General features: G+C 41.4%; 3 protein-coding genes and 2 long non-coding RNA genes across 42 annotated transcripts in view; 2 read left to right on the top strand and 3 right to left on the bottom strand.

Moving 5' to 3' along the window:
• Positions 1-180,173, bottom strand: part of TAFA2 (TAFA chemokine like family member 2) — a 289,386-nt gene extending 109,213 nt beyond the window's left edge. For 3 of the 15 annotated variants that reach the window (XR_012156776.1, XR_012156777.1, XM_073327943.1), the window contains exon 1: positions 28,698-28,749. Coding sequence is in view for 4 of the 15 variants with exons in the window: in XM_073327943.1 (XP_073184044.1) it covers positions 28,698-28,732 (35 nt within the window). In the remaining 11 variants the exon portion in view is untranslated. The other 12 variants (XM_073327949.1, XM_073327948.1, XM_073327950.1 and 9 more) reach the window with 12 other exon arrangements.
• Positions 180,174-219,368: 39,195 nt separating this feature from the next.
• On the top strand, positions 219,369-356,289 carry USP15 (ubiquitin specific peptidase 15). 14 transcript variants are annotated; one of them, XM_073327928.1, is made up of 22 exons: positions 219,374-219,517; positions 252,744-252,871; positions 261,619-261,749; positions 265,023-265,149; positions 275,307-275,452; positions 278,041-278,102; positions 298,615-298,698; positions 306,586-306,730; positions 327,369-327,542; positions 331,469-331,627; positions 332,388-332,612; positions 341,197-341,280; positions 341,384-341,478; positions 343,304-343,495; positions 344,466-344,581; positions 345,605-345,880; positions 346,278-346,348; positions 346,723-346,838; positions 350,268-350,417; positions 351,117-351,220; positions 351,956-352,044; positions 354,537-356,289. In XM_073327928.1, the coding sequence occupies exons 1-22, from the start codon at positions 219,429-219,431 to the stop codon at positions 354,714-354,716; spliced, it is 2,943 nt and encodes a 980-aa protein (XP_073184029.1). In that variant the 5' UTR covers positions 219,374-219,428; the 3' UTR covers positions 354,717-356,289. The 14 variants fall into 14 exon arrangements, 13 of the variants coding, with proteins under 13 accessions (XP_073184032.1, XP_073184030.1, XP_073184029.1 ...); XM_073327929.1 differs by lacking the exon at positions 298,615-298,698 and having other exon boundaries at positions 219,373-219,517; XM_073327930.1 differs by lacking the exon at positions 332,388-332,612.
• Positions 344,188-381,185, bottom strand: LOC140905168 (uncharacterized). The gene is made up of 3 exons (XR_012156774.1): positions 381,052-381,185; positions 362,974-363,068; positions 344,188-346,307 (listed from the first exon to the last, which is right to left on the bottom strand). It is a non-coding gene; the product is annotated as an uncharacterized lncRNA (long non-coding RNA).
• MON2 (MON2 homolog, regulator of endosome-to-Golgi trafficking) lies at positions 381,144-538,657 on the top strand. 11 transcript variants are annotated; one of them, XM_073327927.1, is made up of 37 exons: positions 381,144-381,446; positions 397,090-397,153; positions 404,090-404,217; positions 405,838-405,969; positions 422,659-422,788; positions 423,792-423,889; positions 424,897-425,022; positions 426,100-426,294; positions 434,128-434,252; positions 434,651-434,790; positions 446,431-446,584; positions 457,554-457,786; positions 459,336-459,417; positions 461,365-461,546; positions 464,071-464,183; positions 464,894-464,998; positions 465,389-465,469; positions 465,555-465,628; positions 465,706-465,796; positions 467,229-467,330; positions 470,148-470,258; positions 474,371-474,546; positions 483,867-484,029; positions 484,586-484,879; positions 486,016-486,214; positions 491,396-492,015; positions 497,494-497,637; positions 498,192-498,209; positions 498,496-498,624; positions 503,288-503,478; positions 517,303-517,363; positions 519,360-519,483; positions 520,234-520,441; positions 526,634-526,716; positions 530,921-531,063; positions 536,626-537,546; positions 538,584-538,657. In XM_073327927.1, the coding sequence occupies exons 1-36, from the start codon at positions 381,336-381,338 to the stop codon at positions 536,869-536,871; spliced, it is 5,376 nt and encodes a 1,791-aa protein (XP_073184028.1). In that variant the 5' UTR covers positions 381,144-381,335; the 3' UTR covers positions 536,872-537,546; positions 538,584-538,657. The 11 variants fall into 11 exon arrangements, with proteins under 11 accessions (XP_073184028.1, XP_073184026.1, XP_073184027.1 ...); XM_073327922.1 differs by lacking the exons at positions 530,921-531,063; positions 536,626-537,546; positions 538,584-538,657 and adding an exon at positions 525,507-525,726 and having other exon boundaries at positions 381,145-381,446; XM_073327916.1 differs by lacking the exons at positions 536,626-537,546; positions 538,584-538,657 and having other exon boundaries at positions 381,146-381,446; positions 530,921-531,824.
• On the bottom strand, positions 477,296-482,188 carry LOC140905169 (uncharacterized). The gene is made up of 3 exons (XR_012156775.1): positions 482,093-482,188; positions 479,522-479,608; positions 477,296-478,771 (listed from the first exon to the last, which is right to left on the bottom strand). It is a non-coding gene; the product is annotated as an uncharacterized lncRNA (long non-coding RNA).
• Positions 538,658-576,716: the final 38,059 nt, after the last annotated feature.

Raw genomic sequence — 576,716 nt, 5'->3', positions numbered from 1 at the left:
TCAGAGCTATTGGGTGGTGGTGTGGACACAGAAGTGGCCCAGGAGCCAGCAGACACAGATTTGCAGATCCTTACAAATGTAAACTGAGAATTAATTAAATACTGTGCATTTACATATGAAGAGATAATACGACAGTATCCCAGAGTAATTTGACTCTTCTGGAATATGCTGATCATAAACGGGGATTAGTGTTTTTAACAGAGATCTGCAAGGCAACATGTCCAAGCTAAATGGTGACTGAACCTCAAGAGCTGTTAAAAGATCATAGCTAGAGAAAGAAAACGTTCCTGTCCTTCATTTAAAAGATAAGAGGGATTTTCATGAGGTGGAGCACTGCAGAATTGTACCTCTTAAACAACAGGACCTTAAGTACAGTACAAAGAAATAAGAAGGCTGAAGGGCTGATCTACAGGGCTGCTATGTTGTACACTGGGATTGTATGATGGGACACTTAAATTAATTCCTAAATAAAGTACTCAATTTCTTAGACCTAAAGCAAGATAACCACATGGCATCAAAGCCAATACTGTAGATTATCAACCATGAGAATGTCATATGATTTCATTTTTTACTTTTTAAAAGAATACTTGTTAAATTCTGTGGGCATTTTCCTTATTTCTGCAAAATTCTATATTACCTTTTGTGACAGGGTCAGGCCAGATGGCTATAGGAGAGTAACAGAAGGCAGATATATTAGCCCCAGGCTAAGTAGATCCCTTTTCCCTGGGTAAGGTAACAGGAAAGGTTCCAGAACAATCAGGAACCTTCTGGAGACAAGACAGGCTGATTGGCTGCAGGTGTTCTAATCAAGAAGCTGCTAGAATCAATTAAGGCAGGCTAATCAGGGCACCTGGGTTTATAAAGGAGCTCACTTCAGGAGTAGAGGGCGGGCCCGGGTTCCCCCCAAATCCTCCCAACTCCTGGTTAGACACAGGAGGAGTCGACCTGGACTGTGGGTTCAGAAAAACGGCCAAGCTGAGGGCTGCCATGAAGCTCCAAGGCGAACAAATCCGCCAATAAGCGCAAGACCCACCAAGGTAGAGCAGGAACTTTGTCACACTTTATAAATAAAGGACATAGGCCATCAATGTCCAAGGCAAACTTCAGAGACTTAACAATAAATTAACAATCAATGCAGAGCAAATTTCAAATACCAGGAGTACTGGGCTTTATTTCTTTATTTTTTGGGGGGGAAAAGTCTTGTGTGAAAAAATTGCACCCCAAACTAGCTGTTCAATAATGCATGCCAAGAAATCCAAGGATGAGAATGAATAGTGTTTCAAAATGCCATTCCCAAAAATACTCTTTTTCTACGGGGAGAAATTCATGAAAAAGCAACTGCCTATAGTTCATCAGAAAAAAACCTCACCCAAGTTATAAATTCATCAGAAAAGTCACCAGAATGAAATGCCATTATAATTCAAGAATCAAGGAAATAATTCATCTCCCTATTTATGAGCCTATGAATGCTTTACCAAGCAGCTGATGTGCTGTGTGCCATAGCAATTTTAAAATGAATCCAATGTGTCTGCAACTCTGATTCTTGAAATATGCTCACTGTCATTACACAAAGTATGTAACTTATGAAAACCTTTCTTTTTAAAAAAAAATAAATGAAAAGCCACCCAATTCCTTGTAAGATTCCCAAGCAGAATTTTTCAGGTGTGCAGTAGGAGAGAACTATAATATTTTTTTAAATAAATCTTCTTCATAAACATGATTATGGAAAGGTGAGAAGAAACCACGTGATCAGACTCAATGAAATTACTTTTGAGATATACTTATCTGTCTAGGTACTTTTATGGCCCCAGTACTATAATATGACAGTTCCCATATGCAGCAAAATGGATAATGGCCGTAACCTTGACTCTGCTTTGACTGAAGATATCTAATAGTGAGGTGATACTACTGCAACTAGGGGAATGGAGCAAGACTGAGCACTTCCATGTACTTATAGGTTCCATGTGAATCAAAACATCTGTTCAAACCAGCAGAGTTCTGGTGCCCATCCCTGATGACCATACCATGCAAGCTTCTAGCATTCCTCAGATTTAAGTTTTGACTATATACCCTTTGGTTGGCAAGTTATGTTTGATTTTAACATAACAGACTAAAACTGCACAAATTTCAGAAAAGAACAGTTGTTAGTGTGTTGCAGGCAGTAAAACAGGCTAGGACAGTGTATAACAACCAATGTAATAGAAAATAGAAACAGAATATTTTATTGCTTCCAAAATAACTGCATTCTCCTTATTTTTCCATAACAGCACATAAGTGTTGTCTGCTTTGCCAAAGAAAAATATCCCACTAAACTTTTATTTCAACAGTAGGACTTTTTCTGTCCTTTTAAGTTTAAATCTGTACATGTCTGTGTAAAACTGTCTCTTGTAAAATAGAGCAAGAGAACAGTTAAACTATTCAAAACAAATTTTTATATATGCTCTAATGACAGCTGCAAATGCTCAGCACCTCTCTGGATTGGCTATGTAGCAAAAAACAACTCGATTTTTTGTGGGGCAAAGCTAAAGGTTTTGAGGATCTGAAATAGAGCGTGTAAACCCTGCACTGGTGATGAAGGGGTTATGTGGGAAAAGCTTGCCCTGACCCCCCACCACCAGATCTATCAATCATATACAGGCAAAATAAAGGCTTAAAAGCAGATAAAAGACAGTGCTTAGCAGCTCTGAGAGAGGGCAGATTGACCAATTCCCCCTCATGCTTTCAAGGAGACAACAGGCTCTGGTATACTAGCCAGGTAGGATTCAGCAAGCCTCACAGTGAGCCATTAGGTGGTTGGTACTGCTACCTCTCTGCCCCTTTCAGAGTTAGGGAATTTGGGACTATGTTAAAGGGACCAGGGGTGGCAGCCAAAAGCTCCATCCGCCTCAAGCACAGTTGGGATTGTTTAACCAAATTTTGTACCATAGAGACTCCTTCTTCAGGCAGATGGATGCACCCTAAGAAATTTTCACCCTCCAGTTGGTAGGAGGTGCCCATCAGCAACCCTAGAACTGTGACAGGATCTAACCATTCTCTTGATGTCCCCTCATAGGGTCAGGACTATAGTAAGGTCATCTGGGGACCAAGGCATACATGCCCCCGCCCACATGACTATGCCCCATCTGCCTTCAGCTCCTGCCTCTGGGACTCAGCTGCTCACCTGGCTTGCCACGCTCTTTCACCACCATTTGGGCCAAAAGCAGCAGCCAGCCCAAACTGACTTTTTGTGCAAGCGCACGTGAGCGCACGTGCCCTCCCCCCTTGGACTGATTCCCCCCACACACAGCTTTGCACCTTGCTACCTGCCCCATTTGCCCCTTGCAGTAAAAAAAATGACTATGCCCCACTCAACCCTCCCTCACTATGCGTGTGAAGGTGGCAGACGTCCGTGCCCCTTCCCTGTGAGTTAGGAGCAGCAGCATGGTGTAGCAACCTGCATGAAACTTGACTTGAAGGGAAAAGCCCAGGTTGTAGGAGAGAAGAGTTTGGCAGAGGCATGAGGAAACCAGTCTGTGTGCACATGGCTGGAATGCTGGCTGAAAAAGCAACATCTCTAAATAGTTCTCCTACTAAAGTTTAGGTTTAGAAACATGGAGTCTTCTCATGTTATTACACAACACCCAGTACATGAAACATATGGGGTCTGCGCCTTTCCCTCATGAGCAGCAGCAGGGAAAGCCACCTTACTTACATCCTGGTTGTTGGGGTATCTGCTTGAGGGGTGGGCCAGGCTCCCCGCAGTCTTCTCTTTCTGTCACACAGAGTCCTTTGCTGAGGTGATGTTGGAGAAGCACCCTGAAGTAGTGGGTCTAGAAGTTAAAACCCCACTGAGATTCATGGTAAAGTTCACGAGTCCCTCAGGCCTGGTCTACACTACAGAGTTACTGTAAGGTTTAAGGAAGCTGCCTTAAGTCGACCTGTTAATGTATGTGTCTACACGACTGGGTCCTTTACATTGACCTAAGTCGCCTCTGATGTCGACTTCTGTAATCCACAAGAGGCATAGCGCTTAGTTTGATTTTCATGGGCCGACTGTGAGGTAGTGCAGATGCATTGTATAATTCGACTTAATTGGCCTCCAGGTGGTGTCCCACAATGCTCATCTGTGACCGCTCTGGAGATCATTCTCAACTCTGCTGCACTGCAGCCCGGCACACAGGAAACAGCCCTTCCCCTGCTAAAGCTCCAGGAACTTTTGATTTCCCATTTCCTGTTTGATCAGCATTGGGAGCACGCCAGCTTGAGCACAGCTGATCATGGAGACTACACGCCCCAAACGCGCTCCAGCCTGGTCTGCACAGGAGGGGGTGGATCTCATCGCTGTTTGGGGAGAAGAGTCTGTACAGGCAGAGCTCCGATCCAGTAGAAGAAATTACCAAATAAATTTGTTTGTCTCTAAGGTGCCACAAGGACTCCTCGTTGTTATAGCTATGCAAAGATTGCTCGTGGAATGGGGGAGAAGGGCTACACAAGGGACACACAGCAGTGCCATGTGAAAATAAGGAACTACGCCAAGCGTACCAGAAGGCAAAGGAGGCAAACAGTTGTTCTGGTGTTGAACCCCACACATGCTGGTTCTACAACGAGTTGCATGCAATTCTTGGGGGTGAACCTACCAGCACCCACACAAGCAACGTGGATACCTCACAGGTGTGTGAGTCTGGGGACAACAGGGAGGATGATATGATGGATGAGGAAGAGGAAGAGGAGGAGGAGAATGGGAGACAGGCAAGCAGTGGATCCATTCTCACTGAGAGCCAGGAAATATTTTTACCCCTGGAGCCCTGTTGGTCACAGGACATGATGGTGGCTGACCGTGATGCCGGGGAAGGCACCTCTGGTGAGTATACAGTTGCAATGAAAGTCCAGTTAAACTTTAGCAGACACGCACACACATTCAGTGATACTGCATGTTTACTGTGAAGAAAAAGCGAGGTGCTGTGGTTCTCTGCTTACAAGAGGCTGCTCCAGCTATGCAGGGGGTTGGCTCCAGCAAAGACTATTTATGTGGACTGGGATAGCCCGGGAATCCTCCATGGAGATCTCTAGGAAACTTTCATGGAGGCACTCTGCAATCCTTCGCAGAAAGTTTCTGGGCAGGGCAGTCTTATTTCTTCCACCATGATAGTACACTGTCCCATGCAACTCCTGAATTAATTCTGATGGCAGCATTGCAGTACACAGCATAGCACCGTAACGACCGGGTCTATACCCAGACACTTGCAGCATCTCCTTCCTTTCCGCCTCTGTTACCCTCAGGAAACTGATATCACATAGGGTCATCTAGGGGAAACAGGGGAAGTTCTCATTAGAAGTGTTCTTACACAGAGAAAAAGAGCACGTAGACCCACCCCATCCCCGACATTCCGGATCACTAGACCACGCGGGAGCTAATGTGCTCGGCAAGTAGTTTAAGTGGCTGATAGTGGACTAGGGTCCCACATGTGAGATTCCACAATTTGGGAGAGAAAACATTCCCCCCACCCTCCATTCATAAACAGCTTCCCGTGATACTATGGGGAAGGGCCATTGTTCAACTAGCTACATGTGCTCTCGACATGAGCCTGCCATAAACTTCATTAAAAGTGTGATCACCCATGATCTGGGGGGGGCTACTCACCATGACTGGAGTAGCAAAATGGCACAGTGAACAGTCACAGATTCTGATTATGTTATGGCTTGCACCTAGTGTAATAAGGGATTTTTTTAATGAAAATGGCCTTGCTGTGGGAGCATTTTATTCATGTACAATGGCTCCTTTATTTTTTCCCCTGACTGATAGCTGGAAATGTGTCCTTCAGCATGTCATCAACACCTGAAAGCTGACTTTCAGTGATTAGAAGGAGGAGAAAGAGAATGTGGGAGGACATGTTCACCGAGATAATGAATGCCTCCAGGACTACTGACACAGAGCTCAGAGTGTGGAGGATTTCACTGTCCGAGAAGTTAGACATAGATTTGGAGAGCAGGAAAGCTTCCAATGAGCAAGAGCGTACAGCGCAGGATGAGATGCTTTGGATTATGAGAGACCAAGCAGACATGCTGAGGCATCTGGTTGAACTGCAGGAACAGAAGCAGGAGCGTAGAGTCCCTCCGCAGACCCTAGTGGACAGCCAGCCAGCATCTCCTGGCACAGAATCACCCTCCCCCAAGCGTTCCCTGAGGCATGAAAAGTCCCTTTCACTTAACTTGGCAAGGCAGGGCTGGGGGAGGAGGATACAAGGAACAGAAGGCACTCATTCACAGACCTTTGATGGTCTGGAATGCAGTGTTATATTTCATAGCTGAAAATGTTTCTCCCATTCCAACTTTACAACACCTTTTCCCCAAGGTTACCTTTACTTTCTGTTCTCCCTCTTTACTTATATTTGTTAAATAAAGTAAATGGATTTGAGAAATAAATGTTCTTTATTGAGTAGAAGCAGTGGGCTTGGGTGGGACAGTGATACAAGCCAGGTGAAGCTTTGGGACAGTACAACGCAGACAAGCAGCTCATGTTACTGTGACCCATTACTGAAATGGTTTTTCAAAGCCTCGCAGATATGCAGCATCCCTTGCTGTGCTCTTCTTACTGCCCTGGTGTCTGGCTGCTCGAAAATGGCTGCCATCTAATCTGTCTCAACTGTCTACCCCTGCGGAAAACTTTCTTCCTTTTTCTCACAGATATTATGGAGCACACAGCAGGCATCTATAACCATGGGGATGTTCTCCTCACTAGGGTCCAACCTTGTTAGTAGACTTCTCCAGTGCCCTTTCAAATGACCAAAGGCACATTCAACCACCATTCTGTACTTGCTGAGCCTATAGTTGAACAGTTCCTTACTGCTGTCCAGACGGCTGGTGTACGGCTTCATTAGTCATGGGAACAAGGGGTAGGCTGGGTCTCCCAGGATAACTTTAGGCATGTCAACATCTTCAATGTTAATTTTGTTGTCTGGAAAGAAAGTCCCTGATTGCAGCTTTTTGAACAGACCCAAATTCCTAAAGATTCACGCGTCATGAACCTTTCCCGGCCATCCTACATTGATGTTGGTGAAACGCCCCCTGTGATCCACCAGCACTTGCAACACCATTGAAAAGTATCCTTTTCAGTTTATGTACTCTTTGGCAAGGTGGTCTGGTGCCAAGATGGGGCTATGAGTGCCATCTATCGCTCCACCGCAATTAGGGAACCCAATCGCTGCAAAAACATCCACTGTATCCTGCACATTTCCCAGATTCACTACCCTTTGTAGCCGAAGTCAATTAATGGCCCTGCACTCTTGGAGGACAGCAGCTCCCATGGTTGATTTACCTACTCCAAATTGATTCCCCACTGACCGGTAACTGTCTGGCATTTCAAGCTTCCAAATAGCGATTGCCACTCGCTCCTCCACTGTCAGAGCAGCTCTCATTTTTGTGTTGCTAAACTGCAGGGCAGGGGAAAGCTCTGCACAAAGTTCCTGGAAAGTGACCTTCCGGATTCGAAAGTTCTGCAGACACTGCTCATCATCCCATACCTGCAAAACGATGCGGTCCCACCAGTCAGTGCTTGTTTCATGGGACCAGAAACGGCATTCAACAGAATGCAACTGCTCTGTGACTGCCAGCAGCAACTGTGAATTGTTTTTTTCAATGGCTTGCAGCAGGGCTGCTTGCAGGACATCGCTATGTTCCGTGCAGCATATCTTCAGCTCTGGAAATACTGCAGGAGAAGGTGCGAGGTATTTGAGATGCTCATAGCAAGGGTACACAACTGAGCAGGCTCCATGCTTCTGGGGTTATGGCGTACACATGGCAGTTTTAAGGTACGAAAACCACTGGGTTGTTTGCTGTTGATATGAGGGAGCACAGTGCATCATGGGATGCCAACGCAATGCTCCCATTCTCCCCTGCGATAATGTTTTGGTCCCATGAGGCATTGCACAAATGTCCCAAAACACACTGCCGCAAGTTGCACTTTGGGATAGTGTAGGCACTGCTAGTGAGGATGCACTCCATCGAGACAATGAGCATGGTGTGGCTATGCACAATTGACTTCATTAATTCGGGGGCTCAAGGTCGAATTAGATAAAGTCAACTTAATTTTGTAATGTAGACAAGCCCTCAGCTGTTGTCTCAGACTGTCTGAAGAGTCCAGTAGATGTCATCATATCGGTAGTGTTCAGTTTATATTTTCCAGCATTTCACCACCGTGAGGGCTAGAAACCTTTTATTTTTAAAATGAAAACTGTGATTCCAACTAATCACAGACTCCAGGAGTCAGGGCCCAAGGTACAGCCCAAGTCTCGGAACCTGGGTCAAAGGACTCAGGGGCAAGCTACCGGGCTAAAAATAGCACTAGATATGTTCCTGCTCAGGCTGCAGCCCAGATTCTGAAACCTGGAGAGGGGGTGGGTCTCAGAGCACTGCTTTTTTTAGTTCATAGGACCAGCCCGCGAGCCTGAGTCAATTGACCTGCTGCGTCAAGCCAGAAAAAAATCATATTAATAAAATAGATCACTTCGGATTATTATTTACAGCTATTTAAGGTATTCAGATAAAATCAGTTTGCTGAAAAGTTGACTCTCTTTCTTCAAACTTCCATATTGAACATCTATTTTGATGAAGTTTTTAGGACCAAGAGTTTTGTTTTCCAAGCAGATGGCAGCTTTTGTTGTTGTTTGTTGGGTTTTAGTTTTTGGTTTGAATAGGTGTGACAGACATTTTATCCTGCTACTACTGTATTTTAGCATATTTAATTGCTAAGTTCATAGAAAAGTCACAATGCCTTCCCAAGCAGATGGTGAAAGTTGTTTTTTAAAAGAGTAGAGAGCCTCTTTTTCCAACATACTTTCACAGCTTGCTGGGGTCTGTTCAGTATAGATGCATAACTGAGAAAATGGGAATGTGCCTCTACAGTGAAGTAAGTCCCAAATCTGCAAGGTGCTGAGTACTCTAGCCCAGATTTCCCTATTGGGAATACTCACATTCCTAATGATTTTTCAGTTATCTGGCAGTTCCACCACACACACAATGGCAAAAAAAAAAATTTTAATTAAAAATTGATGAAAATTCAGTTCAATGTAACCTGAACACAAACTTCATTAAATTTCTGCAACAAAAATTTCATTTTGGATGGAACAAAATATGTTTCATTTTGTTTCTGGGCATTTTTAACTTAAACAAAAAGGAAAGGAAATGGTAGTCTAGAATCACAAAACAGCTAGAGAAGGGGCAGCGGGTGCCTTCCCCATAACTTTCATCGCAATAGTTAGGGCACTCACCGGGATATGAAAGATGCAGACTCAAGTCCCTGCTCCAGTGATCAATTATTGATACAAACCAGAAGTTCAACAGGAGAAACTGAGAGCCCCAATACCAAATGTCTAATAGCCCAGTGGGTTGGGCACTCATCTGCAGTTGGGGAGATTTAGGTTAAATCCCCCCCACCCCCCGCGTGATGTCAAGAAGGGATCTGAACATAGGTTAGAGTTGTTGCTGGAGGGGAGTCTTGAAGCTGTTCCACTGTGTATAAAATATGTGAATAGTCATTGGAAAACTTTTTTTTCCAGAGGGAGAGACTTGATCAGCCAGTGGTTAGGGCACTCATTGGTGATGAGCGGGGGGGGAAAGGAGGAAGAAAAGATATAAAAATAGACTCAATTTAAAAAAATTTGAAATTTTGAAATTCAAATTTTTAATTTTCGACAAAAAACAGAACATTTTGAAAAGCCAAAACTTTTTCCTGAACGTCTGCAATTTGGGGGAAGGCCATTTGTCATAATAAAAAGATCTAAATAAAAAATGTTGACCAACTCTATTCATGTTTTCATGCAGATTAAGATTCACCCACTCCGTTGAAGGCAAGGCCAAAGCCCATGCACTGCTTAAGCTCTTAAAATAAGCCCTAACGCAGAACAAGCAGTGAATGACAGTAGTTGTTTGGGAAATGGAAAGTATGATACTTTTACAGTGATTAGAGATGCATGTGAACCAAAATTACAGATCCGAATATCCCTGAGGCCTGGTGAAGCTCAGACTCAGTCGGAACATCACTAATTGTAATATTCTTATAGTAAGCATTATTTTCAAAAATACAAATCCTTGAATCTTGGCAAAGAGTGCACAATCTGTGTGGAAAGGAGATGACAACTCAGTCACCTATCTGTCCTAACCTTGGGCTCTGCCCTCACCAAAACTTGAAGCTGCTGCAACTTCCAATAAAGCACTCTCCAGATTTGTCCTAAGTTACACCAGCAGTAATGGTCTACTAGGCAGTGTTCTGACAGACAAGGATTGCTAGAGGCAAAGTGCCACAACCCCTCTGGCCCCAGCTTGCTCCAAAGGACCTGGTGCATACATAACAGTAAGTATTAAATAATTTTTTTCACATAAATTTAACTCTGATCTCGTAGAAGTCTTGTATCAATTGCCCATTGCTTGTTACACACACTTGCAAACCTTTTGGAGCCAGAACTTAGTCTACCTAAATGTTTGTACAGTGCCTAGCACAGCCTTGAATGGAGGTCGAGGGGCACCACTGCCATTGTAATAAATAATAATACTATCTCAGTAACATAAAATCAACCAGCCATTGAGTAAGCAGTTAACAGTTCAGTAATATTAATCAGGATAATTGAGTATCTGGAAAATATTCCACATTTCTGTAATAAAATTATGAACCCTTACACAGTCATACACAGTCTGAGAGAACATGAATAAAATGTACTGTATTATGTTATGCACCACTAAGCAGATCAGCTATTATGTTTCCTAATTTTCAGTAATGTAGTTAAGAGACAGAGAGAGACACTAGGGCAAAGAAGGAAGGAGAGAAATGTAACATTGTCATTTAATATATGTGCATTTTACTCCTTCATAACTTAATCTGATTAATAAAAAATACTAATTTTCTGCTCGATGCTATTGGCAAAAGAATAACTTTTGGTCTTACATAAGACAATTTATATAAATGCTTTTCAATCCTGAGATAGCTACTGAGATACAATTTAGTTATAAGAGTGTTTGTATAATGTTATAATACAAAGCAGGCTTATCGCACATTTCACATCTAAATGTATTGTAAAAAATTGCATCTAGTCATTGCTGGTTTGACTGACTGGAACTAAACATGGTGGGAATAAAATACACATTCTGTTTCAAACACAGAAGAAAGGATGATCTCATTAAAATGATTTGCTGATATGACTTAAAACAATTTATTTAATCTTTACCTTTTTATGTAAATATCTTTCAACTAAGGATTTAAAAAGTATAATTTAAAATAGATTTTGTAAAGTATAATTAGATGCTCTGTCAGATGGGAAGACAAATTAAAAGAGCAATTCACACTGTTATAGTGGCATTGCCACCAAGGAGTTTCTAATCTTTTACACAATACTCACAGCAGAATGTAGTCCAATCTCTGTAGGGCACATGATTATAGACTTGCAGGGAAACTGGGATTTAAATTATTCATCAATGCAGATTTCCTTTTGCAGAAAAATTAGTGTGCCACATAAATAGCAAACTGTTAATTCTTGGCTTTTTGCAAATTAACTGCCTGGTAATGGCATCAGTTACTACGAGTTAGTTTTACTAGCAGTTACAGTAGCAATACACTGTCAAACAGACAGCTGTATACTTTGAAAAAAAATGCTAAAGAACATCTATGCAGCCAATTAAGTTTTCAGAATGCATTAGCTCCTGTAATTGTAAATCACTGTGCATAAACTTGTAGGAAGAACTGATTAATGCCAGATTATAGCCATAATTTACATTTCAGTGGAAGAATGCTATCTCAGCTAGAGCAAGTCTTACACACCAACATCCAACAGGAACTGGACTGGATATCAAAATTAATTTGCTAGGAAAAGATTTGCAACCTTCAAACTGTCAGGTATGAATTCAGGCTCAAGTGATATGATGTATACTTTCACCTGCCTGTTAGCCAAAGAACACTACAAGCCCATTATTTGCAAAAGCAAACTCTCATCTAAGTAGTATGAATCATTCCACATCTTCACTAGAGTCATGCCTGCCTCAGTGGGGCAGTAGAACATGTGTGGCAGGGTGCTATCTATAGCACCCTGGTCACTGAGGTTGCTGGAGGAGGGGGAAGACTGCAGGCTTAACTGAAGTCCATTAACCAGCTTCTTGTGAGGATTGCTGACATTTGGGTGGCAATTGCTGGGCTAAAATGACAATTGGTTGAGTAATGGAGAGGATATGTGGGAGGAACAGGAAATACAGGGGAAGCTCAGAGTAAACTCAGAGGGTGAGCCTGGGAGAGGAAAGAAAGCTATGTGGAAGTCTCCTCTTTCTTTTTACCTTCCTTTACCTGTTCTGTTATGCTTTCACCCTGAAGATTAAATGCGCAGCTTGTGCGTGTCTTTGGCTAGGAGTCTGCAAGAACAGGTTATGTGATGATTTTCATGGTAGGTGAAGGGCTGCCCAGTTACAACCTGGAAGTATTCTATGAAATGTCAACACGCAGAGCAGTAACGGTATGTTTTACCCCACATTCTGTGCATGGTAGCGGGACTTTCAAAGGTGCCTAAGAAATCTGAATATCCAGTTCCTAGTGAATTCAGTGGAATGACTCACAATCCCTAAAGTTAAGGATGTGCTTAAGTCTTTGCAGAATGAAGCCCTTAATCTATACTTATGTAGCATTACTATATTAGTAGCACAGCAAGACTAGGTAAAGATCTGCTATTATTCCCATTATAAACACCTACAATTTCTCTTTGGACTTGTTTGTCATACAAAATTTCAGTCGGCAAGGAAATTTTAAAATAAAGGTTTTGGGGGAAAAAGTACAGTAAAATGTAAAACCCCACAAGTTTGCTTGGTTTTAATGCCTACTTGAATTCACTGCTATAAATCTGCTTCTATTTTTAAACTAAATATTGGAAAGCAATACCTTCATCTTGTGTTATAAGGAAATATCAATTGCTGTAATATCTAGGTGCTGAAATAGCAATACTAGGACTAAGAAAAATCAAACATCTAGCTTCTATTGACAAAAACAAAGGAATTAAGTTTAGGCTGATACGACAACCTAAATTCAAGATGTGGAATGCTTTTCCTCACCTCACCAGCCCGAGTTAGGGACGGAGATAAATTCTAATCTGACTGATATCCCATGCAGAAAAAGTTATTTCAATTGGCCTGCTCGTGATGTGACTCAGAGTGGTCTATTGTGTCAGAGTTCAGTTTGAATTATAGAGCCAAATTCTGTTCTCTGTTACACTGGTAAAAAAACTACATAGACTTCGCTTGAGTTACACAGGATTTACGCTAGTGTAAATGTGAACAGAATTTGGCCCATAATATGGAAGCCGTAGAGCCATGCTGCCCAACCTTTTCTATCTGACAGGCAAACACATTATCTGAAAAAAGGCCAGGGGACCACAGTCAATATTTCAATGATTTCCCAAGGCTCAGGCAAAGTTAGACAACCTTCTATTCTTGCTCTCCCTCAGTGGAGCAGCCAGAATTCTTTTAGAATCATAGAAATGGAGGGCTGGAAGGGACCTCAGAGTTATCAAGTCCAGCTCCCTGTGCTGTGGCAGAACCAAGTAGACCTAGACCTTCCCTGACAGGTGTTTTTCCAATCAATTTTTAAAAACCTCCTATTCCTCAGCTTCCCTTGGAAGCCTATTCCAAAGCTTCCCTACCCTTATAGTTAGAAAGTTTTTTCCTAATATCTAACCTAAATCTCCCTTGCTGCAGATTAAGCCCATTACACTTGACCTATCTTCAGTGCACATCGAGAACAATTTATCACCACCCTCTTTCGAACAGCCCTTAATATATTTGAAGACTTTTTTCACAGATACTAAGGTCAGAAGGGACGATTATGATCATCTAGTCCGACCTCCTGCACAACACAGGCCACAGAATCTCACCCACCCACTCCTGCGAAAAACCTCTCACCTATGTCTATGGCTACTGAAGTCCTCAAATCGTGGTTTAAAGACTTCAAGGAGCAGAGAATCCTCCAGCAAGTGCCCCATGCTACAAAGGAAGGCAAAAAATCTCCAGGGCCTCTTCCAATCTGCCCTGGAGGAATATTCCCTCCCGACCCCAAATATGGTGATCAGCTAAATCCTGAGCATATGGGCAAGATTTATCAGCCAGATATCGAGGAAAGAATTTTCTGTAGTAACTCAGATCCCACCCCATCTAACGTCCCATCACAGGCCATTGGGCCTATTTACCATGAATATTTAAAGATCAATTAATTATCAAATCATGTTATCCCATCATACCATCTCTTCCATAAACTTATCAAGTTTAATCTTAAAGCCAGATAGGTGCTTCTCTTGGAAGGCTATTCCAAAACTTCACTGCTCTGATGGTTAGAAACCTTCGTCTAATTTCAGGTCTAAACTTCCCAATGACCAGTTTATATCCATTTGTTCTTGTGTCCACATTGGAACTGAGCTTAAATAATTCCTTTCCCTCTCTGGTATTTATCCCTCTGATATATTTATAGAGAGCAATCATATCTCCCCTCAACCTTCTTTTAGTTAGACTAAACAAGCCAAGCTCCTTGAGTCTCCTTTCATAAGACAGGTTTTCCATTCCTTGGATCATCCTAGTAGCCCTTCTCTGTACCTGTTCCAGTTTGAATTCATCCTTCTTAAACATGGGAGACCAGAACTGTATTCCAGTATTCAGTGCACACAGTATTCCAGGTGAGGTCTCACCAGTGCCTTGTATAACGGTACTAAAACCTCCTTATCTCTACTGGAAATACCTCTCCTGATGCATCCCAAGACCGCATTAGCTTTTTTCAGGACCATATCACATTGGCGGCTCATAGTCATCCTATGATCAACCAATACTCCAAGGTCCTTCTCCTCCTCCGTTACTTCTAATTGATGCGTCCCTAGCTTATAACTAAAATTCTTGTTATTAATCCCTAAATGCATAACCTTACACTTCTCACTATTAAATTTCATCCTATTACTATTACTCCAGTTTACAAGGTCTTCCTGTATGATTTCCCGGTCTCTCTCTAAATTGGCAATACCTCCCAGCTTTGTATCATCCGCAAACTTTATTAGCACACTCCCACTTTTTGTGCCGAGGTCAGTAATAAAAAGATTATATAAGATTGGTCCCAAAACTCCAATCTTACCAATGAGGAACTCCCACTGGTAACCTCCCTCCAGCCTGACAGTTCACCTTTCAGTAGGACCCACTGTAGACTCCCTGTTAACTTTGTCAGGTCTACCCCACTCTCCAGCCTTCTTTTCTCAAAACTAACCATGCACACTTTTTTTTAAACCTTTCTGAACCTTTTATTATGAGGAAAGTCAGACCTATTTTTGTTGCTCTCCTCTGGACTCCCTCCAATTTGTCCACATCTTTTCTAAAGTGTGGCACCTAACACTGGACAAAGTACTCTAGCTGAGGCCTCACCAGTGCAGAGTAGAGCAGTACAGTTATCTCCTGTGCCTTACGTACACCACTTCTGTTAATGCACCCAGAATAACAGTACCCTTTTTTCACAGCTGTAGCACATTGCTGACTCATTCAATTTGTGATCCACTATAACCCACAGATTCTTTTCAGCAGTACTACTGCTTATCTAGTTATTCCCTATTTGGTATTTGTGCACTTGATTTTTCATTCCTAAATGATGTACTTTGCCCTTGTATTTATTAAATTAAATCTTGTTGAATTCAGAACAATTCTCCAATTTGTCAAGGTCGTTTTGAATTCTAATTCTGTCCTCCAATATGTTTGCAACACCATCAAACCCCACTACATTCACTCTCACACTGATAGGGCATAACACTGATAACTACTTTTTGAGTATGGTCTTTCAATTAGTTGTGCACCCACCTTATAATAATTTCATCTTGATCACATTTCCCTAGTTTGCTCATAAGAATGTCATGTGGGACTGTGTCAAAAGCCTTACTAAAAATCAAGAAACCACATCTATTTGCTTCCTCACTATCCACCAGACCAGTAACCCTGTCAAAGAAGGAATTTAGGTTGGTTTGGCATGATCTAGTCTTGACAAATCCATGCTGGCTATTCCTTATAACCCTATTACCCTCTAGGTGCTTACACATTGGTTGTTTAATAATTTGTTCCAGTATCTTTCCAGTTCTCTGGGACCTGACCCATCCTCCAAGAGTTCTGAAAGATAATTGCTGATGGTTCCAAGGGTGCTTCAGCTAAGTCCTTAAGGGATAGCTCAGTGGTGGGGAGGGATAGCTCAGTGGTTTGAGCACTGGCCTGCTAAACCCAGGGTTGTGAGTTCAATCCCTGAGGAGGCCATTTAGGGATCTGGGGCAAAAATTGGGGATTGGTCCTGCTTTGAGCAGGGGGTTGGACTAGATGACCTCCTGAGGTCCCTTCCAACCCTGATATTCTAAGTACCCTAGGGTGAATTTCAGTAGGCCCTGCTGATTGAAAATTTCTAACTTACCTAAATATTCTTTAACCCAGTGGTTCCCAAACTTGTTCCACCGCTTGTGCAGGGAAAGCCCCTGGTGGGCAGGGTCGGTTTGTTTACCTGCCGTGTCTGCAGGTTTGGCCGATCGCGGCTCCCAGTGGTCCTGTTCGCTTCTCCAGGCCAATGGGCGTTGCTCGAAGTGGCGGTCAGTATGTCCCTCAGCCCACCCTGCTTCCAGCAGCTCCCATTGGCCTGGAGCAGTGAACCGTGGCCACTGGGAGCCATGATTGGCCGAATCTGTGGATGCGGCAGGGAAACAAACTTGCCTGGCCCGCCAGGGGCTTTCCCTGCACAAGCGATGGAACAAGTTTGGGAACACTGCTTTAACCTATTCTTACCCTATTTTGACTTGCACTCTTTCCTCCTTGTTGTTAACTGTGTTGAGTATCTGGTCACCATTACCCTATTTAGTGAAGACTGAAGCAAATAGGCATTAAACACCTTGACTTTCTTGACATCCATCACTTATTAGCTCTCCTTCCCCACTAAGTAGAGGAACTACACTTTCCTTCATCTTTCTCTTGCTCCTAATGTATTTAAAGAACCTCTTCTTATTGCCTTTTATGTCTCTTGCTAGGTGTAACTCATTTTGTGCCTTAGCCTTTCTGATTTTGTTCCTACATGCTTGTATTAGTCTTTTGTACTCCTTCTCAGCAATTTGTCCATGTTTCCACTTTTTGTAGGATTCCTAATGGAGCCATATTGGCCTCTTACTATTCTTCCTACCTGTCCTTCACATCGGAAGACTTGCAGTTGGGCCTTTTCCTTGAGAAACTGTCAGCTCTCCTGTACTCCTTTTTCCCTTAGATTTTCTTCCCATGCGACCTTACCTACAGTTTTCTGAGTTTTAGTCTGCTTTTTTGAAGTCCATTTTCCTTGTTCTGCTGTTCTCACTTCTTACTTTGCTTAGAATCATTAAATCTATCATTTCATGATCAGTTTCACCCAAAATGCCACTTCTAGGGGTGCAGAGTAGCTCTGGAAGGCTGTTAGGCCCAGATCCTGTCAGGTATTTAGGTGCCTAAGCCCTATTGATTTCACTGGGTTGTAGTGATCTCTACTATCTTTCTGGGGCAAGAGTCCTACTTCAAACACTTCCATTTAAAAATTACAGAGTTCATCTCAGAGAACCTGGAGAACCAGAATTTAGGGCCCTAAGGGCCACAAGTGATCTTCAGTTCACTGACTATAAACCCCTGACTTAGTGACATAAGTTCATTATGTCATTTTTGTAGGGTTGAATTTTTTTTCATTTCAAACACACTAAGCAGAGTGTTAAACAAATATTAAACCTGAATGATTTACTATTCAATATAGTAAATTAAAACTATTCACTGAATTAAGGAACAACACTGAAACTAACCTGACTAAATTCAAAGAGTGAGATGTCATTGTCAGCAGGCTCCTGTAAACTGAATCATTCCTTTCTAGGAGTAAAACACTGTACTTGGCCTCTGAGAAGAAGAAAAATGCACTGAAATGTCTTTTGCAGTTTGTGGACCAGATAACAAGAACTGATATTTTTAAAGCTTAATGTTATCTAGGATAGGTTCAACTTGACTCTACAAGCCATTGTTTTTTCCCCAAGAACATAAAGTCAATTCATTCACTTTCGCTCTCACTCAGACAGAATCAATGCAAAACAGCAGCTGAGTGGAAATCAGTCCTGTTTTCAGTCCTTTTTATCATGACCCACAATGCTAATATGCAATTGAAATCTTCATCGCACTTGGCGTTCCTTCATGATTCTGAGTATCTTCCCTCACTCATGTATATGTTTGTGTTGGCCAATTTAACTCTGAATTCATGAGTAGAAAAGTAATGGAGGGGCATAGAAAAGAACCATAGCAATTACAACAATCTGGTATCACGTACAAATGATTACCATGCAACCTTCGCTCAACCAAATCCTGCTACAAATCACCCTACTTATGAGTACCTCCAAATTTCAGAGTAAATTTTGCACAAAACAAAGCAATATTTGGATCAGTGTGGACAAGAGAAAACCAATGTAGTAATTGTTGCCTGAAACATTCCCTCTGCAAGTGCATCTCCCACCATCCTACCACCCTCACCCCCTTCCCCTAGTATCTGTATGGCAGATGTCCTTCCACTGGGACTATGTCTGGAATGGAGGGCTAGCAATCTAAAGGACAAAACCACCCAGACACCATGGGCATGTATTTGGGCCAGCTAGTTCACGTGCAGCTGCCCAAATTACCAGGGCTACATTACTATTTTTAGTGCACTAGTTTGATGAAAACTAATCCAAGTATGTCTACTTGAACTGGGTATGGCACTCCAAGTTTAGATACAGGCTGGGACTCCATTGGGTCAGGACTCCAAAATTTTGGGAGTAGATGTGCATTAAAGAACACAAGATTTAGCTAAACAAACCTACTCCTAAAACTGTCCATAATCTACAGCAGCATTCTGTTTAGGCTGCACATATTTCCAGTGGATACCTGGCTGGAATTTTTTTTAGTTTAAAGACAGTCCAGTGACAGCCTAACTCCAACTAAAGCATGGCTGCCGAGAAGGATGGGTAACCATGCATATGGTCTCTCTTGCCTCTCTGGAGCTATATATCCCATCACACAGGCCTCCTGGACCTGCAGAGTTGAAAGGCCATGTCCCTTGATAACTCCACAACGTCCCAAATATTGAAGAGACACTGCTTTGCAGGAAATTCCGCAACCGGGACTTTGTGAAGTTTTCCAGAATCTCTTGTCTATCCTGTGAATTTCTCTGTAGGAAGGAGAGATCTAGGCTTGGGTAATTACATTGTACTTTCAGCTTAATTACCCTGCCTTGTTACTGTTTCACACATAATTAAGTAGTCAGCCATTACCCTATAAGTAAACAATACCTACATGATATTTCTGCAAGGTGGAATAAAGTATTGTCTTATGTACACTCGATTAGCTGGAGTGAAATTCCTAAGTGGATGCCCAACGTGAATCTGTGACATGCTGTCAGATGTTACTGGTAAGGATGAATGTTTGCTCTTCAGCACAATGAGTCACTTCAAATATTTGCACCACACTATAAGCACTGAAGCAAGATTCTGGGCCTGATTCTCCACTACCTTGCAACTTGTGTCATCAATTACCCCTGTGTCAAGTGGATAAAAAACTAGAAAATCAGAGTGGCAGCATTTTACACCCACTCGTCACAAGTGCGAATGACTGCACATGATGCAAGGCAGTTGAGAATCAGACCCTGTGTAGTTGTGATGAGCTTTGATTAGAGTTAAGTTCATGATGAAGGAACACACATTCAGCTTACAGAGAACAGTTCTACATTTCTGATTATACAAAATAAAAGCAAACTTATTCAAAATCCATATTGATTTATCTTGGGTTGTGTGAATTCAGTAACAGGGTATTATCACAAACAGGAAAATAATCCTTTTCTCTAAGATCCATTGTCAAGAGCCTGACCCTATAGACATGGAAGTCTCATTCAACAATGAATATTAGGGATTCGTACTCTGGGTTAGTGAATTTGCCACCATTGAAAGAATTAAATTGCATTTCAGTGCAATGACAGGGTTGACAGCTTATATATTTGTTCGATCTATTTCTAAGCTTTACAATTAACTTTTCCAAGACAAGTTAAACACGGGGCTAGGGCTCGTTGTGTAACTGGTTCACTTATTCTTTCAGCAAGCAATCATTCCCTGATACAATTTTTAAAATTTTAAGGATTGCAGCCTTACATATGTTATATGTATATAAACAATTGTATAGATCTGTTTTCTAGGTTATATTTTTCCCTCTTTTTTGTTTAATGTTGCTATGTGGTAAAATGTTTCCTTCAATGAAAATCCAAAAAAGTACATTTAAAAAGCCATGCTGTCCAACTTTGGTTGCTCTTGTTTATACCAAATGAAGCTTACTATGTCCTCTTTCTAATATGTATAGTGGTGTTCATTTAATTTATATTTATGCTTTGAATTTACTATAGTTAAAAGTTTTTTGCAGTGTGGTAGCTCAGTTGGTTCCATGATACTAGAGATACAAGGTGGGTGAAGTAATATGTTTGATTGGACCAACTTCTATTGGTGAAAGAGAAGCTTTCACAGCTCTGTGTATGGCTGTATGATCTTAAAGGGTGGAAAAACAGCCATACTTCATGTTGTTTCCTGGAAAGCCCAGAACAGATAATATAGCATATGTTGCGGGATTACGCCTTACAAGCATTGGCCCTCATTAGTCTCTAACATGACTCATTAGCACATCAAACCCTAGGAGTAGATTGGTCAGAGAAATGCTTCCCCTTCAAGAACATGACATCACTATATTACACCATCATGGTCAAGATAATCCCTGTTCTGAAGCCTATCACATAACTTGAACAAATCCAGTACTGCTGCCCCATCCTCATCTCACAAGTGGCCACCTGAGTCATGTCACATGAGACTATGTTTCCTAGTTTCCTTGTGGTATCACTACAGATAAAAACTGAGGATGTTGAGAGGGAAAGGGAAATTCTGAGGTGGTCCTGAGCTACCATAAAAACTCTTACATCATCCCTTTCCTTGCCCCAGAACAGGAGTCATGTGGAAGAAAGAGGATCTGGATTCTATATGTCAAAGATCCAAAGCTTTTGGAATGGCCGGGGGGGTCTTTTACACCAGGATCAGAATGTCTCAGCTAGTCAGCCCAAGACTGAGTGTAGCTTAAAACCACCTTTGCTTCCCATCTCCGAGCTGCCCCAAGGAGAGACAGTTATCATCTGGATCATAAAGTCTATTCTGGCCACCACCACCAATCCAACAAATGCACTCTGTTGTGTGGCTGAATTAGCCTACTTCACCAACACTGCAAGCTCACTGCAGAGGTCGCTACACCATCAGAGTATACAGAAATAAGGATAAAGGAGCTGGAATTCACTTAGAGCTTGGTGTCCAGGACCAAGACCCTGGCCCCACAAGTGACAGCAAACCGATAAGTGAGTCCATCCACAGAATCAGAAACCAGTCATTAAAAATTTATGGAGACACTAGTGATACAACCAGTGCTACTATGTGTCAGGCACTCATCGAGGCCAAGATATCAGCCACACCACTACATGTGGGCTATGTGCTGGAATATACGAACTTAAGTGAGGCCCTTTAACCATTTTATTTTCTGCCCAAGAGCTATTTAAATGGTAATGAATATAAGAAGTTGGAACCTCTTGGGCCACTTGGATGGCAAAAATGAGTTTCCTGGGATCGGGAATCAGCTGCGGCTTGTGCAGGGGTCAGAGATTGTTCTTGTTCGCTATGTCTTCAGTTAAGTTTGAATCCTATCTAACTGATAATGTCTGACATGATGCACACCGTTCAAGAGTAGATCCTATAGGTGTGGCCTCCACTGGTACAAGTTTGTAAGTAGATGAGTCACATTTGACACTTGTAGCCATATCAATTTTTAACCCCCCTATGGTGGGCTTGAAGACAAGCTCTGGCTAAATATGGGAGAATGCAAAGAACTGGGATTTGTATGTACTGTTGGGGTAAGGTCCAGGATTTTTTCTTATGTTTCTTTAGTGCATGTAGCACACTCTGCTGTAAAACAAATGATTAACAATAATGGAAAATGCAGTAAACAGTCTCATTGAAAAGGTACTTGACGAGCTGAAGTGGCAAGACATGCCTGTGAATGCTGGGAATCCACTGTTTCAACCCATTCCTCATAGCATTAATTGACTGGTATTTCTTTCCATTTAATGAAGTATACCCCAGAAGAGTCCTCCTGTACATTTGTAAAAACAGATCACATGTTTATGCTTATTTAGCTTTGTTTCAGTCTCACCCCAGTGATTTCTGACTGATCAGCTCCAAGGATCGTGTGGAGAGTAACAAGAAACCAAAACAGAGATTGTAACTCTGAATGTACCTCCAGTGCACCTTGCCCAGTCTTATATTATGATATAAAAATAATTCATAATAGAATTAAATAACCTTGTTTAGTTTTACTGACGGTTAATTAGTGCCAACTTAATGCTAATCTTCTCCCGTACGTTTAGGTAAAAACTTGTATTCATTAGACATTTTGTATTTCTCCATGAATAGTGACACAAAGACTCTGTAATACAGCCTCTTGAACATATATGCTTGAATCAAACCGATCAAGAGCAGGGCTGGGTGAATATAGCAAAGGAAGGATTCATGGGCATTTTTTTGTGAATGAAACCTACCAACTCACTTCAATAGTATTCGCAGCCACTTTCATTTGCTTACGCACAAAGGTTCAAGTAAGGGAGGTTTTTCCTGCAAGTATGTTCAGGGAAAGCAGAAGCTACATAATGAATCCTAGAGAGAGTAGATATTCACCAAAGTATTTCCATTGGAAGCTCTTTGAGCTTAACTTTAAGCAAGTAAATAGCTCCACTGAAGTCAGTGGGACCGCTCACATTCTGGACATCAAGCATATGCTTAAATGCTCTGCTGGAACAGGTCCAGGCACCTCAGCACTTTGAAAGATTGAGCCCTTAATGAGTTAGGTTGCCCAATCAGGAAACCAGCAATACAATGTAAATTTACCAGTCACCCAGCAGGAATCTTCACATCAACCAGTCTGAACAACCTATAGAATAAAAATTGTTCAACTCAAAAGATCTGAACAAATGTAAGTAATGAAAACATTCAGGAAAACTATAAATTATCATAAATTAGTTGCCAAATTATTCAATGAATTGTTCATCCAGCTTTAATCAAAGGCTAATCTGTTTTACCTCCAAAGACTAGGTCAGTGGAACAAAGCAAATTAACCTACAAGTTGTTATAATCATTAGTTCCCCTTATTAGCCCACATAACAATGCAATTTATGACTATTTTGTCTTTATATTAATGAATTTTCTCTAGGTCTAGTCTAAAACATGAAAATGTTCAGAGTAAAATACTTTCAGCTCTGTGTATCCTAAAGCAGAAAGGGTTTTTCTCTTGCAGTTAGTGTGAATAGTAATATGCTGTCTTATTAAGGCTGAATTTACTGCAATATATGCTTTTTCTTTTATCCTCTTTGCCCTATCAGTTATTCATTCAGATAATTTACATCACTTAAACAAGTATTCTCTCTGAAGATTTTTTCGTGAAGAAATTTGACATTTGTTTGTTTTTATGTCAGTTTCACTTTCAGGAAGATTTGGGGGCTGGTATTGAGACACATAAAAATTGATGCCTGTCAATCCATGTAATGCGTTTTCCAGAAATAATACTTTTTAAGCAATATAACTTGTTTAAAAATGCTTGAGAAGGCCCACTTCCCAGGAGAGCATATCACCAAAAGAATAGTAGAATCATTTTTTACTTTTTGACTACATTCATTAATTCTTCTGAAACCCAAATGCAGATCTAAATAGTAATAGTAGTCAGGTGATATCAACTAGATGGAGAATGACAGGTTTCAGAGTAACAGCTGTGTTAGTCTGTATTCGCAAAAAGAAAAGGAGTACTTGTGGCACCTTAGAGACTAACCAATTTATTTGAGCATAAGCTTTCGTGAGCTACAGCTCACTTCATCGGATACAGTATGCATCCGATGAAGTGTACAGCTCACTTCATCAGATACAGTATGCATCCGATGAAGTGAGCTGTAGCTCACAAAAGCTTATCCTCAAATAAATTGGTTAGTCTCTAAGGTGCCACAAGTACTCCTTTTCTTTTTAGATGGAGAATGGTGTTGTTAGTACCTAAGTACAAAACACTTCATTCAGAATTGAAAGTTCTACATTAGACTTCTAACTAGGGCTAAAACGTGTCCTGTCTTACACAAGTGAATAAAGTGGGCAAGGGGGTGCATGGAGCTTCCTCTCCCCTGTACAGCTGTCAGGAGCAGAAGGCCCCAGAGGACTCCAATGCTGATAGTGGCATGAGAAATTCTATAGTGAGTAGGCAGGAGTGGGGCAATGGCTCCAACCAGCTTCTACAATAGCCATTGGTGGGGACAGAGGAAGGCAGTACTGCACCTCATTAAAAGGTGTAGCAATTGCTGTGTGTGCTATGCACAGATACACTCTCCTGAAGACATTTTGCCTAAAGTGCAATGCCTCCAGGAGCAGCCCTGGTGCACAGCCTTTCACCACAAGCAGTGACTTAGATACAACTGAGCCCTCGGTATTATTGATTCTTGCTCCTTTTCCTTTTGTTCCTTTGGGATAGTGAATATTATGGGTGAGTTTTTGGTTTATTAAAACCTTGAAAGCTAAGGGTTAGCCGATTCAGATGAATGCACTGATTGTTGGAGCCTTGGGCACATGGAACCCCAGTAACGAGCGAGTGCTGCGATAATGTGGAATCGGTCAACACTACACTCAGCTGATGCGGCAACTCTTGGCGTCAGATTCCACCAGGTGGTCAAGGAACATCTACATAGAACACATCACCAGACATCGGCAATACCAGGAGGGATGAGCTGGAGTGCCAATGAGAAGCGCAGTCAGAAAAGTAACTGAAATACTTTCCTCATGGATTTTTTTTAAATGGACAACCTACCTACTTCTCAATTACTGGGGGACAATCTCCACTCATTGATATACTTTGCTTTCCACAACCAAATCTCTGTACAACTTTTCCTGAGTGATGTACCCAAGTATTCGGATTCTAATATCTAAACTGTATTGTTAAATCTATTCACCTAAATTTGGGCTATTGCTGATTATGTACTCTATGTATCATATGACTTTAAAAACAAACTTTTTATCTGTGGATAATCTAAGCACTATACCCAGATGTGCAGACACTCTTTTCTCAACCTATGTATTATATAATTTTTTTAACATTAGCTTTAATAAGATTTTTAAATCTGTATCTTGGTCTTCACACACATACACACACACACCTAAGATATGTAGGACTAGAAGACATCTCGTCCAGCCCCTCATGCTGAGGCAGGCCCAAGCATACCTATACCATCTCCAACAGGTGTTTCTCTATCCTGTTCTTAAAAAACTTCCAGTGACCAGGATTCCACAATCTCCCTTGGATCCATTCTAAACCCAAGCTCCTTTTTGGCAGTAATACCGCCTAGGCAGTTATTCCCCATTTTGTAGTTGTGCATTTCATTTTTCATTCCTAAGTCCTTTGCACTTGTCTTTACTGAATTTCATCTTGTTGATTTAAGTCCAATTCTCCAGTTTGCCAAGGTCTTTTTGAATTCTAATCCTATACTCTGAAGTGCTTGAAACCTCCCTGTCAGTTTGGTGTCATCTGAAAGTTTTCTAAGCATATCCTCCACTTCATTATTCAAAGTCATTGATGAAAATATTGACTAAGTACTGGACCCAGGATAGACTGCTTTGGGATTCCACTAGATACATCCTCCCAGTGTGACAAGGAACCATTTGTAACTACTTTTTCAGTATGGTCTTTCAATTAGCTATGCCAGGGACGGGCAAACTTTTTGGCCTGAAGGCCCACACGGGGTTTCAGAAATTGTATGGAGGGCCTGTTAGGGGAGGCGCTGCCTCCCCAAACAGCCAGGCGTGGCCCGGCCCCCGCCCCCTATCTGACCCCCCCGCTTCTCGCCCCCTGATGGCCCCCCCGGGACTCCTGCCCCATCCAAACCCCCCTTTTGCTTACGGCACCCCCCAGGACTCCTGCCTCATCCACCCCACCCCCTGCTTTCTGTCCCCTGACCCCCCCACCCCAACTGCCCCCCACCATCCCATCCAACCCCCCCTCTCCTTCCTGACTGCCCCCAAAACCCCTGCCCTCATTCAACCCCTGTTTCCCACCCTCTGACCGCCCCGACCCCTATCCACGCCCCTGACCTGCCCTGCCCTCTATCCAACCCCCCTTCCTGCCCCCTTACCACACTGCCTGGAGCACCGGTGGTTGGCAGCATGGCTGCACCAGGACAGGCAGCCACGCCGCCCGGCTGGAGCCAGCCATGCACCACACAGCACAGAGCACCGGACTCTGCAGCTGCGCTGCCCCAGAAACTCGCAGCCCAGCCACCCAGAGCATTGTGCCAGCGGCACAGTGAGCTGAGGCTGCGGGGGAGGGGCTGGGGGCGAGCCTCCCGGTCCAGGAGCTCAGGGGCCAGGCAGAACGGTCCCGCAGGCCGGATGTGTCCCGCAGGCCATAGTTTGCCCACCTCTTGAGCTACGCACCTGCAGCATAGTAACTTCATCTAGGCCACGTTTCCCTACTTTCCTTATGAGAATGACATATAGGACTGTGTTAAAAGCTTTACTAAAAGAATCAAATCATGTCAAGATTACCAGTAGGCCAATATCCCTGTCAAAGAAGTAAATTAGAGTGCTCTGGCATTATTTGTTCTTGATATATCCATGTTGGCTATTACTTTTCACACTATGATCTTCTAGGTGCTCATAAATTGATTGTTTAATAATTTATTCCTATATCTTTCCAGAGTTTGAAGTTATACTGACAGGTCTAATTCCCTAGATCCGCCTTGTTCCACTTTTTAAAGGTAGGTAGCAGCTTTCTCCAGTCTTCTGGGGCCTCACCTGTCCTCCGGGAGTCCTCAAAGATGATTGCTAATGGCTTAGGATTGCTTTAGGGTGAATTTCATCCAGCCCTGCCAACTTGAATACAATTAATTTACATATATTGAAATAACAGGTGAAGGTATATTTATATTTGTTTGTGGTAGCTGGATTGTGGGGGTGGGTTGGCTGGTCGTTGCAGAATCTTTGTTATGTAAAACACAGTAAAGTTTTACAGACATGTACAAATCAAATATTTTCAAATCACTCACCCTCCCCAAACCAGAGATAAATTAAAACAGAGCTGCAGCTGAATGTGATGAGCACAATGTATATCATGTCTCTTTAAAATGAAGAACTGCACTCCACTATGCATAAATGCACATATAAAAGCTGATTTTCCTTCCTCTTTCGTGACACAACCTGAAGCTAAGATTAGTATCCTGTCCAAAGGGATCCCCATTTAAGGTCAAGCATCTACCCACATCATTTATCCATGCTTCAAGATAAGGCCATCTACCAAAGAGATCAGTTATGGATATGCTTTATAGCTAATATTGGATGCAGTGTGCTCTATTTTCTTAAATACGGAGACTCTGTGCAATCCCACCCTTTATTTTTTCCCCACTCCCTACGTTTGCTCATTGCCTCACAAGTGGTGATTGGCAATTTGTAGGATTGAGCCATAAATTAAAACAAACAGTTGTACATAATCTCTTCTAGTTATTTTTGTTTTATAGTCTAATCCTGCTGAGAACATTCTGCACTGTACTTATTGGGGGTTGTCAACACCATTTAGGATCAGGCCCTAAAGCTAAGTTCTTTTAGGGCAGTGTGTGTGTGTGTGTGTGTGTGTGCATGCATACACACACACCGCATGCACACACTCATGTGCTACCCCAACAAATTACATACACAAGTACACAATCCTCTCTATGAAGTGCCAGACACATTTATATCACTAAATAAAAATAAAAGGAATATTTAATGACAAAGCAAGAAGCAATTCCATTCAGGCTTTAAACTGATGCTATTTAATCTAAAGAAAAATGAGTTTTTGTTAAGATGACAATATTTTTGTTATTTTATACTACAAAAGATGGCTTATGTCAAAATAGAGGAATAGACAAATTTATCTTCATTAATTGAAAGCTTTTATAAAACACAACCTATTATGAAATTTACAGAATGTGATTTTTTATGAAAATACAAGAAATGTAAGTACAGTACTTGAAAAAAGTATAAATGCACTATACCGGTAGCACTCATTCATAATGCATCTCAATGCACGTTTGTTCTGTTTTTTTACATGTATTAAAAAGCAGTTTGGAATACTAGTGCAGGTGGCTTATTTTGGAAACTGACATTGCTGGCTGCTTTTCATGCCACTGGTGCATCACGGAATGGGACAAAAGGGTAAGTGGTGCTGGTCAGCCCATCACTGAGCAAGTACATTGATTTCTGGTCTGGGGCTCTTATTCCACCAAATTCATAGAATCATAGAATATCAGGGTTGGAAGGGACCTCAGGAGGTCATCTAGTCCAACCCCGTGCTCAAAGCAGGACCAATCCCCAACTAATTTACCAACTAAATTCATGGTGGGACCTCACTATTATACTTTTCCCCCCTGCTATTCAGGCTTCAGATTGTCTTGGTTAGAGACTGCAATGAAGAACTGTCTTCTACAGGTTACTAGATGCGAATAATATCAAGTAAATTCTCACCCAGCAAGTGCAGTCCAGGTGATGGAATAAGTTGCATTTCCTAGAGAAAAAAAAATTACAATAAACTCAGCTAGAAATTCTTACCCGTTAATTGGTTTTCTGTATTTCAAGACAGCCATTTGTCACTGATGGGTTCTTCTTCTGTTATCAGAACAGAAAGGCTGTAGCCATAGCAATGAGGTTTTATACTTCAGACAATAACACGTTTCTCAGTGGGTTGTTCATCATGCACTTTAAATGACAGCAGCTGAGGTTTCATGTGGATTCTAAAAGTTTGCAGTCATGTTTCCCTATATAAACTGCTTAAGTTCTCCACAGTACTGAAGTTGGTAACTTCTGTGACACAGCTTTAGGGGCCCTTCCTACACCTAGGCAGTCACTGACTTGCTCTGCTTTCTTACTTTGCTTCTTTGAGAAGCAAAAACCAGAGCCCACTCTGGGTGTCTTGTTTTTGTTCTCTGGCAGCAGTAAGTAGGGGGTCATTCTGTGCTCTAAGAGACAGCCCTTATTTGGTCCTTAATTTCCCATGACCCATAACCATTAAAGGAACTACTGAGAAGCATTTGATCATATAAAAATGTTTTAAAGCAATAAGCATGCAAAGAGTCAGACACCATGATACAAATATCTGCTTTCTGTAGCACAAATAAAATATTGTGAGGTGGTCAGCTGTGGTTTTTGTACATTGGCCCTTCATTTCCTAGAAATGCAAATGATCATGCTGCCTTGGAGCCTGACACTGACTCTGCACATCATCTTCACACCCAAACTGGATAACAATGGTCTCCGACTTGAGGAGCATGATAGAAGACACTCTCCACTTAGGGATATGGGCTACTACATTCCTCTAGCCTCCCTGGACAGCTTCCTCCCATTCCCAAAAGATTTTTTACAGTGATACAATAGCCTCTGCTCTTTGGCACCTTCAATTTCTCAGCTGGATAACTCTAATTTTCATGTACTATTCTCTTGAACTGTCTGTTGCGCAGTATGATCCACTGAGATTGGCACAGTTGCAGAGGCTCTGATATCTCCTGCAAGGTTGAGGGTTGAAACAATTCACCCTAAGCTCTCCAGTGAATGCCTGGAGGCCATCAAATGCTCCAGTGACACTACTGGGATGCCCAATATGAGGGAGAGCTAACAAGTGCCTCCTTTGAACTTCTGTTTGTCATCTTCTACAAAACAGTGCTAAAGCATCACTGGAAAAAGCTCAAATAAATCATGGGGACTTCTAAACTGGATTATATCAATTGACCACTGCAAACTCCTTGATGTTGCTTTCTGAGGTCAGCTTCCCTCAACCCTCATTGTATCAGAGAGAGACCACAAATACATATGCCACGTCCTGCAATGGCACCAATCCCACCTATATACTGAAGCCAACTTCCTCTCTCAGCACACAGTGTTGGCCAAAGGAATTTTCTCTGCCTGAAAGTAGATAAGCCCTTACTCAATAAACTCTACATGGAGGGTTAGCCAACAAGGCTGCCTTAAAATGACCCATTTACAAATCCCAGCTGCCCCACCCCGTTGGCTTTGTTACTGCAGCAACCCAACTCCACTAGCCTCTGCTAAACCAGCCCTGGCCCTTCTATCTTCTACACTGAAGTGTGTGCTAGAGAAAACATGGTCTCCTCTACCATCTGACAAATGAGTCCTTCCACATTTGTTTGTTTTAAGGTCAGTTTCACTTTTAGGAAGATTTGCGGGGCTGGTATCAAGACACGTAAAAATTGACATCTGTCAATCCATATAATGCCTTTTCCAGAAGAGATACTTCTTTAGCAATATAACTTGCTTTAAAAGGTTTGAGAATGCCCACTACCAATGAAAGTATATCACGAAAAGAGCAGTAGAACCAATGTACAACACTTGAGGCCCGATATAGAGGAAATCCATAGTGTGTTTATTTAGTTTTATACAACACATACATAAAAAGCACCTGTACATTACCCTAGTCACAAATTTAAAACAAATATTAATACAATAAAAAATACACCCAGAAAATCCCCTAAAATCAGGAAGGAAAGCAAAACCAAAAGCGACACCAATCACAAAATCCAACCCTGCTGGCCATTTGTTTTCACATACTTTATCACCAACACTACTTCTACAAAACTACAGCTTCTCCTTTTGTTATCTCACAAAGCCAAACATGGTCTTAAACTTACTTATTGTAGTGCCAGTCCACCGTGCTAATGGCAAAGATCTCAGTAGCTAAAGCTTGCAAGCATGATGGAGTATGTAACTCCCTGCAACCGCAGTAATCACTTAATGTCTTTAATTTTATCTCAACAAAACTAGCTATTGTAAATGAGGTTTCTGTGGGCTTTCATAAAAAATGAGGCAATTTTGCAACACGCAGCAAGAAAGAAAGATGCAAGAAAGATAATCAAGTGTGAGAACAGGCAATTAATTTCAAACAATCAATCATTACCATAGATTATTTCCTACAACTTATACTACAACTCTTTGGCTACTTAGGCTATAGAAAAATATATAGACATGTATATATAGCATAACTGCTGCTACATAAGGTGATTCAGAGATCAATTACATATATAACAAATAAATATGATCAATTATGCATTTTTCATGCATGTTCTCCTCTCCAGTCTGTAGCACAGACCAACCACGCCCCAATTTCAACTCTACCACAAATCAAGTTGACCCAAGCAGAACAGAAGGAGGGTAGGTTGTGAACACTCATGGGGACGACACATCTCAAAGAACTCCAGTAACTGTAAGGTAAGTAGCCTTCCTTTCCTCTTTGAGTGTTGATCTCTATGGGTATTCACTGAGGGTGACTCTGAAGCGGTGCTCAATGAGGAGAAGAGTGTGAGGAAGTATGGTGTGCCACAGAGTGGTGGCTCACTGAGCCAAAGGAGGCATTCATGGCCAAAGCTCAGATCAGAACATAATACCTGGTGAAAGTGTATATGGAGCCCCAAGCAGCTGCTCTGCAAATCACTGAGAGGGAAATTTCCTATACAGGAGCTACTGCAACTGCTTGAGCTCTGGTAGAATGGGCCTTGAGAGTTTGAGGAGGAGCGGCTTTCATAACATCACTGAGACAGATACAAGAAAATATCCACCTTTCCGTTCATTCTCTTGGCAATAGCAACAAACGACTTCGGAGACTTCCGAAAGGGTACTGTTCTATGCAGAAATAAGATGCCCCATACACATCTAGGGAAGGGAGTCTCCTCCCTGCTTTGGTGAGGTTTAGGATAAAAACACTGGCAGGTGTATGGATTGGTTAAGGTAAAACTCAGATGGCACCTGGGGTATAAGCTTAGGATGTAGGTGTATAGGAACCTTGCCCTTGGGAAAAACTGTGTAAGGCAGGTCTGCGGTAAGGGCTCTGAAGTCCCCCTATCCTTCTAACAGAAGTAATAGCAGTCAGAAAGGTGACTCAAAGACGTGCAGGAGAGAACAAGAGGCTAAAGGTTCAAAAGGTGGTTCCACAAGAGCAGAAAGGACGAGGCAGGGACAGGTTTCAAAACTGCAGGGAATGTCCTTATGATGATTTTCTGGAATTCTGTAGTAGCGGGATGAGTAAAAACAGATCAGCCTTCCACCAGGTGGGGGAGGGATGTGGAAAGCATAAATAGTTCCTAAATGTGTCACAGGGAGCTGACTGAAAGCTAGACATTGTTAGAGAGATAAGATACTCCAGTATGAGAGGAATACCTGATGCCACAGTAGGTAAAGTCACCAAAAGGCACCAAAAGGGACAATTGTTTCCATTTAGCAGAGTAGTATTACCACATAGTGGGTCTCCTGCTGTGCTGGAGGATGGCTTCAACTCCCTGAGGGAAGGCTCTCTCTATGCTCATTATCCATCCAAAAGCCATGCTTGCCTGACCTAGGGACTCTGGGTTGGAATGGTTAACCTTCTCGTGTTCTGAGACAGTAGGCCCCGGAATGGTTGCAGGTGGATGCATAGGCAAGAGGCTACTGTAGTGTAATGATGGTGAACCGGAACTGCAGGAAGGATTACTGTTGCTCCATCACGTTTGATCTTCCTGAGCATATGGGGAACCAAAGGGAGGGGAGGGAAGGCATACATCAGTGATTCTGAGCACTGTACCAGGAAGGAGTCCTCTCAGGAGCAGGCGAGGAACAGTAAGCCAGGCACTTTTTGTTGTGCTGAGTTGCAAAGAATTACCAATATGGGATACCCCATTGCTGGAAGATGTGCTGTGCTATTGACATATGGAGTTTGTACTCATGATCTGTGTGGAAATGCTTACTGAGGCTGTCTGACAATGAAGTCTTTACCAAAGGAATGTGTATGGCTAAGAGGGCAATCAGATGCCTGATGTACCAGTTTCAGAGGGGGACCATCTTTCTGTAGGGTGGGGTGGATCTCACTCCTCCATGCTTTAATATAGTAAATGGTGGTCATACTGTATAACATGACATGGACATGTGTGGTCTGAATGATAGGCAGAAATGTCTTGCATACTTTGAGAAACGCTCGAAGCTCACATAATTTACTAACCAGATCAGTTTCACACTGAAAGTTCTGCACTAGTAACAGTAGATAGTGTGCCCACACTTTGTATGCACAATGGGTAGCTATAAATGTATGTGAATTCCTCATGTAATGCTTCTCTGATTGTAAGCTTTTGTACTTAAAATGTACCATATAGTCTGTCTGGTAGAGGATTTTAATTTGTAATTGCCTATGCACGCAATGTACTAGCCTTTGAAATATTACAGAAACTAGCTTTTTATACAGTGCACTTATGCACAGGTCAGTATTAGTGTTAGAGATGACAATACAGAGCTTCATATTATGAATATGCAAAAGCTATAAGAGAAATATATGGCCTAACAAGAAATAGTGAAGACAAAGTCTATAAACAAATCCTTGCCTCTACACTGAAGAAGAGGGATGAAAAGCAGGTTACTGCTCTTACCAACAATGTCATTAACAATATGACAAACCCATTTGATCCTGAATAACATCCAGAGGTGCTTATCAACATATCTACCAGACTGCATGTAATGGCAGATGAACAGGAGTCTTTCCAGAAAATAGTAGAAGTTGGTGAAGAACAAATGGAGAGATTTGCGAGAGGTGGACTTGACTCTGATGGAACATGTAGCTTCTTCAGACCAATCAAGAAATCTGGTATCAAAACATTTGCTGACATGGCCAAGATGGCCAAATATAAGTCTGGCAAGAGAGGGACAAACACAGCTGCCGTCAGTCCAGAAATTGTTTTCCACAGAGCCTTGCCCTTAGCGTGGTGCAAAGATGATATTTTAATGGCAAGTGTTCTTAGTCACCCAATAGGACCACTGCCTTTGTCCCTCTTCCATGCTGATGGAACAATAAGAACAGGCAAAACTGAATTAAGGCATCAGCTGGAATCTCAGGCTGAAAGAATCTACAACCTAAGACGGGGTGGTCAACCTGTGGCTCCAGAGCTGCATGCAGCTCTTCATAAATTAATATGCGGCTCCTTGCATAGGCACTGACTCCAGGGCTGGAGCTATAGGTGCTAACTTTCCAATGTTCCAGGGAGTGGTCAGTGCTCAAACCCCTGCTCTTCCCCCACTCCACCCCTTCCCCCGAGCTTGCCATGCCCTCGCTTTCCCCACCAGGGCCTCCTGCGCACCGCATAACAGCTGATTGCAGTGGCCAGGAAGCGTGGGGAGGGAGTGGGAGGCACTGATTGGTGGGGCTGCCAGCAGGCAGGAGGTGCTGCAGGTTGGAGTGGGGGGAGCTTATGGGGGGCTACTCAGCACCTGGTGGGGTGGATGGGGTAGGGGCAGTCAGGGTACAGGAAGCAGGGGGGGTTGGATAGGGGGTGGGGTCCCGGGGGCGGTTAGGGCTGGGGGTCCCAGGAAGGGGCAGTCAGGGAACAAGGATCGGGGGAGGGGGGTTGGATGGGTCGGAAGTTCTGAGGGGGGCAGTCAGGGGGCGGGAAGTGGGAGGGGGCAGATTGGAGGCAGGGGCCAGATTGTTTGGGGAGGCACAGCCTTCCCTACCCAGCCCTCCATACAGTTTCGCAACCCCGATGTAGCCCTCGGGCCAAAAAGTTTGCCCACCCCTGTTCTAAAACATGGAACACATAGATAACATGCGGATTGAAACAGGCACCATTACCAGCACAACTGACAAGTGTTGCTTCAAAGCTATGCATGCAATTGTGATGCACTTACTCCTGACTTCTGAAATTTACTTCCAGTTGCATATGGATTAACAGGGATGACACAGATTCACATCATATTTGGTACTGGGGAAAAAAATCTGTGTTTAATGTTGTCCAAACAAAGGGAGCTGCTTTAGAAATCTTGCCAAATTGGGAGACAGCGACAGACAATTTGCAATTTCTGCAGCAAGAAAGTTGGTCATGAGCAAGACTGAAGCAAGAAAGAAAAGGAGATACATAGAGACCTGAATTGCTTGTATCTCAATCTAGCCATCAAAAAGGATAAGTCGCTGGCCAAACTCCTACCATGTGAAGGAAGTTTTTTGAAGAGCATGCCAAAAGAGCATCTTGGCATATAAAGATTTGGATGTCTTTACACGTAGGTACTGAAACACACAGATATTAGATCACCATTGCAACATGGATGGAAAAAAATGTTGATAATGAATTACTTCCTGTATTCTTCAAGGGCCCAATGGCATCTGAGCTTCTACAAAACATTATTTTTGCCTGTACCAATAGGGGTCATTGCACAATCAACTATGTCTGTAGTCAAAAAATCTTCCTTGCACAGAACTGTGTAGATGCCAATGCAATGAAGACTGTGATAACTCACACACTCTTGACAGAAATCATAATGAACAAGTTAATAACTATGTTGACTAGAAATGTCACCAGTTGTATGTATTTCAATACCTGTACAAATTTATTAATATTTTTATTGTACCCTTTAGATTGTTGTGATGCTTTGAGGTCATAATATTCCAATTTAATGTCTTCCAGTAATACACAGTCATTAAACAAATAAATGCAAATATTTCAAAGTGGTCATTTTAAAACATTGATGGTGTCATTGTTTATCCCTGTTTCTATGGTAGTGGCGCGACTTGATAGTTCCACATCATATTTCATCTTAAGGTAGACATCATAAGCTTTCAAGTGATGTATGAAGTGCATGTCTTTAGAACATTAAGCTGACCAAACCGGTTGTATCTGACACTCACCTATTTTTTGAGAATTTATGTGTGGAGTTGCCACTATTCTTGTGGAGAGTTTGCTTTGTCTGTCTCATGTCTTTGCTTCACTGAGTCCTTGTGTTTGGAGGAGGCCTCCAAACCACCAGTACCAGAAACTGGCAGTGCATTGCTCAGTGGTTCCAGAACAGGAGGGCCCCAGATCCCAACAGGTCCTCACGGAAAGCTCCATACAGTGATTCCAGAGCCTGAAATCACTTGCTTAGTATGTGGAGGGAATGCATGGCTGATGTTGACTTCGAAGGGATACAAATTTCCCTAAAGCAGTACAGACAAAGTTCATAAGGGTGGTTCACTGGCAAAACACAGGTGCAGGTCAGACAGTTTTCTCAATGCCCTAAAGGAAAGGGGGAATAAGTGGGAGAAGACCCCCTAAAGCTAATCTAACTAAGAATACTCTTTACAATATTTACAGATTCAACCAAGTCAAACACCAAAGAGAAGAAATGGATACAGGACGTTCCATCCCAGATTACAAGTGGTAGCAAAGTAACTACAGGGTGGACAGTCCACATCACCCTTCATGCCCTTGAATGGAGGCACGAGTGCAAACCAACAGACACTGCTATTGAAGAATTTCCAGTCCCACATGCACAGAGCACTTGCATATCCTACAGTGAATAACTATAGAGAGCAATACTCAGAGAAGAACTTTGAATGCATCCAATGAAGTGAGCTGTAGCTCACAAAAGCTTATGCTCAAATAAATTTGTGAGTCTCTAAGGTGCCACAAGTACTCCTTTTCTTTTTGCTGATACAGACTAACACGGCTGCTACTCTGAAACCTGTCATTTGAGATCTGTGAATTCTATATGCTCTTGTGGAACTGCACATTAACTAATTCAGAATTTTGTTAAGTGACTGATATGAACATCTCATGTCTTTTAGTGTTGATGTCCATCCAAATGCTTTACAATCACGCAAAAAAAAATGACTGCAGATGTTTTAAAAAAAACTGATTCTATCATTTTCACTGCCAATATTTTTCAGGCCTCTTATTGTATGAGATGGAAGACATCAATATGTGAGATACAATTAAAGTATGTCACAAAATTTGATTAACTACATTGGGTAAATTCTGGTAATTTTCACATTATGGTCCCGATCATCAGCTAGTGTGAATCAACATAGTTCCATCAGGTGATTTACAGCAGCTGAGGATCTGGCCCTATATTCTCGCTTACATGCTCAAACAATAATTGTCAAGAACTGAAAGAAACTGGGGAAGGTTTTTTTTAAAAAATCACCTATAAAAATTAATATCAAAGCATTAGCATGTGCTTAATTTTAATCAGGAGCCAGAACACTAACATGAGCAGACCAATCAGGCAGGAATCCCACACTATACTGTAGAACCTCAGAGTTACAAACTGACCAGTCAACCACACACCTCACTTGGAACTGAAAGTACTTAATCAGGCAGCAGCAGAGACCAAAAAAAACCAAGTACAGTACTGCGTTAAAAAATAATAACAGGAACAAAGGGAAAATAAATAAAGGGAAATTTTCTTCTTCATAGTAAAGTTTCGGAGCTGTATTAATTCAATGTTCTGTTGTAAACTTTTGAAAGAACTGCCATAATGTTTTGTTCAGAGTTACGAACAACCTCCATTCCCAAGGTGTTCATAACTGAGGTTCTATTGTATCATATTCTCATGCATGCATGCTAAGGCTACCTAATGAAGGCTGCCTCATAGCTGCTGAATACTGGAAGTACTCCGTCAGCACTAAAACCTGTGAAGTTCCTTTACATGGAAGAAAAGACAGACTGCAACAAAAGATCAGTTAAGCTTAGCCGGTATTTTGGGGGGTCACATATTAAGCCACATTTCATCTGGCATAAATTGGCATAGCTCCACTGAACATATTTTGAACATTTTTTTCTAGATATATAGCCATTATTATATTAATCCAGTGGCTTTCAACCTTTTTTCATTTGTGGACCTCTAAAAAAATTTCAGACGGTGGGGCGGATTTCCTTTGGAAATCTTAGACATAGTCTGTGGATCCCCAGGGATCCGCAAAACAGCTTGAAAACCACTGTACTGATTCCACTGAGTAACATGTTCATAGGAAAAGGTCTGATTCACACGCCCAAGTACCAAGATCAGAAAAGCGTTCATATATATCATTTAATATTCACAAACTGTCCCACCTCACCTCTAACTCAGGGTCCCTGGCATCTACGGTAACGGCTTTTTCTTGTGGGTGGATGGGTATATCAAAATACTCTCCATGTTCTATGTTTATAAACAACTCAGAATCACTTTAATTTCAGTCAGTTCATATTAGTTTCTAAACCCCAGAAATGCAGACAAGTTTTATATAAGGAAGAAATCTGTTTACATAATACTGTGGCTATAGTACCTCACTCCTTTAATGAATACCTTGTTCTTTAGTATACTTTACAGCATATAACAGTAAAGAAGTCTCTCAAACGGATCACTACAGATTTCACCATACCAGTAACCAATACATAGTGTATTGTTGTGAGTATTTTCCTCTGCAAAACATTGCTCAAATAGTCTAATAAACCTCACTAGGAGCCAAAACCTCTCATCCTTATTCACTTTGAAACTGATCCAAACCTCATTGTTAAAATGCCCATTGACTTCAGTGCGCTTCGTATCAGGCCCTTTTTACTCAATCTTTTTCAGCGAAAACTCCCCAGGGACGACTGCAGAGTTTGTCCAATTAAGGTTTGAGCAAAAGCTAAGTAATAACCTCAGATTTTGCCTTAGAAAAATATTTTTTAAAGTTCCTGTTCAACAAATACTGCAAGCCTGAAAATAATCCCTTAAATCTACACTCTAAAGAGAAGATTGTAGTTCCGCTGCAGAATTGACTTGTAAGTACACTCATGCTGCAGACAAACACTGCAGTGAAATTTGCCCAGTTAACAAAAGAGCTGCATACCCTTGACACGCACTTTTTTATTACAATGTCAGGAAATTAATTTCTTGCCCAAGAGACATTCATGGCCCAACAGTGAACGTTATGCATGTTTAGAAGGGAAAGGTTTAGATTATCTAAAGACTCTATCAGGTGAATGAAGTCTATTACTGAATGTTTGCATTTTATCATCAGAAAAATATCAACTGCCTCAAACAGCAATGAAAATGATAGAACAGTAAATTAAACAGGATTATAATTTGAGAAAATATGGGATTAAGTCGAATTTAATCAAGTTTATATAGTTGAAGTGTTTTCAGGACATGCGGTGAAAATCAGCACCCGTCCACCCACACATCTCTTTAATATGCAATATATTCAAAGCTCTGCTTTCTAGGGGGAACAAGAGAAAACGGCTTCCTTGTTAAAATGTTTTTTTAAAAATAAATTAGCTTAATAAATACAGGGGGAGATGGAAAGGAAAGGGAGTTCTCATTGTTGAATGTCTACCATTCAAGGTCTAAAGTACATCAACACTAAAGTTAACAGAGTGAAAGTCAGGTTTCTAATTTCCAGGGCAAGTACTGTAACTTGACATTTATCTACAGAAACCTCATCCCTAGACCAAGAAGAGCTTGTAGTCTGTTAAACTTTACAGTTTAAAAAAAAAAAGCTATGAGATTCAGTTTTATCCTAGTGCTAATAATACCATGTCATATCACACCAATTTTTAAACAGATTTCTACAAAGAAATCAATGGGGAGTTCTACTTAATAATCTATATGGTCCAGCAAATTAAAGTATTATACAGGTTCACTTAGAATGTGCAATAAACAGTTACTGTTATCAGTTATGATAATTAGATTCCCACAAAATATGTTCAAACCGGGTTTTGTACAAAGCCTAATTTGATATATTTATTATTTGTTTTGAATCCCTTCCACAATGCAATAGGTACTTTCTAAACATAACAGCATCACTGCTGTAGGTTTTCACCATTAATATTACAATACTGTCTGATACTACGGGAATAATTTTTGCAAGAAGGAAATAAATAACTAAATACATTCATAATCCCCCTTTCAACCCTGGCTTAGTACCTGTATGATGTGTAAACATAAGAGGGGTTCCTCAGAGTCTCTGGACAGTTCCAAAGACTCTATTGCTATTTGAACTTAAACTCACACAAGCTAACAAATTAAAAACAATTACTATAAACTTAATGAAAGCATTTGTTTAGAGAGAAATATACAATCAGTAAAAACATTAAATGATTACAATGATGAGGTATTAGGTTATACATAGGTCACATGACCATGTACTCCCCCAGTGTTCCTAAACATAAGTGTCTCCCCCATTAGTTCTCTGTCCCCCTTGTCTCAGATACCCAGGTGGTCTACATGGAGACATGCGGCAGGCCTGTAAGGAGATGCTATTCGAAACTCACTTTACTGGGAATTGGCAGTGCAAGTCTTGATGATCCAGGTATGATGAAAGGTGTTTCACAGATGCAATCGGCCTTAATTGTGCAAAATTAAACCCTATCTACCTATTCACTCAGGTTCCTTTTCTGTCTGAGTGGTCAGGAGACTGATGCAGGCAAGCAGGTCCTCTCTGGGGATCGCTGGAGAGGAACTAACTGTTGCCTCCCTTCTATTCTGGAATGGTACTGACAGCCTTTAAAGCTTGGAACCCACAGATTCACCTATAAGCAGGTCGGGTCTCTGGATACAAAATCCCATATCTGGCATAAAGATGCCAACTTTCTGATTGCAGAAAATCGAACAACCTTGCCCCGCCCCCGTCCCACCCCTATGCCCCACCACTGCCCCCGCTCACTTCATCCTCCCTCCCTCAGTCATTCACTCTCCCCCACCCTCACTCATTTTCACTGGGCTGGGGCAGGGGGTTGCGATGTGGGAGGGGGTGAGGGTTCAGGCTGGGGGTGCAGCACCAGGGATTAGGGCTTTGGGGTGCAGGAGAGAGGGTTGGCATTAGGGCTTTGGGGTGCAGGCTGGGGCAGGGGGTTGGCATGAGAGAGGGGGTGATGTGTCCATCTGCAGGTGTGGGCTCTGGGATGGGGCCAGAAATGAGGGGTTCAGAGTGTGGGAGGAGGTTCCAGGCTGAGGCAGAGGGTTCGGCTGCAAGGGGGTGAGGGCTCTGGCTGGGGGTGCAGGCTCTGGTATGGGGCTGAGGATGAGGGGTTTGGGGTGCAGGAGGGGGCTCAGGGCTGGGGGTTGAGGTATGGGAAGGGATGAGGAGTGCAGGCTCCAGGTGGCACTTACCTCAGACAGCTCCTGGAAGCAGTGGCATGTCCTACCTCCAGCTCCTACGCAGAGGCATGGCCAGGTGGCTCGGCACACTGACCCATCTGCAGGCACTGCCCCATCTGCAGGCACTGCCCCTGCAGCTCCCATTGGCTGTGGTTCCCAGCCAGTGGGAGCTGTGGTGGCGGCGCTTGGGGCAGGGTCAGTGCGTGGACCCCCTGGCTGCCCCCACGCCTAGGAGCCATGGAGAGGGGACGTGCACCTGCTTCCAGGAGCCACAGGAAGCTTGCATTAGCCCCACTGTGCCACCAACCAGACTTTTAACAGCCTGGTCAGCAGAGCTGACCAGAGCTGCCAGGGTCCCTTTTCAACCAGGCATTTCAGTCGAAAATCGGACACCTGACAACCCTAATCTGGCATAGGCTTCCTGCAGGGCAAACAGGCTGCAGGCAGTGGCAGGAGAGATGGGCTGTCTCTTCTTGTTGCTGGCATGCTGATGGCAGAAAGAGTGGATTGTTCCTTCCTGAGACTTTTCTGCAGGCTGAGGTTATGGACAGGTGAGCTGCTGGGCCTGGAAGTGCTACACTGGCAAGCTCAGGAGACCACCTCTCCCCTCTGCTCCCTGGCCGATCTGTGCCATGTGAAGGAAGGCCTGCTTTCCCTGGCATCTGGGCTTGGCACAGGGTCAGAGAATGCTTGCAGTCTGCCTGGCTGTCTTCTGCCCAATAATTGGCTACTGTTCTCTCCTCCCATTGGTTGAAGGAGGAGGGTTGCTAGGGTGACTGCGTGAGGGGGTCACATCCCCAGCCCCTTCCCTCCTACTGCTGGGGAAGTAAACAGTGCAGCTCTGTTGTGGCTCCCATGGGGGCCCAAAAGGGGTGTCTTCTCTTGCGGTACAGCCCCCTTGCTAATGGGGGTTGTGCGATGAGATTATATATATGCAGCAAATACATAATGAGCATTACCTGGATGGCTAACACTTCAAAATTATGTTCATTTCAACCTGGGGTATTTTTGAAGCATGAAATTAAGTGCCTTGCTCATATTCCTTGCAGGAAAGTTGTTTGTGAGAAACTAGATGGCTCTGTGGGTTAAAGGCATGAACCTGTCACTATTGGGACCTGGGCTCCAATCATAACTGAAAATGAGCTTTAGTGTTCTCATCTGATTAATCCAAAGGAAGTTTCTGAGCTTCAGAAAAAAACCTATCAATTTGTAGCAATGGAGAAGACTGTTCAATAGGGACTCAGTACTGGACAAAATAGAGTAATTCCAGGCCAACATTGTCATAGTTGTGTGTGAAACTGTGAATTTAATGTGCAATTCTCGATTATTTGCCAAAAGCAATTTTTGAATTACATAACCAATGAACAACAGTATGAATTTAACATTAATTATACACCAAAAGTTACTATTTGAAATTCATACTCTTGGTTGGTTAAATGTGTCATTCAAGCAGAGAACAAACAATAACGTGCAAGTTATTTAATTAACCAACACAAATGCAAAGTGTTTATATAAATTTTCAAATATCCACAATGAATGCTTCACGAATGATGTGCAGACCAAGAATTATTCTCTTAAGAAATGTGAAATTCATTATTCAAAATTTATGCAATTTGTTCATAGACAATCTACTAACTGAAAATTAGGTGAAACTCATTTATCTTCAATGATCAGTTGAGCCACTTTGAAAAACTGCTTTCAGCATTAAAGAATGGAACTCAATTCTTATTCTCTTCCCATTCTGACATAGGACATTTTCAATAATCATGAGGCTGACCATACATTTTTTTCTTTTTTAAAATCTTCTTCCAAAAGAGCTCAATTCACAAACCTCTTTGAGTCTGTCATGCAGCTCTGACAAAGCTTCCTGTGTTGGATACTCACCAAGCTGCTGATTTTTTAATATTTAAATTTTAATGATTTTTCCTACCCAAAATAAGGGGAGAACAAAAAAAAAGAAATAAAGGAATAGGAAGGGGGGAAAGGGGCAGGCAAGGGAAAGGAGAATGAATTCTCAGTTTCCATTTACTAGGAAATAATCAAAGGTTTTTTAAAAGTTAGTCCAAATCTTTTCAGATTTGTCTGAGGTCCCTCATTGCCGAAACATTGCCCACTCTGTAGTTGCCAGGTCAGCCAAGTCACTGTGCCAAGGTTCTATCCCTGGAAGCAGTCTGCTCTTCCATCTAAGCAATATGAGTCATTTGGCTACAAACACTGCTGTAGAGAACCAAGCTTTCCAAGAGTTAGAGAGTGTCCAAATTGATGAGATAGATTCCAAAACAGTTCTGTGAAGGAGATCTCCATCATCATATTAATTCTCCTACATACTTCTAGCCAAAAGGAATATATCCTAGGACAGTCCCAAACCATGTGAGCCAGCAAAGCTCTGGGACACCCACATCTCCATCAGCAGTCTGTTTTCGAAAGGCTCCATGCACTGCAACCTATGAAGGGACCAGTAATAGAATTATTAATAAATAAATAAATTTTTATTTATAAAAATAAATAAAATAAATATTTTATACTAATAAAATATAAATAAAATAATAAAATATAATTTTCTGTTTGATCAGCTTTAATCATAGATCAATTGTTAATGTTTTGCAAGGCACTTCCCCATTGGCTATGGTTCAAGGATATACACAAGTCTTTGTTACAGGCCTGGTGCAGGCTAAAGGCTGCTGTGTTTGTCTCACCACACTAAGCCCATGAGCCATTCTCTGGGTCTGAGTGGGCTGCAGCATTCTCTACCCTTGGCTTCTTTGGCACAATCTTTTTGTCTGTTACCCCTTTGCTGAAATGGAGCAAAGTGCAGTTTGCCTTAGGCCCATAGGCCCAGCACTGGCCACTCAGTAACTTAAGCACATCCTTTCCCAGACCTCCAACCTTGTGGGCACTCTGGGTTTACAGTTCACCTCTTCAGGGTTAAGTGTCTTCGTGAAAGCAAACAGACACATTGGTTTTGTAAGCGTTCCCCCAGAACAGCTAGCACAAGAAAATACAGATTAAGACACAATAATAACACACCTTTACAACATTTCCCTGCCTCTGTTTCCTCACCAATTGTGAGTGTTCTCTGGTAACACTTAGGACGCTTAGGTAAGAGTCTTCTGAGCCCAGAATCCCCCTTCTTGCACATGGCTTCTCCTCCAAATTATGGAGTCTCCCTCTCTCCTGTGTAGGGAGTTTCCTTCTTCCTCAGACTGTCCCACAGTTAAACAGGATCTCCCACCTTGCTGCAAAACCATGCCCTTCTCTTCCTCTCTCCTGACTATGCTTCCTATGCATCTGAAAGTCTCCTTCTCAACTTCTCAGCCTTTGTGTTTTTAGAGGGCTGCACCAACACTTAGTTTTCTTTATTCCCCTCTTGAGAAAATTTCACTTCCAGTCCCATGCAGACAAACTTGTTCCCATTGGTTTCCCTAGGCTTCAACCATCTCATTGCTCCAAAGCACTCTCACTTGAATGGGAGTCATCAAGTTTTAATGACCCTCTGTTGTTCCTCCTCATGGGTGACAAGGCCCTGGTAGTAGATGGTGGATTCCACATACACTGAAGCATTCGGTGATACGGCAGTTGTATAACATAATCCAGAATTCATAAGCTGTACACTGACAGATTCCTCAAATCATTACAAGGGACAACACACATTTGAATTCTATTTCTAAGGTCAGACAGATTTCAGCTGCTGAACTCAGTACAAATAAGACTAGGTTTTACCCTTTTTCTCCCGCCATTTCTCTCATATTTTAAGTTAAGTAGTCAAATACCTTCCTGAAGACAGTCAAGATCTTTATACCTCAATACTGGTGATTTTTTCTAGTAGATCCACCTTCAGTGCAAATGATGGGTAAAATCTGAAAAGCATCTATGTGATTTAGGAGCCAAAATTCAATTTTCAAAAGAGACTTAGGGCTAGATTTTTAAAGGTATTTGGGGACCTAACTATGCAGACAGCATACTGGCATTTTCAAAAGGGGAAGTTAGGTTTTTGACATTTTTTCCATAAAACCCCTGCTTCATTCAGTGCACAGACTGGATCTGATCTGGGGATGAATAAGGGCAGAACAGCTAGCTGGAGTTCCATTCGCTTATTTACAAAACATTACACACTAGTTCAGGCCCCTGCTGCAGATGCAGTGGTGGGAACTGCAGTGCTTCAAGCATCTTTGCTGTCAGCATCCTCCCACCCCCTTCCAATCTGAATATTGCTTTTGTTGTTTTTGAACAGGGCACCAAGTTTGCCTTACCAGGAGGAGATATGAAGCATTATGATGTTTCTGCTGTGAACATGCAATTTGTATGAGCAAAAAACTTACAAGAACATTTGTAATAATAAGGTTTTGACAGTAAAATGGTAATTATCGCATGCTAACAATGCCTCCCATCCAAGTCAGAGAATTCTCAATTTATTCAGATTACCTCTTTGTGGTACCTCTTCTAGTCAAAGACATTATAAAAAAAGTCCAGCTTCCATAAATGCAATGGCCAGATTTTCAAAAAAGCTCAGAATGAATGAGAACAATTGGAGCAGCTGCTTAGCACTGTAAAAAATTTGGTTATTTTATTTGGGTGTATAAATGGAAGCTGAGTTTATAAAAATCCGGGCCACTTACTTCCAAAGTGAATTAATAATTTCTTCTGTTTCTCTTGCCTGCCTCACAGTGCAGTAGTGGTGCTGGCCGCTCTGTAACTTGCCCATCACATCCAGATAGTACAAATATTATTTTTAATGTTATAACTATTAAATTAGAGGGATCTTAATGATTTGGTCTCTTAAAATAACTTTAAACGCCCTTATTTAATCTATGTCTACACTTAAACTTCTACAGCGGCACGGCTGCAAAACTGCAGCTGGACCACTGTAGTGCTTCACAGTGTAGAACCTCACTACAGCAACGGGAGGTTTCTCCTGTTGCTGTAGTTAATCCAACACCCTGAGAGGCAGTAGCTAGCATAGGCGCCAACTCCATGGGTGCTTCAGCGCTCAAGCACCCACCGAAAAACATAGAAGGCTGGATTACTCTTTTGTGGGCCCTGGCACCCAGACTGTGGGCCCCCTCCCATTCTGCCTGCACTCCATCCCGAGGCCTTGCCTCCACTCGGCCTCTTCACCCTGAGGCCCAACCCACCACTCACAGGCGGAGAGGGGGCGGAGAGGACTGAGCAGGGGGGAAGGTGGGGTGGAAAGGAGTGAACAGCAGCTGGGGCCTCACGGAAAAGAGGCTGATTGGGGGCGGGCCTCGTGGCCGAGGGCGTGTGGGGGCATGGCCATGGTCCAGGTGCCAGGGCTCCTTCTGAATGTGGGCCTGGCGCCACAGCACCATTATAAACCTGATACTGAGCACCCACGAGCCACAGTGTTGCTGTGTTCATCCAAAAAGCTACCGTGAGATGTAATGTTTTTAAACTGGGCCATTAGTGAAGACAGCTTGTAGGTGAATGCAATGATTTTAATATACTGTAAGTCATGATAATGTAATTATATAGTTCATTACTATTTTAGTAATGATTAAGTTGTTAAGATACCAATGATAGACACATATTCAATAACTAGAATATGAAAGAAGTGTATAAATATGCTGAAAATGGCCTCTCCTTCTCCCCCCGCCCCCATAACTGGCAGCGCCCTCCACACCCCAAACACACACACCTCTTCAAAAGCATCCACCAGCAAAAACAAAAGTCAGCACCTGTGTTAGCTAGGTCAACAGAAGAATTCGTCCTATCATAATTCATAAGCACAAAGAGGCTGAATTAAGGTTGAATTAAGGCAACCTTAATTCTGGTATTTCTTGATTCTTGACTTTGCAACATTAAAATGTATGTTATGTATGAGTGTAATCTCTCTCTCTCTCTCTCTCTCAATAATTACATACTATATAGATGTACACACACACAAAGACCAAACTATGAAATTATAGATTATAAAATCCCATTTACTATTCAAAGGACCCCTTTCCAATATAACAAAACCAGTAATTTAGAACCAAACAGTAAAATTGCTAAGTGACAATAATGTACTTATCATTGACATCACCTACAAAAACCCCACACAATAAAAGCAAAGAAATAAAGTTAAGGACACAATCGATCTTAAAATGCAAACATAATTATACCCACAGTATTAAAACCCCACATTGTTCTTACCAAGTACAAAGAAACATTTCACAACAACAAAAATTCACAACAGAGGGGTGTGCCAGAAGGATACATCCATCTTATCCAGCACAGGTACGACTGAGAGACTACCGTAGGCAAAACCAAATGGGGCTAGAGAGAATTTCCAGTACATGTTGGCCTGCACCAGGGATCAGCAATCACCCCTTTTTTGTTTGAAGTTGTCATGAATGTGGTAAGTGAGAACATATGAAGGGAGTTGCCTTGGAATATGCTGTTCTGTGATAACTTAGTGATATGTGCAGAAGATGGTGAGACTCTGCAAACCAATTCTGAACATTGACATAGTAGTCTTGAGCAAGTGGAACTGAGTGTGAATGTCGGTAAGACTGAGAATATGATAACTGAGGGAGGAGGACTCACCATAAAGGATATCACAGGCAAAGGGAAGAGTAAAAGAACATAAATACCTGCAATCAATGGTTGCTGACAATGGTACCCTCCTGAGTAATGCCCAGCATTTCACCAAAGCTGGTTGCTCCAAATGGGAGCTGAGCCCAGTTCTGTGATAAACAGATGCCAGTAAATTTTAAAAGGTAGAGTGTATAAAACTGTACGGAACAGAGACTTGGTCAGCCACAATAAATCACTATGCTCTCCACTACAGAAATGAAGATGTTGAAAAGGTCAAATGGTTAGACCTTCCATGATAGAAAACATAATAAGGTTGTGAGGGGTCTAATACTGTTTGCCCCAAATGACGACAATTCAAGTTGTTTGCAATGTCCTTCCCTGTTTGTAGCACACAAGGGCATCTCCAAGCAAAAGGAATTAACAAAAAAGGTCATTTTCTCTTTCTTTCCCTTTAGAGAGAGGGGACTCAGAGAAAAAGAAGAGAAAGGCAAAGGTCTGTCTTTTAGGCAGTCTTTTGGGATTGTCCCTTTGGGGCTTGGCTTATCAGCTGGGATAGTGTCCTTAATTAGGGTCTGCCTCCAGACCCTCCATTTGTGTCACCCCACTTTGTACCTGGTCCATGAAGTCTCAGGGCTGTGAATCCTGCAATAGTCTCCCTCTTGCCTGATTGCTGTCTCTGGGGTCAGCAGTCTGAGGTACAGCAGTATTCCTCTTGTTTACCACACCACCCTGTGGCAGGCTTTCCCTTTTAACATCCCCCCACTCCAGGCAGAGCAAGCCTTACAGATGTATCTGATTAATGCTGGCTGAGCCCAGAAGAGCTCATTAGCCTCCTCTCTACTACAGTGATGGTGTGTCCCTTCACAAAAGATAAACATAATCTCCCATTTTAATATTCAACAAATGCAGCATCTTGTCAAGGGGTGGAGAAGAATGCAGGGTTTGTACAGAGCAGAAGAACAGTAGGCTCATTCAGGTGGAATTGCCTTCATGTGAATCACTACAAAGGAGGGTAAGGGCTTGATGGGATCCAAGAAGCTTGATACAACTAAAATAAACCAATCCTAGTCTCTGGCAAATAGCACCAAGGAACAAAGGATCAAGGCTCCATTTTCCCAAACCAGATTACAAGAATGTTTGCACAGCCCTACAGACACTAGCCCTTCAGGTAGAATGTGGGGTTTTGCCTAAGTTCCTATGAGTTTCACCTCCAGAAGAAGAGGCACACTGTAAATACTTCCCTAGAAGCTGACAGAAGCCACCACTGTTTGATAGTGACAGACGTAAAGGAGATGGTAATTTGGGACCCATATCAGAAAAATAAGGTAGGAAGCCCATAGTTCAAGAAGTTTAATACTCAGTCTCCGCTCCTCCATTGACTGTGTTAACAGATTGTCTGGGGGGCACCAGCCCAGCCCAAGAGACATGTCAGTGGTTTACTCAGAGAACAGTGGTGAGCTGGAAAGATGAAAGCATGCAAATACGTGGCCTTCAAATCTATCAAGCAGAACTAGTCATCCAGAAAAAAGGACAATAGATCTGAAATGGAAGTCCTTGTAACTGGAAGTTTGAGATGTGTGGTCCCTATCTGTTTTCCACACATTAATATGCATGCGTGCCATGCACCCAAGTCTGGAAATTCTAACAAGCAGTGTCCATTGGCCTGCACATACACAAACAGTTGTTCTCCTCGTTCTCCAGACGAAGGGTACAAGAGCAATGTGGGCCAATGCCTCTCCAGTTCCTCTTCTTACCATGAATCCAAAATGATCCAAAGCAGAGGGGATGGAGGGTGGGTAGTGGACTACAGACAGGGACCACACATCTCAAAGAACTTCCAGTTAAAGGTAAATAACCTCCATTTCTTCTTAGAGTGCTGGTCCCTATGTGTATTCCACACATGGGTGACTGACAAGCAGTATTCAGATTGGAAGGGGGTGGGAGGATGCTGGCAGCAAAGATGCTTGAAACACTGCAGTTCCCACCACTGCATCTGCAGCAGGGTCCTGAACTAGTGTGTAATGTTTTGTGAATAAGCGAATGGAACTCCAGCTAGCTGTTCTGCATATGTCCAGTTTTGATGCCTCATGTAGAAATGTTATAGAAGCAGTTTGTGCTCTCGTGGAGTACACCCTTATCCCATCCTGTGGAGGGATACACACTAATTGGTAGCTTGTGATGATGCACCCAGAAATCCATTTAGAGATTTCTACTAGGGCAAGAAATAGTCTTGGTGATTTTCTGATTGCTTTGTTCCTTTGCAGGTAGAATGCCAGCACGGGTCTAACATAGAGGCAAAGAAGTCTTTTCTCTTCAATAGAAGCATGGGTTTTTCAGGAAGAATGCAGGTAAACGTATAATTTGGTTGATTTGGAATTCAGAATTTACCTTTCAGAGGAATTTAGGATGAAGGCAAAGGGAGATCTTTTCCTTGTGAAAAATGGTATATAGTGGGTCTGCCATGAGGGTTCCCATCTTGCTCACTTTTCAGGCCAAAGTCATAACAACTAAAAATGCAGCTTGCATGGACAGGTGAGAGAGAGCATGTTGCCACGTGTTCAAATAGTGGTGTGGTGAGTATTGACAAGATGAGATTGAGGTCCCACTGAGATGTAGGTTTGACCACTGGTGGAAAGGTCCTGACTAGGCCCTTCATGAATCTAAACTGTTTGGCAACAACTAACTGTTGTTTGGCAAGTGAAAATGGAGCACACATGTAGTGGAGGAAGGTACTGTGAGATGGACCCACAGTTGATTAATTGAAATATCTGAGATTTTTTAATGATAGGAGATCATCTAAAATGACTGGAATATCTGCAGATTCTGAAGAAGACTGATAATGCTGTGCCCAGACAGAGAAATATCTCCATTTAACTAGGTAGCAGCTCTTAGTTTAATCTTTCCTACTCTGACTAAGAATGCCTTGGACAACTGCTGAATAACAGCATGTAGGTCTGATCAATACACCAGGTCATGAGGTAAAGAGGGTCTGGATTAGGGTGCCTTATTTTGCTGTCTTCCTAAATTAGGGGATCTGGGAAGGGAAAGATCTTGACAGGAGGATGGAATGACAGTCTAAGAAGCTCCGAGAACCACAACTGCCTGGGCCAGTTGGGTGCCAGGAGAATGACTTTGGCTCTGTTATGATGGATCTTTCTCAAGACCTGTAATAGCAGGGAAATGGGCGGAAAAACATATCTGACTTGGTATGTCCATGAGTCTCCATCCTGGGAGTCATGGCCCATAGCTGCTCTGGAGCAGTACAGGGAAAGTTTTCATGTCCCAGACGAACAGGAGAGTGTTCCCTACTCAGTGAATATCTCGCTCAGGACAGAGCTCTGTATTTCCCACTTATGGCTTGCAAAGAAGTGCCTGCTTGGGTTGCCTGCTAGGTAATTTTGAACACCTGGAAGGTATGTGGCTTGGATAGCAATGTCATTTCTGACACACCAATTCCAAAGCCTGACAGCTTCGAGGCAGAGAAGACAGGATCTTGCTCCATCTTGTTACTTTATATAAAAGACGGTGATGACATTGTCCATCATTACTTGGTCATGGAGAGAATGTATGAGTGGGAGAAAAGCCCTGCATGCCAGGTGGACTGCTCTCAGTTCCAGCAGGTCAATGTTCAATCTGGCCTCCCATTGGGCCCAGGTACCCTGTACAGTGTGGTTGTTCAGGTGAACACCCCAACCCAGAAGGAATGCGTCCATTACAATGGTGGCACTGGGAGTGGTAATGCTGAAAGGGAGGCCTACTCTCACTTGTTCCAAGTTTGACCACCAGGAAAGAGAGGCAGTGACCTGGCAGGAATGGTCACTCTGTTGTTCATATGGTCCTTGTCTCGTGAGTAGGCTGTCTGAAGCCAGGCCTGTAGATGAAGCCTGGTGAATGGTGTCACACAAATTCACATGGCCTACAAGAAAAGGACATACTCTGACTGTAGTTTGATCTGTGGGTAATCCATGCTATCAGATTGTTTATTAACTGGAATCTTTCTGTGAGGAGGAAAGTTCTTGGTGAAATGGAGTCCAGCATGCCTCCAATAAAGTTTATTGTCCATGCGGGAGTAAAAAACAGACTTTTCTCTTGTTCATGCAGACACCCAGCATTCCTGAAAGATGGATCAGGAACAAGGTCACTAACTTGATCTCATGACTGGAGCGACCTAGAAACCAATAGACCAGATACGGGAAAACTGGGTAACCTTAACATCTCATGTGGGCTGCCAAGAGAAAACTTTGTGAATACTCTGGCTGCTCTTGCCAGTTCAAAGGGAAGGACTCTGAACTGGAAGTGCTCCTGCATCTAATAGAAACCAAAGGAACTTTCTGTGGGATGAATGAATAGCTACATGAAAATAAGCATTCTTCATATCGAGAGCAGCAAAACATATTCCCTCCTGTAGGGAGGGGATTATTGATACTTGTGCAGCATCCTGGATTTTGACTTTTGAATAAAGATGTTCAGTTGTTGAAGGTCCAAAATGAATATCCACACTCCATCTTTTTGGGGGACTAAGAAATAAGGGAAATAGAAGTCTCTCCCTTGAGATGACACTCATTCTATTGAACGAGAGAGTCCATTTCCTAGCAAAGAATCACCTCTTGAGAGTGATCCCTGCAGCAGGACTGGGAAGGGAGTCTGTGGGGAGGAAAGGAGATAAATTTGATGGAGTAACCCTGATGGATAATTTCTAAAACCCAATTGTCTCTCATGATAGAGTCCCAATTGTGGGTGAAAAGTGAAAGACAGACCCAAAGATACAGGAGGTAGAAGTGGGTGGCATCAAGAATGGTGAACAGTTCTTGACTGAAGCATCAAAAGTAGCCTTTAGCAGGTTGCTGGATAGGGGTAGAGGTTGTTGTAGTAGAGGGTGCTGAAAATCAAAGTCATTTTTGCAGAGGCTTGGCTGAATGCTGGTGGTAGAATGTTTGTGGAGGAGGTGGCTTTGGCCTATATGCCTGCCTGTGATGTTTTGTCTTTCTCATCTGAGCCTGAGAGCTGGGGTGTAAATTCCTAGGGAATGGAGGTACATCTAGAATCTTTTCAACTTAGTTTTCTCATTAAGCAAGTTGACTTATGAAAAGGCAGGTCCTGTATGGTGTTCTGTACCTCCCTGGAAAACCCCAAAGTGTGAAGTCTGATTCATACCGCAGAACTATGCCAGTGACCAGGCTTCTATGTGCTGCATCCACAGCACCCACAGCAGCTTGTAGGGATGTTTTTGCCACTAGTTTGCCTTCCTCAGTGAAGGGTTGAAATTGGGCTCTGTCCCCATGGGGAAGCTTGTCTTTAAAAGCTGCCAGCCTGGAATAATTGTTAAAATCATATTTCTCTAACAAGGCCTGATTTTTAACAATATGGAATTGCAGATTTGTAGAGGACAAAATCTCTCTTATCAAAAGGTCTAACCTCTTTGAGCCATTGTCAACTGGTGTCATCTTGAGATATTGTGACCTTGTTCTTTCTCTGGCTGCTTATACCACCAATGAGTTGTGCGCTGGATGGGAGAAAAGAAATTTGGTGGGGATGAAATAGTGTGTCTCAGGCCCTTTGGGTCTAGGGGCATAAGAGGCTGGATTGGGTCAGACCACTCCAGCTGCCTCCATGATGGTCTCATTAACTAGGAGCATGACTTTGCTTGGACCAATAGGCTGCAGAATATCCAGGTGCCAGTGTTCAGAATTCTGGACTTCCTTCAGTGGAATCTAAAGGTCATTGGCTATCCTTTGCATAGCTCCTGGTACTATCCGTAGTCATCCAGCAGAGATGGTGAGGATGATTTGACTGCTTCATCCAGAGATGATGAGATTTCAGTCAGTAACTGTGGATTCAGATCAATATTCCCCTTTTTATACTCCAACAGATCCAGCAAATGCCGAGTAGGAGAGGTCTGGTAAGATTCATGGACATATCTGCCAAAGGGGTACAATGGGCCCTAGTAGGGCCAAAAGGAGGGATCAACTGGCTGAGGGGTACCGCACAGAATCAGGTACCAGCAGTCCCTGGGAAAACCATAACTGGGACAAAGGCATCCAGATCTCCTCAACTGTCTGTCAGAGCTAAAGTCTCTATAAAGAGGTGAGGGACCATCTGGAGTGTACAACTCATCTGAGCCTGAAAGTTGCTTTCTCTCCACTGGTGGATCCATCAGCATCAGCGGGTGGACCCTCCTCCCTGAAGGCTGAAAAGAAGATGGTTCCTGATTCACCAAAGAACTTTCATCTTCCAATCTGGCAAAGTCCCTCAGGAGGACCAGGTCAGAGAAGAGACAGGGATGAGGGTAAGATAGGAAGATATCCACCAGTGAAGTGTAAGTGGCTGTACATCCCCGTGCTCAGGGTGTGCTAGTGATCAGGACTGTCTATTCCAATGTGCCCCAAGAGGTTGCAATAAGGCAGTCCTTCTAAGCAGGGACCGGTACCACTGAAGAGTCCTGTCTTGCACTCTTGAATGGAGCCATCAGATGTTGATCCTTGTGCTTTGGAGTTGGAGGCACTTATGGGACCAATGGATCCTTTTTGTTTCACACTTTACCCTACTGCCTGGGGGCTTTCAGCAGTCCTGAATCATAGGATCCACACATGCAGGCTCCTCTAAGCTGGGCAGCATTGGGGATGGATCTCATCTTTTATGACAACATCTAGATGGGCATCTGTCCTTGTGACCATAAGAGTGCACCCTACTCTCATGGAAAGCCTTGCATGAAAAGTCCTTGGTCTTAGCAGCTGTAGGCTCCACTCCCAAGTTCATACTTGGGGGAGTGCTGCTTATCTATTGGAGCCAATATATAGGGAAGTCTCCCTGGTTCAGTGAGACCTCAGTCTTCTCCACAAGGGGTTTCCTCAATTGAAGCTCATGAGCTCCATGTGTTCATGGAGGAAATGAGTGACAGATGCTGGACTTTCCAGAGATTTGCATGTCACTTAAACAGTAGAGGCAGCATCAGTGTTCATCACTCACAGAGAAGGAGTGAGGGCAAGAGATTCAGTTCTTGAACCACAGGTCTCTGGGCATAGTCCCAGACCATGGGTGGGTCTCCCCACTATGGGGAAGAAGAACAAATTATATTATAAAAACCTCTAACTATACTAATGTGAAATTATTTGCAATATCTGTTTGCAGGCTATAAAAGAGAAAAAGCGGGAGAAATCTGGACACAGGGATTCCAACTCCATACAGCAGTAAGGAGGATCTGGGGAGGCATTGGCCCGCACTGCTTCTTATATCCTCGCTCTGGAGCAGGAGGAGACCTAGTGCGCAAGTGCGGGCCAACGGACACTGCTTGTTAGAATTTCCAGGCACATGGCGCACATGCGTACCTATGTGTGGAATGCATATAAGGACCAGCACCCAGAGAAGAACTGGGAGTTTCCGTCTGCAACCCCCACTGCAGATATGCTGGGTTTAATAACCACAAAACAAAGAGAGGCTAAAATCCTTCTGAATTCTTGAGCACAAGAATAATATCGCAGGCCAAATTTCTCCTGGACTGGAGAAATAACTCCCTTGCAAAGCAGGTTCTAGGGTTACATCACCTCCCAGTGCCTCAGCCTCCTTCTCTAGTAAATGTGAACAAGACTTTGCTGCCTCACCATTGTGTTTAAGGGTTAGCTTATTGCAAAGTTCTCTGACAATATACAAGTCGCTGTGATATTGCAAAAATTTATTACCTGGACTTTCCCATAGCTAGTAGAGGACATGCCACAGATAAAAGCAGTTAGCTGACAAATGCTCTATTCTTGCCTGTATGAACTGACCACCTGGAGAGCAGACATATGCAATTTCACAGAGAATATCTTGTTTGTGTAGGAGTGAGTATGTGACAGGACAGTCTTTTGTCTTTAAGGGTGGCTCAGCAGGCAGTTAGAAGGCACTGAATGGCATTAGAGGGACCTGCTACAAATAAAGGAGCTGCAGTAAGGGAGACCACAGATGCAGAAGCTAACAGGGGAGTGCTGTGGTCAGTATGCCACAGACAGCACTGCAGGGATCCCTCTACTGTGAGAGGACAAATGCAGCACAAAGATAATTGGAGGATCTAGGACTTCTGCTTTCCACATTCACCCTCTGGCCTGAAGTACAGTCCTTAGGCTTCTTATATCTGTCCTTAATCTTATCTCCTAATTCTTATCTCCTTTTTTTTTTTTGGTATCCCTGCAAGACACAGAGATAGGATAAGGGAGGGAGTCTGAGAGCTGAGGCAAAGTTTCCATGCTTCCCAAAGTGAAGAAGCAAAGAAACCTGGAGGAAGAAGTTTGGGTGAGGCTGATATAATCCAGAGGCAGAGGTTTCAGAATTCTTTACCTTCTTGCTTTCATAGAATCATAGAATATTAGGGTTGGAAGAGACCTCAGGAGGTCATCTAGTCCAATCCCCTGCTCAAAGTAACTAAATCACCCCAGCCAGGGTTTGTCAAGCCGGGCCTTAAAAACCTCTAAGGAAGGAGATTCCACCACCTCTCTAGGTAATCCATTCCAGTGCTTCACCACCCTCCTAGTGAAATAGTGTTTCCTAATATCCAACCTAGACCTCCCCCACTGCAACTTGAGACCATTGCTTCTTGTTCTGTGATCTGCCACCACTGAGAACAGCCGAGCTCCAACCTCTTTGGAACCCCCCTTCAGGTAGTTGAAGGCTGCTATCAAATCCCCCCTCATTCTTCTCTTCTGCAAACTAAATAACCCCAGTTCTCTCAGACTCTCCTCGTAAGTCATGTGCCCCTAATCATTTTTGTTGCCCTCCGCTGGACTCTCTCCAATTTGTCCACATCCCTTCTGTAGTGGGAGGACCAAAACTGGACGCAATACTCCAGGTGTGACCTCACCAGTGCTGAATAGAGGGGAATAATCACTTCCCTCAATCTGCTGGCAATGCTTCTACTAATATAGTCCATATAGTGGCACCACAATACTACCCTTCATCCTACAACAATGAATTAAGAGGAAAGAGACTGTCACAGGGCTCTGCATGTTCCGGGGTGGGAGAGGGAGAGGGGTGCCGCCACTTGCCCAGTGCAGGGTTGATACACCCTGTCACAGAGTCATCAAGGCTCCCAGCTGGGCCAGACAAACACAATCAGGTACTCCAGCCCTCTGGGCGCGTCACAGCCAACAAACAGTCTGTACTCCCTCATCTTCTGGGTGGGTTAAACAATAGCAAACAGGTTTCGGTCCCTTGGGCAGGGCAGAGCAAACAGTCTATAGTTAGGGTCTCCAGTAATAATGCCCACCTGCCAGCACAGAGTGGAAAGTATGGGAACCAGGTCCTACCCTACTCCACCGTATTCCAACCAGGGCCCCGTGGAGCCAGCAGCCTCCCTGTTCAGGATTCAAGTATCAGCTCCCAGTACATTCCCTGGGTCATTTCCTATCCTTAAATCCACTCGGGCCTGTCTTCTCCGGACAGTGGCTTGGCATCCCTGTCAGTCTCCACAGCTGGTGTGTTCTCCATAGCATAGTCAGGGACACGCACCTGACCAGTCTGGAGGGCTGACCGTTCTTCAGCAGAAGCTGGCAGCACATATCCATCATCCAGCCCAGACTGAGTTGACCAGCTTCTTTTTATCTGCTCCCTCCACCTGGAGCATGCGCAGCAGAGGAAAGGGGTGTGGCCTCTTGGACCCAAAGTGAATGGTTAACCCCAGCTTGCCTAGTGCGGGGTTGATACACCCCGTCACAGAGACATGAGACAAAAAATATTCCGGTGTTTTTATCTGTACTTAAGTTTGCAACTAAATTTCCTGAAAATGACACACACTTTAAAAAGATCTGGCTGAATTCAAAGCACCACATTTCATTAAACAATTATTTTTTTTAAATATAGGAAGAAAAAATTATTTCAAAGCTTTTGTTTGACTGCTATGTGTATAGCATTAATAATTTAATGGTCTAGGTTTCCTTTAAGCATTTACAACTATCAAATTATTATTAGAAAATTACAGTTTTGTTAACTGAGTTCATAGAATCATAGAAGATTAGGGTTGGAAGAGACCTCAGAAGGCCATCTAGTCCAACCTCCAGCTCAAAGCAGTTATAGATTTCACTTTGCCAATGCCAATTTTCATACAAACAGAAAATTTCAAACCCATACCAGATAGGTTTTGGAGCTGGACTAAAAGAGTCTGACTCTGAACATGGTTTGTTTGACCATCCTATCTACAATCATCATCATTTTTGGTAGTACTGGAAATATAATATATAACTAATTAAATTATACAGATATATAAATTGGTATTACAATTTGATGTTTCAGAAATACTCATTTTTCATATGCATCAAAAATCAGAAATTCTCTTTAGAATTTATTCATATTTGAAAGTATTGTAACTACAGAATTAGTGGGAAAGCCATTTACTAAGTTAAATTTTTTATAAGAATCCTAAACCTGTCTATCTATTGTCCCTTTGAGAATAAGGCCAGAAATAAAACATTTTGTGAAAGTTTGGGGTATGTACAGTGTGTCGAGTAACTCCAGCCACTTCCTTGCCACAGAAGACAGCACAAGCTTTAGCTGCCTGTATTAGAAACGGACAGAAAAATCAATTTTCCAGGGCTTGCCAGGGCTAAACACAGGCAGAGATTTTATTGAATGTGACCTTCAGAGAAAAGTTCTCTGTGCTTTTTGTTTCTGAAGAAAAATGGGGGGATTGCGTGTGTTTAATTGTTTTTTTTTAAATAAACTACTCCACTGACATCTGATCATATTAATATGCTGTACGTATTTGAGTAATTGTTTTAACTCAAAACTAGAGTACAGAAAGGCATTAACCAGGTAAAAAAAATCGTTTTACCAATTCCTTGTTCTCTTCAAAAGAGGAAATTATTTGTTTTAAAGTTTGGAGTGATTAAAGGAGAATTTCTGACTCAGTAATTCCTGTGCTCCACTTCCACCAGTACTAGACAAATGGCAGCTCTCATCTCTTATTGACGCACAGATCAGCAATAAAGGGCAATTTCCAGTTTGGGATCCCTCGTCAGCCTCACCACACCCCCTCTTTTGTCACTGCACTTCAAGGATTTACAGAATGGAAATTTAATTGTGCATGAGTAAAGCCACCAAACACAACGTGCGTGATTCCAATAATCTGACTCACTAAAGGGCAAATGTTTATACAGGAGAAACTAGAGCACGGAAAGGCGTTAACCAGGTAAAAAAAAATGTCCCATATGTGCCCAGACTGCCACCAGTATAGGTCAAATGGAATCTCCAGTGTTCCCCAGAGAAGAAAACTAGTGGGTGAGAAAAAGCAAGTGCACCAGGCTAAGCAGACCTCAAAATAAACATGGCTTGATGCAAGAAAATACAGAGTGCTTTATTTTATGTATCCTTTGACAGACATAGGAAGAAAGGGCAAAGACCCATGAAGCTACGGGGAACTCGTGAACATACTGCCTGGGGAACATACTGCTCAGAGGGCATGTTAGCAGAGGAAAGCACACGGAAATAATAGTGTTTAAAGCTCCCAAATGGAAGCTTTGCATGGTTCTTCAACTGAAGCCTCTCCCTTTTTCAGCCTGAGAGGCTGAAGTCCATGTAGTTGAAATGGCTTTTATATTAACAGGGCAAGGAAGGCCAACCAGTTTGTATGCTTCTGTTATACATAGTTTTGTTTATTTGGCTATCACAAATAAGAAGCCAGGGCCCTTGCTGCTTATCCCCAAAGAGAATTAATTAGGTTTATGATTTTTAAATATGTTGCTCCAAATAAGGGGTTTTAAAGGCATGTCAAGCCCATGCAACGCTTTTCTTTTTCTGTGTTATGACTAAGAGGGAAGCTGGGGAAAGACTGCATCCTGGCTCAAGAAGAAAAGGGGACAGGACTTCAGGGATGAAACTGGGACAGAAGAGCAGTATCCTTTATCCTGATGGATTATCAGGACATGGGAGAGACAGAACAATGTGTCTAACTCCCTCTGCCTTTTAGCAGAAGCCGTAGGAAGGTTACTGTCCAGGACAGAGAGAAAAAAGGAGAGGAAAGAAAATTGATCAAAAAGAATACAAGGCATTCAGAAGCACATTGAGACTCCAGGAGTTACAGGGGAACTCCACGCTAGTCTCAGAAAAATGTTTTGGAAAATGGAGTGTGAGCCAACAGAGGAACCTTCTTTTTTTACTTTTTAAAGCTAAAAGAGCAGAGTCATGGACCTTCAGGGAACTATAGGAAAGAGATATCAAATCCCTCCTGTAAAAAGAGCTTAGACTTGCTCGTAACTGCGTTTCTTGTGCATTTCTAAATGATCACACCAGTGAGCTGTCTGCCCCTTGCAGTAGACTATTGAGGTTCTTTAATTTCACAGTCTATCAGCCTGACTTTTAGAGGGTGCAGGCTGAAAAAGCAAAGAATTTGTGATGATGCTTTCTGGCTCCATCCATAAGCCAGAGTGATAGACTGAGCTGTTCCAAATACTGAGGGACACGTGGATGTTATTGACAACTCTCAGTGAATGAGCAGTCATTCTGCTGCCAAGTGGCAGGTATAGGAGCTTGGCAAACCAAGACCTCCTATGACAATTTATGGCAATCAAATGACCTTTTCATACTCTCCTGCCCAATATTTTTAGGGCTCTTCAGCAACAGAAGACAAGTAGTAAGACAAATTAAGCTAAACTTCTATGGAATCGACACCACATCCTGACCTACTTCCAATACTACACCCCAACCTGTTCTCAGGCATCCAGGGACCAGGAACCCCAAAACTTGCTAGAACACTTATGAATGACATCATATGGTTTAAAGGTACTAAAAGGGAGTGTGACCAAAGACAAACGGGGATTTTACAAGTGCTGCCTCTGCTGTGGACAGTGTCCAAGTCTCTGGCAGAAAGTTCAGGAGGAGGGTGTTAAGTTGCATCCCATAATACTTTATGGGAATATGCTTATGAATGTATATATGACATAACTGGAATGTTTTATGCTACATATGCCATGTAACATATCTCTGTAAAGGTTATGATCTACTGAATATATTCATCCTTTTTATATGCATGTATCATTTTTGTATTCTAAGTTATGAATATTGGCTATGTACTTGTTTAATTTTAAGTAGCCCCAGTGAGGTAATTGGTCAGCTTCCTGAGAAAAGACGATTCTTTAAGTAAGTGCCCAGTCAAGAAACACTTAAGCCAACAATGAACATGGAGATGCCAATCCACATCTGAGCTTTCCCAGGAATGTGACCTGCTAGTAAGGAACTCAGTCATGCATGGACGTGTGACTTGCCCATGTGACTGCAAAACTCCATCTTGAAGCTGAATTCTGGATAGGAGAGAGGAGGGGGTCTCCGCCCACAAGAGAAAGTCTATTTAAGCCCCTGGGAGACCCCCTCCATTTTGTCTTCAGCTGGCTCAAGAGATAACCTCTCTACCCCCAAAGGATACCTGAAAGAAATTGGAACAAAGGACAGTAACCACGGGGGTGTGAGAGATTGCTGGACCCAGATTAGAAGGAGCCTAGTCTGTAAAAGAAGCTTACTGGAACATCTCTGACGGTGAGATTTCATCTGTAATCACTTTCTTACTGTATTAGGCTTAGACTTGTGTGTTTTATTTTATTTTATTTTACTTGGTAATTCACTTTGTTCTGTCTTTTATTACTTGGAACCACTTAAATCCTACTTCTTGTATTTAATAAAATCATTTTTTACTTATTAATTAACCCAGAATATATATTAATACCTGGGGGGGCAAACAGCTGTGCATATCTCTCTATCAGTGTTGTAGAGGGTGAACAATTTATGAGTTTACTCTGTATAAACTTTATACAGAGTAAAACAGGTTTATTTGGGGTTTTGGAACCCATTGGGAGTTGGGCATCTGAGTGTTGGAGACAGGAACACTTCTTAAGCTGTTTTCAGTTAAGCCTGCAGCTTTTAGGGGATGTGGTTCAGACCTGAGTCCGGGTTTGCAGCAGGCTAGCATGTCTGGCTCAAACCAGGTGAGGCACTGAAGTCCCAAGCTGCCAGGGGAAACAGTCTCAGGGGTAGTCTCAGCACATCAGTTGGCAGTTCCCAAGTGGTTTTCTGTGACCCAACCCGTCACACAGATCTCCTGCAGAAGATTTTTATCTTCCTATTGAACCTGTGTCAAGACCATTGTGACATTCTATACCTTGAGAGAGACTCCTGGAACTGACATATTCCTCATTTTTATATAATCGTGATGTTATGTATAAAGCATGCCTTATAAGGTATTGGGGAAAGGTTATGATCTGTTGAAAGTCATTTCTCTATTCATATATGTATATCATAAATGCATGTGAAGTTATGAGAATTGTGTTGTATGGTGGTCACTAAAACATGCTGTAAGTTGGGGAATCAGCCAGATATTAGTTCCCCAAAGGCAACAGCAAGGAAAGTAACCAACACCCAGGAGGGGTGTCAATCAACCCATCAATAATCATTTTCCAATGCAATGACTCACCTGCATGAGGCCACGCCAGGGAAATTGCTTAACCTTGCCTGGAGACTCAGCAATGCACCCAGATATGCTTGGACTTGTGTTTTCCAAGCCCATGGACTGAGGGTATAAAACAGACACAGTGGGCACATGCTGGGCCTTTCTCCTTCACCCACCTACGCTGCAGGCAACAAGGACACTCTGAAGACTCCAACTGAGGGGACTGGCTCAGATTTCAAGGGTCAAATCTGTGTACTATGAACTGCAATATGCTGTGGGGGTGAGAAAAACTGCTTAATCTAGATGTTGCCCAGTCTAATAGGGTTGAGAGTTTAGACTGCGTGCTTATATTTTATTTATTTTGGTAACTAAACTCTGACTTTTTGCCTGTCACTTAATATCACTTAAAATCTATCTTTGTAGTCAATAAATTCGTTTATCTTTACCAGTGAGTTTGTATGAAGTGCGTGGCAAATCTGCTCAGGTTTTGCAAAGGCTGGTGTATATCCTCTTTCCATTGATGAAGTGGTGAACCAATTGATAAATTTCCACAGCTCATCTTGAGCAGTGCAAGACGGTATATTCCTGAGGTACAGTGCTGGGAGCTGAGGGGATTTGGCTTTGGTGCCTTTCCCTGTGTGATTCATGAGTGGCTCTGGGAGCATTCATGCAATCTAGTTGGGTGTGGGGGCTTCACATGCTGTTGTGCTGAACGATCACAGTGCCTCGAGGGCTTTGCTGCTGGTCACTAGCAAGGCATTGTGAGAGACAGTCCAGGCAGCAGAAAAGTCCTACAGTCCCAGGCTGCATCCCAGGATCCCATCACAATCATCTATTAATAGTTTTCCCCATGGTTCCTTTTCCTGAATGAACACCTAGTCTTTCAGAGTGCACTTTCCTGGACAAAAGACAGATCTGAAGGCGGAAATTCAGGATTGGAGGAGGTTTTGCCTTAGGCTTCTGGCATCTCTAAGGCTGCACTGGCTGGTAGTGATGGATAAGCAGCCTGGTACTTTGCTGTGTTTCCAAAAGCTTCCCAGCCTGGGGCAGTGTCACAGTGGGAACAGAAAGGGTCCCACACTGGAGACCTGCACTGTATATACTGCTTCTTTTCCTTTTGGGGAATATCTCAAATCTGCAGTGAAAAGCCAAGAATGGGAGGAATTGCTGATGACGATCTGCTCTTCTGCAAGGAAGAAGAAGAATTGGGAAGAAAAAGAAGGAGATGTGGTTTGGCTGGCAAGAAGGAGCCAGCTGTAAATGGACATCATCGTTTGCCAAACTTCCTGTTAAGAAAAGGAGGAAGAGCACCCATGTGCACTATACTGGTAGCAACCAAGTCAGGGAATCTGTTCCCTCCCTAAGATATTACCTTAGTTATTTCCTTATTAGCACCAAAGCATGGTAGTTCTGTCTAATACTATTAATGACATATTCTGGGAGAAATTAGATCAGTCAATTTCCACTAAAGGAGGGTTCTTGCCAGTATCTGTTCTCTAAATATATGGTCTCCACAGATTTGCATTGTAGGACTTCTATGCCTTGTTTAGCAGAACCATTCTAACAGTAAAGCTATTAGGGGGCGCTTGTGCATGCTCCTCAGTTTCACTTTCCTGGAATGGAGGGTACAGAAGACCCCACACCCTAACCATTCCTCGGTCCCTCTGTATTGACAGCAGAAAATTATCAAAGCTTCTAAATAAATGCAAAAAAACCAAACCAAACCAAAACAAAACAAAAAAAACAAACCACAGTGTTCATTTATAGAGGAAACAAATTAGAAGAACAGCAGCTATTGATAAGCAACCTTTTCAACTCCTACTTTACTCCTCCCCCTCCTCGGTTCTATAGACCATAGAGATCCTTGGCGGTTCTCACACTTTGTCTCGAGCTCTTTCTATCAAGAGCACGTTTTCCCATTGATGGTAAATTACATTAAGAGCTCCTAGGTCTTGCAGCCCCATTAGGTTAGTGCAATAGGGTTAATTCTCTTGGAACACACGAGCAATCTCTGTCATATAAAGGGCAGCTTGTGTAGCCTTTATTGTTTATGAATTATATCAGTGGCTTGTGTCATTTGTTTGACATTATCAGGCCACTGCAGTTAACTTGTGCACCTCTTGAACACCCTTATGCTCACCAAAACTTTCTCTCTGTATTGGAGTACATCTGGTCTTAGGTTCCACAAGCCATCTGGAACAATGTGGTACATGCCTCTGGTCTTTTCCATGTAACTCGTATAGCGCCCCCATAAGATCATAGCTGCTGGCATATAATGAAACTTCTTAAGAGTGATAGCACAGATATTCTTATCTCTTTCCTAAGTGAATGTAAATGATTTGTAAATATTTTCAGTTTTGTTCCCATTGGATAAATTAATGAGCTGACCTGTATTTCACCACTGTCTGCTTTAAGCTTCACAGTGGTTACGAATCTGATGAAGTGTTCCATCCACTCAGGCCAGGAGTGCTGGAACAGGGAAAGCCAGAGGGCCATGGCCCCACCTACCTTAAAGGTGAGATGGGACCTTGGGAGGGAAGAGGCAGAGTGAGGGGCAGGGAAGAGGCAGAGCGAGGGTGGAGCCTTGGGGTGCAGGGGCAGAGTCGGGGGCAAGGCCATGGTTTGGGGGCTGATGGCTCCCCCACTTCTAGGGAGCTTCTAGTGCCCCTGACTCAGGCCATTCCTTGCACAGAACAACTGGGAAGTCTTGTAGAGGTTTGAACTTGAAGATGATATTTGCATTTTAAATCCATTTTGGAAGGCATTTCTGATCTAATATAATAGTGGTGAAGCTGCCAATTCTGGATTAACTTTTAAAATATTTGTTGTTTATCCTCAGCTCCTACACAAGAAGAGGCTGGGATATTTTGTATAATAACCAGTTGGATATCAATATTTCTGTTCTTTTATTCTTCTCCCCCACTCAAATACAGAAGTTCTGCCAATGAACTTTCTCTTCCATACATTCCATCTGTGCTTTCAAACTATTTCCCATCTGTGCAGCATGAACTTCAAATAAACCTCTGACCAAGTGGAGAAAAAGCCAGGATTCATTAGCCTATTGCAGAGTGAAGGAAAGTTTATTGTTCTACTCAACTCTCCTTCCATGTCTAGTGTATAGTCTTAACTGAAAAAGATTGACATTAGCTCATATCACCTCATTACTCCGCTTACTTCTGCCTTTAAAAAAATAGAAGTATTTTTCTTTTTAATAAAAACTAGTGATTTTAAGCAGGTAATAATATGAGTACTTCAGAGACACAAAAGCATTGAGAGTGGTACATGTACCCCCTGCGTGCACAGGTCATCACATTTAAAAATATGCAGTTATCACTTTTTGCACTCTGAAACAGACTAGCAGTAGGCACAGCATATCGAAACAGCCTTGCATGTCATCCTTCTCAGATCTGTGTTTTGCTTTCAAGGGAAATACAGAGGTCAGTTCCTTCTGTCGAAGACTGTTGTAAAACACTTATCACTGTAATATCTAGTAACAGAAGCCCCGATGATACAAACACTTATGCTCACACTTAACTTTAAGCCTTAGTAGCCTTCTGAGGGAGTTGTGTATATGGATTACAGGACAGAATTTGGCTGCATAGCAACCTCCAGCGTCTCATGAGCAGCAGATACTATCCAAAATCAGCAAACAAACTTGCCTCCCGCAACTTCCATGGATTTACCTGTCTGGGTGGAAGTTATGGCACTTTACACTGCTAGAAGCTCCCCCATCAGACATATTCTTTATCCTGGAAGTCCTGCACTCTATGTTATGCCAGCTCCCAACTCAAGTCAGCAGGTTTACTAACATTTTCTACTACACATTCATAATAGACTTTTTAAATTCATTCTCAACTATTCATATCCAGCCATTTACTTTCATGCCAAATTACAACTTTTAAAATGTGTTGTGGGGGGAGAGGAAAAAGTGGTATTTTATATATATAATAAATATATATATATATTACAATAGGGAAATTGTATTCAAAGGGACTTTGCTTAACCTTTTTAAAATGAACACCTTTGACTACAGACAAAGCATGGATAATTTCATCTCACCAGATGAATTTTCCATAAAGTTATGATTATAAGAACACAATGGACTATTACTGACACTACTTTGTAACATTATAACATTTGCTATCAACAAAAAATTAATAAATAAAATAATAAAACTTCATATGAAGTGTTTCAGAAAATGGTAGAAAAGTAAGAAACTTTGAAAAGGAGATCTCTGTTAGGAACTGTGAGAGCAAGCTAACAAGCTCTACTACAGTTGCTTTTTTTTAACCAAACACTCTAGCATTATATAATTCTAGTGATTAACATAACTAATATGCAAAAATATGTAAATTGCATGCAAATCACATTGCTTGATGGCAGGTCAAATCAACATTCCATCAGTATTCCATTAGTATTACTGTAAAATACTATCTGCATACCACTGAGAAAATTAATGACATCTTTCCGCTCACACTAACTCACATTACCTTTTTTTAATCTTCTTTATTTCAGATACAGTGAAAGAAAAAGAAAAAGAAACCAAGTCACCCACTTCAGCATTTTAGCTTTCATCAGGACATGCAGAACTTTCCCATCTGATAAGCCCTTACCCCTTTGGCATGCCAGTTGCCAAATGCCAAACTCATGTGTTCCCCACTGGAGATACGTTTTAATCTCATTCTCAAAACTTCTGAATTACATCAAGACAGAATTTTACTGCCAGCTGATTAACTAAAACACGAACTTTTTTGTTTCCTTTTCCCCTACAAATATATTACCTGGATTAAAATTAAGATGATATTACATGTGATAATGCATAGTAAAGTATAAGGAATAATACGAGACCGGGGCATACACTGAGTGCCTCAACCACACAAGTAATGCTGTTATCTAACAACCCACATCATGCCACCCTGTGTTATTCCATTTATAAGTGATGAAACTTATACCATCAAGTTAATGCCCCTACCTATATGAGCAGAGGTAACCAAACCACTTCAGGGAAAAAAATACAAAACAATGAATAATAGAATGTATATAGCACTTTATAAGACAAATTCTATTCTCAGCAACACCTGTGTAAATCCAGAATACCCTCCTTACAGTAAATAAAGTTACTCTGGATTTACACAGAGATAACTGAGAGTTTAGTTTGGCCCTATTATCTTCAAGGTGTTGTACAGATGGTAACTAAATCAATCAATTAATCCTCACAATATCCCTTCAAGGAAGTATTTTCTCACAGATTGGAACACTTCAGCCTAGAGTAGTTAAGTGATTCTGCCCAAGGCCACGCAGCAAATCAGTTGGAGAACTGGGACTACAGGAATTCCCAACTCTCATCCCATGCTTGTTCTTCCAGACCACCCAAACCAGCACCCAGCCCAAAACACCCATCCCCCAACTCACTCAAACTCATTCATTTAAATACAGAGTCCCATCTTGTTCCTCTTGGTCTTCTGAGGTCTTGTCCACACCACAGAAAGTTATATTTAAAGTTGTGAAGAATCAAGTTAGCTGATTCAATACTGACAATGAATTTGTAGTCACCATAGTCCAAACCAAACCATATTCAGGATTGTACCAGCAGCTGATCATGATTATACCGTCACATGACACAATATTGAGGACAATTTGTTCTGTTTAACACTGGTCACAGTAAGTATTGTGTGAGCTCATTTGATTCTGACACTTTGTAGTGAAAACAAGCCTTGACAAAAGCTGCAGTTATTTTGTGCTCTCTCTGATCTCACATGGTCTATGCAGCATTGACAGCTCTTACAATTATATTTTTTTTTAAACCAGGAGTCTCTCAAAATTTGGTGTGTTTCATAGAGCCCCTGCTCCTGGAGTCATGTGAATATATGAAAATCTCAGCATTCAAAAGACGGAAACCTTCCTACAGGATATAGGTTAAAATGTTTTGCTTGTGAGTGGTGTAGTTCACATATCGGCAGATTCTTACAGCTGTAAGTGAACTGGTCATCGTAAGTATTATGATATGCAAAGTTAATAAACTGAACTTTGATAGTGAATGGTGAGTTGGTAGCAAATTCTTGAAGTTAAGTAGCACTGGAAATAAGCTTTTTTCTTAAATAAAGCTATAGATCAGGATTTCCAGCAACTTCATTAAACAGGAAAAACACAGTTTATTCTGACTTTGTAAATAGTAGCTGAAATATGTTAATCTTGCCAAGTACACATGAGCATTTAGCCTACAGTTGATATTTACTACAGAAAGCTTGAGTAGGAGCAAAACAAGACAGAGAAAAGACACTTTTTTTTCCTTCAAGGTAGAGTCAGTCATAACCCAGGCATTTGAAAGTTCCTACATTATTTTTTCCAAAAACTAATATCCAGAAACACAGACAAATTATTGGTAGTACCATAACAGTTTCAACAAGAGAGTTTATTGAGTTTATTGACACCCAAATCAAAATTGTAAAAGCATATAACTTACAACCAGTGAGGTCCCCAAGCTATAGTTTTCCCCCTTCTGCCATGGCCCAAACACTGCAGGATATATTACATTTTAGATTAATATGTTCCCAGCAATGAATTTTATTTAGTTGGTCCATGTGCAATAACACCCTTAAACATACAATAACACGAATGGCACTGCCTTTTATCACTTAATGCTTATTAGAATAAATCTCATGTCATGTACACTTTATCTGTGATTTAATTATTGCTTTTTTATGTGTTATAGGCAAACAACAAAAGAAAACATGGGCCAGATCCCCATCTTATATAAATCAGTGTAATTCCATGGCCTGCACCAATTTATACTAGTTGAGAATCTGGCCCTATATTTTAAAAATACTTTTATATTAGCATATTAAATATGAAAGTAATGAAAGTGTTATTAACACCTACACATACATTATCCAAACAGGTTTTAAGGTTCGACGAATGGCAAAAGGCTCAATCTTAACTTTTTAGCCACAATATTTATAAAATTTTTATTTTTAAACACACAAATTCTATTCTACTAATGAATACATAGATTAAATATTTAGATACTTCATGTATAGATCTGAGTTTTACATATGAAATGTACCTATACAGAGAAGCAAGGGTACCCAGAATACCCCTCTAATTAAAATATTTCTACATATTATTTTTCAACTGAATGAAAAAAATTTTAAAAAAACATTAAAGGGAAGATTCTTAGTAAACCAAGTAATCAGATCATTTTGGAGTTCTTAGTCCTTTTTCATTGGTCCTTTGTATTTTAATTTCATTGTAGAGGAACATCCTCTACTCCTCAGCATTCAAGATGTATATGAAACTGTGAGCAGACATATTATATGCATTGTTACAGCCAGCTCATTACCTAAACGCCTTTTACATACAGTAACACAAATAGACTCATAGGCCCAAATCATGCCCTGTAGTGGGGAAATTTTGAACCACTCTTTAAAGGCTGCAGATTAAAGGATTTTCCTCACATAGGGTACACAAGACAGAATAGAACTCAATACTCTATCATGTTATGATTAGCAATTAAACCTGAGTAGCCGGTAAAGATTCTGACAATGCAGTACACACCCTGAAATCATATGCCTATTCATACAGGGAAACAATAATGAAAACATACTGTGACTCTGATTCTAACTGACCAGCTGGCCAGACAGTTAAATATTTTGTGGATCTTTTCAATTTTATGGATTAGACTTTTGCTGCTACCAAATTACTTTTATCTTTAAGTATTTAAATGTCCTAAGGATAAGAATCATCTCCTTGTTAGATGCTAGTCGCCCTTTCTGAATATCATTAGTGTTATCTGTAGGGTGACCAAGTATCCGGGTTTTGACCAGAACACCCGGTCAAAAAGGGACCCTGGTGGCTCCAGTCAGCACCGCCAACCAGGCCATTAAAAGTCCAGTCGTCAGTGATGCTGGGCTAAGACAGGCTAGTCCCTACCTGTCCTGGCACCATGCTGCGCCCCGAAGAGGCCAGCAGCAGGTCTGACTCCTAAGCAGGGTGGGCCACAGGGCTCTGCATGCTGCTGCCGCCCCTAGCACTGACTACACACTCCCCTTGACTGGGAACCGGTCAATGGGAGCTGAGGGGGTGGTGCCTGCAGGTGATAACAGCACGCAGAGCCACCTGCGTACTTCCACATAGGAGCTGGACTGCTGCTGGCCACTTCCAGGGTGCAGCACAGTCCCAGGACAGGCAGGAAGCCTGCCTTAGTGCCCCCATTGTGCCACTGACCAGGAGCTGCCGGAAATAAGCCCGCTCCCCACCCCCGTGCCCCAATCCCCTGCCCTAGCCCTGAGCCCCCACAAAACCCAGAGTCCCCTCCTGCACCCCAGCCCCAAGCCTGCACCCCCAGCCCAGAGCCCTCAGTCCCCCTGCACCCCAACCCCCTACCCTAACCCAGAGGCACCTCCCACATCCTCTTCACTGCCTCCTGCCCTCACTGCCTCCTGCACCCCAACTTCTGCCTCAACCTGCAGCCCCCTCCTGCACTCTGAATCCCTCAGCCCCACCCCCCAGAATGAAGCCCCCTCCTGCATCCCAAGCCCCTCATCCCCAGCCCCACCCCAGAGCCCAGAGCCCACACCCCCAGCCCAGAGCCCATACCCCCTCCCATACCTCAACCCCCTGCCTCAACCCGCAGCCCCCTCCCACATTCCAAATCCCTCAGCCCCACCCCCTAGCCTGGAGCCCCCTCCTGCACCCCAAACCCCAGCCACACCCCCAGCCAGATCCCTCACCCCCTCCTGCACCCCAACTCCCTGTCCCAGCCCGGAGCCCCCTCTCGCACCTTGAACCCTTCATTTCTGCCCCCCCCAAGCCCACACACCCAGTTAGAGCCCTCGCCCCTCCCGCATCCCATCCCTCTGCCCCAGTCCAGTGAAAGTGAGCAAGGGTGGGGGAGAGCGAGCCACCAAGGGAGGGGGAATGTAGTGAGTGGGGACGGGCCCTCAAGGATGGGGCTGGGAAGGGGGCGAGGCCTCTGTGTAGGGGCTAGGGTGTTCGATTTTGTGCGATTAGAAAGTTGGCACCCCTAGTTATCTGAAAATAAATCAGTCTCCACACTTCGGTCAAAACACATGAAAAGCCCAAATGTATTTACAAGGTAAAGTGTCATATGCATTGTGCACTAGTAAAGGGCTATGTACAAAAATAAAAAAGGAAATTACACAGTGATTACACAAACAATGCTTAAATATATCCAAGAATCACAAATTAAAGTTGTATTGACCTGATAAAGACAAGGTTATTATTTACCTAAAATCAAGCTAAATTCCTAGCCTCTGTCTTGAAAGATGGACATCATTGTAAATTAATGGTTCAGGTTTATTCACCAGATAAGCCTTGAACTTGCAAAGTAGAGTCATCCTGATAACCTTAACTGGTTTCTTTTTCTCCACAGTAAAAATTCTAGCATGTGCATCTTGTGAGTTACCTTGGCAACCAGCACACAGACAGAAAAATATTTTCTAGCACAACCCAAAGAAACTGCAAACCCGTTTAAGGCTTCTCCCCACACACACTATTTTCATAAATGTATGTAGTCATATGATTACAGACTTTAGATGCTCTTTTGATAAGAACTTTCCTAACATCCTACTGAAAGCCAGAGCTAAGAAGGAAATCTGATTGGGGAAACAAAGAAGTGGGAGTGGCAACCAGCAAGTTAAATCTCGCACTTGTTAACTTCAGTTGCAGACTGCCACACATACACTGAGCACAGTTCTCTGGAGAAATCTGTATTTGAATGTGTGGCTCCCTGGAGAGCTACATTCACTTTGAGTTCAAAAACAGTAATGAAAATGAAATACCGAGCATTTTAAATAATTTATAATTTTCTCTCTTTTTTTTGTGAACCTTTTTTCTTCAAACTGGCAAAATAAACTGGTCCTCACGTACTTGTTATCCTTAAAAGAGTAGCAGGAGCATTCTTTTCAGCTGCAGGAGAGCTTATGCTTTGACAATCATCAGAGGGAATGGTACAATCAAACCACAGGGGAACACAGATCGAAGGCCCCATCCACCATTTCAAGGAGCAGCTAACCCCAAAAGGATGGAGGGTTCGTAAAAGAGCAGGATTCTTTGAGGGCAAAAATTAGCCAACATCTGACAGACCTGAACCGTTGACCTTTGTCCCTTCTCCACTGCCACTGTGCCCCCATTCCAATCACGCATTCTTAGCTCAATGCCAAAAAACACTACTGAGCCTTATAAACACTGACTCCTTTCCTCTGCTGTAAGCACCAACATGTATAAATTACAGGTATTTTGACAAACCTCCCCTTTCATTGTTTCATTCACAACTGCACAGTGGGGAAATATGTGTGTGACTGGAATCATACTAGGGGTAGAACACTGCACCTATTGATCATGAAGACTCTTCTGTCTGTGGGATATGCAAATCAGACAGCATAGCAGATCCATGCTATAGACAAGGCAATGTCCCTGCTATTTTCCAATAGCATATACCCTTTTAAATATCACACACGGGGATTGAACAAATTGTACAGGCAATGAAAGTACATCAGAGCAAACTTTGGCACTCGTCCCTACCCTTGTTAGCCCCCTAGCTGTTTGGAAGTGCAACCAGTACAAACTAGATGTATGTCATGTCATATTTGCTTCCTGTTACATACAAAGAAAAGGATCCTCCATTTAAAGGAACTATTTTCTTTTTTAAAAGAACTAATATTTGCATATTGCATATCCAGTAAATGCTCAATAGCAGGGATTATGACTGTTCAGTGTCATGTTGGCCACTAAATACCCTGAACGGAGGGATGCACAAACTGGGGTACCCAAAAATGGGGTGCACAGGGAGCTTACTTACACAACTTACCACAGAAAGGTGTTACAACAGAATTGGTTGTAGGTTAATTGGAAGGGTTAGTTAATGCTTTGTACAACACTTAGAAAATTTAAAGTATTGTAGAAATGGTAAATGTTTTTATTCTGATGTGGTTCCCTCTTTGAGATGAAATAGCCAGCCCACAGAACAATTGGCTTGGTCTCTTCGTGAAAGCAGTGGGCCTTCGCTACATCTGCACTGCTTCTGTCATCTGTCACTGCAGATGTGTATAATCAGTTACCATTTTGTTTGGTGATTGTTTCAGAAAGAAGGAAGAGCAATATGTTGCTTTTAAATATGTATTAAATAATTGAAGCTCTTACTTGATGGTGAAATAATGTAATAGCTGCAATGTTTTAATGCAGAGTACTATTGCATGTATCCTTATCTCTCTTTCACACATCTTTTCACATTCTCTCCATCCTTGCAGTGAAATTATCTTTTCAAGGACATTGTGTCTTTGCCATGCCCCCTAGCAATTACTACCCCTAACATAAATCCAACCTGAGCCTTTGAAAGAATTCTTACTCAATCTATCTTGAGTGCTGCTCAGTATTGTAACTTCATTCTCTAAGAAGGAGCATTGCCACTTTTAATCACCTCTATCTTCTGCATTGCCTTCTTGAAAATGGTCCCTTTTCAAACAACATGTCCTTCATACAGACATTTTGAAAAGGTATTTGTTTATAGGTTAATAAAAGAAACATTTTCTTATTTGTATTTTGGAGAGTTGGTGCTTGGTTCAACTGGTTTAAAAAAAACACAAAAATTTGGAGCCTCATGAACATGAGGGGTTGATAGGAATAGTCTGATTCCAGTATTATGCAAACTTCCCCACAAAGTACAAAGTAACGCCAGTCCATCACAGTCCTGGTTTACAATGCCTATGCCATTATGTTCTGCATTGCATCCGGAACAAAAAGCCATATCAAACAGAGAGGAAGCTTGGCCCAGGGGTTTGGGCACTAGCCTAGAATTTATGAGTTCTGTATTAAATTCCCTGCTCTGCCATAGGCTTTCTGTGTGAGTTTGGAAAAGTCATTTAGTCTCTTTCTTTCGCAGTTTCCCATCTATAATATAGGACAATCCCTCACAGAAGTGTTGTGCAGATTCATACCTTTAAAAACTTGTGGGATGCTCAGACACGCGAGTTAACCTAAACAGAAATAAGGCACTCTTATTCTAGAACAAGTCTGTCCACACATGATGTTATTCAGGAATAGCTGATCCAGAATAACTCCATGTATAGATGAACCCTTGCAGTTTTCCCAGCCCTACCCTACCCAGCCAGATTGGTGAGCAATATTTGGGGATAGAAAAAAAAATCTAAATTAAAAAAACGGGGGGAAAATTCCTTAAGGAATATGCATTGAAATGAGGAAAATCCATCTCTACACTTGAATTCTGCATACTTTAAATCTGCAACACTGAATTCCGGGGATACTTCAAAGAGACTCTCATTCAAATATAACAATTACGCTTGCAGTAATGCACTACTTACATAACCTTGATGGATGCCTGCTGGTGAGCTCATTGAAAACAGTGCTATTCCTCTGAGAACACCCTCAACCGTTGTCATTCTTTGGAGAGCAGTTAATGCTGGTTTTATCATGTCAGCTGTGACAGTATGAGGTCTTGTGTGTATGTATTCCAAAGAGGTTTCTCACAAGTTCATAGAGAACACCAAATTCCTTTAGGGAACTCATCCCCCATGTCTCACCTTTATCTGCCTAACAGTGTTCCCAGAAGATTAGCAAGTCAAGCTGTCTAGTTCTCCCTCCAGGGAATTCAGCTGCAACTATAAGCAGAAGTCAAAGGAGTGCAGACATTTCCCAGTTATTTTCATAAGTTTTTCATGAAATTGCTTTCAAGTATCAAACCTATTTATTTTAGTGGAGAAGAGCTTATTAAGGTGAGCGCTTTACATCCACTAAGAAACTGAACACAAAATGTCAGCTAAGGGTGATTAGAAGTCTGGTTTGAGCTGTTGGGTGGGTGAAAATCAAATAGAAATACAAACTACAGAACTAGATTGTGTTAGGATTATATACAGGAACTAATTGCTAATTACAACGGGCCATGCTGTGGCTGGCTCTTGAACAGTTCCATCAGAGGGGGACAGCATGCAAAGATCGTTCCCTTCAACTACCAGGGGGAAAGGTTCTGGAAGGTTTTCGTATCTACAGTGTTAGGGGGCCTCAAATTGGGCCCCACTGCATGGCAAAGAGTGCTTCTCTGCTTCATCTTTGCACACCTTAACCAGGAGTGTGAGCAGATCAACACACTGACCCATAAACAGAGTCACCATCACAGTACTGTAATTTTATCTAGTGATTTTTTAAATTGCAAGTCTCACACTATTCTGTGTTTATCTTAAAGTCCCAGCTCCTGCAGTAGATGATGAGATGATTTGGGGGGGGTGGATGGGGGGGCGGTAGGAGGAAACCCGCCTAGCCAGCCACCCACACACAGCAAGGAAAGATTCCCTGCTGATTCTGCTGCTGCTGCACTGCCGCAGCGTGTGATGAGATGACGAAAAAAATCCCAGACCCTAGAGACAGAAATCTGTCCAGTGAGTGAAGGATGAGTGCCAGAGGGGCTGGGTGAGACTGTGTGCATGGATGAGAGGTTGATTATTCACACAGATCTGCAATTAGTGAAGGCATGGAGCCATGGAGATTTACAGCAGCTGAGACAGGTGTTTGGGCACAGTGTGGATGCCAGATAGTCAAAGAAATGGGACCTCAGAAGAAACTAATATTTTCTGAAAAACTATGGAAAGTAAAGTTTTTTTGTTTTTTGGGGGGTTTTTTTTGGGGGGGCACTGAGCAGATTAGAAAATGGGTTCCCCACAGCCATGACCCAGAAAATTTAGACTTTTCGGAGGGAGAGGGAGTGGAATAATTAAATATATATTTTACTAAAAACCAAACATTTTGATTGGGAAATGCTGCCACAGTGCCTCATGGGAGTTTGGGGCATGACGTACCTGAACAACAACTCCCATAAGGCACCATGGCAGCATTTCCAAATAGAAATTTCTGCGTTTTGCCCAAAAAATCAGGAACTTTTGGGGTGTTCATTTTTCACAAAAAATGTCTGTTTTCTGTGAAAATTTCAACTTTTTGTTGACAAAAAAATGTTTTGTCAAAACCTAATTTTCTAATTTAAAAAATCCCACCATCTCTGATTTTACCACTAAATTCCCCCCATCCCCCGCCCTTTTCTTTTTTCCAGTGGAAAAAAGGTTAATAACTGAAAGTGGGGGGAAACTCTCTCTCACTCATTCAGTCATACTTCTTTCTTCACTGGAAGAATTTGGGGGGAAAAGTAAAATGCTGGGTGCGTGGCTCCATGTAAGTGTGCACATGCACATGCCTGAGACTGGGTGCATGTATGAACAGAGGAGACTGTGAGGCACTAAGGACTTGGGAGTAGGAGGTTTAGAAATACAACTAACTCGGAATAATAAGCAGAGTGGAGGGGCAGTGCCAGAGGAAGGTGGCCACCAACAAGTGTCGTCTGAGAGCCCTAAACTGAAATGACCCTGCTGTGCTCCACCAAATGCACAAGGCGCAGCCACGATTACAGACACTGTTCTCTCCTGAGTCTCAATGCTTTCTAATGTTCCTACTGGTATAGTGCAGTGAGCACTATCCGACTTAGTACTGTGTCTATAAGGCATAATCACACAGTTCACCATACATAAAAATATCAAAGCCTTTTTAAATGCCCAGACACATGGAAATTTACACAGCAGATGTGCTTCCTTCATCATGTGTGTTTACAGGCTGCATTATTAAGATGCCCATGGAATGACGCATGACACTCATTGCATGCCTTATATGATGCACCTTACCAGGTAATAGAAAAATTGTGTAATGCTATATTAAAGTTGAGAAATATATATATGATCAAATGATTAGAGCCTCAACTTTTGCCATTTCTTGTCCTCTGTATGTTTAATCCTTCATTCTGAAAGTTTTCAATTCTTTTAATGGAATTTCCTATGATATTTGTAAAGAATAAGATGTATAGAAAAAGGCTAGCCCCCCTCCAGAATGACCTATGCCATGCACCTTATGAAGGCTCTAGAAGGGAATCTTGCCCTGCCCGCCTTAAAGTTACAGCTGTACCCTACAAGATGTAGACCGTGTGAGGGCAAAGGTACGAAATAAGCAGTGTTAAACCAGAAGTAACCCGTCACTCTTCCAAGTGGAGCAGCGCTAAAACCAAAAGAGATACTTCATTAGGTGGAATGGATATTTTTTCCTCTTCAGGATTTATAACTGGAGGCTTTACCAGCTAATTTTGCATCGATGTAAAGGTGTTTTAATTTATAAAGCAATCCACAGAGATTTCATGTGTTTTCAATATATTTGCATTTTTATTTGCCTACATTGCCCAAGCCACCTCCTTCAGGTGTCCGGATAGTAAAATTTGTATTCTTGTATCATCTAGTCTCAAGATTTTATGCAATTGTATTTGGACTGTCTTATCCTATACTTCCCAAACATTTCACTTACTCCAGTAGAGATGGGATTGGGAATGAATTGTATGAGCAGAAATAATGGTAAAACATATTGGACTTGGATTATAAAACAAAATCTGTTAACTAGTCTAAAAATTACACTTTAAAATAGTGAGTAGAAAAAAAAACATGGCAGTTGGGCATGAGCTCACAGGTATTTAAAAGGTTAACAAAAATATAAAGTAACTATTCTCAACAGATCCTCCAACAGGCACCTTAGATTAGAATGCCCTTCATTATCATATCTCAGCACGACACTGTGATTATTAAATTTATCCTCATAACACCCTTGTGAGGGAGGGAAATACTAATCTCATTGCATTGATGGGGAACTGAGGAATAGGGAGATTTAGAAAACTGTCAAAAGCCACACAAGTATTCTATGGTAGAGGCAGGAATCAAACCCAGGTCTCCTGAGTCCCAACCCAGTGCTTTAGCCACAAAGCATTCTTCCTCCCTCATATACATACATGACAGACTAATTTTTGCCTGATCTTATTGGAGCACCTTCCCTGAAGCATGGCTCAAGCCTCCTCCCTGGTGCTTGTTAACTGAAGTGACTTCTCCCCTTCTCCTCATATAGGTTGGAACCAGGGGCAGGTGGGGAGGCAACCACTGGTGCTTCCACCCAAGGTGACTCCCCACTGTACCAGAGACACATGGGGTGTTGTCCCTTGCGAAAGTGAATAATGCTACTAACCCTAACCAGTATGTTAGGGTACATCTCCAGTGCAACTAACACCCGCAGCTTGACTGTGTCAGCTGACTTGGGCTCACGGGGCTCAGGCTAAGGGGTAGTTTAACTGCGGTGTAGACATTCGGGCTCAGGCTGCAGCCTGAGCTCTGAGATCTCATGAGGGGGGAGCTTCCAAAGCTTGGGCTCCAGCCTGAGCTGGAGCGTCTACACTGTAAATTTATACCCCACAACTGGAGCTTTTTGTATATTTGTAATCTAACAGCTGTGGGTGTTTAATTGCTGTGTAGACATATCCTAAGAACAAAGTACAGGAACACAACCACAGCAGCAGAAGTGACACACCCAAAACAACACCATAAAAGGGGACACTAGTGGGAGCAGGAAAATTGGATCTGATGAAGGACAGGGATAGGGTTCACTAGCAAATATTAACCATTACCAAATCAACCAGTTCCCCACCTACCAACATCCACAACTTATCCCAGCCCCCACCTCCTCCCTGGCCCCTTCCAAGTAGATGGGATGGTGAGGATGAGTCCCGAGGCGAGTGCTCCGGTGCTGTGAACACTGGCCAGCTTAAACAAAAAAGTCTCCACTCATGGGTGGTGCAGGATCCTTTCCTGGCTCCTACCAGGCTCAGCTGGCTCCCCAGCTTGAGGCTGCAGGGCAGTCTCAGTTCTAGCTCAGATTTCTGCCTCTCTAGACTCTGGTCTCCACAGGACTGGAGGTGCGTGCCTCATGTGCTAGATCCCTCAGCAGTTCAGAGTCTCCCTTTGTGGGGAGGGAGAGTTAATCAGAGACTTCCTGCGCTGCCTTGCTTGTCTCTCCGCTCCCCATCCCCAATCTGAAACCACAACTTGTCTCTGAGTCAGGCTGACCCCTCCCCGCCCCGGCTCAGCATTGGCCCTAAACTGCTTGCCCAAATTACCCCAATGCAGTACCCTATTGGTCTGAACAGGAGTTTCTCATCCATTTTGTCTCTACCCCTGACTCCAAGCATACTGGGAAACAGAGTCAGAGAGCTCTTGTAGCGGTTACAGTTGTAGTCCCTTGGGAGTATGGGCCCCAGAGGCTGAGTCTGTCACTCCAAATGGCACTTTCATTATTCTAATGTTTGTTCTACATCTTGCCTTCTTCCCATTCCTACTCTTTTTCACCCTCTGACTGTCGTGTGTAATATTAGGTTGCCTCTTGGACCTTGTCTTTTTCTTGTTCTGTAAAGTGTCTATCAGACTTCTGGCTGCTATAAAAACAAATACTACTACTTTAAAATCATGCAAGAATTTATGGCACTCCTCTGAACACTTGTTCGCATGTGGTATACCAGACAAGGCAATTTACTTGTGCCGTGAGGATCAGTAATAATATAATACACACACACAGCTGTTATTATCCTAAGAAAAGACATTTGTGGTAAAATATTAAAGCCATAGTATGAATCGGAAGTGTGTTTGGTACTATTCAATTTTTATTTTTATAATTTCAAGGGATATCATCAATTTTAAGCATTTTTTCCTATTTTTATAGATTTAAGTTTTCGCAGTTGCAGAAAGTTTGGAGCGGAGGCTGCCAGGCAATGGGGGAAGGCAGACTAATTCCTTAATGACAGCGGATGTTGACAGATTGTATTTTAAAGGCTATAAAGCTTTAACTTTTTTAATCTGAACAGGACATGTCAAAATATACAAAGTAAATATTCTTAAATTAAATTCTAATAAGTTCCCAGTTAGGCAAATTACAAAAAATGCTATCTGTAAATTTCAGTTATCAGTGGAAATATTTTCTGTTGGTTTTTCCATGTAGTGATATTTGACATTTACCAATAAAAATCTAATCCTTCCAATCCCAATCACAAAATATCAGAGGGATCAGAACTATATTTGTAATCTAATTTTTCATTTATACAAGGAACTACAAAATCTTTAAGTGACCTAGTATTTGCTGTGGGTTGTGCAAAAGAGATAGATCCTTTTAAAATGGAATTGGTCATATCCCACTTTTAAAAGACTGGTATAGTGACAAATCAGAAATCGCTTCACTTGAGCATCATATTTATAAGATTAATGACAGTATTGGTTCATATTCTCTGTGTATATATAAAGTCTGCTGCAGTTTCCACGATATGCATCTGATGAAGTGAGCTGTAGCTCACGAAAGCTTATGCTCTAATAAATTGGTTAGTCTCTAAGGTGCCACAAGTACTCCTTTTCTTTTTGACAAAAATAAAGGATCTCATGTATTATACGCAGAATTAAACTCTCACTGAAAGGAAACCACATATGTACAAGGAGGTATATGAGAACATTAATGAGGTGGAACAATTAAGTAGCAATCCACAATTTTGTTCTTGTACAATGTTTTTTCCTAATTCATATAAATGGTTTTAAAATTAATACACTCACTGAAAAAGTCAATTAGTGGGGGGAAAAACACCCTTTGTCAGGTTTTATAATTCAACAGACAGCTTAATAAATTCCAACTATCAGTAAATATTTTCAGGATAGTCATTCTAGTGGATTCTATTCCACCAAATGTTTCTGACAGCACAGCATTTCTGATGCATTAGACTCTGCTTCAAAGCAATAGATATTTAAAGAAATCCATTATGACAATGTACATTATTTACTGTAATATTTGCCATGCTGAAACTGTTATGAAATAAAATAAAGCAGATACATACGGATTAAGGGCCTGCTCCTAATCCCACTGAAGTCAAGAAGAAAACTGATTTCAATAGGAATAAGACAGGACTCTAATGGGCCTGATATAAAGTCTATTGAATACAATGGAAAGACTTCTATTGACTTCAAGAGGTTTTGGATCTGGCCTGAAATGCAAAAGTGACACATATGTGTTGGTCTACCCAAAAACTGTCTCTCTTTACTGCTACCAACCATTTCTTAACAGATGTTGTAGAAACCATGTTGGTCCTATGATATCAGACAGACAATGATATAAGGTAATAAGGGTAAGGTAATTTCTTTCATTGGACCAACTTCTGTTGGTGAGAGAGAAGCTTCGAAGCTATGCAGAGCTCTTCTTCAGGTCTGGGAAAGGTGTTCGGAGTGTCACAGCTAAATACAAGTTGGAATAGATTGTTTAGCATAATTAACTAATGCCTGTTCTAAGGAAGCATTCAAGGTGAGTCGTAGAATCATGGTATTGTAGGACTGGAAGGGACCTCGAAAGGTCATCTAGTCCAGTCTCCTTCTCTCAAGGCAGGACCAGGTATTATCTTGACCATTCCTGACAGGTGTTTGTCTAACCTGCTCTTAAAAATCTCCAAGTGTTGGAGATTCCATAACCTCCCCAGGCAATTTATTCCAGTGCTTAACTGCCCTAACAGGAAGTTTTTCATAATGTCCAACCTAAACCTCCCTTGCTGGAATTTAAGCCCATTGCTTCTTGTCCTATCCTAAGCAGTTAACCAGAACAATTTTTCTCCCTTCTCCTTAGAAAAACCTTTTCTGTATTTGAAAACTGTTATGTCCCCTCTCAGTCTTCTCTTCTCCAAACTAAACAAACCCAATTTTTTTAATCTTTCCTCATAGGTCATGCTTTCTAGACCTTTAATAATTTATGTTGCTCTTCTCTGGACTTTCTCCAATTTGTCCACACTTTCCTGAAATGTGGTGCCCAGAACTGGACACAATACTCCAGTTGAGACCTAATCAGCACGGAGTAGAGCAGAAGAATTACTTCTCGTGTCTTGCTTACAATACTCCTGCTAATATATCCCAGAATGACGTTTGCTTTTTTTGCAACCGCGTTACACTGTTGACTCATATTTAGCTTGTGATCTAACTATGACCCCCAGATCCCTTTCTGCAGTACTACTTCCTAGGCAGTCATTTCCCAATTTGTATGTGTGCAATTGATTGTTTCTTCCTAAGTGGAGTACTTTGCATTTGTCCTTTTTGAATTTCATCCTATTTATTTGAGACCATTTCTCCAGTTTGTCCAGATCATTTTGAATTTTAATCCTATCCTATCCTCCAAAGCACATGCAACCTCTTTTAACTTGATATCATCCACAAACTTTATAAGTGTACTTGCTATGCCATTATCTAAATCATTGATGAAGATATCAAACAGAACCAGACCCAGGACTGATCCCTGCAGGACCCACATGACATGCCCTTCCAGGTTGACTGTGAATCACTGATAACTACTCTCTTGTAACAAGAAAAGTACTTGTGGCACCTTAGAGACTAACAAATTTATTTGAGCATAAGCTTTCGTGAGCTACAGCTCGCTTCATCAGAACTAGTTATGCACTCACCTTATAGTAGCTCCAACTAGGTTGTATTTCCCTAGTTTGTTTCTGAGACAGTCGTTCAAGACAATCTCAAAAACCTTACTGAGGTCAAGATATACCACATCTATCGCTTCCCCACATCCACAAAGCTTGTTACCTTGTCAAAGAAAGCTGTTAGACTGATTTGATGTGATTTGTTCTTGACAAATCCATGCTGTTATTTATCACCATATTATCTTCTAGGTGTTTCCAAACTGATTGCTTAATTATTTACTCCATTATCTTTCCAGGTACTGTAGTTAAGATGACTGGGCTAACTTTATTCCCCGGTTGTCCTTGTATAGATGAGCATTATATTTCCCCTCTTCCAGTCCTCTGGAATCTTTCCCATCTTCCATAACTTTTCAAAGGTAATTGTTAATGGCTCAGATATCTCCGCAGTCAGCTCCTTGAGTATTCTAGGATGCATTCTATCAGGCCCTGGTGATTTGAAGACATCTAACTTGTCTAAGTAATTTTTAACTTGTTCTTTCCCTATTTTAGCCTCCAATCCTACCTCATTTTCACTGGCATTCACTATGTTGGACATCCAATCACTACAAACTTTTCTGATGAAAACTGAAACCAAAAATCATTTCGCACTTCTGACATTTCCACATTATCTGTTGTTATTTTTCTCCCCTCATTGAGCAATGGGACTGCTCTGTCCTTGTTCTTCCTCTTGCATCCTGTGCAGTGAGGTGTCCCATTATCATCTCTGCAGCTGTAGGACAAAAAAAAGAGGAGTAGGGTTTGGTGGTTGCAGACTGTCGTAATAAATCCAGTTTCTTTTTTTTAGACCATGATCTTTAATGTCCAACAAAGTTATGAATTTAAGTTCCAAGACTCATCTTTTGAAGATGTTGTGCAGGTTTCCTTTGAGAAGGAGGACTGAGAGTGATCATTTTGTGAAAAGTATTCATCCACAGGTGATAGAAAAAATGATAAAACACAAAAACATCCTATGAGAGTTCATTTGACTGTAGTGATTGCCTTGGTTAACTCCTGTAATTGTTATTAGGGCATTTAGAGCATTGAATGACATACACCACATGTTGTGATGGGCATGTGTAGGACCCATAGATCTTGAAAGGTGTGTTGTGCGGGGTATTGGTCATTGTAGCAGTGGAGGTATGCCTGCAGGTTTTGCATCTGTTGTTCTGTCAGGGTCTGGTGCCACTTTGACTTGGTGGATTGTGGTCTGTGGGGATGCTTCTGATGAGCTTGGTGAGTTGCGGGGTTTGTCTGAAGGCCAGAAAGGTGTGGGTCTGGAAAAGATTTATTTCAGGATGTGGTCCCCATCAAGTATGGGTTATAACTGTTTAGTGATGCCCCATATGGTTTCCAGTGAGGGGATGACAACTGGAAGTGTGCAGTTGTAGGGGAGGATTTTTCTGTATTGAAGCAGGTTCTTTCAAGATAGTTGCTTGGCCCATTCCATGTGCAATCTACTTCTGTGGTGGAGTGTTCTTGTTTGGTGAAGGCAGTTTTCAGTGTGTTAAGGTGTGTACCCTGTACTTTCTCCTCGGAGCATTTTCTGTGGTATCTGAGGGCCTGGCTGTAGATAACTGATTTCTTGGTGTGCTTAGGGTGGTTCCTGGATCTGAGAAAATAGGTGAGGTGAACCATGGGTTTCTTTTATAGAGTTGTCTATAGGGTTCCGTTCTTGAAGCTGAATGATGTGTCCTGGAAGTTGATGCAGATAGGGGAGTTCTTGGGTGCTTACATTCATAACTTTGCTAGACATTAAAAATTAAGGCCTAAATAAAGATACTGGATTTATGGCTTATTACAACAATCTGTAACCCACTAAACCTCCTTTTTAATCCCATAACTTTATAGACCGCTTGAATGGTCCATTAGAACATGTGTTAGCTACTTATGCCAAACTATCTGTTCCACTTTGTATTTATCTTTGGCACTCCGAGTATCTTTCCCAGACCTGAAGAAGAGCTCTGTGTAACTCGAAAGCTTGTCTCTCTCTCACTGACAGAAGTGGGTCCAATACCCACCAATACCCACCCACCTCATCTCATTTTTTAAAGACACATATGTAAAGGTCCCCAGGCGAACTACTGTATATACCTATTTGCTAATGATAGGCCAGGGGGTCTCAAACTTCATTGCTCCACCACCCTCTTCTGACAACAAAAATTAGTGCACGACCCCAGGAGGGGGGGGTCAAAGCCAAAGCTCAAGGGCTTCCGCCCCAGGCAGGAGGCCTGTAATCTGAGCCCCGCCACCAAGCACTGAAGCCCTTGGGCTTCAGTCCTGGGTGGTGCGGCTTGGGCTTCGGCTTTGGCCCTGGTCAGTGTGGCTTGGGCTTTGGCTTCAGCCCCAGACCACAGCAAGTCTAATGCCAGCCCTGGTGACCTCATTGAAAAGAGGTTGCAACCCACTTGGGGGTCCCTGACCTACAGTTTGAGAGCCACTGTGATAGGCTAAGCAAGCTTAAAAACCTGAGGCATAAATGTATGCCCGATTATTTTTTCCTTCAGCACATTCTACAGACAGATTTGGTAGCTTGTGCAGTGAATCTAAGTAGGCAATGGTTGACGTCTCTGCCTCATTAAATACCAAAAAGGTTTTTGACACACACACAGCACTTTTTGTCATTCCTGAGGCTAAACTCCCATTGAACTTTCATTGACTTCAGTGATAATTTTCCACAAGCAAGAACTGCAGAATGAGGTTTGTTTCTGTGTGAAAGTCTGTCAGTCATTTCAGTTTACTTCTTATTATGAAAGAAGAAGTCACACAGCATGGAGAAGAAAAAAAAACTTAATTGGCTATTGTGATTACATAAGCATACATTTAATCCAATGCTTTTTATTTTTTTCAAATGAACCTGGGCCAGATCTTTAAAGGTAGTTAGGCATTGCTGAGCACAGAGTTGCAGCACTTAACTGATTTAGGAGCCTAAATATCATTTCACAGTCCTGCACAATTAAGTCCCCTCTACACAAAACAAGTTATGGCTTGGGAAACAGCAATAGTAAACTTCCTCACCCTGGGCTTCCAAAGCTCCAGACTCCAAAGTGAAGGGGACCACCCCTAATTCAATCCTGTCCTCTTTGCTGGGGCTACGAGAGGAAGTGCCAGTGGATATGGTGGTTTTGGTGATCTAGATGCCTCTTCTAGGAACTGGGAGTCCATCAAACACCTGTCAGATTGTGCAGCTTTTGTCACTTCTGATCCAGCCTGGATTTAGGCTGGTGACCTGGAGGTTAAAGATTCTTTATCAATACTCAATGCTCAAATAAATTTGTTAGTCTCTAAGGTGCCACAAGTACTCCTTTTCTTTTTGCGAATACAGACTAACACGGCTGCTACTCTGAAACCTGAAAATTATCAATACTGAGCCCTACATTCCCCTAACATTTTTTAATTTGTCTAGTGTTCAAAGGGGAACCAAAAGATGCTTAATGTTTTCATTATCATCTTTGAGAAGTCTCACACACCTCACCAAATACTCAGAGCTGTATATTGGGTATTTGTCTCCAGCAATGGTGTTCAAAGTGTGAGGCTGACTTACCAGAATAGTACTCACCTTTACCAGGGCAGCACTAGCCAGCCCAAAAAGGGTTATTTGTTATGTTTCCAAGGCAGTTTTATTCAAGATAAAGAAACTGGGTGATGAATATATAGATTCATGTTTTGCTTTTACTAAATGTCAAAGCCAGAAAGAAAACTGAATAAACTGCTATGACAACATGTCTCATACATGCCGAGCACTCACCACTCCTTTTCTCCAAGAGGTTTCCTGGGGACGCTGTCCCTCCCACATCTTCCAGAATGCACTTTACACATGGGTAGATGAAGACATAACAGAAAAGGTCTTACATTTCTCTCCTCAGATGCCCTGGTACGTATTGAAGAGCAAAGCTTAATGGAGCCAAAATGTCAAGTCTGCAGTCTGTGTGCACTCGGAAGGAAGCCTTGAATATTACTTTTCACTTAATTTTTCATAATTTCAATATACTGGCTGCCTGGTACACCAGCTCCAAAAAGTTACACTAATGGTTTGCTACTCCTACTAGCCACATAAGGTTTAAATTACTGAGTGCTTTCTATTTTTTGAGAGCTGTGCTCTGGGAATCTCAGTGCATGAAAATAGTTCAATGCATTAATTAGTCGTGAACTTCTCTAGAGGACTCTTTTCCAAGGACTCATGAAGCATATCTGATCCAAAACAGAGGAGCACCTTAGCACCACCTATCTTGTCTGACAGGTTATTCACCTTTTCATATTGTCAGGCAATCCTTGAGATAAATCCAAGCATCCCAATCCCACTGTCCCACCTGTAGTGCTTGGTTACATTCATACCTTTCAACCTGCCAAGGCCCAACTGTGGGTTGTAATATGTAACAAGTATTCAAAATAAGGACCTGTGAAGGGGAACACTCACTGCCAGCACTGCCCAGGGGTCAGGCAGGAGCATGGCAGGTTTCTCTCTTTCTAGGCACTGCAAAGATTTGCCTCTGGCCAGGTCAGACATTTGAGTCCAAGTCTGTAAAGAGCCCAACAACAGGGTAGCCTTCTGGGTTAGGCAAAGGACCCCAAGCTTCTCCTTAGGTCAGGGGCTCATGGTCTGGAGACTTCTATCTTCAGGGCCTTCCCTCAACTAGATTGCCCACACCACAGCTTTTGTAATTGGCCCCTCCTTAGCAGCTGGTAGGGGACCCTAGGCCCACGCTCTTCACCAGGGCCCAGTGGTAAGCGGCTACATCCTGCACCCTAGAATGCTATGCAGCTGTCTCCCAGGATCACTTCCTACCACTTCCCAACAGGTAAAGTAAAGATCTCTAAGAACTGAACACAAAGATACGGTCTCTAACCTTCAGAGAGTTTCATGTCCCTTCTTTGTTGGCCTGGCCATGCTTCAGGCAGCAAGAGCTCTTGCAACACTTCCTCCCAGGAGCTCAGAGTGTAGGTCGACTCACCTCACTGTGTCAGCTACAGAGCTACTCTGCCTCTCTTTTAAGTTCCTCCTCTAGCCCATGCAAACTTTGTGTGTGTAACAGGTGTCATCAGATGTCACCGGTGCTCTGCTCTGTTCAATGATGATAACAGTTGGCTGCGTGTGTGTTCCCTCTGTGTGCTGCCCCGGCTCTGCAGATATCTGACACAGCAGACCCCAAGAGAACCCCCAATGACCACAGACTCCGATAAGGTACGAAGGCACCCGGCCAGGTTTATTATCAAAGCACAGTAATAGTTTCCCGCAGACTCTACAGGACTTACTACAAATACGTACCCCCTGACAATGGACCAGCTCAGTCAGCGGTGGGACTTACCACTGCCCCCTAGACCAGACAATGATATCCACTCAAGGATGCATTCTTATACACAGGTACAAACAAGTTACACATCACTCCTGACGCATTGAGGTACAACCCCTCTACATGTTAGGGTGCTGCCTCTCTCCTAGTACATGTTGGTTCAAACAAACAACTCTATCCATCATATTATCCTTTTGATCCTGTCTTTAGGATGGGTCAGCCTGTTCCTCATTATCTCTGTGGAATGTGTTCGTAACAGAATGTTCTGGTGCTATCCTGTCACATGTTCATCCTATTAGTACTTGATACCTTTTAGATATGTCTATACATGCAAATAGCTGCCTTCTTCTCGCCAACTTCCATGAGCAGGGTCTGCCTCTGCCTCACAGCTTAACTTTGCTTTATGTTAGCAAAGTCTTGACCATTACTTTAGTTCAGGCCTCAGGCCTCATACCAGGCCTCTAATACTAAGGGTTCATGTTTCAGGGCCTCATCTTACTACAACAGGGTGGAGCTACTAGGGCCCTGAGCAGCTCTTTAACCCCTTCCTATCCCGTGTGGGGTTTGTAAGCCTCAGAGATACAAAAAATACATTTGTTTAGGAAACTTAACATGCTGAGGAATTCCTTCTTTAGTGTAAGTAACTTACTATAGCCTCAGTTTCATGATTCTTTATTTCTAATATAAATACTTTTCAACAATAAAGTGAAGTGACACCCAATTTCTGTGGAATATAAGTAACTGAGTCTAGAGTGAGGAATCCTTAAGAGGTGTGGTTATATGATGTAGTAATATTTAGGTGGCATTGGGAAGACAAGATTAACAAACTCAGTTTACTGCCAATAAGGTAAGCATATGCACATCAGTTAAAATATATCAACAATTGAAAAAGCAAAAAGTCCAGTCTCATGACAAAAATCAAACCATCCAGCCACAGAAACAAACCAAACAAATCCACATTCTTCTTCATAGTCCCATGCCTCCTTCACACTTCCTGAATGCCTGTATAACATATATGCTTTACAGAGTGTTCCAAAGCTCAGCAAATTCAGGCTATTTCAGACCAACTATAAGGAATGAATTTCACAAATTGAGGAGTCCTTGATGAAAAATGCCCTTCCAACAGCTTTCTCCAGTTTAAATAGAGGGGGCTTCAGCTTGTTTGCTTCCACTGCTTACAATGGGATGAGTATCCTATAAGAATAAAAATAGTCTTTCAGGTAGACATGTCCCAGACCCTATGGCAAAACCAACACCTTAAATTCAACCTGGAAACCACACAGCCACACAGATCATGGAGCATTTGTATAATATGCTCTGAAGGAGATACCCTGCTCAGTAAGCAGACTACTTCATTCTACATCTTTCTAAACTTCTGAATGGACTTAATATTGATCGCAACATTGAGTATATTGTAATAATCTAATATCAAAGCTTCAAAAAGATATTGATAACTGCTGCAAGATTTGCTGGCCAGACAAAAGTGAGAGCGAGAGCGCGAGCGTGTCCTGGTCACAGCTGCAACTTCACCACCAAAAACAACCAATCTAACCAGACCCCCAAATTGTGAACTCAAGTAGCACATAGCAGATGCACAATTAAGAGAACTGATAAAATCTGCTACAGTAACTCTTCTAGATAGCTCCCCAACGTACAAACATCAGCTCTGTCAATAGATAGCTGATTTCTTAACACCATTTGTATTGGGTGGGCACATTTAACAGGAATTTCATTTCACTACTTCACAAGCTGCCAACATACCCCTTTGTCATTACAATTCTTTACATGTTTTTTGTTTCACTAGTCACAGTTGCAAGGTACAGAATATCACAGTGAAGTCTCATCTCACCAGCTCACTGCTATAAACTACAGTACTACTGTAGAAGTCTGGCAAGACTAAGACTTTTTTTTTTTTAAGTTGAAATCACAAAAGAAAAGTTAATGGCTACAATCATCCGCTCCTTCCTCCCACCGCCTCATTAAGTTCTATAAGAAACTGTGGCTCCATGTGTAGACATACTGCATCCATCAGGAGGGACTGGATTTAGGGCCTTCATCGCCAGATGTGCACACCTGTATCACCTTAGTCGAGCAGCCACTGGGGAAGATATAAGCACGATAATAGTTTATTGTATAGCCCTATGTATTGTCTATTTAGACAGAAATGTTTCTGCTCATACTATAACTGCTCTCTCACTGCTGAATCACATCCTGAGCAAAGAAAGTGGCCAGTAAATCTGTAACAGCCTCTTTTTTACTTCCTTGCCTACAAAAATTTTAAAATGATTGAAAACTACTGAAAGAAGAAAACAAGTACTGCTAGCCAGTGTGAGACAACATACTATGGACTCATAAGGCAAGTTCTTATAAATTCCCTTTGAGTCAGTCATATGCTAATTTGTGTGTTTTATATTATTTTTTGTTTTAGTGTTTTAGTTTTATGCATACACTGCATATGTTAGTTAAGCTAACAGGGTATCCTTTCTTGCCTTCTGATCATAGTATAAATGAAGAATACAAAGAACTGTTTTGTAATTAATACAGAGGATTGTACCCGATATTTTGCATCAGAAAGGCTTGTACCAGGAATTTTGCTGGAACATGAACTGAATGATCTAAACATTAGTATTAGCTTTTCATAGGGTTGCTGAAAACATGAGCATGGGTTTTTCCTGGTATATCCTCTAGAGCAAATTACTTGCAATGCAATTCCTCGAACTTTTAATCTTGCCCTTCTGCACTATGGCTACTAAGAGAAAAACAGAGCTTATTCCATAAAGGATGATATGGAAACTCATGCATTATATCCTTACTATGTTGTGAAGCTTCAGGAAAGCTATTAAATAACATTATCAAAAGTTGATCCTTTGAGGTGAATATCAAAATATATTGACCCAAAAGACAGCTAATGACTGAGGTGGATCAGAGACCAATATTTATAATTTTTATGAGGGATAATAAATTTTGATGTTCATTAAAACAAGAGGTCAGTGGGCCTGTGAAGAGGTGTCCACCCCACAAAGGATTAGAAGGGGTTAAGGTGGCCAGGTAGGCCAATTAACCGCCCTGGCTGCACCTGGAGGAAGAGCCAGGGAGCTGATTAAAGGAGGCTCACCTGGGCAGAAGGAGGTGGTACTCCCAGAGAAGGGGGAGAACCAGGAAGAGTAGGAAGCCGTCCAAGGAAGGAGCAGTAAGGACTGAAAGGGTAGATCCCAGAACTACTGAGCTGAAGGTCCCTGGACTGGAAGTAGTAGGTGGACCCAAGTTTCCCTACAGGTCACTGGGGAAGTGGCACCATCAGAGCAGCACAGTAGAAGACTATGTGGACTATGTGAAGACTATGTGGGACTATTTGCATAGAAGGATTTTAGACTAACCCCAGAAGGGGTAACACATAGATGGTGACCTGGCCAGAGGGCCGAGTCATGAAGAGGATGCTGCGGTTCCTGGAGTGAGGCAAGTCTGTAGGGTGAGAGGATGAAGGGAGAGGCCCACCTGAAGAGGGTGCACCAACTGGCAAAGCTAATCCCCAGGACAGCCAGCAGGAGGCGCCACTACAGTGAGTGGACCCCATGACAGAGTCAAATTCTGTAGCCTTTGTTCAGGCCAAACTCCCACTTACAATAATGAGAGTCTTGCCTAATGACTGGAAGACTTGCCCCAAATACCACTACTAATTAAAGCTCAAGAAGGTGCTCAGTTCTGTACAACATATAAATTAAAATAGTCCCTGCCCTGAGCAGCATAGGTCAAAACGATAGATATAGATAAGACTGAATGCACTCAGTGCCCAATCCAAAGTGAAAAGGAAACTTTTCATTAACTTCAATAAGTGTTGGACCAGGCTCTAAGAAATCAATGAGAAGGTGTCAACTTAGAAAGTTACATTTTCATTTGTTTGGGTGATTGATTTATTTGTTTTTGGAGAGGTTTTTTGTTTTCATCATGTCAGCAGGTTCGATTTTGTGGGCCTCTCAAAAGAATATGTATTGTTACAACACTTGTTTATTAAATCATTCATATGCAAGTATTCTAGAATTCCATCTAATTATTACAATAGGAAGTATCAGTACTGTTTTTATTTTGAAACAAAGCTTTTAAATGAACCTTTTAGAGGGACTTGAGGTCCAGAATTTGCTTCTGCAAGATGATTAATAGATTTCACCTAACTCAAGGTAGCCAGTTAGGATGTGCCCATTCACTTATATAATCTAACTGGTTAACACCAGTCCATGCCTCTGAATCACAATCACATGATTGTTTGCAGCCCAGTCACTGCCAGGATTTCTCTTATACATACAACAGTACATAATTAGAGATGATTTTTAAACCAAAAAAAGAAAGAAACTGAGGGGCCTGAGAAATTTTTTTCAAAATTTGAAATGTTTCTAAATTCAAAAAATAATTCAACCAGGTTTATATATAATGGCCCAGACCATCACCTTCTGGAGTTTATCCTCTTTCATTCCTTGTGCAGATATCACAGAAAACAATCCAGGTCAATATTGTACATTTACATATCAGCCCTCACACAGTCCCAAGGAATCTTACAATTCAAATAATGTTAGAAACACCAGTAAACATGAAGTATTTTAATCTTGATTAAGAATCAGAGTCAGAGTCAGCTTTGGGAATATCAGTCAGTAATTTCCTTCACAGACAACATGCATAATATTAACAGCCCTCATCAGGGCAACCTAACAAGTGGATCTTGAGGGAAGACTAGGACAATCTACACTAATAATGATCTGATAGACCAACAACCGTAGTTTATAATGAATATTGAATTTCACCACTAATCCATTCAGAAATTTCAAAAGTGGTGTAATGTGTTCAAATAATCTCATTGTAAGGAAAAATCTTGCAGCAACGTTTTTTGTCTGCAGCAATTTACTAACAGTGTGAGCTGAAAATCCCAGTAAGAGTGAATTACAGTAATCAACCCCGGAGATGACAAAAGCATTAATCAGCATCTCCCTAACTTTACTGATGATCATAGGTCTCAGCCTGGCAATGGTACAAAGATGACAAAAAGAAGCCTTTGAACAGATGCAAAATACTTATCATATAATAAATCTAAGGGCTGTGTAACACACTGTGACCAGCTGTGTCAAATTATGCTGAAAAATAAAAAAAAAACTAAGAGAAGGGGAAAGCCTATGCAATTGAATAATTGATTTAAATTTTTAGTAATACAGTTTCTATTCCCCGAAGCATACAATGGGGACTGAATTTTTCCAAATGAATCAAATGGTGGTAAATGAAAAATTAAAATTAAAAATACATTTAGTAACTTTTTAAATGACCTGAAAACTTGGTAACATACTAAATCAACTGATTCAAAAATGAACTTGGGGAGGGCAGACTTCAGCTTAAATTGGACCTCTAATGAAAGTCAGCAATGTAAAAACACTTTCCTCAATTAATATAACACATTTGATTAAGGAAGCCACAAAATATAACATTCTTTATTGAAGATAGGTACAAACTGGAAACAGTTTAATTAAATGGCCACATTCTGCATCCTTAATCACGTCAGCAATCACACTGACTTCCTGGGGATGATTCACATGGGTAAAATGAGCAGGGTTGGCTCACATATCAGTGAAGATTTAGATAAACCAGTAAACCAGCTTTTGTAAAGGGAAATCATGCCTCACCAATCTACTACAATTTTTTGAGGGAGTCAACAAACAGGTGGACAAGGGTGATCCAGTGGACATAGTGTATTTGGACTTTCAGAAGGCCTTTGACAAAGTCCCTCACCAAAGGCTCTTAAGCAAACTAAGCAGTCATGAGCTGAGGGAAGGTCCTCCAATGGATCAGTAATCGGTTAAAAGACAGGAAACAAAGGGTAGGAATAAATGGTCAGTTTTCAGAATGGAGAAAAGTAAATAGTGGTGTCTAGATATCTGTACTGGGACAAGTATTGTTCAACATATTCATAAATTATGTGGGGAAAGGAGTAAACAATGAGGTGGCAAAGTTTGCAAAATTACTCAAGATAGTTAAGGCCAAAGCAGACTGTGTGAGATCCCTTTGTAACTCTTTGAATTGGGTGACTGATCAACAAAGAGGCACTGAGTGCAGTAAGTGAAATTCTATGTTGATAAATGCAAAGTAATGCATATTGGAAAACATAATCCCAAGTATACATATACAGTGATGGGGTCTACGTTAGTTACCACCACTCAGGCAGGAGATCTTGGAGTCATTGTGGACTGTTCTCTGAAAACATCCGCTCAATGTGCAGCAGCAGTCAAAAAAGCTAACAATGTTAGGAACTATTAAAGGGATAGATAATAAGACAAAAGAGGTCATAATCCCACTATATAAATCCATGGTACACCCAACCCTTGAATTGCCCCATCTCAAAAAAGATATATTGGAAATATAAAAGGTACAGGGAAGGGCAACAAATATGATTAATGGTATGTGACAGCTTCCATATGAGAAGAGAGATTAAAAAGACAGGGACTGTTCATCTAGGAACAGAGATGACTAAGGGGGGATATGATAGAGGTCTGTAAAATCATGAATGGTGTAGAGAAAGTGAATAAAGAAGCATTATTTACCTCTTCACATAACACAAGAACCAGCGGCCACCCAATAAAACGAATAGGCAGCAGGTTTTAAACAAACAAAAGAAAGTACTACTTCACACAACACACAGTCAACCTGTGGAATTCATTGCTAGGGGATGCTGTGAAGGCCAAAACCATAACTGGGATCAAAAAAGAATTAGATAAGTTCAGGGAGGATAGGTCCATCAATGGTTATTAGCCAAATGTTCAGGGACGCAACACCATGCTCTGGCTGCCCCTAACCTCCAGCTGCCAGATGCTGGGACTGAACGGGAATGGGTCACTCAGTAATTGCCCTGTTCTGTTCATTCCCTTGGAAGCCCTGGGATTGGACACTGTTGGAAGACAGGATACTGGGCTAGATGGATCATTGGCAGATGGACCACTGGCAGAAGTGCTGGAACAATTTTTATAGTGTGGGTGCTGAGAGTCATTTAGCCGAACTGTAAACCCTGTATATAATGGAAACTACTTCATGTCAGGGGATGCAGCAGCACCCTCAGCAACCCTAGTTCCAGCACCTATGACCATTGGTCTGACCCAGTATGGCCACTCTTATGTTCTTATATTTTAACTGCCCTATTTAGATTGGCTTCAGTGGCAGCAGAAGTGACTCAGGGCCCTACAACAGATGCTCAGAACCTTCCAGGTTTAGGCCAGTGGTGGTTGGCACTTATTGGAATCATCACTTAATGGTTAGGGGGTCAGTCCCTTCTTAGTACAACAGAGGGTTGGTAGGGGAGCCCAGGACCTCCCACTCCACCAGACTCCAGACAGGGCCCTGTAAGGATTACCAAAGGTTTAGCACACAGTAATGCCCTAAGACTGTCCTTCCTGGGCCACTTCCTACCACCCACTCTATTGTCCATGTTTTGCAGTCTGTAGCACAAAGGTAATAGGAAAAGGTACTAACTATTCCACCTTCAGGCTGCCTAGGCCCAGCAAGTAGGCTCCTCTTTTCCAACAGAGGATACCGCAGCATTCCTACTCAGGAGTTCCTGGGGCATGTCCTTATCTCTGCCTTGTCAGGCCCCTTCTGAGCTCTCAGGCTTCCCTTTTAAGCTCCACCTCCATCTGGACCATGGTCTACAGGTGTGGTTTGCTGGGGTCATCTGGGCCCAGAGTTGCTCTTTAAGCCTTCAGTTCTAGTGTGGGATTATACACCCTGTCAAAAGGCCCTTATAAATAAAAAGAGTTGAGGGTCCTGGACTTTGCAGGATTAGGTCCTAGCTGACCAGAATCACTAATATTTACAAAACTAAAAATTACAGGCATTTTCCAAATACAGTTGTAACCAAGTTCATACTTATCTGAAAAATGTGGAGGTCATTATAAAAAAATAGCATCTTAATTGTGTGTTAGGCTGGATAACAAATTAACTATCAGTTAACCTGTCCAGTGTTGCATGTCGCAGCTGGTCACTTTAATTTATTAGAAGGTATAAAAAACCCACAAAATTTGAGACAAAGGCTACCAAGAATTACAGATAGATTTTACTGTTTCTCTGCCTCCCACCCCCAACCCCGATTACTCTCAGGTAAAACAAAAACATTTGTGTCCTGGAACAAACATTTAGGGAGTGTCCACACTAGCCTTTACAAATGAGTTTACTATCACAAAGTTAATTAGCAATCAATTTATTTGAGGTAAAAATGTCTAGTATAGACAAAACCAATGAGGAGTCCAATACAGCAGTCTGACTTCCTGGATCCAAAGATGCAGAAATTTAAATTCAGCTTCTTGTAAGTCAATGCAGATGTATTTCTTTTAATCTACAAAAATGACATTTGTCTTTAGCTCTATTAGATAGTAAGCTCTCTGAAACAAGGAACCATCTTTCTGTTCTGTGTGTTTGTACACCACCTAGCACAACGGGATCCGGGTCTATGACTAGGACTCCAAGATGCCACTGTCATGCAAATGATAAATAATGTTCTTGTACACAGTGTGTGCCATATACATGAAAAAGGAGGATCATAAAAATTGATTTAGGCAAATCACTGGTATTTTATATTTAACTCATCAGTAAATGTGGATACAATACAGAGAACTACCTCAGAAAGTTATAGGTATAGGTAACAGTTATAGGACTCTTTAACATTTTGTACCATCCCAAGAGTCTGCATTTCCTGTTGTCAGTTTTGCATGGGCTACTGTCATTTCTTGCCAGAGAACAGCATGAAACTAACAAGCATGACAAGATCAGAAGAAGCAATGACACAGGGCATGACTGCGGACATATGAAAACACCCAAAAAGAATACTGACAAATGTCATAATGTAATGCTTTTCACATGATGTCTGGCCTGTGTTCAAACTGGGAAATTTACTTTAAAATAAAGGAGACTAATTCTGCTCTCAGAGCCAACACAGCAGATCTCAGATCTGACGTGCTGCCCCCCTGCACATGTGGTGCTCCCGACGGGAGACCAGAATATCAGTTGAGGTCAGTCATGTGGATCTGACAGTGTTTTGCCTGAAGTTTTTCACCATGACCAGTATTTCCTAGGTGGGGCAGAGGTTGGAAGTGGCCAGATTTTTGGAAAGGGGTCTGATTTCTGATGCCAGCAACATGGGAGCTCAGTGGCAAACGGCATCACCCTTTATTTTGCTTTGTTGCTAACTCGATAAATACAAGTAAAATTTTGCTTAATGTTCCCACAAAATGCTTAGTGTTTACTCACTACTACACAGCTCTTAATGAAGCAGTATTTTATGAAGATGGTCCCCACCAGCCAGAATTTTAGAATTGCCATTTTTAATTCAAAGCCCCTTTTTCACAGTTTATACACAGAAAGAAATATTTCCCACAATGTAAACCCTCAAAACACTGCGCTAAGCAAGATGTGGACAGCTTTCTTTTACGATTCCATTCCACTTCTATGCAATGCAGAAATTTCTTGGACACAACATCAAAGAGGAGTCTGGATGGCCTCATATAATTGTACACGTGTAGTAACGTGCTGACTTATCCAGGGCAGGAAGATGGGTTGACTACAAGAAAGTTGTTTCCCCAAAATTGTTTTCTAATTCTTTTCCTTGAGATACATTTCTCAAAGCAGAATCCAGTGCAGTGAACCACACACTTCACAGGGGGAAAAAAGTACAAAATAAAAAAAATTGATGAGAATGGCAAACATCCCAGAGTGGTGCATTACCAATAAAAAGGCTGCTCATTACCATAGATGGATTTGGAGTTACGGCAAAAGGATAAAAGAGCTAATATTAGTAGTTTCTCAAAAGAAACAGCACTGCTAGAAAATTCAGACAGCTTTCAACCTCCATTGGCTAATACTGATGGTGAAGATGGATGGTTTCTCATCAGAAAAGATGGTGCTGAGTTTAAAGCACAAGATTAGCAGTCAGTTGATCCAGGATCTGTTCGTGTACGACTTTTGTCTAGTCACGTTCCCTCTCTATAATGCAGGTTCCCTCTTCGTAATAGGTGGATAAACTTTGCAACCTTAGAAGTGTTGTAACGATTAGTTTGTAAAGCACTTTGAAATCCTCAGATGGAAGGTATGATGGGATGTCAGCCCCACACCGGCATGCGAGGGGTTAACAGAGCCCTAGGGAGCCTGCATGAGAAGAGGACAGCAAAAGAGAGTCTGTGAGAAGCAGCCAATCCGGGCCCAGCAGGCCCATATAAGAAGAGCTGCAGAGCAAAGCAGGATCAGTGGCGGACAGAAACTCAAGGAGAGAAGACTGTCTCCATGATAGCCTGAAACCCTGCAATGCAGTCAGGGACCCAGGGTGTAGAGGAGCTTCAGATGGGCTGCTGGGACTGAGTAGGGTGCAGTGGCTGCAGGGAAGTGGCCCAGGAAAATGCAGCGGTAGTCAAGGCAAAGGAATGCAGTAAGTAACTGTGGTTCAAAGGGTCCCTGGAGGAGTGGGCAGTCCTGGGTCTCCCCCCATTCACCATTGGGGAAGTGACTGAACATTCAGACTGCTGTACTAAACCCCGGAAGAGGGGAGCTCAGAGGGATGTGTCATGAAGAGAATGCCATGGTCCCTGGAATGATGTGGGTCAGAGAGCAGATGTGACAGCGGGTAAGGCTCCATCGGGAGAGGGTGTACTGACAGGTGAACCTCATCCCCAAGACAGCCAGCAGGAGGCACCACCATGGTGAGTAAAGCCCCACCTCAGAAGGCACTATACAAAATACAATTTTTTTAATTCCCTATACACTGATCTATAAGAAAGTGGATACTAATCTGTGAAGATGTGGACAATGGATGCATTAGCCTTTTCCTTCATTTAACATGGGGAATAGAAGCCACAACCAGAATACGCTTGTGGGGCGAACCATAGAAATTTTGTCCTTCGGGCTTCTTCTCCAAAGCAAACACCACTAGCAATCAACACCTGCTCAATGTACTGGGAAAGAGCCAGGGCTTTTCAGCCCACTCTTATTCCCCTAGGACCAAAGCTTTCCTGCTCTACCAGCAGCAGCAGTTTCCAGAAGGAGTTTACAGAGGAAATCTAAGGAAATCTTCATAACTTCAGAGCTCCTTCCCCAAAGCCAGCACTAGCTACTGTTCAGTGCACAGGGAGTAAGTCGGGTCTTCTGGTCTTTTGTGCTGCCACACCAGATCCAGAGGGCATTAGCAGCCTCCCCTCCCTTCCCTCCACATGGGTTAAAAAAAAAAAGTGGCAGGAGAAGACTTTGCAGCTTCCTGACACCATCACTCTCTACCGTCGTACACTATTTCTGAAGCATCAGCTATGGGGTGAGAAACTTTTTACGGATACTTTTTTCCCTATGAAAAAGAAATAATATGATTAGGGAAGCTCAAACTATTCTCCACATTCAGGCCTGGACTCGGGTCAGATAGGGCCCTCTGTAAATGTTGAAATTAGGGCCTCCACCCCAACCACAAGATCATGAACGCTACTCCTCTAAAATCTGCTTCCTTTGACTGGTCAGTCCATGTGAATTGGGATTGGAGGCTGTGCCATTAGCAGGCCCACAAGCACATCTGGCCGCATTCACACTGAAGCACTAATAGGTACGAGTTATAGTTTACATATGAATACACAGTAATCTTTTGGAAAGTCAGTCTTGAATACTTAGATATGGAAACAGAGACAAATCCATTTAGCAGCTAGTACAGTTTCCCTACATCCTTTCTTGTCTCCTCACATTTTTCCCCTAAATACTGCAATTCATTTCCAAACACAAAGAAACAATTTGTTGTGATCCAAGGAACTCTTGTAATTATATCTTTAAAACTTAAATAGTTAATTGATAGTGTTGTTATTAAAAACATACAAACTGAGCTATACGAACTGAGTTTTTGTTTTATGAATGCCTTAATTCTCAGCATCATTAAAAGAAAAGCTAGATGAGGAATTATCCTAAACAGAGCAGCGCAAAGAGCATCACATTCAAAGTAAACACGTGAATTTTAATTTTTGCTCTGCAAACTTGCATTTTTATGCCAAAAGATAAAAGTAGCTTTTGTAGAAGACACTGCTTTCCACTTGTGAAAATGGAACTTGTGCACCACAGCAAAGGGAAGTGATGAAAACCAAATGTAAGTTCTCGGTACATTGACACACATTCACCTGTTGCAACTTATCTTCTTAGTTAGCTGCTCTCACCCTGCTGAAGGCCAAATGTCCTGAGAGAGTGAGGGATAAAACATTGGTTCAACATAGGTGTTTCAAAACATATTCTAACATTCACCAAAAGGAGCTTCTTTTCGAAAATCTCTGTCCACACAAAATCCAGTGCCAAAGAAGTATCCTCAATGGCAGCATTTCTCCCTCTATAGCTTTATTGATCTCTGATATCCATAGATCAGCAGCAGTGACTGCCACACTCCCGATTCTCACACCAATCATTATGGTAATATCATGTCAGACTCCTTCTGCGTGAGTCTAGCTAGCTGCAGCAAACTGGCTACAAACTAAGTGATTTTGCTTATGGGGAACTGCAGAGGAAAAGACTAAGTCGCCAAAGCCAGCAGAAAGAGAAATAGTTTTACTGGAGTGTCAGAAGCAGCAGTATTTACAACTTTTATGAGATCATTGTGCTTGCATCTGTGGAAGGGCTCTGAAGCAGAGGATTCAGCTTGTGTTATCTAGCAAAAAAGAAGAGACTGTAAGGAGAAGCTGAAATCTGAGAATAGTGATGCTTTTTAGTCAACTACTGTAGTGAAGGCAAAGTGGTTGATGTTTGGCTTCAGATTGTGAAAATCTGAATGCTGTGAAGAGGAAAAAAAGACAAAGATACTAGTTATGTCTAAAACTGAATTAAAAAAGGAGAAGTGAACCAGTGAAAATAAGAAACTACCGCTTCTCTGCCCACCACCAAGCCAAACACCTTTACCTTTGTTGTCAGATTGTTGGCACCAAACCTATTTTTTCATTTGAACTATCTGGTTATTTCACCACTTCTGGAAACCTCACATGAAACCTTTCTTCAAGAAATATCTAGTTCAGTGGTGGGCAACCGATGGCCCATCAGGGTAATCCGCTGGCATGCCGCCAGACAGTTTGTTTACATTTGCATGGCTGCCCGCAGCTCCCAGTGGCTGCAGTTCACAGTTCCCAGCCCATGGGAGCTGCAGAAAGTGGCACGGGCCACAGGGACATGCTGGCCGCTGCTTCCCACAGCTCCCGTTGGCCAGGAACGGCTAACCACAGCTACTGGGAACTGTGGGCGGCTGTGCAAATGTAAACAAACTGTCTGGGGCCCGCCAATGGATTACCCTGATGGGGCACATGTGGCCCACAGGCCACAGGTTGCCCACCACTGATCTAGTTCCCTTTTGCAGTCTAAAGTTATTTGTACTGGCTTTAGCTAAACATCCAAACATCTGGGTGCTTATCCTGACCAGAACTTGGAACATTTTGAGGTCAGTCTATCTTATCTATTATCCAGAATATCTCCCTTACTGTCTAGTCCTAATCCATAACCATAGCTGACGCATAATAGAGGCCAGGGGAAGCTAAGCCTCCCTAAACCTCATGCAACGGGGGGCAGAGGTGTGGCAGATTGGAGCCCTCTGAAAAAACTCCCCATGCTCCAGGGCTGGAGGAGTTGTCACTCCCTGCCACGGAGCCGTGACGAGGGCACTGAGCTTTATCAATCTCGGGGAGGAGCAAGTGGTGGGTAGGACCTCGGGGGGAAGAGGCAGAGTGTGGGTGGAACTGAGGCGGGACCGTGGGTGGAATGGGGCAGGACTAGGGGGAAGGGGCAGAATGGGGAGGGGGCATGGGTGGGGCCACAGGTGGAAGGGGTAGAATGGGGGAAGGGCTCTGGGCTTGGCACTTCAGCCAGGGCCAAGAGCTCCACCGTGGTCCCAGCCTGGCTGGGACTGAGCTCTGAGCCCACCCCCACACACACCCCACCCCGTGGCCCCAACTGAGCTCTCAGTCTCCCCTCTGCCCTGGTCAGTCCCCGCCATGGCCAAGGGCTGGAGGAGCTCTCCTGTGGCAGGGGCACAGAGCTTTTCCACTCTCAGGGCCACGGGTTGTGGTAGGGCTTTGGACAAAAGAGGCAAGCAGGGGGCTAGCCTCCCCAAGTGGAAACTTCACCCACTGCCCATGTCCATACCATAATTACCTCTGCCTACAAACTGTGATGCTCAAAATATTATAGACATTGCCCTTCTACTTCCTGAGTACCCAGTATGCTCAGTACCTGTTATTATTTAACACTTATACTGAAGTAGCATCTGGAGGCCAATTAGGTAATGCCTCATTGTGCTATGTGCTGTACAAACATAGAGAATAAAAGTCCCTGTCCCCAAGAACTTACTAATTGTAAAAGACAAAACAGGTAGATGTGATAAATAGGGGTGGTTGGCATGGTAACAAAAATAGCAACTTGTGTGCAATTCTTAGCCGATCAAGAGCACTAAATTATTTTTTTTTAATTGACTTTGTTAGTTTACAATTTCAGGACCACCCAGGTGATATATGAAAATCAGACAAATATGAAGCAAATTTAATATTTTAGGTTTAATTACATTTATTTTAAACAGGTCTACAGAACTTTTAAACCATTTGATTTTTCAAAATCTTAAATGTCTGTAGCGGACAGTGGATTCTAGATCATCTTTAAAAGGACAGAAAAAATACTAATAAATACTTCAAGCAACAGTGCTGGGATGAACATGCTGTTGTCTTACACCTAATGATAAACAGCATCTGGTTACAAATTTAATTTTGTCTTATTTTGATTATGAAAATGTTATTAATCATTATTGCAACTATGCCTTTCTTGTATGTTCCTTATCACAAGGCCACTAGCTTTGTAATGAGTGAATCAAAATTCACTGTTTTCTGTATCCTTAAACTGGTTCCCACTTTGCACTCAAAGATGTGGTGTAATAGCTATGTTCTCTAAGGCTCTGACCATTCACTAAGATGAATGCAGGTGGAATCCTGATTTCACACAGGGGTCTGTCCACACAGAACAACTTGCAGGAGTGAGGCCTATATATCTATTGCAACTCTCTTCTAACTGGTTTCAGAGTAGCAGCCGTGTTAGTCTGAATTCGCAAAAAGAAAAGGAGGACTTGTGGCACCTTAGAGACTAACCAATTTATTTGCGCATAAGCTTTCGTGAGCTACAGCTCACTTCAGCTTATGCTCAAATAAATTTGTTAGTCTCTAAGGTGCCACAAGTACTCCTTTTCTCTTCTAACTGTCTTTACAGTCTTCCCATAAACCACCCTCTCCTGTGCACTGACAAACAGTGGGCAAGAACATATCTTTTTTTAAAAAACTGCTTGGAATTAAGGAATTTAGTGAGTAGTGTGCTCACTAGGACCTAGTAATTAAAATCTAGGAAGCAGGAAGAAGGCTGGAGAATCCTAAAAGGCATCATAATGAAGACCAATATACTATAACTATTGGTGAAATCCCAGACCCATTGAAATCAATGATAAAACTCCCAATAATTTCAATAGGGACAGGATTTTACACAATAACTCCTCCAAAAGAAGTGACCAATGCTGATTCACAGGGCATCAGAGGTTTGAGGGTAAAAAGGAACCTTTACTGAAAATGGAGATGGGGACTATCCAAACAATATGTACAATCGTGAAAGGTTTGCAAAGGGAATGGAAACACAGGGAAAAAAGGAGAATGAGTTAATGCCAGCCAGTGGGGAATCAGAGTGATTTCATAAATATAATCAGGGGGAAAGAACAAAGACTAGAGAGAAAATAGGCCCTTTTAAAAGGAGAGGGATGGAATCAATAGGAACTCTAAACTGGCCAAGTTACTAAACAGCTTTTTTTAAAAAAATGGCCTCCAATACAAAAAGGTGTCTGGGCAGTTAAGTAGTAATAATGAATTTGTAAAAATAGCTATTGATAAAAAAGCATTATAAAGGAATTCTTGGGAAAACTCAGCTAGTTCAGATAACACATATTGTGTTTTAAGGGAAGGAGCTAGCAATTACTAAACAGTTGACAATTATCACTGAGAAAATATGAATTGAGAATACACTAGGTAGTTAAGGGGAAATGCAAATGTGGTACCAAATGCAAGTGAAAGAAAGAAAGAAAGAAAGAAAGAAAGAAAGAAAGAAAGAAAGAAAGAAAGAAAGAAAGAAAGAAAGAAAGAAAGAAAGAAAGAAAGAAAGAAAGAAAGAAAGAAAGAAAGAAAGATCTGCAAATTACCAGTCAATAAATCTAATTTCAAATATCTAGTTAAATTGTGGACCAAATGACTAAGAGAAAGACATCTCACTTCCAGTTTTAACACCAGGTTACCTAAAACTGATGACCTAATTTAAGAATACACAGATGTATGTCATGGATTAAGACAGAACCGTGGGAAATTTAAAATTAAATTGGATGCCACTATAAATCCTGTAGCACATGTGCCACTAAAAATCTCAATTGCACCGTGAGACCAACTGGCTGAAGATATTTGAGAATGGCAAACTTGGAGATAATTATCAAAGTGGATGACCCTATGAAATAGATGTACATTAGAAATAGAAATACCTGTAGGCTTGGCAGGATTAGATCTTTACTGGTAAATATCAATTTCACCATACACACACAAAATCAACAAAAAATATTTTTAACAATAATAATCAAAATTTGCATATAGTCAAAGTTAGAAAAATGCTGCTTGAGAACCCATTCAAGTTTGATTTAAAGATATTTATTTTGTATATTTTGACACATGATGTTGACAATGTATGTTTTAATGGTTATAAACTTTATCTTTTTGAATCTCTATGTACACCATCATTAAATAGTTACTGTTTACCCACAATAATTACTTGCAATTTTGAAAATTTAAATAGAAAAAATGCTTAAAAATAAACATTGGTATTTTGGTCAAAATTATTAAAAAAAAAATTAAATTCCGCCAAGTGTAACTACATGGCAGTGATGAAAAAACATGCACAGGAGAGCTGAGGCACATCAGGCAAGGATTTTGGGGCTGTAGTACAGAAAGGAAGTCTGTAGATTTGGTTTGTGCATCACATCCACAGAAATCAAATAAATATTTCTAATGCTATACCTAGATTGAAAAGAAACGTCAACAGCACATCAAATCAAATCACAGAGAAGAGGCCCTCATGGTACATACAGAGAACATTTATGATGCCACTCCTCACCCGACTAACACGCACAAAGCACAGTACCAAACATCCTAGTTTGGTGACATTCCAGAATGTCTACCATGAGTATCAAAAGGGTGGTGTTGTGAACATGAAATTTGTAGCAGGAGAAATAAGAAGATCCTGAGAAACCTTATAACATGAAGCAAACACATTGTTGGGAAAGACTAGAAAAGAAGCAACGTCCTGAACAGACACCCAAAGAACTATATAGAACCATAGCTCAGTGGCCCTGTGGATGAAGACGTTTCGAAACCATTAACTTTCATAGACTCTGCAATACAGTATTTGTTCCTAGGAAGCCAGAAGCTACTGCTGAGAGCCTGCAGGGGCTCTGAGCAAGCAGGGAGCCTCAGAGGCTGTTGGTGGCTTCACTGGAGTCAGAACAGACACTGTTTCTGGGGTGGGCCTGCAGTGCAGGAACTGTGAGTAACCCCCAGTCTTTTGGGGAAAGTACTTGCAAGGGAAGGGGCACAGCAGAGAAACTGAATCTGAAGAGAGGCAGAGTGATCTTCCCACCGAACCAGGACCCAGAGCTGCTGACATTTGGTGGAGCCAGCTCCAATCATGAGAGGGGTTGTGCAGTTTGTTGCCTTGGCAGGACTGACAGAACCAACAGAGTGCTGTCTCTAGCTGCAGGTCTCCAAGCGCGCTCATGTAAGCAAGTGTCTAGGACTCTGAAATCCAGAGGAGTGTACACTCCGGGGTGGGGTAAATGGTGGCAGTGTAAATGCCAGTTAGATAAATTTAATTTATTACTGAATATTAGATTTGTGAATTGATTTTATTCAACTGCCCCCTGTGGATTAAAATTAATAGTGACATATAATCTTTAAAACGGTTATTCCCTGATTTTTTAAGTTAAATTAGAGTAAACACACCTTTACTTAAGTATATTGGATGTATATGATTTATAATTGGTATTTTTGAGTTACACCCATGCCAGAGATTATATTATTATTATTTATTATTAGAATAGCTTTATTCCTGGAGGCTCCCAAGGCACACCATTGAGTGTGTACAGGGGCCAGCCAGTTGGAGGCATGACCAATTTTAAATTCCTTGAGAATCATAGAAGACTAGGATTGGAAGAGACCTCAGGGGGTCACCTAGTCCAACCCCCTGCTCAAAGCAGGACCAACACCAGCTAAATCATTCCAGCCAGGGGTTTGTCAAGCCAGGCCTTAAAAACCTCGAAGAAGGGAGATTCCACCACCTCCCTAGGTAACCCATTCCAGTGCTTCACCACCCTCCTAGTGAAATAGAGTTTCCTAATATCCAATCTAGACCTCCCCCACTGTAACTTGAGACCATTGCTCCTTGTTCTGTCATCTGCCACCACTGAGAACAGCCGAGCTCCATCCTCTTTGGAACCCCCCTTCAGGTAGTTGAAGGCTGCTATCAAATCCCCCCTCACTCTTCTCTTCTGCAGAGTATACAAGCCCAGTTCCCTCAGCCTCTCCTTGTAAGTCATGTGCCCCAGCCCTGATCATTGTCATTGCCCTCCCCTGGACCCTTCCCAATTTGTCCACATCCTATATGTAGCGGGGGGCCCAAAACTGGACAGAGAACTCCAGATGTGGCCTCACCAGTGCGGATAGAGGGGAATAATCACTTCCCTCGATCTGCTGGCAATGCTCCTACTAATGCAGTCCAATATGCCGTTAGCCTTTTGGCAACAAGGGCACATGGATGACTCATATCCAGCTTCTCATCCACTGTAATCCCCAGATCCTTTTCTGCAAAACTGCTGCTTAGACAGTCGGTCCTGAGCCTGTAGCAATGCATGGGATTCTTCCATCCTAAGCGCAGGACTCTGCACTTGTCCTTGTTGAACCTCATCAGATTTCTTTTGGTCCAATCCTCCAATTTGTCTAGGTCACTCTGGACCCTATCCTCCAGCATATCTACCGCTCCCCCCAGCTTAGTGTCATCTGCAAACTTGCTGAGAGTGCAATCCATCCCATCATCCAGATCATTAATAAAGATGTTGAACAAAACCAGCCCCAGAACCGACCCCTGGGGCACTCCGTTTGATACTGGCTGCCAACTAGACATCGAGCTGTTGATCACTACCTGTTGATCCCGACAATCTATCCAGCTTTCTAGCCATTCATCCAATTCATACTTTTTTAACTTGCTGGCAAGAATACTGTGGGAGACTGTATCAAAAGCTTTGCTAAAGTCCAGATATATGACGTCCACAGCTTTCCCCATATCCACAGAGCCAGTTATCTCATTACAGAAGGCAATCAGGTTGGTCAGGCATGACTTGCGCTTGGTGAAATCCATGTTGACTGTTCCTGATTACCTTCCTCTCCTCTAAGTGCTTCAAAATGGTTTCCTTGAGGACCTGCTCCATGATTTTTCCAGGCATTGAGGTGAGGCTGACCAGTCTGTAGTTCCCCAGGTTCTCCTTCTTCCCTTTTTTAAAGATGGGCACTATATTTGCCTTTTTCCAATCGTTCAGGACCTCCCTCGATCACCATGAGTTTTCAAAGATAAAGGCTCTGCAATTGCATCAGCCAATTCCCTCAGCATCCTTGGATGCATTCGATCTGGACCCATGGACTTGTGCATGTCCAGCTTTTCTAAATAGTCCTTAACCTGTTCTTTCACCACTGAGGGCTGCTCACCTTCTCCCCATACTGTGTTGTCCAGGACAGCGGTGTGGGAGCTGACCTTGTCTGTGAAGACTGAGGCAAAAAAAGCATTGAGTATTTCAGCTTTTTCCACATCATCTGTCACTAGGTTGCCTCCCCCATTCATTAAGGAGTAAAGGGACTGTAGCAGAGGGGTGAATAGAGGACTCCCACCTATCCAACAGCACCACTGGGATACTCAGGCTCTTAGCCCTGGTCTACATTAGGACTTTAGGTCGAATTTAGCAGCATTAAATCAATGTAAACCTGCACCCGTCCACACGATGAAGCCCTTTATTTCGACTTAAAGGGCTCTTAAAATCGATTTCCTTACTCCACCCCTGACAAGTGGATTAGCGCTTAAATCGGCCTTACCGGCTCGAATTTGGGGAACTGTGGACACAATTCGACGGTATTGGCCTCCAGGAGCTATCCCAGAGTGCTCCATCGTGACCGCTCTGGACAGCACTCTCAACTCAGATGCACTGGCCAGGTAGACAGGAAAACAACCGCGAACTTTTGAATCTCATTTCCTGTTTGGCCAGCGTGGCAAGCTGCAGGTGACCATGCAGAGCTCATCAGCACAGGTGACCATGATGGAGTCCCAGAATCGCAAAAGAGCTCCAGCATGGACCAAACAGGAGGTACGGGATCTGATCGCTGTTTGGGGAGAGGAATCCGTGCTATCAGAACTCCGTTCCAGTTTTCAAAATGCCAAAACCTTTGTCAAAATCTCCCAGGGCATGAAGGACAGAGGCCATAACAGGGACCCGAAGCAGTGCCGCGTGAAACTGAAGGAGCTGAGGCAAGCCTACCAGAAAACCAGAGAGGCGAACGGCCGCTCCGGGTCAGAGCCCCAAACATGCCGCTTCTATGATGAGCTGCATGCCATTTTAGGGGGTTCAGCCACCACTACCCCAGCTGTGTTGTTTGACTCCTTCAGTGGAGATGGAGGCAATACGGAAGCAGGTTTTGGGGATGAAGAAGAAGATGATGATGATGAGGTTGTAGATAGCTCACAGCAAGCAAGCGGAGAAACCGGTTTTCCCGAGAGCCAGGAACTGTTTCTCACCCTGGACCTGGACCAGTACCCCCCGAACCCACCCAAGGCTGCCTCCTGGATCCAGCAGGTGGAGAAGGGACCTCCGGTGAGTGTAGCTTTTAAAATACTATACATGGTTTAAAAGCAAGCATGTGAAAGGATTACTTTGCCCTGGCATTCGCGGTTCTCCTGGATGTACTCCCAAAGCCTTTGCAAAAGGTTTCTGGGGAGGGCAGCCTTATTGCGTCCTTCATAGTAGGACACTTTACCACTCCAGGCCAGTAACACGTACTCGGGAATCATTGTACAACAAAGCATTGCAGTGTATGTTTGCTGGCATACATCCATTCTTTATCTCTCTGTGTTATCCTCAGGAGAGTGAGATATAATTCATGGTCACCTGGTTGAAATAGAGTGCTTTTCTTCAGGGGACACTCAGAGGAGCCCATTCCTGCTGGGCTGTTTGCCTGTGGCTAAACAGAAATGTTCCCCGCAGTTAGCCACAGGGAGGGGGGAAGGTTGATGGGTAGCCACGCGGTGGGGGGAGGCAAAATGCGACCTTGTAACGAAAGCACATGTGCTATGTATGTAATGTTAACAGCAAGGTTTACCCTGAAAGAGTGTAGCCACTGTTTTATAAAATGTGTCTTTTTAAATACCGCTGTCCCTTTTTTTTTCTCCACCAGCTGCATGTGTTTCAATGATCACAGGATCTTCTCCTTCCCAGAGGCTAGTGAAGCTTAGAAAGAAAAAAAAACGCACTCGTGATAAAATGTTCTCTGAGCTCATGCTGTCCTCCCACACTGACAGAGCACAGACGAATGCGTGGAGGCAAATAATGTCAGAGTGCAGGAAAGCACAAAATGACCGGGAGGAGAGGTGGCAGGCTGAAGAGAGTAAGTGGCAGGCTGAAGACAGGGCTGAAGCTCAAATGTGGCAGCAGCGTGATGAGAGGAGGCAGGATTCAATGCTGAGGCTGCTGGAGGACCAAACCAGTCTGCTCCAGTGTATGGTTGAGCTGCAGCAAAGGCAGCTGAAGCACAGACTGCCACTACAGCCCCTGTGTAACCAACCGCCCTCCTCCCCAAGTTCCATAGCCTCCACACCCAGATGCCCAAGAACGCGGTGGGGGGGCCTCCGGCCAACCAGCCACTCCACCACAAAGGATTGCCCAAAAAAAAGAAGGCTGTCATTCAATAAATTTTAAAGTTGTAAACTTTTAAAGTGCTGTGTGGCATTTTCCTTCCCTCCTCCACCACCCCTCCTGGGCTACCTTGGTAGTCATCCCCCTATTTGTGTGATGAATGAATAAAGAATGCATGAATGTGAAGCAACAATGACTTTATTGCCTCTGCAAGCGGTGATTGAAGGGAGGAGGGGAGGGTGGTTAGCTTACAGGGAAGTAGAGTGAACCAAGGGGCGGGGGGTTTCATCAAGGAGAAACAAACAGAACTTTCACACCGTAGCCTGGCCAGTCATGAAACTGGTTTTCAAAGCTTCTCTGATGCGTACCGCGCCCTCCTGTGCTCTTCTAACCGCCCTGGTGTCTGGCTGCGCATAACCAGCAGCCAGGCGATTTGCCTCAACCTCCCACCCCGCCATAAACGTCTCCCCCTTACTCTCACAGATATTGTGGAGCACACAGCAAGCAGTAATAACAGTGGGAATATTGGTTTCGCTGAGGTCTAAGCGAGTCAGTAAACTGCGCCAGCGCACCTTTAAATGTCCAAATGCACATTCTACCACCATTCTGCACTTGCTCAGCCTGTAGTTGAACAGCTCCTGACTACTGTCCAGGCTGCCTGTGTATGGCTTCATGAGCCATGGCATTAAGGGGTAGGCTGGGTCCCCAAGGATACATATAGGCATTTCAACATCCCCAACAGTTATTTTCTGGTCTGGGAATAAAGTCCCTTCCTGCAGCTTTTGAAACAGACCAGAGTTCCTGAAGATGCAAGCGTCATGTACCTATCCCGGCCATCCCACGTTGATGTTGGTGAAACGTCCCTTGTGATCCACCAGAGCTTGCAGCACTATTGAAAAGTACCCCTTGAGGTTTATGTACTCGGCGGCTTGGTGCGCCGGTGCCAAAATAGGGATATGGGTTCCGTCTATGGCCCCACCACAGTTAGGGAATCCCATTGCAGCAAAGCCATCCACTATGACCTGCACATTTCCCAGGGTCACTACCCTTGATATCAGCAGATCTTTGATTGCGTGGGCTACTTGCATCACAGCAGCCCCCACAGTAGATTTGCCCACTCCAAATTGATTCCCAACTGACCGGTAGCTGTCTGGCGTTGCAAGCTTCCACAGGGCTATCACCACTCGCTTCTCAACTGTGAGGGCTGCTCTCATCTTGGTATTCATGCGCCTCAGGGCAGGGGAAAGCAAGTCACAAAGTTCCATGAAAGTGCCCTTACGCATGCGAAAGTTTCGCAGCCACTGGGAATCGTCCCAGACCTGCAACACTATGCGGTCCCACCAGTCTGTGCTTGTTTCCCGAGCCCAGAATCGGCGTTCCACAGCATGAACCTGCCCCATTAGCACCATGATGCATGCATTGGCAGGGCCCATGCTTTCAGAGAAATCTGTGTCCATGTCCTGATCACTCACGTGACCGCGCTGACGTCGCCTCCTCGCCCGGTATCGCTTTGCCAGGTTCCGGTGCTGCATATACTCCTGGATAATGCGTGTGGTGTTTAATGTGCTCCTAATTGCCAAAGTGAGCTGAGCGGCCTCCATGCTTGCCTTGGTATGGTGTCCGCACAGAAAAAAGGCGCGGAATGATTGTCTGCCGTTGGTCTGACGGAGGGAGGGGCGACTGACGACACAGTTTACAGGGTTGGCTTCAGGGAGCTAAAATCAACAAAGGGGGTGTCTTTACATCAAGGAGTATTTCAGGCAGGACTTCACGGAGGGTTCCAATAAGAAATGGTGCACCTAAGTTATTGTTCTTATTGGAACAAGGAGGTTAGCCTGGCCTCTGATTGATACATGGCTAGATTTACCTTGCTGCACCTTCTCTGTGAGTGACTGCAGTGTGACCTAGAGGAATGAGTCCCCTAGACAGGGGAGGAGGCAAATGAGTAAAAAACAAATCTGGTCTATTTCTTGTTTTGATCCACTCCATCTATCTTTTACATCTTTGGCTGGCAGCAGACGGTGCAGAAGAACTGCATGCCATCCACATCCCATTGCTGCTCGGCAGAAGATGGTACAGTACAACTGCTAGCCATCCTCATCTCTTGCCTGTCCGGCAGAAGATGGTACAATACGACTGCTAGCCATCCTCATCTCTTGCCTGCCTGGCAGAAGATGGTACAGTACGACTGCTAGCAATCCATTTTGCCTGCCTGCTCACCATAAGACGGTTCAATAGGACTGACTGCATGACTAAAGAGAATGACTTGGTCAAGTCACTCCAAATTTAGTCCCTGCGCCCATGTCTGCCCAGGCGCTCCCAGCCGACATGGCCAGGAGCACCTCGGACACGACGAGGATGGCTACCAGTCGTACTGCACCGTCTGCTGCCACAAGGCAATGGGTTGCTGCTACTGTGTAGCAATGCCGTACAGTGTCTGCCAGCACCCAGGAGACATAGGGTGATGGTTACCTGAGCGGGCTCCATGCTTGCCGTGGTATGGCGTCTGCACAGGTAACTCAGGAAAAAAGGCGCGAAACAATTGTCTGCCCTTGCTTTCACGGAGGGAGGGAGGGAATGGGGGCCTGGCAATATGTACCCAGAACCACCCGCGACAATGTTTTAGCCCCATCAGGCATTGGGATCTCAACCCAGAATTCCAATGGGCAGCGGAGACTGTGGGAACTGTGGGATAGCTATCCACAGTGCAACGCTCTGGAAGTCGACTCTAGCCTCGGTACTGTGGAAGCACTCTGCCGAGTTAATGCACTTAGAGCATTTTCTGTGGGGACACACACACTCGAATATATAAAACCAATTTCTAAAAAACCGACTTCTATAAATTCAACCTTATTCCGTAGTGTAAACATACCCTTATTTAATGTCAACACCACCAGGCTTCCAGGCACACAAGTGAATGTTGCCTGCTCCCGAGTAACCCAGGGAGGAAAGAAGGGTTACATATGGAATGCTCCTATTGCCTCTGGAGTGTGACATGAAGATCTGGTAAGAATATATCCTTATGGGACAGCGATATATATACTCCCTCAAAATATTCAGTTTATTTCTACATCTCATTATGCAAGTTCCAGTACACCTCAGAGCTCTGGAGAGGACCTCAGAGCTGTGGCCCACACACAGAGCTCTGGAGAGGACTCTACCTCACCTTCCCTCACAGTCACAATATACACATACCATTGCAACCATTCAGTTATTACACTGTTTACACAGCTCCAATTCCATGCAGTCAGTTGAAGACCATTTTGAGGGACATCCTGCCCAGCAACTGTCCCATCTCCTCAATTCTACATCTCCCACCCACCAATCCCTATCAATCCAGTCTTTGGGGGGTATTATGCTGCTCCTCCCCCCCCACACACAAACACACACCTTCCATCTCCTTATGTATACCTTGAAGAGTTTTATCTTCTTTTTACCATCCTCCTATTAATTAATACCTATGCCTCAAGAAACCAATTTAACCTGACAATATTCATGTGTTTGTTCATATGATTCAGGCTCATACCTGAAAATGTTGAGGAAAGAAACACCACTAAGTGCTGTAACTTCAGACTTGAACCCGATGGGAGCAGGGAAAATGTGACCAAACTCACATTCCCCACCAAAAAAAAAGGTTTGGTATTCACATTGCTAATGCACAAGCAACATTGAAATACAGAGTCTGATCCTGCACTGGGAAAATATGTCAGAGTTAGGACTGAAACTCCATCCATACCCTTACTTTGTTTTGCCTGGTGCATTGCATCACATGTAGTGTGCAACATCATGCCTTATTGTTAGACCTCGCACGTCACAAACATAAATCATTCCTGTTCCACAAGTCCCCTTTAAGTAAGAGGCAATGTGTTTAAGGTTTTGTCTTCTGCTATGACAAACATAATTTCAAAGCAAGTGCTAAAAGTGTTTAAAATGAAAACTGATAGCTTAAAAAGAATACTATTGGACTAAACATAGATTCATTGAGAGAATTAACTAATTATTAATAATGTAAATTGACAAAGCTGGCACTAATCTAGTTCTGACTTCATAATAGCACATTCAGAAATGGAGGGGAGGGTTAAGCAAGCTAATGAAGTGACAATAATTTCTGCAAAAATAGCAATGAACCTACAGCACATTAATTCATTACAAAATTATACTTCTACTTCAATATTTTTTGCTGTGTCAAGAAGACTGCAAGGTACTTAGCATATGCCTACACCAAAAATAAAATCCTAGGACAGTATCAGAGCCCAAGTCTGCAGACTCAGGCTCGTGGAACTCACACCACAGAACTAAACACAGCAATGCAGACATGCCCACTCAGGATGGAGCCTGGACTTTGAGACCTCCCTGCTCTCCGGGTTTCAGAGCCTGAGCGGGAATATCTACAATGCTATTTTTACCGCCATAGTGAGAGCCTCACAAGCTCAGTCTGTAGACCCAGTCTTTGAGTCTCATTGCAGTGTGTGTTTGTTCGGGTTTGTTTGTTTGTTTTGCAGTGCAGACATCCTGTTACAGCAGACAGACCACGAGAGGTACCTTGTCTGTTGTAGCCAATGCCTATGTTAAATGTGGAGGGACAGGAACTGAGACAAGCCATTAGTTAAGAAGGGGAGAATATAACAACTGGAAGTGGCATGGGCTCTACTGAAGAGAGCTAATATTTGGGCTGGGAGGAGAGAATTATCCAGTAAACCAATGTTTTGTGTGTGTTAAAAAAAACAGTCAATACTAGGGTGAACATATGTCCTGTTTTGGCCAGGACAGTCCCCTTTTTAAGCTCTATCTTGGACTTTGTGACTTTTTTGGCAAAACTGACCCACTAAATCAATCCTTGCTGCGTTGACTGCAGCAGCATTGATCTCCCCGTATCGAAGACCAGCCCTTAGTGTATGAGTGGAGTATACAGTACCAGCACACAAACAACAGAGTTCCTACATAACACATTTCTTTCAAAGAAAGGCACAGTACACAAACTTGATCCTGTCCCACTCATAGACTGCTACCTGTGGACCACCCACACAGCTCCCATTACTACCCAGCTCCCATTAAATTCTTCACTTAAAACTGCACCTAATATTTTTAGCATTAAGACTAATGTCAACTACTGAATGAGAACTGTACATACTGCCATTTAACTATTCTATCTGCTAGTGTAAACCAAAAAAACCAATTAGATTCATGGATAGGCCAGAAGGGACCATCATGATTATCTAGTTTAACCTCCTGCATAACACAGACCTAAGAAACTCACCCGATAATTCCTCCATCAAGCCCAGAACTTTTGTTTGAGCTATAGTGTATCTTTTTGAAAGATATTCAGTATTGATTTACAGATTTCAAGTGCTACAGAATCCACTGCCTCCCTAAGCCAGTTGTTCCAGTGGTTAATTACCTTTGCTCTTAAAAGGTTGTGCTATATTTCTAGTCAACATCCAGCCATTGGATCCTGATGTCCCCTTTTTTTGCTAGCTTAAAAAGAGCCATCTGCTATCAGAAATCTCTTTCCCATTTAAGTATTCAAAGACAATGACTGAGGGTAGAATGTGGAGACAAGTGATTTCTTAAAAGACTTTTAAAAGGTGAACAGCAAAGGATTTATAGAAAGGATACCTTTTTTGGCAGGGTTTGTCTATACTGCAATTAAAAACCCAACTCAGGCTGACAGGCTCTTTAACTGCATTGTAGACATTCAGGCTCAAGCTAGAGCCCAGGCCCTAGGACCCTGCAAGGTAGGAGGGTCCCAGAGCTCCAGCTGCAGCCCAAGCCCAAATGTCTACACCACAATTAAACAGCTCTGTGATGCAATATGCAAACCCCACCCTAGGTAACAAGGGGTTAAATAGCTGCTCTGGGCTCAACCAGCCCCCCCCCACCACACCTGCAAAAGATGCACAGGCTGGAGGAGGAGTTAAAATGGAGTAGAACAACTTGGGGAGGAGCAGACCTGTAATGTCTGAGTGAAGAGTGAGGGAAGGCAGGATCTCTCTACAACTGCTCCCTCTGAGGGAAGGGAGAACTGCTTCAGGTACGCTCAGAGGAAGGCACTCCCCCATCTCAACTCAGTTTATTTGTGTTAATTCCCCTTGGTATTTTATGAACTACCCTTGAAGGGTTGAGATTTGGAACTAACCTGGCTGGAGGACCAAGGCACAAGAGGAGGCAGCCACCGCTCCAAGCGGGAAAGAGATACCATGCCACACCTGGCCATGAAGAGGTACCATACAGTCAGTGACCCCCACCACCCCTTTATACTTTCCTGTACAGATTGCCAATTGTGCACAACTGAGGGGTGGTAGGAAGTGGCTCAGGGAGGGCAGCCTTATGGCACACCTAGCAGTCACATGGCCTTGGGCTGGAACCAGTGGAGTGGAAGGGCTGGGCTTCCTGACCAAAACCCCCTCTGCAGGTTGAAGTGCCTAAGCCCTGGCCACTATGCTCCCCACAAGCAAGGACCATCACAAGCCCCTTAGTCTGAGCCCCATGAGTCTGAGTTAGATGGCACAGGCCAACTGTGGGTTTTTAATTGCAGTGTAGACATACCTAAGAGTTCAAACTATTAAAACAGCATATGTGTTGATGTAAAAACTTAACATTCTTTGAAACAAAATATTTGAAAACTAGTTCCTCTTTATGTGGCAAGATCAGAGTTCCAGATAGATATACTGAAGTCAAGGTATGTGCACCCGCTCTTGGCTCTGTTGCAATTTAACTGATTAGCACTGTTGCTGGGATTGTGCATATTGCTACTGACATCAGTGCTGCTCCTGGTCAGGCATGGAAGCAAGCAAAATGAACTTTTAACATTGTAATGACTTTACTTTTGTTAATATGATTAGTGCTAGCGGGGTTTTTTTTGTTTTTTTTTTGGAGAAAAACAGGTGTTCTGTTTGTTTGTACAAATTAGTCTTCAGTGCCAGGAATGAAGATTTTGATAAAAATTGTTAACATTTCTTGTTGTAATGGACATTGATTTTTAAGTCTTTTTAGTTATACTAAGCATTTAGGGCAAGATGCTCAGCTCATGTAAGTGGGTGTAACTTCCTTGACTTCAAATGGAGCCATACTGATTCACACCAGTTGAGGATCTGCCACTGCAATCTAACTGTGGGTACTTCTAGAGATGTTTGGAAAACAAGTTAAATCAGACGCAGCTTTTTCTTCTCAGCTCATGATTAAGCCTGATCATTCAGTTTACAAGTCTATTGCTAATCTAAAAGATCATTGTAGTGCCAATTTTCCTAATCGTTCTTCTTTTAGACTTTAATAGTTCAGGATGTTGCCTCTTAATTTTCTCTTTGTAATTATTTCACAGATTGCTGATTTTAACTTGAAGTTTATTTTCCCCATTGTACTTAATTAAACTGAATTCTTTTTTAAAACAAGTCTTTTAGTAAAGAAATAAAGCAGTCCCCAATGGAATTTTTTTTTCCTCCTTACAATGCTATATGTTTCTATTTTTATTTTGGCTTCTTTATCTTTCATACTAAACTGTACATTTATCTAAGATACTACCTTTTGGAAGTGAGCTAAAGCTATGTTCTGCAGAAAGTAAGAAAGAAACACATAGAAAAAGGAAATACTGGATAACTTCAACAGGTATTGAGCAGTTGCTTCCATGTTCCACAATCCTGTATTAAGGTTAAAATATTCAACAATTTCTGATTTATTAAAAGTAACTAACCAGACTCAGTGTTACAGAAAACATGGGAATGGTTGGTTGACAGAGGCATTTACCATCCATTTATTTAATAAAATGTAATATATAATTGTTTGCAAGAATCTACACACAGTCAACTCATACTGTTAGAAGAAATTCTTAACCCACACTTCTAGTAGTGAGTAGCATTCCACAAGGATTACTTTTAGATGCCTTATTATTCATCTTGCTTTTGCTCTATTTCCTTTTCGATCTTCCCCAGCTTACTGGCAACTAAGGAATGGACTCAATAAGAAATAGCCTCTACAATTGCTGGGCCATGGAGGCTCCTAGGTGAGTCAGCTGCAGTGCGGAAAGTAGTTATTTGGAATTATTTGTCCAATCACTGTTTGACAGCCATAACATGCCACACTATACATTCTGCCCTGCCTCACTCTCCAGGGAGTCCCAGACCCTGCCCAACTGGACTGACATAGGCCTCTTGGCAAGGCTGTCAGAAGGTATGTATGAGTGCATGTTTGGGAGGTACACCAGACATCCGCCAGCCAGGACCAAACCAGGGGGGTCTTTTCTCCAGCTGATTTCAGGATCAGACAGACATCCCCCAGCCAGGACAGATCCTTCATAAAGACAATGAATATTTTGGGACAGGTGACTTCCTTGGCTAACTGACCCATGCATTTCTGAGATTAACGAGCAAAGGCCTTTTTTGCCAAATATTTGCCTCCCTCTTCCCCCTCACCCCTTATAAAAAGGATGCAGAGTATCAGTCAGACGACAAACAGCATGAAAGGGGCTAACAGTGAAAGAACAGTATGAAAAGACAAAAAAAGCCCTTAAAGGTAAAAAGCCCCTCAGAGCGTGAAGCTCTAAGAACGGCTAGATTTTTTTTTTTAGACAGGCTATTCAGTTCATTTTCCCTCCCTTGATTTGTACAGCTTGATTCTAGAATAAATCTTACCTCTATAAAAATTTAATTGCAACATGGCTTCAAGGGAAGGGTTCATTTGCTCTACCCCTACAGTTCTTCACTTCCTCACTAGCTCTGAAACTTTCTGCTGCTTGGTGCTCTATAAAATAAATTGGGTTTTCTATTCCCTGGGATTTCCCTATCAAGCTGACTTCTCCAGGGGTCCTGAAGGCCACTGATAGTTTATGCAAAGCTGAGCATATCACTTACCTGCTGCACTCAGCGTGGGGCCAGAACCAGCTGCTATTTTGCAGGTAGCTCCACGGGAGCAGAAATTGCAGAGCAGGTACATGGGGTGCAGCAAAGTGGAGTGACAGAGCTATCACGTTTTTCGTGGTCACACATGGACTCGGAGCATTAGGGCATCCAATGGGAAAGGAGGAGCATGAGCCTGGGGAGAGAGAACGTTACTATTTTCTCACCCAACTGTGAAGTACTTGAAAAGGTTGGACAAAACAGGCATACAGAGCTGCATTGTCTGCACGATGTGTCCCCATCTCCATGTAAAGGACAAGGTGCTCGTGAAAAGACCGTTCTTCAAAGCACCATGTCTGTGGCAGCGCACAAAGCGGGGCACCAATGAGCAGGGGCACAGTTAATCCTACTAGCGTTTTAATTCTCAGTAAGAAACATGACCCAGTTGCTGAGGGCCATTGTGTTCATTTTAAAAATACAGCCCCTGTCAGGATGGAGGCAAATCTCCTCAAATTCTCTTGGGGAAGGGGTGGATCTTTCTGGCGAAGGACATTCAGACTCAGTAGATTTAAATTAATTGGACAGATCCCTTGGAAAGCAAAGCATGAGCTGATCTAGCCAGCTCACAGCACCAGTCAAGAGCAAGATCTCTCACTTTGTACAGACCTTTCTATGTTATCCAAGGGCCACACTGGAGAAGGGGTGAAGACTGAACTGGACAGTGAAGGAATGGGCAAAACAGGCAGATTGCACATAATCCCCCTTCTGGCCTGGTAGAAATTATGCAAAGATAATCCAGCCTCCCTCTTCACTCACCACTGCCAAGTTGTCCTGACAGCTGCTGTAATCAAGGAGAGGGCCTGGTAATGTGGCTCCAATGGAATAAGCCCAAGGAAGCAGGTCATGGGGAAGGTGCCTGAATCAGTGTCACAAGGATGCCGCACATCTGGCCACACTGGAATGTGACACCATGTTTGAGGACACACCTCCCTAAGCGAACACCTCCCCATCCCCTGAAGAATAATTTATGGAGGCCAATTTCAATCAGAGGCTTATCACCACCCCTCCAGATCTCATTATGCATGTTTTTCCTCCCTGGAAGGTCAAGTATCCAGCATGGTATCGATCACTGGAGATTTTTAAGAGCAGGTTAGACAAACACCTGTCAGGGATGGTCTGGATAATACTTAATCCTTCCATGCATACTAGGGACTGGACTAGATGACCTCTCAAGGTCCCTTCCAGTCCTACGATTCTATGATTATGCCTCATTGACTTGGCAGGATGGTTAAAATAGATCATTGTCATGACAGGCAAAAGAGGAGGCAGTGAAAAAAAAATCTCAGTGTTAAGTTTCATTTTGAAAAAGTAGATGATAAAAGTTCCATAAAAGGATGTAAAGTGTAAGCTACCAGGTACTGCACTAGTAGGACAGCCACTGAACTGGAAATAGACTAAAGGGCAGAAATCAGAAGGCATTTAAAAGAATTCAGATGGAAACATTTTTAAGCGGGAGTCCTTTTAGAGTTTATATACATCTTTGTTCTCAAGTGTTTCAGGCACCTTCTTAGACATTGAAGATAACGTTTCTTGCCTTCGGTTTGCATGTTCCATTTACCCAACTTTTTTAACTGTTCATGTTTCTAAGTAGCTAGAAATTAACATGGCTTCTTTCGTCCTAACAACAAGATTTGCAGCAATAAAACAACACACCTGCTCCCCCTGCTGCTTTCCACTTTGGGTAGTCATTTACCTCTGCACAAAGCAAGTACAAAAGCACTACAAAATTAATGGAAGGGTTTTACATGCAGACTGCACAGGCGTCTTTCCACTGACTTAACGGGCTTTAGAGTCCCAGTTCAGGAAAGTACTTAAGCACATGCTCAGCTTTAACCAAGTGCATTAAGTCCCATTGAATTCAACAGGCCCTAAACACATGCTTAAGTACTTTACTCAGAAGGGATAGACTTAAGAACACACTTAAGTGCTTTTCTGAATTGGGCCCTAAGGGACTACAAGAGGTTCAGCTGTATTTTGCTCCTAACACATACAAGAAGAGTGTATGCTCCTTGGGGAACAGGAAAGGTTGGACAAATTCCTTGTAAAATGGTGGATGTTTTTGCAAACAAAATGAGACAGTTAGATGCAGAACTTATTCTTGTCCAGTCTATATCAATTTTAAGATTAGTCAATTTTTGGACAGCTTAACAGTGTCATCACCCTTTTAATCAAGAAAATACTAACAACAAGATGCTGCAAGCATCCGTGTTAGATCCCTGCTTTTTTTAAAATTCTGGGGTTTTTGAAGTGACTTGGATGATAATATTAAAGAGAAAATTTTCAAAAACTATGGGTGATACTATCTTAGAAACACAGCATATAATATGGAAACCTAGAATCCAAGGGGAAAAAATTTAGATCATTTAAGAACCTGATCTTGCCAAAAACAAGTGCAGATGAATGTACACTTACAAGTCCAGGAACAAAGAGCCAAATGATAGAATATCAGCTAAATAGAAATATTGAGCAGCGTAAAAAGAGATTGGAAGTTATTACAGAAAAATCCTTTAAAGCCTTTAGCCAAATATCCTGTTGTAGTGAAAAAAGAAAACAAACTAGATAGTATTGCTGGAGGATTACAAATCAAGGCTGTTGATATTATTGCTATAATACTCTGCTAGCTAAACTCACAGTGGGAATACAGTATACAGTCCACATACAATAGGGAAAATATATAATGTATTTTTCCCGGGAACAGCAAAGAAAGCATTCAAAAAGTACAAACAAATGTTAATTATGAGTCCACCAGGAAGCAGCAAATACTTACATGAAACTATTTGAGGCTCACAAATCAATCTGATTAGTAAAAAGAGGGATTATTTGGATCCGTTTTGTCAAATGCCTGAGAATAGTAAAACACATAATGGTGACCTGCAAACACTTTGAAAAATTGCCAGCCTCTGTATAACGATGTGCCGAAGACCCCAAATACTCTGGGAAAGAGGTGCAGTCAGTCCACAGCCATTCCTCTTCAGGCACATGCTCACTGGCTCCTGCCTCCTGAGACACCTCAGCAGGCACTATGCTAGTGACACAACATTAATCATGGACACAGCTGGAGCTGGTCTGTCTACAAGCAATCAAGCAAATATAGGGTTTCTTTCCCCCTAAAATAGCATCTCTCTGCAGTTTTTGCTATCCTTAATAATTTTAACTGCAAAACCAGGAAAAGAGGGAAGATCAGGTTGTTTTTCCCCACTCAGTTATATGACAAAGATCTTTCCTTCCCTAACTATTTGGGGCATTCAGCACATCATTCAGAAATTGCTGGATTTCTCCTTATCCCCTCCCTCAGAGTACTTGCAGGTCACTTAAAGCCTAATGCTAACCAATACCGGCGTATAGCTCTAGGTGATATCTGTAAAGAAAGAGGGTTGGTTATATCTAAGATTCAGTATGCCACAGTTTCTTTTAATATAAAAGTAGTCCACTTTCCTACTACTGACAGCTTAATGAACTCTTAGTATATTAGACCTTGGGTTATCATTTTAACACAGTATACAACACTAACTGCTTTATCTCTTATTCAAGACTTTGAAGGGGAAAAACAGTTTTTCCGACAATTTAAAACAATAATATTCCTGCAGTGTCCTTAGTTAGAACTGAGTTGAATCAAAGTTCTTTGCCATGTTGTAGCCCTGCTGATCCCAGGATCTGAGAAAGACAAGGTGAGAGAGGATATACCTTTTATTGGACCAACTTCTGTTGATGAAAGGGACAAGCTTTTGAAGCTCAAAACCTTGTCCCTTCCACCAACTGAAGTTGGTCCAGTAGAAGATATTACCTTACCACCTTGTTTCTCTTGTATCAAAGTGTCCTGATTAACGTATTATGTTAATCACAAAGTATGATCCAGCTACTATGTTTTTTTATTTATTGAATATACTTACTTATTGTTTAAAACACAACCATTGTAGTTTTTGGTCAAAGGCAAAACAAGCTTATTTTTGTTTTATTTTACCATTATTACAAAATGACAGGTTTCAGAGTAACAGCCGTGTTAGTCTGTATTCGCAAAAAGAAAAGGAGTACTTGTGGCACCTTAGAGACCACAAGTACTCCTTTTATTATTACAAAAGTGACTAGCTGAAAACACACACACCATAAGTAGCAGTGCACTCTACTTAGGCATCTACCCTCAAAGCTGAGTGTCCTGAAGATTAAACTCAAGCTTTGTTGCACCAATAGTGGAAGCAAATCCAGAGTAGTGGATCCGCTACACTCAGAGCAAAGCCATTCAACTAGTTCCCATCCACTGAGATCTGGACATTGTTGGTAAGAAAATGCCTCAGCTAATCTCAGCAGTTGGTAACCCACAGGAGAATTTGGCTTAAGTTACTACAAAGATTTGTAAAGACTGTTGTGAAGGTGACTGAAGCAAGAAACATTACTGAGTCCAAGAGGAAACAAGAAGGAATTTCGAACCAAAAGAAAGAACTGTGCAGAAAAAAATGCAGGAGATGAAAATAAAGTGGGGAAAACCATGATGACTTTTTACAATTCTAATAGTCCTCATGTTCTCTTGAAATATTCATGATGTCCCATTTTACATGAAGGTTATTTCAGTGTTGCAAATTAGTCAGCAATATTGCGTAATGCAACTTTTTTGCTTAAAGAGCTATCCTCAGCTAGTATGGCACTTGCCCAAATATTATTTTATTCTGTTCTGTACTTTCAAGGCCAGATTCTTTGCTGGCGTAAGCGGAGCCCTGGTGACTTACATAAACTCAGAATCCAGCCCTTAAATTTTGTTTAAATTTCATCAGAGTATGTGAATAAGTTACCGTGTAAAATTAGAAATCTAACCTGAAAGTGTCCAGTGTACATCGGGTACTGATATATGAGGTACACCGTGTGCCTATATTTTCAGATAGTTTTAACTAGCCTTAAATATTCTATATCTTAGAATCTAATTAACATAAAATGCTGCTGTAGCAAAAATCAAAAACTTTTCAATGTCTTAAATAGAAAGAGCTCCATCTTGTTCTTGGGCTATAGTATGGGTATAGGGCAAGTCTGCATTATATGTCATTCCACTTATTCTATCTATAGATGCTCTCTAACATAAGCGTGTGCTCAAACTAGTTTCAGAACAATTCATTTTGGGGAGTGGGCAGGTTTAGGAAGCACATGCACTAGTTGACGGATAGCTACTTATTTCCAAGTATTAAATAGAACCTAAGTATAGGATGTAAGCTCTTTGGGACTTTCTTTTGTACTGTTTGTACAGAACCTAACACAGTAGTGCATGGCTGGAGCTCCTATGCATCACTACAATACAAATAAATACTACTACTAATGAAGTAAAGAAACAAATATAGGCAATGTGAAAAACACAAATATGACTAATAAAACACAGATCCCATATCTTCCATTGGGTTTGCAGGTGAATAAAATAGGAAATCGATATAAACACACTTTCAAGCAAAGACCAGCACAAAAATTCACAACAGCTAAAGGAAAATACTATGTTGTTTAAAATGTCCACAAGTGTGAAACTGTAAAATAATAATGGAAAAAATACAAAATATTACTCTTCATATTATAAATAAAGGCAGCATTAAATCTGTGTTTATTTACTATATTTTAGGAGATTTGCTTCCCTCTTCCTAGCTAAGTAAACAGCACTTTCTGATGGCCTATGAACCACAAGCAATCCATACATCCCTTCTTGGTGGCTCACAGAAAAGAACCGAGCCATCAGAGGAAGTTGTAACATATTGTCTGAATGGTTTGTGTACAGTACCTGGGCATTACTGCCCTCTTCTGGGTAAAATATTTCTGTTCTTCTCATGCCTGTCCTGAAAACAGGGTAAAAATATTGAGGCCTTCCCTTTAGCATAACTGGAGGAGACTTGTGTTTTGGGGGCATCAGATCATGAGTAGAGCTGTTTAAATAATATTTAAAATATTACAAAATTGAATATTTTGAATATACTCAAATTATTTCCATTATTCTCCAGGATTATACAGCAGGGTTCATAATGTGCAAGGGCGTATGAATTTCACAAAGTCTGTCAAATAAAATACAAATTATTGCGTAATTATTCAGTTAGCTCTATTCTGTTCCTGAGGCCACCTGTATGCAGTTGAAGGAGTGACCACTGTTGCTTGTTTTTTTGCATGGCCAGAAATCTTTACAATGTCCCTGTAGTGGCATAGCTGGAGCAGCACCCCCTTATGGACCTTCCAGGAACCCTGAAATGGACGCAGGTCACCCTGATTGGGGAAGAAGTCTCTCTCTCTAGTGTTCGATGAGGCAGTCTTTTGCCCATCAGCTAATTGTCCCTTTGGTTTTATCCCCTTCTGGGGATGGGGGGACTCAGCCCAGAAACGTTCTACAACAAAAAGCAAACCTAACAATACTGGACCATCCCCCATCTTCAGTGGGCATTCACACCCTGTCCTTCAGGCTTGGTTCCCAAACAGTCTCTGATTCATGTCCTGCTCATTCCTTGAGGTGTCACTGTTCCTCCCCAGTGGCTGCTCTGGCTCAGAGGCCTATCTCTCTGCAACTGTGCAAGTGAAGCCCTCCTCAGGCAGAGAAGCAGAATTCCATCCTCCTTTCTGGCCAGCCAGCCCTGAACTCGGAAAACCAAATTGTCTCATTGACTAGTACTGAGTGCACCCTTCTGTAAATCCACACTACTCGCTTTTACCCTGTGGGTGACTTGTATTTCACCCTCATCCCTCATCACACTTCAGGTATGAATCCCAGCATTCAGGGTGATTGCTCTCAAAATTTGGGGACAATTGCTGTTTCTTGTTGTGTGGGACTGCTCTCTCCTTTTATTCCCCAGTCTTGGCATTGGCTTCAGGTATAGCAGGACAGGCTAGCTGAGTCCATGGGCTCTACTTAACTCCATCTCTGCTGGCATGGGGCCACTCTGACCCATCACAATTCCTTTTCCTTCTGTGTCCCATCCCAGGAAGCAAATCTTAATATCATGTAAAAGTATATTTAGTATATTGGCTAAATATATTTTACACACTTCACGTTTATGTTAACACTTTCTGTTATGCGTTTTCTCTTCTAAAATGCCACCCAATAAGCCAGCACGAAAGCAGCATGGACAGGGAACAGACCTACAGACCCTTCCCTCTTGCTACCAGAAAACACAGGCCCCAATATAGCAAGGCATTTAAGCCTATGTTTAGGTGAATACAATAGCTACATTTAAACCAGAGACTACTCACGGGCTTTAAGTTAAGCACTTGCTAAAGTGTGTTGCTGTATTAGGCCATACAATATCAGCTGAGGAGATTGTGATAGAATCAGAACTGGAAGAGTTTCCATGGTGTGGCATTATGGGTAATAATGGTGCCAGCCCCACATAGAATATCAGGGTAGGAAGGGACCTCAGGAGGTCACCTAGTAGAACCCCCTGCTCAAAGGAGGACCAATCCCCAACAAAATCATCCCAGCCAGGGCTTTGTCAAGAGGGGCCTTAAAAATTTCTAAGAAAGGAGATTCCACCACCTCCCTAGGTAATGCATTCCAATGTTTCACCATCCTCCTAGTGAAAAAGTTTTTCCTAATATCCAACCTAAACCTCCCCCACTGCAACTTGAGACCATTTCTCCTTGTTCTGTCATCTGCTACCACTGAGAACAGTCTAGATCCCTCCTCTTTCAGGTAGTTGAAAGCAGCTATCAAATCCCCCCTCATTCTGCTCTTCTGCAGACTAAATAATCCCAGTCCCCTCAGCCTCTCCTCATAAATCATGTGCTCCAGCCCCCTAATCATTTTTGTTGCCCTCCGCTAAACTCTTTCCAATTTTTCCAACATCCTGCTTGTAGTGTGGGGCCCAAAACTGGACACAGTACTCCAGATGAGGCCTCACCAATGCTGAATAGAGGGGAATGATCACGTCCCTTGATCTGCTGGCAATGCTTCTACTTATACAGCCCAAAATGCCATTGCCTTCTTGGCAACAAGGGCACACTGTTGACTCATATCCAGCGTCTCGTCCACTGTAACCCCTAGGTCCTTTTCTGCAGAACTGCTGCCTAGACACTCAGTCCCTAGTCTGTAGCAGTGCATGGGATTCTTCCGTCCTAAGTACAGGACTATGCACTTGTCCTTGTTGAACCTCATCAGATTTCTTTTGGCCCAATCCTCCAATTTGTCTAGGTCCCTCTGTATCCTATCCCTACATCTGGAAAGAAAGTGGCCTGACTGGGGAACATCAGCTCCAGTACACGAGTCAGTACCAGAAACTGTTTAAAACAACACACTGGCAATTATTTTCAATCCAAACTGAGGGAAGAAGAAATACATACGTGTACAGTTTTTGGCATGGGCGGCGGGTATAATAGGCTAAGCCTCCCCCGGCGCCACCGCCAACCCACTGCCAGACGCCTGGTCCATGATGGCCCCACTTCTTCCCCTCCTTCCTGGCAGTGGATTTCCATCAGAAGTTTTTGCTTATTCATTATGACAGGTTTCAGAGTAGCAGCAGTGTTAGTCTGTATCCTCAAAAAGAACAGAAAAGGTTTTTCCTCCTGTTGATAATACCTCATTTTAACTAATTAGCCTCTCACAGTTTGTATGGTAAAGTCCAACTTATCTGTATGTATGTGTATATATAGATCTCTCTTACTATATGTTCCATTCTGTGCATCTGATGAAGTGGGCTGTAGCCCACGGAAGCTTACGCTCAAATAAATTGGTTAGTCTCTAATGTGCCACAAGTCCTCCTGTTCTTATTTATTATGTGCCATGCAGGTTCCCAGGCAGCTGAGGAGGCAGTATCTGCTACTCAGCATCCCCGGTCCCTTCCATTCCCCAGGGAGCTTACTGATGAACCCAGGAAGCTGAGTAGCAGATACCACCTCTTCAGCCAGCCCTGCAGGGCGCCTGTAAAAGCTCAGTGTTCTGCCACCGCCGCTGCCCGGCTGCTGCTCTCCAGCGCTCCACCCAGGTAAGCAGCAAGCCGGTAGCAATTAGGGGTACCTGGGAGCAGCCAATGCCCCCCCCCCCCGTTTTTGTTTTACCTGTTCAAGTTCCACGACAGCCAGGGGGAGTGCTCAGCTTGGGGGAAGGGGGTGTGGGGGAGAGGAGGGACGCAGAGAGGGGCGGCCAGGGGACCGAGCCGGGGGGAGTGGGGAGGAGAGGATAGACACACACGGCAAGCGGGGATGGGTGGGGGGCAGAAGAGGCGGAAAGGAGAGGTAGCCTCCCCAAGGGGAAGTCGCGCCTGCCGCCCATGCTTTCGGTCTTAAAAAGAGATCTGCGAAGTGAAGAGTGTCCTGAAACAATGCTGTTTCCAATTGCACGCACAGTTTAAAAAAACAAACAAAAAAAAGAATGAGAACAGAACATAAAAAAGGTAAATTGTTACATTTAAACAGCAATCCCTTCAGGAGAGTGTTAATGATTTCCGACTGGAGCCTAGAGGCTACAGTGAATCAGCAAGCCAGAAAGCTGACAAATGAAAACCAGCAACAACTTGTTCAACAAAACAATAAGTACTGATTACAGTGATGATGCAGAGCTGAAAAGCTATTTGACATAAAATGAAAATATTCAAAGTTAGGATTGTGGACTAATGAAAAGGGACAATTATCTCTACTTAAGAAGCCTTTGTGGGAATATTAGTACACCACAAACACATTAACAAAGAGTGCATATTTCTGAAGGACAAATTAAGTCAACACTCAAGCTGTATGAACGTTTTAGTACACAAAGCGGTATTATGTAGAATTTTGGCTGGTCATCAGTTTGACCTGTATTTTTACCTCTACAATAGTGAAAAGCAGTTATCTCGGTTAAGAACTGTTTCTGCCCAACTTTTGAAAAACCTTCCTCATGTAGCACAAAATGACCAAAACCTGAAACATGCCAGATCACATGGGTCAAACTTTGGCAAACTGAATTAATCGTCTAACTGGATGTCTACACAACAACTAGACACCGTGCCAGCTGTGGGTTTTTCTTTGCTGTGTAGACATACTCTAATAAAATGGGGGGGGGGGAGGGACTGCTTCCAAAAAAGAATTTGGAAAGATCCATTTGAATAAAATCAGCTAATTCACTTCAACGGTGTGATCCTTTTCAGGGTTCTGAAAAATTTTATTGGAGCCACAGGTTTTTTCACACCAGAAATCTTGAAAACTATTTGGATTTCCCTCCCCATCTTCAAAAATCTCTGTCATCTATTCAAGGCAGAGAAATAATATTATAACCATCTCCCACTACATGTTGTCCCTGGCATTGCTGTGGCCTGGGTAAAGGAAACTTATTTTTAGATTTTTGCTGGGTTGCTCTATGTACCATGAGCAGAAGGTTACAGCTTCCCAAACCCTCTCTAGGTTACAGCAGTCCCACAAAACATGAACAGCCATTTTCCCCAAAATGTGAGACATTGCCAGCAACCACCCTGAATGCTGGGGTTTATTTTGGAAGCGTGAGGAGGGTGAAATACAAGTCACCCACAGGGTAAAAGTGAGTGTATGAAAAATGTGGATTTCTGAGTTAATTTTATAATTTGAATATTCTTCCTAAAACCACTGAAGCAGATTCACTGAAGTTGAAAAGATCATCTTGTTATGGCTTGTAGGCAGATGAGCTGAGTTTTGTTAATGACTTAAATACCATTTAAATTTCAGTGGGAGTAACGTATAAGGCAGGTTTGGAAAACATACAGCCCATGTGGAGATCTGAATATAAGTATGTAACCCCCATGATATAGTCAGATGGTGCAGAATCTCAGCATTCATATTTTTAAAAATTAAGATTCTAGTCCTTGTGGCTGCAGAACCACCTTCCAAATGTGAACAGTATTCAGCTGTTGTTATGACTGCCTGAGTCTGCAGGCAATCGAAACAACGTCAGAGAGGTGAACAGTCTGTCTTGTGATGATACTTTAATGTCAACATTAATTATTCCATTGCTGATCATTTTAGTAGGTCAAACAAGAAAGGGAGTGGGAGTGAAGCCCTGGAGGCATGAGAACTGGAAGTTGAAACAGAGAAGGAAATGCAGAACGAACAACAGAGGAGACAATGAAGACAGAGAAGAGGGAGAGAAACAAAGAACAAAAGTAGACGTAGCCTGGTGGAGAGCAAATTTTCTCAGGGTATGTCTACACTATGAAATTAGGTCGAATTTATAGAAGTCGATTTTTTAGAAATCGGTTTTATATATTCGAGTGTGTGTGTCCCCACAGAAAATGCTCTAAGTGCATTAAGTGCATTAACTCGGCGGAGCGCTTCCACAGTACCGAGGCTACAGTCGACTTCCGGAGCGTTGCACTGTGGGTAGCTATCCCACAGTTCCCGCAGTCTCTGCTGCCCATTGGAATTCTGGGTTGAGATCCCAATGCCTGATGGGGCTAAAACATTGTCGCGGGTGGTTCTGGGTACATATTGTCAGGCCCCCGTTCCCTCCCTCCCTCCCTCCCTCCGTGAAAGAAAGGGCAGACAATCGTTTTGCGCCTTTTTTCTTGAGTTACCTGTGCAGACGCCATAGCACGGCAAGCATGGAGCCCGCTCAGCTCACGGTCACCGTATGTCTCCTGGGTGCTGGCAGATGTGGTACTGCATTGCTACACAGCAGCAGCAACCCCTTGCCTTCTGGCAGCAGACGGTACAGTAGGACTGGTAGCCGTCATCGTCATGTCCGAGGTGTTCCTGGTCGCCTCTGTGAGGTCGATCAGGAGCGCCTGGGCAGACAGGGGTGCAGGGACTAAATTTGGAGTGACTTAATCAGGTCATTCTCTTTAGTCCTGCAGTCAGTCCTATTGAACCATCTTATGGTGAGCAGGCAGGCGATACGGATTGCTAGCAGTCCTCTTGTACCATCTTCTGCCGGGCAGGCAAGAGATGAGGATGGCTAGCAGTCCTATTGTACCATCTTCTGCCGAGCAGCCATGAGATGTGGATGGCATGCAGTCCTCCTGCACCGCCTGCTGCCAGTCAAAGATGTAAAAGATAGATGGAGTGTATCAAAACAAGAAATAGACCAGATTTGTTTTGTACTCATTTGCAAACCCCCCTCCCTCCGCCCCCCGTCTAGGGGACTCATTCCTCTAGGTCACGCTGCAGTCACTCACAGAGAAGGTGCAGTGAGGTAAATCTAGCCATGTATCAATCAGAGGCCAGACCAACCTGCTTGTTCCAATAAGAACAATAACTTAGGTGCACCATTTCTTATTGGAATCCTCCGTGAAGTTCTGCCTGAAATACTCCTTGATGTAAAGACACCCCCTTTGTTGATTTTAACTCCCTGTAAGCCAACCCTGTAAGCCATGTCATCAGTCGCCCCTCCCTGCGTCAGAGCAATGGCAGACAATCGTGCATCTGAGTTGAGAGTGCTGTCCAGAGCAGTCACAATGGAGCCCTCTGGGATAGCTCCCGGAGGCCAATACCGTCGAATTGTGTCCACAGTACCCCAAATTCGACCCGGCAAGGCCGATTTAAGCGCGAATCCACTTGTCAGGGGTGGAGTAAGGAAATCGATTTTAAGAGCCCTTTAATTCGAAATAAAGGGTTTCATCGTGTGGACGGGTGCAGGTTTACATCGACTTAACGCTGCTAAATTCAACCTAAAGTCCTAGTGTAGACCAGGGCTATGTGAATGATACTAAAGTCTGATCTACACTACGAGTTTATGTCGGATTTAGCAGCATTAAATCCGAATTAACCCTGCACCCGTCCACACAACAAAGCCATTTTTTCGACATAAAGGGCTCTTAAAAACTATTTCTGTACTCCTCCCCAATGAGGGGATTAGCGCTGAGATAGACATCGCCATTTCAAATTAGGGTTAGTGTGGGCGCAATTCGAAGGTATTGGCCTCCGGGAGCTATCCCACAGTGCAACACTGTGACCACTCTGAACTCGGATGCACTGGCCAGGTGTACAGGAAAAGCCCAGGGAACTTTTGAATACCATTTCCTGTTTGGCCAGCGAGCTTATCAGCACAGGTGACCATGCAGTCCCAGAATTGAAAAAGACCTACAGCCTGGACCGAATGGGAGGTACTGGATCTGATCGCTGTATGGGGAGAGGAATCCGTGCTATGAGAACTACGTTCCAAAAGACGAAATGCCAAAACATTTCAAAAAATCTCAGAGGCCATGAGGGACAGAGGCTACATCAGGGACGCAACACAGTGCCGCGTGAAACTTAAGGAGCTCAGACAACCAAAGAAAACCAAAGAATCAAACAGACTCTCTGGGACAGAGCCCCAGACATGCCACTTCTACACTGAGCTGCATGCAATTCTAGAGGGGGCCGCCACCACTACCCCACCCCTATCCAGGGACTCCGATGATGGGGCACTCTCCGCCATGGCTGAGGATTTTAAGGACAGGGAAGATGAGGAGGACGAGGAGGAGGAGGATGAGCTTGGGGAGAGCACACAGTACACCGTTCTCCCCGACAGCCAGGATCTTTTTATCACCCTGACTGAAATACCTTCCCAACCCAACCAAGCTGGAGAAGGGACCTCTGGTGAGTGTACCTTTTTAAATATAATATATGTTATAAAAGCAAGTGTTTTTTAATGATTAAGTAGCCCTGAGGACTTGGGATGCATTCGTGGCCAGTACTGCTACTGGAAAAGTCTGCTAACGTGTCTGGGGATGGAGCGGAAATCCTCCAGGGACATCTCTGTGAAGCTGTCCTGGAGCTACTCTAAAAGCCTTTGCAGAAGGTTTCTGGGGAGAGCAGCCTTATTCCGTCCTCCATGGTAGGACACTTTACCACACTATGCTAGTAGCAAGTAATCTGGTATCATTTCATGACAAAGCCTGACAGCGTATGGTCCTGGTGTTTGCTGGCATTCAAGCAACATCCGTTCTTTATCTCTCTGTGTTATCCTCAGGAGAGTGATATCATTCATGGTAACCTGGTTGAAATAGGGGAATTTAATTAAGGGGACATTCAGAGGTGCCCATTCCTACTGGGCTGTTTGCCTGTGGCTGAAAAGAAATCCTCCCCGCAGTTAGCCGTGTTTGGGGGGTGGGGGGGGGGGCATTGGCGCTGAGCTGTTCGCGTTTGGCTAGCAGGGATCTTCCCTGATACCAGCCAGGCAGTGGGGGGAGGGGAAAAGCGATCATCCCAGAGAATTGGATGCGGGGAGGGGGTTAGTTTGGTTTCTGCTGCTGCACGTTAACAGGAAAACTGCAGCACTAAATGGTCAACTCAACAGGCTTTGCTTGGTATGGGAAAGGAGGGGACTGCTGTAGGAGGGGACTGCAACTGAAGGTTGCAGAAGCCGAAAGACTATGGCTTACCATGGCCGCCTGCAAGTCGAATTCTGTTGCCCAGCACTGCGTGTGTGATCTCTAACACCAAAGCCACAGGCACTCAATATAAGATGCAAAATGCGACCTTGTACCAAAAGCACATGTGCTATGTAATGTGAATAGTGTTGTTCACCATGAAAGAGTATAGCCATTGTTCTGTAAAATGTATCTTTTTAAACACTTCGCTCCTTTTTTTCCTCCACCAGCTGCAAAAGTTTCAAGCCTCCCTCCTCCATCCCAAAGGCGATCTCAGATAAGGCGGGGGAAAAAAACGCACGCATGATGACATGTTCTCTGAGCTCATGCAGTCGTCCAGCATTGACAGAGCTGTGTGGAGGGACACAATAGCAGAGTACAAGACAGTGGCCAATGAACGTGAGGAGAGATGCCGGCAGGAAGATCAGAGGAGGCATGAGGCAATGCTGGGGCTACTGCGGGATCAAACGGACATGCTCCGGCGTCTGGTGGAGGTTCAGGAACGGCAGCAGGATCACAGATTGCTGCTGCAGCCCCTGCTTAACCGCCCTCCATCCTCCACAAGTTCCATAGCCTCCTTACCCAGAAGCCCAAGAACGCAGGGTGGGAGACTCCAGGCATCCAACCACTCCACCCCAGTGGACAGCCCAAGCAACAGAAGGCTGACATTCAAGAAGTTTTAAAGTGGCCTTTTCCTTCCCACCTACCCTTCTCCCACACCCCACCCAGGCTACCTTGTGAGTTATCTTCCTATTTTTATAATCAATTAATAAAGAATACATGGTTTTTAAATGATAGTGATTTTATTTCCTTTGCAACCAAGCTGTGATCGAAGTGGGGAGGGCAGGTGGCTTAAAGGGAATTTAATGGCAACCAAAGGGGCAGGTTTTCATCAAGGAGAAACAAACAGAAGTGTCACACAGTACCCTGGCCGGTCATGAAACTGGTTTTCAAAGCATCTCTGATGCACAGCACTTCCTGCTGTGCTCTTCTAACCGCCCTGGTGTCTGGCTGCGCGTATTCAGCGGCCAGGCGATTTGCCTCAACCTCCCACCCCGCCATAAACATCTCCCCCTTACTCTCACAGATTGTGGAGCGCACAGCAAGCAGTAATAACAGTGGGAATATTGGTTTCGCTGAGGTCTAAGCGAGTCAGTAAACTGCGCCAGCGCGCCTTTAAACGTCCAAATGCACATTCTACCACCTTTCTGCACTTGCTCAGCCTGTAGTTGAACAGCTCCTGACTACTGTCCAGGCTGCCTGTGTACGGCTTCATGAGCCAGGGCATTAAGGGGTAGGCTGGGTCCCCAAGGATAACTATAGGCATGTCAACATCCCCAACAGTTGTTTTCTGGTCTGGGAATAAAGTCCCTTCCTGCAGCTGTTTAAACAGACCAGAGCTCCTGAAGATGCGAGCATCATGCACCTTTCCCAGCCATCCCACGTTGATGTTGGTGAAACGTCCCTTGTGATCCACCAGTGCTTGCAGCACCACTGAAAAGTACCCTTTGCAGTTTATGTACTGGCTGCCCTGGTGGTCCGGTCCCAAGATAGGGATATGCATTCCGTCTATTCCCCACCACAGTTAGGGAATCCCATTGCAGCAAAGCCATCCACTATGACCTGCACATTTCCCAGAGTCACTACCTTTGGTAGCAGCAGCTCAATGATTGTGTTGGCGACTTGCATCACAGCAACCCCCACAGTAGATTTGCCCACTCCAAATTGATTACCGACTGACCGGTAGCTGTCTGGTGTTGCAAGCTTCCACAGGGCTATTGCCACTCGCTTCTCAACTGTGAGGACTGCTCTCCTCTTGGTATTCTTGCACTTCAGGACAGGGGAAAGCAAGTCACAAAGTTCCATGAAAGTGCCCTTACGCATGCGAAAGTTTCAGAGCCACTGGGAATCATCCCAGACATGCAACACTATGTGGTCCCACCCACTCTGTACTTGTTTCCTGGGCCCAGAATCGGCATTCTGTGGCATGAGCCTGCCCCATTAACACCATGATCTCCAAATTGCGGGGGAACGTGGTTTTAGAGAAAAGTGTGTTCATGTCCTCATCACCACACTGCCGTCGCCTCCTCGCCTTGTTTTTCAGGTGCTGGTTCTGCATACACTGCACAATAATGCGCGAGGTGTTTACAATGATCATAACTGCTGCGGTGAGCTGAACAGGCTCCATGCTTGCTGTGCTCTGGCGTCTGCTCCTGCTCGGGCAATCCAGGGAAAAGGGCGCGAAACAATTGTTTGCCGTTGCTCTGACGGAGGGAGGGAAGACTGACAACATGGCTTACAGGGTTGGCTTACAAGGAATTAAAATCAACAAAGGGGGTGGCTTTGCGAAAAACAGAATGGCCCTCTCAAGGATAGAACTCAAAACTGGGTTTAGCAGGCCGTTGATTTCACAGAGGGAGGAGAAAATGAATACAAAACAAATCTGGCCTATTTCTTGTTTTGGTCCACTTAATCTATCTTTATACATGTTGCTGGCAGCAGACTGTGCAGTACGACCGCTAGCCATTGTCATCTCCTGGGTGCTCGGTAGAAGACAGTGTAGTATGACTGCTGGCCATCGTCTTCTGCTGGCTGCTGATTAAAAGACAGTGCAATGCCGGTAGGACTGAATCGCCATGAGATGAAACTTAAAAGGGAAATGACCTGGCTGAGTCACTCCCATGTTTGCCCAGGCACCCCTGACCTCATTGAGGTCGGTTAAAAGAGCACCCTGGACTACGTCGATGACGGCTACCAGGCATACTGCACCGTCTGCTGCCAAAAGGCAATAAGCTGCTGCTGTGTAGCAATGCAGTAGCACGTCTGCCAGCATCCAGGAGACATACGGTGACGATGAGCTGAGTGGGCTCCATGCTTGCCGTGGTATGGCGTCTGCACTGGTAACCCAGGAAAAAAGGCGCGAAACGATTGTTTGCCGTTGCTTTCATGGAGGGAGGGAGGCCTGACGATATGTACCCAGAACCACCCGCGACAATGTTTTAGCCCCATCAGGCACTGGGATTTCTACGTGGAATTCAAATGGGCGGCGGAGACTGCAGGAACTGTGGGATAGCTACCCACAGTGCAACGCTCCGGAAGACAATGGTTGCCTCAGTACTGTGGACACACTCCGCTGACTATATGCACTTAGAGCATTTGTGTGGGGACACACACAATCGACTGTATAAAAACGCTTTCTACAAAAATGACTTCTATAAATTCGACCTAATTTCGTAGTGTAGACAAGGCCAGAGAGGGACAAATTTAACTTCCTGAGCTAGCAAAGGCCTCATGCTCAGCTCAATGGCATTTCTCTATGTGTCTCTCTGTATGTAATGTGTGCAGTGTTGTTGTAGCCATGTCAGTCCCAGGCTATTAGAGAGACAAGGGGGGTGAGGCAATGTCTTTTACTGGAGCAACTTCTGTTGGTGAAAGAAACAAGCTTTCGAGCTACACAGAACTCAAAAGCTTGTCTCTCTCACCAACAGAAGTTGGTCCAATAAAAGATATTGCCTCACTCCCCCCTCCAATCTCTCTGTATGTAATATGATAATTGAGTCATTCTAAAATTTCAGGAAACGTTCTACAAAAAGAAAAGGAGGACTTGTGGCACCTTAGAGACTAACAAATTTATTTGAGCATATGGAAGCTTATGCTCAAATAAATTTGTTAGTCTCTAAGGTGCCACAAGTACTCCTTTTCTTTTTGCGGATACAGATTAACATGGCTGCTACTAGGAAATGTTTAGGCATCAATTGCCAGACCCCATTGATTTGGGGGCAGATTGGAAAATTGAAAAGGGGTAAATGGGGGACACATTAAACCCCTGCCAACTGTTTAACACAGGCACAGCCTCAAGGATCTCTGCAATTGTCTATAGATCAAACAACATGTTGATGGCACCCATTAATGCCTTCCAGCATAACAATACCCCAATAGAGTTTAACACCCTGAATTACTTTTCTCCCAGAAAGAAAGAAGGAGGCTAATGGAAAGTAAGGAAGATGGGCTGGGGAAGTAATGGAAGGAGGCATGGAGTCCCTGTCATGTGTCATAAGCTTGGCCTACACGACCAATAAAGCGCATGACCTACTAGTTTTAGTTACAAAGGCTTTATTCTCCCCCATCTCTGTGCAATCCCCACTCTTAACTTTGGGGATTATGCAGCCCTTTATATCCTGGCCCCTGAACCATAATTAAGTGATGATTGACCCTTCACGGAATCTGCCCCTTCCCTTAATGAATTAGCCATGCCAGATCTAAGTTGCTGAAATGCGGGAGCCAGTGCAATACTGATATAGCTCGCAGAGTTGTTTATTTCAGAGGCTAAATTCAACCTTCACTTGGTTCAATGGCTTAATGGTGCTTACTGGGTGTCTGCCTTTTAGAAGTTTCAATTCCTTCTGCTGCCAGGAATCAGAGACTGCTTTTAGCATGCAGGAATTGTCCCAGGAGAAGGCTCCTGTGAGCCCATCTATTTTAAAAGCATCCCTAATTGCTTTCCACACTCTTGTGAAATGGGAGATTATGTAGTGAACATAGTTTCTAAAACAGAAAAGCCGAGGACAGGGAGAAAAAGTGACCTGACAAAGTGTAGTAAGTTTTATTACGCAGGCCCCCTCTTATTAATAAAATGTAATTAAACTTTTAATTAACAACTTCTGCACCACCCCTATTTGAACCGACACTATCATCAAATAAATTAGTGATGAAACATACACGGTGCATCAAAAGATACTTAAGTGGCAAACATTATAAGATGCCTTTTGAAAAATCCTGTGTTTTGATTGGTCAGTAGCTGGTTCGTGGAAGCATGTTGATTTTATTCATGACGTAGGTCAGAAAGTGAACATAAATAAAATGCAGACAGTCTCGAAAGAGTTAAAAATGTTTTCTCCACCCTGGTTTGCTTTTATCTCCATGCCAGATGTTTCAAGGAAAAGGAGATGCTTTTTCATTACCATAACAGTGGTGCTGAATCCTGATGAGACGATTTAAGCCGCCATGGAAAAAGAGTAATTTTTAGGTATTCTCTCTCTCTCCCCCCACCCCCGCCCCCCTTACTGAACTACAAACACATTTCTTCAGGATTTGTTAGTACCTCCAGGTAGCAGCTAGACAGAGTGAATATTTGAATCCAAGCCTCTATAATTAGTAGATTTATATTCTTCAAAAATTCTAGGGTTATTTCAGGGAAACTCAAAGAAGCCCTCAAGGTTAGAAGAACAAAAGATCAGAATACTTTAAAGTGAGATTAGTTAAAACAAAAATTTCACAGTTGTTATGAATCTTTTAATGCAAATACAGATACAGAGGGTCAGATATAAATCTAAATTAATACAAGATATGACATTTTTTTCCTCTCTTTAGTGATTCTTCTGTCAACTCCAATAATTTTCAGAGAAGAATATATCTGCTTTCTCCCCTCTGCACAGGCATCTCATTCTGTCACTAAGCAAATTTAAATATCAAAGCAGAAACCTTTTCTAAAATGTGTTTTCCCCCCCAACCCAGGTTTGGAAAAAAAAATTGCGCATAAAAAACTAGGTATCATGGTAATTCACTATGACAACAGGTATATCTAGAAGTGTGCCCTAAGATTTTTTCTGTAAATAGTACAAACAAAGATATATAATTAGCAGTTCCTATGTTCAAAGCCAGGGGATACTGACATATTGGGAAATTTCAAAAGCTACCATAATGTCTTCCAGAGTCAAAGAATTTGTGGTGAAAAATTTGTTAAGTAAGGCAGCAGGGCCATCCCTAGCTATTCTGGGGCCCTATGCAGCCCCCCATGGGGGATGGGGCCCCAGGCCTCCATGCAGGGGGGCTGTCTTGGGGAGCAGGGGGGAACTGTACCCCAGCACTCACCAGTGGAACGGGTGGGGCCGGGTCACTGCACTTCCTGCCACCGTTAAGTGCAGGCCCAACCCCGCTGCACTCCTCAAGGGAGTGGGGGGCGGGGCTGGGGCGAGGAAGGGGTGGAACAGGGGTGGGTAGAGGTGGGGCAGGGGCTGGAGTAGCATGCAGCTGCTCAGGGCACCAGGAAATTTGCGTACTACGCAGCTGCGTACTTTGCATATGGGTAGGGATGGCCCTGTAAGGCAGCCAGATTAAGGGACAGAAGCACTTTCCCTCATATCAAAATGTATAATACAGGGATGGCTAAAGCACACCTTGTGAAACACTACAGGATGGCCTATAGTCATCATTAAAATGGATAGGCATCTCACAGAAAAAAATATACAGGTTCCTCATATAGGATGCACTTTCTTGATACAAGTGGCCTGGATCAACATGAAGCAATACATGCTCCAAGTGGCAGTCTCTATGGGCTCAACTTTTGCACTGAAGGTCAATCACAACAGTCTTGTGTCTTAATCACCATAGGGGTAGCTTGTAGGCTCCTAGCTGCTTGCCATTAGAGCTCTAGGTTGAGCAAGGTCTGGGCACCTGTGGTGCATAAATCAGTTATGAGCTGATTAAATTGTATACATAACCATTTTTAAATGACTTTAAGGATTAACTGAAACAAGAACTGTAGCTACTTTCAAAGTAATCATCCTAAAAAAAGAAAATATTGAAATGATTTACTTTTTTAGTAGGCATAATAACTTGAGGCCCAACATTTTGAGGTGCTGAGAAATTGGATCTGAAACAACTACTGAAGTTAAGCATTTTTAAATATCGAGGACCACATAACTTACCCCTGAGAGTTTTAAAAGAATTGGCCAACGTGCTGAACCACTGATGCTGACATTTAACAAGTCCTGGAGCTCTGGGAAAGTTTGGGAATAAACTAATGTTGTGCTAATATTTAAAATGGGTAAACAGGATGACTTGGATAATAGTAAATCGGCTAATTGATCATAGGCAAAATCATGGAAACGCTGATATAAGATGCAATCAATTAAAAGTTAAAGGACGGTAGCACAATTAACATGGTTTTATGGAAAATAGGCCTTTTCATATAAACTTAGTATAGTGGTTTTTTTGTTTTTGCTTTTTTTAAATAAGACTGACACATCTAGTTGATAAAAGTAACTGTGTTGACATAATATACTCAACCTTCTGTAAGGCATTTGAGTTAATACCACACAACATTCTGATGAAAAAAATAGGACTATATAAAAGCAATGTAGCAAATATTATATGGATTTAAAACTGGTTTAGTGGTAGAGCTGAAAAAGTAATTATAAAATGGGAATGATATTCCAATGAGGGACTTGCTAGTGGGGTGTGAAGGGGTGTTCAACCCACACTAGTTTAGAAGGAGTTAATGAGCTGGGAAAGGGACAATTAACTGAATAGGTCACAGCTGAGCAGAATTAGGTGTCCTAAATAACCCCTGAATAATTATGGAACCAGCTAAGAAGGAACAGGCAAGACTAACTATATAAGGCCAGGAAGCTGGTAACAGAAAGGGATTGTAGTGAGGGAGCCTATAGCTACTCTCTGGACAGTAGTGAAGGAAGGAATGAAACCTAGGTGGAGAGCATGTAGGAAAAGATTTAGCAAAATGGCAGCAAGGTTTAGGATAGTGCAGAGCTTGGCTGCTGATTAAAGGGTCCCTGAGCTTTAACCCGGAGTAGTGGACACAGGTTCCCCTACCAGCCACGGGGGAAATGGTAGCATCTGGGCTATGAGTGAGAAGACTGCTTGAGACCATTTGGAAGGAAAGACTTTGATACTCTGGAAGGGGGGAATTATGGTGACCTGGCCTGAGGGCCAAGGTACAAAGAAAGAACATCCCAAGTTGCAGAGAGAGAGCGAGAGAGAGCGCAGCAAGGTGCATGGATGAGCAGCAGAAGGGAGCATCAGACTTGAAAAGAACTAATTCCCAGAAAAACCGGGAGGAGGCACCCTAGTAGTTAGTAGCCAGTGACATGCGGTCTTATAGGGATAGGTTTCTGGCCCAGTGCTACATATTCTTTGCATATCATTGATAAAAATATTATGTAAAACTATTGCTGGTAACATTTGCAGAAATGGAAGCAGTGATAAATAATGAAAAGGACAGGCATGGGTGGCGGGTATCACAGGCTGAGCCGCTCCAAACAGCTTCACATGGCCTCGCCCACTCTCCATCCCCAGTCCCCCTCCTACTGCTGGTTCTGCAGTTCTCTGTGCCGTGGCCCTGGCTCGGGCTGGGTCACCCGCCTGGCACTGGGGCCGCACCACCTGCCCATCCGGCACTCCGGGCTGGGGGTGCTCGGAGGGGGCCGGGAGCTAGCCTCCCCAAGCCAGCAGTTCACACACTGTCCATGAGGACAGGTCAATTCTACAAAATGATCTGGATGGTTTGACAAATTGGGCTTGCCCATTTGAACAACAGCATTTTAATACAGCCACATGAAAAGTCGTACATCTAGGATCAAGGAATATGGGTCACATAGGATGGGGAAACTGTATTTTGGAAAGCAGTGACTCTGAAAGAGGCTTCAGGATTAGGTGGATAACTAACTGAATATGAGCTCCCAGTGTGATGTAAGAGAACAAATGCAATCCTTGGATGCATAAATAGGATCTCAAGTAGAGGTAGGGAGGTACTATTACTACTGTATGTGTGTGATGGGGTACAGACTATGCTCACCCCTTTTACAAGACTATGTTAAATTTTGTACAAAGTATACTGTGAACGGAATCATTTGAAAACTCATGACTTGCTGATTGTTATTGTCCTGGTGAAATGTGTGGCAACATTGAATGTAAAGATATAAAATTCCACTATATAATATTACCAAGATATGTTCCAACATGTTCTGGAAGACAGTCACAAATAAATTCCCCAGAGACAAAAGGCTAGCCAACACCTCAGCCAGGTGTCAACGAGATCAAATGATCAGCTGATTAAGTGGCCACTCTTCAGCAGGAGAGAAGGTGTGGGCAAATAATATATATCTACATTTTGACAAAAGGGTAGCTTAAGGTTTCTGGCTACACCAACTTTGCCTCCTGAACATCAGTTGGAGAGGATTCTTGTTCAAGAGAAAGGGCTATAAGAGGAGAGGGCAGATGCCCCAAATATCTCTCCCTTGCTCTCTACCCACAGCATCATTAACAACTGAAGAGCAAAGGAAGCAGCACTGGACTGGGGGAGAGATCCTGCTTGAAAGAGGTTCAGCCAGTAAGACTTGGAATATATGATGAGAGAGATCTTTGCTTTGTATTCACTTAACTTGTTAAATTAGTTGTGTTTTACCTTTTAACACTTATTTCCTCGTGACCAATTCTGATTGGTATGTTTCATTAGTTGTAGTCACTTAATCTATCCTTCTGTAATGAATAAATTTGTTTTGTTGTTTTATCTAAACTAGTGTGTTTAGATTGAAGAGCTTGAGAAGCTCCATTTGGGATAACAAGATTTGTGCACATCATTTTCTATTAATAAACAACAGACTTTATATGAACTTGTCTTATCCAGGTGGGTGCTGGGCAGTATCAGATGAGCATTTCTAGGGGTAAGTCTGGGCCTGGGAGTTTGCTGGTGTTGCCCTGCAGTATAATTCACGAGTGACTTGCTATAGCACTCATACAGTATAGTGAGGCATGACTTACATGCTGGAGGCTGTGCATGAGCAGACCAGGAGTGGTTGCTTTCACAGTGAAGGAACATAAAAGGCACCCCAGGCTGGAGAATAGAGGGGGCATAGCTGTTCATCAGTCCAGATTGTGCCCTTGTTAATGTCACTTTAATGAGACCATTATTGGAATGGTATGTCCAGTTCTAGTGTCCACTTCAAAAAGAATGTTGACAAATTGGAAAGGGTTCAGAAAAGAGCTACAAGAATTATTCAAGGTCTGGAAAACCTGCCTTACAGTCTGAGACTAAAGTAACATAATCTATTTAGTTTATCCAAGAGAAGATTAGGAGGTGACTTCATCATGCTCTATAAGCACCTACATGGAGATAAGATTTCTAATAGTAGATGTTTTTAATCTATCAAACAAAAAATCCATGAAGCTAAAGGTACACCAAGTCAAATTAGAAATAAGGCACAATATTTTAACAGTGATGGTAATCAACCAATGTAAACAACTCACCTATTCATGTGATGGATTCTCCATCACTTGAATTCTTTTAATAGAGATTGGATGTCTTTTCTAAAAAATATGCTGTAACCAGAACTGATGTTTTTAGGTGACAAATCTGAGGAACTGTCCCAGGCTGAGGTATCATTAAAGGAGGTTTTGGAACAAATTGATAAACTAAACAGTAATAAGTCACCAGGACCAGAGGGTATTCAGCCAAAAGTTCTGAAGGAACTCAAATGTGAGAGCTACTAACTGTGGTCTGTAACATATCATTTACATCAGCTTCTGTACCAGATGACTAGAGGATAGCTAATGTGATGTCAATTTTTAAAAAGGGCTCCAGAGGAGATCCCAGCAGTTACAGGCCAGTAAGCCTGACTTCAGTACTGGGCAAACTGGTTGAAACTCTAGTAAAGAACAAAATTCTCAGACACATAGGTGAACATAATTTGTTGGAAGAGTCAACATGATTTTTGTAAAGGGAAGTCATGCCTCACCAATCTACTAAAATTATTTGCGGGGGTCAACAAACATGTGGACAAGGGGAATCCAGTAGATATAGTGTACTTAGATTTTCAGAAAACCTTTGACAAGGTCCCTCACCAAAGGCTCTTAAGCAAAGTAAGCTGTCATGGGAGAAGAGGGAAGGTCCTCTCATGGATTTGTAACTGGTTAAAAGATAGGAAACAAAGGATAGGAATAAAATGGTCAGTTTTCAGACTGGAGAGACGTAAATAGTGGTGTCCCCCAGGGGGCTGTAGTGGGACCAGTCCTATACAACATATTCATAAATGATCTGGAAAAGGGGGTAAACAGTGAAGTGGCAAAATTTGCAGATAATACAAAACTACTCAAGACAGTTAAGTCCCAAGCAGACTGTGAAGAGCTACAAATGGGTCTCACAAAACTGGGAGACTGGGCAACAAAATGGCAGATGAAATTCAATGTTGATAAATGCAAAGTAATGCACTTTGGAAAACATAATTTCAACTATACATATAAAATGATGGGGTCTAAATTAGCTGTTACCACTCAAGAAAGATCTTGGAGTCATTGTGGAAAGTTGTCTAGAAACAGCCACTCAATGTGTATCAGCAGTCAAAAAAGCGAAGGGAATGTTGGGAATCATTAAGAAAGGGATAGATAATAAGACAGAAAATATCATATTGTTTCTATATAAATCCATGGTATGCCAGCATCTGGAATACTGAATGCAAATGTGGTCACCCAATCTCAAAAAAGATATATTGGAATTAGAAAATGTTCAGAAAAGGGCAACAAAAATGATTAGAGGTATGGAACAGCTTCCGTATAAGGAGAGATTAATAAGACTGGTATTTTTCATCTTGGAAAAGAGACAACTAAGGGGGGGATGTCATACATATAAAGGGAAGGGTAAACACCTTTAAAATCCCTCCTGACCAGAGGAAAAACCCTTTCATCTCTAAAGGGTTAAGAAGCTAGGATAACCTCACTGGCACCTGACCAAAATGACCAGTGAGGAGACAAGATACTTTCAAAAGCTGGGGGGGGAGGGGGAAACAAAAACTCTCTCTCTGTCTGTCTGTGTATGGTTTTGCCGGGGACAGAACAGGAATGGAGTCTTAGAACTTAGTAAGTAATCTAGCTAGATATGCATTAGATTCTGATTTCTTTAAATGGCTGAGAAAATAAGCTGTGCTGAATGGAATGGATATTCCTGTTTTTGTGTCTTTTTGTAACTTAAGGTTTTGCCTAGAGGGATTCTCTATATTTTGAATCTAATTACCATGCAAGGTATTTACCAACCTGATTTTACAGAGGTGATTCTTTTTACTGTTTCTTCTGTTAAAATTATCCTTATAAGAAACTGAATGTTTTTTCATTGTTCTTAAGATCCAGGGTTTGGGTCTGTGGTCACCTATGCAAATTGGTGAAGATTTTTATCAAACCTTCCCCAGGAAGGGGGGTGTAACGTCTCAGAGGATTTTTTGTGGGGAAGACGTTTCCAGATGGACTCTTTCCAAATTATATCCCTGTTAGACGTTTGGTGGTGGCAGCAAAAGTCCAAGGGCAAAAGGTAAAATAGTTTGTACCTTGGGAAAGTTTTAACCTAAGCTGGTAAAAGGAAGCTTAGGAGTTTTTCGTGCAGGTCCCCATATCGGTACCCTAGAGTTCAGAGTAGGGAAGGAACCTTGACAGGGGATATGATAGAGGTCTATAAAATCATGACTGGTGCTGAGAAAGTAAATAAGGAAGTGTTATTTACTCTTTCATAACACAAGAACTAGGGGTCACCAAATGAAATTAATAGGCAGCAGGTTTAAAACAAACAAAAGGAAGTATTTTTTCAGATAGTGAGCAGTCAACCTTTGAAACTCCTTGCCAGAGGATGTTGTGAAGGCCAAGACTGAAACAGGGTTCAAAACATAACTAGATAAATTCATGAATGATAGGTCCATCAATGGCTATTAGCCAGGATGGGCAAGGATGGTATCCCAAGCCTGTTTGTGCGAAGCTGGGAATGGATGATAGCAGATGGATCACTTGATGATTACCTGTTCTGTTCATTCACTCTGGGGCACCTGACATTGACCATTGTCGGAAGGTAGGATACTGGGCTAGACAGACCTTTGATCTGACCCAGTATGGCTGTTCTTATGTATGGGCCTAATTCAGGAATCATTTGGTGAAATTCTATGGGCTGTGTTATGTGGGAGATCAGACTAAATGATAGTAATGTTCACTTCTGGCCTTACAATCTATGAATCCAGTCAATGACTTGAGGCAATGTAGCACATCAGTGAACTGGGCAGTTAATGTTAAATTCTGTTTTATAATTTGGTCAAGTTACTGAATTCCAAGTAGATTAAATTTATTTCCTTTTAGGAAGTAAAAAGGAGGAAAAATGTGGGAGAAAGTACTCTCCCTTTCTCAAAATCTAACACAATAGACATTTGCAGATATCCATTCCCCTGAAACAGCAGATTATCCAGCCAAAATTTAACAAAAAGTGGACACAGACAAAAAACCTGCTCATGCTACTTTCAGCTGAAAGAATCAGTGGGGGAAATAGATAAAAGCATTGACACTTAAATTATTAGTAGGTTTCAGAGATAATCAGCCATTGAGATGAATAGAAACTATTCACACCTCACTTACCCTTTTTTTAGGAATCAGCCCTGTCCCCTAGTGGCAGTTGCTTATTACTGTATGTTGGGAAAATAACAATACCTAGCTCACTTATATATGAGACGGGGCACGAGCAGTGGCTACCTGCAGACAACTCTCAGGACTGTTGCTGTTGTGAGCTGCTGCTAAGATGACGTGGGACATCTATGGTGCACCCAAACCAGGAGAAGGGAACTAGAGATGCTCCTGAAGAGAGGGAGCCACAGGTTTGGCCACATGCAATGAAACTGGTCCCTGAGCTTTCTGCCACTCACTCTGTGTGTCTGCCTGGCTTCCTGCTAGTCACTAAGAGGGAACCTTTCTGTACAAGCTGCCTGTCTTAGAGCAGGGAAGGTGGAAGGGAAGTGTCTCCAACTGGAGTTTAATGGGCCACTGTGGAGACAGCCTCCTGCAAACACAGCTACTTGCAACTCTGCAGGTTAAGTGGAGGGAGTAAAGAACAAAGCTCCCCAAAACCGTTCTCTGCTCCCTTCCCCCTCCACCTAGCAACACCAGCTTTCCATCTTTTTTGGAGAGCTTCTCTTCCCCTCCCTCTGCTGCTGCTGCTGGCCCTACCCCCTGCTGGCCAAATACTAAGCAGCTCCCAGAAGGGGGTGGTTTTAAGCAATTCAAATTTTACAACTCCAAATTAGTTTGTTTTTAAACAGTAGACAAAGAATATTCAGGTGCCATTTTCTCAAATGGTTGCATCCATTCTTGATGCTAACACTACCCTGAAATTACTGGACTGACACCCTGCATATGTGGAGTCAGGAAGTAATTTTCTCCCGTGTCAGATTGGGGTTTTTCCTCCTTCCTCTGCTGCACAGGGTCATTTGCCAGGATCATCTGGGTACATGTCAAATCAATGCTCTGCCATTGCAATGGCCTTGGGAACGGTTGCACATCAGTCCCTCCTCTTCTCTTCCTGTGGCATACAATAGTTTGGTCTCCTGTGGGCTGTAATACTTTGGTCTAATTTTGGTTGTTGGGTTTAGTGTGCAGGTGCTGGGTGATGATTAGTAGCCTGTAGTGCACAGAAGGTCAGACTAGAAATCTGGTGGTTCCTTCTGGCCTCTGCTGAGTAACTTATTCCATTAATAATGAGCTTCCTATAACACATTGTTAGAGAGACACAGAATGCTTTTCAAAATTTTCCTTTATTCATTTCTTTATTTTGAAAGAGAACCTTTTCCTCAGAATATCACAAATCCCAGAAGATCAGGAGAAAAATAAATACATTTTATAGTGCTTAAAGGAAAAGTGTTATAATATGCAAAATTATGTTCCCCAAATATTTATGACACATTAGTTCATATGGTAACTAACCCATTTTTCTGTCGGTGCTCCCTTTTTTGGAGGGCTATGCCAAAGGGACAGAGGAGAGGAGAGACAAACAACACATTGAATGTGCACTGTGGAATTTTTCTCTTGTGCTTTGTCTGTCTACCGGTGGCAAGAAAGTAAATGTGATGACTCATAAAAGGATATTTCAGTACATAACAAAAGGCTATAGGTGAGCAACGTGCTTGTGATGACACCAATAAAAGACCCTCGGTGGAAATGTTGTAATGACAGAACAGACCAATGAGGCAGAACAGAGGGTGTTCCTCTAGAGTCAGAGGAGAGATGAAGAAAAATCCCTATTAAAGCATTGCCACAGCAAGAAACTAGCACCCTGAGGATGAAAAGAGAGGGGGGAAATTCTTCCATCACAGTGATCCCACAGTGATATGCTTAAGGACATGTACTCTCTTGCCATTGCAGAAATCAGGGCCTGCAGCAGAACTAGTCTCCAGGTACCTTCATCGGTGCAATTGGCCTGCAGTAGGCTACCTGATTAGCTATGCAACCTAGGCTTCTCACCACTGTGCCTGCTCCTGTGTTACCTTGTTCCTGATGCTCCTGCCTTCACCAAGCCTTGCTTCTCTCTAGCCCCTGCCTTGATACCCTGCTCACTCTAATTCCTGACCTCCAGTTTAGACCCTTGGCTCTGGCTCCTGACTACAGGCTCCAGCTACTATGAATGTCTAGTCATGCCCTTCAGACTATGCAATGCCCCAGCAACCTTTCAACACTTTATGAACAATGTATTCTGAGATATGCTGGACCACCTTGTCATTATGTACCTTGATGGCATTCTGATTTTCTCTGATGACCCGGCTCTTCACAACTAGCATGTGTGTAGTGTTCTTGAAAGGTTACACCAGAATCATATATGCCAACCTGAGGCAACTCGAGTTTGATCAGGACACCCTTAAATTCCTTGGATATAACATCTCCCCTCGGGACCAGAAATGGATCTTCACAAGGTGGCATCCATCACAGATTGGAGGGCACTGAAGGGTATCTGCAGAATCCAATGCATCTTAGATTTTGCTAATTTTTATAGACCATTTATCCCAGTGTTCTCTGCTTTGGCAAGCCCTCTTGGTTGCAAAAGCGTGTCCAGTTTTCATGGACCCCAGAAACACATGCTGCCTTTGATAATATGAAACACAAGTTAATCTCAGTCCCCATCCTGACCCACCCAGACCCCAGACAGTTCATAGTAGAGGCAGAAGCTTTAAACTTCGCACTGGGGCAGTCCTTTCCCAACCTGCTGCTCTCAATGATCGGTTTCACCCATGTGCATTTTACTTGCAGAAACTCACTGCTGTGGAAGTAAACTAGGACATCCTGGACAAGGAACTACTGGCTATCAAAGTAGTTTTTGAACAATGGCACCATATTCTGGATGGTGCTATATTCACAGTCCAAGTCCTCACAGACCATAAGAATTTGCAATACCTAAAAACGGCCAGGTTTCAGAGTAACAGCCGTGTTAGTCTGTATGTGCAAAAAGAAAAGGAGTACTTGTGGCACCTTAGAGACTAACCAATTTATTTGAGCATGAGCTTTCGTGAGCTACAGCTCACTTCATCGGATGCATGCCGTGGAAACTGCAGCAGACTTTATTTATACACAGAGAATATGAAAAAATACCTCCTCCCACCCCACTGTCCTGCTGGTAATAGCTTATCTAAAGTGATCATCAGGTGGGCCATTTCCAGCACAAATCCAGGTTTTCTCACCCTCCACCCCCCCACACAAATTCACTCTCCTGCTGGTGATAGCCCATCCAAAGTGACAACTCTTTACACAATGTGCATGCACCTGAACCAGCAGCAATTTGAGTTTGTGGTCGCCAACCGGCCAGGGACAAGGAAAAAGAAGACAGATGCATTGTCTCAAAAGGATGAGTACTACAAACCTGGTGAGGAGACTATATGCATGATACTTAAGCCCTCAAACTTCATTTCTGGCACCACTTCTAGCCTATTATCCTCCATCCGCTCTCAGTTACCTACTGATCTCTTTGCCATCCACACCCATCAAGCCCTGGACCATGACAAGGATCAGACTTCCACAGGCTTCATGTTCCAGGATGGAATTCTGTACCACAAGGGACACATTTGTGTGTCTAAAGGGGCCACTTGGTTTAGAGTCCTACAGTTCTGCCACGACACTCCGCTATCAGGCCACTTCAGCCATTCCAAGACCCAAGACCTGGTTTGCAGGAACTTTTGGTGGCCTGCCACATGCACTTGTTTTGCATCCAATGTAGAGTCCTGTGACCTTTTGCGCCCAGACCAAGACAACCCCCCCACCCTTAAAGACCACTGGGTCTCTTCCAGCCCTAACCTACTCCACCTCAGCTTTGGGCAAGTGTTTCCATCGACTTTATTGGAGAATTACCATCTTCCCAAGGCCACACTGCCATTCTAATTGTGGTTGACCACTTAACCACGATGGTGCATTTTGTACCATGCCGAGCACTTCCCTCTGCTCAGGAGAGAATCTGCCTGTTTGTGAGCAACATATTTCATCTCTATAGTTTGTCCATAGACCTGGTGCCTGACTGAGGATCCCAATTTAATTCTGGCTTCTGGAGAGAATTTCTAAGCCTTCTCAGTATTGAAGCCCTAACCTCAATAGCCTATCATGCCAGTACCAACAGGCAGACAGAGCAGGCCAATCAGGTCCTCAAGCAATACCTATGTTCTTTCCTGAACTATCATCAAGATTGGCTGCCCCTCATCCCCCATGCCAAACATGCCTCCACCAAGCAGACTCCCTGTTTTACTATGGTTTCCATCGACATGCTCCTGCATGAGAATCCCTCTGAATCATCAATGCCCACTGTTACCAGACTCACAACCTGCATCTGGCAGGTACACCAAGAACTCCAGAGGCAGTCGCCAAGGCAACCTACAAATGGAACGCTGACTGGTCCTGTCAGCCAACACCTGGTTTCAGGCTAGGGGATAAGATGTGATTGTCCTCACAGAACCTACAATCAACTCAAAGCTGGACCACAAGTACCTATAGCCCTTCCAGATCACAAAACAAATTAACCCAGTTACACCTACTGGATTCCCTCAAGATTCTCCCCATCTTCCATGGCTTCATTTTAAAATCATTTATCAAGAACTCCTTCCCACTCCATACTGCTCCTCCTTCTCCACCTATAATCGTTCAGGGCCAAGAAGAATACATGATTTGGCAGATTCTGGACTCTCATTGGGTCTGGGGAAGCTACAATATCTATCTGACTGGGACAGGTATGGACCAGAGAAGCATTCATGGGAACCCACAGACCACATCCAGGCCTTGGACCTCATGCATGTGACCTTGCACAATGCTGACCCTGAGGCCCCTAAGTGGCACCCTCGAAGTGGAGGATACCGTCAGGAATCAGAGCCTGCAGCAGAGCTAGACTCGGGGCAGCCTACCCAGTGCAGCTCTCCTGCAGCAGGCTGTCTGATTAGCCACACAACCTGATTGGCCTCAGAGGCCAGCAGCCTGGCTCTTAAACCAGCAGAAGCAACTTGCAGGCTTTTCAAAGCTCATGTGCACCACTGTGCCGGTCCTGCGTTACCTTGTTCCTGATGCTCCTGCCTTGCACCCAGCTTTGCCTCTGTCCTGCCCCTGCTCACTCCAGCTCCTGATCTCTGGTTTTGACCCTTGGTTCTGGTTCCTGACTATGGACTCCAGCTCAACCCTTTCTCTGGTACCCAGTTTCTGCCTTCCAATTCGACCCTTGGTTCCCAGCGACTGACTATGGCTCTGACCGTGACCACTAGGTCTGCTGCCCACTCCAGCCACTAGACTACATCACCCTCAGCCCAGTCAGGTGTCAGTCACTCCTATAAATATTGAGATTTTTCAAAGCCCATTAGGGCATTAAGCCACACAACTCCCATTAATTTCAACAGGAATTATGCACCTCAATTCCCTTGTCAGTTTTGAAAATTCAACATACATTTAAATACTTTTGACTACCTAGTGTTGGGTTAAATATTGATTTGTCAGATTGCTAAAACATGACCTTGCATTTAGGTTTAGATCTACTGTACATGCTAAATTGTAGACACATAGTCTAAATGAGGATAGCGGTATAATGCATTTTAAAAATCAACCACAACTCTCATTAAGCACTTACCAATATTGTAGAAAATATGCACAATCCACTCCTCCTTGAGCACAGCAACACGCCTACAGTTGTTAAGCTTGTAAGACTTTTTTGTGATAAGCCTGATTTTTACAACCTTCCATTAACCTTACATTCTGGTAAAGTATTCGTTTCTGCCTTTAATTTCTCATGTGGGATCTCTGCCCAGAGTAGCAGTAGATTTTTTCTCTTTCTGATTTGAGGTGAGTTGTATTTTAATTATGGAACTTTGAAAAGGTGGGCATATGGGAAGTCTTGAAGTCTAAGTAATGTGAAGTAGATCTGCAGCACTTGTAAGATTCAGTAGAGAAACAGGTCGGATTGGAGGAAATTACAAGTTCTGACAGCTGCACTAAGTTTATTTAAGATGCATCTTTCATGGAAGCCTCTGGGATCATATGTTTAAACTATTCAAAGTTAGTTGTTTTTAGTCACGAGATTCAACAACCAACTCAGCTATAAGCAGAGCTAACCATCATCAGCCCCACAGGGAAAAGCTATTTATAATTGCTGGGCTCTACACTACCCCCCAAATTCGAGCTCCATCAGATCAACAAGGGAAGCAAATACCAGAGTCAAAGGCAGTACACTGAAACAACCTGCTCCTATGGACTGTGAGAACACATCAACTGATATTCAAGAGAAACTGGCCCAGGAAGGTTGGTATACTGGCAGGATCCATTTACAAGTTTAATTAATACTTTTTATCCACTTTAATTTAAAAAATCCTTTGGAGGAAAAAAAAAAGAAAAAGGACAGACTGAGATTGGTTTTTGCAATCTGTTTCTTATCTAACTACAAATGATCTCATTAACTTTTGCAAATACTAACCATTCTCAATAGGGTGGTAAAAATGACTTGAACTGTCCTGCTTGTTTTGTTTTTCACTTCTTACTCTTTTGAGATGAATGTGAGAAGAGTCTGCAGCCAGAGTTTACATCCTCCAACTGCCAGTGACAGCTCACAGAATGATGTATGAACATTTAAGAAGATGAAGATATTCTAAACATAACCGTTTATGTGACAGCATATTTAAAGATTTGTTGAAACATAAGTAATAATAATAAAAAAAAAAAAACCACCGCCCTACACTCACAACTGTCTTTTTTTCCATTTTGGAAATTTGCCTCCAGAACAGATGATTTTAGATAGAGGCTGTTATCTAAATATGGTAAATATCCCAATTTGTTTTCAAAATAAAAGTAAACATTTTTCTCCCCTGACAACAAACTAGATCTTCAAAAGCCACATTATTCAATAGGCAAAGCAAAAAATGCTAATCACCAATAACCTAATAAACATGAGTTTGTATTAGCATGTCACTTTTCTTTTGACAGGTATATTAAAAATTCCACTAGTATCCAAAAAATGGAAATAGCTACAGTTGTACTCCTTCTCAGGGACAAAAACCTCAATTCAAACAGAATCATCTGTAATCATAGCTGAAATCTAATTAATTTTTTTAAAACACAGACAAAAATGAAATTGTTATGAATAGTCTTATATTGCAGGCAATCAAAGAGAGAACGTGAAATCTAGTATTTGATTTGTTTTTCACAAGTATGGTTCAGAGAACATCTGTGCTTAGGCCATGGATCCTAATATACAATATATTCTTTTAGAAGTCTCTTTACAAACTAACCTCATTGATTTAACATTTTGTGGACTTGAAATTTTTGAAGTGCAGCCAAAGTTTCACTTAGTTTTCAACAACTGTCTCCAGAACTTGAAATCTTGCTCTTGTTCCTAAATACTTAAACACACTTACATTATAAACAACATTATGCTGAGGTATATGAAGTCGGAAAGGTTGGGGGGAAAAAGAGAGAGGCTAATAGTTAGGCCTTTTATTAGCATTCCAAAATTAATTATTTGGGGACAGAATTTTTTCTAAAAGTAAGGTCCAAATGAAAAAAAAAATGCATGTAGTTACATAGCTACATCTTGTAAATGCAATCACCCAGCTGCATGCTCAAATCAAACATGTGGAAGCATGGGTATTTCGTTGCCTAAATACCCATTTGTACTCATTTTCAATTTGCACATGCAGTTTTGATAATTGCTCACCTATACTGTTGTGCACAAATACTGACAAGTTATTCCTGAAAATATGGCTCATACAGACCATAATATTATTATTCAATAATTATTTAAGTAGCCTCAAAGTACTTGGCACAATTATAAACTAACTGATTTATATTAGGGTGAAATTCCATTTGCATAGATCATGAAAGGGAAATGAGCAAAAGTTACCAATTTAACCTGCCACCACAGTGCAGCCATCTTAATACACTCATTTAAAGCCAATGGAAAGAGTCCTTGACTTCAGTGGGGCTTGGATTGGGCCCTTAGCATAGAACTCACCTGCCATTACGGGTTTGTCTAGATTAGGAAAAGAGGTTGAGGTTATGTTAGCTATGTTATGTTAGTTGAGGTATTAGCTAACCCCAATTTAACCACAACCTTGTACCTTGATTTACCAGGTTGAAATTGACCCTAGGCTAACTAACATAGAGGATATGTAGCTATTTGGTGTAGACACATGCTTCCACTCTTGTGGAAAGTGCCACGGAATCTCTAAGGGGGTCTGTACAGATTAAACCCTTCTGTTTCCCTGTCTGTAAAATGGAAAATACTCATCTACTTCACAGGAATAGCATGAGGCTTATTTATGTGTTTGGGAAACAATTTGAGATCCTTGATTGAGGCATCATAAATCAATCCAGCAGTATTAATGAAAATGACTAGAAATGGTCAAACGTTCTTGTGCATGTCACCTAAAAAGTAAAATCTCCAGCATCAAAGTACCCCAGGCTGGAGCACTGATTTAATGCTGACTCAGCGTGAAGAATGCAGCCTACTGAATCCCCAACTCATCTTCCTGAAGCATCATGGTTTTTCCCTAAAGGATGTCTCTTATTCAATTACTGACCATGTCTATCCTGGTTAACCTGAGACCTAATGAGATCACTGTTCTCCTCTTGTCCATAAGCACAAAATACTCAAGTACCACAAAAAAATTCCTGTCTTAAAAATGCCCTATATTCACACATTCATCCAAAACAATGAGTTTGGGTTTTTTGTTTGTTTTTTTATAAAGTGGAGGGTCAGGTGAGGAAGGTTATCTTATATCACTAAACTTTTATGCATTAACTAAATAATTCCTTTAAAATAAGCAGTTTTGATATAGCCATGTCAGTCCCAGGATATTAGAGAGAGACAAGCTTTCAAGCTTCAGGTGAGACTTGAAGAGCTCTGTGTAAGCTTGTCTCTCAGAAGTTGGTCTAATGAAAGATATTACCTCACCCACCTTCTCTCTCCTTTAAATAAAAACGGTCACAAGACGAGACTAAATCTTAAAAACTGAACTTAAATCCAAGTTAGGAGCAAAATCTGCCAGTTGTGGGGAAAGATCCAATTCCCAACATCCCTGCAAATGTAACCCATCTCCTGGTTAACACCAGCCCTACAAACAGCCATAATCTATTTATTCAAAGTGTGTAGGAACAATTTGTTCTGGGGACTGTGTAGGTGCACGCTTTGGTTCAGGGAGCCACGTATGTGCACACAAATGTGAATACAACTCATTAGCACCATTCAGTTGCACTCACTGCAGGAACCTGTGGAGTGGGCTATCAGGTGGACCAAAAAAGGAGTAGTCGTCATCTTCTACGATGTGCAACCGCTGCAAGGCAGATTTTTGTACTGTTTTTATTGAGTGCCTATGTATGCACTCAACCAGAACGTGGCCCAAAGTAGGTGGAGGGCTCACCTATAATTGCCCATAAGTTGCTATTGTTGTTGTTTTAAAGTTATTGCCACTGGTTTCTGGAACACTCAGGCCATAGTTGCCTACGTGCAGGCTCTTGGCTTGGGCAGAAATACTGGCTAGGCAGAGTTTAACCATGGTTTTTATGAAATAGGGTTCAACGGAGTTCCTTTTCTACACTTTCACCTTAATAGCGTTCACACCAGTTCAGCTGTACACATTGCTGACACCAGTTGTCAGCAATGGATACTATTTCCAGCACAGATAGGGCTTAAGTGTTTTTTACAGCATCCATCACCCTAATGTCTAAGCATATCAACCTATTATAGTATTTAAAGGCAGGTCCAGTCTTTAGTTATGAAACCTCCAATAATGGTTAAAATAAAGTTTTTGGATATTCACACAAAGTACTGCTTAAATACTTTCACATTTTACAGGTATTTAAAAAGCAAATTTGTGCTAACCATCTTTTATTTTAGTTATAAAAGGATGCAGCTAACCACAGAAGAAAGATGATGCTTATTCACTGAGCAAGGTGTAATCCTCTGATTTGTGCAGGAGCTTACAATTCTACCTACTATAAAGTGTTTTTTGTCTGTATTGCTGTGGCATGAGAAAATCCATTCTCACAGATTACTTCTCATGTCATTAGTTGTAAGAAAGTTAATAAAACTATCACCACAAAGTAGTAGTTTGAATTCTTCCAACCATAATTAATGTTTTCATGTGTTTTGAGATTAATCAGAAAATGAGGGGGGAAAAGGCATTGTTCAACACTCACTAGACACTGAGCATACAATTAGTCACTTAGTTATGCCCTGCTAGCACAACAGAGTCCTGCAACTAAATGCTTCAGGAAACCACACTGTTCTTACCCCTAAGAAACACGTCAAAATAAATGGATGGGAAAAATCTTGAAAATAAGAGTTTTAGTCAAGTATTTTTATGGGAAAGAATTTCATATCCCAAACTGTGCAAAAGCAGCCGTATATAAATAGGAGGGAAAGGCTGGGTTACTTGTGTTTTGTTTTCAAATGTTTTAAAAAGACTAGTTCTGCTTGTTGACTCTATCCTGCCCCACTGACATGGTAGTTTTGTGACTAACTTCAGTGGGTACAGGAGGGGCCCTGTATCCTTAATAACAGTCTAGACTAATCATTATATAAAATTAGTGAATCTTGGTCAAGTGACTTATGGGCAAATCAAAACCGCCACCAAAGAGCCGTTTAGAAAATCTTTGACATTCTGATTGTTCCTGCTGATCAAAATTCTGGCATGTATTACAAATGAAGCACTTCACTCTCTTTATAAGTCAAGGCACATGAGTGAATCGTTGTCCTAGCTGTGAAGGCACACTGATTTACTACTCTCGATCTAGTGGCAGATTTCAGTGGTTCAGGCTTAGAACTGAAGGAATCTCTTCCAGCTGTCTGATACTTCAAAGAGCACTCTGGCTTGTTTTATAGTGGAGCTTTCCTTGGTACTACTGTGAACACTCTGATAAGGGCTTAGTTTAAACTAAATGTAGGGATAGAGTAAATCTCATTTGGCCACACCAAAAAAAAAAAACTGATTGCAAACACTTCTATTTTATTTTGTTACAGTGCCCGGCACAATAGGGTCCTGATTCTGATCTTGGCCTCTGGGGACTATTGTAATACAAATAGTAAATACACTACTTTTAAACTCTTACGTTTTGTTCATGTCATGAAACTCCATAAATGGGACTTTATACTCAATCAGAACCTGTTTCTCTACATGAAAACTCTCCCTCAGTCCCTCACTTTCTCTTTACCACGGTCCCAATAGATGCACAGGCAGGAGTTGACTGCTTTCTAAGTGATGCTCTCAGCACTGAAAGGTGACCTGAAAAAGGAAGATCAAATTAGGTTCATGCCCTTTCTTTCCTTCTTTGTAATGCATAAAGAAGGCCTGAATGGTCCCTACCCAGACCTCCTCCACAACAAGTTTTTGTGTGATTACTTTTTACCTAACAAATATCAGGAATGTCAAGTCTGGCTAACCTAGTTTTGCTGAAGGACTGAGAATTTTACTGTGATTTTTTTCAGCCCTTACTTGACGTTGCAGGCTTTGAAGCTGGAGCAAAGATCTTTTCTACCAACTTGTCTGTTCGTAAAGTTTTTGAGTTACATTGGCATTGGCAAACAAAACAAAGATTTGTAAATAAGTTTTCAATGAAAACTGCCTCTCATCTGAATTAATCAGGTTTCACTTCCATGGTATCTGTGATATTATAATCCTAACAGTCCTCCAGCAGGCTAATGTCTTCCAAGATCTGACCATTCAATTTAGCCTCAAACAACAAGCAGAACTTTTTATTTCAAAAAGGAGACTCTCTTTAATCACAAAGAAGCCAAGGTAGGACAAACTCAGGTCTTTTTTCCTTTACAAATCATTTAGATCTCAAAGGAGTTTCTATTTATATTAAATTGGGAAACTCTCTCTTTAAAAGTCAATTTGCATTACTCCTAGGTGAATTCTGTGTCACTGTGCATGCAGAAAACTAAGGCCCCCCGCCATAGGCGTAGTTTAGGAGGGTGCAGGGGGAGAATTGGCCCCCCACCCCAAACAGAGGCGAGGTGTGGGGGGGGTTATGCAAGGTCATGTGCCACTTCTCACCCCAGCTCCCAATTTCTGCAAGCGCCGAGCTGCCCTGCAGGTCTTGCTCTGCTCAGTCTGCCGGGGGGCTACTCTGTCTTTCCAATGCTGCGCCTCTCCCTCCTGCACATTTTGGCTCAAGGGGAGTGGAGAAGGCAGGACAGAGCACCTGTTCTCCTGCACTCTGGATCACTGCATCTGCAGCTGGATGGCACCTCCTGGGTCCCAGTGCAACGGTGAGTGGTGGGGGGGTGCGGGAAGAGGCAGAGGGGAAAGGGGTAGGAGGGGCAAAGGGAGGGAGGGGGCAGGTGGAAGAGAAGGGGAGGGGGAGGAGGCAGGGGACAGGGGGGAGAGGAAGGAGGAGGGGCCGGGGAAGAGAAGGGGATACAGGAATGGGTGGGGGAGAAGCAGGAGCCTGGCATGTGGCATCCCCTCGGCAGCATCACAAGAGCAGTGACATTGTGGGTGCTGGAGTGACCATCAGCAGCAGCTGGGGCTCCCCTGTTAAGCCAGCCATCCCCGCCTCCCACCCCCAAGCACTGGCAACCCAGGTACCACTTCAGGCAGGGGGAGAGAGCCAGTGAGACAAGAGAACTGGTTTCAGTGTTCACGTGTGTGTGTGTGCATACGAGGGTTGCCAGGTGTCTGGTTTTCTGGCTGAAGAGGGACCCTGATGGCTCCGGTCAGCACCACTGGCCAGGCCGTTAAAAGTCCAATCGCCGGCACAGCGGGGCTAAGGTAGGCTCCCTGCCAGCCGTAGCTCCACGTGGCTCCCGGAAGTAGTGGCATGTCCTCCGTCAAGGGTGAGGTGGTTCCCGGCCAATGGGAGCTGCACAGCCAGCTCCCCACCCCAAGTGCCAGCTCTGCAGCTCCCACTGCCCGGAGCCTGCTTCAGATTGGAGCTCCCTCCCATACTCCGAACCCCTCGGCATCACTCCCCCAGCCCAGAGCCCCCACCTGCACCCCAAACCCCTCATCCCTGGCCCCACCCTGGAGCCTGCACCCGCACCCACAGCCCTCACTCCCTCCCACATCCCAACCCCCTGAGCCAGCCCGGTGACAATGAGCAACAGAGGTTGGGGGGGGTGGAGTGAGCAGGAGGTGGGGTAGGGCCTCAGAGGAGGGATGGGGCCTGAGAGCGGGGGAGGGATGAGGCAGGGGCAAGAGAGTGTTCAGTTTTGTGCAAGTAGAAAGTTGGCAACCCTAGTGCACGTGCACACGCATGCTTTGGCCCCGCAAAATATAGCGCTCAAACTACACCTATGTCCCCCGCAGATTTCTTTGCTTCCCTGCAGAAAGTGATGGGGAAGCAAAGGGAAACTGCGCCTGGAGGTGGGGGGCAGGGGATGCCCATGGGCGTAGTTTGTGGGGGGCATTGCCCCCCAAACAGAGGAGAGGCATAGGGGCACCCATGTCACATGCCGCTGCCCCCCACCATTTCTGTAAACCCAGAGCTGCCCGGCTGAAGGAGGGTGCTGCTCACTGACCCTGCAGCTGGACACCACCTCCTAGGTCCTAGTGATGGTCGTGCTGCCCTTGTGTGTGCTTGAAGCCATCCTGTTTTTGGTACAACAGCGAGTGCCCACGGTGGGACAGGGCAAGTGGGTGAGGTGAAGAAGCAGTGGGGAAAGAAGAGGGTGGGATAGGGCAGGGGGTGGGTGATGTGGGAGTGAGGGGAGGGAGATAGGAGCAGGGGACAGTTGGGAGAGGAAGGGACAGAGAAGGGGATAGAGAAGCAGGAGGCAAGTGGGAGCCCATCATGCAGTGTCCCCTTGGTTGAAGCTGCAGCTGGGACTCCCCTGTTAAGCAGGCCCATCGAGCCCCCACCTCCTCTGCACCTGGACCGCCCCAGTGAGCCCTCCACACCTAGACCCCCACCCCACTGAGCCCCAGCATCTGGACTCTCCACAATGGCTGCCCACAGACAAACCCCTCCCACATCCAAGCACCATCCTCCCACTCCCAGACCTCTCCCCATTGAGCCCCAACCACTTTCACCTGGACCCATTGCCCCTGCACCCGGACTCCCCCCCGCTCAAGCCCATGGGCACCCAGATCCCCAACAGAGCCACCACACCCAGATTGCCCCCCACAGTACCCTCTTACCCACATCTGTATCCCCCACACACTAAGCCCCTCTACACCTAGATCCTGCTGGGCTGAGCCTGCCTGCCCACACCTGGTGCACCTGGCACAAAGGGCAGGAGCCTAAGTTGTTTCTGGGGAAGGCCCAGTTCTTGCGCAGCCTCACCACCTAGTCTCTGTCCCTGGGGTGGCGGGGGGAAGCCTGCAGGGACATCTCCCACGTCCACACAGCTAGTGGCCTTTGCTCCCCACTGCCATGCTGAAGCCTCCACATTTATTTATTTACTTACAAATAAAATTTGCGCAATTTTAAAATATTGTGTGCAGAATTTTTATTTTTTTGGTGTAGAATTCCCTCAGGAGTAATTATATTATGTATTAATAGTGGATCACAACTAGGCATGTTTACTTTTCACAATTTTTTTGCTTGCTTTTTTGAGAGCAGAGGAAAGGAGATATTTAATTTATTGTTTGGATTCAGATTCTTCATGGCGGTTCAGGTATTTTATTTGGTGATGCAGCCCTATTTTTGTATAGCAAAACCCAGAGGTCTCTGGGTTAAAAGACTTTCATAAATACAACTCCATACCATAATTCTGAATTAGTGAAGAAACACAAGACAAAGAAACCATCACCACAAGTAGCTTTTTTTTAAATGGATAGTCCCAGTCACTGCAAAAACAAATCATTTCAGACCATTCAACTAACTAAAATACTAAACTCTATGTTAGAGGAGATCACGATAAATCAGGACTAAGCCAGTCTTCTTTCAAGCTTGCACAGTTGCTAAGACCAGTAAAGTGGTGAACTACAGCTACAAAGTTAGCTATTGTTGAAAAGGTTAAAGGAGACCCCTCACATGGCTTTTCAACTGTCCATCAGACTGTCCAGACCCACAGAGCTTTTACCATCCAGAATTCACACGGCGAGACATCCAGAGAGTCTGGAATGATCCTGCTAAGGCTCAACTCCCTTTTCTCTGACAGATTTAGGCCATATGAGCACATTTTATGCTTCTTTCATCCCCCCCAGGGACTGAAATCAAAGAGGAACAATCTGGCACTAGGTTTCAAAGCTTTATAAAGGTAGAAGCCTAAGAAACAAAATGAAGACAGAGTTAACCATTAGTGCATATGATGCTATTTTAACAATAGGGCTGTCATGGTTTCAGGGCTAGCTGTCACCAATATGCCACCGGAGAAGAGATAGTTGAACCTCTGTCCCTTTCATATTTTCTCTGAGTGGTTATTGGGAAGCAATTCAGACTGACACAGGCACCTGCTAGAATGTCTGAAGAAGTCAAGCCTTCATAGACTAACCACAGGGGGATGATAGGCAAATCAGTAAGGCAGACGTGTGTAGACACTTTGTTGCTTTAACATCCCTTTTTTCCCCTCTTATATTATGCTTTGTTCCTACTGTTAAGATTAAACAATACTTTTGTTTAAGAGGTCACTCTATTCACCACTGGTCACAGCTCCTGAAGGGAAGAACCATAGGTACCAAACCCAGTTATATCTGTAAGCACGGTGGATATACAGGGTACTGTAGCCCAGGGCCCAGTCTAAGAGTGGGAGGATCATGCGATTCCAGCCCAGAAAGAGTAAAGACACAAGGCCTGTCACCTGAGAGGGTGTGTTCAGAGAGTACAGCTAGCCCTACAACCATGATAAGGGCACTGGGAAATGTAACTGATGAAGGAAGACTGTGAAAAGTAGATCAGACTAGAAAATGTCAGGATGATAAGTGTTCCTAAGCATGGGAAGATAGAAGAACAAAGATCCGTGTTATGAATTATAAAGGTGCTAACATTGGATGACTTTAAAATTCATTATAGTGGCAGATTATTTCACTTAAAAGTCCAACCTTTGTAGACCTAGGGCAGTTCTTATCATTAGTATATAATGGTTTCAGCATATTGTTTTATCCAATGTACAGTAAGGACACAAATACTTGCTGTACAAAGTAGGGAGGGGAGAGCATTTTAGATCTATCAGCTTTCAAACAATGTGCTCCTGGAACAGGGGTCATTTACATTGAAAAGAAAAGAATGTCCCTGATCTCTTCATCATTCTCATCTTCTCTGATTACAGTCTTTTATTCTTTAGTGCTAGAAAGCATTTATAATAGTTAGAATGGAAAATGTAGGTCTGGAATATAGGATGCCAGAGAAAATGTGGTGAGAGGCCACACACGACCTTCTAAGCATCCACAGGAAAAGTTTCTAGAGCAGATGAAGATGGACTCTTTTTGAACTGTAAATGAAATGGCTTCACCACACTTGCAAAGAACAGAAACTAGAACCAAAGACATGAGTGCCAACTCAAAAATCTCCTCCTCAACGTGCATGACTCTGTAAGAGTAAGTAGTGTTCCACATAAGTAAACTCCCCCGTTGACAACAAAAACTGTAAGACCAGCTAACCAATGTAGACAATGGAAATATGAGGACAGGAGCCCTGGATTCTGCATTCTTTGGTAGGTGTTCTATAATCCAGTCCCTCCACCTACCATGGGCTCCATCCTCAAGCTCAGTCATTCCCTTCACTCTTCCCTCAGATCTATGTCCTAGGCCTACTTATCTCCTCAACCCCAGCCCTTTCAAAGGCTTCATAGCACAGCAGCTCCTAGGCTCCTTCCCTGGCTCCCTCTCACTGGGGAACACCCCCCTCCCCCCGCATAGGTCTTTGCCCCAGACTATGGTCACTGGAGAGCTCCGCCAACATCTAGTTTCTATCTAGCTCTTCCCCCATGCAGAAAAAAAATGCTGCTTCCTTTCCCTGCAGGCCTTGCTCTCAGACCTAACAATCCATGGGCTCTAGCATAGAAGCCCCAGAATTCCCTTAACTTGACATGAAACCAGGCACAGATCAGAAGAAGAACTTATTATTTGTTGTTCATATTAACATAACATCTAAGCGCCTGAGTTCTGAACCAGGACCCCATTGTGGTAGGCACTGTACAAGACCAGAACAAAGCCAGTCCCTGCCCCAAAAAGCTTACAAACTTAAGCCCTGAACTCCTCTGAAACGCCTGGCTCAACCTGTCATAGGAAGCAATTATTAAAAGGCCTAATCTAATTAACAAATCAAGTTATTGTGTAACAGCTTTTTAACAGAGAGGCATATAAAACACCTATCTTTCTGAATTCTTATATTGTACCATCACAATGATATGAGCTTATGATTAGAGATGCTCTCCAGCTTCAGTATGAGTATATCAAGTATTGTGGAATTAGATATATTCCTTTGTATGCTATGGTGGAGAATGTGGGTTTGATCTGTAATAATTTTATGAAAATGTGAGCTAGCTATTAAAATAGTCAGAACATATTGGGGTTATTGGAATGTGTGAATGTATTGTGCCAGTGTAATAAGGGTCATTAGGAACAGCAAGCAAAATATGAAACAATAGTTAGAGATAAAACGTCTCCAGGTAAACAACTTAAAGGGAGCTAAGGGAACATCACACCAGGACCAGAGGTCACCCAATGGAATTAATAGGCAGCAGGTTTAAAACCAACAAAAGGAAGTACTTCTTCACACAATCCACAGTCAACCTGTGGAACTCATTGCCAGGGGATGTTGTGAAGACTGAAAACTATAACTGGATTCAAAAAGAATTAGATAAATTCATAGAGGATAGGTCCATCAATGGCTATTGGCCAAGATAACTAAGCCTCTGACTGCCAGATGCTGGGACTGAACAACAGGGGATGGATCACTCAGTAATTGCCTTGTTCTGTTCATCCCCCTTGAAGCACCTGGCATTGGCCACTGTCAGAAGACAGGCTCCTGGGCTAGACAGACCATTGGCCTCACCCAGTATAGCCATTCTTATGTAACAATGGCTGGGACATGGAGAAGATGCTCTTTCCATGTGCCAGCCAAAAAAGTTACACAGCTATTTTGCCAAGGCCAGAACCTAGAGACCAAAAAGATAGTAAAACAGCTAAAAACTCTAACAAGAAAGAGGGAGGAGGCGAGTTGTCAGCAGCTGCTCAAGGTTAGATGTGATCAGAGACACACCCAAGGATGTGAAGACAGCAGGATGACAGTCTGTCTCTCCCCGCCCAGATGTGGGGGTATCTAGGTGAAGCAGAACCTTCCTAAACTTGCAAGGAAAGGATAAAGTTTAGGTAAGACCAGATGCATATAGACATTTGTTTTAACCTTTTTCTCTGATGGGTATTGACCTTTGGGTGAATGAACAATAATTTTGTTTTGAAAAAGCAGATTTGAGTCACTTTAATGAGACGCAGATCACAAGCTCCCAGAAGGAAGTTTCTTACAGATGTCAAATACAATTTGGCCTCTCATGTTAACACAGCCAGGAAATAGGGGTCTGTACTCCTTAGATCCACTTCAAGAGAGGATGTAGTGTGGAGCTCCACCCTTGAAAGAGATGAAGGAAGTGAAGCCGGTCACCTTGGAAGGGTGTTGTAATAGGATCTACACACCACATATTGAGCTCAGACAGAGGGGGGCAGGAGAACCTCTCCTATTGACAAGCAAACCACTTAACTATACCCCCATGCAACTGCCAGACCAGCCACTCATTGAGACAGGCACCCAAGCAGCAACCAATAGAGGAAACGAGGCCTGCTATAAAAGAAGAAAGTATAGAAAAGAAAGGGGAGGTGAAAGGCCTGGGACAGCAAAGGGGAGACAACTCTGCACCAGGCTGCCTCCACAAAAGTAACCAGAAGAGCGAATCAGACTGCAAGACCTAAAATTAAGGACTACTAGCTTTAATCGGAGGTGAAGATCCATGTGTTGACCTGACTGAAGACAAGCTAAGGAGTGTCAGCCAGGAGAAGCTGGGGTCTCTCTCCCACACCAAGAGCCTATGAGAGGGACTTGAAAGATCTAAGGTACAAATCAGCCTGTGACAATAATACAAAGACATCCACACAGCAATTCAGAAAAGTATAATAAAACTATACTGTTTTTCTGGTAACCTGGAATTTGGAATAAGTGCACTATCATTATTGTCATGACACACTGTCTCAAACCCAGGCCTGCAGGGCTCATGGGAGCTACCACATTCCAAGCCCCCACCTGGCAGCCTGCGGACAATGGCTTATCTGGGACCCATGAAGCTCAGCTCCAGTGTGAGGCTTCACTCCTGAGGTCTGATGGTGGAGTCCTGATGGTGGAGTACCAAAGCTGCTGGCCCACTGGCCCTATTTAAACCAACAGCAGGAACAGGAAGTTGTCTGAACAACTGAGCTCTCCCCTGTTCTGGACTCTGTGCTGCCACCTACTGCTCCTGGATTTCCTGGCATCCCAACTGGCTTAACTCCTTGCATCTGAGTTGTGGTTCCTGACCTCCAGTTGTCTCCTACTTCTGACTCACTTGTAGCTTGACCCAGCCGACTCCAGTCTCACAGCTGTGGATTCTGGCTCCAACTACCAAATCTCCGACCATGACAGCTTGTTCTGACCACAGTAACCTTACAGAACCAAGCCTGGTGTGAGAAGGATAGACCTAGAAGCCACTAGAACCATAGGACTCACCCAAATGGCCCTCTACCCCCAGACAAATAATCAAAAATGACAAGCCCAAGTTCCGCAGCTGACCTTGGACAACCAGAGGCTGCAGGAGCAAGTGAGGAAGTTCAGTGTTGCGAATACTACACTGCGAACACAGCCTGCAATACCTTGCCCCAAACAGGGGCCTGTGATAGCTTTGCCCAAACGGTTTGATGGGAACTGCCAGCAGTTCCAGGGTTTCATGAACAAATGCTGCCTTCTGTTTCTGGTGTCTCCAAACCTACGCCTCTGACCAGGCCAACATGACCTTAGTAATCAACCTGCTGTAAAAAGAGATGGGTTAGACTGGGCATCTCCCCTGTTGAAGGCTATAGCCCAGTGCTGTCGAACTGAGATACCTTTCTCCAATCAATGTCAACCATCTTCAATTACCTACAGCGAAGTTTAATGCAGATCATGCATCCACCGGCCATGGCCCCTTCTTTATCAACTATGGGTACCACCCCAATTTCACCTACAACTACCCATATGCTCCCCCAACCCACCTGTCTTGGACCTAGAACAACACATGCATTACATCTAAGAGGAGGTGAAGAGACCTTGTTAGTCTCTAAGGTGCCACAAGTACTCCTTTTCTTTTCGCGGATACAGACTAACACGGCTGCTACTCTAAAAAAGCATACAGACAAGCATAGACAACAGGGCCCTGCCTACACCATAGGACAGAAGGTATGGCTTTCTACAGAACACTTCTGCACAGACAGACCCTGTCAGAAACTAGACTACCAGTTCCTTGGCCTGTACTGGATTCAGTGGCTTACCTGGGACCTATGAAGCCTACCCTGAGTGTGAAGCTCCGCCCATGAGGTCTGATTGGCAATGCCCCAGAGCAGCCGATTGGTCCACTGGCCAAGCAGCAAGCACAGAAAGCTGTCTGAACAATTGGGCTCCCCCTTGTTCTGAACTGTGTGCTCTGTGCTTCCTGTTCCTGCTCCTTGATTTCCTGGCATCCCACCCTGACTTGACTCCTCACATCTGACTTGTGGTCCCTGACCTCCAGTTTGGATCCTGCTTCTGACCTCTTAGTATCCTATCCCATCTGCCTCTTGGTTCCTGTCTAGTGACTGTGGACTCTCGCTCTGACTAGTAGGTCTGCCTGTCCACAACCCACCCACGACAATTATATTCACGTGAAGGAACCAATAATGGTTTGGATTCTGCCTGAAACTCTGATGCTGGGAATTGATACCTGTGTAACCAACTCTTCCAATATCCTCATGACTTTTTTCTGGGTCTGGAGCCAATCTAGCAAGAACATGAGAGGTTCCAGCCTTCCCCTGAATTTCAGCCCTTCCTGGGCAATAGACACCTCTGACTTCCTGCCCCATTTTCCCCACCACCTGGGGAAGAGTCGCCAGTCAGGGCCATTGCAGGAAGCAGATAGAGAGGAGTTTTTTAGTAGGAGAGAGGAAGCAACCCATACTGCTGTCACAAGAGGGGAAGGAAGGAAGATGCAGAAAAAGCCTGTCAGCTCAGGGGCACCTTGCTCCCTCATCCCCTCTCCTGCATCTTGTGAACAATGGGTCACTCTGTTCTTTGCTCTCCCCCTCTCCCTCCCTGCAACATCAAGCCTGGAAAAGGAAAGAGGGGCAGCTGGAGTTCCCCCCCACCCCAGGTCTGGAAGATGGGGTGAAGAACCCCTGAAGATGCACCAGCAGAAGGAGCAGAGCTGAGGCTGGGGGGACAGGCAGAAGCAGAGTCAGAACTCATGTAGAAGCTGGGTGTGCCTCATTAATTGCTGGGCTGGGGACAGGCAGATGTGACAGTGGGGGAGACATTGAATTACTTTGAATGTTGAGAAGTTAGAAGCCCAGCACCAGTCAGCCAGCCAGCAGGAGCTCCTGCAGCAGGAACCAGCATCACCTCACCCAATTTGGGAGACTTGGCAACACTTGCATCCGATGAAGTGAGCTGTAGCTCACGAAAGCTTATGCTCAAATAAATTTGTTAGTCTCTAAGGTGCCACAAGTCCTCCTTTTCTTTTTGCTGATACAGACTAACACGGCTGCTACTCTGAAACTTGGCAACACTAATGTCACATGTGCACACACTAGGGATGGACAAGGGGAGTTCACAAGTCAACACAGACCCAAACCACACAAACTGTCTTTTAAAAAGCAAAAACTCATACTTTTTTAGAGTCAGACTCATGATTTTTGAGCACATGGTGTTGGCAATACTGGGATACTGGCAGAATATGTTGTATGAAATGCCAATTCCTTTTGTTGTTTTATATAATGTACTTATCATCCCACCTTCATTCATGCACAAAATATGCTTCTTCCTGTTATTTACTCTGAGGATCTGGGGAATACGCCCATAATTTATTTATATATGCAAAAGAAAAATTTGTTTGGAGAAGTTTAACAAGAGACCTGACCACAAATAGAACCAGACAACCTTGTCTCTGAAATGGGATCTTAGTTCCGTAGTTAAGCATTTGACAGAGTGCTATTAATCATCATTAAATAGTCTTTGTATCCTCAATGGCCAGTCTCCTAGAGACTGCACCCAGTCCCCAAACCATATTGTGTGAGTAGATATCTGGAAAAAACTGGTTTGGAAAGCAGGGGGAAGGGGGGTAGATAGGCTGGACCAGGCACTCATGTCTGAAAATGCAAGTAATCCAGAGGCAAGGGCTTGATAAACAGGTCCAAGTACAGCAGTGAGAGAGATCACCAGACACAGTGAAAAGCTGATATCTAGACAGAAAAGGGGGCTCACAGTGTGGTCAGATTGGGGATTGCTTTCAGGAGAAGCAAGTTTTTCACTTTTCTCTTTTTCTTCTCTGTAACCAATCTGAAAATGCCTTATCTAGTTTAATTTATAAGTGTAAATGTTAAGCAACGCATTTTTGTTTTAATTCTATTATCTCTGGGTTTTTTATATAAATCTTGTTTTTATTAAGCTTACTATTGTGTGGGTAACTTCACTGTAGATGTCTCTGAAAAAAGGAATACCCACTAAGGAGAGACACTGAAGGGCAGAGAGTCTCTGGAACCTACACTCCCCCCCTTCAGTCTTGATCCAGGGCCATGGACAAAGGCGCTCTATTCCAGTGATTTATGTTACTAATAGGCTGTGGGGGGCAAGAACAATGGGAGAAGCCAAAAGACTGAGGAAGAGATGAGAATTGGTGGGGGCGTGGGTGCATTCACTATAAATCATGCTGTTTGCAGAATGCATATATATTCATAGCATTTAATTTATACCTATAACTCTATATAATTAATCACAATAGTGGGGCTGCACAATCTGAACCTAACTGATAGAATCTTTTTGACTGAACACAGATGTAATGTAAAGTAAAAACTATCAACTGTGATGGTTTTATTCACTAATCCCTACTGAGTTATCCACACATTTTCTTAAGTTTTTAAGTAGATATCTATTTAATTTGAGGAATTGCTCTGTTAAAATGATTAAAAGAGAAACAATCAATGAGAATTATATACTGACACAAATGGTAGCGTCTATACAGTATATTTTGTATACAATTACTTGCTATGATGTTTATCTTAAGTTACTCAAAAATATTCTCCTCTAAAAAGTGATTCTTTTAACCTTTTCAAGGCCTAAATAATTTATACAGCCATTTTCATTGTGGATGATGTTAAAATAGCATCTGGAATAGTACTTTTATTTAGTACCGATGACAACCTGTGGCTGACAATAGTCTTCAGAATTTCAGCATACAAATAAGTTCAAATAAGATAATCACCAGAGGATGGATATGGAGAAAGAATAGCCAAATAATGTTACTACTATTGTAGGTTTCAAATTAACTGTTTCAGTCTAAAGTTGTAATTATCAGGAGGAATGCAGTTATTCAGGAATGCATTAAAAGAGCATAATATTTCATAGCTCATTAAATAGAAAATATATTGAAAATTTGGGAACCAGAATCATTTGCAGCTTTCTCTGAGCTGATGGGTCATGGCATACCAAAAAAAAAAAAAAAAAAAGACTTTTTTGGAAGGAAAGCAATCTGGTATTGCTAACTGCAGACTATATTTACTTGACATTCGGAAAGATCATATGACACCAATGCAGATGAGGTGAGTTTATACAACAGTGAGGAGGAAAGGAAGGGCAAGGAGAGCAGAAGAGGTTAGATCAGGGGTTCTCAAACTGGGGGTCAGGTCCCCTCAGGGGGTCACAAGGTTATTACATGGGGGCGGGGGTCACAAGCTGTCAACCTCCACCCTAAACCCCACTTTGCCTCCAGCATTTATAATGGTGTTAAATATATTTTAAAAGTGTTTTTAATTTATAAGGGGGTGGGAGGTTGAACTCAGAGGCTTGCTGTGTGAAAGGGGTCACCAGTAAAAAAGTTTGAGAGCCACTGGGTTAGATAGCGGGTGGTTGGATGGTCTGATAGAGAAGAGAGGAAAGTGTGTGTTAGTATGATATGTTTTAGATAGCTATGGTGACTAGATTTTTAAGACATACCATACATTCATGCCATTCTATAGTTATAGCTGTGTCAGCACTCTCTTTACAAAATGTTTTTTTTTTCAAAACTTTTGCCATTTATCAGGTAATTAGGCAATTTCAAGATTATTCTGCAGACCAAAATATCTATTAACCGATGGATGTTATTGCACTAAAGGTGATGTAAATAATATGCTTTTTAAAAATCATAGCCTAAAAGTATATTCAGTGGATTTCAAATATGTATTTACAGTAGACACAAACCTTAGGAACGCTTTAAAATGTATGATAGCAAAATGCTTGAGAAAAGCCAAGTTGTCTCTAATTATACTGGGGATAAACTCCAAAACATTAGACCACATATGCTCAAAAACAGAAAGAAGCTAAGAATGGCAAAGGTAAAGCTTCAGCTTCCTTCTTGTTTGTTTTTCCTTACCTAATTGTACCTAACTATTACAGGGATCTAAGAGCATGAAGGGATACATGTGCAGCAGTGACCAGGCTCAGATTTAAAGATGGAGAGCTAACAATCTAACAGTGGAAATTTCAGAAATCTTTGTATTCCTTCCTTTTGTTGGTTGGTGTCTGAGCTGTGAAATAACTCAGCAGAATCAAAACATAGGTACCATCAGGAAGAGTATTTCCATCAAAAGATAAGCTTTATACACCAGTAAGTAAAAAGCAAGTTGCCATGAGTGTGTGTATATATCTGTACATAACAAAACTTCCCCAGTCTGGGGTTCACCACAGTCAAAAATCAGCCGATGCGTATAGGGCCCTGCGTTCTTTTGGAGATTCTCATTTCTCTGTCTCCCACACAACCAATTTATAGTCCTTCCCCTGGCCACCAGTGCAACCTCTTAATTGTCAAGGACCCGATACCTTGTCAACGCTACAGTCAGTACATCATCTAAATCCAGAGGGAAGAGAGAGCCTAGGATCCCAGTTTATATACACAAAAATAGGATCTTAAAATGGGAGGTTTTGGTCAACCTTAACCAGTTCAATACCAGTTCTACCTATAATAACCATATCTGAATATATTGTAATATTGCATTAGTGCACATAAACGTGTCTTTCCTTTGGTTCGTGTAACATCATAAATCAAAAGACCATATTTTTACTTATTTGTTACTATCACCACATCACAAGATAAAACTGAAAGCCTTAACTTATATACAGCTAGGCTCTTATTTGTTAAAATACACAGTTAAATGGGTCTCAAAACAAGTTAAATATAGGTAACAGAATCCAGTCATGTTGATGTTTTCTTGTTGAAATACTGTAACCGATTTTTTCCCAATTAAGTTCTAAATATGACCTCATTTTTGTGAGAATATGAATATGTTGTATCCCGTTTTATTTTATTTCTACACTAGTGACATCACTTTTGAACAATATTAAGACTATATTTGTAGTTTGTAATACTAAAATGCATGGGTAGCTAATATAATCTTATAAAACTATCTGCTATTAGAGCCTTCTTGGATTTTATTTCTATCTTTGTTTTAAATGTAAGTGTATATAATATTTGTCATTGATGGATTATGGAGAATTTAAATTGTGCATTTATCCACAGAGCTTGGATAACTGCAAGATTCTCAACATATGGCTTGTTGGTCTAAGGCAGGGGTTCTCAAACTGTGGGGTGGGACCCCAAAATGGGTCACGACCCTGTTTTAATGAGGTTGCCGGTGCTGGGGTCCTGGACCAGAGCTGAAGCCCAAGTCCCACCACCTGAAGCAAGACTCAGTCTTTGGCTTCAGCCCTGGGCAGCAGGGCTCAGGTTATAGGCCCTTGTGCTTCAGCTATGCCGCTGGTCTAAGGGTTTGATTTTTTCTTAGGGTAAGAAAGATCCCTGGTTCAAATCCTGGACAACCCCTCACAAAGACTGAGATTGGTCCTCTACCTTTAAAATCTGGAGGTGAAGCTAGATTATCATAATGGTCCCTTCTGGCCTTGGAATCTGAAGTGAGCTGAAGGTCACGAAAGCTTATGCTCAGATAAATGTGTTAGTCTCTAAGGTGCCACAAGTCCTCCTTTTCTTTTTGCGAATACAGACTAACACGGCTGCTATTCCAAAACATCGCATCGATGTGCCTCAACCCTGGTCACAAAGCAGCAAGAGTGTAGTCTGCATACATGTTCAGGCCCCAATTCAGCAAAGTACTTAAGTGCATGCCTAACTTTAAGAAAGCAAGCAGTCCCACTGAAGTCAAATGGGGACTATTCACTTACAAAGCACATGTTTAAGTGCTTTTCTTGATAAGGCCTCAATCTTTGGCCTCTCTGTGGACATCAACAGCAAGCATGCCATTTTTGTCAATTACATTTGTGTTTTTTATGATCTGGACATTAGATCAATAGGAACTGGACTGAGACCACCAGCTCATTTCACATAAACCACCAGACAACTTCCAAATGGTATTCATTTTCAGTCATTACTGGCGCAGGTCCAAATTTCAGGTAGTGACCTAAATGGGAAAGGTGCTGAATCACATTATCTATCCTCTGAGCCATCAAAACACCATTCCCTTGTATTTTACACTATTACATGTAATGATACAATATCTTACTATGAAGTATGGTCCAGCTTAGAACTCAAAGGGCTAAACTGAAATCTTAGGTGCACAGAGGCACATTCCTAAAAAGCCTCAGCTGTGAAAGTAACCACAGAACATAGTTTTAACAAACTACTCCTGGATCCCCGAAAACTTGCTGTTGTGAGGCTGCGTATTACTAAGACATAAATAAATGTACTATGTAGCTTTTAAAAAATATTAATAAGACCTTATCACATATTAGACAATTGCTGTTTAGTTTTACTAAGTCAATGAACAAAGCATAGCTGCGATGCATTCTCCTTGCATTTTGGGAACAAAGAAATTGCCATGCTGGATCAGACCATGGTCTATCTAGGTCAGTATTCTGTCTCCAGCAGTGGCCACAACCAGCTGCTGCAGAAGAAGGTGCAAGAAACCCTGCAGTAGGTCATTATGGGATTACCTGCCCCAGGCAAAGTTTCCTCCTACCCCCCTCTAAGTTAGATATTGGTTCGTGCCTCAAAGCATGAATTTCTCTCTCTTACAAAACATACATTTTAATACGTACCATTATAACTATGGAAATTCTTGCTGTTCATATAAATGTCCAGTACTCTTTTTCTATTGTGTATGTCCACTTGCTAATTTGCAGAGTTCAGCAATTTGATGTGGCCATCCCTGTAGCACAGATAAGTGGAGATTCTCATCACTAAGGCTACATTTTAGTCAAGGGCATTTTTAGTAAAAGTCATGGACAAGTCACAGACAGCAGACAAAAATTCATAGCCTGTGACCTGTCCATGACTTTTACATATACCCTTGACTAAATCTTGGGGGGTGCGGCCCACGGGCACCACATGGCCCGGGACCCGCACTGGTGCTGGGAGAGGGCAGTTGGTGGGGCTGGCAGGCTCCCTACCTGGCTGCATGCAGTGACATCCCCCTCTCTTAGCTCCTAGGCAGAGGCATGGCCAGGCATCCCTGCCCCTGCCTCTGCCCCGGGTGTCAGCTCTGCAGCTCCCATTGGCCAAGAACCGCAGCTCATGGGAGCTGTTGGGGCAGTGTCTGAAGGCGGAGGCAGTGTGCAGAGCTGCCTGGCCACACATCTGCCTAGAAACAGAGGGATGTTGCTGCTTCCACGGAGCCTGTCCCAAAGTAAGCGCCACCCAGAGCCCTCACCCCCTCCCACACTTCAACCCTCAGCCCTGAGCCCCCTCCCACACCCAAACTCCTGCTGCTGCTGGGGGGAGGGCACGGTGGCCCGAGACTGCCCCAGCAGCAGCTAGTGTGGCTGGCCCTGGGGCTGCCCAAACTGTTCAGGCAGCCCCCGGGACCAGCTGCACCAGCCGCTGCAGAAGTCATGGAGGTCCCGGAAAGTCACAAAATCCATGACTTCCATGACAAACTCGCAGACATACTCATCATCCACCTTTCCAAAAAGCTGTCAGTATTGTCACACATTCTAGTTCATAGTTTGTCCTTTCCTCAGCATTGTTAAAGAAGATTCTCATCGGACAAAAGTCTATACACAATGGTGTTAACAGACTCATATTCATGATTTACATTATGAGGGTCAAAAATAAGATGTCAGCTGCAGCTACCAGAAACACTGTTAACACAGTAGCCATTATGAGGTTTGATAACCTTAAAACAGGAGGTTAACTAACCCTCTTTCCAGCTCACACACATGCATTTATATAGGTGACTGGTTCCATACTGCTTAAGATAAAAGATCTGTTCTTGCAACTGCTTACTCATGTGAGCAGCCTATTAGCATGAATAAAGGTCTGCAGGATCAAGTCCAGAGAAAACATTTTCCATAAACCACATGACAAATCTTACCTCCATCACCAGCTACAGTTGCAAAGCATTCTGCAGAGAACTATTCTGATGTACCAGAAAAGAAGAAAAAGCTAAGAAAGCTTGTTTGGCTACTTGTCTCCATTTTATCGAAGTGTACTGTGTCCCACTGTAATTACTACTGTGAAGCATGATCACATTATTATTTTCTCTCTCCAAAGTGTTTTTTGAAATACATTTTGGGAAGGGAGCTATATAAAAATGAATTGAATTGTGTATCTGTGGAAGTGAGAAAGCGTTGCTTGCTGTTATGGAAGAGTGCTTTCGGCTGACATGATTATTTTGTTGTTTTCCTTTGATAGACAACTGACTGTACATAGTGATAAAAAGATAGCTGGAGATGGCCAGAATTGGTGCAGAATTGGAGCATAGACATCCCAGCCTTGCTGTGCTTTATCTAACACAAGGAAATGGCTACAAGCCAAATGAAATTATTGTTATTGGTGATGTCACCATTCACCATATTCCCAAGTAATTAAGGTCTTGTTTGCAATGTGGCTATCAGCTGACATTATGTCTGCATATTGGATGTAGATGGGTTTTGCAAACCTAACTTTTTTTTAAATACAAACATATTTCTGTGATTTGCAAAACAAAATACTTGGGCCAGATACTCTGCTGGAGTAAACTGGCACAGCTCCATGGGCAGTCCTCTCTTTTAAAATAATGTTTGTCGTTTGTGTTCGAATATAGAGCTTTATGCTTAAAATGTATTACATATAGGTTAGTTTAATGTTTAAACTCTCTATAAATTGAACTCCATATTGTAAGCCAATAAGCAATAATACACAGGTCTCCTTACATCTCTTCAAAGGAAACCAAAACTGAACGGTTTGCATTTACATCTTTGTTACCTAAAATATACTCAGAAATAAAGTGAAAATTTAGCAATGTTATACATCTAGAGATAATGTGACATATCCTCAGCTGGTATAAATTGTCATAGCTTCTAATGGAGCTATGACAATTTACACCGGCTGACAAGCTGCCACATTATTTTAAAATGCAAAGAGTAGGGTTGTATTTTTTAATATTCAAAAGAAGCTGATGAATATAACAAAAAGGCCCTCAATCAGACCACAACATTTATTTCCATTCTTTAAGAACTTTATTTCAAAGGGAAAATGGAATGGAATACCTGTATTTTCAAATGAAATGCCATTTCCAGCAGAATTACACGATATTACAAAATCAATGGCTATGAGACAATGGACATGTCAGTACTGCCTTTTATTTAAATGTGATGACTAAATATAGATTGTAAATATGAGAACCAACGTTAATTAATTGGTTTTCGCAGTCTTTAGTTGCTTTGCCCTTCACAGTGGCATGCAGTCTGTTTGCTTTAATTTATTTTCTTTGTTTTGGTGATGTTTGACTAATAAATACATTGATGAATTGCATTTGTAAATGCCATCCATAGATCACAAGAAAAGAGTATGCTTGATGTTCCTATTATGGCGATCCTGGAAGATTTTTTTCCCCTCCTTCAACTTTTAGTATTTAACACACCCACACACACAGAGTGCTGCAGTGCTGAATAAAGTTCCCTGTTCTTATCTGAATTTTCAATGAACAAGCAGCTGCAGAATAATGTGACTTAATGAGGCACTTCTAATAAAACACAGCACAACTTAAAAGAGAGGCATACAACTGTTTGCTCACTGATAGAACTATCATTCAAAATAAAGTTTCAAAACAATGGTCACATTTTGTATATGAATAGTAAATTATACGGTTTCCTAGTTTCCACAGTCACTGATGAGTGCATGAGATTGACAAATGTTTAGTATTTTACTATTACCTGTAGTCAAACCTAACACATAATTAGTGCTACATGATCTTCTTCTAATAGACTATTATGCTTTACACAGTTACTAGTAGGCAATAATACATTCCAGAAGAAAAATAGGTTACACCAATTAAATATTACATGTAAGTGTGGTGACACTCATATTTGAAAAATGCCAAGGTTTTTTGGGCCTACCAGAAAGTACACAGACTGTTGGCAAAGAGCTCCTTTACCGGAAGTCTCTTTCACTTAATAGATAAAAGGAAAACCTATGCTTTCATCCTTGAAAACAGAGTCATTCTATCAGCTCCACTGATTACATTATGAAAGTTGATGGCTACTAAATGCTGTTAGGCCACCACATTGCTTTGAGATTGCACATCTGCTTTAACATAAATCTAAACGAGGCTCAATGAATCTTCAGTCTGCAACTTGCCATTGTAACTGAAGCTCTCTAGTATTATCTATCTGTCTACATACACATTACAATTTTCAACTCCACTAATTCTGCTTATGCTCCGCACTAGCACAATCAACTGTATGACTTGTGCCTACGTGTAAAATGAAATCCCTTGGTGCTCTTGAAGAGATGTGCAAAAACATTACACTACATGTCAAATACATGACAAGGCGCTGGATTAGTTCTCATTCGCTGATTAAAACAGTATGACAGGAATCAAGATTTTATTTCAAAATCACCTACTATCAACTAAACAGCATATCTAAATTCATTCTTTCAAAAGCCTCCTGCTCAGATAATATATGGTACTCAGTATAAGTATGCTGTAAATAGCAAGACTGATCTAATACAAAACAAGTGATCACTATAGTCCCCTCTTCACTAAAATCATAGTACTGAAATAGTTTACATTTACAGTAAGAACAGTATTGTAGCTTGGTAAGTCAGGGCAGTAATAAACTGAAAAAATAGATGCTCAGGTGAACATCGCCATTACAATATCAAAGCTGTGTAAGTAATATCTAAAACTGAGATTTAGCTGAATTACTTTACCACTGTTACGTGAACAATTATGAAATTATTAAGATTAGATACATACATATATTCACAGTGTAAAGTGACTGAAATGTTACTGCGACAGGACAAGTATAATAAATAAATCCTTTGTGCCCCCTTTAAAAATTGTCTTAGAAGTGGGTCATGTTTCTCAAGTTTACCGAAAGCCATGGTGGGATAGGACTGTTTAGTTTGTTTAGGTTTTTATGTTATGCTCCATAAAGGAATCTTACAAGCAAAGAAAAAATAGTAATGTATCACCTAATAAAGTAGCTTTAAAGTGTTAAATTGGTACCAGTCTGAATGTTAATATCTAAAAGCAGGTGGTAAGAAAGAGCAACCAGATAATAATGATCATTTAAATTTATCCAGTGCTGTGAGAAGACCCTAACACCCTGGATGTTTTATGGGGCTCTATTTGTTTATTATTTAAATTAACAGTTCTTCAGGAGTCAAAACAAGATTTCCTAGTTACAAAGCCAAAAATTATTATTGTGGCAGGTTTGTACAGTTGTTTTTTCCAACAAATTAATACCCTCCAAGCAAAGAATGGAAAGAGACTATTGTAACTACACATATAGAGTAATTCAAAGTGCTTCAGGCAGTTGTTTAACCTCCTGGTAAGGATGAGGAATAAAATAGAGAAAAGCATGACAACTCTGCTCCTAGCAGGGCACTGAAAGATGCTGCTCTTTGTGCTTTGCATAGACAGCTTGTGTTTCTAATCCCACAGCTAGCTTTACAGGAAATAAAGCCGATATTTTAAAAAACTCTGTCTTGCACAAGTACCCTGGGGTAGGGGGGCTGGGAAGGAAAAACCTTCCCACTATGAAACAGAATACAGATAAAATGCTATTGAGCCGTTAAATTAGCTCATTGAAATGGGAAGAAACAAGCAAAACATATTGGCAAGAAATGTCTCAGGTTAGATGCCACGATTTGGGGAACATTTACAGAGGAAAGAACTGAAGTCATAAACCATACGTTATATAGACCTTTTTAAAACTATTCCTAAAACGATTCACTCTTTAACCTCTCCCTTAAGCCATCCAATAGAGCGATCTGTCTCCAACCAAAATAAATCGCCCGGTATCTGAGGTTCTGGAAGTTATCAGCCATGCTCTTTATGAAAATAATTAGGCAGAAAACCTGATAATCTTACTAAAACGTCCATCGTTCTGCAGAAATGTGGAGGATTAAATAATCAAAAATGGACAGAATTCAAAGAAACACCTGGCACATCTCATTGATCCATATTAGTGCCCCACTGGGCTATTTATCAGGAGTCCAGTAAGTTTACAAACCAGCACTGAACTGGAAAGCGGAGTGAAATTAAAAACAGTTCTTTAATCAAAAGAGGCTTTTTTTAAACTTTTTTGTACTGGAGAGGAGGGGTTGGAATAATCGACTCACTTAAATACCCTTCCTCACCTTCGTCTCTTCCCTACCCCCACTCATTCACAAATCGCTTTAACCAGAACTTCTCCCCTCCACCTCTTTCCTCGCCCAGCTCTGATCGGATGCTAGAGTGACTGGCTGGATACTTCCAGCATCTCTCTTCACCAAGGGATCAGACAAGACAAAACGTGAAGGGCCGGGAGCTCGCCACAATTTAGCAGAGTGGGAGATCTCCCTTTGCACTCACCCGAAACCCGCACAACGCTGTACCGGGCGGGGGGACTGGGGTGCCCGAAAGCAGGAGCTGCAGCTGCCTGAGCCCGCTCACATCTGGAGAGAGCTGGCACCTTCTCACCTACCTGCAGCCCCGCTTCCTTTTGGAAACCCCTAGCGATCCTCCTTCAGGTTCCGGGGGGAAACTCCAGCCTTATCGCACTTGCATCGCTTACAAAATCCCAATCCTCCTCCGGCATCCACTGGCATGGATTTGTTCGGGGCGGGGGGGGGTAAATTTGCTGCGTGGGGGTTTCCCCCACTCCTCTCGGATTGTATCTTGAAATAAAATAGGGATCCGGCAAGCAGGTGCAGGGAAGAGAGGGGGCTTTGGAGGGAGAGGTTGGGGGTGTTTCTTGTGCACTATTTAAAAGTGAGCAGAGGATTTTTTATAAAGGAGAGATGTAGGTTTTCTCTGCTAAAAAAGGACAGCGCAGCTCTCGCCCCTTTGCCAGATCAGTGAAGGTCCCGATTCAGCCTTGCAAGCAGAGAAGGAAGAAAAATTAACCGCATCCCTCAGCAGTCCCCCTCTGTTACTCCACCTCTGGTTGGTCTGCTTTTAATACACAGCAAGACTTTGCCCCCTCTCGCCTCGCTCCTTCTCCCTCTCGGGAAAGGTAATTGGAGAGTAAGAGATTCACCTGCAGGGGGGGGAATCAGCCCGCACGTACTTCTCCAGATTGCTGGCTGGCTGTGGTGGGATTGTTTTAGACAAGCTGAGGCAGCTGATGGGGCTTTAAATACAGTCAAGCCAGGCACGTCCTGACGAGGCAGGAGATGGTCCTTGCCTCCCCAATATCTATCTCCCCACGGCTGCCCCGGCTCCTCGATCCTTCTTGCTGCCCCAGGTACGTCCGAGCTGGGAACTCAGGTCCGGTTAATAGATAACGTGGCGGAGCTGCTGGCCCTGTATTGCTGGTAGCCCTTCCAGGAGTCCCACCGCCAGAGTTTCCGAGAGACTAACTAGCCCCAGGCACATCGTGGGCTGAAGCGTACGCCTGCCTTAGATCCTCTCTCTCCTCGCCAGCACCCCCGCACTGTCACCCCCCGGGAGAAAAGGGTGCGGGTCCGAGCACCCGCGCGGGCGTCTCGTTCCTTCCCCTTCAGAAGGAAGGGGAAAGCGGCCAGCTTAACCCAAAGAGACAGACGCACAAATGAGTAGAGGAAACGAAAAATCCCCTCGGACACAGTTTTGCAACTCCCTAGAGCGCCAATCGCTGGGGAGAAAAATGAGCGTGGAGTTGGTTTCCCCTTTAAAGCCAAGCTCTTTGGGGAGATTTCCCCTCCTTCCTGTATTGGGACCAATTCATGAATGAATGAAATCCCTTCGGACGGGGAGAGAGCCCATTCATAGCCTGTACAACCTGGGGCTCCTGGGTGAGCTTTGGAGCAACATGGTGTTGAATCGCATCGGGCTGGGCTGGGCTGCCTCGCCTCTCACGCCCAGCAGCCACTGAAGAAGCAAGCTGTACGGCTGCTGCCAGAAAAACCAACGCGCCGGGTGGCTGCAGCAGACAGAGGGACAGCGGCAATCCAGAGCCAAAAGCTGGCCTGTGTCTCCCTCCAGAGGAAGAAGAGATTCAGACACATACAAAAAAACTTCAGAAACAGACTCCAAGGAGAGACTGCTGAATTGGAATTAATTTGCAAACTGGACACCATTAAATTAGGCTAGAATAAAGACTGGGAGTGGATGTGTCATTACACAAAATAAAACTATTTCCTCGTGTTTATTTTCCCCCCTACTGTTCCTCACACCTTCTTGTCAACTGCTGGAAATGGCCCACCTGAATTGTCACTGCAAAGGGGTTTTTTTTTCTCTCTCTTGCTGGTAATAGCTCACCTTACCTGATCACTCTCCTTACAGTGTGTATGGTAACATCCATTGTTTCATGTTCTCTGTGTATATAAAATCCCCCTACTATATTTTCCACTGAATGCATCCGATGAAGTGGGCTGTAGCTCACAAAAGCTTATGCTCAAATAAATGTCTTAGTCTCTAAGGTGCCACAAGTACTCCTTTTCTTTTTGCGGATACAGTAACATGGCTGCTACTCTGAAATACTGACTACAGCAACTCCGGTTTGAAATCTACACAAGGAGGGATCTTTGATCCCAATGACACACAACATTGGGCACCTGGAAGTAGCTTTTGAATGGACATTCTAAGAGGTCATTTAGTAAGGTTACAATCAACTGCAGTTTACTGCGTGTGGCACTTATCTATGGGACCATGGTCTTACCTTTATTCTTACCTTATTTTGCTTTGTGCCCTTAAGTGCAATGATCCCTTAGTTGCTGCATTTTTATTTTATTTTATTTTTTGCCATTGGTGATTTGATCCTTTAGCCCAAGGATCTTGGTTCAGATAATTCAAAACATGAACTTGGGAAAGGCTTTTAAAAACATGAGGCCACTCTTAGACACACCTACCTTCCTTCCTGTGTGTTACTCTGCTTGTTAATGGCCTTTTATGCATTTCCTCTTCTCACCCCTCTTTTTTCAGCTCTGAATACAGGCACATTTAAGAGGATATTCTTAATAGTGCTTTCTTTGCTCTGGAATAGGTTTGTTCTTGTACAGCACATGCTGTGTTGACAAATAACATTATTATCAGCCAAACTTGCCACTTTTTGTTGAACAGCACCTGCACCTCAGCCCGAGTAAAGGTGAACGAGTCTGACCCTATATCACTACTTTTGCCTAACAGAGGAAAGATTGCTTAAGGCACATATTCTTTATGCTTTGCCTCTCCAGTTAATACAGAGATCTCCAATAACAACAACCACAGAGATATTAATAAATTAGACAATACAATTAGATGTGTGGGTGTCTGTTTTATTGGTTGCAAAAGGTTTTACATGAGTGTCAAGCAGTGCAGAATTAAGTGTCCATGATATATTTCATCATTCATTCATTGCCAGGCTTAAAAAAAATCATCCATACAAATAATAAGATTAAACTATCCAAGAAATGACTTCTGCAAGTCCCTTTACTGACACCAAACCCTATATGATGGTACTCGGTGAATTGTATGGGAAGGAAAGTGAAACAGAAAAACAGCAGAGCAGATTTCTTTAATCCACATTTGTGGAACATTGGTGACTTTTTCAAATAATACAGAGGCATAAAAATCAACGGAGTCCAAAAAAGAAAACAACTGAAGAATGCAGATAGCTCCATGATGACTGCCCCACACTCACTCCTTCAACACTGCAGGGGGAGTTAGAAATAGGCTGGCCTGGAAAGTGAAAGTAAAAAGTATTCTTGATGGTGATATTGTATGTAACAATTCTAGCAAAAATAGACATTGCTCTGTGAGGGCTCTGGAGGCATTAAAGGATTGTTGGATTTTAAAACAGTGCAGTTTTACCTCATTAATTTGAATACATCTGATGCCACAAAAAGATAATTGAACTAGCCAGTGAGCAAATGTGCGGCTGCATTCCAAACAAGCTAAAAGTAATGCAGAAGCAGCACTGGAAACGCTACTAGTAAGGAATTAAAATAACCAAGACATGTCGTTACAAGGGCATGTCTCATACCATACCATACCATTCTTATACCATATCCATCATTATACAATCTGAATGCCTCAAAAGTGTTGCTGTTGAGAGGTCATGAGATGAAATAGGCCGCAGTCATGATCAGTGTCCAGTTGTTCTAGGAACTGTGCAGACACGTAGGAAGACAGGATCCCTTCCCTGAACTGGTTATAGCACAATTTGACAGAAGACAAACGACAGCTACAGACAATAGAGGAGAAGAGAGGATGAGAGTAAAGTCATTCCTTTCCCATTTGTGGGGTTCTTTCATACAGTAACAAGAGAAAGAAAAATATTGAAATACAAATACAACAATGTAATTTTTTTTTAAAAAGAAACAAAAGTTAACAGGGGTACTTGGAGCAAGGGCAGTATCTGAAAACTAATTTAACTCATTTTTTTTAAACTTCCTACATTTCAAGTTGAAGTATAGCTCTAAAGAGCATGGCATGGGACGGATACAAATGAGGGAAGTTTTCTCAAAATGCCATAGTAGCACAACCATAAACATCCTCAATCTCTTCCTTGCTCAAGCCTAGCTGCTAAACAAAATGAAATGAAAAACTGTCCTTTATTAGATTCTGGTAGACTCAATTAGGGGGGAGGGATAGCTCAGTGGTTTGAGCATTGGCCTGCTAAACCCAGGGTTGTGAGTTCAATCCCTGAGGGGGCCATTTAGGGATATTGCAGATTGGTCTTGCTTCAAGCAGGGGGTTGGACTAGATGACCTCCTGAGGTCCCTTCCAACCCTGATATTCTGTGAGTTAAAACACTGTGGAGAAAAGCAACATTTTATTCAGGCTTGACAAAGCCCTGGCTGGGATGATTTAACGGGAATTTGGTCCTGCTTTGAGCAGGGGGTTGGACTAGATGACCTTCTGGGGTCCCTTCCAACCCTGAGATTCTATGATTCTAATTAAATTTTGCCTGTTAAAATTTGATGAGCCTATTAAGAAGGGGACGGGAACCATTTTTATAGTGGGGGTACTGAAAGTCACTGAACCAAACTGTAAACCCTGTATATAATGGAAACAACTTCAAGCCAAGGGGTGCAGGAGCACCCCCAGCACCCCTAGTTCCAGCACCTATGCAATAGTTTTGCACCCAATAAGGTGCTGCTCCTGCAAGCTGTTCCAGGCAGACAGACCCCTCCTGTGCCCAAAGGGAGCTCCCCTGACTTCAGAACATCTCTATATGAACACAGAAGTCCAGACATATAGAACCATGTGGGAGACTGGGACCTTAGTTTCGCACTGTGTGCACATATGCCTGTGTCATGATCAAGGTGAAAATTAAAATTGTCCAACCCGCACCAAAAGTGTTGAAATAATCTGTACATTGTATATTAACTTGTTCAGCTTTAAAGAGGGTTTATGACATACTAATCAATTAATCCTGATGTCATGTGATTATAAAGATTAGGATTATATACTTGAGTTTTTAGTGTCCCTCACAAAGGGAAAGAATTGAGCTTCAAATATCAAAATATGCTGGGACACATACCAGTATACCCAGACACAGGAAGATCAACCAGGTGCTATAGGCTTCTACAACACCCTCTTCCCCCCAGCTGGCATAGAGGGAGTGTGGGCCCTAAACTGCACCAATCCTCAATTGCTGTTTCATTGCTATAATTTATGCCTGGGGACCAGTTCTACACACAGCACCCCTAGCATTAAGAGTACTAAAGTGAGCTTTATGATGATGCCTTTACACACACACAATTCTGCCATGTGCTGCTCAGCTATCGCCAAGAGCCTGGTCCACTAGGTTCATGGTTCGCTAAAAGCCTCCAGACAATCCAAATTCTTGCTCAGTAACATGTTGCTAATCAATACAAAGTATCATTTACAACTGAAGGAAAGTGAAAAGGCAATGGAGCAAAGTTTTTCTGGAGCTCTTTAACAAACCGCCTGTAGGAAACTATTAAAATCATGATGGTTATTGGATTCTAAAGGAAATACAATTTTTAATTAGAATGGTAGAATCCAGTGCTGACTAGAGAGGGGGAAAGGGAAATAATTATACGGGGGCCCTGAGCCCAAAAAGTCTAACATCTGTTTAAATAAAGTGAAATGGGAGGGGTTAGGGCTCTGGTGAACATGATGTACCGGGCTCCCAAATTTCTCTCGATGGGCCTGGTAGAATCATCACTGATTTTCCAAAACTTCCATGTGACACTGAAAAGAAATAACAGAAGCAACTGTGCTTCTGTTATATAACATGCAAACCATTCAAAGAACTGTTATGTGCTTTTCTTTTCTTCCATTTCCACCACTGATCTTAAAGCATGATGCAAGCCCCTGAAGTGACATGGATCACAAAGTACAATGGCAACACACACAGGTGTTGAAGCTGAAGAAAGGACACCATCCAGGACTGAGACCTGGTCTACACTAAAAAGTGTGAAAAAACACAGCTCTGACTGATGTAGCTATGCTTACACAACCCCCAGTGTAGATGCTGCTATGCTGATGAAAGAGGGCTTCCATTGACATAGCTAACTTCATTTGGGGAGGTGGCGTCCCTACACTGACAGAAAAACCCCTTCTATTGGTGTAGGCTGCATCAACACCATGAAGCTATGCTAATATAGTCTCCATAGTATAGACATATCCTGAGAAAGAGGATACCCAAGTCCTTTGCATCTGTTTGTCAAGGAGATATTGTTGATATTGCTTTCACAGAAGTTTAACTGTTTCACTTAAGTTCGGTAAGAAATAGGAACACTGATAATTCTTCAATTCAAAATAGCAAAAATCCTATATTTTGAAAATGTTGCAGTTCAAAAAGCAGCAGAAAATTACAGAATTTAAATTATTGCGCAAGGTACAATCCTTAATTTTATGAGCACATACTATGTTTCAAATGCCATATATAGTTTTTTCCACGCCCACAACCTTAGATATGTGTAGGGATTTAGATGTTTATCAATAAGTGCCAGTAAAGATTAATTTCCTTGTACACACACAAACCAATGAAAAAACATTTCCATCGATAATAAACAAAATATGCAAATAGGCATAATCAAAATATGCAAATTGACTATGTAAGAAAAATGCTACATAAGAACTCATTAGAGTTTGATTTAAGTGATATTTACTTTGTATAATTTTGACATGTGGTGATGACAATTTGTATTTTAAAGGTTAAAAGCTTTAACTTTTTGAATCTCAATGTGTACCATCGGTAAATAATTGTCTGACCTACCCTATTGTCTGACCTCCCCAAAATTTCCCATAACTGTGAAAAATTAAATTGATAAAAATAAAAAATGCTTAAAAATAAACATCGATATTGTGATACTCTGTACCTCAACGTAGCACCCTAGAGTGCCCCATATCCATCCACAGTGCTATGTGCCCCATATCCACCACTGTTTTATAATTATAATATGTTTTGCACAAAGTGAGGTATCATGTTAAAAGTCTTGATCCGATGAACACTAATATCCTGTTGGATTGTATGTGCTATCATTGTATGTGAAGTTATATAGTATTGCTATTGTATTACTGAAATATGTTGTGAGGTTGGAACACCCGCAACCAGCCTTTCAGTTACAACAAAGGAGCAGCCATCAATAGCCAGGCAGGATTAATGGCTCATCAACACCCAATCCAGTATCCCAGAGACTTCTTGGAGAAGGCACATATGCCATGGGGGCGGACTAACACACATCACAGCAAAGATCTCCAGGAGAGGTAGTGATATCATCACTTGGCCTCTCTCCCTCCCCCATCTCAACACCTGGAGGGGCATCTGGAAGACAAAAACTTTGAACTGGGGAGTTTGGTCTCAACCTGGAAAAGGGTCCAGTCTGTGCATTGAGGAACTTTACCCTGCTTGTACCTTCTGTCAAGGCTGAATCCTCACTCTGTCACACCGAGTGCAGAAGTGGGGCCCACAAGGATTTTAAAAATTAATACTTGCCACTCCAGGCTTGTATTACACTCCCAAAGTTACAGCTTTTCTCTGACCTTGGCTTGGTAAACATTGCCACCACCCAAATGCAAAAAAACCCCTTTGAACCCAGGAAGGAACGAAAACACACACACACACACACTTAGCTGTGGCTACCAGCTAATCAAACAACATGCACAAACCTCTTAGGACACCAAAAAACCAATCTTGTTCTTAAAAAAGGTAAATTTTATTAAAAATAAAAAGAAAGAAAATACATCTGGACCTTAGGCTTTTGCTAGATTTTAAAAGGGCAATTCCAAAAGTAGCTTTCTTGAAGGTTCAGTTTAAAGGTTACAAGCAAACAAAAGCATCTGGGATTAGAACAGAGGAGATCCACAAACCTTGAAAAATAAATAGAAATAAACCTGATCATGTCTAGCTAAACATTCTGATTTACTTACACATTTGGGTTGTTAAAGGTAGTTCTAGATATAATCTGATGATTTTCATGTCTGGTTCAAACTTTACAGAGCGTTCCTGCTGCCCCGTCTCTTCAGCCCAGAGAGCAACAGACAAAGGGAAAGTTTCTTCCCCAATTTTAAGAAGTTCTACCTTCCCATTGGCTCTTTTGGTCAAGTGCCCACTATTTTTTTTCTTTACCTGGGGGACTTTTTAACTCTTTACAGGTAAAGCAAGTAAAGAACAGCTACCAAGAGGGATTTTACAGCTAACTGGCTAGCTGGGTGTCCATCAAAGAGAGCTATCCCCCACTTTATTTATCACACCATCTGTCAGGGCTAGAAAAGCTGTTTGACTCAACTCTTGCTTAGGCTAAAAGTTTAAGATTTAGACTGCACGTTTTTATTTTTATTTCTTAAGGTAACTATCTCTGGTATCTGGAGGTGGCTTACCAGGAGTGCTGGGAGAGCTGTCTCCCAGCCCTCGTGTGTCACCACACTCGCACTTCAAAGCGCTGCTGCAGGAGCATTCCCGTGACAGCGCTTTGAAGTTTCCAGTGTAGCCATGCCCTTAGTAAGCAACAGCAAGGAGTTGGACTCAGCAGACCTTAGCTGCTGGTGTGGAGGTCCTTGGGCTGTAACCATTTTCAGTGAGTGAGCCCAGATTCCCCTACTAGCTCCTGGTATGGTGGCATAAGGCCACTAAAGGGGACAAGGACAATGGAGAGCCCTGAGAAAGGCACACTAGGACCATAAGGCCCAGAGTTGGGGCTGCAGACCAGATATAAGAACATTGGCCTTTTATTTTGTTGGATTTTTACTCTGGAAGGAGTGGACTAAATCATGACCTAGCTGGAGGGGTGAGCTGTGAGAAAAGAGACCACCACAGTGACGGTTGCCAGAAAGCCCCAGATTGGGAGAGAGCTGCCTTGCCCAGTGCTCTAGCAGTGAGTGAATCCCTTCAGTGGGAAACCTTAATTTTTTTTTCATTCCTGTATATTTGTATATGGTTGTAATGGTCTACTATTTCCTTGTCAGAGTTCAATATAAATTTCTCTTCTCTCCTTGAGCTTTTCATGATACCGGGTATTGAGTGGCTATATTTTACTAAGTGTAAAATTCAGCTGTATAGTGGCCTCTAGTGAACACTGACTGCAGCGGACCAGAGCCTCAGCCATTCATGGGATCAGTTAGCTAGGTATTAGGCTGAAAAATTAAGTGGTCTATATGTGCCAGAAACTTTCTAATATTATGCCACGTACCACTGAGTAATAAAGAACCGTTTACTGGGTAATTTATAAACAAATGACTTAATAGACTATCTCGCATACACAGAATAGTACAACATGCTATGTGAGCATCAAAGGTAGGAAAAAAACTGCATGATATATTGTATGATCTGAGTAGTACATGATACAGTGTTATAGTCAAAAGCAATCAGACTGTGGCTTTTTCAGAAACCTAACTGAGCTCTTTATGAACATTACCGAAAGTTTCATTTGGTATGTTTTCTCCGCCATTGCCTCTATTTTTTATCATAGTTTGTACCTGATGTTACTTGCTGATGGACTTTAACTGCATGTTACTAGTGTGTTGCATTGGTACTGCTGAAACATAGATTACAATGTATTAAATTAAGGCACAGAAGCCATACGTCACTTGTAGTGGCAAAAGCCCCTACAACAGATTTACTGAACATCACACCAATGTACTTACATTCCGCATATACTAGGGAAGAGGAGACATGAGAAATGGGTAAGCAAGAGAGGAGAAAGCAACAGTAAAAGTCAAGAAGCAACCCAGCTGTGGAAACTTTTGGCACTGAAGAGTATAAAGAAGAAACAACAGACAAGGTGCATAAGCCCCAGAAGATAGCTCTTGATGCTAATGAGTGTGAAACTACTGCCCCCCTCGTGGTTATGTAGTGAGTGAATTCCAATAACAACATCTCATCCCCATTAGTTTAGACTTTAGACTTCAGATGATGCCAGAGCTGGCCTGTGAGACCCAGGAAGACCATAGCTGTGATCCTCACTCCTCGGCATGATTTTGAGGAGCTCAAAATGTCCACACACAAAAAGAGAGAAAGATAAAATTGATCTCAAGTTCCCAGCCCTTTTTCTTGCAAAGTTATCTTTAAAAATGAAACAGGCCAATTACTGAGTTTAAATATGATATTATGTTTTCTTTTTCTTTTTTTTAAGATCACTGGTTATTGACAGTTCCATCTTCTTTTTTCTTTTTTAAATTAGCAAAGTGAAGCTGAATGCAGGTTAAGCTGAACAAATGGAATTGTATTAAACCCTGTGCACTGCTCTGTCCGTGCCACTGAGTTGCTTCCACCTAACACATCACGTTGCTGGTTTTCCTGGTGACTCCTTAATAACAGTCCCTCCAGGAAACATAGGCCATCTGACTCCAATTCCACTGATCATGATACATCTTCCCGATTTTACAAACATGTAAATGTTAAAAACATAATTAATTCTCAGATTCCTACACAATGTCCCTATGGCCAGGGGTTACTAGCACATAGCCAAGTTAAAGTCTCGTCTTTTCCACAGACTAAGCTGATTATAGTTTTAAGATAGTTTGGGTTCCAACGGGCAACTGTAAGGGGAGTACCACTGCTCCATTCATGACTGCTTTAGTTCACTCTTTCTGGTTTCTCTGTAATGGCTGGATCCTCACAGGGAATTCCCATCTCCAGGGCTGGTAGGTCCTTGGCTGACCTGTCATACTCTAGTGCCTGCTTTCTCTGATTGTTGGCCATCTCCTCTTGGTGGTCTCTCCATCCTTCTGACTGCAGCAGGGCTCCCCTCACCTGTAGCTGGGTTTTGATCATTTGCTGGACTGTTTTGGCATCACAGTGATGAGGTATTCCTGGGTGCCTAAAATGCTAACAAGGGGTCTGCACCAGTTTAACAATCTCTTAGCTGTTTTCACAGCTGATTCCAACTTACCATGACTCTATGGGTATGCTGTAGAGGAAGTGTTGTAGTCAAAGTCCCATTTGCATACAAATCTTTCAATTCTTCTGAGACAAACTGGGCTCCATTGTTGGTGAACACAGTGTCCAGAATAACATATTTTGCGAAGTTTGCCAATAACTAACTTGCTTCTTGTATCAGGTAGTGCATTGCCCTCTTCCCCTCCTTCCCTCCCCCTGGATAAACCTGAGTAGTAGGCTGTAATAAATCAGTTACCACCTTTTCCCATGGTTGGATGAGCAGCTCATGTAGTAGCATAGTCTTTCTGTTGACAGTTCTCACAAAACTGGCTGGTGTCACCCTTCTATTATGGCATGTGAGTTGTGTATTCATTCCCAGGCAATAAACACATTCTTGAGCCAGTCTAAGACAGCTGTCAATGCCCTGGTGTGAAGCATGCAATTTTTTGCATGACATCCTTACATAACAAGGTGGGAACAACAGTTCTCTGAGTTCAAAATAGGATTCCATCCTGCACGCTAAGCTCATCTTTAATTTGAAAATATAGTTCTGCTCTTACTGGTACTTGGCTTTTGTCTTCTGGCTACTCTGCTAGTATTGCTCTCTTGACTGTATGCAGTTGGGTGTCTTATTCCATCACCTCTTTGATTTCCATCAGCTTTGCCATGGACACTGGGAGACAGTGCAGCATGTTAATGGATCCCTTTTTTCCCAACTTTCTGATGCTGAGTATTTATGCCATGCACAGGCTGTCGGCTAACATCAGTAATCATCCTGGACAAGATCTGATCTCTGCTAGGTAGCACTGGAGGCACATCAACATGCGGTTGCTTTGGGGCACTAAGAAGGGACTTTGCTATGATTGTCTCTGATTACACTATTACTGGGTGGTTCTGGGTGTACTGATGGAATTGCTCCACTCCAAATACCATGGCCAGAAGCCCTTTTTCTATTTGGGTGACCCCTGTGCAGGCTCTGCTGGCACAGGATTGGTGTAGCCCTTGTGCAGGAGTACCTTTCTCTGAGGGATCACCCTGGAGCAGCAGTTCTCAAACTTATGTACTGGTGACCCCTTTCACACAGCAAGCCTTTAAGTGTGACACCACCACCCCCCCTTATACATTAAAAACACTTTTAAATATATTTAATACCATTACACATGTTGGAGGCAAAGCGGGGTTGGGGGGGGGAGACTGAGAGTTTGTGACCTCTCATGTAATAACTGTGTGACCCCGTAAGGGTCCCAACACCCCAGTTTGAGAACCCCAGCCCTGGAGTGTCACTGGCTCTCTGGACTTCAGGACAGGTGCATTCACAGAGACAGAAGGTCAGGGTTGGAAGGGACCTCAGGGGGTCATCTAGTCCAACCCCCTGCACAAAGCAGGACCAATCCCCAATTTTTGGCCCAGATCCCTAAATGGCCCCCTCAAGGATTGAATTCACAACCCTGGGTTTAGCAGGCCAATGCTCAAACCACTGAGCTATGCCTCCCCCCATTCGTTATAATTTGTTTCACCATGTCAAGTGCTTGTTATTAGGAACCTGCCCAGTCCCACTCAGCTCCCAAGGCAGGATGTTAACATATGGATTCCACTTCTGCCAGGTGTAGACAGAACTTGGACAGAAAATTTATCACCATTATAAAGTGCAGTAACTCTCGTGCACCAAAACCCATTCCTCAGGTCACAGATCATTAAGGTTCTGGCTTTTCAGATCTCAAGCAAGATGTCATCAATTGAGGGAAGTGGATAGTGACATCTTTTCAATACTTGGTTCAGTGGCTTTCAGTGGCAGGTACATAATTTGCCTAATGTCTTCTTTACAACCACCACCAACATGCTGCTAATCCAGGCTGTACTGGCCTGTACAGGTGGTATGATCCCTGCTCTGCAGACTTTTGAGCACCTTGGATACTGGATTAGGTAGTGCTCCTAGAATTTTCCTTTGGTAAGCACACAGATTATACTATGGGGTCTACTTTCAGTCATACCTTTCCTTCAAGACACCTTTTAGAAATATCACCATCTATTTTAAAAATTGCCTCCATTGTCCATGAGATTCCCCCTTTTGCTTCTTGCACTGCAGCTATAAAATTCAGATGTTGTCTCCTGACCAGATCCTGGCCTGTATGGCTGTATTCCCCAAGAGGGGTTGATAGTGCTTACCTCCACCACCACAAACTTCAGTTGGTACCCTCTGTTTTTCAGATAGGAAAATGTGGCCTCAGAGTAACCACTAGGCTTCATTATGCTCTCCTTGTACGTTGTTAGCTTTGACTCCAAATTTCACCCTGAGGAATCGCATTGTGGGAGCCACCACCATCCAGCTGAAAGCTCACAAGGCATTTCCCTATTGACATTGTTGCATGCACAGAGGCTGGTATGGTCCTTTGTTGCTTTCCTGTCCCAACAGCCTGACCCGGATATGCTCTTAGACTTAAGAAGAGAGTCATGTCATCACCACTGTCTGTCATCCCCATATTGTACAAGTCTGTCTGAATCTTTGAGATCTTCTGCTCTTGCACACACTGCTAAAATGGTTCAACGTGCCATATTCCTTGCAGTGCTGTCCTACTACAGCACACTTCTCATACTGTCTCCCACAGTAAATTATTCTCACCTGGGTTAGGAACCTTGGCCACCTGCTCTCCTTTGCTATTGTCTTACTGCATTTACTCCTGGGGGTGTTGTGGGTCCTACAGCTTTCATCCTTTTTTCTGAGGCTTCTGCTGCACAGACCATGTCTAAGGTGAGATCACCTTGCCAGAGAAGGTAGTGAAGCCAAGGGCCACAGGCTATTCTGTTCCAAATTAGGGAGTCTGTCAAAATGGCATGTAGCTGCCAGTGTACATAAAGCAGTAATACAGGGACTATTTTTCCCCACACCTCCCCTGCCCACAAACACAGACTTTAGATTAGCAGTGGAAAAACCTCTGTCACTCAAGTTTCATTCTGCTTTGGTGAACAATAGGCCACCAGGGCTCCTAGGACTGCTGTGGGACGGTGGTGCAGAGCTCTCAGCCTTGTTTCTGTGTAGCAAGGGGGTGTGGGCTCCTTCTGAGACTGACAGGGAGGAGCTGCCGCCTACCCACGGGTGAGTGGAACCTGGACAGCCACACCTTCCCCGCCCCAGAAGCAGAGTGCCTGAGCCCCTAGATTGTGTGGCACTCCGTCTTGCCTGAGGGCCTGAGTTCCTAAACTATATGGTGCTCTGTCCTGCCTGAAGCCAAAGGCCTGAACTACTTGCTGCCTGGGCTTGCTTAGAGGGCCAGGGCCTCATGATTGCTAATCCCTCAGTAACCCTTTCCTTGCCAGGGGCCTGAGAGCAAGAGGGCATGGCCTCCTTCCAAGACTGACTGACACAGCTTACTTTATCTCCAGATTTCACTGGAGTCAGAGAAATGATAGACCACTCTCAGATCTGGATATGACAGTTGCTATTTCTGCAACTGCCAAGCAACTAGATTTGTTTACACTCTTAGATTCTGCTAGATTTAAATATTACATAAGTGTGTTCCCTATCCCCAGACAAGAGAAAACAAATTAGATTAGCAGACCAAATATTTATATCCTCCAAGTCTACGCTCATAAGAACAATGGAATTGCCCTACTATAATAGATGTAGTCTGGCATTTTTCCTTCAGCGCCAGCATAGAGCTAATGTTTCTTTTTTTCTTCCTCTGAAACCATAATGCACTTGGCCAATCTAATTTTTTAAGAATGGAAATGTCCACTGGTCTCACCTGCAGTAGATGTCTTTCTTTTCCATTATCTATAGTTCCGAGGAGCCTTTTTATCTTCTCTCAAACTTCAATTCTTAGAGTCAACATTAGAGTCTTCAGAACCACATCTCCTGATCATCCTAAATTCTAATCTGTCTCTGAATAAAGAAGCCAAAGAATAAGGAATTCAAACACTGTGATTTGAGACAGCAATAGAGAAGAGAGCGGCAGATTACTTTACTTTTCAATGGCAAATTCTTAGGAGGCAGTGGAATTGGCTGACTGTCTCACACCTCTCTCTAGATGAGAGTGTCTAAGGGAAGAGGCAGAGAGAAATACAATTGTAAGAGCCATGTAAATAGAACAGGTTGCATATGATAAACACACAGTAATTCTGATACTACTTTTTTTCTGAAAATAAATAAATAACCTGTACTACCATTGCCTGTAGGACGAAAAACAGCAGCAGTCCAGTTCAGTCACTCAAAGACGTGATCACCCATCTCCTTGCAATACAGCATGAGCATTAGGGGAAAACATGAATTATTGTAGTCCTGACTGAACACAGGACTTAAATAATATATTTCTAGGGAGTGATGACTTTGCATTCTTCCAAATCCTTTTGAAGAATTATTCACAAAGGGACTTGTCATTCCTTGAAAGGAATTATACCATGAGGACATAGAGATGCTGTGTAAGAACAAAAAGTCTGGAGCACTTTGGCTTGGTCATAGTGAATGTCATTTTGGAGTAACAACAGTGTACGTTATGCCTCTACTCATGGGATTTCCACAGCAGAGCTGTAAATTACAGCAAGACAAAGCAAAACATTTTTCTTATTGGAAAATTGATAAATACTATACGCATGCTAAAAAGAGCCCATAGCTACACCCAGAATAAAGATGTAACCCATAACAGCCTTTTCTTTATAAAGTATTCCTCTACCAACATCTGTGGGAGTCAGTGCAAGAAACAAAAACAAAGTATTTAAAAGGAGATAACCAGACCTGAAAGCTGATCTGTAAGTCTGTACTCCAGATGAAAAACAGAAATTTACTACAGTCCTCCATCACAATTCCAGCTGAAATCACTACAAGTTTTGACCAAGTAAAGACCTCTTGTCTAGAACATGGGAGCAGGCAGGATTATCATCGCTAGAGGCTTGTGCACCATTTTAACATTCTAATACATATCACAATAGAAATAATTGATATTTGCATTTAAAATGCTGCTTCCAGGAGAAAAGTCTTCGTACATAACTGATCTAAAGCTGGATTAGCATTGGATTTTATTCAATTTACTGCCCTTGCATGTACTTCTCCTGGTCCGATACAATTTAGCAATTCCTATTTTCCTGTGTACCAAGCCATATCACCTGTTGCTGTTGTACTTACCAAGAAGCACTTCAGAATGAGAATTACTTTTTTTCCTTTTTAAAGATAAATATATTAGCCAACATTTATTACAAAAAAAATCAATCCTTCTGATACAATTTTAAACTTACTTCGGAAAACTTAGGTGTGAGCAGTTAAAATGCAAATTTTAGAACTTGAAATTCTTGTCAAATGAGATTATTTATTTAATATTATGTGAAAGTAGGTGCTTTAAATTACTTTTAGCATTGAAATATTAGCTGTATGATTAAATGACTATAAGATCTTGCGAGAGCAAGGTCTTAAACAGTCTAAGCATTAAACTAAAGATCAAGATGATCTCATGGAAAGAATCCTCTTTGATTGTTTCTGAAGATCATTTTCAAAGAACCTGAAAGACTATTTGAGAACTCATCAACAAGAAAAATGAGACTTCACGTTAAGGATTCATGGTGCCATTTATTATTTCATGATGTACCATTTTGTAATCTGTAAAGTGTCACTTTAGAAATAAAATAAATTGGTTAGTCTCTAAGGTGCCACAAGTACTCCTTTTCTTTTTGCGAATACAGACTAACACGGCTGTTACTCTGAAACCTGACTTTAGAAACAGGCATCACAAATTCTAGTTGTTGGGGATTTTTTTCAGTGTCAAAATGTATGAGCTGGGTAACTCAGGCCCATTAGGATGGGAGATAAATTAAGGTGTTGAATGATGAGGGGTTTGCAGCAAGAGAGTCCCCATGGAATACAGGTTCATTATTTTTTGTATAAAGATATTTCTATTGTTCTATAGCTACAACACAGTCCTCCAAGCAATACCACTCATACTCCCAGACCCAGTAAATAAGAGCACTGTGATGAACTAAAACAGGAATAGTAGTTGTGTTTATATACCACTCTCCATTTTCAAATCTTTTTCTGACTCTTAATCCTCTACTCTTTAATGCAGAGAGTTAAAAAAAAACATACCTATTTCTGAACTAGACTCATATACATTCATGAAGTGCTAACTACTGTGTTAAATGTACCATCAAATGTAAGCTATATAGTAATGTTTATAACAACCTTTAACTACTTCAGAAGAACAATAAAGATAAACTCTGAACAAAACATGATGGTTGTTCTTTCAAAAGCTTACAACTGAACACTGACTTAATAAAGCTTTGAAACTTCACTATGCAGAAGAAAAATGCTGCTTTAAACCATCTTAAATGGAATAAACAAGCACAGACAGTTTTTTTAAGTTGTCAAATCATTTTTAAACTTTCCCTTTATTTTGTTTAGTAGTGTATGTTTAACACAGTACTGTACTGTATTTGCAGTTTGGTTTTTATTGTCTCTGTTGCTGCCTAACTGTGTACTTCCGGTTCCAAATGAGATGTGTGGTTGGCCAGTCAGTTCGTAACTCTGGTGTTCATAACTCTGAGGTTCTACTGTATAGTCTTCCCAGAGTTGAGAAGAGAACATAAGAATACTATAGGTTAGGACAGCACATGCAAAAAATATCCTGAGGGTGACCAAAAAAAAAAAGTGACGATATGAATATGATTGGCTTTAAATGCTCAATTGACAATTTCAAGAGCTTGATAAAGACTCCACTGGAAAGAGAAACTCAGCCAACCTTAAAGAAAAGGCAATAGACCATCACAAATCAGATTTGCCCAGCTGAAGATAAACATCTGTAACCATCAAGATATAATAGGCATTTTTTTAATTGCAACACTGAAAGTCTCCTAACAATGACCAAAGTAGCATTTGATGCTAAATGCATGTATCATGTAGTGCTAATAGGTGTGTCATAAATATAAAGGGAAGGGTAAACCCCTTTGAAATCCCTCCTGGCCAGGGGAAAGCTCCTCTCACCTGTCAAGGGTTAAGAAGCTAAAGGTAACCTCGCTGGCACCTGACCAAAATGACCAATGAGGAGACAAGATACTTTCAAAAGCTGGGAGGAGGGAGAGAAACAAAGGGTCTGTGTCTGTCTGTAGTCGTCTTGGCCAGGGACAGAACAGGAATGGAGTCTTAGAACTTTTAGTAAGTAATCTAGCTAGGTATGTGTTAGATTATGATTTCTTTAAATGGCTGAGAAAAGAATTGTGCTGAATAGAATAACTATTTCTGTCTGTGTATCTTTTTTGTAACTTAAGGTTTTGCCTAGAGGGGTTCTCTATGTTTTTGAATCTAATTACCCTGTAAGATATCTACCATCCTGATTTTACAGGGGGGATTTCTTTATTTCTATTTACTTCTATTTTTTATTAAAAGTCTTCTTGTAAAACACTGAATGCTTTTTCATTGTTCTCAGATCCAAGGGTTTGGGTCTGTGGTCACCTATGCAAATTGGTGAGGCTTTTTATCCAACATTTCCCAGGAAAGGGGGGGTGCAAGTGTTGGGAGGATTGTTCATTGTTCTTAAGATCCAAGGGTCTGGATCTGTAGTCACCTAAGCAAATTGGTGAGGCTTTTTACCAAACCTTGTCCAGGAAGTGGGGTGCAAGGTTTTGGGAAGTATTTTGGGGGGAAGGACGCGTCCAAACAGCTCTTCCCCAGTAACCAGTATTAGTTTGGTGGTGGTAGCGGCCAGTCCAAGGTGTAATATTTTGTACCTTGGGGAAGTTTTGACCTAAGCTGGTAAAGATAAGCTTAGGAGGTTTTTCATGCAGGTCCCCACATCTGTACCCTAGAGTTCAGAGTGGGGGAGGAACCGTGACAAGGTGCAGATGTCAAATCCATAAATTTGGAGGTCTAGTTAGAAAAATCTAACTAGCTGCCTCTTGCTGTGAAATTACACGTGTGGCAAAAGGATTATGCCACTACTAATCATATTCAGAAGAGAGCCTCCTGCCTAAGTGCATAGGAAAAAAAACCCACTCAAGTCCTAATATCTTAGGGTGACCAGACATCCTGATAAAATTGGGACTGTCCCGATTTTTAGGTCTTTGTCCTGCATCCCAACCTATGCACAGTCGGGACGCCATTTGTCCCGATATTGCGGCTTTGGCCACTCCAGTGTGGTTTTTTTTGCTTCATCAACTCCGGCCCTTTGGGTTTGTTTTTTGGTTTTTTTGGTTTTTTTTTGCTTCCCCCATGTGTCCCGATATTTTCTTCGTTTCATCTGGTCACCCTATAGCATCTGCAGGATTGGGAAATCTCACTCCCAAAGGAATACTGCACTCCCCAAACCCTTCCCCCTTCATAAAATGCTTGGCAGGAAACTCTGAAGTGAACCATTAAGTTTTCCTGCCTTGCTGGCCCTCTTCCTCTTTCTCTGCAACTGGGCAACCTGAGCTCAAGTGCTGGACTGAATAAACCTGAATTTATTCACAGCCCAAGTGATAGCCTAAGTCACCTCAGAGCTCAGTCCTTCTCTTTTAGCACTTTCAGCCCAGTAAGTCTGAAGACCAGCATCGTTAAATAGCTTGGCTATATGCCAAGATTCAAAGCCCTCTCAATAAGTACATGCAAGGTGCAACCCACTTCCAAAATGAGGACTGAACAATTTCAAAAAAATAAACTAGAATTTCTTCCATCAAATAACCATGATCGCTGATCGGACGTTGCTGTGCTCAAACAAAATGCATACAGAGACATATAGCAGATAAATGGGGTGGATGGAGAAATGTAAGTACCAATCTTGTTTAAAAATAATTTTTCTCTCTCTCCTCACTCCACCATTAGACACTTCTTATTTAAACTATTTTGCTAACTAACTAAATAAACTTTTGCTAACTAAATAAAACTACGATATCTTTAAAATCCATTTTCAGTGTTTCCTTTATCAGCTCTGAGAGAAATCAAACATAATTCTGAAAAATGACTAGGGCAACATTTGCTAGTTATTTAGGCTTAATGGTCGTTATTAGAGCCATAAAAAACGTCCATGCAGGAGAACGGCTATTGCGGTATTGATAAAGCATATTATAGATGAAATAGTATGAGGAAGAGAGACTCATCCTATAAACTATAATTTTGTCTAAAATATGTAAGCAATATCGCCACTGCTACTGTTCTGCACATATTTCCACTGCAAATCTCTTTTGTGAGGTTATAATGGGATTAAACACTGGCTTCAAGCAGAAACTTAAATCTCAGGCAAAAATTAAATTGACCATTTGTCCCCTTTCCCAAAAGAAGTGGGGAAAATAAATAGTTTAGGCCATTTTTGGCTTTCAGTGTGTACAAAAATATTTTAAAGGGGACTGCTGGTCCTAGATGGGAAAAGCACCCTGAGCATGAGTGACCATAGGCCAGTACTGTGTATTAAAGGTCTGATCTAAAGCCCACTGGAATCAGTGGAAAGACTCCAAATCACTTCCCAGGGCTTTGGACCATGCTCTTTCAGCTCCCTCCACTTCATGCAGAGAGAAAGCTCTTTAGATACACCTGCATTACACCAGCTCAGTGAGCTTTTCTTGTACAGACCACAGGGGTGACAGCTAGTTTGCAACACTGCAAGATTTTGTTCCTTATTTCAGATACAAGCAAAAACTGAACCTTTTGTGCCTCTGGTCATCTGCCCAGGTTGTGAACTGTGGCAATTAAGCTAAACTCCCTTTTGGCCAAACCGGACAGTCTCTAAGCAAAAGAATAAATGGACACAAATCTGACATCAGGAATCATAACATTCAAAAACCAGTAGGAGAACACTTCAATCTCTGTGGTCACTCAGCAACAGACCTCAAAGTGGCAATTTTTCAACAAAAAAACTTCAAAAACAGACTCCAATGTGAAGCTGCAGAACTGGAATGATTTGCAAACTAGATACCATCAGATTAGGCCTGAATAAAGACTGGGAGTGGCTGGGTCATTACAAAACCTAAACTTAATTTCCCCAATACTAATTTCTCCCTACTGTTACTCACACCTTCTTGTCAACTGTCTGTAATGGGCCACTCTCTTACCACTTCAAAAGTTATTTCTCCTCCCTCGGTATCCTGCTGTTAATTGATTTATCTCGTTAGTCTGACCTAACACTTGGTAAAGCAACCCACATTCTTTCATGTATTTGTACCTGCTCCTGTATCTTTTACTTCATACATCTGATGAAGTGGCTTCTAGTCCATGAAAGCTTATACCCAAATAAAATCTCTAAGTCTCTAAGGTGCCACAAGGACTCCTCTTTTTTTTTTGCTGATACAGACTAATACGGCTACCACTGAAGCCTGTCCCTTTTTTGTATGACTGCCATTTCTGTTTGCACCTAAACTGGTTCACTGACTTGGGATTGTCATATGTTATGGATGAGTTTTATTATATGGGGTTTTGGCCCCTACGTTCTAATAGAGCTAGTCACACACTGCAAAAACAGCATTCATTAACTTTTGTTCATATTGAAAACAGGAAATAGCACATAGATAATGTGGAAATATTATTGTAAGGAGCAGGCCTCCTAGCTTGCAAAGGGAAAATTCTGCATACCTCAAAGCAGCAAAAAGCACTACTGGAAGAGAACTGGACATGAAATTCAAGTCAAGCTCCTACAAAAGTAAAGTTTCTTAAATGTCAAATATATTAGGAAGATGAAAATTAAGAATTGTGGGACTCATCAATCTACAGTGGATAATTTTTGCTATTGCTAGTATAGTACAGTAGCTGTGTAAATCTTCATTTTATTGTTTCGCTCATATGCTAAACTTCACAGCATGATAGCGGCCCCTAGCAGTGAACTGAATTTCAAAGGTGCCAAGCATCCACAACTGTCAGTGAAGCCAACAGAACTGGGGGTGTTCAGCACCTTTATAAAATTCAGGCCAATGTTGTAATTAGACTATTCAGCCACTAGCTGCCATTAGACAGAATATAGAATTTACAGTACTATAATGCACTGTGAACTCTTACAAAAAGAAGAATTAAAATTTTCCACCTCCAATTCAAGGGTTGGTTCCTGCTGAGTCAGACTTGCTTAGCAAAAGCATCTATCAATCTAGAACCCTGCAAAGTTTAAGATTAAATATTTTATAGAGTGATCTAAATTGGAATCTGAAGTATACTAAGAAGTTGCTGGATCAACTGAATAAAAAAAATACATGGTAAAGACTCAGATTAACAATTAACAACCTACTTTACAGTAGCTCTGTTAGACTTCTTGAGTTAGACCTGAATTTGCATTGGCAATTTAAACGTTCACATTAACTGTTTTTGTTTCTTTCATTTTACAAGTGTATTATGAACATGCAGATATGCTTGGTTGGCCACTCTAGAATTAGTTTGACCTCGCTTTCTTGGGATTCTATTTTAGTGCATTAGTAAAACACACACAATTATTTATGCAGCACTATCAGGGTGCACAGTACTACATAAAACAGAGGAAGCATTCCAAAGTAGACCGACAACAATTCATACAGAATACACCACAACACTGTCTGATGTCAGAGCAGTTCTAAATGTTGCACAAGCTACTAGTATATGGACTCCCTCTACGTTTTGTACACAGACTTATTTCATTTACAGAAGAGTCACATTCACTAGCCTCCCCCAATCTAGACCCCAGACTCTAGCCCAAGATCTGGGGACATGAGCATGAACAGGACAGGGAAAGATCAATCCTCCCCCAGAGGCCACACAAGAGCCATGAAGCCACTCCACAGAGACTATTTCAGCCCAATGCCTGTAATAACCGCTACAAGGCACTTATGCAATCTATATTGAGTGGGGAAGAGAGGGGAAGATTCTTGCAACACTGGATACTCCAGCTCAACCTTAGTCTGCTTTAGTATGCTCCACCTCTTCTTAATCCCTTCCCCTACCATGCAGAAGCTTGCATGCAGCAGGCTGTGGGGCATGCGCCCCCTGCACTATTCTCCTGCGTACCCTTGGCACAGTAGAGCTGCACTGCTAGCACTCTGAAGGGGCCATTGATAGCAATGGAAGAGGGGATAGATTTCCCCAATCTCTGAAGTCATGGGGAGTCTTTCCATGGACATTATTGGGCCCTCAGTGCTGTTTTCTTAGTGTAAACTCAAGCCTGGTAGCTCATTTTGATTGTGCATATTTACTATGTTAAAGTACTACAATCTTTGCCTTATTATCCCATCACATTTTAAGCTTTGATTAGTCTACATCTTAAATATGTAAGTGTAGTTAGCTTGGTTTAATTAGCTGAACATTATTTAAATGTCCACCTTAAATTAATCTCTTCGTATTACAAAGTGTATGGGGAGGAAGATAGCAACTTTCACATGGTCTTGCTTGTTAAATGCTTCAGCACAACCAATGCCATCAACCTGGTGACTGAATGCAGATTGACAGCCTCAGTCTGAAATGCAGCTCAAGTGATGACAAGTTGTGTTTGTTGCACTGCAGTGCTTGCTTATCCTTCCTTACCATGGATTATATGGCATCATAAAATATAGCAAGAGACTTAAAAATTAATCAGAATTTTAAATACAATATGAATGATGCCCATATGGACTCAAATCAGTCTACAATTATGACTTCTTTGGAGCCACTTTTATGGTATCAAATCAATGATCTGAAACCTAAAAATGTACCTAAACAGGCCCTGACATGATTGACATGCCTTAATGAAATTTTAGCAGTTTCACATTTTAAAAAGCATCCTCCTCAGATGGATTCAGAGCCATTCCAATCGCTGCTAACAAGCAGTAATTACAAATCTACTAAGTCAATATTATGGGTCATATACAGCCCTCACTCTGTGGCAGAACTTCTATTGACGTACATGGAAATTACATGCATGGATTACCATTACAAACTAAATTCAGACCTGATGGAAGCAGGTATGAGAAATATAGACTTTTTTGCCTGCTCTAAACCACAGTCACCCTCTTCCTGGAGTTTGATTTATATTGTTTGTTAGACTGAAATTAGTTACGTTGTTGTTTTTAATCCTTCTCCTCACGGTTGGCTGCTTCTAGAGTTACTAGTTTAGGGTTACTCAGCTCGTCTCTACTAAGTCTTCTCTGACTGGGATGCAAGATCTTTGTCAGAGTAGCCCTGTTTAAAGATTACTTCCTCTCTCTTAATTCCCTCCAAGATTGATATTATTGGCAAGTGTTGTTAGGGCAGGGACAGTTTCAGCTCTTGTCTCTAGGACTGTCAAGGTTCCTTCCCCACTCTGAACTCTAGAGTACAGATGTGGGGACCTGCATGAAAGAACCCCTAAGCTTATTTTTACCTGCTTAGGTTAAAAACTTCGCCAAGGTACAAACTTTGCCTTGTCCTTGAACAGTATGCTGCCACCACCAAGTGTGTTAAACAAAGGACAGGGAAAGAGACCACTTGGAGACGTCTTCCCCCAAAATATCCCCCCCACGCCCTACACCCCCTTTCCTGAGGAAGGCTTGATAAAAATCCTCACCAATTGGTACAGGTGAACACAGACCCAAACCCTTGGATCTTAAGAACAATGAAAAAATCAATCAGGTTCTTAAAATAAGAATATTAATTAAAGAAAAGGTAAAAGAATCACCTCTGTAAAATCAGGATGGTAAATACCTTACAGGATAATCAGATTCAAAACATAGAGAATCCCTCTAGGCAAAACCTTAAGTTACAAAAAGACACAAAAACAGGAATATACATTCCATTCAGCACAGCTTATTTTACCAGCCATTAAACAAAAGGAAATCTAACACATTTCTAGCTAGATTACTTACTAACTATCAGAAGTTCTGAGACTGCATTCCTGATCTATTCCCAGCAAAAGCATCACACAGAGAGACGAACCTTTTGTTTCCCCCCGTCCCTATTTGAAAGTATCTTGTCTCCTCATTGATCATTTTGGTCAGGTGCCAGTGAGGTTATTTTAGCTTCTTAACCCTTTATAGGTGAAAGGGTTTTGCCTCTGGCCAGGAGGGATTTTATAGCACTGTATACAGAAAGGTGGTTACCCTTCCCTTTATTTTTATGACAAGGACAAATAATCAATTCCTTCCTGCCCTGGTTCACTGTGACATTTGATCATCACCTCACAGGGAGCCACTTATTTGAGGTCAGTAGACCCACTTCCACCAGGGCTAAATTTGACTGTAAACATTGATTGGGTGTATGAACTTGTAAGTATAGAGTCATAGACTTTAAGGTCAGAAGGGACATGATCATCTAGTCTGACCTCCAGCACATCGCAAGCCACAGAACCACACCCACCCACTCCTGTAATAGATCCCTAATTTCTGGATGAGTTACTGAAGTCCTCAGATCATGACTTAAAGACTTCAAGTTATAGAGAATCCACCATTTACAGAAGTTTAAATCTGCAAGTTATCCAGGCCTCAGTGCTTCAGAGGAAGGCAACCCCCCTGTCTCCGCCAATCTGACCTGGGGGAAAATTCCTTCCCGACCCCAAATATGAGGATCAGGTAGACCCTAAGCATGTGGGCAACACCCACCAGGCATATACCTGGGAAAGAATTCTCTGTGGTAACTCAGACCCTCCCCGCATCTAGTGTCCCATCACCAGCTGTTAGAGATATTTGCTGCTAGCAGTCGCAGAGTGGCTTCAGGCCATTGTAGGCAGTCTCATCATATCATCCCCTCCATACACTTATCAAGCTCAGTCTTGAAGCTAGTTAGGTTTTATTGCCCCTATTGCTCTCCTTGGAAGGCTGTTCCAGAACTTTACTCCTCTGATGGTTAGAAATCTTTGTCTAATTTCAAGCCTAAACTTATTGATGGCCAGTTTTATATCCATTTGTTCTTGTGTCAACATTAGCACTTACCTTAAATAATTCTTCTCCCTCTCTTGTATTTATCCCTCTGATCTATTTATAGAGAGCAGTCATATCTCCCCTAAGCCTTGTTTTTGTTAGGCTAAACAAGTCAAGCTTCTTGAGTCTCCTCTCATAAGGTAGGTTTTCCATTTCTCAGCTATCCTCGTAGCCTTTCTCTATACCTGTTCCAGTTTGAATTCATCTTTCTTAAACATGGGAGACCAGAAGTGCACACAGTATTCCAGATGAGGTATCACTAGTGCCTTGTACCATGGTACTAACACTTCTCTCTCTCTACTGGAAATACCTCACCTGGTGCATCCTAATTATGTTTACTTAATGGAGACAGACAAATTTTGAGGGGGTTTTATTTAAATGTACCTATCCAAGACTCTAGATGCATGTACATCACAGTCTTTAAAAAATTCAAATTGAGTAATGTCTACATTTAGAATTCCCTTAAAACATTAAAACAACCCTCCCCCCACAGACACCAACTACCATCCTTCAAAGGAAAACACTGTAAAAATACTCTAATGTAAAAATTCCAACATACTCTAATGGCACACTTTATCAAGAGAGAAGCATCAACAAGCAGACAAACTATTTTTCCTTATCAGTATATTATCAGTATAATAAACTTGAGTAACTCAATCTATCCATACTCTATGTGTAACTACATGAATGTAGCGCTCTCTAATGTACAGAAAGCCGGAACCAAAAAGGACTTCTAGATCAAAACCAACACTGTTAAGTACATGCAGAAACTACCTAGAATTCCTTTAAAGTACAGGCGCAACGTATGTGCTGGAAAAAGCATCACTCAAGTAGCAGGCAACCACATTTAGCACCAGGGGAAGAGCAAATAGTTTAAAGTGATGCCAATTTTTTTTAAAGGCTCCAGAGGTGATCCTGGCAATTACAGGCCCATAAGCCTTACTTCAGTATCAGGCAAACTGGTTGAAACTATAGTAAAGAACAGAATTATCTGACACATAGGTGAACATGATTTGATGGGGAAGAGTAAAGGGAAATCATGCCTCACCAATATACTAGAATTCTTTGAGAGGGCTCAACAAACAGGTGGACAAGGGTGATCCAGTGGATATAGTGTACTTGGACTTTCAGAAGGCCTTTGACAGGTCCCTTACCAAAGCCTCTTTAGCAAAGTAAGCAGTGAGGGGATGAGAGGGAAGGTCTCTTGGTTAAAAGACAGGAAACAAAGGGTAGGAAGAAATGGTCTGTTTTCACAATGGAGAGAGGTAAATAGCAGTGTCTGCTAGGGATCTAAACTGGAACCAATGCTGTTCAACATATTCATAAATTGTCTGAAAAAAGGGGTAAACGGTGAGGTGACAAAGTGTGCAGATAATATAAAATTCCTCAAGATAGTTAAATCCAAAGCAGACTGTGAAGAGTTACAAAGGAATCGCACAAAACTGGGTGACTGGGCAACAAAATTGGCAGATGAAATTCAATGTTCATAAATGCAAAGTAATGCAAGTTGAAAAACATAATCCAAACTATACATACAAAATGAGGGGTCTAAATTAGCTGTTGCCACTCAAGACAGAGATCTAAGAGTCATCATGGAAAGTTCTCTGAAAACATCCACTCAATGTGAGGCAGCAGTCAAAAAAGCTAACAATGTTAGGGAACCAGTAGGAAAGGGATAGATATTAAGACAAATAATATCATAATGCCCCTGTATAAATCCACAGTATGCTCACACCTTGAATACGGCGTGCAGTTCTGGTTGCTCCTTCCCAAAAAAACATATAAATTGGGAAAGATATAGAGAAGGGCAACAAAAATTGTTAGGGGGTATGGAACAGCTTCCATATGAGAAGAGATTATGAAGACTGGGACTGTTCAGTTTTAGAAAAGAGACTGGGGCCGGGGGGGAGAGGAGATGATAGAGGTCTATAAAATTGTGAATGGTGTGGAGAAAGTGAATAAGGAAGTGTTATAAAACAAGGAGGGGGCGGGGACCCCAATGAAATTAATGGGCAGGTTTAAAACAAAAGGAAGTATTTCTTCACACAACACACAGCCAACCTGTGGAACTTATTGCTATAGGATGTTCTGAGGGCCAAAACTATAACAGAGTTCAAAAAAGAATTACATAAATTCATAGGATAGGTACATCAAAGGCTATTAGCCAAGATGGTCAGGCATGCAATGCCATGCTTTGGGTGTCTGTAAGCCTCTGACTGCCAGATGCTGATACTGGATGACAGGGTATGGATCACTTGATGATTGCCCTGTTCTATTCATTCCCTTGGAAACATCTGGCATTGGCCACTGCCGGAAGACAAGACATTGGACCAGACAGACCATTGGTCTGACCCAGTATGGCCATTCTTATGTCTTCAGGTATATCTCCAATTGGCAATATACAATCTGGATCTGATAAAAGGAATACTTAATGGGGGAAAGAGGTCCATATCTGAAAGAAGATCATAACTTTCTTTACAAGTGCAGAGGTAAAGAAGAATCCTACCAAAAGGCCCAAGCTGCAAACCTGAGTGAAGAAAAGCAGACAGCACCTTTACAGAAAAAGACATTACCTTAGTCTTTTCCTCTTGTCCTTGCTCCCAAACTCCTCCTAATCCCTATATGCTTGGACCTCATATTCTCTTCACTCAAACAGTCCCTCCTAAAAAGCCACATCTTCTATCTGGCCCACATGGTTAATAAGCAGGAATTATCAGATCAAGAGGGGGAAAAACTTATCCAAAAGTAACCCCTCCCGGTGGGTTTGCCAGGGCTGTTTTTTTCCCCTATGCCCAGCTGCCAGGTCCTCAGCTCTCTAGCAAGGGAGTGTCTTGTACAGTGCAGAACATATTGGCTTTCTTTGGCAAATATGTGATAATGATCACCCTTATTTAGGGCATAAATATGCAAATAAAAAATTATAAAACAGAAACTTTTGTCTCTTTACATTTAGTTTTTGTGTGTGAAATAATACAAAGCACTAAAGGGCTATTAAAATACATTTAACATGAAAATTTAAGGTGAAAGTTGAAAACCTGGGCTGACTCTGGTTGTAAACTTGTATGGGGTAGAATTTCTGGGGGCAACAGCATATTTGACAGCCATATTTTAGCACAGATTTTGTTTTCACTCTTTGCTTTCATTTGTTTGCTTAGATAAGTGTAAATTAATCCTTTACTGTCAGACTTTTTTGTAGGCTATAGCCTACTTTACAATATTTAAGCTACTGCTGCCCCCATGTGTCTGTGAACTGAAATTGGCTCCTTTGACTTCAAGTAGTGTTTCAAACTCTTTCACAATAGTTCTTTGACATACAACTTTACTTCAAAATTCTTTCAAAACACCTTTCACATAAAGAAAATGATAATATAAGATATTTCAAATAATACTTATTTGAACACCCTCAAATTCTAAATATATGATTTGGGGATTATGATGGTATTTACTGTCAGACATTAATCCCTAATTGTCAATTATGAGTTGGCGGTCATGCTAATAATAATACCTAGCTCTTATATAGCATTTTTTGTCAGTGCATCTCAAAGTGTTATGTAATGAGGTATTCAATGCACACTAGCCCTGACAGGTTTAATGTGGCTCAGGAGGGATTAAATAACCTGATGAACCATACCTGAGGGAGAGTGAGGCTCAATAGCAAGCTCTGATAGAGGATGAAGCCCAGCTGAGTTGAAGCAGGCAGGGCTGATATAAGGCCAAGTAGTGAGCTCAAAAAGAGGCTACAGGGAGCGAGTCTGTAGTCACTCTCTGGGCACAGAGTGATGGATAGGAGTAAACCCAGAGAGGAGCAAAAGCCCTGGGATTCTGTTCCTGAAAGAATGGGCCCACCTGAGAGGAGTTGTGGGGAAAAAGAGTCTGAGAAGGCAAGGTAGGAAGAAGCCCAGAGAAACAGCAACAAGGAAGGGGACTGTGTAGACCTTCGCTGCTCAGTATAGAGTTCCAGGGCTGGAACCCAGGATAGAGGGCAGGCCTGGGTTCCTCTTCAGGAAAGTGGCATAGGATTGTTGGAAATGCCAAATGAACAGCTGATCCAGAGAGACTTAGCTATGCCGGGCAGGGGAAAACTATAGTGACCTGGCTGGAGGGCCAAGCCATGAAGTGGGAGCATCCTGACTACTACTTAGAGACAAGAAGAGTGTCTCGGTCAGATTAAAACAGTGAACAAGGAGGATACCTTTCGCGAAGTGCTGCAGTCAACGGATGCAACACATAGTGAAACAAGAGCGTGGAGGGAGACAATTAATGAAAAACTGAGGCTGGATATCCTGGAAAGGACACAGGGGGAGGAGGGGATGATAAGGCTTCTGGATGGCCAAACAGAGACGCTGAAGTCCCTCATCGTGTTGCATTCTGAACACATGGATGCATGACTCCCTCTGCAGCCAATACAGCCATGCCCTCCCCAAACTCCCACACCACATTCCTCTCATGTTCCTCGCAGTACCCTGTGCTCTCTATCCCTAGGTTCTGGTTTCACAATGAAAGCTGCAGTTACATACAGCTGAGAGAGCCGTAACCAAGAAACTGTTCCTCATTACCATGTCCCCTGTTTGACATTTTTTTGTGTGGTTTGTCCAGTTATTAAACTTTAGTCTTTAAAATGAAATGAGTCTTTATTTGTATCATACACACGTTAGTTGGTACTAACATTCAAACCCAGGAATATTTGCTCAGTACAGTTAACTCTCAGGAAGCAAGCACTACACGGGTCACTCAAGGTGGCAAGCAAACATTGCCTGGCTGAATGCATCATATAAACACACATTATGGAGAATCATTGTCAAAAATACTCCTTCAAAGCTTCCTTAATTCGAATACCTCCTGCTGTGCCCCTCTAATTGTCTTGGTATCTGGCTGCTCAAAATCAGCAACCAGCTGATCTACCTCAGTGCTCCACCCCAGAGAAGCTTTTCCCTCTTTCCTTCACAAAAGTTATGCAGTGTACAGCAGGATGCAATGACCATTGGAATATTTTCCTCATTGAGCTCTAACTTGCCAAAAAGAGAGTGCCAGTGACCTTTTAATCGGCCAAAGGCACATGCAACAGTCATTCAGGACCTGCTTAGCCTGTTGTTGAAGCACTTCTTGGTGCTGTCTAGGTTCCCCGTGTAAGGCTTCCTGTGCCATGGGAGCAAGGGGTAGGCGAGGTTTCCCAGGATCACTATGCGCATTTCCACATCCCCCATTTGAATCTTCTCATTTGGAAAGAAAGTCCCAGCATGCAGCTGTGGCACTCTGTACCTAAAAGCAACATCCTGGAACCCCCATATCCACCCCTGTCATATAATTATGATATATTTCACACAAAGCATGTTATGTAAGATATCATATGGAAAATCATGATCTGCTGAAACCCGTTGTTTTGTCCAAATATGTATACTGTTAGGATAGTTTGTTGTATGGTTGTTACTGAAATATGTTGTAAGTTTGCTAGTGACAACAAAAGGGGTGAACTACTCCCGGGAGGAGGTGGGGGTTAGGTGACCATTAATCAGCAGGAGAGTTATAATCAAGGAATTTACAATACTGTCAGAGTGTTGCCCAAGCATCACATAATGGGGGATTGCCCAACTCTGTGACTCAGCAAAGCCCACCAAGACATGTCTGGGAGTATTTTCCAGGCACATGGACTAAGGATATAAAATAAGGGACAGTGGCATCGTGCCTTGGCCTTTCTCCTCTCCAATCTACGCTCAAAGCAACAAGAATGCTGGGACAACAAAGACTTCAACTGAGGAGACTGGTCTCAGATTTAAAAGGGGAAGCCTGTGTATTAAGAACTGTAACATCCAGAAAGCTGAGATGAGATGAGAAAGCTGCTTTTGATCAAGATATTGCATAGTATAATAAAGTTCAAAATTTAGACTGTGCACTTACCTTTTATTGTGTTTGGTAACTATCTCTGACCTTTTATGTCTACCATTTATAATCACTTAAAATCTAGCTTTCTGTACTTAATAAATCTGTTTTATATTTTACTGAAAACTATATTTTGGTTGAAGTGCTTGGGAAATCTCAGCTCAGTTGTCAACGGCTTATGTATGTCCTCTCCACATTGAGAGAGGGACAGACTGGGTAATAAACTTACTCTGGTCAGGCTTCTGACAAGGACAAGATGGTACAGTTCTGTGGTCCAATGCTGGGAGCTGGGAGGAATTGGCTGGTGCCTCTCTCTGTGTGATTCATGAGTGCCTCAGGGAGCATTCATGCAATCTAGCTGGGTGTGGGGAAACTGTGACCTCCGTGACAAACTCGCAGCCTTACTGATAGGCCATTTTGACATCAGCATTTGCTGCTTTTCAGTCTTCAGGAATTTGACCTAAAATGAGAAGACACAATGTGAGACAAGACTTAATAATCATCTATAAAAAAATATAGGTGTGTTATACAGATGTCTCCCATTTCTACAAGTAATGCCATTTAAGTCAACTGGAGATATGCCTAAATAAGAACTGAAAGATCAAGCCCACAGACACACACTGTTTCCACAGGGTCTGATTTTCTGAGGTTCTGAACACCTGCCACTCCCACTGATGCCAACCGAAGTGATGGGTACTTACCACTTCTGAAAATCAAGGCCATTTATATACAATTATGAATTATATACATTCCTACAATGGAATAAAAGAAAATACAACCACTGCCTTAGACAACTCTTCCGTCACTTTCTACTGTACAAATGATACAAACTTATATTGCATATTCACAGAATCGTAGACTTGTTAAGTATCAAATAAGCTTTTGTTCAATTCCTGTCATACATCAATATCTCAACTATTCAGCCAGTCTATGTCTATTGTTATTTGAAATAGTCTCTGCAGATTGTCACAGTGTCTTTCCTTCCCCTGTTATGTATCTTAAAAAAAAAAAGAAGATGTTGTCTTATCATTAAGGCCCTACTTAATTCGCAATATTGCAGATCCCTCAATATTAGGCTTCTACCACAATTTCGACACAGAAGCCCTGCCATTAAATGGATTAAAAGCTGGCTAACTGATACGTCTCAAAATGTAACTGTAAAGAGAAAATCATCAAGTGAGTGTGTTTCTACTGGGATCCCCCAGAAATCAATTCTTCATCCTACACTATTTAACATTTTTGTGAATGACCTGGCAGAAAACATAAAATCATTACTGATAAAGTCTACATAGGACACAAAAATGGGAGTGGTTAATAATGAAGAGGGCAGGTATAACGATTCTGCCTTTGGTGGGATACTTCTGAGAGTATCAATTTAGGACAAATTGCTTAGAGCAGGGCAGTTACAGCCCAAAACTGGGGTTTCTCCACTTCTAAGACACACCAAACCAGCCAAACAGAGAGGACTTTGGTCTCACCCCACTGGCTAACCATAGGTTATACAAGCAATTCCCTTAGACACTTCAGTTTCCCAGTATCACCACTAGTGCCACTCATTAAGGGGACAAATGGTTATGAAAACCAATACCCCCAGTAAAAGAAAAAAGGGTCTCCCAATCCCAAAAGACCAAGCCTCAGACCCAGGTCAATATACAAATCAGATCTTACCCACAAATAACGTTGTTGCCAATCCTTTAGAATCTGAAATCTAAACATTTATTCATAAAAGGAAAAATATATAGATGAGAGCTAGAATTGGTTAAATGGAATCAATTACATACAGTAATGGCAAAGTTCTTGGTTTAGGCTTGTAGCAGTGATGGAATAAACTGCAGGTTTAAATCAAGCCTCTGGAGTACATCCACAGCTGGGATGGGTCATCAGTCCTTTGTTCAGAGCTTCAGTTTGTAGCAAGGTTCCTCCAGAGGTCAGAAGCAGGATTGAAGACAAGATGGAGGAGATGCAGCAGCCTTTTATAGTCTCTTGCCATGTGGCCTCTGCTTTCTTTGTTTCAAAAACAAGCTATCTGGCACATGGCATGGAAAAACCTTAGAGTTCTGTACATAGGCATGTCCCTGCATGCCTTGCTGAGTCACAAGGTGAATCTGCCTTCTCTCAATGGGTCAGTTGTATAGCTGATGGTCCTTAATGGGTCATCAAGCAGGCTAGGCAGTGCTCACACCAAATTGTCTGGGGTATCACCCAGAAGCATAGCACAAGTTTGAAACACAGACAGTATAGAGTCAATACTTATAACTTTAAATACAAAAATGATACATGCATAGACATAGCATAATCATAACCAGCAAACCATAACCTTATCTTAGACACCTTATTTGTCCCCCTTTATACAAGATTTGGTGCCACTACAGGACCTTGGTTGTAACAATGATCTATACGGTCCCACATCATATTAATAACGTCACAACAGGTCACTACTATTGAGCAATCTGGCTAGCTTGGTAACGTGGGCACAAGCAAACAATGACTGTTTTAACATAGCTAAATGTATGCATCCAGGAACAAAGAATGTAGGCCATATTTATAGAATGGGGAGACTCTATTCTGGGAAGCAGTGACTCTGAAAAAATTTGGGGGTCATAGTGAATAATCAGCTAAATCTGAGCACTTAGTGCAGTGCTGTGGCCAAAAGAACAAACGAGATCTTTGGATGAATAAACAGGGAACTCTTGAATAGGAGTAGAGAGGTTAGTTTACCTCTGCTGGAATACTGCGTTCAGCTCTGGTGTCTACAACTCAGGAAGAATGTTGAAAAATTGGAGATGGTTCAGAGAAGAGCCACAAGAATGATTAAAGAATTAGAAAACCTGCCTTACAATCAGTGGCGGATTATCCAATGGGCTGATGGGGCCTGTGCCCAGAGGCCCCAGAAAAATGGGCACCCCACCCCAAGCAGAAATCCACCGTGGGCTGCAGAAGCCCAGAGTCCTGGCAGAAGTGCTGGGTGGGCGGGGTAGGGCAGGGGAAGCCTCCACGCCCCAATCCCCCTCCCTGGCAGAAGTGCTGAGCTGGCTGGGTGGGGTGGGGTGGGGGAAGCCCCCCATCCCTGTCCCTGGCAGAAGTGTCGAGTGGGCGGGGCCTGGTGGGGGAAGCCCCCGCACCCCATCTCCAGCAGAAGCACTGGGCAGACAGGGTGGGAGAAGTCCCAGCACCTCGACCCTGGTCCCCCACAGAAGCGGGAGAAGCCCCAGTGCCTGGACCCCTGCTGTGTCCCCAGTACTGAAGGAGCTCTCGCTCCCTGCCACGTGGTGATGGGACAGAATTTCTCCTGTCTTGGGGCCCTGGAGGGGTGGGGCAGAAAGGAGCAAACAGGTTGTGGGGCTGTAGTGGGAGAGGGCGGAATGGGGTGAAACCATGGGTGGAACAGAGGTGGGGCCCCAGGGAAGGGGCAGAAAGGGGTGGGGCTGTGAGTGGGGCCATACGTGGAAGGGGCAGAACAGGGGTGCTGGTACTGAAGGCAGAAGGGGTGGGGGGGCCCCCCACTTGCTCTGGCCCAGGTCCCCAGGAAACTTTAATCCGCCTCTGCTTACAATGATAGACACAAGGAATAATATCTATTTAGTTTAACAAAGAGAAGGTTAAGGGGTGACTCCATTACAGTCTATAAGTACAGGGAACAAATATTTAATAATGGGCTCTTCAGTTTAGCAGAGAAAGATGTAACATGGTCCAATGGCTGGAAGTTGAAGCTAGATAAAGTCAGACTGAAAATAAGATGGAATTTTTTAACAGTGAGAGTAATTATCCAGTGGAGCAATTAACCAAGTGTTGTTGTGGATTCTCCATCACTGACCATTTTTAAATCAAGATTGGATGCTTTTCTAAAAGATCTGCTCTAGGAATTATTTTGGGGAAATTCTATAGCTTGTGTTACACAGAAGGTCAGAGTAAATCATCACAGTGGTCCTGTCAGGAAGCAGGGTCTGCAGCAAAGCCAGTCTCTAGGCAACCTAACAAGTGCAGCTGACCTGCAGTAGGCTGCCTGATTACCTATTCTGCCTGATTGGCTGGAAGAGTCAGCAGACCAGTTCTTAAGCTCAGCAGCAGTGGAGCAGTTTCTCAAAGCATTTGGTTGTTGCTGTGATAGTTCCTGCCTTTTCTCCCTACAGGTAATCTGATTCCCGATCTCTGACTGCAGTTATGACCCTGGGCTCTGCCTCCCAGTGGTGAGCTGGAGCCGGTTTGCTAGAACCAGTTGTTAAATTTAGAAGCCCTTTTAGAACCGGTTGTTCTGCGAGGGACAACCGGTTCTCAAAGGGCTTCTAAATTTAACCAGCCAAAAGTGGCGCCTTAGGCGCCGACTCCACGGGTGCTCCAGCCCCGGAGCACCCAAGGGGAAAACTTTGTGGGTGCACAGCAGCCACCGACAGCTCCCTGCCCCAACCCCAGCTTACCTCACCTCCGCTCTGCCTCCACCTCCTCCCCTGAACATGCTGCCCCACTCTGCTTCTCCGCCTCCCCCCAGCTTCCCGCGAATCAGCTGTTCACACGGGAAGCCGGGGCAGGCTGAGAAGCAAGCGGCGACTTCCCGCTCAGGCTCAGGGAGGCAGAGCGGAGGTGAGCTCGGGCGGGGCTGCGAGGAGGGCCGCCCACGCCGCAGCAGGTAACCCGGGGGGGGAGGGGGTGCAGGGGAATCGCTCCCCGCCCCAGCTCATCTCCGCCACCCTCAGCCTGAGCGGGAAGCCGTGGCCTGCTTCTCAGTCCTCCCCAGCTTCCCGCCGAACAGCTGATTCGTGGGAAGCCGGGGGCGGGGAGGAAGGCGGAGAAGCAGAGCAGGGTAGTGCATTCAGGGGAGGAGGCGGAGCGGAGGTGAGGTGGGGCTGGGCGCGGGGCAGGGAGCTGCCGGTGGGTACTCTGCACCCACCAAATTTTCCCCATGGGTACCCCAGCCCCGGAGCACCCAGGAAGTCGATGCCTAAGGCGCCACTTTTGATGTGATCAGTGGGGGGAGCGGCCCAAACAAGGTTAGGACACTGAACAGACACAGCGAAAAACAATCCTTGTCCTGAGGTGATTATAGTCTTCATAGACAATCCAGAAAAGGCAGGGCTTGCCTGTGGTCATATAGCAACTCAGTAGCAGGGCTGAGGACCTTCCCTCTTATCCCATGACTGCTTAGTTTGCTTAAGAGCATTGGTGAGGGAACTTTTCAAAGGCTTCACAAAAGTCCAAGAACACTATATCCACTGGATCACCCTTGTTCATGTGCTTGTTGACTCCCTCAAAGAATTGTAATAGATTGGCAAGGCGTGATTTCCCTTTACAAAGCCATACTGACTCTTCTCCAATATATCATGTTCATCTACGTATCTGATAATTCTATTCTTTACTACAGTTTCAATCAATTTGCCTGGTACTGAAGTTAAGCTTACCAGCCTCTAATTGCCAGGATTGCCTTGACCGCTTTTTAAAAATCAGCATTACATTAGCTATGTTCCAATCATCTGGTTTTAAGATTGATTTAAGTTATAGCTTACATTTTAGAGTCAGTTGTTCTGCAATTTCATATTCAAATTCCCTCAGAACTCTTGGGTGAATACCATCTGGTACTATTGACTTATTACTGTTTAATTTATTAATTTCTTGCAAAACCTCTTCTGTTGACACCTCAATCTGGGACAGTTCCCCACACTTGAGCCACTCTTTTTAGATGACAAATCTGGGGATCTCCCTGACATCCTCTGCAGTGAAGACTGATACAAAGATGTCATTTAGCTTCTCTGGAATGGCCTCCGCTTCCTTGAATGCTCATTTAGCATCTCGATCAAACTGGCTTCCTGCATCTGAGATTCTTTTTTAAAAAAATTGCTATTAGCTTTTGTGTCTTTTGCTAGTTGCTCTTCACATTCTTTTTTGGCCTGCCTAATTATCCTTTTACATTTGACTTGCCAAAGTTTATGCTCCTTTCTGTTTCTAACTTAAGACTGTAACTCATTCATATGTCTGTTTGCTTGCTTTAACCTTATATACAAGTCTCTAATTTCCTTTTCCGATTTAATAAATCTTCATATAGCTTAGTATAGGATTGGCTGCAAGCATTATTATTCGTGTGAGACCCAAAGCGCAATTGACTTGGGGTGACTGATCCTTGGGATCAGGAGTAACCTGAATATTGCTATGATTCTTGGTATAAAGAGCCATTTGTCACAGAGATATGCTCATTTAAGTGGCAAGACAGACCTGAGTACCCAGGGGCATAGACATCAGTTTTTAAAACTGGTACTCTTGACTAGCAGTCTCTACATTCTAATTTTTTATAGAATCAGACAGCTCACATTAAAAAAAAAAAGGATAATTAAGATCCTCTGGCCTCTGAAAGGGTTTTTCTCTTTTTTTTGTAATTAAAATTAGTTAATTCAATCACTCACAGAGCTCACTGAAGTACTTTATATAAGAAAACCAGCAAACTGCATTACAACAAAGTACTTTACGTTTGCGCTGAGTAACATTTACTTTTGCTTAGCACTGTGCCTCAGCCCAGCCAGTATGGAGAGGGGTTCCCCAAGCATAAATGCTAAGTAGAAGGCTGACTATACTCTTTCCTGTACTCTACCTTTGTGACATCCTCCAAAAAATGTTCCTTGTAAATCCTACCATTTTCTCCATCGAAGTCCATGGAAACTTTGTTCCTCTCCTCAACTTGTAGTCTGACTCTTTTCTCAGGATCATGCAGGGCTTCCTGGATTCAGGCTCCCAACTCCCAGGGCCTGCGGAGCATCATTTAAAGTGTGGGGACTATGCTGACATGAAGACTGAGGTCCTGTCTCTGGGGATGGGAGGCCTTTAGGGATTGTTGATTGAAGAGCACTCGGTCTGCAATGGCTCCCATCCCATAGGGCTGACCCTGCTCTTGCCCATTGGCTCTCGCCACGGCATGCAGGTGAAGGTATTCCTCGTGGTGACCTGACCCACTACACCCCCTTCCTGGCCCTGGTGCCACTGGATCACCTGAACCCAAGTTGGGCTGTGGCCCTCTGAGTCTGTTACCTGTGCAACTACCTGAAAGAAGAGCCAGTGGTGACTGCTGGGAAGGGGTTTACACCCATGCGTAAGCTTGTACATCTATTAGATAGTGAGTTGTCAGAAGGAAGGCTCTTTTGATTTGTCAGAATTTTTTTCCTTCACTATTATCCCTTCTTATTTTTTAAATCTATAATACAATCATAACATCTTTCACATGGCAGAGAATTACTTAGGTTTAAATTTCTGAGGTTTATTACTTTATACTGTTATTACTTCACATTCATAAAGCATTTAAGATACAGAGTATCATGTAAGGGCTAAGTATTGACATCTTTATGGAAAACACTTTTAAAATATTATATTACAAGTATTAAATAAAGTAACCTCAATAACTCTGTTGAAGAACAGGCTTGTAAAAAGCCAACCTCTCTATTGCATGTAGGTGCAAAAGATTAAAGCTTCATTTGCAGTCTCCCTAAATTTCCAGCTGAGACAGAGTTCCAAATCCACTCATTAGTGGATCAAATGCCTCATCACTACCATGACTAACTGTTCAACACTGCACCAGATAGGAAGGTGGAGATCGCTTTCATTAGTATTATTACAACAGTCAACTTGATCCCCTTACAAGAAGTCAAAAATGAGCTTTTGTGCAGCATCACTACAATCACTAGCTCTCATGCTCCTCAACTTCAGCTGAATTGGTCATTTATATTAGTTCCAGAATAGCCTTGAGCAACAAGCTATGTACAAAGACAATCTTGCTGGTTATTGAAAGGTTTATTGAAGGTGTTTATTGTTTATTTATATTTCCTTTCTGTACATTTATTACTGGCTTTCCTTTGAATTTTTTTCAGTTCTCTCCTCAGCAAACAGTCTGTTCTTGTATACTCAATTATCTGCATTCTCCTGGCCCCTCCTCTTCTGCCTGAGGCCCCGACCCTCCCTCTCCTCCACAGGAGCCCAGAGCACCCCACCGCAGCCCCCCCAGCACTAGGCAGCCAGGTGGCATGGCTGGAGTGCTCCCAGCCCCGGGTAGAATGGTTGCAGCACCCCCAGCCCTGCAGTGCCAGGTGGCACAGTCTGAATGCTGGGAAGACAGCGTGGCCTCAGTGCCAGCTGCCCCGAGTCCACGTGGTAACCTTGCCAGCTCCACCCCAGCCAGCCTGGGCCAGGGCAGAGCATCAGGAACTGCAGGAGGGGGCCTTCTGGGGGCGGAATGTGGGTGGGGCCACCCAGGCTGTTTGGGGAGGCACAGCCTCCCATGGCCAGGATACCTGCCGCCCATGCTTTGGAGACACTCTGATGTGCACACCAAGCAGGCAAACAGCTACCAGTTTCAACACATCTCCCAAGCACGACTATGTCAAGTCCCACTGAAAATCTCTTCCGACTTTAAAATTCCTTTGTTGTACACAGTGTTGTCGTAGCCATCTAAGCCCCAGGCTATTAGAGAGACAAGGTGGGTGAGGTAATATCTTTTATTGGACCCACTTCTGTTGGTGAGAGAAACAAGCTTTCAAGCCACACAGGCCTGGGAAAGGTGTTCAGACCTTAGCTGTGACACTTGGAGTACCTTTCCCAGAGCCGAAGAAGAGCTCTGTGCAGCCTGACAGCTGGTCTGTGGCCAACAGAAATGGGTCCAATAAAAGATATTGCCTCACCCACCTGGGTTGTGACAATGCCTGGTGGCTTTATCCCCGGGGTAGCCGTGTATGCTTTAGGGCGGCAGCCAGCTCTCCCCTCCCTGCCCTTTAGAGCTGTTCTCCCTTTGGGCTTGCCGAGGGCTGGGTACGGGCTTGGTTTTGCAGCCACAGCGCGCTGCCCGCCTGCCTTCTCCAGCCCAGGGACTCGCTGGGTGCCTCGCCCGGCCCCCCTGCGCCCCAGGGACGGGCCCCCACACAGGGGCGGGGCGCTGGGCGGCAGCAGGTCCCGAGCCCCGAGGGGCAGGGGCCAGCGCCAGGCCGAGGCGGTGCGGGAGTCCCCGAGGTGGGGCCAGCGGCAAGCGCCCCCAAAGGCATACGCGGAGCGGAGAGTCCTCCCGCCCGCTAGGGGGCAGCAGCGGCTCTCGCGCCGCCAGCTGGCGGGCGGGCGGTTTCCCCTCTTTCTCCGCTTTCGGGTTGTGATGGCGAGGGGAGGGCGTCTCCTTGGTTGGCGTCACTCCCAGCATGCAGCGCGGCCCGCTCCTGCCCCTGCTGCCGCCACCGCCGCCGCTGCCGCCGGGGGAAGAAGATGGCGGAGGGAGGCGCGGCGGATCTGGAGACCCAGCGCTCGGACGTAGCGGCGCTGCTCAAAACCGCCCTGCGCAAGGGCGACACCTGGTGAGGGAGGGGCCGGGCCGGGCCGGGGGTGGCGCTGGCGCTGGGCCCTAGGGTGAGCGGAGCAGGCGGCTGCCCACCCCCGGGGCTGTGAGAGGCAGGGAGGGGCCGCTCTGGGAGACAGGCTCCCTGGTGGTAACCGGGGCGGCCTGGCCCGGCCCCGCACTCGGCCTCCGCTGGGGGCGCCCACTGCCCGCGGGCCCGGGAGGGCAGCGCAGCGGGAAGGCGGGGGCTGGGCAGTGGCAGCGTTAGTCGGCGGCGCTGACTCTTCCTGTGTCCCCGAACTCTGGTTCGGGCATGGCCCTACGGGGCCACCCTGGGCAGCTCGCTCCTGCGGCTCTGGTGACGGGCCCGGGGGGGCGGGCGAGTCCCGTGTGCCCAGGACAATGAGGGGCCTGGTATTGCAGGGCACTTGGCCGGCCCCGGGAAGAGAACGATGAGCAGATCCCGATCCCTCCCCTGTTTTATTGTTCAAACAGAAACCAGGGAAACGGCCCCACCTTCTCCTTCGGGCATTGACAGGCTTTATATTTGCCAGGTGCAGCACCCAGAAAAATCTCCCCACAATTATGCTTGGCCTCGGGTCAAGCTTCTTGTTCTCACTCCATAGTGAACCCTCTGAAGATGCCAGCAGACAGGGCTGTTTAGTTGTAGCCTGAATCTGTTTTTTGTTGTTGAAAAAGGTGTTTTGTGAGGTGTTGCATCTTTAGGTTGCAGCTTGTTAATTGTCAGTAGATCATACAAACTGCCCTAGGTATCTTCATGCTTATAAAGAACAAGGTAGGTCTAGTGACTCCCTTTATTTACTTGGTGTTCAGTTACTGAGAATCCTCAAATTTCTGGTTCCCTGAAAACTGTCTCACAAGTAAGACAATTTTAAAAATTCTTGATACTTCCAGAGGTCTAATACCGCCCCCCCACACACACACACACACTCCCACTTTAGCCATGAAGTGTCAAAATTTGGATTTATGTAAAAGTAAATTTGATCTCTTAAAGTAGACCACCTACATCATTTTGACTTAATATGTCACCACTCAGTGTTGTTCTAATTCTATAAAATATGGTATTTAATGGTGGTGCTACTGCAGCATGTGTCAGAGCCATACATATGTTCTGATGCATTATTCAAATGGAGTGCGGAGTGGATATTCATTTCTTGACATAAGAACAAGTTGGTCTTAAACTCTGCAAAAGTAGAAGCATCTAGAAAAACGGACCAAGTGTATTTAACAAAGTAGTAATACTGAAAATGAGAAATGGTGGTTATAAAAAAAATTTCTCGTTTGAGAGAGATTACTGGTCACAGTGGTACTTGTGTTAAGTGCAAAGAATTACTCTCAAACTAGTAGTGTTCAAAATGGAAGAAACTCGTTTAACTGTGACGGTAATATGGCTGCAGAAACAGGAGGATAAGACAGTAAGTTTAAGGAAAGTCATTTTTTGGACATGTTTAAAAAATTCAATGTATTTAGATAGATATTAGGATGACAGTGTGGTCAAAATTGTTGCATTTTCCTCAGCATATAATATCAGGGACTATATCTGAAATTTAGCATGATTCTAAAACAAACTTCTAAAAAAGCCTGATTATTGTGAGAGGCTGAATAAGTACAAAATGAGTACGAATTCTAATTGACATAAAATGTTCAAATAGTAATATTGTGGTAAATTGGAAAACTTAGTGGGTAGAACTTTTTAAGCTAATTTGAGCTAAATTTTTAAGGTTTCACACAGGGTTTTGGAGCGGAGCCCGGAGCTGGAGCGCGGAGCAGTGGAGCTGCAGGCTTTTGCCTGGAGCTGTAGCGGAGCCGGAGCACAGCTCCAAAGCCCTGGTTTCACAAAACGGGGTATGCCTTTATAGTACTTCATGCTAAGTACTTATTCAGAAAAGATTGGGTAGTGGCTTCTTGAGCATTATTGTTATAAACAAAAAAAAAAAAAAAGGTCTGAAGAGAGCATCATATCATAATTCAGGACTTCAGCAGTCATTCACACAAAATTAAGTGAAGCTGAAAAAAAATCATACCATGTTCTGTTTTGACTTATTCTGCTTGGGCTTGTTGACTGATATATCCTAGCTAGCATACCTATATATTATGCTGATAATACTATCCACGATATATGTGTCTGGCATTTAAACATACATATTATTAAGAGGTAGTATAGCAGTTATGTAGCTCAGATTGGCTTGTACCTTTGTTATAATGCTGTCCTTATAATTTATGCTGAAGTAAACCTTGGCTGGAGTAGCTAGGAAAACTAAGTATAGGACGTGATTATTTCTTCATGGTAACAGGAATTACCCATAGGAACCTAGGAGGTGCTTAGTACCTGGAATGCATTTGCTCAGAACAAAGATAAGGGTGCATCATGACCTGGAATACATGGTTTCAGAAGAAAAGATAAAGGGTACAGCACGATACCAGAAACAAACAAGGTAAACTCTAATTTAATTAAATCCTGTTTCAGGTGACTTATATAGTACCTTTAACAGGTGAATAAGTAGGATTTAAAAAGATGGCTTTAGGGATGTGACTGGGGGAGCACACCTTTTGCATAAGGTGAAAGTAACATGGCTGTACAGGAGTGCTCTTTGGAGACTGGTATCTCATAGAACCTTTTTCCTGTACCGTATTAATAAACTTGATTCACATTGGTCACCTGGTGATTTTTAAAATAGCATACTGATACTTTTCCCCAAATAGATATACTGTACAAATGAAATTGATATCAATACTAAGATACAAAAACTTATTGACAGTTTTGTTGCTACTCCCAATATAGTGAAATTTACAAGATTGGTTAATTTCAACTTTGCCATTTAGACTCTTGTGGGCAGCAGAATTCTGTTGCTGCTTGAGGAAAGTGCTAGAGTAATCATGATGGGGAGAGAATTTCAAATGTGGATGATGGACGAGAGGTAGATTAGTGAGACCATCCCGCCCACACACTAGGACTCTGGTGTTAGAGTTGTGAATACCTCAGCTGGGAGCATCTGAAGGGAAAAGGCAGGCTTACATGTTCTCTCTTCTAGCACATAGAGAATGGTGGTTGAACATGCATATTTATAAAACACCTACTAGCCAGAGGCTTATGTGAAATAGGGAGTTCCCAAACATGGTCCAAAGATAACATCCTGGTAAGAATCCTAGCTTTCTCCTTCCTCCTACTTGGATATGGAATGTAGTTGTTCCCCATGTAGATACTTATAGTTTGTGATCAAGTGACCCCTTAGCCGTCTCTTTGTTAAGCTAAATAAATGGAGCTCTTTCATTGTATCACTATAAAGAATGTTTTCTTAGCCTTTAATCGTTCTCATGGCTCTTCTGTGAACGTTTTCCAATTTATCAACATCCTTCTTGAATTGTGGGCACCAAAACTGGACACAGTACTCCAGCAGTGGTCCCACCAGTGCCAAATACAGAGATAAAATAACCTCCCTACTCCTTCTCAAGTTTGCCATTTATGTATCCTAGGATTGCTTTAGCTCTTTTGGCCACAACATCACACTGGGAGCTCAAAAAGAACAGGAGTGCTTGTGGCACCTAAGAGACTAACAAATTTGTTAGAGCATAAGCTTTCGTGGGCTAGAGCCCACTTCATTGGATGCATAGAATGGAACATGGAATATATAAGAAGAGCTATATATACACATACGTACAGAGAAGGTGGAAGTTGCCATACAAACTGTGAGAGGCTAATTAGTTAAGATGAGCTATTATCAACAGGAGAAAAAAACTCATGTTCAGCTGATTATCTGCCACAAACCTAAAGTCTTTTTCAGCGTGACACTGCTTCCCAGGATAGAGGCCCCCTCCTGTAAGTATGGCCTACATTCTTTGTTCCCAAATACATACATTTACAATGAGCCATATTAAAATGCATATTGTTTTTGTGCTTAGTTCACCAAGTGATGTAGATCAGTGACCTGTCCTCTTCATTATTTAACACTCCCCCAGTTTTTGTGTCATCTGCAAACTTTCACTGAACATTAAACTGGAATGAATAGGGATTGCTTAATTGAATTAAAACTTCTTCCATAATTTCTGAGACTTTCAAACCCCTGGAAAGGGAATAACCTGACCTTTGTGGAAGTTTCTTCCTAACTCTGCCAGTTAATGATTGGCTTATGCCCCAAAGCATCAGATTTTAAATCCCCATTTGAAAAAATATATAACTATTGTAATAGTAGATATTCTCATAGTCCATACAAGTGTCTAATCCTTTTATTTAAATTCTGATCTCTTGGTCTCAGTAATATTGTGGCAGTGAGTTTCAGATTTTTTTAAAAAAGTATTTCCTTTTATTAGTTTTAAAAGTGCTGCCATTTAATGAAATTCTTATTATGAGTGACTGTTAATATTCATTTTTAATACCTTTCTTATTACCTTATCTTTCCTATCTCTTTTCCCATCCTCCTGATGTCACTATTGAAGTCACAACCATGCACCTTTTCTTTCAGCTCTGCAACCTTGATACATCCTTGATTTATTCCTACCCCAGATCCAAGCCATGTACAAATCTTGCCAATTTTTACTCAGTAGCATTTATAATAGCTGACCATTTCTTTCTGTCCATACCACTGGAACTTCTTGTCTCATCATCTTGTATCATGGTTACTACAATCTCCTGTTCCTTGGTCTCCTTGGCATCACCTCCATTGTTTACAACCATGGCTGTGAAATTCATCGTTCTTGCCTGTTGTGGTGCCAATCCTTATCCCTTAAGTCCCTCCCTTGGTTTCCTGTTTCCCACCATATCAAGCTCAGCTTTCTTGTCCTTGCCTGCAAGGCTCTTCACAACTCATCTTCTCCTTACTTACCAACTCTGATTCTTATCATGTTGTCCTCTTCTCTTCCAGTGACATAGCCTCAGCCACAGATATGTCCAGTGCTCGTGGAAATGTCTTCACATTCTCTTACGCTGTTCCTTTATGCACAGAGTGCTTTCCCTGGGCTAGATTGTAAGGCCAGTATTCTTTCCTTCACATTTCTCCCCCATGTATGCTACTAATACTGGCTGTCTGGGATGCCAGGGGGAGTCACTGATGCTTTATTTTAAAAAGTGATTTTCTCTATTTTCCCCCCCACAACTTTTCCACCACACCCTCTTCATATGTTCTTTCTCATCTTAGATTCTGGGCTGTTTATGGGCTGGGGTTGTACCTTGTATTTTGGAAAGAAGTGACTAAGAAAAGGACTTAGGTTTCATGGCTCGTAACCCAGCCGAATTTGAGGTCCCAGTGTGGTGGCTAAGAAAATAAATGCAATTCCCTTATAAGTAGTAGAATATCAAATTGGTAATAACACCTTTTTATGTCTATGTATACAGCATTAGTGAGACCATTACTAGGATATTATGTCCCAATCTGGTGTTCATATTTCAAAAAAGATGTTGACCATTCGTAAAGAATCCAGAAAAGAGCTACAAGAATTATTTGAGGCCTGGATTACAGTAGGATTACTGAAACTGAGGCCTGGTCTACAGACCTAAAATTTAGGTCAACCTAGCAACGTTGCTCAGGGATGTGAAAAATTCCCTGTTTAGACACTAGTATAGAATCTAGACCCTGTTAGATTGATAGAAGAATTAATCTGTCAATTTAACTACTGCCTTTCGAGGGAAGGATTTTACTACAATGATGGGGGAACCCTTTCTTTTGCTGTAGCAAATGTCTATTCTAAAGCCATGCCAATGTAGCACTTGTAGAATAGACATATTCTTAATCTATTTATCTTCACATACAGAATGTTAAGAGGTGACTTGATGATGGTCTATAAATACTTATGTGGGGAGGAGAAATCTGTTTTAGATGAAGGTTTAAAACCCAGTGGCTGGAAATTGAAGTGAAGCTAGACAAATTCAGATTACAACTGAGGTGGAGATTTTTTTAACAGAGTCATTAAACCTTGTAGCAGCTTAAAAATTATGAAACTTATATTTAGGAAGCACCTGGCAATTTTTGTTCTACTGTAGTCAGAATAAAGAAAAGGAGTACTTGTGGCACCTTAGAGACTAACCAATTTATTTGAGCATGAGCTTGCTCACGAAAGCTCATGCTCAAATAAATTGGTTAGTCTCTAAGGTGCCACAAGTACTCCTTTTCTTTTTGCGAATACAGACTAACACAGCTGTTACTCTGAAACCTGTAGTCAGAATAGTAAATCATTTAGAGTTGTGGGTAAAAAACCCCTCAGTCTTCTCAGTGTAAGAATAACTTAATTCACCCTCAAAATGACTTAAAAGAATTGACTCAAACATTAAAAAGAAGAGGAAAACACTCACTTTTGGACTGAGAGTAAGCATGGAAAATATCAGCCATGAAGGATTTACTTTAGAAATGTATAAGCTGTTAAATGCTGGGGATATAATAAAAACCCCTAAATAAACCTTCATGACCAAGCATAAGCTATAGTAATACTTTGCAGTTCCATAGTGCAAGTTCCAATTGCTGAGTGGTTAAGATGTTCAACTACAGTGAAGGTTGTGGGTCTGAGTATTGCTTGATTTCACACTGAAAGGTCACATCCAGTTCACCCACGTGCAAAATGGTACCTTTTTCTTCGAGTGATGGTCCCTATTGTATTCCATTGAGGGTTGCGCACATGCTCCATGAGCCCAGAGCTGGAGCTTTTTGAAGTAGTAGCGTCCATTGGTGCATGTGCCTTTGTATCACATTGTGCTTTCGCCTGAGATGATAAAGGGTGGGGTGGACTGATCATGTCTTCAATTCCTTCTTACCACTGCATGGCGTGAGCTTCTGCTTTTCTCTTGTCCTTGGTGATGGACTTTCCAGAAAAACTTTGTTTTTATTCTTGTACGTAGTTAAGATTTTACTGATTTTTTTTTTTTTGTAGTTTAGTGTTCGTAGTAATTTGTATACGATTAAGGACTTTGGGGTGCTGCTTCGGCGATTTCCTGCCAAACCAACCCCCTGTCCACCAAGCACCCGTTTCTGGAGTACCGGCTTATGCTGAAGACGCCAGGATTCAAGGTCTGCACTTCCTGCCCTCACTCGTTTTCACTCAGTGAGGAGCACCAATGCTGTCTGTACTGCTTTGGAGAAGCCCCTGTTGCGTTCAGGTGCAGTATCTGCCTCTCCATCACTGCCTGCACCTGGGAAGGCAAGGCCCTACGCCTTAAGAAGTTCATCATGGAGGTCACTCTGGGCCGGCAGTTGGATCCTGGTCAGGGAACCTCCCCCGCTCCCTCCCTGTATATCATCCTGGAGCGTACCTCCTACCTTGGAGTCCCAATCTGGTTCCGCTGGTACCAGCTCTATGGACCCCACGCTGGGGCCTAGCTATGAAACACGGAAGCATGCACATAAGCATGGCAGTAAGTCTTCCTCCAGATCCCAGAAAGATGCTACACCATCCACAAATTCTGGCCACAGGGGAGCGCCACATTTCAAGGCCCACAAGAGCGACAAGAAAACACATCGTTCACTGGATCTGCTGGTCCCAGTTCCTGAAGCATGCACCTCTCCTGCATCAGGTCTGCTGATGCAGCATGATTCATTGGTCTTGAGGCAGGTCCCCTTGCTGGCCCTGGTTCTGTCTGTGGTTTAGCTGCCATTGACGCTGGGGAGACTCGGATGTGCTCCTGGGCTTCATGATCTGTTTGTCCTAGAATGGATGAGGTCTCCGCATGGTCCATTCCATTTGCCTGCTAAAAAGGCCCCCTCTCCTATGTTGGATCTGCTGCATTCTGGTCATGCTGCCACAACACAACCTGGTTCATTGGCACCCCCATTCTTTCAGGACTCTGGTTCCTCTGAGTCTGAGGATTCAGGTACTACACATGGTCTGCTGCTTCTCTTCCAAAAGGATTAGAAGGTTCTGACACCACCATGGCAGTATCCCCCTTTGCCTCAGCCCAGGAGCCACTGGTAACTGGTTCCATGGGCACTGCTACAGCAACAGCAGGATCAACCAAGTTGACCTTATTGGAGCTCGTGGCCCCAGTATTCACCTTCAGAACCATCTTGCTCAACCCATGAGGAATCCCCTGTATCACCACCCTGTCGTTCAGTGAGTCCAACCCTGGCTCCTAATGTGCCAATCAGCCCAGCTCTGACCATACTGATGGATCCGGAGGAGTTTCCTCTCATCATCGCCAGATGTGTTGTCGATGCCTTCCTCTCCCCCAGACAACTATCATCAATTTCAGGAGCTGCTAATGCTCTTCAGATCCCATTGGAGGAGGTGCAGGAGAGTCAGCACTAACTGCTAGATATCTTGCGTGCATTGGTATTGGCTAGAATGGCTGTACAATTCTGGCAACATTCCTCCAGGCTTCCCTGGAGAAGTACAGAACACAATTGAGGACCTCCCTTTTGATGAATTGCACCTCTTTAATCAGGAGATAGATGATTCACTGAGACTCTAGAGCCGCCTTGTGATCCATAGTCATATATACGCCAAAATGAAAAATTTGCTGTCTACACAACACTGTGGAACTCTCCAGTTCCACCACCAATGTGCCTAAGAATCTCCACAAAAGCACCCAAAGGTTCACAGATCTCATTCGCCTGGTCTGCTGATGCAGGCTTCCATGCAGCACACCCAGTTTTCACATAAGTAATATTTGAGTGCATCTAGAGAGCCATCAACTACTTTGCACCCAATACTCTTGCCAACCATCCCCTTTTGGGGCCATCTCAAAATCTTTCTACCAGCATGGAGCGCAATAACAACAGACAAGTGAGTCCTGGATGTTGTTCGACACAGCTGTATGATCTAGTTTGACACTACCTCCTCCACATCCCTTGCCCGTATCCTGTTTCAGGGCTCACTCTCATGACAGTACTCTTACCCTAGAGGTGAACTCCCTGCAGCAGAGAGGAGCAGTAAAAGCAATCCCTACAGCCTTTCAGGGCATGTGGTTCTATTCCAAATATATCTAGCTGCCCAAGAAGAAAATGGATGGAGACAGTTCCATCTGCAAGCTGAAGTTCCTCATGGTGATGCTTGCAGCCATCATTAGTTTGCTAGAAAAAGACATGGTTTACGGCTCTCAATATGCAAGACGCCTACTTCCATGTCAACATTCACTCAATCCGCAGATTGTTCACTGGTCTTTGAGACATCCAATACAGGGTCCTCCTGTTCATACTTACTGCTGTTCCACGAGTCTTCACAAAAGTTTTTTTTTCTCTGTGGTAGCGGCTCACCTCCAATAGCAAGGAGTCCCTTGTCTTCCCTTACCTAGATGGCTGCTGGTGGCATGATCCAGAAAGGAAGCTTGGGAATCAACATCCCAACTCCTACTACTTTTCTCCCTAGGGGTGAGTGTGAATGTCTAGCTATTGATTTTGCACCCTACACAGTTCCTGGAGTTCACTGGAGCACGCATCAACTCGACCTTTGCACATGCTTATGTGCTAAAAGACAGGTTCCAGAGCCTACTGCATCTGATCGCTTCAGTGACATCCAGCTCCTCAGTCTCAGCCAGAACTTGCCTTTCTTTCCTTGGCCACATGGCAGTGTGCATGTATGTCATGGTCTTTGCTTGCCTGTGCTTCTGCTGTCTACAACGGTGGCTGCAAAGAGCCTATTTCCCCCATGCACCAACACCTGGACGCTGTTCTCACTATCCCCCCCGGAAGTCGTCATCTCTCTCTGATGGTGGAAAGACCCACTCCAAGTCTGCTCCAGAATGCCCTTCCTCCCATCCTCACTGAGAGAAACCATCATAACAGCTGGGGAGCCCACATGGGAGATCGCATGACACAAGGAACTTGGGTCGCTCGAGAAGCCAGGATGCACATCAACTTCCTGGAATTCTGGGCAGTATGCAAGTCATGCCACGCATTTTTACTGTCCATCCATTCTCGTCATCTTGGACAACACCACTACGATTTACTACATAAATAAGCAAGGAGGCACAAGATCCCCAGCACTGTGCTTGGAAGCAGTGCACTTCTGGAATTGGTGCATTGCACACTGTATCCTCTTGTCAGTGTCCTACCTACCAGACACCCAAAACGTGATTGCCAAAGCACTCAGCAGGAACTTTGCAACCAACCAGAAATGGCGAACTGCATGATACGGCAATTGTGGGCATTTTTGGTCAATGAGGAACTCCAATCAGGGAGCGCTTTGCATCACACACTGACCCCAAGTGCATTCAGTACTGCTCAAGGGGAGAATTCGGTGCCCATTCACAGGGCAAGGCCCTGGTTGTCGACTGGTCAGACGGTATCAGCTATGCCTTCTCTCCCCTACCATTCGTGCCACACGTCCTTCGCAAACTTCGGTGGGAGAGGGTGATGGCCATCCTGATCTCTCCATTCTGGCCTGACAATTCTGATTTCCTCTGGTTCTCTGCATGTTGAATCATCCTCCACTCCCTTGCCAACGTTTCCAGAACTGCTCACGCAACACAATGGCAGACTCAGACACCCTGATCCACAGATGTTTCACGCTTGGTTCTTGGACGGACACCTCCATTAGCATGAGAATATTCGTCAGCAGTACGAGATGTCCTCTCCAGTAGCTGGAAGGACTTCACAAAACAATTCTACCAAGCTAACGGACCCAGAAGTGAAATGTGCCTAAACGGAAAGGTCTTGCCCCTGAAGCTGTGTCCATCCTGATGCTTTTAGACTATTTCCTCTATCTGAAAGCCTCAGGACTTGTTCTCAGCTTCATCAGAGTGCATGCGGTGGCTATGAGCACTTTCCACCATCTGGTAGAGGGACATTTGGTTTTTACCCACCCTTTGACTGCCCAATTCTGGAAGGGCCTTGTATGTAAATACCCGCCCATTCAGCCTATCACTCTGCAGTGAGACCTCAACCTAGTCCTTTAATGAATCCCTGGTCACCTCCTTCCTTTTTCTTCTTTCCATGAAGGTCACTTTGCTGGTTGCTATCCTCTCTTCAGAAAGGGTTGGCCATCTGGGAGCCATGATGGTAAACCTCCCTTTCACTCTTTGATAGATACAAGTGCAGAGAAACTTTGCCTTATCAAAAGTGGTTTCCCGCTTTCATCTCAGCCAACCATACATTTGCCAGCCTTCTTCCCCAAACCACACGCCTCACATAAGGAATGACTGCTTCACTCCCTTAATGTCCTTAGGGCCTTGGCCTTTTATTTTCAAAGGATGAAGCCCTTCTGGACGTCTCTTAGATTATTTATTGCCATAGTTGAGGGAATTAAAGGGCAGGCCCTCTCCACCAAGAATGCCTTGAAGTGGGTCTCAAGGTGCATCACGCTCTGCTATCAATTATCAGGACAGTCTCCTCCAGGTGGGATATGGGTCCATTTTACAAAAGCACAAGCATCAACTACCACCGTGCTCCACAATGTGCCCCTTGCAGACAAATGTAAGACAAGCAGGTAGAGTTCGGTGCACACCTTTTCTTCTCATTATGCTCTAGTGCATGATTCTACAATGGATGATGATAGAGAATGAGCAGGAGGACCCAGAGGCATATTGAGTAGATGGGCTTCTTTATTGCAGTACTTGTTCCCCTCGACCCAGTTGTTGAGTAAGCACTGAGTTAATCACATCACGCTCTTATTTGTTAATATGTAAATGCCCACATTTTTTACAACACCCCCAAAACCCTTATTTGATAATATGAACGCCCATATAATGAATAGTAATAGCTATATACTGAATATAATTATACCCGCTCCTGTTTACAGCTGGGAAAGGAAGGGACGGGGGAGATAACACTTCTTTACACAAAGGGTATTCTTTAGACACCCACATTTCTTATGCAGCTGCAACGCTTATCAATCCTTAACAAGCAGAAGGGAAGGGAGAGGGATAGCACTTTATCTATTAAGTGAGGAGACAGTGCCTGCCTGTGCCTTCCTCCCTAATACCATGCTAGTGGTTACCCAGGTCTTTACTTAACACTTACATATCCCAACAGATGCCTCATTCGGCAGAGCGATCTTCTGTTCCGCAGTTCCGCCATCTTTCTCGCACCCTCCTCCTAGCTAGGTACTGCTTGATGATCACCCGCAGTGGAATGTAATAGGGAACATCGCTCGAAGAACAAGAAGGGGAGGTTACTTGCTTGTAACTGGAGGCTCTTTGAGATGTGTGGTCCCTATCTGTATTGCAACTGCACCCTCCCCCTCTGCTGCAGATCTGGTAGATCTGTGGTGGAGAAGGAACTGAAGTCGTGGTTGGGCCACCTGCACTGTATCGACTTGGGCGAAACCACGAGGTGATACAAGTGCTCATGGATGGACCAACAGACACTAGTACTTTGAAAAGCTCCAGCTCCGGGCACATACGCGTAACCTCAGTGGAATACAATAGGGATCACGTGTCTCGCAGAACCTCCAGTTACAGGTAAGTAACCTCCCATGATGCGTTGGGTTAGGACAGTCAAAGATGGTCAGTTGTAATGCTGGCCACACCATTCCCTTGCATACCATTGATAAGGTTAAGGTTCTGTCATGGGTATTTTTAGTAAAAGGGACAGGTCACAAGCAATAAACAAAAATTCACAGAAGCCTGCAACCTGTCCCTGACTCTTACTAAAAATACCCTAGGGCAAACAGAGGGCTGCCGGGGCCTGCAGCTGCTCTAGCCCTGCTGCTGGGCCTGCAGCAGGGGGTGACCTGGACCCAGGGGCCTCTGCTCCAGTCCCAGAAAAAGTCTCAGAGGTTCCAGCAAGTCCTGGAATCTGTGATGCCAGTGACAGAATTGTATCCTTAACCATTGGCTATGAAATTGATGTGCCTTAACTGTGTCAGCCTGATGGGGCTTTGAGATCTATGAATGATAAGCACTTTAGAATTGAAAGTAGGTTGTGTTGCTGTAAAAGTACTTAGCTTCACAATTGCTACTATTATCTATATATGCATAAGATTATGATGTGCTCTGGATGGCCCAGTTCTAGTTCCCATTTACATCCAGAAAAAAAAACTCACTTTGGATTCCGTGACCTCTGTGACTTCTGCAGGGGCCAGTGTGGCTGACCCCAGGGCTGCCAAAGCAGCTGGCTCTGGGGTCAGCTGCTCAGGTGGCCCCCTGGGACAGCCACACCAGCTGCTGCTGGAGTGGTTCCAGGGACAGCCACACCAGCTGCTGCTCTGGCGGCTCCAGGTAGTAGTTCCTGGCTGGCCAGAACAGCAGTGCTTCACAGAGCAGCAGGCCCCCTGGTTCCTCCCCCCACCCCAACAGCCGCCCCCTCCTCCCCCCAAGATTTAATCATAGGTATAAGCCATGGACCGATCACGGGCTGTGAATTTTTGTTTATTACTCGTGACCTGTCCATGACTTTTACGAAAAATACCCATGACTATATTGTAGCCTTAATTATAAAATATGCAATATTCAGTTCTTTAAGGTTTAGTATACATATTTGACTGACAGTTCATTACACAGTTCTCTAACATGTCTGCAGCTCATTAATTCTGTAGAGAGTTAGGTACATGCCTTTTAAGAACTTGAAACAAGTGAAGAGATTAGTTAACCATAGTTTCTCCTAATTATACAGTAATTTAAGTTAACCATTGACATGGGCATGGAACATAAATAATATTTGTTTACACTTAAATTTGTTTTCATATTTATTATGGAATATTAACTTGAAATCCTGCAAGAACAAAGACTGGATGTTGTCACTTTAAACATGAGTCCCGTTTTACTTCCAGCAGTACAATTGTAATAGTTTGTCTTTGTTATCCCAGTGTTGCTTCATATGTACTTGCTCAGAATAAAGGGGAGGGGGACAGGTGACTAGCTCTCTGCACAATTTACACAGTTTTGCTGTTGAACGTGAAATGTCTCAAGTTCAAAAGGTGATTCTCCCTGTGGCTCAGTGTGGTGAAATCAGTGAATTTGCATAAACTAACTTCTGTTACATATTCAGGCTAAGCATTTTGATTCTGAAATCCAGTGAATGACCTATCAGGCAGCATAAATCTAATTTTTAAAAAATTGATTAACTAGTGGTATACAACTGAAGAAAAATAATCTTTAGATATTGCACAACAGCAGAATAGAATGGCGAGACATCTGGTCATATTGTTTAAGTGTATTGGTATCAATTACATATTAAGACAAACTGTGCAGTAAGACTTTTGTAACCATCATTGGTACCGTACCAGCAATATGTCATTGATTCATAATGTACAGTAAACTCGTTTTCTTTATATGAAAAAAACTGAGTGCACTTCAAAATGTAGAGGAAAATAAATGAAACAAAACCCTTCGTTAGATTTCAGTTATTTTATTTTGTGTACTAGGTAATGTTCTTGAATGGTGTATATTTGTAAAATTGTTACACATTAAAGCTGCTTGAATTTATCTTTTTACTTGCTGAATTTATTTTCTGTTGTCTAAGTAATGGTCGCATACATACAAAATTTGTGATAAACTCTCATTCTGTATTCCTGTAAATTCAAATGAAAGAAACTGGAATATTAACACTTATTCCAATTTTGCTGTTCCTAATTCTCCTTAGTTGAGGATGTATACATATGCAATTTGCTACATATTTGTAAAGGTATAATTCATCAATATATTGGAATTGGAAAAGGTTCAAAAAGAGCAACAAAAATGATTAGGGTTATGGAACAGCTTCTGTATGAGGAGAGATTAATGAGATTGGGATTTTTCAGCTTGGAAAAGAGACGACTAAGGAGGGGATATGATAGAGGTCTATAAAGTCATGACTGGTGTGGATAAAGTATATAAAGTTCCTGTTCATTCCTCATAACACAAGAACTAGGGGTCACCAAATGAAATTAATAGGCAGCAGGTTTAAAACAAACAAAAGGAAGTATTTCTTCACACAACGCACAGTCAACCTATGGAAGTCTTTTCCCGAGGATGTTGTGAAGGCCAAGACTATAACAAGGTTCAAAAAAGAACTAGATAAATGCATGGAGGACAGGCTATTGGTCAGGATGGGCAGGAATGGTGTCCCTCTAGCCTCTGTTTGCCGGAAGCTGGGAATGAGCGAGAGGGAGTGGATCACTTGATCATCTGTTCTGGTCATTCTGTCTGGGGCACCTGGCATTGGCCACTGTTGGAAGATTGGATACTGGGCAAGATGGAGCTTTGGTCTGACTCAATGGCTTTCTTTATGTTCTAATACACTCAAGTTCATGTTTATGCTAATACACTATATTTGTTTTAATGTCATCTTTTTAACTTCAGTTTGGTTTACAACAATTATGAAGAAATCTTGGCTGTTTCAAGCCATATTTGGAGAGAGCATAGGTAAAATGCTTTAACTTTGCAGAATAAATTATTTTGCAGAGTATTTGTAATTTAAACAATTCTTTGCCTAAAGGGGTGGGGTAGTCAGTTATTTTTTGTCAAGGTCCAAATTTCTTGGTCAAGATATAGTCAAGGTCCAGACTCCAGAGAAAATAATAAAAAATTAATAATGAGAAACAAATGAAAAGATTTCAAGGTCTGTTCAGAAGCATCTGATGGTCCAGATTTCACCCATGGTCCACCTATTTACTACTTCTGCTAAAGACAATGTACAGTGTGGACTAAATTAAAAATAATTTTAAAAACAGGATACCAAATAATACCGATGGAGGAAAGAGAGAGTTGAAAACCGTAGCCTTTCACTTGTAGTTTGTTGTTGCCCATTCCTTTTCTGTAATTCCATGATATTATAACTTGTCTTTTGTATAGCGCTTTTCATGTTAAGGTCATATTATAATGATTTTCCTATTAGAAGTGCTAGACATGAAGCATAACCTAGATTGCTTTTTAATAAAATACCATATTTGTCCACACTCCATGGAAAAGTCTTTACTAAGGAATATTTTACAAGCCATGTGTATGATTACCAGAAACCTACTGCCAGAAATAAGTATGAAAGATGAGAATGGCAGATGTTATCAGTGAAGTCCACGGGCAGCGGTGAAAAGCTTTGCCCTTTTTGTTGACAGTATTTGAAAAAAAGGGTGCTACTGGGATTTATGCGAAAATGCTTGAGGACTCCATGTTATGTTCCAGCCTCTGGAATGGCAGCAGTAGAATTGACCAGAGTTTTTTGTTAATTACTTTTCTGTAATATTTTATGTCCTATCACTTCATTATGCCTTATGGATGATGTGACATCCGTGCTACAAATCTTGCCAACACTTACATGTTTAACTTTGTGCATGCGAGCAGTCCTACTGAACATAATGAGACCATTCACAAGTGTATGTGTTTGCAGGATTGGGGGTCTACAATTATTTTTCTAAAATTCTGATTTTCCTACTCTTTTCTTTCACTCCTCAAAGTCAGATTGTTTCATATATATATTTAAAGTGCTTTTGTTGCTTAATTCCATAACGGAGTATGATAGGGGTTATAGTACAGATAATGTAATTCTGTCTTTAACATAGTAAATCTTTCCTGATTAGGGATGGAAAATCATGACATTTGATTGTACTCTTTCCAATATTCTTAACCTTACTAAAAAAAGTAGTATTTCATTTCTCATTTAGGAACAGGTATTTATAGAGATACAAAATTGCTTCTGTCATATGGTAATGCTGCTTAATAATCAAAGTTGCAACTTTCACCATTATTGAAATTATCTCAGGTAGTTTTGCTATGAACTCTAGGAGCTGATCGGTGTGGATTGAACTTTCTAATTAACATCTGAGAATGATACTAATTTAAGAATTTATACATGCAACATCCCCAACTGGTTTTGTACAGATAGTAGTTTTTTTTAAGCATTAGCAATTTATTTTCAAAATAGTTTGTTTTCAGTACACTAATTACTTAGTGTTTCAACATCGATACCACATGCATGTCAAAATAGTAATCAAACAGCAGTCATCTCAATTTTAATGGATTTTCCTTTTCCCTGTTACCTCTTTTGGGTACATATACACAGCAAAGAACTGTGTGGACTTCCAGGCGAGCAGTGGAACAGCCCATTAGCCTAAGCCCGACGAACCCGTGTCAACTGGCATGGGCCAGTTATGTAGATAGGGCTTTTGTGAAAAGAGTAATTGTCTGGAAGATAAGATCTCTCATTCGAGCAATAGCTAAATCAAGAAGAATAAACATTCATTTTGGTAGGCCATGCTTGGAAAATAATAGTGGAGTACATGACTTCTGAGTATAGCATGTCTCTTCTGAAGTATGTATGGGTAACTATTTAGAATTTCTTGTTCATGGAAGTTGAAACAAATTTTGCTTGAAAAGAGTGTTGAATAGGGACCTCTTTCTCAAATTACACAGCACTTTTATATTGAACACTTATTATTTACAACACTACAATTTCTCAATCTGGATCCTAAATTTGCTGTTCACCAGGAAAATCATTTAACAAAGGTTGCTTTACATGAAAATTATTGTGCCTCATCACATTACAGCCATGACATTAACTTGTAAATACTAAGCTTCAGAGCTAAAGTGCACACAAATCTTCTGATTACTTATAGTGCTCCTCTGTCAGAATTATTCTCCTGTCATATTCATCTTTAGCAGAAAAGGGCTTGCAAAGATGCATGCTGCCAATTTGTGATACAGATTTGGCAGAACATTCACCAATTTCAGTGATGTTTTGTAGTTGTCAACTGAATTTTTATTGTGTCGTAGAAAACATGAATTGTAGACTGTATTGCAATCAGTATAACTAACTGGAAAAAATAACCGAATCATCAGTATTTGTGCACACTAGAAAATGTTCTGGATTAATATTTCCCTATTTTTGAATGTTGGAATCATGTATTACAAGTCTGGTAAGTTGTATGTGAAACAAAGAAATTCTCTGCTCTGAACTGAGTTTCCCAGATGTACAGTGATTAATATGGTCAAGTAGTCCCTGAGATGCTTTTAAACCTTCGGATGCAATTTCATTAGACTAAGGTATTATATATCTGCAAAAAAGTCTCTCAAATGATCAGTGTGTGGATTTTATAATTGAGCTGTTGTATTCACTTTGAGTTGCAAACAATCCAAAAACTTAAAGCATTTTTAGAAAATTGCTACTTTCTGACTTGTATGGTAGAACAGAGCACTGTGCTTCATTGGTTTAGTCCACCCAGTTTTATCCGTGGTGGTAGTAGTAGTATTTATGTTGTGGTTATGCTCAAAATGTACTGAGGCATACAGAAGGTTAGTCAGCTCCTGGACTAGAAAGCATCAATCTTAACAGAGCAGGCAGAGGGACACAACATCCAAGAAAAGTGGTGTGACAAAGTTTCTCCTCTGCCTTGGTGGGTCCTGCGCTTATTGGTGGATTTTTCTCACCTCAGAGGTTCACGGCAGCCCTCAGTTTGGCCACATTCGTGGCTCAGATGTGCCATTCACTCAGTTAGCCTCATCACTAGCCAGCATGGGGAAAGGAAGAAGAACAATCCCTGCAGTTTCTGCTGATTGATCTAGTGGATCAGGGAACAGGCCAGAGACCTTCCCCTCTAGTGGAACCCACAGTCCAGTTCAACTCCTCCGGTATCAAGTAGGGAGTTGGAGGGATGGGGGGAACCCGGGCCCGCCTACTACTCCAGGTTCCAGCCCAGGGCCCTGTGGATTGCAACTGTCTACAAAAAGAAAAGGAGTACTTGTGGCACCTTAGAGACTAACCAATTTATTTGAGCATGAGCTTTCGTGAGCTACAGCTCACTTCATCGGATGTAGCTCACGAAAGCTCATGCTCAAATAAATTGGTTAGTCTCTAAGGTGCCACAAGTACTCCTTTTCTTTTTGCGAATACAGACTAACACGGCTGTTACTCTGAAAGCTGTCTACAGTGGCTCCTGTAACAGCTGCATGACAGCTACAACAGCTTGGGCTACTTCCCCATGGCCTCCGACACCTTCTTTATTCTCACCACAGGACCTTCCTTCTGATGTCTGATAATGCTTGTGCTTCTCACTCTCAGCTTCTTGCACCTCTTGCTCCCAGCTCCTCACATGTACACCACAAACTGAAGTGAGCTCCTTTTTAAACCCAGGTGCCCTGATTACCCTGCCTTAATTGATTCATGCAGATTCTTGATTGGCTGCAGGTGTTCTAATCAGCCTGTCTGCCTTAATTGTTTCCAGAAAGTTCCTGATCGTTCTGGAACCTTCCCTGTTACCTTTCCCAGGGAAAAGGGACCTACTTAGCCTGGGGCCAATATATCTGCCTTCTATCACTCTCCTGTAGCCATCTGGCCTGACCCTGTCACAGTGGAGAGAGAGAATACATTAGTTACAGATCTCATTTTTTTCAGGTTAAACTTTTATTTCTCCATGCAACCTGATCATCTTCAATTCCAGTATCCTTATGCCCTACTGTTGTAACATTTAACTTTACTTCATTATAAACCTTGGGTTCTGAAAAACTCAGCTATTTCGTATTTTCAAGGAAAAAAACTCAATTGTGTGCTTTTTAGTTTTCATTTTTTCTTTACCACACTGAAGTATTTATATGAATATAACATTTCAAAAAATTTTATATATGAAATAACATTTTAGGAGTATTCAAATTTTATAATTTACAATTTTAAATTAAAGGGAAGGCTGAACAGATTCTTCTAATGTAGAAGTGCAAACCGGAAGGGCAATGCATGGAGACAAGAGAATTGTGGCTAGTGGGTAAAATTAACTGTCATTGGATGTTGAAGAAAAGAGTTGGTAGATTTGTGAATTGTTGGGAAGCTCTTCTTTACTGGAAATTCCAAAATTTGGGAAGGTAGGGTACCCGATAACATTCTTCTATATAAAAGTGGTAGCTAATCTTTTCAGTATTTATAATTTTGAATTCGCTGTTTCTCAGTCAAACTGATGCAAAAGTGAAAGCTGCTGAGAATACTGCAAGTGAGCAGTTAGTGTTCAGTGATTACCAAGCATTGGTATAAGCATCACTCAAGATGCTTAAAGATAAAATGGTTGGAAATAAAAGATTGAATAAACTGACCTAATGAAACCAGATAATATTTCTAGAATAAAATATTGGGATTTTTAAAATAGCAAGATTGAGATGGCTCTAGCCCTCCAAGCTTGGGTCAGGCCAGCTATGTAAAATCTCTCAGGGTAGGTCTACACTGCGATTTAAAAACCCATGGCTGGCCCATGCCAGCTGACTGGGGCTTCTGGGGCTTGGGCTGCAGGGCTGTTTAATTACATCAGCCTGAGCTCTGGGACCCTTCCGCCTCACAGGGTCCTAGAGCCCAGGCTCAAGCCTCAGTCCGGAAGTCTACACTGCAATTAAACAGCCCCACAGCCAAATCCCTGGAAGCCAGTCAGCTGACATGGGCCAGCTGCAAGTGACTAATTGCAGCGTGGACATGCCCTCAGTGGCTAATCACTCTCTGGTGGTGGTGGTGGTTGATGAAGCTGAGCTAATCAGAGAAGACTTGGTATGAAATGTCACTTGCTAGGCGAACTCATGAGCCCCCAAACAGAAGCAGCTAACGGGAGTTTTGGAAAGGGCTTGGCATGGGAGAGTGAGAGGCTTGCCTTGCACATTTAGTGGTACGTGTGATATCAAGATGGCCAGCAGTGGAACTGTGGTGGTGACCTGCAGTACATGTGCCATGTTCTCTTTCTGGCCTGAAGCCAGAAGGGATTTCCTGTGCATAAAGTGCAAGTTAGTGGCTATGCTGGAAGAAATGATTCTCAGATTGGAGGGGCAAGTTGAGATGTTACTAACAATCAGAGAATCTGAAGAGTTCCTAGACATCCAGTTTCTGGAAACATCAGTAACCCTGGTTCAAGGAAGAATGGAGCTGGCCACAAAGAAATGAGTGAGAGAGGATGTCAGCAAGGAGGCCTCACAGTTGATAACCATCAGAAGCAAGAGGACCCAGCAGCATTCTGTATGGGTGGAGACAGATCAGACTATGGCCACCAGAGAAAAGAAAAGCAGGAGGAATTCCACACAGCTAGAAGTTTCAAATTGATACTAGTTCCTCAGCATGGATTATGGAAAATACCTCTCAAGATCGAGCAGGTCCAAGGGAATGGAGCGAGATAGAGGACACAAGTGGACAATAGCTTGGCCCAACCAGTAAGAAAATTAGGCATGCCTGCAACGAGTTCTCCAACCATCCAAGGAAGACAGACTGTCTTTGTAGGAGATTGAATGCTCAGAAGAATCAAAAGAACATTCTGCAAGGGACATGGGGATATCAGGACAGTGTGCGACCTCCCAGAGCCAAGACATGAAACGTCACTTTGGATAGGCATCTGAAGTTGACAGGCAAGGATTGGTGATGGTTTATATCCTATGAATCAGTGTCATTTGTGCTGATATCTCACAGATAGACGACTTCATGGAACTTGGAAGCCTGTTGAAGAAGAATGTCCAAGTCATCTTCTCTGAGATCCTTCTTGTCCTACAAGAAAAGAAAGACCAAAGATTATGGAAGTGACTTGCTGGCTAAATAAGTGGAAGTTTGGTCAGCCTTCTGTGGGAGGAGATGACCTCCACCTCAGAGGAAGAGAAGACAAATCTCTCCAGAAACAGGTTGGCTAGAGTAGTCAGAAGGGGGTTAAACTAGTACAAAGAGGGAAGTTATGAGCACTCGGCACAAAATTGAGATGCTTAGAACAAAATTATCAAGGAACTGAAGGATGTGAAAAGATTTTTCTCTACACCAATGCTAGAAGCCTGAGAAACAGGAGAAATTGGAATTGCTCATTTATGAGCATAAATTCAGTCTAGTTGGTATTACTGAAACTTTGTGTGTTGGTTCACACAATTGGAATGTTAAAATAAATGGTTATAACCTATTTAGGAAGGATCAATTGGGCAGAGTGGGAGGCAGTGTGACAGGGTGGACTACATTGGGGCCTGAACATAGAGGAGCCCTGAGGTAAGATTGAAGCTTTGGTGAAGGCTGGGGCCAAGGAACGGAAAGCAGTTTCATTAAAGGGGCATGACAGTGCGTGGCTACTATGCTTAGGGTCCTTGGGCTGGGACATGGAGTAGTGGGCGGGCTGAGGTCTCCCCCATAAGCAACCAGGGAAGTGGCCTACAATTGGACAGCGATTAAACCCCTAGAAGATGATCTGAACTGTTAAAGAGGCCCATCTGGAGAGCTGGGGCCAGAACAGACCAAAGTGGGTGAAGAGTCCCCAGGGCAATAGCCCTGGGGGGCATGCCCCCCTACCAGCGTCAGGAGCGCTTAGACTTTGTTGGACTATTATCCCAGAAGGTCTGTTTGAGTTGTTCCATACACTGTCTGACTTCATTGGAGGGCTCAGTCACTAGAAACAAACAGAGAAACTGTCAGAAGGGGTCACCACAGACTGAAAGAGGTGCAGGCACACACCTGAACAAGAGGCACTTGCAAGTACCGCATTACAGGCACTCTTTGTCATTACCTATTTCCGAGTCACTAACAACTCAGAAGAAAATGATCTTGAATGCTTATGGCTCTATGTCCTAACAGATAAGCACATGATGGGGTACTACTTGGTGTCTGCTACAAACCGTTAAATCATACCAGGAAACAGGATGGCCTCTACCTTACGTGCCTGTCTGCAACGTATAGGAGGAAAAAGCTGCGTGATCATGGGGGACTTGAATTTGAGTGACATGTACTGGAGGTCTCATGCTCCCTGTACTAAAACATACATGGAATTTCTAAATATTATAGGTGACAATTTCCTAATTCAAAAAGTGTTACTGCCAACACAGGGGAATTCTATGTTGGACTATGTCCTAACAGATAAAGAGGAACTGATCACAGACCTAAAAATTAACGTTATCTTAGGAAAAAATGATGGACTTGATCATGTTTATAATTGCAAGCAGACTAAAGTCCAGATCAGTAAAACAATATATATACTTGGTGCTTTAAGAGGGCCAATTTCACAAAGCTGAAAACAATTATGAGCCAAATCAGCTGGGAAGAATTTAATCGGAAAAATGTGACTGATAATTGGGAATTGTTTAAGAACACTTTACTAGATACTCAAAAAGCCACAGTAGAGGAAGAAGGCTGTTCGGGCATAAATAAAAATGACCTGGGTCGGAGGAGAAATGAGAGCAGATGTAAAATATCATTTCTTTTTTTATTAAGAAGTAACAAATGTAAGAAAGGGTACATTGATAAGAATGAATACATATCCGAAGTTAAGAATTGTAGAAATTGATAAGGGAAGCCAGGGGACACAAGGAGAAATCTATTGCCTACAGACTTAAGGCTGATGAGGAGGAGATTTTAAAATATATTAGGAACAAAAATAATCCTGACAATGGTATTGATCCATTACTAGATGGAGATAATAGAATTATCAGTATTAATGCTGAAAAGGAAGAAGTGTTCAATATATATTTCTGTTCTGTATTTGGGGAAAAAACAGATAATGCAATATCATTATATGTTAACACTTTCCATTCCATTAGTATAACTGGAGGGTGATAAACAGAAACTACTGAAGTTAGACATTTTTAAATCAGCAGATCCAGATAACTTGCATCCAGTAATTTTAAAAGGGCTGATTGATAGAAACTATTTGCTAAAATCCCCTTCCAGGACTGATCTACTGGAAAGGTAATTTACTAGTGTAGTTCAAAAGGTGCTCAAGATCTGAAGGTACAGATTCTAATGACCTGTGTGGGGGAAGTAATGGTTTCATCTGATAGAATTTGTTTTCCAGATTTTTTTAATGTTTGTTTTACACAAAACAAATTTTATAGTTTAAAATCCCTATAATCTGTAAACAGTGGTACTAAACACAACAAAATAAAGGTATTCAACATTTGGGTCATTTATTGCACATTTTGATTGCTAATGTCACACACCGGCAGATTTGAAGGTTAAGAGCTATGCTAATACAAAATGAGTAATTTAAACAAACCTTGTAGGGGGAAGCATAGCTCAGTGGTTTGACCATTGGCCTGCTAAACCCAGAGTTGTGAGTTCAATCCTGGAGGGGGCCATTTAGGGATCTGGAGCAAAAATAAGGGATGGTACTTGGCCCTGCTGTGAAGGTAGGGACTGGACTCGATGACCTTTCAAGGTCCCTTCCATTTTATGACATAGGTATATCTCCATATTAGGGGGTTCCAAAGAGGATGGAGCTAGACTGTTCTCAGTGGTAGGAGATGACAGAACAAGGAGTAATGGTCTCAAGTTGCAGTGGGGGAGGTTTAGATTGGCTATTAGAAAAAAATTTCACTAGGAGGGTGAAGCACTGGAATGCGTTATCTAGGGAGGTGGTGGAATCTCCTTCCTTTTGAGGTTTTTACGGTCAGGCTTGACAAAGCCCTGGGTGGGATGATTGCAGTTGGGGATTGGTCCTGCTTTGAGCAGGGGGTTGGACTAGATGGCCTTCTGAGGTCCCTTCCAACCCTGATGTTCTATGATTCTATGATTTTAAGTACTTCATTTCAGGTATACTACAAGACAAATTCAACTTTCAGTTCCATTACCAAATACTAAGGATGTAGAAATAATGTGAAAATTTAAAGGAGAATTAAAAACCTTTGTGGATTCTAATGCAAGATGGTTGGTTGAATGGGAGAAGTGACCTGGTAACATACAGTGGAAGAATGCATTCCTACAGATGCATTCTACATCTAACATAAGAACCACAGGAAGTTTACTCCTAGGGGAATTCTGTGCCAGTGCACATGTACAGAATTTATGTCCCCCGCAGATTTCTTTGCTTCCCTGCAGAAAAATGACTTTCTGACGGGGGGAGTAAAGGGAAGCCACAAGGGCAGTCATGTGACCCTCCACAGCAGTATTTTTCAGGTGCCCAGGGCAGCTGTCAGAGAGGTAAATCACTGCGGGGCAGAGGGTGGGACTGGGGAAGACTTGGCTGGTGGCACCTACGCTGGCCAGGATCAGTTGCTAGTCCTGCCTCGGTTAGGGGTGGATGGGATTTCCTCTTCCCCTGCATCGCATGGCATCCAGCACTGGGTCAGACTCCACCCCCAGATTTCTCCCCTGCTGCAGGAAGCTCTGCAAACTCCCCCCACTCTCCCGCGCCACTCATTTCCTGCACCCATCGCTCCTCAGCTGCAGGGGGAGGGATCTGCTCCGCCATCAACCCAACCCCCATGCATCCAGACGCCTCTTATCTCACTGAGCCTTACCCCATTACCTACATCTGGACCACCGTCGCGAGCCACTCGCACGCGGATCCCCATCCCAGCAAGCACTAATCAGCAGTACTTCATTCTCCACCCCATTGAGCTCCGCTCCTCCAGCATCTGGACCCCCCACTGATGCCCCCACATCCAGACCTCCCTGCTGAGCTCTATCCCCCCAACCCTGCTGAGCCCCAACCATCTTCACCTGGACCCCCCTGCAGAGTCCCATTACCATTGCACCCAGAACCCCCCAACAAGTCACTGTGCATCCAGATTCCCCCCCGCCCCGGCACCTGGATCCCCCACTGAGCTTGTCTGCTCCTAGATTGCCCCACAGAGAACCCTCTCAACCCAAAGGTTGACATCCCCCTCCCCCCACTGAGCCCCTCCACACTTGGATCCTGTCTTGCTGAGCCTGCTTGTCCACACCTGGGGTGTTTGTGGGGAAGGTCCAGTCCTCACACTGTGTCAGTGGTGGACAGGGAACTGCACAGTGATCTCCCACCTCTGTGCAGCCAGTGGCCTGTGCTCCCCAATGCCATGCCGGAGCCTCCACATTTATTTGACAAAATTTGCAAAGTTTTGCAGAATTTTAAAATATTGTGCGCAGAATTTTTAATTTTTTGGTGCAGAATGCCATCAGGAGTAAATGTATCCAAGTTGCTAAAGATGCTGCCGAAGAATGCAGAAAGAAATATGAGAGTGAGGTCTCTGCCATTTATTCATATAAGATTTTTCTTCCCTTTTTTTTTTTTTGCTGTTAAGTGCAGTTATCCCATATGCCAGGTGAGTTTCCAGCACACTATTTAAGCCTTGTTCAGAAAAAGTGATGCCTAAGACTGTCCCAAACTATATGGAAAAATGCAAAACTTTTCCTACAACCATCTGCATGATGGACTGGAAAAGAGGACTGATGACCCAGCTTCCCCAAGGCACTTTTTGGAATTCTGTGGGGGTTTTTTCTATGTATACATCTAATTTCCATATCTGATTAAATCTGAACTAATCCCGGTGATTTTGACCAAAACGTAGCATGTGTTTTACTCAACAAGGAACTCTGCTTAAAGATACTGTGCTTAAGAAAGCAACTGAAGGGGGCTTCACAGGACTCTGAAATTAATGGTGACTGACATTACAGTTACAGTTTTGGTTGAAAGCTGGCTTGATCTAATGAAAAATACAATTTGAGCCATGCAAAGGCAAAACAAAACAAAAAATGAATAAAGCTATAACCCTTTCCATTCACTAGCTAACATGATTTATCCTAAATCCAGAGGTTATTGCTTGAACCTAGACTTGGAAGAAGAGTTTGAAGTTTGATGGACAGGGTTATCAGAGTTGACTATTTTAATCGTATTTTAACATTCATATTCCAAAATTCTGTTTGTTTGTGAAATAAGTTATTTGTTGCCCCAAAATGGTGGGGAAATTGTGGAAGTAAAATTGCAAAAGTCAGGACCGCTGAATTCAGAGTTTTGTTAATTTTTAAAAGATCTGAATTCCTGTTTGGCCAGCTCAGCATCAATGATTTGCTTAGAGTGTACTGATATCTAACAGATGCAAAAGAAAGGCAAGTCTGAAAGCAGGCAATAGATTGGGAACTCATTTATTGCATGTGTTTTACTTGCTTTTCATTTTTGACCATGATTTTTATGTTTGAGGAGTAAATAGACATGCAGCATGTATTGCATAATATGTGTCAAGTTTTCCATTTCATTAAAGTTTCCTAGCTTGTCTCCCTCACCTTGCCTCCCTCCTCGGCCTTTTTCCAGAAAAAAATCTTCGCTTCAAGGTTGGAAAATCACAACACCCTTGGTTCATTCATATGTTAACAGATAAGTAGATGGCTTAGTTAGCTAGTTTCTTGTAAACATTATCGAAGAATGAGTAGCAGCCGTGTTAGACTGTATCCGCAGAAAGAAAAGGAGGACTTGTGGCACCTTAGAGACTAACAAATTTATTTGAGCATAAGCTTTCGTGAGCTACAGCTCACTTCATCGGATGCATTCAGTGTAGCTCACGAAAGCTTATGCTCAAATAAATTTGTTAGTCTCTAAGGTGCCACAAGTCCTCCTTTTCTTATTATGGAGTAGCTCTTAGGAATTTTTAAGTGAATGAGGAAAGGGCAGTGGGTTTGTGTGCCAGCTCAGGATAATGTTCTGTTTTAGGCAAATGTGGGGAACAAAGTGCGGGGGAGAGATTTGATTAAGTTGATAAAAAGGTTCTCAAGGCTGACAGAACTGGTGGAGCAGTTCCAGAATTATCAAAGTTCCCAAAGACAAGGATAGAAAAGTCAGATGGAGTTATGATGGGCCTTTAAGGGTATGTTGGCATTGCATTTAGACACCTGTGGCTGGCTCGTGCCAGCTGGCGTGGATAGGGGCTGTTTAATTGTAGTGTAGATGCCAAGCCCAAGCTCTGGGACCCTTTGCTGGGGGCTGGAGTTGGGGGTGGAGATGTCCCAGAGCTCAGGCTCCAGCCTGAGCCAGAAGGGCTACACTACAATTAAACAGTTTCTTAGCCTGAGTCAGTCGGCATGGCCCAGTTGCGTGTTTTTAATTGCAGTGTGGAAATATTTTAAGGGGTTCACAAAAACCTTAAATTTAATGTGATGGCAAAATGGGAGCTATTGGGCTCTGAATACACATGGAAACAGCATGATGTGGTCAAAATGATGACATTAGGACAGCTTTTTGCATCTCCTGAAGAAAAAAGAAATGGATGCTGGGGGCAGGGGGGGGGGCAGTGTAGAGGCTATGTTAATCAAGACTGGAGATGAATGCTGTGTCTATGTAGAAAATGGTGGGGGTTTTTTGTTTTGTTTTTTTAAATGTGTTGGACACTGCCTGCCTGGCTGCTCTGTGGGCATCAGAGTGGAAACAGTTGAAGACTGAAAGGGAGAATATTTGTTCAGCAATAACAGGCTGGAGGAGTGGAGACTAGCACCAGCCCTGCTGGTACAATTTGTAATCTTAGTGCATTTTTTCCCAGTTCTATTATGTTGTTGAAATCCCTGTTTTCCCTGTTGAATAAAGAAGCTTCTTTGGATGGTATTACGGGGCTGTTTGAATTGGTGTAAAAGGGGTAAACCTTGATCTTCAGGAAGGTAAAGGTCTTCTGACTGAGAAAATGAACTGTTGGTATGTGGAAAATATTTGAATTTAGGCTCTTTTAGTTTTTACACATTTATTATTCAACTGAATTACATTTATGCTGTTCCATGGTTGATATTTTTTAGTCTTTTGATACTCGTGGTTTTAGAGCAAGTTAACCAGGCTAAATGAGACAGTAATAAATATGCCATTTCTCTTGGTAATATGTGAATATGGTGCACCAGGGCACAGACTTTGCTAGATAACATAATAGTAGGGGAAACTCGAGAACACTGATCTCCTCCTACATATATTTCTCAGCATATACCTCTAAAAGCACTTGTGGTGATCCTGACCACATCTGATGCTGGAAAATCAGGATATCATTGCAGTCATCTCCTGAATAATTTAAGCTTTCATAATTAATGAGCCTTACATTTTGTATTTCATCACTATTTTAATTGTGTAGTTGTACTGTTACGTTAACTTCTACAATTGTAATAAAGATATAGTTGAAAGCTACTAGTAGTGAAAAAATCGAGTGCTTTAATGTATAACCAGTGCATGTTTTATCCAGTATGTTATGGACACAGAACTGTTATTTCATCTTCACTTGCTTCAGTTGTTCATTATGGTAGACACCTTACTAAATGTTTGCCAGTGAACAGTGTGGTGGGGTTTCTCTAAAGTAGGGCTGTTGTTTAACAATGTGATTAATCAATAGAATACCAATTGAAATTTATTAAATATTTTGGATGTCTTTCTACATTTTCACATATATTTATTTCAGTTACAACACAAAATACAAAATGCACACTGGTCACTTTATATTATTTTTTATTACAAATATTTGCACTTTAAAAATGATGGGGGGAAAAAACAGTATTTTTCAGTTCACCTCCTACAAGTACTGTAATGCTATCTCTTTTCGTGAAAGTGCAACTTACAAATATAGATTTTTGTTGTTGCATAACTGCACTTAAAAACAAAACAGTGTAAAACTTTAGAGCCTACAAGTCCATGCAGTCCTACTTCTCGTTCAGCGAATCGCTAAGAAAAAGTTTGTTTACATCCACAGGAGATAATGTTGCCCACTTCTTATTTACAATATCATCAGAAACTGAGAACAGGCATTTACATGGGACTTTTGTAGCTGGCAGTGCAAGGTGTATTTATGTGCCAGATATGCTGAACCACTGGTTCTCAAACTTTTGGACTGGAATCCCTTTCACATAGCAAGCCCCTAAGTACAACCCCCTATAAATTAAAAACACTTTAACACCATCATAAATGCTGGATGTGAAGTGAGGTTTGGGGTGGAGGCTGACAGCTTGTGGACCCCCCTGCCCCATGCAATAACCTTGCGACCCCCTGTGGCATCCCAACCCCCAGTTTCAGAACCCCTGTGCTTAACATTCGTATGCCCCTTCATGCTTCGACCACCATTTCAGAGGACGTGCTTCCATACTGATGATGCTTGGTTTTTTTTTTGTTTGTTTGTTTTTTATAAAAGTGTTAATTACATTTGTGACTGAACTCCTTGGGGGAAAATTGTATGTCTCTGGCTCTGTTTTACCCACATTCTGCCATATATTTCATTTTATAGTAGTCTCGGATGATGAGTCAGCACACGTTCATTTTAAGAACACTTTTGCTGCAGATTTGACAGAATGCAAAGAAGGTACCAATGTGAGATTTCTGAAAATAGCTACAGCACTTGACCCAATGTTTAAGAATCTGAAGTGCCTTCCAAAATCTGAGAGGATGAGGTGTGCAGCATGCTTTTAAAAGTCTTAAAAGAGCAACGCTTTGATACGGATACAGAAAATCTGTTGCTGGTGGTATCTGACTCGGATGATGAAAATGAACATGCGTTGGTCCACACTGCTTTGGATTGTTATTGAGCAAAACCCATCATCAGCATGGACACATGTGCTCTGGAATAGTGGTTGAAGCATGAAGGGGCATATGAATCTTTAGCGCATCTGGCATGTAAATATCTTGCGATGCTGGCTGCAACAGTGCCATGAGAACACCCGTTCTCACTTTCAGGTGACATTATGAACAAGAAGCGGGCAGCATTATCTCATGCAAATGTAAACAAACTTGTTTGTTTGAGCGATTGGCTGAACAAGAAGTAGGACTGAGTGGACTTGTAGGCTCTGAAGTTTTACATGGTTTTATTTTTTAATGCAGTTTTTTTGTAGATAATTCTACATTTGTAAGTTCTACTTTCATGATAAAGAGATTGCACTACAGTACTTATATTGGGTGAATTGAAAAATACTATTTTGTTTTTTTATAGTGCAAATATTTTCAATAAAAAATAAATATAAAGTGAGCACTGTACACTTTGTATTCTGTTATAATTCAATATATTTGAAAATGTAGAAAACATCCAAAAATATTTATATAAATGGTATTTTATTATTGTGTAACAGTGCAGTTAATCACCATTAATTTTTTAGGTTTCAGAGTAACAGTCGTGTTAGTCTGTATTCGCAAAAAGAAAAGGAGTACTTGTGGCACCTTAGAGACTAACCAATTTGTTTGGTTAGTCTCTAAGGTGCCACAAGTACTCCTTTTCTTATTAATTTTTTAATTGCTTGACAGCCCTACTCCAAAGTTTAAAGCTAGCCTGATATCATGGTTCTGACAAGAACTTTTAAAAATCAATCAAACCTTTATTTTACTGTTGGGTAGTAGTTATAAATTACTTTAAAGAAGTGAATACATAAAATTAAATATTAAGCCTGGATAAAGTTGTGTGTTTCCACTGTTTTATAAACTGGTAATTTTTAATCGTCAAAGCTTCTGGTTGAGAGCTTTATTACTGTTGGAGCCTTAAAGCTGAGGTTTTTGACACAGTGCTGAAATTGAAGATTTGATCCTTAAACCTGTTGACTGCATAAATGAGTCTGAAAAGATCAGTTCAGTTACTGAAACAGACTAGAGAAGTCAGGTATTCTCTTAATTCTTCCAGTTTAGTGGTAAAACAGGGTTTCTTTTGCACAAATGACTAAAATGGGGGAGGTTTTTTTAAGCTCACTGGACTAAATGGCAGGACTTTAACGTATTGTTCAACATTAAGTTACGGCAGCCAGACTTTATTAGAATCAAAATTGAATGGCGTCTAAAATAAATGTGTTCAGATTTAATGTGTATGTTGTTAGAGTACAGAATATAGATGCACATATTTTTAGAGCTGAAATGTGTGTCTTTGTGAATGTACATGTACTTGCACTCGTACTGATTTATACAGATTTTTTTGTCTTGTATGTTTAGTATTATAAATTTTGCTAATTTTAAAAAAGATGGGCGGAATCAAGCAGACTGCACTGTGGATGAAATCCGTTATGGAGGGATTAATATTTTTCATCTTGTGTTTTCTCTTTGGCCAGTTGCATGGATTCCTCCTTGAAGGAAAAAATAAGTTTCATGCACCTTTAAAAGCATCATATTATAGTTTTTAAATGTTACTAAATCAGCTTTGGGAATTGCATGAAGCAGGAAAAATCCAAGCTGACAGTTATAATGTTTTGTGCGTGTGTAGTAATGCTTGACACTTCTGATCACTGCAAAACTGCCACATTTTTCAACTGACTGCAGTATGGGTCGGTGGGAATTTTGCCTTAACTTCATTAGGCGAAAAATTGAGTTCTGTGTGAAGTACAATTCAGATTGGAAGTTTTGATCTTCACCGTTTTATGTAGAAGTCTTTGCCCCTAAGTGTTGCATCTAAATATAAGCATGTCTTTAAGAAGCCTAACTTGTATAAAATGCTTTCCAGATCTCTCATCTCTGAGGGGATTGTTCACGGGAGCACATGTCTGAAAAGTAGAGGTGGATTTAAATTGGGTGTTAACGTCTTTTAAGGAACTTCATCTTTTTAAAAAGATTGTGTTAGCATAATTTACTGACTCACTATAACAAACTGATTTTTAAAATGATAATTTTATTTACTTTTGAATTTATTTACACTTGAATGCCTTTTTGCCAGTTGTTTTGAGGATAATTACATAAGGATATACAGCTTCTTGGTATTCATTCATTCATATAAAGAAAAGGAGTACTTGTGGCACCTTAGAGTTTGCGAATACAGACTAACACGGCTGTTCCTCTGAAACCATTCATTCATATATACACATACACAATAGTATTGATGGAAAGGGGTGAAAAAGAAATAATTAACTCCTACCTTCAGAAGTTCAGGTTTTAAAGAGTATTTTATTTATTAACATGTTATAAGCCAGGACTACAGGAGAAACTTTCATTAGTATAGCAATGTCATTAAGAAGTTTAGGGTGGGTTTTTTGCATCATTTCTATACTGGCTGAAGTTCTGTTCATTCTTAAACTTCATGGCCTGATACGATTATTGTGGGACAAGACCGTAACAACCCTACTGTAGACACAGTTATATCAGCATAAAAGTGCTTTTGCTAGTATATGGTTTTATTTGCTCACTGAACCAGTGTAAGTTATACTAGCAGAAGTGCTTCTGTGTCATTATAGGTATACCAGCAAACTTATTCTAGCACAGAGCTGGCCATAGATCGTATCTGAGTTTCCAGTCTTATTCCTGAAACGAGCTGCTTAATTTTTGTGCTAAATAAGGAGATCATAGAAGTTTGTTTAAAACTTGGCATTCTTTGACTAGTTATGCTATATTGGCAGCCTTACAAAATCCTACTTGCCCAGCATGAATAACTCCTAGGCAGTTGAGAAAAGATACCTGATAGTAAGAGTGGCCAGTAATTTTTGTGTATCTTCTGATAAACGTTTGTGTATTTTGTAAGGCCTCTATGTTGAAGTTTTTTGATAGGAAGGCATTTTGCAATACTATAAAGCGACGCTATCAACTTATAAATAATACCTGTGTCTGAAAATTTGAACAAGCTGTTGTAATGCTTAATATTACTAAAATTAAGAGATTGGGAGCCTGTGGAATGATTGGCAGGGTGACTTTAGGTATCTGCGAGTGCATATATAGACACACACGCACACAAACACTTCTAAGATTTCAGATTGATGGTGCCCCTTGAGTCAGAGTAATTCACTTCCAACTATCCTATCTTATTTTATGTCAATCATATTAAAGTACTAAAACTATGCTTCAGATTTGCCAGTAATTCTGTGTTTTCCCTTTTCAAGGTATTTAGTGGATAGTCGCTGGTTCAAACAGTGGAAAAAATATGTTGGGTTTGACAGCTGGGACAAATACCAGATGGGGGATCAGAATGTGTACCCTGGTCCCATTGATAATTCTGGACTTCTCAAAGGTAATTTATTAATATTTACATGGAATAAAGATGTAAACTTAAACTTTTAGTTCCCATTGGTACAATTTTAATCTGTTACAGTAATAAATCCCACTTTGTATTCCTTGAACAATTTTATATATGTATCTTTGGTAACTTTCAGTTACAAAAACAATTTATCTTCATTAACATTTAGTTAATGTAAACATATTTTGTTCAGACAGTGATGGGGTACCAATATTCTTAATGATTTATTACAGTTCATAAATTTGGATTTTTATAATACTAGCTGTGGCCTCTGTTATGGTAATATCAGTATTTGATAACATGCAAGGTTCTTTTGATTTTCTGTCTGATTAGCTTAAGGATAGCTTTGAATCAGCCACAGAAGTTGATGAACTCAGTGCAAGTTCACTAATATAAGCCCTTGAATGCATTCAGAAGTTGCACTGCTTCTACATAAAACATTTTTAAAGTGCAAAATGCTGTGCGTACACTCTAATTTAAAACAGGCTTATCTCATTTTGCTTAAATTGATTCCTAATTGATTTAAGCAAGACTGAAATGTTCACGCATCCTTTTGTACTGGTATAAACTAAATTGTGTTAAAATTACACCTTGAGGCTATGTCTGCACTACATGCCACTGGCAGCAGCGTTTAGGATACATGTAGCTACAAGCCTCTGTGAAAAGCCTGCTGCGTCCATACTGCAGTGTGTAGCTACGCAAGTCAGTGAAAGGCTCTGGCATGGAGGAGACGTTGCGGGAAAAGCTTTAGCAGCTCTCTGGTGCCAGAGCCTTTCACCCTGGCAAGGAACAATTGAGCCTTCCCAAGTGCTCCCTGATCTTCTCCCCCTCCAGAGCCTTTCCCCTCAGTGCGTAAAGGCTCCAGCAGTTGGGAGCTGGTGGACCCTTTTCCCTCTGCCCCTGTGGTGGGGACAGGCTCCAATGACAGGGAGCTGGCACAGCCTTTCACCCCTGCCAGAGTCTTTCCATGCAGCGGGAAAGGCTCTGCAATGGAGAACTGTCCAGGCTTTTCCCCATTGCGTCCTCTTGCCAGAGTCGTTCCCTGTTGACAGAGTCTTTTCTTGCACAGGGGAAAGGCTCCAGCAGTGGAAATGCAGCGGAATGCTATACGGCTAATAGCAGCAAAGGCAGGGAGGTATGGCTTGGGCAAATAGAGAGCCATGTAGGGTATGTACTCATATACATGCCCGCAACCTTCAGGTGTGTCTTTACTCACTTAAGCCATGCCTCATTGCTAGTTATACCTGTGCTAGGGGGTGTACATGCTTACTTATTCTACATGCTGTCAAAAGCAGTGTACAGTGTAGCAGTACCCTTAGTTAAACAGGTGCATCTTCCTCATGTAAACAAGCCATAAGACCTCTGAGCATATGAGCAAGATGTATTGTACGGTTTTCTGACTGTCTAAAGAAGTTTCCAAAATGAAAATGGGATAATTTAACATTCCTTTATCACTGCCTAAATTAGGATCAATTTAAAAAGAAAAGTTTATAAAAACTGATACTCCTACAACTATTACTGATAGTGGTAATTTCTGGTAGTGTAAATTTATTGTCACTTTCAGTGGCTGCAGAAAAGTATAGTGTAACCTTATAGTAAACTGTGATACTCCCTCGCCCCCAAAATATGTAATTATACGCAGTTATCTTTGCTTTGTAGATTGTGTAATGTTAAAAATCCCCTTTTTCATAAGAAATCTCATAACAGATCAGAACAATGGTAGGTCTAGATCCAGTGGTTCTCAACCAGGGGTCTGGGGCCCACGAGCAGGTTTCAGGGAGTCTGCCAAGCATGGCTGGTGTTAGACTTGCTAAGGCCCAGGGCAGAAAGCCAATGCCATGTAGGACTGCAGTTCGGGGCTCCGATCCCCACCACCTGGGGCTGAAGCCGAAGCCTGAGCAACTTAGCTTTGCAATGCCCGCTGTGGCATGGGGCTGTTGCCCTGCTTGCTACCCCTTAATGCCAGCCCAGGCTTTTATATGCAGAAAAACAGTTGTTGTGGCACAGGTAGGCCATGGAGTTTTTATAGCGCCTCCCAGCCAGAGCCTGCACCTTGCACCCCCTCCCTCCCAACCCTCTGTCCCAGCCCGGAGCCCCTTCCTATTTATATTCAAATTCAAACGGCAGGAGTCGCATTAAAAGTATTGATGAGTGGTAATAACTTTAATATGTTCCATTATTATTAGTTGATAAATTCTAACTCTACAAGTAGCTTTGCGTGTGATGCGGCTCTCAGAATATTCTGGTCAAAGGCAGAAACAAAAAAATAGCTCTTCTTCTTTGAAAGGTTGCTGATCCCTGGTGTAGATTTATGTGGTCCTGCTACAGCACAAGGGGCATGGCTTGATGACTTTTCAGGGTCCCTTCCAGCCCTACGTTTCTATGATTCTCTGTTTTCTCTAAACCAGTTCTTCATAACTAATGCCTACTAAACCCTACTCTGGTATTTTTTTCCATTAAATTTTTCTTACCAGTTAATTTTTGAGAGTTTTGCTGCCTAAAATCCTATGAAAATGTATATGAAAATTACATCATGTCCTCTGGCTCCTGACAAGTAGCCATGTAGTCTGTGGTCCTGCAAAGGTTGCATGCTACTTTATTAGTACTTTTTGACCTTCTCAGAGCTGCCAGTGATGATCGCAAGGAGCACTCTCCCCCTGTCTGTGAACCAAAGGCAACACCTCTCACATTCTGTCACCTGTATGTGCACATGCTGCAGAACTACTAGCAGGGGTGGGGAGGATTGCTGCTTTTAGAATGAGGAAAGATCTGTAGAAGGAGGCAAGGATGCATCTCCATTGCCCTTGTGATTGGAGCAGCAGGAATACCTCATTGCTGTCTTCCTTTTGAATTCTCTGTGCACTAACTGTTCCCTTGCCGGCATAAGCTACAGAGACTGAGTGCTTGTGGGGAAAGGAGTTTGTTGGAGCTTTGGAGAAGGATTTTTTTTACTTCTGGGCAGGGTGTGAGATAGCAGCTGAGATCCTGCTGGCTGTTTTCCAGTCTGCATCACTAGGCATCCTCACAGACACTGCTGTCAATCAGGAAATGAGACATCATTAAAACTTGTACTCAGAATTTATAATCAAAAGTTTCCTTGCCAATGGACATCAGAGTAGAGCTTATTTAGAAGTTTTGGGTTTTTATTTTAAAGGGTCTTTTTTTTTTTTTTTTTAGGGGTGAGAGCAGACAATTTCTTTTTATCAAAATCAATAATTTTATAGTGTTATGGGGTGTACCAACCCCCCATTGGCAACACAGGGGTTAACAAATTGCTGTGGGCCCGAGTCATGCCCCCACACTCTTGCTGAACATGCCCCCAGTGGAGGAAGCATATAAAAGGAAGCAGCTAAGTCTGGACTGGCTGAGGAGGTGAGCATACGTGTGCTGCAGGCCCCTGCTGAACAGCGGCTGGGATTCTGAACCACCAACTGTGAATACCCTGACTGTGCCAGATGATTCCAGTCGACTGCAGAGTCCAAAGGAGAAGATGAGCTGGTGCCAGCAAAGGAGATTCCAGAGCTGGGACCAAGGGTGGGAAGCAACCCAGAGGAAGTATTTGGGTACACGGAGACCTGAAGCCTGCAACAGAGTAACTGATTTCAGAGAGCCCTGGGTTGGAACCCGATGGAGTAGGGTGGGCCAGGGTTCCCTACCTTTCCCGCACTTGCTGCCAGGCGATACTGCCACCAGAAGAGGGGGCCCCATAGACTCTCGCCACTGGGTGATACATGCCAGGACAAGCAGCCCCACGTACTCTCGCCACCAGGAGAGGTGGCCCCATAGATTCTTGCCACTGGGCAGCACTGCTGCCAAGAGAGGCGGTCCCATAAACTCTTGCTGTGGGGCAATACAGCTGCTGACGTAAGTGGTCCATCCCTGGGACCCCAGCTGACACCCGAAAGCGGATATATCCTCTTTGTACAGACTAATTGGCGCAAAAATATGCTACTTTATATTTGTAAGCAGAGAGACAAAACTTGAGATGATTATAAAAATACAATCTAAGTGAAAAATAAAACTAGAGGTTTTGATACTTATTGTGATGTGTGCTCCTTCTCTTTTTATTTTTTGAGAGAAAAGTAACTTTTTCTCCATAAGATAACAAGAATTTTATTTTAAATACAACTTCAAGGTAAAGGCAGACATGAGGAAAAATTAGATTTTTATGGACTCTTCCTCTTTCTCTGTGCACCCTGCTTTGGGTTAAAAGGACACCGTGGGATGAACCATATTTCACAAAACCTAGTTTCCTCATCTGATTGATTAGTATCTAGATTATTAAAGACAAGTATATTTAAATCTAATTTTATTGGTTTACTTTCTGCAGTACGTTCAGATGAAGGGACATCACATCCTGACAGGTGTTTCTCTAACCTGCTCTTAAAAATCTCCAGTGATGGAGATTCCATAACCTCCCTAGGCAATTTATTCTAGGGCTGAACCTCCCTGACAGGAAGTTTTTCCTAATGTCCAACCTAAACCTCTCTTTCTGCATATTAAGCTCATTGCTTCTTGTCCTATTCTCAGAGGTTAAGAAGAACAATTCTTCTCCCTCCTCCTAGTAACAGCCTTTTATGTACTTGAAAACTGTTATCATGTCCCCTCTCGGTCTTCTCTTTTCCAGAATAAACAAACTCAGTTTTTTCAATCTTCCCTCATAGGGTCATGTTTTCTAGACCTTTAATCATTTTTCTTGCTTTTCTCTGGACTTTCTCCAATTTGTCCACCTCTTTCCCGAAATGCGGCACCCAGAACTGGACACAGTACTCCAGTTGAGGCCTAATTAGTGCGGAGTAGAGTGAAAGAATTACTTCTCATGTCTTGCTTACAACACACTTGCTTATACGTCCCAGAATGATGATCGCTTTCTTTGCAACAGTGGTACACTGTTGGCTCATATTTATCTTATGGTCCAATATGACCCCCAGATCCCTTTCTGCAGTACTCCTTCCTAGGCAGTCATCTCCCATTTTGTATGTGTGCAACTGATCGTTCCTTCCTAAATGGAGTACTTTGCATTTGTCCTTATTGAATTTCATTCATCCTATTTATTTCACACCATTTCTCTAATTTGTCCAGATCATTTTGAATTTTAATCCTATCCTGCAAAGCGCTTGCAACCCCTCCCAGCTTGGTATTGTCCGCGAACTTTATAAATGTACTCTCTATACCATTATCTAAATCATTGATGAAGATATTGAACAGAAACGGACCCAGAACTGATCTCTGCAGGACCCCACTTGTTATGTCCCTCCAGCATGATTGTGAACCACTGATAATTACTCTCTGGGAATGGTTTGCCAACCAGTTTTGCACCCACCTTGTTGCTCCATCTAGGTTGCTTTTCCTTGGTTTGTTTGAGAAGGTCACGTGAGACAGCATCAAAAGCTTTACTAAAGTCAAGATATACCAAGTCTACTGCTTTTGCTCCCACCCTGAAGGCTGGTTACCCTGTCAAAGAAAGCTATCTGTTTGGTTTGACACGATTTGTGTTTGACAAATCCATGCTGACTGTTACTTATCACCTAATTATCTTCTATGTGTTTTCAAATTGATTGCTTAATTATTTGCTCCATTATCTTTCCGGGTACAGAAGTTAAGCTGACTGGTCTGTAATTCCCCAGGTTGTCCTCATTTCCCTTTTTATAGGTTGGCACTATATTTGCCCTTTTCCAGTCATCTGGAATCTCTCCCATCTTCCATGACTTTTCAAAGATAATCTTTAATGGCTCAGATATCTCCTCAGTTAGCTCCTTGAGACTTCTAGGGTGCATTTCATCAGGCCCTGGTGGCTTGAAGACATCTAGCTTGGCTAAGTAATTTTTAACTTGTTCTTTTTCTATTGTAGCCTCTGAGCCTACCTCATTTTCACAGACATGGACTATGTTAGACATCCAATCGCCACCAACCTTCTTGGTGAAAACCAAAACAAAGAAGTCATTAAGCACCTCTGCCATTGCCACATTTTCTGTCCCTCCCCCCACCCCCATCATTGAGTAATGGGCCTACCCTGTCCTTGGTTTTCTTCTTGCTTCTAATGTATTTGTAGAACCTTATAACGTGTAATGTCTAATTTCTAATATATTTGTAGAATGTATAATTGATATTGCATGACACGCTTTAAATCAAAAGAAAACCCTTTCATAATTGAAATTTTAAAAAAAGTGTTTCTGATAATGGAACTTGCTTGCACATTTTCTTGCCTGGTGTCTCCTATATCTTCTGGTTGTTCTTTGTCTGTTGGTCCCCATATGTATTCCACTGTAGGTGCACATGTACTTCATGTGCCTGAGATCCAAGCTTTTCTATCATGGTGGGAGAATGAGTTGTGGGGGAGATGTCCCCAGTTAGGCTGGGGTGTCTCCCCTTCCCCTGCCCCCCCAAATGAGCTCGAGGAACATGATCTCCACAGGACTCCTGGACCTATCTTAGCCTGCTTGAACTGCGGGCAATATGCGAATCATGCAAGCATTTTCACCCCATCATTCAGCCCCTACATATTCATCTGATGTCAGACATATGAACAGTGTTTTACACCAAGAAACAAGTGGGAGCAAGATCTATTGAGGCTGTAAAACTTTGAAACTGGTGTATTTGCCACTGGATCACCCCATTAGCAGTACATCTGCCAGAAATGTACAACATGTTTAGTCGACAGCCTCAGGAGATCCTTCTCTTAGAACCACAAATGGGAGCTATTTAATTCCATGGCACAGCATGCATTTTGCCATTGGGGTCCCCATTCTGGGACCTTTTTGGCATCCCAACAACAGGAAGTACACAGTCTACTGCTCCAGTGGGGTCAAGGGCAAGACTCCAGAGGAAACGCACTCCTAATTTTCTGGTCAAAGCAACTGCTGTGTACCTTCCTATCAATTTTTATTAACTTTAGGTTCTAAGGAAATCAGGGAGAATGGTACAGTGGTCATTCTTATTGCTATCAGATGGCCCAGGCAGTTGTGGTTCCCTAACTTTCTTCAGATGTCAATACATGCATACATCAGTTTCCAGACCTTTTTGACCCAGGGCAGAGGCAGAGTCAAGCATCCCAATCTGGCTTCCTTCTAACTGACAGCCTGTTTTCTGGTGTAAAACCTAAAAAATGCATGCTCTGAAGTAATTCAGCCCATACATAACAATAGTAGAAAAGAGTCCACTAGAAAATGCCACACAGCCAAGTGCAAAAATGGTTTTCAGCCTGGTCTTGACAGCCATCAGATAATTGCAGAGGACTCTACATGTCTACCGTATTGGACCTCGGGTCTCTCTCAACTGCCAAGAGAGCTATCAGCACCTGTTATACTCTGATTGATGACTACTCTGTCTTCATCAATTTGATGATAGTATGTTTTTTTGGAAGGCCTGATTTCACAAAGCTAAAATTGCTCTGAGGCTACATCCTAAATTTACTCCTTAAATCATCTCTGATTTTCATCTGAATCAGGCAGTCCATCTACCTATTTTCTTCCCAACAGCGCATGCCACTAATGAAAACCAAACACTTCATTCTTGACAGCCATCGAGCTGTGGCATTCTGCCTCCAAAAAAACAAGACCATTTAGGAAATTGCCTAGACTGCTGATGTCATTCACAGAACAAAGGAGAGGGGAAGTAGTTTTCTCCCAAAGACTTTCCAAGTGGATTTTAGGATGCATTCTATTGTGTACAAATTGACAGACACTCCTCCATCACAAGATGAGAGAGCTCACTCTGTTAGAACCCAGGTGGCCTCTGTACTCTCCCTTAAAAGAGTTCCTATTGTTGAAATCTGTAAAGTGGCTACTTGGAGTTCAGGGCATACCTGTTGAAGACATCATGAGTTAGTGTAGGCTTCTGCAGCTGATGCATTTTTCTGTACAGAAGTACTCCAATCAGTAGTATCACAGAGGTCCTCGCTCCCTCCTCCTTGATAAGCACTGCTTGTCAATCGCCCACAGTGGAATACGTTTAGGGACCAACACTTGAAGAAGAAAGTTGTACAGTGCAGTACTTGGAGTTTTTCAAGATGTGGTCCCTATCTGCATTCCGCTACCTGCTCTCCTTCCTCTCTGCTTCCGATCTTTAGATATGATACATGGTAGAAAAGGAAATTGAGAGGCCATTGGTCCAGACTACCTCTTAGGCCCTTGGTTAGGAGCATGAGGAAGAGAAGGGCTCAAGCACAGACCAATGGACATGACTAGCAAAAATCTTCCAGTCTCGGGCACATGGAGCCACATGCTCACTCACAATGGAATACAGACAGGGACTACACATCTTGAAGAACACTAGTTACTGTATAAGGTAAGTAACTTCTCTTTTTATAGGACTGCTTCATGTGTTGTGGATTTATTTTTTACAGTAAGAACATTACTGTATGTCAAAGTGCTATGTAGGATGCATGCCATCTTGATGACTGTAAACTGCATGTCCAGAAAGGTTATGGATTTTATTTCTGTTTCATTTAATAGAAATAAACTGCAGCAGTCCAACCATCCTTATATTGGAGACTTCATTGCTAAAATTTCCCCCTTCCCCCTAAATATTTATAAATTACATCTTGGTGCTTTAATTCAGTCATAATATTAACATTATTTGGCTATAGAATTTCAAACACTAAGAAAAGAGTATATTTCTGAGAAACAGTTAATTACTACATTTTTTATTGGTATTTTCAGTATTAATGCAGTGGTACATCAAAAACACCAGTGATGATAAACATGGTGGATTAAAAATCAATCTCTCCCTCTTCCTCACAGATGGGGACTCTCAGTCTCTCAAGGAGCATCTCATTGATGAGCTGGACTACATCCTTTTGCCAACTGAAGGCTGGAATAAACTAGTTAGCTGGTACACACTGATGGAAGGTCAGGAGCCAATAGCACGCAAGGTACTCTCTAAACAAATTAAACAGTGTGAAACTAAGATCATCCTGAATGTAGTCCTACAGACGCTATTGGCCCTGGTGAAATCAATTGGAGTTTTGCATATTGGGAGCTCACAAAGTCCTGTCCATGATGAATATGTCAACTTAATATTGTTTTAGTTAATACAGTCACTTATTTGGGCTTTTTTTCATATTCAGGTTTTAGGAATTGGCTCAATTAAAAAAAACCACAAACACCTTGAACAAAGCTGAAGAAGGATGGGTGACTTTTTTTCATTGAACTGAATCCTGTTATTTTTTCAAGAAAACCTTAAACTTTAGAGGCTGCTGAATCTCATTAGTGCAAATAATCTCGTAAGCTAGTTCTGAAAAATCTCAATTTTATCAGCTATGGTGTACTTTTCACAATTGTAATACAAAAAAATCAGACAAGGTCAGCTTTTTATAGTTGTGAATTATGAAGTCTGAATCCAATGTTAATGAAGAGCTGCTCCAGACCTAATAAAGTTGGCACCAGTAGATCACCTAATGGTTCCTCATATGTGATAAATAAACTCATAATCTCTTCTATTCAGAAGATTGCTTTTAATGGTGTCCCAGTTTTTAGCACCAAAGCACTGTCCTGCTGCCAAAAATGAGGCCTTTGTTCCAGCTGAAGTTTTGAGCACATTAGTCAGGATATGCACACCCTGCCTCTGGGCCCTGACGTATCTGTGGACTGCTTGAGAGCTCATTCCTTAGGCACAGTCTGCCCAGAAAGCCTTGGCACAAACCACTCTTGTATGTACTTGTACAGTATTGTTTTTCTTCCCATTTTATATAAAAGATAGCTAAGATGTGGTCCCTTCTAATTTGGAGATTGAATTTGGATTTTCAGGACAGTGATTTTAAGGCATCCTATTCTGGACCAGTTATTGAAGGTGTAATAATATGTTTGTTACTGTGACCATTTCCAAGTTGGCCAATATGAAATACCTTCACTTTATGGTAGTCATTGGTTATAATTCTAGTCTTGTTTCTGATGATAGTCTTCTATGGCTGAGGCTTGGACTTTTGGCACAGCAGGTCCTCACCCTTACTTCAGTGAACACAGAATTTACCAGTCTATAATGCTGACAGCTCACCTTTCATGGGCAAGTGCCAGCTGGACCTGTAGAAGAAGGCTCACGCCTTCATGGATTCCTCTCTCTTTCGTGAGAGGTATAGAGCTCAAGAAATTAAATTTGTGGTATGTAATGGACTCAGCATTTATTTATCATTACATGCTGCCTGGCCTATTATTTTCTTTTTATTTTATTTTTAAAGAAACATCCATGGAACTTTAGTTTGTAAGAGTAAGATTACATTAGGATGGTTATTTTTCAAAGATAATTATTTACCCACTTATGTTATCCCTGGTACTCTATTGGTCAGTTCCTTCTAAGCATCTCCATAATAGTTACTGGTGAAAAAGGGGGGGTGGGGAGGAAAAACAACAATGCAAAATTACAGAACCTTTTGTATACAATGTATACATATACATTTCAGCAAATAAACAGTTTCTCTCCTTCCTCCCTACTTCGCAAAAGGTTCTGTAATTTTGCATTGTTGTTTTTCCTCCCCGCCCCCCCTTTTTCACCAGTAACTATTATGGGGATGCTTAGAAGGAACTGACCAATAGAGTATCAGGGATAACATAAGTGTTGAAGTAGAATAGCACAACTACACTCTTCCAGGACTATTAGGTTAGAGTTGCTCAAAGAGAGATTTTGCCAATATTCTCTCAAATATATGGTCCCATTAGTGGGAATCAGGTTAAATATATTTTCATGCAACAATTACAGATACACTTTCTCTCTTTATCTTCATCATTTCTCTCCCCCCGCCCCCCATTTGTTCATTGATTTCTCTGTCCTGTTTCCTCTTTAATCTTTCTGCAAGGGGTGGAGATGCTTTTTCTTTGACTTCTGGGGAGCAGTCTCCCCATTTGGCTGTTCACTTTTCTTTTTATCCCTTATGCTTTGCAGCGATGTTCTTCACTGTTGTAAAACTTTTTGAGGCGGTGTACCTAAATTTAGATTATAGCAATGTACTAGGTTCTCGATGTTGCCCAGTGTGGCTCTTTGGATAATACAGCATGCTTTAACGTTGCCTTAATCTGAGGGTAAGCCGCACCAAAGCAAATCACAGTTTACATCACTGCAGCCCTTGCATAGATATAAAAACCCCAGTGTAGATAAGATGTTAAACTTGTGTTAAGATGCATTGTAGTTAAATGTGACCCCAGTTGGTAGTTATTACAGCTCAAGGCTAATTGTTAAACACTGGGTGAATAGTTCATTGATGCATATTTTTCCTGTAATGCTTGCTCTTAAGCAGGTTTCGTACAGCAGATCCCTCCAAGTAATTATTTGGTGCCTTCTTTTTTACCGTATTTGTCTGATGTATCATATATCAGGCTGATGGCTATTTTCAGAACAGTCTACTTGACTAAGTACTGCAGTTACACTTTGAAGGATCAAAAGGAAATATATTTAAGAGGTGACCATGAATATTTTTTCTGGATTTTACTTTGATTGATTAATTTGCATGTTTCCCTAGCTGCTTTACTGTCTGATAGTGGATATTGCAAAGTAAACATATAAAGAACAAATTTTAAAATATCTTGCATGGATGAAGCCAAAAACTAATATATCCACTACCAGAGCATAGATGAACGATTTGTTTGGCAGTTGTTGCTTATGTACAATATTTGTTTTAAAAGTTTGTTATATAATCTCCAGAATTGTTACTGTATTGTTACAGTAGTTCTTAAAGTTTTATTGGTAGTAAAAAAAAGGAATTTTTAACTGTATGTCAAGGTTTAATATATGGAACTAGAAAATTGCTGCTTATATTTCAAGGAACTAACTCAGACTAAACAGATTTTAAAACTGAAAAATTTCCAATTTTATTAATGTACATTTTGATTATATACACATATGCATGCTTGTATAATAGGTAAATATATAATGTATAGTATTAACATATGTACATATACAATTTGCAGAAAAAAATAGTTGTCAGAAAATTCAACTTTTTCAGATACTGAATGTTTTCTAAAAATGTTATACAAGAATTTTATTTCTGATATTTGGCATTTATAATTGGCTTAATATAATTTGTACCTTTTATATTCACTGAATTTTTATTAGTTTCATAAGGAGGTTTCTAAAAACAAGTACATGTAAGTATGTATATCTAAATATATTCAGATTCATAGCAGACACTGATCTGTTGTTTTTGGTGTGTTTTCAGGTGGTTGAACAGGGTATGTTTGTAAAGCACTGCAAAGTAGAAGTATATCTAACAGAATTAAAGCTGTGTGAAAATGGAAACATGAACGGTATTGTGACACGAAGATTTAGTAAAGCTGATACGATAGGTATGCACAATTTTCCATATTCTATAACTGTAAATAGCTGCATTTAATGGTATTTGAGAGTATGGCGTAGATTCTGAGTTTTAGATATGTTGCATCTATAAATTTCACAAGGATGAAAAAATAGATGAACTAGAAGTTTAATAGAGTTCCTTTTTTTGCAAATTGTAACAAGATCAGGTTTGTTTGAGTCAAAAGTAGAATCTGATCACTCATCAAATGCTGTTTTTAACTATAATACAAATAGCTTTTACTTTTAAAAATGAAATTTAGCATTTTGCTAAATAAGATAAATAAGCAACTGAAGTAACTATGGAAACATTTTTATTTTTTGTCTTTATTGGATGCCACAGTGCTGCTGCTTGATAATTTTCAGCATGCAAAAATTATATAATGATACAGCATACTTATTTGTTTTAGCCAAGGCCTTGATGATGAATAGTGTCATGGTGATGGGAGGGAAAGATACACCAGCGTGAGAATGTATTGATTATTTTTGAGACATTATTGGCTAAAGGTGACTTCAGATGGGGAAAATTATGCCCATTATTCTTTGATATATAAAGGAAAGCTGACTTTTTTTTTTGTGGTGACAAGGTGGGTGAGGTGTGATATCTTTTGTTGGACCAACTTTAGAGAAACAAGTTTTTGAGCTCATACAGTCTTCTTCTACATGTCTGGGAAACTAACTTGGAGTGTCAGAGCCAAATAAAAGGTGAAACAGATTGTTTAGCATATGTAGCTAACACACATTTCAAGAGACCATTCAAGGTGAAATGGCCCATTAATGCTCCTGCAGTCATAGGGAGGAAAGGAAGGGGAGGGGAAGCTGTGGGGGATTGTTAGAAGGGGACAAATTGTATGAGCCATAAATCCAGTTTCTCTAATCAGTCCATGATTTTTAGTGTCTAGCAAAGTTATGAATTTAAGTTCCCAGGCTCATCTTTTGAAAGTGTTGTGCCGGTTTCCTTTGGGGATAAGGACTGATAGGTGAGATATAGAGTGAGTGATTTGTGAAAAATGTTCACCCACAGGTGATGTGGTAACTTTTTTATGGTAACTTTTTGTGGGGTTTAATATAAAGCCTATATGTCCGAGGTGGACAACCTATGGCCCACAGGACCATCCTGCTTGGCCCCTGAGCTCCCAGCTGGGGAGGCTAGCCCCCGGCCCCTCCTCTGCAGCCTCAGCTCGCTGTGCCGCCAGCACGGGAGGGGTCTGCACTGCGGGGGCAGAGGGGAGCAGCTGGAGGTGCAGGTGGCGAGAGCGCAATGAACGTGGGTGGAGGACTCAGGAGGAGCACCAGGCGGCCGCACAGCCGGCTGGAGAGAAGTGGCACTTTGAAGGGGAAACCGCTGCTTCTCTCCAGCTGCGCGGCTGCCCCCTGCTCCTCCTGAGTCCTCTGCCCATGTTTGCAGGGGGCTTTATGGGGGGGGGGTTGGATGGGGGTGCAGTCCTGGGGGCCTATCAGGGGACAGGGGTGTGGATATAGAGGACAGGGCAGTCAGGTAGCGGGGGGGTTGGATAGGGGGTGGGTCCCGGGGGTGGGAGGGTGGCGGTTAGGGGCAGGGGGTTCCAGGAGGGGGTGGTCAGGAGTCAAGGAGTAGTGGGGGTTGGATGGGTTGTGGATTCTGAGGGGGGCGGGAAGTGGGACAGGGCAGATAGGGTTAGGGTTTGGGGAGGCACAGCCTTCCCTACCCAGGCCTCCATACAGTTTTGGAATCCCGCTGTGGCCCTCAGGCCAAAAAGTTTGCCCACTTCTGCTATAGCTGGTCTTGTCTACCTTAATATTGCAGAGGGACACCTATGAACAGCTGTAGGTCACTTTTTTTTAACATCTGTGAAACCAACTTTTAATTTTTATTGCTGGCTTTCATCAGAAAAATACAGCTAGACTGCTTGAAAGCATGTTAATTGCTTCAGTCTTATTTATGTCTGTGTAACACTTAAATCATCTTATGTAGTTCTTCAAATGATTCTCCATATGGATTCCACCCTTGGTACTTGTGCATCCCATGTACATGGAATCTGATTATTTTGGACAGCTTGTCTATTGGGATCATGGCTGTGCCTCAGATGTCCTCATCCATGTGCATACACAAGGGCTTATGCATCCCTCAGTTCCTTCTTACTACTTGTGGTTCCCTAAACTGTCCACCCACTTCTTTGCTCACTGTGCTACTGTGTTTTACTTTTGCTACTTAGTTAGTTCCCTGCTGTTGGCTGTGTGTGTAATATATATATTTATATATAGGCACACTGTATATATTTCTGATTAGATTTTAGTCTTTAGGCTAGACAACCCGTGCATAGAGGCTCTAGCAATGTGGCAGAAGAAAAATCCCTGAGGTTCAAAACTGTCCCTGGTGGGAAGTATTAGTGCTACTTAATGATGGGCGTGCTTGTTTTGCCTAGGAGAAAGACACATTCCAAAGCAATGTTCCATATATTGCTGCTCCTCCTAAGAACTGAGAAATCTAGAGCAGTGGCTCTTATCCTTTCCAGACTACTGTACGCCTTTCAAGAGTCTAATTTGTCTTGTGTACCCCCAAGTTTCACCTCACTTAAAAACTTACAAACCCAGACATAAAAATGCAAAAGTGTCACAGCGCACTATTACTGAAAAATTGCTTATTTTCTAATTTTTACAAAATAATTATACAATAAATCAAATGGAATATAAATATTGTACTTACATTTCAGTGTATAGTATACAGAGCAATATAAACAAATCATTGTCTATGAAATTTTAGTTCGTACTTACTTTGCTACTGCTTTTTATTAGCCTGTTGTAAAACTAGGCAAATAGCTAGATGAGTTGATGTACCCCCTGGAAGACCTATGAGTACCCCCAGGGGTACAAGTACCCCTGGCTGAGAGCCAGTGAACTAGAAAAACCACCTAAAGTTGTTCCGCCTCAAGCACTTAATGCAAACTTCCTCGGGCACCAAAACGAAGGACGCTGCTACACCACAGTCCTCCACCAGTTAAGAGGCCCAAGTCATCCACCTAGGCTGCTCACTCTGTCTGTCATGGACAGAAAGGAGCACCACTCCAGAGATGACACAGGGCATAGGTTGCTTGGGCCAAAAGAGAGAGAGAGGTCCCTCAGGTGCCCCAGTCCCAACTAGTAAGAAAGCATCAGCGGTACTCACTAAAGCTGTTGACTGGGTTTCTCTCAGTGTAGATTCTTATGCATCAACCGTGACTGTTTTGGTACTTGGAGATTCAATACCCACCGCTTCCATATTTGTTTTCTTGGACAGTGTTCTTTGGTACACAGGGCCTGCTGTCTCCGAACTCCATGCATGTACAGTACTGAGTAATTTAACTGTGGGTCCAGAGGGACAGCTCATGTTGTTGTCTTGAGAGATTGAGCATGGTGATATCTAAGCCCCACCTCTGAGTTATTGGTATACAGGTGAAGAAGATACTTCCAGTGCTGATTTCATCCCATCAGAGGTGGGTCACTCCTAATAAAACAGTGCTCCCTCGGAGGATGTGTACTACCTCTCAGTCCCATCTACTGAGTGACTAACTACTCACTCTTCTTTATACCTACTACCCCCAAGCATAATGGGAATCAGGAAGGATTCTAGAAGGAACAATAGGAAATGACCTGCAGCTCACAATAGGAAATGACCTGCAGCTCTCAATGAACATACACCTACCGACCCATGCCCTACTGAATGCTCTAGTATGCAGCTGTAGTCACACAAATCTGCACCATCTGTCATTCCAGAGTTAAATCCCTTTCTCTAAAGAGTCAGTATGGACCATCCCAGCCAGATCAACGAGTGCGGCCTGAGATCATGAAAAGATAGGAGGAGGAAAGCAATGAAGAGAAATGAGTGCAAGGGGCAAAACAGCTGGTCCCCACTGCAATCTCTTCATCCTCTCCTGTTGAGGGAGTAAATCCTTTTACTTCTGCCTCAGTAGATGATTGTATGGCATTCCAGACCTCATCAAACACATGGCAGACACACTGGATATGGCACAAAAAGAGGTGCAGGAGAAATCTCGCAAGCTTCTAAATATCCTGCACTCTTCCGTTCCTGGCAGGCTTGCCACGCCAATATATCAAAGACTGTGAAAGCCTGCAAAAGATGTGTGGTATACACCGCAATCAATACAGGTACCAGTACTGGCCACATCAAAGCAAGCAGACACAGAAGGCACTAAGTTCTTTCTAAAGGATCTGAATACTTTTATTTCCCACCCAGGAACGGGATCACTTGTAGTCAGTGTCCAGGAAAAGTCAAAACAGGCACCTCCCAAATTCACACCCAGAAAGAAGGACTTTGAAGTCCTTGAAGTTCAACCTCTTCAGGCACAAGGTGTATTTATCTGTCAGCCTCCAGATGCACGTGGCTAATTATGAGGCCGCCCTCTCCAAATATAATTATACTTGATGTGGGATAAGTTGTCTCAGATTGTAAATGAGTTACCACAGGAACACTGAGAGGAACTAAAAGCTATCATGACTGAGGGGCAGTTGATATCCGTACTTCCCTGCAGTTTGTGCTTGGATGTGTCTGACAGTGTGGCATGTACTACAGCCACAGCGGTGAAAATGAGAAAGTCTTTCTTGGTTTGCAAAGAAGTCAAAACCACAACTGAGATCCTTTCCTTTGAGATGCGGGTCTCCGTTCACTAAAGTACTCTAGGGCGACTCTTCATTCATTGGGTCTGTACATTCCAGCCTCAAGAAGGAAACAAGCAAGGTGACAAACTTTCTTTAGGCAGTTTCCCTTCTCTGATGATGGCCTTCAGCATCTTCCTCAGATGCTGCACATCTTCAACTACATAGCTGATGTGACGTCAGTGTCAAGAGCTGACCGAACCTCTTGAGGATGTTTTCTCTATATTCTTTGCCCCAACCCTTTTGGCAACTGCTTCTTTTATTTTTGAGAAGCCTGGACTGATCACCTTGGACCAGTGAGTTCTGGAGATTGTAAACAAGAGGTAATCTATTCAGTTCCAGTCTCTTCCTACTCCTTACTTTTTTCCCTGTTCCTTTTAAGGAAATACTCTTAAAACAAGAAGTGGACTTCCTTCTGTGACTTGGAGCAGTGGAGGAGGAATCCTCAGTATGCAGGGGATTTTATTCCCATTATTTTCTCTTACCAAAGAAGAGGAGAGTTGGCATCCCATTCTTGACCTTTTTCTCAACAAATCAATCTCTCTCTCAATTTCAGGATGGTCACTCTGACCTCCATAATTCTTTTGTTAGATTCTCAAGACTGGTTCTCAGATCTTGACCTGCACAATGTCTGCTTTCACATATCCATTCATCTCACTAACCATAAATAGCTCCGATTCCTAATAGGAATATCTCACTGCCAGTATGAGGTCCTGTCTTTTAGTCTTGACACAACCCTGAGATTATTCACCAAGTGCTTGGCAGGTGTGGCAGCTCATCAAAGGAGACAAGAAATACAGGGTTACCCATATCTAGACAATTGGCTGATCCAAGGAAAATCACTGCAAAAGGTGACTGACACAATTCAAATACCTTTAAAGCACTTCTCCACTCTGGGCCTCAAAGTTGGCAGAGAAAAATCAGCACTTATACTTACTCAGAATCAAAACATAGGGTTCATAGAAGCTACATTAGATTCCAGATCAGCAAACGTTTACCTGCTACAAGAAAGATTCCAAACAATAATAAACCTCCTCAACCAACGTCAAGCTTACCTAAGGACATAAGTGAGAATATACCTCAGACTCTTGGGACCCATGGCCTCATGCGCCTACATGACACAGTTTGCTAGACTTCACCTACACTTCATGCAAGGATGGATGAAATCAGTGCATCTATCCAGCAGACTCTGCATAGACATATGATGGTCACAGTCCTGCAAGAAGTGCTTTCATTAAACTGGTGGGAATGCACTCTTCAAGTATGTAACATTTGACCGTTCTCTGCACCTCTACCTCACCAATACTCTGGTGACACACCTCCACTCTGGAGTGATGAGCTCATCTTAGACCATCTTCAGACTTGGGCCTGTGGTCCCTTCAGAAAGCTTATCTACATATAAACATTGCAGAGCTCAGAGCTGTTGTCTAGCATGCTGTATCTGCCTTTACTCCAGGAATACACAATCTAGATCCTGATTTAACCATCATTATGTCAGCAGACTGGGAGGAGCCAAGTCATCTTTGCTATGTCAAGAAGCTATTTGACTTTGGAGTTGGTTTAGGTATTCCTAGGTCATACCACTGGCCCTGCATCTGCCAGGCATTCAGAACTCTCCAGCAGATCACCTCAGCAGACAGTTTTCAGACACCCAGGAGTGGCCTGTCAAGAACACAGTGTTAGACTTTTGCAAGTAAGGCTATCCATTGATAGCCACAGACTAAAACAAGAAATGCCAAGTGTTCTGCTCCAGAGAGGCTCCAGTCTGGGCTTTCTGTCAGATGTCTGTCTTATCCACTGGACATGTAGACTGATCCCTATGATACTGAGGGTCCCAAGGCAAGAGGTAGGGTAGATAATCATAGTAGCCTCCCTTGGGCAAGGTAGTTTTAGTATTTGGATCTGTTCAACCTCAGCCCAGCCCCTGATCAGATCACCTCACCTCCCCTGCTGAACATAGCATCATAGAACAACTATGAGATCCTACATCCAGACCTTTGTTACATTGACAACCTGGATGTTGGTTGGATGATGCCCATTGAAAGCTGCTCATGGGAAGTTCAGAATATTCCATTCCAAGGTAAGGAAGCCTCAACTAGAGAGACTTATAAAGCAAAGTGGAAGTCCTTCTATTTGGGCATGTTGGCACTAGCTATCTCCTTTGATAAAACAACAATTTCAGTATTATTGGACTATTTTACTAGACCTGAAACAATCTGGATTTTCTTTCAGTTCCGTAAAGGTCCATCTATCAACGATATCTGCACATCACTCTACTATCCAGGGCTACACTGTATTTTTCTCACAGTCCAGTGTCTAGATTCCTTAAGAGCCTTATATTTATTTTTTCTCCTACTTCAGGAACTCTCTGCCTCTGGAACCCACCAGTACATTGTTAACAGGGTAGATGGGTCGCCCCCTTTGAGCTCTTAGCAAACTCTTTCCTTTACTACCTATTGATGAAGATTGCCTTTTTAGTAACCATTACATCATCTCAAAGGAAAGGGGAGATTCAGGCCCTCACAGCAGGTTCCCCTTAACTGTATCCTTCTAGTACAATGTATGATCTCTGGCTTCATCTCAAGTTCCTGCCCAGAGTGGTTCAGACTTCCGTATGAACCAAATCATTCACCTCTGTCTTCTTCTGCAACCTCACTCAACTCCAGTAGAAGCAAAATTTCACACACTTGATATAATAATGCTATTACCATGCTTTCTTAACAGGACACAGTCGTTAAGGAACACACCTAGACTATTTGTGGCCTTCACTGAAAATGTTAAGCATCAGGAAATATCTTCAGATTATCAAAATGGAGTTTCTTGCTGTACAAGAACATGCTATGAGTTAGCCAAGTTAGATCCACCTAACCATATTAGAGCTCATACCACTAGTGCTCAGGCAATCTCTGCTGCCTGTTTGAAAAATGCCCCTATTTCTGGATCTGGTAGATCAATTATATGGAGCTCAGCCCATATGTTTACAAGACACCTACTTCTTGGTCGAGGCTTCTGGTTTGGATGCTTGTTTTGGGAGGGCTGTCCTGCACTTGTTGTTTAAGTAGGACTCATAGTACCATCTTCCAACCAAAAGCATAACTACATGTTAATCACCAAGAGTGGAATTCAAATGGATAGGCACTTGAGGAAGAAAGGTTAATTACCTTAAAGTAACTTGGGTTTTTGAGATGTGTTGTCCATATGGATTCTACGCCCACTGTCCTTCCCCCACTATTATGAAGTCTTACTTCTGAGAATCTGTATTGGAGAAGGAACTGAAGGATGCTTGGGCCAGTGCTGTCCCTTTATGTCCTCCGGTAGGAGTGCGGGTGCAAGAACATGTAAGGTACATGAGCATGGGGTGCATACCCATCAAAAGTGGAATGCATGTGAACTGCTCATCTTGAACCACAGTTACTGTAAAGTAGGTAACTTCTTTATTCGGTTTTTAGGTTAAACATATTTTAGTCATTGGTTTAAAAGAAAACATTTTTTGCTCAATATGTTTCAAAATTCATAGGATAAAAATTCACTTTAAATAAAAACGAATACTGAAAAATCAGTTAATCACACTAATTGCCCCCTTCCCCCCGCCCCCAGCCTCCCATTTCTGTTCCCCCCGGAATGTGGCCAGCAGCAGCTTTTTGGCACTGTGCGGGAGGGAAGGGCTAGGAGCTGCTTCCAGCCGGGGCAGGGGGAGAGATGACCTGGCTCTCCCTTCCTTCTCTTCCTCCTCCTCCCCTCCCCACCCGCTCCCCTGTGGCTGGAAGCAGCTCGTCCTTTCCTGCCTGCACAGTGTAGAAAGGCAGCTAACACCTCCAGGCTTCCCCTGTCTCCCAGCTACAGCGTGGGCAGGAAGGTGCTGAGGCCTAAGGGTGTGCATTGTGCACCAGGGGACAGAGAACCTGGTTGCAGGGGCTTCAGAGTACCTGACTGAAAATGGCACGGGGGTGGTGGGGTCTTGCTGGCTGAGAGCCGGCATGCAGTAGCAGCTGCACTGACAGACCAGCAAGAGGAGCGGCCAGCTCTGCGCACTGCAGGTCTGCCCTGCCTCTAGCCTTGCACACCCACCCTCATTCTGGACACTGGACACACACACCCTCCTCCCCACTCACCACTGGTAGGCGGGCAGCTGGTGAGCAGGGATCCGGCCAGCAGCAGGACCCGCCCGTACTGATGGGGGGGGCGGGCAACAGAAAATATGGGACAGTTTGCCTGTTTTTAAGAAAAATTAGGGACACCTGCAGGAAGGCTTAATATAGGTCTGTTCCTTTGAAAACTGGACATCTGATCACCCTAAATAAACAGATTCTATAAACCAGGATATCAGAACTGTTAGATAATATGAATAGCCTAATTTAACTTTTACTTTCATACTAAAAATAAGTTAATCACTGTACAAGGAGTTTGTATGGAAGAGGTACAGTCCAAACCTTGGAGGAATGAAGTAGTCAATAAATAAGGGTGTTTCAACATGAAAAATATAGAAGCTAATTCATATAATGTAAACTAGCTGATATGTATGGTACATAAAACTAAAAGCGTATGTATTTAGGAAAACTGATTTTTTGCTCACACCAGATACTGATGTCTGAAAGCTTGAAATATAAGCAGTTATTACTATAAATGAATTATGTTGAGCCTAGCTTTTATTGTTAAACATATCTCTTAATTTTTTTTTTTTTTTTAATTGGTGCTGCTCAGTTGCCAACATTGTAAATCACCTTTTTTAGAGCAAAACACCACAATCTGCTATGGGTTCAGAAATACTTGAATTTGAAAATATTATTCATAGTGGGAAATACTCCTTGACTTCAGAAATTTGACTGGTCCATGGAGCAAAAGAAATTGAAGAATGTTTGTTAGTAAATAATAATAAGCCATTCTTCAGTTTTAAAAAAAGTAGATATATTATGTTCAACTTACTGTAACAATGTACTTTTTGGCAAGTAGAAATAGGAGCTGATAAGCCCTTGTATTTTCTAAAACACTAAGCCTTCCTCTTACTGTCCACACTCAGCATATACATCATTCATACAATTTACTCTTCACTTGTTTTCTGGTAGTGTGCATATTAGAGAAGTTTTATGTATGTATTGGAGGGAATTATAATAAGATAGTGATAGCAAAATCAGCAGCAGTTGCTTGGGCCTTGCAAGCACTCTTCTTTTTAATGTCCCTTCTCCCCCATATCCACTGCACCCTCTTACAGCGAGTAGATGGCTTCTTAGACGCTGCTTCCCTCATCGTCTCATCAGTCAACCAGCACTTGACTACATTTGGAGTGCTTCTCTAAAGCATAATGTAGTGAAGTCAAGGAGGGCCTGGAAGTCAAGGAGGGCCTGAACTGGCTCCTCTTGGCAGGACCCTAGGATGTAGCAGCAGCTCCAACCAGCAGCTCCCACCCCTGCACCATATACGCTCTTGTCTGTTCAGCTGTTCCCACTGTATCCTCAATAATATGTGTGCGAATATAATGAGATTTGGTACTTCTAATTTAATGTTTCTCCTCTCAATTCAGATACAATTGAAAAAGAGATAAGAAAAATCTTCAATATTCCAAATGAAAAAGAGACCAGATTGTGGAACAAATACATGAGCAATACATTTGAACCACTGAATAAACCAGACAGTACCATACAGGATGCTGGGTTATACCAGGGACAGGTATTGTATAATACAATTTTGGTTTTCCTACGTATACATTTTTTTTCTTAAATGTAATAAATTTCTCCATTGAAAACTTGGATTGCTGACAGTTATTCCTATCATCAGTAGATCTTCCCTCTTTTTCAAGGTAGTGATATTTGCCTTCTTCCCTCCCCATACACAGAATTCATGTTCAGAATATAGTGCTTGACTAATTACATCACCAGATTTTTTTTTTTAAATGTATATGTGTATTTTTATACATGTATATTTTTTTTCACCCCCATGTTAATCACTGGGTGAACAGTCCTCACACTGACACATTAAGTCTTTAGTTTTTAGTTAAAACTATCTTGGAATTTCTGGGTGATTTCAATTACCCCCTCCCTCTCATCCCAGGCTTGGTGAGTGGGAGTGAGTAGATAATCTGATTTGATGAATTGGTTCTGAAGGTGAAGTTTTATTTTTTATTCCTTTAGAAAAATCAGTGTCCAGCTGAATACTATGGATATGTCTATACTGCAATGTAAGCCCCAGGATTAGCATAACTCTCTAGTTAACTGATCCTGGGTTTGTTAAACTAGGGCTGGAGCATCTCATTTCTAACCCCAGGTTAGAACGAGGACGAGATGCTCCTAGTGGCCAAAATGTGGCCATGCCAGCCCTTTGTTTCTGGTGCACTGGGGGAAAACTTGACTGTCCAGAAGACGAAGAAAGTCAGATTGTGGGATATTTTGGGGGGACTTGCAGAGTAGAAGTCCAGCAGGGATGTGTCTACACTGCAAAGCAATAAGATTTGAAGCCAAGTCTGCGCTTGACTTGGGCTCAGACCCTCCACCTCCGTGGGGTCCTAGGACCCTGGGTCTGAGCTTTGGATTACCATGATTGGTGTGTAGACAGAAGAGAGGTTAGGCTTGAGCTCAAATTCAAACCCTGGGCTTACATTGCAGTGTAGATATTCACACTGTCTCATAGGGTTTTATTTTTTCTTACTGCTTTATTTTAGTAGCTTCTGAGAGCTACTGATGGAGTAATATTGGGGAAAATTGGAAGGTTATCTTATTGAAGCCTTTATCCAAAGATAGATCAGGATTTGCTAGAATGAAGCTGGTCCTCAGAACACTACCTTATTCAGTTTTTTGGTTCTTCTGTCTTTTTCTCCCGTTCTTTTCCCGCTCCCCCTGGGAAAAAAAAAAAACCCTCTAAGAATTGTCAGTTGCTGTATGTGCAAATTTAAAACATGTTTTAGAACAGGAAATTATTAAGTTATTTAAAAATTGCATGTATGGTATGTGCAATCATACAGTTTCACCTCAGCATATATGTGTTAAACTTTCTGCAGCCACTTCTGTGGTGAAGTGCTGTAGCTATTTAACAATGCCAAGAAACACTAGCCTGTTTCAGCTAGGAACTGAATAACTCTGTCCATCTGAAACTGATCCATATTCTCATTCATACCAATAACAATTTGGATAAAAACTGTCATTAGCTGACAGTATGTGCGTTTCTCTCATACGCACACCTCCATAGAGAAATGGAGTTAGTCAAGAGACTTAAAGATCAGTTGAACTAATGGATGTGGTCTAAACCATGTCAATACAGCAAAAAGAAAAACTATTGTATATAATTGTACTCTCTGCAAGGTTAAATGCTTCTTAAAAGAACTATTCTAGAATTGAGACACATCGATTTTACATAGACCCATTACACTTGGATGCTTTTTATCTGTAATTAAACAAAGAATTAGAATGAATATAGATTTCATTCAAGAATCTTAAAAGTATATAGGATAAACTAAACCAGAGATTAAGGAGGCAAAGTATATATATGCCTTTGATATTTATATGTAAGGTTAAGATTTTGTCATGGTTATTTTTAGTAAAAGTCAAGGACAGGTCACAAGCAATAAACAAAAATTAATGGAAGCCCGTGACCTGTCCCTGATTTTTTACGAAGAATAACTGACAAAATGGGGATGAGGTGGAGGGAATAAGAGCCCAAACCCTGCTGTGGGATGGGGGAAGTGGGTCCAGCACCTACTGCAGCTGACCGCTCCGGGGTCTTTCCACTGCCCATGACAGCTTGGAGCTACATGGGAGCCCCTGTCACTGACCGCTCCAGCCCCACTGCCCCAGGGCTGAAGTGGAAAATGTCACAGAATCCGTCACCTACGTGACATAATCGTAGCCTTATGTATATGCAGTTTGCTCACTTTGTCCAATGTATTTGTCTTCACAGTATCCCTGTGAGGTTTTGAGATGCTATTATCTCCATTTTATAGATGGGGCACTTCCTCTTTTGACAAGAGAGGTGATTAGTAATGTTCAAATAACCAGGTCCAGATTAATGAGCCATTTGATAGCTTTAGAAGTGATGGGGCAGCAAGAGATTAAGTGCCTTGCCCAAAGTTACATAGGAAGTCTGTGGAAGAACAATAGAACCTGGGATTCCTGAGTCCCAGACTGGTACCCTAATGGGTCTTTGTGTCGGTCCTTCAGTCACCAAATCAACAAGCCCATTGAAAGGTGCAGTAGCTTGGAATCTCAGCTAAAGGAAATCTGTTGCTAGATTATAGTTTTTCTCTTTATTCTTTCTTTTTCTGATAGGTACTAGTGATAGAACAAAAAAATGAAGATGGAACATGGCCACGAGGTCCTTCGACTCCTAAGTATGTGATAAAACAAATTGCTGCTTGCTACACTGTGGTTTAATTTCTGTGTGTATTTTATCAAATCTCTTTTTGGTTTTAAGAAAGTTAGTTTTTGAAGGCGGTATGTTTTTTTTTTTTTAAGTTTTGTTAGTGTGCTAAATATCTCTGAATATAACATATATGCTACTGTGCACTTGTAAAATGTTCTACAGAAACTGATGTGCGACTGATGTTTTCATATATAGCACAATTTTGTTTACTTCAAACTGTGATTTACTTGTGTGGTTTATATTATAGAAAAATCTTGCATTTAAGAGTGGTGTAAAACTTGTATTATTTTAGACTTGTGTTTCATTCTTAAAGCACAGTATTTCTAGTAGGAGAATCTGTGTAAATGTGGGTTGTATCAATATTTTTTTTACATGAAGGCCGGAAATCCTCTATTTGTCTACAAAGAAATTCATACTGTGTGGAGAATGGTCTTGTGAAGTACTTTCCACATTTTCTTTTCTAGGAGAGTATAATATTAGTTTTTTTCAATTATCAACCACAGCTTGGCGATGCCAAGCAAGTAGATCTTGTGTCTTGATTGGGAAATTGTCATGTCCATTTTGCAAGGCTGACATATGATAACATGATTAACACAGGACAGAGATCTTTGTTTACTGGCTATGTGTTACTTGTATACGTTAGTCCTTTCTAGAGGCATGATGGCAAAATTTTATCTTAAAATATTTTTTCTAGACAACTGATATTCTAAATCCGAGATTAAAACTGCATATTGCTACATGTGTTCCAATCCAGAGTGCATATGGTAGAACACTGCAGTACAGTACATTCTGTGTTCTGTATCCATCTACCTGAACTAGGGTCGTTCGCTATTTTGTATTTGGTCATACATTTAAGGTGACTTTTTTTATTGTGTAGAATTTTTCTTACAATGGAATTCTATCTAGAGCTGGCCGAAAATTTTCTGATTGAGTAGTTTTTCCATCAGAAAATGCTGATTTGACACAATTGAAATACTTCTCAGGAACATATTGATTTTCTTCAAAATTTTCCCCAAAATTATTGAAGTACTTTGTTTTGACTTTATCATTTTGACTTTTATATAAATGTAATTTATAATCAAAACAAAGTGATTTGACTTTGTTGGAAATGAAACATTTTGACTTTTCATTCTGATTTGGGATAAAAGAAAATTTTCTAATGTCATTTTCTTATGAAATTCCAATTTTTTTCCAGCTCTACTTACTTTCTTGTTTTAGAATACCAGCTCTGTTTTGTCTGATACATTATCAAATTCTTCAATCTGTGATATGCTACCATAACATATCTGTAACTGACCAGCAAGTTATCTGGCTGCGATATTTCGGACAGATAAGAGGGTGAAAACAAAAGGAATGTAGAAGGCAGTTCTGCCTATGATGCTCTCACCAGGATTCAGGAAATTCCAGATTTCATCTCCAACAGCACTCTAATTTGGTAACAACTTCATGGCACTCTTCTTGTACTGTAAATCTGTAAAATAATGAGAATATGGTATAATTTGGCTTCAGCCTCAAAATCTTCAACGAATGTCCAAACCAAAGAAGTAGGCCATATATTTTATTAATGTATTAACATAAGTAATGTATTAGCTTCTAATGCAATGGTCTCCACCCTTTTTAAGCCCAAGATCACTTTTTGAATCTAAGGGAAACTCAGGATCTGCCCCGCCCCTTCCCCAAAACCCTGCCCTGCTTACTCCAATCCCACCACCCCTGGTCGCTCGCTCTCCTCCATCCTCGCTCACTTTCACCGGGCTGGAGCAGGGGGTTGGGGATTTGGGAGGGGGTGCAGACTCTGGGCTTGGGCCGAGGAGTTTGCAGTGTGAGGGGGGCTCTGGGCTGAACCTGGGGCAGGAGGTTAGGATGCAAGAGGGGGCTGTGCGCTGGGGCAGAGTGTGGGGGTGCAGGAAGGGGCACAGGGTGCTGGCTCTGGAAAGGGGCTCAGGGCTGGGGCCTATGGTGCAGGAGGGAGTATGGGTTGCTGGCTCCAGGAGGGGGCTTAGGGTGTGGCCTCCCGCTGGGCAGCACTTACCTCCAGTGGCTCCCGGTTGGCAGCGGGCACAGCAAGGCTAAGGCAGGCTCCCTGCCTACTCCGCCACTCCCAGAAGAGGCCAATGCGCCTCTGCAGCCCATCGGGTGGGGAGGGTGCAGGGGGCATGTGGGTCCACCACTGCCCCTCTCTGCAAGCACCACCCCCACAGCTCTTCTGGCCAATGGGAGCTGCAGCAACGATGCTTGCAGGCAGGAGCAGCACACGTGGAGGGAGACCCCTGCCTCAGGGCCGCATGGCTGTGCTTCCAGGAGCGGTGTGGGCACAGGGTAGCCTTAGTGGCAGCCACACTACGCTGCCACCGGAGATCTCAATCGACTGGGTGATCCTGTAGGATTGATCGCGATCGACTGGTTGGTGACCACTGTTCTAATGCATTGAAATCTTATTTTCATTTGTGAAATAACAGGTATGCTAATGATCTTAGTATGTGGTAGATTTTTTTTCCACATTACATATTTAACAGAGTACAGTGGCATTGGTGGTGATTGTTCTAGATGCTTCACATCTGGAAAGCGGGAGTGTTGTAGTTTAAGATTGTGGTGGATTTGTAAAGATATTGGAAAACTTGAATCTTGTCTTCCTTTATTATGCTGGTCTCCAGCCAGTTTTATTCCATCACGTTCATTAGCCGCCCTTTCGATCTCTTGATGTATAGGAAATGTCCTATAGTAGAACTGCAAATAAAGAATAATTTTTTCTTTACCTTGACAATTGGTTCTTAAGTGTGTCTTCCAGGAAAGATGCTCTTTGAGTTCCTTATGTTTGTTTTGATATTCTAAGTTCATGTTTATATATAAATCCAATATTGCTTAAGAAAATGTATAGGAGACTTTTTATGTAATATCATAACTTTATCTCCTCTTTTCATCTGAAAAACTTAAGAGATTCTTCCACATTTTGGTTTCTTTTTCAGCTGTCTTTTTATAAAAAGAAAAGGAGTACTTGTGGCACCTTAGAGACTAACCAATTTATCTGAGCATGAGCTTTCGTGAGCTACAGCTCACTTCATCGCCGATGAAGTGAGCTGTAGCTCACGAAAGCTCATGCTCAGATAAATTGGTTAATCTCTAAGGTGCCACAAGTACTCCTTTTCTTTTTGCGAATACAGACTAACACGGCTGTTACTCTGAAACCTGTCTTTTTATAGGAATTTGTTTGTCTGCCTTGTTAAATTTAATTGTGTATCAGAAAGGCTTGAAAAATGTATATGTTCACTAATGGCAAGGATGAAATGAGGCACTCCTACCATGGTAATGAACATAGTGTAAAGGCCTATATTCTTTCTCAGGCAAATAGGTGGGAGCTGGCTGCAGAATATAATAGGAGGTTTTTGTTGGTTTAAATATTGCTTATTGGTGTTTTAAACACATGCAGTGGAACTGAACTGAATATTTTAAACTTTCCCACTGAACAGCATATTCAGGCTGGTAGTACAGCAGGAAATGGGAAGAGAGCACAATTACCTTTTCTGTTACCCATGATTTCCCCTTCCCAGTGTGGTACTCTGCCTCCCTCTAGGGATGGCTAGACCACATGTAGAGGTAGGTGAGCCTGTTAAAGCCTTGAGCACACCTTTCAGAAATCAGAGAAGAGGGCAAATAGATGACCCCTCACAGCAATATGTAGGGAGTAAGGAGCTTGGTGTGCTACTAGGAATTTGCATTGGTAATTTCCTCTGGAAGCTCTTACCTTCACTTGCTTCAAAATGAGATTTGGCAGCAAAGGGCATCTCTGCAGAAGAGAGAGAGCCTCAGGGTATTAACCGTTCTGTGGATTACTAGTTGCGTACTGGGGTGGGAGAGATTATTCATGGAGCAACCTAATCCTAACATAGGTCTTCAGTCCCTGTGGTACTTCGGCTATTGCTCACCTACTTCCTTCCATTCAGGAAGTGGTGGCCTACCTGTAGAATACTCCCTTCAAATCTGGATTCTCATAGGGCAAATTGGCCCATAAGTAAGGAGAGTATCAGTCATCTGAGTACTTGTGGCATCTTAGAAACTAACGAATTTATTAGCGCATAAGCTTTCGTGAGCTACAGCTTACTTCATCGGATGCATACAGTGGAAAATATAGTGGAGATTTTATATACACAGAGAACATGAAACAGTGGGTGTTACCACACAGACTGTAACAAGAGTGATCAGAAAAGGTGAGCTATTACCAGCAGGAGAGTGGGGGGTGGAAAAAACCTTTTGTATTGATGGTCAAGGTGGGCCATTTCCAGCACTTTACAAAAACAGTAGGAGGGGAAATAAACAAGGGAAAATAGTTTTACTTTGTGTAGTGACCCATCCACTCCCAGTCTCTATTCAAGCCAAAGTTAATTGTATCCAGTTTGCAAATTAATTCCAATTCAGCAGTCTCTCGTTGGAGTCTGTTTTTGAAGTTTTTTTTTTAAGAATTGCCACTTTTAGGTCTGTAATCAAGTGACCAAAGAGACTGAAGTGTTCCCCGACTAGTTTTTGAATGTTATAATTCTTGACGTCTGATTTGTGCCCATTTATTCTTTTACGTAGAGACTGTCCAGTTTGACCAATGTACATGGCAGAGGGGCACTGCTGGCACCTGATGGCATATATTACATTGGTAGATGTGCAGGTGAACGAGCCTCTGATAGTGTGGCTGATGTGATTAGGCCCTATGATGGTGTCCCCTGAATAGATATGTGGACAGAGTTGGCAACGGGCTTCGTTGCAAGGGTAGGTTCCTGGGTTAGTGGTTCTGTTGTGTGGTGTCTGATTGCTGGTGAGTATTTGCTTCAGGTTGGGGGGCTGTCTGTAAGCAAGGACTGGCCTGTCTCCCAAAATCTGTGAGAGTGATGGGTCGTCCTTCAAGATAGGTTGTAGATCCTTGATGATGCGTTGGAGAGGTTTTAGTTGGGGGCTGAAGGTGATGGCTAGTGGCGTTCTGTTATTTTCTTTGTTGGGCTTGTCCTGTAGTAGGTAACTTCTGGGTACTCTTCTGGCTCTGTCAGTCTATTTCTTCACTTCAGCCAGGTGGATATTGTAGTTGTAAGAATGCTTGGTAGAGATCTTGTAGGTGTTTGTCTCTGTCTGAGGGGTTGGAGCAAATGCAGTTGTAACGTAGAGCTTGGCTGTAGACAATGGATTGTGTGGTGTGGTCTGGATGAAAGCTGGAGGCATGTAGGTAAGCATAGTGGTCAGTAGGTTTCCGGTTTAAGGTGGTGGTGATGTGACCATCGTTTATTAGCACCGTAGTGTCCAGGAAGTGGATCTCTTGTGTGGACTGGTCCAGGCTGAGGTTGATGGGATGGAAATTGTTGAAATCATGGTGGAATTCCTCAAGGGCTTCTTTTCCATGGGTCCAGATGGAAAGTGCTGGAATTGGCTCACCTTGATTATCACTACAAAAGATAGTCCGTCCGTTTCCCCCCTTTCCCGCCCCCTGCTCTCCTGCTGGTAATAGCTCACCTTTTCTGATCACTTTTGTTACAGTCTGTATGGTAACACCCATTTTTTCATGTTTTCTGTGTATATAAAATCTTCCCCCTATATTTTCCACTGTATGCATCCGATGAAGTAAGCTGTAGCTCACAAAAGCTTATGCTTTAATAAATTTGTTTGTTTCTAAGGTGCAACAAGCACTCCTTTTCACGGATACAGACAAACATGGCTGCTACTCTGAAACCAGTCATCTGAGTGTCTCTTACTTTGCAAATTAACAGGATATTTTTGAATTTGCAAATGTAAGATCCCAGAAGAAATAATTATAACGAATTTTATGTAGATTATACATATAAGGAGGGAATCTGGAATATCTGAAACATCACTGTTGAGTAATAGGCACCACAGTGGGACATCAGACATGACAGTACATCTGTTTCTATATAACCTGTGCTACAAGACATGGAGAGGGAAAATGTAAGGACTAAGGTGTAAAAAGTCACAAAATACCAAATAACCAATTATCATGAGGCATTTAATTTTTTTAATAGACTGAATCTCTTAATAGGAATCTATTGAAATTTAGCTGTGCAACATATTAAAATACAATTAGGTAAATATACAGAAAAGATAGTTGTTAGGACCTCCTGCCATCAGGAACTTTATTTTGTTGTAATTTTAGAAGGTCTTCAGTGTTTGGTATTTTCTTGAGGACACCTTAATTTATCAGTAGTAAACATTACGTTCTGTAGATCCATTCATTCTGTCAGTAGTTTTCTTTCCAGATTTTCAGATCTGTTTTTGGCATTTAAAATAACATGACTCCATCATTGCTATATCTTGATACATAGCCAGAAGAAAAAATGTTACACACTTCCTTCTGTCCTTAATCATAGCTTAGAAATTGAGAATATATATCTACAAAATTATCATAAAAATGCCTTTTTTATATTATGCCCCCTCTTCCCCCCAATCTGCAGATATATTGTTGATTTAAGATTTTTGGGTACTTTATATGCTCAGATGACTAATTTGTCTTTTTTTGAGGATTTAGACATATATGTACAAATAGTCTGAAGTTTTTGCTCCTTTTGTGGATAATACCATAAGCATTTTCTTGTCCCGTTTGTATATGATCACTTCTTTTTTACAAAAATATATTTGAGGGCTCAAAGTCTACAGAGTAGCCCTTCTTTGTCAGAATATTGTTACAGCCTTTATTCAGTTCACTTTTTGTCTTCTGAGTTACTTTTCTATCTGATTTTGAAGCAAAATATTTTATTTATAATAAAAAAACCTACTATTTAAAATTCTTTATCATTTTTGCGAAGAAATATATCTTTTAAAAAAAATTAACATCCTTGGATATGCCAGTTTCTGAGATTTTCTGGTAGAGTAGAATCATGCTTATTTATTTCTAAATTTATCTGTTGCAGTGAAAGGTGATACATCACCCAGGATGTCCCCTCTCCAGCAAACCTTGTCCTATACAGATAGCTCTGCAAAGTATTTTTGTCTGATCTGTTTGTGTCAATTCAAAGGTTGTTACAATTTTTGAAAGCATGTTTATGTGCCTCTATTCAAGTCCAATGAATGTTTTAAAGGTTATCGTTACAGAATGCTATCGATCTTTGGTTAGAGACCAACTACATTTTTAAACTAGGAGAAGATAAACATCCATTTGTTCTTTTAGTCTAGCATGTTAAAACTCTCTTACTTCTAGACTTTTCCCACAACTGTTAAAATGTTTTTGAGCTTTCACTTCGTTAAAGTAGTATCTCTTCTGGGGGAGCGGGTTTAAATTACATAAAATCGTGTTGTTACTATTAGCATTTTTATTCTTCAAAGATAATTAATTAAAAGATTTGGTCATTTTTATAAACGTTTAGTAATTTTATTCAGTAATGATAAAATATTTGAAGTATATTGGTCCTTGAAATCAGGAGATGGATTTTTACTTAGATACCCATATTTAAAGGGAGTAGATTTTCAAGCTCTTTTAGAAACCTAGCCCCTTCGTTCTGAAAATCTGGCTCCAGTTGTTGGTGATGAGTAGTTTTGAAAATATCTTCCAAAAAGGCTTTGGGTGATAAGAAAAAGACTAATTATTAGATCTAATTGAAAACCAGCAAAAAACCCCAACAGACTATTCTGTTTTAAAAATTTTTGGCTAGCTCTAATTCTTTTATCTGTCTTTCATAATTCCTGAGGATATGTTCATTTTTAAATCCAGAGTGGTTTTTATCTCCAGTATACTCCATACTTCCAGTAGAATATATTCAGATACAGGATCATATTATCTGTGCATACGCGAAACAAGTGAAAGTCTTTTCTAACTTGGATACTCTTGATTGTTTTCCCCCCGTTTAATCTGAATTTGAGCCCAGTGGTTCAAGGTCAATAGTAAAGAAAATTAGAGGAAGCAGGCATCCTTGACTTTTGCCCATCCCATCCTAAAACTTGTTGGTTTGTTTTTTCCCTTGTGCACTATCAAAGTAGCTGTAGGGCTGGTGTGCATATTTCCTTTAGCCAATGTAGAAAGTTACCTCAGAATGCCATTATCTCCATTGTCTTATAAGACTAATGCAGTTTTGACTGTCAAAAGTTTTAATTGCATCCAGTGATGAGATGATCCAGGAAGGTGCTTCTGACTGAAAGGAATATAATAAGCTGAAGCTTTATAAATATTATTCAGAAGTTATCTACCCTTAAATTCATTTTGATCTTAATTACTTTGGTATTACTGTTGCCAGTCTCAAGGCTAAAGCCACTTTTAGGACTTTAAATTGTATATTCAGCCAGGAATTTAGAGCATGTTTACTTTCTCCTGTCCTTCTTGATGGATTAACTCTTTATCAAACATAGTGAGTGTGACACCTCCCTTTTCTAAAATTTTAAACTTTTGTCAAAATTGTAATTTACAAGAATAGCTCTAGTCAATATTCAAAAGTTTTTTCTCCTTTATAAAAATCACTTGCAAAAACATACAGACAAATTATACATACTAATTAAGCAGACATTTCAACCATATCCAGGAACTGCTTGCTTTATTTTTCTATCTTTTGATTTTAACCTCCATATTACACTGGGGGTGACTAAATATTCCTCCATGCTGAAGTGGTTTGTATGGCAGTATAAATCTATTACAATATGTCTGAGACAACATAAGAGTATCAGTTTTCCTTCCTTTACTTATACTACTATAATTAGCTGTGTCAAATTATAGGAATTCACTTAACATCTTGCACAGAATTCCTACAGCAATATCTTAAATAGAACGCTTTTTCACTCTGCATCCCTTGTTTTGAGAGTCAGAATATTGGGAAGTGAATTAATAGTTTTATGCTGTGACCATATAAAACTGCCAAACATTTATTGTTCTAAAATATACCTTTGGAGAATATATCACTAGGGAAATGTCTCACCGAAGCAAATAGACCTTACTTTTGGCTAACATGCTGGGGATGTTACACTAATGTAAGGTTTCAGAGCAACAGCCGTGTTAGTCTGTATTTGCAAAAAGAAAAGGAGTACTTGTGGCACCTTAGAGACTAACCAATTTATTTGAGCATAAGCTTTCGTGAGCTACAGCTCACTTCATCAGATGCATACTGTGGAAACTGCAGAAGACATTATATACACAGAGACCATGAAACAATACCTCCTCCCACCCCACTCTCCTGCTGGTAATAGCTTATCTAAAGTGACCACTCTCTTTACAATGTGTATGATAATCAAGGTGGGCCATTTCCAGCACAAATCCAGGTTTTCTCACCCCCCGCCCCCCTTTCCAAAAACCACACACACAAACTCACTCTCCTGCTGGTAATAGCTTATCCAAAGTGACCACTCTCCTCCCTACAATGTGCATGATAACCAAGGTGGGCCATTTCCAGCACAAATCCAGGTTATCATGCACATTGTAGGGAGGAGAGTGGTCACTTTGGATAAGCTATTACCAGCAGGAGAGTGAGTTTGTGTGTGGGGTTTTTGGAAAGGGAGCGGGGGTTTGAGAAAACCTGGATTTGTGCTGGAAATGGCCCAACTTGATTATCATACACATTGTAAGGAGAGTGATCACTTTAGATAAGCTATTACCAGCAGGAGAGTGGGGTGGGAGGAGGTATTGTTTCATGGTCTCTGTGTATATAATGTCTTCTGCAGTTTCCACAGTATGCATCTGATGAAGTGAGCCGTAGCTCACGAAAGCTTATGCTCAAATAAATTGGTTAGTCTCTAAGGTGCCACAACTACTCCTTTTCTCTTTACACTAATGTAAGGCTTCAAACAAAGGTTATCCAGATGCCATTGTATTTAATTTTGTTAACCTTCAGTTTCCCCTGCCAGCTCCATACAAAAATCTGAGGCATGTTAAGAGTATGTGTACACAAGAGGCTTTTTTTAACCTCAAGTTAATACCTTTGTGACTTGTCTTTACTAGGAAAAAAGGTGATAATTTTTAACACGTTAATTAACATTTTAACTAATAGGTTAAAACTGTATAGCTTTCCTCATATTGGTGTTCGGTGCTTTGTGCTTCTGATGAAGTTCACAGACAGATGCTAGATTGACATCTATGCCCTTGATAAGTTGCCTCTTGCAATTCCCTACCTGCATCTAGTATAAGCTGTTTTCCTCAAAAGTATATGTGCAGATCAATACCTCGTGTGAGTGCTCCCCCATTTTTTTGGTACCGAATTGAGTGCACTGGGTGCTATAGACTCTTACTTCTGCAGGAATTCTGCGCCATTGGGCAATGCAGAAATTTTGCAGAAATTAATGTTGTGCGTGCAGAATTTCCTTTTTTCCCCTCTCAGAAATGGGCTGCAGAGATGTTGGCTGCCACTAGGGGCTGCTGGACCTGGCAGAGCCCAGCTCACAAATAGAAGACAAGGCTGGGGGAAGGAGGAGGGAACTGGAGGGTTCCCAGCACCTGAGGTTCCTCAATTCCCAGCATGCCCTAAAGGACGGAGGAGGCAGCAGTGGTATGCAGGAAACGCCATGCAAGCGTGGGACCCAGCATCAGGCTGTTTATCCCTCTGGATCCCTGCCCTCTGGGGATTGGGGGTGTGAGTGTCTGGGCCGAGGGGGGGGCTGCATGTGGTCTCTGGGAGGAGGGGATGTGAGTGTCTGAGCTGAGGAGGGGCTGGCGGCTGGGCTATGGGTGGAGGGGGTATGAGTGTCTGTCGCTGGGTCAGGCCGTGGCTGGGCTCTGAGGGGTGAGGTGGAGGCGCTGCTGGTCTGTGGGGGAGAAGGGGTGTGACTGTCTGGGCTCTTATAGCAGTTTCTTTAACTCTCTCTTCTCCTGGGGAAATTTCGTGTGTCTGTATTGTTACAGACATACTCGCTGACAGGTATTTTGAAATAAATTACCAAAATAATTGAAACTGGTTTGATTATATAGTATTATTTTGACAAATAACATTTGCAGAATTTTGCAGATTTTTAACATCTTGTGCGCAGAATTTTTAATTTTGGGGGGCAGATTTCCCCCCGGTTTATATAGATTTTGTCTGGAATTACAAGATAAGAGGATGTTGCTTTGCCATTTCTCTCTGCCTGTCATGTGTGATAATTCAAGACTCTACCTATTGAATCCTACTGAGGTTCTCTCTAACTTTAGCAGCCAGAATTTCAAATGAGGTTCGTCTGTGGTTGAAGACCATGGTTTAAAGATAAACACAAAGATAATGGAAGCCATGCAAATAGGGAATGTGGAAGAAGAGCTATAGTTTGAAGTTTCAAGAGAGAAGCTGAAGCAGAAGAGAGAATTTTGTATACTTGGGAAGTACACGTAGTGCCATCAGAGGGAGATCTGGAGAACTGAAAATAAGAAAACAATGTGCACGGATGACGCGAAAAAGATGACAGGAATACTGCGGGACAGATAGTTAAGTAACAAACTGAAAGGAAAAGTGTATACTGCATGCGTCTGTCCCTGCCTACTCAATGGTTTTGAAATGGTGAGTCTTACGGAGATGGAAGAAAAAGAAGATGCAGGTAGTAGAAAACAATATTCTGAGTAGAATGGCAGGCAAGCAGAGGGTAGATGAGTGTGCATGAAAGAAATTAGGGAGAAGATGAAGTGCACATTTGAGGTGGGCTGGACATGTGATAAGAATGAGAGAAGAACAATCAGCAAAGAAAGCATGGAAGGAAGAGTACAGCAAAAAAGGACAGAAGATCGAAGATACAATGGAAAGTCAGTGGAAGATACAATGGTAAGAGAAGTTTGAAGGTAAAAGGACTGGAACTCCAACACCTATGGATTCGTGCCATGAACAGGAAGACATGGTGAAGAATCCTGGGCACCTCAGACCCCATGTAAATGGGAAAAGGAGTCAAGAAGTGAAGTTAAGGAATTTTCAACAAATAATAGCACAGGGATGAATATTAGGAAAGTCTGTAAATATTAATACCAGAAAATATTTTAAAATGGATAAAAAAGAAACGGGAACAGTCTGGTGCTCCTGGAGTGTTAGGGGACTAAAACACTAAACATGTAAAAATGGTACTTTCTGCTTTTGAAAAAGCAGAAGGTAGTAGTGGCAATGCTTCAATAAACTAACTCAAAACAAAAGAAGAAATCAAACTTAAAAGGGAATGGGCCTCTCATGTATATGGAATGTCTTACAGTCCCTGAAACAAAAGGGTGTTTATACTACTAAGTAAGCAAGTGCAAGGGAATGTGAAAGTATCAAAACTGATCCAGAGGACAGGTGAGTTTTGGTGCAGGGATGTGTAGAGGGTTACAATATGTAACATCTGTGCCCCAAATGAGGATAGCTCATTGGTTAATATTTTTGGAATGATTACAACAGTTCAGAATTAATGGGTAATAGCTGCAGATGACTTTAACTGTTTTCTTCACCTCATGTCAGGTAGATTACCAGTTAGGTGAGAAACGCCGTGTAAAAAAGCTCAAATACTGGAGTCAACATATAAAGAATAGGACATGATAGATATCTGAGGTTCCTACCCTCTAATGGGAAGGACTTCACTTTTACTCTGAAATTGCCAAAATATATAAAAATTAGATCTATCCTAGTATAGCAAAAGTTTTTACATGAAATTTCAATGTTAGAATTGTATTAAATCGTATCTCGCACCATACATTTATCTTTATGAAAATGAAGTGTAATTCAGGAATAAGAGACAGAAGTTTGAGATTTAGTAATATATTGTTAAAAGACAAAGGCTTTATGAATAATATAGAAAACCATATTGATTATTATATTTTAAAATAATCCCTTACAGGAAATATTCCCTGAAACTAGTTAGAGGCGGCCTTTAAAGCAGTAATGAGGGGATGTATTATCTCATGTAATTGTCATGGTGGAAGAAAAGACAAAAGAACAGGTAGACTTAGAGAAATAAATTTACAGTTTGAAGAAGCAATATTATTTGACTGTTAACGCAGACTTGCTTCAAGAGATGGATGACAAAAAAGCATTAGAAGCACTGATGGGGGGGCGAAAAACAGACAGCTCACTTGCTGAACAAAGGTTTTTTTAAAGGGGAAACAAATCTAGCAAATTACAAGCCAGACTGATTTCCTACAGAAAACCCGGAACAACCGTACCCTTTGTTAAGGACAAAAGTGGAATACTCCAAAAAACGAACAAAGGGATTAACAAAATAATAACAGAATATTTCAGGAAGATCTATACTAGCAAATATGTAAAAATGGAAGAATTAAGAAGTAGTATATTGCAGGGTTTTAAAAGGCCCAGGCTTTCATATAATGAGTAGTAGATGGCCCAACAACACAATCTCATTACTAAAATTAGAGAAAAGTCCTGCTGCAGATGGATCCACTCTGAATTCTATAAAATGTTTAAAAACACGGGTATCTCCATTGTTAGCTAATGTATTTCAGCCTTCTTGGGTAACAGAGTGCTTAATAAATAACTTCTATCAAACATACAGTTTTGATACCTAAACCATATAAGGATTTGTCAGATCCAGCATCATATAGGCTCATCTCTTTAATAAATATAGATAGTAAGATTTAAACTACACTACTAGCATCCAGATTAGAGACAATAATGCCTAAATTAGTGCACCAAAGCCAAGCTGGCTTTCTAAAAGGAAGACGCTTCTTAACATAAAAAAACTCCTACCTATGTTACAGGATTCTAAGAGCGGTAATAAAAACAACTGCATTTTTAGCTATGGATGCAGAAGAGACTTTTGACTTAGTAGAATGCCCATTTTTATTTAGAACACTTTGGGGAACACTTTAATCCACTTCTGAAAGTAATCTACAAAAATCCTAAAGCATGTATTTGGGGAAATGTCTCAAAGACTGAGCTCATACTGTTATACAGAGGAATAAGAAAAGGGTGCTCCTTATAACCCTTACTAATTTGGTTTAATTATCAAACCATTAGTGAAAAAAAATCAGAGACACTGAAGAAATTCAGAGAATAAGTGTATTAGGAATAGAAAACAAAGTTTCATTTTATGCTAATGACCTTATGCTTTTTATACAAGATCTAAATAAAAGTTGGCCGATTATTACAAGAAATAATTGAAGACTTTCATCTACATCCTGATTCCTGACCAGACTACTCTGAAACAGAGATACTGTGCCTCTGCATCAAAATATACTGATAAATTTATAAATGCCCACTGAAGATAGTGGATGATACATTAATGCCTAAGTATCTTATTTTAACACCTAAAGGGGGGAGCTGTTTAAATTAAATATTGAGGCATTAATGAAAATTATTTACAATGACCTAGAAAGGAGGGCATTATTACCTAGTTGCATAGTTGAATTCATATACTTAAAATGAATAACCTGCCATATCCTTTTTCCGTGATTCCCTTTACACCTCCCAAAAAGTCTTCAAGAAATTTTAAAAAGTTATTCAGATATTTGTGAGATCAAATCAGAAACCAAGAATCAAAATGGAATAGCTGGAATGTCCAGTTGAGATGAGAGGCCCGGCACTACCAGACTTGAAGAGAGATTATACGGTGGCACAAATTAGACCAGTACTGGAATGAATTGCTAATAGAGCAAATCCATCATGGATACAGATAGAGCAGAAACTGGTGATGCTGATTTTGTTATAAAATTGTGTGCTAATTCATATCCCAAAATTCCAGCACCCATGAAATATCACCTGATACTTAAAAGTGCACTTAGCTGGGTGTATGTGAGGCACTTGACCAGACCAAGAAAAGCAGAGCTCTGTACTATCAATAATTAAAAAAAAAATAAAAAAAATAGCATTTTCAAATCCAGGCTGAATGAGAGTTTTTTAGTTGTTGGGGTAAATCTCTTTCTGATTAGTGGAAGAATTTTATTTAGTGATGAACAACCCTTAAAACAAACACATGTAGCTGCTACACTAGAAATAAACTGAAATCATTGAGTGGCTTTGATATAGACACTGTAATCCTATACTTATAGGATAGTCACAAAGATTATACATGGAGTATAATAAATTTAATTCCCCCTTCCCTTCAGAGCTTCTCTGTCTTCCTGTTCTTTTGAGACTGCTTTCCCGCACTCCCCCAGAAGACAGAAAGCTAATATGAATGGTTATGTATATGTACTCTGTGTGCGTGCACGCATGCACTATAAGCCTGTGTTTAAATAATTTTGAAAAAGGAAATGTTAATGATTAACAAAACATGTTAAATATACAATATTCTGCTTAATATTGTTAATTCAGTATTGAGACATGTAACTGCGTCAAAACAATGTAACTGTAATGTCTTTTTGTTAAGGACCCAAAATATGAATGAATAAAATATCCTCCCCTCCTCCGCAAAAAAATTGTAAGTAAGCTGTCCTTGTTCTTACTGTTTTCCCTAGTGAGGAGACCAATTGCCAGGCAAAACCCAAAAAGTCAGTAAGCTCTAAATAGCTACTTGGGATAATCTTTTAAAATGATGTCTGAAACAGAATCTATAGGTTCCTTCCCCACTCTGAACTCTAGGATACAGATGTGGGGACCTACATGAAAACCACCTAAGCTTATTTTTACCAGCTTAGGTTAAAACTTCCCCAAGGTACAAACTATTTTACCTTTTGCCCTTGGACTTTTTTGCTGCCACCACCAAGCATCTAACAAATATATAATCGGGAAAGAGCCCGCCTGGAAACGTCTCTTCTCCCTCCCTAAATCCTACAGCCTCTTTCCTGGGGAAGGCTTGATAAAAATCCTCACCAATTTGCACAGGTGAACACAGACCCAAACCTTTGGATCTTAAGAACAATGAAAAAACAATCAGGTTCTTAAAAGAAGAATTTTAATAGAAGAAAAAGTAAAAAGAATCACCTCTGTAAAATCAGGATGGTAAATACCTTACAGGGTAATCAGATTCAAAACATAGAAAATCCCTCTAGGCTAAACCTTAAGCTACAAAAAGACACAAAAACAGGAATATACATTCCATTCAGCACAGCTTATTTTCTCAGCCATTTAAAGAAATCAGAATCTAACGCATATCTAGCTAGATTACTTACTAAGTTCTAAGACTCCATTCCTGTTCTGTCCCTGGCAAAAGCATCACACAGACAGAGAGAGAGTTTTTGTTTCTCCCTCCCCCCAGCTTTTGAAAGTATCTCGTCTCCTCATTGGTCATTTTGGTCAGGTGCCAGTGAGGTTATCCTAGCTTCTTAACCCTTTACAGGTGAAAGGATTTTTCCTCTGGCCAGGAGGGATTTTAAAGGTGTTTACCGTTCCCTTTATATTTATGACAGACACAGAATCTATAAGCTCTAAAATCCTATCCTAAATGATGTTCAATACTTTTAAGGAGACCAGTGGCTTGCAACAAATTCAGTGAGTTGGGAAGCTCCAGAACTTAATTCAAATTAGAAATAGCTGTTTAGCCAGTTGACTGACCAAATGTTCATATGACTTTGAATGCATATTATTTGATCAGACAAAGTCAAATGATAAAATTAAATAGAACACATTGTTTAAAATGAAAGTAACACTATCCAGTATCCAATTTATTTTAATCATTATTGTCATCTTAAGAATACAGAACTAATCAGTATTTAATATTCAGAGCTACTTTCCAGCTCAAATAATAAACAGATATCACAGACATGAGGCTGATGTAGGTAAGGACAATATGATTTCCTTTTGTTGTTGAAATGAATAGCATTCTCTTTTCTAAAATAAAGATTATAATGCCATCCATTTCATATTGCTCAGTATGTTCTTGAATATATCCATAGTAAATATTTCATTCTGTAACAGCTAAAATTTCACAATTCAGTTGAGTATGAATAAAGTTTAATAATTGGTTTTCTGTTCTTATATCAGAGAATTGCTGCATTGACTTAAATAGTAAACTACCTTGACTATTGTCAGATATCTTTTAAGGGAGTTGCTATTATAATGTTTTACAGAAAATGTGAATGTTACTATAGCACATTAAAAGATGCCCTGATTTAAAACCAAAGCAACTTCCTTCTTTTCTTTTTCTCAATCCCCTACTTATCGCTGCAGGGTCTAAGTGCATATTCTTTAGTCAAACATTTACAAACATATGCTTTAAAACAAGCAGCCAAAATTTATTGTGTGCCATATTTTCAAATGACTGCACTATGTAGAAAATGCCTTTAGTGTTGGAATCTATATTATAGTTAAAATGGGGGAGTTGAGTTTTTGTACCACTGTCATCCTTAACGTATTTTGTCACAGCAAATGTTTGACATGCTTACTGTATTTGTTAGTAGACCTGTTTTACCATTCCTATAGGACCTTTTATTTTAAAAAGTGAAAATTAAAAGTGAAAAATAAGAATGACCTGTGAACACTCTTATCTGTTACCTTAAGATTGATGTTTTTGTACTTTCCATTGTTTGTTTGATACTCTTTTTGAAAAATGAAAATGAAATCATTCTCCAGTTATTGTTTTACAGTGTTTGTGAAAAAGTAGTTTATGTATTGAATGCTGTAAGTGCCATGACTGCCTTCTGTTTTTCTTAGTACCCAAGCTTATCAGTGTCAGCAAGAATGTATACAGCTCTAACAATGTTTTAGCTAGCTGCCTGCCGTAGAGCAGTAAGACTGACTTACTAAGGTGTCATATTAAGCTGTCACATTATTTCATAGCAAATGCGTGTTTTTATACCGATATTTAGAATATGGACAACATTTCCCATCTAAATATAAAAACTTTCTGATTGCTACCTTATTTAGAATCAAAATTTACTTATTCTATTTATCTTTGGGGGGAAATGCCTGTTAATAGTAAAACTGAGTGGGGTTACTTTGACTATTTGGTAAATATTAGCTGTAACAGATTGCTTCTCTTTATTAAAAACAAAATAGTATTTATGTGGTCAAATGTCATACACATTACAATTTTTTGTTTGAAAATTTAATTAGAAAATAAACAACTTAATTGTTCCAGCTTACCTTTGTCTTTAAGTTCCCTTTAAAATACTTGATCTCAAGAAAATGGAGTGTAAACAGTTTCACTTTTGATTTAACTTGAGCTTAAATGGTCAATGAGAAGATGACTTCATAATATTTTATAACTTTCCTGTACATGTAATCTGTGTATTTATTTATTGCTTTTTATGGTGGTAATGTCAGTTTTCACAATGGAGAGAGGTAAATAGTGGGGTCTCCCAAAGATGTGTACTGAAATCTGTGCTGTTTAACATATTCATAAATTTTCTGGAAAAGGGGTGAAGTGGCAAAATGTGAATAGGATACAAAATTATTCAAAATAGTTAAATCCAAAGCAGCTGTGAATAATTACAAAGGAATCTCACTACACTGGGAGGCTGGTGACAAAATGGCAGATAATATTCAGTGTTGAACAGGGCAGCAAAATGCACATTGGAAAACAATCCAACTGTACATACAAAATGATAGGGTCTAAATTAACTATCACTCAAGAAAGAGATCTTGGCGTTATCATGGATAGTTCTCTGAAAATATCTGCTCAATGTGCTGCAGCAGTCAAAAAAGTGAACAATCTTAGGAACCATTAGGTAAGGGATAGATGATAAAACCAAAAATACCATAATGCTGCTGTATAAATTCATGTTAGGCCCCCACCTTGAATGCTGTGTGCAGTTCTGGTCACCTTATCTCAAAAAAGATGTATTAGAATTGGAAAAGGTACAGAGAAGGGCAATGAAAATGATTAGGGATAAGGTATAGTTTCCATATGAGGAGAGAGTAAAAAGACTGGGACTGTTCAGATTAAAAAAGAGATGAGTAAGGGGGATATGAGAGGTCGTCTGTAAAATCATGAACAGTATGGAGAAAGTGAATAAGGAAGTATTATTTATCCCTTCACATAACACATGACCAGAGGTTGCCCAATGGAATTAATTGACCGCAGTTTTAAAACAAACATAAGGAAGAACTTCCCATGGCAACAAGTTCCACAGGTTGACTGTGCATTGTGTGATATTGTGAAGGCCAAAAATCTAAGTGGGTTCAAAAAGGAATTGGACCTATCCTCCATGAACTTATCTATCAATGGCTATTAGCCAAGATGGTCAGGGACATAACCCCAGGCTCCAGGTGTCCGTTAGCATCTGACTACAGGAATTTGGTACTGGACAACTCAGAATTGACCTGTTCTGTTCATTCGTTCTGACTCCTCGGTCACTGGCTTCTGTCAAACAAGGTTCTGGGCTGGATGGACCATTGGTCGGACCCAGCATGGGCTGTTCTTATGGTCCAAGGAAGAGAGGGTGATTTTAAATTATAACCTAGGAAGAATACATAATATCAAGTATCAGAGGGGTAGCCGTGTTAGTCTGGATCTGTAAAAGCGGCAAAGAGTCCTGTGGCACCTTATAGACTAACAGATGTATTGGAGCATAAGCTTTTGTGGGTATTCACCCACAAAAGCTTATGCTCCAACACGTCCGTTAGTCTATAAGGTATAATAATACCAGAAGGCCAAAGGGGTTTTCACAATCAAAGTAATTTTCTTTTCCCAATGGCCATATCTTATGCTTTTATTGCTTGGAAGCACTAGGATTTAGTTGTTTATTAAATATTTTTAAATAAGTGTCAAATCTCTCATGGAGAGTTCTCGGAACAGAATCTATATCTGCTGTGAGCCATTTTGTTTTTGAAAGCACAGAACATCTGAACATGTAATATTTGTTACTACTTCTGCCTGACTTTTGCATGCCATAGTACTAAACAGTCTTAGGTCACTTGGGGGCCAGTTCAGTCAGTTAGGGTTTTTCCATATTTTTCAGTGTTTTTTGTGTTGGGCCTATATGCTTAACTAAGGAAAAACAGCAAGATTATGCTGTATATTAATTACATGTAATTGTTACAACTCAAGGGGTCTCCTTTATTGAAAACATTCAACAACTCCAAATTTAGAGTTTTTAAAAGGATGCATAGTTTAGATAATGTGCAAAGACTATAATGCTCTGATTTGACTTGGCGTTGAGTTTACATGAAATATTTTCTAATGTTTTGCGTCTCCAACAATTTCTGCTAAAGTCCATTAGTCATTTAAAAGAGAAGCTCTTAAAAAGTGGTATAATGTTGCTTTTAAATGGCTGAATTTACACTAATTTGGGAATACTTATCTTTTAAAAACATGTATTCTTGTTTTAGTTACAAATGACACTTTCATATCTCATCTCAAGCCATTTTAAAATTTAGAAATTAATAAAGCCTGCAAAAGATTTAATGTTCCAATTTTTGGAAGAAAAATGCATCTGCTTTATTTTGTTGCCTTCGAAAAGGCCGATAAACTTTTTGGCATTCTTTTTCTGTAGGAGATGTTTGGCTTACTTTAGTAACTTTTGTGATATGCGGTGCGATATGAAAGTTTGACATGGAGTGTTATGAAATAATCCATTTTAATTTTAAGAAGATGCATTTTGAAGATGGGAACCATTGTCCTGAATATTTAGTGCTCTGCTCATAAGAACTTTATTTTTTCATACTTATTTACATACATTGTTCATCTGTTAGCTTTTTCTTTTTCATGATTAATTTTAATACCTCAGCATTTTTATCTAATTTAACATTTTCATATTTTTAAAGGTCCCCAGGTGCATCCAATTTTTCAACTTTACCAAAGATCTCTCCATCTCTATCAAATAATTATAACAGCATCAACAACAGAAAGTAAGCAACATATCTTAAGAACTTTTTTATTTAATTGAAATCTCCCAAATATGATTTGGAAAATGACCTTGTTTTTTTACTTTTTAAGTTAGGGAATTAGTTTTGTTTTGACAGTGCTCAGGTTGTAATTCCTTTATTATTGGTCAGTACTTCTTAGTGCAGGTGCTGTATAAGCATGATTTCAAGAAGTGAAACTCTGTTAAAGATGCTTGTGTGACTATATATATATATATACACATCTATATACATACTGTTCAACAGATAAGAGACTAAAAAGAACGTTGAGCGCCACAAGAAAGCGTCTTAAGACTTCCTTTAGAGTTTATCATGTGAAATACATTTTTAAAAATGTATTGCTGTAAATGAGAGAAACTAATAAAGGAAATTTAAAGTGAAGGGAGGCAGTTGTCTCCGCCCCTCACCCCCCCTCAAAAATCTGTGGATTGTATTAGAGTGGACAACAACGCACACTGGTTTGAGACCACTGCAATATGAAGACATAATGGTCAGGTGAGACTGATTTATAGTCCTTGAGTTAACATTGATAATCTGTCTACCTACTGTTGTGCCTTGGTGTTAGAAATCTGAGATCATTGTGTGAAAAGGATTGTTGTGTTTCAATATTGTAACAATAGATGCTCAGTGAAAAGACAGACTTTTTATCTGTCTTTAAAATTTATTTGCTTTTGTTAGTTTTACATTTCAAATTTCAACTTCCATACATTTTGTTTAGGAACTGGTATATTTAATATGACAAAATTCTAAAAGAAGAGCTTTCACTGTCAAGCGGCTGCCTTAGTCTCTAATCCCTTTGTTGTAAAGTATGTATGCTGTAAAAAGCCAGCAGTTAAATGGATATTTCATTTCACTGCTTTCTACTGCCTTAACCAGTAGTAAAACAGCTTTCAAATGCCTGCAGCCAGAAGGCACCTATCTTGAAGACAAACTGAAGCGGCTTATTAAATCTTGCCATTCAGACTTAATTTAAAATATTTTTTCCAAATGTGTGTGCTATGAATAAGTGTTAACTTAAATGTTAACTTAATTTCTTAAAGGTAACATTAAATATTTTATTCAACATCTTCCAGTTTAAATTCTGCATTTTTGAGAAGTAATTTTTCATATGGAGTAAAGTGTCACTTGTGCTTCTACTGATAGTGAGTAACCTCATCTCTCACTGTTTAACAGTGAGAGTGCATGTACTTACCTGCAGTCTGTTGTTCTGTGAGTGTGAATATTTGTAGTATTCGCCAAGAAAAAGTTTGCCTTTTATGGGTGTATGTAGAGTACATAATGATGGATCTGAGCTTCAAGTAGAAAAATAATAGCTTCTCCTCCTCCTCCTCCATTGTTTGAAAATCAGGATTATAATACCTAAAGCAACAAACTAACAAGATCACTATTTCCTGTGGGAGATCTCATTTTAAATCCAACTTACGCATTTTCAGCTTCATATCACCATAGAAGGGTTGTAGGTTGTATTTTAAAAGACACTTATGGAGCCTGTTTCTAGTGCTTGCAACTTTCTACAACAATTTTCCTCAGGCTGATGATATTCATATTTGTTTGAAGCCACAATGTGAATTTTATGGGAACTTTGGGTAAAATTCTGTTCAATTGTTTAGTTTTCTGAACTTTTCTGAGGCTTTTCATATGAAAAACAAAGTAAAATGAATAACTCAAACTGCTTATTTTAGAACTTCAGACATTCCACGGAATTGGTCCTCAGTGTGATACACAATAGACATATTTGAAATTTGATTTAGAAATTAAAGCATCCCACATGTTTGAAAATATGGGTACAAACCTTTTTGAGTAACCAGGTATCCATAACTATTTCTGGAGAGCTGTGTATTGAAATAAAAACGGTTTTCTTTTATTCATTTACATAAATGCATATTTATTTCAGTAGGCAATCAGAATATTGCACATATGAAAATATCTGCTCAATGTGCAGCAGCACTCAAAAAAGCTAACAGAATGGGCAATCGGAACATTGCACATTTGCATGACACACATAGTACAGTTCACAAAGAATCAGATTTTCAGTGTGAAATTATTCAGGTTTTTTTTTCCCCAAACCAAGTAAACTCCTTGGGGAAAAATACTTATTAATGCAATGATATGGTTAAATTTAATTGAACAAAAATCATAGTTAGTTATTTTCACAAAAACAGAAAATATTCCGAAATGTATATATCATAAAGAAAAGCATTTATCAGTATACCCAGTAATATAAAATACATATTTTAAGATCAATTAATTACTAACTGAGCCATATCTGTTACTATCCCGACTTTTGTATCTGTAACATTAAATTAATAGTTTTGTAGCTTCAGATGTAAATTGTAATATTTGACTGTACTGTATGTAATTGTATTATACTCTTAAGGGCTGAGATCAGCTTGTGTGCACCTCCCCATTTTCCCTTGCGGCCTCCAAATGTCGTTTTCCCTGAGGAAACTCTCCTTCTGCCTAGTTGTGCAGCTGGCCGCTGCATTTGGAGCAAACACACATTTCAGGGTCTCTTGCACTGCTGTCAGATGCTTTGGAGGACTGTAGAAATTGCAGGATTCTATGGTGCTTCTGCAGCTCCAAGTACGTATTAGTTGCCCTGGCTCAAAAGAAATCCCCGAAATTTGCTTTGAAGATGGCAGAAGCTAATGAGTAACAAAAAGGGAGAAGAAAATAAACAAGAGACAATCAGTATTGCCTGAAACAGTCATGTCATTAGCTTTTGGCACCAAAACTTGACCAACTTACATGGCTAGTCATAATAAACAGTTCTAGCTGCAATAAGATTGTTTGACCATAGAGGGATGTAATTTACAAGGCAAAAATTCAACATGTGTTAGTCTGTTTTAGAAACCTGTGTAGTTGAGAAAGTGTTCTGATAGATACTAGAGCCTCAATTCTGCAAATATTTAAGCATGTTTAACTTTTCATAACTTTTCATTTCTATTGAGTAGGCAATAGAAATAATTATGCACATAAGTCTTCGTAGGACCAACGCCTTAATTTGTAAATTAGTGTATTTTCCATTAGCCTGAGCTTTAACCATGCAAATGATAAAATATTATACTAAGGATCCCCAGTAGTTAATCTTTGGTATACTTTTCAATTTATTGATCCTCTTGAAATGATAGCATTATAGGAGGATTGTCATATTATACTCTAGTGGTGATTTTAAGAGGATGGAAATGGCTAAATTTAGGTCTTAATTTTTATAATTTTAAGTTGTAATGTGAAATAGTGAATATATGTTTCATGTGTTGCTTAGTGTCAGGTACTTTTGAAATATGTTCGAGTTCCTTGAAAAACAGGAGTAAGAGAATAGATAACTAGGAGGTGTAGGATATGAAGCTTTTCACTTGTGAGAACTGCTTCAGATCTAACCAAGAAAGTCCTCTCCAGCTAGTCAGTTGTTTCCTATCACTACGTCTTCTCCTTGTGCTGTCACCTTGATGTGGTGGAGAAGCTTGCATATACTTAAGATCCTAAGAGAGATGCTGTCTGGAGTCCTGTACTCCTGGTAGGGTCACCCAGGGCAGTAAGGTGAGATTGCGGTAAGATTGTGCGGTAGTTGAACACTCAAAGGAGGATCTTCAAACCGACTTTAATTGCTTCTCTGAAGCTTAGCAAAGCCTAGGGCTAACTCTGAACATTGGCAAAAAAAACCTTCTCCACTAGACAGTCCCCGGTCAATCACCAGACCCAACAAGGAAGATCTGTATCGACAAAGAAGAACTGGAAAATGTAGAATATTTTGCCAGTCTTAGCAGCCATCTGTCATGGAGGGCAGACAGAGATGTCGAAATTCAGCACAGAATTCGCAGTGCCAACTTTACCTTTGGCAGACTGTCTCAACGGGTGTTCAACAATCACAACATCAGAACACATACTAAACTGTTAGTTTACAAAGCGGTGGTAATCCCAACTCTCCAAGGCTGTGAGACTTGGGTGACCTACAGAAAACACCTGAAAAACCTGGACTGTCAGCACCAGCACTTTCTATGGAAGATCCTCAACATAAAGTGGGAGAATCATCGCATTAATGTCAGTGTCCTCACTGAGGCCAACATCTTCAGTGTTGAGGCCCTGATTATCCAACACCAGCTGAGGTGGAGCGGGCACTGTGTGCGCATGCCTGATGTATAACTGCTGTATGCCCAGCTCGCTAAAGGAGAAAGAAACAATGAAGCCCAAAGAAATGCTTTAAAGGTACCCTCAAGATAAACATCAAGAGAAATGGCATTGACACCGCACAGTAGGAGACAGCAGCCCAGGATAGGGATAACTGGCAAAGACTTGTCAGAAAGGGATTTTGGAGGAAAATCACCTTCCCTGGTCGCAGAAAAATGCCAGAAAAGGAAAGACAACAGTCACACAGCAATTTCGGCCCAACCCTGTCTTCCAACACCACCTCCAATGTCTGCCAATGAGCCTGTGTCTCAAGAATCAGAATCTTCAGTCACCAAAGGACCCGTGAAAAATAAAACCTCTGAAAGAGATCATCCTCGACCTCGAGGGGTCGTCGATGATGATTACTTCCTACGTGTCAGGCGTCTCCAGGGTGCTGGTACTTTTGTTCAAAATCTCAGCAGACATATCAAAGAGACAATGGGTGTAGAAACTGAAGTGTTTTACCCATAGCAATGGTTTGTTCAAGTTAAGTTTAGATACATAAGAGAATGATATTGAGAAGATGCTTGTTGAAAGCCTAAATAGAAATGTGGAGCTGACTTTGCTGTTAATCCTGCTTTAGGCTTAGAGTATACTCCAGTCTTATACTATTCTGATACTAAAACCTGAAAAGGAGAGACGTCCTTACAATCCTGGCTGAGCTTCCCCTTGTGGATGCTTATCATGCTGCTGTAATAGGCCCAACGGTTCGATCCCGGAGTCTAGTCACTATTTCAAGCTCAGAGCTTCCAGATACACTCTCAAGTGTGCGTGCGCGTGTGCACACAAACACACCCCCTTAGCGCTGGGACTCTTCAGTGTAACTGCCTTGGCTCCAAAGCTAGTGCTGACCCTCCCAATCCTCCCCAGTAGCAATTGCATGTTCCCCAGTGGTCCATTAAAGTTGTGGGTGCTCTAGATTATTATTTCATGCACTGGAAATTGTGACAGTTAAAATAAGGGACACAGACTTTGAAAAGGAATTTGTAAACTAGTCACACTTTACTCATAGACACAGCACAAGAAATACAGAGATCTATGGAAAAATAATAAAAATAACAAAACCCTGTCTCCAGTGTCCTTACCCTTTTGAGAGCTCTCTGTGGATGTTGGTCAGTCTTTTCAGGGGCCCGGAACCTTCCTCTCCTCCATCTATATTGCCCAATCTTGTGTTTTTGTTCTGGTCAGTGAGAGAGCACCTTTCTAAGGGCAGAACTTGTCCTTTTATGAAGATCCAGACTCCTCTCTGAGGTTCCCTCCTCAGCAACTTCATGTCCATCCTCAGGTGATTTGTTGGCTTGGTCACAGCCCACCTGAAGTCCAGACTGAGAAAACTGGTTCCCCTGGGCTGCAGCCCTTGCATTATTCTATGGTACTTCCACTTGAGTGGAAGAACATTTAGGTTAATGTCTTTTGATGGCTCTCCATTGTTAACCCTCTGCTAGTGAGCCCACAGAGTCTCTGCTAACCTCTCCTGGAATCCCTGTTCAATATGGAAGTTATATTCTTATAGTCTGTTGAAACTTCATATGGCAAGGTAGATATCACAAGAAACTTCATGGTTCCCAAGTGTACACAGCATTCAGCTCAAGAAGTAAAGGGATTTACTCTCACCAAGTTCCCAGTATCTCTGCAGCTTATTGGCTGCAATAATGGTTGTAAAAGAGACTTTCCCGCACCTGTTGCCAGAATGTTTATTAAATCAGGCGGCACAGGCATTGCACCAATTACAGGAGCGCTTCCGCCATTGGGAAATGAGGGTCACTGAGCAAAATTGACCTGGGGCGGGGGGAGGAGGAGCAGCCACAGTCTCCAAACCACTAGAACATACGTCTTTTGTGGGCCAGAATTGAGAATAGAAATAGATTCCCTTTGGATAAGTAAATTAGGACAGATGCATTTCCCTCACAACAGCTCAGCATTGATAGCTTACCTGAATTTGTGTGTATTTCATCTTTTGGAATACTTTCATTTTATTTTACACTGCCACAGGAATATTACATTTACCACATAATTTTCGGTAGTGTGTACCACAAAATACAAAAGGCGGTGTATCACCTCTGTATGACACTCGGGTTAAAACAAAAAAATCAGTATCAATTTATCTTCATCTGATTAATTGTATTTTAATATAAAAAATTAGTTACAAAATAGTGTAATCCAAAGACAATGTTGCATATGTTTTGGTCTGTGCAAACACTGATATTTACATCTATAAGTTTCCTGGCTATTTTAATGCTACTTATACTGTTAATATTATGACCCCTGTGTATGCATTATGCCTCAGATCGATGCAAGGTTCTTTCCCTTAGTGTCGATCTCTAAGGGACTGAAGAGCTTTTTTAGAAATATGAGGTATACTTGATTCTTGCATGTGTGTCTTTGAGGAAGAAGAGATTCTCGATTATTTTTTTTCTTTGTAATGTTCAAGAGAGCAGACTGTCTTAAAATTGGTTTTCTTCATCAGTAGTGAAATACTTTCAGATTAACTCAGCAAAACTGCTGAATTAAAGTACATGTACAGAGGAGGACTGAAAGTGGGAGTTCATCTTGTAATCATTTAAATTGAGTATACTGAATACAAGTTTTAAGGGATATTTTTTAAATTGAAAAGTGCCCAAGGTACATCATAAACCACTGTCACCCACTTGTATTTTTAAGATTATAAGGATTAATTTGTTGCACTGCAAGTTCTTTCCTTTTCATGCTTTTTCTTAGCAAATGACCTTCAAAATCTTGTTCAGGTGTATTCCAATGTGAAATATTTGAGGTTTGTAGAAATGCTCTTGAATCTTATCTAAAGCTATCATAAATATTTCATATGATTAGTAACTAAAAACAGTTTAAGGAATTTTAATCTTTTATGTGGATTTTAAATTTTTTTTCTATATGTAAGATAAAACTTGCTGTTTTACTGAGCTCTTTTACCCTTCTAATTTTCTAAAATACGCTTATTTTACTGTGGGAGGGGGGTTATATTTAGTATTCTGTCATGGTAATAAATTACCCTTAACTGAGCTAACATTTTAGTTATTATATAGTCTCCTCCAGTCTCACTAGGTAGGTACATGGTACAGCTTTATGAAGTTGGAATGTACTTGTTAGAATGCATTTTGTACATTCCTTATTACTCCAGGTTTTTTCCCGCATTTGAATGCTGGATTGTGCTGTCTTAGCAGTGAAACTATAAATAGAGTTTCTAATGCATCAAGCCAATGATGTCACTGTGGCCTTGGAAATCTCAGTTCTCACCTGTAACCAAAGCACAACTCTTCATTCCAGTTTCTACTGTCCTCACTCTCTTACAGTAGCAGAATGCAGAAAGGATATACATGAGATGGTTTATTGCTGGTGGTGGTGCCTAAAGTCTGAGTGTTTTAAATTTGATGGAGCAATGAAGAATGGAGTGAGCTGTGAAGCTGCTCCTGTAAATCAAGGGTAGAGAGATACAATAGTAGTCTGTTTTGGTTGTTTCAGTGCATGAAAACGTTTGGTTGCTTGCAGGGAAAGAGAACTTCCTTTTCTTTTTGACTGAGATTTAAGATTGATAAGTTCCAAAGTTAAATGCTTCTAAGAAGATATCTAGTTAACAATAGTTGCTTTTAATTTTAGATAACTTATTTGATAATTACCAAAAATACTGGAAGTATTAAAGCATTACAGGTCGTGTGGCTACATTGTGAAAAATGTTTTGTTTTCTTACAGTGTGAAAAATTCAAACTATTGCCTCCCATCATACACTGCTTATAAGAACTATGATTATTCAGAGCCAGGAAGACACAATGAGCAGCCTGGCCTCTGTGGCCTAAGTAACTTGGGAAATACGTGTTTCATGAACTCAGCAATTCAGGTAGGTGCTTCAGAGTAAAGTGAGCCTGGCTTGTTACTTGGCGATTAGTATTTTTGTATTTTGCATTGAGACACTTGGTTACTGGCAGAACACTATAAAATTTGAGAAAATAGCACAGATTGTTACGTGGGGAAATTTAGTTTTTATATCTACTGTTTCCCCATACGTTGTGCTTTACACATGGAGCCAGTTTCAGAGGGAAACCTTACTAGGATCCTAAGTAACCCAAGTGATCCCTTGAATAGGATTCTGTACTCTCCTCTGTTGCTTGGTACTTCATGAAAAGCACTAGGTGCAGAAGGAAACATACAAATTCTAATTTGAGAAAATCATTTGCCTTTCTTATCAAGTATAGGTGAACTTTTACACCTTTACCTCTTCAACCCTAAAAAGCACGACTACTGACCTTACAGACAGAGAGAGAAATGAGAGCACACAAGAACAATCGGAGAAAAAGATCTGAGAAATGCAGAGTTGGTGCAGCCAGAAACACGAACTGAGGGAAAAAACAAGGTGTGAGAAGAAATGGCAGATAATTGTGGGCTAGATAGAATGGTGACTCATGTCATTTTTTCTTCCCCACTATTCCCCACTAATAGTTGTGGGAAGCACAAGTCTGGATCAGCATAACCAAAATATAGTATTTTTAGCTCCATTGGCTGGCTGGCTAGCTAGCTAATAATACTAATAGAAATAGAACAAAATGCATGGCACTTACAAATCCTGACAACAGTACTGTGAGCTAAACAGGTGCTGTGTTATCTTAATCTTATAGATGAGAAAACTGAGACAGAGGTTAAATGACTTGCTCAAAGTCACAGAGAGTTATTTCCAGATTTGTGATTTGACCTTCAGTTCTCTGCTCAGACTCCACTGTGCTACTCTTCTCATAAATAAAATAAACTTGGTAGCTGGTTATGAAACTTTTTAAAATGGAGGGGAAGAGCTGCTTTGTGGGGGGGATGTGGCTCTGCCTGTGTGTGTGTGTGCGGTTTCTATACGAACTTAGAAATGCCCATACTAGGTGATTCTTCTTTCTCTACTCCCACCAAATATGTACCTTCCTAGATATTTCCTTGCACTGTTAAGCACTCCACTTGGGTTACTTTTACCTCACTTGCACCTGAAATTTGGGAGAGCAGGGGAGAGAACAATGACATCAACATAAAATAATCTTAGATAGAATTAAGTAAACTAGGAGCTAGCTGAAATTTTGCCATACATGCCAACCCTCCTCCCCCTCCCCAAACACCTTATTGCACTTACCCTAGCGCTTACAATCAGTATAATCTGAATGTTTTTTCCTATGAATGACTGGAAAGTGGCTATTGAATTAGAGTAGCCTTCCTTTTCAGACATTTCCTATCCTATTTCATGAGACATCTAATGTGAGCATCTGGGAGTGACTATTTTTGATCTGGTAGGTCTAGAATCAGATATTCAAATTTGTTTTTCAGGTAACTTAGTTGTTTTATGAATCAATTTGTAAAACAAGATATATGTTTGCTTCTGCTGACTTACAAGATACTATTGTATGTGTTAATCAGAAGATAGCTGTATCTTTGATCTTATTTATTTAAGTACTTGTTTATTTCTTTTCTTGGGGGATGGGTGGAGGACTCCTTTGTTCGTGTGCAAGAAGCGCAAGGATTTTCCCTCAGTCCTACTTCGCAGCCATCCTTCCTGAGGAGAACTAGATGGAACTCTGCGTAGCCTGTCAATGCCTCATTATAATCAGATGTGAAAAATGATTGAGCATTGTGAGCCACACCCCTCCACTCCCAGGAGGTGAGCATGTTGCTTTCATGGTGCTTTCACCCTCTGCTGGGCCAGAGATCAATTAACAGGAAATATAACCCTGATCTCCCTTCTGGCAGTACAGTGCACTACCCCTAGGTGACCTCTTATTGAGGACAACACTTTTATGTTGCCTCAAAGGCATTTATTTTAGCCTCTTGTTACAGTGTTGGCATGAGTTGAACTGTTTCACTGGGAAAGGTTAGCTTTAGAGTTTGTACTCAGGCAATTAAAGCTTCTGGTGAATTTCTCTTGAGGATATTGATGCCTTTCAACTTGGCTGGAATAATTTAGGATTTTTTTTTTCTTTTGAACGTGGAAATAAAAGCTTGAGAGTCAGACAATGAACTGACATCTATTGGATTATTTTAACCTTTTATTCCCTTCTAGATAATTATCCTGTTGTTTCTGAGTGAATAGGGTAATGTATCAGGAAACTTTGGGAATATATTAGCTGCCAAAGGAATGGGAGCTGATCTACTTCTAGCTGTGAGCAGTAATAAAAATTTAGGAAGACTAGTATTTCTTGTGATTTGTGGTAGAAATAAGCCCAAATATTAGTAAAATTGTAACCCTGCTAGGACATTGGCTTGGTCTACACTACGGAGTTAAGTCCATGTAAGGCAGCTTAGGTCGACCTAATTATGTCCGTGTCTACACTACAGCCTTGCTTTCACTGATGTAAGTGCCCTAATACAGCGACGACATAATTCTGTTTCCATGTGAAAGGCTTATGTCGGTGTAGTTAAGGCAACATGGTGTACATATAGACACTGGGGGTTGCTTACGTTAGCTGTTGGCTGTCATTTTTGTCAGGTTCACAGACTAATTACTGCAGTGGCTGTACGTCTAACCTAGGTCAGTTTAAGTTTGTAGTGTAGACGTGCCTATGCTCTTACACCTGTTACCTACTTTAACAATATCTACCATTTTAACGACTTAAGTGCTAGTATCTGTCCGTGAAATTATTCTAGAATAGTCTATATGAAAATTTATTTTGCTGATCACTTCTAATGAAAACTTAAAATATATGGATAGATTTTGCTCCTACCTTTTTGTTTTTCTCTTAAAATTTTTTAGATATATCTTTCTACTTTCCTCCCCCTTTAAAAAAACCAGAAAAACAGAAAGAAAAAAAAAACCTCTTGTAAAAGAAGAACATGATCTGATGTAGACAGATCTGAAGAAGGAACACTGTGTAGCTTGAAAGCTCTGCCCTTCCACCAGCAAAGTTGGTCCAGTAAAAGATATTACCTCTTCCACCTTGTTTGTCTCAAGTCCTGGGACCAGCATGACTATAACACTGTGAGCAATAGACATTGATTGATTTTTTTGGGAAAGATACAAAGCTGTTTAGCTTTGTTTTAGGAAGTAAGGAAGGAGAGTGTTGATTGGGAGGTAGTCAGTATGAAAGGTTTGGTCTGTCTCTTGCTATTGTGTAATGCCTAAAGTTACTGGATAGGAATGTTTTGATAAAAATAAAAGATTAAAAGAAAATAAGTAGTTAAAATGGTTTCCTTTTTAAAGTTTTTTTGTTTGTATCTTTTATATTTATAAAAGCATTCCTATATAGTAATTTTAGGCATATACACAATCTTAGGCAAAAAGACTAAGAATAAAAAATGAGAATAATATAATATGCAATATAGATATTACTTTATACGTATAGCCTTTTTTATCTGTAGATCTAAAATCACTCTACTGTTGATTATATTTTGGATTTTCTTTCCCTCTTCTTTGCAAACTGAATCCTTAGACCCTCAATCCTAATAATCTTTTAAAATCACCTTGTTGCTTATGGATGTAAATGAGCTACTTGCCAAAGCATGTGCAGCCCTGTGGAGGTATTGAAAATAGCGTGTATTGGTAACTAGAATTTTCAAACAGTTTGGTTTCTGCTACAGTCACAACCTCTTTAAACGTTCCACAAGAAGATGGAGACCCAAGAGAGCAGTAGCAAGTTTTAAATGGCAGTATTTATTAGTGATTAATTTGATTTTTTTAAATTCTGCCTTTGTTTATTGATAATGCCACAGCATTGAAAGAGTTAATGATAGACCTGTTTAATTGAAATGTATCAAATACTACAAGGATCCCAGAAAACAAGGCTTTAGTAAACAGCACCCTGATTTCAATAAGAAATACATCAATAAACAAACTTGGGCTATTAAGTTCACAAAATACAAATCTAACAAAATAAATAACAATTGATGTACTGGTAAAAGGTCAGGATACGTAGAACACTTTTGGAGCGAATTCCTTCCGACTTCAAACTCAATGGGCAGAAATTGAAATTCATAAATAATTTATTTTTAATGAGTTCCCAAGAGTCTTGCTGAATGTGAAGTAAACAAAAATGCAGATAAGTGAAGTTACTCTTGAAATACTCTGCTACGTCAATCTTCTGTGTCTCAATGAAAGATGCAACAATTTTAGCCTATCACACCGATAGTGCAGTGTCATGCAGTGCAAAACCCTTTTATTAAAAAAAGAAAATTTATATGCCAGTCTTTCTTTAGTGTGATCTTACTACTGATCTGTAAGATTGGGAAAGATTACTTAGTCCATTTCTCCAGTGGAATTGTTTAAAGCAGAGGAAGTTATGAATAGGGCCCTACCAAATTCATGGTCCATTTTGGTTAATTTCGTGTGCATAGGATTTTAAAAATTGTAAATTTCATTATTTCAGGTATTTAAATCTGAAATTTCACAGTATTGTAATTGTAGGGGTCCTGACCAAAAAAGGTGTCCTGCAGGGTCACAAAGTTATCGTAGGGGGATTGTGGTACTGCTACCCTTACTTCTATGCTTCAGAGTTGCTCCTGAAGGCAAGATTGAGAGCCTTGTTGTTCTTCTCAGAGCTCTAAGAACACCCTAGTGACTTGTGGTGAGACTACTAAATAGAAGACAACAGGTAGCAGATTTGGGATTTAACATGTTTGAGAAGGATGTTTTAAAAAACTCCCAGATAACCCTACAATTGTAAAAAGATGGAGAGAAAAGGGAGATCTTATTTATTTCTTTTGATTATCAGTTCAGTTAACTACTATTGCTTAACTGGATCAGGAGCTGAGAGACTCTAGGTAAAGCCTTCCCCTAAAAGTTCTGTTCATATGTTTAATCAAAGCGATTGGAAAGTGCATGCTTGGAGGGAAGGTTTCCCCACTGATTTAGAACAGAATTAAAACTATAAGTTAAGTAGAGCCCCAGTTCTCTACAGTTATGTAAACAAGCCAATAATGTGACTCTTTAGAATTTTTGTGATTTTTATCTGAGATTGAGCATTTCCTCAGAATACATAGTCTTCATGTAGGCATTGTTTCTGACCAGGCAAATTAGGAAGGATCTGTTATGCATGATGTGTCTAGTTCATAGCACATTTGTGAGAAATCTTGCTTTAAGGAGTTGGATTTTGTGGCTACTCTGAGTAACATTATGTATTGGGACTAGATTTTTCCCTTATGGAGCCAAAGAAGAAATATTATCCCCACTTAATTGTCTACAGAGAAGCAAGTAAAAGACTTTATTTGGATTTGGTACTAATTTGTTTTGGTTTGACTGTTTCTCATCATTGACCACAACCAATTGATGAGCCAAAATAAGCAAAATCTACCAGAACACTAATGGTGATCTAGATTATGTCCCAAAAACTAAATGAATACTTTATATCCGTTTTCAATAAGGATGGCAACGTAGCACACGGGGGCAAAGGCAGGATACCTAATGGAAAAGCGTGCATAGAAATGGAAATTACCACATTCAAGGTGGAAGCAAAACTCAGAGTTTAATACACTCAAATCAGGGCTGGATAATCTCCATCCTAAAATACTGCAACAAATGGCACAAGAAATTGCAAGTTCAGTAGTGAGCATTTTTAATAAATATTTCAAATTGGATGTGGTACCATATGATTGAAGAAGAGCAAGAATAGTAAGTATATTTAAGGGGAAATTTAGTACATCTAATCTGTCTGGACTTCAGTATAGCATCTGATATGGTTAAACATGGGAAATTATTAGTTAAACTAGAGAATGTGGGGTTTAGGATTGAAATTCTAATGTGGTTAAGAAAGTGGCTAACAGAGAGACATGGGTTTTTCTGAAAGGAGAATTCTCCGGCTGGTGGGGGGTTAGTATCAAGGAGTGCTCCTGGGGCCGGTTTTGTTCAACATTTTATCAATGATCTGGATGATGGGATTAATTGCGCCCTCAGATGACACTAAACAGATGACACTGAACTGGGGGGAGAGGTAGATACGTTGGAGGGTAGGGATAAGGTCCAAAGTGACCTAGACAAATTGAAGGATTGGGAAAAAAGAAATCTGATGAGTTTCAACAAGGACAAGTGCAGAGTCCTACACTTAGGAAGGAAGAATCCCATGCACCACTACAGGCTGGGGACTGACTGGCTAAGCAGCAGTTCTGCAGAAAAGGACCTGGGGATTACAGTGGATGAGAAGTTGGATATAAGTCGACAATGTGCCCTCATTGCCAAGAAGGCCAACGGCATATTGGCCTGTATTAGTAGGAGCATTGCCAGCAGATTGAGGGAAGTGATTATTCCCCTCTATTCAGCACTGGTCCCGCCACTACAGAAAGATGTGGACAAATTGGAGAGAGTCCAGCAGAGGGCAACAAAAATTATTAGGGGGCTGGGGTACATGACTTATGAGGAACTGGGGTTATTTAGTCTGCAGAAGAGAAGAGTGAGGGGGGATTTGACAGCAGCCTTCAACTACCTGAAGGGGGGGTTCCAAAGAGGATGGAGCTAGGCTGTTCTCAGTGGTGGCATATGACAGAACAAGAAGCAATGGTCTCAAGTTGCAGTGGGAGAGGTCTTGCTTGGATATTAGGAAACACTGCTTCACTAGGAGGATGGTGAAGCACTGGAATAGGTCACCTAGGGAGGTGGTGGAATCTCCATCCTTAGAGATTTTTAAGGCCTGGGTTGACAAAGCCTTGGCTGGGATGATTTAGTTGGTGTTGGTCCTGCTTTGAGCAGGGGATTGGACTAGATGACCTCCTGAGGTCTCTTCCAACCCTAATATTCTATGATTCTACTAGTGGAGTTCCTCAAGTATCTGTCTTGGAACAGATCTTGTTTAATATTTTCATTAGTAACCTTGGCACAAAAAGGAGGAGTGTGCCAATGAAGCGTGAACATAAGAATGGCCATGCTGGGTCAGACCAAAGGTCCATCCAGCCCAGTATCCTGTCTGCCGACAGTGGCCAATGCCAGGTGCCCCAGAGGGAGTGAACCTAACAGGTAACGATCTAGTGATTTCTCTCCTGCCATCCATCTCCACCCTCTGACAAACAGAGGCTAGAGACACCATTCCTTACCCATCCTGGCTAATAGCCATTAATGGACTTAACCTCCATGAATTTATCTAGTTCTCTTTTAAACCCTGTTATAGTCCTCTGCTGATGATGCAAAGCTGGGAAGCATCGTCAATACAGAGGAGGATTGGAATGTTATACAGGAAGAATTGGATGACCTTGAGGCATGGAGTCAAATAAATTGGATGAAATTTAACAGTACTTAAGAGCCTAAAAACCAGAATTTCAGCTATAAACTGAGGCTCATTACTTGAAAGCAATGGAGGAGAAAGACATGAACCATAGGAAGACTGAGTCACCAATGTGAAATGGCTGTGGAAAAGGTAAATGCAATACTAGGATGTGTCAAATGAGGTATTTCCGGTAGAGGTAGGGAAGTATTAATGCCACTGTACAAGGCATTGGTAAGACCTCATTTGGAATACTGTGTGCAATTCTGATCACCATGTTCAAGAAAAATGAATTCAAACTGGAACAGGTGCAGAGAAGGGCTACTAGGATGATCAGAAGAACTGAAAAGTCTATATGAGAGAAGACTAAAAGGGTGGTATAATTACCAGGGAGCCTAGAAATCCTTTTAACACAAAAATACACAGAATTTGCATTTTTACAGAGAATCTTTAGATTTAACATTTTGTGAAAAAATAAAAACCTATAAACTAAATTTTACTGAAAGTATCAGTGTTACTTATTCAGTTTGCACAACTTCCCCCTCATGGTTGATTTTTGATTGCACTTTAAATTTACATAGCTAAATATACACAAATAAACTGCTTTGGCATATAGAGGTTACTCAACAGCGTTTAGGGGTTTGTGTTTTAATGCATCTCAAATTTCACTTCAGCCTCCAGACATGAATAATTAAAGTTACGAAAAGATGCTGACAACTTTAAAAATCACCCCTAAAGAATGTGTCACTGAGTTTGGCAAGGACAAATTTCACGTTGATGGTAATATGCTGTTCTGTACTGGATGCAACAAGGCTGTAGATCATTTGAAGGCAGACAATTGTAGAACACATGGAAAGCACTAAACATAAACTGAATGAAAAGAAATTAAAGCAAGAGGCTGAAACAGCAGGCCCATCGACTCCAGTAAAGAAACAATGCACTGTGATTGGATAATTCTAGCATTTTACAACAGCATGAAACTGTCACTTTCAGATTTGTTTGAATGTGTGTAAAAGACATTCCTCTGCATAAAATTGATTTAGCCGTTGTCAGAGATTTTTTGAGGAAACATTGAGAGGTAATGCCAGTCCCAAATCAGATCAATTGTATTCCTGTTATTTACCAACTCTCTTTGAAGAGGACACACAGCACCTTCTCAGTGACCTGAAAGGAAACTTGATTGCCGTGATCATCGACAAAACAACTGAGTTAATTTCATGGCTGGAGCATCTTACATCATCAACTGATAATGCGAATGGATCTGCAGCTGCTCAAAGTGCTGCTGATAAACTGAGACAGTACAACCTAAAAAAATAAACAACCAGCAGTTGATTTTCTCCATGTTGTTCATGCACTAGATCCTAAACAAATAGTTGCTGCTTGTACAGGTTATGAAAGTGAAACCGCAGTTAGAGCTGTCCGAAGAATGCAACATGGAATGGCTAGTGTATTTAGGGATTGCCAAAGACGCATTTGGAAATGTTGAGGATCCCATTTACTGATGGGTGGCTGTTGAAGATCACATTCCCAACCTGGCAAAACATGCAGTGGTTCTCCTCCAACTTGACTGTAGATTCAGCTGACGTGGAAAGAAGTTTCAGCCAACTTGGGGTTCTTTTTTGTGCTCAGCACCAATGTCTGAAAGATGAAAATGTGGCTGGAATGCTGCAACTCTATTTTAACAACCAGGACTAACTCATAAAGTGAGTAATGTTAATATAAAAGCAGATTTTCACTTTATTTTTGTGTATTTAAAAAAATCTGAAAATATAGAATATAGACAGAAGTACTTGGTGTATGTAAGAAATACATTGCAATTATATTTTATTTTCATTATAATGATTGGCACTGGTAGGCTTCGAAGTTACTTGCTTAAAGATTTTAAATATAGCAATAAATCTTTGTGTTCAACTGATACATATATGTATTGTGGCTAGGGAAAGTAAAGTTCAGCTTTTCATTTTAATTGTGAAAAAAATCTGATGGGGGGCGTTATTGGAGAATTTTTGGGTCTTTATCACTGAAAACTAGAATCCCTGATGATTACTCTGTATAAATACATCAGGGAGGTAAACACCGGGGGGGGGGCGGGGCAATTTAAGCTAAATGTTGACACAAGAACAAATGGTTATAAACTGGCCATGAATAAATTTAGGGTGGGAATAAGAAGGTTTCGAACCATCAGAGGAGTGAGGTTCTAGAAAAGCCTCTCAAAAAGGAGGAGTTGGGGGCAAACAACCAAAGTAGTTTTAAGATGGAACTTGATACATTTATGAATGGGATTATATGACAGGGTTGCCTGCAGCAGGGTACTGGACTAGATGATCCAGGAGATCCCTTCCAGCCCTATGCTCATCAAGTTAAAGATATAGGTTAGTAGGCCATATGTGTAAAAATGTTTACTAATTCTTCAGCTAAACCAGAACTAAGAACATAGAGGGGCTGTACTGGATCACATCAATGATCCATCTAGCCCAGTATCTGGTCTTCTGACAGTGGCCCGTGCCAGATGCCTCAGAGGGAATGAACAGAACAGGGCAATTGAGTGACCTGTCCCCTGTCATACAGTCCCAGCATCTGGCAGTCAAAAGTTTAGGAACACGCAGAGCATGGGGTTGCATCCTTGACCATCTTGCAAATTGCCATTGATGGACCCATCCTCCATGAGCTTATCTAATTCTTTTTTTAATCCAATTATACTTTTAGCCTTCACAACATCCCATGGCAGCGAGTTCCACAGGTTGACTGTTTTGTGTGAAGAAGTATTTCCTTATGTTTTTTGTTTTAAATCTGCTGCCTGTTAATTTCATTGAGTGACACCTGTTTCTTGTGTTACGTGAAGGGGTAAAGAACACTTCCTTATTCACTACCATCTACAAACTCTTAAGTTGGATCCTGCAAGAATCTGTGTGTCAATTATTGGTTCTGAAGTACTAAGAAAAAACTAATTAACAAAAACCCCTGAGAAATCCCAGGTCTTTCTTGTCATCTTCTACTTAGATTAATTGTGGAGAGATACCTCATTGTTTCAATTTGAATGCAGTGTAGGCCCACGCCATCAACCCCTCCCCCCCCCCCCCCAAAAAAAGGCACAACAAACGGTTTGCCAAAAAAGTAGGCATAATTTAAAAAGTAAAATTTCCGGAAGACACAAGCTTCAAAGATTTCTCTATGAAAAGGGAATTGTGGAAATGCTAACAGCATTCTACAGTTAAAACAAATGCATTTCAATCAATAAATATTTTGTGTTTCAGCAAATCCAGGAAAATTAGTGACTTGCATCTACAGCATTCCAAAACACAATTTTATATTAAGTGATAAAATCACTTAGTAATAACAAACATGGGTACAAGTCCAAATAGTATAAAGATTGGAACTTAATTTGTTGTCTTTTTGGTTTTGTTGACCACATTCCATGTTCAGCTCTGTCTGCACAATCAAATGCTTTGACATTCCAAATCTACCACCCTGTCTTTAGTTAGATGAAAGACAAGTGGTGTCATAGTCCTAAATATCTGCTCATTCCAGTATCTCTGGTTGCATCATCAAGTGTGCTTGTCTGCCATAGACTTCAGAAGCGTGCTCTGTATTTCCCAGTAATGCACCTTTAGCACCACATTCTGCCATGAAAAACACAGTCAAGTCTCCAAACATCAAAAATTATGTTAGTTGCTCTTTTAGACCCTTGCTTCCCGGACAAACCTCTCCTCACTGAAGCTGCAGAAAAAGATGAGGACTCTTGCATTTTATTTAACCTACTTCCTAAAAATGTTGGTGTCATGTCCAAAGCCAGCAAGTGGTGGTAGTGTTAGTAACCTTCCACTATAACGTTTCTGTCAACCGAATAGAATTGTACCTATGACTAGATGAATTATTGATCACAATGCAGAGGATCAAGAGATGACTGTAATGTACATATTTGTTTGGTTTCCCCAAACCTAGAACTCCTGTCTTTGCCACCAAAGCAGTCTTATGTTGAAAAAGCACCAAGGCAAATTCTCACCCATTCACTCATTCTTGCTGAGGAAGAATGTCATGTCTCAACCAGACAGATTTCTTGATTTCTTAATGCAAAATAATAAGTGAGCACTGGGTTCTGCCTTTAGAATCTTAATCACCCAAAATATTCAGATAAGCTTCTGAACTGAATTTTTAAAACTGTTGAGGTTTGGCTGATATCAGAAATATTTCTCATCTGTAAATTCATTTTTATGAAGATCCATTACTGTACCTGTAACTGTACAAAAGATGAGACATCCAGAAAGTTTGCTTCTTTACCTTTATTTTCTAGAAATGCTTTGACTAGGACACGTGAAGAAAAGCTGAACAAGCACAAGTAACAATCTTTGACTGCTTTGTCCACCTGACTTCACAAGAGAAAAGGCAAGAAAGATTGGTGAATCTGAATTGCAAAAATTGCATTTTGTAGGTTTCAAAGGAAGTTGTTTTCCTCTGATCTTGTGCAACCTTTGGGTGCAGAACTGGAATAAAAACCACTATACTTGAATATGGCTTAACTGCTGGATTGCTTCTTAAGATAGTGTATAAAAGGTAGATGGTTACTCATGGCTAGTAAGCAAACTGGACTTTAACCTTAAAAAAACAGTTTTGCACTTCAATTTTGAGCCCCGAGAGAAATGCTTTTTTGCTCATAGCTGGGCAGCTTCATCACAAAATTGCACTGTTTCACTGGAATAGACGGATGGAAACAGGATGATTTTTTATTGTTAGTTTGTGTTAATCCTCCTCAGCTAATGTATCTGATCTGGACGTGCCTAAATTTAAAACTAGTCAGTTAGAGATTATGATTAACAAGGGGGAATCACTTCTTTTGATTGAGGTTTTAAAAAACTATGTTTTTTTTTTCACATTAGCAAAGATAATTTTTTAATTACTTAGTGTGAATAGTTTAATAAGCTTGTTTTCTTTCCTGTTCTTGTTACTGATTTACTAAAGTATTGAGCATATTTGGTCTCTTGAGAATTGTGGAGCAACTGCATTGAAAGGAAATGATTCAAATTCCACATTACAAAAAACAACTTTGTTTTTGAAGGGGATTGCTTCGGCTATTTCCCAGGTACTGGGGAAAATTCCAGTTTAATTGTATGAATTAATAGCGTGACTGCCTATAGACAGAAGGATTCAAGGCAATTGGTGACATGGCTCTGAATATTCACAAGTTGATTTGTATAATAAGATTATACTGGCTGACAAATGAGGGTTCAGTTACATGAGTTACTCATGATCCCAGGTAACTTTGCCAAGATATTTATTTAAAAAGAAAAAAAAGTACTAGTAAATGATGCATGTATTTGTTAGTGCACCTTATAAAGAAACACATATGCTACACAGTTGCAATAGAAACCTGCTCTGAAAGTTGATGTAGAGAGCTACTTTTTTATCTTAGGTGAAGTATGTGACACTTGGGTAACAACCAAATTTTGCATATGCCCTAATTTCATAATAAATTGGTTTTGGTAGCCACCAGTATATTACATTTCTAGTATGACAACAGAATAGTGGTAGTAAAAAATCTATTGTGTAAGGTTGAGGTTTGTTGATGGAAAAATCCCATGGGGTTACCTAAAATAGACTAAATCACAGATGCTTTAAGGATCTCACACTGCAGTGGAATCTCGGCGCTCTGACCAATTCGTTACGTTCATTGAAAAAGAATAGAAAATTACTGTTGACTTTTTTTTCTTTTATCCCTTGAAAATTTGAAACAGATGTTTCCTTATCAGGCTTTTCTGAGATCAGTGGTGCTCATACAACAGTTGCCTGGGTACTTTTTAAGGAGGAAAAAAACATTAGTACATTTGTTTGGAAAGCTTCCTACCTTTTCTCTTCCCTTCTTTGGGTATTGACTTATAAACAGATACCAAAAGGTTGCATTTTAAACCTGCTAGCCATGACAGTGTTTAAGTTGTATTAGTGTGTATATATACCAATTTCATCTCCTAGTCAAGTGGTGTAATCATGGACCGCTGGTGAAAACATTCTTTCAGGAGGCTGAGTAAAACTGTCAGATCCTGCTCTCTGGGGTGAGGAGGTGTTGCAGTTTCTGTCCCAGCCTGGTGTGGAGGGAAGAGCCCATGGTGGAAGGGTAGAAGGAAAATGAGCCAACCACACACTCATCCAGCAGTAGTCGCTGCTGTTGGACCCAGCTCCACGCTCTGGTTCATTGGCTCTTGCCACTTTCAGACTTGCTGTGGCAGGCTCCGAATGATGGGGGACTAGCCATCTCACCTCCCCAACAGGGTAAGGGATGGGGGCGAAGGTCAGCAGCCCCACATAACACTCCAAAGTGAAGAAAAGATGCTGATACCAGGGCTCAAGGGATTGGAGGGCGGGGGGGGTTCCAGATGAGCCATAGGGAACTGGAGCCATTGAAGAAGGGAGAGGGGTGGGTGCAGCCAGGACTTGGAGGCATTTGGGGTGATTTATAAGGATTATATGGATTTCTGTGTTGGGAGGGCAGCAGAAGGGCACTGCAGGAGTAAGTATGGGTGGGCATCGGGAGAAGAGGGAGGTTGGGCAAGGGAAGTGGTTTAAGGGATGGTGGGGGCTATAGGGGAGGTTTTAAGAGGTGGGTTTGTTGGGGAATGGGACTTGGGATGGTGAGCGGTGGCGGGGGTTGGCAGGTGATGTTTTATGGGCACATTTGGGGAGATGGGAGTTGGGATGGTGGAGAGGTGAGATCAGTGGGGGGCTGTGGCAGGAGGAGGTTCTGTGGGGTTTGGGTTTAAATACGGGGTGGTGGCTGTGGGTTTATTTGGAGGGTGCAAAGAGGTTGGGTGTGTTTGGAGATGAGTTATTGGAGTTTGATGGGTTTAAGCAGGGGCTGGGAAGATGGGTTATTTGGGGGTTGGATAGGAGTCTGTGGGAGAGGGAGTTATTTGGGGTTCTGTGGTAAGGGGATTGTGGAGATCCATGGGGGGGGGCTGGGAGCGCAGGGAGCTATGTGGCAGTGCCCGTGGCCACAGTTGGCTGTGTCTGGCTCCATCTTCCACCTCCGTCTCACTTCTTCCCTCTCTCCCTCGCTGGCACTAACCCCCACTCCCCTCACAGGAATGGAGTCATTGCAACTGCACCGGGGCTGGGGCGGGGGCTGGCTTGCTGCATGCTGATTGTGCTCAAGATGGACTCTGCCTGCGGCATCACTATGGGGCCCCACAGATTCACCTCATCCCACTGCAGTGCTCTGGGGACTCTCCCTGTTTGTCCTCCTGCTCGGCAGTCAGGCAGCTCAGTGCTAAGCTGGCTCTGGCACCACAGGATGCAGAGCTATGCCTGCTGATCTGGTGGGCAGGTGGGCTCGCATTTGGAAGGGCTGAGCCTTTTCTACCATTAGCTATCTGCTACCGCTGACTGTAAGAAATATCTTCAATATTTGTGGCTCCAGTGTCCAGGTAATCTACCAGTTCTGTTATTCAGGAGCAAAAATATGCATTAGCCATAGTCCTGTATTAACCATTTCTTGGCTTTGAGCAATTAATGACTGAAGAATCTTTCGTTCTTCTAGTTGTTAAAAAAACAAAAGATTGTGTAGCTCTCCACAGAAGTTTTTTTTTCCCTCTGGAGGCGTGGAGATATTAACATAGGATAAACAGCAATCTTTGATTCTTCTATGTCACTTGGTATTTTGGGAGCATCAGCGGTGGCAGATCACTTGTATCCTTGGGACTGAGTCCTCTAAAGAAACACAGGATTGGTAAATAAAATTCTATGTGATTATTTATTTGCCAAAGCTCCATGTAGACAGGTAAATCTTACTTCAAAAGGTTTTGCTTTTGTGTTTGGTTTTTTTTTGTTTGGTTGGTTGGTTTTTTGTCCTGTGATGCTGCTATAAGCTCTGGGTGTGCTGACATCAAGAGCTACAGAATTTCAGTGAGCATCATGTTGTTTGCACTGTTATGACCTGTTTTTCCTTTCGAGAGCAGCAATATGTATTCAGCAGTATTGTTAGCTTAAAACACCTAGTCTTGGACTAACTCGTATTAAACCTTGGAGTCTGACCTGTGTGCCAGAATCAGATGAGGTGAAACAAGACCTACTTGAAAATACTCCTGAACATACTATTTTTTTCCTTAAAAACCTAACTGAACTCTTTCCAGTTTCTGATTAGAAATCTAGAATAAATTCTAGATAATACTTCAGCATTTTGGACAAATGCATGTTGCCTCACCTTCTCTAAAACTGTTGTGGGTCAGGTTCCTTTACCAACAACTGGGAGGACATTTGGTTCCAATCAGTGTCTGCTTTTGAAGGAATCAGTCTGTTCCTTTCAGGCATCTTGTAGTCTTTACTCCCTCTTCTAAAGCCCAAGTTTGTAACATTTCCACTTACTTGTCATGACATCAAATCCTGAAAATGTAATCTGTGAGAAAGCAAGATACTTGCTTTTGGAGCACTACACAGTGTATGTCTTGTAACCTAAACTAACTACTTCTGTACCCATCTTATTTCTGTAAATATTTTAGTGTCTCACAGAGTTCCTAACCAAAAAAAGCTGTGTTCTAATTTTCATTACTATTTTCTTAATCAATGCTTTTTTTTAGTGATTCTTTTGCTGTAACTGACTTTGCTAATGACTTTAAAGATATTAAGATGTCCCAGGTTGAGAGTCTTGAATTGGCCTTTTGTTAACGGAAGCCACTCCTCTGCTCGGAGATTTCCGAGGGAAGAGCTCCTCTGTCACACTGACCAGCATCCAGCCTGGAAACCAGTACTGAGCCCGGTATCGATACTCAAGACCTGGAACTACAGGATCTGGTCAGTGCAGAAGAAGAGGAGGAGGGCCCCCTGCTAGTGCAGACCATCTCCTCCCGAGAGAAGGCAGTGTCAGGTATGGGTGGCTCGACACCTCAAAAAGACTTCAGAGCTCACCAGGATCTGTTGAAGAGAGTGACCTCAAACCTAGGGCTGGAAGTGGAGGTACTGAAAGACTCCTCCCACAGCCTGGTCAACACCTTGGCCGCAGTGGCCCTGTTGAGGGTGGCCCTACCCCTCAATGAGGCCAGTATTGGTTCAATCAAAACCTTATGGCAGATGCCTCCCACTTCAAAGGGCAGAGAAGAAGTACTTTGTTCCCACCATGTGGTATGAGTACTTATATTCCCATCCCCCTCCTGGGTCTCTTTGTGGTCTTTGCGGCCAACAAAAGAGACAGGCAGGGGCTGCAAGGTGTGACCCCCCCAAGGCGAAGGATTCAAAGAAACTAGACCTTTTTGGTAGAAAAGTTTATTCTACTTGTGGTTTGCCCCTCCGCATCTCCAGCGAGTAGGCATTGCTCGGGAGGTATGACTCTAACATCTGGGATCCATTTCAAAATTGAAAAACTCGCTGCCCCAGGAGTCCAAACAGAGATTCTCTGCTTTGGTGGAGGAAGGGAAGGCTATAGCCAGGGCTTCCCTGCAAGCTGCCCTTGACATCGTGGATGCAGCTGCCAGAATTATGGCATCAGCAGTAGTCATGTAAAGATGCTCCTGGTGCCAGTCCTCAGGCCTATCTTTGAGGTTCAACAGTCCCTTTTGGACCTTCGGTTCGAGGGAGTTTCCCTCTTCTCAGAGCAGATGGATGCGAAGCTCCATGGTCTGAAAGATTCTAGAGCCACCCTCAAGTTCCTGGACCTCTGTGCCCAGCACCTTCAAGGAAGCACTTCAGACCTCAACGGCCAGTCCAGGTCTTGGCTGTGCCAGGGCCTGTTTAAGAAGGAAAGCAGGGCTATAAGCAGAGACAACCACGCCCACTTGCTTCAACCTTGCTACCGGGCCCTCACAAATATTCGCCAGGCCCCAAGCAGAAATGTTCCCTAGTGCATAATCTTCTCATCAGGTCAAATGGGACAACAACTGGATGGTAGACTTCCTCCTAATTATCTGCAGGACACATCTGAATTTGCCATCTGAAGTCCTGCTGATTTAACTCCTGTCTATAATCTCTTCAAGAACTGAACATTTTCATAAAAATTGTTTAGTCTCTCTCAACATGTAGACAAAGTGAAATAGTTTCCCCCAACTTTCATAGCTGTCTTCTAAGTGGTGACATCTGAGATTATAGAAGAGGTGACAGCTCTGAATTTCAGAAGTACTTACTTTGGGTATGTCTACACTGCAGTTAGACACCCACAGCTGGCCTGTGCCAGCTGACTCAGTCTAAGGGGCTATTTAACTACCGTGTAGATGCTCAAGCTGCAGCCCGAATTCTGGGACCCTTGCACCTACCAGGGAGCCAGCACAAGCCCAGTCATCTATGTCGCAATTAAACAGCTCTTTAGCCCAAGCCCCAGAAACTTGAGTCTGCTGGCACAGGTCAGCCACAGGTTTTTAATCGCAGTGTAGACATACGTTTTATCAGATAAATGCCATGTGTTCCAATCCCACAGTTTGTGTCTTGTTGTATTGGAGCATTGAAATGGTTGTAAAGAAAAGACAAAAATAATCTGCAGCAAATCTATGGCTCTACTCAGACCAGTCTGAATAGGTATTCTGAGAAAGACAGAAACCCATGTGTATTATATAGGTTTGAGGTTTTACAGTAACCAAGGGTATATGTTTTGGTTTTCATTTTTATTGATGTTGCTATGTTGGGAGCTACAGTAGGTCAGGGTAAGGTCACATGGTCAGATTAAAACTTTCAAAAAATAAGGCCATCGCATTTTTTTTCTGATCACCTACTCATATTACTAAATGTTATGTTACATTTGAATACTTTTTGGTAATCTTAATTATTACTTACAGACCAAATTCAATTTAAAGCAACACTGTTAACTAGTATATTTGTATGAATCTTTTAAAAATCAATTCTAATGGAAACTGTATTTTTGCCTATTGAGAGTATTTCTCTGCAGGACTTACAGCCCATGCAAAAAAATGTTGTGGGGGAGGGGGACAAATGTGACATGCACATGTGAATGTGAGATCACATGCATGGGGTTTTTCTATAGGCTTGTGCTCTTGTCTACTCACCATAGACAAGAATAATTTGCCTAAAAAGGGGAGAGAAGTTTGATGGTGATAAAAAAATATTCTTTCTCTCCCCGTTTGAGTGGTGAAACTGATGCTGTGCTTCTCCCCTTTCAATCCTCCCCATCATCTTCAGTTAGCTTCCGAAGGAGGTTGTAAACAAGTAAGAGGAAGAGGACCCAGCTGTACTCAGTCACTCCCTTTATCCTTACTAGGAAGAGGATGGGAAGGAAAAAGAGCTGCCTGTTCCTAGAACCCCCTCTTGCTTGGAGAAGGAGAATGCAGGAGACCCTTGTACTGTGTAGTGGAGGAACTCGGTCCAGTCCATGTGTGTTTGTGTGGCATAGCAAATGGGAGTATGTGATATGGGGGACATCTTTGAGGGAGCAGAGAAGGCAAATTGATAGTTTTTGTTTTAAGTAAAGCTGCATGAGAAAATGGTGTAAAAACTGGATGATGACAAAGTCTGAGTTGAAGGGAAAAGTCATGCTGAATTTTCCAAGATGTTATCAATGGTTTTTCAGTAGTTCTCATGAAAGGATTCCCTTTAAATGCTAACCCAAGAATGCAGACTTGTTCAGAGAACAAATAAAAGGTTTCATCAGACAAGCTAAGGCCTTTGGAGAACTGTTTTAGCTGTCTGTATAATAAACAGCATCAGAAGGCATTATTATGGATGGCTTTCTGTATTATCTCTATTCTGTAGTTTATAAGGTTTCCAGGATGGCATTAAGACCTGATACAAATCGCACTGAAGCAGAATAGGTTTTGTAAATCAGCCCAGAGATGTCTCTGCTTAGTGGCCAGTGCCATTGGTGGGCAACAAGTAACCATTAAAGGAAGCACAGAACCCAAACAGGTTATAAATACAATGCTAGCATTTTAAAGTTAAATCATTAAAGGAAGCTGATCTAACCAGCCACTGAGAATTACTGTGGAAGGTCACTGCACTTTTCACTGAATGTTGTTAGATGAGAAATTGTCTTTAGGTTTGAATTTGATTGGCTCTGTCAGGAAAAGATAGAATATCAGTCCATTGCTGTTACTAGTATTTGATATTTTGACATGTTCATCCATGTAAATAACCATATTTTCTTATCACTCTTGTAACCTTGATGCTTCGACCAGGAGAAGCCAGTTTATTAGTCTTCCAAGTTCTTAAAGAAGCTGTAGTAAATACTTGTAAACAATGTCTTTTCCCACGGTTGGTGGAAGGTAGACTCTCAACCTTGAAACACAATATTTAATCTCTATTATGGCTTGTTCTTGGGGCATTGGAAGTGTATACTGCATTCTGTCGGTGAAACTTTTCAAAAGCCATCCCTCATGGTAGTGCCAGTAATGACAACTGCCACTGTAGCAACTAGGCTTGGTATAAAACCATTACATTTGTTGGGTAGAAATTTTAGATATTTTACTTCTTAGTAGTAGTATTACTATCAATTTTGGAGTAACTGCACCTTTGACCTTCTCCATGGTCTGCTCTGGGAATGCCAGTTCGGGTTTCAGGACTTTAGCCTACATCTCCCTGGACAGGAATCTCTGTCCCTTCTTTCTCCAGAAAGGCTTTTAGGCCACAGTCCCCTGCAGTGCACTTTGATGTCCCCAGCAAGCCAGTTTGACTGTAGACAGCACCTAAACTCTGCTCTCTCTCCGAGGGCTGTGAACAGTGTATGGCACACAGCTCGTTTTCAGCAGAGTACATCTATTGAGGACATAAAGCATATAGAAAATAAAGAAATAAACATAAAAGGACTTACCCTGTCACTAAACATACCAGAAATTGCCCAAGGCCTTGGCAAGTTAAAAAGCTTCCAACCCTTCTGGCAAGGGCTTGGCTCCCCCCTTGGGCAAAAGTTCATGTCAGTTGGAAAGAATGCTCTGAGTCTTTTTAAACTCAACTGTTCTATGCCAAGTTCTTCTTTTGTACCTTTGCCTTTCCTCTGGGACTGCCCTAACCCCAATATATGAAAACCGCTCTAGAGGGAAGTACTTCTCTGGAGCTGCTTACAAACTCAGGCACTTGAGTAATCTCTCCCCACTATTACTTCCTGGGGGAGCTGTGCTACCTCCCACCTTGGATTTGCCTACAATCCCTGACCCACAGTGATACATACAACATTCATAAATGTAATACGTGATCCCCAAATACACTGAATATGGCTGCAATACTTATCGTAATTACTGCTTCTACAGAATGTTGTAATTTCTTTCCTGCAGGTATTATAGTTCAGTTATTAACAGGCAAATATTTATTTTATTTGACTTACAGAAAAATGGCTACTGTAACAAAGATTGAGCATTTTTTGCAAAGCTAATTAAAATCACCCTTTTTATTTTAAGTATTTAATATTTCCGTTCACAGTGTCTGAGCAACACACCTCCACTAACAGAATACTTCCTAAATGACAAATATCAGGACGAGCTAAATTTTGACAATCCTTTAGGAATGCGAGGTGAAATAGCAAAAGCTTATGCAGAGCTCATCAAGCAAATATGGTCAGGAAAATACAGCTACGTCACACCAAGAGCATTTAAGGTTGGTATTACTTAAATTATAATTTGAGTTTGAATGTATACAGTGAATTTGTTTTCGCAGCTGAAGTATATGAAATGTATAAAACATATAACAAATAATTAGGGCTGTCAATCACAGTTAACTCACACTGTTAACTCAAAAAAATTAATCATGATTAAAAAAATTAATTGCGATTAATCACAGTTTTAATTGCACTGTTAAACTATAGAATACCAGTTGAAATTTATTAAATATTTTAGATGTTTGTTCTACATTTTCATATGTATTGTATTCAGTGTTGTAATTGAAATCAGTGTATATTATTTTTATTACAAATCTTTGCACTGTAAAAACGATAAAAAATAGTATGTTTCAGTTCACCTCATACAAGTATTGTAGTGCAGTCTTTTTGTCGTGAAAGTGCAACTTATAAATGTAGATTTTTTTTTTTTGTTACATAACTACACTCAAAAACAAAACTCCAGAGGACATGCTTCCATGCTGATGATGCTCATTTAAAAAAAAATGTGTTAAATAAATTTGTGACTGAAATCTTTGTGGGATAATTATATGTCCCCTGCTTTGTTTTACCCGCATTCTGCCATATATTTTATGTTATAGCAGTCTCAGATGATGACCCAGCACATGTTCATTTTAAGAATACTTTCACTGCAAATTTGACCATATACAAAGAATGTGAGATTTCTAAAGATAGCTACAGGTCTCAACCCAAGGTCTAAGAATCTGAAGTGCCTTCCAAAATCTGAGAGGGACAGGGTGTGGAGCAGGCTTTCAGAAGTCTTAAAAGAGCAACATTCTTTTAAGTTCCGATGCAGAAATTACAGAGCCCAAACCACCAAAAAAGAAAATCAACCTTCTGCTGGTGGCATCTGACTCAGATAATAAAAATGAACCTGCATCAGGCCACACTGCTTTGGCTAGTTATTGAGCAGAACCCATCATCAGCATGGATGCATGTCCTCTAGAATGGTGGTTGAAGAATGAAGGGACATATGAATCTTTAGCTGATCTGGCACATAAATATCCTGTGACGCAGGCTAGAACAGTGCCATGCGAATGCCTGTTCTCACTTTAAGGTGACATCATAAACAAGTAGTGGCAAGCCTTATTTCCTGCACATGTAAACAAACTTGTTTGTCTGAGCAATTGACTGAACAAGAAATAGGACTGAATGGACTTGCAGGCTCTAAAATTTTACATTTTGTTTTTGAATGCATGTTTTTTTTGTAGATAATTCTACATTTGTAAGTTCAATTTTCACGATAAAGAGATTGCATGACAGTACTTGTATTAAGTCAGGGGTGGACAAACTTTTTGGCCTGAGGGCCACAGCTAGGTAGAGAAATTGCATGCAGGGCCATGAATATAGGGCTAGGGCAGGAGGTTGGGGTGTGGGAGGGGGTGTGGTGTGCAGGAAGGGGCTCAAGGCAAGGGATAGGGGCACAGGAAGGGTGCAGGTTGTACGAGGGGGCTCAGGGCAGGGGGTTGGGGTGCAGAGTGTGGGAGGGGGCTCAGGGCAGGGGGTTGGGGGCTCAGGGCAGGAGGTTGATGTGCAGGAGGGGTGCGGCAGGGGCTCAGGGCAGGGGGTTGGGATGCAGGCTCTGGGCTGGCACTGCTTAACTTGAGCGGCTCTGGGGTGGCAGTGGCGTGCAGCAGGGCTAAGGCAGGCTTGTGGTTCCCCTTTCCCAGCCAGTGGGAGGTGCGTGGGGTGGTGCCTGCAGGCAAGGGCAGCGTGTGGAGCCCTCTGCCCCCTCCTCCTCCCCCAGAGGCCACAGGGACGTGGTGCCAGCCGCTTCTGGGAGTGGCGTCTGCCTTAACCTCGCAGCACCACAGGGGTGGCAATCGCGTGGGCTGGATCCAAAGCCCTGACGGGCCAGATCTGGCCTGCAGGCCGTAGTTTGCCCACCTCTGTATTAGAATTGAAAAATACTGTTTCTTTTATTTTTTATTTTTTTACAAAAATAAATATAAAGTAAGCACTGTACACTTTGTATTCTGTGTTGTAATTGAAATCAATATATTTGAAAATGTAGAAAACATCCAAAAATATTTATAAATGGTATTCTATTGACAGCCGTACAAATAATTTTAAAAAATGAGTTTTGAAACAGTGTGCTAGCGGTCCATTCAGTTGACTGCCTCTTAACAATTTAGAGCAACAAGGTGGGTGAGGTAATATCTTTTATTGGACCAACTTCTGTTGGTGAGACAAGCTTTTGAAAATTCTCCCTCTCCCAGATGCCTCTCTTTAAAAAGTCCAATATTATCTGACCTCCCTTGTTTCTCTAATATCCTGGGACCAATGCAGCTACAACAACTCTGTACACATCATAACAATTTTTCAGTCAACTATTTACTTTCTTAAGAAAAATCCCCCCCAAAAAATCTAGTTACTCTTTTTGCCGTGCTTTGTATTCATTATATATTTTAATTCAAAATGTTAGTTCTAGCGTCATTTCTGTAGTGCTACATCTTTCCCTTGACTGATTTTCGGGCTGTTTCATCTTGACTTTAACATGCTCTCAAGATGTTTTTTCTATAGTTTAGTCAGAAGTTTATGTAATTTTTCTGGGCTCTTTTACAAGAATAAGACTTTTTTTCTTTATGCTTATTTGAATAATTTAGAAACATAAGACGATTTACGAAATATTTCCTGTATTATGCTTCCCTTTAAAAAGTAATGTGGACTGTTCATAGTATTTTAAATAGGACACCACTGATTCATTTTACTGTGCTATAATTTCCTCTTTCTTTAATTTGATACTGTATTTTTATATCCCAGATCTTTGTTAGCTTTTGGTTATTGTTAATAAGCATACTAATGTTTTTAGTTGTTGTTAATCCTCATTGTCTTCTGGTCACTTACTTCTCTACCATATATTTTTTTGCTTCCATGTTATTTTCCTTTCATTAATATTTTTACCTTATAAGTCTCTTCTTACAGTGTTTTGTCTCTTGCATATGTCTGTCAGTTATAGTCTTTTTTTTTCTATTGTTTACATTTGTGGGGGATTGCGAGAGGTTTTTTTTTTCTTTTCATGTTTACTGCACTAGATTAACCCCCCACTGGTGATAGCTGTCCTCAGCAGTAGGAGGGCATTGCACCGTGGGGCTGTTTCACCACCCAGAAAGCAAATAATGTTTACCCAGCGAGGGCAGCATTAAACTGTGGCCAGAGCTCCATTAGTGCCCTGCCTGTAGAGGCTGAGGGGAGGAGGTGCTGAATCCTTGCATCATTTCTACTTCTGTCTTCCATCATGGACATGCCCCTTTGCCGGCCATACCACCACTTCCCTACTCTTGGGGTGGCACTCTGGCTCCAGGCTCCCTCGTTAGCAGTGATTGATCTGCCATTGTTTGCCAGCCCCAAATCATTTCTGAAAAAAATATCCTCCTTGACCCTTCTTCGTCATTCAACTGGTTTGACGAGCTTTAGCCTGCTTCTCTTGTACTAACATAGCAGCCTGTACGCCTATTTTTTCATTATAGTGTTTACCACTATGGCACTTTCCATATAGTATCTGAATGTCTCACAAACATTTAAGAATTTATCCTTACAATGCTCCCCTTTACAAATGGGGACACTGAGTTACAGAGAGGTGTTAAGTGACTAGTCAAAGGAGTAATCTGTAGTATAGTTGGGAATAGAACCCAGACCTCCTGCGTACCAGTGCAGTGTTTTTTAACCACAAAAACATCCTTCCTCTCCAAGAGCTCCTCCCATAGCTCCATGCAAGCATGTTCAGCTATGTAATATTCCTTGCTATGGCCCCTGAGTGGCAGCCATTCTTGAAAACACAAGGTACCAGATGCAATCATTGATTTCTAAGCATTGTTACGTGCTGGTAGCCCCTGGCTATTTATTAGTTTACACAAAATCAAACATTAAATTTCCCAAACTGAAAATTTTCATATATGCTCTCTAGACACAAGTGGGACGATTTGCACCTCAGTTTTCTGGATATCAGCAACAAGACTGTCAAGAACTTCTAGCTTTTCTTTTAGATGGTTTACATGAAGATTTGAATCGGATTAGGAAAAAGCCTTATATTCAATTAAAGGATGCAGATGGAAGGCCAGACAAGGTAATGTTCTTAGTATTGGTTTTCTTTGTGTTTTAGTTCATTACTTAATGCTACAGTATGTTGTAAGATATTGTTGCCCCTTTGTCAAGCATTAACATTTTGGGGGGCTGCTTAGTGGCAGAATTTAGTGGAAGAGAATTTAATGGATACAAAGACTCAAGATATTTTCTAGTCTCATTTATTTACATGTACACAATTCCTGATTACTTTGAAAAGAGATAGCAAAAAGAGCATCAAGGCTATACAGAGATAATTCCACTTGCAGAGACTCCATCCAACACACCAAGAAAAGCAGGTGCATTTTGGCCCCCTGGTCTTGCAGTCTCTTTCTTTCAGCATACTTGTCAGTTCCTGTTTCCTGCCTCTCTCATCTATACTCCTAATTGGGGAAACTCCACAGCCCTAAGTTGCTTGTCTGTAGAGCATCATTATACACACTAACCCTGGGCTACTTCAGATGGGGATTTTTGTCTTCAACTTCCTTTTTGTCCAGTTACTCAGCCAAATAGATCAAACATCCATTGGAGCGGATTTCTGAGTCTCTATCCTAACAAGTGTTTAACTCTCACAATCCCCTTAACAAGTGAGGTGTCATTGCTGTAGTCAGCCCGTGTGCAGTCCTTGGGGTCAGACTTTTTTTTTTGTACATTTAATCCATGTAATGGATAGTCTCATATTAACGACTTGTATCAGTAATACATAACATGCATTTCATTAGTGTGGTTTTTTTGCTATAACCCAAGTTCTATTTTAATTGTAGGTGGTTGCTGAGGAAGCCTGGGAGAACCATTTAAAAAGAAATGATTCCATCATTGTAGATATATTTCATGGTCTTTTTAAATCCACCCTTGTTTGCCCTGAATGTGCAAAGATTTCTGTAACCTTTGATCCCTTTTGTTACTTGACACTTCCATTACCCATGAAAAAAGAACGCACTTTGGAAGTTTATTTAGTTAGAATGGATCCACTTACTAAACCTATGCAGGTAAGAAATATTTTGTTTACGTAAAACGTCTGTGGTGTTAAAATCTTTTTTTCTGTTCATGTTTTTAACACTTGACAGAACAGGCAGTAAATCTGACAAATTAAATTTGTCAGGATGGTACGGTTTTTTGACTTTCATCTCTGTTACTTATTAATGAGGAAACTTTGTAAAAGACACATTTTACTATAACTCTACTGAATTTCAAGGAAGATATTGATCATTTATTTTACTACTATATTAATTTCCCCTAACCTTTTAAATCCAGGCTGTGTTCTTTATTATTATTATTTATTATTAGTTTGTTTCAAATATTGTCAAAATAATCTACTTGCTATGCAAACATAAAGAAATGCACAGTCCCTGCCCCAAGTCTAAAATGATGACAAACATCAAAAGTTCGGTGGAGTACAATGCACTAGTAAAGTGAGTTCTTGATACAGATTTTTATTTTTTATTAAATATGTAAACTATGCCCAGTTGCCCTCAACTTTCCATTATTAGTCAGCAAATATTCTGTAGTCATCAAAGGATCTTCAGAAAATATTTGAATGTGGAAAGGGTGGTCTTGTGGGCCAATTCAAGAGGGAATTAGATGCGAAAGGAGTGACTTGGAACAGAGCCCATAGACTATTGTGGGAGAAGCAGACATTGAGATTCACAGACTGTAGTTGGTGGAAGAGATTGTAGGAGATATGTAAGGGTGGTTAAATAGGAAGGGGCTGAGTTGTGAAAGCCCTTGAATACTTGAACCTGGTGTAGTAGAGGTGGGGGAACAGTGGAAGATGGGAGAGAAGAGTGACAATGCCAGAACCGAGTTACTTTAGCAGCAATATTTTTTGGACTGAAGAGGGCAATGTGCATGTTAAGGAGGCCAGAAAGGAGGCAGGTACAGTAAGTGAGGTGGGAGACAAGAACCCGATGAGTTATGGCTGCAGGAGCAGAAAGGAGTTTGGCTTGTGGAGGGGGAAAAGTCAAGGTTTGGACAAAATCTGGTTGGATGGGTCAAGGGAAAGAGGAGTCGAAGATAGCAGTTACACAACTGAGTAATAGATAAGATAGTAAAAAGAAAAGGAGTACTTGTGACACCTTAGAGACTAACAAATTTATTTGAGCATAAGCTTTCGTGAGATGCAGCCGATGAAGTGAGCTATAGCTCATGAAAGCTTATGCTCAAGCTCACTTCATCGGCTGCATCTCACGAAAGCTTATGCTCAAATAAATTTGTTAGTCTCCAAGGTGCCACAAGTACTCCTTTTCTTTTTGCGAATACAGACTAACACAGCTGCTACTCTGAAACCAGAGAAGATAGTAACATTAGTAGTAAATGGAGAATAGTGTAGCAGAGAGGGAGGAAAAAAGCAGGAGTTGAGTTTAGGTGCATTGCGTTTAAGGTAATAGTGTGACTTTCAGGAGAAGTTGAAGAGACAGGTTGAGCCCTCATGGTTGGATATGAAATTTTTTTTCATTTGGAAATTAACTCATGAGATAATTGTCTGTTTCTAGTTACTCTTGTGTCTCTTTGATGCACATAAGTGCTAAGAAATGTCCGTCTGAAATCTTCTTGGGACAAACTATGCATGCACAGACAGACATGTTTCTGGACACAATCCTGAAGAGCTTAATATTAAATCTTTGTTTTGGTCATCTGATCGGTGTTCTGCATCTCCATGCAGGAGCCCAAAGTTCAATCACTTCCCCAGGGTGAAAGTGCTGCAAAATAATGTCTGTCATCACACAAAACAGCAATCCATTTGGCAAGTTAAAAAGTTGCATTTTTAGTCTTTGAAAAAGCACTGGCAAGCCTACAGTGAGAAAGATTGCCAAGAATTAAAAATAATCATCTTCGGAGTTCTTACCATAGTTAAAGAAAAATTTCACCTGCTTGTTGTTCCTACCAGTTTTTTCTGAAACCTTGAGTAGTATCTAGAACATCTAACTTCAGTGTTGTTATAATAGTTGTTAACACCGTGTGACCATGCTTGGATTGACTTGACTTCTTTTTCCTTTGTACTTAATGGAATTTAAAAAAAAAAAAAAAATCTAGGGGGAGGATTGCTGCATATCTCCATGAAAGTTTCATCTGGCCCTCTCAGGAGGATACAAGGGACACCCTTGTGTGCATAAACAACATTGCTCTGCATGTCCCCTCAACCTTATCCTACCAGGATATGAAAAGCAGATAACACTATTTCTGTTCATTGCACTGCTACCGTTTCTCGTACAAGTAAAACAATGAAAAATAGATACCTGTGTCCTATTAACTTAAGAGTTGGGCTGGGCGCCTCTTTACATTTAAACACTGTAAGGAAAAACGCATGCACGCACTTACACAAGATTCCTTCCCCTTCATCGGGCTCATCCATGCATAACTGTTGGGACTGTCTAGGCTGTGGTGGAGTCTTGACAGGTCCTGGCTTGTGGCATAGCTGGATACCCTCACCCCCACACTGGGTTCCCCTCCTCGTGCCCAGAGCAGGGGTCTCTGTCCAGGCTTCTCCTAGGTGTCCACAGTGTCTGTGGGTGCTGGTGGGCATCTCATGCAGCATTTTATAAAAGCATCAGGTCTGTGGCTCATCACCAGATTGATTGCTAGCCTCCTTGGCCTTGTATGCCTGTCACAGTTCCTTTGCTTTCATGCAGCACTGTTACTGATCCCTTTTGTACCCCTTCTCCTGCATCCCCTGTGCAATCTGCTCGTAGATGTCCACGTTCGTATGATTGGTCTGTAGTTGTGCCTGCACAGCTTCTTCTACCCACGGGCACAGGAGATCCAATATCTCCTGTCTCTCTAGGCAGGAGCATGTCTAGTACATGGAGCTGATGTGGTCGGTTAGACAGCTGCACACAAGGGAGAGCTGCTAGGTGTGCTTGCCATGGTGGGCAATCAGGAAAAGGCATTTCAGAAATACACAGGAGACTCCAGGGCAGTGGAATTCACAATTGTGACTAGAACAGTCAGTGTTGCAGAGAACAGCATTGTTGGAACAGCTGCTGGAGAACGGTTAGAGTTGACATAGGTCATGCAGTGTCTGCACTTACACTGCATTGACCTTAGTAGGTCGACTAAACGTTAATGAAGTCCCTACCCTCTGTTTGCCAGAAGATGGGAATAGGCAACAAGGGATGGATCACTTGATGATTACCTGTTCTGTTCATTCCCTCTGGGGCACCTGGCACTGGCCACTGTTGGAAGACAGGCTACAGGGCTAGATGGAACTTGGGTCTGAGCCAATATGGTCGTTCTTTTGACTATGGCCCAAAGTCATTTGGGGAGGTGGTTTAACTGTGTCACCATAATGGGTTGCTTATGTTTTCCAGAGACAAATTTGAGTGTAGACTTACGCATAAATAGGTCAAGGCAAAGCGGATTACTTTGACCTAACTTTGCCCTGGTCTACACTAGGACTTTAGGTCGAATTTAGCAGCATTAAATTGATGTAAACCTGCACTCGTCCATACGATGAAGCCCTTTATTTCGACTTAAAGGGCTCTTAAAATCGATTTCCTTACTCCACCCCTGACAAGTGGATTAGCGCTTAAATCGGCCTTGCCGGCTTGAATTTGGGGTACTGTGGACACAATTAGACGGTATTGGCCTCCGGGAGCTATCCCAGAGTGCTCCATTGTGACCGCTCTGGACAGCACTCTCAACTCAGATGCACTGGCCAGGTAGACAGGAAAAGAACCACGAACTTTTAAATCTCATTTCCTGTTTGGCCAGCGTGGCAAGCTGCAGGTGACCATGCAGAGCTCATCAGCACAGGTGACCATGATGGAGTCCCAGAATCGCAAAAGAGCTCCAGCATGGACCGAATGGGAGGTACGGGATCTGATCGCTGTTTGGGGAAAGGAATCCGTGCTATCAGAACTCCGTTCCAGTTTTCAAAATGCCAAAACCTTTTGTCAAAATCTCCCAGGGCATGAAGGACAGAGGCCATAACAGGGACCCGAAGCAGTGCCGCGTGAAACTGAAGGAGCTGAGGCAAGCCTACCAGAAAACCAGAGAGGCGAACGGCCGCTCCGGGTCAGAGCCCCAAACATGCCGCTTCTATGATGAGCTGCATGCCATTTTAGGGGGTTCAGCCACCACTACCCCAGCCGTGTTGTTTGACTCCTTCAATGGAGATGGAGGCAATACGGAAGCAGGTTTTGGGGACGAAGATGATGATGATGAGGTTGTAGATAGCTCACAGCAAGCAAGCGGAGAAACCGGTTTTCCCGACAGCCAGGAACTGTTTCGCACCCTGGACCTGGAGCCAGTACCCCCCGAACCCACCCAGGGCTGCCTCCTGGACCCAGCAGGCGGAGAAGGGACCTCTGGTGAGTGTACCTTTTAAAATACTATACATAGTTTAAAAGCAAGCATGTGAAAGGATTACTTTCCCTTGCATTCGTGGTTCTCCTAGATGTACTCCTAAAGCCTTTGCAAAAGGTTTCTGGGGAGGGCAGCCTTATTGCGTCCTTCATGGTAGGACACTTTACCACTCCAGGCCAGTAACACGTACTCGGGAATCATTGTACAACAAAGCATTGCAGTGTATGTTTGCTGGCATTCAAACAACATCCGTTCTTTATCTCTCTGTGTTATCCTCAGGAAAGTGAGGTATAATTCATGGTCACCTGGTTGAAATAGAGTGCTTTTCTTCAGGGGACACTCAGAGGAGCCCATTCCTGCTGGGCTGTTTGCCTGTGGCTAAACAGAAATGTTCCCCGCAGTTAGCCACAGGGAGGGGGGAAGGTTGAGGGGGTAGCCACGCGGTGGGGGGAGGCAAAATGCGACCTTGTAACGAAAGCACATGTGCTATGTATGTAATGTTAACAGCAAGGTTTACCCTGAAAGAGTGTAGCCACTGTTTTATAAAATGTCTTTTTAAATACCGCTGTCCCTTTTTTTTTTTCTCCACCAGCTGCATGTGTTTCAATGATCACAGGATCTTCTCCTTCCCAGAGGCTAGTGAAGCTTAGAAAGAAGAAAAAACGCACTCGCGATGAAATGTTCTCCGAGCTCATGCTGTCCTCCCACACTGACAGAGCACAGACGAATGCGTGGAGGCAAATAATGTCAGAGTGCAGGAAAGCACAAAATGACCGGGAGGAGAGGTGGCAGGCTGAAGAGAGGGCTGAAGCTCAAATGTGGCGGCAGCGTGATCAGAGGAGGCAGGATTCAATGCTGAGGCTGCTGGAGGACCAAACCAGTATGCTCCAGTGCATGGTTGAGCTGCAGCAAAGGCAGCTGGAGCACAGACTGCCACTACAGCCCCTGTGTAACCAACCGCCCTCCTCCCCAAGTTCCATAGCCTCCACACCCAGACGCCCAAGAACGCAGTGGGGGGGCCTCCGGCCAACCAGCTACTCCACCACAGAGGATTGCCCAAAAAAAAGAAGGCTGTCATTCAATAAATTTTAAAGTTGTAAACTTTTAAAGTGCTGTGTGGCATTTTCCTTCCCTCCTCCACCATCCTTCATGGGCTACTTTGGTAGTCATCCTCCTATTTGTGTGATGAATGAATAAAGAATGCATGAATGTGAAGCAACAATGACTTTATTGCCTCTGCAAGCGGTGATTGAAGGGAGGAGGGGCGGGCGGTTAGCTTACAGGAAGTAGAGTGAACCAAGGGGCGGGGGGTTTCATCAAGGAGAAACAAACAGAACTTTCACACCATAGCCTGGCCAGTCATGAAACTGGTTTTCAAAGCTTCTCTGATGCGTACCGCTCCCTCCTGTGCTCTTCTAACCACCCTGGTGTCTGGCTGCGCGTAACCAGCAGCCAGGCGATTTGCCTCAACCTCCCACCCCGCCATAAACGTCTCCCCCTTACTCTCACAGATATTGTGGAGCACACAGCAAGCAGTAATAACAGTGGGAATATTGGTTTCGCTGAGGTCTAAGCGAGTCAGTAAACTGCGCCAGCGCACCTTTAAACGTCCAAATGCACATTCTACCACCATTCTGCACTTGCTCAGCCTGTAGTTGAACAGCTCCTGACTACTGTCCAGGCTGCCTGTGTACGGCTTCATGAGCCATGGCATTAAGGGGTAGGCTGGGTCCCCAAGGATACATATAGGCATTTCAACATCCCCAACAGTTATTTTCTGGTCTGGGAATAAAGTCTCTTCCTGCAGCTTTTGAAACAGACCAGAGTTCCTGAAGATGCAAGCATCATGTACCTTTCCCGGCCATCCCACGTTGATGTTGGTGAAACGTCCCTTGTGATCCACCAGAGCTTGCAGGACTATCGAAAAGTACCCCTTGCGGTTTATGTACTCGGCGGCTTGGTGCTCTGGTGCCAAGATAGGGATATGGGTTCTGTCTATGGCCCCACCACAGTTAGGGAATCCCATTGCAGCAAAGCCATCCACTATGACCTGCACATTTCCCAGGGTCATTACCCTTGATATCAGCAGATCTTTGATTGCGTGGGCTACTTGCATCACAGCAGCCCCCACAGTAGATTTGCCCACTCCAAATTGATTCCCAACTGACTGGTAGCTGTCTGGCGTTGCAAGCTTCCACAGGGCTATCGCCACTCGCTTCTCAACTGTGAGGGCTGCTCTCATCTTGGTATTCATGCGCCTCAGGGCAGGGGAAAGCAAGTCACAAAGTTCCATGAAAGTGCCCTTACGCATGCGAAAGTTTCACAGCCACTGGGAATCATCCCAGACCCGCAACACTATGCGGTCCCACCAGTCTGTGCTTGTTTCCCGAGCCCAGAATCGGTGTTCCACAGCATGAACCTGCCCCATTAGCACCATGATGCATGCATTGGCAAGGCCCATGCTTTCAGAGAAATCTGTGTCCATGTCCTGATCACTCACGTGACCGCGCTGACATCGCCTCCTCGCTCAGTATCGCTTTGCCAGGTTCTGGTGCTGCATATGCTGCTGGATAATGCGTGTGGTGTTTAATGTGCTCCTAATTGCCAAAGTGAGCTTAGCGGCCTCCATGCTTGCCTTGGTATGGCGTCCGCACAGAAAAAAGGTGCGGAACGATTGTCTGCCGTTGCTCTGACGGAGGGAGGGGCGACTGACGACACGGCTTACAGGGTTGGCTTCAGGGAGCTAAAATCAGCAAAGGGGGTGGCTTTACATCAAGAAGTATTTCAGGCAGGACTTCACGGAGGGTTCCAATAAGAAATGGTGCACCTAAGTTATTGTTCTTATTGGAACAAGGAGGTTAGCCTGGCCTCTGATTGATACATGGCTAGATTTACCTTGCTGCACCTTCTCTGTGAGTGACTGCAGTGTGACCTAGAGGAATGAGTCCCCTAGACAGGGGAGGAGGCAAATGAGTACAAAATAAATCTGGTCTATTTCTTGTTTTGATCCACTCCATCTATCTTTTACATCTTTGGCTGGCAGCAGACGGTGCAGAAGGACTGCATGCCATCCACATCTCATGGCTGCTCAGCAGAAGATGGTACAGTACGACTGCTAGCCATCCTCATCTCTTGCCTGCCTGGCAGAAGATGGTACAGTACGACTGTAGCAATCCGTATCGCCTGCCTGCTCACCATAAGACGGTTCAATAGGACTGACTGCAGGGCTAAAGAGAATGACCTGGTCAAGTCACTCCAAATTTAGTCCCTGCGCCCATGTCTGTCCAGGCGCTCCCAGCCAGCGTGGCCAGGAGCATCTCGGACATGACGATGACGGCTACCGGTCGTACTGTACCGTCTGCTGCCACAAGGCAAGGGGTTGCTGCTACTGTGTAGCAAAGCCGTACCGCGTCTGCCAGCACCCAGGAGACATACGGTGACGGTTACCTGAGCGGGCTCCATGCTTGCCGTGGTATGTCGTCTGCACAGGTAACTCAGGAAAAAAGGCACAAAACGATTGTCTGCCCTTGCTTTCACGGAGGGAGGGAGGGAGGGAGGGAGGGAACGGGGGCCTGACGATATGTACCCAGAACCACCCGCGACAATGTTTTAGCCTCATCAGGCATTGGGATCTCAACCCAGAATTCCAATGGGCAGCGGAGACTGCGGGAACTGTGGGATAGCTACCCACAGTGCAACGCTCCGGAAGTTGACTCTAGCCTCGGTACTGTGGAAGCGCTCCGCCGAGTGAATGCACTTAATGCACTTAGAGCATTTTCTGTGGGGACACACACACTCGAATATATAAAACCGATTTCTAAAAAACCGACTTCTATAAATTCGACCTTATTCCGTAGTGTAGACATACCCTTTGTAGTATAGACCAGGCCTAAGTCGCTTTTGAAAATGGGGTATCGGTGTTTTTGAAAATTATTACCCTGTGTCTAAATACATTTCACTGTTGGTTTTTTGTATGGGAAAGAAGTGGCCTCACATGAAATAGCACATTGTAGAGTATTATATGTACTACTAGTGTGCTCACTTTTAGACTAATAAAACTGTAGATGTCCAAAATGTATTTGCAGTAACAAATAAACGTAATGAGTAAATCTGTTACATGGTAGGTTATAAATTCCGTATATAATGAGAATCTAAATAAGAATGTAAAGACACACACTAAGACTGTACACAAATTGTGGACGTATGACAACTTTTCTCAAGCGGCTTCAGTCCTTTAAGAGTGAAAAATTATCACATTTTGTTTTTTAGTACAAAGTAGTAGTTCCGAAAATTGGAAATATACTGGACCTTTGCACAGCACTGTCAACTTTGTCTGGTGTTGCTGCAGATAAGGTAAGACGTTGCTGAGGTAATCATTTATACATAGCCCAATGTTAAATATTTTCAGTGTTTTTAAACCAATTTAAGAGTGACTTAATTTTTTATTTCCTTTTAGATGATAGTGACTGATATATACAATCATAGGTTCCACAGAATATTTGCTATGGATGAAAATTTGAGTAGTATTATGGAACGCGATGACATCTATGTGTAAGTTCAAATAGTCTCTTTTTATTGTCAGGAAATACCTCCATACTGAGTAGGGCTGTCGATTTAATACCAGCTAACTCATGTGATTAACTAAAAAAAATTAATCATGATTAAAAAAATGTATTGCGATTAATCCCAGTTTTAATCGCACTGTTAAACCATAAATACCAATTGAAATTTATTAAATATTTTGGATGTTTTTCTACGTTTTCAAATATATTGATTTCAGTTACAACACAATATGAAGTGTACAGTACTCACCTTATATTATTTTTGATTAAAAATATTTGCACTGTACAAATGATAAAGAAAAGAAATAGTATTTCTGTAGCGATTGTAGTGCAATTTCTTTATTTTGAAAGTGCAATTTACAAATATAGATATTTTTTGTTACAGAACTGCACTCCAAAACAGAACAATGTAAAACTTTAGAGCCTACAAGTCACTCAGTTCTACTTATTCAGCCAATCGCTAAGCCAAACAAGTTTGTTTACATTTACAGGAGATAATGCTGCCCGCTTCGTATTTACAATGTCAATTGAAAGTGAGAACAGGCGTTCGCGTGGTGATTTTGTAGTCCGCTTTGTAAGGTATTACGTACCAGGTATGCTAAGCATTCATATGCCCCTTCATGCTTCGGCCACCATTCCAGAGTCCATGCTTCCATGCTGATGATGCTCATTAAAAAAAAGTGTTAATTAAATTTGTGACTGAACTTGGGGAAGAACTGTATGTCTCCTACTCTTTTATCTGCATTCTGCCATATATTTCATGTTGTAGCAGTCTCGGATGATGACCCAGTACGTGTTGTTCGTTTTAAGAACACCTTCGCCGTAGATGTGACAAAACGCAAAGAAGGTACCAATATGAGATTTCTAAAGATAGCTACAGCATTTGACCCAAGGTTTAAGAATCTTAAGTGCCTTCCAAAATCTGAGAGGGACAAGGTGTGGAGCATGCTTTCGGAAGAGTTAAGAGCAACAGTCCGATGTGGAAACTACAGAACGTGAACCACCAAAACAGAAATCAGCCTTCTGCTGGTGGCATCTGACTTGTATGATGAAAATTAACATGCGTCGGTCCACACTGCTTTGGATTGTTATCGAGCAAAATCCATCATCAGCATGGACACGTGTTCTGGAATGGTGGCCGAAGCATGAAGGGGCATATGAATGTTGAGCATATCTGCTAAATACCTTGCAATGCTGGCTACAAAATTGCCACCTGAATACCTATTCTCACTTTCAGGAGACATTGTAAACAAGAAGCAGGCAGCATTATCTCCTGCAAATGTAAACAAACTTGTTTCTCTTAGCGATTGGTTGAACAAGAAGTAGGATTGAGTGGACTCATAGGCTCTAACGTTTTCCTTTGTTTTATTTTTGAATGCAGTTATTTTTTCTGTACATAATTTATCTACATTTGTAAGTTCAACTTTTATGATAGAGATTCCACTACAGTATTTGTATTGGGTGAATTGAAAAGTACTATTTCTTTTGTTTTTTACAGTGCAAATGTTTGTAATAAAAATAAATATAAAGTGAGCACTGTACACTTTGTATTCTGTGTTGTAACTGAAATCAGTATATTTGAAAATGTAGAAAACATCCAAAAATATTTAAATAAATGATATTCTATTATTGTTTGATTAATTTTTTTAATCACTTGACAGCCCTAATATTAAGTATAAATTTGTGTGGAGTTGGATTTAGTTACAGCTAAATAAATTAATTGCATAGAAGAAACATGCAATAAACAGAAGTCTTGGTTTTCTGTCAGATTCTTCTAAATGACCTTTGTCTTGCCTGCTTTTCTATTTTTTAAGATTTGAAATCGCTATCAACAGAACAGAGGATACAGAGCAAGTCATAATTCCTGTTTGTTTAAGGGAAAAGTATAGACATACCAGTTACAGCCACCATAGTGGTTCTTCGCTGTTTGGTCAGCCTTTTCTTATAACAGTGCCTAGAAACAATACTGAAGATAAACTGTATAACCTTCTGCTGTTGAGAATGTGGTAAGAATATTACTTGAAAATTTTTTTAAATGTAAGTAACAGTAATAATCAGGTTCTGTGGATGATTGCTTTTTATATGCATTGTTAGGGAACTCTGATTAGACTTTAATGGGCAGTTATATTTGTTTTCTGTAAAATAAGACTATTTTTTACTCAAGTTTTTAATCTCTTGAGAGCCAAACTAGACTTGGTTTTAGTTTGATTTTTTTAATGGCATTTATGTCATCCAAAAATAGTGTCATGTTTGAAGGAGGGTGGTTATATTTGGGAGGGAAGAGGTTTTTTGGTTTGGGGTTTGTTTGTGTGTGGAGGGGGCGTTGTTTAATCATGGCAGTTAGGGCTTGTCTACATGGGAAAGTTTCACCTGTTGTACCAGATTAGTTATACTGGGATAGCTCTCCCCGTGGAGACTCTCATTCTGGAAAAGGAACATCCACACAGGGAGTTATTCCGGTAGCTGGATGAGATAGTATCTTTTATTGAACCAACTTCTGTTGGTGAGAGAGACAAGCTTTTGAGCTCACACAAAACTCTTCTTCAGGTATAATTATATCAGTTTAAATTCACACCTTACCTTATGCTGATATAACTTTCTCTTGTAGACATGTCCTCATAGTACAAGGTGTACAAAATTTTTCTATATCTGACCAGTTATATAGACAGTGTGGTTGGGATACTAAAAAAACAGAAACTAATATAGAGCAAAGGAGATAGCACACAGTTAAAAAAACTCTATAGAAAAAGCAAGAAGAAATGTGCTTCAGAAACAGTTTGTTGCAGCAATTGATATGAGTTCACTTTATTCATTTAATGTAACTGTGAATCATGGCAGGAATACAGTACGTTGTAAGAGCATTTACACTACCTACTGTATTTTCAGTGCTCTTATTACTTTACAAGCAAATATTCATCTTAAACAAAACCCAGTGGTATACAAATGTTCATTATTATTTTCAATTGCTTATTTTAGCCGATATGTGAAAACATGTACTGAAAGTGAAGACACTGAAGGATCCCTACACTGCTGTAAGGACCATGGTATCAATGGTAATGGCCCAAATGGAATACATGAAGAAGGATCCCCAAGTAAGGCTTGAATAGTTACACTTGTTTAATATTTTGAGTTCAGTGTAAGATTCATACTTTAATGCCTTTCTGCCCCAATTACGTAATTCTCCCTTTTTCCTCTTGATTCTAACCACCACCCTCAAAGCCACCACATTAAGTCTGTATCACTGCAGGCAAGCTTAAGCTAAAGGCAGTATTAAAAACGGATGTGAGGAGTGTTCATTGTAGCACTTCCAGTTCTCACTTAGCCAGATTTGACTCCCTGGCTGTCAGGATAATATATTGCTACTAGACCACCAGGCTGGCCCCCCAATTTGTTTTAAAATTGTCATTTTGGAGGCTTAAAAGCCTTGATATTTAAACTTTCTTTTGAGTGGTGTAGCTACTTTAAGCTTCAAATTTACTGAACTCAGCAGGACTGTTATTTTTCTTCTTTTAACTTTTAAGGCAATTTGTTCAAGAGACAGTAATTGCAAGGAACTTAGCAGAATTTGAGTGGCGGTGACCTGTTAGCTAGGAGTTAAACTCTTTAAAATGTGGTATCACGTTTCCTTTTGCTGGTTGGACTCTTAGCATGTTCACAGACATCTGGGTTCAAAAGAGGAAAATATTTTTGTCATAAATCTAGAGAGAGTTTAGTTGAACATTCCAGTGTGTGCTGAAAGCATGAGGAAAATGAAAAGAGGAGTGTGTGAGAACACTGGCTGAAGGGGGAAACATTAAAATGAAATTGAAAATGGTGGTGGTACATACGTAAAGTTGTGTATAGAGTGAGGATGGGTCCTTTCCAATTTGTAAGAAACTGTCTTCAACTATGGTATATGTGGAAGGAGACCATGTGAGGTACTTACCAGAAAATCAAAAAGCCCCAAGTCCTGTAGAGTATAACAAACATCTTACCCTTCAGTCTAGATTTTGCTGGTTTTCCTAATTTCAATAACAATGCAAAACTTTCTAGTAGGAGGAAAAATGCAGCACCTTAAAATGCTGCCTAAATAGAATGCACTGTCAGATTTGTTGAATTACACCCTATTTCGTTAGGTGAAATGGAGACAGATGAACAAGATGATGAATCCAGCCAGGATCAGGAACTTCCCTCAGAGAATGAAAACAGCCAATCAGAAGACTCAGTTGGAGGAGACAATGATTCTGAAAATGGATTGTGTACTGAGGAAACTTGCAAAGGTCAACTACTCATGGGACACAAAAAACGATTGTTTACATTCCAGTTCAACAATTTAGGCAGTACTGACATCAACTATATCAAAGATGATACCAGACATATTAGATTTGATGATAGGCAACTCAGGCTTGATGGTAAGTCATTGGGGGATGGGTTTGGTTAAATTTGATCACAATGTTTTTTGTGTTTCTGGTACCATTTCCTTGAACGGCTCTGCCTTCTGTTGGTAGGCTACTCATGTTTTTTTCCCAGTGCATACATGTATGTACCTATGTGCTTATAGTCTGTCTTCAGGAAAATATATATATCATCTCTTGTTCGAGCCAACGAACATTGTTCAGCTTGACATTGCAAGCTGTTGATTTTTAGAAACACATAACTTTCACACATTTTAATGAAACCAAATTTTTGATTTTCTTAAACTTGTACCAACGGTTATTTTAGTTTATTTTGATTAGTAATCGCTACAAATTAAACATACTTTCAGATAATAAATGTATTTTTGAGGGGAACATGTGTTTTCCTTCTTAGAAAGATCTTTTCTTGCTTTGGATTGGGATCCTGAAATGAAAAAAAGATACTTTGATGATAATGCAGCAGAGGTAAGGCATTTATTTTACACTTCTTTTTCAGCAATTACTAAACTTTTATCATGCAAATATATGATTTAATGCACTATTTATGTGAAGTGTAGATTTCTAGAAATATTTCAAAGAAAGAGTAGAAAGATATAGTACATTTTGTAATAAATTACTTTACCATAAAAGAAACCCCTTATATCTAACAATTTAGGTGATCTGAGGCTTACTAATTTAGAAAAATAAATCTAAAACATGTGAAACTTAATTACATTTGAACACATTTTGAGCAGTTTTCCATATTTAGGAGCTTGTAGGTACTGTTCATAGTAAGACGATATCACTAAAATGAGTTTTATTTCATTTGTTCTCTTAACTCAAGAAATACTTCTCTTTAGGATTTTGAAAAACATGAAAGTGTGGAATATAAACCTCCAAAAAAGCCTTTTGTGAAATTAAAAGATTGCATTGAACTGTTTACAACAAAGGAGAAACTAGGTGCTGAAGATCCATGGTAAGAGCAAAAATGAAACTTGATGTGCTGAACTAGTTCTGTAGACAGTGTGTTTCAAACTGTGGTCCATGGAGCACTTGCTGGTGAGCTGCAGATTGCTCACATGGTACTTGCAGTCCTTATTCCATCTGCTAAACTGCATGAAAACACAACTAAGGATACATTACATATTTTCTTTACTATGTAAGCAATTTCTGTAACTGCTACTGGAATGTTATATGATTGCATATGGGAAGGGAAACAGTCCATGCTATCATGAATAGGAGGGGAGCTGGTCTGCATTATGAAATCATTCGAGAACCACTCCTGTGCAGATTTGTAGTGCAGTGATGAGAATGAGTATGGTTCTAGCTGAGATTGAAAAGTTTATCATATATTAAACTTTTTCTACACAAACGCTTATTGTGTGTTTATGTTTATATATGAAAAGCTTTGGTTCACTTAAAATTTTCCATTAGCGTGAGAGAGTCTACTTGTTCTAGTGATGTCTCTGCAACTGGTAGAATATTTCAGACCAGTTGGACTTTTTAAATGTACCGGCTGCGTATATTAGGTGTAGTATTGTTGAATTTTTTCAAACCAATGTATGTATTATAAACTGCTGTTCTTCTATAAGGGGACATCTGAATATTCTCAGTTGTGAGATTTTTCCCCCAGTACCAATGAGCTTTGGGGATCTTTTAGAAAGCAGTTCCCATTGGAACCTCATGAGAGCCTCTTCACAGCACCAGATGTTCAAGAGGCTCCGCAAGTGGCCACCTCATTTCTTCCTTCCTTTCTTCAGCTAGCTTCACTGTGTAACCAGAGAACCGTTTTTTTTTTTTTTTTTTTTTAAAACCTAAAATCTCCTGTTAGCTTGTTGCTGTTATTAGTTTGGATTGTGTTCAGGTATAGTTTCTAGATCATTGTGCAGTTTGAATCCCAGGGAGACTCTGTTCCAGGGCATCCTGTCCAATTCAGAAGACCCAGACTAGAGGGGAAAAAAACCTTTTTAAGCAGTGTATTTGATGCCCCCGCACTTACCTGAAATCAAATATACAAAATTGCTCTTGACCTGCCGCATGTGAGGCCATTTTCCAGTTTGTTGCTCAGCATGTAAGGCCTTTACAGCTCAAACTGAGGAGGACAGGCACTCTCTATTTTAGGACTTTCTCACAGTGGCAGCTTTACACATCAGAACCTGGGATCTGCTCTTTGGTCGGAGCTTGTCCTGGCCCCATGCAGAGACAAGAGTAGATTTTCATTGGATTTGAAGCAGTCCAAAATGGGGGGAAAGAAGCTTTTGGTCCTGTGATCCTCAGTTTTATCTGGTTTAAAGTCGAAAGAAATCTGAATCCAGTTTCATACCTGCTCTGACAACAAGGAGTCAGGGCTGCATTATCTGAATCGAAGTGCTATAGTCTTGATTGATCTGCTAGTGTTTTGTTGGTGCTTCCACATAAACACAAACTGGCCAGCGCTGTCAGGGCAGGTCTTGGGAAGTACGGGTACATGAATCTCCTGGATTAATCATCAGATATCCTTACTCCAAAATGGGATGGTCTTGGTTCACTTAATCTTGCAGCTTAGATCATGGGACACTGACCTCTGCAATGGTTCAGAGTATCTTGTAGCAGTCAAAGAAAAAAACCACATTGAAATGTTACACCTAGAAATGGAAAAGGTTTTCTCTGTGGCAGCAGATTAGTGCCTATCTCTGTGCTGTGCTCTACTTAATGTATTATGGACTGTTTAATATAGCTGAAGTTTCTTTGCCTCTTCATATAATCAAAAGTTATTTGTCTACCATCTCAACATACCACACACTCTCATAGACTCTTCAAACATCCCACCACATGGAGAGCATGTCCTGATGGGAGATGTCAACTCAACGCTTGTCATAGTTAATGACTGTGACCTTTGAAACTTTGGGGAAAGTCCACTTTATTCCATTAGTCACTAACAGCTTTCTGAATCAAAATTATAACTTCAAGAAAGGTGAGAGACTTGCAGGCTTTGATGGCTGATCGTCCCTTTGCCATATTCCAAAGGCACAAAGTTGTCATGATCATGCAGGTTCATCCAAGATGCTTATCTTTAAATAAATAAATAAATAAACTGACTGGTTCCATCTAAACCAGACTATGTAATATCCTGGTTTTCTTTCCAAAATGTCATTCTCAACAGGGAAAGGTAGATGCCCACACCCTCAATGTTAAGAGGGCTTTGAGGTTTTTAATTGGATAAAACTAATTTTTATATAGGAAGTTACCTGAACTTTTTGTGTATCTTTTGGAAAGCAGTGTAAAAAGAATGTCATTTCCGCTTAGAGCCTATCAAAATGCACATATGCTGACCATGGCTTTTTTTCTCTTTCCCTCTTTCGGCTGGGAAGTTGGTACACTTGTTTTTCTTTAAGCTAGATTGTATTTTTAATGTATATCAAAGGCACCCAGAGGGTTTTTAAACATTTCCTAGAATCTAAATTAAAAATTAAAATTGCCCTTTGGCTTTGGTATCAGCACCTGGTAGCCTTGGAGCTCAGGCTTGTAGGGCTAAAGCAACATCATTGACCTGCTTCAGCAAGGATTCCATCATAGAAATATTCAATATTCTACCTGAAGTTTTCTTTATGCAGCACCATTCTCTTAATTTGTCATCTTGATGTGATGTTTGTTTTGGGAGGGCAGTTCTGCAGTCCTTTCTAATTAGAACTTAGCCTGCCTTCCTAGCAGTTATACTGTTACTTACATTTGCCTAAGTGGAAATATGCGGAGGCTGCTTCAAAGAAAAGATTATTTTTCATGATTCTTACCTGCCCCACCTTCCCTACTTCTTTGGAATTATATTCTCTCAAAGATTCAGAAGACGGAACCAAGGCAGCTAGGGATTTCACAGCCTCTTATCTCTGTTACAAATGTCCATTGCTGTTAGTGGGAGCTTTTGTGGTCGCAGTGGTAACTGCATTTCTTGAATGCTCTAAGTTCAATGGCAGTGGGGTGGGAGCATATCCCCCAAGTGTGGATGTGAGAAGTGACACTTGAAGAACCACAGTTACTGGTAAGTAAGCTCTTTCTTTCCAGATGCTCATAACTTGCTGAAATTTTCCATATTCCTTCAGCTTCTTTTGAGTTCAGAAGGTTAAATTTTTTCTGCTTTAAAAAAACCTATAAAGACCAGCACCAAGGCATATTATATAGTATCTTTGCTATTTGACTTTTTTCCTTTATGTTTATATTTCAAATATTAAAAATAAGTCTTGATCCCTGGAATGCTTGAGCACCCACAGCTCACATTAATTTCAAGAGCGCTATCTTTCAGGTTCAGGCCGTTAAACAGTGAACTGAAGGTTTACACATTCAGCTTCCAACCTGATATATCTTTCTTGTTGGTGATACACTTCAACACCTGCACTCTTTACGAATGCTAAAGTGACTGTCTTTCTTTTAGGTATTGTCCAAACTGTAAAGAACATCAGCAAGCAACCAAAAAGTTAGATTTGTGGTCACTGCCCCCAGTACTGGTAGTACATCTAAAGCGCTTTTCTTACAGCAGATATATGAGGGACAAGCTGGATACATTGGTTGATTTTCCAATAAAGTAAGAAAAACTTTTGAATTGAAATATTTAAATGTTAGCCTTCACATTTCTAACATGCCTGACATTTTGAGATTAAATTAAATACGTTTTAATTAAGAGTTATATACAATGGGTCCATGCTTAATTTGCAAAATATGTTAGTTCAGATTTACAGATCAAGTCAAGCACTAATGGGGAAAAAGCAATACTCCTGAGCAGAAGACCTAGAAAATGTAGGCTGTGGGAGGGAGGACTGAGTAACATGAAACAAGTAAAATAGTCAGATAGGTGTGAAAAATAATTCACTGAGTGGCATTGGGCAAAGGACTCTGGAAGGAGATGTTTGACTTTGACAGCTACAGGTTAATGTATGTTAAGGTACCGTATACAGGCAGTTGAACAAAGTGGAAGCCAGGACAGGTGTGTGTTTGAAGCTAACTTATGTTTACATTATTTTTTATGTAAATTTGAGAATAGAGAAGGGTGTGTATGTACAAACTCTGATCCCATACCTGTTATAGATCAGAAGAGAGAGAGAGCATGTGCACTCCCAACCTTTCCAATATTGTGTCAATTGTGTTTTCCTGTATATGAGGCTTTGTGCCACTGTTTGGCTCCAGTAGGATAGATTTTAAAATAAAAGGGCCCGAAGACAACACTCAAATGTTAAGCAGCAGTTGGAAAAAAACATTAACATAATATGAGTTTTTCTTTAAACAGTGACTTGGATATGTCAGAGTTCCTCATTAATCCAAATGCAGGGCCTTGCCGCTATAATTTGATTGCTGTGTCCAACCACTATGGAGGAATGGGAGGAGGGCATTGTAAGTTAATTTTGAACACCATCATTTTACTTACTAACTTTCTTTTCATGTTTTATTTTGACTCTTTATTAGCACTAAAACTGACTCTGATTAATCAGCTGCATTTTTTAAAAATGGCCAAAGGGCAAAAAAAAAACCAAATCCATGTCATTTAATTCTGTTACTTGAAATGTGTACACTAGTTGAATACAAATATCTATTTGAGATGAGCTTTTGAGAATAGTGTTAAGTTCTTTTGAAATTTGTGTTGGCTGAGTCTGTCATGGAAGGGACATATTTATGCTCCAAAAAGCACTACAGTGCTGTAATATAACTCGCTTTGCCTTCCTGGTCTGAGATTTTATATGCAATTATGCCTCTCATTCAAAGGGAGGAGAGGAATGAAGAGGTGGGTAAAAGCCTCTAAGATCCTTTATTCTGGCTGACTGCCCTTTCCTTTAAACACTCTTTTTGATAAGGTGAAAGCTAAATTGGCATATGCTTTTCTTGCTGTTAATGGGGTGAAAAAATACCTAAACCTGGAATACTTGGGTCAACATAATGAAAAAGAAAAAGGCTGGTTGGAAGTATGAATCTTATAGCAATGATATGGCTACTGTTAATAAGTTTATACCATATTATCTATAAGAAGATTCAAAAGTCATACGTTCGATGAGGACCAGCTTGGATCCTCTATAGATTTATTTTGCTCAGTTGCCAAAGTTCTTATGTTAACATGCTTCTTTTGGGTCCTAGATACTGCTTTTGCAAAAAATAAAGATGATGGAAAATGGTACTACTTTGATGACAGTAGTGTATCAACTGCATCTGAGGACCAAATAGTGGCAAGTATCCTTGTTTTTTTATTTGTGTAAGGGACAGTGCAAATACACACAAGTTTTTGTTTACATTTCAAAAACCAGCAGATTTCAGCAGAAGTCTGAGGACTGTTTGCATGTTTGTTATATTTTAAGCGTAGCAACAGCTATCTACCTGTCTTAAGGTAATGGTTCAAACTCTTGCTCAGCAAACTTTGCCCTGTTTATTAAATTCTACCTTTAAAACACTCTCCCACCCCAAACTAGCAAGCCAGAGCTCACCTCTCTTGTGAGAAAGCAACTGCAAAGAGGGAAGAAAAGGACATGTGTCTAATATTAATTAATGCGGGGGGGGGGGAGGGACACCATTGAAACCTTAAAGGGATTTTGAAAAATGTTCAGATATAATGTTGCATTTATACTAGGGCTGTCGATTAATCACAATTAACTCATGCAATTAACTTTGTTGAGTTTTAATCGCGCTGTTAAACAATAGAATACCAATAGAAATTTATAACATATTTTTGGATGTTTTTCTACATTTTCAAATATATTTATTTCAATTACAACACAGAATATAAAGTGTACAGTGCTCACTTTATATTTTATTACAAATATTTGCACTGTAAAAATGACAAACTAAAGAAATAATATTTTGCAATTTACCTCATACAAGTACGGTAGGGCAATCTCTTTGTTGTGAAAGTGCAACTTATAGATGTAGATTTTTTTTTTGCGACCCCCAGTTTGAGAGCCAGTGTTATAGACGAGACAGAAAAACATTTTTGCTTTACCACGTTATATCCGAATTCGTGTTATATCGGGGTAGAGGTGTATTTAAAATTTGGAAAACATCCAAAAATATTTTAAATAAATGGTATTCTCTTGTTTAACAGTGTGATTAGTCACAATTAAGTTTTTTTAATCGCTTGACAGCCCTAATTTATACATTATATACATTTACTCTACTTTGCATGTTAACGGAAAATGTTTTTAGTGTTTTTGTTCACTAGGATTGTTTTCTGAGCATTTCATATTATCCCATTTAGACTTATAAGTGTAGACATAATGTTGAACTTATGACACCAGACTGTGATGTCAAATATATGATTATTTACTATAGCATCCACGTGGAAAGAGCTGCTCTCAGAAAGAGAGAGTGCACACATTCATTACTAGACAACAGAACTAAATAATACTTGCCAAATTCATTTGTCTGATTTCTCCAGGTTGTTTTTCAGTGTGACGTGATGCCATTAAACTAAGGGTGTCAGCTTTGACAACACTGAACATTTCTTAAAATAATATGGTAAAATCCCTGGAGCTGCCATAAATTTGATTAGACATTTCCTCTGGTGCTTTCTTGAGTTCCGTTAATCTTGTCCTTGTTTGTTTGAGTCACAGCAATTAGGATTTAGTGCTAAAAGAAAAGGAGTACTTGTGGCACCTTAGAGACTAACCAATTTATTTGAGCATAAGCTTTCGTGAGCTACAGCTCACTTCATCGGATGCATACTGTGAAAAGTGTAGAAGATCTTTTTATATACACACAAAGCATGAAAAAATACCTCCTCCCAGTGCTAGAAATTTCAACAGTCTATCCAGGCAACTCATCATATATATAATTTATAGTGATCTCCAATTGCTAAATTCTAGGTTCCTTATGCAAACGTTGAAGATGTTCAAAATTGGCCATGTAAGTGAGTTAGGTGCTAAATTTTCTTAGTTAAAATCCCATTACTTCTTGACCAAAACAACACAGGATGGGAGAGAATCGAGACACTTGTATGCAGAGGGGTCATTTTAATGTGTCAATTGGCTTATTTCTGCATGGTATTCATTTCTGCCTTGCTTGGTAATTCTTCATTTGTTATATTTGATTTAATGTAGCCAGGAGGGTGGGGGAAACTTGATTCTTTGTTTGCTGTTGTATACTCTGACACCGGCATTGTGACACTACAGTAGTTTGTCAGAGCAAACTGCAGTGATATAGGGCATATGTTTATACTGATAAATATGGCTTCTTTGTGGGGGTGGAATTTAAGTTAACTATAAACTTATTCAAATTTCCTCCCCTACCCATCCCAAAAAATTGTACTGAGCTGTGAATGAATCTTGTTTCCTAGAAAATCCAACACTCCCAACATAAAACAATTACATACTTACAATCATGGAAGGCTAATAAAGGTAGCACTCGTTGTTAGAGACACAAGGTGGGTGAGGTAATATCTTTTATTGGACCAACTTCTGCAGGTGAGAGACACGTGCTTTCAAGTTTACACCAAACTCCTCTTCAGGTCTGGGACACTAACTCAGGCCAGGTCAACACTGCAGACCTATATCAGTATAACTACGTTGCTCAGGGGTGTGAAAAATCCACACCCCACGCAACATAGTTTTTATGACCTAACCCCCATGGAGACAAAGCTATGTTGATGGGAGAGCTTGTCCCAAAAAGCAAAAGATTTGCCTTTGATGATCATTAAGGTAGTAACTGTTTGTTTTTTCTTGTTTGACAGTCCAAAGCAGCATATGTGCTCTTCTACCAGAGACAGGACACTATCAGCGGAACTGGGTTTTTCCCTCTTGATCGGGAAACTAAACAAGGTGCTTCAGCTGCCACAGGCATCCCGTTAGAGAGTGATGAAGACAGCAATGAGAATGATATAGAAAATGAAAATTGTATGCACACTAACTAATAGAAGACCTAGAAGCCATAAAAAGAAAGACTTTCTCATTGGAGATATCTATAGAAAGAATGAAATTGCCCACCAAATTAAAAATAAAATCTGAGATGGGGAATTTCAGATAACAGAATGTAAATCCTTTATTGCATTTTAACATGTGCAGTACTTGAAGTGAAACACAATGAAAACTTTAACAGAAATTGTCTCTAATACATTTACAGTCTTGTATTCACAAGCTATCTATAGGATATCACAAATAAACCCCTTTTAAGTTTTCTGCTGCTGTTTTGATGAATTATGTTTTCTTCATTTGGGATGTGAGTTAATAACTAAAATGTTAAATTTGTGGACTTTGGTCATTTATTTTCTTAGTATTACGAGAATACTACGGTGGAGAGCCTAGTTTTTGGATGATTTTATTCATGTATATTAGGCTGTCACATATACTACTATTATTTAGCTAGTACATGTGGCATAAATATGAGCAGTAGTATTCCTGAAACACCAAATTTTCAAGTTTCTCCCTAGAAATTAATGTTGACCAATTGTAAACTCAATCATGATAGAAGAAAATATCTTGAAAAGGTGTTCTAACCTTTTGTGGTATAGTTAAACATCCAGAATATTATGTTCATCTTACTGCTGCTGTGGAACAGGTTCTGGATTTCATGCTGAATTAACAAACATTTTTCAATTAAATGTAAGTATCCCTTGTTCCTTGTTGGATCTACTAGGTTGACATTATAATTCCTGTTATCTTGCTTATAAGACATGCATAACTTTAATCTGGTGTCACTCCAAAATTTAAAATTGTGCTGTAAGTTCCCCGCCCATGTGGGTAATTTGGCAGCTTTCAAACTACTTTGTAATAGGGACAAATTTAATAGTATTCTGTATCCATAGTAATGACTGTGCGTCAGGCTTAGATAAAAGAATTTTTTCCACATAACTTGCCTTTAAATTGTTAATGAACAATTGGTTTTAAAGGTAGGTCTGTTAATTTTCTTTGTGTGTTCCTGATGGAATTCACCATAGCCTTACAGCTTTTCTCAAAAGGTAACTTATTATAGGAGAATTGACATTTGCATGTTCAAGAGTCAGAACCTGTACAGTATATAAAGCATACAAACCTTGAATTGGATTTTAGTTAACCATGTTCAAGGGTCCAGGATGCCAAAAATAAGTGTGACAGTTTGAAACATTTTTAATTTGCTGCTTTCCCTTTGATCTAGTTGAACAAATGTATTGTTGATTTGTATACAATACTGCCTTCGATAGGCACTCTTAAGTGTGGGAGCACACTTCACATATCTACTACCTGAAAAATTGCTTTGTGTCCCACTGTTATGAAAAGCAAAAAGTATGATGTTCTTCACTTGAACTAATCGAATACAATAGGTTATAAATTGTGTATTGTAAATAAAAGTTCACTCTGTGAGTGCACATTTTGGTAAATTATTTATTTATGTTAGCATTAAAAAGTTTAAAAAAATTGCATTTGACCAGGATATAAATGAGGTATGTTGGACATGGCTTTGCATTATACCTTGATATTAAAGCTGGTGTTTCATCCTGGTATTTTAAAGCTGCTTTCTGAGTTTTTTTTAATGTAAACTAACCTCCTGCATGACAGAGGTTAAAATTTTGTCTGCACTTGAGTTCACTTGGGTTTACATTTCAATTGCGCATGTTTATTTATACAGATTTCAATAAAGCTATTCAAGGCCTTATTTAGTCTTTCAGTTTCTTACTAAAAAAAAAAATCTTGCCAGAAGGTTTTGCTTAATGGGTAGATGACCAAATGCTACCAGAACCTACATAATCCTTGGTTACAACATAGTCATTAATAGCTAATCATAATAAGATGTGTGGTATTTCCAGACCACCGGTGGAACATGTGAAATGACTTGGTTTTTTTCTGTCATCTATCTAGCTCCAAAAGGCAATAAGATAAATTCTTAGTTAATATGTCACATGATGTAAGAAATCTTAATCACTACATCTTTATAAAGATGGTCACTAAACATGTAGTGTTTCAACTGTAATAAAGAATAATTAGCACTCCAAAATAAGGTGCCATCTTAAGTTTGGCATAAGTTTGAGACATAGGAAATGTAGCTCTAATCCTGAATGCATGAGAAAAGCTAGTTTGAGTTGTAACATTTGGAAAAATATGTTGCTTTAACTATTTCATTTAAATAATGTTTAAACATATTTTTCAGGTACTGAACTTCAAGCTTATGAGAAAAACCTAAATCTGTAGCCTTCACTTACTGCCTCCATTGCTGGTGGTAAATTTCAACCTCTGATGGAAAATATTGCTTACTTTTTGCAATGTTTCTAAAGATGTTGCTTATTTTCAGCAACATTCCTATATGTTGCCTCTGATAACTGAAAAAGCCCCATATCATTATTCTAGTAGTATGAGAAGTGGGCTTGCATTCAGGAGACCTAGATTCCTAACTCTGTCACTTTTCTCCCACCCAGTCCTTAGATTTACTTCGTGCCAGTCCTTGTTTGGCACATCTGGAGTTTTTTGGAATCTTTTTTTCCCTTTGCCTTGAAAAACATTTCTGTGAATATCACCAGTGTAGTGGCTATTGAAAAATATGCAACAGTGGCTTCAAAATGTTTTCTTAGGCTGGGACATAGACAGAAATTATTTGATCTCATCTGTTTTGGGCCATGAATAGCTGGACTGCTGTACATGTTCCCAAATTGGAAGCTTATGGGTACCTGTGTATTTCCTTCTGCTACGCTGAGCAGTCATTAGTCACAGATCAGGATCGGTCCAGTCCCTTGGACTTTTTGACGTATTAGCATTTATGTATAGTAGTTTTGTTTGTTAATTTTAAGAGCTAACTTTGGAAACATTCATTTTTCTGGCAAACAGGCTGTGGCCAAGTAGAAGGGGTTTCCAGGTAACATAGGCTGTGTTTTGTATGCAGAGGGGCTTGCTCTGCAGCAAGTGAGATTTAGGAGATATTAGGAAAAGATACTAGGAAAAACTTTCTAACTATAAGGGTAGTTAAGCTCTGGAATAGGTTACCAAGGGAGGTTGATGACTTCTCAAGGTCCCTTCCAGCCCTACATTTCTATGATTCTATGACTTAAGCAACTTAAGTGTGTTTTTCCAGGAGCACTTGCCATGTTGTCAAGTTGCCATGTTAGTAGTTTAAAAGAATGATTAGAAACAAAATTTCAGTATTTTTGCTTTCAAGGTGGCACGAAGTAAATCTAAGGACTGGGTGGGAGAAAAGTGACAGAGTTGGGAATCTAGGTCTCCTGAATGCAAGCCCACTTCTCAGACTACTAGAATAATGATATGGGGCTTTTTCAGTTATCAGAGGCAACATATAGGAATGTTGCTGAAAATAAGCAACATCTTTAGAAACATTGCAAAAAGTAAGCAATATTTTCCATCAGAGGTTGAAATTTACCACCAGCAATGGAGGCAGTAAGTGAAGGCTACAGATTTACAGATAATGTATAGCTCTACGTTATGCTAAAGGTTTGTTTATTAAGACTCACATAAAACTTTGTGAAGTTAGGCTAAGAAGGATCTTATGTTAAAAACAGATTTTAAATTACTTAGAGTGAAAATATATATAAAGGTGGTAATCTGTTTTTGCAAATGCTTAAATATATATGCTTATAGTCAGGGAGTATTATATTTGCACCACCTGCAAAATGTAGGAAACGCCCTAAGGTTGTGCTTGTCCTCTATGTAACTCAGACAGAGAACAAAGGTTTAAAAAAACCCTAAAAAGTTCAAGTGCCAAATTGAGTGTGAGAAACAGAACCAGCTTCTTTTCTCACAATTTACAAAAAGCAAGAGATAAGATCAATAAGAGTACAGCATACTAAAAAAATAAATAAATAAAAGTAGAAAGTTAGGAAGGCAAAGAAAGGCGCAACCAGTTACCAAAAGATAGCTTCAGTGTGACAAAGTAGGAAGCTTCCGTGAATCATGCTAAACACAGACAGGCGACCTCTTCCAAAAACAGCTAAAATAACTTGTCATAGATCTTGTATGTTCAAATGCTTTGCTATTTACCTTGCTAATTTTAATGCCTTTACAAACGCCTTCCTTTCTGATATTTCTTTAATAGCTAACCACTGGTTTATTCTTCCTTATTTTCTTTCTTCTCTTTAATTATGCTATTGTTAAGCAGGTTTAAAACAAAGTTTTATCCTAAAATTTATAATTGATCTAAATTATAGGATTTAAATCCTAACAATGTACTGATGTCTAATTCAGTTATTTAGTTTGGAGAGGACCCTGGTGACCGAATGCTGCAGCCACCTCCACTGACTAGCAACCTTTGGTGCGACACAGGCTGGCCTTGTGTCTCCAGAGGCACTGCCAGAGCCCCTGAGGAGACTGCATGGTGCAGGGCGCCGATCCCTGCTGGCAACGCTAGCGCAAACACCAAGGCGGCACATTTCACTGCCATTGGTAACAGCTATTCAGGAGCAACAGCTGGGTGCTGCAGGGAGGGGCTGCTGCCCCCACCAATCTCCGCCCATTCTTTGGAGGCTGTCATAGCCACAAAAAACTCCACTGGTGGTTGCATTGGAGAAATGCTGTTCTAAAATAACTCAATTGCTATTTCAAATATCCAAAATACCAGTTTCTTGAGTAATTTGGGATCAATAACCCCACATCTTAATGACGATGATGTAAAATTAATTGTATTTCCATGGCCAGTCTGCTATATATTTATTCTATTTTGTATTTGCCTATGTTTAATCCTTCCAGATAAGTATTTGTTAGGTTGGCAGCTGTCCACTCAATAGGTTACCAGGAAGGAAATGTTAATAAGGAACTCCTGCATATACTGGAATATTTTGTATATTGTGATGAATCCAGGATTTGAAGAGTCCCTCCAACAGCTTGTTGCTCTGTTAAGGAACATTTGTATATATCTAAGCGTGATGTGATTGGCATCGTGATTCCAGTCTGTGGATATGCTTGACTAGATGAAGAGTCCAACAAGATCAGTGAGTTAGCCACTACTGTGTCTTGCCTGACTCACCAAATAGCATAATCTAGCTGTGAGGATAACCTGTAATATGAAGGGAACACGACTGTGTGGTACCTAATCGCAAAAGCTACCAATATGGCTTTCTAACATGTCCAGTTATTAACAACTTCCGTTTTACAACTCTAGGAAAAACTACCATTGAGCACAGTTATTACTACTGTCTCAATTTGGAAAAAAGAAACCACAATTGATAGTACTTCAAAAGAAACAAATCTTGACCAATATGTTCCCCAATTCAAGATCCACATAAATCCTTTAATTCTAAATTTTAAGATGTTATAAGATAAAAAGAATACTCATGTTATTTAATTAGTAAGAGTATGACCCAGTCCAAGGAACAATTGAAAGTCTAATTCAAAATGGTAATCCTGAAGTATCGATAATTCCCATGCAGTTAAAGATACAATTTTCTTGTGTTAATATTATTATACTGTATTAATTCTGTTTTGTCACTTACCTTAAGGCAGTTTTTTTGCTTTTGCACTATTATTTGTATTAACTGGAGCTACTAAACGAACATTTCAAATCACACCAAAGATTAATGAGGTAAAGGTGTTGTCATAATAAACTATTAGAGTGACAAGATGTTATTACGGTGAGGAGGAGGGTTTTAACACACAGTCCTAAAGCTCTATGTGATACTAAAGAATTGTTAATCAAGACTCCTATGAAGCTTTGTGAAGTTAAGCTAAAAAGCTGCTAATAAATGTCAGCAAAAACATTTTACATTGCTTATAGAGGGGAAAATATATCTAAAGTAGGGCTGTCGATTAATTGCAGTTAACTCGCGCAATTAACTCAAAAATCAATCACAATTAAAAAAATCGCAGTTTTAATCGCACTGTTAAACAATAGAATACCAATTGAAATTTATTAAATATTTTGGATGTTTTCCTACATTTTCATATACATATATTGCATTCTGTGTTGTAATTGAAATAAAAGTATTTTTGTTACAAATATTTGCACTGTAAAAATGATAAAAAAAAAATTTTTCAATTCACCTCATACAAGTACTGTAGTGCAATCTTTGTTGTGAAAGTGCAACTTACAAATGTAGATTTTTTTGTTACATAACTGCACTCAAAACCAAAACAATGTAAAACGTCAGCGCCTACAAGTCCACTCAGTCCTACTTCTTGTTCAGCCAGTCACTCAGACAAACAAGTTTGTTTACATTTACATTCTTATTTACAATGTCACCAGAAAGTGAGAACAGGCATTTGCATGGCACTTTTGTAGCTGGAGTAATGCAAGGTATTTACGGGCCAGATATGCTAACCATTCGTATGCCCCTTCATGCTTTGGCCACCATTCCAGAAAACATGCTTCCCTGCTGATGACGCTTGTTAAAAAAAATAACGTGTTAATGAAATTTGTGAATGAACTCCTTGAGGGAGAATTGTATGTCCCCTGCTCTGTTTTACTAGCATTCTGCCATATATTTCATTGTAAAGCAGTCTCGGATGATGACCCAACACGTTGTTCATTTTAAGAACAGTTTCACTGCAGATTTGACAAAACGCGAAGAAGGTACCAATGTGAGGTTTCTAAAAATAGCTACAGCATTCGACCCAAAATTTAAGAATCTGAAGTGCCTTCCAAAATCTGAGAGATTTCAGAAGTCTTAAAAAAGCAACACTCCTATGCAGAAACTACAGAACCCGAACCACCAAAAAAGAAAATCAACCTTCTGCTGGTGGCATCTGACTCAGACGATGAAAGGGAACGTGTGTCGGTCCGCACTGCTTTAGATTGTTATCGAGCAGAACCTGTCATTAGTATGGATGCATGTCCTGTGGAATGGTGGTTGAAGCATGAAGGGACACATGAATCTTAAGTGCATCTAGCGCGTAAATATCTTGCGATGCCGGCTACAACAGTGCCATGAGAACACCTGTTCTCGCTTTCAGGTGACATTGTAAACAAGAAGCGGGCAGCGTTATCTCCTGCAAACATAAACAAACTTGTTTGTCTGAGCGAATGGCTGAACAAGAAGTAGAACTGAGTGGACTCGCAGACTCTGAAATTTTACATTGTTTTATTTCTGAATGCAGTTTTTTTCAACATAATTCTACATTTGTAAGTTCAACTTTCATGATAAAGAGCTTGCACTACAGTACTTATATTAGGTGAACTGAAAAATACTATTTTTGGTTTTTTACAGTGCAAACACTTGTACTCAAAAACAAAAGTGAGCACAGTACACTTTCTATTCTGTACTGTAATTGAAATAACCATATTTGAAAATGTAGAAAACATCCAAAAATATTTAAATAAATGGTATTCTATTATTTAACAGTGCAATTAATCATGCAATTAATTGCGTGATTTTTTTACTTGACAGCTTTAATCTAAAACTAATCGGCTTTGCAAACTTATTGTTGCAACTGCTTAAACAGAACTGACTACAAGCATATATATCTTAGTAACAAATTGTTATAAAATTGTAATCAAAAGCATAAAGTGTAACTGCAAAAAGGAAAATAGTTAATTAAGAAAAACTGTCTCTGTTGGCCAAAACTCATGTGACCTTTTGTACTCTGGAAATTTGGAGTGTATTGTATGTAACTATTTAGTCAACTAACAGCAAGGTAGACATTTGATAGTAAGTGGACAATAAAAATTTAGAGAGACAAGGTGGATCCAATGTTTTATTGGATCAACTTCTGTTGGTGGAAGAGAAAAGCTTTCGAGCAGGTCCTGAAGAAGAGCTCTCTGAAGCTCAAAAGCTTTTCTCTTCCACCAACAATAAAATAAATGGTCCAATAAAAGATATAACCTCAGCCTCCTTGTCTCATTCATATTCTGGGACCAGCACAGCTACAACAACACTGCAAACAATAATACCTGACAGAGTTAGCTGCAAATTTAATATAAAATAAACAAGGAGGGAGGGGGGCATAAAGACCTGTAAATTTGGCCCAGTGCAAGTACATAGCCAGGTAGCCCCAGAGGTTGGTAAGTAATTGCCTTTCTCTGCTGTGCTGACATTTTCTTTGGTCAGGACAATCTGACTTGAATAAACCAAATTGGGCTTAACAACTTGATGTCTCAGGAATCAATTATCTAACAAGAACCCATTTATTACAAAGACAAATCCAAGGATATATTAAATATACTTAATGATATAGCAGTTAGTCAAACACTAAGTTTACAAACATGTGCTCACTGTGTATTTCACTTCCAGCTTCAGAACTCAGATCTAAATGTGGACTTACATTTGCTGGAACAAGCTATCCATGAATACTTGATCACAAGAGACACTACCAGTTAGTACTGAAGAGAGGAACTTAGAGTTGCTTTTCAGAATAATCTACAATACAAAACAAATATTTAGTTTAGATTTGTATTAGTTACAGCTAAGGAGGCACTCGTCATCTTGATAGTTATATAAGGGACAGAGTAGAAAAAAGCAGCTATAAAATACAGTAGAACTTTGCTAATTTTACTTCATACTAACAAAATAGACTGGGAGTCAGAAGACAGATTCTTTTCCCATGTCTGCCACAGCTTTCTTTGTGATCAACAGCAAATCACTTAAGGTCTGGTTTTTCAGAGGTATCCATCACCCACAGTTTTCATTGACTTCGGCTGCAAGTGGTTGGATGCACAGCATCTCTGAAATCAGCCCATTAGTCTCTAACAATCCTCCATAAAACAGGGATAATATCTACTTCACAAGCATGCTGTGAAGTTTGTAAAGTGCTTTGAGATCCTCAGATGGAAGTCACTTAGGGTAGCAGGGCAAAGTAATTAAGTGGCAAGCATAAGCTCAACAATTCTTTCAGAAAAATAATCATACATCCCACTTTTGAGCCAAGATCTAAGAGCAAATTACTAACATGCTCTGAATTTACAAAGAATTAGTTAAATTAACAAAGTAAATGACACAAGAACATTGTGAATTTAATACTAAAAATAAATTATATTTGTCAATATAAACAAACATTTTAATGCAATATTTTGATTTCCTTTTACTATTTTTGCTATACAACATCTTTAGCCCACTTTATCCATGTAATATACTAGGAACCTTTACCAAGTAGAGACTGCAGCCCTCTACTATAGCATCTCTGGACAGAAATTCCATGCTTGAAAAATAAAGAGGATAGCAAATGAGGATGGTGACACTTGTTGGTGATTAGGTATGCATCACCTCAGGAAGAGATGCAGAGATAAAATTTCTAGACACCATAAATAACTGCTTCATGGAGCAGATCATCCTAGAACCTACAAGAGAGGAGAGGTAATTCTTGATAGCACAGGATCTTGTCCAAGAGCTGAAATGCTCAGTAGTCGTGACCATAATGTAATTAAATGTAACATCCTTGTGGGGGGGGGACACCAAAGAAACCAGCAACAGTAGCATTTAACTTCAAAAGGGGGAACTACACAAACATGAAGCTATTAAATGGAAATTAAAAGGAACAGCCACAAGGGTGAAATGCCTGCAAACTGCATGAAGACTATTTAAAAGCCACCGTACTAGAGGATCAAACTAAATGTATACCCCAAATGTAAAAAAAGAGGACCAAAAAACTGCCACCATGGCTAAACAGCAGAGTAAAAGAGGTGATTAGAAGCATCCTTTTAAAATTGGAAGTAAAATCCGAGGGAGGAAAATGGAAAGGAGCATAAACTCTGGCAAGTCAAATGTAAAGTATTATAAGGCAGGCTAAGACGACTTTGAAAAGCAACTAGAGAAAGACACAAACTAACAGCAATATATATTTTTTTTAGTACATCAGAAGCAGGAAGCCTATTAACTAGTCAGTGGAGCCACTGGAGGATCAAGGTGCTAAAGGAGCACTCAGGACAAGGCCGTTGCAGAGACGTTAAATGAATTTGAATCAGTCTTCACTGCAGAGGATGTGGGGGAGATTCCCACACCTGAGCCATTCTTTTTAGGTGACAAATCTAAGAAACTGTCTCAGCTTAAGGTATCAATAAGAGGAGGGTTTGGAACAAATTGATAAAATTAAACGGGAGTAAGTCACAGGACTAGATGGTATTCACCCAAGAGTTCTGAAGGAATTCAGATATGAAATTGCAGACTCCTTACTGTGGTATGTAAACCATCACCTAAATCAGCCTCTATGTCTGAAAGGTAACTAATGTTGTACCAATTTTTAAAAGGGACTACAGAGCCAATTCTGGCAATTACAGGCCAGTAAGCCTAACTTCAGTAGCAGGCAAATTGTTTGAAACTATATTAAAAAACAGAATTATCAGACACATAGATGAACATGATTTGTTGGGGAAGAGACAACATGGCTTTTGTAAAGGGAAATCAATCTATTAGAATTCTTTGACGGTGTCAACAAAACATGGACCAGGGTGATACAGTGTACTTGGACTTTCAGAAAGCCTTTGACAAGGTCCCTTATCAAAGACTCTTAAGTAGAATAAGCCGTCATGGGATAAAAGAGAAGGTCCTGTCATGAATCAGTAACTGGTCAAAAGATAGGAAAAAAAGGGTAAGAATCAATGATCAGTTTTCACAGTGGAGAGAGGTAAATAGAAAGGTCCCCCCCAAGGATCTGTACTGGGACCAGATCTGTTCAATATATTCAAAAATGATCTAGAAAAAAGGGCTAAAACAGTGTGGTGGCAAAGTCTGCAGAATATACAAAATCACTCAAGATAGTTAAGTCCAAAGCAGACTGCAAAATGTTACAAAGGAATATCGCAAAACTGTGGGTGACTGGGCAACAAAATGACAGATGAAATTTAAATGTTGACAAATACAAAATACTGTACGTTGGCCAATGTACATAGCAGAGGGGTATTGCTGGCACATGATGGCATATATCACATTGGTAGATGTGCAGGTGAATGCAGGCCATCATGTGCCAGCAATGCCCCTCTGCCATGTATATTGGCCAAATCGGACAGTCTCTATGTAAAAGAATAAACGGACACATCAGACATCAAGAATGATAACATTCAAAAACCAGTCGGAGAACACTTCAATCTCCCTGGTCACTCAATTACAGACCTAAAAGTCGCAATACTACAACAAAAACACTTCAAAAACAGACTCCAATGAGAAACTGCTGAATTGGAATTAATTTGCAAACTGGACACCATTAAATTAGGCATGAATAAAGACTGAGAGTGGATGGATCATTATACAAAGTAAAACTATTTCCCCATGCTTATTTTCCCCCTACTGTTACTCACACCTTCTTGTCAACTGTTGGAAATGGGCCATCCTGATTATAGCCACAAAAGTTTTTTTTCTCCTGCTGATAATAGCTCACCTTAACTGATTACTCTCGTTATAGTTGGTATGGCAACACCCATTTTTTCATGTTCTCTGTATGTGTATATATATATATCTTCCTATTGTATTTTCCACTGCATGCATCCGATGAAGTGGGTTTTAGCCCACAAAAGCTTATGCTCAAATAAATTTGTTAGTCTCTAAGATGCCACAAGTACTCGTTCTTTTTGTTGACATTTTTCTTAATTTTCAAATTTGCTTTGACCCAAACCAATTTTTTTTCCTGGCAGAACTGTCAGCAAACCAAAAATTTTTTCCAAGCTCTACATACAAACATATCAGACTGTGGTTGATATATTTTTTCTAGGTGCAAAAGTATCTCTTGGTCTCCAGTGATATTTTCAAACCATTTTGCCTATATCTATTAAATGTATTAACTTTCATTTTCAGACATAATCATTTTGAGTGCCTCAATTTTTGGGCGCCCAACTTGAGACATTAAAGGAACCTGATTTTTGGAAAGTGCTGAACCCCATTGGCTCATAATGACCAGCTGGCTTTACTGCTGACTTTCTCTGTATGTTGTACCACTTTCCTTCAGTCTTTTCCTTTCTCTATTTAGTTTGTAAGAGAATACTTAGTGCTGCCATGAGTGCAGGGGACAGGGCTACATAACATCTTGAGAACCTTTCCAGTCCTACAATTCTATGATTCTTCAGGACAAAGATCTTTCATTCTGTGAATTTGTACAACACCAGCACAATGTTTTTAAGAGCACTTGTCATATATATAAAAAGCATAAGAATTGCAGATACAGCTGTAAGTTCAGCGATACTGTGCTTCCTCACTATATTTGACACAGTTTTTATTTTTAAAAAAAAAGGTTTTCATAGGGTAATTCTATTCACACTGACTGCCAGTTACAACAAACATTTCTGTCATGACTGGTTGGCCTGATGTGTATTAATTGTCAGAGCTAATTTGTACAGTGATTTTTTTGAGAGTTTTCCCTTTTTGCAGCTATCTATGATTAAGGGAAGCATATGGCTCTATGGTGTCTAGTGGGTTTTTTTGGGATGTCTTCCAGATTTTCTGTGACGTATGTTTTTTTTCCTGTTTCTGTGTTGCCTTGTTATCTGAACAAGAAGATTTACGCTGAGTTGGGTCACTGACTGTAGACATAGCAGCATGTGCAACTCAGCAAAAATATACATATGGTGAAGAGCTTCTGAGTGAAATGTAGAAAAAGAAATGTTTCGATAGGAAGTGTATTATTCTTTATATAGGAACAAAGGTGTGTGTGATACTTTACAGACAGGAAGATAAGACCCCATTACCCCAAGAAGCTCATAATCCAAGCCCCCTACCCTAAAGAGTTTATAATCTGCATAGTTGATGTTACAATTTGTTAGGCCTGCCTGAGTGGCAATTACATGGTTGTGCAGGAGGTGCATATAAGAGAGGCTGATTCAGGCATAAGCAGGCAGCATGAAAGAATAGGGCCTGAAAAGTCCGCTCACCTGCTATAGGTTGGAAACTGTGCCAAGTGAGTGCATCTCCCTCTGCAGAATCGAAGCTTTCATTTTAAAAGAAAATTAGTCCCTAACCAGTCTGGCTGTGAAGGAAACCTTCCAAATGTGAACGGAGTGTAAACAGATGCAGTGCTGATTTCCTAGGTGAGCAAACACCATGCCAGTGCTGCTGTCCTGCTCAGGAGTACGATAAACTGCAGCAGAGTAAAAACTGAGCAGACTCTTCTGAATTTTCACTGCTGTCTTCCAAATCTCTGTGGGTGACAGTAAAACTAACACGCGTCAGGTCACTTTCATTCCACTGAGGATTGGGAAAACTGTAACCACAGCAGAGGCAGGCAATGGAGCTATTCTCTGGGCAGGAGGGCTCACAACTGAAGTCTGGGGAATAGTAGAGTAGCAAAAATACTTCCCCCGCCCCCACCTTCAGCAGCCAGAAAGCTGAGTGGCTTAGAGTTGTCCCTGAACAAAGGAATACCTTTCCCATCTTTTTATAGCAGTATGTGGCTACTGGTTTTGTCCACTCGTGATTGGGAGTCTGGTAACACTTCCAAGTCCTACATGTGGGTCCGTGGATGGGGGTAAGTGGGACAGGGAGAGGGAAAGATGGATGGGGTAAATTAAAAACAGAGAAGTTGAGTGATCTTGGAAGGAGAGAGTGTAGGGAAAACAGGAGAAGCAAGGAGATACAAATTATAAAGGAGGTAAAGAGAAAATCTAAGGTGGGAAAGGGAATAAAATATGAGAGAGAGGAGGAAGAAAGAAACAAAAGACAACTCAGGAAAAGATGCAACATGATCGGCTACTATAGGAAAGAGACGTGGAGCAAAGGGAAATGTTAGAAAATTTATGCAAGGTACTGTATGTAATAAGCAAGGTTGATTGAATAGTACTTGTAAAATGCATTATTTAAGCAATTTTACTGTTATTTGTGGAATAATTTTATTCAGTTAAGACATCTGTGGATTTAAATAGCATTATAGCTGACCAAATACTACTATTCCTCAAATATATTGCTCAGCTAATACTCATTAAATATATTCAGCAAATACTTTTTCTGCTATTTGACCAGCTCTAGTAAGTTAAATTATATATATATATATATATATATATATGTATAATTAAATAGAAAGTTGATTGGCAATATGTTGCAATTTAATACAGGGTAGAATTAAGAGTATACAATGTTTTATTCTTTTCAACGACAGATTGATTTTGGCAGAATGTTCCATCAAGAAAATTGAACTGAAATGTTTCAAGTCTGGAATTTCAAAACTTTTAATTTCGATAAAAAAATGTCAAAACTAAATATTCTGACATTTCTGGGAAAAAAGTTTCAGAACACTTTATTTTGTCAAAAGTTTCAATATTTCAATATTTCATCCCAATTTAGGGCAAAAAATCAATTGTCACAATATTGGAATTTTCTACAGGACAATTTCCATCGCTGATCAGTTCTACTAGAGGTCTTGTTTAGGTTGGGTTCCCATGAACTATGCATTGTTCAGACATATAATAAGTGACCGTCACTGCCCCAAAGAGTGCTGTTACTTGCAGTGTGATATATGTATAAGATTCTGGAATCTCCAGATATACTTGGTAGCCATTTTTCCTTTATATAGTTGACAGTCAGAAATATATATATTTAGGAGGATAGTGCTGAGTGTAGCGAGAATGTAGCAGGATCCACTGCCCATTGAAACCAGAAATCTAGAGGAGAAAAATGTTAACTGAGATAATTTCTCTGATACACCAAATGAGTACTTTGACTTTCTAAACAAGAACACTAACAGTGGCTACTGAGACAGTGATAAAGGCTGACCTGAGACACAAAATCACTGTGGGTCCTCTATACATGCAATCTAGTGTTTTACTGAACTTTTAATGTACTGGCAGGGATGCCCAATACAGGATTTTCAGTGTAAATAAACATCAAAGAAAGTCTCTAGCACATATAGTTAATGTATAGACAATATAGCATATCACCTAAATAGTCTATGTTAATATCACTTTTTTCAGTCATCAGGGATACTTCAGGTACCACGGTGATAGATTTGGTTCAATTACCTAATCAATATGGTAATACCTATAATGTAAGGGAAGTAAGGATGGTCTAGTGGGTGGAGCATTGGACTAGGAATTGAGACCTTGGTTCAATTCCCAGTTCAGCCACAGACTTCTTATGATCTGGGCAAGCCCCTTAAATACTCTGACTCATCTTCTTCTGTAAAATGGATGTGAAGGATGTGGGGTTTTCTGTAGCATTTTATTAATATTATATGTCAATCTGATTGTTGTTGTGTTGTTTACTAGAGTATTACAAAGGGTTAATTCAAGCAGAAGGTAGGCATCTACACAGGACAGAAGACAACAGACTTCAAAGCAGCAGGTTTTCTGCATTATACTTTAAGTATTTGTAATTGGGCTATTTGACACTATCTCCAACCCCCTGGTATGCTGACCAAAGCAGTTTGGACAGGTTCAAGGGGCAGAGGAGAAGACAAAGAACTTAGCAGGATTTCACAGAGGGCTTGTCTCCACAAACATAGTTTGTGGCAAGCTGGGGTGTGATTCTACCCCTCACTAGACCCCACTGTGTCGGTAAAAAGAACAGGAGAACTTGTGGCACCTTAGAGACTAACAAGTGCCACAAGTACTGCTGTTCTTTTTGCGGATACAGACTAACACGGCTGCTACTCTGAAACCTGTCCTTACTGTGTCTGTGTGGACCCTATTTATGCATATTAACAGTTTGTTAATGCACTTTGATCTAGTCCTGTTTCAAAGAGGATTAGATTAAAACACATTAATGAACTGTTAATGTGCATCAGCAGGGTCCAAATGGAGGTAGGTCATAGAGAATTTAGAAGACAGACAGAAAAACCAATGACACAGAGCCATATGCACCTCTACCCCGATATAACGCGACCTGATATAACACGAATTAGGATATAACACCGTAAAGCAGCGCTCTGGGGGACAGGGCTGTGCGCTCCAGCGGATCAGCGCATCAGCGTGTCTGGCTCTGATACGCTGCTCTGAGCGGTGTGTTAAGGGTGCTGGTCCAGGGCCAAGCGGTTGGATAAGGGGCAGAGGGTCTCAGGGGGTGGTCAGGGAGCAGGGAGGGTTGGATTGTTCGGAGGTTCTGGGGGCATTGGATGGGGTGTGGGAGTCCCGAGGGGCCTGTCAGGGGGCGGGGGTGTGGATAGGGAGGAGGGTCGGGGCAGTCGGGGGACAGGGAGCAGGGAGGTTGGGTAGGGGGTGGGGTACTGGGGGTGATTAGGGGGTCTCTGGAGGGGGTGGTCGGGGACAAGGAGCAGGGGGGCTTAGATAGGGAGTGGCGTCTTGGGAGGGGTGGTTAGGGCAGGGGGTCTCTGGAGGGGGTAGTCAGGGGACAAGGAGCGGGGGGGTTGGATGGGTTGAGAGGTCAGTCAGGGTGGGAAGTGACTATTAATAACGGAAATGCTTGAGGCCAAAGCAAGTTCGATATAATGCGGTTTCACCTATAATGCAGTAAGATTTTTTGGCTCCTGAGGACCGCATTATATCGGGGTAGAGGTGTGTTTCCTTTTGTAGGAGAAAGATACTGGAAGGGAAAACCTAATTGTTCATGTAGACAAAGCCAGAGACAAGCCCTGAGCAGTCACAGTTGGTACACAGGGTGCTGTAGCCCTGGTACCCAGTGTGAGACTGGGAGTATCGCAAGGTTTCACCCTGAGAGAGGTAAAGGGGCAGGGCCTATCACCTGTGTTGGTACCCACAGAGAGCTAGCCCAGGACCGTGACAAAGGGAATACATTTGTCTACGTCACAAAGCGGAGCAGTGAGCATAAAATCCATTAACAATTGTGGCGGTGCTCACATACTACAGTGATCAGGACCATATAAGTACCTAGATAGACAAGTACAATAGCACGGATTTCTATGAACAGTAATGAGAAAGATTTAGTGTTAATATATGCCTCTCTCTTAATTCCTAGTTTTTATTGCATACTTCCCGTTTTGTCTTTCTGTATAGGCATCCATTTATAGCTTGCTGCAATGTAAAATCTCCTCCAGCCTGACTCTACCTTCTCCTATAGTAGAAACTCTCCACAAATTCCTACAGAAGATGTCACCTGTAGAAACCATTCACCATAGAAGTATGACTTAAATATGATAAGTACTATATCCAACAATTTCTGTATATATATTCATAATGCACACAGGAATATTATAAAAGGAGAAAGTAAACTTGGGATTCTCCAGCCTTAGGGGCCTAGTTCTGCTGCCACTGAAAACAACAGATTTGCCATTTTCTTCATTGCAAGAGGACTGAGTCCTTAAATGCAGATTAGGACTAGGCATATATAGAATAGGAGGAATAGACACCTGGAATTAATGTAATCTGCTACCTTAATATCGTTAATTTAATAAAAGGGACTGAGACATCCTTTGGAGTATGCATGTGTAATGGGTCCCCGAGGGAACTTTCTGAATCAAAAGATGACTCTTCGATATTTTAGCTGGCAGCTAGGACCATGAAGCAACACTGTGATTCCTCTCACTGTTCACCACAAAACATCCTGTAATTTAATAATATGTATTCTCTGGGAAAATGCATATTATAAAGCAATTTAACATGTTGCTACTCTGAAATGTGACCATGGACTTGTCTACACAAGAAAGTCCCACCACTTTACCTTAAGGTATGATTTTAAACTGATTTAGTTAAGTAAGTGCAAGAGGTTGGGAGGATACTATTATTTTAGGTTTAAACCAGGCTTATTTTGGTTTAGGTTAATTTGATTGGGAACAGGCTTAGACTAAACCAAAATAAGCCACTTCTAAACTGAATGTCCATACAGGGATTTGCACCAGGTCAACTAAATTGGTTAAAAACGGATTTAAGTCAAACAGGTGCCATTTCTACATTTAGACAAGGCCACTGTCAAAAGAGAAAGGAAGGCTTGTCCTGTGGTTAAGGCCTAAGCAAATCTGAATTCAGGTCCCAACTCTGTCACAAATTCTGTGTGTAACTCTGATCAAGTAACTTATTCTCTCTGGGCCTTAGTTAACCACCTATCAGGATAATAATCCTCCCTTTGTCCAACTTCTCTATTTATACTGTAAACTTCTTGGGGCAAGGACTGTCTTTTACTATGCCAGTCTTGGTTAGGGATGTAATTAACGCTGCACGTCTTTCACAGAGGTTATGGAAGTCATGAATTCAGTGACTTTTTGGGACCTCTGTGACTTCTGCAGCAGCCAATGTGGCTGACCCCAGGGTCGGCCGAGCAGCTGGGATGGCCCTGGGGCCAGAAGCACTGGCTGCTGCTTGGGCAGCTCCAGGCACTGGCCTGGAGCTACAGCAGGGCCTTGGGACGCACCCCCTGGAGCTGCAGCAGGGCCCCAGGCGGCCCCCCTGGAGCCTCCCTCCAGAGCAGCAGCAGCGGCGGCGCCCCAGAGGGTCCCCCTCCCTGAAGCACCTGGGAGTCCACCAGAGCACCTAAGATTTAGTCGGGGTATTTATAGTACAGGTCACGGGCCGTGAATTTTTATTTATTGCCTGCGATCTGTCCATGACTTTTACTAAAATACCCGTGACTAAACCATAGTCTTAGCCATAATACAAATAACAGGATCAGTATAGGGCTTGTCTACACAGGAAAATTATACTGGAATAAGGTAGAGTGTGACTGTAAAGCAGAATAGCTATTCCCTTTTTCCAAAACTATTCTGGAATAATTCCATGTGTGGACAAGGCCTTACTCAACAGGTCTGCTCCTGTTGTGTATTCAGAGTCATATCTGCAGACTCTCATAACAAAATCATGCTTTTTACGCCTGTTAATACTGCACAGCCAACGCAGATATGGAAGAATGAGAGAAATTATGTTCCTTCTGAATTGAGCTGAAAATTGAAGATGAAATCAGGTTGAGCCTCACTAACATATGTCCCCAGCTGGAAAAATTGTGCAAGGAGAAGCAGGCATATCCATGCCATTAAGAAGACTCCTGGTCTGCAAGTTATTTTATATTTTATTTACAATATTTGATTCTTTTCTAATTAGTAGATAATACGGTTGGGTCTTTACTTACACAGCACAGAAATTCAGATTTTACACTAAAAAAATTGAATACATAATATAGTTTTCAAAGTTGGAAAACTATTTTTTAACTCAAGTAATAACACTTTTTAGCAATTTTGTTACATTACTGTATTGCTTATAGTTCACTTTTAAACAAAATTGTGTTCTCCCTAGCTGAATGCCACATTTTGCTCTCAACATTTTTTTTAAAGTGTAATTTTACTAAAATTATTTGATTTCAAAGATCTTGAAGCATTTCTTTGAGTGCATATTGCTAGGGCTTTCTATCATTCCAATTGTTTACATTAAAATGAAAAGGAAACATGTACATTGTTTATTTACTGTATTAGAGTTTATATGTATGTGATAATTAAAATTAATAATTTTCCTCAAGAAGTGTTAATAGTGGGCCACAGTGCCTATTGCAGCTGCACAGGTGGGCCTCAGGGGAAAAAGTTTGGGAACCCCCGCGATAAAGGTCTATAAAATCATGAATAGTGTGGAAAAAATAAATAGAGAAGTGTTATTTACCCTTTCACACAATACAAAACCAGGGATCACCTGATGAAATTAATAGACAACAGGTATAATACAAACCAGAGGAAGTACTCTTGCATACAATGCACAACGAACTTATGCAACTCATTGCCATGGGATGTTGTGATAGCCAAAAGTATAGCTGGGTTCAAAAAAGAACAGGATAACTTCCGGGAGGAAAGGTCCATCAATGCTATTAGCCAAAATGGTCAGAACAGAACCCTATGGTTGGGGTGAAACCAAATCTCTGACTACCAGAAACTGGGAGTGGAAGACGGGTGGAGCATTCCAAAATTGCCCTGCTCTGTACTTTCCCCCTGAAGCTGTGGTATGGGCCATTGTTGGAGACAACTACTGGGTAAGATGGACTGTGGTGTGGCCCAGTATGCCAGTTCGTACATGCTCTTATGTTCTTACCCAGAATATCATTTAGCCCACTTGTTAGATGCATTTGGAGTATAATGTCCAGTTTTAGTCACCATAGTTGAAGACAGACACAATTAAGCTGTAGAAAGTTCAGCAGAGGACAAATACAATGCTAACTGAAATGGATGGAATTACATTTTAGATGCAGCACTAAAACAGCTATAGTTAAAGTTTTGTCAGTTTGTATGGATATTAGGAAACTAACAAAATCTGGGATTTAGTCTTGAGAGAGGATGATTTAAAATTAAATGACATGTCTGAAGTATTTAAAGGTAGCTAAAAGATGTTACAAAAGTAAGCTTGATATACCTGAGGTGGTTGGGAAAACTAAAGAGGGAATAAGAATTTAAAGAAGCGTTATATTATAGGAAGTTAATAGACTAAATAAATTTAGTCAACTAGCTCTCAGGAATTTAAGCAAAAGTTGGGTGGCCATATAAATTTTAAGGAGTCCGGAATAGTGGTCATTTTTGTATTTGGGAATAACCTACTACCCTTTCTGGGGGTAAAAGAGGAAACCTTTTTAGCTGTTCAGGTTCCCCTCCTCTCACCCCATATTAGCGATAGGTTTGGAGAGGAGGTTTCTCTGCATAGGGGTGTAACACTGTCCAGAGTGGCTCACAGCTGTGAGTGCCAATCTCCATTCAGACTGTCAGAAAACAAGGCAGATACTTCGAACTGGTGGTATATTCTATCATTAGATTTCACCAAGCCAGTAACAAATCTGCACTCCTGGACAACTATATTAGTCTTACCCTGGAACCACAGACAGTACCCTTAAGCTCTCCAGCCCCTACTTTACCACCCAAACAAACTGGACTTTGTGATGAAAGGTTATTAAAACCAAAATTCACCACACATTAGGTTACTCCCGATCGCTAGGGGCCAGTCACTTATCCCAGGTCAATGGATACTCTTGATCTCACCAAAGACAATGCTGTAGCCAATTTCTCTAGTAAACTAACCAAAGATTTATTAGCTAGGAAAAAGAAATGAGTTATTGAGAAGTTATAGAAGGTAAAATACATTACAGGTGAGTCTAAGTTTATAGTGCAAATGATAGCAGAGATGTAGTATCTGCTAGTTTTCTGTGTCTCAGGTATACCTCTGTCCAATCGCTCAGGATTCCCCCTGTCAGAACCTATCACTTCAGAGATACAGAATCACTCCCAGGGTTTATTTTTATAGGTGTTTTCCCTGGAAAGCAGTTTGTCAAGTGTTCCCATCACAGCAGGGGTCTGCAAATATCCCATACTTTGAAGTTAGCATGCTTCTTCTTTTGCAGCTCCAAGCCTCCAGTCCCATTAGATGGGCAATTAAATTACAGATACATACATAATGCATTTAGTTACAGCAATCCAGACAATCTTTCACTAGTTTTCATGAAGTTTTTGCACTTTAACTAAATTCTCATCCTAATACTAATGCACCTGTGATCTAGGATTATCTAATTATAGGGATACATAATGTAACAACATGTAATCTCATAGCAGACAACAGAATACAGATAGGTGAAGACAATGCCATTAACGTTCCCTAGTTTTCATGAATTTAGAGTAAACGTAATTACCGGGACACATGCCATGTAAATATAATGTGATAACATCCCCCTTTGTTCTACTCCAACAAGTGAATTGGTTCATGCATATTAATACACTTACCATTTCTTTGAAATTCACACACACGTGAAATGACCTATGGCTCCAAACTGAGCTAGTCTATCAGCATCATGGGTGGAGGAGGGGTATCAATCAAAAATAACTTAAATTATTTTGGAAATTTACTTTGGATTGATATGGTGGGGTTGTCATTAAGTCATTTTGGAAATTAAAGACCTATAGTCTGCTTCTGATTCTATACTTTTAAGTACCTAGAAAAAACAGCTGAGTGACAGGTACTGTAGCACAAGAGATAATATGACTGACACTTTAAACATCATGAACTAGTCTACCTTTGATTTACAAGTTGTAATCAAATAGAAATAACTTTCTGTATTGTAACACACACAATACACAAACTGCAGGCAACTATCTTAGAATCAAATGTTTTACATTCCAAGATATTTATAATTACTGTTCCTAAATGCTTTCATTATTGTCTTTAAGCAATATTTTAAAAGGTGAGCTACATTAAAACAACCTGATGGCTAGATTCTGTCATGCTTACTCATGTGGAGTAATACCTTATTCCTTCAGTAGTCCTTGCTGAAGAGTAAGTCACTACTCTATCTGAAAAAAAGAAAAGGAGGACTTGTGGCACCTTAAAGACTAACAAATTTATTTGAGCATAAGCTTTTGTGAGCTACAGCTCACTTCATCGGATGCATTCAGTGGAAAAATCCGATGAAGCGAGCTATAGCTCACGAAAGCTTATGCTCAAATAAATTTGTTAGTCTCTAAGGTGCCACAAGTCCTCCTTTTCTTTTTGCTGATACAGACTAACACGGCTGCTACTCTATCTGAGTTAGGGTGGAAGAATCTGGCTTTAAGGAAAAAGTCATCTGTCTTCCATACAAGCTAATTTTTCAGGCAACCCATAATATTGATTATGGCTGAACTGGATCTTAAAGTGTTTGTCTTTCTTTATTAAACAAAGAGAACATTATTTACTGTAAATTAACATGTACTATATTTTATTACACATTCACCAGCTTGCTTGTTTAGGATATGATGAAACAATTCTTATTCATTACACAATTGTAAGATAGGTAAACATGGCCACATAGTCGTCTTTCCCATATTTTGATTATAGGGATAACAACTGTATGAAAAGCTTGTGTTCAGAAAAATTCCACCCAAAATATCAATTTTCTTTTACAAAGAAAGATACCCTTCATAGTAGCAAACCATTTCTATGGCCCCAAATCTGCAAAGGCTTGCACGTATGCTTAACTTTAAGCATGCAAATAGCCCCAATCAGTGGGATGCTTTGTGTACTTAAAGTTAAGCATATATGTAGTCTTTGCAGTATTGGGGTCTATGTTTCCACAGCAGAGACATGCACAACTAGGAAAAAGAGAAACGGAAGTAAATAATTAAGAAAGCTAACTATCAGAAATACTTGACTGTAGTCATAAATTGTATTACAATTATTTCCTCATTCTCTCTAAGGAAGTCACTGTGTTCTCCTGTGAGCATATAATTTGGAATGGTCTGTAAATTACCATAAAGACTAAATAGCAGGATGTAATAATTTATGCAAGAGAGCTCTTTAGAAACTATTTAGTTAAGTCCTACAGAAGTCAATAGGGCTACTCATGTGTTTATAATTAAGTATACTGGATTAGGGCCTTAGAACTAGGTATCTGATGCTTTCATGTTGTTATGAAACATGCTTTCATGTTAGTATTTCACTAAACAATCTCTCAGTTTAGTGAAATACTATGGTTGAAATCTTGGCTGCCCCCTCCCCCTCTGAAACTAAAGTGAATTTTACCATTGACTTCAATGGGAGCAAGATATCATCCTTTGAGTTTTAAAATGTTTAATGCGTTCATTTTTTCAACACGTAAAATTTTGAAATTAATAGCCAAATGATGCAGCGTATTTCAAACGATATATAACAAAACCTTTTGCTGAACATTAAATATATAAATCAAATCATTCTCTTTAAAGTGACTTTTCAGCTTCTGACCTCTACACTGCATATTGAGATTTTTGTTTTTTAAGTCAGTATTGTTAGTCCAAACACCAATTTCAAGCATGGGGTAAGATGCAGAGAAGACTATTGTATTAGCCTAGATTTTTTTACTATGTACTATTTGGTTAACATTATGTTTCGATAGGAAAAAGAAGAAGAAAAGGGGATGCCAATTTGTGAGAGATACCTTTTATGTTTGGGTGTAAAATAATCATGAGAGTAAACAAGATAAAATGAAATATGGGAGAGCCATTGCCATGACACAGTCAATGCTGCGTTCTGTTTCACACTTCAAGCGGAAATTCATCTTCTTTGTTTTGTATGAAAACCACAGTGTATCTGCTCAAAATTTTCAACACGATCTTTGAGTAAAGCTTGAATTTTCAGAGGAGTTTCAAGAAAATTGGTTACTTAGTTTCCAAATTATTATCAATTAAGAACTGTCCCAAAAAATGTTTACTAAGTCTCATCATTTTTCAGGCCCCTCTAGCTTGAAGTCTACAAACCACAGAAAGTAAAAATATGTATGCAATGACACTTTAGTGGGCTCTCTAGGGTTATGTAATTATTTTGTTAATTAACAAAAGAAAAAGAAAATTAGTGTTTGTTGTCGCAACTGGATTCTTATGCAACACAGATAGCCAACTGTGAAGTAGGGCTGGTTTGAAGGCCAAGACCTCTAAGGAAAAGTTCAGCTGGTTCAGGAGTGAAGCTAAAGTGTTTTCAGTGGGTTCAGAAGTAAAGCTCCTGAACTGGCTAACCAGTTTTATGGAGAACATCATCTTTAACAAAGCACTACCTAGTGTGTAGACTAGAGCAGTGCTACTCAAAGTGATGGTCTGTGGACCGGTGCCGGTCTGCGTGCACATTGGAAAAAAAAATTGCCGGTCCCCCACATCAGATAGCTTGAGAAGCACTGGACTAGTGTATCCTGTTTTTTGTGAAACCATTTAGCTGGCTCAGCACAGAAGCTCCTAGTCTTTGTGAAAATACCCTCAACTCCTACTTTGACGAATAGGGTCTTTGTGAAAGAGCCCAACTGGCTGGGAAGCAGATCCCATTCTTTGTGAAAGGAGCCACTGTTGTGTCACAGATCCCTTCTTAATTAGCAATATACATTATAATTGATTTCTTAAGCACCATTTTTAGCTAATGGAAATCATGGAAAAAAGTTACCAACATGAAAAATTCACAAAGGAAAAGTTTCAGTTTTACAAAGGAAAGAGAAATGTTTCATAGATAGCAAAGGAAAATGAACAGTTTGTTTCATAAAACTTTGACCATCTCTACTTTTGAATGCTTTATATGGGCAATACATTACTAGTTACTGTCACATGCCTCTAGTAAAAAGTTTTCCACAGTATGCATCCGATGAAGTGAGCTGTAGCTCACGAAAGCTTATGCTCAAATAAATTGGTTACTCTCTAAGGTGCCACAAGTACTCCTTTTCTTTTTGCGAATACAGACTAACATGGCTGTTACTCTGAAACATGCCCCTAGTAATGTGCTTTCCCTACAAAACTGGAGCTTAAAACAGTAGAGAAGAGGATTTTTTAGCCTAGTAGCATTTGTGTGGCGTTGCAGAGGAAGATCTTCAACAAGACAGAGACTAATTTCATAAAGAAAAGGATCTTTGTGAAAGTGCCTCTTCATGAAAATGGAACTCCTGAGCTGGCTGGGCAGTTTCATGAATATCTTGTTTTTCATAAATGTGCCCAGCTGCCTCAGAGCAGTGCTGGCCTGTGCACTTTTACAAAGATCTTGTTCTTTTGCGAAACTAGGCACTAGTGTGTTGGCAACCTTTATTTTAACACCTGCCCCCCCAAACTGGGAAATGAATCGTGCAAAAAATATGACTTAAGGTTGCATATATAACATACCTATAATACAAAAAAACAAGGAAATGAAAAAGGAATATAACAATATCTGCCTTCTACTCCTTCACAAAGAGATCACATTACCACTAAAAAACATACACCACACAACCTTAATTTTGCCCCAGTCAATACCAACCAGCCTTTCTCCAAATCACTCAGCAGCATAAAACAGACCCAATCTTCCTCACACTAATCACTCCGCATTGCTCTTGAAAACCAAACTGGCTCATGCTTGGGGAAGGGCAGCTGGGACCGGAGTCTGGCATCTGGATAATGGGGAAGAGCTGGGGCTGCGGTGTGCTGCAGGGCGGGTGGGTCTAGCGAGGCTGGAGGAACAGAAAGCATCCCAAGGCGCGTAGTGGCTGACACCTCAACTTTTAATTCCCTTGCTGGTGGGTTGCAGAGCTCCTGCGACCCTCCCGAGCCCTTTCGTCTGCAGTTCTCATGGCAGGAACGCCAGGCGGGTTGTGTTGCTGACAGCCCCTTTTCCCAGGGTCCTCGGGCACAGGACCCACTGGCCCAGTGGCTAATGCGCCACTGTGTGGTACGTGTATTATAGCTGGAGCCAGCTGAACACGCACCCAGCCTAGTGCGCTGTGGGCGCCGCGGTTACTGTGGGACACGCTATTTCAATAAAATTAAAGGCGGACTAGTGGCACCTTAGAGACTAACCAATTTATTTGAGCATGAGTTTTCGTGAGCTACAGCTCACTTCATCGGACGGAATGCATCCAGTGAAGTGAGCTGTCGCTCCCGAAAGCTTATGCTCAAATGCATTGGTTAGTCTCTAAGGTGCCACTAGTCCGCCTTTTCTTTTTGCGAATACAGACTAACACGGCTGCTACTCTGAAACCTGCTATTTCAAAACGGACCGTCGCCCCGGGGTGCAGGGCTGGGGCTGGCCGGGCCCCTCAGGGACACGCTGACGAAAGGCGCTCGGCATCACTTGTGATCCCCCGCGAGCCCGCCTGGGGCGCGCCCGCAAAGCACCTGAGGGGACGGTCTCCCGCCGCCGGCAGCGACGAGGGGGCAGCACCTCTCCGCGGGTAGGTTCGCAGCCCCGCTCTCCCCGCCCCCGGGCCGTGCGTGCGGAAGTGGGCCCGACGCGGCGGCGCCGCCGCCCGGGATTGTGGGAGCGGGAGGGGACCGACGGGGAAGGTTTCCGGCGCTTTCCCGCAGACGTGTCCGGCCGCGGCCCCGCGGAGCCAGCCGCTGTCCCGGCCCGTCCTTTCGCTGCTGCCGCCCTCGCCGCCTCAGCGCGGGCCGGCGGCGCCATGTCCGGGACCAGCAGCCCCGAGGCCGTGAAGAAGCTGCTGGAAAACACGCAGGGAGACCTGCGGGGCCTGAGCCTGGAGTGTCGGAAGAAATTCCCCCCCGTCAAGGAGGTGAGGGGCTGGGGGCGCCCTCTCCTCAGGCCCTGGGCCAGAAGGGGGTGGGGCAGCGTCCCGTCTCACCCCCTGCCCAGGGAGCCCCCTCAGCTAGGCCGGCGCCTGGGAGGGGCAGGGGGGCCCGGGCTGCGGTGTGCGTGAGTGCGTGGTGGGTGTGCTGAGCCCGCCAGTGCTGGGCCGGTGCCGGGTGCGGGCCGGTAACCCGGGTTGTGTTGCTGACAGCTTGGGTCTGTCTTTGCTCCGGTTTATAAACCGTCGGGAAGCTCTGGTGCTTCGAGTTGGATTTGGAACTTTTTAAGCCTAGTCTCTGCCCAGAGGTGGGTGTTTGGGGGGGGGAGGGCTGGAGTTTCGTTCAGACTAGTTCAGCAGCTGAGCTCACGTAGTGTGTTGAAAAATGCTGCTTGTCGTCCCCCCCCGCCCCACCAAAAAAGTCTTATGGACTTTTCATAATCAGTTCAGGTGAGGGTTGAAATATGAAATTTAGCAGGGAGATAACCCTTAGAAAGGAGAAATGACTGAATGATTTGATGAAATTTGCCTGAAGCTTGCCTGAGTTATGAGGCTTTGCACATTTTGCACATATATTGTAAATATTTAACAATAGCAGTATTTTTAACAGGAGTCACCTATGGTAAAAGAAAGGGAAGGTAGGCTGCATTAGGTGTATATTGCTAATTTAGGCCCTGGTACTGTGGGGGCAGATCCCTCTGCTTCCATGTCACCCCATTGACTTTCATGCGGCTTCATATATGTACAGGGTTCCAAATTCGCAGATCTAGTTGTGACGCTGAGGTGTTATCTGTGGAGTGGATGTGTACATCTCCCCAGTGAAGTTTGTCTCCAAATTCAGTGTAGTTTGTTCAGAACCACTGAAATCTTTGTCAGCAGGTAAAGTTATCCATGATGCCAGGCGCACACTAAGAGAATCAGAGCTCTTCATGAACTCTTTCTTTGGGCATGTGCTTTACGTATCAACAAGTTGTTTTCATTTCAGGTGAAGGACCTTATTTTCTTAAAAAAAAAAAAAAAGCTTTGTTTTTTATTCATGAAATTTCTACTTTAAGATAATAAATTTGGTTCCATTCTGAAATCAAAATTAAGGTTGCAAATGCAATCTTAGACATCGTCAACTTCAAAATCATGCTTGTCCGAATTTTTTACCTCTTTTCTTAACGTGTCAAGATTACTATAGCTGAAAGAGAGAGGATTTTCCTTTTTTTATTATTTTATGCATTTAACAATATTTTGTGTGTAGTTAGTTTTTCCTTATTTCACCTTGGTAGTCTGTCACTTCCCATTTTTTGTGGGTTTTTCATACACGAACAAGAGGAGGAAAAACACACTTAAAACCGTAAAAAGGATTGTAAAACCACAAAAACTGAAAGGTTGTGTTACCTGAAACAGCTAATTTCTTTTGACTACATTGACAGTGTCTCTTTAACTGTGCTTCATTTTGCATATGTAGTAATGATGTAGTCTCTAATCACATGATCATATATCTCAGATAATACCATGTCATAACAATTTTTCATTCTCATTGTAAAGTGCTTAGTGCAGGGGTTCTCAAACTTCATTGCACTTTGACTCCCTTCTGACAGTAAAAATTACTACAGGACCCCAGAAGGGGGACCGAAGCCTGAGCCTGCCCAAGCCCTGCTACCCTGGGGTGGAGGGGCAAAGCCAAAGCCCCACTGCCCCAGGCTGGGGGGCCAAAGCCGAAGCCCAAAGGCTTCAGCCCCAGGCAGGGGGCCTGTAACCTTAGCCCTGCTGCCAAGGGCTGAAGCCCTCGGGCTTGGGCTTTGGCCCTGGCCCCCAGCAAGTCTAAGCTAGCCCAGGCGACCCAATTAAAATGCAGTCGCAACCCACTTTGGGGTCTCGACCCATAGTTTGAGAACCTCTGGTTTAGTGAATGAAGCAGAGCTAATTGTTAAACATTTTGTCTGAAAATTAATCTATTTGTCTGACTTAGAGTAATACCCCAACATATAACATGTTGCATGGGAATCTAGGTTGCAGACATTTTTTTATGATATACTGTTTTACTTGAGAAATAATATGTGATCATATATGTTTGCATTGTTGTTGTAGTTACTTCACCTTGAATGGTATCTTAGAATATGTATATGCAGCGTCGTCCCAGGATGTTACAGAGACAAGGTGGGCGAGGTAATATCTTTTATTGGACCAACTTCCGTTGATGAGAGAGACAAGCTTTCAAACCACACAGAGCTCTTCTTCAGGCCAACTTCTCTCTCACCAACATAAGTTAGCTCCAGTAAAAGATTGTACGTATATCACCCGCCTGTGTCTCTTAGGTTATGTTTTAACTACTTAGGGATTATATTTAGTTGTGACGCTATGGGTATGTATACACTGCAATTAAAAACCCGCGGCTGGCTTGTCGCTTGTGTCAGCTCACTCGGGCTAAGGGGCTGTTTAATTGCAGTGTAGATGTCTGGGCGTGGGCTGTGGCCCAAGTTCTGGGACTCTCCCACCTCACAGGTTCTAGAGCCTGGGCTTCAAGCCGAGCCCAAACATCTGCATTGAAGTTAAACAGCTCCTTACCTCAAGCTCCAAGCCCCATGAGCCCAGTCAACTGGTACGGGCCAGCCATGGATTTTTAATTGCAGTGTAGACATTACCCTATGAGAAGGTTTCCCAGACCTGAAGAAGAGCTCTGTGTAGCTCAAAAGCTTGTCTTTTTCACCAACAGAAGTTGGTCCAATAAAAAATATTACCTCAGAGAATCATTGTGTTTGCTAATCTGTGAGGTTGAGAAACCTTGGAATTGCTTCAATTATGAATAGCTGTGGCATGAGGAGGAGAGAAATCATGAAGCACACTCTTCATCTCCCCCCTCACCCCCACCCCCAAATCTTAGATGCTTTTTCACAGCATATGTAAGAGCATGTATCCTGAAGCTCCAACAGTTCAGCCAGCATCATTATTCTTTATTCTAGGCTTATACGTTTTTGTAGACCAATAGAGGTGTACCTGGTGATTTACTAGGTGATGTCACTTACAATGACATTTGATTCTGGGCGAAATGGGTTGTACAAAAAAACAAACAATCAATCAAAAATTCTAATGCCTTGAGCATACATTGCTGGCAATATTTTGGGTATAGTTAATGTGCTATACTTAACCTTTCTGTAATTCAGGTGTTCTCAAACTTCATTGCACCACGGCCCCCTTCTGGCAACAAAAATTACTACATGACCCCAGGAGCAGGGACCAAAGCCTGAGCTTGCCCGAGCCCTAGTGCCCCAGGGCTTCAGCCCCAGGCACCAGGGTCTGTAACCTAAGCCCCGCCACCCAGGGCTGAAGCACTTGGGCTTTGGCTCTGAGCAGTGGGGCTCGGGCTTTGGCTTCAGCCCTGGGCCCCAGCAAGTCTAATGCCAACCCTGGAGACCCCATTAAAATGGGGTCGCAACCCACTTTTGGATCCTGACCCACAGTTTGGTAACCGCTGCTGTAACTGAATGGAAAAAAACATCAATTTGCTATTGAAGTTGACATTCAGACTGTACCTTGTGTTTTTTTTCATTTTTGGCTGTGTCATGTAATGGTTTACAAGTCTTATTTGTATCTCTATAGATTTACACTATTACACAGAGGTGTTTTGAAAAAGAAAAATATATTCTGAGGCCGAAGAATGATGTGATGATCATAAAGTTGTGAAATGCCTCATCAGTTTTTATTGGCAAAGTTAATTACACTGATGCAGAATTTACTCCAGTTTACTACAGAATTCTATTTCTGTACTATAGGTCTATATACAATATATATGTTTATCATTTGCTATAATTATTATTTTGTTTTTAACATATTAGGCTTGGTAGTCTTTGTCCTTTTTTGGCAGGAAGTAAATACTTAACTTCTAAATTTGGATTGAACTGCATGGTATTAATAACCCAAAACACAACTAACCACTATTTGAACCTATAGGTGTTGCAGTGCTAATGCTGGGTGTTAGTGCAAAATGAACTGATAATGTTATTTGTAATTATTTAATCAGAGCGAATGATCTGGCAGCAAATAATTTGGCAGGTGTGCTACCAGTACTATAGAGTTAATATTAAACAACATGCTTATTTGGATTTGGCAATTACCACATTTTTAGCTATTAGGGAATTGGAATTAGGAATATTGTTTTATCCTGGTGTTTAAAATAGTTATTGGATTAATTTGTGTGACCACTGACTTTCTAAGTATTAGAAGAAATATAAGTTAAAGAAATATAAGTTAAGCAACTTCAGCTACACAAATAACGTAGGTGAAATCGACATACTTCAATCGACTTACCGTGGTGAGTTAACTGCTGCCTCTCCCCCATCAACTCTCCCTGCGCCTCTCGCTCTGCTGGAGTACAGGAGTCGACAGGAGAGTGCTCAGGGGTCGATTTATCACGTGTAGTCTAGTTTGACTCATCTAGACGTGATAAATCAATCCCCACTGGATCCATTGCTGCCCGCTGATCTGGCGGGTAGTGAAGACATACCCTTATTGAATTTCATCCTATTTTGTCCACATCATTTTGAATATGAATCCTATCCTCCAAAGCACTTTCAACCTCTCTTAGCTTGGTATCATCCACAAACTCTCTATACAATTATCTAAATAATTTATGAAGATATCGAACAGAACCAGATCTAGGACTGATCCCTGAGAGACCCCACTAAATATGCCCTTCCAGCTTAACTGTGAACCACTTATAACTACTTTCTGGGAATGGTTTTCCAGTCAGCTATGCACCCACCTTACAATATCTCCATCTAGGCTACATTTCCCTAGTTTGTTTGAGACATTTATGTGAGACAGTACCAAAAGCCTTACTAAAGTCAAGATATCACATCTTCTGCTTCCCTGATAGCCACAAGGCTTGTTACCCTGTCAAAGACAGCTATTATGTTGGTTTGACACCATTTGTTTTTGACATTTTGACAATTTGCTGTTACTTGTCACCTTATTTCTAGGTGTTTGCAAATTGATTGCTTAATTATTTACTCCATAATGAGTGAAAGTAAAAAGGTTCTATTGGTATCTCCTGTATTTTAGGGTGACTTCTGCTGAAATAACTTGGAACAGCAGACATTAGGGACAAAGTCATTGTTCAAATACTCTTCCTTTTCTTTGCTTTCTTTGTCTTGTTCCAGACTGTCCCTTAACATAAGTTAGAGAAAAGGAGTACTTGTGGCACCTTAGAGACTAACAGATTTATTTGAGCATAAGCTTTCGTGAGCTAGAGCTCACTTCATCGGATGCATTCAGTGGAGAGACATGGTGAGCGAGGTAATCTTTTATTTGACCAACTTCTATTGGTGAAAGAGACAAGCTTTTGAGCTACACAGAGCTCTTCTTTCCAGACCTGAATTAACATAAGCTACCATTCTTGAATAGTAGTACTTTCCCAGTTGAGTCAGCATCTGCATGAATTGAAATGGAATTACACAGTTTTAGAGTAAGTTCAGATTACTGTATTTGAAAGCCACTATGCAAGAATGCAGCCAGAGTTGTGGTGAAAGGAAATCCTGCAGGATAACAGGAAAATGAAGGAGGACATAGAATTCTCACTTGCAAATTAACTCTCTGCATGTATTTTTTTTAACTGATAGTTTTAAATTCATTTCTATTCATAGTTGTTTGAAATACCTTCAAAAAAAGCTTAAAATATTTTTATACTTTCCATATAACAATTTTTTCATCCTTGTGTCTGATTGTGTTCCTTTCTTCAACATTAAATGTTTAATTCTCCTGGTGTCTCTTGTTCACCCACCTTTCTTACCCACTTTCATTTGGAATGGAGCAGAAACGGACATAACTGCTTTTGTTGATGAGTTTCTTTGAGTTTTATAGAACTTTTCAGCCTGCTAAAATATTGTTTTGGAATCAGTATTGTAGACTGATATCACCACAGATCTGGGGAGAAGGTTAGGGCCTATTCTGCAACCATTTATTCATATAAATAAATCTTGCTTCAGCAAGTAGTCCTATTGACTGAGTAAGGGTTGAAGAATTAGGCCCTGAACTGCTGTAGGACCAAGAAAGGGAGTGCAAACTTGGTGGGGGAGTTGTTTCACTACAGTGGAAATGATATGGTTTTGCTGTGCAAAAGGACAGAATTGGGTGAGCCTCTTCATGAGCTCCTTCTGTGTTGCTTTGAACAAGGAAATGTGGGAGGATCGGGAGCCAGGCTTATAGATGTGTCAACATACACACAAAATGGTTCCACAACAGTCCTTTGTAGTAGTTGTAACAATAATACCTAGCTGTTATATGGCATTTTACATCAGTAGATCTTAAAGTGCTTTACAAACCAGGTCACTATTGTTATCTCTGTTTGACAGATGGGAAAACTGAGTCAGAGAAGTGAAATGGCTTGGTGAAGGCCACAGTCAGCTAACTTTAGAATTAGGGACTTCCTGACTCAACTTTAGTGCTTATTTTTGTGAACCATTCTGCCTCCTGTCCATCAACTCTGTCTTAAGTGTCACTCGAGTTAAAACTCGAACTTTGATTGAGAATGTTGCCAGCCTTTGTTGGTTTGTAAAACTTCTAACATTTTAAACATAATGGTAGGTGGAGCATATGGGGAAGCCTAAATTCTTTCCATTGTACTGTAACAGGTAGGCAAGGCCCTTCAATTTTTGTTTTTATTTGTCTAACATTTCATGGGAATTTATTAGTGCTTGTTACAAAAATTTTAAAAAGTGAAAATTACTACAAAAATTAACTTCACAGCTTTCTGGGTAAATATCAAGGTAAATATTGGGAGACAGGAGAACAGAAAGAAAGCAACAACTAGAGAAAAATACAAATATTGAAAGTAAAAGCAGTTTAATGATGTGATTTATTTCATGATCTGTACATTAAAGGTATGTGCATATATGCACTTATATGGATGAGTCTTCCACTACATTGCCGTACTTTAATGATAGCCTTGCATTTACACTTAGATTAATTTATTAACATAAATATATCTTCCTAATGTTGTGTTTTGGATTTTTGTCATACTCAATATTTTTGTGTACTTGAGTGTTCCACAATTTGGGTGAAAATCAGTAAAAATTAAATAATGGCTTTTATAAACCCCGGAAATTTTTTTGATTAAAAATTTGTAAAAAACTGAAAATGAAAGGCCTTACATGTAGGGACAATAGATCATGGCCAACATCTCAATATACACGCAGAAGGCAACAAGTCACCAGAGAATTGTGCTTTCTGTAGCTCACATCATCAGGAAGACATAATCTCATTCTGCATTAACTGTAGCTTCTGAATGGTCTTCAAATATAACCCCATGCTAAGCATGTTGTGGTAATCCAGTCAGAACCTGTACAAACATACATAGCTATTGCATCTTCCACACTAAAGTTTGGGGGCACAAATGAAAATATATCAGACTCTTTGAGAAAGATGAGAGAAAAAATCTCTTCAGAATCTCACATTTATCTTTGTGCAGATAAATGATTGTCTAGTGCCAGTCTTTGGTATTTCTTCAGGTAGGAGTATAGTAGTTTGAACAATCCCTCCCACTCACCAGGACCATAAGTGTGTTGGCTGGATTGTGTAGACGATGGTTTCAAAGACTGCTGTTAGTATAAAAGAACTAGATGCCTGATCTCTGCCCATAACTACAAAGTGACTAATGTATTCTGTGTGCCATGCCAGGGAAAAAGCTAGAATAAAAGGGGCCAGGGGAAATGACTAACCTCCCATTGACTTCTGTGGGGCCAGGATTTCACTGTAGATTGCACCAAAATGGCTTCTCAATAACTTATTTAAAATCAAAAGTTTAGAAACATGTCTGTAGAACTAGCAAGATTACCAGCATAAAGAATTCTTCATCATTGGCCTAACAACCATTTGTTTGAGGAACCTGGCACCTAGCATTCCCTTTCCTTTTCCCAAATCTTATACTTTGTTCTTGTACAACATTCAGAGAATTGAACCATTTTATTTTATCCGAGCAGCTAAAACGTTTTGTCTGTGACCTGGCCGCATCTTTTCCAGGTTCCTTTGCACCAACATCATCCCCTTCTAATCCACACAAAATGCAGCTGCTAAAATTATCTTTCTTGTCTGATAATACTAACATTTAGATCAGAGGTGGGCATACTACGGCCCGCGGGACCATCCTGCCTGGCCCTTGAGTTCCCAGCCGGGGAGCATATCCCCTAGCCCCTCCCCTGATGTTCCCCCTCCCTTGCAGCCTCATCTCGCCGCGCCGCCAGTGCTCTGGCCCGCTGCTCCTGCTGCACAGCACGGGTGGCGTGGCTGCCAGCTCCTGCTGCTCTGAGTGGCATGGTAAGGGAGCGGAGGTTGGATAAGAGGCAACCCTAAGGGGATTGGATAAGGGGCAGGGGACAGGGAGCAGGAAGCGGTTGGATGGAGCGGAAGTTCTGGGAGGGGGCGGTCAGGGAACGGGGGAGGTGGGGGGATTGGATAGGTGTGGGAGTCCCAGGGGGGCCTGTCAGGGGGCAGGGGTGTGGATAGGGGTTGGGGCAGTCAGGGGACAAGGAGCTGGGGGAGGGGTGCATAGGGAGTGGGGTTCCGGGGGGCAGTCAAAGGACAGGGAGCAGGGGTGTTGGATGGGGGTGGGTCCTGGAAGGGGGCAGTCAGGGGGTGAGAAGTGGGAGCGGGTGGATAGGGGGCGGGGGCCATGCTGTTTGGGGAAGTACAGCTTTCCTTACCTGGCCCTCCATACAGTTGCGCAATCCCGATGTGGCCCTCGGGCCAAAAAATTTGCCCACCCTGATTTAGATTGTAATTATTAGGTTTCAGTGTTGGCACACCTTTGATATTTGAGCAGATCATACATCTGTTATACTTTTTTTTTTTTGCAGCCTGTGTGCAGGCTCAAGAAGGTATTATTTCAGTTTACATTTGGCTCATGTTTAGAATGCTTTGTTCACAACCTTAATAGCTGCAGACTTGGACTTGAAAAATTAAATTCTTCTTGGGTTTTGCAGCAAAGTCTACAGCTATTGAAATCTACTGGGCCCTAAAATAGTAGAATAATCTGTTTTGATGATTCTTGAGAAGACAGGCTTGAGTAAATACTTTGTGTTTCAGAACGCATTATGAATGATGAAAAGTTTAAAACATCTGAATGCGAATATTAAAAAATTCAGAACACATTTGGAAGTAAAATATGTAGCTGGAATGATGTATAAAAGCAAAGCTACAATAACATTTTCTAAGAAAAAGCTCTAATTCAGGATATCTGTGAGATTTAATATTATGGAAATATATATGCATATGATTGGACATTTCTGCATAATAGTCACATCATTAATCTCATTTCCCATACCACAGTCATATCTTGAAATAGTGTGAACACATTGCTGTTGTCTTATTTATTTATTTTAATATGGCGATATACCTTGAAAGGTCATCGTGTCCAGTCCCCTGCCTTCACTAGCAGGACCAAGTACTGTCCCTGACAGATTTTTGCTCTAGATCCCTAAATGGCCCCCTCAAGGATTGAACTCTCAGCCCTGGGTTTAGCAGGCCAATCCTCAAATCACTGAGCTATACCCCCCCATCTGCAATAAAATAATGACTTATAATTTATGGTCATTTTGGGTCATTTTGTTGAATACAAAATGAAAACTACACTTTAAACAAGAGTCTGTCTTCCTAACCGGGGGCAATAAAACAATATCCAATCACTGGACAAGAGAAATAGTGTTAAATTGGCAAAAACTGCTCTTTTTTTAATCAAACAGTACGTGTTATAGTAAGTATGAAAATGATCCTAAATAATATTGAACATCCCCATCCAGTCTTAATGTTTAAATTGCAGTGTGTGTAATGTTTTACTACCATAAGCTATCAGCACTGAAAGTGCTAAAGGCCTTTTCTTAAAAAAAAAAAAAAAAGAGAGAGAGAGTGATTTTGATTTCACTTTTCTCTAGTAAGAGCTATAAACCTTAAGGCAATTTTGAGGCTCTAGAGGTGACCCAGCAGTCTAGTCAAATTGCTAAGACACAAATTACCATTTAAATTCCTGGTGGTAGAGATTTTTTGAAATGCTTTCTTTGTCCCAATTATTAAGTCTGAGCAACTGGAGGAGTTGGTGTCACATTGCATCCTTTGTAATATCAGACAAATCTTGAATAAAAGCCCACAACCCTTACAGGTATTTTCGCTAATATCTTAAATATTTTGTTTGTGGGCATTTTTAGTTGCAGGTTGCTGGAAGTTGCAGTTCTTTACTGCATATGCTAGACATAGTCACAGGCCTGCTAGATCTATTATAAGTTCACAATCTCTTTGCATATCAGGAAATTAAGGAGCAACTTCTAAGAGTAACTGTAGTTTAGGTTTGTCAATGGTAGGAAGTTTTTGCACATTAACTGTACCATATGGGAAGGAGAATAACTATACCGGTATAAGTCACATTTATACCGATCCATGCTAGTGTAGTGGTCACCAACCCGTCGATTGCAATGGACAGGTCGATCCTGGGGACTCTTCCAGTCAATCGCAATCTTTGGTGGTATAGTGGGGCTGCCACTGGAAGTGGCCAGCACACCCCCGCAGGAAGGGGTCTCCACATACTGCTGCCTGCCTGCAAGCAGCGCCCTTGCAACTCTCATTGGCTGGGAACAGGGAACTATGGCCAATGGGATCTTTGGGGGCGGTGAATGCATAGAGGGGCAGCGCGCAGAGCCACAGACCCCCCGTTCCCCATACCAGGTATGTACCTATAGAGGTATGTTGGCCCCTTCTGGGAGCAGTGTGGGGCCAGGGCAGTCAGGGAGCCTGTCTTAGCCTTGCTGCGCTGCCGATTGGGAGCTGCCCATAGTAAATGCTACCCAGTGGGAGGCCACACCCCAGCCCTGAGCCCCCTCCCGGAGCCAGCACCCCGAATCCCCCCCTGCTCCAGCCCTGCCCCCCTCCTAGAGCCAGCACCCCATACCCCCTCCTGCACTCCAACCCCTGCCTCAGCCCTGACCTGCCTCCCAGAGCCAGCACCCTACACCCCAACACTCGGCCCCAACCCTCCTGCACCCAAACACATCCCCAGAGCTTGCACTTCTCACCCCCTCCTGCACCCCATCCACCTGCCCCAGGCTCAGCCCAGAGCCTCCTCCCACACTGTAAACTCCTTGACCTTAGTCTGGAGCCCACACCCCCTCCCAAACCGCAACCACTACCCCAGCCCAGTGAGACTGAGTGAGGGTGGGGGAGAGTGAGTGATGGAGGGGGGGTTGGATGGAGTGAGTGGAGGGGGTGGGGCCTCAGGGAAGGGGCAGGATAGATCCTGGGTTGCCCTTAGATTCAAAAAGTGATTTTGGGCTTTAAAAGGTTGGAGCCCACTGTACTAGGGCTTTTACTGGTCTAATGGTATCAGTAAAAAGCACCACTAACTGAAATGGTTACACTGGTAAAGCTTTGAAGTGTAGACCAAGCCCTTACTCCCTGCATTCTTTTTTTGGGCTATATCTAAGACTGCTATCAACAGATTGTGTTTACTGTCATGGTAACTTTTGATGAGGTGGAGAGATCATTGCAACTGAAATGAGATTATTGATTCACTTCATATAAACTCAGGCACCCAACAGATTGCTCTGGCTGTGACCAAACAGCGAGAATCTATCTCTGTAATCTAAGGTCCCTGCACACTATATACATATAACTTCTCCCAACCCCCATCTCTTAATTCTTGTAGCAAAATCATGAAATTAAAATCAATAATACTTACTGCATATTCCTGGAATATTCCTTTAGCCTAATACTTCTAGTTTGAGGTAGCTGATTGAGAATACCTAACACTTCAGTCAGTTGGCTTTCCCAGTCTCTATAGTATCATGGGAGTTGGCTCCTATCATAGTAGCATCTGCATATATCAAAATACTAAAATTGCACAAAAATTAAATATAAAAGATACCCCATTAAACCATTACAACCGTGAGTGCTATTCGCTACAGAACATATGTAGCAATAAAGATCTTATGTTACCACCTTGAAAGCCTGACACTTTACCCTGTTTGAATGAATTTGGTAGAGGAAGATCATGTTTGTGCTATTGACTGCAGTACTTTATCAGCAGTGCTGGCAGTCCTCTGCAACAGAGGCTATTAAACTCTTTCATAGGGTGGACCAAACATGTAACAGATCCTGTGGCCCAGGGACCACCTCCTCCTCCTATTTGTAATCACCAAGACTTCCTGTTTATAATTTGGGACCATATATTGATGTTCTCCGTATTAAAGACACTCGATTCCATATTTCCTGGTAAGTGTAGTGAACCACTAGGTAGACAGAGAACAAAGTAACTTAAACTAAAGCTTGTGTGTCATGCTGCATACAGTCAATAATTCTTTTTGATCAAAGTATATATCTTCTATTTTTAAAAAGAAACAAGCAGTGATGCTTTAAAATTAGTTTCATTTGTAAACATACTGGATATATAATAAAATAATTATAGTTAGCAAAGTCATATTATAGCTAGCAAAATAAACATTAATTCTTTCCTGCTAATAGACAATTGCTCATAAATTGGAGTTAGAGCACTAGAAATTTAATTTTTTGTAAACTTTTAGTACATGGTTAGTTTTTCAATAAAATATTCATATATCAGTATTCTTTTGCTTGTCACATGTAGTAATAACAATATAAGTGTAGACAGTTTGATTAGTTTGGGCATTGTTTAGTTTTTTTAAATGATCATCTAACTTACTCTATTTCTGTGAATGAGAAAAATAAAGTATTCTGGTATTAAGAATGGCAGTAAAACATCTTGCTTTGTTCTCAACAATTTTTTTTTGTTTGTTTTCATCTAATTTTGTTCTGAAATATCTGCTATTTTTATACAGACATTGCAGAGCTTTGTAACCAGTTCAGGGGCATTACACTATAACGTTGTTTATTCCATTTTCCCAGCAAAGTATGGTAGCGTATGTGAACATCTTGTATCCACGGAAAGATTTCATTTTTCTTTGATTCAAATTGAGTTTGTCACTGCTGGCAGGAAAGAAATCAATTGCCAGAAGATGTGATGAGGTTTAGTTTGAAGATAATTGAAGTCAGACTGTGACAAGTAAATTCTTCATATTAATTAATAGAAACAATATAATGTGACAAGGTACTCCTAATTAGCCTGGCTTTTAGAACTGTAGCAGAACAGAGATGACTTCCTGAAAAATTTAAACATTTCAGCAAATGAAGTTAAGATAGTTAAAATAAATAAGAGTGTGTGTTCTGCAGTTTAACCTGAGATAATATATCTGCACATCGGTTTATGGTCATTACTGTACGTCAGTTCAGGTATGAGTTTTTGAAATATAGGAAAGTGGTGTTCAGCGCAGCTTATTTCCATTCCCAAAACTTTCAGGAATAAATTGAAATTTAACAGAGTATAAGACTTGATGCATACTTCTACCATTTTCTTACTTGGACTTAATTGACAAAACTTGTAGATAGATAAAGGCATGTATTTAGAATTTAGGTTTTGTCTGAAAAATAAAATACATACAGTTCTTTGTAAGTTTGCAGTAGTAATATAAAATTAATTACAATGGCTCTCTTAAATTTACACTGTCAACTTAAAAAAAAAAAAAAATCACACTTCAGCCCCAGTTCTGCTGAAGTCCTGAGACCAGCTGCCCCCAGGCAGAAGCCAGAGGTGATGTATGGGGGGGGCACGTGGAGTCCCATCTCCCCCACCCCGCCCCGATTTTTCCGCTCAGTCACATGGTGCTGCTGGGCCCCATGTCCCTGCATGGCAGCTGCTGTAGCTGGCAAGCTGGGAGCTGCAGGAGAACAGCTGCTTTTGCTGTTGCCTCTCCCCATGGAGCTAAAGCAGTGTCTCCTCCCTGCAGTTCCCAGCTGTTTGCTGTTGCTTCTCCACATGGAGCTAACACCTGGGAACTTCAGGGAGGAGCTGCTGAAGGTGGGGGGGGGGTGTTCCTGTGGGGGCATGACTCAAGCTTTTTGGGGGGGCAACGAACCTTTACATTGTGCTCTTCCCCCCACCTCCCCCGAGCAGGCACTAGTCATCTCTGGCAGAAGCTCCTAGACTCCCACCACAGGGCAGAAGCCCTGAGCTCTCCAGCACCCCAGACTGGTAGGTGGAGAATGGGGAGGGCGTGGGGGGGCTCAACTGTAAAATTGCCACATACAGCTCACAAGCTGTGGTTTGGCCACCCCTGTACTATGTCTGTAAACAATTATTTAAGCAATTATATAGCTCAATATACATTTATTCAGATTAATTTGTACACTTTTTATTATGCAATAAAACCGTGAATAATGTATTATTTACTAGATTTTTTTTTTTTACTTGTGATTTGTCATGCGCTGTATTTGGATGGAACTGGAATTAAGTTAAAAATGCACCAAAAATTGATTTTTTAAAAATTTTTTTAATTAAAGAAAACTACCTTATGTGCTGGATAGATAAGGAGGATAAAAGTTAATCAAAATATGTTTTGTATTTAAAACTGTTTTTTTTTTTAAAACAAAGAAAGTATTTGTAATTTAGTGAATTGAACTGAGTATTTCTGATCACCATGTCCTTCAAGGCTTTAGAAGTAGTAGATCTCATCCTCACACTTAGTGTTTATGGATAAATTGGAAGAGAAAAAAAACAAGCTTTCCTGCTTTTTCAGCTGCCTGTTGTTTTCTCAACTTTAAATGAACTAGTCATTGAACTGAACTAGTTGAATAACTGAAATGAAGAAAATATTTTCTCTGCAATTGCAAAAGGCTGTCAAAAGCTAGTTTACAGCTTCAGCAAATTCTGGTTCTAGTGCTAGTCAGTGATGTCCATGAGTTCATTGGTTTAACTTTAAAACTTTGGCAGCAAACATGTACTACTTAATATTAATTAAATTTAAATGCTTGTAATAGATTATAATAAGGGTAGGCCTTAACACGAGGAGTTATAATTTCATATTAATTTTAAATACATGTATTTTTAAAAGACGTTTATTTGATTATTACATTAAACTAAAGTAACACTTATATTGAATTAAAGATGAAAAATAGTCTAATTTGATGAAGTATCTCTTGTAGCATTTCAGAATGTTTTGATATACACCGCCTGCAGATCTTGTAACTATGTTGCATGATTGTTTTGGGGTTAAAGCTGGAAGTTTTGTCAGCTGATTCTAGTTTGACAACAGCCAGTTTTCCCATTGCTTCTCCAACATCAGCTGCTGCATCTAACAGCAGTGGACAGGTGTGTTAGCTGAATGCTACTGCTAAAATGATCAGTGAAAAAAATGCTGCTGATTATATTATTAGGTTTTGAGTCAGTGTTTCAGCTGAGATGAATGGTGCAATTTATACGTCCTAGCAATTGTCATGCTGTTAGAAGACTTGGGAAGTCTACATTATACAGATTTTGTTTGGCAGAGATTATCTTTGTAACCATGAATTCACTTTCTTTTTTAAAGTTGAGATTCTTGATCACAATTGTGTGGAGAGAGATGGAGATTGTGGCTGCAGAATTTCAGAAAGCACAAAGCCCTCACTGTCAGATTGGTTGTACATACTGAGAATACAACAAAACTGCACTGATGTTTGCAGTGTTACAATTTTCATTAACCATAGATAACTTCTCTTTCTTTTCAGATAATGTAGACGTAAAGTAGCTGCTGAACTAATTGTTATCTCTTGCTTATAGGCTGCTGAATCAGGAATAATAAAAGTTAAAACGATAGCTGCAAGAAACACCGATATTTTGGCAGGTAATTATATACAATAGCAATACAGTTGGGAAATGTGTTTTGGGTCACTGAAAGCAAAACTTTTTTTAAAGATGTTTCAGATATGTAAAATCATCTTTCAGGTTTTTAGAACACATGGCATCAGTAATATGCTACTGTTTGGTGCATAGCAAAAAAACCACAATAATGTTGGAATATTTTGTAGAATACTTGCATTTCCTTCTGTTACTATATTTGTTAGTGAAGGGCTCAAAATTTTCTACTCCTGGGGGGATTCTGCCCCTAAAATTAAAAATTTTGCAAAATTCTGCATATTTTGTTAAAATGATGCAATATAATCACACTGGTTTCCATTGTTTTGGTAATTTATTTATACTACAATACAGAAAAAAGTCAAACTATTCAGCATTTCCTAAACACATGAAAGTTAAGTTACAAACACTTAGTAACTAATACCCTGCATTCCAGTTATAATTCTGGATTTTCATTTAAATTACATTACAGAACATCAAACAGGGAGGGGAGAAAAAAAGGAGAATGTCATTTTAAATTGCTCAGACTTCCACACATGAAAGTCATACAGTTTTGCTAATCATTGTCCTGGACCTGGCTGGGTACTTTGGGAAGTGCTTGGTTCTGACTGTCCTGACATTTTATTGGCTGGTAAATGTTTTATTTGCCCTCAGTCTTTTTTTTAATGGGTGAGTAAAATCCTGAGTTGTAATCTAAACCTACTGTGCCACTTTGGCACAGGAAAAACATGAGAAAGCACATAGATCTTCCTAGCTGATTCCCTCACTGTCATTTATAAGGCTTTACCTGACTCTGGCAATGTAGGGGCCTTAAAACTTTTACAGGTGTTATGCTCCTAGGGGAACTGACTGAGAATGGGAACAGTTATCTAACACGAGGAACATTAACAATGTTATTAGGCAGGCAGGCTGTTACATTTCAGCCTCAGAGAATGGGGTCAATTAAATATCAGGCAGGCTGCTACATTTCTGCCTCGAGCATAATAAAAAGCCCTGCCTCTCCCTTATCCGGTGAGCCACAGTAGCAAGTGAGAGGGACAGAGTCTCTCTTGCTCGTTGGTATACATGCACATCCAGACCCACCTCCTGACTGTGATCAGCGTCTCCCATGTCCAGCCCTCTTCCGCCCCCTCCCTGCAGTGACTTGAGTCTCTGAGACTGCTCCAGGCACACTGGAACAGATGTGCTGCCGGGAAGAGGTGCATGTGCCCCCGCAGATTTCTTTTGCATTTTTCTGCCTGGGGGCACAGAAATATGTGGACCATATTCGGGCACAGAATTCCATCAGGAGTAATTTTCAGTTGTTCCTCTACTGACCTGTTGATTGAGCAGAGAAAAGTAACAAAAAATATTAACAAGTCTTGTAAGGACTCTCAATATCTCTTGTTCACCGTGCATGTTCATCTGACCATTTGTTGCCCAGGGAGTTGTACAATATGCCCATTTATCTAATGAGTCTTGCCTGTGGAGACTACAGTACCCAGCAGCCAGTGCTTCATCTTAATCTGAGTAGAGGTTGCTCACATTGAGATGCAGTATAGCCTTTTGGGACTGGAAATCCCTGTGGACTGCAGCTGTGCAACCTTAAAATGATCTGTCCAGCTTTCTGCAACTTTATTAAATTGCATATAATCTGTTGGTTTCTTGCATGTTGCCATTAGAGCCCTCAGAAGGGCAAAAGTTTGGATGTCCCTGCATTAATACACCAGTGTTTAGCACAGCAGTACCTAAACAAAATCCCCACAACAGAATAATTTGAAAGTTTGAGAAAAGACTATGCAATGTAAGGGTACTTCTATATTAAGAGATGTAAAAATATTGCTGAGGAGGAGATTCCTATAAGTGTTTGAAATAGCAGTCCCTCCCCTCTATTTTACTTTAATGTCTCTTTTATTTGTTTGTTTTTTTTGTTTTCACTGCTGTCATGAATGCTGACATAAGTGGGAAAACATAAGCCAGGTAATGTCAGCTATGTATCAAAAGACACAAATTTAAGATAAATAGACAAAAGAGAAATCTCCATTTACTCATTAGGAAAGCTATCAATATTCTGCAGAGTATTAGTCGCACAAACAATTTGCATTTTAAAAAAAAAAGTTCATGGTGTAAAATTTTTCATCTTCATTCCAAAACTGAAGAATTGTGAAAGGTCATGGTATTCTGAGTATATCTGGACCGACTTTTTTTTAAAGGAACACTCTTAAAGTATTTTTCATAAGTTTAAAAAAAAAAAGTATTTATGAAAAATAAGTTTAAAATGAAACACCTTTACTGTAATTTGTTTCCTTCACCAATAATGACACAGATTTGTTTTTTGTTATAGGGCTACTCATAAGCAGATACAATAGAAATATATTTGATTTTTTGACAAAAATCTAAGGTTTTCTGAATAGAAACTTATTTTTATTTTCTTTCATTTGCCCTACTTTGCCATATCTGTGTTATAACATGATGGTCCCCTCACCGTTTGTCTTTGTAGATGGGATTAAATGTGTCAATACACTATCTGGGAATCTTGTTATAACATGCAAGTGTTATATATAGTTATAATGCAGTTTAGTCCTGTCTTCACAGACGAGACTGAACCACATTATGACAAGGTTGGAGCTGCATCTTGTGCGAAAGCCAAGCAAGGTTCAGTTTATAGTGTAGATGGGTCTCCAGTGGTAGATAGTGGTAACTAAACTTTGAAGGTAGTGTTCCACTGAGATGAGTGAAGGTTGCACTTCAGTTTTATGGTCTGGCTGCAGACTTAATCCAATATTAGTATTAGTTTATACTCTGAACATTCTTTGCAGCATCTTAAACTATAGCCCTTGCAGACAGCAGATTTTATCTATTCTGAGATTTAATATGTTCTTAGCATCTTTCTAGATATGTTGCAGGGTTGATGGAGCTTTAAAATGTAGACTGAGATGTTTCCATCTCACTGTGCCTTGAAGCCAGAGCATAGGTTAATGCATGAGGTACCAAACTTTTCTGGATAGGTGAAATGGTCAGAATTCTCTTCAGATGCAATAGATTCAGATGAAGGAATTTTATTCCCTCTGTGGCCCATTCTGGTTTCAAATAACTGTTTTCTTGTATCATTTGGAAGTGGGATATTAAAGGGATATTGATATTATAAAAATCATACTTGTGCCTGATATATTTTTACTTGTGTTAAGTAAGTGACAATAGTTAGATGACTTCAACTGAAAGATTAGAGAATTTTTGTCATCTTTTCAGTTGGCTTGCTTGTTCATTTGTCAGCGCTTTCAATGTTTGCCCTGTATAATCCGTCATTTCATGTGTGTCGTCATATCTGTCATACAACAACAAAAGTTAGAAACTTAATTTTTAAAAAAACCCTAAAGTTTAGATTCTGAGTATGTGAATAAATTTCAGGAAACATGTGGATATTCCACATGTGGGGATTTTGTTGACCCTGCTCATGAGTGTTGACTAGCTGAGCTTTGCTAGTATGTCAGTACTACTTCTCAAAAAGAGATTACTTGAGGGGAAGAGAGGAAACACAGCTATAAAGAATGACATGGGGTTTACTATGTCTGTATCTTTTGCTAATGCTTGATAGTGTCCCTTTAAAGATTCTGCCAGTTTTTTCTGTTTTTCAAGATGTCAACATTTTCTGGTTTTGCTTTAGCTCAGTGTTTGCACATTTAAATTTAGGCAGTACCAGTCTGGGTTCCCAAACATCCTACTTAAAACCCCAACCTTTTGTGGAGGCTGTGTACATACATGTGTACTGTTAAAGCTGAAGAACATTTTCGTTGAGAACATGATGAGGTAAACATTACTACTGCTACAGGATTAAGGAAAATTTGCAAGACAGTTCATTGATCCAGCATTCAAATTTTCTTATTTTTTGATGCCAACTCTGTTGTCTTTCTCGAGAACAGATTAGAAAATACCTTTAGTCACTGTACAAGTTTAAAAATTAAAATTTAAAGGTGGACTGAAATGCTTCTTCTAAATTAATGAATGGACTGCTTAAGATCATAATTATATGTGTGTGTGTATATATGTATGTATGTATATAAATAATACTAAGGGTTTATATATATTGTATTTAATTTTTAAACTATATATATAGTTTAAATAAAAATTATAAATACAATAGATACATTTCAAAAGTAAACTAAGGGTTTTTATAATCTGTGAGGACATGAGTTCATTATTATGCCTTCTCCTGGAAGAGTTTTGACATTGCTAATAAGTGACATAATCTTCCTTCTTCACATGGTTTTGAATATTTGTGATGTCTTCAATACTTTCAGGAGGGAAACAACCTTGAGTTCAGATCACAGTGGATAAGTATGAGAAGCAATTATTTTCACCTCTTTGGTTTTAAAAGATGCACTTATAAGACTTACCACTTTTAGACCACCCATGTTTTCAGTTAAACGCATTTTCTTATTCAAAGCTGAATTTTCTCTTCTTTTCTGAAATAGTAGATGAAATTTCAAGTCTTGGTTTTTTATCTGTATTTTTTATCTTTTTTTTATCTGTTTTTTTTAATAAAAGAAAAGGAGTACTTGTGGCACCTTAGAGACTAACAAATTTATTTGAGCGTAAGCTTTCATGAGCTAAAGTTTATGCTCAGATAAATTTGTTAGTCTCTAGGGTGCCTCAGGTACTCCTTTTCTTTTTGCGGATACAGACTAACACGGCTGCTACTCTGAAACCTGGTTTTTTTAATGTAAACTAATTAGGGGGTATAAAAGGGAAGTGGAACTGGATTTCTATCTGTCGCTTTTAAAATGGGAGTTAATCTCCCAGATTCTGGTTTTGGTGATAACTTGGAGAAAACACTTTTTAATTATATATCTGTATCCATCTACAAAAAATTAGTACAGATGGACCACTGAAATCAAGATAGATTGACCTTTGTAGTAGGATAAAATACTTCCTTAGACCGTGTCTACACTTGCAGTGGCACGTAGGGTACGTGTAGCTACATGTTGCTGTAAAAAGCTGGCTTCATTCATGCTCACTATGGTGTGTAGCTCCATGTGGCAGTGAAAGACACTGGCAGCGTGGAGACAGCAGGATGCTGTGCAACTAAAAGTAGCACTGTAGAGGTGAGAGGCACTGCTTGGATGTGGAGAGAGCTGTGTAGGGTATATATCCTAGAGGTTCAGGCATATAGGGTTCATTATTTGTCTGAGCTGTGCCTCACGGTCAAAGCTATTGTTTGTGTGCTAACTGGGCATGCAGAGTCTGCACTCTACAGGCTGACATAAGCATAGACTACCCTTTTTTTATTTAAATATACCACGTGCGTGATATTGTATTAAGGTTGTCCACCACCTTTTCAGTTTTTTATCCTTCTCTCCTAATTATCAACTCTTAACTCCTTTTCAGGACTCAACTGGGAGTTGTGTGCGTGTGGAATAAATTTACAATATTTTTCTTATCTAATTGTCATTTGGAGTTCAGTGACAATTGTGGGGAGAAAATTATAAATAAAAGCACTTCAGTTCACTGATCAATAATTTGTAACTCATGTGGTTAGAGAACCGTGGAACATTTAGCAAAAGAGTTCTAGTGCTGGCTGCAAATTTGTGCTCCTGTGACTTAAAAAGCCGATTGTTTTGCTTAAAACAGAGTTTTATGGCTAATTTTCAATTCGGATGTTTGTTTGTTTTTACGGCCAAAATATTGAGGATTAAAAAGTGGTTTGTGCTCATACACATTCAGGGGTGCCTGTCCGATTATTTTTAAATAAGATTTCAACGTTGGATCTATAATATCCAGATCTGTGTATCTGTCGATAAACTGGTTTATATTACCCTGTAGTGGCTCTGAAGAAACTGCCATTATAGAATGCAGATTTGTTTAATACATTCACTTTGGCTGATCCTTTATAAGTCCACAGATATAACACTTTTGTGTGTGTGTGTATATATATATATAGATATATATTTTATAACAGGAAGCAGACACTTAACATTCCTTTAGGCCTTTTTTGAGATGTTTTAGTCAAGAGGCTAATGCTTCAGCTTTTAAATACTTTTTTGTTGCTCTTAACTTGATGTCAGTTTTCCAATCAGTTGTTGGAACATTGAGTAACAAAACAAACTCTCACATATACTCCAAATTTCTTTGAGTTTTACATAAATAAAAAGCTGTTTATGTCTGCTGTTTGCCATCATAGCACAAGTATAAGTTTTACTTATGAGAGCTACGGTACAACGACTAACTTTTGTTTTTCTTAAACTCAGTGTATCCTTATGTGAATGTCCTATCGAGGGCTCTAAATGACCAGTCATTCCCCCCACACTATATGGGGCCATGTGGTTGGTGATCAGTATTGCTTTGATTTTTTTTCCCCCCAACCACTCTGTCTGCAGTGGTATACATCTTTGTGCTACACATGTAGCACCTCCTTGATGCAGTGCTCCATACATGGATATCCAACGGATTGAGGAGATTGCACATTTGAAACTCCTTGCAGAGCCCAAAGGGGAAGAGAGGGCTTCGTGAAGATTGGAAGAGGTTTATGACCATGGACAAATCAAAGTCACTATAGAAATAAGTTTGAGGGTTAGGAAGAAAGAAAGACAAAGATGAGGAGATGCACTAAGATGGGGCAGAGTGAGGAGGACAAGAGGGGGTGTGGGGATCAGAGCACTGAGGGAAGGGTTAAGAGAGGATAGGACAAGAAGCTTATTTGCAGGTCAAGTATTCAGGAGAGTACTGGCAGTTCTCTCACCCTTAATCCAATTGCTTCTCCCCAGTTTAAAAATATCTGCCATAAATGTCAAGATTGGAGATTCTTTTTGGGTTTTGTTATTGTTTAGGATTTGAATAACTGGTAACAATTAGTGATCCCGTGTTTTAAGACTAACAAGTATTTGCCTTACATCGTTCAAATCAGCAAACTGTTAAAAGTTAACCAACTTTCCTTATCTGTGTTCAAAAGCATTGAAAGAGAACAGCTCAGAGGTAGTTCAGCCGTTTCTAATGGGCTGTGGAACAAAGGAACCAAAGATTACTCAACTGTGTCTAGCAGCCATACAGAGACTTATGTCACATGAAGTTGTTTCAGAGGTAAGATGGATGTTATATTAAAATATTGTCTTGTATTGAAATATTTAAAGTATTCAATATTTAACAAAGATAAAAATACTATTATAAGACTGCTTTCTAAAGCTGAAACAAATGTATGTATATTAAAATGAATATAATTGGGTGGAAAATGTGGTTGTTGTTTTTTTTTGAGTTTCAAATATCAGTCAAAATCCAATCCCCCACATTGGAGGCAAAGGAAAAGTATATAAAAATAAAAGGGTATTCTTTTGTAGAATCCATTACAATAGTTGGATTCTTTAGATGGGTCAGCAGCAGTTAGCTAGGAAACACTGTTGCCAAACTTATATTGACATAGTCCATAGAAATCAATGCCACAACCCAGGAAGACCTCTTTTTACATGATTAAAAATGGCTGATTTGAAAAACTGTTTTGGCTAACGTGGTTGTAGTGCTGTATGAAAAGGGCACAGTTAAGCACTCAAAAGTTGGTACATACGACACTTAAGAATGGAAGTGTAATCTTTACTCCGCCTGCCTCTGTGTATGAATAGTATATTATTATATTAAAGTTTCAATTGCATAGCTCTTGAATTCAGTATAATAAGCAACAACAATAATATGCTTAGACAGCGGAGGTTTGTAGCGCCAAGTGTCCAAGACCATACTGCACAGCTTTATTCCTAGCATCTATGAGCTCCCCAGGGTTATTACTGATCTGGTGCAGGTTAATTGTGGGCAATGGTGGGCCACCAGTCTGTGACTCGGCAGTGTCCTTTTCTGACCTCAAGTCCAATCTTCAAGGTTTGATATGCGGAGACTTTGTCTCCAAGGCAGGCAACGTGACCCAAAAGAGCCAGCTGTCAGTGGCCAATGATGACTCTAGTCATCTTGATGCCAGTTCTCAATGATGCATCCCTATTATTGAAAAAGTCAAACCATCTTGTACCCAGTAGTCGCTGCTGGCAATGCATATGAAATTTCTCCAACCTCCCAACATCTTGTTTAAGCAGCATCCATGTTTTAAATGCATATAAGAGGATCTGACTAACGCAGGTTTGATAAATCTGTACTTCTGCATATAGTTTTACCTTCTTTTAGCTCCAGGCCCTATGCAGGTCCATGTGCCTGTTTGATGATATAACATACATTTGTTACCATAATCTTAAACACATTAACATCTAGTAGTACTGCTTTTTACTGTATGTGTCAAACAGTCCATGAAAGTAATACGTATTAAAAATACATACAAAGCTGTGTTTAGACAGAGTAATATACATATTTTTCTTGCATATATAGGTCACTGAAGTTTATAGCCAAATTAGCGTTGTAGTGAATTGTCTCTTCCTCTAAGAGAAGTTGTGCTTCTGGTTGAAATATGAAGTGTGCACTCAGGTTGACAAAATGATTAAAATACATGCCTTAAATAGAAGATAACTGATCACGTAAGTCTCTTGCTATCCAGGACTATTGTGACAAAGAAATTAGTATTATGTTCTCTGTGTGTTTATAAGGTTGTAGGGAAAAAAATGAATTTCATATAGTATATGTGAATGCTGTATTTTAAATGTATGTGTAATCATGGTATTAAATACAAAGTATATAAAATTTAATTGCACATATCAAATTATTTCTTCATAGGCTGCAGCTGGAAATATTATTAACATGCTTTGGCAGCTGATGGAAAATAGTCTTGAAGAACTTAAATTACTTCAGACGGTTCTAGTACTTTTAACAACCAATACAGTTGTCCATGATGAAGCACTTTCCAAGGTAGGAATTTGTTTATGCAACTATGGTATTTATTTTAACATACTAACTTACTTATCTAAATCAATTCCACTGAAGGAATGTACCTGCTTCCGAAACACAGGCCCTGATCCTGCAAACACTTGTTGAAATATATAGTCCTTTAGTAAAGATAAAAATACTTTTTGGTAAGTGAGCACAAAAGGATGCTTTGTCGTTATAAAGAATCTTTCATTCAAACATCGCAAAGTACTTTACCAAGGAGGAGAGTAGTAATATCCCCATTTCATAGAAGGGAAAACTTGATTATGGAAAAGTTAAGTGAGTTGCTCAAGATGAAATATTCTGCCACTGTCTGTTTGTGTATTGGAACTAACAGGCTTAACTGATCAGCAGCTACTACTTGCTGTGATACCCTAATGTATACTCTGCTGGCGAGAGTACTAGAAATTGAAATCTGTAGCATATTTTAAATATTCTTATTTTATCATATGTAGGATATCAAATAACATGTATTTTTTTAATATTTGAAACAAGTTAAAAGAAAATAATATTTTAAAAAGCAACATTGGGAGCAATATGAGTTGCCTTAACCTAGTAAGCGTGGTCCACTATCAGTTACTCTTCGCTGGTAGTTGTAACATCAGTGGCAAAGTTCAGAAGAATAGAAGCTGGCAGAATTTTGATAGTGGGGCAGGAGTGTACACATTCTTGAAATGAGGAAAACCAGAATAAATGTTAAGAGAACAGGCAGGTGAGATAAACTTTTATTGGACCAGTTTCTGCTGGGGAGAGAGAGAAGCTTTCAAACTTGCACAGAGCTGCTCTTTAGGTCTGGGAGAGGTACTCATACTGTCACAGCTAAATAGAAGGGTAGAACAGATGAGGAGTTAGCACATGTTATAAGGGACCATTCATAGTGAAGCGGACAGTTAGCACTTGTACAATCATAGGACCAAGAAAGGTTAGTGGAGTACACATTGTTATAATGAGACATAAATCCAGTGTCTTTAAGTCCATGATTTTTAGTATCTAACAAAGTTATGAATTTAAGCTCCTAGACTCATATTTTGAAGGTGATGTTCTACTTTCCTTTGAGGATGAGGACTGAGAGGTCAGATATGGAGTGGTTGCTTTGTGAAAAGTGTTCGCCCACAGGTGATAAAGCATTTGTGTGTTATCATTTTTCTGTGTGAGTTCATTTGACAGTATAGTGATTCTCATTTCACCCACATAGTTGTTACTGGAGCATGGATGAGGTACACCACATGTGGTGATAAGCATGTGTAGGACCCATGCATTTTGGAAGATGTGTTGTGGGTAGTATTGATCATCAATACTATGGGGAATATAATCAGGAAAATCTAGAAATACTAGTGAATAAACACAACTGAGATATAGTGGGCATCAGAGACTAGGTGGGATAACACGACTGGAATATTGGTATAGATGGGTACAGCTTGCTCAGCTAACTGGTGATCCACTGGATCATGGTGTACGTGTAAAAAAAATCTGGTCAGGTGCCTGATGAATCTGCTTATTGATGACGTGCCCAATTCAAAAGCAACACGGCTTGTTACAAGTTTCACAGATCCATGTATTGTCTGAGTTGGAGTAAAAGATTACAGCACGCTGATTTCTTCTCTCACTTTGTTTCTATCCTCTGGATCAAAGCCACTTCATGCTGAGCTGTACCAGTGCCAGATGTTCCCTCCAGAGTGAATGGAATTCTGAATGCTCCCCCTAGCTGTCTACATTGCTAGTGAACAATTTCATATAATTTTTGCACACATTGTGATACTGTCATAAAGGGCAGCCCCATTTTCTAGAGCCGTTTCAAATCTCACTGTACAAAATATTCTTGTGGATATAGTCACTGCCCATTCTTCTGACATGACCGAGCCATCACAGCCTCCTCTTCTTGATAGTAGTTTCTAAGTGTGTCAATCCTGCATGCTCCAGCACTTCTGTGTTTGGTATTTTGTCTTCCACATGAGATGCCTGTGTAAGATTCTGGAAATAAAGTGGGAAGTTGTTCAGTCTCCTGATGTGTTTAGCATACGTTGTCCATGTTTCTGAACCATAGAACAGGAATGACAGCATGCAAGTCTCATAGATCCTCATCTTCACCTTAGTTGATAGTTTGCTGTTATTCCATGCACTTTTCTGTAATAGCCTGAAATTCGTAGCTGTTTTTTCAATTCTGTTAGTTCAGTCTGAGGGTCAAGATTCCTGCTGATCATAGAACCCAAGTAGCAAAAGCTGTCAACTATGCAAAGAGATTTACGTTCCAGAGTAATGTCAGGCACTGGTTCTTCCACCCTTTGGTATATGATCACAGTCTTCTTGAAACTGATTGTCAACTCAAAGCTCTTGCATGATGCAGAAAATCTGCCGAAGAGATTTTGCAGAGAAGAAAGTCAGGAAGGACAAAAAAGGGAAGAATCAAAGATAAATACACTTGCACTGAGGTTCAGATGGAAATAGGAGACAGACTTGTTGAAAATCTCTGGATAAAAGGGGTAAAAGACAAGGATGATGTCATGGTGTAGGAGTCTACTGTAGATCAGATAACCAGGAAGAAGAGGTAGATGAGGCTTATTTTTTTTAAACAACTAACAGAATCATCCAAAACACAGGACTCTGTGGTGATGGGGGACTTCAACTACCCAGATATCTATTGGGAAAATAATACAGCAGGGCACAGATTATCCAACCAATTCTTGGGAAGCATTGGAGATAACCACTAGAGGAGAGGCTGTTCTAGATTTGATTTTTGACAAATAGGGAGGAACTGGTTGAGCATTTAAAAGTGGAAAGCAGCGTTAGATGAAAGTGACCATGAAATGATAGAGTTCATGATTCTAAGGAACGGTAGGAGGGAAAACAGCAGAATAAAGATAATGGATTTCAAGAAGGCAGACTTTAGTAAACTCAGGGAGTTGGTAGGTAAGATCCCATGGGATGCAAGTCTAAGTGAAAAAACAGTTTGAGAGAGTTGGCATTTTTTCAAAGAGACATTATTAAGGGCATAAGAGCAAACTATCTCGCTGCTTAAGAAAGATAGGAAATGTGGCAAGAGACCAACCTGGTTTAACCAGAAGATCTTCAGTGATCTGAAACTCAAAAAAGAGTCCTACAAAAAGTGGAAACTAGGTCAAATTACAAAGGATGAATATTTTAAAAAAGCACAAGTATGTAGGGACAAAATTAGAAAGGCCAATGCACAAAATAAGATTAAACTAACTAGAGACATGAAGGGTAACAAGAACACAAATACATTAGAAGCACGAGGAAGACCAAGGACAGGGTAGGCCCATTACTCAATGAGGGCAGAAAAGACAATAACGGAAAATGTGGAAATAGTAGAAATGCTAAATGACTTTTTTGTTTAGTTTTCACCGAAAAGGTTAGTAGTGATAGCACATCTAAGAGAGTGACTACCTGTGGAAATGAGGTAGTATTTAAGGCTAAAATAGTGAAAGATCAAGTTAAAAATTACTTAGACAAGTTAGATGTTTTCAAGTTGGCATGGCTTGATGAAGTACGTAGAACACTCAGGGAGCTGACTGAGGAGATATCTGAGCCATTAGCATTTATCTTTGAAAACTCATAGAAGACAGGAGTGATTCCAGAGGACTGAAAGAGGGCAAATATAGTGCCAATTTATAAAAAAGGGAAATAAGGACAACCTGGGGAATTACAGACAAGTCAGCTTAACTGCAATACCCGGAGAGATAATGGAACAAATAAGCAAGTTGCAAACACCTAAAAGATAATAAGGTGATAAGTAATAGTCAACATGGATTTGTCCAAAACATCATGTCAAACCAATGTAATATCTTTCCTTGACAGGGTAACAAGCCTTGTGAATAAGGGGGGGAAGTGGTATATGTGGTACATTTTGACTTTAGTATGGTTTTGATACGGTCCCATAAACTAGGGAAATATAGTCTAGATGGAGCTACTCTAAGGTGGATGTACAACTAAGCTAGAAAACCACTCCCAGAGAGTAGTTGTCAGTGGGTCACAGTCAAGCTAGAAGGGCATATTGAGTGCGGTCTCTCAGGGATCAGTCCTGGGTCCGGTTTTGTTCAATATCTTCATAAATGATTTGGATAATAGCAGAGAGAGTACACTTAAAGTTTGTGGATGATACCAATCTAAGAGAGGTTGTAAGTGCTTTGGAGGATAGGATTTAAATTCAAAATGATCTGGACAAACTGGAGAAGTGGTCTGAAGTAAACAGGATGAAATTCAGTAAGGACAAATGCGAAGTATTCCACTTAGGCAGGAATAGTCAGAAGCGGGACGGGGGGAGATGATTTGGGATATGCAGAGCTGCGGCAGCCAGAGAAAGGTGACTTTCCCCAGCTGCAGGGCTGCAGCTGCCGGGGAGAGACAGCCGTCCTTCCCAGCCTCAGCGCTGTGGCTGCTGTGGTGGGGGAGAGACCTCCCTCCTTCCCAGCCCCAACTTGGGGGAGAGAGGGCACATCCATCACATTAGAAAGGTAAGACTACTGATATTAAAATATGAGTTGTGTGCTTTTATTTGTAGAACAAAAAAAGTTAATAATTAAGTTTTGGGTTTTTTTATATAGCGCTTTTATCCAAAGTGCTTTACAATAGTTAGCTAATGGGACAAACAACATTTGGAAAGATCATTAAGTGGTCCACCAAGACCCTCAGCTATTTTCAATTGGTCCTCGAAAAAGTTTCAGAACCATTGGTCTAGAAAATATTACTTATGAGGGAAGTTTGAAAAAAAATTGGGTTTGTTTAGTCTGGAGAAGAAAAGATTGAGGGGGGACAAAATAGTTTAAGTACATAAAAGTACAAGGAGGGGGGTGAAAAATTCTTCTCCTTTACGTCTGAGGGTAGGACAAGAAGCAATGGTGATTTAAGTTGCATTTAGGTTGTCAGGATAGTTAAGCACTGGAACAAATTGCCTAGGGTGGTTGTGTAATCTCCCTCATTGTAGATTTATTAAGAACAGATTAGACAAACACTTGTCAGCAATTGTTTAGTTATTACTTAATCCTGTCCTGAGTCCTGGGGATTGGACTAGATGACCTACTGAGGACCCTTCCAATCCTGTACTATGATCACAGTTGAGATATGTCTGCACATTTTGCATCTGTTGGTCTGACAGTCTGGCACCACTTTGAGGTGGTGGATCCTGGTCGTTAGCAAGGTCCTCATCTTCGTTAGCATAGGCTTTCAGTTTAACCACTTCCTTGGTGTTTTGGTATTTTAGGGTTAACCTGTGGCTTTTATTTGCAAGGTCTAATCCTTCTCTTCCTCCCTGTCCAGTAGAGTCAAAATCTGAACTCTTGTGTAACAGAATCCATTGTCTGGCTGGGTTATTTATTTTGCAGGATGTTTATCCCTTTCTAGCCATGTGTCACAAGAGCCTTTTTCAATATGGGAAATAACCGTCCATCCACACACACCTAGCTGTCACCTACCCCACCAGAACCCATACGGGCTATCATTAAACAGTTACAACCCATTCTTGATGGGGACCACATCCTGAAAGAAATCTTTCCTGAACCCCCTCTTCTGGTCTTGAAGCAACCCCTCTCCCCCCATCATAGAGAGCTTGCTGTCCTAAAGAGATACCATCCATTTTCACTAGCATGTTAGACTCCAGGTTCTTTTGTCCTTCCATTACCAGCCTCTGCTTCCACATAGAATCAGATGTCATGTCCACTAAGAGACTACAAATCATATCCAAAATATCTAGAGATGAGAGTTTGCCTGCTCTCCCCTGCATCCGTGTAACCCAGTAACCTCATCTTTCCTCAGTAGCTGAGTCAAACTGCTTACTTAAAGAATCAACATGGAGACATTAATGTTATAACAACACTGTCTCCCCAACTAGCTGGTTAAGCTTATAGGGCTGTTTAAAGTCCCTAACAATGTTCATTCCTCTAAAACCTTCTCAAAGCTATTCACACTGCATCTTTGTAAAACAAAGTCAGTGGATCTATAAACCTGTGAAAGACTCTGGTAGTTAGGAACTGGAACAAGTCTCCCAAACAAACTGTTGCTTTTTCTATACAGTGATTCACCCAGAGTTAACTCAATCAAATCACTTCCACACCTGTCAGTTGCAGCAAACTGCTTCCAAAAACTACCCTGAAGATTTTCCTCCTCAGGAATCTTTCTAAGCAACAACCCATTTTTTACAGAAATTCTGTTCTTTCCCTTTTCACCTAGGGCTTGCTCGAAAGGAACATTTTCCTGAGCAACAACAGACTCTTTCTGGGTTTCACTTAAATCCAGAAACACCTCTGTCCCATCAGGAGGATTTTCACAAAACCCCCTTTCAGGTAAACTGCTAGACTTCATAGTCACAAGACTAGAAGCATTCTCTTCCTTGTTTTAAGTTTCCACACTGTCAGTGGGTAACATAGTCCAATCACTTTTGTGCTTTTCTTGTGCCCTAGCTATGATATCATTCTGATCAGACAATCTTTACCCAGCAATACACTAGCAACAGACACAGATAGAAAAGAGCTGGAGAAACATTCCCCTTTGACAAACAGCTTGGGATATCCTTTCTTTTGTCCCAGCACACATAGCAGTTCACAGACAATTGCTTGGATATTGGGGAGCTCCCTTCATAGGCAAGTCGTTACCCTAACAGACAGAGGAACATTTCCTTCACTGTCACAATTCTCCACACTGGTAACAGTTAAGGTATAGGGATACTCATGTTTCACTCACCTTGCCTTCCTAAACTGCTGATTAGACAAAGCCATCAGCTCAGAAAGTTGTCTGTGCTCATCTAAACTTTCTTTGCCTTTCCCTCCCTTAACGGATAAACTGATGTTTTTCCACAAATAGTGTCTTATTATATTGAGCTACTTTAAGCATGTCAATTTTACCTGAGTCAGGCTTACTTTCCCAAACTTCACTAGCCAACAATTTATCACTCACCTTCCTCAGTTAGGGCTTTAACCTGAACACCAATTTTTAATTTTCTCTAGAGAAATATCTTCCTGAGCCTTATCTAACGCCAGAATCACTTCTGAGGTACCAGATAAACAGTTAAGAATTTTTTCCACATATGCACTGCTTCTTTGCACAGACAAACAGCCATCTTCCTCAGACAAACATTTGGAGAAACCCTCCATGGGCAAATCCTTGCCCCTAATAGACACAGGTTCAGGATTATATTTTTCCTGTGACTGGTTTATGTCATCAACTTGACTGAACAAAGTTTTAATATCATCCCCAATCAAAAGATCCTTAAGCAGTAACTTCCTTACAACAGCTATAACTTCATGTTTAACACTATTCCATTCAAGATGGATTCTGGCTAAAGGCACACTTACAGTAAACTCATACAGGATTACAATATTCACGCTCTTATTTGTGAAGTAATCTTCCTCTGACAGGATCTGCTTTAATAAGAGTGATGTTAGGGTATGTCTACACTATGAAATTACTCCGATTTTACAGAAGTCGATTTTTGAGAACAGATTGTATAAAGTCGAGTGCATGCGTCCACACTAAGCACATTAATTCGGCGGTGTGCATCCACAGTACCGTGGCAAGCGTCGACATTCCGAGCGGTGCACTGTGGGTAGCTATCCCTGCAGCCCATTGGAATTTGGCCCCATTGCTGAGCTTCCAATGCCTGATGGGGCCAAAAATTTGTCACGGGTGGTTATGGGTAAATGTGGTCAGTCAACCCTCCCTCCGTGAAAGCAACAACAGACAATCATTTTGCGCCCTTTTCCCTGGATTGCCCAAGCAGACGCCGTAGCATGGCACGTATGGAGCCCGTTCAGCTCACCGCAGCAGTTATGACCATTGTAAACGCATTATCGTGCAGTGTATGCAGAACCTGAAAAACAAGGCGAAGAGGCAACGTCAGCGTGGTGACAAGAGTGATGAGGACATGGACACAGGTTTCGCTAAAACCGTGGTCACTGGCAATTTGCAGATCAAGGTGTTAATGGGGCAGGCTCATGCCATGGAATGCCAATTCCGGGCCTGGGAAACAACCACAGAGTGGTGGGACTGCATAGTGTTGCAGGTTTGGGATGATTCCCAGTGGCGTAAGTGCACTTTCATAGAACTTTATGACTTGCTTTCCCCTGCCCTGAAGCACAAGAATACCAAGAGGAGAGCAGCCCTCACAGTTGAGAAGCGAGTGGCAATACCCCTGTGGAAGTTTGCAATGCCAGACAACTACCGGTCAGTCGGTAATCAGTTTGGAGTGGGCAAAATCTACTGTGGGGGTTGCTGTGATGCAAGTAGCCAATGTAATCATTGAGCTGCTGCTGTCAAAGGTAGTGACTCTGGGAACTGTGCAGGTCATACTAGATGGCTTTGCTGCAATGGGATTCCCTAACTGTGGTGGGACTATAGACGGAACGCATATCCCTATCTTGGGACCGGACCACCAGGGCAGCCAGTACTGGGTATTCAAGGGGTACTTTTCAGTGGTGCTGCAAACACTGGTGGATCACAAGGGACTTTTCAGCAGCATCAACGTGGGTTGGCCGGGAAAGGTTCATGATGCTCATGTCTTCAGGAACTCTGGTCTGTTTAAACGGCTGCAGGAAGGGATTTACTTCCCAGACCAGAAAATAACTGTTGGGGATGTTGAAATGCCTATAGTTATCCTTGGGGACCCAGCCTACCCCTTAATGCCCTGGCTCATGAAGCTGTACACAGGCACCCTGGACAGTAGTAAGGAGCCTTTCAGCTATAGGCTGAGCAAGTGCAGAATGGTGGTAGAGAGTGCATTTGGACGCTTAAAGGGTCGCTGGTGCAGTTTACTGACTCACTCAGACCTCAGCGAAACCTGTCGACTCCGCTTACTCTTCCTATTCAGGGATCGATTCAGGGATCGATTTATTGCGTCTCATTGAGACGTGATAAATCAATCCCTGATAGATCGATCACTATGCCAATCCAGCGGGTAGTGAAGATGTACCCTTAGAGTCAAACAACATACCAACATTGTTAAAACTGGATAGATTCTGTCCCCATCTTTGCTGTTGAGAGAAGCTGGCTTTTCAGGATGAATCAGTTCCTGTTGTTCCTTTATTCTCTTGAGCTGGAGCTTAAGTCTGTCCACTTTTGCCTTAGCTTCTAGTTCCTGCAATCGAATATATGCCGTTCTTTGTTCATGTTCAAAACACGGGTGTTCTCTTTCAGTAGCTTCTCCTTCCATATCAGCTGTTTTTTGCTTTTGTTCAAGTTTTAGCTACTGGTTTCTCACTGCAAGTCAAGCCTTGGAATTGGTGAAGCTTGAGAATCTGAAAAGTAGTAAGCAAGCTAGTGTCTATGTTGATTGACCTGCGGGAGACAAACTTGTCTATAGCCATTAGCAAAGAGGTTTTGGCATTATTATTTCATTGGTTTACTGTCTTTTAGTAGGGGCTAACCTTGCAGTGGCAAGTATCTGTAAGACAGCAAAGGTAGCTCATGTAGCAATCACTGGAAAGGCTTAAGTCTCCTGCAAAACTAATTTACACAAAGCTAGTATTAACAGATATTGTTGATGCCTAAGGCAGTGAGGACATTTTAAATACCACTCTAGACTTGGAGGAAGGGTAGACTATGTAAAACTACTAGTGGATCAAGTTCTGGCTTTTTGCCACATACGCAAGCACTCATGAAAAAAGTTTAATATTGGTATTTAGAATAAGAATTTTGTTTCTTAGCGTCTAAGTTTTAGTATTCGAATATTTTCTTAACAAAATACTGTTTAGCATATTTATCATGACGGGTGACTTCGGCCAGAAGATTTTACCTACAACATGAAAGGGTTGGTGTGTTGTTTTGTTTTTTGCTGATCCCTTGGTACAATGCAGTGGATGAACGAAAAAAAATCTGGTTTCTGCTGTTTTAGTCTTTCCTTCTTCCTCTGCATCTGGACCTTTACTGGTTTTATTTTAGCTTCCTTTTTTTATCTGTTTTTGCTGTTTCTCCAGAATAAGAAATTCCTCACTATAAGACCCAGAAGTGGTTTTTAAAAAAGGACTATTCCCATGAATAATAACCTAGTGCTTTAAATCCAGTAGTCTTGTGCACGTGTGGATGTTTTCAGGGCAGAGAAATCTAGACCCCACAACACCTTGAGCTCTGAAATCACAGCCAATGCACCAAGAGTTTATCTTGACTAGTATTTTAAAGGAGGCATCCCAAAAAAACCTATTTCCTAAATAGCCCTTGTGTTGGTGGCACATTTTTGTTTGAGTTAGAACTGAAATAACATTACAATATAACTTAAAGATGCACTGTGTTGATGCCACCTTTCAACTGAGACACAAAAATGAGGGTCTTGATCCACTTGTATCTTAATTTCATGGTACTTTTTGCAAGAATAGGTCTATTGATCCATGTCCTCGCAAAATTTGGATTGAGGAATTCTGTATACCAAAATTCCCCTTACAGGTTTTTTTCTTCATTTTCCATCTAAATAGTATTATAAAAAGCATTCTGAATTGTCATCTCCTCACTATGCTCTGAAGGCAGAGCATATGTTAATCTAGCCACTGTCAGATTTTTCTGGGGCGTCAAAATTATTAGAATCCTTTTCAAATGCTGTGAATTTGAACAAAAGGACTTCATTCTTTGTCTTTTTTCCCCAGTTTTACAGAATTGGTTTCTCAGATTCAGTCTTCAATATCCAAATTGGAAAGAATTTTAAAACCATGTTTCTGCACAATGTATTTGTCTATTACATATAATATCTAAGATTACTGTAACTGAAAGATTAGAGAAACATTTTTCATTATTTTATCAATGTACATTGTGCATTTGAAAGCACTTTGTGTGTAGACAGTGACTACATTCTGAGTGCCTTAAAGGTTGCCTGGGTAATTTTTGTGGGAGGTGCTTTCTTTTTCCCTATTCCCTTAACGTTTATTTTTTGTTTGGATGATTACAGTCTAAAATGTACACAGGAGGGAACAAAGTAGTGTTATCAAGGGCTTCTATTGATTGCAGCAGCTGTGGCAGGTTAGTCCACTAAGGCAACTGGAAATTGGATAAATGGTGTAAAGAACAGGGCAGAGAGTAATTCGGCATCTGGGGGGCTAGGTAGTAGGTACTTTCTTGGACTTGGCTATTCAAATTGTTAATGTTAACAACAAACCCAGGGATGTAGTTTTGGGACGTGTGTTGGTTTGATATTCTGGGACTCGCCCAAGAGCCGGGGAAGAGCAAAATCACTAAAGGAACTGCCATCTTTACCTGACTGACTAGATGGCTAGTCCTATACTAATAAGCCAGCCCACCTATTCAAGTCCTTTTGAGGAGCAGTTTCAATATTGGCATGGTGACTTGGGAAAATAGAAGATCTGAAGCTATTTTTAATTTATTTTAATTAATAAGATTTGAAGTTGAGTGTTTTTTATGCTATTATTGATTTCTTTGACAATCCCTTGTTGAAGGTTTTCCTTGTAAGCAATTCAAAAGGTGATCTCATTCAGTGCTTTTTAACTTTAGAGTTAATATATTTAACCTTCTTTCTAGTAAGTAATTGTTAATATGATAATCTATAGCAACATATAGTCTTTCCATCTTGTGAAAGATTAAACAATTCATATAAGAATTTTATATTGGAACAATTGGTTTCCTATGGAAAAAGATGTGTAAACTCCCAGATATCAATATCAGATGGCTCATGACTTGTAGCTTGAAAATATAATAAACTATACTCTGGCTGCCTCTAACAAGTTAATTTCCCAGGTGATGATTTAAAGGCTTCCTGCTTATGTGCAGAAGGGTTTAGTTAGCCTACCCCAGATAACAAAGATCATTGTTTGGTCAGTTTTAGGAGGTTATTTAAATATAACACAAACTCATCCTTTCATTTCATTTCTGCAATACAAGTGACAGATATTGGCACAGAGCCAGGGTGATCAAGGCCATTCAAATAGTTTATAAATACTACTTTTTATGTTATTTTCCATTCTTTAGGTAATAACTTCACCAAAGTTACTTCAAAGACCTTCAGCACTCTTTTGTTATTTCATTTTTTCCAGACATACATTTTAAAAAAATGGTAACCTATGTTGAGAGGTAAAGAAGCCATTATTGAAAGTGACAATAAAGTTGTTCGAACAGAAACCTTTCAGATAGTTTTATTCTTGGTACTTTATACCCTAATCTGTGTCCTAAAGAACAGCAAATCTGGTCGCCTTTAAGCTAATTCCGAAGTTTCACAAATAATCTCTACTTTAAATAGTTGGGCCTCTTGCCTTTTTTTTTTTTAACACTACAAAATGTCATGTTGTTTTCATCAAGAACAGTAGAAATCTGGCATGAATCCATATTCCCCTAAAACAGTCACATACAGTGTAGTTCAGAAGCAGTTGTATGACTACTGTTGGAGCTAATGTGTGCCCTTAGCATCTTCACTAAATATATGGATTTTATTTTTTTGGTTGACATTGAATGCAACAGCATAGCAGTCCCTGCAGGAATACATTATATTGAATCACTCTCCTAGTCTTAACAAGACAAATATTTCTGAGCCAGCCTTTGGGGGGACTTTACTAATAACTCTTTTTGTGGGGCATGCCACTCTTGCCTCACTTAACATCAGTATGTCTAATGTTACTTAGTTATTCCTTTCTCTGCTATTGCGTTTGTAGTTTTTTCATTCTCTGCTGAAGGAGTAAGAAACACAAAAGATAGCAGGCCTTAGGAGTTCCTTTTCTGATGTCTAACTCTCGCATCCTTGTCTTTCCTTGTGGAAGCTGAGATACAATCTCAGAAGTTCTCCTGTTTTTACAAAATGGGCTTTATCCTTGTATAATTTTGTCAGTCAGAGATAATGTTTTGACCAGAGCCGCGTCATTAGTAGGGAAACAGAAATCCCTTAAGAGAAGAGATTGTTAGATGCTGCATCAGGAACACAATAGTTAGGCATTCTGTATTTTCCACAAACTGAAACTAAACTGCTGTGTGAATTTAACAAGAAAAAGCTACATGCAGTCATAGGCAATGCATGGGGAGGCAAGTTGGTTCACGTGTCTCCCCCCAGATTTTTGCCAGGGTTTGCTGGCCCTGCTTATCATATAGTGTGGCTGCCGCCCCCCAAAATCATACCTCAGCTGCTGGAGCTGGCAAGCTGGGAGCTGTGGCCACTGGGCAAGGCGGCAGCAGCGAACATCTAGGAGCTGCGGGGAGAGGCTGCTGAGGGTGGAGGGGGGTTGTAAGGGGCCGTGACTTAAGCTGTTGGGGAAGAAAACATTTAAATTGTGCCCCCTTACTATCTGCAGGCACTAGTCATCTCTGTATGCAGTAAAAAGAAAAGGAGTACTTCTGGCACCTTAGAGACTAACCAATTTATTTGAGCATAAGCTTTCGTGAGCTACAGCTCACTTCATCAGATGCTGTAGCTCACAAACGCTTATGCTCAAATAAATTGGTTAGTCTCTAAGGTGCCACAAGTACTCCTTTTCTTTTTGCGAATACAGACTAACACGGCTGTTACTCTGAAATCTGTATGCAGTAGTTACTACACAGTATTTTCTGTTATAACCTACTGTTTTCAGCCTCTCAGATTTATCGGACTAACATTCCCGGTTGACATTTTTTGTGCTTGGCCTCTACTGGAAGGGGATATTTTTATATCTATGAACATAAATGGTTCAGCCATCCTTAAGTGAAAGGAAAGCATATGTGGGGAGAGGGATGCCCTGACATTAGCACCCCTCTTCCCCTCCCCCCCCCACCCCCAACGCACAGCAAGCAGAAGGCTCCCGGGAGCAGCTCCAAGGCAGAGGACAGGAGCAGCACATGGCAGTGGGGGAAGGAACAGCTGAACTGCTTGGCAATTGATAGCCTGCTGGGCTGCTACCGCACAGGAAGCTTAGGGGAGCTGATAGGGGGCCTTCTGGTCCACCCTGGTTCCAAGCCCCCACCAGCTAGCTCCAATGAGTTGCTCTTTCTGCAATCAGTGGACAAAGCAGACGGCTGCCAAACAATGTTATAAGGGAACATTGCACAACTTTAAACGAGCATGTTCTCTCATTTTTCAGCAATTAAACAACATTAACCGGGACATTGTTAAGTGAGGAGTTACTGTATATAATCACCTACTATGCTTTCTGTGGGACTCCAACCTCGTTCAGTGTACGGGATGGATGGTGCTCAGAGAATTAAGGTTGTGTAGTTCATGAAGCTGTTTCTGTATAACCTGTACCTCGTTTGTTGCTGAATTTGGAAGACGAGTAGTTAAATCAAGCAGGTGATTGTGGGAAAAGAAAGGATGGTCTGGAAGTATGGGCAGTTGAATGCCAACCTGGAAAACTGAATTCTGTCCTGGTCACTGCCACTGAAAATTAGTGGACATTGTTGATATTTTTGGCTTTAATCTCTCTGTGCCTATTACTTATTTATAGAATAAGGATATTTCCCTACCTCTTAAGAGTATTGTGAAGAGAAGTTCATTAAAGTTTGTGAAGCAGTGAGATGATATTGTGGTGGGCGCCACAGAAAAGTCTGAGGAAATTAGGAATTCTCTACTCCGTATAGAATTTGGATGGTATGCAGTAAATATACTATGCCACGTGTTGAATAATGAACATCCTCCATCCTGTGCATTGAGTGAGGCAGGGTCCAGTAGAAAAAAGTCTCTTATTAAATAACTGTATACTATCTCAGCAATGTATATGCACAAAGGACCCGAATTAAGGTTGTGTGGGCAACATTTATTAACGTTCGAGTGCTTGACTTCACAAGTTTAAGTCTTATTGTGTAATTTCCTAGTCTTAAATATCAGCAAACAAACAAACAAACAAAAAAGAAGCATGTGTGGATTCATACAAACTGAAAAAAAACAGAACTTCTAGCATGTGGAGAAATACTGACCATCCACATGGTTCACTGGCAGGATTGGAATCTTTAGATGCACAGACCTGTATCACTAGAGCTAATAGAGTGGAGTAACTGATAGCAGTAGCTGGCTTTTCTCTTTTGTGGATGAGACAATAAATGGGGTGGGTGGTTGAGGGCAGGGAAGGCACTTTGCCATTGGATTTCATGCTGTTTTCTAGGTAGCACAGGAACCCAGGGTTCTATTCCAGGTTCTGGGAGGGAGCATTATGTAGTAGTTACTGATGTTTCTTTCCCTGTCTAACACATCTGTCTCCTCTGCTGCTAACATGTATTCCAGTAGCCTTTTTCTGCCCCATCCACCCCTCCTCATCCTGCTGTCTGTCTGTCTTTATTCCTCACACTTCATCCTGCCTAGATCCTGTTTCTTCATTTCTCTCTTCTCTCACCAGCCTCTCTGCATCCCCCATCTCCTCACCCTTTTCATTCCAGACAAGTAGTTTCCTCCTCCTTTTTGGTGCCAGCAGCAGAAGCATGCGAGCAGCTGCAAGAAAGTCTCCTTCCTTTGTTTCATTATGTGGCACCGCAGCAACCCCTAGTAGTTAAAAAGAGCAATCGCAGGGAAGGGCTTGCTCGGCCTTTGGCTGGAGCATGCTCAATACAGACAGAATATACCTGCCAAATTCTTAACAAGTCTCTACAGAGCAATGTATTTTTCCTTAACCTAATTCTGAGAAGTGACTGAACTGTTTTTGCTAAAATGTTCCCAGCAAAAAAAATTCAGCCTAAGGTGTAGACACAGCTTGGAAAATTTCAGTCTAAAAGTTGAAGTTTTGGAAGTTACAAGTAATTAAAACACTGATTTCATGAAGGAAAATGTTAGGCAGCCTTAACTATAGGCATTACCATTAGTGCTGTCTAATTAAAAAAATAAATAGTATCAGGTAGTAGTTGCTGGAAACTTATATATGTATGGTATCTTATGGTACTGTGTATTAATCTGTGTGTGCCATGTAAACAGACTCCATAAGTCAATTACAAAAAGAGAAAGCTGAACAATGTATTTATATATTTGTGAAACTCACAACATATTGCAATGTTACTGTGGTTGAAGTGCAACACAATGCAAAAACATACACTAGTACATTTAATTATAAAATGAATTATTTCAGGAGAAAACAACTTATGTCATACAATGAGAAATTCTATATAAAATACATAGTAAAAAGATTATTAAAATATGTACTATTAATGCAACTCAGTGTATTTCTTGAGAAACATCTTGTGAATTACTATCATTACTGTGTGAGGTATTAGCACCTTGAAGAGGAACCAACTTGTTACCATATAGTGTGATTATAACATTAAAATACGAACCATAGGGAGAAGTAATTACTTGCCTTAGAGGAATGTGTGATCATGTAATTAGACCATGTCCTAATTCAAGAGGGGGCAGAGTTAAGGTTGTGTATACTACTTTAGCTTTGGCATTTCCTGACCTGTGTGTGACTAACCATATAACCTTAATGTCCTCTTAACATAGTTATTTTAATGGAATAAGTGTTAAATTATGTTTTACATGGTCACTTATTGTATCTGAATTGCCTGTAAAATTATTAGCCTTCATTGGCACATCTAAATCAGAATTTAATTATTACTGTCTAATTTCCATGAGGCCATGGGAGCAATGAAAATACATTTTTCACAGCACAATCTAGAAATCTTTTTTGTATCAGACTTTAGTTCAGCTTTATGTGTATATATAAAATATAAAGAAGAATAAAAAAGTCATCTCTAGGTATCTTCTTGATAAATTATTAGAGGAAAAAATGTTATGGTTAACTATTAGTTCTAGCTAAAAAAAATACATTGTATTAACTGGAAATTGTTTGGCAGGCAATTGTCCTTTGCTTTCGACTTCACTTCACAAAAGATAATATCACAAATAACACTGCTGCAGCTACAGTGCGACAAGTAGTTACTGTCGTTTTTGAGAGAGTGGTTTCTGAAGACGAACGATACAAAGGTAAATGTTTTCCTTTTGTTTATGTGTATTTTAACCTGTTTTCTAGAGCTGTATTTAAAAACACAGAAATAGTTACCTTGCCAGGATTCTGAAATATATAAATATATTGAAGAACACAAAGTTTCTAAATGCTGCAAAAATTGTAGGCATAGCTCATTCACTTTTGTTGGGTGGGATGCACTTTTACCCCTGTGTTTTCGCAGAATCTAATATAATGCATTCTTGATCCTGATTCATGATGAGATCCTCATGCCCTCTCCAGTCCCTTTATATTGCATAAACAGGCCAGAGTGGTGTAAAGCTCTAAAAGCTAGGACAGAATTTCCCCAATGCAGAGACTACAGAAAACAGCCTTAAGGCTAGGGTTTGCAAGGCAGTCATTGGGTGGAGGCTGGGGGTAAGATGGCCAGGTTGTGGCAGGACCACAGCAGGTAGAACTGTGGAGATTGAGTAGTTCAGTGACTCGTAGGTAGCTAGGAACAGGCTGCTGTAATTTAGGAAAAACCCTAAAACCCTACATTATGTTGGAAGGCTGTGGAGTGGCCCCGAATTGGGTGAGCACAAAGGTGGCTTAAAGTTACCATGTCTCTTCCTTCTTCGGGCCATGAGTTCAGTGTTTCACAGCACAGAATCTTACCATGGGTCTCTTAGCACGGCTGTAATAGAAAAAAAAATTACTCTAGTGTTCCTGTTAATCTTGTTGTTCCGAAATAAAATAGGTTAAAATAGTATCTTAAGTAATCATTAATAAAAGTATATTTATATAACTTAGTCTTAGATCGTTTAGAGTAAATATCTTTAACTAAATTTTGTGAATATAAGTAATTGACTAAGGAACCCCTATTTTAAAGGAATACTCATTAGTAATAATGAATAAAAATCTGACCTTTATTTTTGAAACTTCTTAGTGGAACAATTACCTGTTTGTGCAACTATTTGTCTTATAGGCATAGATACTTGCTTTTGAACATCCTTTTGTTCAAACTTTTTTTTTTTTACACAGATGTTATTGAACAACCAGTACCAGTTCCAGGAAACAGTAACAGAAGATCTGTCAGTACTCTGAAACCATGCGCTAAAGATGCGTATATGCTTTTTCAGGTATTGGTAGATATTTTTTAGGATTTGTGCTTAATAACTCTGCAGTTCTGAACAGTTGCTTTTTATTTCTGAAAAGCAGATGACGTTTCATAGCTGACGTTTTAATTTTTTTTTATAGTAGAGATGTGGGTCATGTGTTTACCAATAGATATTAAGGAATATTGTATTAGTAAAAGTTAAATATTTGGTAATTTTCCATTGCATAACTAAATTGTTGGAGATTATAGTAATTAAGCACTTGTGTGACCAACAGGATTTTACCAATATAGTATCATATTTTCTTAATTCAGTTTGATAGACAAATATGATAATGATCTATTAAGAGACTATTACACTAACACATAGCTTATTTTTAAACATTTCCTTTTGGATTCTATTTTTGCGCATGCAAGTCGTCTTTATGATAAAAGTGCACCTTGTTAGAAATCGTATGGACATCATGCCTATTATTAGAGCCCAGAGTTTTCAATCCTCCTTTTGTATGGTTATATCGTCCTTTTGTATGGTTATCAACAATTATGTATTCTTTCCCGGAGAAGTGATGGGAAACTGAAGATAAGGTGAATGTTGGGAGACGCTTAAAATAAGATGTGGAACTGGCTTATACTAATGACTCCATGTCAATAAGCATACTAATTTCAGGAGCTTGCTTTTTTAATTTTTGTTTTAACCAAATACTAGAAGCCAGATAAAACTAGAGTATGTTGCATTACCAATTACAATAACACTATGAAGTTTACAGTGAAAATGGTCTATAGTGTGTGTTAGAGCAGTCAGAAGCTTGCTGATTTATCTAACCTGTTGATCAAGATGTTTTGTTTACTCCTGCTTTCAAAAGACTTATTTATATGCAGTATTTTTTTGTTCCTAACATCATATTAATCTTGTCCCGTATTTAGTATGTGTACATATGTATTTATATATTTAAGGGGAAAGTTAACTTCAGGTTGGAAAAGAATAGTTAATTACTCAGAAGGAAGAGAACTTATGTGATATTTGTTTCTCAGGATCTTTGCCAGTTGGTTAATGCTGATGCTCCTTACTGGCTGGTGGGTATGACAGAAATGACCCGGACATTTGGCCTTGAACTTCTTGAGTCAGTCCTCAATGATTTTCCTCAAGTGTTTTTACAAGTAAGTTATTTCATAAGGAGGTGGGGAGAAGAGCCCTTCGTTTTCATGAGAACATCCTTTCCATTGGGCCTCTCTCTCCTATTAAATATAACTTCTGAAAGTGAAAATTAACACACTTTTACATCAGAGTTTTAGTAAGATAAACTTTGACTATTTGAAAGTGGCTACAATTTTTAGTTTGTGCTTATTGGCATTCTGTTTATCCTTTCCTAAAAGATACAGTTGTCCTTTTTCTTTTTTCTGTGTAGAGCACACATCTCTGATTTTGTTCATTTGGGGGTATATGTATATATATTTGTGATTGTTTATATGTAAGTACATGCAATGTGTAATTCTCTATAAACCATAAATCTCTTCTTAAGTTTCCTTTGTCAAGGTGTGTGCCAAGCAATGACATTTTTTGTCCTTCTGCATGATCGTTTGATGCTTTTGAAGCTATTCTTTCAGAATATGGAAGATATATTGTGGCATCACTGTTCCCACAGCAACCCTAACTTGGTCCCTCTTACACAAAACTGTAGGAACCATTATTTTTTAATTTACATGACTTTGGTGCATGGAAACACTCAATCATAACCTTGCAGTAATCCATTTAATAGAGACTTGGCAAATTCAGAAGCAAGGTATATGTCATGTATTGGTAGATTAGTTTAATTTACCAACCACAGGGAAAAGGAATGTAGTGTGTTTTATCATGTTTTCCTTCCTGCATGCCTCCTTTCCATTCCCTCAGCACATAACTTACATCAACATTTATATTACTTCTGAATTAGGCCACATATATGTTCATAGTACTAAGATGCATTCTAAATATGAAGAATGTATTTTTTTCTATAAAATCAAATAATTAATCAGGAATTGGACAGAGAATAATAACTGACATCTTTCCATGTAACATCATCATCTCCAATGTTTTAATTTCCATTTTCTCAACTATTGGATTACCTAAATAAAAATGGTTATGGCTATAGGCTTAGGTACTGATAGCTACTAAAGAAAGTCTCCTTTTAAATCCTGGAATTGATGATGATTTTAATTTTATGTAACTCATTGTTAACATTTTTTTTTTCTTTACAGCATCAAGAATTTAGTTTCCTCCTTAAAGAGAGGGTTTGCCCTCTTGTGATAAAGCTATTCTCCCCAAATATCAAGTTCAGACAGGGTTCCAGCACATCATCCTCACCTGCACCAGTGGAAAAACCATATTTTCCTATCTGCATGCGCTTGCTGAGAGTAGTCTCTGTTTTGATCAAGCAGTTTTACAGTTTGCTGGTAAGAATATGTTCAAGTATTCCTTTCACAGATCTACACTCATGGGTGTATGCATGCACTCTGCACCATGATGTGTTAGGTGCTTATAAATGTCAACTTACTAATGGTTACAGCTGTAAACACTTTCAGTATAGTTTTCAGTATTTACATGTTCATGAACTGTTTTGTGTTTGTGGACAATACAACCATCCTTATTCAAATGGAATAGACTCAAACTTTAAGATCAGAAGGGACCATCATGATCACCTAGTCTGACCTGCACACAGCCTCTCCCACCTATTCCTGTAGTGGACCCATAAATTCTGGTTGAGTTACGGAAGCCCTCAAATCTTTATTTTGAAGACTTCACGTTACAGAGAATCTACCATTTACTCTAATTCAAGCCAGCAAGTGGCCTGTGTCTCATGTTGCAGAGGAAGGTGACCCTCCCCCTCCCAGACTCTCTACCAACCTGACCTGGGGAAAAATTCCTTCCCATTCCCAAATAGGGTCATCAGTTAGACCCTTAGCACGTGGGCAAGGCCTGCCAGCTAAACATCTGAGAGAGAATTCTCTGTAATAACTCAGAACCTTCCCCCTCTACTGTCCCCTCTCCAGCTGTTGCACATATTTGCTAATAGCAGTCATGGAAGGGCCATGTGCCATTCTAGGCAAGCTCAATGTACCATTCCCTCCATAATCTTAACAAGCTCAGTCTTAAAACAAGTTAGTTTTTTGCCTAGTATATATGGAATTCCTTCTCATAAGTAAGGATTTACACACTTACACAGTCAGATATGGAAAGTACTGCTGGCTTTTCCTGGGTCCAGAACAAAATCAGAACGGTAAAAGTAAAATAAAATATTCCCTCAGGTAAAAGTGTTCAGGCAACTAAATTTAATGTATGTGCAGGAAGGAAGAAAGAAGGAATTGGTTCTGCAGTGTTCTGAGTTGTCATCTCCTGATGTCATACAACATTCAAACTTATTCAAAATGACTGCCATCTCCCATTACTTTTAATGTGACTGAAACTTTGCTACTCTCAGTAAAGAAAACAGCTCTTTCCCTAAAGCCCTGGGGAAATGAGGGTGCTCAAATAAAGATGGCAGCAGTTTTTCAATGGGACATGAGCCATGCTACTATCAGTGAAGATGGCTGCTCTCTGTTCTCAAAATGTGAGTCAGTTGGAAGCATTAAAACATCAGAGGGAAAATGTGTGTAAGAAGATGTGGGAGAAAAGACTAAAGAGGAGTGTGGAGAACAGAAAGTTGGGTGCTGCAAGGGAGAGATGAATGAATAATCACTCCATCCTACGGAGACTTCCCCCCCATCCCCTTCCAAGAGGATATCAGGGACAGGAGAACTAAACCACCCTGTGACAGGTGCAACTTACCACTCTGGCACCTCCTGCTGGCTGTCAGGGAAATGAGCTCTGCTTGTCTGGGCGCCCTCCTCTGATGGTGTCTTGCCACTGTCACTTTTGTTCCAGGATCCACGCTACTCCCAGGACTGTAGCATCCTCTTCAGTGACACTGTCCTCCTGCTGTGCCACACTCTGTGTTCTCCCCCCTTTCAGGGGACCTGCAATCTCTGTCCAGCAACTCCCTCAATGGCAACTGCAGTCCATTGTCTTGGGGCCGCTTCCCAGGCAGCTCCAGCACCCTCTTCTGTCCTTACCTTAGGGCCTCAGTTTGCAGGTTCTAATAGCCAGCCAGGAGCTCTCTCTAGATCCCCTGGTCCCAGCTTACTGCACTGCTCTGTCTCAGGTGCTGGCACTCCTCCTTCCTGCTAGGAGCTTGGTCTTCTCCCTTCAAGCTCCTGTCAGTTACTGAACTCTGCTCTGCCCTGCAGCCCTTCTTATATGAGCCTGTCAGGCAGGCCATGATTGGCTGCTCCTCTCAGCCCCTTTTTAATTGGCTGTTTCCAGCACAGTCTCCATAGGGCTGCTTTTAACCCCTTTTCTGCAAGTGAGGGGCAGCCATCCCATCAAACACCCCTAAAGGAACTGTTGCTTATGCCTTCTCTTTGCTTCATCCTTGCCCATTTCCCAGCTAGAGGATGTTAGAAGAAGGTGGAATTTAAACCACCTAAAGAACTTGTATTAGTAAGTCAGGCTGTCTCCTGTAGTTGCTGTTTTTGAGGGAGTTGTATTCTGTCCTTAAACTATTTCCCTGTAAAGTCCTTGTGAAAATTATTTACTTTTTTTAAATAAAAGTTGTTTCCTAATAGACATCAGTAGAACAAACAGATGTATGATATAGAGAAATGTGTTACTTCTAATACTACAGAGATTTGTAAAGGGAGAGATGTTGGGAGGGATCTTTGTTTGCTCCTCCCAGCACCCAATCCCCATTAACCTCAACTAATGCTGTTTGTTCAGCAGCAAATACTTTTCCCTTATCAGACCTCCATGAAGAGAATCACAGCTCTCACGAAAGCTTATGCCCAAATAAATTTGTTAGTCTTTAAGGTGCCACAAGTACTCCTAACTCTTGATGTTTTTCTTTCTGCAGTTCTGACACTTGACTCATGCTTCAGTTTATTTAAATCCTTTGATTTATTAGCACCTTATGTTTATGAAGATTTTGCAAAAAATTGGATAAGGTAAAGGACTTACAAGATCAGGGTGAGAGTACAAAGTCCCTGACCCTGGAGTTGTTAAAGATTTCATACTCCATTGTGAAATAGAAATCCTGGAGAAAAATATTAACTCTTGAAATATGAGGCTGACTGTTAGGTTCTTCAATGTTTTCTGGTAGTCCTAACTCCTGTGATATTTTTCCTTTTAAATTTTGTTGGGGAAAAAAAGGATAGTTGAGAAGCTTGAGACACCTGTACCTAAAGTTTGAAATACCTAGTACTTGAATTATTTTAGTCTTTTGTGATCTGATATTTTTTTAATTGCTTGGTCTCATTCCTCATTTGAAAATATAAGTAAAATGAATGTAGGCTCAGAGATGAAGAGAGATTTAGGAATCATTCATAAAGAGTTAATAATTGAAATATGTATGTATTTACAAAGGGCTTTAACTAAGAGCTGGGATAAAATAGCCACTTAAGAAGTTAATGGTGAGGAAAAAATTTGCATGAAAAATGGGCCACAAATGTAATACATACATGTAGCTGAGTCAGCTTATGTTGTATACTTTTGAATTTGTAGTTCTTTATTAAAGAAAATTGCAAAGAATAAACATATTCAGTATTATGTGAGAGCTCTGAAGCTGTATGCAGAGGTCTAAATGAAAATACAGGTATATGAGTAGAAGGGAGAGAGGAATCCCTTTATAATGGAACTTAGCTGGTACAGCCCTATTCTTCATGGCAGGTGCCCATGTTGTGTAAAAGCACACAAATCTAAAACCCTTGTTAACTCTTAGATTTCAAGAATTTAATTTCCATGGAAATGGAGTTATCATCTAATGGCTAGTAGATGGGTCAGATTTTAAAGCATGTTGATGGAGCAATGAAAGGAAGCTGGTTCTGGTATTGCCATTGCCTATGCTAAACCTGTTAATGTTTATGAAAGGTAGGAGATTAAATTCCCTTTTAAAAAAATATCCCCACATATTTTCACTTCTGTATATAATGTAGGGGGGAGGGCAAGGCAGGCAAATGTGGCCTTCTTTGGGTACCACATAAACCAATTCAATCTGCCATGGACTGAGTTCCCAGTGACTAAACCAGAAATTCCACGTCTCACTGAGTAGTGGAGATATGCTAGATAATCACTGGAATGAAAAAGAGTATCCATAAAGAAGTAATATCCATCTGGTTCTGCTGCCTTGCAGCCCGTTCTTGGTTGAACAAAAGCTAGAGGAGGAAACTCTGAACCCAATATGCAGTGGAGAAAACAGGCAGGTGTTACTGTAACTTAGCTCTGTCTTCTGGCATCTCCCCAGCATCTGTGCTGGCTTCTAGACATTTTGGTCCCCAAGGCTTTTGGTTGAGTCATTACTGCTGAGAGGACAGGCTTTGGTTCTAAAGCAAGCATCTGCCTCTCTATTTTTGATGCTTAGGCCTACACGCCAAAGGTTTGGGTGTGATGGTCGCCCTCTTCAAACTCTCTTATTGGAGTATCAGGACAATGTGCACTGGTATGTCAAATGGCCTAAAGGAGGTCAGTGACCTTAGAAAGTCTGCGGTCGTGGATTGAAAGCTGGAGAAGTTTGACTTTTATGTGGCCACTCTTTTTGGCACAGACTCTCTGCACGACATGCATTACTGCTTTTTTGGCAAAGAAAAAACAAACAAGACTGCCATGACCACGTTGTGGGTTTTGCAGTCAAAAATTCACTAGCATCCAAATTCTAATGTTCTGTTGCAACATCTTAACATTCTTAAACACAAATGTCTTCATAGGCTTTGCCCTCTATAGTGGATGAGTGATGGATGCATTCCAAAGGACTTTCTTTATGGAGAACTTGTGGATGCTCCAAGACCACTGGGATGACCTAGGCTTGAGGTCAAGGACATTTGCAAGCGGGATTTGAAAACTTTCAACATTGACACTGCAAGCTGAGAAGAGGTAGCTAGCAACAGGTTACACCGGAGTGCTGCTCTGCATCATGGAGTCAAAGAGGTTAATGGGAGGTGGTTGAGAGGGAAAGTGAAGAGAGCAAAGAGGAAAGCGCAGCAGGTCTTGAGCACCAAGCATGCTGGTTTCATTTTCTGGCTCTGCGCCTTATACCTGCACCATCCGTGACAAGGACTATCATTCGAGAACTGGAGTTTTTAGCCACTCACAATGCTGCAGCATGATACATAGCAACTGACCTGCTTTGGTGCTTACACCACATTAATCTTTTGAGACTGACAGTTATCTAATAAACGGAAAAAGATTCTGTTCACTGGTCTGTGAACAGTTAGGAACCATCGGTCCACTTCAGTGTGAAATTGCTTGTCTAGCTCTGGCGTATACCTGAGACTTCAGAGGAAGGTGAAACTCCCCAATTAATGTTTCCTGCCATTTTTTTCCCTAAAAATTGTCATGGGAGAGCAAGAAGTACGGTGCAGTCACAGTAGGTTTGGTTAGCTTATACCCTGAAGTATGAAGCTTATCAATTACTTATTTTATTACTATAGCACACAAAGGCACTAATTGGGATCAGCAAGGCCCTGTTGTGCTAGACACTATATAAAGGCGTGGGTAGATGTGGTCCCTGCCCCCCAAAGAAGTTACTGATTTAAAGCACGATGTAGGAAGATGTGCATATTGCAGAAGGGAGGATAATGGAAATACATGTACATAATTACATAGGCTTTCAGTGTGCACAATTTGATGGTTCAAAGTCATCTGAACGCTTTAAAATTATTTTTCTATCAAACAGTCCATTCATCCTACAAGAAAATAACCCTGGGATCACTGCCTAGTATGATATTTTATCATATTTGTTTTTCCCCTTCTGAATAGATTATTCCCAAATTCCTCTGTCCTTACAATTATTAGTATTTTTGTTTGTTTTTAAGTCTCCACAGTTCCCTTCGATGAAGGGTCTTCTGCATAAGCCCTGCCTCATGGGGTGCCTGTTTCTTATGAGGCTAGAAGGCTGCAGGACTGAAAGAATTCTTACCGTTTCAGCTACTGTCCAAGGAGCAGAGAAAGTGTTGTCAGGTGTTTGGTGCAAGATAGTGGAAAGTCCAATGCTCAGTTACAGAGTTGTATGCTCTGATTATCACTAAGTCCAGTCTGCGAAGGTGCTCTGGAGCCTGCCCATTACTGCAGAATCTGCTAATTACTGAGCTACTCCCCATTCCCACACTCTCCCACCTAACAGTGAGTCTCCCAACCCCACCAAACAGGAGTCGAGAACTGCTAACATAGTCAGGATTTCTGGGACTGAGTAAACAGACTTGTGCTAGCTCTGCTTGAACTAGTGCACTAAAATACTTGTGTGATGTTGCAGCTTGGGTAGTTAACCTCAGCTGCTGCCCATCCTGCAATATCAACGTTACTATGTTTAGTGCACTAGCTTAAGCGCAGTTAGCTTGAGTCTGTCTATTCAGGCAGTTTCCAGCTGCCACACACGCACACGCCTCTTGGTGCTGCTAACATTGATGCTGCTGCTGATTCTCTCTTTCTAGAGGATGTTGGGGGTGGTCTTAAAGATCTCCTGCCTCTTGAAAATTCCATGAAAGGTTTCATCCCACATGGCAGGGGTGGCCAACCTGTGGCTCCGGAGCCACATGTGGCTCTTCAAAAGTTAATATGTGGCTCCTTGTATATAGACTGACTCCAGGGCTGGAGCTATAGGCACCAACTTTCCAATGTGCAGGGTGGTGCTCACTGCTCAACCCCTGGCTCTGCTACAGGCCCTGCCCCCACTCCACCCCTTCCTGCCCCCTCCCCTGAGCCTTCCATGACCTTGCGCTCCCCCCCTTCCCATGAGCCTCCTGCACGCCATGAAACAGCTGATCGGGAGGTGCAGGGAGGGAGGGGGAGGCGCTGGTTGGCGGGACTGCTAGTGGGCAGGAGGAAGCTGGGGCTCCTTCTCTGGCTCAGGTTGGCCACCCCTGTCACATGGTCTCTCAAGAGAGGATAGGCTGCCGGGAGTTGTGTTGCCAAACTCCTGGTTTGTAAAGGGCTATAGGGTGAGCTTGGTTAGTGCCCTTACCTCCGACCCCTCGAAACTTCTGCTGTGGTGCTGCTAGTTTACACTTTTCATATATGTGTCTTTATCCTTTTTAAATTCCATTAAACTATTTGTCTGAATGTTTTCCTGTGACATTTAATTTCAGAGATTGAGTGTACATTGTGTAAAATATTTCCTGCCAATCAATGTCTGACATTTGACATATCTAATGAGAGATAAGTACCTTAATTTGCAGATATGATCTGTAGGAACAGGGCTTCAGATTGGGAGAAAAAGATGGTGTGCTCCAGTTTGTTCTCACTTGCTTGTTCCTTTTAATTTTAACCAGTAGTTGTGAGACATGAGGTAACTATAACCATCTTTTTCCCACCTACATTTTTCAAGCATGGGTAGAAATGAAACATCAGAGTTTGGATTGACAACCATCTTCCCATGCGTGTTTTTTTTTCTTTACGTTAAAGGTCTTGGATAGCTATTTTATCTTGATTCTTAATTCAGTTAAAGCTGTTTGGGATCCTTCTTGCACCAATTTCACACATTTTGGGTTGAGAACAGTTGTTTCTTACTTCAGTGTTAATAATTCAGTGAGAGGGTTTCTGACTTGTACTCTTCAAACTGGCTAGAAGCAAAAGAACTCAGATGTCTGTTAAAGCTATTTGTGCTATAAAACTCTGTTCTTTCACGAAAGTGATTAACTTTCAGTTGCTGTTGACCTCTCCAGCCTTTAAATAAGCCAAACTAACAGGGACTTGTTCTATAATATTCTTTAAAACTTTGTTTAGAAATGGCTGTAAGGAATTTAACTTCTTTTAAAGTCTTTGGATGTACAGTATGTGCTTGACACGCCAGCACTCCTGTGATCATTGGTATCTATTTTTTTTGCAGGGAAAGTATTTTTTTTTCTTATTGTTTACAGGAATTATAAACCCTATGCCAAGCAGAATGACCCTGTATGTGCCAGGGATAGTGGCACTTGCTGATATAATAGATGCTTAGGGCTGAGACGACACATCGTTTTTTTTCTTTTTATGACTATAACCTGTTTCTTTAGAAAAAAGAAAAGGAGTACTCGTGGCACCTTAGAGACTAACCAATTTATTTGAGCATAAGCTTTTGTGAGCTACAGCTCACTTCATCGGATGCATGTAGCTCACGAAAGCTTATGCTCAAATAAATTGGTTAGTCTCTAAGGTGCCACAAGTACTCCTTTTCTTTTTGCGAATACAGACTAACACGGCTGTTACTCTGAAACCTGTTTCTTTAGGTAACAGAATGTGAGATTTTCCTGTCACTGCTAGTGAAGTTTCTGGATGCAGACAAACCACAATGGCTAAGAGCTGTTGCAGTGGAATCTATCCACAGGCTTTGTGTGCAGCCCCAACTATTAAGGTACGATTATGCCATATTTCGCTTTATGTATTAAAAGAAGAGATCATATTTATCTGTAGCAAAAAAAACCAATTTCTTTTTGCTAAGCATTTAGGGACTTGAAACCAATATAATCTGCAGGATGGAGTGTTTGTTGAAGTGCAAGGGAATATTTATTGTCCATTGAGCACTGAGCCATTATTAACAAACTTGTTTGGTTTAATGCCTTGAAACTTAAATATTTGTTCCAGAATTTAAAGATTTTTATCAGCTCAGCCTATAAATAGTCCAGCCAGAATAAGGAAGCATTTAACCGTACTATACATGCATATTCATTTAAATAGCTGGCTTTAAAAATGTAGTTTTTACTTTTTAATTTGTTGACTACATGCTCAGAAATGTTTTAAAACACTTTACAGGTCCTTTTGTCAATCCTATGATATGAAACAGCATTCTACCAAGGTTTTCCGTGACATAGTAAATGCACTGGGATCATTCATCCAGTCGCTTTTTCTTGTACCAAGCACAGGAAACACTTCAACGACAGTAAACCAAACTGGTAAAGGCTTTTTGTATTTTTTATTTCAAGTAATTTCCTAATAATTTCTTATAATAGTCAACAATATATTTGTGAAAATCTGAGGTTTACTTATTTGATACAATTCTCAGTATAAATTTAGCGCTCGTGAAAGTGAGAAACTAGCTTGAGCCAAGAGAAGGGTAGAGCTGTGCAAGCTTGTCCAGACTGTATTGTCAATATTCCTTTATTTTTCATAGTGCTATGGTCTGATGATTTGTTGCAATGGGTACTTCAGACTACTTGCAGCTTGGCGGCAGAACCAGACCTTTCGGTCTCTGGCAGCAGGGGGATGCCCTTACACCTGAAGTTCACTGCAGTTTTAGCTGCCTCCCTTGTGTCAGCCAGACCCCATCCTGCTACAGAGTTTTTCTAAGGGAAATTGCAAACTGCAGTTCAAATTTCTGACTGTCAGAAGTTTGGCCCAATAATGTGATTGTCAGATTCCCAGCTGTGTCCTGGGAAGACTTTTGCCTTTGGGGAGACCTTTCCTCTCTGCTTTGCTTCTCCTTCTGAGTTGTTTGCAGCAACTGATGCCTCCGTGGCCTTTAGGGAGAGATCTGGGCCTAGAAAGGCAAAAGGGAAAGGTCTTGGTGATGAGCTCGGCCTTCTCTGTGGGCAGAGTGCAGTTTTTCCCTCCTTGGCTTAGTCCAGGCAGGGTTGTCTCTGCCTCCCTCTCTCAGGCATGAAAGGAGGCAGACAGGCAGGATTTGGAATAGATTGCTTTGGGGGCAAGTAACTCCCCCACTTCACTCTCCAAGAGGGGAGTGGCAATGGATGAGTGTGGCATCAGATGGTAAATCACACTTAAGTCCCTGGAGTCTGCACCAGCAGCTATGCTTCTCACTGTGGAGCTCAGTCACTACTTCTCCCTCAGCACACCTTGGGTTTCAGATGAAAGGCAGCGGGTACCAGAGAGTTCAGTAAGGGGCCTTTGGCTCCTACTTCCTCTCCTTGCTGTGACCTTTATAATAGGATCCTCCTCCCCCTAGGGATCTTTACTCAGCTGCTACACTGAGACCTTCAGGGGAAGCATAAACTTATCTGGCACATGTGGCAAACAGTTTCTGAGAAATATCTTATCTAAGAAACCCAATAAGAGGCCCTCTGCTGGGGAGGGAAGACAGTAAATCCCACCTCTTTGAGAGCGAAGAGATTGCTAGCCAATTTGAGCAATGTCTAAACTCAATTTCACTCCCCCATCAGAAGCAGGATTATAGGGGACAAATTTCCAAAGGGGATATGCATAAACAAAAATAGCTCACAGTTCACCTGCTTACCTTCACAGAGTACAGCAGGGTGGATAATCCTCAGTACCTGGTTCACCTACTCAGTTTTACAGCGTGCAGTAGGATGAATAATCCACAGTGCTTGGTTCACTTTGTCACCTTCATGGAGGTTAAACATTGCAGATCTATGCAGAAAAGACCAAGCCAAACATCTGTGCTGGTTCCTCTGGGTATACACACCCCACCCTACCTCACCCCACTTCCTGTTCAGGAAAGGGGAAAGCCAGTTGTGCAAATCAGAGTTAGGGGATCATATAAAATATACATTTAAAAAAACAAAACAAAAAAACCTCCATTTTCAAGCAGATTACTGAGTCTGGGCAAGCATCACCTCCACCCTTTCTCCTGGGCATGAAAGCTCTCAGATGGCATCAACCTGCAACAACAAAAGTAACTAAAAAATAAAATAAAATTAAGAAGAGTCATTTGATGCCCTCCACATGCTTTCATGAGCAGTATTAACATGAGTGGACAGTGTTGCAGGTATGGTCCCTCTCAACCTAAAAACCCCATGGCCAAAGGTCTTGTCCCTGAAAAAGATAGTGGGACACACATCTGTTTCATAAGGTATGTTATGGGGCTTTCGTCATTGAGATCAGTTGGTCAGGTAAATAAATTCTTCTTCGAGTAGTGTCCCTATGGGTGCTCCCCTGTAGGTGTATCTGCGCCCCTTCGCCTCTAATCTGAGATTTTAGGTAACAGTGTCCATTCAGCTGCACATTCGTTGTCCCTCCCTGGTGATCTGCCTCAAGGCTACGAACACACCTCAGTTCCTTCTTGACCACCTTTGGCCTTGAATGGAGTGAGCAGTTGTCAATTCATTCTCTGCATCATTAGCATAAGTAATAGTTGTTGGTTTTGATTCTTTTGTTCTTCTTAATAGTTAGTGTTTCGTTACCCTGTTGGGTTACAATAAAAGAAGAAAAAGACCTTTGGTTTACATTTTCTCCTTTTTTGGGGGGGCTTTTCTTCTGTCAGGGATGTCTAGAAGATATTCCAACTTTTCAGTTTAAAACAAAAAGAGGAAGAAGAGGAAAGAACATCTCTTCTGCATTCTTCCCTGCGTACCCAGTGAAGAGTCTGACAATGACCAGGAGGATGTAGTTTCCCTGGTCTGTCACTGTGGCCCGCTGTCACAATACAAGGGACCTCCTCAGTTCCGTCTAGCAATCATGGTACGGTCCTCCTTGGTCACCCCTCCCCTACACCTCCTCCCCCATGCCCATATTGGGATCCTTGAGCAACGTACAGATCCTATACTTCGCAAGCATTTAGTCTCTCAGAGAATCTGCCAGACAGTCTCCTACAGCGTCATTGTCCAGAGCCCCTAAGCCAGGGGAGGAGGAAGCTTTGGAAGAACAGGAGGAAAGTCTTGAAGGGGAAGGTACCCCTCCAGCAAACTTCTCCTCATCTTCACCAGATGAGACTGAAATGCCCTCCCACCCATTACTAACTGATGATTTTAAGAACTTTCAGATTCTTACCAAGAGGGTGGTGGATGAGTGCTACGGGAGGTAAGACAACTAGTGGATATTTTCCACGCTACCTCCTCATCCAGTGTTGCCCTCCCAATTAATGAGGTGATTCTAAATCCTGCCAAAGTCATCTGGCAGTAACCAGCCTCCATCTCACCAACCTGCAACACAGCTGACAAGAACTACATCCCTGCCAAAGAGGCAGATTTTTTGTTTCAGCATCCACAACCCAACTTGATTGTAGTGGATGTGCTTAATGCACATGGCAAATAACATCATGCTAAGTTGACCCCTTACGATCGGGTTTGGATCAGGTTATATCTCTTTGGGGGGGAAAAGGCATGTTCGTCAGATACATGGCAGTTTAGAGTCACGAACTACCAAGCTGTCACGGCCAAATATGATTTTATTATTTATGAAAAACTCAGTGAGTGTGTGGAACATCTGCCAGAGGTGCAAAAGGAGCAGTTTCAGGCCATTGTGAGAGAGGGCCAGTTAGTAGCGAGAATTGCACTACAGACAGCAATGGATGCAGCCAATACAGTGGCCTTCTTGGTCTCCACAGTGGTGATAATGAGGCAGGCATATGCAGCTGCGTGGGGCACCTGAAAATTTGGGGCACCCCGGGTCTTAGTGTCCACCCTTCCGCTTCTTCCTATCCCTGTTCTGACTCTTCCTGCAGGCTCCCACCACAGCTGGCTGCTGCAGCCTGATGAGTCTTCCTCCAGAGGGGATCTTGTACTTAAAAGTGAAAAAGCCTTCCAGACCTATTAGCACAACACTGAAACTGTTAAAGAGCCATTCAAGTGGTAATGAAGCCATTTAACAGGCATTTGCCAACCCCCAGTATATTGTCAGCTTCTGAATTTATTGACAAAAAAGTTGTGCATTACTGTAATATTTACTCAGAACATGTTAGTCTACAGAACCTTAGTTTAAAATTTGCTTTAAAAATATTTCATTAGTGTGTTGCTGAAGATGATAAAATCACACCTCTAAAAAATCCTTACATAGATTTTTAGGTGCACAATCTGAGTATTCATCTTTAGCCTTAAATGCTTGGATCTTCAGAGATACAGTTTTTTAAATAAATCCTTCAAAAGACAACCCTTATCTAAAATACACATGCAAGCTCGGGCTGCTGTCAGGCTTAGGGACACCAGTTTAATAATACTGCATAGGACCCCATAAATCCTAAGGATGGCCCTGGAGGCAGGCTTCCTGGTTACTCCTTTCAGGATTGCTCAAGGAGCTGTAGACAACGGTGGAAGATCTCCCATTTGAAGGACCCAAGCAGTTTGCAGATAAAACGGACTGCTCTCTCCACATCCTGAAGGATTCCTGGGCTACGTTAAGTTCCCTGGAAATCTTCACTGAGGGGCAAAAGAGGATACAGCTCTCAACCGCAGCACAGGTCATGACCGTCTCAGTACCTGCATCACAGCCCTACTACAAAGCACAGCACAAAAGGCCTAGAGTACAAAAGCGGAAGCAGTCAGCACCCCAATCAGTATTCTCTCATGCCCCCTCCGCTAAACGCTTTTGACAGCTACTCCTTGCAACGTCAGCTGCCTTCTACACACCTGTCATGTCCCTCTGGAAGTCACCTGGTCCTCTTTCATAACAACTGGGAGAGTATCACCTCTGACAGATGTGTCTTGGAGATTATTTCGAATGGTTACACCATTCAATTCATGTCCCATCCCCATTCTCCGTCCCTCTTCGGGGGGGTCCTTCTCAAGAGAATATTTACTTCACCAGGAAGTAGAGAATCTGTTATGCTATGCCACTGAACCAGTTCCAATGCAACTCAGAGGCAAGGGGTTTTATTCCTGTTATTTCCTGATCCCCAAGGTGAAGGGAGGTTGGAGGCCCATTCTAGATCTAAGGGCACTAAACAAATACCCAAAGGCACAGAAGTTCAAGATGTTCAGGTTCACCCTAGCAGCCATTATTCTAGTTCTAGAGCAAGGATATTGGTTTTCTGCGCTCTACCTACAGGATGCCTACTTCCACATCTCAGTATGCTTCTTGCACAGGAGAGTCCTACGGTTTACCTTTGGACAGGACCATTATCAGTACAGAGTGCTCCCCTTCGGCCTCTTGTCTGCACCCAGGGTATTCTCTAAGGATCTCTCCATCGTACTGCCTCTCTTGTGAACACTGGGTATTGTTATCTACCTGTATCAGGATGACTTCAGGGCTCCCTTATTTGAGGATGCAGTATGAGCCACCCAGACGACGATGCATGCATTTGCTCAGGTAGGCCTGTAACTCAGCCTACAAAAATCAATACTGACTCCTGTACATCAACTGGAGTTTATTGCCACCAAACAACGCAGCACAAACTTACCACCCTCATGAGTCTCATAGAGACAGTCCAGGCCAGGCCCCAAAGGTGGGTCAGGAACTGTCTGCAGCTGTTGGAGTCATATGGCAGAATGCACCTTCATCACTCCAAACGCCCGACTATTTGTGAGGTGTCTTCAGATGTGGCCCAGTTTTGTCCGTTCCCTGAACAGAGACAGACTAACCAAATGATCAATGCCCTCCACGGTAAGGCACTCCCTGGACTGGTGGAAAGACCTATCCAATGTTTGAGCAGGCGTTCCATTTGTGCAACCACCACCAACATTGACTCGAACAACAGATGCCTCCCTAATAGCCTCCAGAGCCCCCTACATGACCACATAACTGCAAGGTTCAGGGCAAGTGATTTTCTACAGAAGCGGCTCTCCATATCTATCTTTTGGAGCTGAGGGCACTCAGGAATGCCTGTGCATACTTTCTGCCATTCATCAAGAACACCCACACAAAGGTCGTGATGGACAATCAGACCTGTATGTTTTACATAAATCACTAGTGGGTCACCAGGTCTCCCTCCCTCTGCACAGAAGTGCTCAAACTTTGGAATTAGTGCATCCATCACAATGTGCTTATGTCAGCCGCATAGCTACCAGGGATACAGAACGTGACTGCCAACAGTATGTTGGAACTTTTCTCATGACCACAAACGTGAACTGAACTCAGAGATGATTCATGACATATTCTCTCTTTGGGGAACCCTGACTTATCAATTTGTTCGCTGCTTACCAGAACAAGAAGTGTCCTCATTAATGCTCCATGGCTGGCCCATGGAAACATTCAATGGGAGATGCCCTTATTCTCACATGGAACAGAGATCTCTTGTATGCCTTTTCCCCATTTCCTCTTCTAAGCCAAAGTCCTGTTGAAAATTTGACAAGACAAAGTGAATTATTCTGATTGACCCCCTCCTGGTTAAGACAAGTCTGGTTCCCTTACCTGGCACAGATGAGGTCCGGTTCCTCTTCGGCCCATTCCTCACCTACTCTCTCAAAACGACTGGCTGATCCTTCACCCCAACCTGCAATCCTCTGCCTCGATGCTTGGCTTCTTCTTGGTTCTAAGACTTGGAGGTTGAATGCTCTGACGAGGTGAAAGATGTGTTGCTGCACAGCCGAAAGTTGACCACTCAACATACTTACCTACAAAAATGGAAATGATTCCAAATTTGGTATCATTCTAAGCTCATAGATCCAGCCTTGTCCTCCCCTCCTCTGATTTTAGACTACATTTTAGACCTCAAATGGTCAAAACTCTTGTTCAGCTCCCTTAATACATCACAGCCATAATGGCCTTCCACTGTCGTGTTGGTGGATACTTTGTGTTCACCCACCCACTGACGTGTAGATTCCTTAAGGGTATTGGGAATCTTTTCCTGCATGTGAGACCACTCGCTCCAACCTGGGATCTTAACTTAGTTCTCAGAGCTTTGACTATACTCCCTTTGAGCCCGTTGCAACTTGCTCTTTCTTACACCTGTCCATGAAGACAGCATTTCTAATTGCCATCACCTCAGCTAGGCACATAGGAGAAGTAGTGTCGCGGATGGCACACCCACTATTCATGGCCTTTTTTAAAGAAAAAGTAACTCTAAGGCAACATCCCAAGTTTCTCCCTAAAGTTGCCTCTGCTTTCCATATAAATCAACCGATCTATCTTCATGTTCCCCCCCCCCCCAAAAAAAAAACAAACCCACATCATAATAGGGAGGCAACTCTGCCTATGCTAGAAGTTAGAAGAACACTAGCATCCTTCTTGGACAGGACTGAGGACTTTAGGAAATCCCCTAAGTTCTTCCTTTCATTTACAGAAAGATCCAAAGGCTCTGCAATACCGGCTCAAAGACTATCCAAAACGGGTTGCATTAATCTACATTAGCAAGGACACAACCTATTGCCTCTGTCTGGAGTCCATACGCACTCCACGAGGTCAATTTCTACCTCGGGTCTCATTCCTTAAAGATGTCCCTATCTCGGAAATCTATAGAACAGCAACTTGGGCATCTGCCCACACTTTCACAGAACATTATGTGAAACCTGGAGGTTTGGCCTCTGACGCCATCTTCGGCTCCTCAGTACTATCTGTAGTAACAGACTCCACTTCGAAGCCCCAGCCCTCCATGGGGGATACTGCTGTGAAGTCACCTACAGTGGAGCACTAATAGGGATACTAATCAAAGAAAAAGAGGAAGTTACTCACCTTGTGTGGTAACAATGGTTCTTTCAGATGCATGTCCGTATGCATGCTCCACAACCTGCCCTCCTCCTCTCTACTTGGGAGTTCTCAATATAGAGCTCTGTGGTAGAGAAGGAACTGAGTGGGGTTCACTGGCACAGTGCTAGATAGCCTCAAGACAGACCACAAGGGGGAGAGAGCACATGTGCAAGCTGAACAGACACTGCTACCTAAAATCTCTGATTAGAGGCATACCCATAGAGGGACACATCTCGAAGAAGCATCATTATTGCACAAGGTGAGTAGCTTCCTCTTCTTAGCTCTCTTAGTTCTACAGTGGGAAACTTTCCATAAAGTTAAGGCTAATCAGAGTAATTGAAAAGTAGATTTACAATCCTCACTCCTGCCAGACACTATAGAAAGAAATGTATAGATTATATGGCAAGTGAAGCAGGCTTTGAAGTACAAGAGAGAATACCACTTTAAATGTGTTATCTTGAACATACTGGGGTGCTGAGATGAGGTACAGGTGCCCTCAGTTGCAGCAGAGCAATCTGCATGACTCCCAGGCAGCCCTATCTGGAGTTGGTGTCCTGATGTGTAACAGACTCTTTCAGCTAGGGAGCAGATGGCTACCAATAGCTTTGGCCAAAATAAGATCACAGGGCATTGTCCAGAGCTGATACTCTATGGAGTTGTGCAGAAATCATAGGCACAGTTTTTTCCTATTTCCACTCTCAAGAAGTCCATGGAAATGCCAGAAAGTGAGTGAAAGCATACATCGTCTACTTCAGATCAGAGTGATATGAAAGATACCCTAAATGCTCAATTACTGAGGGACAATCTACACTTGTTCCTATATTTGCCTTCTACAATCAGCTCTCTGTATAACTTTTCCTGAGTGATGTATCCAAGTATTCAGATTCTAATATCTAAATGTTAGTTATTCACCTTAATTTGGGTTATTGCTGATTATGCACTTTGTGTCTTATGAATTTTAAAATAAAATTTGTATTGTGGATAATCTAAGCACTATACCCAGATGTACACTCTTTTCTTAACCTGTATATTATATAATTTTTTAACATTAGCTTTAATAAACATTTTAAATTGATCTTTCTGGGCACTGAAAAAGCTGTCAATCTCAGGCCTAGGTTGACCTAGGATTAGGCCTTCTGATATGTCTACCTCACAAAGGAGGTCTGCTATTGCAAAAAACAATTCTCCATCTAGCACCAGAAAAGTTCAAAATGGATATTTGGATGAAGCAATTATTACTCCTGTGGACCCTACAAGTCAACCAATAGTTTTTTGGTTTTTTTTTCCTTCTGATTGAAGCAAAGTCCGTGGTTTAGCTACCACATTAAACAAGTGAAACTTGAGGCTTCTTTATATGAACACTATATAAATTTGGTATCCATTGGGACCCTGCTGCTGAACACCAAATGTTCCCTAGTGCTCTGTGATCTTACCCCGTTTCAAAGTGGGATAGATCAAAGTGCATTAGGGAACTTTTAGTGTATGGACACTTAAAGCGTGGCCCACCAGTGTGGAGTAGATCTATACCCAGCTTGCCATGAATGAAGTGTTCATTTAGACAAGCTTGAATTCCCCAAGGTGGGCTCTAATGTGGATGTATCTGAGTGTCCAAGCAAAAAGGAGAAGTCTGTGAACTATAATGTTCTCAACATGTTCAAGAAAAGCAAATCTTGTACAAATGCAGTCCAAGGTTATAGAACCCTAATTTCAGTTCTTACAGCACTATTCCAATCGAACCTCTGCAGTAAGGGTCATTCTTAACAGGAAGTTTATTTTAATGGCTAACTCCTGATTCCAGTTAGGCAGATTTATGAAGTTGGGAGCTTTCTCAGATGAGACCTATTATACTTTGAATTCAGGCAAGTAGTCCTGTAAATTCAGTAAATTGTTCCTCCTCCTGTCAAGCAACAAAGTCCAATCTGTAGAAACACTGACAAACTCAGAGCAGAGAAATTTGTTTCCTGTAATGAGGTCTGCTAGGTTGCCATGTGGCCTTAATAAATAAATTCTTCATATTCTACATATTAGTGGTGCAGTCTTTAGCCAATGATATTTTTGGCAGAAGTCTTCTCTACATCTCACTGCCCAAAGGAAGATAAAAGATATATAATGTGCCTCTTTTTGGATTTCCATATTTAAAGGACACTCCTACTTCCCACCCAGGTAGGAGGCACACTGCTGTAAAAATCCAACTGTAAGATATCTGTGGACCATAGTGTGATGAAGAGTAAGAAAATGTACTTGTGTTTACCTAAAAACTTCCGTTCTTCAAGCAATAAGGTCCACAGATTCAGCCCACCCAAAGACAAATGGGTCATCCACGATAGAGATGTAAACTGACATCCAAAATTCAGGTTTATTTTGTTGTGCTTGTTCTTCAAAATACAATTATCAGTCTGTAAGTTAGGCAAGTACAGGGGAATCATCTTGGCTGTGGAATTTGTCTCAACTGGAGGGAACTGCAGGAGGCAAGGTATTCCCTTCCTTCCAGTGACTGGTTAGGCTCACTGGCTGTAAGCCAGCTGAAGGACCCATTGTAACAGAGGGACTTACTACTCAAAGGAAAATTTCAAGTAAGCACAGATACACTTTCCTATTCCTGATGTGCAAACATCTTTTTTTATTCTAGGGTGATTCTGAACCTCTCTTGAGAAAAGTTGGCTAATTATATGTAATTAAACTAAATTATGTGGGGTTTGATGTATCTACAAGTAAGGAATAGAATGAGACAACATTTTCATACATGACCAAAATGAGATTTGAACCTAAATCTCAGTAGCTGAAATGGTAGTACCACTTTTCCTCTGAGCTGTACACTTCTTAATATCTGTCGAACACAGACAGTGCAAGAAAATATCTAAGCTATGAGGACATTCTTCCTGTCCCCTGGAAATTAAATTAAATCTTAAAATTTCGTTTTCCCCACATCCACATGCTCCTTATTAAATTAGATAACAGGAATGTTAAAAATGAAAAAATGTTATTTTACCTGGTGTTTGATAGACATGTTTTGGTAGCTCAGTTATAAACGTTGGGGTCTCCTTAATTCCCAGTGGAAAAATTTTGGGGGCTTGCCTATATAGGGAAATTAACTATAATAGCTATTTTGGAATAATTCCCCATGTAGACACATTTTTTTCCTGAAATAAGTGTCTCTACACAGGGGAGCTATTTTTGAATAACTATAGCTAAATTCACACCCTACCTTAATCTGAAATAACTTCCAAGTGCTGACAAGCCCTTGGATCCAGCACTATTATCTTTGCCATATCTTCCTGTCATGTTCTCTCTATTCTTCATTTCACCCATTCTTCTTCCTTGTTTTGTCTCTCTCTCCCTTTGCATGAGTCTTTCTTTCTTCCGTGTTTCCTTATTCTCTCTCTCTCCTCCTTCAAGCTCATGTCAGAAGCACAGATCCAGAACAGCTCTGTGCAGCTGGCTTACTAACTGAATCTGTTGCTGGCAATGATTGATCAACCATAGAGTGTTGCCTTGTCAGCATCTACTATAGGCATTGGCCTACGGTTTTGAAATGAATAGTCGGGTGAGGTGCTTGTGCATAGCAGGAAATTAAGGCCTTCTCTGCACAGAAAGGGTATGTCTACACTGGTAAGTGAAGGTGTGATTGTACCATGGGCAGCTGCACCCCTGCTAACTTTAATCTAGCTAGCACAGGTAACAATAGTAGTGTAGACATGGTGTCATGGGCTTCAGCACAGGCTAGGAACCTGAATACAAATGCAAGGTCCCTGGAGAGCTTATAGTCTGGTTACTAGCCCGTGCCCATTGTATATTTCCTATTATTTATCTAGTGGTGTTATTACATTTGATACATATGTAAACCTAAAATGAAAGAACTATTTTACTTTTTATTTTATCCAATTTAATGGTAACTCAGTAATCTCCTTTTTACTCCAACATGTATCACAGAGTTTTTTAGGTTTAACTTGCTAATGTTTGTAAAATGTTTTGAGCTCTTTGTTGGAAGGTGTTACAGAAGTACAAAATATTTTATATTCTGAAATTATATGTATGTATAAAAACTGAATCATTGATATTAACAATGCCCCTTTAACTAAGAAACACATGCAGAATATACCTAATTTTAGCCAGCAGGGGGCACACAGAAGTTGAGAAACTTTTATCAGGCATATGTTCTTGCATTATTATATGCATATCTCTGCACACAATGAAATACAGAAAAAGAATACTTTCTTTTAATTAAAATAAAACTAAAAAGCATAGTTTTTTAATTCTTTCTGTTTTTGTTTAATTTATAGGAAGCAATACATCTGGTGGTACAGCCTCAGCACAAACCAACCCAGGAATGCTGGGAATGGGTGGAGGTGTGACTGTATTACCTGCATTTGAATATCGAGGCACCTGGATACCTATACTCACTGTAACAATACAAGGGAGTGCTAAAGCTACCTAGTAAGTAATAAAATTACTGATGTCTCTGTAAAAGTGAAATTTTGGAAATAAAAACATTTACATGTTAATTATGTAGTTTATTCACTTGATATACAGTGACATTCAGCACATTGCTGACATTAGTCCTGGATTCTCTTCCTGTTGATGTCTGTGGAGTGATCTGATCTTCTCTGTGTATTTGGGATACAGATCCAAATATTCCTCATCATTTGTTCTTTGCCATGCCATGGCTGTGTTAATTCTGCATCTTAGGCATTGCTATAATACAATAAATAAAAATTCTTTAATGTTAATAGGAAAAATAGTACTTTGCTGTTATAGCACCAAGCAATGTGAAGGGAAAGGCATTAGAGGCAGTGGGAAATAGGATATTGCAGGAAAACTAACTTATTTTCAGTTGAAATAAAAATACTGGCTATATTGGTGAAATACTGGTCTAGTTGCCACTCTAACCTACTATATTGTATCATATGAATCCATATACAAAAGATGAATTAGAAATGGTACTTGACATGACTGGCCATTAGATCTCTACTAGAGACATTATGAATGTTGCATCCGATGAAGTGAACTGTAGCTCACGAAAACTTATGCTCAAATAAATTTGTTAGCCTCTAAGGTGCCACAAGTCCTCCTTTTCTTTTTATGTATCAGTAGTTTGAATACTTCAAATCATGGATCCATGTCTTACATTTACATGATATAGCGGGTTATGATGTCTCTTGGAACAATGTCCGTTTACTCTGGCTGTAATATTCAGGGCAGGTGTACACTTAAAATGCTACACTGGCGTAGCTGCGCTGTTGTAGCGCTTCAGTGAAGACATTACTACGCCAACAGGAGAGCTGCTTCCATTGGTGTAGTTAATCCACCTCCCTGAGAGGTGGCAGCTATGTCAACAGGAGAAGCCCTCCTTTTAACATAGCGCTGTCTACACCCGGAGTTAGGTCAGTAGAACTGCGTTGCTCAGGGGTGTGGATTTTTCACACCCCTGAGCGACATAGTTATGTTGATGTAAGTTTGTAATGTAAACCTGGTCTCAGTGCCATCTCTTTAAAACTGTGTGATTTAGTTTCAGAACCCATAAAATTGTTCCACACTGCTAACATACATGAAATGGGTATTTTTAAAGCAAATGGTCTGAATCGTCAAAGGTGAGTGCAGAGGTTCTCTTCTCCAGCTGCCATTGTAGATTTTGAATGTTTCTGAAAAATAAATTTCAGCCACTATTGAAGGTGTAATAGCATTTTGTGCTAGACAATGTCTATTTGAACAAGGAGACTAAGATTGAGTGTGCAAATACTGTCTAACTTACGCTGCTGTTCTTAGGGACTTCATGTTTAACTAAAAGTAGGTTATGCATGAAACCTGGTTTATACTTTGGCCAACCATTACAGCCTCCTGCTTTCTCCCTTTTTCTCCTCTCTCCTGTTTCTCTAGAACTCTGCAGCTAAAATCCTTATCTTCTGGTTCTCCAACCATATCCCACCCCTCACCTTTTCATCTATTCATTGACCCCAGCTCCTTCTGAATTACATTCATATTTATTTCCTTATGTGAAAGACACTCTAAAAATTGTCCCCAGCCTATGATCAGCTGTGATCTTATATTCCCCTGCTTACACTCTAGAACCACGTTAAGGAAATCCAGGATTGCAGACACACTCTGATTCCCATATGAGTAACAGTCTGCATTCACAAAAAGAAAAGGAGTACTTGTGGCACCTTAGAGACTAACCAATTTATTTGAGCATAAGCTTTCGTGAGCTACAGCTCACTTCATCAGATGCATACTGTGGAAACTGCAGAAGACATTATATACACAGAGACCATGAAACAATACCTCCTCCTACCCCACTCTCCTGCTGGTAATAGTGATATCTAAAGTGATCACTCTCCTTACAATGTGTATGATAATCAAGGTGGGCCATTTCCAGCAAATATCCAGGTTTTCTCACCCCCCCACCCCAAAACACACACACGCAAACTCTCTCTCCTGATGGTAATAGCTTATCCAAAGTGACACTCTCCCTACGCACAAATCCAGGTTTTCTCACCCCCCCACCCCAAAACACACACACGCAAACTCACTCTCCTGCTGGTAATAGCTTATCCAAAGTGACACTCTCCCTACAATGTGCATGATAATCAAGATGGGCCATTTCCAGCACAAATCCAGGTTTTCTCACCACCCCACCCCAAAACACACACACGCAAACTCACTCTCTTGCTGGTAATAGCTCACCCAAACTGACCACTCTCCTTACAATGTATATGATAATCAAGGTGGGCCATTTCCAGCATAAATCCAAGTTTAACCAGAACGTCTGGCGGGGGTAGGAAAAAACAAGGGGAAATAGGCTACCTTGCATAATGACTTAGCCACTCCCAGTCAGCGCTTCCTCAGCTCTCGTCCCCTAACGCCCCTACTCTACTTGCACTATATTGATGACATCTTCATCATCTGGACCCATGGAAAAGAAGCCCTTGAGGAATTCCACCATGATTTCAACAATTTCCATCCCACCATCAACCTCAGCCTGGTCCAGTCCACACAAGAGATCCACTTCCTGGACACTACAGTGCTAATAAACAATGGTTACATAAACACCACCCTATACCGGAAACCTACTGACCGCTATTCCTACCTACATGCCTCCAGCTTTCACCCTGACCACACCACACGATCCATCGTCCACAGCCAAGCTCTGCGATACAACCGCATTTGCTCCAACCCCTCAGACAAAGACAAACACCTACAAGATCTCTATCAAGCATTCTTACAACTACAATACCCACCTGCGGAAGTGAAGAAACAGATTGATAGAGCCAGAAGAGTTCCCAGAAATCACCTATTACAGGACAGGCCTAACAAAGAAAATAACAGAACGCCACTAGCCGTCTCCTTCAGCCCCCAACTAAAACCCCTCCAACGCATTATTAAGGATCTACAACCTATCCTGAAGGATGACCCAACGCTCTCACAAATCTTGGGAGACAGGCCAGTCCTTGCCTACAGACAGCCCCCCAACCTGAAGCAAATAATCACCAACAACCACATACCACACAACAGAACCACTAACCCAGAAACCTATCCTTGCAACAAAGCCCGTTGCCAACTGTGCCCACATATCTATTCAGGGGACACCATCACAGGGCCTATTAACATCAGCCACACTATCAGAGGCTCGTTCACCTGCACATCCACCAATGTGATATATGCCATCATGTGCCAGCAATGCCCCTCTGCCATGTACATTGGTCATACTGGACAGTCTCTACGTAAAAGAATAAATGGACACAAATCAGATGTCAAGAATTATAACATTCATAAACCAGTCGGAGAACACTTCAATCTCTCTGGTCACGCAATCACAGACATGAAGGTCACTATCGTACAACAAAAAAACTTCAAATCCAGACTCCAGGAAGAAACTGCTGAATTGGAATTCATTTGCAAATTGGATACTATTAATTTAGGCTTAAATAGAGACTGGGAGTGGCTAAGTCATTATGCAAGGTAGCCTATTTCCCCTTGTTTTTTCCTACCCCCCCCTAGACGTTCTGGTTAAACTTGGATTTATGCTGGAAATGGCCCACCTTGATTATCATACACATTGTAAGGACCGTGGTCAGTTTGGATGAGCTATTACCAACAGGAGAGCGAGTTTATGTGTGTATGGGGGTGGGGGGGTGAGAAAACCTGGATTTGTGCTGGAAATGGCCCACCTTGATTATCATGCACATTGTAAGGAGAGTGATCACTTTGGATAAGCTATTACCAGCAGGAGAGTGAGTTTGTGTGTGTGGTTTTTGGAAAAAAAAGGGGGGGGGGGTGAGAAAACCTGGATATTTGCTGGAAATGGCCCACCTTGATTATCATACACATTGTAAGGAGAGTGATCACTTTAGATAAGCTATTACCAGCAGGAGAGTGAGTTTGTGTGTGTCGTTTTTGGAAAAAAAAGGGGGGGGGTGAGAAAACCTGGATATTTGCTGGAAATGGCCCACCTTGATTATCATACACATTGTAAGGAGAGTGATCACTTTAGATAAGCTATTACCAGCAGGAGAGTGGGGTGGGAGGAGGTATTGTTTCATGGTCTCTGTGTATATAATGTCTTCTGCAGTTTCCACAGTATGCATCCGATGAAGTGAGCTGTAGCTCACGAAAGCTTATGCTCAAATAAATTGGTTAGTCTCTAAGGTGCCACAAGTACTCCTTTTCTTTTCTCGTATGGGAATGTGGGCCCTTGTCCTTGTCTGTTTGCTGTGACTATGCTCCCACACTATGGCTGTGCTCCACTTTGGGGTGGCAGTGATAGGGCTCACCTACATAAGCCATCGTTTGGGTTAATGGAAGTCTTTAGTGGCTCTCCCCACATATTCCTTGCCTTCAAGTGTATGAAGTCTGTCTAGGGGGTGGAAGGACTTAGCTACCATCCACCCTTGTCTGTGTGTACTTCTGTAAACACCCCAGCAGAGCCATGATGGGGTGGTTGCAGGGAGGGCCAGGGCCCCAGCCACATGGCAGATATCCCTGCCGGGATGGAGTCAAGGGTCCTCCAGAGAGTTGGTTTGAGTTGACATCCCATTTAAGATAATAGGGCTCTCGGCAGGTTCAGGCAAACATCGATTACATTTAATTTGCATTTTCAGAGTATTATTTATTTGCAGTCATGAAATAGGAAGTATGTTTAGTGCAGAGGTGGGCAAACTACGGCCGCGGGCCACATTCGGCCCACGGGACCCTTCTGCCCAGCCCTTGAGCTCCTGGCCTGGGAGGCTCACCCCTGGCCCCTCCTCCGCAGCCTTGGCTTGCTCCGCTGCCGGTGCAGTGCTCTGGGTGGCAGGAATGCAAGCTCCTGGTGCAGCACAGCTGCAGAGCCGTTGCCTGACCCAGTGCTCTGTGCTGCGCGGTATGTGGCTGGCTCCAGCTGGACAGCGTGGCTGCCTGTCCCGATGCAGCTGCGCCGCCAGCCACTTGTGCTCCAGGCAGCACGGTAAGGGGGCAGGGAGCGGGGGGGGGGGGGGGTTTGATAGAGGGCAGGGGAATTTGGGGGGTGATCAGGAGCTGGGGGTGTGGATAGGGGGTCGGGGAAGTCAGAGGGTGGGGAGCAGGGGGGTTGAATGGGGGCAGGGGTCCCTGGAAGGCAGTCAGGAAGGAGAGGAGGGATTGGATGGGGAGGCATGGGGCAGTCAGTGGTGGGGGTTCTGGGGGTGGTCAGGGGACAGGGAGAAGGGGTTGTTGCATGCGGCAGGGGTCCCGGGGGGGCATCAGGGAGCAAGAAACAGGGTGGATCAGGTAGGGGGCAGGGCCATGCCACACCTGGCTGTTTGGGGAGGCATAGCCTCCCCTAACCGCCCCTCCGTACAATTTCGGGAACCCGATGCGGCCCTCAGGCCAAAAAGTGCGCTGCCGCCGCACCCCCCCTTTAGTGGATAGAACTGTGACTCAGGAGACTTGAGTCCAAGTCCTGGCTCAGCCACAGACCTCCACTGTGATCTTGGGCAAGTCACTTAACCTACCCTGTGCTTCAGTTATTTATCTGAAGAAGGAGGATGTGTCTTCCTTACCTCACAGGTGTGTTGTGAGGATAAAATTAATGACTGTGAGGCACTCCGATACTACTATAATGAGTTACATAAGTGTCTAGATAGATGAGGGCTCAAAATAGAATTATAAAAAAAAATTGAGATTTTGTTTTCATCATGTGAGTCTAGGAGATGGGGTCATAGGTATATGCCTGTGCCTTAATCTGACCTGCTGCCCAGTCTCCTAGCCTGATCCCACTCATTTTGTCTCCTCCCACATGAGATTATACCTCCTTTTACACTGGGCTCTACTTTAACATCAGTCTCATCCTTCATTTTTTCCAGGTACCTTTTTCTCTCCTCTTTCAAATCCTTCAAAACTTACCTTTCTCTGCTCATCTTCATCCTTAAACCGCACTCCAGAGCATTATGGTCCATCTCACACCTAATTTTATATTTTATTCATTAAAACAAAAACAACAGTTTTACCCCAGAAATTAAACCCATCACCAAAACGTTACATCAGTCTGAATTTTTGCAAGTAATATTTCCTCTCGAGCAGTTCATCCTTTTTTCTTTTTTTCTCCATTATCTCTCTCCTCTACTGTGTGTCTAATTCTCTGTGTGATTATCATTCAAACTTAAAATTATAATCTCTTTGAAGCGGGGACTTTGTTTTCTTTCCTATAAAGTTCCACGTACACCGCTTGTGGTGTATATAACAAGGCAGGCAGAGTGATTTAAATCAAGGTGATTAAATTATTTAAATCACTGGATTTTTAAAAAATCATTGATTTAAATTAGGTTGAGGTTTTGTTTAACTAATTTGAAAGTTTGTGCTATTCCAATTTTAGATTAAGATTTATGATGAACTAAATTATAAATGCTGTGTTCTAAATGTCACTGCGGGTAGGGGATCTTACTTGAAAACTACTATAGGGCAAAACACAAAATATTGAAAATTAAGGCCCAAGTTCTACAAACACTTCAACAGGTATAACTTCACTCACATGAATCATGACTTTGACTTCAGTGGTACTATTTATCGTGTTAAACTGATGTGCACATAAATATTTTCAGCATAAGGGGCTAAAACTGTATTTTTATTACACTTTTCTTAGTTGCATAAAATCTTTGTCACTTCAAAACACAATTGCTTTAGTGTTAACATGAAAAGTCATTTAGACTTTTTTAATACATTAACAAAGTCATTGTGACCTTTTTTTATACAGCACAGGTCAAAGTTTCCAAAAACAGGAGCCTGTGATTTAGGTGCACGAGTTTCATTGACTTCATACTGAAACCCCTGATGGACGAATGTAACCTGGTCAGAGCATTTCACCATTTTAACTATGACATTTCTTAAACAAAAAACACACCTCTTTGTAAAATCTGAAAATCTACTGACAATTAGGAAATTAATTAAATGAATACAAAATATCAATGCTAGGAATTTATCTCTAAAGTGGAGAGAGAAATAAAAATCATGATTTAAATTTTTTAAAAATTTATTTTTAATTTTAAAAATTACATTTTATCAACCCTATTATATTAAGATACATCTGCTGTAGTACCAAGATGTAATGTGATAAATCTGAGTGTTCTTGTTCTTGAGTATTGAAGTTCAACCATTAATGTTTTAATCTGCAATCTACGCTCTTCTGTGTAAAACCACAGAAAAGTTAACTTGAAGCTTTACATTAGGCATAGAATATGTTACTTTTAAAAAAAAATTTGCTCTTTCATTTAAAATGTCCCTGGATAATTAACAATACTAGTGCAGATATTATTCTCATTCTGTTTGCTGTACTTTTTATAGATTTGTACTAATTGACTTGTAAACTTTCTTATAAACGGCTAAGTGTTCAGAAAATTTATTTTAAAAAAAAAAGACTTGTAAGGTGACATTGTTTTTCTGCTTGAATAAGTTGTGATTTAAATACCTTTTTTCCCACCAAGTTATAGTCTTCTACAGGCTGGTGTTTTGCCATCTGATCAGCTGCTTATGACGAAGCAAACATTTATAATAGAAGAGAAGGGCATAACTTTATTAAACCAGCCTGTAGAAATGTAGAACTGGAAGGGACCTTGATAGGTCATCTAGTCCAGTCCTCTGCACGGAGGCAGGACTACGTATTGTGTAGTCCAGCGGTGGACAAACTTACTGGCCCTCCAAGCCACATATGACAATCTTCAGAAGTTTGCGAGGTGGGCCACTCCTGCTGAAGCCCTAAGACCCCCCAACCCCGCTGGGCAGAAGTCCCTACCTCACCAGCCCACTCACGAGCCACATTTGGGCCACCCCTCTTCTAGACCATTCCTGACCGGTCCTTGTCTAACATGTTACTGAAAACCACCTATGATGGAAATTCCTTAACTTCCCTAGGTAATTTGTTTCAGTGCTTAACTACCCTTACGGTTAGGTTTTCCTAATGTCTAACCTAAATCTCCCTTGCTGCAATTTAAGACCATTGCTTCTTTTCCTGTCCTTAGTGGACAACCTTTTATGTGCTTGAAGACTCTTATCCTGTCCCCACTCAGTCGCCTTTTCTCCAGACTAAACAAACCAGTTTTTTTCAATTGTTTCTTATAGGTCATTTTTCTAGACCTTTAATAAGTTTTGTTGCTCTCCTCTGGACTTTCTTGAATTTGTCCATAGCTTTCCCGAAGTGTGGTGTCCAGAACTGGACGCAGTATTGCAGTTGAGGTTTTATCAGTGCTGAGGAGAATGGAAGAATTACTACTTGTGTTTTGCTTACAACACTCATGCTAATACATCCCATAATGATGTTAAGTTTGTTTTCCCAACAGTATACATTGTTGCCTCATTTAATTTGTGTCCACGATAACTCCCAGATCCTTTTCTACAGTATTCTTTCATAGGCAGTCATTTCCCATTTTGTATTTGTGCAGTTGATTATTCTTTCCTCAGCGTAGTACTTTGCATTTGTCCTTACTCAATTTCATCCTATTTATTTCAGACCATTTCTCCAATTTATGATCATTTTGCATTCTAATCCTGTCCTTCAAAAGATCTTCCAACCCTTCCTAGCTTGGTATCATCCACAGACTTTGAGTGTACATTCTATGCCATTATCCAAACCGTTAATGAAGATATTGAGTAGAACCGGACTCCAGGCCGATCCCTGTGGGACCCCACTTGATATGTCCCTCCAGTTGACTGTGAACCATTGATAACTACTCTGAGTATAATTTTTCAACCAGTTTTGCGTCCATTTATAGTAGGTTTGTCTCGACTGTTTCTCCCTAGTTTGCTTATGAGAAGGTCATGTGAGACAGTATGCTGTTACAGGACAGTTGGTAGGCATGTATTGCTAGTGCTAACCAGCATACTTTTCTGGATAGGGTGCCTAGTTGTTTAAACCTTGTCACAGGCAGTTCTGGCTAAGCGTTCCACCATAATATCTGACGGCTTTGGGTAGGTCATATCCTCCTGCTGGTCTCTGATGTTGCCCTGTGATTACTTTGCCAGTCAACTGTGCTCAAGCCACGGCCTCGTTGAATATTTGAATGCCAAACTGGTCCAACATACAAGTACACTCTCTCTCCTTCCTTGCTTTTGGGGTAATCAGACCAAGTTTCTATTCTGTTTTTGGCCTCTCAAGTCCCTTGTATAATTTTTCTCATAGATGGAGAATAAGTGACTGATCTGTCTTCGCTGAGCAGTTGAAAGCAGGTGTGGGATGGGAATGGAAGGCAGCCTTTCCCATCTGTGCTTCCCAGAAGCAAGTAATGGAGGATATCTCTTAGTATGCATACGCAAGGCCCCTGTCTTCAGGGAGAATGCTAAAGGGAATAGCTGGGGCATCTGGGTAAAAGGAGTAGTAGTGGATGGTGCAGGGCGGTGGTATATCTGGATGGTGGGCTAGAGTAATAATGCCTTAGGTAATGGGGTTGGTGCAGCTGGATAAATTAGGACAGTTGGATAGAGAGCTGCCTGAGATATCAGGTGGTGGTTGTTGGGGCAGTGGGTAGTTTCTGGCTCAGCATTGTCTCTCCTTGTGCTGGCTTTACTACTGCCACCACCCTTTGCTCTCTGCTCTCTTTTCCCACTGTGCTGTCCAGCTCTGTGGTGGTTTTGAGTCAGCAGGGGAATAGCAAAGGGGAAGAGAGGCAATGAGGCTTCAACTGTCAAAAAAAAGTGATGTTTTGGTCACATGATATCCAACAGTGAAGAATGTAATCATGAACTTTGTACAGTAAATGCAAAAAGAGGCAACTTCATCACCAACACAGTCTTCGGAGCAGCGAGATTTGCAGTCAGTATCTGACCAAACTGACACGGAGCTAGGTATACAAAAATGCAGATACTATGTTAAGTACAACACAAGAGAAATATTTCAGAGTAACAGCCGTGTTAGTCTGTATTCGCAAAAAGAAAAGGAGGACTTGTGGCACCTTAGAGACTAACCAATTTATTTGAGCATGAGCTTTCGTGAGCTACATGATGAAGTGAGCTGTAGCTCACGAAAGCTCATGCTCAAATAAATTGGTTAGTCTCTAAGGTGCCACAAGTACTCCTTTTCTTTTTACAAGAGAAATAAAATCTTATGATTAAATGCCTTTTTAGATACGTTCAGTTTACTTTAGAAGTCTTAAATGGAGCTTGTGTGCATGCACTCGTGCACTCTGTTTCACACTTACAACATCCATACAGGTGTGGAACCAATCAAATTCAATATTATAATTTAGCCAGAGACTGATTATCTGTTTTGATGGATTGCAGGTACTAGGGTCTAATCCAGATCCCTTGCTTATCAGTCAGGTGCAACCTCTGTAAGTGATTCCTATTCTACCTCTTCCTCTATGACTGTAGTGGCTAGCGTTGTCTGACACGAATGGCTCAGTGAGGGATGAGAAATATTTGGTTACCCTCCAACGTATTGCCTAGCTATGGTGGGCCTCTGCAATAACTCTTTATAGGAACAGACAAGCAATGACTGCCATGTGACATAATCTTTCTTTTTGTAATTTGTTTTCTGGTGGTTTTCTGAATTATTACTTTTCTGTTGTTTAAATTCCTTAAATCTATAAGTGATACATTTGTGGTACTGTGATTCGTTTTGAGTTAATACAATAAGAATAAAATGAAGTGATTCATTCAGAAATGGTCAAATATTTAAGCAAATTTCACTAACACAAAGATTTCATTGACATAGATATATAATAGTCTCAGTATCCTAGTACCTTTATATTTAGTCATATTTTAATTAGTTTTGGGTGTATTTGGTGTAAGAATCTTTTTTTGTACCTCTTTAATACCCATTTAGGATATTACCTCAGGACCTCTTGATAATTTAATAGTGGGTAGTGGGAATATTGTCAATTTATTTGCTCAGATTTTCATTACTGTTCATTCAACTACTTCATCAGTACTGTTGTCAAATTAAAAACATTACAAAAATATTTTTCAGCCTAGAAATGCTGGATAAAGTAGAGCCACCTACAATTCCTGAAGGTTATGCCATGTCTGTGGCATTCCACTGTTTACTGGATCTTGTCCGTGGTATCACTACCATGATTGAAGGAGAGTTGCGACAGGCTGAAACAGACAATCAGACCATGACTGAGGGAACTTCATCACCAACACAGTCTTCGGAGCAGCAAGATTTGCAGTCAGTATCTGACCAAACTGACAAGGAGCTAGGTATACAAAAATGCAGATACTATGTTAAGTACAACATAAGAGAAATAAAATCTCATGATTAAATGCCTTGCATTTTTAGATGCATTCAATTTACTTTAGAAGTCTTAAATGGAGTTTTATAGCTGCATCCTAGCAGCTCCATAATAAAAATTGCTTGTAGATTTAATTTTAAAGCAGGAGCAAAATCCTCTCTTCCATACTTCATTTTCATTTAGTTTCTAAGTTTTATATACTAACTTTTTCTTGGGGCAAATTAATTTAATTTTTGGTCACATTTTTAATAACTTTGACAGAACACGCTTTTGAAAATAATCTTTTGAAATTTCTTTTGGGAACATTTGAGTTTCTGTAGCTGAATGGCCAGTCTCTAGAAACTCTCTTGACTTGTGTGCATGCGCTCGCACACTCTGTTCCACGCTTACAGCATCTCAGACATAAGCCACTTTTTCTATTTTAAGTTATTTTCCTTTTTTGCTATACACTATTTTATCTGTGCAAGAAAAAGGCAATAGAACAAGTCCTACTAGTTAGTTCTGTTCTCCAGTACTACCTGCTGCCTACCTGAGTCCTCAACCCAGCATAGCACAAACTCTGGAAGGTCAGGGAGACATCCTGGTCAATAGGGGTATTGGGATGGCAGGATATAGGCTGGGAGAAGGAGGTCTCTGACAGCAGAGGGCAAGATGGAGGTTCTGGAGAAACAAAAGTTAAATGGGGCTATGAGTAGGGAGGATGGAAAGGGAACCTAATTAGAAACATAAGGGAAGAGGCAGAAACAGCAATGATGCAGGGAGCTGATCCTGAATGGTGCAAGTAGTGGTGGTGAGCCCACTTCCTGGGCACAAAAAGACTGGGCTCCAGTGGTATTGCTGCCTAGTATGCCAGGAACCTGAGGCAGTAATGCTGCATGGAGAAGAGTGCCTCCATGCTAAGGCGTCAACACTCAGTACTGCTTTCCCAGCTATGGAAGTTATGGGCATGTCATCAGGATGGGCCAGGGCATCAACAAATCCAGAGCACTCCATGGTGCTGCTGCCATGGCTCCACAGGAATACCTGACATGATGCACCTTCGTGACATGCCAAAGGTCAGGGCAGGATGGGAAAAAAATCAACATGGATAATGTTCAAGTCCATCGACAGCTGTGCGGGGTCCCCCTGCTGCAGCTGGGAGCTCCAGCCCCTGTGCAAAAAAGTCACAGAGGTCAATGAAAGTCATGGATTCCATGACCTCCATGACAGAATCCTAGCCTTAGTTATAGGTTGAAAATGCAAGGGAATTTGTTAAAAAGGTAAGGAGTCAGAGAGCAATGATTGATGACTAACTGGCAGTTTCCATAATTTTTAATGATTGCATGGGTGATATTTTCACTTTAGCAATCTTCTCTCAAATGTGACTACTTTTTTGTTTAGGGGAATATAAAAGTAATTTTAGCCTGTACATTATTAGCCTAAAAGAGATCCAACAGCTAGCATTTGTGCATTTGTTGCAACAGTTATTGAATAAACTTCCAGTATCTATCAGTACTATAAAATCTTTTTCTTTTAAGTTAACAGAGCTGTTTGGGAAGAAATGGTGAATGCGTGCTGGTGTGGTCTTCTTGCTGCACTGTCGCTGCTTCTTGATGCCAGGTACTCACTCTGTGTTAATTTTTGCTGATCCTTCATAGGTTATGTTCACAATTGTGTCCAAAACTGATTTTTTTTGGAACCTGTGTAGTTGGCTGGTGTGGGAGAAGAAGCTGTTCACAGGAAATGGGGAAGGAATGATTGTGGTGGTGATGTGATTTAAGGAAGGACAGTCTGGCCTTGCAGGAATAATCTTCCTGATGATCTCCAAAAATCTGACACAAGCCCTAGTTCTATCTGGAATGAGAAATCATTTTATTAGAGAAATTAATTTTTTTTTTAACAAATTTTCATTAAGGCCAAGTTACAATAAAACTTTAACACAGTGTATTGTACATTACTTATTATTTAATCAGGATCAGGTTAATATTCAAAGAAACTGGCTGAATTTTCTGGTCAGATAGCTGGGGTGCCCTGTTCTCACTAAAAAGGGTGACCAAATTTCTAATACCTGTCCTCTTTTTGGTGCTTCTCTTGTGTACATACTTGGTGTGAAAGCTTTTCCATTACAAGGACAGTCCAAGTTTTACTAGACCACAATTCCGTAGGAGTCAGGGATTACTCCTGTAGCTGCTAACAATAAAAAAAAATAATTTGTCATTCTGTTTAAAGTGTGTATCCTTTACTGGAGCATTAAGTGAGGGGGATCTCTAGGAATCTGGCATTTTGTCATTAGGTGAAACTATTTAATAACTTCCTCCCCAAACTCTAAGTCCTGGACACAACCACCATATGTGCAAGTATGTTCCCCTTTACCCCCAAACACTCCAAAAGAGCACTTCCCTAGGTGCAAAAATAAGATGGATTTTACCTAGAGTTAAATGCCATCTATACAGTAATTTATATTAAAAAAAAAATTAATTACGAGCTAGACGAATTGAAGATGAATATTCCTTTTCAGTTATAGAGACCTTCTCATCCTGATCAGTGTCTTTGTATCAATGTGACTTCTCATTTTTTTTCTGGGTTGTTTTTTTAACATCTTTTTCAGTAAAAATTTTATACATCTTAAAATGTAAACCTTTTGCTCCTGTTATAACTGGGTTAAAAAAACAGATAAGTTCATGGATGATAGGTCCATCAATTGCTATTGGCCAAAATGGTCAGGGATGCAACCCCATGCTCTGGGTGTCCTAAATCTTTAAATGCCAGAAGCTGGGAGTGGACGACGGGAGATGGATCATTCGATAGTTGCTCTTTTCTGTTCATTCTCTTGTAGCATCTGGCATTGGCCACTGTTTGAAGACAGGAGACTGGGCTAGGTGGATCATTGATCTGACCACATACGGCCATTCTTATGTTCTTAGCTTCCTCCTGGGTCAACACCTAAAAATTTGGTTAAAAGTCTAGAGAGAACCACCTTGTATCCAGATTTGACAGAAAAATGTTTGACTTGTAAATATTAAAAGAATGGGATCTTCAGATTATTTACATTCATACACACCTCTTGGTTTGACTTCAAATTGGGACGTAATTAAATTAGATTTTTGAAGATTTACATTTTAATTACTTAATCATTTTTACATGAGCAGCTGGAATTTTTCAGTACAGTGAGATGATACTACTTAAAGGATAAATGCTGTGATTGCTTCCATTGAGGGATTTATTTACTAGTAGCTCTGGTTTTGCAATATTTTTAATTAGATATTTTTCTTCCAAAAACCCTCTTGACTCCATATAAACATTCTTCTGGTGGTAGAAAGCTAATTTAAAAAAATTACACATCCACTCTGCACTCCTTATGCTAAATCATTCAGAATAGAAGAGCTATATAATAAGAATTAGAGTTTCAAAATGTTTTTTTAATTGGTTAAATTTGCTCTTTGACAGTGTTCACAGTATTGTATTTGAATTCTTGCTGGGTTTTACCACCGTACTTCTAACCAGCTGCTTATATCTATATAATGACTATCTGACTTGTCTCTATTAAACACTTTGTACTTTTTTCAGCACGGATGAAGCTGCCACAGAAAATATTTTAAAAGCAGAATTGACCATGGCTGCACTTTGTGGAAAACTGGGTCTTGTAACTTCAAGAGATGCCTTTATCACTGCCATTTGCAAAGGCTCCTTGCCTCCTCATTATGCCCTCACTGTACTGAACAGCACAACTACAACTCTCTCCAGCAAATGTAAGGGTGTAGTTAAGGTTAAATTGTATACTCATTTGTTCATTTAATCTTATTTCACACTCTACATTAACCCATGCTTAATGTAAAAAATAACCTCAAGCCACAATGATAAACTTAGAGTACTTTTCTTTTTCATGACATGACTGTCAACATATGTAAGTTTTTAGTATCTGCTGCCATAAAATGTTTGGCAATGTTGTATGTAAAACTGAAGAGTTGATACTCGTGACTGTGGCCCCACTGTGCAGGTGCTGGAGCCTGCCCACGTGCAACACTTTGCATCATTGGGGATTTGATTTATTTATCCACTATAAACTTTGAAAAAGAAAACTGTTTTCGGTTTTAAAAAAAAAAAAGTGATGTGCAACTGACATTTCAGTTGTTGATGCGTTCTAGATATAATGGCTTTTGTGCCTCCATCCAGTGTATCCTGAGAATATATTTCTTCTAAATTACGTTTAAAAAAATTGTTTAAAGATCTTGTTTGTTCTGTGCAGAAAAGTTAACTCAACATTCATATTTTCAAGAAAATTATAAGCATTGTTTCTTACATGTATTTTTTACACAGCACAAAAATATATCCAAAATAACCTGTGTTATAGTACTCATATTTTTTGTAACTCCATGGGTTGGATCATATTTACTACATCTGTGAGTAGATGGGACCCTCCCCTACCTTCCTGGAAGTTGGGTTTAGCTGCCATGGCAGCACTGTTCTTTACTCTCTCCTGCTATCCTTCGATCTCACCAGGGAATGCCTCAAGGTTGAGGGCCCTTGCATGAGCAGGGGATAGGCCAGGGGTAGGAGGAGATACAGGTTGCAAATACAGGTTGTATAGTACCTCCACCTACAATGCAAATCTACTTGTAAATTGTTAAAGGCTAAAGCTGTTTTAAGCTTTCCTGCAGATCCCTGCACTTTGCACTATCTCCTTTTGAAGAGTTTTCTAGTCACATTTACAGACTGGGGAGTCCTAACAGCATGTCTTAAATATAGCTCACACCTGTTGGGCAACTAGTGGGGGAAGAAGCCTTCAGAACCAATGTGCAAGTACAGGGTACTTGTGTTGATGGCACTGTGCCTGTGTTAGATCCCATGAGGTATAGAAGCCACAGATGTTTCTTGGGGGACAAAAGCAGAAATATACTCACTCCAATTTGGAATGATCTGGGGAAATTCTGAGTTTTCCTTTCCTCTTTCCTTCATGAGTTTTTCCATGGGAGAGGATGATCTGGCCTATGTTGCAATTGGGACCATTAGTTGCCTTGCCATATTATGACTATATGGTATATATAAAGGTAAGGCTACCTTTTATTTTTAGTAAAAGTCATGGGCAGGTCATGGGCAGTAAACAAAAATTCACGGCCCGTGGCCTGTCCATGACTTTTACTATATACCCCTGATCAAAACTTGGGTGGCGGGGACTGCCCTGGGGGTGCTGCAGGTGCTGGGAGAGGGCGGCCGGGTACTGGGGGAATTGAGGGGTAGGGCAGACAGCGGCGTGCGGCCCGGGGCCCCCGCTGGTGCCGAGGGGGGTTGGTGGGGCCAGCAGGCTCCCTTCTGGGCTCCATGCCTCCCTCCCCTGAGCACCAGCAAAGTTTGGTTGTGGGAGGGGGCAGGGAATGGGGCATAGGACAGGGTGAGGCGGGCTCTTGGGTGGCACTTATCTGGGGGCTCCCCAGAATTAGCAACATCCCCCTTGTTCAGCTGCTAGGGGGAGGCGTGGCCAGGCAGCTCTGCACACTGTCTCTGCCCAGAGTGCTGGCTTTGCAGCTCCCATTGGCCGGGAACCACGGCCAATGGGAGCTGCGGGGGCAGTGCCTGCAGACCCAGGTGCCTGCAGAGTCCCTCTCTGAGTTCAGTGGTTTTATAGTCCTTTCTTATTTTTCAAATGTTTCTCTTTTTGTGTGTGGAAAAGCCACACATACAAGAGAAGGTGACTGAGAACTATACAGAAGAAATAGAGCAACCGAGTATGCACAAAGTAAACAAAGTGGAAAAAATAGAGCAAAATCCCTTTTTCTAATTTTTCTGTTCTAATAATAATTTTAGGTATTGTTCTTTGAATGGCTTTTGCACATTTCCACTCTTGTGATGTGCAAACAGTGCATTTGGACTGTCTAGGCGGTGGCATTGACACAGCCAAAGAGTGGGAATGTGCAGAGTTCATCTCAAACACTGGTTACTGGTGAGTAGCCTTTATTTATTTTTAACAATAGTTAAGGTACATATTTCTCAGGTAGAAGTGAGATTGTATGAGGTCCTTTTAAGTTGATGGTTTCCCTTTCAAAATGTGTGTATTGTGCTGAAAGTCATATACAATAATAAATGTAAGTAAGAGACTATTTTTACCTATAAATTAAAGTGGCATAATGAGACTGCTATAAATATAACCTTTGGGCTCAGTCCTGCAGAGTTCTCAATGGGACCACTCATGTGAGTAAAGTTACTACTTACATGTTTGCAGCCAAGTTAGTAGAATATTTACTGCATTTTGCATGAGGATTTTTCTTTGTTCTCTAGCTTATTCTATTCAGGGGCAGAATGTTCAGATGATCAGTCCCTCAAGTGAGTCTCATCAGCAAGTTGTAGCAGTAGGGCAACCGCTAGCTCTCCAGCCGCAGGGAACAGTAATGGTAAAGTACAATTTCTAAGTAACTTTTTTCTGTTGAATTGCATCCTTTTTCTGTATCTGATTCTCTCTCAATCCCTTTTTTCCTATGTGATTCCTTACTACTACAGTGAACTGAACCTACTCATTGTGACTAGCTGGAACTCTCTTGTGTATTTTCTTGTAGAAGAGATAATGGATAATCTTGTATTGTAATAAGAGGCCCATTTACTTAAAGTAGCCTCCTAATTTTTTCATAGTTGGGAGAACCTGTGGACATGAAAGATCTGTTATCATGTAAGAGGTGTCCACTGTGGCTCTTTATGTACTTGAATGACCTGTTATCATGACTAAGAATGTCAGTAATGGGTACCCTTTGTCCTGCTCAACTATGGTTTAAAAACGGCTAACGTAGTCAGGGTCATATGATTGAACATCATTTTTAAAAAAATGTCGGACATCTGGAGAAACAAAGTGTCTAATTTCTGGAAATAAAACTGAAAATAATTTGACTCTGTTTACACTGTCAAGCTATTCCCAACCTTTATTCAATTGGGAATTGGGGGACCAGTTGTTGAAAGCTGTTGAGTTACTTCCCTGGTATGGATGCATCACAAAAGTGCAGGTTTTTAATTTAATAGATCATTAAATATTTTTTAAGATTAGTGATTTTACTAGCAACACCATTGATTTCTCATAATACATAAGTATAACAATGTAACATGTTCTGTCTAGCTGACTTCAAAAAATATCCAGTGTATGAGGACATTACTTAACTTGGCTCACTGCCATGGAGCCGTTCTTGGTACATCATGGCAACTTGTCTTGGCTACTCTACAGGTATGGTGTAGGTAATGCATGTATTGCTTTTTGATTTGTTTCTTATAATTCGGGGTGGGTTATGATTTCTAAGATGTGGGCATTATTGATTTGAACATGGCAACATAAGCTTAGATTGTATTTTACTCATTATATGCTCTAATGTCCATAAAGGAGTGTTCTAGCACTGTCCTCTAAACTTAGTTTGTTGTATCTGTCTGAGAGAGCAGGTGCAGGCTGATTGGTCGCTAAAAGAGTAGAAGTGTTAGCTTCTTCTCACAAAGTGATAAGGTTTTTCTCATGGGACTCAGAAAAATACGTAGAGATCAGATATCTCCAAAAATACAAATATAGTATTTTATATTCATCTATCTGTATAATTCAGTCAGAAATTCTTCCTTTACATTTCAGCATCTCGTATGGATTTTGGGTTTAAAGCCTGGCATTGGAGGTGCCTTAAAACCCGGGAGAGCTGTAGAAGGACCCAGCACAGTAAGCATAATTGTTCATTCTGTAATATGATGATTGTGCAATACTTTCTCTTGCAATCTACAAAATACATTTCTCTGTCCCTTAGGTTCTAACTACAGCAGTTATGACTGATTTACCAGTTATATCCAACATACTTTCAAGACTATTTGAAAGCTCACAGTAAGAGACCTTTTCTTATGATCTAAGTATTTGTTTGTATCAGCTGTGACAGTGTTTTGATAGCTGGTATTTTTCAGGTTCCTTGATGACGTGTCTTTACATCATTTAATAAATGCCCTTTGTTCCTTGTCTCTGGAAGCCATGGAAATGGCCTATGGAAATAACAAGGTATGGAACGCTTCGTTATTACTTTTCAGATATGTATGTGTAAGACAGGCGTCAGACTCATGTTTGTTCTTAAGCTAGATCACTGTTCTTTAATATCGAAATAAGCTAATGCTACATATGATATGATCATAAAATTAACACATTTTTAAGACAAGGAATTTTCTGGTTATTAATGATTGGCAGTGCTACTAAATCTTCTCTGAACACTTATGTAGTATTTTTATCACGTTTTCTAACATTAAGCAATGTTGGGCATTTCCATGAATAATCAGGTTGTAGATGGATGAGTTTTTAAAAGCTTTGAAGATTTCAGAAAAGCTAGAATGTTTTGAATGATACAGTATGCTCTGGGATATATTAAAATCTTCCATTTCAACCAATATCTTCTAAAACTTTTTAAAACAAATTTGACAGTTTTGGTTTAAACCAAAAAAAAAAACCACATCACTACGTGGGAGTCCTGGGGAGAGAAGTGGAACAACTTTCTGAGCCCTCTACCCTCCAGAGATATTTAAGGAGCTTTAGGGGCGAGGATTTCCCTTGAGGGGTGTGGTATTGGGTGGTGTGTTGCTTGTTCTCTTGCTTTGGTGGTAGCGTCTTCAGGAGAGAAGTAAATAGAAAAATGAGTAAATGCTTTTTGATTCATTATGTACTAAAATTATAAAACTGGGAGAGGGAACTTCAAAATGCAAAGAAAGGAAATTGAGTTAAAATAGTTTGAATTTAAGATCAACTAAAAATGAGAACAAGGAATCTCACATTAAGGGGAAATAGTAGAGTGCACTCTGCAACATAGTAAAATGGCTGCCACATTATAATTATGTGGTGGTAGTTAATTTTTTTTATAGTTGAGCATAAAATGCTACTGTGTTGTACACAGATCAAATGAATGGGAGATTGATCACATCTCTTCAGGACCTTACAATTTTGATCCTAAATCTAGGATAACAGTAATATGAGCTTTGCGAAATATTTAGATAAAATAATCTGTACTGTTGGCTTTTATTTCTAATTTAAGTCTGTTATGGTGGAACAGAGATCCGATTCTTTTGTTAGTAAAGTGTGTTCAGATTTTCTGTTGGGAAGGATAGCATTAAAATACAATATTATGCCAGAGAGAGAGCTTTGGGAGGGATTTTAATACTCCTGCTACTCAAGCAAACTCAGTGAAAAAAGGAAAAAACTGTTATCAAAAGGGAGTGTTTGTCTCTTTTCCTGTCCTCTTGTGGCTGGTAATAGCATAGAGTTGATGCATCTGTGGAAACCTCCCAGTCCCATTTAACTGCAGTTTGAGGTCTGTGACTTCCATAAATTGTCAAATACAATGACTGTAATGAGTGGGGAAATCTTACCAGTAAATCAAAAGAAGGGGAACATTTCTAAAATTATACTAAGTACTTCTAATCATGTGTTTTAATTCCATTTTACTTAGGAACCATCTCTTTTTGCTGTTGCTAAACTGTTGGAAACGGGACTGGTTAACATGCATAGGATTGAGATTCTGTGGAGACCTCTGACTGGTCACCTCCTAGAGGTAACTAATTTATCTTGTCATAAATACTACTATATATTGCTTTTAGTAAAATCTTGCTAATAGCTATCTTTCTGCAAGGACTTAACTAAAAGGTAAAAAGAAACATCAATATTCTAAATAAAAAGAAAAGGAGTACTTTTGGCACCCTTAGAGACTAACCAATTTATTTGAGCATAAGCTTTCGTGAGCTACGGCTCACTTCTCATCGGATGAAGTGAGCCGTAGCTCACGAAAGCTTATGCTCAGATAAATTGGTTAGTCTCTAAGGTGCCACAAGTGCTCCTTTTCTTTTTGCGAATACAGACTAACATGGCTGTTACTCTGAAATATTCTAAATGTAACTTTTGATCAGTCTTCTTAATTTTAGCTTGTCTGGCTTCCTGTTTCTAGAATTGGTGTATATCTCATTTACCTTTAAAGCTGTTATTGGAATTTTGTTTATTTTTTTCTCTACACTGTTAAATATCTGCCTTTATACATTTTAAGCATGTTAAGATAAAGCAAAATGATTTTTAGTTTACCATTTTTATATACTACTTCCACTGCAGAGAAGTTTAATTCTGGATTCATGTAGCCTATTGGGTAGTTAATGCTCTCAAAATGAAGTTGAGCACATTTCCCTGAGATATTAAAGCAATAACCACTCTTCTGGGTTGGCTCTCTTCAGCGTAATCTCTGGGATTCAGCTCATCTCCAGAGCCTCTCATCTTCCTCTGTGAGGAAGAATGAGGGTACCTTAGTCTGCAAAGACTTAAGACAAAAGACCCTTTTTCCTACAGGTCAGCTCAGTGTATCAGCCATCTCCTGGGTCTCTTACTTATGTTTTCTTCCAGCAGCTGATCTCTTACAGGCTCTTGCCCATGCGGGACAGCAGTCACAACTTGAAATGAGATGACAAATTTCACTTATAAACAAATGTTCTTTTAAAGTGATGCCTTAATCCTTATTAACCTAAAATTGGGCCTCCAGGATGTTATGAGAAAGATGGATAACATATAGTGAACACCCTGCCAGACTTCCACTGAGGGGGGAAAAAGTCCTTCCTGATCCCAAAAACTGGCAATTTGGTCTAATTTCCCCCTCCACCCAGCATCTGCGAAACATAGTTGGAACTATACTTCAGTGGTATGTGGCAAGGAGAGCAGGAGCAATACTAGCAGGATGGCTGCTGTGTGCCTGGGATGAGAGCCCTGAAAATCCACGGATATCTGCTTTATATCCATGGACCATTTCTGTGAATGTGGAGCCCAGCTGAGAAGCCATGGCAGACCCTCCACCTTCCGGAGCAGGGGGAGCACTGAGAGCAGCCCCGGCTGTATGCTTGCCCCATAGGCTCCCCGCACAGCTGAGGGCAGGTGGAGGGTCTGCGACTCTGCGTGGGCTCCCCACAGCTGCCCACGCAGCTCTCCCCAACCAGGCTCCGGCTGGGGGGATGCCTAGGAGCCTCAGCGTGGCCCCCTGCGTAGAGCCCTGCAAATACGCGGATCTGCAGATAATTTTTGTGGATCGTGGATCGGATGCGGATACACATTTGTGTATCTGTGCCGGGCTCTACGTGGGATGTTTTATATATAGCTGGGGTTAAAGGGCATGAGAGCCACCCTTCAAGCTTGGCTAGTGAGTGGTAGACATGGGTGGTGGAGACACTTCTCCCCACTATCACATCCCCTGAATAGTTGAACCTGCCCTTGCCTTTCTCAATCTTCCCTTGATACAGGCATTGCCTATCCCTGACAGTCTCCTACAGCCCCGTCCCCACTGAGAAGGGGTTGGCACAGCATTGTCTTTACAAGTCACTGAAGGCTCAAAACAGTTGTTTCTTTAGACTGTGACAGATATATCAAGTATGAAAGCATGGAGAACTGCTCATGGTATGTTTGCACAGCTTTGCAGAAGATGGTATGCATTTGTAATATTTTAATTTCTCTGAACTACAAATAGCAATTAATGAACATTTAGAATTGGGCAGTCTTGATGTGAGCTACATCAAGAAACAAAGGCAAGTCAGTTTTGAGAGGCCAGTGAAAATTTAGTGTCTCATTGATTTATGGCATTATACCTATCTTTTTCTCAAGGGTTTGAAAGAAGAATGGAGTGTCGTCTTCACATTATATTTCCTAACATTTGTACAATAATTTTATGGTTATTTAAATGTGTATTTCTATGTATGACAAACCAAACACAGACATACATACACACGCACACGCTGGCTTTTATTGGTTACTTCCATACTGTTACATTCAGGAATTTTTTTTGCTGTACTAAAAAATAGATAGTGAACCTGGGTATTTGTTTCACAACAGCTCAAGGCCAAGTTAAATGAAAATGAGTTACAGGCACACCTTCTAGAGCAGAATTTAGTTCTTTGTGTCAAGCCATTTTTAAGCTACCAATAACTAAATTAGAATTATATGTATTGCCTTTTCACTTAATTTGTGAAACTATATTTTGAACTGCCTTGATTTTCACATTGTTTACTTCTGCCTCTCTCCCTATTGCTTCCTCTTGTTTCCTTATTCAGAAGGTAAGCTTTTCCTACAGATATATTGTTCTTCAGCATTATTAAACTTAGTCTTAACTTTTGAGGCCCTTACCATCTAATTGATTGACAGAAGCAGGTTGTATTGAGAAATACAGGAAAAAATAGTGAAATACAGAGGTTTCAGCTGTTTCTTATTCTTGTAAATTAATATTTGATTAATATAATTATTTTAAAAACACTACATAGTTTATATATCCAGTTTGAATTGTGAAAATTTACAAATCATCTTGGTTTAAATGAATGTAGCTTTAAATAAGGCTATGCTGTATCTTCAGGTCTGCCAGCATCCAAACTCCAGAATGAGAGAATGGGGTGCAGAAGCGTTAACCTCTCTCATTAAAGCAGGGCTGACATTTAACCATGACCCTCCATTATCACAAAATCAGGTAAAGTAAGTTTTTGTGAAATGATGCTTTCCTTTTCTGGAATTCATAATAAACATGAAATCAGAGTCTTTCCTAGAGGTAATTCAACAAACAGGTGGCATTCACAAAGCAGTTTTACTATTGAGTTTATAAGTACTGCAGATGGAACTTTGTGTGTTAGGTACAGAGATCATGCATTCTGATCAGCTACAGCCTTATTCCCGTCACACATGGAGAATAAAGAACGATGTTGCTAACTCACTGTGTTCATATAGTAGAACAAAACATGCGCCACCCTCATGAGTACAAAACAGTTCTAAAATGGTTAGAGGAATATAGAAAATTTTAACAGAAGGCACAGAATTACAAGATAGATTCTTTTGGTGTATAAATTGTATCTTTATCCTTTCTCTCTATAGAAAGCCATTATATGAGAGAGAGAGAGAGAGAGAGAGTGAGTGAGTTAGCTGATTTTTTCCTACACATGCTTTGGCTTTTTCTCTTCAGCTGTTTTTTAAATTTTTTGTCTCTTATTCATTTTTTGGTGTTTAATTTAAAAAAGAATATCCCTTTTCTGTTATCTTACTCTGCCCCTATAATTTTTTTTATTCTTTGGCAATATATATTTTCTGACTTAAATTTTAGGTCTCTTTTTTAGAACTGTAATAAAACTAGGTTCTTTCAAATACTACCTTTTATTTAATACATTTTACTTCAATGCAGATTTCTTTTCCTACTGCTAATTTGATTCTATTTATCCTTTGCATCTTTTAGGCAAGATTTTCTACTTAAATCTGGCCGCTAGGCACTACTCAGTTTAGGAAACAGATTCTTAAAGTGACTGACCAGCTGAGAAAAACCACCGTGGGGGAGGAAACTTTCAGCCAGCGGAAATCTGGCAGAGCTGGTCACATTCACCCTAACCTAGGGAAATTGCCAAAGGCAGGATGCAGCCATGTTACCATGGTCCTTCATTGGTGTATGCTGGAGCTAACACAGACTAGACCACAGAATCAGAGTGCTGCTAGACAGTGGCTGAATGCACTGAGGGAATCAAGTCCTTCACGTGGAGTCAGACCAGCAAGGCCTGAGATAAAAGTTCAGTGTCTTTTGACAGAGGACTAAGTTCTGGTGAGACCTGTAATCTTCTGGTCATTTGATATTTGAAATGGAAAATTATATCACCAGAACAATAGCAACTGTTGAAAGGAGAAATTTTAAGTTCACTCAATGTATATTTGTCTAAAAATTAAAGTAATGCATATGTTGGGCATAGATGGCTATGACATAACAAATGAAACATGGAGGAACGTAAAAGTATTGTTTTTTGTTTCAATTTGATATGGACTGTTCCATTTAGGGTAAAATGTTTTGGAGGTTTTTTTTAATGGGGGGGGGGGGTAGTTTGAGAAATAAAAGCCTTTAGGACTTTGGCATGGAATGTCTCTTTCTGATCCTCTGCCCTTCTCTTTTAAGACCTCCTTTCTCCTTCCCATTGTATTTAAAGTTGACTCAGTAGTCAATATTAACTACTGCTAATCTGTATCACTTTCCTTTTCATTTGAAAAACTGCACTGTGGAAAAAACCATTAATTATGATTTTCGTGGTAAAAAATTAAAGATCTGTCAACCATGAAAAATAAATGAAAGCCTGTATCATCTCATGCCTCTTAATATTATAATAATAATAATACTAATAAAAAAATAATGCTTAGCACTTTTATAAAGATTCATAAGCCCTGCACAAAATAATAGTTAATCTTCAAAACACTTCTGTGAAAGATTACAGTTTAAAGATTCCATCCTCTCAGCATTCATTACATGATTACAAGATTAGCTCTGGGAGTTACCAGGCAAAGAGTTATAGTGAGGTACATCAATCCCCACACGGGGAATTTTCCAATCCTGTAGTGCAAGTGGTACAGTCCACTGGTGTGATCCACTGTCAGTTCCTTTTGGTGTAAAAGGATGAAACATTTACTTATGCACTTTCATATCGGCAAAAATGCGTGATCTCAAAAGTAAAAACCTCCAAACTTTCAAGAGAGGCAGGTGTGTGGTCTATGTGGAGAATAACAGTTCTGTGAGAGAACTTCAAAGGACCAGAATTACAAAGTAACTAATTTTCCCTAGTCTGAAGATACCATCATCACACTGACTGTTGAGGGGAGCAGTGGCTGACCCACTAACACAAATAGAATTTGAATATACCACCTATTCTGTGGGGTGTAAGGATGCATGTATAGAATAATAAAATCATAGAACTGGAAGGGACCTCGAGAGGTCATCTAGTCCAGTCCCCTGAACTCAAGGCAGTACTAAGTATTATCTAGACCACCCCTGACAGATGTTTGTCCAACCTGCTCTTAAAAATCTCCAATGTTGGAAATCCCACAACCTCCATAGGTAATTTATTCCAGTGCTTAACCACTCTGAAAGTTAGGAAGTTTTTCCTAATGTCCAACCTAAACCGCCCTTGCTGCAATTTAAGCCCATTGCTTCTTGTCCTAGTCTCAGAGGTTAAGAAGAACAATTTTTCTCCCTTCTCCTTGTAACAACCTTTTATGTACTTGAAAACTGTTATCATTTCCCCTCTCAGTTTTCTCTTCTCCAGACTAAACAAACCCAGTTTTTTCAATCTTCCCTCATAGGTCATGTTTTCTAGACCTGTAATTATATTTGTTGCTCTTCTCTGGACTTTCTCCAATTTGTCCACATCTTTCCAGTTGAGGCCTAATCAGCACAGAGTAGAGCAGAATTACTTCTTGTGTCTTGCTTACAATGCTCCTGCTAATACATCCCAGAATGATGTTTGCTTTTTTTGCAACAGCATTACACTGTTTGACTCATATTAATCTTGTGATCTTCTATGACCCTCAGATCCCTTTCCGCAGTACTCCTATCTAGGCGGTCATTTCCCATTTTGTATGTGTGCAACTGATTGTTCCTTCCTAAGTGGAGTACTTTGTATTTATCCTTACTGAATTTCATCCTATATACTTCAGACCATTTCTCCAGTTTGTCCAGATAATTTTGAATTCTAATCCTATCCTCCAAAGCACTTGCAACCCCTCCCAGCTTGGTATTGTCCGCAAACTTTATAAGTGTACTCTCTATGCCATTATATAAATAATTGATGAAGATATTGATGAATAATTGATGAAGATATTGAACAGGATCAGAACCAGAACTGATCCCTGCGGGACCCCGTTTGTTATGCCCTTCCAGCATGACTGTGAACCACTGCTGACTACTCTCTGGGAACGATTGAGTGCTTGCATAGAGGTATATTGTCCTCCAAGGATCCTTGGTTATGGAAGTTCCCAACCAGTTTCACACTGGCGTGAAACTCATGAATGAGACTCTTGTGAAATTGTTGTCCAAGAAGCAAAATTACAAGGAATGTGATTTTTCTTAATCCCAGTTTATAGATGAGTAAACTGAGATAGAGTGGTTAAATGAGTCGCTCAGGGTCACACAATAAGTCATTGCACGAGCTTGAGTTAGAATGTAAGAGTTCCTGATTCTTGGCCATGAGCTCCCAAAACCTGCCAAAGCCCAAGTGTTTGATACTATGTGAAACAAAGACCCAAAAAGGAGGGATAGATGGTATAAAGGTTGAAAGAATCTGGAAAAAAATCTTCAGCTGTATCTTCAATTTAATGACCTAGCATGTCTTCGCAGTTATCAAGATGACAATTCCATTTACACTGCACAAAGTTTCTGTGTAGCTGAAATACATTTGAGTCTAAAAGGGTAACCCTCATAATGGTGAATAGTTGAGAGAGATGCATCTTGATCATCTCTTTGTTCATGTTTGATGCTTATTTTTAAATAATACTTTGCAATCTTTTAATATACTTTTACATTTTCAGAGTTTAAACTTCACCTGCAAGATTTAAAAGTGTCTCCAAATTTGTTGGGAAATATAATATCTTAAGGAGGGAGGGGAAAAAACATTAAAATGATTTTCAAAAGAAGTTAGGTGCCCAGCCTCCCACTGAGGGCTTTTAGGCACTTTTGAAAATCCCACTTTAAAAAATGCAGATTTGTACTGTGTGGCTTCATAAGGATGCATTATAATCTGTTTATTAGTTATTACTCCCCTTGCTGTTTTCTCTATTTATTTTTAGAGGCTGCAGTTGCTTTTGCTAAATCCATTGAAGGAACTGTCAAACATTATTCATCCTGATATCAGGCTCAAACAACTGGAGTGTGTATTACAGATTTTGCAGAGTCAAGGTGACAGTCTGGGACCTGGCTGGCCATTAATCCTCGGTGTCATGGGAGCAATCAGAAGTGATCAAGGGTAAGTGGTTGATATAAACCTGATATAGATAAGAAGAGCAGAGAACTCACCATTTACGAATATTCATAATTTTTTTTAGTTATTTCTGTGTTCTAAATAGCTGGACTCCACCGAAAAGGAGCTTTGCCTAAAGGCACAGATTGTCAGTTTTCTACTGAATTAATCTTTCAAAAGACTGAAAAAATTCACTTGAAAATCTGCAGATCTGTACTGACAATGCCATTAGTATATATGTTATGGAAAGGCTGGGGCTTTGAAAGATGTGTGTGTTAGAGAGGGACTTATGCAGGGTATGTTACTGTTTTATATTACTGTGGAATTAAATACATTTTGATACTAATGGTGAATTTTGACAGTAAAAATACTGATAAATTTTACATTAAACCTGGCAGATTATTAGAGGCAGAATAAACCCATGCCATGCTTTTGTTTGTAATATTTTAGGAGACCAAGTCCCACAAAATAAAATTAAGTGATTCACAAGAGAAATTTGGAGGCCTTTTCCACTAGCTTATGAAAATACATGCAACAATAAAGAAAAAGGCCTGAGATGATTTCCGTTCCTAAATATCTTCATTACAGATGTCCTTCCTTTTATTCTCTCAATCAAGATAGAACTTACTTTATAATATCCCTGCTCTGTATATGCACCCTGTTGGAAGATCAGAAATATTAGCAACTAAACTCAGAAAATGTTTAATGGTTTCTCCCTCTGGGCCATAGAGCAATTGCTACATAGTGTTGATCTTAATTTATTTTAATAATCTCTGTTTAGAAGCCTAAAAAACAAGCAGAGAGGGCAAGAAATAAGCCACACTTTTAATACAGAGAATTTAAGTCAGGTGCTTATTTACTCTTTCTCATAGTGCAAGAGCAAGAGGCTAAAAATTTAAAATCATTAAAAGGAAATACTCTTACAGAATGCATAATTTAACATGCAGAACTCATTTCTTCACAATATCATTCAGATCAAGAACTTAATAGAAAAATATTAGATGTTTAGTTATTCTCATTATTTTTATAAGATAAACTACATAAGAGAAAATATTTGCAAAGGATATAAACCCACATGCTGTAAGGCATAAACCAACCACTGACTGACAGGGATTAGGGGAAAAACCTTCCTTTATAGACAAATTATCCCATAATTGTCCATTATGGGGTTTCTTGTGCATTCTTCTGAAGCATTTAGTATGGGAGCATTGCCATTGCGGGAGACACAAAAATATGTGTTGAAAAATATTACTGATCAGTAATTTGATCCAATGTTGAAATTACAAAAGAAAATTAGTTCTTCTTCGAATGCTTGCTCATGTCCATTCCATTCTAGGTGTGTGCGTGCCCATGTGCACAGTAGTTAGAGATTTTTGCCTTAGCAGTATCCGGATGGTCGTGCTGTGCTCATGCATTGGTATATTAGGCGCTGCTGACCCTATACCGTCTCAGTTCCTCCTTACCACTTGGGACAGTTGGTCAGAGCTCCTTGTCTTGCATCGGCAAAGAGCATTAGCAGTTCTTCACAGCCCATTGTGTGTCTTCTTCGTATATGTTTGTGTGTGTATGGGGGTGGGGGGGATGTGAGAAAACCTGGATTTATGCAGGAAATAGCCCAACTTGACTGTCATGCACATTGTGTAAAGAGTTGTCACTTTGGATGGGCTATCACCAGCAGGAGAGTGAATTTGTGTGGGGGGGTGGAGGGTGAGAAAACCTGGATTTGTGCTGGAAATGGCCCACCTGATGATCACTTTAGATAAGCTATTACCAGCAGGACAGTGGGGTGGGAATAGGTATTGTTTCATATTCTCTGTGTATATATAAAGCCTGCTGCAGTTTCCACGATATGCATCTGAGGAAGTGAGCTGTAGCTCACGAAAGCTTATGCTCTAATAAATTGGTTAGTCTCTAAGGTGCCACAAGTACTCCTTTTCTTTCTTCGTATATAGTTTGTAGGTACTTAGTAAGCCATTAAGTTAAATGTTAGGTTAGTTTGTAGGTAGAGTCCCAGCTGGGACTTTGCCCCTGAGCGGGACATGCCCCTTTCTCCCGGCTTCAAACCATGCTTGTCATGCAACAGGCTGATGCCTTGTAGTGACCCCCTTGCCAGCAGTTTGAAGTGGTTAAGGGGGTCCCATAGAAAGGACAAGTGCAGAATCTGTAAGAGCTTTTGCCCCAGAATGCAGAAGGAGTGGGATATCCACTAGTGGGCTCTCCTCATGGAGCCTGCATTTAGTCCTGTATTGGAGCCATCCCACTAGGATCCCACACCACGCACCTCAGCATCGGTGTGGAGCGCACTGCTGACACTGTTTCCCCTCTCCAGTACCGAAGAAGCAGCAAAAGAAGAAGAGCCCCCTGGTACTGGAGGGGAAAGGGGCTTCAGGCAAAGTTCATATGTCAGACCATGTGCCCATCACGGGGGTACCACTGAGGTCAGACCCCCCAAGCTTGGCCCGGGATCTGACTCTCAGGAGCAACAGGGGACCCCAGCTTCTCCTCAGGCCCTCATTGCCCGAAGTGGCCCTGGCAGCTAAAGAGCAAGTTGGCTGACCGGTACTGCAGAGACTGTGCCTGATGCCAGACTTGGTAAGGCCCCAGCACCTAAGGGCAAGCCAATCATGGAACCGGCCCATAGGGCAGTGGTGCACCCTTGGTCCCCAGACCGCAGGTGTAAATTGCCATCTCTGCAGCCTAGGACCCTGGCACCACACTCTCCCCTACGAGACATGGGACACCAGAGTCTAGGCACCAGTCCCCCTACCACCGATACCAGCAAGCTTCCCATGAAAGATCACTGTGGTGCAGGTCACCCTTGCCCAGATGGTCTCCCAGATGTCAGTCCCAACTGGGGCGGGATTGCTCCCTGTCAAGGCACCAGTCTCCATCCCCCCGGTACCGCTTGTCGGGCAGTCACCGATCCTCGCCTCACCGGTTGCCGACCAGTGTCAGCAGACTCAGGCCTTGACAGCTGTGCCCTGGTCACCAGAAGGGCAATGGTCGGACTCAGACCAAGAGTTCAGCCCCCCTCCAAGGAGGGGTAATTCACCACCAAGCCGCAAAGCCGGCGTGGCACCTGCAGAGACGGCATGGCAGCGGGGAAAGTGGCCCGCTCGGTGGCCATACTGGAACCCGTGGGCTGTGTCCGTGATGCTGGTCTCATATTCCCACCATCCTCCTTGGTGGACTTGGACAAACAGCCCCCAGTACTGCAGTCCATGGAGTCGGGGTACGGTACTGAATCTGACATGAAGGCAGCGCATCGAACTGCAGCACCTAAGGAGCCATTCCTAGAGAAGGAAAGGGAACCCGCCCCTCCCCCAGCAGTGCACTTGTCGTTGTCATCTCTAGACAAAACAGTGGCGGGTCCCTCCCAAACGGGTAGGCGCGCCCCACCCTCCCATGGCCTGGGTCACGCTGCCTGTCCACCCAAAGGTCCTTAAGATTGCCAAATCACTGTGGCAGTCCCCATCTTCAATTCTGCCTGCTCCTAAGAAGGTGGAAAAGAAGTATTACCTCCCTTTGAAAGGGTTTGACTATCTGTATGTGCACCCTCCAGCAGCATCACTGATCATGTCTGCCATTAATGAAACGGACAGGCAGGGCCAAGTCAGTGGCACGCCAAAAAACAGACTCCAAGAGACTGATCAAAGCTCTGGCTGGGGTAATTTAGGTGGTGTTGGTCCTGCTTTGAGCTGGGGGCTGGACTAGGTGACCACCTAAGGTCTCTTCCAACCCTAATCTTGTATGGACTTACTTGGCAGAAAGGTTTATTTGGCAAGCCTGCAATTTCGGATGTCTAACAACTAGACCCTGTTAAGCAAGTACAATTTTAACCTGTGGGACTCCCTTAAAAAATTCAAGGAGGCCCTCCCACAGGACCAAGCTCAGGAGTTCACCACTTTAGTGGATGAAGGCACGGTGGTGGCAAGGGGGGCCTGGGATGCTACTGACTCAGTGGCCAGGGTGGTCACCTCTGTGTTGGCCATGAGGTGCAGCTCCTGGTTGCAGTCCTCCAGGTTATCCCAGGAGATGCAGGCCGCTATACAGGACCTCCCATTTGAGGGGAATGGGCTCTTCTCCAAGCTCACGATCTTGAGACTCCATGGCCTTGAAGACTCCCATGCCACCCTCCTCTCCTTGGGCCTTCATACTCCTTAGCAGTCCAGGAAACCATTCTGCCCTCCGCCTTCATGGTCTAGGTGCTCGGGACTCCCCAGCTGAGCACCTACAGGAGAAAGGATAGAGACAAGGGGTCTAAGCGGCGACACACATCATATTCCCATTCATCTTCTCAGCCTGGCCCTTCCAGGAACCAAGGAGGCCAGAGGCAGTCATGTTGAAGTTGTGCTCGAGGATGACACCCTGGTCACCTCCCAGGGTCTACGGTTTCCTCTACTGCCTCTGCCCTTTCTGGTCAGCCTGGTCTCTGCTGACCTTGTACTGTTGGGTGCTCAAAGTAATATTCTCAGGTTACACCCTGCAGTTTATGGCTGACCCTCCTTTCCACCCACCTTTCCCATCCCTCTCCATGGACCCTTCTCACGAGCAACTCCTAGTCCAAGAGACCCTCCTGTGCCTGGGGGCAGTGGAGGAAGTCCCTCGAGACATGAAAGGAAAAGGGGTTTTACTCCCGCTGCTTCCTAATCCCGAAAGCAATAGGGGGCCTCACACCCATTTTGGACTTGCGTCATCTCAACAAGTCTCTCAAAAAGTTGAAGTTTCTCATGGTCTTCCTGGCCTCCATCATCCCCTACCTGGATCCGGGAGACTGGTACGCTGCCCTCGACCTGAAGGATGCATATTTCCATTTTCCCAGGGCACAGGTGCTTCCTTCATTTTACGCTGGGCTAATGCCATTTCCAGTTCATGCCATTCATTGCCATTCGGTCTCCCATCAGCCCCAAGAGTGTTCAAGAATTGCATAGCACTAGATGCTGCTTACCTAAGGTGCTGGGGTGTTCAAATTTATCCATACCTTGATGATTGGCAAATAAAGGGTTGGTCTCGGGATCCAGTGCGGCAGCATCTCCATTTTGTTTGTTCCACCTGTCACAACCTGAGGCTGTTAATAAATGAGAAAAAAATCAACCTCAATTCTGCTACAATACATAGAGTTAATTGGAGTGGTACTCAACTCTACTCAGGCCAGAGCCTTCCTCCCCGCGGCTCAGTTCCAAGCCATGGTGGACCTCATCTTATGAATGCAAGACCATCCTCTTACTACTGCTCACATGTGCCTGCACTTATTGAGGCACATGGTGGCCTGCACATATGTGGTTTGCCATGTGCAGCTTCGCCTCAGCCCCTGCAGATATGGCTGGCGTTGGTCTATGTCCCCAACAGACACAGCATGGACCATGTGGCCAGGGTCCTGGACCTCATACTGTCGTCACTCACCTGGTGGCAGAGTCCTGCATTGGTGTTGGTGGGAGTTCCTTTTGCGGCTCTATCCCCATTGGTGACCCTCATCTCTGATGCCTCAGATCTAGGGTGGGAAGCCCACCTGGGCAATGTCAGCATGCAGCATCATTGGTCGAGTCAGGATCACTCCCTACACTTCAACATTAGGGAGCTGAGAGTGGTTCTCCTGGCCTACCAAGCCTTCGTAGTTCACTTAAAAAGCAGGATGGTCCAGGTCCTGATGGACAATACAGCGGCTATGTTCTATATCAAGCAGGGCGGAGCCACACCACCTGACCTTTGCGAGGAAGCCCTCAAGCTCTGGAACTACTGTGTACAACATGGCATCCATCTTGAAGCCTCACACCTCTCCAAGGCCAGGAACACTTTGGCAGATCACCTCAGTAGGACCTTCTTATCTCGCTACGAGTGGTCCCTGCACTCAGAAGTGTTCAGCTCCATCTTCCAGAGGTGGGGGATTCCCCAGGTGGACCTGTTCACATCCAGGCAGAACTGGAAATGCCACGTTTTCCTCTCAATTACGGGGATTGACAGAGGTTCCCCATTGGACGTTTTTCTGCTCCAGTGGTTGGGGGCTCTGTTGTTTGCCTTCCCTCCAGTGCAGCTGATTCACATAGTCCTCATGAAAATCAAGCAGAGCGAAAGTGATCCTCATAGTGCCGTTTGGCCACGCCAGCACTTCATCACACTTCTGGACCGCTCGGTGGCTGCTCTGTTACAGCTGCCGCTCAGGCCAGACCTGCTGTCCCAGAACCACAGCAGTCTTCTGCACCTGAACCTGGTGGCGCTGCACTTGATGGCTTGGCTGCTGCATGGTTAAATGCAGAGGAGCAGGAGTGCTCAGCCACTGTCCAGTAGGTCCTGCTGGGCAGCAGAAAGCCCTCCACCAGAGCAACCTACCTGGCCAAATGGAAGCGGTTCGCTTGTTGGACCTCGGATAAAGGTATTCGGCCTGAGTGGCCTTGCTGCAGTTGATCCTGGACTACCTCCTGCATCTAATTGTCCCTTTCAACTATCAAAGTCCACTTGACCGCTATTTCCGCCTTCCATCCACTGCTCGAGGGTAGGTTGGTTTTTGTCCAGGACATGACTGCCAGGTTCCTCAAGGGCCTTGAGCGTCTGTACCCGCACATCAGGGACCCTATTCCACAATGGGACCTGAATCTTGTGCTGTCACGACTCACGGGACGCCCCTTCGAGCCTCTGGCTTCCTGCTCTCTCCTCCTTCTGTCCTGGAAAGTCACATTCCTAGTTGCAATAACATCTGCCTGCTGGGTCTCTGAGATTAGGGCGCTTACCTCAGAACCACTCTACATGGTCTTCTACAAGACAAGATCCAGCTGCAGCCGCACCTGGCTTTTCTACCCAAGGTGGTCTAGCAGTTTCATACAGGCCACGACATTTACTTACCTGTCTTTTTTTCCAAAGCCACATAAGTCAGAGGAGGAGTGTAGATTGCATTCCCTAGATGTCAGAAGAGCGCCAGCCTTCTAAATTGAAGGACCAAGCCAATTCGCAAGTCGTTGCAATTGTTCATTGCAGTGGCCGACAGGATGAAAGATCATTCAGTGTCCATTCAAAGAATTTCTTCTTAGATCACTGCCTGCATTCGCTGCTGCTACAATCAGGCAAAGGTGCCACCTCTGGCAATTGTAACTGCCCATTCAACCAAGGCGTAAGCCTCCTCAGCAGTTTTCCTAGTCTGTCCAGGATATCTGTAGGGCAGCCATCTGATTGTTCATCCACACGTTCTCGTCCCATTATGCACTTACCAGACGTGAAAGTAAGCAGGGAGCCCAGGGCCCTTCAAAGCAGCGCCTAAGCCCCGCTGCCGGAGCCCCAGGGTAGCAGCAGCAGGGTCCCTGCAGTGATTTGAAGGGCCCGGAGCTCCGCAGCGGCCGGAGCCCCGAGCCCTTTAATTCACCCCTGAGGCCCAGGATTCAGCTGCCTCTGCAGCTGGTAGCTCTGGGGTGATTTAAAGGTCCTGGGGCTCCCAGTCACAGCTGGAGCCCTGTGGCCTTTAAATCTTGATTTAAAGGCCCCACCTCTTCCAGTTGAGGCCACGCCCCCCTCAGGACTCAAGTGTAATGTAAGTCCTTTAAGTTACTTTCACCCTGGTACTTACCCAGCAGGCCTGGGAAGATGCTGGCTTCTGTAGAGCAATGTTAGAAGCCACAAGACCGTGAACTCTGAACCCAGCTCCGAGGATACTGTTTGTGAGTCACCTAGAACGGAATTGACATGAGCAAGCACTCGAAGAAGAAAGAACGGTTATCTACCTTTTGTAACTTGTTCTTCGAGATGTGTTGCTCATGTCTGTTCCATTACCCGCCCTCCGACCCCTCAGTCGGAGTTGGAACTGAGAGGGCATAGGATCGTCAGCGCCTAATATACCAACACATGAGCGTGGCACTCAAGGGGATGCTACAGATGACCCTACAGATACTGCTAAGGCAAAAATCTCCAATGACTGTGCATGTGGGTGTACAAACACTTGTAATGGACATGAGCAACACCTCTCGAAGAACAGCAGTTACAAAAGATAGGTAACTGTTTTTTTTCTTACTTGTAGCGCTTGGTAACTGAAAACAAACATTTTATTCACGGGGCTCAGCCATTATAGAACTGATGCACCTCTATTCAGACTACACTCTGGACCTTCTCTGAATTTATGTTCTGGATTGAGCCATAATCCAGAATTATATATAATTCTATAATCCAAGCATGGTGAACTCCGGGTCAAATACTAGGGAAGCTCCAGAGTGAAGCTTGAATACAATAGTATATAACCTACGTATAACCTATGTAGGTTATATGTGCTGTGTGCTACAGAACTCTATTTGATTTACAGTATTTTCACAGTTTACAGTTGAATTTCCAAAGGAACCCTCTGAATATTAAAAGTGGAAATTACAAGATGATTCATTTTCCTTTTCTTAGGAATCCTGTACCAGTCTCTGCCATAAGACAGTTACACACACAATTAGCAATTTCAGATGTCTTTTTACTGGATAACACTCCAAAGATAAACCATTACAGCACAGCAGTTACATCATACCCTAGCTAGACTAACATCACTAATTAGAGAGTTATTTTCCTTTAAAATGAAGCATATAACACTGGCCTAAACCCTAAAATATATTTCTATTCAAACCTCTCAGAAAATACAGTCATCAGGACTTCTGACAATCAGAGAAAATCTTCTTTCATGTAGCCTCACCATAGGCATAGTGACAATTAGATAAAATAGTTGTACCACATAACCAGTTGTTTCAGCATCCACAAAACGGAGTGCACACACAACTTTTCACTGTAAAATGAAAAGAAAAGTGAAGAAAGGGGGGTTAGTGTTAGACACGCTTTCCTGCTACATCCAGTTGCTTAGCTGCATCCTGCCATTCCTCCTTGGTTTGTTCCTTTCCTGCCACTTTCTGCAGGCCAGTTCAGTCTTGCCACCTAATTTAGGGTTTATTTTGCCAAGGATAAAGATGTATTATAGCATGTTAGCTAGCATGTTCTAGCTGACAAGTTCTAAAACTCCAGTTAGACAAGCAAGTTGTACCTCAGCATGTGAAAGCTGGCAGAGTTGGGGGAGCCTGTGCTTCAGTTGGTTTAACAAACGTGCTAAAGTACAACTTGCCTTCTCTGCATTAGAATTTAGAATGTGCTAGCTAACACATTCTTAAGAACAGCAAAACAAAAGTCCACACAAAACCCACAAACATCTTTTTTCCCCAGTTGGGACAAATCCTAGATGTATTTCAAATTTTGCTTGACTCTAGAGCAAGTGTGTAAATCTGATTATCCTTCTATAGTAATGTTGCATCCTGGTGCATAACAATAGAATGATTTGTACCCTCTTAAAAAAATAACATGTACCTTATTTCAATTTCCTCAAGGGAGTCCTTAATACGGACTGCATTCCAGTGTCTTCAGTTGGTTGTGACAGACTTCCTACCAACAATGCCATGCACTTGCCTACAAATAGTTGTTGAAGTTGCAGGAAGCTTTGGACTTCACAATCAAGAACTAAACATTAGCCTAACATCAATTGGTTTGCTGGTGAGTTTCATTTGCATTCATAATGGGGATTAGTGTGGCTTTTATTTAATTAATTTTGTTAATGCTAGTTAATGCCTAGACTGTTATCCCGATAAAAGCCAGAAACTGCATGTCATTCTCTCATAAAACTCCCACTGAAGTCAATGTAAATGTAGTGATAAGAATTTATCTTTAAGTAAATTATTATTGTAACAAGCATGATTATGTAAAATGAATGGAGTTGCAGAGATATTATGATTATCAACATTTTTAGTAGAAACATTATAGATTTTAATAATCCTTTTCTGATATTTCAGTTTGTATATTCAGTTTGAGAGCCTAAAAACTGAAGCCTGGAAATAAATATAGTTCTTGATATTCTGTTTTTAAGAATAATTAAATGTAATCCTTCTCTAATCAGTAGAGCTAAGAGTTGCTTAGGACATTTTTGCAGTACACTTTAAAATGGGAAAATTAGAAACACTTTGTTCCTTCACAATCAGAGTAATTATCAATGTGTATTTAAATATTTATTTTTCCATACATAAAATGTGTTCCTAAATTTTTTTGTTTGTAGTGGAATATTTCAGATTATTTCTTCCAAAGAGGTGAAACCATTGAAAAAGAGCTGAACAAAGAGGAAGCAGTATTGCAGAAGCAGGCAGAAGAGAAAGGAGTGTTTTTAAACCGTCCTTTCCACCCAGCACCACCATTTGACTGCCTTTGGCTCTGTCTCTATGCCAAGCTGGGGGAACTGTGTGTAGATCCACGACCTGCAGTTAGAAAGAGTGCTGGACAGACATTGTTTTCTACAATTGGTGCCCATGGAACTTTACTTCAACATTCAACATGGCACACAGTTATATGGAAGGTACTGAGTAAAAAGCTGCTGTAGAATACAGCATCCACATTTTGGTAGTCTCAGTCTCTTACACGTTCTTATTGTAATACCAGTTTTAATTCTTATACGATTTTAAAAGATAATATATAATTTACACACACAAAGTAGCTAGCAACTATTTTATCTTAAACTTTTTTAAAGCTTCCAGTTGGTATCTTTTTCCTTCTGTGCTGCCCCTAGGCTAGCTTATCACCATTTTTACATCATCTTGATTTTTTTTTTCCTTCCACACAAATGTGCTCATGAAATTGACACCAGTATTTCAGTTTGTGTCCTCTGGTCTTGGACTGTTGTTTTGCTCATTCTTACTCTCTCCACACAGGTAGATGCATGATTCCTTTGCATAAAATTTTGGTGCCCTTTGTGAGAGCAGCATGGCCAGCAAAGACCCAGTCTTCCTTCTACCTCAGATAGAAAGGAAGACATGGATCTTGTTTCTACTTGAAAAAATTAAAGCAACTTCCTTTTCTCCGGAGAAGAGCACATGGAAAAAAGTAATTCCTTATCCATGTGACTGGGCTGATCTAATAGAAGGCTTAGCTTTTCTGCCACTTCTGTTTCTGGCCCTCTTCAGCCAATCAAGCCTATGTGTGAAAATCCCTTTGACCTAGAACCTGGGCAGACTGCTTGTGCCCCGTAGGACTCATGTTCCACTATGATCATACCTAGCTTGATTCTGCTGTCACACATGCCATCTGCGTGGCACTTCAGACCTATTGATCTCTGGGCATCAGCCAATCTAAAGGAGAGACAAATGCACATACCTACTAAAGAGGCACTTCATAGGTTTCTCAGATTTTCTCTGGGAAAGAGCATTGTCAGTGTGTTGGTCTTTTATTAGCACTAAGGATATTCTCAAAGTTTCTGATCATGATGATAGTAGCCCTTCATCATCTCAAGATCCACGTGTCAACTTATGTGATCAGCTGGCTGATTCAGGTACCCGCACCTCCACAGGTGCGAAGAAGGCTGGGTGAAATAGGGTGCTTTCTGGGACTTGACATGGAAAGGGGGAAAATGTGTGCAATTTTATTTCCTTGTTACATTTACATAAGTTGAAATATGTGACTTAAATAATCAATGCATCCTTTTTCTGAATATCGTAGGTTCTGTTTCACCTGTTGGATAGGGTTAGAGAGTCTTCCACGACAGCTGACAAAGAGAAGATTGAGTCAGGAGGAGGCAATATTCTCATTCATCATTCAAGGGATACAGCAGAGAAACAATGGGCTGAGACATGGGTATTAACATTGGCAGGAGTAGCGAGAATATTCAACACTAGGAGATACTTACTACAACCTTTAGGTAGGTTAATGTTTGGAAAGTGGGGTTTTTTTACTAATAAAACTTGGTCAGACAGTTTCAGTGCTGGCAGTTGGCACACTAGATCCCAGTTCTGTCAAATGTAGCAATTAAAATATTTAATATTATTGCCAGATGTTGTAATACAACTTTTAATTTGTTTTGTGATAAGTTTTTTTCAGTTAGATCATTGGCAAAGTATTTAATCTGTTTAATATGTATTCTATAGTATCTGCTTTGAAATGTAACTATGGTGAGCCTGTAATCCCAGGTGCTCAGAATTAGAATTCTTAAATTCCAAGTGCAGCTACATTTGATGTTAATTCTGTTATTCCTCACTCCAGGTGTCAAATATTTGTTAAAAACATAATTTTGTAAACATTTCTTGAATCATTGCCAAAAATGCTGCTGTTTCACTGAAGGGTTAAAATCCATTGCTAATGTAATAACCTGATATATGGATTTGTGTACAGGCTCAAAGTCCAGAGTTTGGTCAAGAGGTCAGAGAGCTAGCAATAGCTAAGAGAAAGCAAAATAACCAAAGATAACCTTGCTTTTGCTAAAATATGCCTGGTCAGCAAAACGCCAAATGTTGGGGCAATAATTGTGTCTTATTCAAAGTTGCAAATAGAACAAAGAAGCCCTGTTTCTGTTGTAATAGTTTCTTCTGTAGGGAGATGTTCTTCCCACGCATCCAACCTTGAGTTTATAAAAGGTTCAAGCATGTCAGTATAAGATATGGCCTCCTCCCACCTCCCTTTCCCAGGGACCAATGCCTGCCTTAAAACACAAATAAGCAACTTAAAAGACAATCTTTATTGCCATATACTTTCACTGTTTCTTTGCTTTTACCCCTAGATATGTATCGGTTAGACAATCAAAGGAGCTACTTCATTCCTATGCACCCTAAATCAAAATTCAATATATATTTTATACTAATACCATTTATTAAAGTAATAATTAAATGCTAAATGTTAATTTGTTAACTTGAGACCATGAGCAGAGACATTATGTAACCTTTTAACCATTGGCTACTGTGCTATCATGTCTTGCAGCTAAACCTATCCGGGGATATAGGACTGCCTACCCTGCCACTTTCCCCTGCCCATAAAAAATCCATATATTCCATTGTAATCAATTAATTAACAGTGTCTCTGAGCCTAATAAGCAAGGTAACAGTCAGCGCTGTACGTAATAAACTCCTGTGCTTAACCTCTACACGGTGTAAATTTATGTCCTTCATTCCCCTCAGTTTGCTGAGAGAGAATTTCTAACACCAGAAACATGTTCTGTTGTCTCAAACTATTAACAGGCCGTGATATTTTAACATTTATATATAGCTTTCTTCTGTCCTATTTTCCGCTGTTGACTTCTAAGCTGTATTCTTGTAACGTTTCCTAAATCCTTCATGTGAGCATCTGAGTGAACTAATTAATGGAGGGGAAAAATTGGGGGTCTTGGGGATCCACTAGCACAGTCAATGATGTACATAATTTTAAAAAAGGAACAAGGGAAATTTATTAGGGGGGAAAATTTGACTTATTTTGAAGTGGAAGAAATTGAAGATTACACTCTCTTTCAAGTGATTCTTCTTCCTCTTTACCCATCCACTTTCCCTCTAAGGACGTGTTATTTTTAGTTCAAATTATTTATTTGATTCACTAGCTGAAATTAATACTGGTAAATCCATCGGTTCTTTTTCCTTCTAAATCTTTCCTTTTCTCTCCCCTCATCATTCTTTTTGTCTCTTCTCTTACGTTATTTGCTATTCTCCCTTTTTTTTACACTCCCATCTCTTCTCTTCTGCTTTTCTCACCCTCTTTCTTTTCACTCTGCTTCTTTACCCTCCTTTCAGAGTAGCAGCCGTGTTAGTCTGTATCCGTAAAAAGAAAAGGAGTACTTGTGGCACCTTAGAGACTAACACATTTATTAGAGCATAAGCTTTCGTGAGCTGTAGCTGTAGCTCACGAAAGCTTACGCTCTAATAAATGTGTTAGTCTCTAAGGTGCCACAAGTACTTCATTTCTTTTCACCCTCCTTGTAGCTCTCTCTTACTTATTCTCCTCTCCCTTTTTATAACAACTCACCATTTGGGAATTTGCAAAGTTATTAGCTATATAAAGTAGGATTAATTAGCAAGTGCTGACACTGCTTAAACTGTACAAACATGTATAACATAAATGAGCTTAGAATCTAACATAGACAAAATGTTTCAGTTGAGTTAGGCTTGTATGCATACCGGGGTTCTAGGTTAACAAATTGCAAAAGTACCTTGAACGTCATTTTCTAAGTACTCTAAAGTGTGAAATGGCATTTCTTAAATACATTCAAAATGGAAAAATGATAGATTTAAGGAAGTATATAGTTGGTAAAAGGTAATTTCAAGCTGTGTTGATGAATTTTTGCTGTCTACTTGGTCACATTGCCATGACAGATTATGAGAAAAGGTGAAAGAAAAGCAAATGAATATTTGATCTGCTTATGTTTCCTTTTAATTAATTTTAATTGAATGTACAGGCTTTGACTACATGTGATTATCCTGCAGATTCTGATATAGTAGAAATAGTCATTTGAATACATGTGATGAAATAGGGGTACTATGAGGTGTGACGTTTTCATGATTCTTTTCTAGTCGTGGATTTAAACTACCTAAAACCAGATTTAAGGTTGCATACATACTAGTGATATATGAGTAAAAACATTGCAGGAATGTTGTAATTAAAACAACCTCAAACATTACAAACACTGAAAATTCAGAGTGAAGGTTAAATTTAACAGAAATGCATACATGTTAAGCAGTGGAAAGGCACAGTTAAGGAACCCAAACAAACTTCACTTCCTCCTGTAGTGACAAAAATAGAAAATCTTAATGTGTCCTTAAAAGTCAGTTTACTCTAGTCTGGGACTACAAATAGTATTATGCGCTACCAGAATTGTCTTATTGGGTTACTGAATGGTGTCACTACAGGTTGGAATTGAAGTTGTTTAGATACCTTAAATGTGTGTTTAACCCACTCTCCTGCCCCTTACTTTCCATTATGCACACCATCCCACTTTTCTCCTATGCTTTTCCCCCGAATTTCATTGCACATCGCCTCATGTGTTTTTACTTCTGATCCTTCCTGCTGAATAGATCTGATGAAATGTGTAGTTTTTTAAAAGAAATGTGTAGGATTAAGAGTTATTGTGTCATTATTGTTCATGACAGAGTTTCTTCATTTAGCTATGAAGCTATGATACGTTTTGAAGAGGATGCTAAATTTCTTCAAAGATCAATTTTTTAATTAATTCAAGCAGATTAACTAATTTACTTGTAAATTCCCAGCAAATTCATTTTGTACTAAAAAATTGAATGCTGCAATTTTGAGGAGGGTACACAGTTTCTTCATTACAAAGTGATTGCAACCCTTCTTTAATGCAAATTCAACCTTAACTGTGGAACTGTGAATAGAACTTCCATAATAAATACTTCGGCTTTTTCATGCCAAGAATTTTTGGGAAAGGTCGTAGTAACAATGACCCAATACAGGGAAGTGGAGTTATGGCCATGTTCTGTAGTAGCCACTTATTTAAACTTTACAGGAAAAGGCCTCTACATTTAGCTTTCCTTTGAAGACGCTTCATAACCTCTTGGATATGTACTTACTCCTCCCTTTACTCATCTTGTATTAAAATTCTTATTTTAATTTGATCTTGTTAGGTTTCTTTCATGTGTTTTCACACTAGTTTTAGGTGAGGTACCTTGCTGCCACATAAATTCTTACCTAGTTGATATAGACTGGCATTTTCAAATGAGCCAAAGGAAGCTAGGCACCCAACTTTGAATCTTTTGAAAATTCCTTTCTGGTGTCTACAGGCCTCCACTCTGTGGCCACTATTCTTGTACTCTGTCTCTGTGAAGTCTGGCTTCTGCTTTCTTGCATTCTAGTAGCTCTGTGCCATAGGAGAATTGGTCTAGAGCACCCTGGCCTCATTTCCCTGCTGCATAAAGAATTGAAACAAGTGAGTTACCACAGAAAACTGGAAATGGAAGACTACATGCCATGTTTAACAGCAGAATAATTCTCTCAGTATATTCATTAGCAACCCCCCATTCCCCAATCTTCCCATAGTTCCTATTTCATTTACTAAATTAAGTTTTGTGTAACTAATATATTCAAAGTTTTGTTAATCCAATACACCATTTTAGGTATTTCCAATTTAGTGACTGTACTTCTAATTGATATAATTAACTTAGAGAGTAGTGCCTATCTCTCTTAAATAACTCCCTCAATATCTGGCTACTATACAATATACCCATGACTTCGTGAATGTATAATTGTCATGGAATTTTGTATCATCAAGAGAACCATGAGAGCATATTAAATGGCTAGGGATCTGACCCTGCGACCTTTATATATATCTAACTCCTGGTGAAATTAACAGGCATCTGGGCTTCAGCTTGTTGTCTGCAGGGGTCAGAAAGGAATTTTTCCCCCCCCGATGCACAGTTGGCCAGATGCATTGTGTGTGTGTGTGAGTGGGGGCGAGGGGTGTTCTGGCTTTCTCTGAAGCATCAGAGATTGGCCAGAGCTGGAGACAGGACACTGAGTGGAGTGGACCAGTACTCTGAGGTAGTACAAAGAATCCTATTTCATAGATGCCTGGCTGGTATATCTTCCTCACATTCTCGGGGCCAAACTGATCACAAGTTTTTGAGTTGGGATGGAATTTTCCTCCAGGTCAGACTGGTAAGGACCTTGAAGTTTATTCAGCTTTCCTCTGCAGCATGGGGTGTGGATTGCCTGCTGCAATAATATGTACATATCTCAACTGTACATATAACCAATAAAGATGCTTTTACTATGTTCTTAACCAATTGAGTTAATATCTTAGTGCAAGCTGATAAATTATTTGCTGTGAGAATGATATAGATATAAATAGGTAGTACTATAGCAAATGAAACAATAAATTCACATTACTGTGGCCCTTTTGGGTAATATTGATTGCTAATTTGGCTCCAGAACCACGGAGGTCGAAGTGTCACTGGTATATACAATGATATAATTCTCTATAATGTGTGTGCATCATTTTTGTTCACAAACTGATTCTTTCTTTGAAAGCAGGTACCTTCCCCCTCCAACTCCTATGAAATGAAGGGGCAAAAAAAAAGTCTTAAACTGATTCAGCTTTTTTTTTAAATAGGAGATTTTTCCAAAGCCTGGGATGTTCTTCTTGATCACATCCAGTCTGCAGCACTCAGCAAAAACAGTGAAGTTTCCTTGGCTGCTCTGAAAAGTTTTCAGGAAATTTTACAAATTGTCTCTCCTGTCCGAGACTCAGAGAAACCTGATACACCACCTGCTATTAATGTGCCTGCCCTCTTAGGGGCAATGACTGCTACTGGTCTGGGCAGATCATTCCTGAGAACTGACTCTATAGGAGAAAGAATTGGAAGATACAATGAATCCGAGCCACCTGTAATAGATGAGATTGAAGATTTAAATCTTTGGTGGGCTGCCTGGAACACCTGGTATAGGATTGGCTCAGAAAGTACAAAGCCTCCAATTACTTGTGAGAAATTGACTTTCATACCCAGCCAACCTTTTCTCACAGCTTTAATTCAGATATTCCCAGCTCTCTACCAACACATCAGAACTGGTTTCAGCATGGATGATCTCCAAAAGCTCGGTGTCATTTTACATGGTGCTGTTTCAGTTCCAATCAGTTCTGATGCCTCCCCTTTCATCCTGCCATCTTATACTGAAGCAGTTTTGACAAGTTTGCAGGAAGCAGTGCTTACAGCTTTAGATGTCTTACAAAAGGTAATAATACAGCTTTAGATGTCCTTTGAAAGGTAAACCATACTATGTATTGGTTCTTTTGCTTTGCCACCTGCACTGTGTTGAGTTAAATTAACCTTAGTTGCCTAGTTACTTCTGGGTTTGTAATGTACTATTCTTATGTAAAAGATAATTTTGCTCCTTTTGAAGAACAATCAGAACCAGAAGCTCACCTTGTCTCCTGTCCCTACTCTAGGCTTCTTGCCATTCAGCAGCTGTATATTGACATGGTGTAATCTTTAATACAGTCTCTTCTGAATCATTACAAAAATACTTAATATTCAGTGCTGTATTTTCAAGAATTTGCTTGCTTGACTGTTAAGTTTTAGCACTGTTGTTAATGGTCTGAAAATGGAGTGGAGGCAATACACTCAGCCTCTGTGGGGGCAGCTTTTTTTACATTGTTCACTCCAGCAAAGTCTGGAAGGATGGTGATCCTAATTTAAGGACTTGCAGTTGTGTAAAGTGGAGGGGAAAAAAGCATCAGCTTTCTCTTCCTCTTCTCCTCCCTCTTCAAAAATCTGCTCTGTCATAAAAATAGTAGCGCTTTGCTGCAGAAATTCTTATCAGAGACCTAGTCCCTGAAGAGCACCATTCATTTAAGTGAATTTCTGTAATAGAGCTAAAACACAAGGCGGCAGATAAGGGTGATCTGTATGTTCAGATCTCACAACTATTTTGTGAAGGAAACAATCTATTGATTAAATTAGTTATATCCAGTAGCCTTGATTTCTTTTAAAATTTATCAGATTAGATCTCGTTGCTCATACCTTTTACATTGAAACCACCTGTCAGCATTTGTTCTTAATGTGCTGCAAAATGAGAGCTATGTTTAAAAAGTAGAAGGCATTGGCAGAAATGAAATAACCCTCCAGGAACTTTCCTGCATTTTAAAAGAAATATTCTGGGTGGAGGAAAACAGCAAACTGCTGTACTTCATCCTAGCAGGTTTCAGAGTAACAGCCGTGTTAGTCTGTATTCACAAAAAGAAAAGGAGTACTTGTGGCACCTTAGAGACTAACCAATTTATTTGAGCATAAGCTTTCGTGAGCTACAGCTCACTTCATCGGATGCACGGATGCATCTGAGGAAGTGAGCTGTAGCTCACGAAAGCTTATGCTCTAATAAATTGGTTAGTCTCTAAGGTGCCACAAGTCCTCCTTTTCTTTTAGCTTATCTAAAGTGATGATTATCATACACATTGTAAGGAGAGTGAAGTTGGGCCATTTCCAGCACAAATCCAGGTTTTCTCACCCTCCGCTCCCCCCCCCCGCCCCACACACACACAAACTCCTTCTCCTGCTGGTAATAGCCCATCCAAAGTGACCACTCTCTTTACAATGTGTATGATAATCAAGGTGGGCCATTTCCAGCACAAATCCAGATTTTCTAACCCCCCCCCCCCCCCATTTTTTTTTTTTTCTTCAAAAACCACACACACAAACTCACAGCAGGAGAGTGAGTTTGGGTGGGGGGTGAGAAAACCTGGATTTGTGCTGGAAATGGCCCACCTTGATTTTCATACACATTATAAGGAGAGTGTCACTTTGGATAAGCTATTACCAGCAGGAGAGTGAGTTTGTGTGTGTGGTTTTTGAAAAAAAAAAAAAAAAAGGTGGGGGGGGTGAGAGAACCTGGATTTGTGCTAGAAATGGCCCACCTTGATTATCACACACATTGTAAGGAGAGTGATCACTTTAGATAAGCTATTACCAGCAGGAGAGTGGGGTGGGAGGAGGTATTGTTTCATGGTCTCTGTGTATATAATGTCTTTCCACAGTATGCATCCGATGAAGTGAGCTGTAGCTCACGAAAGGTTATGCTCAAATAAATTGGTTAGTCTCTAAGGTGCCACAAGTACTCCTTTTCTTTTTTCATCCTAGCAATGCACCTTTTTTCTTTTTAGAACTGCAAAAATATTCCTTTGCAAAAGTAACTGTCCACATATTCGTTCATATTTTCTCTCTCATATTACTAAGGTTACAGAGTGAAGCACTCAAATGTTAGGAAAAGCCAGAATTAAGGCCTAACTTCTGAGTACTTCACTGTCAACCTTAATAATGTTCTTTACACACACAAAGCTACATTACATTTTCTAGGTTTTAAAAAAGCAAACTGAAAAAACATGGTGGTATATAGACACGCACGTGTTTCGTCAGCAGAGTTGGACCCTTTAGACCCACCAAACAGTCCTCCACTACTTTGATCTAAGGGAATAGCTAATAGCAATAGTTTGGTTATCATCCTCTATGTGGACTGAAGGGGGAAGGGAGACTTTGGCAGAGGGTTTCACAGACATTTGCTGACAGTAGAGGAATGAGTACACTCAGGGATCTTGGGTTCCATTCCAAGTTCTGGAGGGGAGTGTTCTCTAGTGGGCATAGACACATCTCCCCCAGACTGGAATTTTTCTGCTCCATCCCCTCCAGCTTGTCCCTGTCCAAGTCCTGTCTCTTCCTCAACCCTGGTTCCTCATCTAAACCCGTCTCTCTTCACCTATCCATTCAGTCTCCAGTCCTCAGACTTCTCACTCCAGTTCCAGACTCTTGCCCAGCAAATCCTAGTCTCATCAGTCTCTCTCCCCCACACCCCTCAGTCTGTTTCCCCAACCAGTCCCAGGATCTTGCCTGCATCCTGATCCCTCATTCAATCTGTATTTCTCACTTATGCTGTCTTGCAGTCACCCTCCCTGTTTCTCTCCCTGACTTCAAGTCCCAGTCTGCTGCCCAGCCAGTCCCAGTCTCTTCTCCGCAATTCCCAGTCCCAGTTTCCCTCTCCTCTCCCTGCCTGTCCCAGTTTCTGCCACCCCTCAAATTCCTAGTCCCAATCTATTCTCACATCCCTCCTTACAGATACAGCTCTTGTCCCTTTTGCATCAGATAAGGCAGTGTTCTCCAGCAGTCAGGGCACAGCAGGGGTCATTCAGAGCAGAGGAGAAACAGGCTTCCTATTCTCAGTTTAGCTATCTGGACCTGGATTAGGCATGGCCAGGAGCATCCCAGAGCTGCAACTACAGGTAAAGTCCTGCTGAGCTCCAGGCTGGAGCATGTTCATTCTGAACAGAATCTTTAAAGGAATTTAGCTGCTAAAATCTAAGTCTCTACTGAGCATGTGCAAATTCCAGTTTTTCAGAGGCTTACAGCTTGGCTAAAATGGGGCAGATTTTCACAGGGATGGCAAAAGTCACATTGTGGACACAAAGTTCCTCCCACACCCTGGTCAGATTTCAAGACCCTGCTCTAGAACATGGGGCGCTAGACCATTTCAAACAAACGGTCAGGAGAATTTTTTAACATGGGCAAAACAATATATTTTTCCCTACCCTGGTTCTCAGAAACAGCCATACCATTTTGGATGAAATTCCTTTGCACAACACTCCCGCCAATCCTCATACACACACACACACACACACACACACAAACCCAAATAACAGTAAACACTGTTTTCGGTTACTTATAAGTTTGTAAAACTTTAACTATTTGGCCTAAAATTTTCCATGCTGGATGTCTGATTATTTGATTATTATTTATTGTTAGAAAGTAGTAGAAGCTGGGGACACTGCATCATATATGTTCTCACACGAGTCACACCACTCAAAAGCAATTCATGAAAACACAGGAATGACTGGAAAAAAACACAAATGTGATCCTTGGATGTATAAAAAGGGGAATATCAAATAGAAATAGGGAAGTGAGCGTGGCTCTATACCTAATATTGATTAAAAACACTACTAGAATACTTTGTCTAGTTCTGATGTCCACACTTCAAGAAGGATGTGGAAATGCTGGAGAGAGTTCAAAGGAGGGCCACAAAAATTATCCAAGGACTGGGAAACAAGCTTTAAGATGTGAGGCTTAAGGAGCTCAACCTATTCAGCTTATTGAAGAGAAGAGTGAAAGGTGACTTGATCACTGGGTATAAGGACTTGTAAATGGAAAATGGGGGGCTTTTCAGTCAGGCATAACAAGATCCTATGGCTAGAAATTGAAGTTAGATGAACTCAACCTTAAAATAAGACACAATTTCCTAACTATGAGGGTTATTAAACATTTGATTATCTTATCAGAGTAGGTGATGGATTCACCATTGCCTGGAGTCTTTAAAACAAGATTAAATGTATTTTTAAAAGGTATGCTTTCATACAGTTTTTGGGAGAAGTTCTGTGACCTGTGTGGTTTTGGAATATATGACTTCCCTACGGGGATACCCTTCCTTCATGGGTCATGGGGAGAACAGGATGGCCTGTGTTGCCCTCCTTATGTTCATAACACTTGCAGGTTGGCATTAAGATAATGAGTATAATCAAATCTTATACTTCCGAGCTTCAGTCAGTCTCCTGCAGGGGTAAGAGAATTGTTTTTTTCCTGATGCACAATTGACCAGATGTATTCTGTTCGTTTGTTTTGCCTTTCTCTGATGCATCAGAGATTGGTCACAGCTGGAGGTGGGACAACGGATGGGGAGGACCAATGTTCTGAGACGGTACAGGGCATTCTCTTTCTCGATATCCGGCTGGTGTGTCTTGCTCACATGTTTGTGGGCATACTAATCACCAGATTTGGGGTTGGGAAAGAATTTTCCCCTGGTTAGCTTGGCAGGGACTTTGGAGGTTGTTCACCTTCATCTGCAGTATGGGTCATGGTTCGCTTACTGGGATCATCTGGGCATATCTCACCTAATCAATTCCTTACCATAGAAGGAATAAATGGAGGGAGTCTTCTAACATGGAGAGGGGTTTGGAAAACCCCAACGAGGAAGGGGCAAGACATTTGATGTTAAAGAAAATTAGTGGAGTAACTTTATGGGATCATTGGCTTCTGCTTTGAAAATAAATGTCTTGGCTTTGCCTCAGAATTTATATAGCAGCAGGAAGTAGTCATCCTGTTCTGTTCCATTGACATCTTCTAAGTATATCTTAACTAGAAAACCCTGTATTATGGTTGTCAGTTCTGTTGAAATCTTTCGTATAGTCCTCATTTGATGTGCATTCCTTCATACAATATATCATTTTTGAACTACCAATTAAAGCCTTGTGATAATGACTTCTTGCAATGTTAAATGTTCCTCAGAGTAGGACTTCAAAACACTGTGGCACAGATCAACAGACAAGACACTCTGGCTTAATACAGAGCATCATGCTGGCTGAGGCCAGTTTCTGCTTGATCCTACAGCAGTCATCTTGCATTTATGCCACCAATCTGTTGTCACAGAATTTACTGTATTGTTTCAAAAAATTAGCATTATGATAACATAGCAAGAGCAAACAAAAAATAAACATAACAAATATGGCCAAGAGATTGCTGCTGATAAATTTGCATTTATATTTTTGTAAAGTATATTCTAGTTTTTCTGAGAGTGGTAGTTCCTCTTTAAAAGCTCTTAATATTGGTGTAGTTCTTGAATGCTGAAATTTCATGGGGTAAATATTGTATTATAATGTTTGGCTTTTGTTTTTTATAGGCCATATGTGTAGGTTCAGAAAACATGCAGATAATGTATCCAGCAATCTTTGATCAGCTTTTGGCATTTGTAGAATTTTCCTGTAAACCGCCACAATATGGACAGCTGGAAATGAAACACATTGCAAATGCAAAATATAATCAGGTAATTTCGTAGGCATCATATCTGTTCCGTTTTTAATATGATGTCTTGTGAACAGTCCGTTCAGCTTCAGATGGATGTGGATTACCAAGACACATCCATTTTCCCCCATCTGCAAAAACTTTCTGTACATCTTGTGCTATCAATTAATTCATTATTATTTAGTTTTTGCAGGCATTTTCATCCTCTCTATACATTTTCTTTCCTATTGAAACTTTCCTTTCCTCCCTAAAGGAAAATCCTTTAATGAACATCAGACACAATAAATCTGAATCTTCCCAGGGAATCCAACGGAACTATCTTGCTTTATTTTATATTAAAAATTTAATTGGACTTAAAGTAATCTGTTTTGAAAAATTCTTCCACCATAGTGGGCAATTTTTGAATTTTGTACGCTGTGGAGAAATAGAACACAATAAACTTTCTTTAAATCCATGCACATACTGATGGCTTTCAGTAAGCATGAAAATATAATTTAATTTAATTTGAGGTAATTGTTATATATGTATTAATTTTTCTTATTCTGTTTGTCCTGCTACACAATGGAATCCCACTAGATACAACTATTTGCACCGGTGAGTTAAATTTCCTTAAGATTGTCCTAATGTAGTAGTTTTGCATAAAATACAACATTTGACCTACTAAAATTTACCTTACCCAAATCTACTTCACATGCTCTTACTCAGAATGTTATGTTCTTTTCTTCATAAACTGTTTTTTGCTTGGATCAAAACTGTTACATTATGAAATATATTCTTGAGAATCTTGCATGTATAAAAACATGTAAAATGCAAGTTTTCTATTGCATAACTAGTGTTTTTCCATGTTTTCTTCAGTAGTGTACTAATTTTATTTTTCTAGGCAGAATGGGTAGCATTGAATTATGTACCATTTGCTGAGAGATCTTTGGAAGTTGTGGTGGATTTATACCAAAAGACTGCTTGCCACAAAGCTGTAGTTAATGAGAAAGTTCTTCAGAACATTATTAAGGTAAAAAGTTTGCATTCTGTTTATGAACTAAAGTAGTGACTTTTATTTGGAGCCATTAGGGAACAGTGTAGATAGTACTGTGACTGGTTTCCCCCAAGGTGCCACATGGAACTGGGGTACCACTGAGCCCTCTGACCCAACAGCCTAGGCTCCCTCTCACTCTATGCTGCTGTGACAAACTGCAGAGCCATTCCTGGTCCTGTACTTCCACCAGCATTCACACAGGTAGGAACACACCCAGTTGCAGTTACATGTAGGCTCTCTGACCAGTCTCTGCATGAACCAACAATAGGGAGGCTACAGCCATAATAACCACAAACCTTCCAGCCTAGGATCCCCTCTCCCCTGACCATGGGAGTATAAACCCAGGATTATACCATCTTGTGTTGCACAGGGAACTGTACAGCGCAGGGCTGGCTCTAGGCACCAGCAAAACAAGCAGGTGCTTGGGACGGCACCTTCCTAGAGGCGGCATTCCGGCGCCGGCCATGCCACCCCTAGAAAGGTGCCCCAGCTCTCCTCCTCCTGCTCCCCTGAGCATGCTGCTTGCGCGCGGCAAGCCTGGGAGGGAGGGAGGGAGGAGAAGCCGAGTGGCAGCGTGCTTGGGGGAGGCGGCGGTGGTGGAGCGGAGTTGAGCTGGGTCGGGGAGTGGTTCCTCTATCCCGCCCCCACCCGTTATTTCCTGCGTTCCTTCCTCACCCTCGCTCACTTCCGCTCCGCCTGCTCCCCTGAACGCGCTGCCTCTCCCTTGCCTGAGAGGGAGGGGGAAGAAGTGGAGTGGTGGCATGTTCAGGGGAGCAGGTGGAGTGGAGGTGAGCTAGGGTGGGGGGTTGCAGGGGGGAGCCGCGGGAAGCAATGGGGGGGTGGGAAATGCAGTATGCCCAGGGGAGGAGGCGGGACCAGAGAAGGGGTTCTGAAGGGGCTGGGCCAGGGGCAGGTGGGGGGGCACAAAAAAAAAGCAGGGGCGGCCAAACATTTTTTTGCTTGGGGCGGCAAAAATTCTAGAGCCGGCCCTGGTACAGAGTAAGCTCATAGAGTATCATCGTTTGTTTTCCCTCCTTCCCCTCCTTCCCCCCCCATGTGGAGAGGAATATGCAACAGCCTTTGCCCCTTGAGCTGCAACTTCCCATGCATTTTGCTCAGTCACTGGTTTAGATAAAGCAAAAACAAGTTTATTAACTACAAAAGATAGATTTAAAAAAAGAACTAGATACATTTGTGGAGAATAGGTCCATCAATGGCTATTCGCCAGGATGGGCTGGGATGGTGCCCCTAACCTCTGTTTGCCAGAAGCTGGGAATGGGATACAGGGAATGGATCACTTGATGATTACCTGTCCTGTTCATTTGCTCTGCAGCACCTGGCATTGGCAATTGTCAGAGGACAGGATACTGGGTTAGATGAACCTTTGGTCCGACCCAGTATGGCCATTCTTATGTTCTTATTTAAGTGATAGCACACAGGTCCAAGCAGATTACCTAGTAAATAAACAAAAATGCAAACTAAGCCTAAGATACTAGAAACATAGGATATGAATTAGCAAATTCTCACCCAGGCTGATGATAGAAGCTTCAGATTCTTAAGGCACAGGCTACACTTGCTTTGCAGCTTGGAATCCCTGGGTTTTCATACACAGGCAGAAATCCCTTTAGCCTGGGTCCTGCATTTCCCACAGTTCAGTTCTTGTTCCTCACATGGTTCTAGGAGTCTTCTTGTGTAGTTAGTGAAGAACAGCCGATGATGTCGCTCCCTGCCTTATATAGCTTTAGCATATGGTGGAAACCCTTTGTTCCAAAACCAGTTCCCAGCCACTTTGTGGAAAAATACAGACATCCTGAGATGGAGTCCAGATTCATTCATCCAATCACTCTTTGCTTTAGACAGCATGAGAAACACACATCTAGTCAAAAAAATAAAACATTTGTACACCATTCCCTGCCTCACTTTCCTAACTACTCTGGCATGTTCCTCACAAACTGGAGGTCTCTCTTTGAGGTTCTAGGTCTCCTCTTCTGGACTCCGCTCCTACGTTCAGGCTTCTTTTCCAAATCATGGAGTCTTTGGTCCTCCAGCCAGCTTCTTTTTATCTTGGCAGGTCCTCCTGTCAAAGATGTCTCCTCTTTCTCCAAAAATCTGTTCCTTTGTTCCTCCTGTGAGTACTTTCTCTGAGTCCTCTTCCCCACCCCCAAGTCTCTCAGGCTATGTGGTTTTAAAACTTGATCTCTCTGTTCTGCTTCAATTGAAATTCCATTCCTTCAAACCCCAGCCCTGGGAGTTGGAAGAAAACTGGGTCTCCTAGATTCAGCCAACCCTTTACCAGAAGTTACTCCCATATGACTGGGCAACCATCAAGGTTCAGCAATCCTCCATTGTCCCTTGTCATAAACTGTTCATAGACAGATTCTCCAAATCATCCCATTATGGATTCTTTAACCTTAGTGGACTGAAGTAAGATCATTTGTTTAAATTTATACAGTAGAACCTCAGAGTTACGAACACCTCGGGAATGGAGGTTGTCCATCACTCTGAAATGTTGGTAATTCTCAACAAAACATTATAGTTCTTTTCAAAAGTTTACAACTGACCATTGACTTTGAAACTTCACTATGCAGAAGAAAAATGCTGCTTTTAACTGTCTTAATTTAGATGAAACAAACACAAACAGTTTCCTTACCCTGTCAAATCTTTTTTTAAACTTTCCCTTTATTCTTTTAGTAGTTTACATTTAACACAGTACTGTACTGTATTTGCTTTTTATTTTTGCCTCTGCTGCTGCCAGATGACGTGCTTTCGGTTCCAAATAAGGTGTGTGTCAGTTCATAACTCTGGTGTTCGTAACTACTGTACTTGTTAAATGTGTGTATTGAGCTGTTTACTGCAATACTAATATAATTATTCTGACACTAAACTTTTTCCTACAATAACTCTCAAACTCTACTTGGAATTCTAGATCTGAGTCTTATGACTGTCTTAGGCAGGGGTTAGGCAGTAGGCAATTTTTGGTGCTAAAAGCTATTGACTAGCTATTAGGGCAGTAATTCAGCTGAGATCACATAACCCTGTTCATTAATTTGACTGTGATAGCCTAAGCATGCAATAGATGTAGACAAAGGTTAAAAAAATTAATAATGTGAATGCCTAAAGACTGGCTTCTAAATCCATATTTATGTATATGAAAATAGTGGTGCGTGACTTTCAAAAGTACAGTGTACCTGACAACTGAAAATCCTAAATATGGATTTAGGAGTCTAAGTTTAGACGTCCATTTTTTAAAATCTTAGCCACAGCATTTGCACCTGTGAATTTTGTAATTTTGTTTGGTATGGCCTTCCATTCTAGCTATTATTTTTCAGTGCCTCATAATTTTCTCCAGTACATTTGATACAGTTATTACTCAAGCAGGGTACTTTGGCTCTCAAAATATATTTTAAACCTAAGCCCATTAGGAAGTCATCTGCTGTTTGTTTTTACCTTTTGTTATTTAGGAATAAAATCTCCCAAATCAACTAGATGAGTAGTGGGATTTTCAAAAGCAGTCAGCAGTGGCATAACTGCTTCCACTGAAATCAGTGGGAATTTAATTAGAGCAGATAGCACAATCCTGAGCACTTCTGAAAATCATACCCTAAATGTGGTATCATTGAAACACACAAAGCCTTTGGGAGTATATTCTTAACCCTTCTACCTGATGTGTGAACACATTCTGTGCAGAGAGAGAACTTTAGCATCTTCAGAAGAAATCTTTAAAGCAACAATGTTCTCTCTCTCTCTCTGTCTTTCTCTCTCTCTCTCTGTTTGCAAGGCACTGCTGACTTCAGGATTCCACATCTGCATTCTGTGGCAGAGTGGTGCTTTAGTTGATGGTCTCTAAAACAACTTCCTGTTTACTTGGCAGCTCTGCTCTCACCTTCCAGTCTTCCAACTCCTCTCTATCTGTTCCTTCTTAAATTATGTAATGACTTGCTATATTCCCACTCATTGGGATTAGCAAAGGTAGTATGACAGAGAATGGAAAATCTTATCCCTGCTAATTTTGTTTCTCAGGATAACATCTCTGTTCCACCTTGAACAGTTTGTTGGCCTTTTTAAGCTGTCTCCTCTTATTTTTAATAATGACCAGATGCTTCACATGGATGATGTTATATAGTTCATTTTTTTTACATTTTGCAAGACGTTTGAATTCCTTATGGCCTTTTCTTCAAATTGATGTTATCACAACTTGGGAAGCTGCCAGAGCAGTTCTTCCAAGGTAGACAGGGCTAACCTCTCCAGAGCCCCCTCATAGTGAAAAACTACCCCCAGTTTATTTGCAGAGGGAAGGGGAACCAATTTGTCAGGATTAGCAGAGATGATAGATGTTATCTGGAAAAAGAAAATTAGCAGGTAATTTTCCAATGTAATTGCTAATGGATTAACTCTTAACACTTCTAACCTTTATTTGGTTAATCAGATCTGTGCTTTAGCCAGCTGGCATACAATCAGTAATCTAATAATCATATTTAGAAGAGAACATCCCAAGTCCTACCAGAAAATGGAGGGAAATGTACTATTTTTTGTGTAACATATCTTTAGAGATCTCCTGCGGAGATTTTCTTTACCATAGATTTATCTGGATCTTACATTTCTTCAAGAAAGTATAAAGCTTTGAACTTTCCCTTCACAGACACTGAGGATACCTCTGAGCTTGAAGTACGCCTGCCCCTCTGAAAGCACATGGAAACTAGCAGTATCTTCTCTTCTTAAAGTTCTTTCTATTGGACTGCCAGTTGCAAGGCAGCATGCCTCTTCTGGAAAATTTGACAGTATGTGGCCAGAACTAGCCAACACATTTGAAGACTTTTTATTCACCAAAAGGTAAATGCAACTTTAAAAATAAAGTTGTGGAAAAATGTTTATAAATGTCTTACTACTTTACTAAACTGGTCTTTATGGTAGATAATATAATTTGGTGTGTGCGCACGCAAAACATGGAGTGGAGACAGTCTTATATTTAATCATATTTTTGCTAGGTGGAAGTGTTTTAAAGAATGAATATACAAATTAAAGAATTTACATTAAAAAGTAACCAATATCCTTTGTTTGGAAAAAAGGGAGTTCAGACATTAGGTATTACTCGCTGTATTAAACTAAACTGAGTTTGAAAGACAGGGTACAACTTTTCGTATTTGCCTATTGATCTTCATGCAAACCCCAGTAGACACTTAGTCCTCATGCAGAACTATTAACGTGTATTCAGACCTGTTGGATTTTTCCACTTTATTAGAACTCAATGACTTTTTGTTGTTAATTTGAACATCATGTTACTGTATGATTTTTATTTATTTAATTATTTTTGGTAGGAGTTCCATTGTGATGCTTTACATCTACACTCTTCATGAGTTATGAATATTAAAATTTGTACTGCTTGCTATTCACTTGAAAATCGTTAGTGTTCATGATTTTTTCTTTAGATCCGAAATTAATAAAATAGTTGCAAAGTATACTTAATTTTGTTCACGATTTGTTAAAAATCTAGAAAATAAGATTTATAATCTAGAATAGAATATTTTATATCTATATATTTATCTCTCAAAAACAAGTGTGACTTGTGCAAAGGTGATTTCAGCAGCAGATTCACTGATAAGAGAGTAGAATAGTTGTGTATAAAATGACAGCTCATGAAAAGCATGACACTCCCTCCTTCCTTCTGCAGCCATCTTTAGTGATGATAATCAACAGCAGTTGGCCATAAATAGAGCCAGAGGGACAAATTCCATGTTTGATACTCATCCTTTAGTGAAAAACTTTTCCTTACTGGGTGATTTTGGGCTTCCCTTAATATGGTCACAAGATAATTATCCTGCTACTATGCTTCCTAGGTCAACATGTCCATTTCAGAGAAATTTTATTAAATAAGTTGGACTTGAAATATTCTTTTAATGATTTTCCAGAAAAAGTAAAAGTACTTATATTGCCAATCAAGATTTTAATTTGCTTTGACACTAAATTATTGGGTTGTCTCTTGTTGAGAAAACATAGTTTAGATAACTTGTATGGTTGCATCTCCTTCTGCTATCTCTGGTAGCACTCATTCCTGGGATAAGTAATTTGAGTCAGCTTTAAACAGTCAGTTTATTTTGGCTTACTATACGCCTAACAAAAACTTCCTCTTAAAAAACTTAATCCAGTGAGATTATGGGAGAGGACTGGGTGAAGGAAAGTATATATTTACGTAGAATGCAACCTTGGGGAATATATATTAATTGTAAAAAATTAAAGAGCCAGGTTAAAACAAACTTGATAAATTACTCAAAAACTCCAAGCAGAAAGGATGACCAATTCAATATAAGTACTGGAATATCACACTTGTAATTTGTGTGTCCCTGAATGCACGAACAGATAAGTCCAAAACTTACTGTGTAAATCCATTTTGATCAGTGCTATGAACATATTCAACCCCTCTTAAAATTCCGTTACTGTCAGCATATTGCTGTGTGAATCAAATACAGACAACCTGAGAGGAGAGGCTGAGGGAACTGGGATTATTTACTCTGCAGAAGAGAAGAATGAGGGGGGATTTGATAGCTGCTTTCAACTTCCTGAAAGGGGGTTCCAAAGAGGATGGATCTAGACAGTTCTCAGTGGTAACAGACGGCAGAACAAGGAGTAATGGTCTCAAGCTGCAGTGGGGGAGGTTTAGGTTGGATATTAGGAAAAGCTTTTTCACTAGGAGGGTGATGAAGCACTGGGAATAGATTACCTAGGGAGGTGATGGAATCTCCTTCCTTAGTGGTTTTTAAGGTCAGGCTTGACAAATCCTGGCTGGAATGATGTAGTTGGGGATTTGTCCTGCTTTGAGCAGGGGGTTGGACTAGATGACCTCCTGAGGTCCCTTCCAACCCTGATATTCTATGATTCTAACTCATTCTCACCTTCAGGGCCCTCCATGATGTAGCTCCTTCTGTCTCTGACCTTGTCACTTTTTATGCTTAACACAGTACTGTACTGTACTTTTTTTGGTCTCTGCTGCTGCCTGATTGCATACTTCCAGTTCCAAATGAGGTGTGTAGTTGACCAGTCAGATTTTAACTCTAGTGTTCGTAACTCTGAGGTCCTACTGTGTATATCTCATTCATTTCGTTTACGGTTTTTTTGCTGTTCATTCCTCCATATTTCTGTGTATGTATTTTTGGTATGCCAGGCTACTCTGCCTTCTTTTTTTTTTCCTTCTCAGTATTTACAATAGAAATTGTATCCTTCTACATTGATCAAGTTGTGTCATATCCCGTATTTTCGTAAAGCCAGCTAAATCATAATTTTGTTCAATAATGAAAACTTCTAGCTCAGCCTGCTTAGTACTTAGTCTTCTAGCATTAGAGAATAGACACATGAAAAATTTTGTTGTTGTTGCTTATTTCCTTGTTAATACTTTTGTCAGCATATCTTTTATTAGTCACAGTTTTCTTTTTCACATTCTCAAATAAACCCATAGAGACCCAATTTGGTGTTTCAGAATCCCCTTCCCTCCTCCTGCTGTTTCATTTATAGTTCTCACAAGCAATTTTGTTAACCTAAAACTCAAGAGATGGATTTATTTATTGTTCAAGAGAAGTTTCTCCAATTTATATACTCCTTTTAGTAAACTCAGAGGGCCAATGTGTAAACCTTCATTCCCTTCTCCATACACTGCTTTCTGTGCTTTTTTTCCCTAAATAATCTTTCTTCATCAACTGTCAGTATAACCTAATATAGCACTATTTTCCCTCAAAGATGAGTGGTACTTGGGAATACTGTTTTTTAAAAAAAAAAAAAAAAATTAGAAGAAAATCATACCACAGTCTGTTGAATCTTATTTTGCTTACATTGCTAAGTGTTGTGTGAAAAACTCTGACAGTGATTTTTGTATCCTTTAGAAATAGGGCTTTCTAGGTGGGAATTTTTTAAAAAGTCAAAGCAGCAGGTTTAAGGGCATTTTGAGATTTAGTTTTAATTTTTCATTTGTGATGCCCAACATACAATCCATTTGATGCTGTATCACCAATCAACTCCTTTCAGTGCTAGAGTTTTCTAAGGCAAGTCGTACACCGCAAACAGGAATTGATCACATTTTCGACACTGTGTAATTAAAACTGTTCAGTTCACCTGTAGCCAAGAAAATGTGCCCCATACTGCGGGATGTATTAAATTTAATCTTTACTCTTTTGTTAGGGGTTAAAGTTTACTTTCCAGAGATTTGCAATAAAATCGTTAGATTTCCTATTAGATTTTACCTTTGATCTTGATGGAGTGCCAGTTGGATATTCTTAGGTTTCAGAGTAGCAGCCGTGTTGGTACTCATTTCTTGAACACATTCAATGGGTATGATATACTATAGAGCAGGGGTCGGCAACCTATGGCATGCGTGCCAATTTTTAATGGCACGTTGCTGTCTGCCGTGGACAGCAGTGTGCAATTAAAAATCCTGCCTGGCCCGGCCCACTCTTCTCTGCCCACCGCTCTTTCCTTGCAGGGCAGGCAAGCTTCCCCCTCCCCCTGCCTCTTCCCTCAGCATGCAGGGTTCTTACCCTTCCTTCTCTCCCTCCCTGCGGCTGATAAGCTGACGGCCCTTGCTACGGAGGGGGAGAGGGAAAAGGGGAACCGCAGCACGCTCTCTGCTCTGGGGACGTTGGGGAAGGGGGTGGAATCAGGGCATATCCCCTCCAGGCCCCTGCCATGAGCCGCTCAGGGCAGGGGGCTGGAAGCACCCCCATGACCCCAGCCCTCTGCCCTGACCCCTGCACGCCCCTCACACCCCCCCAGCCCTCTGCCCTGACCCCTGCATCCCCCAGCCCTCTGCCCTGACCCCTGCATCCCCCACATCCCCCAGCCCTCTGCCATGACCCCTGCACCTCCCTCACACACACCCAGCCCTCTGCCCTCACCCCTGCACCCCCCACACACCCCAGCCCCATGCCCTGACTCTTGCACCCCCATATCCATATCCCCACCCCCACCCTGAGCACCAAACGGGAGCTCCTGCGTGCGCGCACACACACACACACATTCCCACCTGCACCCCTCGCACCAAATGCTACCCAAACCTCCTGCCCCAACCCCAAACCCCCTCCCTCATTCTAGCTCCTGGCCAGACCCTGCACCCCAACCCCCAGCCTGCTCCTTCACTCCCAGCCCTGTTCTCAGTGCACTCCCACCCTCATCTCAGTGGAGAGAGAGGAAGAGAATGGGCCAGGGAGAAAGTAGGTACCTACTCTGTGTGGACAGGGCCGGGATCCCAGACCGGCAGCGGGCTGTGTGAGGCCGGCAGCCGGGACCATGGCTGGCAGGAACTGGCGGACGGAACCCCAGACCGGCAGCGGGCTGAGCCGCTCAGCCCGCTGCTGGTCTGGGGTCCTGGCCGCCGGCCCTGCTCAGCCCACTGCCGGTCTCGGGTTCTGGCTGCCGGTCCCTTGCCAGCCAGGGTCCCAGCCGCAGGCCCCGCTCAGCCCGCTGCCAGCCTAGGTGAACGAAACCCCAGGCCGGCGGTGTAAGATCAGCATTTTAATTTAATTTTAAATTAAGCTTCTTAAACATTTTGAAAACCTTGTTTACGTACAACAATAGTTTAGTTATATAATATATAGACTTATAGAGACAGACCTTCTGAAAAATGTTAAAATGTAGTATTGGCACGCGAAACCTTAAATTAAAGTGAATAAATGAAGACTCGGCCCACCACTTCTGAAAGGTTGCCGACCCCTGCCTCAGAGATAAGTGCTTCCTTCATTGTGCACGTGACTGACAGTATTAGTAAAGGGAAGTTGGTTATAAATCCATGGTTATAAGTTATTGGTTATAAGTTGCAAAGAATAGGAAAAGCTTTACTGATATATTATGAGATTTGAATTGGCTGTTGCAATAAGTCATATGTGCTGAAAGATGTGATCTTTTCTGAAGAGTTTGGGGTTTAAAAGTTGTCTTAGCCATTTAATAAAAAAATTGATTCATCATGCAGTTCTTACTGTAGTGAATTTATAAACTCCCAGTTAAGAAGTTTATAAGGAATGAATATATATAACAGTGATGCTTTTGGCACAGTGCAAGCAGGAAGAAGTGTATTTGCATCTATCCTGTAACAGCTGCCATTCTATTATTTGTTATAGTCTAGTGCCAGCAGTTGAGAAGCCCTTCGTGTTTAAAGGACAACTCTTTTTAGTACTCTAAAAAAATCTATCCGGTTACTCAGCTTGTCTTGAAATTTGATGTGCCGCATGGGATATGGGTAGTGATCCAATTTTGGGGTCTTCTGGTCAATGGGTTCCCAAGATACAGCCCATTGAAATAAACAGATTTTTAGAAACTTTTTATTAATGCAAAGTTACAAAAAAATTTACATACAATGTTGTCCATTTCTGGTTCAGGATCAGGTCAATATTTAAAGATTCTGGCTTTTTGGATGGGAAGTCCTCTTCTGAATATACTCAAAATGGTGACCAAATTTCTAAATACACCTCTACCCCGATGTAACGCGACCAGATATAACACGAATTCGGATATAACATGGTAAAGCAGCACTCTGGGGGGCGGGGCTGCACACTCCAGCGGATCAGCACGTCTGGCTCTGACACGCTGGTGTAAGTGGTGTGTTAAGGGTGCCGGGCCTTTGGATAAGGGGCAGAGGGTCTCGGGGGCGGTCAGGGAGCAGAGAGGGTTGGATGGTTCGGATGTTCTGGGGGCGGGGTGGTCAGGGGATGGGGAACGGGGGCATTGGATAGGGCGTGGGAGTCCCGGGGGGCCTATCAGGGGGCAGGGATAAGGGTAGGGCAGTCAGGGGATAGGGAGCAGGGGGGGGTTGAATGGGTCGGAGGTTCTGAGGGGGTGGGAAGTCACTATTAATAACGGAAATGCTCGAGGCCAAAGCAAGTTTGATATAACGCAGTTTCACCTATAACGCATTAAGATTTTTTGGCTACCGAGAACCGCATTATATCAGGGTAGAGGTGTACTTGTCCTCTCTTTGACACTTCTCTTGTGTACGTACATACTTAGAGATCAAATCATGACTCTGGTCCTCACACAGTGGTTACACCCAAAGAGTGCGTGGGGACCGTCTAGCCCTGTGGGGTAACAAAATTCAGAACATTACTAGCAAAAGAGTTTGGTTCTCCGGTTAGTCTCTTGAGTCCTTTAAGGATCTAGCACCAACAAATCATACTGAGAATTGCAGAGAGCAAGTTTGAGAGGATTTGTAGGTGGAAAGCTATCACAGCAGCTGGATTATAGCTCAGGAGGATAAGCAGTAAGACTTCGATCCTGAACTCACCCAGCCAGTGACTGTTTAAATCCTACTTCAGGCTGAAATCTGGGAAAGTCTGGAAGGCATATTGCTAAAATCCATCTCTTTGAGGGATTTTTATTTGCGGGGGATGTAATCAAAAATAAAATAAAGATGTGAATGCTTGCTGGTAGGGGAGGGGTATTTTAGGATGTGAAAGGAATAGAGGTGAGAGGGATTTGTAGCTGCATTGAGTGGGGGCTTCGGGGAGAAGGATAGGTGGTAGTGGAGGTCAGAGGGATTGAGGGGATTGGAGGCGGGACGCTGAGAAGGGGACATGGGGCTGAGTAGGAGGTCTGGGGGAGAATAGGGGACAGGGGCACCAGACATTCTCCCTTCCTGTGTATGTGGTGGGATCTGGAGCCCCCTTGCCCCTCTAGAGGAGTCTGAGTCCCTCTTCCTGCGCCCCCCTCCCCCATTATGAGAGCTGGGATATGGGAGGCTTTGCATGTCCATGGGTATCTAGCCCCCCTCATGTAAGCCAGGTTCTGGGGTGGTCCCTGCTCCCTGTGGTGTCTGAGCCCCTGCTCCCCCATTCCCGTGTGTGTGCACTATGATCTGGGGGGCTTGTTAGGGTTGCCAAGCCTCCAGGATTGGCCTGGAGTCTCCAGGAATTAAAGATTAATCTTTAATTAAAGATTATGTCGTGATGAAATCTTCAGGAATACATCCAACCAAAATTGGCAACCGTAGGGCTTGTACTCACCTATGGAAGCCAATCACATACACACACCCCTCATGTGAGGTAGGTTCTGGAGGGGATTTACCTTTCTGCGTGGGAGTGAGCTCCTTTCCCTACTCCTCCCATCACATGAGATGGGATCTGGAGTACCTTTCCCCTCTAAGGGGGCCTGAGCCATTCTCCCTACTGCTCTTTATGTGAGCCAGGATCTGGATGGGCATCTTGCAACAAGCATGCTCGGAGCATGCACCAAGAACCAACTGCTGTGAGATGACTGGGATGAGGAGTTGAGAATGGGTATACTTGACACATATCAGAAGCTCTCTCTAACACTGGAGGGGAGGGATAGGAACACCCACTGTCATGAATGGAGCTGTTCACGCATCTCAGAGCTATTATTTCAGGCTGCATTCATCTCCACTGCATATTTTCTTTCAGCTGCAAACATCTCATTGAGATGAATGGGCCACTTCACACTACTCTGACCCTGCTATGCTGCTGATGTGTAGTGCCTGTTCTCCCCATTCTAATTTCATATAATATTATAGTGGAGCACCAGCTCTGCTCTAGCTAAGGTTGGGAAACTATTCCTGCTTAAAAATGGACTCTTCTTAGTATTCTAAAATCCATATGCTTACATGGATTATCTTGAAATTTGCTATACCTTGTCGGAGTGTAGTGTAGGATTATTAAAATATCCCAGAGTGCATTGTCCCACATGGTGCTGTGTGCATGGCCTCTGGGCTTCTACACCTCCCTGAGGTGTTATAACCATGTCTATATTAAGACAGTTTTTTGAAAAGTTTCCACTGAATGTACTTAACATTGTTTGAGCTTCATTAGTGTTAGTAATAGTGGAAGCCAACATTTTAAACATTGTTTCTTCTAAGCCGCGCTTATAGTACTTCTAATCAACATGGTACTTCAAATGCTGGTTTATAAACACTTAGGGTTTATTTTGTTGCTAACACCAGTGAAACTAAACTAATACTGACAATGGTGGGAGGCTTTCTTTCTTTGCAAAATTGCAATAGCATAGAACAGATAGTTGCCCAGATTTTCCCAGAGTCCACTGATATTAGCACATATAAGTGGGGTGGTAGGTGTTGCCATGTAAAGCACAGTGGTGATGGTAGAAAAGTTGCTGTGTGGATGCAAATGGAACTGTTTTTCTTTTAACCAGTTAAGGTGATCTTGCCACTTAATCATGATTTTGTAATCAGTTAGGCTATGTCTACACTAAAACTAAGTCTGCTCCCTGATTCACTACCTTTTTTCTCAGCCTTGAATCAAACATCCGGGATTCCTTTGTATGCTCCTTCAATTGTTCTGTCTCTTCTTGGCAAACAACTGGATTGGCTGCCATGATTTGTCTTCCCCCTTTCTGTAATCTAGAAGATGCAAAAACAGAGAAATCTCTGACCAACAAAGTTAAGGACAATAGGGTTATGTGTAACAGGAATAAAAGGCACCTCAACAATGGCATTATATCCATTAACGGAACAACTGTCAATAATGCAAAAAAGGCATAAGCATTCCATAAACATTTCTGTTCTGTATTTGGGAAAAAGTTAGATGATGTATTCATATCAGATGATGATCATGATGAGGAAATACTTTTAACTCCAACAGTAGCTACTAAAGTTAGACACTTTTAAATCAGCAAGTCTGGATAACTTGCATCCAGCAGTTTACAAAGAGATGGTTGAACAACTTTCTGAACCATTAGTGTTGATTTTTAGTAAGGCTTAGAACACTGGGAAGGTGGCAGAGGACAGGAAGAAATCTAATGTAGTACCATTCTTTTAAAAAGATAAATGGGATCACCAAATAATAATAGAACTTCCAGTTTGACATTGATCCTGGGGAAAATAATAGACTGGCTGATATGGGACTCAGTTCAAAGATTAAAAGAGGGTAACTAAAGTCAATCAACATGGGATTATGGAAAACAGATTTTTTCAAACTATATTCATGTTTTTGATGAAATTACAAGTTTAGTTGATAATGGTAATAATGTTGATTTAATATACTTCGATTTCTGTAAGGCGTTTGACTTGATACCACAAAATGTTTTGATGAAGAAACCAGAGCGATACAATTCAACATGGCACATATTAAATTGATTAAAACCTGACTGACTAATAGGTCTCACAATATAATTGTAAATGTGGGGTTATCACTGAGCAGGTATGTTTCTAATAGAGTCCAATAGGGATTGGTTCTTGGCCCTGTACTATTTTTAATAGTTTTATGAGTGATCTGAAAGAATATACTAAACTTTTACTGATAGTTTGTAGATGACCCAAAGATTTGGGGAGTGGTACATAATGAAGAAGATAGGTCACTGATACTGAATGACCTGGATCCCTTAGTAAACTGGGTTTAAGCAAACCGTATGTGTTTCAGTATGGCCAAATGTAGGGTCATTCATCTAGGAACAAATAATGTAAGTCATACTTACATGATGGGGCACTCAATCCTGGGAGGGAGTGACTCTGAAGAAAACTTTGGGGTCATGGTGGGTAATCAGTTGAACATGAGATTCCAGGCTAAAAGGACAATTGTGACCTTGCATGTATAAACAGGGGAATAGGAGTAGGGAGATTATATTACATCTGTATTTGGCACTGGTGCAAGCACTCGTGTGTCCAGTTCTGGTGTCCACACTTCAGGAATGCTGTTGAAAAATTAGAGAGGGTTCAGAGAAGAGGCACTTAGAATCCAAGCCCGCCATAGTGCCAAAATTTGGCTTAGAGATGCAGATAATTAAATGTGGTGGAAGAGTTCCAAAATTAAAACATTAGATTTGGATTGCAACACTTTGCAGCCTTCAGTGATGGAGCAATTAGATGCTGAACAATCTAGATATTGACTTGTGACACATACAAAAGAAGAGAAGAGACACAAGAATGATCAAAAAGATTGGACAATGTGCCTTTCAGTGAAAGACTCAAGGAGTTCAGTCTATTTAGCTTACCAATAAGGTGAAGGAGTGATTTGATCACAATCTGTAAGTTCCTACAAGAGGAACCAGAGTAACAGCCTTGTTAGTCTGTATTCGCAAAAAGAAAAGGAGTGCTCCTTTTCTTTTTATAAGAGGAACATAAATTTGATAATTAAGGGTTCTTCAGTTTATTAAACAAAGGTGTAACAAGATCCAATGGCTAGAAGTTGAAGCTACACAAATTCCTACTAGAAAGAAGGTGCAATTGTATAAACATTGGAACAACTTAACACAAATTGTGGTGGATTTTCCATCACTGAAAATTAAGTCAAGATTGAATGTTTTATTGAAAGATATACTCTACTTCAACCACAACCATTGGACTTGAAGCAGGAATTAATGCAGGCAAGTCCTGTGGCCTGTGTCATTTAGGAAGTCAAATTAGATGATCACAGTGGTCTGGCCTTGATCTTTGACTTTACCCTTTGTCTCTTGAGTTGGGGTAGATTTGCAATCTACCTATGGGGCTGGATGTAGGTAGATTTTTTTTTTTTTTTTTTTAATGAAACCTAGGTAGAAGAGGAGAAACTAAAGTATATTCAAGGTTGTATGGAGGCAGTTGTTGGTGTTGTCAGAAGAGTCCAGGCCAATGAAAAAATGAAACATTAATTTCTCCGTCATAGGACATAACATTCTCCAAGCAATAAGGATTGCTTTCTTTACAATGGACATTTAGAGAGAGACAACTACATTGTTTTTTCTAATAAGCCAAAATCATTCTGAACTTTTAAGAGTCAATATATTATTCCTTTAAGTTAAACTTTAATTTGCACCAACAGAGCTGTGAGTAGCATGCTGGTGTATTACTGCATAACAATAATTCTTAGAGACTTTTTTGGAAGCAGCTTAAACCATTATATGAATTAATATTCAAAACCAGAAAAAATGTGTGCATATGTACATAGACTATAACAACATACAAAAAAACTACATCAAAAGAACACTGAGATTGAAAAGTCAAGCGCTCAAAAGTGGGGACATGCCAGAATTAAGGTTGCTTTTGCAGCCTTTAATTCAGTCTCCCCTATATGTATGCATTTTGATACAACCTTTAATTACATCATTACTACAATTCTTGCATAGACATCTTCCCCATTCAGTGTACACGAAGAGTAGTGCTCGTTGAACGGGTGGCTAATCAATATCTTTATATCCAGCATTTGGTGTGTGGGTCCTGTGCTGGCTTACTGCACGGCACCCAACATCTGCAGCAAATACAGAATTTTAAATTTTCTTATTCCTTTTTTTATGGCACCCATTACCGCAGTAGCTGAGTGTTTCACAAACATTATTTAATTTAGCTTCACGATATTCCTGTGAGGCAGAGAGATATTGTTTGTAGTATCTAGATCAGTGGTCCCCTAACTTTTCATGGTCATGCCCCCCATGGCAGCCAGGACCAGGAGCAGATGGGGTAAAGGGGCCAAAACTGGGGCCCCAGTTGGGGGTGGGGCTAGGAATGGAAGCCATAGCAGGGCCACAATTGGGAGCAAGTCTGGGGCTGGGAGCGGAGCCGGGGGCAGAGCAGGACCTCCCCACTTCCCATGGTGGCTGGCCAAGGCCCCCTGTGCCCTCCCAAACATTCATCCGCACCCCTCTGGGGGGGGAGGTGCCCCACAATTTGGGGATCTTTGGTCTAAATTGTTTTTAAAAACAAGCTAGGAAAAGAGAATTTCTATTTGCGTCATTGTGAACCTTTATATCCATAGCACAGATCTTTACTGCTTGAGCTAATGGAGTAACTGGTAGCAGTAGTAGGCTTTTATCCTCCATTTAGACCAGTCCCAAGCTGGGGATAGGGTACACAGTTTGCAGTGGTTTCTGCAAGAATTTTCTAGTCAGCAAATGAATGTTAGGACTTGGGCCTTCTGGACGGGAGTATAGTGGTTACAGACCCTTCTGTTGTTTTCCTCCCGGAAGCCTATCCCCTTTTGGACCTGGCCCCGCTTTCTCTACTTTTATCAACCTCCAGCCTACACTTGTCTGTTCTGCTCCTCATCCCGCTGCATTCAAGTTAAGGTGTCTTTCTTCTCCTCCTCCATGCTGCTTGGCTGCTAGCATGGGAAGCACTGAAAACAAAGGAGAGAGAGAGTCTCCTTCCTTTCAGTTTTAGTGTCAGGAATCACAGTGGCCCCCAGCAGACAGGATGAGCAATTGCAGGGAAAGTCCTGAAGCCTTGGAATTGAGTATGAACAATGTGGTTGGCATAAAGGAGATATGTGGGACTGGAACATGTTCAGTGCAGACAGAATGTTTGGAGAATCTAGCTGCCAAATTCTGAGAGGCTTCCGTTTGCATAGGGTTATAAATTGGCCATATTTGGGTGAATTTTCACAGGAGAAGCAAAGTACATGACCCTGACCCCAAAAGGACCCCTGTGCCAACCTTCAAGTCTCTGCTTTTAAAGCATGAAGGTCCTAGAATTTCTCAGTGAAATGATCGTAAGAATTTTTTTAACACTGGCAAAAAAACATATTTTCCCCTAACTTCGTCCTCAGAAATTGCAGAATCGTTTTTACTGAATGGTTAAAGCTTGGCAAAGTTATAAGCAACTAAAACCAGTGTCTTACAATGCACAGCATTAGGCAAACTTAACTATAGGAGTCCCTGGATAATAAATTACATAAAAAATGTAAACTCAAATATGAGGATTGGGTGCTGTCTACTGACAGGACAAAAAGACTGTGCCAACTGTTTTGAAACTTAGAGAAGCTCTCAGCCTCATAAATGAAGGGCACATGCATTACAAAAGTGATATGACATCGCAGAGGAGAAAACATGAAATAATTCAGAATTAATTGTTTGTGAAACACTCACAATACTTCAGTTTCATGTCAGCATTATGATTTAAAATATGGAACAAGCCCAAATATTTTTATGGAGTAGAATTCAGTGATGGATGCACTCTTGTTAAACAGGAAAGAGAGAAAACGAACATTTTGGTAGTTCAAATTGTGTGTTTTTGTTTTTTTTTAAAAAGAGGGGAGAATATTGTACCAATTACAAAAATCTGGTAGACATGTGGAAAATCATGTAAAATTCAAATGAAGTGCTTTTTAAGGTAACTTTAAAAATAAAAATGACAAAAATACCATAACCTTGTGTCCAGAGGGGATAAGCAACAATGGTAAAATGTTTGATCCACTGCGGTGTGTCTGTGGAATCTTTGTAAAGGGTTTACAGTGGTCCTCTACCTTTTCATGGTTGCTATTATGACATGAACAGAAAGGAACCTGTTGGTACACTGATAAATTACTCCTGTACTACAATCTTTATCTTTGCAAATTTCTGATTTTTTTAATTGAAATGCTGTTTTAAAAAACACTAATACAGATGATTACAAACACATGCAATAGCTAATGAAACAAAGTACATATCAAAATCATACTGTCAATGACAAATGATTACTATTTAAAGTCAATAATCAACTGGTTTTGTAACACTTTATTATGGTTTCTTACATTTTTTAATACAATGTTTTTTTCCTCCGTCCTTTTTAGCTTGTTTTATTTATTCTTATGCTGTAAGGTTTGTATTCTAAAATATTAATTAGTCTCTGGTATATACAGTACTGGCTTTATGTATATCAATATTTGTTGTTTTCATACCGTGCATGCTTCTGTCTCTTTATCTTTACAATTTCCAGAAGATTCTACTCACTTTAAAAGTATAACATAATATTTTCATGTTTCTTTTTAGTATACCTCCAGATAATCTTTCTATTCAAGAGTTTCAGAGAAACGAGAGTATTGATGTTGAGGTGAGGAAACTAGAGTGTTTTTGTATTAGTTTGTATATAAACTAACTAGGAATGTTCAGACTCGTAGGTAACTGTCATAAATTAACATCTGGATAAAACTGTGGTTGTTATTGAATTTTACTGACTTGGCTGCAACTTTTTTGATCAGTAAAAAAAAAAAGGTAACAAAACCATGGGTCCAGACTGTGGCTGTCTTTTGGGGTGTGCATAGTGGTGGGAAGTCATGCACAAGGAGTTCTTTGTTGGTATCAACTGGGGTGCAAGACAACCCCAAGGAGTGGGGAGGAAGTGGTACATCTCTGCCTCCCACACATTATCTGGCTCTGCACAGAGGTAATGCATGTGGCAGCCTCCTAAGGGATGGCATAATCGTTGCAATTCTCCAGAGTTCACTGAAGCCTCCTGCTGTCCTGAATTAAAAAGTCTCGTTAGGTTTCTCTGAGAAGGTGCAGCTCCATCCAGTCCCATACTCATGGTCATACTTTAATGGCACAATCTGTCCCATAATTGTTAAATAGAATTATTTCTGTATTCATAAATAGTCCTTATCAAACACTCATAGAGGACCACACTGTGAATCCCTTACTCCCATTTGTGAACTGTTACTCACACAAGTAATTGCTTACCATTTGAGAGTAACATGTTCACAACCTGGCCTAAAGTGAATGCCTCATGTTGCACTTTCTTAAGAGTGAAGCAACACTTGATTAGCCAAGAGATTATACTCATTCAGTAATCATGATGATTTAAGCAGTGACTGTGTTCACCTCTAGAAAAAAACAAAGAAAGAAAGAACAGGAAAATATGGTCCTTGCTCCAGACACTTTAAATCTGAATGGACAGATGAAGCAACTCAGACTCATAGTGCCCTTGACCTCAGGCAGGTTATCAGACAGCACTGCAGTTTAAATAGGTGTGTTATAGTACTTGGTTGGGTTAACGCTGGAAAAGCCTTGAAAAAGGAAGAGACATTTGAATGAAGAGAGATTGGTCACTTTTCACACCAGGGCAGAGTTAAGAGTTCTAAATTGAAGGGCAGTGATAATTAAGTGCTTTAGCTTCAGTTATCTCCCAAGGACTGCAGCCGGGATATGCAGAGCTCAGGATTAATAATGGAAGCGGGGTCCCCTGTAGTGGCCTAGATCAGTGGTTCTCAAACTACACAGAAGTCTTCCAGAGGATACATCAACTCATTTAGATATTTGCTTAGTTTTATAACAGGCTACATAAAAAGCACAAGCAAAGTCAGTACAAACTAAAATTTCATACAGACAATGACTGGTTTATACTGCTCTATATACTATACACTGAAATACAAGTGAAATACTTACATTCTAATTGATTTATTTTACAATTATATGATAAAAATGAGAAAGTAAGCAATTTTTCAGTAATAATATGCTATAATACTAATATATTTTTATGTCAGATTTTGTAAGCAAGTAGTTTTTAAGTGAGGTGAAACTTGGGGGTATGCAAGACCAATCAGACTCCTGAAAAGGGGTGCAGTAGTCTGGAAAGGTTGAGAGCCACTGACCTAGATCTAGTGTGCAGTAAAACAGATCTACTGATGGGCATGGCACCTAACTCTAAATTCAGTTTGAAGTAAACATTTCAGCAATGATTTTCAAAATTCAGTGGGATCTATTGAGTTATCTGCCCTTCATAAGATCAGGCAGATGCCTAAAATATGAATTTAGAAGCCTAATTTTAAGATCCTATTTTTGAAAAGTTTAGCCATCCTGTATTATCAATTTTACAACAGTAAGCATAGTAAATATAAAAGATGTTGCTTCTCAAGTTTCACTGAGCATGACCATTATTCATGCTTTATTTGAACATTGCTTTGTTACATTTAATGAATGCATCCAGACTATAACTTTCTGTATCTTGTTCCATTTCTTTAAGTTTATATATGTCTTCTAAGTGTTAGTTATAATTTTAATCACTGAATTTTTCCTAGAAAACAAATTTAAATGTATTTCATTTGTTTTAGGTGGTGCAACTCATCAGCACAGAGATACTGCCATATGCTAATTTTATTCCCAAGGAATTTGTTGGTCAGATAATGACTATGCTTAATAAAGGTTCAATACATTCTCAGTCATCCTCATTTACGGGTATGTTACCTGAATTATAAACAAAAGATATAAAAACAGTGTAAAAATCCTGTGGAAGGCAAATTAAAATGTGCCTATTACAATACTGATTTTACCAAAGATTTTAAACTGCATGTATTACTTATTCACCAATATCATGAATAAGTTTCCAGCCCACAGAGGTGATCTCAAATACTGTAATTTTTAAATCTATGGGATAACTTTCATGCTATGAAGAATGCATAGTATTTTGTTTGCAACTTTCTGGTAATATTTCTGCATTTTGGGGCAAATATCTTTTTTTAAGAATGCACTCTTGTCTTTGTAGTTACCTAGGCTTTAAGTCCTTTTGTTTGTTTGTTTGTTTAAACTATCTTCCTCCACTTCCCACTCACTTTGGTCTCCAGCATGCAAGTTAAAATAGGTTCTGGTAATAATTTCAGGCAATTGCAATCCATAAAAAAAAAAAAAAATCTTGTTCTTTGAAATTAAGTGACCTTGATAAAACTAAGGGGTGTAACTGACTAGACATTGCTTTTAGATTAAAGCTTAATAGCTAAGTTAAACACTAATTGAAAATATGCAGCTGTTTCTGAATTTTATGTGCTATTTAAAAATGGCTGTACTACTATCTTTTTTCAAAATGTGTGCTTTACAGTATTTGTAAATATTTTAAATACTGTAAGTATGATTAAGGCAGCTATTGAAATTAAAAAATACGGTATGTTTACCAAGCTTGTTGCACTATGAAAGATTATTTTACTTTGACAGAAGCAGAAATAGATATTCGAATGAGAGAAGAATTTTCTAAAATGTGCTTTGAAACGCTGCTTCAGTTTTCATTCAGTAATAAAGTCACAACTCCTCAGGAAGGATACATCTCTAGAATGGCACTGTCTGTACTCTTGAAAAGATCACAGGATGTACTGTATCGCTACATAGAAGATGAAAGATTAAGTGGCAAGTGTCCTCTTCCACGGTATGTACTGTTTAAAAACTAAACAAAAAAACCAAACATGCCAATATATTATGGTAGAAAAAAATTTATTTATAATTAAGAATATAATTTGACCCAAAAAAATCTGTGTTCTTCTTCAAGTAGTGTCCGTATGGGTGCTCCACTCTAGGTGCAAGACTTCACCAGCCTTCCTCCTTTTGGGAACCGCTTTTACCACTTCCAGTGGGCTTGGGAGTCCATCACTATGGACAAGTGGGTTTTGGGGATAATTTCCTCTTCTCTCTGTCATCCCCCCTTCCCATGAGAAGCTGCTACTGCAGGAAATAGACCCCCTTCTACACCTGGGTGCTATAGAACCAGTTCCTACACAGCAGAGGGGAAGGGATTTTATTCCAGATAGAGTGGTAGTTGAAGATTCAGCCTAGATTTAAGAGTACTCAATAACTTTGTCAAGGCACAAAAATTCAGAATGGTGACACTTGCAACAATAATCCCATCACTGGATCAAGGAGATTAGTTCTCAGCCTTCGACCTTCAGGATGCGTATTTCCACATTGAAATCTACCCATCCCACAAATGATTCCTTTGCTTTACAGTCGGCCAGTACAAATCAATTGCACGCACACAAAATGGGAAATGACTGCGTAGGAAGGAGTACTGCAGAAAAGGACCCTGGGGGTTATAGTGGATCACAAGCTAAATATGACTCAACAGTGTAACACTGTTGCAAAAAAGCAAACTTCATTCTGGGGTGTAAGTAAGACGAAAAATAGTTTTCACTCTATTCCTCACTGATAAGGTCGCAACTGGAGTATTGTGTCTAGTTCTGAGAGCTGCATTTCAGGAAAGAAGTGAACAAAGTTGAGAAAGTCCAGAAGAGAGCAACAAAAATTATTAAAGGTCTAGAAAACATGACCTATGAGGAAAGATTGAAAAAATTGGTTTTGTTTAGTGGAAAAGAAAAGACTGAGGGGGGGACATAATAGTTTTCAAGTACATAAAAGATTGTTACAGGGAGAAGGGAGGAAAAAATTTCTCCTTAACCTTAGGATACGACCAGAAGCAATGGGCTTAAATTGCAGCAAGGGCGGTTTCGGTTGGACATTAGGAAAATTTGTGTCAGGGTAGTTAAGCAGCGGAACAAATTGCCGGGGGAGGTTGTGGAATCTCCATCATTGAAGGTTTAAGAACAGATTAGGCAAACACCTGTTAGGAATGGTCTAGTTTTACATAGTCCTACCTTGAGCGTAAGCAACTAGAATAGATAACCTATTGAGGTCCCTTCCAGTCCTACACTTCTATGATTTTCAGTACAGGGTACTCCATTTTGGCCTATCATATGCCCCACGGGTATTTTCAAAGATCATGTCAGTAATAGTGGCTCATCTCTGCAGGATTGCAATTTTGGTGTTGCCTTACCTAGATGATTGGCTTTGGAAAGGACACTCCTGGGAGGTGACTTCTCAGACAATGTACGAAGCCATAGAACTCTTCCTGAAGCTGAGCCTGCAATTGAGCAATCTGAAGTCCACGTTGACCCCTGTGCAAAAGAGCCTCCTCCCAATGCACAGGTTTATGTCCCCTGCAAACTTAATCAGTAAGATTCCAATCAGCCCTTAGACCCTGGTCAGGCACTGTCTCTGGCTCCTGGGGAATACAGTGGCTGGCACTTTCATTATTGATCACTAAGCCCCTACCAAATTCACAGTCCATGTTGGTGACTTTCACAGTCATAGGATTTTAAAAATTGTAAATTTCATGACTTCAGCTATTTAAGTCTGAAATGTCACTGTGTTGTAATTGTAGGGGTCCTGACCCAAAAAGGAGTTGGGGAGTTCGGGGGGAGTTGCAGTGTTATTGTAGCGAGGGTTGCGGTACTGCTACCCTTACTTCTGTGCAGCTGCTAGTGGCAGTGTTGCCTTCGGAGCTGGGCAGCTGGAAAGTGGCGGCTGCTGGCCAGTATCCCAGCTCTGAAGTCAGAACCGCTGTCAGCAGCAGCGCAGAAGTAATGATGGCATGGTATGGTATTGCCACCCTTGCTTCTGCCTGAAGAGCTGGGCTCTCAGTCAGCAGCTGCCACTCTCCAGCCACCGAGCTCTGAAGGCAGCAGCGCAGAAGTAAGAATGGCCTGGTATGGTATTGCCACCCTTACTTTTGTGCTGCTGCTGGCGGGGGTGCTGCCTTTAGAGCTGGGCGCCCGGCTAACAGCCGCCGCTCTCCAGCCCCCCCAGCTGTGAATGCAGCACAGAAGAAAGGGTGGCAATACCACGATCCCCCTAAAATAACCTTGTTGGACCCCCCCTTGCAACTCCCTTTTGGGTCAAGACCCCCAATTTGCAAAATGCTGGTCTCCCCCCCATGAAATCTGTCCAGTATAGGGTAAAAGCACACACAAAGGCCAAATTTCACAGTCTGTGATGCTTTTTTCATGGGCATGAATTTGGTAGGGCCCTATAGATCACACATGACTGCTTATGCGATGTATTTAAGGGTAGCTCAGGATGGTTTATTCGCTTAGCAGTCAGTCTCAACATGTTGCTTTCCATACCCAGTTCTGTAAAGTTGGTGGAAAGATCCTCACAACTTGTGTGCGGGAGTCCCCTTCATCTGTACTCCCCCTAAGGACTGTCATAATGACAGATGCTTCTCTGTTGGGATGGCATGCGCATCTAGACACCCAACAGTTCAGGGTAGGTGAACGCCCCAAGAAACTTCTCTGCATATCTTCCTCCTGGAACTCAGTGTTACCCTGGAAACAGAATTTAGGTATGCTCCCAGTAGCTCACCTCGTGACCCCTCCAGGGTTTACCAAAAGCTCCCTCAAAACAACCCACCTATTAACCATCAGGTATGAATCTCCAGGGTGGCTAAAGCAATTCCTGGAGGACATGGATACAGACTTCTAATAAATGTTTGACGCAGGTAGTATCTTTTCAAAATAAATCACACTTTTATTGGTGCAAACACAAATCCTTAACACAATAATACAAATCCCCAACACAACAGGCTGAAGCGCCCCCCAGAACTATATTACCACACAGTTTGACATGATGCTAAGTGACTGCACTCTGCTTATGGTGATCAGTCATTCACAGGCCGCTGACTGTTCATGATAAGTCTTCAGATTATTCCTCTCTGATCTTCTTCTGCTGTCCTGCTCCTGGTCTTTTCCCTCTTTAGTGAACTGCTCCTGGTCTTTTCCCTCTACTGGACTGAATAGATAGTACCAAACAGGCAAAGCAAACGAACAGAACACTGATGTCCTCTGTACTTCTTCTTATATCCTTTTCTGACAGGCTTGATTGACATGTTCTTTTGCTTGCTTTTGCTAATAACTTTTTGTCAGAACTCTCCAGAGCACATACCACTTATAACATTTATTTTTAACATATCTGGTTTCATGATCAAAATTACCTCATTACTTGCCATTTTGTAACACAGTTTCTAATATACCTAGTCTTATGATCAACAACTGCCTTGTTGCAGGTTGTCCATGCCACTTTGCAACATTGTCTCTAATGTACCCAGAAGGTGTCCAACCTCATGGTCAACTTTATCCACCACTGTTTTCCCTGTCAATTTCAGTACTACATAACCTACAGCTTTCATCTAATAGTGGAGAGACTCTTGCTTATTCAAAATGGAGGCCGGGGATACAAGATGGAGTCTGGGGCCTTCAAAAAGGGGTTTATCTGGTATCAAGATCAGGCAGATGCGCATGTCTCCAGTTTCCTGCCACTAATTAGAGGCAAAAACATAAAGGTCATGACTGACAACATGTCATAAATGTTTTATATAAACCAGCAAGGAAGAGTAAGATCCCCCTCCCTTGTGCTGAGGCTATAAAGCTTTGGAATTGGAGTATATGCAATCAGATTTTTATCACAAAATACCTTCCAGGAGTTCAGCATGTGACCGCAGACAGACTCAACAGGCACTTCTCTCAAGACCATGAGTGGGAGATAGATTAAACCATACTTCACCACATATTCTACCAATGGGTACTCAGGTAGACTTTTTCACCCCAGCAATAAACAGGAAATGCACCCAGTTTTGCTCCAGAACTAGTCAGCATCATTGATCCCTGGGGAATGCCTTTCGCTTCCAGTGGTCGCTGGGTCTTCTGTATACGTTCCCCCCAACTCCTCCAATATCCAGAGTCCTACTCAAAAAGGGACAAGGCCAGAGTTGACAAACATGGTGTCCTTATCTGACACAGATGACAGTGTTCTGCCCAATTACTCTTCATGCCGCTCCTCCTCTCCTCTCATAGAAGAGTGGAGAGATCCTTCACCCCAGTCTTAGAATCCTTCACCTCAAAGCATGGCTGGTCGGTGATTCATGGGCATAGAAAATGCCTGTTCACAGCAAGTAAAAAGGGGGCTACTGCACAGCAGAAAACAGTCTACACCCTGCACTTACAAAAATGGACAAGATTTGCCCATTGGTACAATCTCAAACACATTGCACCAACAACTGCATTGCTGCCAGACGTACTGGACTACATTCTAGAACTACAGACCTCGGGGTGATCACCGAGTTCCATTAGCATTCATCTGGCAGCCAGCCTCCAATAGAAGGTTACGCTATATCAGCCCACCCAACGACAATGCAGTTCCTCAAAGGCCTGTGTAACCTTTTTCTGCCAGTTAAATGCCCGTCTACAGTTCAGAACCTCAGTTTGGTTCTACCGATCTCATAATCTTGAAGCACCCACTGACATACAAACTCACTCTGAAATCTGTTTCCACCTCCAGCCTTTCTTAAGAATGTTCCTGTCATTGAAATATTTAAAACCTCAACACGAGCTTCTATGCATACATTTGCTGAATGCTATGCTATAATTCACCACTCTGCTTCTGATACTGTGTTTGGCTCAGCAGTACTTTCTTACACACTGAATTAGACTCCAAAGCCGCCTCTTCCTTAAAAGGGAACTTCTCTGTAGTCACCTAGAGTGGAGAACCAATAGGGACACTACTCAAGGAAGAAGAAATGGTTACTCATCCCGTGCAGTAACTGCAGTTCTTCAAGATGTATGACCCGATGGTGCTCCACTACCCACCCTCCTTCTGCTCTGCTGCAGTTACCTGTCATGGGGCTTCATGGTAGAGAAGGAACTGACGATGGTTAGTCTGTGCAATGCTATATAACAACACCATGGAGCACAAGGTGGAGTAACACGCATGCTCAGGCCGAACAGACACTGCTATGAAAAATCTCCCATGGAAGTACAAGGGGCACAAATGCTCCTAGAGTGTGGACACAGAGGGACACATCTCGAAGAACTGCAGTTACTGCACAGGGTGAGTTACCATTTCTTATGGAAGAATGTGTAAGGGCAGGGAGTTTCAGATCAAATGTCAATGCCAAATTTGGGAAGCTTTTGATTGGAAGGACCTTAAGAAGCGGTTATCCTCAGGACTATTACCCAGAGTTCAGGAGTGCAACATATAGTAGTACAATTTTCAGAGACAATGAAATACAAGTTTCTGTAACCATCTCTTCCTTTATTTCTAGTAGAGGTATTGATAGGTTGATGAGAAAATAATCAAGTTCCTAAAAATAAAATAATAGCAAAGTAGCAGTATTCTGAAGCATTATTCATACCATAATTGTTGAAATAGAAAGCTGAACATAAATATATTGTAAAATTTTTAAAGGTACCAATGCCCTTTCTTAATCTGAAACATTTTTGGTAAATAATTCCTATAAAATATGATAAGAGCTTAAAGAAAATTTCACTGTATCCTTGTAGCTATCTCCCATTGTAGTCTACATCCTTTAATCTTGCTAGAGCCTTCTTTACCCAAACACTTAAATAACTTAGGCATCTCAGTCCCATTCAAAAGCTTTTGCAAATTTTATCCATTGAGTACATGATTGAATAAATTACTTTTGTGGGACTATTTATATGCTTGAAGTTAAGCACATATATTAGTGTTTGCATGATTGAGGCCTATATATTGACATGATTTCTAAAAATTAAATTAAATATAAATTGGTCACAGGTGGGGAAACGGCATCAGCTAAAGATCAATGTTAATTACAGCATTAAATAACCTTTGTTTCACTGGGTTGTGTCCCAAAGGTTTTATTGTTCAAAACTTGGTTTTGTATTTGCTATATAAAAGTCAACAGAAGAATCATATTCTGGGAAACATTTTTTGAAATTGTACAGTTGATGATAGTTTATATTTTTTCCCCTTGTAGGCAGCAAGTAACAGAAATCATATTCGTTTTAAAAGCTGTCAGTACTCTAATAGATTCACTTAAGAAAACTCAGCCTGAAAATGGTAAGTTGTTTTAATCAGAAGTCTAAACAAAATTGTGGCTGTAATATGTTTGTGCAAAAATCGCTATTTCCAAGAAAAGTATCCTCCATAAGATTCTTAATTTGCCCTTTCAAGTAGAAAGTAGAAATTTTTAAAACATCTCTTTAATAGGTCCATCAGCCTACATCTCTGAGATGCAGATGACATAAAATAATATCTAACTCTTATATAGAGCTTTTCATCAGTCGCTCTCACAGCACTTTACAAAAGAGTATCACTAGACTAGAAAGCTTCCAGCTGTTGTACCAATGCCCTTTCTTAATCTAAAACATTTTTTGGTAAATAATTCCTATAAAATATGATAAGAGCTTTAAAAAAAATATCATTCTATCTTTGTAGCTATTTCCCATTGTAGTCTACGTCCCTTAATCTTGCTAGATCCTTGTTTACCCAAACCATATTCTATTCAGTCTTACAGCTCTCATTCACTATTCGGTCCATTAAGATTAAGATAGTCATTTATGTAACGTGATAGGGATAAGTTTACTTTTTCTAAAGATACTGTCTGTGTAATATTTTTACTTCTGAGTGTTGGCTACACGAGCAGAACTCCTGTTGCTTTTAGAACATTTTTGGTCCCTATGGGCAGTGTTCACCAGTAGTCTTAACCATTGCTCTTGGAAAACTTACATCCAGGTCATTCTTCACCATAGTCAATTAACCATTGTATTCCAAAATCAAAAGTAAAACTTCAAGCTGTTGGAAAAAACTTTCTTAGGACAGGGAGCTCAAAATAGACAGCAAACTAAAGAAGGCATATAGTTTAAAACTCCCAGCTGTTGAACTGGATGAGAAGTACTATCGTGGATATTACATGTGTTGTGCTGTCCTTTCATGCCCTCTGCTCTTGCATTCTGGAAGGGTTCTGAAATTGACAAGAGGCCTGGTTAGTGCAAAGCTTCAAAAAGACTCTTGCAACTATCACTTTGGATGGCTAATTGCTTTTATTTTCCTCTCCTACCCCAATCAGAAGCACATTTTTAACTGTCACTTTTCAAGGAGGCTCACATTTTTTTCAGGCATGATCACATTCCTTAAAGTGCCACTTGAAAACTCCCTTAAAACTTTCTCTACATTTTTTTAGCACGAACAGAAGAGAAAAATACAAAACTAAGGAAGCTTTCAACAAGAATAGAATGGACACTGTTAAAAAGCTGCTGCTTTTTGCCAACTCTGGAAGTCTATAAAATCATACAGAAATTTTCTGCAGTGCATTACTGAAATAATGTGCAAAACAAGAGCAAAATATGGTAGATTCCACTTAATAGCAGTCCTGATATTAACAACTTCCAGTTAATAGCAACGTTTTGCCAGGAACCAGTCCCATCACGTTGACTTAATGGGATTCAAATAGTAGCAACTGCATGACACTACTGAGAATTTTTTTTTGGTAGAAAGGTCCCAGCCACAGGCAGGTTTGTGGAGCTTCCACAAGGGAAGGAAGCACTGGGACGTGCCTTCCCTGGCTGTAGTTCCACAAACCCGACTGCACCCAGAGACCTGCTGCCAGCAAAGGAGGTAACAGATTGGGGTGCCTGTATCTCCTGCCAAAATCCCAGCACTGTGGGTTGGGAGGGGAGGTTGTGGGCAGATTAGCAGCAGGATGGGGAGCTGCATCCCTGATGCTGGGGCTTTCCACAGGGAATGGTGGTTCTGGGGACACATGGAGCTGCGTGGTACCTTTCCATGCGCTCTCAAGATTGTACCCGCATGTCCCAGCACTTTCTTTCTTGGCCACAGCCCCACAAACCTGCCTTCCATTTGTTGGCAACTTCTGGATAATGGAAACTTTTGCTGGAAACCAAGGGTTTGTTAATAAGCGGAATCCACTGTATCTGAGATTTTCTATCCAGTTTATGATCCTAAAGCATAGTATGCATTACATTAAACCCTGGAGACCTACTAACCTGAAAATGCTTTAGCTTTATATAGTAGATGGTTAACTTGCGCACAAAGCCACAACATACCTTCATTGTCTGTCAGCTCTTTCTTTGTGAGGCAGGATAGTCATCTTTGTGTATCTACCCCATCCCTGATAAATAGGTGGTTCTTAAAGTAGTTGTCCCGACGGGTGTGCGAGTGTTTAGTAGCACACTTCAGGTGGTGTAAGTAGTTGTCCCGACGGGTGTGCGAGTGTTTAGTAGCACACTTCAGGTGGTGTGTGTGTTTGGTAGCAGTGTCTGCCGCTGCACCTAATACATCCTTGTGCTCCAGTCTGAAACCTGCTGCCACTCCAGTTTTTTCCTCAGCTGCCTGTGCTAGAGACAGAGTATTGCAGTGTCAGTTAACTTCAAATTAGCTAGCTTGCCAGGTCTGATTTTTTTTTAATTTAAACTTTTTAATGAAATATTTATTAATTTCCCACACACAAACTACAGCAAGGGCCTGTCTGCAGTTTGTGGGCCATATGCAGCCTGTACGTTTGTAAGACCTCATCCCAGACTTCATTCCCAATGCCTTCAAGCCTGGCTCAAGCACAGCTTGTCCAAGAGGGTGTCTATCTCTGATCTGTCAACTCTCCGTGAGTGGAAGAATCCCTGCAAGGTATGCTTGCATTCATCCCCCGCAAGGACCAGCATCACAGATGCCTCTCTGTTACGCTGGCGAGCTCACCTCCATGGTGACTTCATGGCACAAGGCAGGTGGACCCATTAGGGTCCTGTTCTTCACATCAATCTATTTGAGCTCAGAGCAGTTCAATGTAAGTGCAGTCATTTTTTACTCAAAATCAAGGGTCACTCAGAAGAGACATGATGGACAACAGAGCTACCATATATTATGTAAACTGCTGAGGAGGAGCACAATTCCAATCCTTGTGCACAGAAGCAATGAAATTTGTAACTGGTGCATAACCCACCAAATCAACATCTCAGTGGCATTTCTGTTAGGTCTGCGAAGCATCACTGAACAGACATTTCTGTGAAGACTACAAATGGGAGCTGAGCTATCCTATCCTACGAGTAGTTCTCAGCTATTGCTGTCTAGGGATAGACTTCTTCCTGATGCCATGCAACAAGAAATTCACACAATTTTGTGAGGCGCGGGGAGGGGAACACCACCATAACTCATTAGGAGATGCCTTCTTCACTCCTTGGCCACTAAGGGTATGTCCACACTGCAATTAAAAACCCATAGCTGGCCCAGGCCAGCTGACTTGGGTTCACGGGAGTTGGGCTAAGGGGCTGTTTAATCACAGTGTAGATGTTCGGGCTTGGGCTGGACACTGAGCTCTAGGACACGGCAAGGTGGAAGAGCACTTCAACGTGTTTGGTAGAAAATAATCTTCAGCTACTTTACAATTCAGAATCGCCAACTACCAGACATTAATGGTGAAATACAACCATACAAATTATGTCAGGCTGAACTCCTTTATTGAATATCTACCAGCAGAACACACTGAGCAATTCCAGGCAATTATTGTAGAAGGCCAACTGCTCGCCATACCATCTCTGCAGGCCTCTCTTGACACTGCTGATACTGCCATTCAGTCTATTTCTAAGGCAGTAGTTTTGAAGAGGACCTCCTGGCTTCAGCTCTCAGGATTTCCAGAGGAGGTCCAGAATATGGTACTAAACTGTTCACTGACAGCACAGGATGAGTGCACACATTAAAGGACTCCAAAGGCCACTTTACATTTTCTCTGAGGATCTATCCTTGGAGGTTGTTAAGGCCTGCCTTGACAAAGCCTTGGCTGGGATGATTTAGTTGGTGTTGGTCCTGCTTTGAGCAGGGGAATGGACTAGATGACCTCCTGAGGTCTCTTCCAACCCTAATATTCTATGATCTATACATGTACCCAAAAGAGAGAGTTTAGTAGGTCCCAGACAGCACAGAGGTCCTGCCCCGTCCAATTCTCAGAGGATATATGAACTTCAGTGCAAGAGACAAAGATTCCAGAGGAGAAAACCACCCACTTCCCAATATTCAACCTCACAAATCTTCCACCTCGTAGCACCAATTTTGACAGGGTGGTTGAGGTCCTGAGCTGCTCTCTCCTTTTTATATTAAAAAAAAAATACCATTTGGGGTTCAATGAGATATTGAGGTAAAAATCTGGTGTCCCATAGCTTTTAGTGTTTTTCTTTACATATTAATTAAAAATGCTTTTCTACTGTAAAAATATGAACAATATTACATTATTGCATTTTGTACTTTTCTGTTACAGTTGATGCAAACACATGGGCACAAGTTATTGCGTTGTACCCAACTTTAGTTGAATGTATCACTTGCTCATCCTCGGAAGTCTGTTCAGCTCTCAAGGAGGCACTAGTTCCCTTTAAGGACTTCATGCATCCACCAGCACCCAAGGTACAGAATGGAGAGTCTTGAAAAGATAAAACTTTTTTATTTTTGAAAGAAAAAAAGTATCCCAAAAAAGAATGTTTGTTCCTAACTGAGACTTCTCTGAGGAAATCTCTTGTGACGAGTACTTGGCAACCAGCGTTGATCTCCTTTCAACTGTACTAACAAGAGCTTTGTAATTCATGCATACAAGCTTACAGCTCAAAGGTTCCAGAGTGAGTAGCAGTGCAAGCCTTTAATAAATTTAACTAACTAGATGGAATCAGTTGTAACCTAATGTACTTGCTACAATATATTGAGGTGGTGACTGAAAAGTGGGCTTATGTATAGCTTGTGGTGTATGTGTTAATGATGTAATTTAAAAAAAGTATTTCAATTCAGTCAGATTTATTAGGCTGGTGTTTTGCACCCTTTTTTCAAGTACAAAATTGTACTAAAATTTTATGCAAGATGGTACTGTAACATTCCATATGATTATCTGTAACCAGCCTTTGTAAACAAAGGGAACTGATGAACTTGTGTGTATAATAAATGGTACAGTTCTGTATAAAATAGTTGCATTTATTATTTAAATTCTTTTTAAAATATTGATAATGTTAAATGCTTGAAAATGTATTTATTATGAATACTAAGTTGTATGCTTGCATTTTTACTTACAATTTGCCTTCATAATTGGCAGATATGGTTATTCATATCTCATCATGCAGTTAATTTTTTGCTTATTTGAATGTATCTTATCTCAACATCTCTACAAAGAGATCATATGATGACAGACAGCAGCAAATAGCCAATGATCTGCTGATTTCAAACTTTAAAGTAGATGATTTGAAATGAGTTGAATATGTGGAAATATACTGTAGCACTCCAACTCTACCGTACCTCACATCACAAAATATTTGTTTCAACATATTCATTTACGTAAGTCTATCCATTTTTATGTTTGTTTTTGGTGGTAGTTGTCCTGCTTTACAAGAATGTTTCATATTTGGGATTTATATCTCTTTTTTGCCCATAATGTTAGTTGTCATGGTCTTTGAATTATGATCCAAGAAAGGTGATTTCAAATATCTGATATATTTGGCTGTAACTTTCTTTGTTTGTTTCAGTAATCTTAAGCACTCTGTTTTGTACTGTCTTTTCAGCCCAAACAATAATTGTTCTAACCTTCAAGTATAAAATGTGCGCGTGATATAAACCATGAGAAGTGTATTTTTGAAGATTGTTATTCATTTAGAAGTGCAGTAAACTTTCTGTCATGAAGTAAAATGTGAATTTTCTCTTTCATGTACTACATAGTTGAAGCAGAATACTTTTGAGTACTATTCTTTATAAAGCTGAATTGTGATATAGCATATTATATTCCTATTCACTGAATTGTTTCAGTAATATTTCACCTGTATTTAGGTATTTATTATCATCCATATGAAGCGCTTTAAAACATAGCTTTAAAACCATAAAAGTCGAAAGTTAGGATCCTACGTCCATAGTTAGGCACCTATCTGGTTTTTCCAAAGTGCTGAATTCTTAGTAGCTGCTATTGTCCTGGCCCAGTGCAGGGGACTGGACTAGATGACCTACGGAGGTCCCTTGCAGGCCTACATTTCTATGATTATATGAAACCAGATGAGGTCCTTGGGAGGAGTTGACTGCTCAGTGCTTTTTAAAATTGGGCAGACAACTTCCTATGGATTTAATAGGTTAACTTTAGGTTCCGGACTTTTAAAATATTGTGCAGATATTAAAAACAAGGATCATGCATACACTTTTATAGGTTAAAGGATATCCATTGGTTTATGTGAATAGCTTAGGGTTGCTAACCCTCCAGGATTGTCCTGAAGTCTCCAGGAATTAAATATTAATCTTTAATTAACAATAATGTCATGTGATGAACCCTTCAGGAATATGTCCAACCAAAATTGGTAACCTTAGAATTGATGTATAGTTGGAGGAGTTGCTAGTAGAGTGTTTCATTATGAATTGGCCAGAATTAGAGAATCTGTAAGTGCATAGTACTATGCAACCACAGTTTTGAAATGCTTGCTCGTTTTATGCTCCATATTATATTATTTATTATTCTCATTTTAAAAATAGAAAAATACGAGAGAGCGAACTTTCCTTTACGTTTCATTTTCCATCACTGGGGATTTTTAAGAGCAGGTTGTACAAACACATGTCAGGAATGGTCTAGATAATACTAAGTCCTGCCTTGAGTGAAGGGGACTGGACTAGATGACCTCTTGAGGTCCCTTCCAGTTCTGTGATTCTATGATTTTAAACTACAATAAATGCACAACAGGCTTTAAAACCTTGTGTATTTCTCAGTGAACAAAGTTGTATGGAATTCTGTCTTCAAGCTTGGATAAACAAGTTTCTTCCCTAGCTTTGGAGAACACAAATTTTGTATTAGGAAACCAAATATTTTCCTTAACATCTGAATTTGGGTAGGTCTTGCAATGTTTTTGTTCATTTTTAGTGTAAAAATAGCTAATTTTGAGAAGCCGTTCCAAAATGCCACAATATGGAAGCCTATACACCAAATGAACGTCCTCTAAAACTGAAAATCTGAAAATAACTGCAGTATTGATGAAAGCAACATATTTTTTAGGGCCAGGTCTTGTTGACTTCAGTAGAAGGATGGTCAGGGCCCATAGTGTTACTTACAATTATTGGGGGGAGGGGGAGAGGGGTTTGTTTTTTTTAATTTAGAATTATCTATTTTAGCTAGCTATGTCAGAGCTTATTGTTTTTAATTCCTATTTATTTTATTTGGGAAAGCAGGCTAAAGATGCATCAGACCCAATAAAGGATAACAGTATATGCTCAGTACAGTGAACTTTTTTCAGCTTGATCTGTATAAAACATCTTCTGTTTTATTTGTCTATATTCTTTGTTTCTAGAACTTAGTGTACTTTATAACCGGGGGGTGGGAGGCACACCTTTTAAGAGGCATTTAAAACCAACTACCTTCTACTTATTAGCTTATTTTTCCTCCCCTTAGTCACCAAATTATTCTTAGGGCATCTGGAACTCACCTTAAAGCTGAGGTCTAATCTAGTCAGACATTCTTACCCTTTTTTATATACATGACTAGCTTATGAAAGCTAACAACTTAAGCATTTCATTTAGAAGGACGGCTTTTCACTGTGGATGAAAGTCAGCCTCTTTACAATGTCATCTTGCTCATTTATAACTCTAGTATTACTTACGTTTGAAGTATTTCTTTCTTTTCCTCTATTGAGGGTTCTTGTTTTCTAATAAATATGGATACAGGAGCACTGATACAGTCTTTTTGGAGTCATAGAATTTTTATTTTATCAATATTTCTAGAAATGGAGGTTCTGTACATCCTCTGAGAAATATCTTAACCAGTAAAAATGTAGACCCTGAAGCTGCACTATACATATGTATAAGTTTAACTTTATATACATGAGTAGTAGTCCTATTCAAATCAGTACTCTCACATGAAGTAAAGTATGTGCATCCATGTTTGCAAGGTTGGAGCCTAACTTATTTTAGTGTAAAATTCACTAAAATGTACTGGATCTGCAAAAGTAGCTGGGGAGTCAAGGTAATTCTTATAGCCTTATGAGGATAACTTCTTGAGCTCCCTTCCTGCAATGTACTATAAGGCTCTAGATTCTGTGGGAAATGTCTTCCAGTAATTATAAAATTACTAAATACAACCACCACCTCCCAAAAAATGATTGGGAGCCACGAGTGAAAATGTGAAAGTCCTGCAGATACACTGAAAGGAACATACACAAGATATTGAGGAGAACTTACCTCCTCTCCATACCTCAGACATTGCAACGATATGAGCAAGACTTCGAGCTTGTATATAATCACAGTTTATCTAATAAGTAAAAGTGAATATATACCCTAATTTCAATTCAGAACATAGATTGCCACAACTTCCAATTTTTAATAAGTTTATTAAATACTCTGAGTATCCTAATATCAATGAACAAAATATTAATAGGCATAATATTTGCATTTACTAAAACAAGAAATAAGATCTTAAAAGATTGCATTATGTTTTTGCCCAGATCAAAAGGCATTTCTCATCTCATCCTTAGCTCTCTGGATCTTGTAAGATACAATTGTGGTGCGTCCGTATAAGTTCATTGTTAGTACTACTCCAGCAGTTGAGAGAGACATTTTTTTCTAGTAAAAGAGGATGTACTGAATAGGGAAGCAGGGTGAATAGTTAACAATTGATATTCATAGATCAGCTATTCTTATTTTCTTTCATAACATTTTTTATAAATGCGATACACAACATTTAAACTCGTAGAGATCTATTTTCTAAGCATGTTTTAAAGGCATTTACTTTGGAATACTTTCAATCTCCGATATACTTGTTTTGAGGTTTTTTGTTAGCTTCTGTTACGCAGCAACACTTAGTGATAGAAGTCTCAAGACTATGCTATATGTTTGCTCCACGGAGCCATTCTAATTAATATTTTGAACACATGCTAGATATCCGCAGTGATGCAGAACTCAGCTGAAGCATGAACCATAACTAATAGTGCTCTATGTGATTGATTCTTAGCCATCATATAAGAAAATATTTTTTACACCCTTGGATTTTGAGACCATTTCCAGTTGCTGCAAAAGGGGTGATATAAGGTTTCATTTTGTTCTGGTCAGCTAAGAAGTACCTATTGAATCATACAAATAAACAAATGCCAACAAAATGGCAGCTATCCTGTCCTCCATGAAGATATAGATATATTTACAGATAGATTAAGAGATCCAGTGGTGCAGTAACACCAGGTTGTAACTTTTTCTTTATTTAGACAGAAAACAGTAAGCTATCACTCTTGAGTTGTAGAAGTTGTCACAGTTCTACAAAGTGGTCTTAGTCTTGAGCTTTTACCATTAACAGACAATCCTGATAAATATTTTAATTTCCTGCTGTCTCCCAAAACCAGTTACTGCCTGGCATGTATGTCAGACTTAAATCTCTGCATGGGCATGGTTTTAGCTAACCTCTTTAAGTGTCTTACTTGTAGTTGGCTAATAAAGTTTATAGTCTGCTGCCACTGACAATTTATTTTTACACTCCATCTGTTTTTGTCTAAACAAATTCCATACACAATGATTAGAGATGCTGTGACTGCCACTTATCATGCTGACCAGTATTGTTTAATTGTTTCCTAGTGCTCCCTTTGACATTCTCTATTGCCTGTTGTCTCTTAACTTAGTCTTAAATTGTAAGCTCTTTTGGGGGAGGGACCATCTTTTTGTTATGTTTGTACAGCGACTAACACAGAGTAGCCCTGACTAGAGCCCATAGGCACTATTACTGGATAAATAATATATAATAATGATAATAGTAGACAACCGCTTCTGCCTTGGACATAAATATGTTTGGGGATCAAGAATTATATTTTAACTAAAAATGTATATTTTAGCCATACAGATCACCACTGTGTTGAAGTTTTGTCAAGGGTCACCATAGGCAAGGCTAGTAGAACACACAATTGCAAACCATAAGGTTGACCGTTCCTCACTAGAATCCTTAACTAAACTCAAACTTGAACTTATTTTCTCATTTCTTTTTAGCTGTCATTAGTTGAAAACAGATGGAGAGTTGACGAGGCAGAAACATACAAGAAGTCTATTCCAGATGTCAGGAGGTGCAGAGAAGTCTCTTACACCAACAGTGGTGAGATTGTGTTAACAGGCAGAGAGGAGGCCAGTGCTAGACAAGCAGGGAAGAGAGCCAGAAGAAAAAAGATTAGTGAGATAGGTGGAATCAAGGCTATAATGGATTTAAATATGAGGAGAGCAATATATATAGAATCTTGAATAAGGAGAAAAAATATTTATAGAATGGGAGTGAACTGATTCTGTTTTTGTATGTGTGAAAAAGGTGGGCAGCAGTCTTCTGTACATGGGAGAGTCTGCAGACCTGGGACTTGGAGAAAATCTAGGAACTCCTCTGGGGTTTGGGATGACTTTTTAAGCATTACCTTCTGGCTTTTCTTTTTCTCTTTGTCTTTTTTTAATTGTGTAAAAAAAAAAGAAGAAGAAGAAGAATATGGAGGCTTCCCTTCTTATATTGTAATGGGCTCTCTTAAAAATGTTCCTTCATAAATGGATAAAAATGTTAATGGGCTTACATGAGCCCTAGGCTGATTATGAAAACATTTAAAAGAGCAAGGTTTGGGAGGAACATTGGCCCAGTGAGGACGAAGAGTATTATATAAATTAACACACACTTTCTGTGGGAAGAGGTAGCTAGTGCAATACTGTATTAAGAATGCATTCAAGCAGCCACGAAAACTTTACTGCAAGCTTAGGTAATTAAAAACAAGACATGGGGAGAAGAGGATTTGGAGGAAACATAGTGCCTCAGATAAAATTGAAGGATGAAAACATGAGGAACTTCAATTCACAATCCTGGGTCTCTTGGCTTCTGTGCAGACACAAGGATCTGTCCGCAGTGTGCAGCTTGGAGGATTCAAGGCCCTGCTCAGAATTGTGAGTGTGAGAGAATGCCCAAAAAAAAAAAAAAAAAAAAAACAGTTTAAAAACTAATGCTAACAAACGATTGCAGACTTTTCAGGAGCATAGAAACTTTCAAAAATAAAAATCTATAAATATATTTCACATATGTGCATTTTAATAATTAATCTTCATAAGCACTGTGCACATCAGGTTTTGTAGGTAACTAGTTTTTTTACGTTTTACTTGATCTCCTCTATGAAATGTGTGTATATACAGTTGCAAAAAAAAGTTATGAAAAGATTGACTACTGTACAGACAAATCGAGCTGAATTCTTTGATCTGCTTAGTAAGCTGATATCTTGTTCCAATAATTCTTTATACTACATTCCAGTGTTATCAACCATTTTCTCACCAAAATAATGTTCACTTAGGACCTGATTTCCACTTGTGAGCATGCACATTTATCATTAACATCTGTACTTGCAGATGATAAATTTCATCACCTATGTCTGCAGGGGCAGTGCTGGAAAAATGCTTAGGCAGGTGCATATATTCATAAAGTTATGTGCATATAATTTGAGGCCATATTGATGCCTCACTGAAAATCGGGTTCTATAATCTGATTTTTTTTAAATGGGGTGTGCAGGGGGAACAGGACCTTTACAGTTTTTTGTCCTGTAATATATTTTAAAACTTCTTAATTAGCAAAGCCTGTGTAATAGTATTTAATTTTCCTAATTTAACAACAATCATTCATAATATTTTTTTAAAAAGCAAAGCTTCAGTGGGCCTTAAAAGCACATGCCTAAGCATACTACCTGAGTCTGATACTAAGTCACATTCTGAGAATTTACTGAAATATAAATCCTTGTTCTCACCTGAGCAGTATAGCATGGTATGTAGATCTGTATCTCTTTCCTGGGAAGTATATTCCCTAAAGCAGTCCAGTTTATCATTTGTAAGGGAAATGTTTAAACCTACATATAAAGCCCTGTATGTTAAAATACTTTTTAAAATTGTCATTGTATTACTGTTTTATTTTACTTAAGCCTTATGCTCTTCCTTTTAAGTAGAAGCATCACTGACAGAAGACTCCATTGTTATAAATCACCTTCTCTAATTCTAATGCCATAAATGTGTCAACAGAATGAAATTCACAAGTAAACTATTGAAGAGTAATTTGCATCTTTTCTCTTCACCCCATTTGTTGAATAGTAATTTATTGGTTTTTGATGTTCCTCGGAAAAACTGCACAAGTCAGAAAGCCGTTAGAGATCCATAGCCATTAGACAGTCATTTTTAAATGTTTGTGAGTAAAAACACGTCTCTCTCTCATAGTTAAGTTTCACCACTTAGGGTAATACCAAACACAGTTCTTCCTACAAAACTAGACAAGCCATTTACAACACACACTTTGCTTCTCTACAAAAGAAAAAGGACACTAAACTATCTTAGCTACTACATGCCACAAGGGGCCACAACAGAGGTTCCCTTAATCCACCCAGCAATAGTGTTAATCTATCCAACTATACTCTTAGCCCAGCAGAAGAATCTGTCCTATCTCGGGGCCTCTCCTTCTGCCCCTCCACCCCCACGAACATGATACAGTTCTGTGGTGACCTAGAATCCTATTTTCGATGTCTCCGACTCAAGAAATATTTCCAACACACCTCTGAACAACATACTAACCCACAGAGACCTTCCTACCAACACTACAAAAAGGATTCTGAGTGGACTTCTCCTGAAGGTCGAAACAACAGACTGGACTTCTACACAGAGTGCTTCCGCCGGCATGCACGTGCTGAAATTGTGGAAAAGCAGCATCACTTGCCCCATAACCTCAGCCGTGCAGAACACAATGCCATCCACAGCCTCAGAAACAACTCTGACATCATAATCAAAAAGGCTGACAAAGGAGGTGCTGTCGTTATGCATAGGTGGAAAGATGAACAAGAGGCTGCTAGGCAGCTCTCCAACACCACTTTCTACAAGCCATTACCCTCTGATCCCACTAAGGGTTACCAAAAGAAACTACACCGTTTGCTCAAGAAACTCCCTGAAAAAGCACAAAAACAAATCTGCACAGACATACCCCTGGAACCCCAACCAGGAGTATTCTATCTGCTACCCAAGATCCATAAACCTGGAAATCCTGGATGCCCCATCATCTCAGGCATTGGCACCCTGACAGCAGGATTGTCTGGCTATTTAGACTCCCTCCTCAGGTCCTATTCTACCAGCACTCCCAGCTATCTTCGAGACACCACTGACTTCCTGAGGAAACTACAATCCATCAGTGATCTTCCTGAAAACACCATCCTGGCCACTATGGATGTAGAAGCCCTCTACACCAACATTCCACACAAAGATGGACTACAAGCCATCAGGAACAGTGTCCCCGATTAATGTCATGGCAAACCTGGTGGCTGAACTTTATGACTTTGTCCTCACCCTTAACTATTTCACATTTGGGGACAATGTATACCGTCAAATCAGCGGCACTGCCATGGATACTCGCATGGCTCCACAGTATGCCAACATTTTTATGGCTGACTTAGAAAAACGCTTCCTCAACTCTCGTCCCCTAATGCCCCTACTCTACTTGCGCTACGTTGATGACATCATCTGGACCCATGGAAAAGAAGCCCTTGAGGAATTCCACCATGATTTCAACAGTTTCCGTCCCACCATCAACCTCAGCCTGGACCAGTCCACACAAGAGATCCACTTCCTGGACACTATGGTGCTAATAAGCGATGGTCACATAAACACCACCCTATACCGGAAACCTACTGACCGCTATGCTTACCTACATGCCTCCAGCTTTCACCCAGACCACACCACACAATCCATCATCTACAGCCAAGCTCTACGATACAACCGTATTTGCTCCAATCCCTCAGACAGAGACAAACACCTACAAGATCTCTATCAAGCATTCTTACAACTACAAGACCCACCTGCTGAAGTGATTGACAAAGCCAGAAGAGTACCCAGAAGTTACCTACTACAGGACAGGCCCAACAAAGAAAATAACAGAACGCCACTAGCCATCACCTTCAGCCCCCAACTAAAACCTCTCCAACGCATCATCAAGGATCTACAGCCTATCCTGAAGGATGACAGATCTTGGGAGACAGGCCAGTCCTTGCTTACAGACAGCCCCCCAACCTGAAGCAAATACTCACCAGCAACCACACAACAGAACCACTAACCCAGGAACCTATCCTTGCAACGAAGCCGTTGCCAACTGTGTCCACATATCTATTCAGGGGACACCATCATAGGGCCTAATCACATCAGCCACACTATCAGAGGCTCGTTCACCTGCATATCTACCAATGTGATATATGCCATCAGGTGCCAGCAGTGCCCCTCTGCCATGTGCATTGGCCAAACTGGACAGTCTCTACGTAAAAGAATAAATGGACACAAATCAGACGCCAAGAATTGTAACATTCAAAAACCAGTCGGAGAACACTTCAATCTCTTTGGTCACTCGATTACAGACCTAAAAGTGGCAATTTTTCAACAAAAAAACTTCAGAAACAGATTCCAACGAGAGACTGCTGAATTGGAATTAATTTGCAAACTGGATACAATTAACTTAGGCTTGAATAAAGACTGGTATGGATGGGTCATTACACAAAGTAAAACTATTTCCCCATCTTTATTTCCCCCCACACACACACACACACAGTTCCTCAGACATTCTTGTCAACTGCTGGAAATGGCCCACCTTGATTATCACTACAAAAGGGTTTTTTCTCTCCTGCTGATAATAGCTCACCTTAAGTGATCACTCTTGTTACAGTGTGTATGATAACACCCATTTTTTCATGTTCTCTATGTATATATATCTCTCCACTGTATTTTCCACTGAATGCATCTGATGAAGTGAGCTGTAGCTCACGAAAGCTTATGCTCAAATAAATTTGTTAGTCTCTAAGGTGCCACAAGTACTCCTTTTCTTCTAGCATTATCTGTATTTCTCCAACTGTGATAAAAGTTGAAACTCCCTCTCTACAGATGTGAAGGTTTTCCTTCCTTTTTACCCTATCCAAGAGATGTGAATCTCCTAATATGGAATTTGAAAACTGTGTTTGCCCTAGTATCTTATTTACTTATGTTAAGATACAGGATGTATAAAATCCTGAACTTTTTCAGTATATGGATTCACTGATGCAAAAGAGACGTCAGTAAAGGGAAAGGAATAAAAAGAAATAAGTATTGGCATATGGCATTTTATCATGGAAAATACATAAAAAATTAATTAGTCATATATTAGCTATATAAAAGATATATTAAGACTTGGAAAAAAGTACAGAGAAGGTCAACAAAAATGATTAGGGGTATGAAACAGCTTCCATATGAAATTTAAAAAACTGGGACTGTTCATCTTAGAACAGACGATTAAGGTGGGTGATGTGAGAAAGGTGTATAAAATCTTGAATGGTGTGGAGAAAGCAAATGGGAAATAATTTACCCCATTCACATAACATAGGTCTGGTCATTCTTGTGTTAGTCATATGTTATAAGGCCAGCAGGGGTCACTTGATCATCTGGTCTAACCTCCTGAATATCACAGACCATCAACACCACCCACACACTAAACCCAACAAGTGAAATTAGACTGAAGTGTGTATTACAGCCCTCCAAAAATTAAACTACTGTGTGCCATAGACAGAAAATAGAAGGGATGAAGATGTACCCATCTCTGAGGCCCCTGAAATCGGAGGGAATTAAGTGAGTTATATCCAGATGGTCCTTGCAAGTGCCCCACACCCCAGAGGAAAGCAAAAAAACCCTAGGTCACTGGCAATCTAATCTCAGGGGAAATTCCTTCCTGACTCCACTTACAGCAATCAAATAGACCCTGAGCATGTGATCAAGAACTAGCAACCCAAGGACCTCGCAGAGAGAATTTTCAGTACCACCTGAGAGCACAGGTCCAATGTTACACCTCTATGTGTGGCCATCTCTGATGCTTCAGAGGAAGGAGATTTTAAAAACCAAATAAGAATACATTTGGGATTTTTTGAGGGGGTTTTTTTCTTTAAGGGGAGAAAATTCCTTTGACCTATATAGGGTGACCAACAGCAGCTCTTAACCAGAGACTTTAAGAACATAAGACATGAAGCAGAAGTAACCCACAGAACTGCAAAATTCTACCTTCCCACCATCAGGAGAAACTCCATTATACAATCCCATTTATAAATTTGTCCAGCTCTCTCAAAACAAAGTGTTTGCCCCCGCAAGTCCTAGTGGGAGGCTGTTCCAGAACCTTACTCCTCTGAGGGTTAGAAACATCCTTTCTAATTTCAAGCCTAAATTTATTCATGGTCACTTTATACCCATTTGTTCTTGTGCCAACATTGTTCTGTAGGTTAAGTAACTTTTGTCCTCCCGGGGTTTACCATTCCCTGCTCCCATTAATTTATAGAAAGCGATTGTATCCAGCCTTTGTTTTGCTAAGCTAAACAAGCCAAACTCTTCCAGTCTCCTCTCATAAAATAGTCTCTCCATTCCCTTATCATCGTTAAATGTGACCAGTATTGTACACAGTATTTCACAAATTGAAATAACTTTGAAATTTTACTAAGTGATCATGAAATAAAAATGATCAGGGGTGAAAGTAACTTAAGGGACTTACTGGTACGCAGGGTGGCCAGGGTCTTGAGCAAGGTGGGGGACAGCTCAACTGGAAGGGGCAGGGCCTCGGGCAGAAGGGGCTGGGGTGGGGCCAGATTCCTCCAGCCAGCCCTTCAGCATGGCCCGGTAGCAATTTAAAGGGGCTGGGGCTCTGGCTGCTGGCACAGTAGTGCTAGCTAGGAGCCCCGAGCCCTTTAAATCGCTGCCCAGGAGCCCCGGGGCTCCCAGCCACTGCTGCTACCCCTACACTGGGGCTCTGCCAGCAATTTAAAGGGCCCAGGGCTGCGGCCAGGAGTCCCAGGTCCTTTAAATTGGCGGGTGGCCCCGGACCCTTTTAAATTGCCAGGGTTTTTTTGGCCCCCCTCATCAGTGGCCCTGCCACTACGGTCAGCTGTGTACTGTCTCTTACAGTACCGTACCAGCTTACTTTTACCTCTGCAGAAGACACATTGTTTAGAGTAAAATTTTCTAAAAAGTGAAGGGACATACTGTTTGGAAAAAGCATATTTGTCCAACATGTGAAGTGCTGTTGGTAGTTATTCTTAGTGGTACTTGCTAGAAATATATTCTTTTCAATAGATTTCTCCTCCCCCCCCCCATGTTCTTTTCTTTACAATTGATCCAAACTTCATAGTGACTCTGTGAGCATTCTTTACTAAAATTTCTTGATAAAAATAAAATTCAAAATGGAGAATTTATATCTGAAATACCCACTTTTATTTTCTGTTATTCTAGTGTGTTCTTATATCATGCCTAGGACTGTGGTAACATAAGGTATGTCTACACAGCAATTAAACATCCGGAGCTGGACTAGATCAGCTGACTCGGGCTTGGGCTGTAATATTGCTGTGTAGACATTCAAGCTTGGGCTCCGCCTAAAGCCCGAATATCTACATAGCAATTTTTAACCCCCCAGCCTGCGTCAGCTGATCCAGGCCAACCATGGCCCTGTTGCAGGTCTTTTATTCCAGTATAGACATACCCCAAATGCCTTCCAATAGTATAACAAACTACGTGACTAATATCTGTAACATGTTGTTTCAAGTTCTTTAGAAAAATATATCAATTCAGGTTTCAGAGTAGCAGCCGTGTTAGTCTGTATCCGCAAAAAGAAAAGGAGTACTTGTGGCACCTTAGAGACTAACAAATCTCTAAGGTGCCACAAGTACTCTTTTTCCTTATATCAATTCCGAATTCTCTGCTGCACTTATTTTTAGTTTTATAATCAAAACAATTCTGTAATATTTTCACTCTTTTCAAAATTTAGAGAACTTAAGTTTCCTAATTTTTACACTGGTGTATAGGGTTTTGAATAGTCCTTTTTCAGAACTGAGTTACCTATGAAGTTTATTGCCCTATTTCATACCCAAGCACAATTGCATAAAGCCGGGCTCTGTGTTTCCTCAGTTAATCTGTCCCTGTGTAGTAATAATTTTCATTTTCTTTGCTGGCTTCAGTCAGCATCTGTATTGAATTAATTCACTGTATACATGTGAGAAATATTCTTATCATGATTTTAAAGATGGGGAAATTGAGGCACCAAGAAATAGTGATTTGCCTGAGGTCAGACAAGTCTTTGCCAGAAACAAGGGTGCAACTCAGCTGTTAGTTGCCATTCCTAGGCTTTAGCCATTAAGCTACACTACTTCTATTTTTCCCACCTGAAGCATGTTGTTTTTTAAATTATTCCAATGTCATAAAGTTATGGTTGCTACTTATTCAAAAGTTACAAGAACTCTGAAGAAGCACAAATCCTGTTTCTCTGTGTATGTACTTTCTTTAATAGCATGGCTTTTTAAAATGTCTTGTAAAGCATATTCTAGTGTGATATCTGGCATACTTATCAATTAAAAAAATAGAGAAGGCACATACAGAATATTTTTTTTACTTTACTTTCCCCAAGCCTGTCCTTTGAGCCACTTGTTTCCTCTGATTTTCTGCTGGTAGAAATATGGCTGCTTCTTGCTGATGTGATTTCAGCTTTTTCAGCTACAGTGAAACTTGTTACAAATTGGCACTAAAGGCATTGCTGTTTCTATTAGCAAGACCTCACTGAACATGTGGTGTTCTGCTTTGGCATCAGCTCTTTGAGAATATTTCCATTGTCATTAGCACTAAAAGCTTTGTTGGCCAAATTATGCCCTTATTGACACCTCTAATAACCCTGATCTGTCTAGTGGATTTATAAAAGAGTAGCCAACTGGCACTTAGGCTATGTCTACACTATGAGCCTTACAGAGGCAGAGCTGTACCACTGCAGTTGTGCCATTGTAAGGGTTTCCTGTGTAGCCACTCTATGCCTATGGGAGAGAGCTCTCCTGACAGCATAATTAAATCATCCCCAACAAGCAGCAATAGCTACATTGGCACTTTTGTCCATGAAACATATCGGTCAGGGTGTGTGTTTTTTCACACCCCTGACCCACAAAAGTTTTGCTGACAAGTGCTAGTGTTGTCAAAGCCTTAGTGAATTAACCTATTGATGACACACAAATTATGCTGGCTCTGCAGAGCCAAACCAAAGTAAAATCAGTAAAATAATGGCATTGTTCTAAGCTCTCCTGATTTTATCACAAGTCCCACACTGTTTGTGTTTTGTCTTCAAGCCTCAGTTCCTGAAGTCAAGTGATCTCCATAAAATGCTTTAATAAAGTTTCACAAAAAGAAAAGGAGTGCTTGTGGCACCTTAGAGACTAACCAATTTATCTGAGGGTAAGCTTATTTGTATTTGCAAATACAGACTAACAGGGCTGTTACTCTGAAACCTGTTAATAAAGTTTCTGGCCCTCAGGCTTATGCAGCAAAACTGAAAAATGTTATGTGACTATCCTAAAGGCTCAAAACCCAGAAAATATTATGCGATATTGATTTTTTTTTTATGTCTTCTGCTTTAGCGGGGTCAGAATTCCGTCTCTAAACACACACGCACTTTCACAACTACTGGTCCCAGGGGCCTATGCGGGCAGAGACAGGCGCACCAACGCGCGCCCTGCCCGGTATTTTCCCGCGGATTTTATGTAATCCTAGGCGCGGGAACTCCGGGAAGGACTCTCCTCCTCCTGGCCACATCCCGCGGGAGCCGGGTCCAGCGCGGCTTCCTTCGGCCAGTCCAGCGGGGAGCGAGGCGGGCTCTCAGAGCGGTGGCGCAGGGTCTGTCTCTGAAGAGAATTCTCCCGCCGGCCGGCGCCATCTTTGCTGGTTGGGGTAACAGCGGCTCCTGTTCCCAAGCGGCAGCAGCGCCGCGTCCCTCATTCAAGATGGCGGCGGCCGGGTGATTGACATGCGTAGTCACGTGGGCAGTAGCGGGTGAGCCTCTCTCTCTCTCTCTCCCTCCCCGCACACGATCTCTATGGTGCAGCCAGCCACACGAGCGGCGGCGACGCGGGACGGCACCTCAGCGCAGGGGCTGCTTCGGGTGGCCGCAGTCAGTGTCGCTGCAGCAGCGGCCTTACAAGGCGACGGCCCGGGCAGCTCGGCTCGCTGGCCGGCGTCGGGCCGCGGGAGGAGGCGCCGTCCGCCCTGTGGCGGGGCTCTCCTGGGGCGGGGGAGGCGACAGACCCGAGCCCCGCCCGCGCGGCGGGAACGCGGAGCTCCTAGTTCCTGCGGGTGAACCGGCGGGGCTGGGAGCGCCGGTGTCCCCGCCAGCCACCGGGGGGAGATGCCGGCGGGCAGCGCCGGGCTCCTGGGGGGAGGAGGCGGGCAGCGGCGGCAGGTCAGTGCCGGTCACTGGGCCGGCGCAGGCAGGGTGACTGGCCGCACAAGCAGCGTGGGACGCGGGAGCAGCGGGGATTAGGCGGCCTCTGGCGCCTGCCCGAGCGGGCCTGGGGAAGACGGTGCCGCGCGGGGGCGTCTCGCCCCGCCCGCCTGGAGCCTGGCGGCGCTGTGGCTGCTCTCCGCCAAACCCGCGCTTTGGGCCGGCTGGCGGCTGCAGTGTCGCTATTAACGCGGGGCGCCCCGCGCGTCACTTTCAGGTCACGCCAGGAACAGGGCAAAGCCGAGCAGGGAGCTGGGCGGGGTTTCCCTCTGCTTTTCATAGCCCGGCAAGGCGCGTCTGGCTGATGTCTGCGGCAGATAGAGGAGACGAGGATCATCAAAGGACCAAGAGCCCTTTTATCTCCGCTCTTGTTTCCCTGTAATTTCGTTTATTGTCCAGCTTGCTTGTCTCTTTATTTTCCTCTTCAGGATGGGTCGGGTGCACCATGGCCCTGGCTGAGGTAGTAGTTTGTGCTGTTGGTCGGGTTGTGACATTGCCCGCTGTGGAGATAACTGCGCAAGCTACTGCCTTGCTAGTGCTGGTGATGATCGGCTACAGATGAAGACAATGACAATGGGAATCCCCTTTGTTTTCCCGGAATTGCATGCTGATGGGGTGGCAAACAATTCTTCCCCCTCCTCTTCCTGCAGAAATTGAGCCTTTCCTTGGCTACTGAAATGTGAGTGGTTCCTTTTTACACCAGTGAGATATTGCTCTGTTGGTGCAGCTGGATGGAAGACCATTAGTTTTGGGGTGGGTTTTACATTGTCTTTTGGAATTTTGGCTGAAGAGCAAGTCGAGTATCTGGTTCCTTTAATGCTTAGGTTATCTTTGCCCACCACCTTTTGAAGGGGATGGATCTGATATTTTCTGAAGACATAAGGGTCAATGACTGACTTGTATTGTTTCTATGTGTTTTGAATATGTATTGCTTCAAATGTTGTATTTGTATTTAAAATCACAAGTATATATTTATACTGAAAAACTGGATATTATCTGTTTGGGAAAAGCCGATATGTATGAAGAGCACTTCATTGCTTACTGTGAACACAATATTTGTACAACACAAGCTCATTAATTTTATTTTGCTTAACATTTACAGATTTCTTGTTCTGTTTTAGGTGAATCTTTAAAATGTCTGGTGTACATTTTGATTATTTTACAGTAAAGCAAATTAACCTAAGAAGTATGGATGGTGTAAATTCATATTGCTGGCATTTTTTATTAGAGTGGTGATTGAGAGATACTTTCTGTGAATTTTAGTGTGTTGACCACACATTAGTATGGTATGAATTTAAAATGTATTAAAATGTTTACAATAAATGTACATTAATTTGTCTTGTATTGAGAATTTAGTTCTTAAAGGATATATCCTTTAATACTGAATTTACATTATTTCTGCATGTCTGATATTGCAGTTTCATTTGACACAGTAGAAAAAATTGTCAAAGCTTTGACTAATTTTTTAAAATAAGGCTAATGCCTTAGTACTAGCCATCTCTCACAAATACATTATATTTAGTAAATTGGGGATAGAGTTGGCCAGATGTATCTCATAAATAAGGAGGTCTTAATGTTTCAACTTACCAATGAGCAAATACATCTTTTATGTTTCCAAATCAGACTGAAATAATATAATAAAAATATGTTCTGTAGCATTAAAGACTTTTTTTAATTATGCGTACAAGTTGAACATGCAAGATTTTCTGTATCCTGTAAGAATACTTTATTTACATCTATCATTTCATCCAACAACTTGTAGTCTAATGGCACATATTTTTGTACATTGGTAGATATATTAACTAGTGCATACAAGCCCTTTGTAATATAATTTCATCTTTAAAAAGTAAATATGATTTTCCTTCTCACTAAGAAACTTTGTGATTTTTGCTGCTTGATGAGTGAAGAATGGTTGTCAAAGTATTTTATTTAAATGTAGATAATAAATCCTGTTATAATACTACTTAAAAGGGCAAAATGCATAAAAATACCCAGAAATCCAAAATGGAAGTGACTGAGATATGCAAACATATAACGAATTACACTGCTTTACCAAACCGAGTCTTCCATTAAGTCACATTTGAAGGTAGTGTGTGCTAAGTTTTCAGTCGCTGTCAGGACACTGATCTAAAGTAAAATGCCTTTTGTTTTTCCTGTGAGTAGATGGTTCTACCCATGACTCTATAGTAGGGAGACTATATTCTCACTTACTTTATCACTGGGATTTTAAAAGGTGTTCTAACACTGACCTCCAATGTGGAGGGCCTGGAATTCTAGTTGTATGTGAATACCTAGAACTTCACTTTAGATGTTAGTTAATTGGAACAAATAATTCCTCAAATGTGTTGTGTTACAGTGGTTGATTATAAAGAATACATTTAGAATGTTCATGTAGATGGAGGGATCCCATATTATAATAAATGTTTAATAACTATTGGTGTGGCATTAAAAAAGTTGTACCTATGGGGACTAGTAAAAGAGAGCTGCTTTTTCTGGCACGTGGGGTTGTTCTTTCATTCCTAATAGGTAGTTGAGGTGTCTATAATAAGTATGATTCCAGTACCCATATTGTGACCTTTCCCTACCTCCCAAGGACTGCTTTAGCAAGATGTCAATTTAGCCCTTTCCATGGTGATATAATGCCCAAATTTCTCAGTAGTCTTTAAGGTACATGAATGAGTAAGGGGACTTAAGTTCTATTCCTAGGTCTGCCATGGACTTGTGCATGACCTTGGGCAAGTTACTTAGAGCCTGATTGTCCAGCTCTTGACTTCAGTGCAGCTATTCATATGAATAAGGGCTGCAGGATCAGCCCTTTAGTCTCTGCCTCAGTTGTTCTTCATCTGCAAAATGGGGATAATGTCCATCTTATAGGTACTGTGAAGTTAAATTCACTGTTGTTTCTGAAAGTGCTTTGTGATTGCCGGATGGAAGGTAACTCAGTACAGAATCAGTGTTTTACAAATTTAATGATCCTTTACCAGGACTTGACAAATCAATATTCAGAGACAAAAAACTTAAAATGCATCATGTGGTTCAAATGTTGTATTATTGTCAGTATATACAACATTTTCTTGTTTATATTAACTGCAAGGGCTTTCAACTAATATTAAATCCTTTATGTGAATTCCCTATGGAAAAGTTAAAATAGGCACATGACTGAGTTGTTGGGATTCATGTGTGAAGGTATTTAGTTTATGGACATAATATCCCTATTATGTTTCCTGAGTGAGAAAGTACTGCAAGAAAAGTTCTTTTGTAGCTTTGAGCATCTTTGAGTCACTAAATGATAAAAAAGCCTTGAGATTCACAGCATAGTTGATTAAGCTTTAGATGCTCTTTTTCCCTGATCTGATGCACTTCTGCACTATTGTCTTACCTATTTTGAGAACAGGCAGCAGCTGCTCTCCCCTCCAGCAATGGTGTGTCAATGCCTGTTCCAAAGAGACTGGCACACATCAACCTAAAATCTTGTACTAATGACAGTTGTTTCCCTGGAGGGTGCAGTTGCCCTTTCTGTCACCAAGGAGAAGGCCCAGTCCCCTTACTAGCAAAACAGATACTTGAAAACTCACAATTGCTAGAGTGTTTAAAAAAATAGATCAGTGTAGGCATATGATGAACAAAACATCCCATGTGTCATTTGGAGACAGACCTTCAAAAATATTAAGAGTAAAGTATGCAGCATTGTAGCCATGTTGGTCCCAGGATATTAGAGAGAGAAGGGGGATGAGATAGTATCTTTTATTAGACCAACTTCTGTTATTGAGAGAGACAAGCTTCACTGTAGTGCTTCAGTGAATATGCTACCTATGCTGTTGGGAGGGTTTCTCCCATCAGTGTAGGTGCTCTACTTTCCGAGAGGCGGTAGCTCGGTCCATGGGAGAATTCTGCTGTTGACCTAGTGCTGTCTACAGCAAGGGTTAGGTTGGTTTAATTGCATTGCTCAGGGATATGGATTTTTCACACCCCTGAGCGATATACTGACCTAATTTCCTAATGTAGATCAGGCCTGGGGGTGTCACAGCTAAATGCAAGGTGGAACAGATTGTTTAGCATAAGTAGTTAACACTGTCTCTCCATGGGGGGGATTTAGTGGGTTATAGATTGTTGTAATAAGTGGGTTTATTTAGTCCATGATCTTAAGGGCATGGCTACACTGGAAACTTCAAAGCGCTGTCACAGGAGTGCTCCCGCAGCAGTGCTTTGAAGTGCAAGTGTGGTCACGCGCTAGCGCTGAGAGAGAGGTCTCCCAGCGCTCCTGGTAATCCACCTCCATGAGGGGATTAGCTCTGAGCCCTGGGAGCCTGTTTACACTAACACTTTAAAGCACTCTGACTTGCTGCGCTCAGGGAGGTGATTTTTCACACCCCTGAGCCAGCTAGTTAGGGTGCTATAAAATGTAAGTGTAGCAGAGCCCTTAGTATGTAGGTAAATTACGAATTTAAACTGTCAGGATTGTCTTTTGAAGGTATGCAGGTTTTATTTGAGGATGGGGACTGAGAGATCAGATAGTGATCACTTTGAAAAGTGCTCACCCATAGGTGATATGGTGTTTTTGTCTTTTATCGTTCTTCTGTGTGTGTTCATTTGAGAGCGAAGTGATTGTCTCATTTTACCCATATAGTTGTTCTTGGGGCATTTAGTGTACTGGATTAGTAAAGTATAAAATTCATAGATAGTTAAGGCTATAAATATGCATTAAAGCATTCAAATGTTGCTTTTAAAAAGCATTTGAAAACTAGGAAATTCAGAGTAAGTTGTATGCAGAACCTTTACTCTGACCCTCTGAGTTCATCTCAGAAGCAGTGCTACTTTTGCATCTTCAGCCAATCTGTTATAATGGATACTCCTAGTGAAATGATAGCTGGAGAGTGTGTTTTTGTACTGCACATTGATAAGAGGTGAGATCGTATTTTGTTATGAACTGTAGCTGGGTGCAATGGGAGGGTTCTTATCTTTTTGTAAATGAGCTCCAAGTGTGATCATTAAATATATATGAGGTATAGGAAAAGGGAGGTGTGGGGAAACTTAATTTCTGAATGTTGTAGTTTACTTATTTGGATTAGAATATTGTATTTTTTCAGTCTGCCAATACGCACTTACACCTCACCTGACAGATTCAGGAAGTCCCTATGTTTTTAGAAAATATTTAAATCCTTTTTATTTCAATGCTTTTATCTTTTTTTTTTAAAACTTTCAACCTTCATACTTCAGCTGGTGGATTTACAGACTTCACAGTCTCTGTGTGAATGGATTACTGAAAAAGGTTGCACTTGGAGAGTGAATAGGGAGATGGGTCACTGAAAGTGTTCTCTAATTAGTAGAATGAAAGGCTTACACCTGACAGGAATTGGCTGGAGGCTGTGTTTGCACTCTGGTGTTGTAAATTACATCAGAATGAGGGATGCTGGCACATTTATCCTGGGAGATGAATACGAAGGCTGGACATAAACTGTCATTCCTTATCCCCATTCAGCATTATATTTCTGAAGAGACTGCCTTCTTTATCTGGCCTTCCAGTCTCTCTCCCCAAAGCCTGCTTGCCACTCTGCCTATCTTCCTTCTAATTTTCTGTGTACCTTTACTCCTTGCTCATGTTTCCTATCATCTTATGCTTCCCTGCCCTCCAATATCTCCCAAGCCCTGCATTGCCCATTACTTCTCAATAGAAGTTGGAGCTTGCCTGCCTGCCTGTGTTGGACTCTTGATATGGCTTTTCTGCCGCCTCAGACCCAACATTAAGCTGTACTAAGGTAGTGATTTAAATCCTGAATGGCATCAGTTTGACATTAGTGTGTGCTTGTGGAACAATGGGTTGTTTTTCCATCTTTTTCCTTGACCACAAGTTTTTTCTATTTTTAAAACCTTCCAAGGTGAAATGCTGTTGCCTCATATTCCTGTTTTATCCCTTATGCAGTAAAAAGGGAATTAAGAATTTCTGCTTCTCCCCACCATTAAGATGTGTGAAAATTCTGCTCCCACACTCTTTTGCAGGGGAGTGAAGATGCTGCCATCAAATTCACCATGCACAATTCTCTTTCAAGAATATCAGAGTGGAGGAGTAACACAAAGTATCCAGTCCATCTCCCTATGAAAGGGCTAGTTGGGGGTGCTGACAAATTTTCACAGTTCTGTTGCTGTGGCAATCACTTACTTGAGAGACAACAATACAAGGCATATATAAAAATACCACCATGAGTTGGGGTCCTGGAATGATGTGTAGTTCTGATGCCAGTACCCTTGAGCTGAAACTCGTCTCCTATTACACCACCTCTTCAGGAAAGAAGATGTGAAGATCACAGATGATAAGAGAAAGAATGATCATTATCTTTTAGAGAGAAAAAAAAAAGACAGATTTTCAACTCTTGCACTCAGTTTACATTTTCAAAGCTAAATTCCCGGAAAGTGCCAAAAAAAATTAATGTTTTATTATTATGGAACTGAGCTTCAGCGTTAGGGCATGAGCCATAGTTTCATTATAGGACTGCTTTAGCTGCTCAAAGTTTGTTTATGAAGTTAAGCATTTCTCTCCCAGAGATAAAAATGTGTAATACATAACATTCACTACTTCTTTTTGGGGTGGGTGGTGCGGAGGGGGCAATATATAAGTGTATGCACATGGAATATGCACCAAATATTTCAGTTGGAAAGCAACTTCTTTGAGGAAGGAAGGTTGTGTGAGGCCAAAGTATTTCAAATAATTGAAAGCTAGTTATCCTTAGCTATAATCAAAACTTGGAATGTTTTTCAGTACTTGAATGTAGAAGTTTTGCTTTTTATGCATCTGTTAGGTAGGATTAAAAACTGTCACTCTGGACAACTAGGGTTTCCACAAACCGTAGGATTGACCAGTGAGGTGGGCTACTATGCAGTAGAGTTATGATGATAAAAGGTTTCAGATGTATGCCCTATCTAATGTGCAGTGGTGAACGTGATTTTCTAGTTCTGATGGTGATTTATCATGTTACCAGCTATAATTTAAGAGTTTACTACTTCTATTTGTTAAGCCCCTTTTGGTGTGCTAGGTATATAAAGTAAACTTCAACATATCTTTCAGCAAAGATGCAAAACTATAGATAGTCACTTAGATTCAAGGATACTAAGAAAATATTAATATATAGTATGAAAATTAATACACGATTGATACTGGTGTATCAATCTCAAGTGAGATTCAAAATTAATATTTGAAGAAGAAAAGCTAATTGTATGTGCTGTTCACAATCACTGTCAGGTCTGTTTGTTTTGTAATTTCTTTCTTCATTTGAGGGTGACCTTTATATATTCACAGCCATTTCTTGAGCTGTTAGTTTCCAAAATCTGGAAAGGAATGTTTGTTGATAGGTTACATGCGTGTCCTGAGGAGATATCAGAGATAGGTTGAGATTTTAGATTGGACAGACAGGTTTGGAATAGAGTGATAGATCTGTGAGTCATCAGCAAAGAGATGGTAGTTGAATTTATGTTTGTAGATGAGATTACCCAGAAATAGTATGTTCAGGGAAATGAAAAAGGGACCAAGGACCGAGCCTTCACAGACAGGCCCTCTCAGAGGTCCAGAGAGGCCTGGGCCACTTCCAGTTTTTGAGGCCACTAGCCATAATAAAAATAAAAAATCATGACACATGAAAACAAAATTAGGCACCAAAAAAAGAGTGACATCATTTGAATATTTTTTGTATTGAACAAATGCTTTTCTAGCTCTTTTCTGTGCAAATGCACTAATTATTGAGGAAAAATCTAGCTTTCATGCAATGTCACAGTTGATATTAAGCATGGTGAGCCCATTCAAATGCTCTTGTCCCGTAGTTGAACGGTGATAGTTCTTTGCCTGCTTCAACACTTCGAAGGTGCGTTCACCTGAAGCCACTGATGCAGGCAAACTGACAAAAATATGCAATGCAATTGTGATATTAGGAAACATCCCAGAGTCCAAGTTAGAGTATTTCTTGAAGCAATACCTTTGGCTTGCTATCAAATTTAAAGTTTGTGGAATATCTTCGTTTGAGGAAGATGACCTCGTCACTGAGATCTTTTGAGATTTCTTTGTTGTACTGTTGCTGAAATTGTTCAGCTACAGAAAGTAGATCTTCATTACTCAGTCTGTTGAACTGCCAAAGAAACCCAAAAAGGGTGAAAATTAGTCACAGTGACTCAAATTGACATGTAAGACCTGATTGAGTAGAGTCTGATGACAAGGAAGACATTGACCCTATGATGCTGCTCAGCATCGGATTCAGTAGGTAAGTTACAATTGGTGGAGAACTCAGGAAATGCCAATATTCTGTGCTACTAATTTGGACTCAGTCAGGATCACATCCGATTGTTCACGAATCTGTTGAATGTCATTGATAAGACTTTCAGTGTTATCCCTCTCAACATCAAGTGTAGCATTGCGTGCTTCAATTACCAGATTAATTTGGTGGATCGTAAGTAGCTTCAGCCACAAGATGACATCAGAATACATTCAAATTTGGACATGTGCTTCTGAATAGACTGAAGTTCAGTTCAAGCCTGTGCAGTGAGATTGAGAGATTCAAGCTCATTTAAAGCCTTTCTCACTGAATTCAAATGTTGCGCAACTGGTTGAACACCCATCAATCCATGCAGACCATCTAGTTTTGGACATCCCCTGCAGTGAAACAGGAAGATATTGCTTCAGAATTTCCTACCGTTGTGTGCTGCTACTGAAGAGATTGTACATTTGCTGAACAGTTCCAAAGTAATTGCCTGTCTGCATGATTCAGCACAGTTAACACCTACAAGATTTAGTGTGTGGTTTCCACAGCTGGAGAAAATACAGTTTGAATTATGCTCAAGCAGAACTGCTTGCACACCTTTGTACTTCCCAGCCATATTAGATCCATTGTCATGGGCTTGATCGATGCAGACTTGAAAATTTAACTTAAAACCTTCTAGAATTGCTAGTTCTCAAGCAGCAATTTCTTTTCCAGTTTTTCTCGTGAAATTATCAAACAAAATAAACTTTCTTCAATTGAAAGTTTTGACCTGTCTACAATCTTAACATATCAAATAATCATAGTAGTCTGTTCCTTGTGAGAACAATCTGGAGTGGCATCAACAATGATTGAAAAATACTTGGCATTTCAAATCTCATCAAGAATTGTTGTTTGTATGAATAATCCACATAGCTCAATAAACTCATTTTGTATATGTGTGGAGAGATAATGCGCTTTTAACTCTCTTACAATTCTCGAACACGTTTAACATGCTCTGATAAAAGTGGGTCATATTTGCTGAGGAGCTCAACTATGCCTAGAAAGTTTCCACTTGCATGATCACCAATTTGTTGACTGGAACCAAAGAAAGCCAATCACTGCTCAGAAAGAAAAAGGGTGACATTCAGGATGCGCTCAAGAAGTTTTTTCCACTTATTAGTTTATGTAGAGCGTTCAGTCAAAAGTAAATTCTCAACTGAACTTTCTGCTGATGCTGCCCTACTGGCTGATTTCCATGCAACATAGCTTTCTTTGTGTGACGTTGAACTCTCTTATGATGGTATTCACTCTTCCAACTTCCTCCAACCTCTGTTGATGCTCCATCCTGATTGATCAGAGAGAACTGATGCATTTGCAGCACTTTTGTTCAAATGAAGCAGAGTGCACAGTACAGAGGCTTTTTCCATACTCCAGTATAACTAGTCTCTTGTGCAGGTCTCACCATTTGGAAATGTTTTCATCAGCAGACGAGTAGAGAGAGCATGATTATAAGCATCTTGTGGAATGTTATTTGGAATTTCAAAACAACTAATTTGAAAAAAAGATTGCATTTGGGCAGCATTGCTCTTGTCAATAATTCCAGTGTCAGTCACAGTCAAACCTGTAGTGCTCATGAATTGTTCTTCCTGCATAAGATCTACATCTTCCTGTTGCTGTTGAGTTTCTTGATCTTACACAGGATCGTGTGCTGCATCTGTTACTGTTGGCACATCTCCTTGACTACTGTTCTCATGTTCAGGTATTGACACTGAAATATCACCAGTTGCAGAGTTTTTATTATCTGTAGCATTGTTGGGTAAGGTGTGTTTTCCAGTGGTTTGAGAAATGAAGTTATTGGCTTTGAGCTCTTAGCTGCTGCGTCACTCAGTTTTGCCATCTCTTGCTTGGACCACTTTCAAATCTCCTCTTCATAGTAATCTCTCTGGTCAATATGTAGTCTATCCACACTTGAAATATTCTGCTGTAAATAAGTAGCTTATCTACACTTGAAATCTACTGTAAACATGTACACAAATGCTGAATGGTACACAAATGCTGAAAAGACTTAAAATGAAGGAATGTTACCTAAGAACATAAAATGAAACAGTCAGACAGATTATTATCCTTATCACTGAATCAAAACTCAAGCACGCAAGGTATAATAGGCTTAGCTGAAGACAAAGGGATGACATATAACACAGACAGACAGACGGGTAATGTCCAAACATTTCAAACGTGTGTCTTCATGAAACTCACTGTGAAAGATTGTCCTCACAAATTTGCATCTTGAATCAGGGTCTATAGACTATGAAAGCCTATGATGATGGCCAAGCTAGGGCTCAACCAACTGACCAGTCACCTCTTTTAGCTACCATATGAAGATAATAATGAGAAATTCTTGATGATAATAATACCATATGAAGATAATAATGAGAAATAATTCCTTAGTCAACTAGACGTAAAACTATAAAGATACTAAAATGTAACAATTTTCTACCTTTCAACACGCACTTGATCCAGCACCAGCCACTAATAGTGATTTGTTTATCTAATCAGCTGATCTGAGAGAACACGTTCATTGCAGTCTAATCTTGTGCCATCAGAACCGATACATTTTTATTCGTATTTAAGAACATTTTTAACTCTTTACTATGACAAAACCTATATCAGTTAACAAAAAAATTCTCTTACCAAATCACATCTCTTATTTGCTTAAATTTGCAGCTCTAAGCTGAGAGAGTGTTTCACATTTTGGTCCAATAAGGGTGTGCATAAAAACAAGTCGCAAAACTTATCAAATGCCAAAAAATTAACAAGTGTCTAAATTTGAGGCCCCCTTTGAGGTTGAGGCCCAAGCCAAATGGCCTTCCTTCCCCCCTCCCGCCCCCCCCGATGGGCCCTGCTCACAGAAAGCAGGAAGGGGGGAATGAGCAGGTGCCTCTGAAGGTTCCAATGAAGGAGTGATTAGCAAGGTAGAGGGAGAAACAGGAGAGGAGAGGACAGAGTTACAGAGACCAAAGGAGGAGATTTCAAGAAGAGCATGGTCAATGGAGTCAGCTAACAGGTCAAGGAGGATGAGAATGAAGTGCTGGTTTTGAGCTTCAGCTAGGAAGATGTCAATAGAGACAGACAAGAGTGGTTTCAGTGGAGTACCAGGGACAGAAGCCAGATTGGAGAGGATCTAGAACTGGAGGAGAAAAACTCTGGACAGTGAATATGAACAGGGTGTTCAATGAGTTTAGAGAAGAAAGGAAGAATACAGACATAGCGTTTATGTATACTTGTGGCTAAATTGTCACTGCTGTGATTGATGCAGTGGTGTCAATTTAGTGGATCTGGTGAAGACAAGCTAAGTCAACATCTGTACTCCAGCTCCCCGAGAGGTGGAAGGTAAGTCAGTGGGACAGCATCTCCCATTGACACAGCATGGTGTAGACGCCGCTGTAAGTCAACCTAAGTTACGTCGACTGCAGTTACGTAACTGAAGCAAAAAGAAAAGGAGTACTTGTGGCACCTTAGAGACTAACCAATTTATTTGAGCATCAATGCACCGATGAAGTGAGCTGTAGCTCACGAAAGCTTATGCTCAAATAAATTGGTTAGTCTCTAAGGTGCCACAAGTACTCCTTTTCTTTTTACGAATACAGACTAACACGGCTGTTACTCTGTAACTGAAGTAGCGTAACTTAGGTCAACTTACAGCTTTAGTGTAGACCAGCCCTGAGAGTCGGGGGTAGTTTAGAGAGTCAAGTGAGGTTAGGAATGTGTGTGTGCAGGGCTTGTTTTGTTTTTTTTTTTAAATGGGAGGGATTAAAGCATGCTTGTATCGTGAGGAGAAAAAGCCAGAAGAGAGGGATACATGAAGGAGAAAAGTAAGAGAGGCGATGAAAATGGGTGGGAGGGAGATCAGGAGGTTAGGAGGGATGGGATCAGGGGCTAGAGGAGGAGATTGGATGAGAAATTTCTGCATCTGTGATGGAGGAATAGGGGAGAGTTGTAAGAAGGGAGGGGAGAAGGGAAGATGAGCAGAGGGGTGAGAGAAGGTTATGTCATGTTTTGCCAATTTTCTCTTGAAAGAAATCAGGTCCTGTACAGCGAGAGAAGTGAAGGCAGGAGTACAGGGTTTCAGAAGTGAGTCAAAAAGGTGGTGGAAAAGCAGCTGGGATTACATGTGTGGGATTTAATTAAATTGGAGATGTTGTTTATCTAGGAAGTTGGCAAAATTAAAAGAGGAGTGGAGGAAGTCAGCAGGAGTTCCACCAGTAACGCTCTGAAGCATCAGAGCAGGAGTGGAAGAAATGGATGTTGATAGGTTTGGCAGGGTGGACCTTGAGGAGCAGAAGAGTCAAAGATGAAAGAAGGCAAAGCATTGAGATAATTAACGCTCATATTAAGCGAAGAGAAGGCAGGAAAGAGATTGCTAAGAATAGGCGAGAAGCCATCAACACTGATGGACTGAAAGTCACAATAAATCCATGTTTACTTTTCAGTCACTTGTTCTTTTGGAAAGTGGTTTCTACGGTTTGTGTGACAGTATCTGATCTTCACAATTAGGACCCTACCAAATTCATGGTCCATTTTGGTCAATTTCATGGTCATAGGATTTTAAAAATTGTAACTGTCATGATTTCAGCTATTTAAATCTGAAATTTCATGGTGTTGTAATCATAAGGGTCCTGACCCAAAAAGGAGTTGTGGGGGTGTTGCAAGGTTATTGTAGGGGCAGTTGCAGTACAGCTACCCTTACTTCTGCGCTGCTGTTGGCGGCAGCGCTGCCTTGAGAGCGGGACAGCTGAAGAGCAGTGGCTGCTGGCCAGGAACTCAGCTCTGAAGGCAGAGCTGCCGCTAGCAGTAGTGCAGAAGTAAGCATGGCATGGAATGGTATTGCCACCCTTACTTCTGCGCTGCTGTATCCAAAGCTGAGCCCTCCGTCAGCAGCCACCACTCTCAGGCCACCCAGCTCTGAAGGCAGCAGCTCAGAAGTAAGGGTGGTATGGTATCGTATTGCCACCCTTACTTCTGCGTTGCTGCTGGCAGGGTGCTGCCTTCCAAGCTGGGTGCTTTCTGGCCGCCCAGCTCTGAAGGCAGTGACCCTACTACAATAACCTTGTAACCCTCCTGTTACTTCCTTTTGGATCAGGATCCCCAGTTTAAAAATGCTAATCTCCTTCATGTAATCTGTATAGTATAGTATAGTAAAAGCAAACAAAAAAACAGATTTCATGGGGATAGACCAGGTTTCACAGTCTGTGATGCGTTTTTCATGGCTGTGAATTTGGTAGGGCCCTATTCATGATGATCAGTAACTACTTTTTTCAGGTACTCATCCCACAGTGCAAGAATTTCTTCTGCCTTTTAGGCCTGGCATAACAAAATATGTATGTAACTGCTTGGATTAATAATAATTAATAAAGGATGTGACACCCAGGGATGACATGCAGTTTTTGGTTGTAAAGAGACCTTTTTATAAAGGGCTGTCCCATAAAGAAATGTTTTTTAAGAGTGGTTGATATCCTGGGGTTGGATGATGAGAATGTTTATTGTTTAGGAGCAGTGATTTTATTTAGGTTTGTAGCTTTCCCCAGAAGTCTTTATTTGATTCCTCATCTGTCAACGACTGTGTCTTTTTGATGTGCACCTTAGAAAAGCTGACAAGTTAAAGTAGTGCTGCTATATGCCGGGAATATGGAGACCTGAGGAAGACTTCGTTATAGGCCACTAGGTCCCTCAGTCTCTGTGGTGGTGGGCAGAGAGAGACATGTCAGGAAGAAACATCAAGAAATGTGAATGAGTCAAAATGATGTTTTACTATTATTATATGTACTATCGTAGCACCTAGGAAGTCCAGTCGTGGACCAGGACCCTGCTGTGATAGCTGCTGTACAAACACAAAACAAAAAGACAGCCTCTCTTTTATCTTGTTACCACTGTTTTTATCTCTACATATCTCTTGTGATACTAGCAGAGAACCTGGTCTTTTGGCTTCTGCTTATAAATGCAGGTCAGTGTTCAAAAAAGGAAACCACAATTCCTGATTTGATAAAGGATGAGATCCCTAACTTTGCATATATTACCAAGACATGACTAGGTGACATTCCAGGGCTTGTGTGACTACAGTTGGTGCAGCATGAACTGAAGGCAGGATAGGTGTGTTGGTGGGACTGTGCCTTTTTGCATCCAATCAAAAATGTAGGCGGTGTCCATTGCCAACATTAGATCAAATACAATGTGCTCAGCTTGTATGGGAATCCCAGAGTGAAGATGGGATTGGTTCTATGGGATCCACCTGTGGGCTGTTAAGATTTCCTCGCTATACTGACTCTGAGTTGCCAAGGGTGATGATGCTCATTGATTTCAACATTCCACGTGGATGGCAATTTTTCTGAAACCACTCCAGAGTTACAGCCATCATGATGATGACCATGGCATTACTTATGCATCTGTCCATGATTTGGATCTAATGTTTGCTTTAGGATTGGAAGTGGGGATTTGGAAATGAAATTGTGGATTGAACGTTATCCCCCTTCAACTTGTGGTTGGGATACACATCTCTCGTTGGGACAGTGGACCTGTTTTCATGGTCTTCCCTTGGAAATTATTGGAACCCAGGTCATTTTCAGAAGGCTTTAAGGAAGAATTACTCAAAATTACTTTGACAGCTCACCTTATCAATGGTTTGGTAGAATTTTATACTACTCTGTCTTCATCCATCCAAGTGATTGTGACCCCCAGATATCCTCTTCCCTGGGGTTAGCCTTATAGGTCACTTTAGTTTCTGGAGGACCTTTGGCAACTGAAGCAGGGGAGAAAGTATTTAGAGTGTGTGACAGGTTGGATCACAGAAACCCCCTTGGGACTGCCACCTGATGTGCCAAGACTACTTCCACTTCTGCTTTCCTGCCCTGTCAGCTTAGGACTTAATTGCCCTGCCTGGTTTGAGCCAGACCTGCTATCCTGCTGCAAACCCAGACCCAGGTCTGAACCACTTGCCCCAAGGATGCAGACTTGACTGAAAGCAGCTTACAGAAGTGTTCCTGTCTTTAACACTCAAACCACAAATAAATCAGTTTTATAAAGCTTATATTGGGTAAACTCATACATTGTTCGTCCTCTATAACACTGACAGAGAGAGATGCACAGCTGTTTGCCCCTACCCACCCCCCAGGTATTAATATATACTCTGGGTTAATTAATAAGTAAAAAGTGATTTTATTAAATACAGAAAGTAGGATTTAAGTGGTTCCAAGTAGTGACAGAACAAAGTGAATTACCAAGCAAAATAAAATAAAACACACAAGTCTAAGTCTAGTACAGTAATAAAACTGAATACAGATAAAATCTCACCCTTAGAGATGTTTCAATAAGTTTCTTTCACAGACTGGACACCTTCCTAGTCTGGGCACAATCCTTTCCCCTAGTACAGCCCTTGTTCCAGCTCAGATGGTAACTAGGAGATCTCTCATGATGGCTCCTTCATTTGTTCTGTTCCACCCACTTATATATCTTTTGCATATGGTGGGAATCCTTTGTCCCTCTCTGGGTTCCCACCCCCTCCTTCTCAATGGAAAAGCACCAGGTTAAAGATGGATTCCAGTTCAGGTGACGTGATTACGTGTCACTGTAAGACTTCATTACCCACTTGTCAGCACACACGTATACAGGAAGACTTACAAGTAAAACAGAGCCATCTACAGTCAATTGTCCTGATTAATGGGAGCCATTAAGATTCCAAACCACCATTAATGGCCCACACTTTGCATAACTACGATAGGACCTCAGAATTATATTTCATATTTCTAGTTTCAGATACAAGAGTGATACATTTGTACAAATAGGATGATCACACTCAGTAGATTAGAAACTTTGTAATGATACCTTACAAGAGACCTTTTGCATGAAGCGCATTTTAGTTACATTATATTCACACTCATCAGCATACTTTCATAAAATCATACAGAATGCAACATCACAGAGTGCTGGTGGGAGAAGTTTGGGGCTGAAGTTGTCTAATTGAATCATACCGGGTTTTTGTAGTGTTTCCATTGCAGCTTTGTAGAGAGGTTTCTTTGCTTCCATCATCAAAATTTCAAAAGTAGAGTTATTTCAGGTGATGAATAACTCGATTAATCCAAGTTGCCTTGCTTGGTTGCTAATTCAAGTACCTCCTGTTATGAGGGGTTTTGTTTTTACTTTGCAGATAAAATCATTCTCATTCAGTTGGAATCATCTGTCTACATGGTGCAGGGCAAGTTTTTGAGGAGACAAACACCCTTTTCTGTCTGCTTGACTTTCAGCAGATGTTGCTCTCTGAGTTACTGGAGGTGTTAGGAGCCTTTGATGCAACAATCTGCTTATGGCCTTTGTACTTCCTGCCTTGTGAAGGCCAGTGGGGAAGTACTGAGACAACTCTTGACTGTCATTGGCTCCTTGAAAGAGAGTTTATTGCCTGCTTCACATAAAGAAGCATCTGTGCTGCTCAAGAAATTCTTACTTAACTATAAGAAACGGAGTACTTGTGGCACCTTAGAGACTAACCAATTTATTTGAGTATGAGCTTTCGTGAGCTACAGCTCACTTCATCGGATGCATACCGTGGAAACTGCAGAAGACATTATATACACACAGAGACCATGAAACAATACCTCCTCCCACCCCACTGTCCTGCTGGTAATAGCTTATCTAAAGTGATCATCAAGTTGGGCCATTTCCAGCACAAATCCAGGTTTTCTCACCCTCCGCCCCTCCACACACAAACTCACTCTCCTGCTGGTAATAGCCCATCCAAAGTGACCACTCTCCCTACAATGTGCATGATAATCAAGGTGGGCCATTTCCAGCACAAATCCAGGTTTTCTCACCCTCCACGCCCCCCCCCCCCCCCCACACACACACACAGAAACTCACTCTCCTGCTGGTAATAGCCCATCCAAAGTGAACACTCTCTTCACAATGTGTATGATAATCAAGGTGGGCCATTTCCTGCACAAATCCAGGTTCTCTCACCCCCTCACCCCCCTCCAAAAACCACACACACAAATTCACTCTCCTGCTGGTAATAGCTTATCCAAAGTGACCACTCTCCCTAAAATGTGCATGGTAATCAAGGTGGGCCATTTCCAGCACAAATCCAGGCTTTCTCATTCCCCCCCCCCCCCCGGAACACACAGACACACACAAACTCACTCCTGCTGGCAATAGCTCATCCAAACTGACCACTCTCCAAGTTTAAATCCAAGTTTAACCAGAACGTCTGGGGGGGGGGGTAGGAAAAAACAAGGGGAAATAGGCTACCTTGCATAATGACTTAGCCACTCCCAGTCTCTATTTAAGCCTAAATTAATAGTATCCAATTTGCAAATGAATTCCAATTCAGCAGTTTCTCATTGGAGTCTGGATTTGAAGGTTTTTTTGTTGTAAGATAGTGACCTTCATGTCTGTGATTGCGTGACCAGAGAGATTGAAGTGTTCTCCGACTGGTTTATGAATGTTCTAATTCTTGACATCTGATTTGTGTCCATTTATTCTTTTACGTAGTGACTGTCCGGTTTGACCAATGTAAATGGCAGAGGGGCATTGCTGGCACATGATGACATATATCACATTGGTGGATGTACAGGTGAACGAGCCTCTGATAGTGTGGCTGATGTTATTAGTCCACACAAGAGATCCACTTCCTGGACACTACAGTGCTAATAAACAATGGTCACATAAACACCACCCTATACCGGAAACCTACTGACCGCTATTCCTACCTACATGCCTCCAGCTTTCACCCTGACCACACCACACGATCCATCATCTACAGCCAAGCTCTGCGATACAACCGCATTTGCTCCAACCCCTCAGACAGAGACAAACACCTACAAGATCTCTGTCAAGCTTTCTTACAACTACAATACCCACCTGCGGAAGTGAAGAAACAGATTGATAGAGCCGGAAGAGTTCCCAGAAGACACCTACTACAGGACAGGCCTAACAAAGAAAATAACAGAATGCCACTAGCCGTCACCTTCAGCCCCCAACTAAAACCCCTCCAACGCATTATTAAGGATCTACAGCCTATCCTGAAGGATGACCCAACACTCTCACAAATCTTGGGAGGCAGGCCAGTCCTTGCCTACAGATAGCCCCGCAACCTGAAGCAAATACTCACCAACAACCACGTACCACACAACAGAACCACTAACCCAGGAACCTATCCTTGCAACAAAGCCCGTTGCCAACTGTGCCCACATATCTATTCAGGGGACACCATCACAGTGCCTAATAACATCAGCCACACTATCAGAGGCTCGTTCACCTGTACATCCACCAATGTGATATGTGCCAGCAATGCCCCTCTGCCATTTACATTGGTCAAACTAGACAGTCTCTACGTAAAAGAATAAATGGACACAAATCAGATGTCAAGAATTATAACATTCATAAACCAGTCAGAGAACACTTCAATTTCTCTGGTCACGCAATCACAGACATGAAGGTCGCTATCTTACAACAAAAAAACTTCAAATCCAGACTCCAGTGAGAAACTGCTGAATTGGAATTCATTTGCAAATTGGATACTATTAATTTAGGCTTAAATAGAGACTGGGAGTGGCTAAATCATTATGCAAGGTAGCCTATTTCCCCTTGTTTTTTCCTTCCCCCCCCCCCCCAGACATTCTGGTTAAACTTGGATTTAAACTTGGAGAGTGGTCAGTTTGGATGAGGTATTGCCAGCTGGAGAGTGAGTTTCTGTGTGTGTGTGTGTGTGTTCCGGGGGGGGGGGGGGGGGGGGGAATGAGAGCCTGGATTTGTGCTGGAAATGGCCCACTTTGATTACCATGCACATTGTAGGGAGAGTGGTCACTTTGGATGAGCTATTACCAGCTGGAGAGTGAGTTTGTGTGTGGAGGGGCGGAGGGTGAGAAAACCTGGATTTGTGCTGGAAATGGCCCAACTTGATGATCACTTTAGATAAGCTATTACCAGCAGGAGAGTGAGTTTGTGTGTGTATGGGGGTGAGAAAACCTGGATTTGTGCTGGAAATGGCCCACCTTGATTATCATGCACATTGTAGGGAGAGTGGTCACTTTGGATAAGCTATTACCAGCAGGAGAGTGAGTTTGTGTGTGTGGTTTTTTGAGGGGGGTGAGGGAGTGAGAGAACCTGGATTTGTGCAGGAAATGGCCCACCTTGATTATCATACACATTGTGAAGAGAGTGGTCACTTTGGATGGGCTATTACCAGCAGGAGAGTGAGTTTGTGTGTGGAGGGGCGGAGGGTGAGAAAACCTGGATTTGTGCTGGAAATGGCCCAACTTGATGATCACTTTAGATAAGCTATTACCAGCAGGACAGTGGGGTGGGAGGAGGTACTGTTTCATGGTCTCTGTGTGTATATAATGTCTTCTGCAGTTTCCACGGTATGCATCCGATGAGGTGAGCTGTAGCTCACGAAAGCTCATGCTCAAATAAATTGGTTAGTCTCTAAGGTGCCACAAGTACTCCTTTTCTTTTTGCGAGTACAGACTAACACGGCTGTTACTCTGAAACCTTACTTAACTATGGCAACATGAATAACTGCTGTCTTGTGTTCAATTTTCCATTTCTGGTAAAGAGTACCAAAAAGGTCTTGCAAGACAGCTCTCACAACAAATCTAGTTGTCTCAAATCTCTCTCCAATCCTTGTTAGTCTGGCTGCTGAGCTGGGTACTGAACAGAGGCCATGTTGATTGATAAATTATCTCCTCACAATGGATGGAGATCGGGTATCCATGCTCATATTAATCTGTCAGCTGCCTTCAATACTGTTGATAATGAGATCTCAGCAGGGGTGAATTAACCAACTGAGATCCAGTAAAGATCAGACAGAGGTGGTGATAGTTGATTGAGAGAAGTATCCAGAGGATATAGCAAGAATAATTTACCACTTAAGTTGAAGGTGTCCATCCTCCATTTGTTCACCAGGTTTACAGTCTAGGTTTCTGATGAGCTTTCACCTACTACTAGAAGGTTGTGTCAGCACGTGCAACAAGTAATTGTGGGTAGTGGAGGGGCACAATTTGAAAAGTTCTGTGGGGACACGTGACCAGTACACGTGTTGCCTCTGCCTCCACCCACTGAACTTTGATATATATGTATACAATGTACTCTAGCAACTTCCTCCTCCTCCTCCTGCTTTGTGTCCTCGGGCTGGATGGGGCTTCACCTGAGCTGACTGGTGCTCCATGTCACAGTTCCTCTTCCTAATCTTGAAGATGCCCCCCAACTCACCTCAGTGGGCAGTCTGCAAAGCAGGCAGCAGGCAGCGCTGGAACTCCAACACAAGGGAAGGAGAGGTGGCCCCATGTAGCAGAAGGAAGGTCAGCCTGCAGCCAGTCACCCTGCTGCTTCCTCCCTTCCCGTGCTGCACAGACACATGGTGAGTGCCACCACCAGGGGGAGCTGTTGCCTCCTCATTGCTGGGTGTTCCAGCGAGAGGCAGCCAGAGAAATCTGTGGGGGCACGTGATCCCATGTGCTTCCTGTGATGTTGCACTCCATATGTTTTATGGAAATAAGCTTATGAGTGTGAATATGATGTAACTGGAATGTGCTTTATGCAAAAGATCTCTTGTAAGGTATCATGACAAAGGTTATAACCTACTGAATATATTCCTCCTATTTGTATGCATGTATCATTCTTGTATCTGAAGCTAGAAATATAAAGTATAACTCTGAGGTCCTATTGTAATTATGCAAAGTGTGGGCCATTAATGGTGGTTTAGATGGCTCCCATTGACCCAGACAATTGGTTGTAAATGGTTTATTTACCTGCAAACTTTCCTGTGTATGAGTGGGCCAACCCAGAAAGAATGGAGATTAGAAGTCTTATAGTGAAATGTGACCATGTCACATGAGGCTGAAATCTATCTTAATCCTTGTACTTCTCCATTGATGAGGTGGGGTGGGGACAAGCACAGAAAAAAGATTCCTGCCTTGTGCCAAAGCTATAAAAGGGGGTGGAGCAGGACAAAAGGGGCTGCTGCCAGTCATGAGAAAAACCCCGCTTACCACCTGAGATGTGTGCTGGAACTACAGTGACTGTACCATGGGAAAGAATTGGGTCCAGACTAGGAAGGAGTCTAGTCTGTGAAAGAAGCTTATTGGAACATCTCTGAGTGAGATATTACCTGTAATCAGTTTCTTAATGTATTTGGTTTAGACTTGCATGTTTTTCCTTTATTTTGCTTGGTGACTTACTTTGTTCTGTCTGTTATTACTTTAAACCACATAAATCTTCCTTTTATACTTAATAAAATCACTTTTGTTTATTAATAAACCCAGAGTTAGTGACTAATACCTGGGGGAGCAAACAGCTGTGCATATCTATCAGTGTTATAGAGGGCAGACAATTTATGGGTTTACCCTCTATACACGTTATACAGAGTAAAACGGATTTATTTGGGGTTTGGATCCCATTGGGAGCTGGGTGTCTGGGTGCTGGAGATGGGTAACCTGCTAAGCTGTTTTCACTTAAAGCCTGCAGCTTTGAGGGCATGGTCCAGACCTTGGGTCTGTGTTGCAGAAGGCTAGTGTGTCTGACTCAACAAGACAGGATTCTGGAGTCCCTAGCTGGCAGGAAGGTAATTTCAGAGGTAATTTCAGCTCATCAGGTGACAGTCCCAAGGGGATCTCTGTGACTGAACCCATCACACCTCCCACCCCCACGTGTCACCTCTGGTGCTCAGGTAAGTTTTTAATTATTTATGGATGGCCAGGAGGTTGTAACCATTTTTTTAGGACTTGGCAGTTGTCATCCATGACTTTGTTACCTCAAAAGTGGATTACTGCAGTGTGCATTATGTCAGTCTAGACCTAAAAACGGTCCTGAAATTGAAGCTGGTGCATAACCCATTTGGTAAGTGGAAGATTTAGCTGTATGTTCAACACCAGTGCTCTACAATCTTCACTGGTGTTTTGTGGGTAGGGTTTCCGGGTTACACTTAAGGTGGTGTTCTTCGAGTGATTGCTCATGTCAGTTACAATTAGGTGTGCACGCACTGCGTGCATGGTAGCCGGGAAGTTTTTCCCTTAGCAGTACCCGTTGGGTCAGTGCAGGCAACCTCTAGCATTGCAGAAACGCTCGGCCGGTGTGTGGGGGATGTTCCTGAAGGCCACATCTGCTGAAGCACAAGAAGCATGATTGTTAAATTCATACACCTTTTGCAACATAACAATCACTTTCTCACTGACTCTTGGCAAGTACACATCTCTCCGAATACCCAAAGCATGGTGAGTGTTGGCAGGGGGTACTTGACATGGGGAAAAGAGCACTCACTCTGCAAGGGTTGTGGTGCAGCCAACTAGGGAAAAATTCTAAAATTCTCCCACGCTTTTTCACAGGTGGAGGGTCATTCTAGCAGATATCTCACTGTTAAGGGTAAGCAGGGTACATCTGCTACATGCTTGTGGCTTCCGCCCTGTTCCCTATCCTGCTCACCTGTGTGCCGCTTTGGTCCCTGCACAAGTGATTGCCAAATGGCATGGGAAAGTTTCCTGCAATGGGGAAAGGAACAAAGCAGCTCTGCCAAGGAAACTAGGGCAGGGGATTACCGAGTACCTCCAGGAAAATTTACAGGGGAGATCTCTGGAGGATTCTCATGAGATCTCGGCGTGCATCAACACCCTGTTCTGCTGTACTGATTAGCTACACAGGGAAATGTCCAGCTCACAGAAACACAGCCAGCCTTCTATATTTCTATACCCTGAAATGACCTCCACACAACACAAACCACAGCTACTTACTAGGCATCTCCTCTCCTGCGTTTTGCTCTCCAACTGATGAAACAGGCTAGACATCGCTGGAGTGGTGAACAGTTCCTGGATGCCTTCCCCACCAGCCAGCCCCACTGGGAGCTCCACATCATCATCTAACTTTAACATCTAACTTTTCATCAATGACTTAATCCTCCAGGTTAGGTCCTCTTTCCACTGCCTCCAGGCCCACTGAAATATACATAAGGCTCTTGGCGGCAGAGGTATGGTCGCCACCAAGGATAGTGTCCAGCTCCTTATAGAACCGATAGGTCTTAGGTGCAACACTGGAGTGATGGTTTGCCTCCCTTGCCTTATGGTATGTCTGCCTCAGCTCTTTATCTTCACTCTGCACTGCAGTGTGTCCCAATCATAGATAGCCCTTTTCACACAAGCCTCAAGAAATGTGCCCGAAAATATCCCAATTCCTATGGGTGAAGCACAGCTGGGACTGCACAGCCTCCTCTCCCCATATATTAAACAGATCCAGCAGCTCCACGGTGGTCCAAGCCTGAGAGCATTTGCTGCGATAACCTGCCATAGTCATGTGGGACGATGCGATGAGACTTCTCCATGCCGAGCAAACAAGAAATGGAATTTCAAAAATTCCCAGGGCTTCTAAGTTGCCTTTTGTCAACAAAGCTTTGTAGTGTAGACAAGGCCTAACTGTTTCTCTTGATCCTGCCTTATAACTGCTTCCCTTTTGTTTGCAATGTTGTTGTCCTCATGGTGGACCCAGGACATTAGAAAGACAAGGAGTGTGAGGTAATGTCTTTTATTGGACCAACCTGTTGGACCAAGCTTTTTAGCTACACAGAGCTCTTCTTCAGGTCCTTTGTTAACCATTGTTGCGTTGTATCTTGCCACTATTATGCTTTTAAGACTGCAGCTAAGTAGCTTCTAATCATTTCAGTCTTCTCTTGTCAGCAGTAGATTGGTCTGCCTGTCTTAAGCGGTGGATCCACTTTGTTCTTTTGTTTTTCTCTTATACTTGCACCCCTTTTGTAAAGCACATTTCCCACCACCAGCAGTGCAGCTCCACCTGGTGTATCTCCACTGTGGAACTGTTAGTAAGGACCAGCTGTTGGTATTTTGACAGCACTATCCCCTAGACCTGATCTGAGCAGGATTGGCTGATACAGTCATTAAAATGATGGCTGGTCTACACAAACACTACAACTATAGCTACCTCTGGTGGAGGTGCAATATTAAGAAATTTTAAAAAAAAAATTGCTTTCACTTTTTGCTGTCCTTGAACGTTCATGGAAAATCCTGCTTTTACGGTAAATTTAATTCACTGCCTAATGCAACACACATTTTCAATAAGGTTATTGTTATATTAACAAAAAGAAAAAAGCATGCAAGTAATTCAGTTAAATCTAAAACCAGACTTAAAATAATCTGATAATTTCATCTCATTGAACACCTTTGACAATTCAAGATTCATCAAGACTTGATAGCTTGGCTCCTGCAGAAAAGATTTAATGAGGGCATAGATTGGTTACATATTAAATATGTGGCAAGTCTCTTTAAGACCAGCATGTTCTACAGTAGAAAAAGAAATTCAGTAGAAGATACTGTGGATTTTTTCCCCCCGTGGAGGAGGGTGGAGGGGTACTTCATATCAGACTGACTACAGCTGGTATTAGTTGATAAATTAATTTTTCCCTGTTGAGGAAACTATGCACAAAAAGGAAGTAAGAATACATTTTGGGGAACACTTTTTCTGGAATGCTGTTCAAGATATTATTTCTAAAATGACGCTCGTCAGCATTTTGGCAATTTAAGGAGAACTATCCACAAGATATATACTACATTACTTATACTAATATACCCAGATGGAGAACTCACTTTTCTCTGGAGGAATGTGGAAACAATTCTAGCATGTAGCAGAAATGGACAAAAGTTTATGCATTTAAACATAAACACCAGCTCTATTACAAAATTGAGTCAAGATTTGCACCATCAGAACTTGCCAAGACCTAGTAGCCTTTGACAGATCTTAGTTTATGTACAATGAATGATGTTCTTTGCAGCCAGGGTTATGATGACTTTTTAATCTTTAACTTAAAATTCTCTTTTTAAATTGAAAGAGATTTTCTCTCTGTGTAAAAACATCAATTGTTCACTGAAACTTTTGAAGATAGGAAAGCAAGGTGTTAGGAAATACAGGTTTAATTGTCACATTTAGTCCATCCTTGGAGGAAAACCCCTAACTGCTTTTTTTCCCCAATTTGTAAAGCAAAGCAGCCATGCAAATTTGCAAAGGTGACAGAAGAGAAAGAGAACCTAATGCTGTGGAATCTTGAACTTTGGTTAAGTGTTTGTTTAACACCTTCACTGTATATAAAAGGGGTGGCCAAACTTACTGACCCTCCGAGGCCCATACAATAATCTTCAGAAGTTTGAGAGCTGCAAGAAGCACGCAACCTGCCCCGCGGGGTGGTGCCTGTGGGGATGCCAGGCTTCTGCTCTGATGCCCTCCTCTGAGGGGCTAAAGCCCCGTGACCCCAGTGGCAGATTTGGAGTTAGCAGGGCCCTGTACGCAGTTTCATTTTTTGGGGGCCCCCCTCGGGATCCAGCCAAGAAAAAGAACATTCTCTCTTATTCTCCCCCTACCGCTCATTTTTCACTCTTTTTTTCTTCATCCTCTTCCTATATTATAAGTAATGGGAAGTAAATGAAAATAAAGTGAAGTACCTTGATTGGGGCAGGGGGTTGCAGTACAGGTGTGGGGGTCAGGCTCTGGAAGGGAGTTTAGGTAATGGGTGTGGGCTCTGAGCTGGGGCAGGAGTACGGGAGGTGGGTAGGGCAGCAGCATTTACCTCAGGTGGCGCGGCTCCCAAAGCAACCGGCACACACACCCCTCACAGCGGCTCCTAGGCAGGGCAGGGGGTCTCTGTGCACCGCTGCCTACAGGCACTGCCCCCACAGCTCCCATTGGCCAATGGGAGCTGCAGAGTCGGCGCTTGGGGCGGGGGCAGCGTGTGGAGACACACCCCCCCCCAAGGGGCCACAGGGATATGCCAGCCATTTCCTGGAGTGGTGCAGAGGGATGGGGGCAGGGAGCCCTTAGCCCTGCTGCTGGCACGTCTCTGTGCACCCCTTGGGGGTAAGGGAGCACCAGATCTCCACTGCCCAGGGTGGGGGGCAGCGCATGGAGCCACTTCCCCCCCACAGGGGCATGCAGAGACGTGCCAGCAACCAGTCATTTCCAGGACCGGCATGGGGCCACTGGCCACAGCATGCAGGCAGCCTGCCTGCCTGAGTCCTGCTGCGCTGCCAGCTGGGACTCAGGGGCAGGTTATCAAATTCGATTTGTCCTGTATTTTTGGGGGCCCACTGTCATGGGGGGCCCCGTGCTACTGCACGGTTTGTTTCATGGTAAATCCGCTACTGCGCTACCCCCTTCTCTGTAGGGCAGAAGCCCCTAGTCCCTCCACCCCACTGCAAGACAGAAGCCCTGAGTTCCCCTGCCCACCAGCCTCCGTGAGCCACACTTTAACTTTGAAAGAGCCACATACTGGTTTGGTCACGCCTAGTATATAACCTGTCAGAAAAATCACCAGAGTTAGCTGTTTTTGATCACTATTTTGTGGGTGAGGCTAAAGGGAGACCTGTTTCCCTGTAGGATTATGCATTTTAGGGTATGGATGTGTTTTCTACCACAGGATGGAACATCATTTCATCCATTTCCCTGATAAGAGGAAGTTGAGGGTGGGGAGTTGTGGGGAGGTTCTCCAAAGCATAATCAGGATGGGGACAGAAAAGCTAGAGAACAGGAAACAATGCAATATGTAAATGGAGATAGGAGCAGAGAGCAGGAGAACAGAATAATGAAAGAGGAACATATAAGAGCAGAGAACTTTACTAAAGCAATAGGGTACATGTGTTCACTCTTTTTTAGTGGCTGTTTAAGAGGAAACCTTCCTGTTTCCTGAGGGGAGATGGGTTGGGGGGAGAAAGTAGCTTCAAGAACTAGAATATAGTTTTGTTTTTAGCAATACTCAGTAATGGTGGGTGGTACATATATATATATATATAATCTTAACAATCAATATAAAAGATCTTAATCCTGCTATTAATAAAAAAGAGGCCATGGTGAAACTCAGAAAAAATAATGCAGAGAAATAGACTTCTTACAAACAATCCAGTTTTGAGCAGTTAGGGACAGTAGTGAATATGTAGATATTTTATAGCAAGTTGTGTGTATAGGAGTTGGGGATTTAAATAAACAAACAAACAATACCCAACAGCTTGAATAAACAAAAAAGAGTATGATAGGAGTTCTAATTTTGGAAACTTTTGCCTTCTCATTGGAAGATGATTTGAAAGCCTATGTGTGGACCTTTGCCTAGTAGACAAAATGGAAGAATGACATAATGCTGAACATGAGCAATGATTGTTGTGGTTGAAATACTAGGAGTAGAGATATTATATGGGGAAGATACTTTAATTGTGCATTGAAATCTAGTTAAATAGATCTGACAGTAAATGTGGGTGGTGGTGACCAGCAATTAGTCCTCCCTAGAAAGAAAAAAAGACTGGAAAGAGTCAAATAAAGCATTCATAATTTTTTTTCCAGATGCATGGTTATATATCATAGACATGTATGACTGGAAGGGACTGATAGTTCATCTAGTCCAGGGAATCTTGTCCAGGGCCACTGCCCCCACTGATCAACTACTACTCCTCCCTCCCAGCACCTCCTGCATGCTGGGGAACAGCTGTTCCCGCATACAGGAAGTGCTGAGAGGGAGGGGGAAGAAGGGGGCGCTAGGGGAGGGGGCAGAATGAGGTGGGGTCTTGGGGGAAGGGGTGGAGTGTTGGAGGGGCCTGGGGCTGAGTGGGGGGCTTGGGTGTCCAGGGCAAAATTTTAAATCAAAATGAGGGTCACAGGGTTACTAAAGTTTGAGAACCACTGATCTAAACCATCCCTAGACCATCCTGTTTACTGGAATAGAATCATACTTTCCTCTTTTGATCTAAAACCATGCTTGCTGCTGCTGGCAATGTACAGTTGTATGTGCAAATCACCTGAGCTCCAGGATAATATCACCATACCATATGCGTAGGTCAGGCATATGGACTATGTGTATGGAATATGGGCTTATATGCATATTCAATGACAAAAAAACTGTTAACACAGTATTAAGATTGCTTGGTGGTAGGTCGTTTTCTTGCAGAACTTTGAGTTGAGCAAAACTCAGCCTTCTTAAAACAGGAAATGCAGAGTTGACAACCTTAACTCTGCCCTCTTTCACTAATGCCCACATGTACTCCATTAATTCACATACCTTTACTCTACCAACCTCAGCGTTGCTGAAATATACAAGCTCTTCACCTCTTTTTACATCCCATTCATTCTCATCCACAGAATTTATTCTAACACAATTAAAGGACAAAAGAGGGGTGGGGGGGGAGTTACACATTAGTAACTTAGTTACTTATTAGTAGATTTCATAGTGTAGCTATAGCAATTATTCAGATGCTCAGCCAAATCAGAGAAAACTATGCATACCTCTTCTACATATATCTCTTATGTGGTCCAAATCTGCTCTTATACATTGTATGAGGTGCACACCACAAATAAGTCCCAGATAGCCTAGATAATTATAGGCTTGTCAGCCTGACAAGCCCAGACAAAATAAAGGAGTGGCTGATATGGGACTTCATTAATAAAGAACTAAAGGCAGGTAATGTAATTAGTGCAAATCAACATGGGTTTATGCAAAAGAGATCCTGTTAAACTAACTTGATATTTTTTATGAGAGTACACGTTTGGTTAATAAAGGTAATAGTGCTCAGGCATGGCAGGAGTAAAATCAGGAAGGCCAAATCACACTTGGAGTTGTAGCTAGCAAGAGATGTGAAGAGTAACAAGAAGGGTTTCTTCAGGTTTGTTAGCAACAAGAAGAAAGTCAAGGAAAGTGTGGGCCCCTTACTGAATGAGGGAGGCAACCTAGTGACAGACGATGTGGAAAAAGCTAATGTACTCAATGCTTTTTTTGCCTCTGTCTTCACGAACAAGGTCAGCTCCCAGACTACTGCACTGGGCAACACAGCATGGGGAGGAGGTGACCAGCCCTCTGTGGAGAAAGAAGTGGTTTGGGACTATTTAGAAAAGCTGGACAAGCACAGGTCCATGGGGCCGGATGCGCTGCATCCGAGAGTGCTAAAGGAGTTGGCGGATGTGACTGCAGAGCCATTGGCCATTATCTTTGAAAACCTCAGGGCGATCGGGGGAGGTCCCAGACAACTGGAAAAAGGCTAATGTAGTGCCCGTCTTTAAAAAAGGGAAGAAGGAGGATCCGGGGAACTACAAGCCAGTCAGCCTCACCTCAGTCCCTGGAAAAATCATGGAGCAGGTCCTCAAGGAATCAATTCTGAAGCACTTAGAGGAGAGGAAAGTGATCAGGAACAGTCAGCATGGATTCACCAAGGGCAAGTCATGCCTGGCTAACCTAATTGCCTTCTATGACAAGATAACTGGCTCTGTGGATGAGGGGAAAGCAGTGGACGTGTTATTCCTTGACTTTAGCAAAGCTTTTGACACGGTCTCCCACAGTATTCTTGTCAGCAAGTTAAAGAAGTATGGGCTGGATGAATGGACTATAAGGTGGATAGAAAACTGGCTAGATTGTCGGGCTCAACGGGTAGTGATCAATGGCTTCATGTCTAGTTGGCAGCCAGTATCAAGTGGAGTGTCCCAAGGGTCGATCCTGGGGCCGGTTTTGTTCAATATCTTCATTAATGATCTGGAGGATGGCGTGGATTGCACCCTCAGCAAGTTTGCAGATG

This window comes from Lepidochelys kempii, chromosome 1, assembly GCF_965140265.1.
Source record: "Lepidochelys kempii isolate rLepKem1 chromosome 1, rLepKem1.hap2, whole genome shotgun sequence".
NCBI classification, from domain to species: Eukaryota; Metazoa; Chordata; order Testudines; family Cheloniidae; genus Lepidochelys; species Lepidochelys kempii.
Note: the sequence above shows the minus strand (reverse complement) of the source record. Positions and strands in the feature narration are given on the sequence as shown.

Coding starts and splice junctions, on each gene's coding strand:
- MON2 (XM_073327927.1), top strand. CDS start 381,336: ATGTCCGGGACCAGCAGCCCCGAGGCCGTGAAGAAGCTGCTGGAAAAC. Junction 474,547..483,866: donor GCAATCAGAAGTGATCAAGG/GTAAGTGGTTGA, acceptor AATTTCCTCAAG/GGAGTCCTTAATACGGACTG. Junction 517,364..519,359: donor ACGAGAGTATTGATGTTGAG/GTGAGGAAACTA, acceptor CATTTGTTTTAG/GTGGTGCAACTCATCAGCAC.
- USP15 (XM_073327928.1), top strand. CDS start 219,429: ATGGCGGAGGGAGGCGCGGCGGATCTGGAGACCCAGCGCTCGGACGTA. Junction 331,628..332,387: donor CAGATGGAAGGCCAGACAAG/GTAATGTTCTTA, acceptor TTTTAATTGTAG/GTGGTTGCTGAGGAAGCCTG. Junction 346,349..346,722: donor TTGATGATAATGCAGCAGAG/GTAAGGCATTTA, acceptor ACTTCTCTTTAG/GATTTTGAAAAACATGAAAG.